The sequence below is a fragment of the Triturus cristatus genome, chromosome 6 (genome assembly GCF_964204655.1).
Source record: "Triturus cristatus chromosome 6, aTriCri1.1, whole genome shotgun sequence".
NCBI classification, from domain to species: Eukaryota; Metazoa; Chordata; class Amphibia; order Caudata; family Salamandridae; genus Triturus; species Triturus cristatus.
The window spans coordinates 560,129,864-560,706,579 of NC_140589.1; the positions used below are offsets into that span (position 1 = coordinate 560,129,864).

Sequence of the window (576,716 nt, forward strand, 5' to 3'; positions counted from 1 at the left end):
ATTGATGTAGGGTTTTAAGTAAGACAGGAAGATTGGCGCTCTAGCAGATATGCGTAATGTGTGAGTGGAGGAGAGTAAGTAGGGTGCTGCCAGGTCGGAGGAACTACCCTGTAACCCCCATGGATGTGTGGGTTGAGGAACCCACCCTGGTAATTGAGTGAAAAAGTCCCGGGCACACGTAATGAGGATAACCAAATTCTTTCTGGTAGCAATGTCTGGTATTTGCAAATTAGCGGTCGACACCAGTGAAATGCTAAGAATGTTCTTTTTAATGAAGCAACAAACAAAGAAATGACCAGCTGACACGTGTTTCGTCACATGCGGGAAGTATCCCGTGACTCTTCAGGGCCACATATTAGAAGGAGTGTCTGTAGGTGCAGACATTATGCACTAGAGCCGGTCTGCCGAAAGTAGCTGGAATATGGTGCTACAGAAGACCACGGGTGGGAGGTCCTGTGGTAGGAGGTCCTGTGGTAGGAGGTTGCCTGGGGGAAGATATGCCGGACACCCACTGTGTAGTCAGTGAATGTCAGCAGAGAAAATGATCTGGAAGCACAAAGGAGTGTCCACCAAGGGTGGATGACATTGGGTACCACTTAGGACCAGGGTTGGAGGTCCTGTGGCTGGAGGGTGCCTGGAGAAGGATAGGCCGGCACCTCAAGGCACAGCGGGGTGGAGAAGAATGAAAAGTCCGTTCAAATTCTGGATCATTTTTTCTGCTGACTTTCACCGACTACACAGTGGGTGTCCGGCATATCTTCCCCCAGCCAACCTCCTACCACAGGACCTCCCAACCGTGGTCTTCTGTAGCACCATATTCCAGCTACTTTTGGCAGACCGGCTTTAGTGCATACTGTCTTTACCTCCCGACACTCCTTCTAATGATACGTGGCCCTGAAGAGTCACGGGATACTTCCTGCATGTGACGAAACACATGTCGGCTGGTCGTTTCTTTGTTTGTCGCTTCATTAAAAATAACATTCTTAGTATTTCACTGGTGTCGACCGCTGATTTGCAAATACCAGACATTGCTACCAGAAAGAATTTGGTTATCCTTATTACATGTGCCCTGGAGTTTTTCACTCAAACGTGCTCTGGTACCAGGCAGCCCCTAACCGATCGATGAGCTCATCAGCTCTGGGGATGGGGTGCGCATCAGGCCTCGTGACTGAATTGAGCCCTCGGTAGTTCACACAGAACCGGAGTTCTGGCGTGGCACCCGGTGCGGCAGCCTTTGAGACCAAGACCACTGGGCTGGCCCAAGAACTGTTAGAGGACTCTATCACCCCTAACGCAAGCATCTTGGAGACCTCCTCCTTGATGCAAGCTCTCACCCTGTCAGTTACCCTGTAAGGTTTGTGCTTAACAGGAGGACTGCCTCCAGTGTCCACATCATGGACGCACCAATCAGTGACACTGGGAATCAGGGAGAACAGGTCAGAAAACTGTCCCAGCAACTGGTGACAGTCAGTCTGTTGCTCAGGGGTCAGGGTGGAAGAGAGGTTCAAACCATCCACTGACCCATCTCGCTCTATCGCTGAGAGGAGGTCAGGAAGAGGCTCAGTCTCCTCCTCCATTCCAGCATCTGTCGCTAAGAGCATGCCCACTTCGGACCTCTCTAAGTGGGGCTTCAGGCAGTTGACATGCAGGACCCGCAAGGGGTTCCTGGGAGACCGCAAGTCCATCAAGTAGGTAAAAGGACTTTTGCGCTCCACCACCTCAAATGGCCCAGTCCACTTATCCTGGAGCGCGCAGGACTTCACTTGGGCCATGACCTACACTTTCTGACAAGGCTGAAGCTCCACCAAAGTGGCCTTCTGGTCGTACCACCGCTTCATCTACTCCTGGCTGACTTCCAGATTCGCCTCAGTGAGTTGTCTGAATCGCCTAGTCTGGTTCCTGAAGGCCAGCATGTAGCTATATACATCCTGGGGAGGTTTCCTGGGAGATTGCTCCCAGCCTTCCTTGACCAAACCCAGAGGTCCTCTCACTGGGTGACCATAGAGAAGTTCAAAGGGGCTGAACCCTAGGGACTTCTGTGGCACCTCACGGTGAGCAAAGAGAAGGCATGGTAAGAGAATGTTCCACTTACGCCTCATGGGTTCTTCCAGGCCCATAATCATGCCCTTGAGGGTCCGGTTGAACCTTTCAACCAGCCCATTACCTTGGGGGGGTAAGCAGTGGTGAACTTGTAGGTTACACCGCACTCCTGCAACAGGGACTTTATATACTTGGAAATGAAGTTTGTATCTCAGTCAGACACCACCTTTCTAGGGGACACCACACGGGAGAAAATTTCCATCAGTGCCCGTCCCACCACGGGGGCCGACACTGTCCTGAGAGGGATGGCTTCCGGGTACCGGGTGGCATGGTCCACCAAGACCAGGATGTACCTGTTGCCGATGGCTGTCTTGTGGTCCAATGGCCCCACAATGTCAATACCCACCCGTTCAAAGGGGGTGCTGACCACAGGGAATGGCTGGAGAGGAGCCTTTTGCTTCCTCCCACTCTTTCCACTTGCCTGGCAAGTCTGACAGGTCCTGCAATGAGTGTCTGAACTCTTGCGCATTTGGTTCAAATAAAAGTGGGTGACAAGCCTCTCAAAGGTTTTGTCCTGCTCCAAATGCTATGCTAAAGGCACATCATGAGCCAGCCCCAGTAGGAAGACTCTGAAGCGCTGGGGTACAACCAACACACGGGCAGACCCAGGCTCAGCAACCTTAGGCTCACAGTAAATCCAATGTGATCCAGACTGATTGCCCGGTTTGCAGCCTGCTGCCGAAAACCCACAAAAGAAAGGCACTTCTTCTGCTCCTCGCAGAACTCTTCCCTGGAGGGTGCTCCTTCCTGCTGCCAATGGGTCGGCTCAAGCAGGTCGCCCAGTTCAGCTACCTGTTCCCCTGTAGGCTCCAGGGTATCCCTCTCAATGTCTGCCTCCTCCTGGACTGTGGGAACTTCGGGGGCCGGTTTCCCGCGCCCCCTGCCTCTTCTCTTTAACCCGTTCCCCGCTCATGACGGAACCACTCCGTCATGAGGCACGGGTGCGCTGTGCTCATGATGGAGTGGTTCCGTCATGCTGCGGCCGTTGGCGGCCGCTCCTCCCACGCGGCGCTAATTCCCCGCCTGTGCGGGCGATTAGCGCAGTGGGTGGAGTCATGACGGAACCACGCCGTCATGAGCACAGCTCACCCGTGACTCATGACGGCGTGGTTCTGTCATGAGCACAGCGGCGCCGTCAACCCCCCCCAAACCCGCCCAGCGCTGCGGCGGAATTCGCGCCGCAGCGAAGGGGTTAAGGCAGGCACCTGGGCCTACCTCTCAGGCTCCAGGTCCTCTTAAACACCCTTACTGGCTGCCATGGACCGTGTGGTCACACACGCCCACTCAGGCAAGCCCAATAACTGCAAATGAGCACTTCGCTCCACCTTAGCCCAAGGGGAGCTCTCCAAATCATTACCCAACAGACAGTCAACAGGCATGGCTGGCCTCACAGCTACTTGAAGAGTACCAGAGACCCCCCCCACTCAAAGGGAACCTGAGCCACCTTGCAGTGGGTAAAATGCATTGGAGACCACCTGCTCTTCAAACACCAGGTGACCCTTGACATCTGTCACACTGGTTCCGGTGTCTCTCCGAGCCTCCACTCTATGGCCATTGATGGTCACTCACTGCCTGTACTTCTTAGTGTTATCAGGCAGCTGGGTCCTGGGGACCACCTCACAGTCTCCTAAAGAGACAAGGGACATCTCTGCGGGACCCCACCCACCTTGGGCACCCATCTCCTCCCCCAGGACTACACTAGCCAACTGCCGGGGCGGTGCACCAGTGGGTGCTGTCTTTTCATACTGTGGGCACTGGGGATCATTAGACTTATGACCCACTTCACCACACTTGAAGCACCTCAGGGGTCCCCTATGAACAGGTTTACCTGTCGGGGCCCCGGGCTTCCTCTCAGGGGGAGGCTGGGAACCTTTCCCTTGGGGATTACTATGGGACACTTTCTGGAACTCCCTCTGTTTACCCTTGTCCCCCCCAGTTTTCTGCTGGGGACCCTGCCCACTCTTGGCAGAGTCTCCCACGTGACCCTTGCGGAGCCGAGTGCTCACCCCGCGGTTCGCCTCCTCAGCAAGCTTCCCAGGGTTAGTCAGCCGGCTATCAATCAGGTGCTGGTATAGCTCTGGAAAACAATTACTTGACAAGTGCTCCCATGCAATTAAATCATAGAGCACCTCAAAATCATTCACTTTGCTACCCTTCACCCAACCATCCAATGCTCAGCAAAAATAATTACATATTCTACCTAAGTACTGCCCTCTAACTTTTTGCAACCTCTAAACCTCTGCCTATACAGTTAATTGGTCAACCCATACCTGGACATCAATGCTTCCTTCATGTGGCTATAAGAATTATGGACTTCAGAGGGTAAGTCTAACAGGGTATCCCGCCCTTCACTAAGGAACCGCCCCCACAATCCCGCTCCCCAATCCTTCTCAGGGACCCGGTGGAAGGACATAGCTACCTCATAGGCCTTGAACTACTGTCCAATATCATCATTTTTATAAAATTCTCTAACCACATCCTTGGGAATATACACTCTAGCTTCTACAAGTACGGGCGGTGTGCTGCCACCAGAAGGAGCAATCTCTAAGCGCCTAGCTTTTAACTCTAACTCCTTCAAACTTCTCTCATGCTCCAACTGCATTCTCTTTTCCTCTAGGGCCATTTTCCTATTCTCTAACTCCAATTGCCCACCCATCTTGAGCTTGGTCAGCTCTAATTCATGCATCCTACTTTTCTGCATGTCCTCCAACTCTTCTGGGGACAGGCCCTTGGCAGAAACACTGCTACCCACTGGGGAGGTTGCTCTCCTCCCCCCTAGACCCAATGGCCCTTCCAGCGGCCCTTCTGCATCTTCAACTCCCTCCTCATTCTCAGGGGTATTCCTTGCTTCCACCCAGGCCTTCAGCGCCTTTTGAAACTCATCCTTCTTGGAGAGACCGGTTAAAGCAACTTTAAATCTTCCGCAGAAGTGCTTTAGCTGCCTCACATTGTAGCTTTCTAGCTTCTCCTCCTCAAAATCCCAATCAACGGATGCGATGGATGCTGCTTTACTCATAGTGGCTAAACTTGGCAGTTCTGGACAAAAATAGAAAATCCCAGGAAAAACAATCTATCAAAAGTATGTGGTCGCGTTTTGGTCTGCACTCACTAGTAGTGTTCACCAGTCACTGTATATGAGTCACAAATGCAAGTCCAGAATCCTCACCGCTGACCACCAATGTTAGAACAGAGGGTCTCTAGTTGGCAGAGGTAGGTACCTTTGACCAAATAGGGACCCTTGCTTCTAGTCAGGGTAAGGGGGTACACTCCTAAAATAACCCCTGCTCACCCCCTTGGTAGCTTGGCACGAGCAGGCAGGCTTATCTCAGAGGCAGTGTGTAAAGCATTTGTGAACACATACAGTAATACAGTGACAACTCTACATATGCACACCACACAGGTTGTATATTAAAAAATAAGTATTTTTATCTAGACTTAACACAAGACCACAAATGACAAAAATCCACAATACTGTACTTTAAAATGGTAGAAATAGCTTTGTTCTGTTAAGATGGTAAATGCAACACTTTATGCTCATTGTACCTTTGGATGCGTAACGCTATACAATGAAAGAGTTGCAGGGAAGGTGATGCATCGGTTCCTTACACGCAAGAACAGTGGTGAGTCAGTTCCCTACTGCTGTGTAGGGGACGATGATGCGTCGGTTCTTCTTGGCGTGGGGAGGTGATGCACGGGTTTCTTACTGCGCTTCCGTGGCGATGCAACCAGCAGCGCCGTGATGCGATGAAGATCTGGTACAATGAAACAAAATGGCGTCTTCTTCTTGATGTGACAACGATGCATGCATGCCCGACAGCCGTGCGGCAACTCAACAAATCTTCTGAGCTGCAGCAGGCCCTGCGACACGCTTCTCCGGTGATGCGACGGCGTCTGCGGTGACGGCGACACTCTTCTCCGGTGATGCGGGGTTCTTCGGTGATGTGATGCGACAGCGGCGACACCCTTCTTCAGTGATGCGACGACAGCGGAGACACCCTTCTTCAGTGATGCGACGACAGCGGATGCAGCGGCGACACGCTTCTCCAGTGATGCGACGGCGTCTGCTGCGACGGCGACCCTCTTCTACGGCGATGCGAGACGATTCTGCTATGCGATGCTACAGCGGCGGCACCCTTCTTCAGTGATGCGACGACAGTGGCTGTGGCGGGGACACGCTTCTTCTTCGTGAGTTGCTCTTCCAGCTCCCAGCAACAAGCAGTCTCTCAGAAGGCCCAGCACAACAGCAGGCACTTCAAATTCCCAGCAAGGGAATGCAGGGGAGCTGGTTGGTGAAGTCTGTTGTCCCTGAGACTTCAAAGGGAAACAGTTATTTTCAATAGAATAGATCAAACAGCACAAATCAAAAAGAATCAAGAAACACAGCATTAATAAATCAACCAAACAATCAATATTTCACAATGACTTACAATTCGAAAAACAACAATTTATTCTTTATATTTTCAATTAGATATCAACTCATTTGAATATGAACAGGAAATGAAAGGCTGTATATACAGTATTTTTAGAAAAACGACGCAGTGACAAAGTGAATAAAGTGACTAAGTGTGATAGTGAAAGTGTAAATATTTACAGTATATGTACGTGATTACCAATAAAATCAGAATATACACAAAATACAAAATTTACAAAAAACTTTTTGTTGTAAATAGTCCCAAATTTCGTTATGGATAAAGAATAAACCTTGTAAGACACATGTCCTATCTTTTCATGTTATACACAAGGAATTCCAATTGGTAGGGGACTGTAGAACCGTCAACGTTTCGACCCTATATCAACCAATCGTTGTAAATAGTCATATCGGGTCTTCTTCAGGACCCAAAGGGTGTATAACAGCCTAAAAATAAATATATATAAATGAATATCTAAGCTGTGTTAAAGATTTTGAGAAGTGGAGAACAAGAGTTTCCCCATACACTCACCTAGATTGTAGGTGATGAGACTGATGTTCACTCTATTGTTGCAATTGCCACTCGATATCAATCAGAAGGGACTACCTGGTGACATACATGCACATGAATACGCATATAGTAAATGCAAGAAATAATTTAATCATTTATGGCATTGCACCCATAGAAGATTAGTTACCAGGGTCATGGAAGAACTTGACTAGAAGGCAGATACGTCTTGGTCTACTTAGTAAGTCCTTTATTCTGTTTTTTAGCGCTTTGATTGGCGAGATCTGTTGTCGAATGCTATGAATGTAAACCCAATTAGGAATAATTAGAATACTATTCTATTGATATGACAAACAATTGGCAGCATTAAAGGTTAGTACTAACCCACTTGATGGCTCACCTGACTTCAAGGTAGAAACTTTATATGTACCGCTGCAGAAGTAGACACAGCCATCAGGACACGAATTCAACTAGAAATGCATAAGGCAAGTCAAATTTAATTCCGCAACTGAGGTCAAGTCTGTTAAAAGTACACTGACCTCGACATTAGGTCATAAAATCCAAATGGCAAAAAATTGTAGCCTTTGAGCAAATTGTGGCACAAGAGGTGTTGTCCATATTGGACAAACCTAGATTTGTTCCCCACAACATCTCATTAGGAGAAAAACTGGCCCTTCAGTCCCTTAAGAACAACGAGCAGATAATTATTAAAGCTGCTGATAAAGGGGGTTCAATCGTAATACAAAATCGTAATGATTATACCAATGAGATTCGAAGACAACTTGATGACCATGACAGTTACCAACCGATCACAAAGGACCCCAAATCTGAAATAAAGATTCTGATAGACTCCCTATTGACACATGGCCTAGAATCCGGTTTTTTGAGTCCTCCAGAGTCCAAATTCCTCTTGATAACTAACCCTAGAATCCCCACAATTTATACCTTGCCAAAGGTCCATAAGAGCCTTGATAAGCCACCTGGACGCCCAATAATATCGGGCTGTGGTTCTTTATTAGAACCTCTTAATCAATATATTGATTATTTTTTACAGCCATTTGTGACTGCTACTAAATCTTATGTTCGGGATTCAACACAAATGATCCAGTTTATAGAGGATTATCCTTTTGACAAGGAGAGACAACTGCTAGTAACTTTAGACGTGTCCTCCTTGTACACGAGCATTCCCCAGCAAGAGGCACTCGCTGTGGTACAAGAGGTACTCAATACAAGACCTGCTCCTCATAGAGTCCCCACTGAATTCTTGATAGCTATGTTGGACATCGCTATGACAAAGAACTATTTTGTGTTCCAGAATCAACACTTTTTCCAGTGTAAGGGCGTTGCTATGGGTGCGAGCTATGCGCCGTCCCTGGCAAATAACTACATGGACAATTTTGAGTGGAATTTTTTGTATAATGAGAATAACCCGTACAAAGACAGCATCGATATGTGGAAAAGATATATCGATGATGTCTTTATGATCTGGACTGGTACAACTACGACCTTGAGGTCGTTCTTTGAATGGCTAAACGAAAGATCCAACGATATAAAATTCACAATGAGCGAGAACAATGAAGCCATAAGTTTTCTAGACCTTATGGTAAAAACGATGGATGGGGTGCTCTATACTGGGCTTTATAGAAAACCTATTGAGAGAAATGCTCTTCTCAGTTACAATTCCAGTCACCCCCGCAGTCTTCGTGATAATCTGCCCTATGGGCAGTTTCTCAGACTGCGTCGTAACTGTACTCAGAGAACAGACTATTTTGCAGAAGCGACAGTTTTAACACAAAGATTAAGGAACAGAGGCTATCCCAGTACTCTTCTGAAATGGGCCAAAAAGAGAGCGTGGTACTGTCCACGAGAGACTTTATTAGAGACCAGAAAAAGTGAAAAAGTGAATGACAGAATGGTATGTGTTACCACCTTTAACCCAGACAGCCAAGCAATCAAAAAAACAATAGTCAAATATTGGAATTTGGTAGCTACAGAAATCGGGACTACTGAATTACCACTGTTTGCTTTTAAACGTGGCAAGAGCATAAAAGATGGGGTGGTAAATGCCTACCTTCAGAGTCCCCCGAAACCAGACTTACGCTCACAATTATCACTACCACCGATCTTGGGCCACAAAAAATGTGGCAGTTGTAAAGCCTGTGTGTCCACGTTAGAAGGCCCCGTATTTGTTTTTGGTACTAAGAGCTATATACGAACAGCATTTACTAATTGCAACAGTAACAACGTTATTTATGCAATTTTTTGCCCATGCAATAAAGTCTATGTAGGGCAAACTACACAAAAAATAAAGTGTAGAATTTTACAACATATGAGCAGGATCAAATGCAAAACACAAGGGGCTCCTTTGGTGGATGATTTTCTTAGTTTCAACCATGTACCTGACAGTATGAGATGGACAGTAATTGAGAGGGTGCGGCTGCATCCGAGAGGGGGGAACATCCATTCCATTCTCAACTATAAGGAGTGTAGATGGATCCATTCATTGGACTCTGTAAAGACAGGGCTTAATGAAAATGAGGAGACCAATAAACAACTAGGTTTGTTATGCTTTAGATAAGTAGAGCTTTCTTGGAGCTTTGCCTGTCTGAGAGAATTTTGCTCACACATTGTATGCCCAATGAAAGTCTCTTGCAGTTACCCCGTCAGAATCTGCTTTCCATATATCCTTACTTTATACGAACGGTGTAAAACAATGCTCAAACTGCCTTTTGTGAACCATATGAGTTATTACACTGTGGTTTAATGTGTATGCACTATTATGTAGTACTGTCAAATTCCTTTGAGATATGACTCTAGCATTTGCTTTAGACGATTCGTTTAAAGCTTTGTTCCTACTGCCTTTGTGAACTGTATGAGTTGTAACACCGTGGTTTAATGTTTATATTCTGAAGAACTGCCAAATTCCCTTGAGATATGACTCTAGCAAGATACCCCATTTTATTGTTGGTTATTTGTGCAATTCGATTGTATGCTGTTTAAAATAACGAAAGGTGTATTAGAGACCCGGTTTTGAAACGCCATCGAATGCACCGTCTGTCAAAATATTTTATATTTGCATGGCTCGGATACCTTGCGCTAAAACAAAGAGCACAAGTCATTTGGCACTGTGTTTTGATATTTTATGCGCACGAACAATTAGCAGGTACGGGGGGACGGGGGGATCAGGTGACGCGGCCCACGTCAGTCCTGTTTCTATGTCCTTTGACAGCAACAATATAGCTGCTGCACGCACGCTTCCCGGGCTGGTTGTTTTTAGTGGACTAAGCAGGATTAAGAGAAATAACCCAAAAGCATCAGGTAGGAGACGCATTAATTGTTTATTTTACATTTGTGCAGTTGGTTGAATGTCTCGAGTAGGCCTTGAGCCTTTCTATCGATAAATTGACGGTTAATTGAGGAATTTGTTCGTAGTATTTTTTCATGGGTGTATTGAATTGTATGGTGATCCTTGGCAGTGAATACATCGATTTGAAACCATGACACATCATTTGGGCAGTACATTTTTCTCCTGGATAGTATGGGTGTTGATTTGCTAGCTAAATGAATTAAACCACGGTTTGCCATTTGGATTTTATGACCTAATGTCGAGGTCAGTGTACTTTTAACAGACTTGACCTCAGTTGCGGAATTAAATTTGACTTGCCTTATGCATTTCTAGTTGAATTCGTGTCCTGATGGCTGTGTCTACTTCTGCAGCGGTACATGTAAAGTTTCTACCTTGAAGTCAGGTGAGCCATCAAGTGGGTTAGTACTAACCTTTAATGCTGCCAATTGTTTGTCATATCAATAGAATAGTATTCTAATTATTCCTAATTGGGTTTACATTCATAGCATTCGACAACAGATCTCGCCAATCAAAGCGCTAAAAAACAGAATAAAGGACTTACTAAGTAGACCAAGACGTATCTGCCTTCTAGTCAAGTTCTACCATGACCCTGGTAACTAATCTTCTATGGGTGCAATGCCATAAATGATTAAATTATTTCTTGCATTTACTATATGCGTATTCATGTGCATGTATGTCACCAGGTAGTCCCTTCTGATTGATATCGAGTGGCAATTGCGACAATAGAGTGAACATCAGTCTCATCACCTACAATCTAGGTGAGTGTATGGGGAAACTCTTGTTCTCCACTTCTCAAAATCTTTAACACAGCTTAGATATTCATTTATATATATATATTTTTAGGCTGTTATACACCCTTTGTGTCTTGAAGAAGACCCGATATGACTATTTACAACGATTGGTTGATATAGGGTCGAAACGTTGACGGTTCTACAGTCCCCTACCAATTGGAATTCCTTGTGTATAACATGAAAAGATAGGACATGTGTCTTACAAGGTTTATTCTTTATCCATAACGAAATTTGGGACTATTTACGACAAAAAGTTTTTTGTAAATTTTGTATTTTGTGTATATTGTGATTTTATTGGTAATCACGTACATATACTGTAAATATTTACACTTTCACTATCACACTTAGTCACTTTATTCACTTTGTCACTGCGTCGTTTTTCTAAAAATACTGTATATACAGCCTTTCATTTCCTGTTCATATTCAAATGAGTTGATATCTAATTGAAAATATAAAGAATAAATTGTTGTTTTTCGAATTGTAAGTCATTGTGAAATATGATTGTTTGGTTGATTTATTAATGCTGTGTTTCTTGATTCTTTTTGATTTGTGCTGTTTGATCTATTCTATTGAAAATAACTGTTTCCCTTTGGAACCATTGTTTATATTATGTTGATAAGGCCCAGGTTCCCTGGGTTATAGGGTTACCCCTGTTTATTTAACTTTTGTCCCTGAGACTTCAGCAGGAGGCAAGCTCTATCTTCAAGCCCTTGGAGATCCTTTACAAGTTGATGAAAGTAGCACAAAGTTCCTTTCTCCTTTCTTTGGCAGTCAGGCAACCACTGCGTGCCAATCCCCCAAACAGCACTCAGCTTACGAATAGTCTCCTCCTTCAGTTTCTCTCTGGTTCCTCTCCTCAGTAAAGGTTCTTCTTGTTTCCCAAAAGTGATCTAAAGTTCTGGTGTCTGAGTCCTCCCTTTTATACCCATTTTCTCTTTGTTCTCTGAAGGCAGAGAGGCCTTTGCCTAGTCCAAACCAGTTCTGGTCAGTCCTGGAGCACTTTGTTTACATGACTCCTTCTTTCCTTTGACATTGTGGGCCAGGGACATCAGACGCACCACAGGAGGTGGAGCCAGCATTGTGGAAGGCAGGCACAGCCCTATTCAGGTCCCAGGTGCAACTCCTCCCACCACTCTCCATGTAGATCTCTCTATTCAGCTTTGTGCTGACTCACCCTGTCTCCTGGAATCCCCCAGCCCCTGTTACTCAAACTCCAGACAGGGAATACACAACCTAGCAGAGGCAGGCTTGGATAGTTAGGCAAGAAAATACCTACTTTCTAAAAGTGGTATTTTCAAACACAGAATGTTAAAACCAACTTCACTAAAAGATGTATTTTATCATTCTGAGTTCAGGCATACTAAACTCGAATTTCTACCTAGTTCCCTGAGCCAGTTAGGATTATAGTATGTTATAATCAAACTGCCCATTCTGGCCTATGGAGAACAGGTAGCCTTGCAATAGTGAAAAACGAAAATGTCTGTAATTCACTATCAGGACATACCACACACCCCAGGGCATGTCCTACCTTATACTTACAATGCACCCTGTCCTTGGGCCTACCTTAGGGGTGTCTGATATGAAGAAAAGGGAAGGTTTAGGGACTGGCAAGTGGGTGCACTTGGCCAGTCAACATGACAGTACCAGACTGCACATAGGCTCTGCAATGGCAGGCCTGAGACACACTTTACAGGCAGCTTCTGTGGGTGGCACAACCAGTGCTGCAAGCCCACCAGCAGCATTTGATTTACAAGCCCTGAGCACCCATGGTGCACTGTACTAGGGTCTGACAAGTAAATCAAATAACCCAATCATGGAGTCACTAATCCATACATCAATTTACCATAGGGAGCACTTGCACTGTGGCACTGAACAGCAGTTGCACAGTGCCCAAAGCATCTATAACCAGCAAAAAAACATGTGAGGCAACAGCAAAAAAATGGAAGGGAGACCCACACCAATGGTGCCAGGTCTAACAGTACACCTCTCTGCTTCTGTGTTCCCCTGGCTGTAAGCTGGAACTTCTTGGTGTGAATGTTGGCTGGCCGGCACTACTACAATCGGTCTCTCACCTTGCCATCCATCGGCTGCTGCAGCCACCGGACTTCGTTCCTTGATGTGCTCCAAAGATATACTCCTCTTCGTTGCTTGTTCTTAGTCGCCAGGGATAAGTTGCTCGCCGACAGGAGCCTTAGGCCCGTAGACCCGGACCCCAGGGAGCGACATTTTGGAAGTGACTGCGTGGTGAGGGTTCTCCGCTCTTCTGGCTGTGATGCCCCTGTGTCCACATTCTCACGGGGCCCAGCAGGGCAGGGATTCACGGGTACCTTCTCTCTCTCGCCGGGTCCTCCCCTGCTAGTGGACCTTCTCTGCACTTGTAGATCAGGTTTTGGATAGCGGGGCATCCTCTGGTGATCTGGCTATGGCAGGTGAGGGTTTGGGCTGGTTCTTTCTCTCTCCGCCGGTCTCCCCATTTAGTTGCGCCCCGCGGCTGCAGAGTGTCGCCGGCCACAGGCTGAGGCTGTTGGTGTCCATGTCGATTGGCCTGCACTGCTCCACTCAACTGCTCACCGGGCTGCCCTTCGGTGACTGCGGGCTCTGGGCCTGTTCCTGATTTCGCTTGGTGGTTGTTCACTCCAGTTGTGTTCCACTTTGTTGCTTGTTATCGGCGGCTAGGGCCGCATCTTGGGATCCAATAGGTCAATTTGACGGAGGCAAGCCGAGTCAAGGTTATGTAGGCTCCTCCACCCCGGCAGACCATGAGGCAAATTTTGATTAACTACTAAATACTACGCGTTTAATCTAACCGTATGTAATTGATTTACGCTGACACTAATGTGCGCGTTTATTTTTCCTTTTTACTTTATCACCTTATTATAGGTCTTTGCATGGAGTGGTACACATGGGGCTGGTCCCCATGCGGTCCTGAAGAAGAGGTTTAGGGGATAACCTCGAAACATGTTGGCTTTCAATATTAGGGACTATTAGCACATTATTCCCTAATTCCTCCCTTTTATTAACGCCCCTTTTTTATCCTTTACCAACCAGGAGCACGAATAAACTCATTTACGCTCACTAGCTAGGTAATTTTTAATTTAAACCCACACCACTCCCCTCTCACTGCACTACACATAGTCTTCACTAAATAGTGCTCCTACTGTCGCAAGTCGCAGCATGCCCCAAGCAGTAGATGCTTGGGATGGCCCCAATGATGAAGCTTATTAAGCTCCCTCGGCACCCAAACTGACTGACCCATACAGTGCCCCTCATTAAACTGCCACCGAGGAGGCAAAGCACTGATCATGAGCAAAATAATCTGTAATGGTAGCAGCCAAAGTTTCCTTAAAGCATGCATCCTCGAAAGACTGGGGGTTAATTCTCCATGTGGGAATCTCCAGGCGTTCCCTGACTGGTCCGAACTTCGGATTGTGGTCGAACACCGCACGTCCCAAATATTCAGTGTGCATTACTCAGGGGCTAAGTGTGGTGGAACAAAGAAACATGTCCAATGTAGTATGTAAGTGATATATATGAGAGTGATAAGAGTGGTCCCGTTCCAATCTGTGTTGTACCCTCAAAATGTATGCCACCACCCAGTGTTCCATTAATTCCCTGAAGCCCTCTGAGACTCTATACGAAGGCGCCCCTGACAGGGGGTTGTTGATCGGTTCAGCACAACGCCATCTACGCAATTAAAATCTCCTCCCATTAGCAGATTGTTATCAACTATTGGGGCCACTTGGGTTGACGATGCTTGTAAAAATACTATCTGATCTTTTTTTTTTTTTTATAAACATTTTTATTCGAAGGAAAAGCAAAAATGAAACATAAAGCAGCAATGACATAATAATGAAGTCTGTGGCACAGAAGTACATTGATCATCACAGTTGTAATCTGATAAGCATCATTCAAACCCCCCCTCTAGCCATATTGATTATTTGTAGGTAACCCCATCGGATAACGTACACATAGTGGGGTCAGCACCTTGCCACCTGCTCTCGCCATCTGTTGTGTGACCTTGCGCCAATAGGACTGCACTGATCGGCAATCCCAAAGGATATGGAAAAAGGTTCCCGACCACTGACATTGCTGGAGGCAAAGGGGGTTGTCCCGTTTACCTATTTTGACCAAGGTCCCTGCACCTAAGTATATCCGATGAAGGATCTTCAGTTGGGCCAGGCGCAATCTCATTGGGATAGTCACTTCTCTAGAGGAAGCCAGGGCATCACGCCAGTCCTCATCCTCTAAGTCCCCAAAGTCTGCCTCGCAACTCTGTCTTAGGCACAGCAAAGGGTCCGGGCAATTATTTAATCGTTTTTTATATGTGAGGGATATGACCTTTTTGGGCATGGGGTCAAGAATCAATCGATCCTCCAATGGTGAGGCCTCAGGTAGTGGAGCATCTTTAGGCAAGGATGCTCTAATCGTGTGACTGATTTGTAGATATCGGAACATCTCAGTCTGGGCTTATTGGTATTTAGACTGTAGGTCTGCAAATGTTGCTAGGTGTCCTCCCACCCACATGTTGCCCACCGTAGAGATACCGATCATCTCCCACTTGTCAAATCCTGGACATTTGCTGAGCTGTCCCAGCAGGTCTGGTTCCCAGAGTGGTGTGGCTTTTGTTAGTGTGGTATGCCAGCCCCCTTTCCTATTCACCCCGTGCCAGACCTCCACTGTGTAGGCCATAGGTCCCATGTGATTGAGTTTGCGAGGGTGTGTACAGAGTGCCCTACTGTAGCCCCCCCTGCGCAGAAGCCACCGATCCGTCCGGAAGTTTGGATCATCATACTCCCCATGCACCCAACTGCTGACAGCCACCAATTGGGATGCCTGATAATAAAGCCTAATGTTGGGTATTGCGATACCCCCATTGTCAGTTTTTTCATAGCAATGCGCGGGGCCCAACCATCCCACAGCAGATCCCACACTACACTATCTATACTGGCAAAATAGGTGTCAGGGATAACATTAGGGGTGCTCTGCAACACGTAGAGGAAGCATGGTAGTGCCAACATCTTAAAGAGTGTAAGGGGGAGGGACCGCCAATATTTGACATCAGATCGAAGATGTGTGAGGGGGGCAAGTAGGTTCAGTTCATAGAACAAGGTCGGGTCTGGCGTTATGTAGACGTGGAGATACTTGAAGCTCTCAGTCGCTACCGGTATGTCATACCCTCTAGGATTGTATGGTGGTGCACCCCACAGTACGTAAAGTTGGGACTTAGTCCAGTTGATAGTATACCCCGAGTGGGCACCGAAGATGTGGAAGATATGGAGAACATGTCGGAGAGAGTGAGAAGGCGAGGCCATGTACAGGAGGATATCATCTGCATATAGGGAGATCCGATCCTCGTGGTCCTCGGTCCACCTCAAACCCCTAATCCACAGGTCCCCCCTGATCCAGACTGCCAGCGGTTCTAATACTATCTGATCTTGGCTTGGGGCATATATGCTTCCTTATGTGATATTTTGACCGAACAATCCACCTTTTAACAGGACATAGCGACCCTCTTTGTCGATCTCCGAATGTGTTTGTTCAAAAGGCGTTCCTGCCGTAATCCCTATAAGCGCACCCCTGCAAATGCCGAGTATGTGGTTGCAAAGATCTGCCCCCGCCATCTACGCCTCAAGCGTTCCACTTCACAGCCAGTAAGATAGATTTCTTGTAGCATAGCTATTTGCACTCCCCGCCTATTCAAATATCTATGAATGTTATGATGTTTAGAGGCCAATCCCAGACCCCGAATATTCCAGGACATTAACGTAACTGTAAATTTGGGGTCTGCCATTGATGAAAACTTCAAGCAATGAGTCCACCTCCCCCTCTCAGCACTCCCCAGTTCCCCACCCAGAAAAAAGAGCAAAGAACAAGCGTTACATTCCCCCAAGACATGATCAAACAAACCCCAACTACAAAGTCCTAAACCCAAGAGAAGTCCAGCGACAGGTGACCACCCAAACTTGTGAATAACAAATATTGACAGTATGCCACCCCCAGAATTCTGGCAAGGGCTAAACTGGGTTAGATGGGCTGTGTAAAGTGAGCACCAGAGATACCACATCCGCCTAACTGTCAATATGATCCTGGACTCTGAGGCCAGCCAGTAGATCTAAAGACAGGGTATATCCTAACATTAAATTAATCAGTTGGCCCGCATGCTTGGTGTGAGAAGTTGGCCTGATATGTAGTGCTCACTATTCTAGTGATCACTGTGTATCATTCCAAACGACCCTTATTGATGATTGGTTGTAAGTCAACCTTTTAGACCAGCTATCCTAGTAGCGTGGATACGAGCAGTCTTTAGGCTAAACTCTAGAGGGCGTGTTAAGCCAGCTGTTTACCATCACATATACCCCTTGAACACCAAGTGAAAGGACACCACACAAGTTGTTATGAAAATAAAAGGATATTTATTTATAACAAGACTACCCTGGCTCTTTATGAGTCAGGGAGCTAAGCACACTACAAAACTCTTAGGAAAATACTTCAGTTGCACAATTTACACAAATGCCCGAGGGGCACGAGAAACCATCTACACTAACAGTGAAATGCGAATGGTTAGAGTCTGGAGGTACTGATTCCGGAGTGATCCGATCAGTGGGACTAAACGAAAAAGGAACTGGACACTTGTAGAGCGAACCTGCGATGGAGCACCGAGATGCTCGAGTTACCTAGCCCGGAGGCTGCGGCTGCGTGAAGTTCGGCAAGATGTCGGGAGTCCTCGTGTAGTCTCAGGAGCCTGAAAGAAGAAGTTGCTGGCAGGCGACCAGTGACGATGTTCGGAGCGATCCAAGCCTGGATCGGTGATGAAGGAAACCTGAAAGCAGAGGGGACTCAGTTCTCAACCGCTAGCCAGCGATCGTGTGGGTACCAGGAGGGTACCGGCTGAAGTCACCTCGACCAGGTGAGTGGGTGACGTCGGACTCGGCTGTTCCTCGGACCAGGAGGCGCGGCGGCGACCAGGATGGAGGGCGAGCTGTCCCACGAAGGTGTCTGCTGTCGATGATGCTGGGCCCAGGCAGGGGCAGCGGATCTTGGCAGTGGCAACCCAAGCGGGGGAGTCAAGATGGCGTCGGGAGTGGACCAGGAGGGTCCGTGGTACTCCTCTGTTGAAGGGGAGCAAGAGCCAGTCTGGAGCAACCAGACTAGTGATGAAGCAATCGTGGAGCGTCGTGAAGAGGGCCACAAGCCGGTCGGCAAGTGGTCGAACAACGCGGTGAACAACAAGGAGCGGAAGGGCCCCCACGCAGATCTCGGGGATGCTGGGGAGGCAGACTTCGATGCTGGAGCTGCTCAGGGTTAGGGCTTCTCAAACCCTAGGTGCACTCACTCGAGGGTCCCTCGGTGGGCGTGCTAGATAAGCGTCGTGCAGGTTCTGAAGATAGCCGGTCCCGCAGGTCTCGTCACACCTACGACTCTCAGCTGGGCTGATGAGGTAGGTAAAAGGTCAGAGATGGCAGGGTACTCGGGTCTCGTCGAGCTGGGCAGTCTTGATCCGTAGGAGAGACTTACAGCAAACCGCAAGCGCTTAGATGGTGCCTGCTGGTGCAGGGTGGCTACTCCTTAGCCACAAGGGAGAGTCTTCAGAAATAGTCAAGAGTTCCTTTCGTGGAAAGTAGTTCGTGATTCGGAGTTATCCGATTATCTGATTATCCAATTTGGGAAGGGGACTCGCTCCTACCTTTATTCTAAGAAAAGGGGCTGGCCCGTGACTAGGTTCTACCTATGGGTGGAGCCAGGAGGGGGGTGGTTACACCCCTATCCTTTGTCCGGCTTCGCGCCAGCTCAGGGGCTGGTGTGCCCCCGAAACTGGTTTGAGCCGGGCTATGCACAGTGAGCACCGGGGTGCCACTGGCAATCACCTTCCTTTCAGCCCTGCCTACCTGGGATACACAAACCCTGTCTGGGACGGTGCTAACACCGCCCTCGACAGGAAACCCTTTGTCCAAGCTCCCCTTGCTGGAAGGTCCCCCAGCAGCAGGAGGTCAGACTTGTGTCTGGTGGCAGCATCCATTTTGTGATGCTGAGGCTTGAGTCAACTTTAACCGGGGTTCAAGGTTACTTCCATGTCGTGTCCCTCTAAAAGGGGGGAATGCTAACCCCGTCACCAGGACTGGCGAGGGGTCCGTATTCCCATTCGTATGACACCTTACTCGACATGTATAGGTGATGCGATGCCAAAGTTAGCAAATAACCGCAAGGATTATAATGCATTAAAAGTAGTTGGCCCGCGTCACCATGGAACGGCTATTAGGACTTGGTTCCGCAAGCCGTCGACGGGCTCAGCTCGCGCCAGAGCACCGTCCCACATGATTCCCTGCACTCTGCCTTCAGGATTGATAAGACCTGCTATAGGAGTGACTGATAGGAATCCATGTGTCCATTTTAGGGTTTAGGTGTAGGAATACTATACCTACAGCAACGGGTGATTACACCACGTGGCCCCAGCTGTCGTGCAGCCAGTTGTGTCAGATTTGGGCGGCCATTCCAGGGGTGGCATAATACATGCTTCAGCCCCTGGTAGGCCCTGGGTACACCGATGCCCTGGATACCTGTGGTATGCTGAGACAGGGACTGACAAGGCGGCCCAGTTCCAATTAGTGGATGCACCTAACGTACATGTGTGTTAATTTCGAGAGAGAACAGCTAGGCTGTGGGTCTGATTGGCAGGCCCACAGCCGGAGAAAGTCGTAAACCAATGAAGCAAAAGCAAAAAATCTGGGTGATCATAGGATTGCAGACCCTACTCTCCTACATGACCCCCCCCCAAACTTTGGTACAATAAGCTAACCTTGACCAGGTGAGTCTTCTTGCTCTAAGTGGAAATACCTGGAGAGCCCATCTGCATTGCCATGATCAGTGCCAGGTCTATGCTCCACTGTGAAGTCCATCCCCTGTAGGGAAATGGACCACCTAAGTAGTTTGGGGTTTTCACCCTTCATTTGATTTAGCCACAAGAGGGGCTTATGGTCGGTCTGAATCTTGAAGTGAGTGCCAAACAAGTATGGCCTCAACTTCTTCAGGGCCCAAACCACAGCAAAGGCCTCCCTCTCGATAGCTGACCAATTCTTCTCTCTGGGGGTCAGCCTCCTGCTAATAAAAGCTATGGGCTGGTCATGACCATCAAAATTCAGTTGCGATAGAACAGCTCCCACACCCAGCTCCGAAGCGTCTGTTTGGACAATGAATGGTTTGGAGTAGTCTGGACTCTTTAGGATAGGTGCTGTGCACATGGCCTGCTTTAGGTCATCGAATGCCTTCTGACAGCTTGCTGTCCACTGAACTTTTTTTGGCATCTTTTTACTTGTCAGGTCGTTTAGCGGGGTCACAATGGATCCATAATTTCTGACAAATTTCCGGTAATAACCAGTCAGGCCCAAGAAAGCTCGAACCTGAGTCTGGGTGGTTGGAGGAGCCCAGTCCTGGATGGCCTGTATTTTGCTCTCCAATGGTTGAACCTGGCCTCCACCTACAAGGTGGCCCAGGTATACAACCTGTGTCTGCCCTATCTGGCACTTGGTGGCCTTGATAGTGAGGCCTGCCTTCTGCAGGGCCTCTAACACTTTCCTCAGGTGGACCAGGTGATCCTCCCAGGTGGAGCTAAAGACAGCGATATCGTCCAGATACGCCGCACAGAAGTCGTCCAATCCAGTGAGAACTCGATTCACCAGCCTTTGGAAGGTGGCAGGTGCATTTTTCAAACCAAAGGGCATTACCACGAACTGATAATGCCCACCCGGGGTAGAAAATGCTGTTTTGGGCTTGGCCTCCTCAGCTAACCTGATTTGCCAATACCCAGCTGTCAGGTCAAACGTACTTAAGTAGTTGGCCGAGGCCAACCGGTCGATAAGTTCGTCTGCTCTTGGTATCGGGTGGGCGTCGGTCTTAGTGACCGCATTGAGACCTCTGTAGTCCACGCAAAACCTCATCTCTTTCTTACCGCCCTGGGTGTGAGGTTTCGGCACGAGCACTACGGGACTAGCCCAGGGGCTGTCCGAGGGTTCAATGACTCCCAGCTCCAACATTTTCTGCACCTCTGTCTTGATGCAGTCTCTGACATGATCAGGTTGCCGATAGATTTTACTCTTTACGGGCAGACTGTCCCCAGTGTCGACCTCATGGGTACACCACTTGGTCTGACTGGGTGTCAGAGAGAACATATGTCGAAAGGATTGAAGAACCTGTTTACAATCCTCTTGTTGATGTCCAGAGAGGCTGCCGCAAAAGACAACACCATCTACTGATCCATCGTCAGGGTTCTGAGAGAGCAGGTCCGGGAGAGGGTCACTCTCCTCCTCCTGTCCCTCATCTGTGGCCATGAGCAAGCCCATGCCCTCCCTGTTGACATATGCCTTGAGCCTGTTTACATGGAGCACCCTGTGGGGGCTCCGGGGAGTTCCCAGGTCTACCAGGTAGGTGACCTCTCCCTTTTGCTCAATGATCGTGTGGGGCCCAGACCATTTGTCTTTGAGTGCTGCTGGGGCCACTGGCTCCAGCACCCACACCTTCTGTCCAGGCTGGTACACAGTCAGGACAGCCTTTTGGTCGTGCCAAGCTTTCTGTAATTCTTGGCTCGCCTCAAGGTTTTTAGACGCCTTTTCCATGTACTCCGCCATCCGCGAGCGGAGACCGAGCACATAGTCCACAATGTTTGATGCCGGCTTTCTGAGAGGTCTCTCCCATCCTTCCTTTACCAAACAAAGGGGTCCCCTTACAGGATGTCCGAACAGAAGCTCGAAAGGGCTGTAGCCAACCCCCTTCTGCGGGACCTCTCTGTAGGCGAACAAGAGGCAGGGTATCAGGACATCCCATCTCCGCCGAAGCTTTTCAGGTAGTCCGTGAATCATCCCTTTTAGGGTCCTATTGAATCTCTCAACAAGCCCATTGCATTGTGGGTGATAGGGTGTGGTGAACTTGTAGTTGACACCACATTCCTTTCACATAGCAGTCAGATATCCCGACATGAAGTTTGCACCTCTGTCTGAGACGACCTCCTTAGGGAAGCCCACTCTGGAGAACACTCCAAGTAGGGCCCGTGCCACCACAGGTGCTGTAGTGGTCCTAAGGGGAATAGCTTCAGGATACCTGGTGGCGTGGTCCACCACCACCAGTATAAACTTGTGTCCTGATGCTGTCTGGGGTTCCATTGGTCCGACAATGTCGATCCCCACTCGTTCAAAGGGTACCCCCACCACTGGTAGTGGTATGAGGGGGGCCTTTGTCGTGCCACCTGACTTACCACTGGCTTGGCAAGTGACACAGGAGCGGCAAAACTCCTTCGTATCTTCGGACATGTGGGGCCAGTGAAAGTGTGGAACAATTCTGTCCCAAGTCTTATTCTGGCCTAAGTGACCTGCAAGGGGAATCTCGTGGGCCAAGGTGAGAAGGAAACCTCTCAGAGACAAGGGGATGACCAGCCTCCTGGTCGCACCAGGTTTGGGGTCTCTTGCCTCAGAGTACAGGAGTCCATCGTCCCAGTACACTTTGTGGGTACCTGTGGCGTTCCCTGCAGCCTCAGCAGCGGCCTGCTGTCTGAGGGGTTCAAGTGAGGGGCAGTCTAACTGTGCCTTCCCCAGGTCTTCCCTGGAGGGTCCCCCTGAGCCCAGAAACTCAACCTGACCAGGTTCAAGCTCTTGCGGCTCAGTTTCCCTCAGTTCTTTAAGGTCAGCCTCCTCGGAGACTTGATCCACGACCTGGGGCAAGGGGGAAGGCGAAGCCTTACCCTTACTGCTCCTTTTCTTGGAAGGTGTCTGGTCCGTTCTTCCAGGATCCAGCACCTGTTCAGTGGGGCATCTTTTGGCCTGTGACCTGGTCACAGCAAGGACATGTGCTGGCAAACCTAACATTTCCATGTGAGTCCTCTGCTCCACTTCTGACCATTGTGACGTCTCCAAATCATTGCCCAACAGACATTCTACGGGGAGGTCTGAACTAACCACAACCTTTTTCGGGCCACTTACCCCTCCCCAGGAGAAATCAACAACTGCCATACTGTGATTGGTAGTGACGTTGCTGGCATTGGTCACTAGGTAACTGGTACCTAGCATGATCTGTCCAGGGTCCACGAAGTTAGGCGTCACCATGGTGACACTGGCACACGTGTCCCTGTAGGCCTGAGCCACTCTTCCATTTATCAAAGGTGTCTGTCTGTATTTGCCCAAAGTATTGGGACTGGCATCAGGGGACATATCCATATCCCCTGTACAGACAAGGACGGCCTGAGTGAGTGTGCCGACTAAGTCGTCACTCCCCTCGGTTCCCAAGGTTAACCCAACTAATGCCTTGGGAGGCGCACTACTACTGCTGACTGTACTAGGGGGCGCAGGTGCCTTAGGGGCTGCAGTGGTAGGAGTTTGCCCTCCTTTCTTGGTGCACTCACTAAACCAGTGAGTCTTACTTTTACAGTATTGGCACCACCTTTTTGACTGGCCTTCTTGAGTCTTCTTCTTCTGTGAAGCCTGACCCCCACCCTCTTTGGTTTGTTGGGGACCTGTCGAAGACTTCTGGTCATTTTGTTCGTTCTTGTTACCCTTTTGGTCTGCTTTCTTCTGACCACCCTGGTTCTGATTCTGGTTCTGCTTGACCCTTGTTCTGACCCATCTGTCTGCCTTCTTTCCCAATTCTTGGGGAGAGGTCAGATCCGAGTCGACAAGGTGCTGATGCAACAATTGGTTCTGACAGTTGTTTAAAATCTGTTCTCGCATGATAAGATTGTACAATCCTGTGTAATCAGTAACCTTGCTACCCAGCAACCAGCCTTCCAAAGCCTTAGTGGCACAATCGACAAAGTCAGCCCAATCCTGAGACTGAATTTTCTGGGTGTCCCGGAACAGCACCCGGTACTGTTCCGTGGTTAAGCCGAACCCATCAATCAGTGTGTTCTTCAGGACTTGGTAGTTGTTAGCATCCTCAGCTCTTGTAGTGAGGAGCTTGTCCCTTCCTTTACCTTCAAAGGAAAGCCACAGTATAGCTGCCCACTGACTTGGGGGGACGCACTGGACAGTGCAGGCCCTCTCCAAGGCAGTTATCCACTTGTGGATGTCGTCCCCTTGTTTAAAGGGGGGCACTATTTTACTCAGGTGTCTAGTGTCTATACCCCTGTCTTTCTCTCTATTGAGAATGCTGCCACCAGCGGGATCTAACCCACTTAATTTCTGCTCTCGGGCCAAGGCAAGTCTTTCTTTGGCGAGGGCAAGTTCTTCCCGCTCGATCCTCAGATTGACCTCCCGCATCTTCGCTTCATGCTCCCTCCTCTGAGGGGAAGTCATTCCTCTCTGAGAAGGTGCCTGAGAGACATGTGTATGAACCGATCTGCCAGAGCCTCTGGAGAGAGACCTAGCTCGTCCGTTCCCAAGGTTAAGCCTGCTTGAGCGTGGGCCCGGGGCTCCCCCAGTTCCATTCTCATGCCTGCTTAAGTTGGTCCTTGTAAGCCTGCCGACTACCACTGGACCTTTGTCTGCCTCGTCTCCCGATAACTCGTCCTCGTCCTCCTCCTCTGTGTGGAGGTCGAGGTCTGGGTCACCGAGGGTTCCCTCTAAGGGAGGCATGTTCCCATCTGCACTGGGGGGACCTGGGTTAGAGGACCTCCTAGCATCGTACGCCTCTAAGAGACCTATCAGTATTGCGATGGTAGGGTTAGAACCCTGGTTTAGCTTCCTGGAGGCACACAGTTGTCTCATCTCCTTGAAGCTAAGAGTTGCATATCGTGACACGACCTGTGGAGGGTCACTGACCACTAAGGGAGTCCCTGCAGACTCTCCGTGGACCGACATGCTTTTCTAGTGAGGTGTAAGTGTTGCACCTACCTACACTATGGGTTTACCTACTGATCCCTTGCTAAGAGTTGTAGTCAGGGTGTGCTAAGCCCTGTTACACTACAACAGCCGGTTCAGTAGAACTCGGAGTATTCTAAGTTAAGTTATATGTACCTGGGTACTTATGTGATCTTTCACTGCGATATTCTTAGGATACGTGTGTGGTAAAACAACAGCAAGCTCAAATCCCAACCGCTGCTCACCAATGTGAGAAGTTGGCCTGATATGTAGTGCTCACTATTCTAGTGATCACTGTGTATCATTCCAAACGACCCTTATTGATGATTGGTTGTAAGTCAACCTTTTAGACCAGCTATCCTAGTAGCGTGGATACGAGCAGTCTTTAGGCTAAACTCTAGAGGGCGTGTTAAGCCAGCTGTTTACCATCACATATACCCCTTGAACACCAAGTGAAAGGACACCACACAAGTTGTTATGAAAATAAAAGGATATTTATTTATAACAAGACTACCCTGGCTCTTTATGAGTCAGGGAGCTAAGCACACTACAAAACTCTTAGGAAAATACTTCAGTTGCACAATTTACACAAATGCCCGAGGGGCACGAGAAACCATCTACACTAACAGTGAAATGCGAATGGTTAGAGTCTGGAGGTACTGATTCCGGAGTGATCCGATCAGTGGGACTAAACGAAAAAGGAACTGGACACTTGTAGAGCGAACCTGCGATGGAGCACCGAGATGCTCGAGTTACCTAGCCCGGAGGCTGCGGCTGCGTGAAGTTCGGCAAGATGTCGGGAGTCCTCGTGTAGTCTCAGGAGCCTGAAAGAAGAAGTTGCTGGCAGGCGACCAGTGACGATGTTCGGAGCGATCCAAGCCTGGATCGGTGATGAAGGAAACCTGAAAGCAGAGGGGACTCAGTTCTCAACCGCTAGCCAGCGATCGTGTGGGTACCAGGAGGGTACCGGCTGAAGTCACCTCGACCAGGTGAGTGGGTGACGTCGGACTCGGCTGTTCCTCGGACCAGGAGGCGCGGCGGCGACCAGGATGGAGGGCGAGCTGTCCCACGAAGGTGTCTGCTGTCGATGATGCTGGGCCCAGGCAGGGGCAGCGGATCTTGGCAGTGGCAACCCAAGCGGGGGAGTCAAGATGGCGTCGGGAGTGGACCAGGAGGGTCCGTGGTACTCCTCTGTTGAAGGGGAGCAAGAGCCAGTCTGGAGCAACCAGACTAGTGATGAAGCAATCGTGGTGCGTCGTGAAGAGGGCCACAAGCCGGTCGGCAAGTGGTCGAACAACGCGGTGAACAACAAGGAGCGGAAGGGCCCCCACGCAGATCTCGGGGATGCTGGGGAGGCAGACTTCGATGCTGGAGCTGCTCAGGGTTAGGGCTTCTCAAACCCTAGGTGCACTCACTCGAGGGTCCCTCGGTGGGCGTGCTAGATAAGCGTCGTGCAGGTTCTGAAGATAGCCGGTCCCGCAGGTCTCGTCACACCTACGACTCTCAGCTGGGCTGATGAGGTAGGTAAAAGGTCAGAGATGGCAGGGTACTCGGGTCTCGTCGAGCTGGGCAGTCTTGATCCGTAGGAGAGACTTACAGCAAACCGCAAGCGCTTAGATGGTGCCTGCTGGTGCAGGGTGGCTACTCCTTAGCCACAAGGGAGAGTCTTCAGAAATAGTCAAGAGTTCCTTTCGTGGAAAGTAGTTCGTGATTCGGAGTTATCCGATTATCTGATTATCCAATTTGGGAAGGGGACTCGCTCCTACCTTTATTCTAAGAAAAGGGGCTGGCCCGTGACTAGGTTCTACCTATGGGTGGAGCCAGGAGGGGGGTGGTTACACCCCTATCCTTTGTCCGGCTTCGCGCCAGCTCAGGGGCTGGTGTGCCCCCGAAACTGGTTTGAGCCGGGCTATGCACAGTGAGCACCGGGGTGCCACTGGCAATCACCTTCCTTTCAGCCCTGCCTACCTGGGATACACAAACCCTGTCTGGGACGGTGCTAACACCGCCCTCGACAGGAAACCCTTTGTCCAAGCTCCCCTTGCTGGAAGGTCCCCCAGCAGCAGGAGGTCAGACTTGTGTCTGGTGGCAGCATCCATTTTGTGATGCTGAGGCTTGAGTCAACTTTAACCGGGGTTCAAGGTTACTTCCATGTCGTGTCCCTCTAAAAGGGGGGAATGCTAACCCCGTCACCAGGACTGGCGAGGGGTCCGTATTCCCATTCGTATGACACCTTACTCGACATGTATAGGTGATGCGATGCCAAAGTTAGCAAATAACCGCAAGGATTATAATGCATTAAAAGTAGTTGGCCCGCGTCACCATGGAACGGCTATTAGGACTTGGTTCCGCAAGCCGTCGACGGGCTCAGCTCGCGCCAGAGCACCGTCCCACATGATTCCCTGCACTCTGCCTTCAGGATTGATAAGGCCTGCTATAGGAGTGACTGATAGGAATCCATGTGTCCATTTTAGGGTTTAGGTGTAGGAATACTACACCTACAGCAACGGGTGATTACACCACGTGGCCCCAGCTGTCGTGCAGCCAGTTGTGTCAGATTTGGGCGGCCATTCCAGGGGTGGCATAATACATGCTTCAGCCCCTGGTAGGCCCTGGGTACACCGATGCCCTGGATACCTGTGGTATGCTGAGACAGGGACTGACAAGGCGGCCCAGTTCCAATTAGTGGATGCACCTAACGTACATGTGTGTTAATTTCGAGAGAGAACAGCTAGGCTGTGGGTCTGATTGGCAGGCCCACAGCCGGAGAAAGTCGTAAACCAATGAAGCAAAAGCAAAAAATCTGGGTGATCATAGGATTGCAGACCCTACTCTCCTACACTTGGGTAATATCACATTTCTCTATGTACCCCATCTAGAGCACTAGGGTTCCCTAAACGCAAATAGTTGCTCTGTTTGAGGACAAAATGACAGTGGCCATACCCTCTATTCAAATTCCATTAGATCAAATACTCCGCAGTCTGAAGAATAACCTGGGGTAAAGCCTCACTAATAATTATGGAGGCCTCAGAGTCCGATGCCATAGAGTCATGCTCAGATGGAGTCCAAAGTTCCTCATGTTTTGTGTGAGTTGTTCCTTATCAGTCTTTGTGAAGATCAACATATTATTCTGCAAGCAATCTACACTGGCTTCCATATTTTTGAAAGATGAAACATCATCCTTTGGAACACAGAAGCAGCTGATGATCAGCAAAGAAGGAAATTCCGGAAAAAATTGGGGACATTTATTTTACCCATTGACTTGTGTGGTGGCAGAGACAATTTTAGGTGGGCAACAGCTAAAATAAAGTTGTTTGGGGCTTTAAAATTCGAGAGTCTCCTGCCTAAATAGGGTCTGTTGGCATTCATGGAACCTATCTAACTGGCACAGCAAAGGGATCTTACTTTCCAGTGTGTTTCTGCAGGATCGGATGTCAAAATGGCAAAATATACTTTGTTCTTCTTTCACCTGCAGGAGCACGGAGTCAGTGCTATTACAGGCATAGACCGTGACAAAATGGTTTTGCACAAGGCTGCAGAAGTAGGTCACTGTCATTGCATTTCTAAGTTCAAGCTACCATGTCACCAGCAGACTATCATTAGGCAATCCGCTTTCTGCATGCATGAATCGGAAGGTCAGAGATTAGCAGTGAAATTGATAGTCACCCGCCTGAATCGGTAGGGTTGGCATGTATGACAGTGTTTTCCGAATGCATTCTTGTTTGTGCCAGCGGTGACTCACAGCCCATGGCATTTCATCACTTTTTTGTTGAATGGTGGGTTGGTGATTTGTGTTTTGTGTGCTGAATGGTGTTATGTCGGGAGCAATGTTCGCGCTATGTGGAACTAGCCATAAATAGGAGGTGGATTATGTGTGGCACCCATGCTCTAGTATAATCCTTTGGAGAGTAACTATAGGATGTTGACTGTTGAGGTCGAAGGGAGGTCTGGTAACTGGGGTGTACAGCATGAAGCTGAGGGATCTGGGATTGTGCCTGGCTTCCCTGTTTGACCGTGTTGTGTGATCCTAGGCAAATACTTTTATGCTCTACGCCTCTTAACTTCACCGAGCCTCCTTGTTGTTTAGTGTAACATAACGGAGCACATTCAGGTGTGTGATTTTGGAATGTGCTGGAGTAGACAAGACTCTGTGGGTTTGATTTGCACTGTGAAATTCAGCCACTAGATGTGTGTCTTTTTCTCACATAAAGGTTAATACTAGATATTGGTGGCCAGACCAAGTACCACGCAGCCACATTTATAGCACAAACTTTGCCCAAGGACAGAAAAGCACTTAGCAGCCAAAAAGTACATCACAAGTTTATTTTTTAGCAAAGCGAGATTTACCTAGATTTGCAGGCTGTTGAGCCAAGGTCGTATTCAATCCATGTTTCCCTGTTGCAGGGGCGTAGCCATAAAGCCACATGGACCCTCATGAAAACTTGTCTCGTTTAGGCTTGAGGTTCCAAAAGCATACATGCCAACATTTTAGAAGCGGAAAGTGGGAGATTTAAAAAAAAGAATTGGGAGAATGTATTTCCCCCACTGACTTCTATTGAAGATGAGGCAATGTCAGGCGAGAGACAGCCAAAATAAAGCAATTCTTGCATCAAAAATTAGGAGTCTCCCGTCTGAATTTGGTCTATTGGCATGCATGCAAAAGGACCTTGAGATGAATTATCAATGAGACATTTTTCTGAAGTTTATAGCAGCCTACCAAGCTTGCAGCCTGCTGGTGGACTCAATACTTGCTGCCAGGCCTGGAAAAAAACATCCTACAGCCAGCCAGCAGAATGCTACTCCACAGTGAGAACCAGTTTGAGGAGGTGTGGGGACATAATGCGCCATTTCTTTGCTGGGGCTGCGGTATCACAATTTGCCTGCCAAAACTGCCATGCAGCTCCTCTGTGTCTGCATGCTAGGGCACCCATCTCCTGCTTGGGGTTTTAGAACTGTTTTTCGTTGGTCAGAGACAGGAGTCAGAGCAAGTCAATGACGTCGCTGCCTGGAAGGCTGCTTGATAATTATGCATTTCAGTCTGATTGGACTGGCGTTAAGAGCAACTCATTACTAATGGAGATCAAGTATGTTATAAATGTGTAACTAATGCATTTCAATGTGGTGATGGGTACACCCGCACTAAAACGTGTTAGTCTAACCTCTGATGTGATGTAGGGGAAATCGCATTTTATTTGTAAGGGTGCATTATAATCACATGTGTAGAGCCCACCCACAAATAATCCTTTGTTTTATTAACATGAAATGCTAGAATTTCTGAATGTATTAACATGAAGCGTGATGTATTTAGGCCAAAAAGTGACAACATTGGGAATTAAGTGGTAAAACGTAAATGTAACTAGCAGAAATTATTAACTTGAAGAGCTCATGGTGTGGTATTAGCATCCATTCATGTTTTAAAATCATTATTCATTGTGTCATTTTATACATAGGTAATGTAATAATTGAATGTGCCTTATTTCCTATGCAATTTCGTAAAGCTCATATGCCATTTTTCTTATGTCAGCTGAATCTTGTGGGCCTGAATTTTTTTTTCCTCTAAGCTCTCGCTTTAGAATCAATAGCTGAATTCATGTATGCTGTGGAATCCGTTCTTTCTCACATTTTGTGTTGCAGGTGGAAGAAGCGCCCTTGTTAGCTAAAATAATGTCTTTGTGTTATTAGTCAGGCAAGGAGAGAAAGAGTTACATTGTAAACTCAATCCGATAAGGGAAAATTATTGTTTCACATCGAGAAGGTCTGGGAATCAAGGTCAACATGTCACAAATCAGGAACACCGTTATCCAGTGGAAAACGAACTTCATGATCATGTTTAGAGCGGATGGCATGACCTGCAAAGACTCTTGGGAAAGATACCTGTAATAATGCGGTTAGAGTAGGCAAAGTAACCCACTTCTTCTCTGCCTTTGGAGAGAGAGCATCTTAGAGCAAGCTCTGTCTCGTAGCTTTATGCTACATGACCCATTATTGTGGGGAGACTTCTTAGGGAGACTCCACAGACTGACACCTTTTAACTTTCTAGTCTGAAGATGCCTAAATAGGGATGTCCTTTTAGCTTTAGTGTAGGGATAGATTACTGCTTTATATTCATCTACCCTCGATGCAGGGAAACTTGGACTCATGATTTCTGATCCTCAGCATCCTGTTTCTTGAATTAATTGTTTATTTTATGTTGCACCACTTAAACTTGATACATAGTGTTAGACGGACCGGGAGGGTCGGCCGAGGACAAGGGGAGAGGTCTCCGGGGAGAGCCGTCTCCAGCGATCGTACAGATGAGTAACTTCCCCCCCACAGATACACACCACACAAGGATAGGTTTTAACGTTCTTTATAGGCGATTTCTGGAGGTACGATGAAATGGTACAAGGAGGTCTGGACTCAGGGGTCCCCTCGATTCTAGTCTCTTGGTTTGGGCAAAGGGGTTAGCGGGACAGTCTGGTTACCAATCTGGTAGCTGAGATGGTATGGTGGGTGGCTCACAATCCTCGAGCTCGGTGTTCTAGCTTGGACGGGCCGCGGCAGCGCCAGCAGGTCCCGGTGAAGGTGGTCGTTACACGGTCCGCGGCAGCGCCAGCAGGACCCGGTGAAGGTGGTCGTTACACGGTCCGCGGCAGCGCCAGCAGGTCCCGATGAAGGTGGTCGTTACAACGGTCCGCGGCAGCGCCAGCAGGTCCCGACGAGGATGGATGATACAGAAGGCCGCGGCAGCGCCAGCAGGCAGGACGATAATTCACAAGGCAGGGCTACGGCAGCGCCAGTAGTCCGTCAAGGCTGAGTTCTTCTCGGTGTCTCTCGACTCCAGGATACAACTGCCTTCCTGCTCTGGAGCTGCCCTAGTTATAGGTCTGGCGCCCTTTGATGTCCGGACCCTCGCACTGGGAGGTCGGGGGGTCCGGGATGAGGGAGTCCAGACACCCAGCAGGCGGTGGAGCCAGCGCCCGGGGGAGCTGGAGGGCGATCGGCACCTGGCGGGGGAGAGCCATCGACACTTCTTTCTCCCATTGACCTGCCAAGTGGTCCGTTCACCTCCTGGGTGGATGGTGGTGCCGGGATGTCGGGGCCTGGCCAAGCCCAGGGTTAGGGTCGAGCTGAGGCTACGCGGCCTCGTGGTGCAGTGTCCAAGATGGCGGCCGGGCGAGGGAGCCGGTAGTGGTTCGGCCCCATGATACAGAGATGTCCGGGGGCAGGAGTCCCGTCTGGAGACGGGGTGCGGGTTGTTTCTGTGGGTAACACCTGGGAGTCCGGGGCTTGGGCCCTGTCATGCGGGGAGGGAGCAAGCCCTTCATGTGGCCTGTCCAACATGCGTCCCCCCCAGCTGAAGGCGGGGAGAGTCACCCATCCTCTTGGGGACTCTCCTCGTCGAGGCGGAAAAAGCGTGACAGGCCATCTGCGTTGGCGTGGTCTTGGCCCGGTCGATGTTCCACAGTGAAGTCCATCCCCTGCAGGGAGATGGACCAGCGCAATAGTTTTGGGTTTTCCCCCCGCATCTGCATTAGCCACTGCAGGGGTCGATGATCGGTTTGCACCCGGAAGTGGGTACCGAAGAGATAGGGCCGGAGCTTTTTGAGGGCCCACACTACTGCGAAGGCCTCCCTCTCAATTGTGCTCCAGCGCTGTTCTCGGGCCAGGAGGCGTCTGCTGATGAAGGCCTTGAGTCGTGCCATTTCCAACTCATGTAATCTGTTTTTTTCTCTTTCTTGGATCTCTTCCTGCGAGAGGCCCGTTCCTCGCTCCTCGGGAGCCGTGGCGTTCCTCTCCGATGCTGCACCGTTTTGGTCTGGGGATCCGGCGACCCCGGTTTCTGCCCACGACTCAATGGCGTGCTTAAAATCGTCTTTGGTACTCAGGCCGGTGGTAGCAATGCCTAGTTCCATGCAGAATTGTTTCAGTTCACGATGGCTATACTCTTCCAATTTATCCATCTGGAATTTCTCCGTGGATCCGCTCTCTTTGGTTGACATCGTGGTTTTGTCGTGGGGTGAGCTACTCTTTGTACGATTACGCGTTGATTCGGATCGCGCCGCTGGCCACCAATGTTAGACGGACCGGGAGGGTCGGCCGAGGACAAGGGGAGAGGTCTCCGGGGAGAGCCGTCTCCAGCGATCGTACAGATGAGTAACTTCCCCCCCACAGATACACACCACACAAGGATAGGTTTTAACGTTCTTTATAGGCGATTTCTGGAGGTACGATGAAATGGTACAAGGAGGTCTGGACTCAGGGGTCCCCTCGATTCTAGTCTCTTGGTTTGGGAAAAGGGGGTAGCGGGACAGTCTGGTTACCAATCTGGTAGCTGAGATGGTATGGTGGGTGGCTCACAATCCTCGAGCTCGGTGTTCTAGCTTGGACGGGCCGCGGCAGCGCCAGCAGGTCCCGGTGAAGGTGGTCGTTACACGGTCCGCGGCAGCGCCAGCAGGACCCGGTGAAGGTGGTCGTTACACGGTCCGCGGCAGCGCCAGCAGGTCCCGATGAAGGTGGTCGTTACAACGGTCCGCGGCAGCGCCAGCAGGTCCCGACGAGGATGGATGATGCAGAAGGCCGCGGCAGCGCCAGCAGGCAGGACGATAATTCACAAGGCAGGGCTACGGCAGCGCCAGTAGTCCGTCAAGGCTGAGTTCTTCTCGGTGTCTCTCGACTCCAGGATACAACTGCCTTCCTGCTCTGGAGCTGCCCTAGTTATAGGTCTGGCGCCCTTTGATGTCCGGACCCTCGCACTGGGAGGTCGGGGGGTCCGGGATGAGGGAGTCCAGACACCCAGCAGGGGGTGGAGCCAGCGCCCGGGGGAGCTGGAGGGCGATCGGCACCTGGCGGGGGAGAGCCATCGACACTTCTTTCTCCCATTGACCTGCCAAGTGGTCCGTTCACCTCCTGGGTGGATGGTGGTGCCGGGATGTCGGGGCCTGGCCAAGCCCAGGGTTAGGGTCGAGCTGAGGCTACGCGGCCTCGTGGTGCAGTGTCCAAGATGGCGGCCGGGCCGGGCGAGGGAGCCGGTAGTGGTTCGGCCCCATGATACAGAGATGTCCGGGGGCAGGAGTCCCGTCTGGAGACGGGGTGCGGGTTGTTTCTGTGGGTAACACCTGGGAGTCCGGGGCTTGGGCCCTGTCATGCGGGGAGGGAGCAAGCCCTTCATGTGGCCTGTCCAACACATAGGTTTGGCTTTATGCTGATTCCAATGTATTTCTACACTCTCATTTTGAGGTGTCTTTATGTCCAGCTACTTTTGGCTTTGTAATAAATTAACTTACCTTGCGTAGTTGTCTGTGGTTATTATGTGTTAGGAGAATTTTCCTTTGAATTGATTAGCAATAATAACGACTTTTCTCCCCTTTACGCTTACAAGCTTCTAAAAAGAACCATCCGGTTGTGATTCTAGAATAGGTCCAAAACCTATGGGCTTTCAGATGCATGGTACTTGGCAGGGCTGATATGAATCCGTACCACATTTCTGGATTAATTGCCTTTTTATATTCCAAATATTCATTCGCTGTAGCACAGTTTTTGAAATTAATATTTGCAATTGTTTCTAAAAAACCTTTTATAGTGTTAGAATTATTTAGCATGCTGGGCCTGGCAAAACTGGATATTTTGCAAATTGGCTTTAATTAAACACAGTGTCCGAAATTATCTCCTAGAATTAGACTGAGCATACTGTATTCCAGTGTTAAACTGCAGAGTGAAGTAGATATCCACCCACACTTGAAAGAACGACAGCGACTTAGGCAATTACATTTTTAGGTCGAGCATCAGCACGCATGCGCTGTCTACATGACCTGCTGTAAACACTCTACCGGAGAGTAATCTGGCAATCTGGTCGGCTTCTTGCAATTGGCTAATTTGTGTGTTGAATTTTGTTTCCTTGCTCCTTATTTGTTCCTTCTCCAATACATCATTTCTGGTTTGACCCGAGGAGCACCGGCCAATTACAGTTCCCTTACACTCGTAAGTGTTATGAGTTATATGGGGACTACTTGTTTATTTAATTTAATGCTAGTGTGTGTCAACAGTGTGTTTTGATTTATAGTATGTGCCTTTATCTTATTTTTGTTTGCATCAGTTCACTCTCAGCAGATGGTCTCCTTTGTTTACACTATTTACTTTAATTGGCTTGGCTGGGAATCAAACCTGCTCCGCCAATTTTTTTTTCACACTCGCCATTCACATTTAATTTCTTGGGGAGAGACACAGTGGCTATTGCTTTGTCTAGGCTCTAAAACAAACGTGCTCCGCTGATGGCATTTTTTTTAACACATACAGCATTCACTTTTCAGTTTAATTTTCAATGAGGAGAGCTGATGCCGAGACCCCGCCCACACTCCGTTAACACTGAACCGGAAGGTAGTAGAGACTAGATGCAGCTTTCCACTCTCACCGCTAGCTTCAGCCTCCCCTTTTGTGCTCCTCCTCCCCCCCAGCCTCATTTGCTCCAGAGCCAAAACATTGGCCAGGAAAGCAGACCACCACTTCCTGGTGAAGTCCAGGCTCCAGAGTATAAGGATTCAGAGTCTTATCCCACCGGAGCTAGTTCTCCCTCCGAAAGTTCGAATGGCTTTGGGCTTCTCCAGAGCGCCCTTCCTGCAGCTCCAACGAAGGTAGGCATGCCATAAGCAGCTGCCTTAAAGTTACAACAACGCACTGCAAAAAAAGGGCGCACATAGAGCCAGGACCACATTTACTTCAGTCTGACCGGAGGAACCATCTGCTGCACATAAACACGCTGTGCAGGGCGCCTCGCTGGCCGCTTAATGATCATTACTAGCAGGAGTGCAGCGCGTGAGTCAGAGTTGAGGGGTTGGTGTGTTTATTTTATTGTTATCGTCGAGTTGGAGTGACTTGTTCGGCGCTCTTCTGAAGGCAGCTTCTAAGTCACAGGTATGTGTAGCTGACTAGAGGGCCGGCTTTCATGGCAAGTGATATCTGTATGTTAAACTGTTCTATGTTTTTAGTCTGTTTTCACATGATGTTTACTTCTTTTTCTAAGTTTTCTATGTAGACTGAGCTCGAGCGGAAGCTACTGAAGTGCTTTACAAAAGCAACACTTATATAATAGAAGGACACGTTCATTTTGCTTTAGGCACCGGGAAATTAAGTGACTTGCCCAGAATCACAGGGTGTTGAACAGACGCCAGGACTAGAACTGCAGCTGTAGCCCTTAGATCAGATTTCCTCCCCATTCTTTTCCTATTGGGCTCTTCATTTGTACACTACTCTCCCCCTGCTTTCACTTGCACGCTTCAGCCATCCCACAGCTCTAATTGCCCCCTTTCCTACTACTGCTCAATACGTCAGTTACAGCATCTCACCTTCACATTATCCAGTGCAGCATCTCACCCTCACATTATCAAGTGCAGGATCTCACCCTCACGTTTCTATTTCTACATGTTTTCCACCCATCCCCTATGTTACTTACCCCACCGGTGCCCCCATATTTTTTTACCCAATCGCTGTCTGTGATTCCTTACAACCCCCACTACCTATTGCTCTCTCCTCCCGTGCCATAGTATTCTTTTTCTGCACCAGTCCAACTCAAACCAGCAAGCAAAATCTTTTTTATTTAAAACTGCCTGTGTCGTGTTGTAGGTGCATGCATGCTTAGTGCTTGAGCCTGCAAATTACAAAGCCGACTGCGTGCACCCTTTTTCCTGTTTTAAAAAAAAGCAACGCTGTACAGCATCGGGGATGCTGTATGGCTGGGCTTACAATCTTAGCAACGTCAATAAGAGCAAGGGCGAGATATATTGACTTTGCCAAGAGCGGTTTTTGTACAGATGATAAACTAAACACCCCTTCTCTAACATCTCAGACAGGCCCAATAATCTCTATAAAATCTTTCACTCATCAGCAAATCTCACGTTGAGGCGTAAGTTCTTTGGTGCGGCGATCACTTTTAGGTCTTCTTTCTGGGATTTTGATTATCACACATGTTGGTGATACAGAAAGAGCCTTCAGTGTCTATGTATCACTTTGGGGATCCAAATGTTTGGGCTATGCTTTATGGTTTAATTTTTTTTAATTAAGCATTGCAAGAGAAAAGTGCTCAATATTAGGGTCACGCAGGGCCCAACTGAGATGAAAGGCAACATAACAGTTTCCGAAGTGAACAATCAACTCCCACCCCCCACCCATTGCCTGAAAAAGTGAAAGGAGGAAAGGAAAAGAGAGGATCGAGACCACCCCCACCCGTCCACGGTCCAAGTTAGTGAGAGCGCGTTGGGTCAGGTGATGTGACAGGCCTGGATTTCATGACCCCTAGGGGCTCTTTCTGGTATTGTGAGGCGCAGGAGACGTAAGTATCTAGGACATGACAACTCCCGAAATTCTTGTGCAAGCAATGTGAGGAAGGCCCTTCCCAGTCAGAACAAGAGAGATCTTTTCCATTCCCAGGATCTGCCAAAGTCCCTGATACCAGCCCATATGTGTAGGAATGCAGGGAGTATTACAGCGAATCAGGATGTTTTGGACGGCCGTACCCAGAGCTGTGGCTATCTGTTTCCCTTGTCTAGATTTGAGGGGGTAAGTGATGGGGTTAGGCACTCCTAGGAGGATGTATGCATTTAGTTTAGGGAGTTCCGTGTCAATATGTTTGTCTATTTTATCCAATATGTGTGTCCAGTAGGTCCGGAGATGTACGCAATCCCATAGCACTTGTACTAGTGTGCCCCTTTCCCCACATCCCCTCCAACAGTCAGGGCTCTGTGTCGTGTCAGCTTGGTGGAGTCTCTCTGGGGTGTAGTACAAGGGATATACTAATTTGGTGAAAGTTTCAGTGAGGCCCATGTGTATTGCTGTGTGGGGTGCCCTATAACATGCCCCCTCCCACTCCTCAGGGGTGAGACTGTGCCCCAAGTCCCGCTTCCATCGTGCCCTCCCCGCATGGTGAATGTGTGAGTATCTGGCTTGTAGCATCTTATAAAGATCGGAAATCAGTTTTTTGTCCGAGGACCTCGTTATGAGCCACCGTTCATACAACGAAAGAAGTCTCGTCGCTTGTGCACGGTTGTCAGGGATCATGGCCCATTGTTGGACCTGTAAATAGCACATATGTTCTGTCTCTGGGAGACCGTAGTCGGTCCGGAGTTGCTGAAAGGAGATGATATCCCCTTTTGCGAATAGGAGACCTAGCGCACGGCAACCGGCCTCCTGCCACAGGCGAAAGGATTGAGAGATCGTCCCAGGGCCAAAATCGACATGAGCGGTGAAGGGAAGGTTGTGAGATAGTGGTGTGTGCACGTCTGGTCCGAGACTGTTAGGATTGTGCGTGTCACCTGCGAGGCATAGAGGTTGGGGGGCCGGTGGGTTTTCCGGAGAGATGGGATCTTCATGAGCGAGGTGCCTGCCACTGCACGATCTTGGAAGAGCCAATGCTTCTCAGATTCGGCTCGGCTCCATTCGACTAGATATTTAAGCTGCGTAGCCTTGTAATAGAGTGTGAGATCCGGGATCCTGAGTCCCCCTTCATGAGGTGGGAGAAAGCTGACCGCGCGTTTAAGTTGTGGTTTGCGCCCTTGCCAAATGTAAAGTGAGAGGTCCGATTGAACCTTCTGGAGCCAGCCAGTGGGAGGTGGCAAGGGGAGTGTTTGAAATAAATAGAGAATTTTAGGGAGCACTGTCATCTTTATCGCCGCGATGGGCCCCAACCAGGAGATCCGGTGGTGTCTCCACCATTGGAGTTCGGATCGGATGTGGGTACGGAGCTGTGAGTAGTTGACTAGACGCATTGCTTGCAGGGTTGGGGTCAGATGTATGCCCAGGTATGGGACAGTGTTGTCCGACCAACGAAGAGGGAAGTGAGCCTGTAGGTCGGCCCGCTCCTGCGGAGATAGGGAGAGATTCATTGCAATGGATTTGGTCAGATTGACCCTGAACCCAGAGGCCCTAGCGAAGGTGTCTAGTTCCTCCAGGAATGCGCCCAGGGCTCTCTCTGGTTTCGTTAGGGTGACAAACACATCGTCCGCGTACAGGCTGATGGTGTGAGTATCCCCCCGAATCGGATGCCCGTGATCTGCATGTGGTCCCGAACTCTCTGCGCCATGGGCTCCATATAAAGAGCGAAAAGGAGAGGCGACAGGGGGCAGCCCTGTCTCGTCCCCCTATGAATTGAGAAGGGTGTGGAGGTATGCCCGTTGAGTCTCACCGTTGCCTTCGGAGACCGGTAGCAGTTTAAGATGTGGGTCCTCATTTTGTCCCCAAGGCCTATGCGGATCAGTACCTGTTCAAGATATGGCCAATGGACTCGATCGAAAGCCTTCTCCGCGTTGATCATGAGGAGTATGTGCTTCACCGGTATGCGGGAGGCCTTTGGCCTTTTCAATGAGGTGCGTGACCCGTTTCGTGTTATCGCTTGTCTGCCGCTGCGGTATAAACCTGGCTTGGTCTGGGTCCAGCTATGCTTTACAAGGGTTTCGCTATGCTCTGTGATATTTTTTATGATTAACAGACGTTTTTACTAGCTCATGTGTTTTATTTTACATGTTCACATTGGGGATATTGGGAATTCCAATGTTTTTTTATTCCACTTTAAAAAGGTCTTACTACACCTTAAGGTCTTAATACTCCTTATTATTTGTTTAACCTACTTGCTTTTGGTCAACCGTGGATTCCAGTCCTTATATTTTACACTTTAGAGGTTTTGTTTTACTAAGCTGTGTACATTTTTTTACACACTTGTGGTGGCGATACTTGGTGATCTGCTTTCTTTTACTCTTTTGCAATGCAATAGGTCTCGCACTTTTGAAACTTTGACCTATTGGTATTGTAACTGCCAATACCTTTTATTATAGCAGGTTTTTAAACATATAAATAAAAGGCATTGTCATTTACAATGCCAATAGCTGAAAATCACGCAATTGCGAGACCTATTGCATTGCAAATGCTTGTTTTCTATGTGCCGAGTTTTCCTGTCGTATATTGAGAGTTCCCACATAAAAAGTGGTGTGTTTTCAATTGGGTTATTATTTGTAAAGGATGTGAGTCCTACACAAGTAATAGGTACACAATTGTCTCCTTACTGGGAACCAGGTACCTTATTGTAGCACTTGACTCTCTCAGGGTAACGAACAAGAGCAGTCCAATGCCATGTCAAGGGAAGTGGTGTGAGCTAGCAATCCCAATTCGCTGGTGTGCAATAACACTCAATAAATGATTGTCCAACCAGTGTTTTTTCTTTCAAAAAAAGAAAAGTACATTTATTACACACACTACTAAATACTATTCATTAAATGAGAAATATATTCTGCCGGTAGATGGAAGTACCTTAGGTGATACCCTTATTTCACATTTCAACCATAGTGGATGCTAGTCCCATAATCACAGTGCTCCACCCATCCTAGATGTAAAATGATACTATGAGCGGATGTCATTATATAAAGCAGGCCTAGTGACTTTTTATGGCGTCACCACAATTCATGTATTTATTTATAAATATTTTTATTATGGAAATAGCAAATCCAAAAACATGAATGAAAACACTGTTTTAAAGCTTCTCACATCAAGTACCTTCTGCTATTGGTATATAGCCATAACTAAAAGGAACAAGGCAAGCCCAGCACCCACACTCCAGAGCCTAACCACCAGAGCCAGCTGGTGAACCCTTCTGTAAAACCATCAGCTTTTTTTCAGTTAGATGACTGGGGGATCACAGCAGGCATGGGGCAAACAGTTTCCTTCTTTTCTTTTATATAATTTCTTAAAGGTCCCCATACATCTTTCGGTTGCACCCTGCAATGATGCTTATGACTCAGCGTGTTCATTACAGAAGACTGTGGCTCGTAACCAGTCACACAGCCTGGGTATGGGGCATCTAATCTATGCCCTGGCAACACAACGCCAGTCAAGCACCAAGAACAATTCAACCAGGTTCCCCCCACTGCAGGGAACATATGCAAAAAACCCACAAGAAGTGAAGCGGCACGCAGGTCAGGAAAGTACCAGCAATCTCATTGACAACAGGAACTAGTTCATTGCAGAATGTCTGGATCGGGGGTCAGCTCCATGCTAAATGTATGAAATCTGCGGGTCGGTGGTGCATCAGGGACATTCAGAGGTGCAGGTGCTATCTATAATATGTAATTACATCATCAGGATGAGTGAGGGAACTGGAGGGAGGGCGTGTAAGTCGCCAGGGGGAAAGGAAGGGCCAAAATAACAAGCATTTGCAATCCAATAGGTCTCGCATTTGCAAGACTTTAAGCTAATGGCATTGTACATGACAATGCCTTTTATTTCTGTTTTGATAATTAACATAAATAAAGGCCATTGACATTTACAATGCCAATATATCATACTCTTGTAAATGCGAGACCAATTTCACTTCAAAGAAGCATCCACCATTGTCCCAGGCTGCTTGGAAAGTGAAAGCACTCAGGGTGCGCTGAATGTTACAGGAAAGCATGTAGTGCCTGCAGTAGGAGAAACTCATTAAAGAAAATAGTGCTAACAGACTAAATAAGACATACCCTGTAAACAACAGAAGTAAAAGGGCCAGTCCTCATGGGAGGTTACAAATGAAGACAAGGCGGTACTAAGGCGGTTTTAACAAGCCTATTAACGAATCAGAATCCAGCATTTACGAAGGAAAATGACACAAGCCAATGACAAATATGAGCAGAGCTTCAACTCCATACTCGAATACATCATGCCTCAAGCAGAGAAGCCCATGCTGCCCTGGATCGACTTAAAAAGCAGTGTCAGGTATAGGGTAGTAATTTGGTCTACCACTAGATGGCAACTTAAGAATTGTCTTTGCTTCATCCCATTGACAGTAGATCCAGGTAGTCCTTATCTTCTTTCTCCATTTTTCGAAATCCTGTCATTGCTTTTAATATGCTGAGGTAGTTGTGCAGCTTTTGACAAACGATATGTTGTGTTGGTCCATAAAATGTTTTGACTTTTCTTTGGGTGGGGTTCAACAAATATTGATATATTTTTGTCTTTCTCAAGAAGTGTGTGCGGTATGCTAACACGAATAATGTCAAGTCCTTCTTTTCATCAGATGTTGTTTTGTCTCACCACTCCCCTCCCTCAGTGCCTCACTATTGAGCTCTGCAGTTGGACTGTACCTCAGTTTCCGGTTCTGTACCTCTCATCCCAGTGGCAATAGACCCGCCCCCTTTCTACCATTCTCCTTCCTGTGCCCTTGTGTTTGTATGTCAACCTGCGGTTCTGCTAACACATGCAATGACGTCTCAAAATTAAAAATGGAGGACATTTTACTTATGTTGGGAGCAATGGGCCACCTTATGGTTGCCCCTACATGGTGGATCTGCCAGCAGAGTTAGTGTTAAATGTTTGGAGTGACTGGAGCTGCAAAATATGCCCTCCAGCAATTACGCTTTTGGGGAGCACATTTCTACTGGTTTACTTTTATAGATCTACCTGGGGTAAATGCGCGTGATTGATGAACAAGGTGTGCCTCAACCAGGGCTTTAAGTGGGTCGGGTCTCACCGGTGTTGAGCACCGGCAGTTTTTAAAAGAGGGCCTCGAAAGGGGTCTCTATCGGGCTCCGTTTTGTGCCCTGGCACAGGCGGTCCGTTTTTCCCCCGGACTGCAGTGATAGCAGGCACATCAATGTGCGCTGCTCACACTGCTCACTTCTCACTACTGGAGAAGTTACGGCATAAGGTCATGGGAGGTAAGCATGTGTAGGGGAATGGAAATCTTTTAAAGAGTGTCATTTTCTCTCTGGATTTCCCTTCTATTTTTTAAACCCAGGAGCAGCAACATTGTCGTGGTGTGACCAGGGCTTTAAGTGGAAGCTTTTTCAATGTAATATGCAAGCCATAGTTGCTGTTTATTTATCTTATGCAACTAACAACCATTGACAAAGCCAATAGTCCTGAATTGTAGGTATGATGTTACTTGTATCATATAGCTGGATGCAATGACAGACACAGCAAAATACAAGTTGGAAGCACACTATGCTAGGCACAGATTTTTAGCTTGTGTGTTTTAAGCCACGCCCTTAATTAGATTGACCTCGCCCCTTTGAGAGACCCCCCAGTTTTTTCATCCCACTTAAAGCCCTGGCCTCAACTCTGCTTTTGCGCTCACTTTTTAGGCCCTTACAACAGTCTCAGGCAGTGGGAGTCCTCACCCATCCAGACACACTAGAGGATAATTCAGGTAACACAAGTTCCGCCGTTTCTCAGAACGGTTTGTAACTACCCGTGGTCCATTCATGTTATTTGTGTCACTGCACCAAACAAGGCACAACTTACCTTCAAAAGTTACATCTGGTCCTCTCTGCGCGCCGAAGGCGGCAACCTAGCAGAACATTCACACATCTTGTTTGCTTATGTGTCAGATCTGATTCTATGCCTGTGCTTGTTTTCGCTTGTCTGCTTTTTTTTTGCTTGTTCCTTGTTTCTCTCGCTCCATGTGCTATTATCGCCACCCCACTCACTTTCAAATGTGTTCCATAAATTGCAGTTAAAGAGAGAAGTGACATCATTCACCCCCCAGAGCTGATAGAAGATCTCTATTGGCCGCTGAAGTCCCAAGCAGTCCTTGTCTAGATTATCGCGTCTAACTAGAGAAAACCGGTGCTTTTAAGGTAGCGCCGGTCACTACTACAACTAGCCACAAGAGGGCACACATTTACAACAAGTGGCCTATAAAAAGGCCTCGCTGAAAGGGACTCTTGAAGATTAAAATGACATTTTGCTAGGTCTCCAAAGCTGGCTGGCTTACATGATATAAAATTAGAATCCTGCTTACATCTTATGGATAAAACATGCCTCACTTGTGTGTGAGAATAGGGGGCTGCGTCAGACAGGCTGGTTAATTAATTAATAGTGTATTAGTAATTTAAAACCATAAACACGACTCAAATCGTACAGTACAAAACAATTAAAAAGACATAGAATACGGGCTGCGTCCGACAGCCTGGTGAATCCTAGTAATCCTCACACCTCAACCAATCAGGGGAATTGTAAGCACGCTACTCACCCATGAGGGTCTCAAGGCTCTGAGGGGGGGAGTTGGGGGGGGGGGACCGCGGTCTGCTTAGCCGAAAAGCCAGGTCTTGAGGGTCTTCCTGAAGGTGTTCAGGGAGGGGGCGCGTCTGATGTCTGCCGGTAGCTCGTTCCAGGTCTTGGCTGCAATGTGAGAGAAGGATCCTCCACCTGCTCTGGCTCTGTGGATGCGCGGGGTTTCGGCCAGTGTGAGGTTGGAAGATCGAAGGTTTCTTTTGGGTACGTGGAAGTTTGATTCGGTCGTTGAGGTATTTGGGTCCATTGTTGTGTAGGCCTTTGTTGGTGTGAGTGAGGATTTTGAAGGTGACTCTGTTCTCCACGGGGAACCAGTGGAGTCTTCGTAGGTGTTGGCTGATGTGTTTGTGCTGGGGGATGCCGAGGATGAGTCGGGCGGCGGTGTTCTGTATCGTCTGGAGTTTACGGAGAAGGGACTTGTTGATGCCGGCGTAGAACGCGTTTCCGTAGTCCAGTCTGCTGGTGATGAGTGTGTGGGTGACTGTCTTCCTTGACTCAGGGGGGATCCATTTGAAGGTCTAGCGGAGTATGCAGAGGGTGTTGAAGCAGCTGGATGTGATGGCGTTGACCTGTCAGTTCATGGTGAGTGATGAGTTGAGTATGATGCCCAGGTTCCTGGCATGGTCTGAGGGGGTAGGTGAGCTTCCGGAGCAGTCGGCCGACCAGGTGTTGCCCCATGCTGAAGGGGTGGTTCCGAGGACAAGGACTTCTGTCTTCTCGACGTTGTTTCAGGCAGCTGTTTGTCTTTTATGAACTCAGTTAAATCAAACCTGATCGATAAGCAAGCAACGCCGTACTAATTTAAAACACGTGCAAGTCAGCGTGAATCACGAGGTTCTGACGCCGAGCGAGCTGAACTAGCAGAAAACTTTGCTTCCAAACTTTTCGCAAAATTGAAATAAAAATTTGGCAATTTTTATGAAATTTGCAGAATGTATACCTTTTCAGCGATGGGGCATGTAAGTTTGTCTCCAGGTGAGAAAAAAAGTCTGCAAATACTGTAGGTTATAAATAGTGTTTGTTGTTCAACATTTGCAATTACTAGCCACAAAACAATTCATGTCGTATCCATTTTACGACGGTTTTTGCCAACTAATCTAACTGTGGTTTGATTTTGCAAGCACAGACTGTTGTGCGGGTAAATTAAGTCTGCATGACTTTTAGATAATCTAACATAGAGTAAGCTTACACTTTGAGTGTGAGATCCAGCACTTAGCACGATTATGTAAACAGAATAAACTATTTGCACGTCTATGTATTCTTTTATATTGGTTGATTCCTTTCTCTCGTCAGCCATGTTTCTTTTGAATCGGCGATGTCCCCTGCCAAATCTGCTCTGAATCAGTTGTGCACTTATAGACTAAGGCTGCCTGCTGTTACAAAGAACTAATACAAAGGCCAGCTCTCTGCGTGTGGCCTTTTGAGTGCAGTCCAATGTGCCGTTGTCTGACAGTGCAGGGAAGTTCACCACATCACCATTTCTCGAGAAAGTAATAAAATGCAAGAGTCTTTCTTCAGAATCTCCGGCTAAGAGTTTGTTCTGTCGGCGGATAATATGTCCTTTTAATAGGGTTTCTTTGCTTATCATGCCACCTTGTTAGAATCTCGGAGATGGCCAAAGGCGGATCCTGACCTTTTGGTTCACCCCCAGTAGTGGAGAAGTCAGGCTTCCACCTCCCTTTGACGGTGGGGCTCCCAGGCACTGTCCTGCCCCCACGAGCCGCAGCTGGGGCTACCAGGCAGTGTCCCACCCCAAGGTGCCGCAGCTGGGGCTCCCAGGCACTTTCTCACCCCAACGAGCCGTCACTCGTGCTACCAGGCACTGTCTCACCCCAACGAGCCGCAACTCGTGCAACCAGGCACTGTCCCGCCCTGACGAGCCGCCGCTAGGGCTCCCAGGCACTGTCCTGACCTTACGAGCTGCCGCTGGGGCTCCCAGGCACTGTCCTGCCCCTACGAGCTGCCACTGGGGCTACCAGGCACTGTCCCACCCCGAGCTACCGCTGGGGCTCCCAGGCACTGTCCCTCCCCAATGAGCCACCACTCAGTAACCATGGGAGGTGACAAATGACGACATGGCTGTCATAAGGAGGGACTAACAAGTCTCATTATGAATCAGAAGACAGCATTTATGAAGTACAAAGACACAAGCTAATGAAAAAGATGAGCTGAGAGTGGGCGCAGCTTCCACAGAGCTTCCACTCCATACTGAATACTGCATGCCTCGCAAAGCGAGCAGCGCATGCGCTGCCGCTATAGGCTTGACCTAAAAAGGACATGTTAATGCCCCAACACTGTACACAGTGAAACACAAATTAATAAAGACAAAGTCTGCATATTTACAACATTACGGTTCAAGAAATACAGAGGGACAGATATATCCAAAAAAGTCAGAGACAATGTACAGTAAACATATTTACAACATTATGGTTTTAGAAATACAGAGGGACAGATATATCATAAATGTCCAAGGCAAGCCAATTACTGCTTCCTTGGCTTCTAACATGTTTCTAACAAATTATGATCTCAGTGTTCATGTTATGTGCCAATTTTGAACTGCGGTGCTTTGCTGTTTTCTTCACCGCATCACATGTCTCATTTAGCGCCGTTCACATTTCCATGAGCACTTTGTGTGCTTAAACCTGCATGTGATGAAATGTAATATTGCTGTCTGAAACGAATTAATGCCTTTTGTGAAAAATTCAAATACAGACCGCAATATCCAACCCTAGTGTTGGATATCGAGGAAGGTGGGGTGCCCTGCATTCCCCATAATCCAGTGTATCACATAGTTGGCCTGAACCGGCAGAAATGAGTACTCCTTGTCTGACAGTGAGAACCCACCTTGTTTATATGGACGCACAAGTAAATTCCAGTCAACCCGAGGCAGCCCACCCCACCCAAAACAAGTCCAATGACTAAAAAACAAATTTTCACAAAGAAGTGTTTTTAAAAACCATAATCTTATATTGAGATCATTCATTAAAATCAATAAGCATTTTTTAATGCATTCTCTGTTAGTATAAACATTGCTTTGTCGTCAATAATTGTTGTTAATAAGATATGGTAATTCAAACAAACGTGTTGGAGTTTTTCTTAACAATCTACAGGCCATATAATACAATCATTGGGCAAGCGAGCCACTAGAGGCCCCAGCACTTCAGAGCCCTAGAGCAAAAGCTCCAGCTCTAGGAGGGCCTGAAAATGAAATGAGCCTCACCTGGGGCCATCCTGTCAAGGCCCCTGGAGATTCATGGGTAGTTGTATAAAATATTCCTCGGGGCTGCTACAGTCCCTACAGTCCTCCCCCAATGCTGAGTAAATACATTGGTGGTGTCCTCCCCAATTTTGGGGCACCACATACATAGAAAATAGGCAAATAAAGGCACTTGTGGGGCATTATGGGGCGCTCCTTGCTGCGCTCATGCATACCTAATGAGTGAGTCTTCTTCCGCTGTGTTCATTTTGATTTTGTGGCCTTGCACTGCACCATCTTCTTTGTTTCTGGGTGCCACTGGGACTCCCAAACAGCATGTACTGTATTTGGGGCATTAATTATAGGGGCAGTGCGGGGAGCCACTCCTGCGCTGCGGAGCACATTTTTCTTGCAGCTGCCTTCCAGCTAGTTGCCAGCACAGGAGTCAACATCCTCATTCTACTGCTCGCTCGATCCAGGCTCTGCAGTATGCGCCCCAGTCCCTTTAGACATGCGCACAGAGAATGGAGGTGCCACACCGCCATGTGGGTGGAGGTGTCCCAGCAGCTCTCCCTGCTCCTTTTCACATCGGGATCCAAGGGGATTTGGCCCACAGGACCTCACTTCCTGCGCTGGGCCTTGGTAGAGCATCTTCTTGTTGTGTTGGCCCCCAGGGAGATAGGGGCCCTCAAGGATAAATAGCATTTGGGAAATGGGGCCCCAAACACACCCACTACCCACAGGAAAACAATAAATGAATTCTGCGCTGACCCCTGGGTTCTGGCCCACCCTGGGGTATTTTGAGGGAATAGTGGACGAGTGCCAAACACAACCTTTCTTTTAAGGTCAAAGACCAAAAATCTTTACAGATGATTATCTATGTCCAATTTCGACGATCCTGGCCTTGTTTTACTCTTACCCATCGTGAGCATTTTCAACATGCCTCCTGGCCTGTAACGGGGCACACTTCCCTTATAGTTGGACTTATTGGCTCCCTGCGCCAGTCTTCTCCTCTCCTGGCGCTGCTCTCCTGCTGATGGGGGGGATATTCCGCAGCCCCTTCGCCACCAACCATCAGACCACCCTCCTGCCTGCACTCCCAGGTCCCAGAGCCTCCTGGCTGTTTTACAGGGTACACAGGGTTGCAGTGAAATTGAGGTATTCCCCAAACTGGTCCTCAGGGGGCTTTAGGGGCCCAGTGCCACTCGAGACCAATCTAGTCCTAGGGGTCAGCTGGACCAATGCTATAAATCGAAAGTTCCAGATCTCCTATTGGGCATGGCCTATCGTTGCTACGGCAGATGCCTCTACCTTACACGACCCCTGATCTCCTATGCACCTGCAGTGGCGATCCTTGTCACTCTTAGGAGAGACACCTATACATCCTCAATAGAGCTGGCCGAATGGCATGCTGCTGGAGTACACACACCGGGTGACCTCTATCAGAAGACGTCCTCCTCACATACGACTTGTTAATGGCTGAAAAGGGATTACCCCCGGATAATTATTGATTCACAACTCCTTGCTGGCCTCGTTGGGGAGGTATGCTCACAAACCCCCCATGCATCTCACGATCCAATACCGCCAAGTGATGCGGTGCGGCCATCATTTGGCGCGGTAGTTCGCTGCTCACTACAAATACACACGGTCCCTCTGCTCACAGCCCTCCGTAACAATGGGAAGTCGATCTGGCTGGAGGGCCCAGCACATGTCCCGCGTAATGCCAGATTTAAAGTGATTTAATTCTACAGCATACACTGAGCTTACCTTACACCCCAAACAATTAGCAGATATTTTCACCGTACAGATGCCGCCTGCCATTGTTGCAACACCATCAACGCAGATCTACTACACATGTTGTGGAGTTGCTAACGTGTATATGCCTGCTGGCAACGTATAACGTCTCACTTGTCTGAATGTACTGGTCAACAGGGCTTACATACGTGGAAGGTGTGTATTTTAGGTTTATACTATAGAGAAAAGAAAACTAAAGCCACCACCCGCTTCCTAGACCTAGGCCTCATAACTGCCAGCCGCCTCATTACCAGATGGTGGAAATCACCAGAACCATCGACAACAGAGGCTTGGAACATCTCTACTTGTGTGGGCTCAGGCAGAAAGCGTAGCATTACATAGGGAAGATACCCTAGGACTCCTCAAATACCCAATAGCTTCCCACTGGGACACAATTTAGTCCGTACTTAACTCACCACTGGACACACCTGACTGATGATGAACAACTAAACATAAGTGCACACCACAGCAGCTTTTATAGGCGTCGCTTGGGACGAGTATCCACCTGCCACAATTCCGACTTTGACAAATGACATGATAACTTGTAATTGTATTCTACCTACGCTACATACATTTGATGCGCTGTCATTAAAGTACATGCTTTAAAACTTCAATAAATAGATTCAAACAAAAACACTAGTGATATTCAGTTAGTGAGACTCACCTAGAGTAAAGGTCCAAAAACGGAATGATCAAAAAAGACAAATCCTGGTGGACTAAATGGGCGGAACCCCCTTTGCAGCATGGTGCTTTAATCATAGGCATTATATCTTTTCCTGTGTCAGAATAAGGCACAAGCGGCTGCAAATTAGCCCGCCTTGTGTTCTCCGCTGGGCATGTAAAACACCATATATACTAAAATGATTAGGTAACTTGTTTTATTATTATTATTTATTTGCTTTCTTATGATTTACAGCCATTACTTTCACTATTACTGTACCTATCATTACTTATTTGTTCATTTCTTGAAATTGAATAAAAACGATTTGAATAAAAAAAAATGATTAGGGCTGGTTTGACAGCGCAACCCTCTGCCAGAGCTTTTATCACATACAGTAGGCTTCAGAGCAGTAAAGTTCTCTTATTACATGCTTTTTGCTGTTTGGTGTATCATTCCACCTCCTCTGGAGTTCTTCAGTTTGCAATGTATTTTTTCAGGATGTGACAGGGACTATTTGGTGAACTCAGAAGCCATCTCAGAAAGAAGGCTTCTGCTGTAAAAGCAACATGTTCTGCATTGTAAGCAAATGCTTACTCAAAGTATGATCTAATGAAAAATCAGGGTTCCACTTCATTGCCTGAAAGCTCACATTTGTTTTTGCAGGCTGCATGGTATGGCTGGCAGAGGATGGGGCTAATGGTTATACAGTGATATGGAGAGGCAAGTAGGCACCTAGGCAAACAGACGTAGATGGAAAAAGCTAGAAGGAGGATTGTATGATAGTAGGGATCATGGCCAGGCGCCCCCAGCAAATAGCGGAGGGACGCCATGAGTTGCTCCACGGGCAGGAACCACGGTGGGGAGTCTCTTGTGTTTTTTTTTCACCACGAAGGAGGGTCGTGAGATCATCTGGAGGCATTGAGAGGCGAGGGATCTGTCTCTTTTCCTCTCAGCCGCGCCCCAGCACACCGGATCACAAGGCGCAGACAGGTATTGGAGTTCTCTGCAGGTGTTTAAACTGGAGTTGCAGTCTATTGGCTGCACCAGCAGAGCGTGTATGATCGCTACGGGATGCTCCTTTTATAGGTGAGCCCAATAGCTGGAGTTGGGGGAGGGCGAAATCGCCTGTGACCTCTTCGTCCCGTGGCAACATTTCTACCAGTAGAAAAAGGGGCTACATAAATAATTTGGACTGATTTACTGTACAGCCCCCATGGAGGGGTGTTGACTAGTGTGTGCACTGGGCAGGAAGGAGGAGGGACTGACCTGCGGGTGGTCCTGGACCTTTTCTGCCCTATCCCGGGATGCCTGGAGTTGAACATTTTGGGCGAGATGCACGGAGTTTTGGGTGAGATGCCTGGAGTTTTGGGTGAGATGCCTGGAGTTGAACACTTTGGGCGATTTGCCTGTGTTGATTTGAGTGGGCCGTGGCAGGCGGGAAGGGGGACTGACATGCCTGTGGTCCTGGACCTTTCTACCCTACCCAAGATGCCTGAAGCTGAACATTTTGGGGGGATTTGTCTGGTGACAGATACCCCGGCAGGGACGGAGTGCTATGCGGTGTCCTGGTGTATGCGTTGGTATGAAACTGCGGGTAGTGCCCATCCGTCTGTGAGACGGAGGACAAGTGTAAGTTGCCACTAAGGAATGCTTGCCAATAATCCCCGGGATGCCCTTGTTTCAGGGCTTGGGATATGGATAAGGAATAGAACCTTCTGGCACTATGCACAACTGTTGCATTGCTTGTACAATCTTTGAAATGTTATTGTGATGATCTCATGTCCTGTATTCTCATAACTATAATGTCTGCTTAACCAAGATTCTCTTTTCTCACTGAAGCTGTGTGAAAAAAGATAAAGGGCTACGCCTTAGCTAAACCACAATCGAAGTTGCCTCTTTCCTGCGATTCTTTCCAGTGGGGGGCAGCGACTTGCACGTTGTGAGCGCACTACATGAGAGGCTGAGAAGGTTGAGCATGTGAGGAAAAGGGGGGGCTCCTCTTTGCAACTAGTAGATAGGAGCAGGTAGGTAAGGGTTCTTCCAAAACTAGACAGCGACAAAGTTACAAACAATATTATATTAGTGATTTTTTGATTATAAACATTTTTGTTTGTAAAGATCGAATTTCTTTACCTCTACACCTTCAAAAGGTAAACTGATTGTTTTACAAATACCTTACACAACTCTTCATAAACAAATGCTTCAAAAATTTGACTGAAGTTAGCACACGCACAGGTACATACAACACAGAACCGCAGACACCAATATCACAAATATTAGATTTCACACACAGTAACTAAACACATACATCCTACTTAGGAAAGTGAATACACACAGTTTGAATTTCTCCCAGGCACACTCTTCAAACAATCTTCCACAGATAGGCATAACTACAAAACAGATACACATACCACTTTCTTTGTAGACACAAACGTCTCTCACACATGCAGTCTCCCAAGCACACCCCTACAATTGTCCTGCTACACACCACTGCAAACACTCACACATCACGCCTACTGAGGACAAGGCACACATTCAATATCCATACTCAAACACTGTAAATGAATACATTCATTTTAACAAAAAATAGACCGCTTTCTCTGACACACACTTTATTGGGCATACCTGCACATTCCTGCACTCTACGAAGACTACTACACACTCAGTCATCCATCACCCTTGCCCAGACAAACATTCAGAGACAGAAACAACACATCCAAACACAGTAAAATCATTGATACTATTTTGAAAAATAATACACAAATTGCTTTTCACACAAGCTTGCCAGCACATATGTAAACTTGTGTTCCATGCTTAATACAACTGCACACTCTCATCCTTTAGTCCTACCCAGGAAGGTGTATACTGATCCAGCCACACTCAACCAAATGCAGTAAACAGATTCACATGTTTTTGGGGAAAAAACACAGCTCACTTACATCACAAACACACACGCCTCTCACAGCCAAATCTCCATCATCCTGTGCTTTGTTCATCCCTCACACGCTCCTTCATCACTCCTACCCAGAAATACAAACTAATATACGGAACGTTAAATTGAGTATTTTTTCATGTATTTCGATACTAAATATTCCTCATTACAGAAATATGAAAATATCACAGTTTATTTTTCCCCAAAAATCTTTATTCATTTGTAAAAGGTACTGTGTCCACATAAAGTATAAAGCAAACCATTTATTTTATCAGGTTATATATATTACACATCAAATATAAAAAGCCAAGGTACATGTGGATGTTTAAACACCCACAGTATTCCACATTTGTTGATTTGTTAAAGCGAAACCTGGTAGACTTTCTGCCATACATACTTATTCCACTGGATTCAAGCAAGCCTGGCTGAAGACGGCTTGCTTGAATCCATGCCAGAAACCGGTCCTAGGAAGCTTGTTTCCGGTCCAGGGAAGGCATGGCTTGGCAGTTCGGGCTGGACTGTTCCCATGAGGCACAAGGTCAGACTGATTTGCATATGGCCATGTCTGAACTGGGGTGGCAGAGTGGGCTAAAGAACGGTGATGGATCAAACCCAGATCTGTTGACTGGGTGTGAGTGTTTGATTGGTTCTGATGCTCCGTCCATCACCACCCCCTTTTGTACCGCTTTGTTCGCCATAAGTTGGCAGGGTATGCTCAGACGTGAGTCCCTTGCTCACTTTGCCACTGGATTCAAGCAAGCCTGGCTGAAGACGGCTGAAATGCCAGAAACCGGTCCTAGGATGCTTGTTTCCGGTCCAGGGAAGGCATGGCTTGGCAGTTCGGGCTGGACTGTTCCCATGATGCACAGGGTCAGACTGATTTGCATATGGCCATGTCTGTACTGGGGTGGCGGAGTGAGCTAAATAATGATGATGGATTAAACCCAGATCAGTTGACTGGGGGGTGAGTGCCTGATGGCTTTAGGGCGGTGCGACCGGTGCCACCGCACCGGGTGCTGGCATCCTGGGGGCGCCGTGTTTGAAAGTTTATTAAGCTTTTGAAGCACCTGCTGCAGCGTTTCTTTCCGCCGGCAATTACCAGGCCTCACATAAATGTCAAGAAAACTCGTGTGATTAACTATCTTCCTGGAGAGAGATCAGCATTTTGTATAGTTGAGGTTTTGACTTAGGTGAAGTTAGTGCAGAGGGTTAATATGCCTGCTGCAAAGAACGTGTACCAAGTAGATTACAGAGTGCATATGATGTAAACAGATCAGCAGATTACTGCTTTCAAAAGAGACATCCTTTTGTTACTTGCAATTTATAACGTAAAGTCTAATATAGAATAGTGAGCTATTAACTTTCATCCCAGAACTGCATACACACTGCAAAGTATACATTATTAGAACATTGATTAATGTTGCAAAAAGGGTTCATTTGGCTAGAAATCGATTCTTTTTTTTTTTTTTTTTATTTTTTTTTGAAACCGTTTATTACATGTTAAAAAAGGTTACAGGTATGGGCCTACAACCATCCGGCCGGCCGCTAGAGTGGCAGAAGCATATGACATACCTACAGTAAAAGTCTCTTGGCGGTGCAGATCGGTAAATCAGGAGATATCAATGGCGCAGGCCACATAACTCCAAGCCCACAATACGGTTTCCTTTTTTTTCAAAACAGAACAACACAAAAAACCACACCCGCAAGGCAACCCGCAATCCAAAGTGACGGCACGTGCTCCTTAAGTGGGGGATCCCCACCAGCAGCCAAACTCTGAAGAGGGGAATGGGAATAGATCAAGGACAGGGGAACCACATGCCCGCGGCTAGGGGAGGGGGTCGGCTAGGGGGACGGAGCTGGTGAGGCGGCCGGTAGCAGTGGCGGCTCACAAATACCCCCGCGATAGGCGTTCCAGGGGCCCCAGAGTTTCACCCACGCCCCAGGCTTACCCCTCGCCACATACACTACCTTTTCACGAAACATACACCAATCCATATGTTCTTTCCAGGCCAACACCGCCGGGGGCCTCTGGGATCCCCACAATTGAGCAATATCACGCTTAGCTATCATGTATCCCAGAGTCACCCACCGCTTCTGCGGGACCGAATAGTCATTTGGTTCCCACACATTCAGCAAGCATCTCCTCGCTTCAGGCAACAGCGCGACACGCGTAACCACACGCAGGACCTCATGCACGCCACGCCAGAATCGCTCCACCTTTGGGCACTCCCACAGAATATGCATGAAAGTTGCCAAAGCACCACAGCCACGCTTACACAATCCGTCACCAGCAAAGCCCATACGTAGAAGCCTTGGCCCCGTCACGTAAACCCGGTGGAGGATCTTAAGCTGGACGAAGCGAAGGCGAGCCGGGATGGCCACCTCCTTCGGAGAGGCCACCGCGGAGATCCAGTCCTCGTCGTCCAGTTCCAACCCGTCGGCAACCCAGGCCTCGCGGAGACTAGTCAGCAGGCACGATCTGTCGTTGATCAGCTTTTTATATATAAGGGAGATCGTGCTGTCTGGGACATGGCCATCCAGCACTCGGTCCTCCAGGGGGGAAGACTCCGGAATGGACGCGACATCCGGGAAGACGGAGCCCAGCGCATGGCGGACTTGTAAGTACCGAAAGTACTCACTGCCTTGCAGCTGAAACTCCGTCTGCAGCGTCTCAAAAGTTTTGAATCCCCCCCTCGTCCAGAGATCTCCCACTGTGCCGATTCCGATCGTGTCCCACTTCTCGAAGCCCTTCGATGTCCACAGGGAGCCCAACCTCTCAGACGCATATAGCGGTGTCGCCCGGGTCAAACGGTCCTTCCACCCCATCGCTGCATTAGCCGCGTGCCAGACACGCACCATGACACGCGTCGGTCCCGTCAGACGGGAGTCGGGCGCGCCAGAGTAGAGCGCTCGATTGTAGTCGCCACCGGGCAGGAGCATCTTGTCCATTTCAAATGCCGGGTTCAGGGCGGGCCCGTAAAGGCCATGATTAATTGCAGCTAGCTGGGAGGCCCAGTAATACCGTTTAATGTCCGGGAGGGCGACCCCCCCATCGTACCACGGGAGCGTCAATTTAGCCAGAGCAATACGCGGCCTCCCGTCCCAGAACAGGCGCCGCTGCAGGCTCTCCACCTCACGGAAGTAGCGCGCCGGAACCAAGTCCATAGTATTCTGAAGCGCATACAGAAAGCGCGGCAAGGACATCATCTTAAACAAGGCCGCTCGGCCAAGCGGCGAAAGCGGAAGACGCCGCCAGCGCGCAACGTCCTCCCGCAAGCGCTGGAGGGGGGGCAGCAAGTTCCGCTCGTAGCGGACCTCCGGGTCTAGAGTAATATATATACCCAGGTACCGGAACCCCTGGGAGGCAATCTGGATCGGGCAGTCCCGTGGTAGGGCCGGAGCCTCCCCGGAGAGCACATACACGCAGGATTTCGCCCAGTTGATGACAAGGCCTGAGTTACGACCGAAGGAGCGCAAAACATCAACCAGGACAATCAGCGAGTTGCGCGGGGAGGCGAGATACAAAAGGATATCATCGGCGTAGAGGGACACGCGGTCCTCATGCTCGGGGGTCCAGCGGAGACCACGGATGGAGGGGTGCCACCGCAGCCACTCCGCCAAGGGCTCCAAGGCCAATGCAAACAGGAGCGGTGACAAGGGGCAACCCTGACGCGTGCCGCGCCCCAGCGCGAAGGGGGCCGAGACTCGCCCATTCACCACCACCTGCGCCAATGGGCCCGAATACAACAATTTGACCCAGCTAATGAATCCCGGTCCAAATCCAAATTTCGCCAGCATCGCCCAGATGTATGGCCATTCAAGCGTGTCAAACGCCATGGTGGCGTCTAAGGACGCCAAGATGGCCGGCTCCCGCACAAACGGGACACGCGCGAGCACCCCATGCAAGCGTCGCAGATTAAGAGCCGTGTTGCGATGGGGTATAAAGCCAGATTGGTCTTGGTGGACCAAATCGCCCACCACGCCAACCAGCCGGTTGGCCAGCACTTTGGCGAGGATTTTGGGCTCCGCGTTCAAGAGCGAGATAGGCCTATAGGATGTAACCCGCTCACGGGGTCTCCCCTCCTTGTGGATCACCACGATTGTGGCCAGACGCTGGTCCGGCGGGAGGGAACCCCGCGAGTGGGCCGCCAGGAACATGGCGCGCAGGTGGGGCACCAGTACATCCGGTCGTAGCTTGTAGAGCTCGATGGGGATACCATTGGGGCCCATGGCCTTGCCGGATGCGACCGAGCGAATAGCCAGGGCAATTTCGTCCGAGGTGGGAGGAGCGTCCAGCAAATCCCTGTCCTCCACCGTAAGGGAGGGCAGCGCGATGTCCCGAAGCAGGGCATGGGAATCTTCCTCCGAGCAGGGAGAAACCGGGGAGTACACCTCGCGGAAGTAATCCGCGAAGCAGGAGACAATGGCTTCCGGCTCGGTGACAGGCACACCATCCATCCCCTCAATCAAAGGAACCACACGACTCGCTCTCTCCCTCTTGTCCAACCACGCAATCAATTTACCAGCCTTATCACCCACATCATACAGTCGCCCCTGTTGCTCTCTACTGAGGCCCCTGGCCGCCTCCGTGACGAGGGCCCTATAGGCCGCCTGCTTGAGGTGCAGAACATGCAACTTGGCGTTGGTTACCCCGCTCCCCAGGTCACCCTCTAGTTCCGCAATTTCGGCCTCCACCCGGGTTACCTCCTCCCGCTCGCGCCTCCGGGCCTGGGAGATAAAGGAGAGGGCCTCCCCTCTGAGAACTACCTTAAAAGCCTCCCACAGGGAGATGGCCGAAGGGACAGACCCCACATTCTCATCAAAGTATCGCTGTAAGGATTTGATCAAGTCGGCACGAATAGTGGGGTCACGCAAGTACCAAGCATTGATTGGAGCCACCCTGCCCCCCCCCCTAGGGAAGACATCGAAATGTAACAGTACTGGGGAGTGATCTGAAATGCCCCGCGCCAGATGGCACACCTCTCCCACCCTCCCAGCATAGGCCGCCGGGACAAGGATGTAATCAAGCCGCGAGAGGCTACCATGGGCACCCGAGTGGAAGGTGTATTGCCGCTGCGCGGGATGCTTTAGTCGCCAGCAATCCACCAGGCCCAGAGTATCTAAAAGGCCGGACAGCCAGGCCTGTGCCCGGGGGAGGTCCCTAGGGGGATGGCGATCCAGAGACCCAGAAACTACCGCATTAAAGTCCCCCCCAACCACCAGCAGGCCACCCGGGAGGTCCAGGAGGAGGCGCCCCAAATCCGCAAATGTAGTAGATTGTAACCCAGGCGGGACGTACACTGATATAAAAACAAACACTCTACCCTCCATTCTACCCACCAGAACAGCGTAGCGTCCCCTCTCATCATGGCGCACCTCATCAATCTCCAACGGGAGCGAGTTCTTAATCATGATACCCACCCCCCGCGAGCCCGAGGTGAAGCCCGAGTGGGCCACCAAACGATAGCCTCGCCGATTCATGGCATGAAAGGAGTTACCTATGAGGTGTGTCTCCTGCAGGAAGATAACATCTGGTGAGATACGTTTCAGGTACTGCAGGACCACACCACGCTTAATCCTGTCCCCCAGGCCGTTAACATTCCATGACAACACAGTCAAATCCCTACCCCCCATCATACGTAGAAGCAATCAGTCGTCCCCCACAGAGCATCTCGAGAGCAACAATACAGTAAAGGGCTTGCCTTGCGGTGCAAACAAACGACACACCCCCCCCACCCCCCCATCCCAACAGAACTCCCCCCTCCCTGCACCCCTGCATGAGCCCAAACAGCCCCCCCAAAGTGCAGTGTGCCTGTCGCCCCATAGATGAAAAACTAACTAGTCCCCCAGAGGAGGAGGGAAGCCCCCAACAGACCCCACACGACCTCCATCAGAGGGGAACATAAACGATCAGTAAATGGTAAAGGAATGTTGTCCAGAGCAAGGCCTATTCTTCACCCCTCAGTTCTGATCCGGCGGGCCCTCCCCGCCAACCGCACCCCCCCCACCCCCTCGGCCCCGATCTCCAGGCAGAGTGTCCAACCAGTCCCCAGCCGCCTCGGGTCGGTCAAAAAAGTGCGTGCGCCCATCCACCTCCACCCTTAGCTTAGCTGGAAAAAGCATTGAGTACTTAAGGTTCAGGTCCCGTAGGCGACGTTTAACTCCGAGAAAACTCAATCTCAGTTTTTGGACCGCCGGAGTAAAGTCTGGGTAGAAATGCACATCCATGTTATCAAGCTTGACCGGTCCCTGTTGCCTGGAGGTCTGCAGGATAGCGTCTCTGTCCCGAAAATTAAAAATCCGGGCAATGAGAGGCCGCGGCGGGGCACCGGCCTTAGGTCTGCCCCCAGGGACCCGGTGAGCACGTTCCACCGCAAAAAGCTTACTCAGCCCCCGGGGCTGAATATGGGTAAGGATCAATTCTTCCACAAAAAGATCTGCCGCCTCCGCCTCTCGTCCCTCCGGCACTCCCACAATGCGAACGTTATTCCTCCGGGCCCGACCCTCGGAATCCTCCAGTCGCCGGTCCATCAGGGCGCTCACCTGGCCAAGCCGGCGCACCTCCTTTTGGAGGGCCACCACGTCCGTCGTGAGGCTCGTTGTGGTGTGGGCCAGGGAATCGACCCGGTCGTTGGTTTTGGACAAGTCAGCCCTCACAAGGCTAACATCCACCAGGACCGAGTCTATCTTTTGCGCTAAGGTGTCAAAGCGCTGGTCCACCGATGCCTTCATCTCTGCGATGGCGCCCATGACGTCCCGGAGGGTCAGATCCACCGGTTGAGCAGATGCCTCCGTCGGGCCCGCCGGGGATGTGCGCGATGTCTCCGGAGATCCCTTCTGGAGGGTGTAGCGGTCCATACTGTTGGATTGAGGCGCCGGGCCGCGGCGGGTCGTCTTCACCTTCGCCCGGTCGCCATCTTGTTTGGTGGACATGCCTGCTCTCCCACCGTCGTGCCAATCTCCTAGAAAGGGCCGGTAAACCAGTTCACGGGTTCCGGGGGGGGGGAGGGCGACCACTGGGCCGCAGGACGACTCACGGCCGGCGGGTCAGCCGGACACCTGGACAAGGCCACACCAGCGCACCCTGCTCCGCAACCCTACCTCGCTTGAGGGCAAGGAGAGCGCAAAAGCGAAAGTGAAAGCACGGGATACGCGAGTCGCCCAGCCCTGCCCGCCGCTGTTGTTCGCTTTGTCCCCGGATCGCCCCACTACTCCAATCCGGGGGGCCAGCGCGGAGAAGGCCGCAACCTTCAATCGGTGCTCCCACCGGTGTCCGGGGTCCGATTCGAAAAGGAAAAACGGATGGCGCCTCAGCTCGGGTTCACCGATGCAGTCCCCTCAACAAGGACAGGATATAGCCAGGATTAATTCAGGAGGTCGTGGTGGTCCTCGGGAGCCTCGCACCTACGCGGCCATCTTGGTTGCGCGCTAGGCTCCTCCTCCTAGAAATCGATTCTTATTATTAAAGAAAACTCCCAACTATGCTGTTTCTTTTTCGACTCTGCGTTTGTGCTTCTCCACACCAAGCACTCTTAAACTATACTGCCTACCAGTATAGATGACATGTGACTCCTACACTTTCAGTCCTTTGGCTTATGTAACATTTCCTATACACTGATTTACACACGTATGATTGATTGTCTCTGTGTAATGTGTGTGTGATGCAAAGTGCTCGGACACCCTACACTGGTATGAGTGGCGCTATATAACTAATTCAATGCATCCGATAGAGTGTGGTTATGGTGACTTGGTCACTGTTAAAGGGTGCTAGTGAGAGAATCCGTGGTGGAGGTGGTCATTGGGGAGGCGCCAACAAACAGTGTCGCACAGGGCGCCACCAGCACTAAAGCCGGCCCTGCTTGCAATGTTCAACACTCCGTCCGTCATCCCCTTTGGTTTTGCTTTGTTCGCCCTAAGTCGGCAGGGTATGCCCAGACGTGGGTCCCTTGCTCACTTTGCCACTGGATTCAAGCTAGCCTTGCTGATGATGGCTGATTAGCCAGAAACCGGTCCCAGGATGCTTGTTTCTGGGCCAGGGAAGACATGACTTGGCAGTTCGGGCTGGACTGTTCCCATGAGGCACAGCGTCAGACTGATTTGCATATGGCCATGTCTGAACAGGGGGTTGCAGAGTGAGCTAAAGAATGATGATGGATTAAACCCAGATCAGTTGACTGGGGGTGAGTGCTTGCAATGTTCAACACTCCGTCCATCATCCCCTTTGGTTTTGCATTGTATCACTGGCAGCATGACAGGGACAATGTGTGATGAAAGCTGCAGTGGCCTCCTGAAGAGAGCCCTGGCACTTATTTGTTTACATAATAAGCACTGTCCATTGCCAAATTCCTCTTGGTGAGAATTAGTATTTGGTCTACAAACTTACATTTTTGTCTTGTGGCTTTTGTTCTCTTTTTCTGCCCCAATAAACAGTGCAACTGATCCAGGTGGACCTCCAACCCAGCAACCTCTTTAATCAACAACAAAACCTCATTCAAATAACCTTGCACATGTTGGCCATCTCAGACCATATGGTGACAATTGGCCCCTGCCTGAATATATCTGGACACACATCAGCAGTACCAAGGGTACACTTTGTATGTTGACAAATTTGTTTGATGAACATAATTGACCTGAGTAAACCCAAAATGGGTGTTCCGTTAAACCTTCTGAACATATTAACATATTCTAGGCCATTATTCCACACAGCATCAGCCCTCCCAAGCCTCCTTGGCCCTCGTAGTTTCTGCATAAAAATGTAGCGGTACGGATGTCTTCAAAATTGTAACAGCATGTTTACAGTTCCACAACTTGAGGATTGAGGACAGAACCATAGACTTATCTGGTTCCTGCTCTTCATTGGACCAGGTTGCCTTCACTGCTGCCACCAGGGCAGTATGTTCAAGAAACTGCCTAGCAGGAAGACCCCATCCAGCTCTCAAGGCATCAAACGCCCGCAGATTCTCTCACTAGTGAATAAATCGCCTTTAGTGGTTAAACCTTCCTCGAACGTGGTCTCTTATCATGGTGCCAACTAATATTCCTGAATTTTTGAAGTATCTAAAAGAGTACCAAAGGGGCATAATCCTGCCAGTCCTCTGGTGTACCTTAACCAACCATGGCTAACAACTCTAATCAACCTGGGATTGTATTATTATTCCAGAATATTGCTTCCACTAGGGGCATCCCCATAGTGTCTGCGTCCAGTTTTGTGACCACACATCCATTCACATAACCCAGCCATCGCGAGGTAATATGACTCCAAGTTTGGCACTCCCATCCCACCCAACTCCATATCAAATCAGGGAACCGACCAATTTCCTGAAAGAAAAACTGTTTCATAATCATTGGAATTGCCTGGAAAAAATACAGAAAACGCAGCAAAACCACCATTTGTAATATAGCAACTCTACCCAGCGGAGACAATGGCACTCTTCCCCAAAAAGTAACTGATGATCTCACTGAGGCCACTGCTGTACCCAGATCCTCCCTGATCAATCGTGGTAAATCCAAACTCCCAGTTATAAAAAAGTGAAATGTAGTGCAATTCCCAGGTCCTCCAGCCAAGCAGCCCTTCCAGAGTCATACACTGGATGTAAAAATGATTTGTCCCAGCACATCAGACCAAAACTAGTCAAAATTACCAATATCTGCAGAAGGCTAGTTTGTTGATCCCTCAAATACAGTAGTGCATCATTTGCATACAGTGAACCCACATCCAGTTCCTGTGCTATGCGAATATCCCACCCTGGACCCCACTTGCGTAATAAACACGCCAGTGGCTGAATTGCTAGAGCAAAGAGTAGTGGCAAAAGTGGACAATACTGGCTCATACTCCTATAAATCCTCCAGCTGTTGGACATATTTATTACAATTTTCACCCTTGCAGTCAGATCAGAAAGCAATAGGCCAACTCATTTCAGGAAATTAGGTCCAACACCCATGCTGTCCAGTACCCCTAGCAAAAAAGACCACTGCAGAGTGTCAAAGATATTCTCAATTTCGAGGGAATCCACCATGGTACACAAGGGTAATCTAGGCTGCCTATCTTCCACAGAGACAGCAGACATACCCTCTCAAGACCTCTTCGACAACCTCGCCACCTTCTTCCAAGGAGATCTACGACAGCTTCGCAACCCAAGACCCACCAAGCCCATTCGCAACCTCCGCACCCAATGGCTCCAGAGCCCAGAAGACCTTGATCAATGGGACCACCCTCATCCCTGACGACACCCTCAGGATCATGAAGAGCATCCACTCTGGAGCCCCCTCGGATCCCTGCTATTACCACATCTTCAACAGAACCGGCACCTCCAACGCACCATCAACTGCACCATTGAGTCTGCCATCTTCCCGGAAGACTGAAAACATGCAGAGATCAACCCCCTGCTGAAGAAACCCTCTGCCGAGTCAGACTTCCATTGTTCAGTTCAGAACCCACTGAGATCAGCTGCAGAGTGCAGCAGGGATCTTCCCTGAGCCGCACCCTCTTCAACATCTACGTGACCCCACTTGCAGTCATCGTCAGAAGCCATGGACTCAACATCATCTCCTATGCAGACGACATCCAGCTGATTCTCTCTTTCACGGACAAATCCACAGATGCCAAGAGCAACTTCCACAATGGGATGAAGGCAGTCGCCACCTGGATGAAGGCCAGCTGCCTCAAGCTTATCTCAGACAAGACAGAAGCCCTTATGCTGGGCTCCTCCCCCTGCACCTGGGATAACCCCTGGTGGCCCACAGGGTTCGGTCACCCATGCACTCTTCAGCAGCAGACTCTACTATGGCAAAGCACCCTACGCCCGCACCACCCAGAAACTCCAAAGAAACTGCAGAACATCCAGAACGCCTCTGCCAGACTCATCCTGAATATCCCACACCGCAGCCACATCACCGGCCACCGGAGAGACCTTCACTGGCTACCTATCAACAAAAGAATTACCTTCAAGCTCCTCACTCACGCCTGCACACCTGCAAAGCCCTCCACGACGCTGGGCTTGCATACCTCAGCAATTCAGGAAGGACCTCAAGACCAGGCTCTTCGACTGAACCGCAGATCCATCCCTCCCCCTAAGCGCCTTGAGACCCTCGCGGGTGAGTAGTTGCACTTTATAAGAAACCTGATTGATCTAGTACTCAGAAAAGGAGCCGCAAATCGATGAGTTTTCGGCCCAGTGATAAACCATTTTGATTCAGATGTATCAAGCGTTCAGCATCAGGGCCAATCTGTTTGCTAGCAAAAACCAGGTAAAACCTGGTGGTAAGGAACAGTAAAATCATGCAGACGCATTACATATTTTGAATAGAAACATGAAATACTCACTGCTACAGGGATGTGTCCTGCCGATGCAGCCCTTTAGCAAAGAGTAAAATGAATTGACAAGAACTGCTGTCACAGCGGTTCCTGGCAGTGCTATTATAAATGACCATCATTTATAAATCTGGTGGGATATCCTTCCACCAGGGCAACTGAGTAATTTACTTCGTTGCCCTGGTGAACCCACGGGCTGTCTGCCAGGAATTAAACTAAGTCCTTAGTTTTAACTTTTATTTATAAGCTACATGCCAATACATTTGAAGAATTCTGCCATCTTGAAAGACCTTTGGTTTACGAAGAAGCGTTTCTCTGTTGCTCGCACTGCGGTAGCCCTTTCAATGGGAGGTGAGTATAGAGTAACTATAAATCCATGGCCTCTGATGTCGTTTCTAAAAATGTATATGAGTGGCTAAAGCTCCCGAGGCCTACTCTACAAGGTACTCTTTTGTCTCTTAGCCACAAGTTACTTTACCACCTACCACCTCTAATTGCAGAGACCTGTGCGCAGTAGCCTGTGGGTCATATATTCTGGTTCCAGCCATAAAACTTACAGGATGAATGCAGATTCTGCAGCCAATTACGATTATACTGTAAGCCACAGATTATGATCCCAATAAAAAGGTTCACTGGGATATGCATGTGTGCGACATTGGTCAAAGGTTCTGATCATAGTGAAGAGCAGTGGGTTAATTCACTTACTGCAGAGCTCTGTCTGTCATCTGTATGGCTCAGGTTCCTACTCTTGTAAGATTGCTCCCTACCACCAATGTTCTGATAGTGTGGGATATTCTCGGACTGGTAATTAAAATTGCAAGCTGCTCACATATTGCGCTATGTACAAATGTCGACAATCTATGCTTTCGAAACCAAAAAAGTATGTACAAAACACTTACAAGATGTATATATTTTGGACACTCCTCTGACTCCGAACCTACATTCACTGACCTCTCCCTAATTGCATTTTGATCAGTTCCCATGACCAGTACTAACTTTATTTTATCATTTATTTATCAGTGTCCCGTTCACTGCTTGGGTGTTTTCTTTGCTTTCCACTAGATGGCAGCATCATCTCTCACTATGTATTTCGACTTTCCCAGAAACACCACAGGCACTATGCAAGCCTTATTATACGTTGCATTACCTCTGCTGAAGTGGCTCTCCATCCGTTGGTGGTATGTATATAAACAGCAATGGCAGGTGCATGTTTCTGAAAACCAACTGTCTTTAAGCTCGTGCACCTGCTTCCATCTGAATCTTGCATTTTCACCACAAAACAAACAGACCCCGCAGTGTTGACACTGCCCTCTGTTGCGGGGGCCGCCTGCGCTGGTGTGGGCCCCCTGGTGTTCGCGCCGCCGCTGCAATAATGGACGCAAACACCCGGTTCCAGTGTCGGCGCGTGACTGACTCTCAGGCCGCGCCCCTTTATTATTTATAGACAGGCGTACGCCACGTTCGTGGCGTACGCATTGCGTAATCACACGGCGCGCTCTAGCGTTAAACGCTAGAGCGCTAATTGTAACATCCCTCCCCAACTTGGACAACAAAACAAACTAAAGTCCATAATAGTCACTCATTTGCGTGGCAGGCAAAGTCTTTAAGGCGGCTGCTGGGTGTAGGGTTCGCTCTCAGACCATACCTGGCAGTGGCACGAGTGCTGGAACAGGGTGGGTGGTTGCTCAGGGCCTCACCTTCCGTGAGGGTATGATGGTTCTGCTCTGGGGCGCTGCAGGCCCCACTGGACGTCAGTCCTGGTCCCAACTCTGGGGTTGAGATCTCTTCCTCCGCTCCGTCCAGTCCCCTCGGGTCGCGGTCGGTGGCCTCCGGAATGCGTTTGAACCACGAGATGTTCCTTGTGGTCGACTCCGCCCCTCTTTCTGCTGTGACCATTGTACCCCGCCTCTGTGCCACAGTCCAGCTGCCTGGTTCATACCGGGGTCTGAATTTTCCTCCTGGCCTTCTGTCCCTCACGAGGACATTGTCCCCTGGTCTGATGTCGCGGTCTTGACTGCCTCTGGCTCGGCTTACTTGTCGGTTGCGGTGTGCTCGTCTTTGGAAGACTTCCTCCGTTTCGAACGGTGGGGGCGCCCACCCTGGGGCTGTGGGTAGCCCATCGCGGCGGGGCCCATTGAGCATAAGAGACCACGGGGCTTGTTTGGTGGAGCAGTGGGGCGTGCTCCGATACTCTCCCAGGAATCGCTGGATTTCCCTCTCGGGGTCTAGTTGCTCTACTCCGGCTATTCGGATGACTTTATTCAGGGTCCTCATGAAACGCTCTACTTCTCCGTTGGCCTGTGGCCACTGGGGAGTGATTCGCCGATGTTGTACTCCTTGACTCTGAAGGAACTCCCGGAACTCATGACCCTGGAAGGGTGGCCCATTGTCACTCTTCACCTCCGAGGGCCGCCCGAACATGGCAAACATTTTCTCCAGTGCTGGTCCCACGAACATGAAAGCTGTAGACAGCAGAACCTCCACCAGGGGATACTTCAAGAAGTTGTCCATGACCACTAGCGACACTTTCCCGTTTGGGAGGCTCCCGAAGTCTATACTGATCTTGTCCCACGGGTACTTTCCTGGTTCCTCTGTCACGATGGGGGCCGGAGGTTCCGGGCCGCTCGTCACCTGACACGCGGCACAGTTTCTTACCACTTCGTCCACCATGCCGTCTAGCCCCGGGAACCATATCTTCGCCCTCATCCGCGTCTTCATCTTCTCCGTCCCTTGGTGGCCTTCGTGAGCAATTGCCGTGGCCTGACGGCGTAGTGCAGCGGGCATGACGATCCTAGACCCTCGCAGGACGACACCATCACGGGTCATGCTTAGTTCATTCCGCACTCGCCACATCTGCTGCAGGTCCTTCTTGTCCTCCTCTGCCCACGAGTTGGCGGTGTGCAGGAAATCAACCCAGGACCCTTTTTGAAGAGCTCCCCGTGTCCTTGCCAGCACGGCGTCGTGCTCCCCAGCACGTATGATTTCTTGGATTGTCAGGATCCGCGGGCACGTTAGAGCAGCTAGGAGGTCGATGTGTGCCTCGGTCTCTTCTTCTTCATCCTTCCCGCCCGAAGATGTCACCTCCTTCTCCGGGTGTCGTGACAGAAAGTCTGCCGGGTTCTTCGCACCTGGCCGGTATGTCACCTCCATCTGGTATTGCTGTAGGCCAATGGCCCACCTCTCGATCCTCGGGGGGGGGTGTGGTGCTGTCCCTTTGAATAGGGGCACCAAAGGCTGGTGGTCTGTCACCACAGTAAATGGGTGTCCGCAGACATATAGGTGGAAATGCCGGCAACCCCATCGGATGGCTAGTGCCTCGCGTTCAATCTGAGAATACCGCTGTTCAGTCGGGGTGAGCGCCTTGCTGGCGTATGCCAGGGTGGCCCACGTTCCTGGCTCTTGCTCTTGCGTAAGGACCGCGCCCAGTCCCACCGGGCTGGCGTCGACAAGCAGTTCTGTTTTCCTGGTCGGATCAAAGTATACCAGGGTGGCCTGGTCCAGGAGCGTGGTCTTGATCGCATTGAAGGCGTCTTCTTCCTCTTGCCCCCAGCGCCATAGGGCCTCTGCTTTCGTGAGGCGTCGGAGAGGTTCCGCCGTGGTGGCCAGGTTTGGGATGAAACGCCCACAGTATGTGGCCATCCCGAGAAAACTGCGGACTTCCGACGCTGAAGTTGGTGGTGGGGCGTTCTTGATGGCCTGGGATTTTCTTGGATCTACTTGAATGCCATGGTTGGTAAACGTGTATCCGAAGAACTCAATGCTTTGTTGGAAGAACTGGCACTTCTCCTTGTGCAACGTGACTCCAAACTCCCTCAGCCTCTTCAAAGTGGACCGGACTCGTCGGTAGTGTTCATCCACGGTTGTGGCGTGTATTAGTATGTCATCACTGACGTTTAGCACTCCCGGTAGCCCCTGCAAGATGTCTCTAATGGTGTTCTGAAATATTTCGGCTGCTGAAGAAATGCCAAAGTTGAGGCGTCGGTATCTGCGTAGCCCCAGGTGCGTGCTGAATGTGGTAATATACCTGCTCTCTTCGTCCAGCGTTAGTTGGTGGTACCCCGCGTTGAGGTCTAGTTTGGAGAACCACCGTGCTCCGTTAAGGTCTGCGATTATGTCATCCATCGTGGGTGTGATGTGCCTCTCCCTTTTGATGGCCTTGTTGGGCAGCCTCATGTCGATGCACACTCGAATCTTGCCTGGTTGCCGGGGTTTTTCCGCTATCACCATGGGTGATACCCAGGGGGTGGGTCCGGTTACTGTTTCTATGACCCCTTGCTCTTCCAGCCTCTTCAGCTCTTCCTCTACCAACGGGCGTAGGTGGAAGGGAATCCTCCTGTGCTTCAGCGCTGTGGGGGTGACCGACCGGTCAATGTGGAGCTTGACTGGTGGTCGTCGGATGTTCCCCAGCCCAGTGAACAGCTCTGGAAACTGGTCCAGCAGGGTAGTTGTTTGGGATTCTTGTACCTTCCGGAGGAATGCGATCAGCCCCAGGTCTTCTGCTGCGTGCCCGCTGAGGAGGGTGTCGGCCTCTTGGTTGATTACATGTATGTCAATCGTTATCTCTGCGTCATCTGACTTCACCGGCACCGTCATCTTTCCTGCCAACGGCAGGGGTGTGTCGCTCCCGTAGGCATAAATTTGAGCTTTTGATCGTCGGAGTTCCGGCTTGGGTCGGAGGCGATTGTATTGTTGCACTCCCATTACGGTGACTGACGCCCCTGTGTCGATTACTGCATTTATCCGGGACCCGGCGACTAGGATGTCGCACCTCGGTTGGGGCCTCCTCGAACTCTTGAGGGCCCTGGTGAATGAGATCAGGTACGTCTCCCCTTCGTCATCATCGGACTCCGTTGCGTTTTCCTGCAGGGCCTGTGCTTGCTTGCCCCTTGGGTTGGTGGGAGAGGACAGCGACAGCTGGGATAGTTGTCTCACCATGGCCTTCTCCGGCCTCCTTCCTCTCCGGTCGCGTTGCGTGGCGCGTTTGCGACAAACAGACGCAAAGTGGTTCATCACGCCGCAGTTGTCACACACCTTTCCTTTCGCGGGGCACGGTCTGCCTCCGTGCTCATCATACCCGCAGTACCCGCACGGGGCTGCCGGCTTCTTTGCCGCCGGCCGGCGGGAAGCTCCACGCGACTGTATTGCGTCGGCCCGCTCTGTCTTGACTGTCACTCCTGATCCGGCGCTTCTTGTGAGCGCCATCTCCATCTCCTCCGCGCGGGCGTCGGATAGGTCATGGGACCGTGCCAGCACCAGAATGTCGGCCATCGGGATGTTCGGTTGGCGGAGGATGAGTGTCCGCAGCTTTTTGCTGCGTATTCCGCATATTATCTGGGCCCTGATCTCCTCCTTGGCTCTATCGCCCACGAGGTGTGTGTCTGCCAGCACCCTCAGTCGAGCGTGGAATGCGTCCACCGACTCCCCTTCCTTTTGTCTCGCTTGGCGCAATTTGAAATGTTCAAAGTCTGGGTTCAGCTGGGGGTCGAAATGCGCATTGAGGGCTCTCACTGCCGCATCATAGTCGTCCGCGTTCCCTGTGTTGGGGAGGTGCTTGAAAAGGAGATAGACTTCTTCCCCTGCGTAGTGAAGTAGTAGGGATCTTTTCACGGTGCCATCCGTTTCTCTGGTGCCCGCAAAGTAGTTGTCGAGCCGGCCAATCCACGTTTGCCAGCGTGGGGCGGCTGTGGCAGGGTCAGCAGCTTCACTAAACGGCGGCAGAACGCCGGACGCGGGGTGCAGTGGCACTGCCTGGGCGGGGCGCTCATCATCCCCCATGGCTCTCTGGGGCACAGCACAGCAGGCGGGACGGCAGCAGGCAGAGGAGTCTGCAGTGGCAGGAGATGCCCACTCTTGGTGGTGATGGAGGGCGGCAGGGTTTAGCCCGGGTGCAGCAGGCAGCTGGGGCAGAGGGCTTCAAGGCCCAGCCAGGACGCAGCAGGGACACAGAGGGCTACAGTTCAATGGCAGGGATGTTCGTCTGCCAGGATGGGCTGTGTTTGGTGCATACGTGCACTCACCAGTGATTAAGTAGGCCCAGCTGCACTCTGTCTGCATGAGATCGAGCTTGATCCGTCTGGTCGGCCTTTCAGGAGCACGTGCGCGCGCGCGGGACTGCCGCGGAGCGCGTCGCTCAGCTGGGGCACACGTGGTGTATCATCCCATCCTCGTCGCCAGTGTTGCGGGGGCCGCCTGCGCTGGTGTGGGCCCCCTGGTGTTCGCGCCGCCGCTGCAATAATGGACGCAAACACCCGGTTCCAGTGTCGGCGCGTGACTGACTCTCAGGCCGCGCCCCTTTATTATTTATAGACAGGCGTACGCCACGTTCGTGGCGTACGCATTGCGTAATCACACGGCGCGCTCTAGCGTTAAACGCTAGAGCGCTAATTGTAACACCCTCTATCTTTAAAGTAATTTCTCGCTCCTCCCATTACCCCACAGCGAGCAGAGGCGGCAAACACATTTTGGACAGTCCCAACACAAATTCCTTCCTGTTTAGGAAACCCTACCTTGAGCTGGCTTTTTTATTTAATTTAATTAAATGTATTTAATTATCTGAGCAGCAGAGGCCTGTCGAAAAATAAATCAACATCCACTCCGAACTAAAATTCAGGAGTCTGTGGTATTCAAATGAAACATTTAATGAAAGCTACAATGATCATTGGGAGCCCTAAGCAATTTGCCTGGCCCAGAAGCTCCCTGAATGCATACATGTTTACACCATTACACTCTTCCAAGGGACTCTACCTGATTTAAGACAGCCAATAATGGAGAAATCGACATTAGTGCAACAGGTGCTGCTCACGCCCTGATCACGAGCTACATCAAAAATCATTGGTTAATGAATAGCAACAACCACATGGCAACAGTAACATTTTCCATGTGTCAGAATGCATGTTGTGGGCGTGTCATTTACTTCAGTAAAGTCTGTCTGTCTCCTTGTTCTGGCTCACAGGCCTAGTCCCTGAAAATGAACGTTCTGTTACACCGCAAAACTACTTCTCCAGTTCTCAAAGGACATTTGTTCTTATTTCTAAGCTCATCTCTATAATGGCAACTCATAATCGAGCAACTCTGTATGGCCTAATCATCCCTTCGGGCCACACTCTGCCCCATTCTGGTCTTTCCATTGCTCTTAGAACTTTTGCTCAACTAATGTCATGGTGCTGCAATTGTAATTGTAATGTACTCCTTCACAGGCATCTTTTGGGAGTGCTCAGAGCACCTCATCGACCGAGACAGCCCAGGCCCATCTGAACGATGTATGCTCCACAACGTCCAAAATCAGCTTGAAAGGTGGAACCTGTTAAAGTTCTGAAAAATAGTTATCGCATTGGGCAAAAGGGCTCTCGTCCTGGTGTCTAGGGTGATATGCAGACCTTAGAGTGTGGGTGGCAAAATAAATTGAAATTATAATGAAAGGGCAAACCTATTTCTTTTTTGCGCTTTTTCTATCTGTGTGTGCTCTCCCCAGTCCCCAGACGAGTTGAAACCTCTGTTTAAAGCGAAGTTGTCAATTATAATACTATTATAATACTACATATGGGATATCCGTCACGTTTATGACAGAGTAACCGGTCCACTGAACTCTAAATCAGGCCCTAAGCTTTCAAGTCCCAATCTACATCTGACGTACACTTCTAACGCCCACCAGAACCGCAGGGGAGGCACTTAGAAATGCACATGGTGTCAGGCAGAGGCCAACAGCAGGATCAAGTTCAGGTCCAATTGCCACTGGTCAGCTGGATATTTATAGGAAAATGCCTCCTGCAGCTTGTTGTCTTCCTGTAGCCACACATGAGGCCAGCCAACTGACCCTTGGAGTCCACTTCTTTGTCCTGAGTACAAGAGAGAACAGGTCCAGTCCTTCAGGACTCCTTTCCGGTCACAGCCAGTAGGTACAGTTCTCTTCTGATCTCCCACAGGTCCAGAAAGTGTTCAGAAGTGGGTGCCTTAAGGTGTCACATTTTTGTTTGGAACGAGCTAGGGGCTGGCGTAACTCCAAGACATGCCCTAACCAATGTGATAAAAGTTCCCAGGCAAATCCTACCCTCTTTTTCAGTAGATCTTGTTTGCCTTAGTGCAAACAGGCCAAAAATGCTATGTATCAGAGGATTTTCAAGATGCTGAAAAACTTCTAAGGTCTAGGGGTGCATGTGGGGAAGGTACTATAGTAATCCTAGTGTCCTCTCACATCTAACACTAAAGTCCAGTTTGAGACAGGCAATGCACACACAACAAAACCAGAGACAGAAGCCTAGTATGACAAAAGCAGGGTCCTCCAACAACGAGACAGTGGATACACAAGAACTGTCTTAGCATCCTGTTTGTGTCAGGGAAGAGCGTTCCTGCCATTGGGTAGCTCTAGTTGAGGATCTTTTGTGAGCCTTCTTCTGTCATGAATACTAGTTTGGAACCTTTGCTAAATGTCAGTGTTAAAACCCTCTTGGAAATCAGAACCACTCCCGATTCCATTACAGTGTTTACCTATCAACCATTAATGCATTATGGTACTTGTATGCCTAATCTTACCATGAGAGATGGAGAGGAGACTTTTGGTGAATCATATTATACTTGGAACTCTGTCTTACCTCTTCCAGTATGTGCATGTGCTCTCTTACACCAATTCTGGTCATATTATGAAACTAGATCTGATCCATGTTCTGTTCCTGTTTTTCGTTGTGCCTGCTGGTTGCTTCCTGGAACCAATGTGCACTCCTTCAGGCAGAAAGCTGGAGGAGGGACTTTGACTGCTCTCACCTGCACTGTGATGCAGCCAGCTCATAACCGTTCTAAATTCCAATCACCCTGTGTGGCTGTGAGCTGAGAGGAGGGTTGTAAGCCTGGCTTCTGCATTTAGAACTTGTGCTTCAAATGCCATTGCTGGGAGCTCCTGCTTTCTTCTCCAGTTGCCTGCACTACTGAATCCTTGAGACCTTGAGAGTAGTTCCTGATTCCTGCTACTGCTTTTTGCACTATCCTGCTTTCCTGTGGCTTCCCTGAGCAGCATGGTGCTTTGTGTTTCCCTTATTTCTCAGTGTCACCTTCTTTTCTAGCCTTATATCCTGATTTCTGTGTTTTCCCTGTCGGGCTTCTGAAATTTTCCCTTTCCCTTTAATGGGCATTACTTGTTCCAGTGCCTGTTGGGTACAGTCTGTATTGCTGTCCTTGATTTCTGAAGCCCTGTTCATAATCCCTTGACTTGTTTTTAGGTCTCGCTGAGCCAGCGCATGCGCTGCTCTGCGAGAAATTTAGTGAGTGGTTTTTGAAAGTGCTACCACAGGCTTTTCTTGGCCTCAAGCTTGCGTTCACGCGAGCGTGCACGCGTGCAGCCGCCATGTGGGTTTCTCTCTCCGCCTTGCTTGCTTGCGCTTCAATTCCCTCCCCCTCCCCCACCACAGATCGCATCATTCTGCTGGCCTCCACTCCCCCTCCCGCCTCTCTATACTGCAGCATGCCACTCTCTCCTTTTCCCTGTTAAACTTTTTGCTTCTTTATTCGTCTTTCTATCTTTATTTCTGTTTTTACTTTCATACACTTTCTCTCATACAGCTTTTCCTTCCCTCTAATGACTCACGTTCTTTCTCTTCCACAAATCGACAAACCAGTCAAATAGATAGTGTTTTTCAAATTCATAAACATGATATTCATATCCGGTTCCATTAAACAACGCGGGGGGAAATTCTAATTTCATATTTTTATAGATGTAAGCTTAAGAGCAAACATGTTTAACTCACGTGCAGGAAAATTATACAGTTTCATCGATTTTCACTCCATATACATTTCCCGTTTTTTGCCACTGACTCGAGTCCGTACTCCTTCCCATTTGTAGCAGCGTCGAAAGACACTTTAGGAGCTGGAAGCTGCGCCAGGGGCTTGCAGCCAGAACATGATTCCCAGCGCCTTGAAATACCACGCTGCATTCCCAGCAGTGACACTGACCTTGTCCCAAAACGCTCTAGACATTTCAATCTCTCTGTTCACTGAGTCGACACGCTGAGCATTGTGTTTAATGATGCACAGCATTTAATGCACTGGAGGGAAGGCTGCTCGGCGACGGCTTGAGAGCCACCGAGCTCAACAAACTCACTTTTTTTATTAATCAATATTTACATTTCATATCATTTGAAGTGTGTGTGTGTGCATCTTTATTAAACACTGTAGGTAAAAAAATTGGACATTTTCATAAAAGAGCGACGAGTGATTCGATAGAAACTTTCCTCCACGCCCCTCACGTTATGATTTCCTAAAGTGACAGCTGAGACATTAGTCATCTTTCAAATCCTTGAATCTGTCAGAATAGTCACATCTGAGAAGGGGACAGGCTTCTGTCCCGGGCCTTTGATGGCTTCAGATTACTGTTCAGAGGCTCGGAATATGCTTCATGCTAAGACTCTTATTTCCATAGAGAATGCCACGGTATCAACATTAAGCGATGCTGTTTAAATATAGGCTTGTCACTTTAATTGTTCTTGAGTCACTGCTTCCACTGTCAGAGCTGTCTGTCTACTTATCCATAATCCTCATCACTTTGATTGACTCTCTGAATCAGGGGGCTGGCCTGGCTTCACCTTCCCGAAGTCGTACTGGGAAATTGGAAGGGACACGTTCAGTGGCGCTAATCTTCATGGGAGATCGAAGCCTCGGGCCAAGGGGCTTGGTTTCTTGAGAGCTAAACTGTGAACGTCCACCAGGATGCTGGTCCTGCACAATACTTTCTGTAGTGAAGAATATGTTGTATTGATTTATCCAATTATTCGCCTCACACCTGACTGTTGGTGGTGCACGGTGCCCTTAGACGATTTCAAACTACCTGTCTCTTAAGGTTACCTTTTATCATCTGAGTACGCTTTTGACTAATGGTGCCTTATGCAAGTGTTGCTTTACTCTGTCATCATACACATCTTGTGTGCTTGTACGCTGGTTATTTGTAAACGCCCATTGGGATCAAAGGGCTTCAGCCACCCCCCCTTCGTGTGTGTCAGCCCGGGCTGAGTCAGCTTCCCGGGCACACACACAGCCGCACCGGAGTACTTCACAGGTCTTTAAGACCAATGGCCTGTTAATGAGGCTTTGTTGTGTTTTTCACGCCTTCCTAGAGCCCCTCCATCCCCATTCGGCCTATTGCTGGGAGAATTAGCCCCCCCTGACATTTTTTCGTAGCTGCATACTTCCCCTGGATCATGTTACTAATGACAGCGCAGTCGCTTGGCTTTCACTTATGCGGTCACGTTTTTTTGTTTGTTTTTGTTTCTAAGTTGTATTCCTAGTGGGCTATTTCAAGTTGCATATAACAGCGCCACCTACCGGCCGCATGTCTCTGGTCGCTCCCAGCTGATTCACTCACTCAAGGGCAACTTTCAGGAAACAACAGTGAATATAGTTGGAAAAAAGTGTCAGTTTTCAAGACTGTAATACACCTTTTGAGTCAACATTCCTTTAGAATATACCTGCCAAGGAATCCTTTCACAAGCTGGAAAGAGAAACTGACGGACAAAATCTACAACAAGGTGGAATCTCAAATTCCTTCTCCAGCTGGTAACAAGCACTTTAAGTTCTCTAATTTTATTTATTTGCGATGCAGCCTCTTGGTTTTTGTCGGCACTTTCAGATGGATTTACACAGCGTAATTAAAATACTAGGAAATCTAGTTGTTTCGTATCTGTAACCACCTCTTTGTGCGCTCGCTTTGTATGCGCTCGTATATGGTAATTGTTAACACGTAGTTGAAAATACCACCATTAGGACACACTCATTGTTTGCTGGCTAAGCCTTCTTTCCTCATCTAACTCCTTACATAACAAGCATTTGCAATGCAATAGGTCTCACATTTACGCAAGTTTGACCTATTGACATTGCAAATAACAATGCCTTTTATTTTTGTTTTTAAAACATAAATAAACAAACATTGGCATAGCCACTAGGTCTTGCCTTTGGGACCTTATAAGTGTTTAGTTAACCAGCACAATATCCTTGGTGCAACAACATCAACTGTTGCATAGCTAAACACTTATAAGGTCCCAAAGGCGAGACCTATTGGCTATGCCAATGCTTGTTCTCCTTGCTGTCTTGTCTGTCCTGTATTCTGGTCATTCTTTCAACTCTGGTTTTCCGTTCCATTCCAAATTTGGTCCACTGTCTGTTACAGTCCTTATCTGTTTACAGTGTGACCTTTGGCTTGGTCTCCATTCCAATCATCTAAGGGAACAATGTCTGTTGTTGCACCCAGGTCCTTTGGAGTCTTACTTGTCCCAGTGTTGTTATCAGTCCCGATCCAACTTGCTCTTAGTACAACAGTCTCTATACAGCAGGCCCCACTGTGACTTCGCTCTATGACTGTTGTTAAGAGTAATCTGCTGGTGTCAGTCCAAAGGGCTTTTTTCTAAGCTACCAAGAGACCCCTCATTTATATACCATTACACCACTTAATTTGATCATACTTTGATCCTGTCTTTCTCCTATCCTGAGTTGTTTAGTGACCTCAGTTATACTTTTAGTAGCCTGGTATTACCTTGCCTTGTCTCCTTGTTAAGTGTTGCATCTGGAATCACTCGGCCCAGCTTTTGCTTCCTGACAGTTTGATTCCTTTCAAGTGTGTGCCAAGTGTTACATGTGGCTCAACACACTTGTCAATCAGAATTTGACACTGTGCTATCAAAAGGAAGCCCACAGCCCCATACTGCTTAGTCTGTGGAGTTAAGAGGTGTCATCTCTGCCCCTTCAGGCCAGCCTATGATTTGCTCCTGGGAGGCATTTCACAACCTTTTTGCACCAATGCAAGGCTGAGCATGGGCTTTGAGCTGACAGAGGACTATGCAAATTATCCCTCTGACAGTTCATGCAGGTAAAGGCTAACTTTCTAAAAGTTACTTTTCTTCAATATTTGTTAAAATCCAACTTCACTATTAAATTGGAATTTTAGGTTTCAATGATTTTTATTTGAATTTTGTTTAACTCACAATGCTTTGTTCGGGCATACCCACCAGACAAACAAGACTTAAACACCACTAGTGGCATTTAACTTCCACGCCTTAGGTACATTTTGTATCAAATACTGTATCAAATACTAGGGGCTTTTAGGCAAGATAAAAAGCCTATAGGCATAGGAGTATGCCAACATATTAAACGGAGGAGCACAGACACTTACTACTGGTTAGAACTTAGCAGGGGTAAAGTGCCCAGAGTTATAAAGCCTGCATAAATATAGAGTACTGCAAAAGGTGAAAATTCTGGGATGATCACACAGAAGTATTTACTACAGACCTCCAGAATTATTGAATAATTATAAGACAACTTGGAGAGTTAATGTGCCTTTTACTCAGTATTTAACCTGCATACAGTATGTTCCATGCCTGACATGATAGATTAGTGGATTCATAGCCTGCTGTATATAGCCATATCATTTGTAGGGCATACAAATGAATTCCTGTGCAGTGCTTAATTTGTAAAATATTAAGTGCCAGGGCTCTCACAAGGAGGCCACTGCAGCTTGCACCACCCATCGTCCTTGTCATCGCTGCCAAAATAACTACTAACCATCTCTCTCGCATGTAAATGCGACAGTTCAGATTATTCCAGGTCCCCAAAGCTAAAGGAAGGGCTGGGGAGGTAGGTGTTAGCATTTTCAATGTATATTGTATTCCTAAACAACCCATGTTCTGCTCATCTCTAAATTAGATGAGCAGCGCCACCATGTGGTAGACTGTTCTAAGTATGGTGTTGACAATTAGTTGCTGGTGCCGAGCACCGGAAACCAATTACGTACGTGCTGGTGCTGAGCACCGGAAAGCACTGGCTCAAATTAAGCACTGCCTGTGATGCTATATCAAACTTTCATTCTTCTGACATTTAGAGAATGAGTACCACTATGTATACTGATATGCTATTTAGCACCAAAAACAATTCCATTTGTATTGTGTGTTTTGCTGTTTTGCTGTGGAAGCACAAGCAATATCAGCTAACAGAAAATGTAATGGAGATGCTGACAATTGGCCGAAGACCTCTGAACCCTGAAATAACTCTGCATTGCCTGATGAGAACTAATTGCCATTCCAAGGTCAAATGAAACAACATCACCATTAGTAAGGCCTTAAGCAAGAACAGAAAAGTCTCCAAAGCCATCAAGAACTACCTAAATCCCTCGGTTGTAACCACTGTCAGCCACTCTAAGGAAACGAGCGCTGCCATCAACAACTGTTTCAAAGACAAGGTTGAGAAAATCTGGCTCCACATGGATAACAGTAGTTCCCTTGACATCCAAATCTCAATACCTCCCTGCAGCATACTTAAGTGGCCCACATTCAACATCATATCCACGGATGAACAATCTTAACATACTTCAATCACTAAAGCCTATCTTCTAGTTTTTTAAAAACGCTTTGAGCAACCATATATTTGTAAAAGCATCTGCACTTACACCTCAATTGAACAGCATAAATGAAACTATTCTGTAAGATGTTTTTCTGAATGCCCCCCAGACTGAGACGGAGCATTTCCTGTGACTCCTTAAAAAGCCCACCCTAAATACCCATAACACCCATAATGTCACACACCGCTGCCCAGTGACCTAGACCCCTTATGACTTCTCAAACTATTGCCCAATCACACACTTCTGTGGGGCACCAAGGTAATTTAGAAGAAATTCCAGTTTCTAGGCTGCGCTTTTTCTGCTATGTCTGAATTCAGTTAGATGAACTAAGATCAGTGCAATAAACACAAAATATTCCCATTCTTATTAGATATGAGCTATTGCTTGTCCGCCTGTAAACATGAGCCCTATTAAACCTATATTAGAAGGTACAGAGCCAGGGAAGTAAACCGCAAACTGGAGACCTAGCGGTGTTCCAGAGAGGAAGGCTGCAGAACAAATTATGTTTATGAGAAGACGGCAGGAGAGTTAGAGACTTCTAACAAAGAAGAGGTTTCAACAAGAAACAGGCAACTAGTATAATAACAAGAAACCCCTAGATCCCTATGCAGTTAAGAAGGTAATAAAAAATACATTGAAGGATGCAGGCTGGGTGGGCCAAATGACAGTAGCAGAAACTGACGCAATAAGGATGTGTTAAAAGGCACCACTATACAAGAGCTGTATATCTTTAAGCATTTAGAGTACTCCTAACCTAGAAGAGTCTGTGGTGCCTAAACTGATCTAGCAGCAATGTATGCTGGTGCTTCACAACTCGGCACCCCAGCTATCCGGACACCCAACGCCACCATGAATCCAATGCGTCATGACCGAATCGTGGAACAGGAAGTGTCCTTTAGAAAAGGCTCACAGGCAAGGGGCGTCCTTTGTTCCCCTTGTCCTATCATTCCCCACGGAGTCCTGATAGTTTTTTTAACTTCAGGAAAATCAGTAAGAGAGTCACCGCCACCCAGCTCACAACACAATAGCAATGTACTGTTTGCTGCTCATATTAGACATGGTGAAAGGGGGAGAGGATTGGCGGCGGGGAGGGGGGGTTCGCTCTTAAATAAGAGTCGAATGAGACATTACATTACTGCCCACCAGGAAACATTCTATGTTATCATATGACATTGCTATGTTCAATTGAGGTTTAATTACCTGTTGTGTATTTTATGGTAAAGCTTATAAAAAATAAGTTTTAGAAAAAATAACACAAAGAGTACATACTAATATTCAAATAGTTCAACATTCATTTTAACAATTTCGCGAAGCAAGTTCCTGGCTGCATCAACATTGTGTTGCGATTGCCTAGCTAAGCTATCGTGGGCCATGAGGTAAGTGATACCCAGAACTCCAAGATGTACATCGCTGTGCTTGCGAAGCATCAATGCACATCGAGCCGACACACTACAGGGAACACCAGCTTTTCTTTTGTTTGGAAAACTTAGCATGAGTGGGTTTGGAGTACGGTTCCTCCACTCTTGCCAGGTTCCAAGTGGTAAGCAATACCCCCAACATCCCTTCCTGACAAAGCCCGATGCACTAATGCCGCGGTCTCAGCAGTGGTGGTCCTAGTTTGTCAGGATATCTTGCATAAATCGCTTGCAGCAAGCATGGACAATGAAGATTACAAGCTGGTTTCCATGGTCAGTCCAAGGGGACAACCGCTTCAAATCCACCAAATGCTGCAACTTTTTTCTTATGATTCTTCCATCTGAAAACTTCTGTAACTCATATTCACATTCCTCAATCACCTGCACTGGCAGAGGATATGAACCAAGACATGTTTTTGTAGGACATAGTTTTATCAAAGATACATGAAAAAGAGGTGAGTTTACGTATCCTGAGGCAATTTCAATTGTACCGTAACTGGATTCCCTATCTGTTCAATCAGAAATGGACCCACAAACGTAGGTTGCAAAGATTTTTCTCAAATGTAAATTGTTTGTGTAACCATCCCTTTCACTCCTACAACATATTGGGGTGCTGGACTTCTCTTGCAATCAGCATAGAATTTGTAGGTATGTTTGGCTTTTTCTAAAGTTTTCTTTGCTAATTTCTCATTATCGATTAGCTCAATTAAGTGTCAAAACCAGCAGCTGCTGCCCAGCAAATGTTTTGTACATTAAGAGGAACTGCTGTGATGGTGGTTCCTTTCAAGGTACAGAGATGACTACTAAGCTGGCGATCATCTCTAAATTCGACAGACGGTAGTCCATCAGGATGGCAGAGGTGATGTCACCCGCCACCCTGACAGATGAAGTACCATATGTCATATAGTAAATCAGGCCCACAGTGTTTGACGGATGGTACTCTGCCCATCAGGGTGGCAGAGGATAGGGCGGGCAGTGTAATATCCTTCTTTTGACGCCCCTACTCTTTGGGCTGTCTAAGCTTTTTTTCGACATAGCCAACGGGAAACTTTAAGAACTGCTAATCTCAACATGAGGCTAGTGGACTAGAAAGATTGGCTTGGACAGCACTCCCATACGTAACAGGCTATGTAATTTGCACTACATGTGAGTTACAGACCAGTAGCAGCATTATAGCTATTATATCAAAAATTTGTATGTCGCTTGCAGGATATCTGCAAAGTTTTCAAAGATGATGAAATGATGATCCAACTAGAGTTCCAGTGTAGTTGATGATTTTAATGTTCTTCAATACATGTTGTATAAAAGAAAACAGCCAACACGTGTTTCGTCTGTACACAGTAAGTACAACGACTTTTTCAAGGCAAAGTGCGGAGTATGTGCAAAATAAGCTGGTAGCCACTAAGTATTGCTATTGAGTATAGATCCATAAGATAATGTCCTTTGTATGAGTCCTCCGTCTGGTCAAATCCCCTGGAGTAAGGATAGAACTCAATAGATGTACACGAAATGTGGGGTAGTCGCAGCACAGGTGACATGGTCAGGTCTACAAGGATGTGTCACGAAAAAGAGTGCCTGCGCCTGATAACGCTGATGAGGCTAGTGGACTAGGGTTTTGACGGACAGACTACTCCATTGCAACTATCAATCAGAACATAATGCATGCCAATTTTAAAAGGATGCTTTTTTCGCACCAGGAGCCAATGAAGCTGCTTTAGGTATTCTGCAACAGGTTCAAATCTCTTCTGATTGGATATGGTTCTGTTTTGAATCTTTTGTAGACCATATAACGAATGTTGGGACAGGCTAAATTATGCTGAGTTATCATAATCCAAACATGCTTGGATAAAGGTATTAGTTCCCATGATGTTTTATGAAAGATGTAAGATGGGGATAAAGAGCAAGATCTGTTTACATAGTCAATTAGTTTCTCCAAATTTAACTTGGGGTCGATAAAGATCCTCGAATTGCAAGCTGTGGAAGCCTCTGGACAAGCACCTATAGGCAAAGGCCAGAGGGATGGCTCCCATCAACTGGTGGTGTCAAAGATTGGAAGGATTTCAGTCTTGGATGTGATACACTTAAGATGTTCCATCCAGGATACTACAAAGGAGAGAAAGACCTGAAGTCCAGTATTAGGATCATAGGGTTACTCTTAAATTATTAGCTATCAGTGTGCCATCTGTATGTAAATATGAGGAAACCTTCATTTTGTTAAAAAGTTTAGTCAACAGCTGATTGTAAGGAATAAAAGCAAGGGGTAGAGGGCTGAGCCTTAAGTAACTCCCCATAACTCCCCATAAACAGTAGTGTTTATTTTTCAACTTTCTTGACTAGCATCAAGTAGATCCAAAAGCATACATGTACACATTTCCATCACTTAATGAATAGGTAGCAGTATGTAAGTGTCAATGCATTACAGGTGTAAAAAGAGGAGTCGGAATCTGAATCGGTTTTGACATTTTCCTTTTTTCCGGTCCTCTATTGCTTGTTACTCAATGCCAACATTTATCATCAGCGACATCTTATACAGGTGGACATGTGCAGTGCATTTATAATCTTCATCATGTAAGAAACTACGTAAACCTAACATCGTAATTCTTCACAAACAGATGAAAACTGCCCAGTTGCAGCAATTGTAGCGAATATCGATAGCTAGGGAGATGCTCCCCGTCATGGCCAGAGAAAGGCGAGGGAGGGCACACACGATGAGGGGCAGGAGTTCTAGACAAGCGTTTAACACAAAACATTGCAAAGTTCCGTGTATAATCAGCAGTTTTCGGGAAATAATACAAGTGACACAATAACTCGGGTGATTAATGTACCTCCTGAAGAGGGATGGGAGTTTTGTCCAGTGGCAGCTTTGACTCATTTAAGGTAGCGCAGTGGGTTAATATGCCCGCTGCAAAGAAAGTGTAACATGCATTTCAAAAAACAGTATTTTATGTGCATAGATTAGTGGGTTACTGCTTTTGTCACAGGGATTCTGATACAGCGCAGTTCATAAGTTACAATCGTAATATAGCACAGTAAGCTGTGAACTGCCCAGTGGCAGCTCCTCAGCTAAGGTGGAGGAGAGCCTCCCCACTATTGCAAAGCAGTGAAAGAAAGAACATGAAAGATCATTAAATGTTAATAACTCGAGGTTATCATCATTGCATTTGTTCCTGCTGCGCAGATTTGTGGAGCAGGCGGGGCTGCTCTGCTCTCAGAGCAGGGGAGGAGTGGTTTGCCCACTCCAAGTGATCAATGACTGTTTGGCCGGCGCTCCCCCGACTCCTGTACTATTTTGCCAATCTACCCCTATTTATTCCAGAGGCCTTCTTTGCCGCACTCACTAAACTGCTAAGGGGCTTCATCTGGGGCGACACTCGGCATATACTGGAATTAGCGAAATTATATTTGCCAACAGATCAGGGAGGCCTGGCTGCGCCCTGTTTTGAACACTATTACCTTGCCGCCCAACTGCAATGGATAGCCCGCTGGCTCGCAGACAGAGGTCGAGAGGACACGGCAACAATATTGTCGCCATGCTCGCTGGAGCAAATAACTAGACTCTTTCACCCTGCTGCCAATGTCATGCCGCCAGCGCCGCTTCTATTAGCGGTGGCATACAAATGCTGTCGTAGGGCTCTATATCTCACCAAAACTATTGTCCCCTATGCGCTTGCAATACCACTGGAGGGATCCCCTGGCAGAGAAGGAGTGCTCACAGCTCCTACACTCGCAGAATGGCTGGAGGCTGATATACAACCCTCAGGGATTTATACCGAGATGGCACGCTCATACCATATGAGTCCCTGGTGGCGGAGGAGGGGCTTCCACCTGGGCAGTTTTTAGCACACCGCTCCCTAGTGGCGAAGTTGACCACCAAGAACCCATAGCAGCTTACTGGGAAGGCATACTCTGTGCGCTACAACAGATGGAGAGGGAGGGACCAGGGAGACACCCTGAGAGAACGGATAATGAACACACAAGAGGGGATGCGCCTCCCACCAACGCACTGCCGTGATATTCCAGTAATGCTACACACTTTGGTTGAGCTCCTACACATGAGTAGTCGCCGCTAATGCACCGTCGCAATCACTAAGTAAATGATGAATGACACTGGGGGTGGTGAGGGGGGTGAGGGAGTTAAATGCATATATACCGGTCAATGCTGCTTTTGTTATGGTTTTGTTTGTTCTTACGTATGCCATCTGTTTGAACGCCCAAGGTGAATGAACTGGAAAGGACCTTACACACTGTCATGATGTTAACACACTGCTACTGAGCTGTAACCTCTGCGTTCTGTAATATGACTCCCATATCAAAGTTAACATCGCTCCTGCGTGAGTGCTCCCCTTATCAATTGAAGTACAATCAGTATGCATGAGAACCCAAAGATAATATAAATCCAGATGTTGGTGAATGATCTCATGCACAACTGTACGTTTTCATATAAGTTGCCTGTCATGACTATGGAAAAACTAAAATCAATAAAAACAGATTTGAACAAAAAAAATGACTGTTTGGCCGGCCCTCTTGGGCCGGTCAAACAGTCATGCGCACTTCGCATGTTCTCCCTGCAGGCGGCATTACAGCCTTAATGGAGAACATGCCCAAACCCCCATTCCCTGGCTGAGCGCTAATTCACAGAGCTCAAACCAATCACAGCGTTGCATTGCAGAGCAGAGTTGTGATTGGCTTTGGAGAGGGAGCCTGTCTGGTTCCTGTTCCGGCCCTGGAGAGACTGAGATGACATGGGAGAGAGCAGTGGCGCGGCGAGAAGATAACGTTTTTCATTTTGTTTTACATCCCTCCCGGCCCGCTCCGCCACCCCGATTCATGCCAGTCGCTACTGGAACTGCCATCAAAGAGCTGCATGCAAACTGCATGGTACAAGTTAGTAAGTTTTGCTTTTTCCCCATTTTTTCATTATTATCCTGATACTGCTAAAAATGGTTTATTTGGGTGAAAATAAATTCTTATTGTTAAAGTCAAAGCTAACCACTGTGTTATGTTCTAAATCCTGAGTTTGTGCTGCTCCAGTCCAGGCACTCTTAAAAAATGCCTATCAGTATGGATGACATGTGAATCTTACACCTTGTAGTCCCCTTTGCCTTATGTAACATTTTCTGTACACTGATTCAGACACGTATGATTCATTGTCTCTGTATGTGTGTGATGTAAAGTGCTCTGACATCCTACAATGGTATGAGAGATGCTATAAAAACAAATGAAATACATGTGAAAAGGAGTTATGGAGAGATAAGAGGCACTGCTAGTGGGTGATAGTGAGGGAATCATTGAAGAGCCCCAACAAAGATAGTTGTATCCTGGTGCACAGTAGGGTCATCATTCACTATGCTTTAAAAGGTAATACAATTCAATATATAATGACAAATGTGTTGTAGAATGCTCCATTTCCCCCCAAATTTTATTGGGGGGAGAGCCCCCCAAACCCACTTTGCAGGGGTCAGGCTCACTTACTGCACTTAGTGTGCACCATACGAGGACTGGTCTGACAACATTTGCCAGGGCTGCTTTGGGTTTCCAGTCCGCCCTGGCAACGCAAAATAAAACCAAACATTGAAAGGTTAGTCACCGAGATGTAGCACCAACTTCTCCATTAAAATTTTTCGATTTTTGCAACTATTTTCAATATAAAATAATAAAATCTTTAGCAATTCGAGTATTTGTTTGATGTGCACTTGTTTATGTATTTTTTGCAAATTACTGTTTTAAAGTTTCAAATTTAAATAGTACAAATTGCTTTGGGGTCACCGGCTTCCATTAGTGACTCAATGGGGATCCTCAGGGGTCTAAAGTTTGAGAACCACTGAGCTAGTCCATTTCTGATCCCTTTGAGTTATGCTGGGGCACGAGGCAGCGATGCCCCTGTTCTCCATGGTCTTTGCTCTTGCAGTTGAACTGAACCATCAAGCCCAGGAATGCGTACACTGTGAGATGATATGGAGTGAGATGGCCACCCACTTTAATCTGAAATCCTATTGCAAATTGCAAAGAACTATTTTGATTTTCACCTACAAAATATAAACCTCCAGAGACAAAATCACACCTAATTTCTCTCAAAGTGACAACGAGCATCAAAACAAATTAAGCCACTTGGAGCATCTTTGCTCATACATCACTTGAAGAGTTATTGAAAATAACGATAAAGTAACTTAAAACCATAAACTATTTTATAGCAGTTTGAAAAATTTGCCATCTGCTAGTCAAACCATCTCTCTCAGAGTACTTTTCCCAACTTCCTTAAAACAGATCGCACCAAAGTTAAAATAGACAAACATTGAATCAAACATCCTAGCAAATTTCAGACCTGTTACTGACTTGCTATAAGGCATAGCCACTGAATGCTGTATATCTAAACAGTAAATTGCACAAAGGGGGGCGGTTCCTCAGTCAAAAGGGAGGGGGTGGACCCTGACAGGTGGGTCAATTGGTCCGGTCAGGGGGATCCCAAGGGGGGAGAGGGAGCTGAGTGATCAGATCACAGTGCCCTTACACACCCGGTAGGGTGTCCTACTTCATCATAGGTCGACAGAGGAGGTTAGGTCCCGGCTAATATAACGCAAGATCCACTTTTTCTTTCTGCAGCAAGGCACAACTCTCTGCTTTCTCTAAGGGGTATTACTCGCTCATCTTTTAGGTTGGATCCGCCTTCCTGCACCGTAGCAGGTGCAGTATTAACCTATTTGAGTGGAGGCCCTACACTATTTCTCTGGGCCCCATTCCACTGTAGGGTAGGTACTTACCTGAACCTGATAAAATGCCACTGACCCTCCATGCATCAAGTCATTAAACAGTTTGGCCTCACTTATCACACACATTTGTACCTATGATAGCTCTCTTGTTTTTAATGTGTCAAGGGAACCACCACTCTAATGAAACTCCTTTGGGGGTCTCTTAGACTCTTTCAACCACTTTCGCACCACCCTACAACCACACCCCCTCACTTGCACTCATCATACGGTTTTAAGATCAAAACATCTCCACCAAAGAGTCCCCATTGAGGGCCCCATCTGGCATTGCGGCGCCAGCCCGACGAGGTATGCCCTATCACGAAGCATGAGGGCACTTTGTGTAATTTACTGAGTTTGGAGGAGCATAGGTGCTGGACCTCCATAATTATTTATCTAAACAAGTAACCAAACATATCTATGACAATCATCTCCTTGCTGACCACCAGTTAAGTTTCAGAGTTGAGTTCAGCACTGACATAATCTCGCCAAAGTTTCTTGATGGCTTGTACTGCATAATGGAAGAAGGTGACATATGTCTACTAATATTACTTGACCTTTCAACAGCACTTGCTGCTCTAGATCATCAAAGACTGTTAACAATTATGGACAGGGGCGTAGTTGGCATTGGTGCAGCAGGTGCAGTGCAGCCAAGGCCGAGAGGGGCCCATTGAATGCTAATAATTCCTACATTTTACTACCCCAACTGCAATCAAATTGGCAATTGTCCTTGCTTGCACCAGGGCCCATGGCATCCTTGCTATGACACTGCTTGTAGAGTTCACAATGTAGTTCCACATCCATGTCTTCAATTGGTTTCCGGCATACCTGTCTAATTGCAACCAATAGTGAAGATAAGAAACCACAACTCATTTGCTTCTCCAATACATTGCAAAGTTCTTTAAGGGCCTTTTCCAGCTCTCACATTATCCAGTCTTGACCCAGAACCCCTCAGCGAAACACTCATGGGCTCTTTAATATTGCAGGGGCACTCCTAAAATGAAGGGTGCCCACCAAAATACCAGGGAGAGTCAAGGAAAGCTGAGGGTATGTTCTACCTGCTGTTAGCAGGGAAATTGTTAAAACTGATGTGACGTCAGCAGTTGAATAAAGAAGCCATGCGGGGGTTTCCAACGTCAGTTACTAACCGCACCTGGTGTCAGTGTGAGTTACTGCACTATATGGGAGCAGGCCGTGAGGCCTAGCTCCCAAGCCAATATGCAGCAACGAGGATGGGTGCCTTGCCCGCCCGCGGTTCACTGTCAGCCTCAACCCATCAGTGCTGCTACCACGCTGTGAGCCTATCTACAAGCGTGTCGGGCCGCGGCCATGGCTGCACAGCTGACAGCATCGCCACTCTGCTCTCTGACTCGGGCCTGGGATGAGAGGCATGGTGTACTGCTATTCCCACTGCCCAACCTGGTATAACGGGGCATCTGGCATTGCTTCCTGGTCTTTGGCCCTTGCCTTTGGGCACTACTCATGCGTTCCTGATCCAGTAGGGTGAGCACCTAGTCAACGTGTGTAGGATCTGAATGAGTGAGAGGCAAGTGGCAAGCTCCTTGGCGCATGGACACACCCCAGTGCAGCCTCCTATGACCTCGCTGCATGGCTGCTGTTTGTCTGCCCTGTGACCATACCCCAGGGTGACCTCCTGTGTGAAGGAGGTGCCAAAGTGCATCAGCCCAGGAGGTGTGGCCACTTTAATGCTGCAGCTGGCAAAGAGGCACAATGCCACAGTGAGTTTGTAGACTGGCGCCTGGCTAGACATGGGGTACACCCTTATGGTTTGGGAGGCCATTAGCCCAAACACCAGGACCCCATACATCACAGAGGTGCCAGGGGGTGACTCAAGGTGTGCAGGTTGGGCCCTGTGGCCCCAGACCAGACACTTGTGAGAGGGGGAGCTGAGCCAGAGGCCATGGCACACATCCCCACCATCAAACTTTTCGTAGTGGAGGGTTCCCCATCATCCCAAGCCCCAAATGGAAACAGTGGGTGGAATACCTGAACATATGCTTCACGGCTATGGGGGTCTGAGACGACCACAGAAGAGAACTGCTGCTTCACTTGGCATCAGATGATATTTACAAACTGTCTCGCACCCTTTAAGAGGCTGGGCCCCCCTGTAACTATGATACCATTGTGGCAGCATTGCACACCCTCTTCAAACCCGTGGCCAACATTGATTTCCAATGGTTTATGTTCAACTGGCTCAACAGGAGCTGGAAGAATCCCTCAGCGCGTTCCATACCCGGCTCAAAGAGCTAGCGAGCACCTGCACATTTACCAGTGAGATAGAGGAGATATGGGAGCAGATTATCTAAGGGTGCACCTCCAACAAACTGAGGGAGCAGATACTGCAGGAGCCCGGAAAACCTCCCTTCCTAACATACTAACACTTGGAAGGTAGAAAGAGTTATCTCGTGCATCTCTTATAGAGGCATGTCTTCACAAACCCATTAAGACAGAGCCAGTCAATCTGGTCATCCAGAAACATACTGAGAAGAGGGCAAAGAACCTTCCCCCACCAAAAGCGCTCAGCTGGATATTTTGGAGTGCTCCAACACAGACCCTCAGAGTGCCCAGCCACAGGAAAGAAGTGCACAGCGTGTGATAACCATGAACATTTTGGGAAAGTTTGCCAATCCAGCCACACAGGGATACTGAAGCAGTCAACCTCTGTACTCCCCATCGACCCTGACACCACAGTGGGAGGCAAGGGCAACGACATGGATGACAACACCATTGATGCCTCCATGCACACAGTGCTCGCAGTCAGAGAGCCCCATCCCAAGCCAGAAGCCAGCCTCCAAGATGCACAGTCCGATTTGGCACAGATGAAGAGTCAGCAATCAATGACACATGGCATCAGTCAATATCATGGCCAAGGCGGTGCACATAAAACTGATGCACCAGCGTTCACTTGCTCCAGTCAGTGGCAAAGTGTATGCCAAAGTGTAGAGGCACCTCTTTATCTTGGCAGGGTAATTCACGACAGTCATCTCTCATGGGTACCACCAGACATCAGCCCCAGTGTTCGTGACCAAGGAGGGAACAGGTATGCTACTAAGTTGCCACACGGTGAAACAACTAGGCCTATTACAATTGTCCTTCCACCTGTACCTAACGGCCATTGACGACATCCTAAGGCCTGTTCAAAGGCATATGGTGTTTAAAATACAAAACTGTGTCGCTCAATATCGACCACTGAATCCAGCCTGTAGCCCTGAGGCACTGATGCATGACCCAAGGAGGGGCCGAAACTGCTCAAACTAGAACAGGCAGATCATCATAGAAAGGGTGGATGGACACACACCCTCGGTTTTCTTGATTGTAGACACCAGAAAGCCAAAGCTGACCGGGGAAGTGAGACTGTGCTTTGAATTGTGCCTCGCCAATTCCATCAAATGTGAGAGGCACCTCACAGTCAATGACATCATCAGGGACCTGAGCGGGGCAGGGTGGTTTTCCAAAATGGAATTCCATTCGGGATGCCATCTGATTCTGCTCAAACTTGACTTCAGATACATCATTACACTTTTTCCACTTATTTGGGATCCTTCGCTATAATAGATTTAATTTTGACATCTTGAGTGCTGCGGAGATGAGCCAAAACACAGAGAGGTGCTGTCCGGGCTGGCTAGCATTAACAACATCAGTGATGACATCCTTGTATATGCAAAAACCATGGAAGAACACAACAAACACAAGAGGTGTGTGCTAGAGCACCTCAAAGAGAATGGTCTGACACTTCACTAGGATAAATGTGAGTTCATGCAGAACAGCATCAGCTTCATCGGCTACAATTCTCATTGCCTGGAGTAGGCCGAGACCTTGTAAAGGTATATGATATCATAATGGCTCCGGCACCAATGAATGCTTCAGAAGCGCGAAGCTTCTTCTGCATGGTAAATTACTGTGGCCGATGGGAGCCAGCGCATGAGTTTGCATCCCAATGCATAAAGGAGGCTTTGTTGATAGACCCAACACTCATGTCTTTTGACACTGGGCGACCAACAGCCCTCACAGTACACACCAGCCCGGTAGCCCCTAGGGGCAGTTCTATCCTGACAACAACAGTGCCATAAGTGAATAGACCAGTACCAGTAAAACAACAGCCAGAAAGGACCTGGGCTAGCAGGACCCGGAGAACCTAGATTTAAAGGACCGGTGGGGATATAAATGACCAAGAAGTCTAGGCCCAGTGGAACCAGGATCTGAAGGTCCATGAAGGTGAGACGACTGAGGGGGGTCCTATACCAGGGTGACAAGGACTACATGAGCCAGGGTGACATGCAATATGGGAACTATGAGGGGCCAGTGCCAGATGGATAAGGAAGACCAGACCCAGCAGGACCATTACAAGGCTAGAGAGGATCAGGGTAAGATTGAAAAGAGACCAGGAGGAAAAGTAGGACCAGGAGGGCTAGTAGGACTGGGATGGGGCAGGAGGACTGGGTGAGCTAGAGAAACCAAGGCCAGTGGGACCGGCACCGTAAAACATGATACATGAGGAATAGATAATGGACTACGAGAACTAATACCAGGGCTACATGGACCAACAGAACCAGGAGTTGAAGGATACGGAACAGGCAAATCAGGGTAATCGATAAATCAGGGGTGCAGGACCAGAAAGACTGATGGGCTAGAATAAGGGTGAGGGGGTGAAAAGGTCCAGAACCGGGAGCCTGTGAAACAGAAGACTCTGGATACAAACGAATAGTTGCAGGAGTACATGGGAATGATGACCAGACAGAGCAGAAAGTACAGGGTCAATAAGTTCTAAGGCTAGCATGCAGAACCATGATGCTAAGGTACATGAGGACTAGGGCCACAACGATCAGGAACAGATGGAAGAAGACTACGAAGATCAGGACCTGGAGGGCAATGGCTAGTAGTACCAGGAAACCAGGATAAGCAGAACAGGGACTAGGAAGACCAAGGGGACCAATACTAAGAGCGCCCAGAAAACCAGAGTAAGGATTAACTGAACTAAAAGGATCATTATCAGGAGGACCGGAAACAGGGCCATGAAAATTAGGAATTAGGGAAACAGAGCTTAGATTACCAAGTGGTGCATAGCAAGGAGACTAGATAATGGTGGCTAGGAGGCCCAGTACCAAAACAACCACGCTCAGGAGAACCTGGATCAAGCGATCCAGGATCAATGACTGCAGTACTAGTAGGACTAAAATAACAAAGAAAAGATCCAGGTGGACTAGGGCAACCCAAACCATAAAGACAAAGATCTAGGGCCAGATGTACGACCATTCAGTTTTGCGAGTCGCAAATTGTGTCGAATTGCGACTCGGAATTTGCGACTCGCAAAAGTGATTGTACAACAGTGTTTCAGACACTGTTTGCGATTCCCAATGGGGTTGCAAATTGCATGCCTTGTTAATATTCATGAGCAAGCTCAATTTGCGACACCATTGGGAATGGCTAGCACTCCCAGGGATGGTGGCCTGCAGGGGTCAGCAGACCACAGTGTCTGTGACTGCTTTTTAAATAAAGCACTTTTTAGGTCTCGGGACCATCCGGTCTGCCGAAGGCAGAACCGGAAGTCGAGAGATTTAATGTTTTGGAGAAGAGGGGCTTGAACCCGCCCCTCTTCTCCCCTGTTCTCCATTGGCTGGCCTCTTCAATGCTGGCCAGCCATTGGAGAAGAGGTCCCGTCACTCCGATCAGGCCCCGTCCTTTTCGGATCGGGGGGCGTGTTTTTTGCAGAAAGTCTAATTATCTCCTCCAGCCAATGGCTGGAGGAGATAACAGCAAAACACGCCCCCGAATCCGAAAAGGACGCTGCGTTTCTCCGAGGCATTTCTGCTCTGCCTCGGAGAAAGGCAGCGGTGTGCCTGTTTTATCTCTTGCTATGCTTATTGCACCTTTCTCTGAGTCCCATTAGGTTTCATAAACCTAATGGGTCGGCTGCACCGACCGTACATCGTTCCACCACATGTATTTCCGGGTTGATCTGAAAATAATAGCGTTACCGTACAGTGGCTCGCTCACCTGCCTGAAGAAGATATCTGTTCTAGTGCTTTAAAAAGGCGTTCATGAGACATTATTATTGAGATTGGGTAATTTATAAAAAGCGTAACGACACTATACTTTTTTTTTTATAAAAGAATGTGACTAAAAGCTAACAATAATTAGGTCATTATTTTTAAAGTACGAAAGAAATGCTGAAAAACAAGATTATCATGTGCGACAAGATTACCATGTACATCATTGAATTAATATTTGAAAAAGCTTCCATCAATAAAAAAGCCTGCCTACTCCTGAAATCGAATGTAGGAGGCTTCTCATTCCAACATGGCGACTGCATTAACTACAAACATACTGTAATAGCAGAGAGGCGGACTAACTGAAAATTGTACCAATCAGCAATGTCTTGCAAGAGTAGCCTGTGTGCGGCCTCACGTGATTGGTCCGTAAAAGTGAAGACGCCTACAAATCTAAGTGTAGAATAGGAAAGCTTTCTTTGATTGGACTCTTAGTATAGGATCGTATTCGAGACTTTTCGCAATAAAATAATGTACTCTTTCATGACTAATCGCGTAGAGTAGCGCCTGAATGTTTTTAGTTCAGTAAAACGTGAGTCACGGTGTTTCGTACTAGGTTGGATATGGCTAGGCTGCTCAGGCGAGTTATTGGACAACAGGATCGCGCGTCTCCGGAGGACCGACCCTGCCTCTTGTTGGGGGAAGTTAGTTCCGGAAAGACATCGCTACTGCTGGCGGCCGCTCTCAGCTCGTCGGCGGAAGAGGGTCGACGGACAGTGTTTATTTCGCGAAGACCACTGCAGAGGCTTCCAGAGAGCGCGCGAGACCCTCTTATTTTGAAGGTGCGAAGGAGTACTTTAAATTACAGTCCCTTAGTTTAATGAGCTATTGAAATTGGCGGGAAGGAAAGAGGTCACTTCGTATTTTGAATAAAGTGTGTATCTGGGTGGCACTGCCGTTGATACATCCCACCCTTTGGAGGAGCAGGTGCAGTAGTATTGGTGGTCACCGAACGATGGTTATCGCTGTATTCAGAGTTTACAAAGCGTGCAGTGGGGCACGGTGCTTTCCTTCTAGGGAATATGACACACTGGCATGCCACTGCGTGAAAAGACTACTATATCTATATATATCAGGCGCGCAACACCCAATGGACACAAAGGGCTTCAGCTCCCCCCCCCTGTCGTGTGTGGCAGTCCGGGAAGAGACAGCTTCCCGGGTACACACACAGCCGCACCGAGCACTTCACAGGTCTTTAAAAGACCATTTGCATGTTAATGAGGCCTTGCTGTTGTTTCACTCCTTCTAAGAACCCCTGCAGCTCCACTCTGCCTCTCGCTTAAAGATTCAGCGACCCTCCCCCCCGAACTTTGCCTCTAGTTGCGCCTCTGAGAGATATATATATACAGCTGTGTGGTAACAAGGATGGTTATTTCTGTTTTTTTGTTAATTGCTTTTTCATTGTATCAAACGACTAAACCAAGTCAAATAACGAACTTCTGGGTCATCACAAGCAGTAGGTTTATGATGAAATATTTTACTTCTGAGACTACTGTACCACTTTATCGGGGAGAGCAAATATGTAGGTCACATTAATAATGAAGCAATGCAGATTAGGGAAAAAAAAGTGAAAAAACACTTTTACCAATTTATATGAAATATACGCAGTAAAATAACATAGCAAATCATCTGTATTTTTACTTTATGCATTCTAACATTTTGAAATAATACTTTCTAATAACATATTTGTTAACGTTTGTGATAAAAAAAAGTGTGCATATTTGCACAGTAATAAAACGCCATATGTTAGTCCTATCCAAGAAAATATTATATATTTGTCCATTTTACAGCACTGGCGGCCAATCGCAATTCTCTGAACGGATGTATAAAGGTCGCTTTAACAAACCGGTCTTTCCCATGGATTAGTGTGTAAATTGTGCACAATGGTTTACTTTAAATCACATTGGAAATATATAGTAAATGTTCAGTAGGCGCGCTCTCAGGATACAGCACAAATAGACCCAGTTATTGCAGGAAATTGTTTGATCACACAACACGTTTCGGTTGCGCTGTATTCTGAGAGCGTGCTCACTGAACTTTTACAATAATGATGGCAAGCCGGTATGCTCTGCCGGCACGCGCGCCTCTTTCCACGGGTCCTACAGTCCCAAAAGGAGAAACACGTTTGGGATATATATTTATAATTAATGACAAATGGTGTATATGCTGAAGGGTGTGAAAGGCTCAATTAGCCCGGCAGGAATGAGAGCCCGTGTGACTTGCAGGATAAATACATATCTCAGAATCAACTGCTTAACCGATTGAACTACTGGATCAGGCGAGGTTTGTATGGGTGCCAATATTGGAATAGGAGACATTTGCTTTGTTAAACCTTTAAACCTCTTGCCTCAGAAATGAGGGTGAAGTCAAGTGTTTGAGGGTGGTCCGATAAAGGTCAAGAGTGAATTAACACTTTTTTTGTGGGTGATATGTTTGGAAAGCTGATGACTCAGTTAAAGTCAGTGGAGGCATTTTGTTTGATGTCGGAACAGAAGTAACAAGCATTTACAATGCAACGGTCTCGGCATTGTTAAAGTTAGAGCTATTGGCATTGCTCATGACATTATTTTTGTTTATGTTTTTGTTTTTAAAACATGTAGAGAAACGGCATTGTTATTTACAATGTCAATAGCTTAATCAGTGTGTGTGTAGGTGGCTCTGTGTGTGGGTGCAAATGCAATAGGTCTCGCATTTGAGAGTGATTAAGCTATTGACATTGCAAATAACAATACCGTTTCTTTAAATGTTTTAAAAACAAAAACATAAACAAAAATAATGTCATGAGCAATGCCAATAGCTCTAACTTTACCAATGCCGAGACCATTGCCTTGTAAATGCTTGTTTTTTAAATGCAGCCCGTTTTACTTTAAAGAAAAATGGGATGCATTTAAAAAAGAAAAATTTAACTTTTCAGTTTCATTTTTTAAGAGCAGGCAGTGGTCCCTGAGACCACTGCCTGCTCTTAAAAAATATTTTCGCACATACTCTCAAAGGGGAGGGGGTCCCCTGGGGACCCCTTCTTGTTTGCAAGTGGTTTACCACCTACTTGAAGTAGGTGGAAAACTGTGAGTGATTTGCGACCGCACATGCGATCGTAAAACATAGTACATGGCATTGAGACTCGCTATTAGGAAGGGACACCCCTTCCTAATAGAGAGAGTCGCAAACACTATTTTGGGAGTCAGTGACTTGCAAAATAGCTTTTGTACGTGCCTGGACCCTTTTTTGCGGTTGCAAATGGGCTGATCTTCCTTTTGTGACCGCAAAAAAGGGTCGTACATCTGGCCCTATGAGGGCCAGGACGTGAGATGCCAGATGGACATGGATCTGCAGTACCAGGGCTCGGAGGATAAGGGTAAAAAGAGCCAGGGAAAGGTAACCAGAGTCAAGACGACCAGAAGTGAACAGAACCAGTTGGTCCAAGACTGGGAGAACCCCGAAAGGCCAGGATGGCCAAAAGACAAGGTTTATGATAACACGCACAATAGGACAAGAAGGACCAAGGAGATCAAGGCATGTGTGGTTGGTGAACCAGGTCCATGAAAACTAAGCCCAGGAGAACCCAAACTATAAGGATCAGGACCAAGAGGATTAGGATCAACAGGCACAAAATCTCAAGAAGGACAATGACTATTAAAAATAATGGCCAGGACACAGGCAACCAGTGCCAGAAGGAAACGTTGTAAGAGGACCAGGAACCATAGGACTAGGGGACCAGGTAGATCAGGTCAAAGAAGTTGTGGAGAAGTGTGGCTCAATGATTAGAGCGGCAGACCCTGATGCAGAGGTCTAGCCCGGGACCAGGGTTCAATTCCCCGCCTTGGTGGGTCTTGGGCTCAAAAATTCCACGGACCTGATAATTCTCGCCTCGGTGCCATTCCAATCATGGAGTCCCACTCTGCAACTCTGGGCAATAGCTTGCTTAATCTCCACAACGGCCCCCACAACGCTAAGGATGCCTGGCCTCCACCTTGGGGGTGCCCAGGAGTGGACACCTCACAGGGAAAGCCAGGAGGGGTTTCCACAGCGGTATTCGTACAAGCGCCTTGAGACCCTTGCGGGTGAGTAGTGCGCTATACAAGTATCAATTTATTTAAAGAGGATCAGGACCTTGAGTACCAGGACCAAGGTAAAGAAGATCAGGATCAGAACGATCACAGGCTGGAGGTCCTGGTCACAGGGCTAGGAAAAGGATGGCCAGTAAGATGAGCAACAGGATGGCCAGGCCCAGGAGAACCAGTTAGCTAAGGGCTATGATGAGTTTGTGTAAACGCATGAGGACAAGGAGCAGGAAGACCAGGGCCAGAAGAATCGGGATCAGATCCAGGAAATCCAGATTGAAGCCTACAGGACCCAAGGGCCAGAATACGTAAGGAAGATAAGGAGGGCAGTACCAAGAATACCAGGAGGACCAGAGCCAGGAGGACCAGGACCAGAGCAAGGATAGTTAGAAGGATCAGTACCAAGAGGACCAGGAACAGACCTTGGAGTGCCAGGGGGACCAAAACCATAGGGCCAGGGCCCACCATACCAAGTGGAGTAGAAAGACCAGGACCAGGGGGTTGCAGGACCAGGGTGAGGAAGATCAGAAGGGCCAGAGCCAAGGATGCTAAGGGGACTGGACCTGGATGTCCAGGAGGACCAGGAACAAAATGACAAGAGACTAATGGACCAAAACAAAGAGAACCAGGACCAAGAGGGCCCAGACCAATGGGTGCAGTGAGGACCATGAGGACAAGACTCAGGGCAAAGAGGACAAGGATGATCCAAACCAGAAAGGCAAGGGCTAAGAGGGTAAGGCCTAAGAGGAGCAAGACACATGAGGCCAGATAGTCCAAGGGGACCAGCAGGACCAGGAACTGATGTACTAGGAATCAGATAAGCAGGATCAGAAGGATCAGAAGAACCAGGTCAAATGGATGAAGGTCAAGCGGATCAGGAAAGAAAAGCAGGAGCTAGGAGAACAGGACCTGAAAGGACCAGGATGGCCAGAAGGATCAGAACCAAGATGATTAGGAATCCAAAGACCCAGACAAGGAGGACCAGATACAAAAGGATTAGGTCTAGTTGGCACAAAACGAGGAAGAGAACATAGACTATGGGGACCAGGAACAGTAAGGCCAATGCTAGGCAAACCAGGCTGAATGTGAGGAAGACTAGGAAAGCAGAACCTGAAAAATCAAAAGGAGATGGCAAGGAAACCGGAGCCAGCCGAATAAGAGCTGAGAGGACCAGGGCAAGGAGGTCCAGTGATACCACAAACAAAGGGAAAAGGAAGCTCAAGTCACAGAGGCCCAAGGATATCACGACCTGCCACACGACTTGCCATTTCTGGACAATAAGGACAAGGACCAGGAGGAAAAGGAGGACCACAATAAGAAAAGCCAGGATGACAGGAGCTATGATAACCAAAACGGGTGGCTAAGAACAGGAACCCTAAACAAGGAGGGTCAGGACAGAGTGGACAAGTTGGTCCAGGATGACAACAAGTAGGACCACCAGTGCCAAGCATATCATGTAGTGTTGGAGGAGGAACTGGAGAACTAGTCAGGTCAGGAGCAGGTGGACTAGGGCTATTAAGACCAGTGACCAGATGGCAGAGGATTAACTGGAAAGGAGGGATCAGAATAGGCAGGACCAGAAATAGGGCTAGGAGGACCAGAGAGGTCAGAATGAATGGGCCCAGGACCTGAGGTTCCAATTGGAGCATGAGGACTAGGAACTAAGGCATTAGGATGAGGCTGGTGAGGATCAGGAGAACCAGGACAACCAGAGCCACAAGGACCAATGGGACCAAACTAGGACTACAATGATCGGGCCAGTGGATGCAGTACCACATGAACAACAAGGTCCGGGGTAAGGAGACTCAAGATGACCCAACCAGGAAGACTAGGAGTGCAAGTCCTAGGAGAACCAGGACAATCAGGCTAGGTGGATCAGGACCCAGCAAGCCATCAGGGTGAGTAGCAGTAGGACCAGGATCAGAAGGTACAGGGAGGCCTAATACAAGGATAAGCAAGGAGCAGGGTCAGGAAGACCAGGATCAGGAAGGACTACAAACAGGAGCACCAGATTCAAGAAACCAGTCTAGTTAGACTAGGGACAGGATGAGGATCAGCAGGACCAACAGAAAAAGAGGATTTGGAATGGGACTAGGAGGAGGACCAAGGTCTAAAGGCACAGAAGGACCTGGAAGAGGAGGTAAGATGACTAGGAGCAGGAGGTTACCTTTGTGAGCCTAGGCCACATGCATTAGGATATCCCTTTTGTGAATGGATCGTATTCATGCTTCGTATGCTGTCAACCCTGAGACCAACCCACCTCTTCAACTCACCCATAGAGCTGGTAAAGATTTGCTGAAAAATCAGAGTGTGCAAAGTGAATAAAAGTCAGGACTGTTACACTCTGACCTCTGAGTGATAGAAGACACTGTCTGATACTATCACAGTATGCTGAGGGTAGATCCGAAGGCATAGGGACTAAAACTTGGCAGAGTATTTTAAAGGTGGATGGGTGAAAATGAGTGTAGTCTGTGTAGGATGTTAGAAAGTGTTTGAAGTCAGGAAAATTGGTTAATGGCTAACAAAGGGGTCAAAGGACAATGTCAAACAGCAAAGATTCTAATCTGCTTTATCACTCAATTCAAAATCTTTATTCAACCTATATAGGCCATAAAAGAAAACCACAGAAATAAATACAGACAAATGCAAAGTACAAATAGATACAAAATGACAGCAAGATGCAAGTGTGACTCTAGAGTTTTTCTTTGGTTAATCTCATTAATTTCCTGAAAACTAGGAAGTTGCAAGATTGCTTATTTTGCGGCCGGCCTCTGGGTTGTGGCATAAACGCTGTGTATTGCTACATATGACTCGCTCTGCCGGCCAATGGATGTAGGCAGGAAGCTGTGTCCCTTTGCCTTGACATCCACCTAATAAAAAAGATTTAATCATAAAAACTTTAAGAGAGAGGCACTTTAATCCAATACAATAAAATCATGCATATGTTTAAAACTTCCTAGAACCTAAAACATGCTTCAGCTTAACATTGCAATAAAAATGATTAGACAATAAAAAGAACGAAGTGCAGTTACCCTATCATTGTTTTTCTTGCTCGGATAGCTTTTTTCAGAAAGGCACATATACAATGAAAAATTTCAGGCAAGCTTAAAGACTGTAAATAAAGCAAAGCTACGGTACACCGTCGGAATCCTAATTTACATAACAAGGGTTTCAAAAAGTGCTACATGGCAAACTGTGCAAATTACAGATAAACATAGAGACAATAGTGTTTGCGCAGATTGATTGTCACATGGGCAAGATGATACTATATTCCCCTCTAAGTCTGGGACACTTTTAAAATACAGGGACCAATAAATTGAGCCCACCATGAAGCGGAAAAGAAGTGATCAATCCCATGTGTAAGGTCAATAGATAGATAACATAGTGGGTTCTCCTGTAGCTAAAGAGCTATAATAATTTAAGACTGTGCATTTAGCTAGCTCATTTTTCATTCTTCAGTGTTCACAGTGTTCCAGGAATGTTGCTTCCACCTTTATCTTATCTGCTTTAAAAATGCTGCTAGGCTCAGTAAACAGAGAAGACAATCCCAGGCTAACTAGATTGTCTCGAATATAACTCAGCCATGGAATAGAAAAAGCCTTTTTGAGGTTGTGACGCTCGAAAATGATATCCCTGCATAACGTAGGGGCTGGATTTGTCCAGATACTGACTCACAACAAGACAGGGGCCAGGTGGACCTTGTCAGGAATAAATTCCTGGTTCAGCTCTGAATGGAAAATAAAGCAAGAGGTAGTGGGCAGTAAAAACAACAACCAACGAAGAAAGTGATTTCCTCTGCCTGTAGGGGCAACTATTATTAAAACCCCACAAACCTGCTCCGTTAGTAGCAGCACTAATACACTGGGAGTTGTACACCTTCAGTGCTGGCCAGAGAGTCCCTCCAGTGCCTGGTCTAATAAGATTGCAGACTATCCCTGCAGTACTACTGAGTCTGGGACTAAAGTTGTTGAGCTGGGAGTGCCAAGACCCTGAGGAACTAAAAGTCAAACCCAGATAGCAGAAATTGTCAACACTAGTAAGTGCATGCTACTTGATGATTATTCTATTTAGCTTTAGTTTACCAGGTCCACGGGACATAATATGTGATTTAGTATACTTGATTTTTAAATACAGATCTTGCATAAAAAGAGCAAAATGGTCCACAAGCTGCCTCAATGCATTAGGAGTAAGAGCTGAAAGGACTGCATCGTCGGCATAGAGTAAGGCAGGCACAGGAGTGTCTGCCATTCTGGGGGTGTCTACATGAGTGGAAATTAGATGAGCTGTTAACTCATTAATGTAGAGGATGAAAAGCAGGGGTGCCAATTTGCACTCCTGCCGCACTCCCCTATTCAATGGAAAATCAGATGAAAGCTCTCCATGAACATTTAGACGCACTCTAGCTAAAAGATCTATGTGTAAAGAGTACAGAAAGTTCACCGGGGGGCCCACTCTTTGATCCAGCAACATTAGCCATAATGTGGTCTTGTTCACGGAATCAAAAGCAGTGGACAGGTCCATAAGGACAAGGTAGATAGGGCAATGTCTGTCGTGGGTATACTTTGTGGTGTTCACCACATATAAATAATACACTGTTCATGTCATATGTCCTTCAGGTATAGTTTATTCACCTCATCCATTCAACCGTCCAGTGGCAACTGACCAACATGGAATATCAACAACATTCTTTTAGTTCTAATAAAACCTTCTATTCAACTATGTCATATCACACTTCTTACCCCTATAGAAAACATAAATAAACTTATTTAGTGAACTTGACTGTTAAAAGAATAAGGACAGTCCCAGAACACTATTATACACAAATATCATATTTTAAAAGATAAAGGCATAGGACATGAGTCTCTGTGTTATATTCTAATCATGAAAACACTGTACATTTTATATGAAATAAAAAACCAAGTACCACCATTAAACTTCACAAATATAATATTTCATATTCAGTGGTTTTCTCTGTGCTCTCACACTCCTTTCTCTAACGAGTCTTGAATGTGACTCTTTATGGCTTACTTCACCATCCTGTCCAGAGTACAGATTGTACATCTGACTGTGTTGAAAATGAGCAGAATCAGAATAAGGTTTAACCACTACAACCTGACTTTTTATTCAAAATTCTCCCATCCTTTGTCTTTATAGCATTATAGCATTTTAAAATAATGTCACCACTTTTTGCTCTTTGGTATATTTAGAACATGGTTGACGTGGTCAGCCAAAACCACTTGGTTGTCTATTACACTTTTCATTTTATCAAAATACTGCTTCCTGTACTCCTGATGCCTGAGTTCCTTATTTCTCCATTCACCAACATCATTATCTTTCAACTCTTTATTCCATACCATTCACCCTCAACACATCTTGGAGTTAGCTGCTCTGCCTTTGAACAGCTCAAAGGGTTACCTTCCAGTCGTGGAATGAGGGGACATGAGATATGCCGCTATCCTGTCTTGCAGGACCAACTTCCAATTTATATTGTTTGCTCTTGCCAACAATACTTTCTTTTAGTGTTTTGTTCACTAGATTACAAATCTAACACCACTATTAAATATGGAGTATTACTTTAACCGTCTAGGGGTCCTACTATATCAATAGCAATTTCATCCCAGGGATATTTCGTAACCGTCCTATAAACCATGGGCATTTGTTTATTCTTCAAAATCTGGCCACTCACACAACACTGCATACACTCTCTCACCACCCCTTCTACTGCCTTATCCATTCCTGGCCACCAAAACTGCAACCTTAATCTTTCTTTCATCTTCACAATGGCCATATGGCCATCATGCGCAAAATTAAGTAATTTGTTAAGCACACCAATTGGTGGTACAGGTTTTGTTCCACGAGTATGAATCCCATTCATCAATGATAGCTCTTCACAAATCAAAGACCAGGGTTTCACCAAATGGTTACCTTTAACCAATAATATCATCTCAATTACCTTTGTAATTTCCTGATCCTTATGTATCTCACTCATCCATTCCTCCTCTTCTACGGCTCGACTTCACACACATTCATCTCTTCCTCCACACTTCTTTCAGCTTCTTGATCAATTTCTTCCACATCCACCAAGCGTGACAAACAGTCAGCCGAACAATGAATTACTCCTGGTATCTAGTCAACTGTGAAATCATATTCTTGCAGTGAAATAATCTATCTCCTAATTCTTGAAGCTATAGCAACCAATCCCTTCTTTCAATGGTTTATGGTCTGAAAGCAGTGGTGGTGCATCCATTTGGGCTCTGGGGCATTGCCCCACCTGCCACTATGACCCCATGGCCCCAGGGCCCATTCATCATTCGTTCAATGACGAACAAGATTGAAGTTCAATCTCGTTCGTTCTAATCTGATGTGTTGTGTTGAAAGTGAAACTCGAGTGAGTCGGCTGCGTGGCTGTTCCGGGCCGGCACCTGACCCCATGGTACGCCCACTTGTGGTGACTGACAGTCAGACAACAAGAAGTAGTTGTTGTCTGTCTGTGTGCACAGTAATAGTGCGCATGTTCGGTTTTGGGCATGGTAATTTTTACGACCAGCCCGAACATGTGCACTATTACCACCAGCCGCTGCCTTCCCGAGGGACCGAGGGTTGCTTGCTTCATTGCAGCAGCCCGGCCCCCCCCTGATCTCCTAATGGGCGGGGGGCATCTCTGCCCTCAAGCCAATCCATTTCCCAATTCGTCACAGGGGGCGGTTCCTATCCTATGATGAGTTATGAAGGGGTAGGGTAGAGGCTGCAGGCAGGCGGCGGGAAGCTCAAGTCGATTGTGCGCAGTCGTGTCTCTCATCCCGCTGGCTGGACTTGCCGCAGGACTGTGTGGAGTTGGACCTGGAGGGACGGTGCCGGGTGCCCCCTTCCCCAACCATACGGTCAGAGCGAAGACCGAAGCCCTGCTGACGGGACAACACCCCTGGAACCTGGCAGGCTAGAACAGGCCCTCAGGAAGGTAAGCGACATGGGGAAGCTTGGTAGAGTGCGTATAGTATAGTGGGCTCTGAATGCATGTGGACTTGTTTCGCCATAGTGCTCTGTGTTGTCTTGTTACAAGCACCCTACAAGTGTAGTGGCGGCATGCTGCGATGTACATAACTCTGATAAAAATGTAAATACCACTATGAGGGCATGTCACTGCGTGTGGCGCGGGAGCACCCCCGCTGGAGTGTGCAGGGCATTCCATGTGGTGCGGGAGGACTCCACAGAAAAGTGCAGGGCACAGTATCTGGTGCGGGAGGATCCCGCTGTATGATGTACGGTGGAGAGTGCAGTGTGCTGAATGTGGTGCAGCAGGACCCCGCTGTAGAGTGCAGGGCACTGTATCAGGTGGGGTAGGACTCCGGCTCGGGAGTGCAGGGCTCTGCATGTGGCGTGTAACTATTACTGCTGGAGCGTGCAGCATGCTGCATGTGGTGTGGAAGGGACTCCCCATGGAGAGAGCAGCGCATCGCATGTGGTGTGGAATGGACCCCCCATGGAGGGAGCAGCGCGCTGCATGTGGTGTGGAAGGGACCCTCCATGGAGAGAGCAGCGAGCTGCATGTGGTGTAGGAAGATCACGGCTGGAGAGTGCAGGCACTGCATGTGGTGCAGGAGGACGCCGCTGGATAGTGCAGGCACTGCATGTGGTGCAGGAGGACGCCGCTGGAGAGTTTAGGCACTGCATGTGGTGCGGGAGGACCACGGCTGGAGAGTGTGGGTCACTGAATAAAGCGGGGACAGACCCCGGCTGTAGAATGCAGCGCACTGCATGTAGGGGGAGCTCCCCTGCAGGGGAGCGCATGGCGAGTGGCGGGCAGTACATACACACCCACAGAGTGTGAGAGAAATCAGAGTGCAGCGCACTGTATGGAATGTTAAAGAAAGCTTTAGGCAGGGAGGAGTCGGAGTAGGGAGGGTGGCAATGGGCCCAGGCATTGCTTGTGGCAGGCTGGCTCAAGAGTGCAGGGCACTGCATCACCGTTTGAGGGGTCTTCATCAGGCAGGGTGCGTGTGAGAGTCCGGGCTACGACACGGCATGGCAGGATGGAGCCCATGTGGTGAGAGGTGCAGGTGCGGAGCACAGCACGTGGTGGTGCGTGAGTGAGGGATCTGAAGTGCAGGGCAGTGCATGGACCTGTGCGAGAGGAGCTTACGGAAGGGAGTCCAGGAGATGGTTGCGCGGGGGTGGGTTTCCAAGGGACATGTATAGGGAGTGAGGGGCTGCGGGTGCACGCCAGGAGCCCGCCTGCAGTGGGAAGAGACTATGTGAGGGGGCTCTGGGTATGAGGGGGAGCACTGCATGTGGCGGAGAGCCTGTGTAGGGTAGAGGGTACCCCGGGTGTACGTGAGTAGCACTGCATGTGGTGGAGAGCCTGCGTAGGGTTGAGGGTACTCCAGGTGTATGTGAGGAGCACTGCATGTGGTGCAAATAGCCTATGTAAGGAAGGGCCTTCGGGGTGAATGGGTAGAACTGCATGTGGTGGAAAGAGCCTGCGTATGGTGTGAGGGGGCTTCGGGGTGAATGGGTAGCGCTGCCTGACATGGAGAGACACTTAATGGAGAGTGGCGGCCTGGGGACGCTCCAGTCGGGGGGGAGAGGTTTTCTCGTGAAGAGCTGTGCACCAAAAGTCCCTATATGCATGAAAAACATTAGTACGTTGGAGGTGAACATGTGGTGAACAAGTCTGCCAGCCTTCGGTTACACAGATGTTGAAGGCATGTGCTATGTTCCTGGTTCGTTCCTGCCCTTCTGCTGTGCTTTTTTCACTCTTCTAGCAGTGAAATGTGTCCCCAACTGATCCCCAGGCCCTCGCTGCACATTGCTCGCTCCTTTAGAAGTGGAGCTGCGGCATTTGCTCCCTTGTGAAATGGATCCAAATATCCGAGTCAGGCCCAAAGTGAGAGATCTGTGCTTACTGTGCAACATGTGCTTTCAGTGGCAAGTCATCTGATGTATGGCATTAAAACTGGCCCTGTGTACATGCCCCTAAGTTAACACTGATGCCAAAAACATGGATTGACTTGCAAACAATGAATGTTAAAAAGGTCGAGGGAATGCATTTCAGCGATTTAGTTCCTCTCTTATTTTACATGTTTACTTGATCTTGCATTCCCCACGAGATAGCTATTGTATAATGTTGTTTTTCTGTATTTTTTTCTGTGCATACTTTGAGGCTTGAGCCATGCCAGGTGTTTATGAGGGGCTTCGATTGAGCACGCAGGCGATAAGGCTAAAGCCAAATAAAGTGTCTGTCAGCGGGTTGGCCTCTCTGCAGAGCACACAGAAAAATATTTGTGTATACCATTTGCAACTGAAATTCTGTGGAAATGTGTGTGAAGGGGTACTCTGATGTCAAAAGAGGGAGTGCAGTGCATGTTGGAGGCGGTGAAGTGACAGAGATGTGAGGAAGGGCATTCGGGGAAGAGTGAAAAGAGGATGCTGAAGAGGAAAGAGAGGGAGTTGAAGATGTGCAGATGGACAAGATATGCAGAGAAAAAGAGGATACATATCTAACATAAAGCACACATGAGTAAAGGCCAAAGCTCCTTCCACAGGCCTCAATGCTATTTAATTCACAGACTCACTATTTCAGAATGTAAACATTTTCAATGTTAATTATTTAGAAGAAATCATTGTTGTTACTCTTTTATCTTAAACAGCTAACACCCAGTGACAAAGCCAATCATACTGACAGGCTTTAGGCGTATGTCAATTGCTGTGCAATTTATCTGGATCAAATGACATCTCAGAGAGAAACCAAAATACCGGTCTGATGGCACACTATGGGAATCTCAGAAATGTATTTGGCATGTTCCTTTAAAGGGAGTACCCACTTTTTTCATCTCACTTAAAGACCTGTCTGCACATATTTCTATATGACTGGTTACAGCCAGCAGCTGTGGGTGCTTCCTGAAGTCTGGTTAGAGCATATTTTTCCAAAGTTAATGCTGCATGCAGTGCAAGACACTGGGCAAGCATACATTTTAAAGGGCTAAAGTTGTCATGCAGAACAATTTACATATTAGAGTAACTGTAACAGTAACAAATGAATGCAAGAAGATACGGGGCAGTTTTTAATGTGTTTAATATTTCAAGACTATACGTTCCCATTGCTTAATAAGCCTTGCTTTGTCGCTGCATTCATTTGCTTTAAAATGCACCATTTGCCAATCTTTTTAAAATTTCTTTCTCAGGAGAGGGACTCTCCCTAGACCCCAGATTTGTCCATTGAACTTGTTCACAGCGCTAACTAGAGTTTTCTATTGGAAAGGGTAGAGCCAAGGCAGTTTTGCTTAGTACCCTAGCCCTCTTCAGAAGTCAGACTTGCTTGGTAACCCAGAAATTCTCTGAAATAATGTATGAGTTTTCTTTTATGAATGCTTAGAAGAACTGAATTTTTAGTCCATTTATCACAGAAATAGTGCTGAAAATCACACCAAAAAGATGCCAATTTTTTAAAGATTTTTTCACGGGGGGAGAACCCCCCCGAACCCTCCTTATTGCCATCGGGCTCGCTTGCTGCGCTCACTTGCATATGTTGATTCGCTCTGCTTACGCCTCACCAGTTTCAAATTCCACCAGCCGCCACTGTCTGAAAGTACTTTAACCTTCATACCCCAAATCAAATTTCTGTATTTTCCCAACGCCCATTAAATTGCGAATGCCTCTTTTTTTTTTTTTATAACTGAGTAATTCTGTTCTGAATCTGTCAAGCATCTACAGGCACAAGCTTTAAAATGTTCTATTCCATTCTTTTTCTGAAGTAACACCGCCCCAATGCCTTTTGCACTGGCATCAGATATGAGTTTCCTCACTTGGGATAAATGCCTGTAAACTGGGTGCATTTTTTAAATTATCCTTGACTGATATAATCTCCTTACCGCACTCGGAACTCCACTCAAAACTCAAATTTTTGCCAAGTAATTTCCTTAGGTTTTGCGTCTTATCCGTGTAACCTGGTATACATTTACAGAAATATTCCACCATCCCCAAAAAGGATACTAGCTCTTCCTTGTTACTGGGTTCCTGTAACTTTACTATGGTGTCCACTAACTCTTTTTTTGGAAAGACACCTTGCCATGTAATACAGTGACCCAAATAATTAACTTCTTATAAACAAAACTTACACTTGTTGTTTCTCAAGGTTAATCCTACCCTTCTTAACCTTTCCAAAACTGTACAAATCCTAGAATTATGTTCCCTTTTCGTACTACTATAAATTAATAAATCATCCTGATAGCATTTCTCCCTCAGGACCTCTTTTAGCGCACTAGACATTATCCTTTGGAACATCGAGGCTGCGGAGACTAAGTTAAATGGCATTCTCAAAATTTTAAATGTTCCAGCTGGTTTGATAAATGTAGTAAACTCCTGTGAGGATTCCTCTAACTCCACCTGATGGTAACCGGATGCTATATCCAAAGCTGTGGAATATTTGACACACGCTAGCATAGAGATAATCTCGTCAATATTGCACAAGGGAAACATATTCCACAATTACCTCTCTATTGAGCAGTGGTGGCTGGTAAGACTTGAAAGTGGTAAGGCGTAAATGATTGTGATGAGTGGTTGGTGACGAGTGAGTGCAGCGAGCAAGCCTGACAGCCATAAAGGGGGCTCAGGGGGGTTCTCCCTCCGAGAACATTTTGAAAGAAGAGCGGGCAAATGGTGCATTTTCAAGCATATTTGAAAAAGCAAGACTGTTAATAAGTCAATTGTTAATTTCTAGTTTTGACATCAATAATGCTCACTAATATTACTGCAAATAATCTTTGTGACGACCTCACATTTCTCATATGTGAGGTCCTGTTTGGATCTAAAAGAAACTCTTTATATGGATGTTGCATGAAACACACACAGCATTTCTCTCAAAAATGTCTATAATAGCCTCTCACACCACCTACATTCAAAATAAATTAAAGAAAAATCCTATTTAAAACAGATTGTTTAAGAATTATTCAATGTCATCAGGGCAAGAATCTCTGCGGAACAGAGCTGGCTCTATAGGGGGACCCATGAAATTCTGGGGCCCTGGGCCAGAGCTGAGCCCACTTTGTCAATGCTTTAAAACTTCTCTGACCAGGCCTGGTGTTTTTGTTTATGTCCTGACACATGGCTTGCATTTTATTTCTTGCATTTGGAAGCCCCTGTTTTCATCAAACCACTTTACGTAGGCTGCAAGCCGTTTTCAGGCCATAAACAAACACTTGTGAGGGTCACCTCTTCTATTTCCTTCCAAATGACTCTCACCATCCTTTCCATCCTCTGCATGCATCATTTACTCTGAGCACAACCTTCCCTAACACACGCTTATGATTGCCTTAATCACCATTGACTTTCTGCAAATTGCCCACAACCCACTTTAAAGATAAAAACCTCACCTTTATTGCAAAGTGATACCCCTGCTTCTTGACACTACCTACTCTAGATTATATATAAACGCCACCAAACATTTGCATGAACTCACATGCCCCCCTTAACCCACTAATGATCACCTCTAACTTCAGTTACATTAATCTACCACAATGAAACTGAATTGCATGCATTAAATGGTTTGTCTTCTCGAGAACACCAGACTAATCCCAATAACATTGGACTAACTCAGGAACGTTTTCTTCTTCCCAAGCACAACAAAATGCTGTCAGAAACGGTAGGACTTTGGCTTACAAAATCATGCCGCCTTCTTAAAATATTGCCATTGGAATAAATATGCAAGGGCGAACACGCTAAGAATTAAAACTACATTTTTGATGACCTTGGACGACCATCCTAACGAAAGCTAAATCAGACCCCACTGCCAAGCGCGCACGCTTGAGGAGGAACTGAGCCCTGCTTGCCAAATTGCCCACAGAAACTGGACTTTTACAATCTCAGCCCTGAGCTTTAAAAACGTTTTGGCAGTATTTAAAGGAAACTATTCTCCAAAATGATAATAAAACGCAAGTGCAGTCGCGACATTTCGAACAAATTCTAGACTGTTGCTCCATGTCCACATTTATCCTAAAGCAGAATTTAATGCTACTTTTACACAAAACACAAATTCACTTAACACGGACCTTAGCAATGCACTGTGTCTCTGCCCCCCCGTCCCAGCCTGACATCCATCCATGGGACAAGGCCCTACACGGGCCTATATAAGTTTAAAAATGACCACCTGGGCCTTACCTGGTGAACTGCCCAACTCCCGAAGTCCTGAGTTTACAAGTAGGTCTACTGTCCTTGTACTACGGTCAGCAACCTGCAGTGCTGTGCGCAGCGACAAGCAACCAGGACAAGCTCAGGTTCAGCTGCTGCCGGCACTTCAGTAATGGTGAATCTGATTCGGATTCAGACTGTCCAACTCCGATTGATGAAGACTCATACGCAGGATGCAGTCTGAGGTCGAGTCAGCGCAGACTTGATTCCTGCTTCCCGCCTGCCACACCCTTTTCCAACTCGTCACAGGGTGTGGGTCCCACCACGCCCTGTAACGAGTTGGGAAAGGGTGGGGCGACAAGCTCTCCACTCTGATTGACGTGGGGGGTTAGCAATACCTGGCTTGGACTTAAAACGCCCAGGGTTAACTTTACCTCCACACCATCAGGGGGTGGAGATTGGGCCGTGAAGCTAGCTCTTTGCCAAGATGATGACATCACTGCTTTCAGGGCTGTGAGGTTGTCAGCCCGGCAAACACTGAGGCTTCTTTGGCCCCGTCCAGGGAGCAAGCATTATTGGACTGTGTCCACAATGATCACTGGACAACGGCGCCAGCATCGGTAAGTGGGGCAGACAGTGCCCGTGTTCTAGTAATAACTACACTCCAATAAAGGGAATATTTTTTCATTTGAAATAAATATGAGCATTGCCATTTCTTATTGTTGAATGTAACAGGGCGGAGCCCCGACGCCCTCAGAGAGAAACCGCCCCTGCTATTGAGTGCACGTAAGTCAATGCACAAGCAAATCTCACCACTAGGTTTTTTAGCCACCACAATTGGAGCCAAACACTCTGTTGCTTTAAATGTTCAATAATCCTCATCTCAATCAGTCCTTCTGCACACAAACTTGTTCATTCAAATGTGTCCTTCTTGCTTTATCAACAACTAGAATTGCCCCCTCCTTCAACTTTATATGATGTTTATACCCTTTGGGACACCCCAAACCATCCTGAAATACATCTTTGAACTGCTCATCAAAAGCAACCAATAAGACATCTACCTCCTGTACATGAATCTGAGGAACAGCATTCAGATTCAACATGACACCAAACAAACCCTGATGTGACCACCTCAGTAATGCATCACCTCTTTTGGCAACATACAACTTCCATGCTACCATTCTCCCACCTAGTTCAATACATGCTGTGAAATACCCTACCATTTTTATCTGTACCCCACCATAGCCCACCGGTAAAACATCAATTTTGCACTTCACTTTTCCCTTAATGAAGTGTTGTATGTATTCATGGAAACCATGGTCAGATGAGAACAGGAATCAAACTTCATCTCAATATAAATTCCGACAATATTTATCGTATGTGATGGAATCTGAGTTTATCCACCATCCACTTGAAACACAATCTCTTTAAACTCTCGTTGATCTTCCTTCTTTATTTTACTTTTGCAATACTTAGCAAACTGTCCTTTCTTCCCACATGCTTTCCAAATAACATGCAAACCTGGACAGAACATTGCATTCGCCTATGGCCTACTCTACCACACAGAAAACCGGTGTTTTAAATCTTGTACACCTTTGCCTTCTGGAACACGTATTCATTTTTTATTTTCCGAAACCGAGGAATTCTTACTTTTAACCTGACAAACTATTTCCTCTACCTTAAAATTGCTTTCTTTTAACTTATTTTTGGCACTACTTAATTCATCTACACATTTAACCTTATGCTCCACACGTTTAGAAATAACAATAACTTCCTCCAATGGTGGTTCGTCCTTCAACCCCAACTCTTTGCATATTTTCTCATGTGTACATTGTAAAACAAATTGATCCCTTATTTTTTCCTCTTTTGTTCCTCCAAATTTACAACTGGCCGCAAACTTCCTAAGACCAGTCACATTATCTTCAACTGACTCATCCTTCATTTGCTCCCTTAACCCAAAATAATACCTTTTCATGATGGTACTTACACGTGGCAGATAATGATGATCTAATTGAAAAATACATATTTCATGTTCATTTAATGCCCTCTGATCTGTGTCACTTAGTTCTGGTAAATTCTCCAGTACTTCCTGTCCTTCACCACCTAAACAGTGAAGTAATAAAGAGTGTTTCTGTTCTTCGCTTACGTTTGTTCAGCATACCCTTGCGTAATTCCTAAAAATCTTCTTCAACTTCTGCCACTTAATTGTTGGTTCACCTGGATTACTTTTTTTTTTAAATGGTTCTGGCGTCACATTCTGCATATTTTCCTCTGTATATTCTAAATATACTTTCACTTCTAAGTTATTTGCTTGTTGCCTTGCAGCTTTGTCTGTAAAAATGTAAATTACCAAAACATTGAAGTCAGCATATAAACTTATAACCTTAAGAGATTTTGTTTTTCTTTTGCTGTTATACCATAGTACATCCCCACCACACTGCAGCTGCTCACCAAACTGTCACACTGCTGCTGTTGATGGGCCAGTCACTGATAGACAAGCACTACTGGCCTCAGTAATACCAACTCCAACTGATGATATGGTGTGCCAATCACTGTGACCGAAATACAGTTAGCACACAACACAAAGAATTTAAGATGGTGAGCCCATCACCGATGCTCTTAAAAAATAGCTGGCACAAAACATAAAAATAAAAAAAATTAATTGGTGTGCCAAGCACTGAGATTTCAGACACAAAGTAGACACCTAAAATTCAAAACAAAAATCTCTGGTTGATGAGACGGTGTGCCAATCACCACGATTCCTGGTCAATTCGGCAGTCACAGAGAGTAACATTGCAGCAAATAACCTGAAATCTATTGCTGACAACGTAAAACGTCCCAAACTCCTAAAATGGCTGTTGTGCGTCATCACACATACCATGGGTGTCTTTTTTTTTTACATTCTTCATGTGGACAAACAGACCATTTTCGTCAGGAGATGGGTCTTCTTGTATCGCGACGGCTCTTTTTTCTACAGCCGGTGGATCTCAAAGTTTCTCAACGGCCATAATGAACCGCAAATGAATTTCAGCCTGCTTTGGGCCCAGTGAAAACGTGCTGGACACCTCACCTCCTTTTCTGCCTGACCAGATTGCCGGCTGCCCGGGGTCCATGAAGGAGACCCGCTAAGAGGGCGGCCGTCTTAGTGCCACAAGAAGCACAGCAGGCAGCCTCCCAGTGGTTAGGACCCTCAAGGGTCTGGCGTGCTGCGGCACTTCCGGGTAGAGGGGGTGGGGGGTGAGGTACATATACCTCTCCCCGCCCACTGGACGCCCTCTTTGCCCTCTACCCTGACGCTGTTTAGATGTGCCTTAGAGTCCCCAGGAGTGCAATGCGGTGAGTCCATAGACCCCCCCCCCAGGTCCTTGGTGGCGGAGGCAAGTCTCCTTAGCCCGGCCAGCGCCGATGCTGCGTTCCGCCAGGGTGGGAGGGGTAGCACAGCTCCTGGGGTGCACATAGCAGCTCTCCCACCCTGCGACGCCTCTCCCTCCCCCTGTTGTTGTCTGCTATGGAGGGCTTTGGCAGCGGGCTATCCCGTGGCCTCGGCCCACGCGGGACCTCGTTGCATGGGGGAGCCATCCAGGGTCCCCCCCCCTTTTTTGACCTGTCGGGGGTCTGTTTATGCGGATGTGGGGGTTTCAGTAGACACATTGCACCCTCCGCTGCGCAGCAGAGTGGGTGTCGAGCATCGGTTGCATGCCGGATGGTGCAAGGGGGTAGTGCAGCGAACACCGCGGTATTCCCTCTACTGCTCCCGGGAGTTGAGGGTGGGGCTTAACGGCTAGGGGCCGTCCCGCAAACTGGGGTACGGTGTTCGAGCCTCTGCAAGGAATCTTCTTGCGATGCGGGATAAATCACTGGGCGAGGCTGCACTATCACCTGCGGAGGCGCATTGCGCCGAGGATCACGGTGTCGCATGTTTCAGTGACAGCCGGTACCAGGCTCGGCCTTCATCATGGGGCCGGGGAGCTGCGTGGCTATTTCCTTCACTCCTGTCCTCTCTCATTACAAACCCTGCTCAGTGCAACCCACTGGGACGCGGGCTTTGTTACTTTTGGGGCCCGAGACAATGCAGCAATACTTGTTGGATCGGGCGATTACGATCGCTAAGTCCCCGGGGATCGGCAGCAAAGGCTTAGGATGAGGGGATTTGTATTCGGGGTGGCTGGGGCCTTGCAACTGGCATTCCTGGGGCCCACGTGCATCGGGAGTCTAGGGGCACCCACCTCAGCTTTGGAATGCTGGAGCTGTTTTGTATGGGGCAGGAGGGAGGGCAGTGCAGCTTGTTTACCCTTCTGGCTGGTGTCGGTCCCTGCCACCCATTGGGACATCAGTGGCGATGGGTCACCGCAACTGTTCTGGGGCCCTGTGCTGGCCTTCTACACCCTCATGGGGGAGAGGCGTGGGGGGGCGAGCATCTTGACGTCACCATTATCTCGGGAGCGGGGTCAGCCTTGTTTCCCCCTGGGGCACCCGATAGATGCAGCCTGTATTCTTACCACTGTTGCCACGCATTCCCACCCCCCGCACTAGCAGTTTCCGCGGGGGAGCCTAGCGGTGTCTAGCTATAACTGGCATTATATCCTTGCCACGTTTTGTCAATTTCAATGTGTGAAATCTTCCATGGAATTGCACATGTGCTGCGGAGGCTCTGCTACAGTAGTGGAAGGGGCATTACGGGTGGAGCAGGGTGGGAGTTGGGGACCCAGGACTTACCAGTTACACTGAGTTAAGTTTCACTGGCACAGGTTGTGGGCGGCCTGCTCCTGACTCATCCCCTTTTTGGCCAGTTGTTCTGGCCGGTCTGTGGTGTGAATCCGGGCCTGGTCTGGGCAGCCTGCGCGCCCTTTCCTCCAGGGCGATGATTGTGCTCCCATTGCGAGAGTGGCGCCTCTCATCCTCAACATTTTAGGTGCGCTGTGTGTGTGAGGGAGGCGTTCGGGCGCTGCCAGGGAAACGCTGGGCTGTCACGTAGCAACACCGTTTGGGGCAACTCAGTGTTGATTGAAGTTATCAACAGGTCAGCCTTGCTCCGCGTTGCATCGTGTTCACTGTTCGGGAGGCAGTGGCTGCTGCGGTGAGTTGGGACCCCTCGGGTCATCTCCTCTCACCCTTTGAGACTGGGCGTGGGGCTGGTGCCCCAGCCAGACGTTTGTAACGGGCGTTCGCTGCTGCCCCCCCTTTCTGCCTTTCCTAACCGAGCACCCCAGGGGTTTAGGGGGGAGCAGATGGATCGCGACTCGATCCTTGGGGCCCGGACCGCTCTGGGTCCCGACGTAGGTTGCACGAAGGTACAGGTTACAAAGTTAGTGAAATGCATTTGCTGGCGATAATGGCGGCCACCTCGCAGACGGTGCAAATCTGGTTTGTTGAGGGCGGCAACCTGAGTAGAATAGGCAACCGTAATGCAAGGGCATGATTTTGTTAATGTCATTCGACAGTAACTCTTCGCAAGAATATTGGTGGGGCAGTGTGATCTTTAAGGCAACGTAGCTATTCGTTGGAGGCGTGGTGCAAAAGAAAATTATTGAGTTTACTTCAGCGGTGCATGGGAGCGGTTGTCTCTAGCGCCTCGCACGGACACCAGGCTTATGTCGGTGGCAACAGGGAGGTGCTGTTTGTGTAATTGGACGAAGTAGCACAGCAGTTGTTTGTTTATTACATGTACATTGAAAACAACTAGCACATGCTCCAAAGCCTTTCCCATAGCGGTGGGGGCCGTTAGCGGTCGCAATTGTCGCACTCATAGGAGTGTCCCGGTTGGTAGCTGGGCGGGCACTGTTGCATCACACCACTGAAGCAGGCTGTTAAGTCCAGTTGTGTGCTTGACTCCGGGGGTCCCATTGGAAGCACAGGGTACTGATCAGCTGGGATGGTCTAGCACGGCAATTGGTTAGACAGATTTGCATTTTCTGTGCCCGGGTGGCCCGGCCCGGTCAGCTGTGCAGCTGGTGCGCGCACCTTCACGTTGGGGGGCATAATTGAGGGTGCCTCGCCAGGGAGAATTACAAGTGGTTGTTGTCCTCCCCAGATGCCTTCTACAGGTTCAAAGTTTTCTAAGCATGGCCTCCCTGCACCTAGGACTCAAGTGGTGAGTGGTCTTGGGTTTAGGGATGTCCGTGGGCCCCAGTGAGGAGAGTTATCTGCCTGGTGTGTGGGGCAGAGATTTTAATCGTAGGGGGTGGTGAGATCTTTCACCTCTGCCGATCCACCTCACATGCGGTTTAGTGGTTCACTGTCTGGGTCGGTATAGGTGGCCAGGATGTGGAAAGGAGGGAAGTCATGTTCCACGGTGGTGTCCAGGCACCGTTTTCCCCACCTGCAGAAGCAGGGGGCAGCAGACTCCCCAGAGTGGCGGTGGCAGTTCAAATTTCTTGAGTAAGGGGGAAAGTCATACTAGGTCCCAAGCATCACACGTGCATGGCCGTGCTGTGCACTTTGCCATTTAAGTTGATTACAGGAGCCATCCCTTTTGCGGGACGATGCACATGCGGCAGGGTTAGCGTAAGCATGAGCTGTGCTCAGAAGCACAGACGTTTGCATTGGGTGTCCATATTCCTCCACGGCAGGGCTAGTGCTGGCTGAGGTAGGCAGTTCATCCTTCGGTAAGGTTGCATGTGGGCAGATTATGCGATGTCATGTAAGGAAGAGCCTTGGTTATGATCTTTCACAAAGAAGAGCCTTTTGGGGTGCCATATGCACTGGGCTTCCTGGTTACACTGTGTCAAACGTTACTTTAGAATGGAGGAGAAATATGGGAAGGGGGTGTGTTAATCTTCTTTGTATATGCAGCCTCAGCGAGAGGGGACAATGTTCTATCATTGGATACAGCTTAGTTAAGTGTCTTGGCTGGGTATTTTGTTACTGACTCATATTTTAGATAGAAGGGATGGGGCCATTATGGGAGACACCCTTAGTTTCCCCCTTTGAGTTGATACTCTGTCATGCCCAGCTTGTTGCAGTTCGGTGGGACGAGTTTCTGAATTGCCGGTAAGTGAGTGGGCTCGTTAGGGCAGAGTGGTTAGTCTCTTCCACTGTAGAATTTTACTCGCTGAGAGGGGTAGTCGCCTCTCACTTCATGCTGTCAGCCTTGCTGGCGTGTGATTGCGAAGTTCTGGGAGTCTGAGTGGCAAGAGTGAGGGGCATTGTTTAACTAAAGCCCCCCTTCGTTTATGCCTGAGGTCGAATGACCGGATCCCTGCGCAAGATCACAGGTGTTGGTGTGCTCTGTTGTAGTGAACTCTGCACCGTGCTGAGCTGCACTTTGCAGGCTGTGTCAGTAATTTCATCCTGTGAAAGCAGGGCCAGTTGGGTGGTGAGTCCCTGCACTCTTTCACACCTTTCCAGCTCATAGCATTTCACTATGCTACTCCAACAAAGTCGTGTTGGACCTTAATTAGCTTAAACATCCAACTAGCATTGGGAAAGCGTAGTACCATAGGCGACCAACAACCATTGTCAAAATCAATAGTCCTTGCTTGCTGCAATCCCAGAGGTTTAGGGTAAAGTAGACTGAGGTGTGCCACGTGTGGTTGGTTGTTTGTTGCGCATGGGCACGGCCTGTCCTGTCTCCTGGGGTCGGCAAAGCTCATGGCGTGCGCCCCCAGCAGTCTTGTTTTGTGAATGCGGGGGGGCCATATGGGCAACTTCAGAGTTGTTGTAATGTGGGCACCTGTTTGGGGTCCGTTGGTCCAAGGACTGGCCAGTGCGACCTTCTGCTCTCAGGTCTATGAGAGCAATAACTTTTAATTGTCTTGGGGGGAGGGGGATGGTTCTGGGCACGGAGACCCGGGCCAGTCCCACCCCCTTTGCTTTATCAGTGACATCCCGCACCCTCCTTCAGCTGCGATTATTTCAGGGATGCTTCATAGGGTTCAAACTTGTGGTTTGCCTTGCCTTCATCCTATTGCTGCCATATTGTTCCAGTTCCAGTGGTTATGTGCTGGCAATTGGGTTTGAGCCAGAGTAATACCGGTTGGGGCAGCGATTTTGCGCATGAATGGAAAGAAACGCCATGGCTTGCCGGGGGCTCTACACCATCTCATGGTGGTAGACGGGGCGGACCATAGAGTGGTGCCGCCACACGGGCACAGACGTCAGGCAACACGGGCATGTCACTGGTCGCCTCAGCTAGGCATATTCACCCGCGCTTTAGCCAGGGCAGCAGGCGGGTTTTGGTAGAGGTCATCTTCACGTTGACTGTAAGGCAAAAGTTGGTAAATATGTCATTAGAGGACATAAGACGACAAGGTATTAGAGACCATTTGGCATTATTAATATCCAGACAAGGGCAGTTTCTTGCACATATTGTTCCCTTCCAGTTTCCACAGACTTTTCTGCCCCAGGGATATCCTTCCTTGGGCTAGTACTGAAAGGGGCATCTTCTGCGACCTGTATCCCAAATATGTCAGTAGTCTCTGCTGGGGTAGATGTTCCATAAGGGCATGGTTACTGAGGTTTTCCCAAAGCTTTATGGTCAAATTGGGTTGGAGCAGAGAGTCTACAGTCCTTAGGAAGCAATTCGATATGTGGTCGATCCAGTAGGGCAGTTAGCTTACATAGTATCAGCAAGTGGATAACATGCACTGGTTATTCAGCGACTTCATGCCCTGGGGGCAGGCGTGCCTCTCAGCATCTGTTTTCATCCAGAAGGGTGCCAAGTGACAGAAACCAGGAAATAGGTTTAATATGTGCCTCTGGCCTTACAGCTGTGTGGAGCCAGTCTCATTTAGAGGTACGCCTAGTTGGAAATTGGGTGCTTTTTAAGGTTCTCATGACCTTTGCGGTTTGTGGTATCTCCCAGTGGATCCATTGTAGGTGCACTGCGGCCTACATGAGACTGGGAATCTGGGATCCCGACACTCTTGCGGGTTTTAGCATCCAGGGTCAGAGATGGTTAGCAGGTACTGGCATCTGTTTCCGAGGGCACTTAAGCAAGAGGGGTGCACTGCATAAGTTGACACTACACGAAAGGGACAGTTGTCGCCAACAGTGGGGGTCAGGTGCGATGCCATGGCATTACTGGGCCATGCAAGGGCAGATGGGTACAGTGCCAGGAACCGCGTGATCTCTGAAGCTAGCTATGGGCAATCAGCAGCGGAGCGCATCAGGCAGGGGGGACTATGGGAATCCAAAGGTTTTATAAGGTACAGCCGTACGCAGCCACCCCGGGTAGTGGCCGGAAGATAGGTTAAGGTATCATGTGCGGGCAAACTTGGAGCATTCCAAAGGCACACTGTGAAGCACCAGAGGTTTGATGGGGTCCAGTGGTATTGTACAACTATGTGCCAGCTGGAGTAGTTGTTTATGCTGGTGTGCGGTTGTCAATAAGGGTGTTAGCAACCTAGTTTCACCTGCTAAAGGTGGCCTTGGACTTGTTTGCTGGACCGGGAGAGGCCCAGGTATCAGCTGGATGTAGGTCAAGATGCCTACCCTTGTTAGAGGGGGCATGGACAGGTTTGCTGGACCTGGAGAGGGGCTCGAGCAAGCAGGATGTAGGTAAAAAAGCTTAGGTGCAAACTGGAGTGTATAGAAAGGTGTGCAGTGCTCAATTAAGGGTGTTAAGCAAGCCAGCATTTCTTTATTTTGCCAGGACCAATGGTTGGGTATACAGCCCTTTGTTCGTCTTCAAGGTGGCACGAGGGGCGGAATGCAGGAATCAGAGACAGGTGTTGTTTTCACCACTGAGTTAATTCGGTTTGGGGGCCTAGGCTAGCGCTGGGACAGCTTACTGAAGATAGCTGCGGCACAGACCGGGGGTTGTCACCCCTCCTAACAGCGGGACATACACGTAAGGGGCTATGAGTTGTCTTTCCTGGGTAGGCAGGCACTGCTGTAAGAAATGACGCCCTCCATGCATCAGAAAGCAACTATTGAGGGACATGTGAGTTATAGGGGTCAAGGATAACCCCTTACTTAGTGAAGCAAGGAGCCCGGTTTAGGGAGGCCAGGAAGCCTCGCGCAAATGAGCTACCCGCGTCATGCGGAAATTCACTGTTCAAAGTAGACTTTATTTGGCTAGGATACCCAGGCATACGCTGGTCTGGCTTGATGAAGAAGCCACAACAGAGTCTTGGGTGGGGGGGGAGATTCCTCCTCCTAATGTGCTGGTCAGACACCTGGGAGGGAATAATCTGGCATCTCTGGGGAGAAGGGCACTGCTTCAAGTATTGACAGTCACCATGTGTAAGTTGAGCAACCGGCTGGGGACCTGTGAGATATGGAGGACTGAGATAACTCCCCGGCAGGTGTGGCGGGGCGCACAATCATGGGAAGCCAGGGAGGTCTCTTGCAGGAAGGTAACAGCGCCATTAGGAAATTCTCTTACCTAAGGGGGTTTGCCTTCATCCGTCATGGGTTACTGCACACTAAGGCCACAAGGTGTCTTGATGAAGATGGGGTACACCTGTCCAAAATGGGCTTGGACCTGTTCTTACTTGTTCTGGGTGAGGCCTCAGAGACAGCAGGGTGTAAGTAAGGAAGCCTATCTTGGTGGGGGGCTCTGGCGTGATGATGGCCACACCCAGAGCTGTGGCAGAGTTACAGGGCAATCCAGAGGCTGTAAGGTACAGAAGGGTACCCTCTGTACGAGCACAGTAAGGGTGCTAAAGCCAAATATCCACAGGGAGGTCCTCGCGTTGGACCCTGGAGGAGCGACGGCGCCCCGTTAGTCCTACGGGAGGTTGTGGACCTGAGCAACCGGGGGTTGCCTGGAAGGGTCTGCCCCCCTCTGGGGCGTGAGCAAGGGAGTGGACTGGCGGTCCACCGGTGGGAGGGGTCGCCCCTCCCCCAAATCTGACTGACACCGATTGGATTGGCCGCGGTCTAATTTGGCTCATCAAGTGGCAGGCGGCGAGGGGCTGCCTGCCTTGGGATCGCCCGTAAGCTAACCCACCAATCTTGGCATTGTGTAATGCTAATAAACCTGCAGCAATTTTCTCCACAAAGAAGGTGTCTTGTCTGGTTATTTCGCTGAGAGATTGCTGTATGGGGGGGATGGTGAGTGTTGCCGATATTGGCACTAAGCTGTTTCCATCAACAGGAACCTGTGGCCCAGCCAAGACAGACTCCAGAAATCTCAACACTTGCGAAAACAAAGCAGTGAGTGCAGCACACAAAAGCAGTCACGTCGCTCACTTCAACAGTCTTCCCTTCACACCGAATGTTGAGGCAACACCCTGGACTTATCCCAGCCTCGTCACCAAATTACATGGTGTTCACCACACATAAATAATATACTGCTCATGTAGAATGCCCTTCAGGTGTAGTTTGTTCACCTCATCCATTCAACCGTCCAGTGGCAACTGACCAACATGGAATATCAACAATATTCTTTTAGTTCTAATAGAACCTTCTGTTCAACTATGTCATATCACATACTTGTTAACCATCAGAGCTAGGTTCAAACACTGCTCATTTGTACCTAAATTTGGATGAAATCCAAATGGAAAAGGAGAAAGAATGCCCTTTGACGCTAGTCCATTTGACTAGGAGGTCGTAAATCACTCTACCAATAATTTTGATTGTGATATCGGTGAGCAAAATAGGGCGATAGCACTTGGGAGACATACGATTGTCCTTTTAAAATAAAGGGACAATCGTTGATGTAGTCCAGGAGTGGGGAATATTGGTTATTAAGCAACAATTAAAAGCACTGGAAATCAAGGGGCCCCATAGCTCGGGCATACATTTCATCAAGTCAATCGGTACCTCGTCTGGGCCTGACGCTTCCCCCCCCCCGTACTGTGTTGAATGGCCAGTTCCACTTCCTGCAAAGATATAACAAGCATTAAAAATGCAATAGGTCTCGCCTTTCATTAAGTTAAAGCCATTTGCTTTGCTATACAATACCATTAGCAAAGCAAATGGCTTTAACGTAATCATGGCCGAGACCTATTGCATTTTCAATGCTTGTTTTACTTGGGACGCTCCACAATTTTGTTGCGCGCACGGTAAGGGTTTTACAGAGAGAACCGTTTAAAGAGAAATAAAACCAGTATTCTAAGACAATGTCTGGCCACCACTTACCAAGTGACGTTGGGGTTTGCACAATTATCAGTGATGTTCCTAATTAAGAACGTGTGCCAAACATATCAACTCGCGGTGTGGTGGCAGGTGCGTGAGACACGGCAAAATCAGTGTGGCGCCACGGACCCTCGCGCAAGCAAAAAAAAAATGTCCCCCTGCTGACTGCTGGTCACTACACTGCCATTGTCAGCGTTCAACCGGCCCCGCTAATACCAATGGTAGCTACGGCCCCCTCCCCCTCCCCCTTAGTGTAGCCATGTGCTTGGCCCATCCGAGAGCCAGGGAGGACCGCTATTTAGACTCTGATGGCATCTACACCACGCTTGCATTCTGTGCCCACGACGGCTCAGCTTCCTGTGATTCTGAGCAAATCACTTATTCTCTCCTGCGCCTAACAAATAATGAATGTGTCCTAGTGTAAAGTAACTGGTGCTCGTGTGAAGCGCCCCAATACCTACGGGTCGAGTTCGCGCTATATAAACCTGCAAAAAAAGAAACCTGCTCATTAAATGTCAGACCGGACCCCCCACTACTCCTTACACCCGTTTCCTGTGGCTTTAATAGGCAGCAGCAAGCCCCCCTTGACCAATGCCGAAGCCATGACGGGCTTGGCATGAGTATCTTGCCAGCACCCGAGAGGGCACGGTAGGTGCCTCTGAGGAGAACTTCGCAGGGCTGGTGGGCATGTCGCGATGGCTTGCCCTGCTGCCCTCTGCCGCCCGTTTCCCCGAGCCGCGGTCTGAACGGGGTGAGCAGCTCTGCCCTGCCTACGCTGTGAGGCCAGCAGGCGCCTGAAATATTCATGTCCAATCCACTTTTGTCTGTTTCTGTGTGTGTGGGTGTGAGGGGGGTTGTTACAGAGGCAGCGGCCCAATTCTCCGCCACGATCAGGCATTAACAGGCGGCAGATCCTCCCTCAGGAATGTGCCCCATGTAGAAGGCGGGCAAATGCAGCGAAGAGGCAATCATGCAAGAGGCATGTTACCCATCCATAAACCCCAAACAAGCATTGGCCGCGCAACGCGATCTGTGGGTGGGTGGGGGTCGGGGGGAGAAGAGGGAGTTCTGTGCGCGCACTTGGCCCCTTCTCTAATTGTTCTATCTGCTGCTTTATGCCAGTGGCAGCCCTTTGAAAACTCCCTTACTAAATGTCTCGCTAGCAGCGTATGCGCGTTGGCTCAGCGAGACCTAAAAAGGGGCGGTAAATTCTGTAATCTATTACATCTATTACGTCCTCGATGTGACAAATCGAAATCAAATGTAAAACCCAATCTGATCCTGAAATATTACTTTGCAGGAGTGAATTTGCGGGGGAATTCCTTGTACTAATTTGTTTTACAAGTCCCCAAAAGGACTTTCTGTCCTTCCCAAGCGCTGCACTTTCCAATTGCTCCCAGTCCCTTTTATATAATTCCATCCTTGCTGAGTAGCAGGGTAGTTTTATACTTTCGGCGTGTCTGAAGAATCTTGGACCTTACCGTAGGATGTGCGTTTAAGGCCTTACTCAGTCTGCGATTTGCCGTGAAACAAGACCCATCAAACCAGCGAGGATCTTCATTAAAAGGATGAGTTGGCTTAAGCATAGACTCCCTAATACAGCATATTAAACTATTGTAAGGCGACACCATAATCTTGTATCCATTGTCAGCTAAGCAGTTAAGAAACAAGCCCAGGTGAGACTTGAGTAGGGTAGACTGAGATTTTATAGGATTGTTAAGCTACCATACTAATCTTAAACCATCCGTTGAATGTTGTGTGATAGAGATTAAATTAATATTGCACAAATGTCTTTTAATTGGTAACAATACGGAGACACAAAAGGCATTATGGTTTCTCCACTCTGTAGGTAAAATCGCACCCTTAAAATACCATGATAAGAAATTAGAGCTTACAAACATGTAATCGGTTATTGAGGCTTTGCCACCCCCTCTAAAAGAGGGTACCACGATACTGGCCCCTCCTAATTACTCAAGTAAATCAACCAAGCTATGGGCAGCAAGGTGGTTATGGAGCTCAGCCCCCTTGTGTCATGTGCAATAGCATTCTCCTCCATTGGCTGTCCGAGGGCCTAGGTGGCCCCATTCAACTCAGCGTTAAAATTGCCGCAAAGAAAGAAATAAGAGTGCATATGTTTGTTTGCAAGTTTGGTTGTAATGTAGATAACAAGTTGAATAAATGAGTAAAGTGAAGATAAATGATGTTAACAAAATAATTGTTATGAAAATGTATCAAATAAAAGGCAACATTTGTCATAGGTTCACAAGTTTTTAATGCTAAGAAAGATAGCGAGTCAGATTTAACTAGTGTCACCGCAAGCTGGAGGCGTAAACTAACCCAGGTAGCTAGACCAAGCATGGCCTGTCCCCGGGTCGATGGACTAGCAGGGTAGGAGTAACAAGCTTAGCCTCCAACGTGCACTGCATCAGTAAGCCAAGTTTTCACCAAAGCTATTATATCATGCATTGAAACAAATGCCTGCCAGTCCAAATTCTCAAATTTCCCTTTTAGGCCAGCTACATTTCACCTAAGTATAGAGATAGATCTGCTCTGACTGGTATTTGTCAGGTTGTCACTCTGCAGGATCCATTCGCAGTGATAAGCTCCACCTCCGGACCGGCCAAACACCCTGATGGTTAAATACGTACAGGGTATTTGACTGATACGGCGAGGGAAAAACCCCAAAAAGGGGAAAAAACCCAGGGAGGGAAAGGAAGGGGCAGCAGGGAAGGGAAGCTGAAAAACAAAACACACAGGTTAATAATACGCCAACTTCCTACTCTCAGTATTTCTCGCTAATGAAATGAGCGTCACCTGATCTATCTCGGCATGGCGGCTTCACCGCAGCTTTTCCTTCCTTGTGCCTTCCTTCCCCTACAGAACACAAGAACATCAGTTAGTGGATACTGCACTCCTTGCCCACCTACGGTATATCTATATAAGCTATGAGAGTCACGTACCCCCCTTACTGCGGGAATACCAAGGCATGTAAATTCTTCTGCAGGGTCACCTCCTGGTCTATTCCCTCCAGACACCACACTATATGTTGTATTGAAAGTGTCAATGATAATGTCATGCAACCTTCGGTTTATATGGCTCCATATACACCGATGAACTCAACAAACACTTTACCGCAATTCCAAAGTCCATCAACATGGGAGTGCGTAGGATTTAACTACCGCCGTCCGCGTTGTACACGATATTCCGCCCAACCGGCTCAAGACCTTCGAGACGGTAATGAGGAGGATTCCCCCCAACACTCCGCCCCTTGCAGATCTCGGTTATCGTCCGGGCGTCTACCCGCTCCCCTCGACTTAGGAAAGCAAATGATCCTTTACAAACACTCCACTCCCCGGCACACCAGCCTGATTCCCTGGTACCTGCCCGAGCGCCCTGCTCGTCCTAAAACCTCCGACTCTGGATCGGTCAAGCAAACGAATCCTCGCTCCTGACTCGGGAGTCCGTAACCGCTCCCCTGGTCGTGCTGCTTCTTGCGCAGCCTCCGGACACACAGGAACGGAGCTCAGCGTCTCCCGCCAAGTACAGCTTAATCGCGAACACTCCCCTACCGGCCTTGCCTCGCTATATCCTTCCGGCGGCCGGGGCTTCTGGGAAATGTAGTTAAAACCCACGGAAGCGTGGGAGTTGTAGTCCAGGCAGGCGCCTAGGCTAGATCCTGACAGTATTGGGGGAGGGGTCTTAACCTAGTGCTGTGTAACAATTGGGACAATAGGTAGTACATGGTCCAGATTCCCCTCGGGTCAGTCCAAATTGGAAAGCACATCATATCTATTAGCTATGGGTATAGTGGATTTTTTTAGAACTAGTCAGCTTGTCCAGGAAGCCAGTCTAAAGTTGTGTTAAATAATTCAACATATGATTCACGCTGGTCGTTTCTTACAGAGGGTACTCCCATCAACACAACCACATAAGGACAAGCAGCAGGGGGAAGGCAACGACAGGTAATGGGATAGGAAACTGCATTGTTTGAATATGTCCCCCAGCGTCCTTTAATGATTGTGTGGCTATTGGCACTGAAATATGTGATGGGTCTACTTCCTGCCTGCTCAATATGTGAGCTTTGTGCAACTGAATTGTGGGGGCAGAACTACTGAGAGGAACATGTGGCACATGTAGTAATGAACTGCCGTCCGCAGAAGGAGCACCACTTTCTGGCACCATACTGCTAGCCTGAGTAGAACCATTTTTAAGGGTGCCTGTGTGGGAGGACGAATGTCCGACATTGGGTGGGGGAGAATTCAGTTTGGCTTCAATAGAATCCAGACATGAAATCAAGGGGGTAAGTTCTGATCTGAGCATTACACACAGCTTTCCAAAGAAGGACTCTAAATGGTTTTTCAATAGTTCACGCACTATATTAGCGATCCAGTTCTTCTCCTGTAGTGGTAGGAGAGGCACTGATGTGCTATGTGCTATTACAGTCTCATTCTCTTGCAGGGCATTGGAGGGAGGAGGAGCAGAGGTAACTGTTTGCTTACGCCCTTTGCCACGTTTAGATTTCTTTATCGGCTCGGATGAGCATCCTTGTCACTTGACCAATTAGGAGGGGCGGAGGCTAAGGCATTGTTACAATCAGTTTTAGATCCATGGTCGGTGGTAGGGTCGATGCCATTTGAGAAAGGAGCTGCGGTCGTGATCAGGGGGGATTGGGGGTGAAAGGCCAACTAACTCCACCAATATTTAAAGAAAGCCTATGCTCCGTCAGAGCAATTTCGTTGCTGATTACACTGACAGCGTGTTCCAGCACACAATCTATAGAAGTTGTTTTTACTGGAGGGGAGGAAGCAGGCCCGCTGCACCCCACTTTCTTTCTGCCCACAGCCAGAATCTGGCCAGCCACGTTTTAGTTCCAATTCAGTCTCCTTGTATGGAAATGTAGCCACCCCCGTCCTCCCAGATAATCTTCACATCCAAAGGTGAAAGACAGAAAAAGTACCTCTAGCTTATTGGTCTGTCCCAAGTGAAGCCTGCTGTCTTTATTTCAACGTCCCACAGTGCGCACAGATGATGCGATGATAAAGGGCCTAAGTCAACCGCAGACGGGCACACTGGGTGACCGCAAACTGATTTCAGCGTCTCCTGGCACGGGAAGTGCTGTGGCTGTTCTTGCCGCTAACAGTGCTGGAGCTTGTGGTCCTCGCCCCTCAGCCTCCTGTTAGCGTGTCCTGCGCAGCGGGTGACTGCAAACATATTTCAGCACCTCCTGGCGTGGGAAGTGCGGCTGCAGCCATCCTTGCGGCTAACACTGCTGGGGCTCATGGTCCTCGTCGCTCAGCCTCCAGTCAGGCATCCTGCGCAGCGGGTGACCGCAAACAGATTTGAGCGCCTACTGGTGCGGGATATGCGGGGGTAGCCCTCCTTGCTGCTAACACTGTTGGGGCTTCTAGCCCTCGCTCCTCAGCCTCCGGTCATCTTTATCAATTGTCACCTCTGAATTATCATTTGTCACCTCTGCACATAAACGTAAATAAGTAGGAGAATTTGTGGAGCACAAGACCGCTCCATAAAAGGCCTCCCAAGTTGCTATATCTTGGCCTATGGCGCAATGGAGTGGCATTCTGTGCCATGTCAGTCAGAATAACTTGGAAACATTCAAACATTTAGAACTATGGAACTATAGGTTAGTACCTGCACCTAAGCCACTTTTAGCACTAAGGGCCTCATGTCGCAAAATACCAGGGTTCTTGACCACAAAAGTGCTTATCATTATGTACAAAATCCTTTTTATGAGTTTCAAATTCAGTTAACTAGTAAAGGGACTTTGGCAATTTTTATGGCTCAGAACCGGAATGGATCAAACCAAGGTCAATGGGAATCCCCTTGCAAGGGTTCCCATTGACCTTAGTTTGATCTGTTCCTGTTGCAAGCACTAGTCCAAGCCACACATGTGGTCCATCGTTTTATTAGCACAAGTGGATAACGCTGGGTGGTAGGAATTTTGTGGATTCCTGCGCATTCCAGAAGTTTATATCACAGAAATGTAATGAAAATGTCTTCCTTCAGGCAAAGTTTGAGGTTTACAGGGCATTGTGGGTAAGATAGCCCCAAAAACCACAGCTACCCAGATTGCTTTTCTCACAACATAGCACTTTAGGGACTTTCATATGGTGGTCTGGTGGTCCAGCCACACAAGTAGAGTACTGTTCTTATCATGGGACAAGTAGGAACCCAGTATGGTACGAAATATGTGGCTCCCCGCTGCACCCAGAATCTTCGGTCACAGAAATGTGAGGAGAATTTGTGTTTTTTTAGCAAAGTTTGAAGTTTGCCAAAGCTACTGGGTAAAATGACCTAGTGAGAGCCATATGAGTCATATTACGTTTTATGAGCTATGCACCAAAATCCACGGTTACCTACTTTGCAAAAAAAGGGTCCCTTTTGAGTTGAAAAATGTGATGTAACCAGGTTGCGGTTTGGTCTGTTTCCTATTGCGGGCACTAGCCTACCCACAAAAGTGAGGTACCATTTTAATTGGGAGACTTAAGGGAATGCTGGGTGGAAGGAAGAAAGTTTGTGGCCCTTCACATATTCCAGAACTTTGCCACACAGAAATGTGGGAATGTGATTTTAAGTCAAAATTTGAGATGTGCAAGGGATTCAGGGTAAAAAACCTGTTGAGAGCCACGCAAGCGACAGCACAGGGATTCAATTCTTGTAACTCTGTCTTCAGGTACAATCATTAAATAACCACCACCATTGGTTTTATGAACTTCGTCCACAAGGGAATTAAGAAGGAGCAAACATTTACATCACATTGCATAAACATTCATTTAGGTAGGGCTCCACCATAGTCAATAAAAAGAATTTGAGTGAGTTAAAGAGTTTGATTAACAAACTAATGAGTTTTATTAACAAATTATTCAAATTGGTTAATTTATTCAGTAATCATTAATTTTTCTTTGATAATCATCATTACAAGTTCAAATAATCCATTAGTCTATATTTCAATACAAGGAAAAAAACAATATTACTTAGTATTACAAACAAAATAGAGAAGATACAACATACGTTTTACATAAAGGAATTTCCTAATCCAGACTAAACAAAAGAATGGCAATGCCATCAATAAGTGAAGAAAAGGTGTCATTTCAGAAATCCAAATGAAGAGTTCCGCTGAGAGAATATAATGCATAAGCATGAAGCCTTTGCACTTAAGCGATAAGGAATTTTGCAAAGCTAAAACAATAAATAAAATAATTTAAAAAAAAAAGGAATTTTGCAAAGCTGGAAAGTGATCTCAGCTATAAATCAGCAGACATCTGAAAAAGAGAAGGGCTCAAAGGGGATCTCTGCTGTAGGTAATCCTAAGAATCCCAACTGCTATTGGAACACTAGCTTATGTAATTCTTCTGAAACATAGATAGTAACAATTAGTGCATTACCTGTACAAGGCATCCAATCAGTTTTCAGCAAACCCAGCGAACAGGTAAACTTCATAGGTTCTCATGTCTTTACAATAGGCCACAGAACCACATCCTTGAAAAGATACTTCAATTACATCTTGCTATTTAGTCAGTTCTTCCCATTGGTCACATTTCCGACCATCTCCTCTCCTCCTGATGAGAACCGCAGTTGTCTTATACATAACAAATTCCAATTCACTAGCTAAAAGAAAGCTTCTGTAAAGATACAGCATCTGCAGCAGAAGAGAAAAACATATTGTTCAAAACAACAGTTCAATGCGAAAAACAGGCTTTTCAATCCCGATATATACATCAATGTTAATATGGCATCAGTAGATTGGATATCTTAAGTCGGTATGTTATTTCTTTTGTATGCTTGCAATGCCTAATTATGATTATCTACTACAAAATGTACATTTATTTTATGTATGTTAATTAGCTAAAACTATTGCATTTTCTATTTCAATATGTTTTTGTTTGTAAATGTAGGAAATGTTCATTGTCAGTGCTCTCCTCTCATGACTAGAATAGTAATCACTCGTTATCAGGAATGAATCTCCCTTCCCTTTTTTCTGAGTTATCTATTTTATTCTATAAAGTTTCCACCTCCTTCAACTTCTTGTTAGCTTTATTCTTTCTTTCTTCCATTTCTATTTTTCCTCTTCTTTTTCCCTCCTTTTCTTTATTTCTTCTTCCTGTTAGGTAACATCTAAATCCTTTATACATAGAAAATATGCATATTAAACAAATGCCAACAATCAATATATGTTTTATTATGACCGCTAAAAATCTACTCCCAATATTTCCAAGCCAGTTACTTATAGTAGAAGCTCCTTTGCCTAAAGTTCCTAACACACTAGTTGTCTCTTAAGGTTCTAATTCAGGTTTCAGATCAGAAATGTTCTTTGCAAATTCTTCCGTCATCTTACTCGCATCAGGTATATATGAACAACAGTGTTGAGCCTTCAACATCTTACAGACTCTGTCTTTCTCTGCCAACCATAAATCTAAAGCTAGTCAATCTTTTAAAACCATTGACTTAATAGCTAATAATTCTGTATCGGCTGCTAATAATGAACCAGATGTACTAGTGACTAACTTAACTGCTTCCTTTTCTCGTCATTAAGAACTACTCCTACTGGAGGAATGATTGCCCCCAAAACATCTCCCACTAATTGTGTCCCATCCATAGTACTACATTTATGTCTATGAGATGGATTAATTGTTAGAGCATCTATGCTATTTACATGATACATTTTAGGAAACAATAAAGCTAAATAGCAAACACCCTCCCAATCAGCAGGTAATTGAAAAATGCATCTTGACCACAAACGAAATATACTCCAGAGATAACTTGTTCTTCCACAGTATATATATTAATAGGCACTCCAAGAACTTCAAATTTATGTCCACAGCTATGCATCCTCATGTGTCTGGTTCTAATTTGATTTCTTCTATTATAAAGACATAATTTCCCTCTTTTGTCATCTGTCTAACTTCAATTTGGGACGTCATTTTCTTTTTATGCTCATCTTTTTCTTTCACACATTTTTTAGAACATCATCTTGTTTTGTTGCCTTATGAAACATGTGCCTAATGACTGAATGCTGAATCCTCAGCAGCTGAAGAAGTTAAGTGTGCACAAATATAACAGTCTTTAGCATCTATAAGTGTGTGTATTGCTGAACTAGCCTAGAATAGACATTTTATGTGGAATCTCCATTTGAAGCATCCATGAATAAAGTTTCTGCCATCTCTTGTATGTTCAGTTGATGTAGGTGCAGGTGTAAATCTAAATGCTTCTGTCCCTGGGGGTAAAAATCTATATCAACTAAAAGAGCTATAAACATAACAACTATTACTGTGACAGCAAATACTATTCTACACTTAGCCTTGGTAAGGAAACACATGTTTTTCTACAATCAGACCTTTAGTAGAATATAGCAGCAGGCAGATTTATTGTTCTGTGCTGACTTCAATTTGTGCAAATTGAGCAAAACGTTTGATGGTTAACTTGCAGTTATTTCATTCAGCCTATACACAATAGTCTTTGTGAGGCATCCCTATCCCTACTCCATCTTCTTCTAAGTGTATTAACCATACTCTTCCACTGCAAACTTGGCCCTGTGGAATTCTTCTTAATCCTTTTTAGGTCTCGCTGAGCCCCAGCGCTTGCGCTGGCTCGGAGAGACATTTTATAGTTGGGATTTTCAAAGTGCTGCTGTGGCCTAAAGCTTCAGTGCACGTGAACGTGCACGCGCGCAGCGCCATGTGTCTTTCCTCCGCAGCACTTTCACTTTCGCGGCGATCGCAATCGCGATCACTTTCACTTTGGGCTGCCTCCTGCTCCAGACTTATTTCACTGCACGGCTATCACGCTCCACAGACCACCCTGCCCTGTGTGGGCATGGCTCCTACGTACAGACTCACTCTCATCATATGCTGCCCGGCAGTCAGGCATTTACCAGCTCCTTAAGGGTCACGCTCTACAGGCCGCCTATGTTCTGCTCTGTGCTCCTCTAGGCACTGGCAGTCCTTCACAGACCGCCCTGCTCTGCCCTCTGCACCGATGTGCACTACAGCAGCCTCAGCACGCCCCTCCCGGTTCACGACGCCGCCCGTGTCAGGCCTCCTCCCTCCCTGCAGACATATGGGGCCTCCTCCGCCGGCCCGTCCAGCCCCTTTGTCTCCGGGCCGCGCTGCGATTCCCTGCCATTGTCTCCGACCATTTCAGATGTTAACAAGGGCTGCGTTTGTTCCAAACACACTGGAGTGGAACGCTTACAAATTAGCTCAAGTGCCCAGGAATTGCGACATGAGGAGAGTTGGCAAATTTTCACTAAAATGTTTTAACTTCATCTAAGGTTGGCCCTTGTAACAGGAACGCCCTTGCCTCAGCACCACAGTTTGTGCAGGCTCCCGGGCTCAGATTTTGATCATAAAGAATGAAAAACATAGAGGCCAATCTTCTTGTTAAATATGCTACCAGTCTAATTACTGGAATGTTTACTCGCATACCGAAGTAATTATACCAAATGCTGGGTGTTGTGGAAGCGCTTGTGCTTATTAGTGGCCAAAAGCCACTGCGACAACTGAAAACATTTTATGAACATACATGGAAGACTCCTTTAAACTGTTCTTTCATCTTGTGAACACAAGCTTTCACGTGAGAGGGTTCATTTAAAATGTGCATACGCCTCGTGTATACAGATGCTCACAATTGATTCGGGCGGTCTGCTGTGCTGTGGATGCGACTCAAATTACGAAGTTTAATCTGAAAAGAAAAGAGCCCGTGCTTTCTCGAGGGCATGTACCGGTCTGATTAATCAACGGAGAAATCAGGCAAATTAGCACTGCATTTTAGCAGGCTGTGGTGAGGAACTTAACATGCAATAAGTCATGAATGACATCCCGACTAAGTGACACCAACCGAGGCTACCGCACTCCCCATAGGAATGACCTTGTGGTATATTCATCACAACTAAGCAAAGTTTGCTGCAAATACCAAGTCACGTGACACATCCTAAATCTAAATGACTGTGGTAGAAACTGGCCTCTGAGTTTTAGCAAAGAACTAATTTTTTCCACGTGCCAGTGGTTGTGAAGTAAATGTCTGGGAGGCAGAGGCCGTTCACACCTTATCCTGCCTGCCCCTTTGTTTCCCGGCCTTTAGAGATGCTGCCGAGAGCGTGCCGGCAAACACCCCCTGTAAACCCGGACACCAAAGGGCAGCTGCCCCTCCCTCCCCCCCTCTTTTATCCCATGCAAATCCGACCGCAGGTAGAGATTCACTTTTATGTTATTCAGTAACGCTTTGGGGCTTAAGGGGGGACGATGGAAACACTAGCCCCAATGAAAACAACATTATTTTTAAGGAGCAATAACCAGATCTCCCTGGAGATGCGAAGAAAGAGACCGGATGTATTGAAGAAACTTTGATCTGGTGCAAATAGCAAAACAGGACAAGTCAGTTTTTCGCTAGGTTTAATGATAGCACACTTGAAAATTATTACTAGAAAGGCAACGCCCGACCATTTGAAAGGCACATTCTTACACGCATGAACGAAATGGAGCGGGAGCCATTGCTTACACTTATGTTATATTAATGGATGAATGTGTCCTTGTGTAATGTAACTGGTGCTCATAGAAAGCGCTTCAATACCTTCGGGTCGAGTTCGCCCTATATAAATCTGCAGCAAAAAAAAAGGATTATAAATCAATGTGCAATTACAATTCAAAAGTTACAAAACCATTTGTAGTTCATAAAGGGTCATTTTAATTCTCATCATCGATGATACTTAGAAAGGGACAAAATATGTTGCCTCGAGCTTAGTCTCGGCTTTCACGTTTGAAAAGCTGTATACACCTGGTCAGTTTATTATTATTTAAACCAAGCGAAATAGCTTCAGAGTGATTTTTTTTTCCTTATTTTTCTTATTTATTTATTTTGGCATGGTTGAGCAAATACAATTTCTGCGTTTCCTATCTTACAAGGGAAAAGAATGGAGCAAATAAATTTGCACGCTTCTGCCCCAGTGCAAAGTTATCGACAAACAACACTGAAAAAAAACAGCGCAGTTTGCACTATTTTTGCTACTTATGTAATTGAAAGAAAGTGCATAAATATTTTGGTTGAAATGAAGACTCGCATTTCTCATTCGAAAAGTGGAATACGTTTTCTACGTCGTTATTTACATCTTCCCTCCAAAATTATCCATTACCTCTGCTTTGGACCAGGCTGGGTAAATACCATGTTCTATATTATCTATTCCACACGCAGTCTGAATGAATGGCGTCAATTAAATGCTCCTATTTTTTGGTGCCAGTTGAAAGTTTTGGATGAAAGCCTCTTGGTTTTATCGGACTCCAAGACACCATTTCTCTGTGAGCGGGGGTAAATGTGAATTTAGGGTAGCTGCATTGTTTATCTATTTCTTATTTACACACGACAAAATGTTGACATTAGTTTGATATCTGTGTTGGCCTTGTTTGTACAAAATTCTGTCTTCTCTGTTCCATGATACTCACGCACCAAACGGGCAATGAAATGAATTTGCTCCGTTTTAAGTACAAATGAATTCGGGGCTTATTCACAAGCCGCTTGTGCCGTCGGTGCGCCACTTTTAATATGGGGAAAAAGTACGTAGCGGCAGCGCAATGGGCTTGTAAATAAGCCCCGAATTGTTTCGGTTTGTTCGCTCCGGTGCGAGTGAGGTACATACATACACCCTGTTCCCATCCAATCAGATTGCACGTATGCGGTAATTTATGGATTTTGGGATGTGCTACTCAACATACAAGATGCGTGAAAGTGGAATTTGTGCATTTAACCAAAAGCAAAATGGTGCACAAGCCCGCACATTTTCAAAAGCTCAGTGAAGCATCCTAAAAAGTACTGAGAGTTATTTATTTGGGAAAGAGTCCTAGGACAAAATTCACCACTCGATTGTCACCTTGAAGTGGACTGGTGGTTTAAGTTCCAATAGTATATTTTTTTTAAGGTTTGTTAAATAGCCAAATGCCCCACTAACTGACTTTGCTAAAAAAAAAAAAACATACAGTGACACCGTGTCCATGTCGGTGTCTACAAATTAAGTGCTGTAGCTGAGCACCGGCACAAATGAAACACTTCACAACGCATTTTTAAATAACAGCAAACAGTGCTAAACTATGTAGTGTGGGGTTCAAAATATTAGAGTACGTTGTAGTAGCACACGCCGCCCCCCTTCAAGGCATTTTGGTTTGTATGGCAGTGTAGCACAATTAACTCACACAGGGCCAGGTCTCAGTTGCCATGGCACAAACTTTAAAACTCCTGATTTAGCATGATGGTACATTGCATTCTGGGAGCATGTGGAGGACCTGCGTGGAATATGGTCTGAGTCTTGAACCCAATGGCGGGGATAATATCCCTGAGGTTAAGATTCAGACATAGCTACACATGAGATGCATGCCTGCCTGTCTTAAGATGGCTCCGCTTCATCAGCTTAAGCTATTGGCATTGTAAATGACAATGCCTTTTATTGATGCTTTAAAACAAACATTTAGATAAAAGGCATCGTCATTTACAATGCCAATAGCTGAAACTCTCGCAAATGCGAGACCTATTGCATTGCAAATGCTTGTTATTTGTCTTTGTTAGAAAATAATTGTCATGTTCATTTATCACAGGTTTTAAAGTTCGATTTAGACACTTCAGTATTTGCAGAATCAGATATCACTGAATTGAATCAACTAGGTATCAATTGTCAAGCCTTATTTTAGATGTTTTTTTCAAGAGTTTGAATCAAATGCTGTCTTAGTGTGGTATGTCACCGAGGTTCAAGTAATTCTGTTCTTAGTTCATTGGGATCCTGATCTGTTGCAGTAGGCACCTTCTCTGTGTTGTAAGTCCACTTGGGTGCTGAATAACTACGACGAGGTACTCTCACTCTATGGAATCTTCTCAGTGTCTGTTAATCTTCTTCTGTGTCACTTATACCACTAGATTCTGCTTCCTCGATGATGGTTTGTGGTATGCACTCAACTGATACAGTAGATTTTGACAGTCTTCTGTTCCTCGTTTCTTTGTGATTTTCCACACCTCATATTTGTTCCTTCATCAGGCTCATTCTTTTGTTCTGGTGGGAATCTAACAGCTCCTCTTCTTTCAGTTCTCAGACCTTCATCTTTAGGGGATACTTCCACATCACTTTGTGAAATTTCAGAAACTTGGACAGGTGAGGATTTCTGATGGAGGTTACACCTCCTCTGATCCATCAGGCCGTATGGAAAAAAGGAGGTCTCGGACTTGGCTCAAATGTCACCACTTCATCGAGCTGACACCTCAATATCTGGGTGTGAGATGCATGAATCTAGTTCAGTATCTCAGCAAATTTCACAGCGGTGTTAGTATTTGGGATCAGTCGATAGGGCCTTTTCCATCTTGGCTCCAAGCCGGATTTTTGAACACGCTTTTAAATGATGACCCAGTCTCCGGAGTTAGGATTGTGACACTGCTCTTGGCTCAAAGTGGCAGTGACAGTCGTAACCTGGTGAGAGACAGAACACACCACATCAGCTATAGTTGAGAATCATATCATCTGTGATAGTTACAAGTACATTTGCTGGCACAGCAGGTAGTCACATAGTACATCCTGGCAGTATCTCATGTGGCGACGAGCTTGTCCTTCTGACAGGGGTGCTTCGGAGACCCATCAATACTAATGGCAAAGCATCTGGCCATTTCAGAGAAGTAGATGTACAACCTTTGGCCACATGTGATTTCAGTGTTCCATTAAACTGTCCATCTATATTGGAAGTTTCTCGATGGTAGCTACAGTGCAGTCTCTGTTCCACTTGAAGTACCACACACACCATTCTAAGGACCTCATTATTAAAATGGATCCCTCGGTCTGACTCAGGCAAACTGGAAATTCTCATACCAACAGTTTAGCTACAGTGAGGCTGTCATTTCTCCATGTTGGGTAGGCTTCCACTCATCGGGAGAAAATGCACACTACAAGCAGGATATATCTTAGCCCATTACTAACAGGCAGTTTGACAAAATCCAACTGCATCCCATTAAAGGGTCCTCCTGTTCTTCCTATGTTGTTCAATGTTACCCCATTCTCGATTGGCAATCCGGATGAGGTCATGAATCCCCCTTTTGTGACCACAACTGTCCGAACTCATGGACCACACAAAAGCCATACTGACTATCCATGAATATAGTCACCCACAGTTGTGCTGAAATACAGTAGGCTCGGGGGAGGGCAATCAATTCCGCCACTTGCGCAGAGGTAACACCTCGAAATTAGAAGGCTTCTACCGCTTCTTGAATTGTACAAACAGCATAAGCTGCTCTCAAAGCCCCCTCATTATCTCTTAGACATGAGTCGTCAACAACGATTATATAACCAGGCTCATCATGGAGCTAATCCTTGATGTCAGGTCTTGGCATAGTGCATAGATCTGTAACTTCAAGATTGTCATGAACGACCTCTTCCCTGTCAATTTCCTTTTTCTGGCAATGGTAACTGTGTAGTTGGATTCAGAGTTTGACATCTAAGTACGATGTTTTCTGCTGCAAGAATCAACTGTTCATATTTTATAAGTCTGCTGTTTGTCAAATGTTGGATTTTAGTATGAGGGAATAAAATCATGATAGAGTGATGCACCATCACAAAGAGGATGTCCCATGATTATGCTATCACTCCACTCAATATTGACACCAACTGCTGCAACCACTTAAAGGTAGCCGGGCAGGCCTGCAGCAACAGCGTGAAGATTAGTAGAACAATATGTCCCAGGTCTTCGAGAGTCTCCATGCAATTGAGTAAGCACTGAGGGAACGCAGCCCTCCCCCTCACTGCAAAACAAGGTGAACATTTTACTGTAATCAGACATTCCCAGTGTTGGGGCATGACAGAAACTTTCTTTCAGCTCTAGGAATGCTTTTAAGCAGTTGTTGTCCCATGGAAGTGGATGGGGCATATCCCTGTGTATCAGCCTCAGTAAAGGCTTGGCCATTAACGAAACATTGGGTAGCCACTGTCTACAGCGGCCCACCATTCCCCAAAAACATTCTCTGTGTTTTAGGTTGATTCATTTTCAATATTACTGTGATTCGCTCCTATGACAAATTCCTTATTCCCATTTCAATGAGAAGTCCTAAATACAGGTCCTCTTTTGGGTAATATTGCAACTTGTTCGGGGACACCTTATGTTCATTTTTGGCTAAATGATTCTGCAAGACAATTGTATACTGTTTACAAGCTTCTTGTGTACTTTATGCCACAAGTAGGTTGTGAATGTACTCTACAACAGTGGATCCCAAACTTTTGACTCCTGAGGACCCCTATTGAGTCACTACTGGAAGGAACCCCAAGCAAGTAATTAAAAAAAATAAACATGTGAGTACACCAAACAAATACTCGAATTACTAAAGATTTTAGTATTTTATATTGAAAAGAAACTGCAAAAATTGAAAACTTTCAATGGGAAGGTTAGTGCTGCATCTCAGCGACTAACTTTTCAATGTTTGGTTTTATTTCACAATACAAGGCTCCTGTTCTGGCCTGGGTCCAGACTGGAAGCCCACGGCAGCCCTGGCAAATGTTGTCAGACCAGTCCCTGTATAGTGAACACCCATTGCACTGAGTGAGCCTGACCACTACAAAGTGGGCTTTAGGGGCTCTCCACCCAAGAAAAGTTGGAAAAATGGTGCATTCTGCAACACATTTGTCATGATATATTGAATTGTACTAGCTTTTAAGGCATACTAAATGATGACCTTACTTTGCACCAGGATAGGACAATCATTGTTGGGGCTCTTCAATGATTCCCTCACTATCACCCTCCCAACAGTACCTCTCATCTATCCATAGCCCCTCTGTCACATGTATTTAATTTGTTTTATAGCACCTCTCATACCAGTGTAGGGCGTCAGATCACTTTATGTCACAAACATACAGAGAAAATGAATCATACATGTGTAAAACAGTTTATAGAAAATGTTACATAAGGCAAAGGCGCTACAAGGTGTAGGATTCACCTGTCATCCATACTGGTAGGCATTTTTTAAGAGTGTTTGGTCTGGTGAAGTACAAACTCAGGATTCAGAACATAACACAGTGGTTAGTTTAGATTTTAATAATAAGAATCTATTTCTACCCAAACAAATCTTTTTTAGCAGCATCAGGATAATGAATGACTGGGGGAAAAAACATAACTTTCTAACTTGTACCATGCATTTTGCATGCAACTCTTCGATGAAAGTTTATAGCTCAATATGCTAAATTACAATTCTAACTTATGAACTGCACAGTAACAAAAGAATCTCTGTGACAAAAGCAGTCAACCACTGAACTATGCACGTAAAATAGTGTTTTTTTAAATGCATGGTACACGTTCTTTTCAGCAGGCATATTAACCATGACCATGAGTCAAAGCTGCCACTGGACAAAACTTCCATCTTTCTCCAGCAGGTACATTAATCACCGGAGTTATCTTGACACTTTCATTGTTGCCTGAAAACTGCTGATTATACAAGGAACTTTGCATTGCTTTTAAAACTGCTGCCTGCGGACCCCCTTGGAATGTGTCACGGACCCCTGGGGGTTCGAGGACCACTGTTTGGGAACCCCTGCTCTACAAGAACTGAGTTACAAGGCATTTGTACAGTCTCAAGATTATTTTTCCAGATCTGATTAAAGATTAAAGGGCTCTCTGTATACCATTGTGGAACTCTGCACCATGTCAAAACTCTATTTTTGAACACAAATGAGAACAGGAATTGACTGTCCTCATGTAATGGCATAGACAAGAAGACCTGACAGAGATCCACAACAGAAAACCATTCAGTATCATAGGGAAGTGAAATAATATTGTAGCTGGATTCAATACCACAGGACAACATAGAAAAAGTATGCTGATAATTTTTCACAAGTACTGCACAATCCTATACTTGCCGTTAGGCTTCTGTAAGCCCATAATCAGCGAGTTGCAAGAACTTCCAATTATTTCTTTCAAAATTCCTTGTTTTAGCCTTGATTCAATCACTTGAGTGTTTCCAGCCACTGACTCAGAGGTAAGATTGTATGGTGGTGTTCTTGAAAAAACTGCATTCAGTTTTACTGTAATTTAGACAGATCTACACCTTTGATAAATCCAATGTCTTTCTGTGAAAAATCCCATACTTCAGATTGAACAGAATCTCATATATCAGGAGTTAAATCCTCTGCCATTATAACAAGGTACATTTCAACAGCTGTTTCTTTCCTTGCCATTTTGAATACAACCTCTTCATCATGTGTTTGAAATTTAACACCATCTGGTGTACAGTATATAGTGCAATTTAATTTGCACAAAAGATCCCTTCCTAACAGATTTACAGGACTTGAGTCACACACAAGAAATTGATGATGATTTTCCACACATTAGCCTATATTCACAGGAACTTGTATCGAAACAGAGTTAGTTATTTGTTTTTTTGTAACACCTACTAGTTGGATTTTCTTTACCAAGAGGGGTAGGCCTACGACTTGCGCTGTTCTAACAGTAGAACTGTTAACACCTGTGTCTATTAAAAATAATGCTTGGTGGCCTTTTACCTCTCCTTCTCTAAATTGCCCAGTCTGCTCTACCGCTAAGACTGCAACAAGTATGGAATCGACCTCCCCCACAGGGACCGTCATTGTGAATTGTCAGAGTCAAAGTTCTTATTTTTAAAAATAGGAAAATGTTCAAATGAGTTCTTAATTTGAAAAGGATTTGAGTTTGCTCTTGATGTTTGATTCATATTAAACCTGGGGTTTCCCAAATTTTGTGGGTACATAGGGACTTGTGACTAATTTGGTGGCATCTGCATTCGCTGAACTGGAATCTTTTGTATCTGCGTGAGATTCACACTTTGCATATGCCCATCAGCACTTACTTGATTAGGATTCTGCCTACAGTCCTTCTTCCAATGCCTGGGCTTGTTACAATAGTGATAAGGAGGCGACTTCTTCAACGTCGAATATCTATCCCTGAATTTAGATCAATCGGAACACATCAACCTCTTCCTTGTGAAATACTAACTTCACCTTGACCTCCATTCTGGAAACCAACACATTGCATTCTCTCAACATTCCCTACATATGGTTTTGAAACCCTTTCTGAGCCAGCTTTATCTGCCCCAACATAAATTTTACTTGAAGCCTTTTCTGCTTCATCTTGTCTTCACCGTTACAGTATTTCCCATACCGCAGGATCTCATCTAAAGGTTTTGTCTGCCAACAAATCACATACTGTTGTATGTGCATACTTCTCTGGCCAAGACTCAAGAATGCAATGTGACAGAAAACACCCCATATCTCTCTTTTCGAGATTTTCTTGTCTACTGTGCTCTTTGAATCTCTGTAACAATTGTTCCTAATAAGGATGTACTGATTCTTTAGTCTCCTGAGTAGTTCTGTTAATTTTCAACCAATCAATGTCCCTTGCTGGTACCTTTCCCTTCAAAAAGGTAACCACCTCATCGTACTTTGTCATCACCATTGGTAAGGGTATACGGGTATGCACATCTCTTGGAGGCTCTGTGCGTGGCCATTGCACAGTTATCGTACACTCACTCTGTACCACAAAATGGAAGAAAGATTCAAATCTGTCCACAGAAACTTTGAAATTTTCACAAATCTGTTAACGTGTGTATACCACTGTGCATGATTTTCTCTTAGTTGAGTAAAATTGTTTATTAATGTTACAAGATCACCTTGAATCAATGTTACATGAACATACCCTCCCACATGGTATCTCCCTCATAGGAAATGTTAAAGCCTCATCTTTATCCAGGGGTACTGAAGGTGGTTTACCATATACCATGTACCTCTGTATTATCTGATTGTTTATTTTTCTTTCCGTGTGTCTTTCCACATGTGCTCTCTAATCTGTCTAAATCGCCCCATTTCTGAATACAATTCACCAATTCAGCAATGTGCAATCTCATTCCTGAAGATCGCATAGTCACAATCGCTTCATCATCTAACTGCGCTCTAAAGGTAGGTCGCAACTTGGTATTTACCTACCAATTCTGTCAATTTATCGTGAATGGCAGCTTCATGCCTTGTAATTTCCTTACTCAGATCTCTCAGTTCATTACCCTGGTTGTCAGAACTGCACAAACATTAGGCAAAAGAAGAAGAATTTCAGTATTTTCCTCTAAGGTTAGGCACATAAGCATCAGTTTAAAACCTAAGATGGCTGCCAGAAAACTATGTGTACCTGGACATTCTAGTGTTGCCGCCTTGAAGACAGGTCTGGAATGTCAAGCGCGTACTGCCTCAAATCGGCGCACTTCACTCAGGATTTGATTTAGGTTAGAAGTGAATTTTCATAGCTTGCGAAAGTTAGTCAGGATAGTTATGTCGTTGATATTCTCAACGCTTTAGTTTCCTATTTGGCTTTCTGTATTCCCTGTGTAAAAACTCTGAAGTAACTACTTTTAGTCAGCTGTTCAGAGAAGAGTGTTTCCAGTCAAAATTAATTGCAGGACATGTTCCAGAGAAGGTGACCTGAAGCTGAACTCTCTCAGCAGAGTCATTAATCTTTCCTCAGCCTGCTCCATATAGAGTGGCTTTTCTGTAGCTTCTCTGCAGTTTTGTTAATTAAATCTGAAACCAGCAGCTGAACTCCTTCAAGTAAAATATTAAAAAGGCTCATCTGTTCCTTAAAATGTTGAGTTTGAAAATAAAGCTCCAGTGGAGAGGTTAACTCTATTTTCCCCTCCGTTTAAAATCAATTTAGTACTTTAATTAAAAAAAAAGTGAAAGGCATTTCCTGAGTAGAATTTATATTTGGTTTTCTTAAAATAAGAGCATCCAGACGCACATTGAGTTTATTCATTAGATTTCACTGGTGTTTGTCGAAGAAGTAATAAAAGATCAAGAAAGAATATTCAGCACTTACCTGAGGAGGAGAAGCCATCTTCCGGAATCTGAAGAGAAGATACGCAAGTACCCTATAAGGGGAAAAACAAACAACAAGATTAAATGTTTATTTAAGACTTGATGCAAAGAACAAATAATATAATAGTATAATAGAAAGTAATTCTAGAAAGAAAAGACTGCAAATAAAAAAAGAAAGAAGAATAGAAAAATATAAGAAAAAGAAGAGAGGCAAAGGTCATTTCAAAAAATATAAATGCATATTGATTTTTTTTAAATGTATTTAGGAATAGTAGAAAAGGGGTAAGGTAATAAGTAGATTTATTTTTCCTTGAAATTCCCTCTTATGCAGGTTCAGCCTTGAAGAGAAAAACCGTGAAGGTGACAACTGAGGTGAAGTCAATCCTATCCGAAGTGGCAGTCTCTTCTCTCTTGCTCTCACTCCCCTTTCCCGCCTTGGAACCTGTCGGACAGTTGAAGTATTGTGAGAGCGCTCCTGACAAAGTGAAGTGCCCACGTATTTCTTACACCCGAGCAGTATGGCTGAGGGTTTTGATCTTAAGAGATTGGGAGAAGTTTTAGAGGTCATTCAAAAGGAAATCATGGCAGTTATGGAGGAAAATAAAAATGTAAAACAAGAGGTAGTCACTCCAGACGGGAGACTACTGATTTGGCCATTAAAATGAGCACTATAGAAGCCAGAGCCGGCCTAAGCTTCCCATTAACAGGCGAAGCTAGTTCCCAATCCACTTCTAGTCCTATACCCAATGTCACTAAACAGGTTATCCACTCCTTATTCCCTGTGATCCCATTGGCCCCTCCTGAGTGGTTTAATGGTGATCCACAAAGAGCCCACATTTTTCTAACCCAGTGTACCCTACATTTTATGTGTCGCCCAGCAATTTTCCCTGATGCACAGTCTCGAGTGGCCTTCATATTGTCCTATCTTAGCAGTGATGCTGCCTTTTGGTCTATACGCTAGAAGCAAGGAATGACCCTATTTTATACGATCGTGACGAATTCAAGAAAGAATTTCTTAGAATATTTGACTGTTGAAAAGCATCTCAGGCTACTGACAATGAGTTATTGGAGTTAAACAGGGAAATCAAGATTTGTTGGCATATCTTGCTCAGTTCAACGAGCTAGTAGTGGAAACCGAGAGGCCCGAGAGTAAGAGAGCGTCAGTTTTCTACAGAGGTCTGAAGGATGAATTGAAGGATGCCCTTGCTTAAGTGCCCAGTAGACCTACAGAAGTCTCAGCATTAATTCATTTGGTATTGGAAATTGACTTTCGTCAAAACGAAAGATAAGGAGAAAGACGATGAGAATTTCGTCCTAATGCACCAAGGTATGATCGTGTCAAGGTTTGAAAATACAAAAACTATGGGAGGAAGTCATCAGTGTGTCGAGCCGATGCAGGTTCTGTGAGGGGGACGCTGTCCAAAGAAGAGAAAGAGAGGAGAAGACGAAATAAGCAATGCCTCTATTGTGGTGCGAGTGGACATTTTGTGAGGAACTGTCCCAAGAAACCAAAACTACTGGTGAAGTAAAACTCACAGCACCATCAATAGGTGGAATTGGACTGATGGATGCGAATTCAAATACAACTCCAAGAAATCACCAATTGGCAAATACATTGTAATGCTCCTCCCCACATTTAATTTTATCCATGACATTAGGTTTCAGAGAAAAGGAATTGAAGGATGTCGCTGTGATGATAGACTCGGGGGTGACAGGACATTTTTATGACATAAAATTTGCTGAGAAGATTGGCTTGAGAGCAATTCAGAAGGACAAGAGTGAACCAGTTCGAGCTGTGGACGGAACAAATCTGTCGTCAGGTCCCATAACGAGTCACACAGAATCAATAGACCTAACGTCTCCAGAAGGACATCATGAAATAATAAAATGTTACCTAATTGACGCTCCCCAATTCCAATTGATATTGAGCCTGCCATGACTCACTGAGAATAACCCAATGATATACTGGAATACGAGATCCATAGCTATCAATTTGGAGTATTGCAAGGAGCATTGTTTAGGAAACGAAGAAGCAAATCACGAAAAGACTCCAGCAACCTTACTTTGTAATGGCGACAAAACAGTATGTGTGATACAAACCACAGAAATTCCTCCAGAATATACGTATTACCAAGATGTGTTCAACTAAATAGAAGCTGAGAAATTATCACCTCACAGAAGCGTTGATTGCAAGATTGAATTAGAGCCTGGCACAAATTTACCCTGTAGCAGAATGTATGCTTTGACAGACAAAGAGGAACAACATTTGAAGGAATATTTCCAGAAGTACTTAAAAATCAGATTTATTCGCCCTTCCTAATCCCCTGTCTCTTTGCCTCTGTTTTTTTGTCCCAAAGAAGGAAGGTGAGCTTAGGATTTGTATAGATTACAGAGCAATCAACCAGATCACGATAAAAAAACGATATACACTCCCATTAATCTCAGTCCTCTTGGACCAATTAAAAGGAGCACAATTGTACACTAAACTCGATCTGAGAGGGGCCTATCACCTAATTAGCGTAAAAGAAGGTGATGAGTGGAAAGTGGCTTTCCGGACAAAGTATGGACTTTACAGATATCAGGTGATGCCCTATGGCCTCTGTAATACGCCAGCAGCTTTCCAACATTTCATAAATTATGTTATGAAAGAGTTAATTGATCAATGTGCCACAGTGTACATTGACGACATTCTGTTATACTCTAACTCAGAGGAAGTACATGAAGAGCATGTCCAGGGAGTGCTACAAAAACTACATGAAAACTGCCTGTTCGTTAAATTGGAAAAATCTGCTTTCAGCATGAAATCAGTATACTTTTTGGGGATTTGTTCTGTCTCCAGAAGGTGTAACTATGGATCAAAAGAAAATTGCTGCAGTCACTGAATGGATGTCTCCTGAAACCGTGAAAGAGGTCCAGAGTTTAATTGGTTTTGCCAACTTTTGTCTGAGGTTTATTCAGGATTTTTCTAAAGATTTAATTCCTCTCACCCGACGTTTGAAGAAAGGAATCCAATTTGAGTGGTCGGAGGATGCAGAAAAGGCCTTCTCATCCTTAAACAAGGATTTTACCTCCGCTCCAATTTTACTCCATGCGGATCCCACTCAACCCTTTTTTGTGGAAACGGATGCTTCTGACTTGACATTGGGAGAAGTTCTATCTCAGCGACACAAAGGTCAAGGGACAGTTGCATCCTGTGGCTTATCAATCCCAAAAGTTAACGCCACCAGAAGTGAACTATACTATCATGGAGAAAGAATTGTTGACCTTAAAAGACGCCTTCAATGAATGGAGACATTACCTTATGGGAGCAAGACATACGGTGTTGGTGTACACTGACCATCGAAATCAAAATTCTTGAAACCAGCAAGAACGTTAACCCCACGACAGCATCAATGATCTTTATACTTCGCCGATTTTTAATTTATTATAACTTATCGGCCAGGCACAATAAATGAAAAAGCAGATGCATTGTCAAGAATGGGCACAGGAAACTTGCCAAAGATAATTGAAAATCAGAATGTCCTTCCAGAGAAACGTTTCATAGGAGAAGTCTTGCAAGGAGCAATGGAAAAAGGTGTTCATGATATAATGATAGAAGAGCAGATGAAGGAATAGTCTAGTCAAGATGAGAGAGGTCCGAGGAAATTTACCATTACACAATGGGGTTCTATACTTACCCACACAAGAGCTACAAGAAAAAGCCCTATATGAGTATCATGACCATCCGCTGGTAGGACATAAAGAGGTGCTAAAAACTACTGAATTAGTGAATAGAAGCTACTGGTGGTCAAACATGGCAAGAGATATTCATAAGTATGTTGACACTTGTGAGGTCTGTGAATCAGAAAGGCGATCACCCAAAGGGCTTTTGCAACCTTTGCCCAACCCTCCCTATCCTTGGCACACCATGACCCTAGATTTGATAGTAGACTTACCTTCAAGTCAAGGTTTTGACACAATTTTAGTGTGCGTAGACGCCTTTACCAAAATGGCCCATTTTATTTCTCTAAAAGGGATCCCTCTGCTAAAAAGTTAGCTCTAGTCAAAACATAGTGAAGTCACATAGTATTCCTAAGGTGTTAGTCTCAGACCGAATAACACAATTAATTTCTGTCACATTTTTGGAAGGCTTTTACTGCAGAATTGAATATAAACACTAAATATTCTACACGTTATCATCCCGAGACCGATGGGTAGACTGAAAGAATAAATCAAGAACTAGAACAATATCTGAGACTATTTCTGTTGGATGTAGAAGGAGATTGGCCAGAGTTCCTATGGGCAGCTGAGTTTGCTCTCAATAATGCAAAAAATGTTTCCACAGGTTACACTCCCTTCTACATGAACTTTGGTCGACATCCAAATTTCTCAGTGACCTTTCCAGAAGTAACAGTCCAAGCCATTCAGAACTTAGTACAACATATGACTTCCATACATCATTCTGCAACTGAGAACTTAACGAAAGCCAAAGAAACGTACAAGTTCTACGCAGATAGAAAAAGACAGAAGGAACCAGATTTACATGTAGGGGATGGAGTTTGGCTTAACTCTAGGAATCTGAGATTGAAAGGAAATAGAAAATTCCAGCCAAGATTTGTGGGTCCTTATCTAATAGCAAAAAAGATAAACTTAGTGACCTTTAAGTTAAAGCTACCAGAACACATGAAAATACATCCAGTGTTCCATGTCTACTTGCTAAAAAATGTTTCAAATGGGTTAAGGATGTCATTACCACCGAAGCCCGTACAAACCGAAGCGGGAACTGAATTTGAGGTAAAACAAATACTAGATTCAAAGCTCAATAAAGAAAAAGTCTATTACTCAGTGGACTGGAAAGGATATGGTCCAGAAGAAAGGTCTTGGGAATTATATTCAAATGTCCATGCCCCTCGTTTGGCCAAGGCTTTTCACATGAACTATCCAAGCAAACCCCAGCCGGAAGGCCCATCCTTGAGAGGGGGTACTGTCAGAACCTCACAAACATTAGGCAAAAGTAGAATAATTTCAGTATTTTCTTTTAAGGTTATGCATATAAGCATCAGTAGAAAACCTAAGATGGCTGCCAGAATACTATGTGTACCTGGACATTCTAGTGTTGCTGCCTTGAGGGTAAGTCTGGAATGTCAAGCGCGCGCTGCCTCAAATCATTGCACTTCACTCAGGAATTGATTCAGGTTAGAAGAGAATTTTCATAGCTCACGAAATTTAGTCAGGGTAGTGGCATTGTTGATATTCTCAACATTTTAGTTTTGTTGTAGTATTAATAGGCTTTCAGTATTCTCTGTGTAAAAACTCTGAAGTAAATACTTTTAGTCAGCTGTTCCCAGAATAGTGTTTCCAGTCAAAGTTAATTGCAGGACATTTTCCGGAGAAGGTGACCTGAAGCTGCACTCTCTCAGCTAAGTCATTAATCTTTTCTCAGCCTGCTAGTGTAAAGTGGCTTTTCTATAGCTCCTCCTCAGTTTTGGTAAATAAATCTGAGACCGGCAGCTGAACTCCTTTAAGTAAAATATTTAAAAGGGTCATCAGTTCCTTAAAGTTTTGAGTTTCAAAATAAAGCTCCAGTGGAGCGGTTAACTCTGTTTTCTCCTCCGTCTAAAATCAATTTAGTGCTTTTAAAAATAAAAGAGAGATACGCATATCCTGAGTAGAAATTATATTCGCTTTTCTTAAAACAAAAGCATCCAGACGTACATTGAGTTTATTCATTAGATATCACTGTTGTTTGTCGAAGAAGTAATAAAAGATTAAGAAAGAATATTTAGCACTTACATGAAGAGGAGAAGCCATCTTCCAAATTCTGAAGAGAAGAAACGCAAGTACCCTATAAGGGAAAAAACGAACAACAAGATTAAATGTTTATTTAAGACTCGATGCAAAGAACAAATAATATAATAGTATAATAGAAAGTAATTCAAGAAAGAAAAGAACGCAAATAAAAAAGAAAGAAAAATAGAAAAATATAAAAAAAGAAGAGAGGCAAAGGTCATTTCAAAAAAGGGTAAATGCATATTGATTTAAAAAATATATATTTTAGGAATAGTAGAAAAAGGGTCAGGTAATAAGTAGATGTATTTTTCCTTGAAATTCCCTCTTATGCAGGTTCACCCTTAAAGAGAAAAACCGTGAAGGTAACAACTGAGGTGAAGTCAGGAGTGAATCCAATCTGAAGTGGCAGTCTCTTCTCTCTCTCTCCCATTCCCCTTTCCCCCTTGGGGTCTGTCGGACAGTTGATAGTAAACGGCTGTTGGGGGAGTTCCAAGGAGGGCGTTAGGACCAACGTCAACTGCTCCTCTGAGAAGTATTGTGAGAGTGCTCCTGACACTAGTATTGATTCAAATGTGAAATGTCTAAACGTCTTCAAATAAATTCTTCCAATTCCACCTTCAATTTTGGTACTTCTAAGGGTCTCGCCCTTTCTTGGCTCATAGATTGTCTCACTTTGTCTCCTGTTCTGTTATTCTCTGAAGTTTTCTCACACGATGGGGGCAGATTGGGCAGTATTTCATTATCAAATGGTCCTACTTATCCCTGTGCAATTGGAGTTATAAAAATAATTCTTCCCCTTCCCTTAATAACTGAACATTCTGTGGTGGGGTCCAAGCAACAATTTGTGATGTTTGTGACATTGGGATAAACCCTGTCACTGCTACTGCTTCCACAGCTCCTGGAACAACAGGATTCACAGCAATATTGATTGGTGAACTTGCACAGGGCCGGCTTTAGTGCTGGTGGTGCCCTGTGCAACAATGTTTGTCGGCGCCCCCCCAATGACCACCTCCACCACGGATTCTCTCACTAGCACCCTTTAACAGTGACTCGGGGCATATTATCAAGGATGGAGTTAAAATTATCGCCAATGGGCTTGATAATATGCCCTTGAGAATTCCAATAGAAGCCCATGTTCAAACCAGAACATGGACTTCTATTGGAATTCTCAAGGGAATATTATCAAGCCCCTTATCGCCGCTTTAGCTGCAGTTTTCTGCCGCTAAACCGGCGATAATTTTTAACGCCGTCCTTGATAATATGCCCCCAAGTCTCCATAACCACACTCTCTCAGATGCATTGAATTAGTTATATAGCGCCACTCATACCAGTGTAGGGTGTCCGAGCACTTTGCATCACACACACATTACACAGAGACAATCAATCATACTTGTGTAAATCAGTGTATAGGAAATGTTACATAAGCCAAAGGACTAAGGGGCATACTAACTGGCCCCACATAGCGGTAGAAATATTATCGCCGGTTATCGCTGAAAATTATCGTCATGATAACACTATATTAACACTACATAGTGCAATGGCGATAATATTTCAGCGATAGCGGTGTTTACCATGGAACATCGCTGGTTTTCCAACGATGTTCCATGTAAAACAGCGATAACATTGCTGCTACGACCCTGTGGTTGTATCAGCATAATCCACCTACCATTATTAGTATGCCTCAGTCTGGAATTTAACAGACGTTAAATTCCAGCGTTAAGGCCGAGGTAGCGCGATTTTTTTTATCGCTGCACCTCCTTGTTAATATCGCGAAGATGCCTTCGCGATATTTTCATGTGTTGTTTTCAAGGCCACGCCTTCTTTGCATCTCATTAGCGATGCGAGGCTGTGAAAAAACAGGTTCTACATCAAAGAAACACGCGCTAGCGTGTCCTTGATGATATTGCGATATAATTTTCGCCGCTTATCGCCCGGAAACGGACGCTAAAGCGGCCATAATTATATCACCAGCCTTTGCTAATATGCCCCTAAAAGTGTAGGAGTCACATGTCATCCATACTGGTAGGCAGTATAGTTTAAGAGTGCTTGGTGTGGAGAAGCACAAACTCAGAGTCAAAAAAGAAACAGCATAGGGGCATATTATCAAGGTCCTGCGTTAAAATTATCACTGCTTTATCGGCAGAAATCTGCTGCTAAAGCGGCGATAAGGGGCTTGATAATATGCCCTTGAGAATTCCAATAGAAGCACATGTTCTGGTGTGAACATGGGCTTCTATTGGAATTCTCTGCAGCATATTATCAAGCCCATTATCGCCGCTTTAAAGCGGCGATAATTTTAACGCCGGTCCTTGATAATATGCCCCATAGTTGGTAGTTTTCTTTAATAATAAGAATCGATTTCTAGCCAAATTAACCTGTTTTGCAACATTAATCAATGTTCTAATAATGTATACTTTGCAGTGTGTATGCAGTTCTAGGATGACAGTTAATAGCTCACTATTCTATATTAGGACTTTAAGTTATAAATTGCAAGTAACAAAAAAGATGTCTCTTTTGAAAGCAGTAACCTGCTGATCTGTTTACATCATACACACTCTGTAATCTGCATATTAACCCTCTGCACTAACTTCACCGAAGTCAAAACCTCAACTATACAAAATGCTCATCTCTCTCCAGGAAGATAATTAATCACAGGAGTTATCTTGACATTTATGTGAGGCCTGGTAATTGCCGGGGGAAAGAAACGCTGCAGCAGGTGCTTCAAAAGCATAATAAACTTTCAAACACGGCGCCCCCAGGAAGCCAGCACCCAGTGCGGTGGCACCGGTCGCACCGCCCTAAAGCCGGCCCTGCACTTGCAACAGTAATTGCTAATGTGTGAGGTGATAAAACTTGTGACTTGTGCAGGGACAGTCACAATAGATGCTGTAACACCTGGAACAACTACAATAGTAGATGCTCCAGCAGTTGCAACTGCAGTTGAGAGTGTTGGAAATGGTTCTCCAATCTGAATTATGTTCTGGTCAACAGGGGCTGCAGCCTCTGTGCTACTAGACGTAGCATTCTCTGGACCTGATGATGGAGCAACATATGGCGGTGGATATGAGGAAAACAGAGCATCTAAAATGTCATCCCCAGAATCACTAGCAGTGTCAGTTTTCCTTGCAATCTTCATTTTCCTGCTTTTGATTCTTTTTAGGCTTTTCTTTTGTTATTGCTGGGTATATCCTAGCTCCTCCAACTTCACATTTCCTCTATCTCTGCTGTTCATCATCCCATTTAGCATCAAAATAATTACGCACCGCTCTCCGTGGTCTATTCTGATATCTTTCTTTCTCTTTGGTATGAACTATTCGTTACCAAGCATCTAATGCTTCATACTGTGTGGGTTTAGGAGGCGGCTTCATCTCATATCACTTATCCCTTCAATTTTCAAAATTCTTTAAATCAAATTAACCTTATTTTTAGAAACCTTAATGCTCCCTCTTTTTCTTTGATCTTGTGCCATTGACGAAGCCACAAACATGTATGAAGTCCTACATTTGTCGTCATATGATGACCTGGTGTACCTTCTGCTGAAGTCTTCTTGCTCTCATGGACGGTAACTCGCACATCACCTCTCATTAAATTTCTATGGGCTTCAAAGCATTTCATGATTACAATGATTCAACAAATAATGAGCAAAATTGATTCAATTAAATCCATTGTTTTTGTTTAGTTCACAGTTCTGTACAAATCAAAATTTGCTTCCAATTTCAACACAATTCCTTCTTTGTGAGCCTATCACAATACAGCACCTGATGACTCACCAAACAATCCCAGATCGTCAATGTGCACCAGTTGCCCTAGCCCAGCATAGCGCACTCTGACATAAATCTCACTCCTCGCAATGGTTCACCCTCCTTTACAATTTCTCGTACACTAAGTTCCACAACTTTTAAGCAAGCACAATAAACAAAGAACTCTTGTCCGTGCCACTAAAGAATACAAAGTAGTTCATTTACACAAGAAACAATAAGAAATAACATATTATGACTTCTACACACTCATGGAGATGAAGTCTTGACCCGTGGGAAATCACCCTGACTGATATAGTTTCCTCTCTGTGCAATAGGTTCCACTAACACCAATCAATTATTAGTACAATTACAACAATTTATTATAGTCCCTATCTCAATTGTGCGGTTGATGGTACCTCACAAACTGACACCGTAAAACCTTAGCAGACAAGTGATACCACTGTCTTTCTTATTTATCTATCTTATCTTGTTCTACTCCGATTCTGATAACAACTTCAACTGCTCAACATCAAACGCATAAGCACGACTAAACCATAGACTTTACCAGAACACAAACATATAACTACAACACACTATTATAAGCTCAACATAGTCAATGGCAATGCTCAACCCTATTTATACTCACACTTCCACCATTGCAAAACACTTTCAGAACTACACTCTCCTTCGATCTTCAAGTTTAGGCTTTTGACTTAAGGGACACGGGCAATTGTAAACTGGCGCAATTGTTTAATTTCTAGTTCCTTATCTCCTGTGACATCAAACCATCACTCTGATACCTCTTGATGGTGCAGAGAATCTTGGCTCTCAGTCTTTGGGTGTAATCATTAAATAACACCTCCATTGGTCATATGGACCTTTGTACGTTGACAAGAAGAATGAAAAATGTCTTAACTATCGTAACGGAAAGTTTCAATTCTATTAATGACACAGAAACGAGGATTACGTTGTTCTTTTTCCACTTTTAATAGCAGCAGCCATTAGAGAAAACAATAACAGACTTAATTTCCCACAATCCTTGGGGGAAAAGTCACTGTTCAAACTTCAACATTGTCCAATCATTTGCCTCCATAGTCCCTTGATACTGGAGGTTCCTCCTCTTTCTTCTTGCGATTGCAGACAGATATTGACATCTTTAATCCTGTTTCGACCCATCAGATCCTAGGAAAAAAGGAACGAAGATTATGAAACCATATCCGGAATATGCTTACAACCAAAGGGTACAGCCAACTATAAGTGCTTACAAAGTAAGGGTACAGGCATCCGGAGACCACAACATCACAGACAAGGCATTACTTTATACAAAACTAATCTCAATCGAGTAAAGCATACCTACTCATACATAATTTTCCTGTATCAGGGTGGTAAACTAGAATACCGGATGGGTTAATCCTTGCCTCCTTGTCCTTAATAGAATTTAAACTTTCCGTTACGATGGCTAGGACATTTTTCTTTCTCAGAGGCTAGGTTTACGCTGGTTTAAAGCTTCTCCACAACCAGCAAAGCCATAGTCGGGACTGGTTTGAAGTAGAACTGGTTGAAGTAGAACCTCTTAAAGCTAGAGTCTGAAGACCAATCTGTAGCATTGAGGATATGCTCTAAATGGGCTCCGAGGGAGAACGCCTTTGACACCATAACGCCTTTGACAGAGTGAGCCCCGAACAGTTTAGTATCTATGCCAGCTTTATGCATGGCCCATTTAACACATCTTGCAATGGAGGGTTAAGAGACTACCTGGGAAGGTTTCCTCAAGGCTATCAGGAGTTGTCTCTCTCCATGTAGGTGGATGTCTGCCGTCGTCATCTCATAGCTCTTTAGGCACCTTACAACAAATAGCTTTGGGGAATCTGGAAAGGAAGGGCAAGTAACCATACGAGAATTACATTTAATACGTCTTGAGATATGAAACGTAACCCTGTTTGGGGTAAATACTCTACCTGTTAGGTCCAGAGCCCTTACAACGGAGACTCACTGATATGAGACCAAACTGAGAATGATGGCCAGTTTGGCTGAGAGTTCCTTCTGCGAGAGGTATTTGTTAGATCTCCAGGGCGAGAACATGTTAAGGACTTTGTTCACATCCCATAGGATGGAATATCTGGGTTCTGCAGGAAGGGACAGGCGGATGCCCCGCAACAGTTTCCGCACCAGGGCATGCTCCCCAACTCGATAGTCACTGACTGGTGAGTAGCCGGCCAAAATTGCTGACCAAAAATCATTGATGGGCCTATTTGCCAGTCCCTCTGATGCCAGGGAGGCGAGGAAATTCAGAATGGGGACAATATTTGCCCTCATGGGATCCAGATGTCTCTGGTCACACCAGCCAAGCCATCTAGACCACGCCACCTTGTAGCCCTTGATGGTGCTGTCGGCCCATGCTCTAGAGAGGAGGGATGCAGCCTGTCGCGAAAGGGCCTATACTTTCCAACGTTCCTCCAAGTCTTAAGTGACAGAGATCCTTGAATGACCAGATGACGGGGATTACCTCTCGATCCTTGAGTAGATCCGGGAACAGTTGTAGAAGGATTAGAGAATCCCAAGAAAGTTCCAGTAGAACCGGATACCAAACTTGCGATCTTCACGTCAGAGTCACTAGGACGCCCTCCGTCTCTTGACCTGAGGTGATAGCCGCATGATCATCACGAATGGAGGGAAGATATACTCTTGTTTGGGTTGCCAGTCTTGAAGCAAGGCATCTGTGGCTACCACCTCCGAGTACGGGCACCAACTGTAGTACTTTGGGAGTTGGTAATCCAAGTGGGAGGCAAAGAGATCCACCGAGAACGGGCCCTATCTGTTGTGAAGGGCTTGAAAGACTGATGGGCCAGAGGCTTGTGTCCTGAAGGTGATGGGAGTGCCAATCTGCTACCTGATTGGACACCCCTGGGAGGTGCTCCGCCATCACGGAGACTTGGTTCTCCAAGCAGTAGTCCTAGAAACTGTGGGCCAGGTCAGAGAGATTCTTGGAGTGGGTCCCCCTGAGATGATTTTGTAACGCACCACTGCCACATTATCCATCTTGAGAAGGATGCAACATTGTGCCCGGTCCTTGGTCCAACAGATGACTTCGAGTTTGAGGTAGTTGATGTGCATTTGTGAGGATCATCTTCTTCCTGTGGAGAAGTCCCCACATCTCGCTCCCCAACCTAAGCCGCTTGCGTCAGACTCTATCACCAGGTCTGGCAGTGAACCGAAGATTGACTGGCCGTTCCAGGGAGGTGGATGGTCACATCATGACGCAGCTTGTGGTTGATCTAGGGCAACTTCCGGGAAGGGAAGCTGAGGGTGGCCCCGGACCGAGTTCACCACAAACCCCAGGAACACCAGGGATTGAGAAGGAGTAAGGACCGACTTGTCCCGATTGATGATGAAGAATAGCAATTCCAGGAGAGAGACCACCGCCTGAAGATGTTTAGAGAGACCCAGGTACACTGGTCCATTAAGAGGATGTCGTTGAGATAGATTATTAGATGTATGCTCTGGGTCCTTAGAAATTCTACCACCAGGCACATTACTTTGGTGAAGCACCATGGGTGGACGACAAGCAAAGGGGAGAGTGGTGAATTTCAACGTGTCCCCCCGCCACTGAAACTGGAGGAAGCGGCAGTGAAGGGGGAAAGATTGGAATGGTCAAATGGGCATCCTTTAGATCGAGGCACACCATCTAATCAATGGATTGGAGAAGGTCTCAGAGTAGGTGGATAACTTACATTTTGAATTGGAAGTAAACCAACCACTCGTTGAACACTTTCAGGTTGCTGACCCTTAACCTGTTTGTCTACCACAAAGAGATTGCTTAAAACACCCTTGGATGTGTGATTGTACGCACTATCGCCCCCTTGCGTAGAAGCTACGACACCTCTATGTCCACCAACTTGGTATGGGGGTGGGAAAGATCAAAGGGATAGTATGTCTCTCCTGGATGAGGCAGCCGTAAAACTCTATGTGGAAACCACGTACTGTTTGGAGGACCCAAGCATCAGAGGTAAGGGACTCCCAGTCGTGGAAAAACCCCTGAAGCCTGGCCCCAGACAATCTAGGGGAACCGGATGAACACTCACCTTGATTGGTTCCATGGTTGCCGCCACCCTGGTGGCCTCCTGTGGAGCCCCGGATTTGGGGGTGATCTCTGGATGGATAAAAGTTCCCAAATTTGGAGGCGTCCTGGTACTTTCCCCTTCTACTGGTGTATCCTCTGCCGGAGGCTAGGTGTTGCGCGTGGCCAGCCCAAGAGAAAATCCAGGGTGTAAGGATGCGTTTGATGGATGCCTTGTCTATTGAATTGAATGTCTGCACAAACTTGCCCAGCTCCCGAATAAACAGGTCGCTGAACTGTCTCCCTTGGTCGACGTGGCCTGCCTCAGAGGGCTAACCCTAACTTGGGGTCAATCTAAATGAGGAGCGACATATGCCTCTCTGTGGAGAGGGCGCAGTTCACGTTCCCCAGGAAGATTATGGCCCGCTGAGCCCAATCTGATAGAACCTTTGGGGGATATCAATGTCCCGACGCTTTGAAGTACTCCACCATGTCGAGGATGCAAGTCAAGGGACCTGCAATATCCTGAAGCTTGTCCTTGCAAGCCCACCAGGACCGGTTAATCCCCTTTTTGGGATCACACACGTACTTCCCTAAAAGGTAGCCATGGGTTTGTCTATCTCAGGGTGGAGTGCTACCAGAGGGGGAGTCCAAACTCTGGGGGGAGCTGGATGGGGAAAAAGGAGTGGGGACCGGGGTTGTCGCCCCAAAGGGCCCGGTGGTTGGAGCCTCGAAGGCCCAGGCTGTGGGGAGTCCAATGAGGTGGATTGAGAGTAGTCCTGGAATGCCTGTTTCAGTCTGTCAACGGTGCTCGGGTTGATGCCTGGCCCCATGTCCCTTCTGTGCTTGGGGGGGGCGGTGCGGGTGGTTCAGGCCTGCCTGTAGGTAAAAGGGGTCCAAGCCCAGGATAGTCTTCCTGCCGGGGAGGGGTTTGAAGCAGTGCTCTGCATACTGCAGTCATTTTCTCTTCAGGGGGGCTACCACCTGCAAAACTGCCTTGGAAATGAAGGAGTCCACGACCTTGCAGTAATGGTCATGTATCCTCCTCGGCATAAGTTTCTTCCACATCACTCATCCTGCTCTAGGGGCAAGGAAAAGGCACAGGTAGGTAAGAGCACAAGTGCTGGGAACCAACCTAAGGTATGAGGGTATATTTATATAAAGGGTGGGGGTGTCCCATCCCAATATTGAAGCCCAGGGGGCCAAATACAGGGTACCAGGCCCTGTGGACACCTCACATCCCTTGCAAACTATGGGGTAAATGGACTTGCCTGGACTGGTGTCCTCCCATGCAGAAAGCGTGGTAAAAGCTGAAACAAAGTACAGACCCAATCAGGGTGTCAGGCTCCAGGCAAAACAGGGCTTTCAGAAGTGACAGAACTAAGCACCCGGCCGGCTGTGCTACGATCGTGAAACTAACAGCGTAGGCCACCTCGGGGCAATGAGATGCATCAGACGTGTATAACAGGTGGCTCCCTCTAGTAGTTGGAAGACCACGCTACACTGGTCCTGGGTTCTGCACGTTGAGTGACTAGCGTTGCCGTGGGTGTGTAACAAAATTAGCATTAAACTAAATGGAAATATTACTTAGGGAAATATTACCAAGCAACGCTATCAATTTACAAGCATAAACACTGCAATAAATATGGAAAGAAACAGGCCAAAAGCCAGAGTACTTAACTCAGCTGCTGGAGCAGTGAAGAAAGAGGATGAGGCGAAAGTAACAAGGTACTATGGAGAGGCTATAGAGCCAAATGATAGGACAATGTTGAAGTTTGAACAGTGACTTTTTCCCCAAGGGTTGTAGGAAATGAAGTCTCCTGGTGTTTTCTCCAATGGTTGCTATTAATAAAAGTAGAGAAAGCACTGCGTAATCCTCGCCTTCGGTCCTGACATAGAATTGAGAATGAGCAATCATTTACATCAAATCGCATAAACAAGGACGTCCATTTAGGGCTCCATCATAATTAGGGCTCCCGGTTTTATGGTATTTATGTTTTTTGACATTTCCATCTGTATTAATCCATATTTATTTTTTGCTAATTTTATCTGTATTTATCTATATTTATTTTGGGTTTGTGGAAAAATGAAGCTGAAATTAGTATATTTCCACGTTTATTTAACCAATAAATATGCACTCAAGCTTGAATGTCTGCCAGATTTCAGTGATATGAACACCCGAAGAAGATAAATCAATGCACTTATATAAAAATATACACATTTCAGTATCAACCTTGTGCATATCTATTGGTGTTAAAGCCTCTATACTAAAATTCCTTTCCTTTTTAACCCCCTCACCTATCAATTCACACAGCTATGGGCCTGGTAGTCATGGCAGACAGTATTTAGATTTACTCAAAAAGCAACCCAATTTCTGTTTTTATCCACATTTAAAAATAAATACAGACAAGAAAATAAATGTTTTCTGTCTGTATTTGTCTGTAAAAATCATTACAAATGGAAAAAGGGAGCCTTAATCATTGTCAATAAAGAGAATTTTAATGAGATAATGGGTATTATTAACAAATTCATTCAAACTGGTTCATTTATTCAATAATCATTAGTTTTCTTTGGTTATCATTACAAGTTCAAATAATCCATTGGTTGAAATTTCAATACAATGAAATATACAATATTAGTGAGTATTACAAATAAAATAGAGAAGATACAGCAAGCGTTTTCCACAAAGGAGTTTCCTAATCTAGACTAAACATAAGAATGTCAGTTTCATCAATAAGCTAAGAAAAGGTGTCAGTTCACAAACTAAAATGAAGACTTCTGCTCTGAGAATAAAATGCATAAGCATGAAGCCTTTGTACTTAAGCAAATAGGAATTTTCTAAAGCTGGAAAGTATTCTCTTTTTTTTTTTTTTAAATCTCTTTATTGACAGTTTCATTTATCGCAAGCAGGAAACAGAGATTGTATAACAGAAGCAAAAAACAAAACACATAATATATTAACACAATATACATAAAATTGTTAACAAAGATAGAAAACTTCCAGACACATGATATATAAACATCTTAGTTCAAAATCTCATTAATCCAGTTCTCTAGAGGCGCCCAGAGTTGTACACCCATCATTCTCATTTTCCTGCCTTTAGCCCTATATATAGCCTTTTCCAAATTATACTTGGCTAATAGGCATGCTCTCCAAGAAGAAAAGGAGGGAGGATCTGGATTCACCCAGCCTTGAGTAATACATGCCCCCCAAGTTGCCATAGAAATAAAAAGAAAGTTTTTCTGGCCTTCGGATAGATCGAGAGACGATACGCCTATTAGCACTAATTCTCCTGACAAAACAATTGTCTGACCTATCAATACTTTAAGAAAAGTTTGAATTTCAGACAGTACAGAGGACAGTCGAGGACACACAAAAAACATATGAAGTGCATCTGCTGCAAAAAGTCCACATCTGTTGCATGAAGTACCTACAGTAGTACCCCATTTACTAATTTTGGAGGGTGAATAATATAAATCAAATAAGGCCATATAATGCTGTGTACGGGCTCTCCCAGTTATTAATATAGTGTTAGCTAAAACTATTGATTCTTGTATTTTGATATTAGCAATACCCAATTTTTCACTCCATCTGTTTTGATGTAACAAAATATCGTCTGGGAGTGAAGCCAAGAGTAAGTTATAGTATGAGCCAATCGATCTTTTGGTAAACAAACTATCAATGAGTCGGATCCTCCTTAACCGGGATCGATCTTGCGGACGAAGGGTATTAAAAAAGCTATGGATCTGCACATATTTAAAATAATCATTGTGGGTTAAATTATATTTGTTCAGTAATGATGGATAAGTAATTAGCTGACCATCCTGCCAAAGATCGCCTATGCAGCTAATTCCTAAGTTACGCCACCGAGTCATTACTGCATCCTGAAAAATTAGTGGGAAAATACTAGATGAAGTAAACGGAGTATACAACAAGATTTTATCAAAGCCCATTTGCCTTTTAATTAGCCGCCAGGCACCAAACGCAGCACTCAAAATCTTAAACTTGGTTTTTTTGAAGTAGCTAGGCTCTGTAATTCTCAAAAAGCTTCCTTGGCATTCTGTACCCATTGCAAATTTGTAGATTGATGGTGAATGACTAGCTGGAATTCGTATTCTAGGCCCAATTATCAGTGGTGAGATAAACTGTAACACCGCAGCCAGATAATAGTAAAGAAAATGAGGGATCCCCCAGCCTCCTCTTGATTTAGGAAGAATCATTTTTTTATATGACCTACGGTGCCCCCTGTACCCCCAAAGAAATCTGGCAGACATCCTTTCCAGTTGTTGAAAAAAGGTCGAGGGGAACGCTAATGGAATTGCCCTGAACATATATAAAAATTTAGGTAGGATCATCATTTTTAGAACACTGCATCTGCCAAATAAAGATAAATGGAGATGGTCAATGCGTTCTAAAGATGAATTAACTTTTTTCAGTACAGGAGTCAAATTAAGTTCTGGAATAGCAGCAACTGGTGATGTAATTTTTATGCCCAAATAATTAGCCACTGGAACTATATTTAGTTGTGATGGGGGGTTCAGACCGACAAACAAAACTTGTGTTTTTTGTATATTTAATCTATAACCAGAAAAATTGACAAATTGGGACGCAAGATCTTGGATTATTGGTATTGCCCCCTTAATATCCGTTGTCAGTACTACTATGTCATCTGCATAAGCTAGAGCTCTATATATCGTGGCAGCCACCTGAACTGGTTTTATATCCTCTGCGTTATTAAATCTATTAAAAAAAATTTCAATGTATAGAGCAAAAAGAAGAGGTGAAGCAGGGCATCCCTGTCGAGTCCCACGATGAATACTAAGGGGAAGAGATTTCTTCCCACCAATACTAATACAGGAAGAAGGGGCATCATAAAGTACTTTTAAAGCCGTAACCATTTTGGGACCAAAGCCCTTTAGGGTAAGAAGATCCCAGAGATATGGCCACGCCACCCTATTGAATGCCTTTTCGGCATCCAACAGGGTGATTCCCATATCTATGTTTGAGCCATGGGCCCAGTCCATTAAAGCAATCACACGTCTGATATGGTCAGTAGTATTTCGGTTAGGAATGAACCCATGCTGCAGATGCGAAACAATTGTAGCGATAACCCCAGAAAGACGGGAGGCTAATATTTTTGAGTAAATTTTGCTGTCTGCATTTAAAAGAGAGATTGGTCTATATGAGGCTGGTTGTAAAGGTGGTTTCTCTTTTTTAAGAAAGGCCATGATAATTGATTCTCTCCAAGAAGGGGGAGCTGTCCCTTTCTGTGCTTCCAAGCATATGGAAAGTAACGCCTGTTTTAATACATGTCGAAAAGTTCTGTAGAACTCAAGGGGAATTCTATCTGGTCCCATGGCCTTACCCGCTGGTAAGGAAAGAATGGCTGCTTCTATCTCATCCCAAGTAATATCTTTGTCTAGTGAGACTGCCTGTATAGATGATAACCTAAGGATGTTATTATTAGCAGTAAAGTTTAAGATCGAGTCCGATGTGTATGATATCACCTCCTCCGTATATAGATTCCTATAGAACAGACGAAAAACCTCCAAAATGTTATCATCAGGCTGTTCATGAACTTGACCAGATTCATCCTGTATTTTATTTATAGTGTTACGGATTTCTTTTTGCCGAATTATTTTTGCCAGAATATGTCCTGACCTCTCCCCCAGCTCATATACCTGTGCCCTGAAAGCAGCAAGCTGTTCTGCAAGTTTGGAAGCAAAATTCTCATATAGCCTAGACTTGAATATGGCTAAAGTAGCTTTGATATTCTCAGTATCTAGAGAATTCTTAATGGCTACAGCTAGTTTTGTCTCAAATTCCAGTACTGCGTTATAATAATTTGTTAATTTGTGCTGATACTTTCTTTGCTTATTCATTGAGAAGGAGAGAGTCTCCCCCCTCACCCCTGACTAAACATAAGAATGTCAGTTTCATCAATAAGCTAAGAAAAGGTGTCAGTTCAGAAACTAAAATGAAGACTTCTGCTCTGAGAATAAAATGCATAAGCATGAAGCCTTTGCACTTAAGCAAATAGGAATTTTCTGAAGCTGGAAAGTATTCTCAGCTACAAATCAGCAGACGTCTGAAAAAGATAAGGGCTCAAAGGGGATCTCTCCTGAAAAGAGGTAATCTTAAGAGTCTCAACTGCTCTAGGAACACATGCTAATATAAATCTGCTATAGCATAGGCTGTAACAATTGATGCATTCCCCATACTCTCCATCAAATCAGATTTAGGCAAACCCTGGGAGCAGGGAAACTCCCTAGTTTCTCACATCTTCACAATAGACCACAGAACCAAGGGCCAGATGTATGAACACTGGGACCTTTAACAGTGTCTCAGACACTCTTAGCAATTCCTAATGGGGTCGCAAATTGCATGCCTCATGAATATTAATGAGGCTGTCGCAATTTGCGACCCCATTAGGAATGGCTAGCACTCCCAGGGATGGTGGCCTGCTGGGGTCAGCAGACCACCATGTCTGGGACTGCTTTTGAATACAGCAGTCTTTTTTTTTTTTTTTTTTTTATGCAGCCCGTTTTCCTTAAAGGAAAACGGGATACATTAAAAAAAAAATGTAACTTTACAGTTTCATTTTTTTAAGAGCAGGCTGTGGTCCCTGGGACCACTTACTGCTCTTAAAAATATTTTCTCACATACTCACAAAGGGGAAGGGGTCCCCCAGGGACCCCTTTCCGTTTGCGAGTGGTTTACCACCTACTTGAAGTAGTTGGCAAACTGCGAGTGTTTTGCAGCCGCAAATGCGGTCGCAAAACACTTGTGCATGGCATGGTGACTCGCTATTAGGAAGGGACGCCCCTTCCTAATAGCGGGAGTCGCAAATGCTATTTTGCGAGTCAGTGACTTGCAAAATAGCATTTGTACATGCCATTGCCTTTTTTTGCAGTCGCAAACGGGAGGATCTCCCGTTTGCGGCTGCAAAAAGAGTCGTACATCTGGTCCCACGTCCTTGAAAAGATACTTGAATCACACCTTGGAGGTTTAGTCAGTTCTTCCCAAAAGTCACAATTCCAGCCATCTCCTCTCCTACCGATGAGAACCTCACTATCAGTTGTCTGATACATAACAAATGTCTATTCACTAACTAACAGAAGGCTTCTGGAAAGTAACGGCATCTTTAGTGGAAGAGAAAAACAACTTGCGCAAAACAACAGTTCAAGGCAAAAAACAGGACTTTAAACCTAATGTATAAATTAGGGGTCTCCGACTTTTTCTGCAATAAGAAAATGAAAATCATTCCAAGCCACTAATATTAATGGTGTTGTAATAGTGTGCATATCAGACAAGATTACATTATTGCCACCCCATGCACGACTACCAGATATTATCACCTAAGTGCATCAGACAGGGTTGCCAGCAGTAAAGTAGAGAAAAAGGCTTTATCAAAATTGAATATATTAGGTTAATAAACAATCGCCATAGCTGGAAGGCCTCTGACACCAATGTAATATTAGTAATGTCTCTCCAATGTTGCATAATTTATCACTCAAAACATTGAGCTTTAAATATATTTTGGAAATGCAATCATTTTTCTCCAAACATCAGCTTCTGAGTTCTGGAAAATGCATATTTATGACTTGGATACAGGCTTTCCAATTTCGGGATACATATAATCAATTCAGCAAAGGAAAAACTTTAACAAAGTAGCTTATTCATTGCAGAAACCTGGTATAAGTCAATGTTAATATGGAATCAGTAGTTAGGAGAACTTATGTCAGTACGTTAATATTTCTTATTTATGCTTTCAATGCCTAAGTATCATTACCTACTATGAATTTTTCATTCATTAAAGGATGTTAATTAGCAAAAACGAGCATTTTTCACTTAAATGAATTTTTGTTTGTAAATTGAGGAAATGTGAATTGTCTCAAGTCACCCCACCATGGATTCCCTCAGGTGTCTTGTTTTTTAAAAATGTTCAACTACGCTAGGTTTCCCTAGGTGCCAGCTGAGCTAGGGCCCAAAATCCACAGCTAACCACTTTGTAAATAAAGGGTTTGGAGAACCTACAAACCCTATATATCCCCGCAACCAGAAGGGTTTTGCAGACCTTTTTTTTTTTTTTTAATCTCTTTATTGACAGTTTCATTTTAATGCAAGCAGGGAACAGCAGTTGTATAACTGATACAGAAAGGAAACAAAACATATAATATCTTAACATAATATGCCAGATTATTAGCGAGGTAAGGACTTCCAGACACATATTAAGTAAAAAAAAACATCTTAATGCGTAATCTCATTAATCCAATTCTCTAGAGGGGCCCACAATTGTTCACCCATCATTCTCCTTTTCCTGCCTTTAGCCCTATATATGGCCCTTTCCAAATTATATTTAGCTAATAGGCGTGCTCTCCAAAAAGAAAAAGAGGGGGGGGTCTTGGTTCACCCAATCTTGAGTAATGCATGCCCTCCAAGTTGCCATAGAAATAAAAAGAAAATTTGTCTGACCTTCAGATAGGTCAATGGACGATACGCCTATTACTATTAATTCTCCTGTCAAAACAATTGTCTGACCTGTTAATATTTTAAGAAAAGTTTGAATTTCAGACAATACTAAAGACAAACGAGGGCATGCAAAAAACATGTGAATTGCATCTGCTGCAAAAAGTCCACATCTGTTACATGAGGTACCTGCAGTAGTACCCCATTTACTAATTTTGAAGGGTGAATAATATAAATCAAATAGGGCCATATAATGTTGTGTACGGGCTCTCCCAGTAATTAATATACTATTAGCCATAGCTATGGATTCATCGATTTTGATATTGGTAATACCCAATTTTTCGTTCCATCGGTTTTGATATGAAAGAATATCATCTGGAAGTGAGGCCAAAAGTAAATTATAATACACACCAATCTTTTTTTTGTAAAAAGACTATCAATGAGTGGGATCCTCTTTAAACCAGATCGATCTTGCCGTCGGAAAGTATTGAAAAAACTATGTATCTGTACATATTTGAAATAATCATTGCGGGTTAAGTTATATTTTCTCGCTAATAATGAAAAAGAAATTAGATGACCATCCTGCCAGAGATCGCCTATGCAACTAATGCCTAGATTACGCCACCGAGTCATAACTGAATCCTGAAAGGTTGACGGAAAAATACTAGATGATTTAAATGGGGTATACAGCGAAATTTTATCTATACCCATTTGTCTTTTAATTATCCGCCAGGCGCCGAACGCAGCACTCAAGATCTTAAACTTGGTTTTTTTAAAGTAGCTAGGCTCAATAATTCTCAAGAAGCTGCCTTGGCATTCTGTACCCATTGCGAATTCATAAATTGATGGTGAATGACTAGGTGAAATACATGTTCTGGGCCCAACTATCAGAGGTGAAATGAACTGCAACACTGCAGCCAGATAATAGTAAAGAAAATAAGGGACTCCCCAACCACCTCTTAATTTAGGAAGGATCATTTTTTTGTATGACCTACGGTGCCCCCTGTAGCCCCAAAGAAATCTGGCAGACATTCTTTCCAGCTGTTGAAAAAGAGTAGAGGGAAACGCTAATGGAAATGCCCTAAATATATATAAACATTTAGGTAAGATCATCATTTTTAAAACGTTACATCTGCCATATAAAGATAAATGAAGATGATCAATGCGTTCTAGAGAAGAATTCACTTTTTTCAGTACGGGGGTCAGGTTAAGTTCTGGAATAGCTGTAACAGGTGATGTAATTTTTATGCCCAGGTAGGTGGCCACTGAAACTATATTTAAATGTGCTGGGGGATTCGAGCCAACAAATAAAATTTGTGTTTTTTGCATATTTAGGCGATAGCCAGAAAAATTACCAAATTAACATGCTAGATATTGAATTATTGGTATTGCCCCCTTAATATCCGTAGTCAGAACTACTATGTCATCCGCGTAAGCTAAAGCTCTATATGTAGTAGCAGCCACTTGAACTGGTTTTATATCAACAGCATTGTTCAGTCTATTTAAAAAAATATCAATGTATAAAGCGAAAAGAAGAGGTGAAGCGGGACAGCCCTGTCGAGTACCTCGGTGAATACTAAAGGGAAGAGATTTCTTCCCACCAATACTAATACTGGAAAAGGGGGCGACGTATAGTGCTTTTAAAGCCGTAACCATTTTAGAACTGAAGCCTTTACAGGTGAGGAGATCCCAAAGATATGGCCACGCCACCCTGTCGAATGCCTTTTCGGCATCCAACAGGGTGATTCCCAGGTCTGTATTTGAGCCATGGGCCCAGTCCATCAAAGCAATCACTCGTCTGATATGGTCAGAAGTATCACGATTTGGGATGAACCCATGCTGCAGATGTGAGACAATTGTAGAAATAACCCCGGAAATGCGAGAGGCCAGTATCTTTGAATAGATTTTACTGTCTGCATTTAAAAGAGATATGGGTCTGTATGAAGCCGGTTGTAAAGGTGGTTTTTCCTTTTTAAGGAATGCCATAATAGTTGACTCGCTCCAGGAAGGGGGAGTCACACCCTTCTGTGCTTCCAAACATATGAGAACCAACGGCTGTTTTAAAACATGCCGAAAAAATCTGTAAAACACAAGAGGAATTCTGTCTGGTCCCATGGCCTTTCCCAATGGTAAAGAATGAATAGCTGCTTCTATCTCCTCCCAAGTGATATCTTTGTCTAACAGGACTGTCTGTGTGGATGATAACCTGGAGATATTATTATTGGCGGTAAAATTCAGGATAGAGTCTGATGTATACGCTATTACTTCCTCTGTATATAAATTCTTATAGAAGAGGCGAAAAACCTCCAAGATTTTATCAGGCTGATCATGGACTTGGCCTAATTCGTCCTGTATTTTGTTTATAGAATTGAAGATTTCTTTATGCCGAATTGTTTTTGCCAAAATATGACCTGACCTCTCACCCATCTCGTATACCTGTGTCCTGAAAGCAGTGAGCTGTTCTGCAAGTTTGGAAGCAAAATTCTCATATAACCTAGATTTAAATATGGCTAAAGTTGCTTTGATCTGCTCCGTATCTAAGGAGTTCTTAATGGCTACCGTTAGTTTTGTTTCATATTCCAGAACCTCCTTATAATAAGATGTTAATTTACGTTGATAGTTACTTTGTTTATTAATGGAAAAAGAGAGAGTCCCCCCTCTCACCCCTGAATTAAAAGCATCCCATACCATCTGAATGGAGGTTGATCCCATATTAAACTCAAAAAAGTCTTTAATCCATTTTTCCATATGCTCAATGTAAGCTGGATCTCTTAAGAGCCTCCGTTCAAATGTCCATGTTGTTGGTTTGCCTAGTGACCCAGAGTCTATTTTGATTTCTATTGCAATAGGATTATCATCCGAGATTATCTTTGGGAAAATCTCGTACTTACAGTCAGACATCAAAATAGAAGACATAAAGAAATAATCCAAACGGACACATTTTTGATGGGGTGCTGAGAAGAAAGTATAACCGGAAAGAGAGTCTCTTTTTACAAATCCTACGTCCTGAAGCCCCAATTCAGAAACCAAACTACTTAATGCCTTAAACATCTTTTTTTTTAATCCTGTATATAGTGACTCCTGAAGAATATCAAAATCTGCTTCCAGATGAATATTTAAATCACCACAGAGGATAAGGGTGGAAGGCCAGCTTGCAAGCTCTGTACTTAAAAAATTAAGGAGGTCTGGATCATCTGTATTTGAGCCATATATAGAGCAGAGAGTCCATGAGATACAATCTACTAACATTTCTGCTATCACCCACCGACCATACTGGTCGGTCTTTATCCGTTTCAGGGTAGCCTGATTTCTACTACTGAGGATAGCAACCCCCCTAGTAGTAGTACCCTGTTTAGTACAGCCAATTACATGCATGCCCAAATCAGCCAGCCAAGCTCTGTTATTCCATATAAGATGAGTTTCCTGTATACATAGAAAATCTAACCGCATACTCTGTATTATTTGTGCACATATTCCCCTTTTCTTTTTATTATTGAGGCCACAGACGTTCCAAGAACATATCCTGATGCTAGCCATTACCGCAAGTTAGTCCATGTCTAAACAATAGGTCACATAATGTCGTATAATATAGATTGAGTATAAGAAATACTAAACAGTAAAAAGAAAAATATAAATGACAAGGTCCTTCACAATCACAATGTTTCCTAAGGATACTAAGGTTACTAAGGCTGTCCCAGCTTGCCCCACCCCCAAGCGCGAGAACCCCCATCCACCCATAGCAAACCCCCCCCACCCTTCCCTACACCACCCCACAAAGGGCAAAGGGACTGGAAAGTCCCTCTAATGATGGATTGAGAAGCTTAGAGCTGCTCACCATTCGGTCCCAACCACATAGGGTATCTTTAATAAACAAACAAAGTGAAGAGTAAGATATATGGACTGTAAAGTCTGAAATTCCTAAGGCTCTACAAAAAAAAAAGAAAAAAAGGGAGAAAAATAAAAAGCCAAAGAGCAGAAAAAGACAAATAAATAAGTAGGTTACATCCTAACATACACCAGCTACAATTTTTTTTTTTTTAGCTTGGACGTATACCTTTCCCTTTCCCATCCTGAAAAGGCCATGATACCCCTAATGAGCCAACTGACTTTTTTTTTTTTTCCTTTATCCCCAATGACATCAGAGCAATTGTAGACAGTCCCTAGCTGCTTTCTCTGTAGCCAAAAAATATGTTCTTTCCTTATGAATAACTTTAAGTTTTGAAGGATTAAGTAGAAAAGCCTGAGCGCCCTTAGCTTGAAAAGAGGGAATCAGTTGACGTAATTGCCAGCGTTGTTGAACCGTGGCATGGCAGTAGTCCGGGCGAACAAAAAAATCAAAAATTTTCCCCTTGCACTTTCGGTCTGGACGAGCAAGATCGTATAAAGCTTCTCGGGCCAAAAAGTTGTTAAGAGTAATCAGAATGGCTCTAGGCATCGCTTTTACAGTACCTCTGGACTGCTTCTGTAAAAATGGGAACCTATGAGCTCTTTGAATCTCAATTTCCCACTGCCACTGGGGGAGATCAGGGAATGCTTCTATAAAGAGCTCAATGACAAACTGTCGGACATTTGACCCCTCGCTGGATTCGGGAATGCCAAGAATTCGTAAATTGTTTCGACTAGACCTATTTTCTAAATCGATCAGCTTCCAGTTAATATCGTCCTTTAATACGTAGAGTGAAGAAAGCTGGGATTTCTGTCCAACTAAGACGTCCTCGATCGCCGAAATTCTGCCCTCAGCTTCCAAAACTCTAGCAGTTGTTTCATTGCAGGTTTTCGCCACCCTCCTAAAGTTGTTTTGAAGTCGTCGGACTTCCCCTTGTATACGCAAGTTCTCTACCTTGGTTTCCTCTCGGTGTTGAAGCATAAGTTGATATAGCATGTTAAGTGTGACTTCTGGTGGATGGGTTTGATCTTCTGAAATTTCCGTTGTAGTGGGCGTTGACAGGAGTCGAGAAGTACGAGGGGAGCTCTTCCCTGGAGCTTTACGCACCTATATTGTCTCCTACACCCCATTCCGTTCTAGCTGATAAGGGTGTTTCAATATCAGCCTCCTCTTCATTTGATGAGTCCTGATCATCTTGGAGCGAGGTGGTTAAGCTTGTGTCGTCGCCCCACTCCTGCACCTCTGCGTCCATACTCCCCATCTCCAATGCATTGGATAGATCGGGCATTGAATAGAAGTTACCAGCTGAGTCAGCAGAATCTGCGTCCGCATTAACATCCGTGGTTGTAATATCAGTAGATGTGGAGGCAACCGGCAGGGTGGGAGACACCAGGTCACTTGGTTCTGAATAATTTCCCTTTAAACTACTTTCTAGCACATCAAGCAATGAGGGCTCAGTCAAAATCTGTCCTGCTGACTGAGATGTGTTGTTATTAGTATGAACATGGGTTGTTAATTTGGCAGCCGGTTCAGATACTTTGTTGAATACAGTTTTTAAAGAAGTAACATCGGTAGGGGAAGGATCTGGTTGAGGATTCAGCGAGGTCACAGTTTTCATTTTAAACATTCCCGGAATTTTCAGGATAGCCCCAGAACTACCGATCCCAGAAGGCACCACTGTAGCGCTTTGTTTCAACATACCTATGCCGCTCTCACCATTCTCAGCGTTGTCAGGATTCTCGTCGTTCTGCAAAGAATCCGAAAGAAGAGGATGGGTTGCCAACCGTCCTGATGTTGTCGGCAAAGTTATTGGCAAGGATGTTAACGATGAAATTTCCGTTATGGGTGGCGAGATATTGGCCTCGGAAACCTGGATGTCCGTTACCACCGCCGTTGGCGATAGCGTAGTTGCCCGTGTCTTCACCTTCGGTTTTCCCTTAATCAGCTTCCTTGCAGCACTAGAAGTTTTCGGCGGTATTGCATGCAGAGACGCCGACTTCGTAACTGAGCACCAGTTGCCGCGCTCACAGTCCACACTAGATACAGAGGAGTGTAGACCCGTGTCCGTCAGATACGACAGACCGGCAGAAACTGACCGCCAGAGCAAGGAAATGGCTCGACGATAGATGGTAGCAGCCTTCAACATGTCAGTAGCATCTTAATTCAGGAAAAGCTGGCTCAGCGATGCGGTGTAATGCCTGGGGAAGCGAAATGAGGTGAGCACAACTCAGCTGCTCTCACGGACGAGAAGCATGTCTGCCATCTTGCCCTCGGGTTTTGCGGACCTAATGGTATATTGCTTTTGTAAATTGCCCATTGTGACAAAAAGTTACAGATGGAAACCTTGTCACAAATGACTATTTCATTTTTTCCTACATATTTTCAATATTTCTTTATTTCAAGAGTTAGTTTCTTTGGGAAACCCTTGAGGAATCTACACTTATGACCTCTTGCTGAATTTGGAATTTTGTCTATGTTTCAGAAATGTATAGCTTTCCTGGATCACCCATGGGTTTCACACTAGCTTCCACCTCAAACTGGAAGTAGGGTGAGAGCACAAAAAATAGGAAAAATGGGCTACCTCTTTGAAAAATGAAAAAACTGTGGTAAAAAAAAATAGCTTTTTTTTTATTCAGCTCTGCATGTTCCTGAAAGTTGGGAGCATGGTGACTATAGCACAGCAGTTAATTGATTGTTTTTTTTAGGAAAACAATAGACACTTTTATCCAGTGCACTTTTTTCCTATTTTTCCCAAACAACTCAAAATGTAGCTATATTTTATCTATTTCCTTAGTCCCTTCGAGGAGAATCCACAAACCCTGGATACCTTTAGACTCCCCAGGCTGTTGGAAAAAAAGGATGCATATTTGGCATGGATGCCTTATGTGAAAAGAAAGTTATGCAGCCCTCAGCACGAACTACCCCAAATAACCAATAAAGGGCTCAACACTTCCGGGAAAGGCCCAAAAATGTATGATTTAAGGGACACGGGCTGTTTAATAAAAAATTTAAAACATTTTCCATTTTGAAATGGAGTCATAGAGGTGATGGTGGGCTGTCCATTGCAGGACACCATTTTTAGGTCTCGCCTGACCCAGCGCATGCGCTGGTCTGGCGAGACATTTTGTGAGGGCTCCAAAAAGTGCTACCAGGCCAGCCTAGAGCTACAGTGCATGTGCGCGGGCTCGCGCGTCGCGCTTTACCGTGATTACTTTCACTATCGCGGCCGTGCGCTTTGATGTTTGATCGCGATCACTTTCGCGGCCGCACGGCCGCTTTGATGTTCTCCGTGAGGCTTCAATAGATTGCAGCAGTTAAAACAAGCATTGGCATAGCCAATAGGTTTCGCTTTCGGGACCTTTATAAGTGTTTAGTTATGCAACTGTTGCATGGCTAAACACTTATAAGGTCCCAAAGGCGAGACCTATTGGCTTTGCCAATGCTTGTTGTGGTTACAGCCGATCACAGAGGGTCACAAGTTGGCACCTGCCTAATGAACCCCCTGCAATTCCGTATTTTGTACACGGACTGAACAGTACATATTTCAGTTTGCAAAATACTATTTCATTCTCACAACGTATGTGCAGGATTTATAACAACTTTTTGCAAATTAAATAATAATAAATCAGGACCCTAATTTTCATAAGGAGATTGATCCTAATTGTGTTCATTCCTTGTATGCAGTTCGACCTAGTGTAAGTACCTGTTGTAATCTGCATAAGGGATAATAAAACAAAATGTAAGCTGTTAGACAGCAGTCGGATAAATAGTGAAGTTCCTTTACGATTTGCATGGCTATTGGCCAAGTTGTGCACAATGTCTACTTTTTAACCAACTACCAGGTAAATAATAAAGTTTCTTTACAAGTTATTTGCAAGGTCACTGGCAGTACAGTACATCATTTCAGCTATCTAACCAACTGCTGGGTAATATTGCATTTATTTTGCTACTTTCCAGGCTACTGGTCAGATAATATAAATATGTAAGTTTATTTGCATGGATGCTGGTCTAATTGTTCATGTGTGAAATGTTGTCAGCATCTGGGTAATGACATAAGTTTTTTTGTTTGCTTGGCTGCTGGCCAAATAGTACAAAGCCTCTGCTATTTACCAGTGGGCAGGTAAATAATGTAGATTCCTTGTTATCTGCTCAGCTATTTAGCCAGCAGTCGGTTAAATAGTGAAGTTTTTCTGCTATTTGAATGGCCGCCGGCCAATCACTGCAGAATCTCTACTATTCAACCAGGTAAATAGTGAAGTTTTTCTGCTATTTTCACAGCCACCTGCCAAAGAATGCAGAATCTCTATTATTTAGCTAGCGGCCAGGTAAATAGTAACGTTTCATTGCTATTTTCATGGTCACCGGGCGAATAGTAAATAAAATCTACTATTTAGCCTGAGGCCGGGTAAATCACAGAGAAAATTCACTATCTACCCAGCGGCCGGGTAAATAGCCCAACATTATTTTTCAGTGTCAGTGGTTACTGTCGAAGTGCACTAATGTCTCGTAGGCACAGCAGTGCCTGGTTGAAATATATTTCATTTTTAGGTTTCGCCTGCACAGTGAAATCTATTGTGTTAAATATATCTTAAAAGGGACTTACCTCCCACCTTCACTTCTTATTGGTCCTTGTGCTTGTCACTTTATTTGTACTTGTTTCTATTGGCTGTAGGCAATCTATTTCCTGTTCTTCCTGTGTGTGTTTCTCTTATCAGTTTCCCATAAGCAAAGTACTGTGTTCATTCACTTTGGTGGAACTTCTTTTAAGTGTCTCAAGCTACGATCGGGAAAACAAAATAAAACAAGAGCTACACCCTTGTTTAAAAGTTACAGCACTGCCCAAGTGCTGTGGGCTCAGCACGCTGTAATCTCCGATGTACCGTTTATTCCTTCTCCGCACACCCGACAAAGCATGCACTAACTAGTGCCCCCGAGGCACATCAAGTGCACTCCACCATTCCCCTGGGGCACAAACAGGCATCCACATAAGTACTTGTTCTTTCCCACTGTTGCTTGTTTCATATCGCTGTTGCGCGCAGAGAGACATATTTGCATTAAACTTGCGTCATGAGGAACCCATGCCCTTGAGCTTGACGAGTTTGATTTGGTTTGACATCCTTGCAGCCCTGTTGTCACATGACGTGCTCCTAACACAGAGGAATTAAACTTCCTAACAGCAAATGTGAGGCAAGCCAAGAGCACAAAGTTCTGTTTACATTTCAGTGTTTTATTGGAAGATGTCTGCGTCTGTCCCTTATGCTTAAAACCCCACATGAATTGCACACAGCAATAATGTGCCACAGGTAACAAGAGTGATGTGGGAACTAAGCAACCCACACCCCCTGTAACTCACACCCCCTGTTGTACAGCACAGATGTTAACCCAAGCCCTGGTTATTTGGACCATTTTACAAGGAACTCTTCAGTGCTATTTCAATAGGGGTGTAGTTCCACACATTTTGCATCCTGCAGCTCACAATCTTTTTACGGTGTTTGTGAATTTAGATGCACACTAATTACAGTACGACTCTGTAAACTAAGAATGTTGCAAGTAATTGTAAGCACGTTTTGAATAAGTTTAGGGTTAGAGATGGTTATAACTTTTATCTTGTATGTGTTCCAATTGAGTGTGTTCTTAAAATTCACGTTCACATGTAAGTTTGCAGCGTAGAAACGCCTGAACAATATAAATGAGTGACCACGGTCTGTTTTAATTTTCTTTTCAATAGAAACCTACCCTAATACAAGTGAAGAACAAGCATTTACAATGCAATGGTCTCGGCATTGGTAAAGTTAGAGCTATTGGCATTGCTCATGACATTATTTTTGTTTATGTTTTTGTTTTTAAAACATTTAAAGAAACGGCATTGTCATGAGCAATGCCAATTGCTCTTACTTTAACAATGCCGAGACCGTTGCATTGTAAATGCTTATTACGGTCTCAAAAGCGAGACATATTGTCTGTGCCAATGCTTGTTTTACTTTTTGCATATTTATATAGCGCGAACTCGACCCGAAGGTATTGGAGCGCTTTACACGAGCGCCGTATTTACATTACACATTCAGGCACGGGGAGATTAAGTGATTTGCCCAGAATCACAGGATGTGGACACGACCCCGAGGCTCGAACCCTAGTTTCCAGCACCAAAGTCGTCAGTCTAGCCGACGGACCACTGCTTTGAATTGTATGGCTTTTTAGCTAAATAGTAAAGATACACTTGAGAAACAAAAGACAAACAACACTGACCTGTGAAAATTTGACCAGAGCTAAAATAAATGGATTAGCTTTCACCGCAGAAGTCACGGATGGACAAGTTCACGATGTTTCAAAAATGTCAAGTATTCAAAATAATATTAAAAAGTTCAACGCTTAATTACTACAGTTTTTACACCATAACAAGAGCCGAAATTACATCCTATTTACAATGTAATCTGCAATACACGTTATTCACTCCTTAACGGCACTTTAAAATAAGGATTAATAAAATACTGTACCAATTCAAGATGGCGACCTTGCTGGTATGTTGTTAGGGTGTCGGCCATACTAGGTTGGGCAGGGTGTATAACCCAACACCTTCCCGGACACCATCTATTAAAAGGATCTTAAAGGAAATCGCCGCGGAAGAGGCTGTCTGTTTTCAATCTTTTTGCCTCGGTATCCGGAACCAAGATCCGCCTCTCCAGTTTCAGCACGGACAGTGTTCAGCATAGCACTGCGTCCGCAGTCAGCGGCCTCAGCAGCCTCGGTATGGGCTGCCGGGAGGCTCCCCGCGTGAACTTAGCTGCCCCCTCTGTCCTACGAGACCTTATCACCTCTGATGTAAGGGAGCTAAACTACAAGGATGACGAGGTCTGCGTGGTGGGCCTCTTCGGCTCGCAGCACGGACAGTGTTCAGCATAGCACTGCGTCCGCAGTCAGCGGCCTCAGCAGCCTCTGTATGGGCTGCCGGGAGGCTCCCCCGCGTGAACTTAGCTGCCCCCTTTGTCCTACGAGACCTGCTCACCTCTGATGTAAGGGAGCTAAACTGCAAGGATGACGAGGTCTGCGTGGTGGGCCTCTTCGGCTCGCAAAGGGAACAAAAGTGCAGTGCAAACTGGGGGGTTTCAGGAGGAAACCAAGACAAGAGGGAACAAGCACACCACTGCCTTTCTCCGAGGCGAAGCAGAAATGCCTCGGATAAAGGCAGCGGCGTTTCCGGATTCGGGGCGTGTTTTGCTTTTCTCTCCTCTTGCCATTAGCTGGAGGAGATAATTAGAAAAGTTGAAAAAAACACGCCCCCGAATCCGAAAAGGACGGACCTGTTCGGAGTGACGGAGCTCTTCTCCAATGGCTGGCCAGCATTTAAGAGGCCAGCCAATGGAGAAGAGGGGAGAAGAGGGGTGGGTTCAAGCCCCCTCTTCTCCAAGTCATTATGTCTCGCGAGCGAGACTGCGCAAGCGCAGCCTTCGCTAGCCGAGACCTAAAAACCACTCAAACACAAAGGGTCATTTGAGGGTACTGTGTACTGATTAGGATAAGAAAACAAGCATTATATTGTCGTTTACCAGCGCATCAAAATAGATAGGTTTCGGCTGGGAATGACTAATGTGTAAGAGCAAATGCCAAGGATCCATGCCCAAAAGCATAAGGCAAAAACAACAATTGATGGACAGAATGCAGAACAATGTCATACATTCACCCCAGTACAGAGATCTGGGCCTAAATCCATCGTTTTTTTGCTCACCATGCCATTCCAGTTTGAACCCAGCCATATGCAAATCAGTCTTGACCCTGTGCCCCATGGGAACAGTCCAGCCCGAACTGCCAAGCCAGGTCCTCCCTGGACTGGAAACAAGCATCCTAGGACCGGTTTCGGGCTTTCAGCCCTCGTCAGCCAGGATAGCTTGATTCCAGTGGCATGGAGAGCAAGGGACTCACGTCTGAGCATACCCTTCCCACTCGGGGTGACAAATGCAAAAACAACAATTGATGGACAGAATGCAGAACAATGTCATACATTCACCCCAGTACAGAGATCTGGGCCTAAATCCATCGTTTTTTTGCTCACCATGCCATTCCAGTTTGAACCCAGCCATATGCAAATCAGTCTTGACCCTGTGCCCCATGGGAACAGTCCAGCCCGAACTGCCAAGCCAGGTCCTCCCTGGACTGGAAACAAGCATCCTAGGACCGGTTTCGGGCTTTCAGCCCTCGTCAGCCAGGATAGCTTGATTCCAGTGGCATGGAGAGCAAGGGACTCACGTCTGAGCATACCCTTCCCACTCGGGGTGACAAATGCAAAAACAACAATTGATGGACAGAATGCAGAACAATGTCATACATTCACCCCAGTACAGAGATCTGGGCCTAAATCCATCGTTTTTTTGCTCACCATGCCATTCCAGTTTGAACCCAGCCATATGCAAATCAGTCTTGACCCTGTGCCCCATGGGAACAGTCCAGCCCGAACTGCCAAGCCAGGTCCTCCCTGGACTGGAAACAAGCATCCTAGGACCGGTTTCGGGCTTTCAGCCCTCGTCAGCCAGGATAGCTTGATTCCAGTGGCATGGAGAGCAAGGGACTCACGTCTGAGCATACCCTTCCCACTCGGGGTGACAAATGCAAAAACAACAATTGATGGACAGAATGCAGAACAATGTCATACATTCACCCCACAGGGTCAAGACTGATTTGCATATGGCCATGTCTAAACTGGGGTGGTGTAGTGGGCAAAAGAACGATGGATTTAACCCAGATCTCTTGACTGGGGGAGAATGTCTGCATTGTCAGCATTCCGTCCATCAATTGTTTGTTGTAACGCTTTTCGCCCTAAGTGGGATGGGTATTCCCAGACGTGGGACCCTTGCTCACTACGCCACTGGAGTCAAGCTATCCTGGCTGATGACGGCTGATAGCCAGAAACCGGTCCTAGGATGCTTTATTCCGGTCCAGGGAGGACATGGCTTGGCAGTTTGGGCTGGACTGTTCCCATGAGGCACAGGGTCAAGACTGATTTGCATATGGCCATGTCTAAACTGGGGTGGTGTAGTGGGCAAAAGAACGATGGATTTAACCCAGATCTCTTGACTGGGGGAGAATGTCTGCATTGTCAGCATTCCGTCCATCAATTGTTTGTTGTAACGCTTTTCGCCCTAAGTGGGATGGGTATTCCCAGACGTGGGACCCTTGCTCACTACGCCACTGGAGTCAAGCTATCCTGGCTGATGACGGCTGATAGCCAGAAACCGGTCCTAGGATGCTTTATTCCGGTCCAGGGAGGACATGGCTTGGCAGTTTGGGCTGGACTGTTCCCATGAGGCACAGGGTCAAGACTGATTTGCATATGGCCATGTCTAAACTGGGGTGGTGTAGTGGGCAAAAGAACGATGGATTTAACCCAGATCTCTTGACTGGGGGAGAATGTCTGCATTGTCAGCATTCCGTCCATCAATTGTTTGTTGTAACGCTTTTCGCCCTAAGTGGGATGGGTATTCCCAGACGTGGGACCCTTGCTCACTACGCCACTGGAGTCAAGCTATCCTGGCTGATGACGGCTGATAGCCAGAAACCGGTCCTAGGATGCTTTATTCCGGTCCAGGGAGGACATGGCTTGGCAGTTTGGGCTGGACTGTTCCCATGAGGCACAGGGTCAAGACTGATTTGCATATGGCCATGTCTAAACTGGGGTGGTGTAGTGGGCAAAAGAACGATGGATTTAACCCAGATCTCTTGACTGGGGGAGAATGTCTGCATTGTCAGCATTCCGTCCATCAATTGTTTGTTGTAACGCTTTTCGCCCTAAGTGGGATGGGTATTCCCAGACGTGGGACCCTTGCTCACTACGCCACTGGAGTCAAGCTATCCTGGCTGATGACGGCTGATAGCCAGAAACCGGTCCTAGGATGCTTTATTCCGGTCCAGGGAGGACATGGCTTGGCAGTTTGGGCTGGACTGTTCCCATGAGGCACAGGGTCAAGACTGATTTGCATATGGCCATGTCTAAACTGGGGTGGTGTAGTGGGCAAAAGAACGATGGATTTAACCCAGATCTCTTGACTGGGGGAGAATGTCTGCATTGTCAGCATTCCGTCCATCAATTGTTTGTTGTAACGCTTTTCGCCCTAAGTGGGATGGGTATTCCCAGACGTGGGACCCTTGCTCACTACGCCACTGGAGTCAAGCTATCCTGGCTGATGACGGCTGATAGCCAGAAACCGGTCCTAGGATGCTTTATTCCGGTCCAGGGAGGACATGGCTTGGCAGTTTGGGCTGGACTGTTCCCATGAGGCACAGGGTCAAGACTGATTTGCATATGGCCATGTCTAAACTGGGGTGGTGTAGTGGGCAAAAGAACGATGGATTTAACCCAGATCTCTTGACTGGGGGAGAATGTCTGCATTGTCAGCATTCCGTCCATCAATTGTTTGTTGTAACGCAAAAGCATAAGGCATCAGAGTGTTTTGACAATACTGCTGCAATATTGCAGACCCCATAATGGTGACCCCCACACCGAAGGGTGAGTAGCTAACTCCCCTTGAATGCTTAACCCATCACAGAGCCCCTGTCCTTTCGGGTAGGGGTGAGTTGTAGGAATACCACATACATACATACCCAACTCTTAAAGAAATCCACTGGCTAACCGAGGATATTGTCTAAATATCAACCAATCACATACTTTTAAATCCTAGGCAGAGAAGTTCCACAGCACCCAGTCGGATGTCATTGAAATATGAGACTTACAACAAAAAAACTGCTTATTAATAATCTCATAGACGAAACCGAACGAAACCGAATGTTTGTAAAGACGTTACAGGTGGTGATGACCCACAAGAATAAACGCTTGGGAAATAATGTGTTGGCCTCTCTTTCACTTTCACGTCATGAAGCAGCAGGAACTACACCTCCCACAAGTCCGCCGGTCCGTCCTGGCGCTGGGCGGCTCCATCACAATAGGGCGGGGGGGAATTGCTGGACAGTTTCGTTGAGCCGCCTCCGATGCTGTTTCCTCCAGTAGCGCAGGCTCTGCAGCGCGGAGAGTCGCAGTGGACCGAGTCTCGGCGGAGTTCAGGATGGGAATCAGAGTGTTTGTTGCCTCCTCGTCATCTTCGGTGCTGGTGAGTCCTTAAGCGAATGGGGGCATGAGTTCTCTCTTCCCGCCACCTGCGGCGGGGATGAGCCTCTCCGGATCAAGGCAGTCGGCTGTGACAGTCACCTCTGTAACGTGCGCCTCTCAACTCGAGCGGGTGGAATGCGCGGGTTCATAATTGTGTCTGTATTATCTGCACCAGTTATTTCCACCAGTCCCAGTGTTTATACATACCTTTATTTTGGGGGGTGCGTAGATCCTCATGTTAGAAATGCGTGCCTTCTTTGAAGTACGCGCCCTAAAATACCGAACATGTCGCATATACCGCCTAGTTAAACTGTTCCAATTGAATGACCTATGGCGTGTGAGACTGCATATGTCCCGTCCGGAAACCTGCATGTTGCGCACACGCAGTTCAGGTGCTTTAGAGTGTCGATCGATAGATTTGTTTACTTTGGTTTTTCGGTCGCGAGGTTCCGTATATACACGTTTGAGTACATGTAGTTTCAGGTCTGCCTTTGGCATATTACTGAAGGTATTTTTTTATCGCGTTTTCATTGTGCACAGATGTACCACAAAATCCAGTCGCGCAGGTTTACTTTGGCAGGTGCTACGAGGGAGCGGAGACTCCTTCCTCTTCGGCCAGCAACGAGTGTGCCATTTGCCACCCGCCTTAGAATGCGGTCACCCGCCTCACCTGCAAAATAGTCGGTGTCTGCATCCAAGTGGCTGATTACGAATTCTTGTAGATTGTTGAACCAAGGAGCTTGTTCTATCTCCTGGTTGCAGTCTCGCATTTTACAGGGGTTGTTAGTTATGTAAAAGCGAAAGTAATTCGTGACTCAAAAGGGCGTAGTTGTGAGAAATGTCAACATTGCACAGCTGCTTACTCGTCAAATGCACCCTTATTGTGAAACTTGGTATGTTAATAATACACGAATAAAGACCTGGCATGTTTCTCACTCTGTAGAGAATACGATCGTCAGGACACATGGATTACATAAAATCTTGGTCTTATAGTTGTGCTTAATATTAGTTTTCTGTAAAGACTGGACCATTTTTTGACAGCTAAGGTTTACAAACGAGGCATAGAGAGACAAACTACTTGCAGGGTATGTAACTAGCGCCAGGACACCCCCGGGTAACCGCTGCGCTTTAAAAATATCATTAACATTTACACATCACACAAGTGATATGGCCTGGTTTTCTGACTGCACAGGTGGGCAGTTTAATCGTAATAGGACAATCCATTAATGTCCCCGTTCTGATCTCTAACCTCATGTCGGCTTCTGGTCTTCACTGTTATGCCACGCGATGAGCGCGTTCTCTTAATATGCCTTTTTTTGCAGACGAGAAACTAAAATCGAAACTTTGACCTGTCTGCAACAGGGTTTTTGTAAAGAGGTGTTGTAGCCACACAGATATTTCTAAATGTTAATTTGCCTATTGTGACCGTGATTGGACAGCCTCTGGCAATAGAGGGCAGTTTCAGTAGCACTTCAAGCGTTTGTGCTAGCTGGTGGTCGACGAACATGGGCGGCCTGTGTTTATGTAGGGGTTTGCAGTACTTACTGTTGGTGATAACGCAGGGTAATTCTACCACGTGTGCAAAATATGAAACCATTTCTAGGCCTGTTCATGCGGTGTCATTCTTCATGCCTTTTCCAGGAAGCGGCACCGCGTGTTTGAAGAGAGATTTCCCGCAGAAGAGAGCAGGGATGCACACGGACATGGCGAAGTGCGTCTTGTCATTAGTAGGCGGCGTCAGGCGACTGCTACAGCACCTGCACCGTTAGATATCGGCAGTAGTAGCTCTATAGTAGTCTACCTACCACATTACATAACGCCGCCTCCCCACCATATATTGGCTCGGTGATCTGTGTACCAGACAACCTCAACCCAGTGCACTCTCCACCTGGCCCAGTATCATTCCATAGCTGCCAGCGCTCCTTGAAGCGATTCGTACTACCTACTCCTGTGTCAAGCGCTATTAAAAAATCAGTCGGGACATACAACTGGGCTGATATCTTTAGTCAAATAATTAGAAAAAGAATAACCTATAACGCTGCATCCCTTTCTTCGTCTTAACAAAACATAATGAAAACAAAAAGTGAGAAGTTAACTGACTTGATGATTACAAAGGAAGGAAACACATTCTTAAGAGTAGTGTAAGAGACTGTATTAAGATCCGAGAAGGATAGTACATTCAAAAGAAAAGTACTGTGAAAGTGCTTTAAAAAAAAATACAAGAGAAGGTGGGGTAAAGCATCACAGTGGGCTGGGGAGCAGCAACACGAGGGAGAGAACATGGGGCGAAAGAGTGCAGCATGGAGGGTGGGCGAGAAGCACATGGGTGAGAGACTGCCCAAATGGAGGTGGGTGGAGAGAAGCACAAGTACAACAGAGCAACGTGGGAGGGAGAAAAGCATACGAGGGAGAAAGCTAGAAAACACTTGCACTTAAAAGTGAGCAGGGGAAGCATAGAAACCAGCCGATCTAATAGATGGTAAAGAGAACATGTTCCCTGGGCAGTACTAACACAACATGGACAGGCTGAAACAAGGAAATCATCAATTAGAAAGCTGTCAGATAAGAGTGACAGTAAAGCCATCCACTGGTAAGCAATCGGTGGGCTACAAGCTCTTGTATGTTCCTCATAAGCCCACAATGTCTTGCTCAACCAGACTGATCGCGTTGTCTAGTCTGGTAGACTCAATCTAAAAATGCACATATAGACTTGATGAAAGAAAGTGAATACTGTACTATGATAGAGCATGCGGTCTTGCAGTTTCTGTTTTGGTTTTGTCCTGTGTTGTTTGCATCTTGTATGCAGCTGAAGAGATTGAACATTCTTCCCCTTTTCCTAATTAGTTGGTTTTAAGTTTTGAGTTCTCGTAACCTACACCAAGTATAATGTATATGAGACTAAAGCCCCAGGGCTGTAAGCCTGTTTCGGTCTAGGCTACCAGAGTATGAGAGCAACTCAGTTTGTCAGGCAGCCTTCAAGAAAACCCTGAATAACATCTCTCCTAATCATGTGCCAGTAACATAACGTGTATTTGTAAAGGGCACGTTCACCCAGAAGGGTGTCTTGGCGCTGAATAACAGATGTTTATTGTTAACCAACTCAACGGTGCTCATTTTTTTCGACCTCGGAAGGATGAAAGGCTGAGTGGGCCTGTGACCATGAAGTCAAACACTGGCCCCCACAGTGGGTGCACAGTGGGTCCACTAAGCCATCAGACCCGGTTTATCTGTGTATTAAAACCCTGTAGGGGAATATATGCTGTACAGATGTGTTCAGCAGCGTTAGGGTTGTGAAATAGAAGGGTAGTTGGGTCCAAACTGAACAATATAAAATCATATTTGGTATTTTCTCCGGTTGGCTTGCTTCTGTGATGAAGGAAGCAAGCTGCTCCCCATTTTTAAGGGCAGTTTACTTCTGTAGTGTGGTGGGTGTATTTCGAAGACAAGCAAATAAGTAGCAGAGGCATAAGGAGGGGCAGAGGCATCTGTAGTGTGCCACACCCTACATAGCAGCCCAGGCATCTAGACTCCCCTCACATTCCCTGGTGTGATGCACGTAGTGTTCCCCGGTTCTGTCGTGCTATCTGCAAAGCATGCACAGACTCCGTCATATCGGCTCCAGAGAGCACACAATGTTTACATCTTGGGCAGCCCTATCACAGTTTTCTTCATTTCCCTGCTCTGGAATGTTCTTCGGTAAACTTCCTCGCTAAGTTTTAGGGCAAGGTTTATGAGACGTCAGGAGGACAGTTTTTCTGTTTAACTGCCCTGCTTATTAGCTGCATAGAAATTAACACACAAGGGCAACTGATGGCGCCTCATGTTGATGTTTGTGATGTAAATACAAACACAACGCAAAGTGGTAACTAACTGCCAATACATTATATTTGTTTTCCGTGCTAAACTGTTATACAGCCATTTCATTCTTTGATATAACTCAAACCTATCGGTATTGATTTTAATAAAGTAGCTAACACTTTTTTTTCTTTTTTTTAATGTTTTTATTGAGCATGGCATACAATAAAATATATATTTCTTTTTACAATAAGATGTTAAAATACAATTAGATGTTTGAAGTACAATTAACAATACAGAAAAAACAACGAAGAGGGACTCTCAGTAGTATTCAATAACCTCTATACTGCCATATTCAATTTTCCTTTTTGACAAGTGTACAGAAATTTCAACTAAAGTGCAATAGCCATTGAAAGTGCAAGATGCTTATTAACTCTTCATATCTAATGAATACTATTTCCACAAGTAAAGTGCAAATGCTTATAAATATGCTGACTGAGTCCATTTAAATAATCAAATAAAACATTTTCGTTTTAATCCCCTTTATCCTTTTCTAAATTTTCAAAATATCTCCAATTCACTTCAAATTTTTTGAGAGCTCCTACTCTGCTAGCATATGCTTTTTCGAATTTGTAAATCCTTTTCATTTTATTATACCATTTCAATGGGGAGGGTACATCTCTAGACTTCCAGTTCTGCAATATTAATGATCGAGCTACAGTACAAGAGATATATAAAAATACTTCTTCAGCCTTGGTCATTAACATATTTTCCTTGGATATACCAAACAAGGCTGATTCTCTTTCAGGCTGTAGTCTCTTTCCAATTGCCAAATTTATATCTAAAAAGACTGCCTCCCAGAAGGGTTGGATTTGGGAACATGTATAAAATATATGATGCCAACCTCCCTGACCATTAATATGACACCTAAAGCAGCGATTTTCGACTTCCACATACCGTTTCCCCAAAGCTTCTGGAGTCAGATAGGCCAGCCATCGAGATAAAAAGGCCATCTTTTTAAAATTAGCTGCACGCAGGGTTTTATTTCCAAGATGGCAGATTTTTTCCCACTCTCTGGTTGACAAAACACATTGTGTTTCATTAGCTATTTTGGCTAAATGTTTATCGATTAATTGTATATGACCTTGATTGTGCATTAGTTTATACCATTTTCCCATACCCTTCGTTCCTGCCCCATACAGGGCTGCCACTCGATTGCTTACTGGGTTAATAAAGCCTTCCATACTACTCAAAAAATGAACAATCTGCAAATATTCGAAGAAAATAGGTAGGTTGGGACTTTTAGCTCTTGCTGTAACTTCCTGCCATGAAACTAATCTATTTTGGGTAATAAAGTAGCTAACACTTGTGGAAATTTAATTCAGGCTGTGGACTGAGTTGTCTCTGGCGTATGTTGCAGCACGCGGCGGTCTGCTTTTGGGTCATATGGTCTGTACGCCCAAACATTTAGCTTGGTCTTTGAGTACATTAAAACCAATTGTACTCCGTGATGCAGGAATGTGTGGGCTCGAAGATCTTATCTGTTTGTTGAATTTTAAAGTCATTTTGACAATCCCACGTATATGCTGTTACATAAATACAACTAATGCTTAACCGCTTCTCGATCTCCGCAGGAACCTTCTGTTCATCAGCACATGCACCGCTTATAGATATCCATATGTGTATTCAGGGTTTTTGTTCCTGATATGTACCTGTTTAATTAAAACGTGCTGGTTGTGATGCATTTGAGATAGTTTATCTAATAGGCATAACTATGATTACTTCTTGAACCTGCAATTAAAATAGACCACCTTTTCTTTGTGGGAATACAAATAGTTACTTGGAGAGCTGCTACTATGACTTCTTAAATGGCACTAAAGACCGTGCCATTCCCCATTGTCATAAGCAGTATATCCCAGTATAAGATCAAAAATAGTCACGTCCACATCACCATTTATGATGAAGTAACATTCATGACCCAGTCAACCGAGGTCAGTCTCCACATTTTACTCACTCATATATGACCAGGTCAGTCTTTGTCTAGCAATGTAGTCCTTACGTGTGGCTCAGTTGAATCCACAACATCTATGACTGAACCTACAGACATCCATATGTATGACTCAGCTACATCCTTAACTAGTTTAACCAAGTCCAACCGTGGCATCCACATTCTTGAAAAAGTAGTAAATCCAGTATTATTATATAAAATGCTGACATTGATTGTCAGCACTAACACTGGACGCCATTCCTTCAACCATGACTATCACTGAACATAGGAAAAAAAGGTTTGAACATTCCAAGATAGCCCTGCAAGTGCCCAGCTGCTATTTTGGATTCCGTTAGCAGGAAGGCACCTCCACAAAACGTATCTTCTATTTAGTGCACAGATAACCTTTCTTGGACACATAAAACTGTCCAGAATCTATGCAATCAAGACGTAGAACACACTAATGCTATTGAAGCTCTAGCAGAAATACTTTATAGAATCCTCAACTTTATTACTAGTACCCTTGTGCTTAAATGCAGAACCCACATCTTGGAGCCGCATGTCATTGACCGCCATTCACACAATAACCAACCTCTTCACATCCATCATCAGACAGTCATAACTGCATGTGCCTTACCACCAGACTGTGAGGAACATGGACTGTCCAGTAAGATTATTCTTAAAAATGACAATACTGCTGAAATAAGGATCATTCCCATGGAAAAGCCAAATCCTTAAACATCTAAATTTAGAAACATGAGGGGAGCATGTCTAAATAACATTTCTCCTTTGAGGCAGAAGGAGGATCAACTTAATATAAAAACAAGCATTTGCAATGCAATAGGTCTCGCATTTATAAGAATTTGAGCTATTGGCATTGTAAAATTACAATGCCTTTTATTTATGTTTTGGTTTTAAAACAAATTAAAAGGCATTGTCATTTACAATGTCAGTAGCATAAACTCGCATAAAAGCAGTGTGCGCCATGCAGCAGTGTGCGGCGTGCAGCAGTGTTTCGTGTAGCAGTGTGAGGCATGCAGCGGCATGCAGCAGTGTGCGGCGTGCAGCATTGTGCGGCGTGCAGCAGGGTTTCGTGTAGCAGTGTGAGACATGCAGCAGTGTGCGGCGTGCAGCAGTGTGCGGCGTGCAGCAGTGCGCTGCGTGCAGCAGTGTCGTGCAGCATGCAGCAGTGAGTAATGCAGCAGTGTGCAGCAGTGTGTGGTGTGAAGCAGTGTGGCGGTTGCATCAGTGTGTGGCGGTTGCATCAGTGTGTGGCGGTTGCATCAGTGTGTGGCGGTTGCATCAGTGTGTGGCGGTTGCATCAGTGTGTGGCGGTTGCATCAGTGTGTGGCGGTTGCATCAGTGTGTGGCGGTTGCATCAGTGTGTGGCGGTTGCATCAGTGTGTGGCGGTTGCATCAGTGTGTGGCGGTTGCATCAGTGTGTGGCGTGCAGCAGTGTGTGGCGTGCAGCAGTGTGCTGCGTGCAGCAGTGTTTCGTGTAGCAGTGTGAGGCATGCAGCACTGGCGTGCGGCGTGCAGCAGTGTGCGGCGTGCAGCAGTGTGCGGCGTGCAGCAGTGCGCGGCGTGCAGCAGTGTCGTGCAGCATGCAGCAGTGGGTAATGCAGCAGTGTGTGCCGGTTGCAGCAGTGTGTGCCGGTTGCAGCAGTGTGTGCCGGTTGCAGCAGTGTGTGGCGTGCAGCCGTGTGTGGCGTGCAGCAGTGTTTCGTGTAGCAGTGTGAGGCATGCAGCACTGTGGCGTGCAGCAGTGTGCGGCGTGCAGCAGTGTCGTGCAGCATGCAGCAGTGAGTAATGCAGCAGTGTGCAGCAGTGAGTAATGCAGCAGTGTGCATCAGTGTGTGCCGGTTGCATCAGTGTGTGCCGGTTGCATCAGTGTGTGCCGGTTGCATCAGTGTGTGCCGGTTGCATCAGTGTGTGCCGGTTGCATCAGTGTGTGCCGTGCAGCAGTGTGTGGCAGTGTGTGGCGTGCAGCAGTGTGTGGCAGTGTGTGGCGTGCAGCAGTGTGTGGCAGTGTGTGGCGTGCAGCAGTGTGTGGCAGTGTGTGGCGTGCAGCAGTGTGTGGCAGTGTGTGGCGTGCGGCAGGGTGTGGCGTGCGGCAGGGTGTGGCGTGCGGCAGGGTGTGGCGTGCGGCAGGGTGTGGCGTGCGGCAGGGTGTGGCGTGCGGCAGGGTGTGGCGTGCGGCAGGGTGTGGCGTGCGGCAGGGTGTGGCGTGCAGCAGGGTGTGGCGTGCAGCAGGGTGTGACGTGGAGGGTGGGGAGAGACGTGTGGAGGGTGAGGAGGAGACTCGTGTGGAGGGTGGGGAGAGACGTGTGGAGGGTGGGGAGAGACGTGTGGAGGGTGGGAGGAGACGCGTGTGGAGGGTGAGGAGGAGACGCGTGTGGAGGGTGAGGAGGAGACGCGTGTGGAGGGTGAGGAGGAGACGCGTGTGGAGGGTGAGGAGGAGACGCGTGTGGAGGGTGAGGAGGAGACGCGTGTGGAGGGTGAGGAGGAGACGCGTGAGGAGGAGACGCGTGTGGAGGGTGAGGAGGAGACGCGTGTGGCGGGTGAGGAGGAGACGCGGGTGAGGAGGAGACGCGGGTGAGGAGGAGACGCGGGTGAGGAGGAGACGCGGGTGAGGAGGAGACGCGGGTGAGGAGAGACGCGTGTGGCGGGTGAGGAGAGACGCGTGTGGCGGGTGAGGAGAGACGCGTGTGGCGGGTGAGGAGAGACGCGTGTGGCGGGTGAGGAGAGACGCGTGTGGCGGGTGAGGAGAGACGCGTGTGGCGGGTGAGGAGAGACGCGTGTGGCGGGTGAGGAGAGACGCGTGTGGCGGGTGAGGAGAGACGCGTGTGGCGGGTGAGGAGAGACGCGTGTGGCGGGTGAGGAGAGACACGTGTGGCGGGTGAGGAGAGACACGTGTGGCGGGTGAGGAGAGACACGTGTGGCGGGTGAGGGGAGAGACGTGTGGAGGGTGAGGGGAGAGACGTGTGGAGGGTGAGGGGAGAGACGGAGGTGGAGGGTGAGGAGAGACGGAGGTGGAGGGTGAGGAGAGACGGAGGGTGAGGGTGAGGAGAGACGGAGGGTGAGGGTGAGGAGAGACGGAGGTGGAGGTGAAGGGTGAGGAGAGACGGAGGTGGAGGTGAAGGGTGAGGAGAGACGGAGGTGGCGGTGAAGGGTGAGGAGAGACGGAGGTGGAGGTGAAGGGTGAGGAGAGACGGAGGTGAAGGGTGAGGAGAGACGGAGGTGGAGGTGAAGGGTGAGGAGAGACGGAGGTGGAGGTGGAGGGTGAGGAGAGACGGAGGTGGAGGTGGAGGGTGAGGAGAGACGGAGGTGAAGGGTGAGGAGAGACGGAGGTGGAGGGTGAGGGTGAGGAGAGACGGAGACGGAGGTGGAGGGTGAGGAGAGACGGAGGTGGAGGTGGAGGGTGAGGAGAGACGGAGGTGGAGGTGGAGGGTGAGGAGAGACGGAGGTGGAGGTGGAGGGTGAGGAGAGGTGGAGGGTGAGGAGAGACGGCGGTGGAGGTGGAGGGTGAGGAGAGACGGAGACGGAGGTGGAGGTGGAGGGTGAGGAGAGACTGAGGGTGAGGAGAGACGGAGACGGAGGTGAAGGGTGAGGAGAGACGGAGGTGAAGGGTGAGGAGAGACGGAGGTGAAGGGTGAGGAGAGACGGAGGTGAAGGGTGAGGAGAGACGGAGGTGGAGGTGAAGGGTGAGGAGAGACGGAGGTGGAGGTGAAGGGTGAGGAGAGACGGAGGTGGAGGTGAAGGGTGAGGAGAGACGGAGGTGGAGGTGGAGGTGGAGGTGAAGGGTGAGGAGAGACGGAGGTGGAGGTGGAGGTGAAGGGTGAGGAGAGACGGAGGTGGAGGTGGAGGTGAAGGGTGAGGAGAGACGGAGGTGGAGGTGAAGGGTGAGGAGAGACGGAGGTGGAGGTGAAGGGTGAGGAGAGACGGAGGTGGAGGTGAAGGGTGAGGAGAGACGGAGGTGGAGGTGAAGGGTGAGGAGAGACGGAGGTGGAGGTGAAGGGTGAGGAGAGACGGAGGGTGAGGGTGAGGAGAGACGGAGACGGAGGTGGAGGGTGAGGAGAGACGGAGGGTGAGGGTGAGGAGAGACGGAGGTGGAGGGTGAGGAGAGACGGAGGTGGAGGGTGAGGAGAGACGGAGGGTGAGGGTGAGGAGAGACGGAGGTGAAGGGTGAGGAGAGACGGAGGTGAAGGGTGAGGAGAGACGGAGGTGGAGGGTGAGGAGAGACGGAGGTGGAGGTGGAGGGTGAGGAGAGACGGAGGTGGAGGTGGAGGGTGAGGAGAGACGGAGGTGGAGGTGAAGGGTGAGGAGAGACGGAGACGGTGGTGGAGGTGGAGGGTGAGGAGAGGTGGAGGGTGAGGAGAGACGGCGGTGGAGGTGGAGGGTGAGGAGAGACGGAGGTGGAGGTGCAGGGTGAGGAGAGACGGAGGGTGAGGGTGAGGAGAGACGGAGACGGAGGTGGAGGGTGAGGAGAGACGGAGGTGGAGGGTGAGGAGAGACGGAGGTGAAGGGTGAGGAGAGACGGAGGTGAAGGGTGAGGAGAGACGGAGGTGGAGGTGAAGGGTGAGGAGAGACGGAGGTGGAGGTGAAGGGTGAGGAGAGACGGAGGTGGAGGTGAAGGGTGAGGAGAGACGGAGGTGGAGGTGAAGGGTGAGGAGAGACGGAGGTGGAGGTGAAGGGTGAGGAGAGACGGAGGTGGAGGTGAAGGGTGAGGAGAGACGGAGGTGGAGGGTGAGGGTGAGGAGAGACGGAGGTGGAGGGTGAGGGTGAGGAGAGACGGAGGTGGAGGGTGAGGGTGAGGAGAGACGGAGGTGGAGGGTGAGGGTGAGGAGAGACGGAGGTTGAGGGTGAGGAGAGGTTGAGGGTGAGGAGAGACGGAGGTGGAGGGTGAGGGTGAGGAGAGACGGAGGTGGAGGGTGAGGAGAGACGGAGGTGGAGGGTGAGGAGAGACGGAGGTGGAGGGTGAGGAGAGACGGAGGTGGAGGGTGAGGAGAGACGGAGGTGGAGGGTGAGGAGAGACGGAGGTGGAGGGTGAGGAGAGACGGAGACGGAGGTGGAGGGTGAGGAGAGACGGAGGTGGAGGGTGAGGAGAGACGGAGGGTGAGGAGAGACGGAGGTGGAGGTGAAGGGTGAGGAGAGACGGAGGTGGAGGTGAAGGGTGAGGAGAGACGGTGGTGGAGGTGAAGGGTGAGGAGAGACGGAGGTGGAGGTGAAGGGTGAGGAGAGACGGAGGTGGCGGTGAAGGGTGAGGAGAGACGGAGGTGGAGAGACGGAGGTGGAGGTGAAGGGTGAGGAGAGACGGAGGTGGAGGTGGAGGTGAAGGGTGAGGAGAGACGGAGGTGGAGGTGAAGGGTGAGGAGAGACGGAGACGGAGGTGGAGGTGAAGGGTGAGGAGAGACGGAGGTGGAGGTGAAGGGTGAGGAGAGACGGAGGGTGAGGGTGAGGGTGAGGAGAGACGGAGGTGGAGGGTGAGGGTGAGGAGAGACGGAGGTGGAGGGTGAGGAGAGGTGAAGGGTGAGGAGAGGTGGAGGTGAAGGGTGAGGAGAGACGGAGGTGGAGGTGAAGGGTGAGGAGAGACGGAGACGGAGGTGGAGGGTGAGGGTGAGGAGAGACGGAGGTGGAGGGTGAGGGTGAGGAGAGACGGAGGTGGAGGGTGAGGAGAGACGGAGGTGGAGGGTGAGGAGAGACGGAGGTGGAGGGTGAGGAGAGACGGAGGTGGAGGGTGAGGAGAGACGGAGGTGGAGGGTGAGGAGAGACGGAGGTGGAGGGTGAGGAGAGACGGAGGTGGAGGGTGAGGAGAGACGGAGGTGGAGGGTGAGGAGAGACGGAGGTGGAGGGTGAGGAGAGGTGGAGGGTGAGGAGAGGTGGAGGTGGAGGGTGAGGAGAGACGGAGGTGGAGGTGGAGGGTGAGGAGAGACGGAGGTGGAGGTGAAGGGTGAGGAGAGACGGAGGTGGAGGTGAAGGGTGAGGAGAGACGGAGGTGGAGGTGAAGGGTGAGGAGAGACGGAGGTGGAGGTGAAGGGTGAGGAGAGACGGAGGTGGCGGTGAAGGGTGAGGAGAGACGGAGGTGGAGGGTGAGGAGAGACGGAGGTGGAGGGTGAGGAGAGACGGAGGTGGAGGTGAAGGGTGAGGAGAGACGGAGGTGGAGGTGAAGGGTGAGGAGAGACGGAGGTGGAGGTGAAGGGTGAGGAGAGACGGAGGTGGCGGTGAAGGGTGAGGAGAGACGGAGGTGGAGAGACGGAGGTGGAGGTGAAGGGTGAGGAGAGACGGAGGTGGAGGTGAAGGGTGAGGAGAGACGGAGGTGGAGGTGAAGGGTGAGGAGAGACGGAGGTGGAGGTGAAGGGTGAGGAGAGACGGAGGTGGAGGTGAAGGGTGAGGAGAGACGGAGGTGGAGGGTGAGGGTGAGGAGAGACGGAGGTGGAGGGTGAGGGTGAGGAGAGACGGAGGTGGAGGGTGAGGGTGAGGAGAGACGGAGGTGGAGGTGGAGGGTGAGGAGAGACGGAGGTGGAGGGTGAGGAGAGACGGAGGTGGAGGGTGAGGAGAGACGGAGGTGGAGGGTGAGGAGAGACGGAGGTGGAGGTGGAGGGTGAGGAGAGACGGAGGTGGAGGTGGAGGGTGAGGAGAGACGGAGGTGGAGGGTGAGGAGAGACGGAGGTGGAGGTGGAGGGTGAGGAGAGACGGAGGTGGAGGGTGAGGAGAGACGGAGACGGAGACGGAGGTGGAGGTGGAGGGTGAGGAGAGACGGAGGGTGAGGGTGAGGAGAGACGGAGGTGGAGACGGAGGGTGAGGAGAGACGGAGGGTGAGGGTGAGGAGAGACTGAGGGTGAGGAGAGACGGAGGGTGAGGGTGAGGAGAGACGGAGGGTGAGGGTGAGGAGAGACGGAGGGTGAGGGTGAGGAGAGACGGAGGTGAAGGGTGAGGAGAGACGGAGGTGAAGGGTGAGGAGAGACGGAGGTGGAGGTGAAGGGTGAGGAGAGACGGAGGTGAAGGGTGAGGAGAGACGGAGGTGGAGGTGAAGGGTGAGGAGAGACGGAGGTGGAGGTGAAGGGTGAGGAGAGACGGAGGTGGAGGTGAAGGGTGAGGAGAGACGGAGGTGAAGGGTGAGGAGAGACGGAGGTGAAGGGTGAGGGTGAGGAGAGACGGAGGTGGAGGGTGAGGGTGAGGAGAGACGGAGGTGGAGGTGGAGGGTGAGGGTGAGGAGAGACGGAGGTGGAGGGTGAGGAGAGACGGAGGTGGAGGGTGAGGAGAGACGGAGGTGGAGGTGGAGGGTGAGTAGAGGTGGAGGGTGAGGAGAGACGGAGGTGGAGGTGGAGGGTGAGGAGAGACGGAGGTGGAGGGTGAGGAGAGACGGAGGGTGAGGAGAGACGGAGGTGGAGGGTGAGGAGAGACGGAGGTGGAGGGTGAGGAGAGACGGAGGTGGAGGGTGAGGAGAGACGGAGGTGGAGGGTGAGGAGAGACGGAGGTGGAGGGTGAGGAGAGACGGAGGTGGAGGGTGAGGAGAGACGGAGGTGGAGGGTGAGGAGAGACGGAGGTGGAGGGTGAGGAGAGACGGAGGTGGAGGGTGAGGGTGAGGAGAGGTGGAGGTGGAGGTGGAGGGTGAGGGGAGGTGGAGGTGGAGGGTGAGGAGAGACGGAGGGTGAGGAGAGACGGAGGTGGAGGGTGAGGGGAGACGGAGGTGGAGGTGGAGGGTGAGGAGAGACGGAGACGGAGGTGGAGGGTGAGGAGAGACGGAGACGGAGGTGGAGGTGGAGGGTGAGGAGAGACGGAGGTGGAGGGTGAGGAGAGACGGAGACGGAGACGGAGGTGGAGGGTGAGGAGAGACGGAGACGGAGACTGAGGTGGAGGTGGAGGGTGAGGAGAGACGGAGGTGGAGGGTGAGGAGAGACGGAGGTGGAGGGTGAGGAGAGACGGAGGTGGAGGGTGAGGAGAGACGGAGGTGGAGGGTGAGGAGAGACGGAGGTGGAGGGTGAGGAGAGACGGAGGTGGAGGGTGAGGAGAGACGGAGGTGGAGGGTGAGGAGAGACGGAGGTGGAGGGTGAGGAGAGACGGAGGTGGAGGGTGAGGAGAGACGGAGACGGAGGTGGAGGTGGAGGGTGAGGAGAGACGGAGGCGGAGGGTGAGGGTGAGGAGAGGTGGAGGGTGAGGAGAGACGGAGGTGGAGGTGGAGGGTGAGGAGAGACGGAGGTGGAGGGTGAGGAGAGACGGAGGGTGAGGGTGAGGGTGAGGAGAGACGGAGGTGGAGGTGAAGGGTGAGGAGAGACGGAGGTGGAGGTGAAGGGTGAGGAGAGACGGAGGTGGAGGTGAAGGGTGAGGAGAGACGGAGGTGGCGGTGAAGGGTGAGGAGAGACGGAGGTGGAGAGACGGAGGTGAAGGGTGAGGAGAGACGGAGGTGGAGGTGAAGGGTGAGGAGAGGTGGAGGTGAAGGGTGAGGTGAAGGGTGAGGAGAGACGGAGGTGGAGGTGAAGGGTGAGGAGAGACGGAGGTGAGGAGAGACGGAGGTGGAGGTGAAGGGTGAGGAGAGACGGAGGTGGAGAGACGGAGGTGGAGGTGAAGGGTGAGGAGAGACTGAGGTGGAGGTGAAGGGTGAGGAGAGACTGAGGTGGAGGTGAAGGGTGAGGAGAGACTGAGGTGGAGGTGAAGGGTGAGGAGAGACGGAGGTGGAGGTGAAGGGTGAGGAGAGACGGAGGTGGAGGTGAAGGGTGAGGAGAGACGGAGGTGGAGGTGAAGGGTGAGGAGAGACTGAGGTGGAGGTGAAGGGTGAGGAGAGACGGAGGTGGAGGTGGAGGGTGAGGGTGAGGAGAGACGGAGGTGGAGGGTGAGGGTGAGGAGAGACGGAGGTGGAGGTGGAGGGTGAGGAGAGACGGAGGTGGAGGGTGAGGAGAGACGGAGGTGGAGGTGAAGGGTGAGGAGAGGTGGAGGTGAAGGGTGAGGAGAGACGGAGGTGGAGGTGAAGGGTGAGGAGAGACGGAGACGGAGGTGGAGGGTGAGGGTGAGGAGAGGTGGAGGGTGAGGGTGAGGAGAGGTGGAGGGTGAGGGTGAGGAGAGGTGGAGGGTGAGGGTGAGGAGAGACGGAGGGTGAGGGTGAGGAGAGACGGAGGGTGAGGGTGAGGAGAGACGGAGGGTGAGGGTGAGGAGAGACGGAGGTGGAGGGTGAGGAGAGACGGAGGTGGAGGTGGAGGGTGAGGAGAGACGGAGGTGGAGGGTGAGGAGAGGTGGAGGTGGAGGGTGAGGAGAGGTGGAGGTGGAGGGTGAGGAGAGGTGGAGGTGAAGGGTGAGGAGAGACGGAGGTGGAGGTGAAGGGTGAGGAGAGACGGAGGTGGAGGTGAAGGGTGAGGAGAGACGGAGGTGGAGGTGAAGGGTGAGGAGAGACGGAGGTGGAGGTGAAGGGTGAGGAGAGACGGAGGTGGAGGGTGAGGGTGAGGAGAGACGGAGGTGGAGGGTGAGGGTGAGGGTGAGGGTGAGGAGAGACGGAGGTGGAGGTGGAGGGTGAGGAGAGGTGGAGGGTGAGGAGAGACGGCGGTGGAGGTGGAGGGTGAGGAGAGACGGAGGTGGAGGGTGAGGAGAGACGGAGGTGGAGGGTGAGGAGAGACGGAGGTGGAGGGTGAGGAGAGACGGAGGTGGAGGGTGAGGAGAGACGGAGGGTGAGGAGAGACGGAGACGGAGGTGGAGGGTGAGGAGAGACGGAGACGGAGGTGGAGGGTGAGGAGAGACGGAGACGGAGGTGGAGGGTGAGGAGAGACGGAGACGGAGGTGGAGGGTGAGGAGAGACGGAGGTGGAGGGTGAGGAGAGACGGAGGTGGAGGTGGAGGGTGAGGGGAGGTGGAGGTGGAGGGTGAGGAGAGACGGAGGGTGAGGAGAGACGGAGGTGGAGGTGGAGGGTGAGGGGAGACGGAGACGGAGGTGGAGGTGGAGGGTGAGGAGAGACGGAGACGGAGGTGGAGGTGGAGGATGAGGAGAGACGGAGACGGAGGTGGAGGGTGAGGAGAGACGGAGACGGAGGTGGAGGGTGAGGAGAGACGGAGACGGAGGTGGAGGGTGAGGAGAGACGGAGACGGAGACTGAGGTGGAGGTGGAGGGTGAGGAGAGACGGAGGTGGAGGGTGAGGAGAGACGGAGGTGGAGGGTGAGGAGAGACGGAGGTGGAGGGTGAGGAGAGACGGAGGTGGAGGGTGAGGAGAGACGGAGGTGGAGGGTGAGGAGAGACGGAGGTGGAGGGTGAGGAGAGACGGAGGTGGAGGGTGAGGAGAGACGGAGGTGGAGACGGAGGTGGAGGTGGAGGGTGAGGAGAGACGGAGGCGGAGGGTGAGGGTGAGGAGAGGTGGAGGGTGAGGAGAGACGGAGGTGGAGGGTGAGGAGAGACGGAGGTGGAGGGTGAGGAGAGACAGAGGTGGAGGGTGAGGAGAGACGGAGGTGGAGGGTGAGGAGAGACGGAGGGTGAGGGTGAAGGGTGAGGAGAGACGGAGGTGGAGGTGGAGGTGAAGGGTGAGGAGAGACGGAGGTGGAGGTGAAGGGTGAGGAGAGACGGAGGTGGAGGTGAAGGGTGAGGAGAGACGGAGGTGGGGGTGAAGGGTGAGGAGAGACGGAGGTGGAGGGTGAGGGTGAGGGGAGACGGAGGTGGAGGGTGAGGGTGAGGAGAGACGGAGGTGGAGGTGGAGGGTGAGGAGAGGTGGCGGGTGAGGAGAGACGGAGGTGGAGGTGAAGGGTGAGGAGAGGTGGAGGTGAAGGGTGAGGAGAGACGGAGGTGGAGGTGAAGGGTGAGGAGAGACGGAGACGGAGGTGGAGGGTGAGGGTGAGGAGAGACGGAGGTGGAGGGTGAGGGTGAGGAGAGACGGAGGTGGAGGGTGAGGAGAGACGGAGGTGGAGGGTGAGGAGAGACGGAGGTGGAGGGTGAGGAGAGACGGAGGTGGAGGGTGAGGAGAGACGGAGGTGGAGGGTGAGGAGAGGTGGAGGGTGAGGAGAGGTGGAGGTGGAGGGTGAGGAGAGGTGGAGGTGGAGGTGAAGGGTGAGGAGAGGTGGAGGTGAAGGGTGAGGAGAGACGGAGGTGGAGGTGAAGGGTGAGGAGAGACGGAGGTGGAGGTGAAGGGTGAGGAGAGACGGAGGTGGAGGGTGAGGGTGAGGAGAGACGGAGGTGGAGGGTGAGGGTGAGGGTGAGGAGAGACGGAGGTGGAGGGTGAGGAGAGACGGAGGGTGAGGGTGAGGAGAGACGGAGGGTGAGGGTGAGGAGAGACGGAGGGTGAGGGTGAGGAGAGACGGAGGTGAAGGGTGAGGAGAGACGGAGGTGAAGGGTGAGGAGAGACGGAGGTGAAGGGTGAGGAGAGACGGAGGTGAAGGGTGAGGAGAGACGGAGGTGAAGGGTGAGGAGAGACGGAGGTGAAGGGTGAGGAGAGACGGAGGTGAAGGGTGAGGAGAGACGGAGGTGAAGGGTGAGGAGAGACGGAGGTGGAGGTGAAGGGTGAGGAGAGACGGAGGTGGAGGTGAAGGGTGAGGAGAGACGGAGGTGGAGGTGAAGGGTGAGGAGAGACGGAGGTGGAGGTGAAGGGTGAGGAGAGGTGGAGGTGAAGGGTGAGGAGAGACGGAGGTGAAGGGTGAGGAGAGACGGAGGTGGAGGGTGAGGGTGAGGAGAGACGGAGGTGGAGGGTGAGGAGAGACGGAGGGTGAGGGTGAGGAGAGACGGAGACGGAGGGTGAGGGTGAGGAGAGACGGAGGTGGAGGGTGAGGAGAGACGGAGGTGGAGGGTGAGGAGAGACGGAGGGTGAGGGTGAAGGGTGAGGAGAGACGGAGGTGGGGGTGAAGGGTGAGGAGAGACGGAGGGTGAGGGTGAGGAGAGACGGAGGTGGAGGGTGAGGGTGAGGAGAGACGGAGGTGGAGGTGGAGGGTGAGGAGAGGTGGAGGGTGAGGAGAGACGGAGGTGGAGGGTGAGGAGAGACGGAGACGGAGGTGGAGGGTGAGGAGAGACTGAGACGGAGGTGGAGGGTGAGGAGAGACGGAGGTGGAGGGTGAGGGTGAGGAGAGACGAAGGTGGAGGGTGAGGGTGAGGAGAGACGGAGGTGGAGGTGGAGGGTGAGGAGAGACGGAGGTGGAGGGTGAGGAGAGACTGAGGTGGAGGGTGAGGAGAGACGGAGGTGGAGGGTGAGGAGAGACGGAGGTGGAGGGTGAGGAGAGATGGAGGTGGAGGGTGAGGAGAGGTGGAGGGTGAGGAGAGGTGGAGGTGGAGGGTGAGGAGAGGTGGAGGTGGAGGTGAAGGGTGAGGAGAGGTGGAGGTGAAGGGTGAGGAGAGACGGAGGTGGAGGTGAAGGGTGAGGAGAGACGGAGGTGGAGGTGAAGGGTGAGGGGAGACGGAGGTGGAGGGTGAGGGTGAGGAGAGACGGAGGTGGAGGGTGAGGGTGAGGAGAGACGGAGGTGGAGGGTGAGGAGAGACGGAGGGTGAGGGTGAGGAGAGACGGAGGGTGAGGGTGAGGAGAGACGGAGGGTGAGGGTGAGGAGAGACGGAGGTGAAGGGTGAGGAGAGACGGAGGTGAAGGGTGAGGAGAGACGGAGGTGAAGGGTGAGGAGAGACGGAGGTGAAGGGTGAGGAGAGACGGAGGTGGAGGTGAAGGGTGAGGAGAGACGGAGGTGGAGGTGAAGGGTGAGGAGAGACGGAGGTGGAGGTGAAGGGTGAGGAGAGACGGAGGTGGAGGTGAAGGGTGAGGAGAGACGGAGGTGGAGGTGAAGGGTGAGGAGAGACGGAGGTGGAGGTGAAGGGTGAGGAGAGACGGAGGTGGAGGGTGAGGGTGAGGAGAGACGGAGGTGGAGGGTGAGGGTGAGGAGAGACGGAGGTGGAGGGTGAGGAGAGACGGAGGTGGAGGGTGAGGGTGAGGAGAGACGGAGACGGAGGGTGAGGGTGAGGAGAGACGGAGGGTGAGGGTGAGGAGAGACGGAGACGGAGGGTGAGGGTGAGGAGAGACGGAGGTGGAGGGTGAGGAGAGACGGAGGTGGAGGGTGAGGAGAGACGGAGGGTGAGGGTGAAGGGTGAGGAGAGACGGAGGTGGGGGTGAAGGGTGAGGAGAGACGGAGGGTGAGGGTGAGGAGAGACGGAGGTGGAGGGTGAGGGTGAGGAGAGACGGAGGTGGAGGTGGAGGGTGAGGAGAGGTGGAGGGTGAGGAGAGACGGAGGTGGAGGGTGAGGAGAGACGGAGACGGAGGTGGAGGGTGAGGAGAGACTGAGACGGAGGTGGAGGGTGAGGAGAGACGGAGGTGGAGGGTGAGGGTGAGGAGAGACGAAGGTGGAGGGTGAGGGTGAGGAGAGACGGAGGTGGAGGTGGAGGGTGAGGAGAGACGGAGGTGGAGGGTGAGGAGAGACTGAGGTGGAGGGTGAGGAGAGACGGAGGTGGAGGGTGAGGAGAGACGGAGGTGGAGGGTGAGGAGAGACGGAGGTGGAGGGTGAGGAGAGACGGAGGTGGAGGGTGAGGAGAGGTGGAGGGTGAGGAGAGGTGGAGGTGGAGGGTGAGGAGAGGTGGAGGTGGAGGGTGAGGAGAGGTGGAGGTGGAGGGTGAGGAGAGGTGGAGGTGAAGGGTGAGGAGAGGTGGAGGTGAAGGGTGAGGAGAGACGGAGGTGGAGGTGAAGGGTGAGGAGAGACGGAGGTGGAGGTGAAGGGTGAGGAGAGACGGAGGTGGAGGGTGAGGGTGAGGAGAGACGGAGGTGGAGGGTGAGGGTGAGGGTGAGGAGAGACGGAGGTGGAGGGTGAGGAGAGACGGAGGGTGAGGGTGAGGAGAGACGGAGGGTGAGGGTGAGGAGAGACGGAGGGTGAGGGTGAGGAGAGACGGAGGGGAAGGGTGAGGAGAGACGGAGGTGAAGGGTGAGGAGAGACGGAGGTGAAGGGTGAGGAGAGACGGAGGTGAAGGGTGAGGAGAGACGGAGGTGAAGGGTGAGGAGAGACGGAGGTGAAGGGTGAGGAGAGACGGAGGTGGAGGTGAAGGGTGAGGAGAGACGGAGGTGGAGGTGAAGGGTGAGGAGAGACGGAGGTGGAGGTGAAGGGTGAGGAGAGACGGAGGTGGAGGTGAAGGGTGAGGAGAGACGGAGGTGGAGGTGAAGGGTGAGGAGAGACGGAGGTGAAGGGTGAGGAGAGACGGAGGTGGAGGGTGAGGGTGAGGAGAGACGGAGGTGGAGGGTGAGGGTGAGGAGAGACGGAGGTGGAGGGTGAGGAGAGACGGAGGTGGAGGGTGAGGGTGAGGAGAGACGGAGGGTGAGGGTGAGGAGAGACGGAGGGTGAGGGTGAGGAGAGACGGAGGGTGAGGGTGAGGAGAGACGGAGGTGGAGGGTGAGGAGAGACGGAGGTGGAGGGTGAGGAGAGACGGAGGGTGAGGGTGAAGGGTGAGGAGAGACGGAGGTGGGGGTGAAGGGTGAGGAGAGACTGAGGGTGAGGAGAGACGGAGGTGGAGGGTGAGGGTGAGGAGAGACGGAGGTGGAGGTGGAGGGTGAGGAGAGGTGGAGGGTGAGGAGAGACGGAGGTGGAGGGTGAGGAGAGACGGAGACGGAGGTGGAGGGTGAGGAGAGACGGAGGTGGAGGGTGAGGGTGAGGAGAGACGAAGGTGGAGGGTGAGGGTGAGGAGAGACGGAGGTGGAGGTGGAGGGTGAGGAGAGACGGAGGTGGAGGTGGAGGGTGAGGGGAGGTGGAGGTGGAGGTGGAGGGTGAGGGGAGGTGGAGGTGGAGGGGGAGGTGGAGGTGGAGGGTGAGGAGAGACGGAGGGTGAGGAGAGACGGAGGGTGAGGAGAGACGGAGGGTGAGGAGAGACGGAGGGTGAGGAGAGACGGAGGGTGAGGAGAGACGGAGGTGGAGGTGGAGGGTGAGGGGAGGTGGAGGTGGAGGTGGAGGGTGAGGGGAGGTGGAGGTGGAGGGTGAGGGGAGGTGGAGGTGGAGGGTGAGGAGAGACGGAGGGTGAGGAGAGACGGAGGGTGAGGAGAGACGGAGGGTGAGGAGAGACGGAGGTGGAGGAGAGACGGAGGTGGAGGAGAGACGGAGGTGGAGGTGGAGGGTGAGGGGAGACGGAGACGGAGGTGGAGGTGGAGGGTGAGGAGAGACGGAGGTGGAGGTGGAGGGTGAGGAGAGACGGAGGTGGAGGGTGAGGAGAGGTGGAGGGTGAGGAGAGACGGAGGTGGAGGGTGAGGAGAGACGGAGGTGGAGGGTGAGGAGAGACGGAGGTGGAGGGTGAGGAGAGACGGAGGTGGAGGGTGAGGAGAGACGGAGGTGGAGGGTGAGGAGAGACGGAGACTGAGGTGGAGGTGGAGGTGGAGGGTGAGGAGAGACGGAGGTGGAGGGTGAGGAGAGACGGAGGTGGAGGGTGAGGAGAGACGGAGACGGAGGTGGAGGTGGAGGGTGAGGAGAGACGGAGGTGGAGGGTGAGGAGAGACGGAGGTGGAGGGTGAGGAGAGACGGAGGTGGAGGGTGAGGAGAGACGGAGGTGGAGGGTGAGGAGAGACGGAGGTGGAGGGTGAGGAGAGACGGAGACGGAGACGGAGGTGGAGGTGGAGGTGGAGGGTGAGGAGAGACGGAGGCGGAGGGTGAGGGTGAGGAGAGGTGGAGGGTGAGGAGAGACGGAGGTGGAGGGTGAGGAGAGACGGAGGTGGAGGGTGAGGAGAGACGGAGGTGGAGGGTGAGGAGAGACGGAGGTGGAGGGTGAGGAGAGACGGAGGGTGAGGGTGAAGGGTGAGGAGAGACGGAGGTGGAGGTGAAGGGTGAGGAGAGACGGAGGTGGAGGTGAAGGGTGAGGAGAGACGGAGGTGGGGGTGAAGGGTGAGGAGAGACGGAGGTGGAGGGTGAGGGTGAGGAGAGACGGAGGTGGAGGGTGAGGGTGAGGAGAGACGGAGGTGGAGGGTGAGGAGAGGTGGCGGGTGAGGAGAGACGGAGGTGGAGGTGGAGGTGAAGGGTGAGGAGAGGTGGAGGTGAAGGGTGAGGAGAGACGGAGGTGGAGGTGAAGGGTGAGGAGAGACGGAGGTGGAGGGTGAGGGTGAGGAGAGACGGAGGTGGAGGGTGAGGGTGAGGAGAGACGGAGGTGGAGGGTGAGGAGAGACTGAGGTGGAGGGTGAGGAGAGACGGAGGTGGAGGGTGAGGAGAGACGGAGGTGGAGGGTGAGGAGAGACGGAGGTGGAGGGTGAGGAGAGACGGAGGTGGAGGGTGAGGAGAGACGGAGGTGGAGGGTGAGGAGAGACGGAGGTGGAGGGTGAGGAGAGGTGGAGGTGGAGGGTGAGGAGAGGTGGAGGTGAAGGGTGAGGAGAGGTGGAGGTGAAGGGTGAGGAGAGACGGAGGTGGAGGTGAAGGGTGAGGAGAGACGGAGGTGGAGGTGAAGGGTGAGGAGAGACGGAGGTGGAGGTGAAGGGTGAGGAGAGACGGAGGTGGAGGGTGAGGGTGAGGAGAGACGGAGGTGGAGGGTGAGGGTGAGGGTGAGGAGAGACGGAGGTGGAGGGTGAGGAGAGACGGAGGTGGAGGGTGAGGAGAGACGGAGGGTGAGGGTGAGGAGAGACGGAGGTGAAGGGTGAGGAGAGACGGAGGTGAAGGGTGAGGAGAGACGGAGGTGAAGGGTGAGGAGAGACGGAGGTGAAGGGTGAGGAGAGACGGAGGTGGAGGTGAAGGGTGAGGAGAGACGGAGGTGGAGGTGAAGGGTGAGGAGAGACGGAGGTGGAGGTGAAGGGTGAGGAGAGACGGAGGTGGAGGTGAAGGGTGAGGAGAGACGGAGGTGGAGGTGAAGGGTGAGGAGAGACGGAGGTGAAGGGTGAGGAGAGACGGAGGTGAAGGGTGAGGAGAGACGGAGGTGGAGGGTGAGGGTGAGGAGAGACGGAGGTGGAGGGTGAGGGTGAGGAGAGACGGAGGTGGAGACTGAGGGTGAGGAGAGACTGAGGGTGAGGAGAGACGGAGGGTGAGGGTGAGGAGAGACGGAGGGTGAGGGTGAGGAGAGACGGAGGTGGAGGGTGAGGAGAGACGGAGGTGGAGGGTGAGGAGAGACGGAGGGTGAGGGTGAAGGGTGAGGAGAGACGGAGGTGGAGGGTGAGGGTGAGGAGAGACGGAGGTGGAGGGTGAGGGTGAGGAGAGACGGAGGTGGAGGTGGAGGGTGAGGAGAGGTGGAGGGTGAGGAGAGACGGAGGTGGAGGGTGAGGAGAGACGGAGACGGAGGTGGAGGGTGAGGAGAGACTGAGACGGAGGTGGAGGGTGAGGAGAGACGGAGGTGGAGGGTGAGGGTGAGGAGAGACGAAGGTGGAGGGTGAGGGTGAGGAGAGACGGAGGTGGAGGTGGAGGGTGAGGGGAGGTGGAGGTGGAGGTGGAGGGTGAGGGGAGGTGGAGGTGGAGACGGAGGGTGAGGAGAGACGGAGGGTGAGGAGAGACGGAGGGTGAGGAGAGACGGAGGGTGAGGAGAGACGGAGGGTGAGGAGAGATGGAGGTGGAGGTGGAGGTGGAGGGTGAGGGGAGGTGGAGGTGGAGGTGGAGGGTGAGGGGAGGTGGAGGTGGAGGGTGAGGGGAGGTGGAGGTGGAGGGTGAGGAGAGACGGAGGGTGAGGAGAGACGGAGGGTGAGGAGAGACAGAGGGTGAGGAGAGACGGAGGTGGAGGAGAGACGGAGGTGGAGGTGGAGGGTGAGGGGAGACGGAGACGGAGGTGGAGGTGGAGGGTGAGGAGAGACGGAGGTGGAGGTGGAGGGTGAGGAGAGACGGAGGTGGAGGGTGAGGAGAGACGGAGGTGGAGGGTGAGGAGAGGTGGAGGGTGAGGAGAGACGGAGGTGGAGGGTGAGGAGAGACGGAGGTGGAGGGTGAGGAGAGACGGAGGTGGAGGGTGAGGAGAGACGGAGGTGGAGGGTGAGGAGAGACGGAGACTGAGGTGGAGGTGGAGGTGGAGGGTGAGGAGAGACGGAGGTGGAGGGTGAGGAGAGACGGAGGTGGAGGGTGAGGAGAGACGGAGACGGAGGTGGAGGTGGAGGGTGAGGAGAGACGGAGGTGGAGGGTGAGGAGAGACGGAGGTGGAGTGGGGGGGAGGGGAGGATATCACTTTTACTTCCTCTCCTAGTCTAAGGTAACTCCCCCACCCCACAGGCCCTGCCGGGGCCGAGAGCAGATCACTGTTCGCATCAGCCATCACCCGAGACCGCTCCGTACTTGTTGGTAAATAGAGGTTCACTATCTGTTGATAATGGGATTCACTTGGGGGGCTGACTTACCTCCTCCACCCCCAGGGCCAACACGGAGAAGGCATCAGAGACCTGGTGCTGCCTATGCTGCAGTACTGCGAGAGAGAGGGATGGGGGGGGCGGGCAGAGGAAGAGGAGTGGGGTTAGAGAAGGGACAGGTGGGGAGAGAAAGAGGAGAGAAGGGATAGAGACAGAAAAGGAGTAAAAAAAGAATTAGAGAGAGTAAAGAGGAGAGTAGGGTAAAATGAAAACATTACGAGAGTACATGTAGCAAAGAGGTGGAGAGAGAAGATGGGAGAGAGTAAGGATGCAGCCAATAGATAGGGAAGAGACAAAAAGAATCGAAACAATACAAAAGTATTTTCCAAACTCGTAAATAACCACGGGCCAAACAACTGATCTGCAATGAAGCATCCGAATCCGGTATATCATGACGTTAACCATGCAATAAAAAATAAATTAAAAAAAAAAAAAAAAAAACACGTATACACCATGTTGACCCTTTTCCATGCAACGTATTCTAAAACGCCATTCTCATTCATAGATTCACAGCAACCCTGTTCATGAGAGTGACAGAAAATGTGGTATTAGTGTTACATTTTTGTTTACATCCATACCCGCTCACTTATGCAATTAAAGGATTCATGACCACACGGTTAAACAAAACGTACTGATTGGCCTTGCCGTGAAGGAGAAACACATGTTGACACACACTCCCGATCTGTGAAACGTTCACCCCACTTTCCCGAAATTGAAACCAGTGCATGTGTCCGACGAACTTCCTGCCGCTTATCTGAATGCACCAGTGGCAGAAGATAGTCCCCCATCTTGCAACAACACAATTAAAAGGAGGCATGTCTGTCTCTCCCCACTGCCACATGTCTCTGAGTCTTACTGTCTCATGCGAGATCTCCCTCTAGGAGACAGCTGACACCGACTCTTCCCCTGAGACAGTACGGGAGATGCGTGTGTGTGTCTATATCTGTGTGTGTATACATGTGTGTTTGTATGTGTATATGTTTGTGTATGCATGTGTGTGTATGTATATGTGTTGGAGTATGTTGGTGTGCGTGCTTGTTTATATGTGTATGTGGGGTTGGTGTGTTGGTGTGCATGTATATGCATATGTTTATGCATGTCTGTGTGTGTTTGTATATGTTCATATGTGTGTGTAAATGCATGTGTTTGTTTGTATGTGTGCATAGTTGTGTATGCATGTGATCAGAGGGAAGAGTGCACTTGAGGGCAAAGAGGAAAACATACAGGGAAGAGTATGTGAGGGCAGAGAGAAAAATACAGAGGGAAGAGTCCATGTGAGGGAGGAGAGAAAAATGGGAGAGGGAAGAGCTCATGTGAGAGCAAAGCGAAAAAAATACAGAGGGTAGGGCGCATGTTAGACCGGAGATAAAAACATAGAGGGAAGAGAGCATGTGAGAGCAGAGAGAAAAATATAGAGAGAAGAACACATGCGAGGGCAGAGAAAAAAATACAGAGCGAAGAGCACATGTGAGAGCATAGAGAAAAAATGCAGAGGAAAGAGTACATGTGAGGGAAGAGAGACAAATACAGAGGGAATAGCATGTGTGAGGAAAGAGAGAAAAATAGAGAGGGAAAAGCACATGTGAGGGCAGAGTGAAAATACAGAGGGAATAGCACATGTGAGACCAGAGCGAAAAACATAGAGGGAAGAGCATATGTGAGGTCTAGACGCCTTACACAATTGGCGCCCTGAGCAGCATTTCCTTTTCATGCCCTGGCACAATCAATCTTACATTCTATGTCACGTCACTCAGGAGTACAACCTCGAATGCTAAACACTGACCAATGAAATTACGTGGCGAAACACCAGCCTATTCAGTGTCATGGACCCCAGGGCAAGTAAGTAAATGATCCCCCCCCCCAACCTCCTCAATATGCTACAGTTATATTAAATACACGAATTATCAGCGTTCGTGGGCCCTGGTGCCACTGCACCTGCTGCACCAATTGAAGAAACGCCCCTGGGCAAAGGTATACAAACAAGGAACCATTGACTGCCGACCTACCGGAACCACTGCAAAATGATAAAATAAAAATACTTTCCACAGAACATTTACGATGGAATGCATAGAAGCGCTGCCATTATAGCATTATTAATAGAAGATCGTTGCTACACGTTTGTTTTTGAAGTGTCGAATTCTAACCTGGAGAGTGAGGATGGTATATTTTAGTAGGGCTGAAGAGGCGCCTGGCGTGGGATCGCGCTAGCATGCATCACAGCTCACAAACCTCGGACACATTAGGGGCAGCGCAATGTACAACATACAGAAAGTATGTGCATCACCACGTCGTTACAAAATTGCAGAAACCTGATGCTTTGGTTAAAACATGGCCACAATGTTATCAACTACTGCAGAAGAAAAGATGGCCCAATGGGAAACGTGGGGAAGGAGAGGAGTTTTCTTGTTTGAGAACAAGGCTGTAAGATTACGACGACATTTAAAAGTCAATTGCTACACTTTGGAGACATCCCTGGATCGTTTTTCGCATAGAGAAAGCTACATTGCTATATTGATATTTTATGAAGGCATGAAATACTGATTGGTCTGACAAACGCTGGGATTAATATAAAACATCTACTATACTGACTTACAGTGGTCCTTCTGGGGAGAATCTCATCAATATACGACTCATATAAACATTGCTGTGAAGATTGCCTTGGAGCTGTACTTACCATTCACAATATTGACTACAACTTCATTAACCCCTTCAGCGCGGCGCGGATTTCCGCGCCACGCTGAAGGTTCCGTGCGCGGGCGGGGCCATGACGGAACGGTTCCGTCATGCGCACAGCGCAACCAACGTGCATGACGGAACCGTTCCGTCATGCGCGTCGAAGGGGTTAAGCCCTGAAGAAGTCACATGAGGGACGAAACGCGTTGGCAAGGCAAAGCAATGGTGTGGTGATTTTAACAAATAACGGAATATGAACTCTACAATAAAAGATTTCTAGAACTACTATCAAGATATATGTGACTTATTGCTTGGGGAAGCTATTCTTGTGTACACATATTGTGTTTTTCATTGTTTTAATAAGCTGTAATTGGACAGTTATACATCAAACACTCAGCTTGGGTGCAGGGTTATTTTTTAATTGCTTCACTTGAGGCGAGAGTTTATTATTAAAGTAAATTAAAGGGAGTGGACAAAAATTACCGGTTCCTAGTCGGGAAAGATGGGTCTAATGAAGCAAAGGTGACCCAAACAAGATGGACTTACAAAGGGATTGAAGGACAGTGAAAAAGAATCGAGCAGAGCATCAAAGGGCTGGGTGAGAAGGGAGGGGGGAATGCAAGGGTCAAAGCGGCGAAATTGAAAGTAATTGAGCAGAGCATCAAAGGGCTGGGTGAGAAGGGAGGGGGAAATGCAAGGAGCAGCTGTGCACGTGCACGCCATCGTGCACTCAAGCCCTAGGCCAGCAAAACCATGTGGGTAGCACTTTTGAAAGCCCACTTACAAAATGTCTCAAAGAGACAGCTTTCGCTGTCCCAGCGAGACCTAATAATCATGAGAATAGCAGATTGAAATGCATATTATTTAACAGAAAATCAGTAAACTCAAATGCTCCAGCAATAGTAAGTCTCGTCTCTTAATACCATCTGCACATCCTCTTTCCAATGGAAACCTGTCTCTCCCACTAAGCAAACCCAACCATGAACCTGTGGTCTCTCGCTGAGAACTTGGATAGGAAGAGGAAGTTGCATTAAAGCACTCATCGTTATATACCATCAGCTCCCTCAATCACAAATCCATTTGAATGCCTGCAATCCACTATTCTCAGCCCCAATATATACCAAATAAACATCACCCTATTATACCACCATCCAGGTAATAATTACATCTTCAATGAATATTTCATTAACCTCAGAACAAAATAATTACTGTACCCAAATCATTACTATTTCTTGGGGATTTCTGTATTTACTGGAATGACACTGTACCCACCCTCATAATGACCCTGTCATCGTTCCATAGGAACATCGAACCAATACAGTTATTTTAGAAACCGCCTACTTGTAAATGAGCAGCTCTGGACCTTCCCATATTTGTTTGTGATCGCATAGTCAACTGTTCTCAACACTTAATTGTTCCTTTCTATCTCAAATACTTTTAAAATCGATCTTCACACTCAATAAAAACCCAAATACGAATGCCTCAAGCACACTAAAGATATATAATTTGAAGCCTTAAATACTCTAGTCACTTCCACAGTTTCTCTAAATCAAATACATGGCCTCATCCTCCTTTAGGTTAACACTAGAACTCTTCCAGCTTGATACTCTGGTTCCCTTGTCCAAAGTAAATAGGGGCAAAAAAGAACGGTTCACACATTTCCCCAACTCAGAAAAACAAACCATGGCAGACATGACCAGTACTCAATCTGGTGGAAAAAAAAATCTAAAACAAAAAACGAGGAAGTAAAAATCTATCCCATTTATATATAGCCAGATTGGTTATCCCTTTTTTCGTTCCTATGTGGAAAGATATCATACATTCTTGTCTAGAACTAGGTTTCACACATGCTTCCATAAAGAATGGCATTATAAAACGCCTCTTAAAGAGGTGAAGGCTGACTTCTACCCCATCACCAGCAGGGTCATCAAGAATCCCCCACTTTAGCAGCTTGAGCGGGTGTGGGCACCACTGGCTAGTGTGAGTGTAGCACAAAACCTTTTTAGAAGTTGATTATTGCTCCTTTGACCACTTAGGTCTTCAAACAAAAGCTCATAGAAACCACTGCAAGGCAATAGACATGGAGTTGAGGATTAAATGAATAGGAGAGCATGAAATGAAAGACAGAATGGAAGTAAGGAGAGAGGGCTAGAGAAAAGTATGGGTGGACGAGAGATGGGTAGATGGAGAGATGTGGGAGGGTTTGAAGGAGATATGTTAATGACTGATGCGCAAAGTGGACATGTGGATGGATAGAAAAATGGGTGGAGTCAAGTAAGAGATACGGGTGGAGAGTATGATGAATTATTGGAGAGAAATCAGGAAGGATTGCTCAAAGTAAGGTTGGATAAAGAGAAGCATCGAAGGAGTGGAGGGGTGAAGAGAAGGATGAATGGGGGTGAATGACCAGGCGGAGGGAAAGAATGCTGGCCACAATTATTAAGAACTTCGGTGAGGAGAAAAAGATGCTATGTGACCACATTTTTTTCAGAATTTCCTCAGGAAAGCAACTGAACAAGTGCTCGGCTCCCCTGCCTCACTCGTCACTCAGTACCACTCTGGATATGGTTTAAAGTGGGGTGTGATGTGTTGTTTTTTTTTTTGTTTTTTTTTTTCTTTTCTGCCTACTTCCTTGATTACCAGTCTTCCTTTCCTTGCCAAAATCATGGAGAAATATTTTTCCCTACAGCTAAATTAATATGTCAAATAGAAAGAACTATAGAACAACTGCGTGTCTGGGGTTTTCATGTTTCGGGCTTGACTAATTTACTGCTTGCTGTTATGTGACATGACTGGTCCCTTACTTCTTTAATGTGTCATGGGCAAACGGAAAGCTATAGACCACTCCTAGGCTGTGGAGAAGGAACCCTAAACAGCAAGGCAACATCCAGCAGAAAACTGTGTCCTAAAAGTAATAGATTAATCGTTGAGGATTTGCTTGGTTGCGGGAGATCTATCCCTGTTACGCCTGTGACACCTGCACTCAGAAGAGCAAAAATAAGATGAATCAGTTCTGTAACGGGAAGGGAAAACAATTGAGTGTCCGCCCAAACTATAAAGATGTACCTAGTGCTGACCCAATTTTGGAGAGAGAGCCAAATGCTTTGGACATTGTTGTTGCGCCCATTACCCATGCTCTCTGATGAAAATGGCTCTTTAGCAGTAGCGGTATCACCCATTTATGATTCTTATGCTACCTCGTCACCCCTAGTTATTTGTGACATTGTTCCTACTGATCCGAATAGATCCACGGTGCAAACGAAAGTTGATTCGGTCATTGATCCCGCCGATATTGGCTGTCTGGATGATATTAAGAGCATGATTGTAATCCTTAGAACTGAACTCAAGACTGTTAAAGTTGTTGTCCTCTCTTTAACTTTAAGGGTGATGGACCTTATTTCCTCAAATAATAGCTAAATGGAAAACCCCTTGGTTAGACAATCCTGTAATAACTATCTGTGTAAACGCTTGGTCTATTTGTACAGCCAGTTCACCTAGCTCTGGGGGTTTATCACAGATGTTCACGCCAATAGGAGTTGTCGCTGCCCCCCCCCCTCACCCCCCCCCCCCCGCACGGCCTCCATGCCCACCGAGACAATCCCTATATGCTCTGTACCCACTTTTACATCTATAAGACAAGGGGGCACTCAGTTGGCTAATATCTGTCATGATGCATCAAGACATGACATCATCCTGTGCACTCAAATCCAGCTTATACTGAGCACATGTCTGGGATGAACTCTAGGGCTTCTTCCCCTAGGGGCGATGATTCAGATCTTCAGCCCGCTTGCACACCATATGTGGTGCTCTTTGTGGATGTCCCCAAACTTAAACCAAATTCCCATGATGGGTTCCCACAGATTAAGAATCAAGTGATTTACTGGTTCCCTACAAGGACAGGGACTGATTTCAGCATTTATAGACAAACTTGGTGCGACACGTGGGGTGGGTTGGGTGTGGCCCCAAGATGTTCAATGGTGATTGTATAGCAGTGAATTTTAGTAACGGGTGGGCTGCGGGCAGACTTCTAGCTTTATCCCAGGGAACAGAAGACCCAGGTATTGGGTTGCGCCTGCTGTTTTTTTTTTTTTTAACAAGCTAGGGCCTGGTTTTGGGGCTAGTACCCATGGTTCTCATTTTCCAAAGGCGTTTCGGGATCCTCAAGTGACATGCATTAAGCCTACTAGGGTGCAGAACGTCCCTTTTACCTCTTCTAATAGGTTTGAGGTCCTTGATTCTCTTGAATGGGTAGATTGACTATCTCCCTCTAAGTCTGGGGATCATGTTGTTGTTGGGATGGGAGAGGAGGCTGTGGGTCACCCCACAGGGCCTGATGCCAGTGATTAGTTTGGGTTTTTCTCATTGAATATAGCAAGGCTTGAAGCCCAGTCTAAGGACCTTTAAATAACTAGATTTGCTTAAATCTTTCCACATTTTGGCCTTTCAGTAAACCTGGTCTCTTAAGACCGCCCCTTCTTAGATGGTTTTGCTCACTTTTTCCAACCAGTGATATTATCCCCTTCGGGGGAAGCCAAAGGCTGTGCATCTTTATTAAATTGTGTCATGGACTAAGTGTAGACCGACTGTCCAAATATAGGGGTGGTCCTACTTACTTTCTCAGATAAATTTACAGTATTCATATCTGTAATCCCAATGGCCATACCTCCCACTCAGATGTAATTTCTAACTTGGGTTTCGCTTTGGAGAAATTCAAGAACTCTATAGCCTTTCTGGGTGTAGACTTAACCAAGAACACTTCGATTGTGGGGATGGGTGATTTTAATTGCCAACAATCACTAGCATTACTTGCCAGAATCATTCCTCTTATGGTCCCTCATGTCACTCCAACCTGGGGGTGCTGTGGCCCTGTCCAGTCTCTCAGGCTAACTAGCCAGTCTCCCATCTGACCTCATCTCCTCAGAAGGGATCTATATCCACTCACCTCTGTGTTGGGATTTTAGAGGCTCTACCTCCTCTCCTAAATCTTCCGTAAATGGGACTGTATCTTCAAAACCCTCCTCACCCTCCAGACGTTCTTGCCATTTAATCAGTGTATAGTCTTCTACTGACTGATTCTTACATTTTTGCCCACCGTTGTCCCTTGAGATGAGTCCTCCTTAACTATTTGCTGATTTATTGTGACTACCTTGTATTTTTTTGCAAATTGGGGTAGAACATGTTTTCTTCGCCCCCCAGTGCTTTGAAACTCATTGACACATCCTTTAGTATTGCTAAAACATTCTGTAGTGCCGCCTGTAGCACTGTGAGCTCGCCTCGCAGGACTGATATGGTCCGCCCTTTCTCCTCCTGTGCCCCACCCCTGTCTATTGTAACAGCATCCTTGTTGGCTGCTCATCAGGTAACAGGCCCTTAAGACGCTGTCACTGTGGGGGCACAAACTCCACTTACCAACCTCCACCACTGCCCGTTCATCCTGCCGCTACTCTTGATAACTTGTTAACTTGAGGTACATCGTTTTGTTTCACTTCACACCAGAAAGGTGCACCAGTGAATATGCTGGGTTTTTTCCACCAACTTGCCGAAGTCTAGCTCTTCCACGAAGCAGCAAGTACACCAAAACATTTCCTGCAATGCCACCAGCCACCTTCCTCCTGGGTCTGCCTGTCCCACCCAGGCATGACGAGCACCCAAGGTTTTATTAAATCTTACCTCATCTATAGCCTTAAGAAAACATAGTGCCTCCCTTATTGCTGTATTGTCTTCCAACTTTAATACAAACTCAAACTGTGAAGCAGTCATGGGCAGATAAAACATCCCCCTGCAGGACTACAGCCTACCATTAAGTGCTACCAATACCTTGTACCTAGATTGTCACCCTAGCCGAACCCTGTCTCAGATTAAACCAGCCTTTCCTTTCATCATGCCCACTGGACTGCAGTACCTGCCCGAAGCACCCTGGGGGAGACATCCTAAAGACCTAATCCTCTGGGTCTTCTGTTTAGACTGGTTGCTTGTTAGGATTTTTGTTGTACACAATAGTATTGTGACTTGTGTTCATTAAACTTTCTGCTCATTTTTTATAGTGCTAAAAGTTGGCTGTATTTATACACAATAAGTTTTATTTTAAACATCAGCAACATAACATTATTATTAGACCTTTTCATGTGATGTTAACAGTTACCCATATCATTCATTAAGAATCGGGTGCCACATTAGAAAATTGTCCATTATATTTGTTGTAGCCAACAACAAATGTCCAATGCAACCTTTGTATATAATCCTTAGCTGTATGCTGACCTTAGGGATTCACGTCTTCACGTGACATTCTCTGGCTCTGGTCTAACACCAATTTGACCACATCCCACCGAATATATATCTTTTTTTTGCATGCGTTTACAACGTATGCCGTAACAACGTGGTTGTTACAACGACTGCGTTGTTATTTCGCATACCGTTACAACGCAAGTCTGAACAACGACTTGCTGTAGGAGGCGCTGGATGTTGAAATAGTATAATTTACTATTCCAACTCCAGTCTGTGCGGACACTAGGGAAGGTGTTGGATTTTAAATCCAACACCTTCTTCCCCCTTAACGCAAGTCGTTTTTCCAACTTGCGTTGTAACGGTATGCGAAATAACAACGCGGCTGTTGTAACGACCGCGTTGTTATGGCATCCGTTGTTCCACTAAACGCTGTTTACCCATCCCACTGCCTAAATTTTCGGCTGAATACTGTACTGTATTCTAGTGACATACATCTCTTTGTCACCTCGTAATATGTATAGGGTAGTATGCTATTCGTTGTGAACCAGTAGTTCTTTTGAAACGACCGTACATTGCTATTCGCTTTGTTCTTGCATTTTTATCCATGCTGCAACTGCTAAAATATAGAACTTTAGTTGAATAAATGTTTTGGGTTCAGGTGTTTTCTTCTGCGATCTTTGTGGATTTCAGTATTTTAGAGGCTTGTGGAAGTTTATCGATGATAAAGCTTCATATACCCATATACCCTGCTAGTCCTAGCCATTCGTTTTGGGTGAGATTTCCGGTGATGGGAGTCCTGTGTTTTTAAAAAAAAAAAAAAAAAAAAACATTTTTCTTGGTTTAAAAAACAAAAAGTACCCAGCAGTAGTACATAACGTGCGGTAACAAGACATCAGATACATCATCACTTGATAGTGTTTCTGAGTTCATCCCCTCGCCAAATAAATCTGGTGTTTGCATTCCCATACAGAAGTATATACCTTTAACCCTGGTCTCTATGGGGGGGGAGCCACCATGTCTTTCCAGGCTCGCACAATATCCTGTTTAGCAAAGATCAAGCCCAGTCAGAGCAATGCCTTTTGATATCTGTTGCCCTCTAAGTCATCTGTGATGTGCAAAAGAATACGTTTGGGATCTCGGGGGATGTTCCAGCCCAACACACCCTCCAACTGACCCAGGATCCCGTTCCAGAAGTTTGAAAGTGAGGGGCAGTGGCAGAATGTATGGGGTATGTCTACTTGTGGATCGTCGCACTTCAGACACTTCCCTGTGGCTCTCAGGGCCATTAGGTGCAACTTTGTTTTCGTGTGGTAAACGCGATGAGTAACTTAAGCTGGTCAATCTAAATTGGGATGCTATTACCACCTCTCTAGGGGCTTCCACTGCTCCTCTCCAATCCACATCATCCATCGGTCCCAGCACCCCCTCCCTCCTCACCCCCAGCTTCGGATCTGGCAAGTTGCGTAAAATAACTTTTTAATAAATCTTAGCCAATTTATGATCTTTAATGTTCGTAAGAAGAATTTTTGCTTCTAGAGGGGAGTATTCGGGGATGGCCTCCCCTGACTATGATCGGTATGAGTGCAAGGCGGAGCTGGAGGTAACAGAAAAACTGTATTCGTGCATGTCCTATTCTGCCTGTAGGTTTTTTAAGGACTTAAACGGCCCGTTGTGCATCATGTCCCCCAATGTTGAAACCACAAAGGGCTGTGACTTGGGGGAGCCTGTTGCCCCGCCACAGTGGAGTCTCCAGCGCCAGCCTTCCTGTAAATGGATTTCATAGCTGCATTCCAGACCCCAAGGACCACTCTTGTGGTAGATGGGTGGACTGTTGGCGTGATGTTGCCTTAAAGTAAATGTTGCAAGACCCATTGTCCATCCATCTAATGCATATGCCGGATCTTCGAAACCCCCAAATCACCGCTCCTTTACTATAAGCAAATGTGGCGCCCAGTAGTTCAAGAGCATGTCTGGAGTAGCTATTTCTCCTTTGAAAATCGTCTGACATTTCCCCAGGGCTGTTCGAGGTGGACCTCCTCCCCATAACAGCATTCTGATTTGTGCATTCACCACGTTGAAGAAGGAATGATCCACTGGGAAGGGATAGTTTTTAAGTTGGTAAAGAAGACAAGGAAGAGCGAATTTTAAAACTGGTGGTGCGCCCCAAGACTGACATGGGTAGAGTGGGCAAAATTTAACAACTCTCAAAAGTCCTTTCAGTTGGGATGCAAAGTTATGCTTGAAGGACCGCATAATGTTGTCTGTAAGGTAGACGTTTAAGTATATAAACCCTGAAGGAAGTAATGGTATCCCCGGCGCCCACGGCATGTCCAGTGGACAGACATATGGGGTAAATCGAGGACTTCTTAGTGTTCACTTGTAGACCAGAATATGATCCGAGGATCTGCAGGGTTTGGAGAATCTCTGGGTCCTGATGACTCTGGATCATCCAATAACAGCAGTACATCGTCAGCATATAGCTAGATTCAATCACTCCTCTCGGGACCATTGGAAACTACGGAACAATGCATCCACTCATACCCATGCCGCCAGGGGCTCAATCACTAGTGAACAACAAAGGGGATAAAGAGCAATCCTGACGGATGCCTTTCAGTGGGCATCTTGGCCTCAAGATTGGTATAAAGCAGGCGCATGTAACCAACGAACTTCAGCCCGAACTCCAAACGAGGCAGAAAGGCAAATAAATATTCCCAGTCTACAGAGTCAAAGGCCTTCCTAAAGTCAATTGAAAGCAGGGCCCAATGGCCAGGGCAGCTCTTGGTCAATTTAACAGCATTGTGCACTCATCTTAAATTATTTTGAGGAGTGTGATACGGCCTAAACCCGTACTGGTCTGGGTGGACCAAGCAGGTGATAACCCAACATCTTGGCCAAAATTTTCACTTCTGAATTCAGTAAGATAATCAGCATATAATTGCAGTGCGTACCTTCTGTACCTGTCTTTGGTATCACAACTATTTTGGCTGTTCTAAGATCTGTTGGCAACTTGCCTCTCAATAAAACCACCTTTAAGGCTTCCAGCATCAAAGAACCGGTTTGAGGCTAAACCAGGTGCAAAAACTCTGCTGGGAAATCGATAGATCCCGGCACCTTAACTGCCTACAGCTGCGCTAGGGCTGCACGCAGCTTGTACCAGGTAACATCATCATCCAGAGATTTGCATTCTGTGGGGGACAGACGAGACATCAGCAGGTCTAGCATGTGTCCTGTTTTAGCTTGCCCCTAAAATATTTCTCAAGTTAGGACGTTAGATATAGTGCAGTTGGGACTTCTAAATGAAGATGGGAACCGACAAGCTTGTCACTGAATAGCTACTCCCAAAGTCGTGCCAGCTGTCCACGCAGTGTCCCTGCAAGCGTGCATGTGTGCTTTTTGCATAATTAATCAAAAAACAACTTGATTAACCCCCTAAGTTAAATCGCTTGACTTGCCATTCCTACCATTAACTACTCTGACCGGACTGGTTGCCTTGCCCCTAATGTACTGTGGCCATCCAAATAGCATTGCTTCCAAGTTAAATAATTTTTAATCTTGTAATCAGGTTCGTACCTAGGTTGACCATCTAAAATTTAAGATATGGAAAATATTATCGCTCCCAACCTTTTCTGTGCAACGGAGTTAGACAAAAAAGGAACAAAAATGTCTCCAGTTTTAGCTAAGTTGCATAGCTTCTAATGTCAGGGTGGGGTTTAACACTAAACGTGTGCTCGGGGACTGTGAGTTCATTAACTCTGCAAAGACCCTATCAAATTCTAAATTATTTGTATACCCTACCATTGCTTCACAAAAGTCTGCAATTTAATATCTATTTAAAATCTATATCTAATGACGGGTACCGTTCAGGTCCCTCATAAACCCACTGACTCTTCTAATGCGTTGACAGAACTTAGGATAGCCTTCCCTAATCTCACAGGGATTTTGAACTCTTATGTCCAGCATTGCATGATCCCTCAGTCACATTTTCATCTGAGGATATCTGCTGGGGTGAACACCTCTCCTAAAGAGAGTGAGTGCCTGATTGATTGATTGACTGAATTAATAACCCAGGCTCTGAATGGGTATTGAATCCATTCCACTTTTTTGCTCACCCAGAGGCTATCCGCACAAGCCCATCTTTTGAGTGAAAGAGTGGTGCAGGGAGCTTAGAAGTAGGCTGTTCTCTATTCGCGCAGCTATAAACCATTCCATGGCCTCCCAACTGTCATTAAGACCCTCAAGTTGGCATGCACCAGGCAGTTGCAAATACAATGGTGCGACTCCACCTTCTTGGAGTAACATGGACTGGGTGGGTCATTTTTTGCTAGATTCTCGTAATACGTTTTTATTGTGTGTACTAGTATCTTCTGATTAATACTTTTGTAGCCAGTTATCATAGTTGTCGAATCTCTCTGTGGTAGTTTGTCTCATTATTGATCCAAATGTCATTACTGAGCCAAAGAGGACAAAGGGTGAAGATGGAATTCCATTTGTCCTAATTGTCAGTTGTCTCCCATGGTACTTACTCCCCAGAGCTTTTCTATCGCCATGTATTTAATAATGTTTATATGACTCCCTTCAGTCCGCACCTAGTGTTTCAGTCCTATGTGGGTATTAATCTGATCTTGCTGAAAAATGAAGATTCTTAGGTTGCTTGCAGCACCCTCCTTGTATGTCTGACATACAAAAACAAGCATTGGCATCGCTAAAAAGTCTCGCCTTTGGGGTGGGCGAGCAACATAAGCATGTGTGAGCTTGGGCAAGTGCAAAATACAGGGCGTGAGGTTGAGAGGGCTCCGCAGGCAGCAAGCAGTTCTGGGAGTGAGGGTCCCGCAGGCAGCAGGCTCTGAGGGTGAAGGCGTCTTAGGCGCGGGCTTGAGGGTTACGCAGGCAGCAGGCTCTAGAAGAGGGGCAGATGCAGGAGGGTTGTTCAGGCGAGAAAAGTCACAATCCGAGCTAAGCAGGCGACAGTGGGGTAGTCGGAGGCAGGACACACTTACACAGGGAGCACGCTATGAGAGGGAAGAGAACACACAAGCAGGGAACAGGCACAGGCGTGCAGGGATCCATCAAAAGAAACAGCCACTTACTGATGGGAGCAGTCACTAACAGGGAGTACTTAGGGGCACAGGGAGGGGTCGCAGTCAGAGCAGTATCAGGGTAGGAGCGTTACAGACATACAGCTGCCACGGCTAGGGGGCAGGGTCTCGCAAGTAGGGAGCAGTCACAACTCGGGAGCAGTTACTAACAGGATGACACCGCGGGAGGGTATCCGGCACATGCAAGAATCACAGACAAGATGCAGTCCCATGTAGGGCCCAGGCACACACATGAAAGAATCCTACACAGGGATGGGGACCAGGCCCAGACAAATAGTCGGACAGGAAGCATTGGGAGATAAAGGGGGAAGCTAGCTGACACGAGACCAGTTTATTGTGTTTGAAAAAGGCCGCTTTATTGAAACGGGTGCATATCACAGTTTCATCCCTTGGCCACTGCCTTTCAAAACGAAACACCTCACTATACAAAATTTTCCTGACCCCTTGTTCCTCCCCCCCACCCCTACGATCCCCACATCAGTTCCCCCACCCCCCAAAATACAACATAACATTCCATAACCATCATATAACCCAATCCTACACAATCTAGCCTTTCCAAATCCCAAACTCCCCTGACCGTAATCCCTACCTGCCTTTGTGCTACTGTAACTAACCAACCTCTAATCTAAACTTATCCTACCTGGTTACCCTTTCCCTGTTCCTGCTCCCAAACTACCAAACCTATAACCACAAACTCCAGCCAATCCCGGCCAACTGTCAACCACCCCGCCAAGAAACCGGCCCTGCACAAGCGCTCCCAGCAACCAGGTCACCAAACCTAAAATGGTGGCTGGGATAGCGCGCAAGTACGTTATAACCCCTTTGGGCTACAAAACTCAAAAATTGGGCTACATTTGGGCTATACCCAAATGTAGCCCAAATCCTTCAAAATGGCCGCGCCGGCCACTCACCCCCCCCCCCCATTCCCCCCTCCCAATCTGCCCGGGGGGCAGACCTCGCTGTGCTCGGCTGCCCCCCAAGCTCCCATTCGAAGGATCATGTGTGCAGCAGTTACAGAGAAGACAGGCCTTTAATCTGATTCAGTCTCTACCAAGAAACGCCACCGTGAGTGGGAGCAGACCTCGAATGCAGTGTTCAGTCTTAATGCACAAGTTCAGGGTACTTTGTCTGACAGGTGAAATTCAGCATGAGTATTTTTTGTAATAGTGGACAGCAGCGGCGGGGTCAGTATATGCAGCTCAGCTAGGAAATATCCTCGTTCGTTTTAACCTCTTGTGAGTAGGATATGAACACAGTGCACCATGCGGCTGCCTCCCAGATGTCTGCGTACTAGCACCACGCACCTTTCCTCACAAGAGAACACCCATGGCTGTGCACTGCCCCTCGGCGCTTATGTTGCTTATGCCGAATAGTTTAAAACAATAAAATAGAAGGAATGCCAGGTTGTTATACCGCTGTCAAAAGAAAGTAATTCATTAATGTAAGCCATCTGAGGCCTTAGTACAATCCCACATGTGTTTTGTAAGTACAGGAGCCTTAAACCATGCCCAGATAGCCCGAGTATGAAAAACCGAGTAGGTCACCTGCAACAACATGCAGTAAATCATTTTACAGAGCTGGAAGCATGAACGGTAGCGCCAGTCCACCGTGGAAAGATTCGAACCCTTGACTTGCTAGATTTTGATAGGGAGCACGTTCTGTCCTCTGAACCAGTGTGATAACGCTACAGCAAGAGCTATGTACGCAGGAAGTGACTGCCACAATATGGCGCCCACTAAACTGCACGTTTATTAAGGCGCGCAATCGCTTGTCTGACGGCACTACACTACAGATTTTACTACAGCTATACTTTATCGTATTTGGAACGCCTTTGCATTTTATTCTGAGATGTTTTCAAGAATCTATTGGATTTCAAGCATCGCTGTCTGAAGGAGTAACGTTTCTATGAAATGGGGCCTGGCGAGGCTCCTCTCTCTGATGCTGACACAGAGCCGGATGCACTGCAACTATGACGCTGCAGAGGCTGTCCAGTGACTCTGCAGGCACTGCAGACGCTGTCACTGCAAGCACCGCAAGGGTACCTAACGTGGCACTGCAGATGCTTTCCAGTGACTCTGCAGGCACCGCAAGGGTACGTATAGTGGCAATGCAGGCACTGTCTAGTGACACTGCAGGCACCGTTTGGGTTTCCCTCTAAGACTTTGCACGGGCGACACTGCAGAGGCTGTTCAGGTGACACTACAGGCATCGCAAGAGCGGCACTGCATAACATAACTGCACAGGGGACACTTCAGACTCTATGGGGTGTAACTGCACGGATGACGACGCTGGCCATTTACACCGCAGACACTGACCTGGTGTCACTGCATACCCTGCTACGGTGAAACTGTGGACCTGTCCAGCTGGTGGCAACACCCCACACGCTGCAGTTGTTGCCCGAGAGAGACAGGTTGCACCACCATGGCGTTTTAATCTGCTGCAGCTATGCTTTTTAACCCTTTCTTCTTAGATGTGTCTATTTAATGACCATGCAACTGACATTTATGCAGCATCGGTGGGAAATGAGATGTATTTCTTACCCGCACTGCCCGGGGACTGACCATCACCGAACAGCACCTATTAAGACCTTTCTCCGCAGTGCAATACACTATTTGCATTGAAGTTGTTTGTTAGTTTTTGTAAATTTGTTCATTTTTGTTACTAACTTTACTGTTCGAGGCATATGAGCTGCAGATTATACACTGTGCATAGATCACCATCTGGTGTTGGGCCCGGATGTTTGCAGTTTGTTTTTCTTCTTGGACAGTGTTTGGAAGTCACGAGTTCGGTGACTCCTCCTTCGGTCCGTACTGCGCATGGGCTTCGGCTCCATCCTCAGATTGTTTTTTTTCCGCCATCGGGCTCGGATGTAATACTTCGTGCTCCGGCTTCGAACCCTTCCAGTTCGACCTTCGACGAAAAATCCTCGTCCATCGAGATTCTTCAGACAAAATCATCTTCTTTATCTCTCTCTTCGGCACTTGTTCGATTCCAGGCATCGGCGGCAGCCTTCGGGCCTATCTCGACTCCAGTCTCGGCTGATGGAAAGGACTCCCTTTAAGAAGTGCCCTAAATGTGGGTCTAAATTTCCCCACACCGATTTACATCAGGTGTGCAACCTCTGCCTCTCTCCCGAACACGAGGCCCGAGACTGCCCCGCCTGCAAGTCTTTTTGATCGAAAAAGACTATTCGGGATCGAAGAGCTAGACGCACCATGGCGCACTCGTCTACCTCGGCTCCACCTGACATCTTCGGAGAAGACATCGGAGCTTCGGGACAGCAGCACACCGAACAGGAAGACGACCTCATCAGCGCTTCCGAGGCCGACGACTCCGACGTGGAGGAGATCACACCGGCGCAGAGGGTCGTGAGTACTCTACCCCCTACCACTCCCGCGCCCACACTGAAAGAGTCTCCGGTTACACCTTCGCCTCCGGGCCTAGGCAAAACCAAACATACCGCTTCCATCACCCCACCTTCAGGCCCAGTGAAGAGGCATCATAAGTCTCCCGGCGGCTCGGGCTCGAGCCAGCCTACTAGCGGTGCCGAAAAACACCCTTCGGCACCGAAGAAAACCACACCAAGCTCCGTTCCGAAGCCATCGGTGTCGAAACCTGGCCTCTCGGTGCCGACCAAACATAAATCCCTCGGCGCCGAAACTCCCGTGCCGAAACCTGCATCGGCACCGAACAAAAAATCGGAGGCCCCGAAAAAGCATGGCACAGATAAACCAAAGAAGCCGTTGGCCCCGAAAACATCGGTGCCAACAGATCAATCGGTGCCGGAGGAACTAATCACGCCAGATCCTCGACAAAAGACTTTAACAAAGGATCCAAAGACTGGACATTTGACTTTGTCTTCAAAGAAAAGACATTTAGACAAGCCAGCTCCTCTTCCACCGCCAAAACGGAAGGACTCTGCCACATCCCCTTTCAGAGTACCCTCCCCACCGCCGCCACCTCCTCCACCTCCCCCACCCCCTCCACCTTCTCCACCCTTGCCTCATCGCTCTCCAACCCCGTCTCCAGACCCTGATGACCAAGGGGATCCATGCTATGATCCAACAGATGCCCCACAAGACCCCACCCCTCCGGGAACACCAGACCCATGGGAGGGTTATCATAATCCAGACGTCCCAGATGTGCCTCAGGATGATCTTTATCCATCCAGGCCATCTCCACCAGAGGACTCCTTGGGGTTCCACCACTTGTTACAACGGGCGGCACATTATCATGGGGTGGAGTTACACAGTGATCCAGTTGAGGAAGACTTCCTACTTGATACCTTTGACATCGCAGATAAATCTACTGCCATACTACCCATGCTTAAAGGGGTAACCAAACATGCAGCAGAGGTTTTCAAAGACCCAGTCAGGGCTAGGGTCTTAAACCCCAGAATAGAGAAAAAATAGAAGGCCGCCCCCACAGATCCTGCCTATATTAAAGGACCTGCACCCTTAGACTCATTAGTGGTATCCACAGCTAGGAAGCGGTCCAATTCTCAGTCATCGGGTGAGGCTCCACCACCCGATAAGGAGTCCAAGCTCCTAGACGCGTCAGGCAAACGCACTGCCTCGCAAGCTGCCAATATGTGGCGTATCGCCAACACGCAAGCGCTGTTGGCAAGGTACGACAGAGCGCACTATGATGAGCTGGAGACTATTATGCAACATCTCCCAGAAAAATATAAAAATAGGGCTCATGAACTAATACAAGAGGCAGGGGCGTAACACAGGCCCCCGCAGCCCCCGCGTTGCGGGGGGGCTCCCACGTTCCAGAGGCCCCCTCCGCGGCCGCGCCGCCTCGCCTCGCAGCCAATGGCTTGGGTGAGCGCGGTCGCGCTCAAAAAGAACGGGGGGGACGACGTAACACAGGCCCTTGCGTTCCAGGGGCCGCCTCCACGGCGGCGCGGCCACACAGCCAGCACTTACGTTGCACAGTGGCATGGGTGAGCACGCTGGTCGAGTCGTGGTCAAAAGACCGGCGGGAGAAGCAATACTGAGCTGGATGCAAGAGCGTGCAGCAGCGGGCGCTGAGGCCTGCCGGTGATGAGAGTCAGAAATAGGAGGAGCATGGAGGCCAGCTCTATGCCCGCTGTAGGAAAGATGCTGGCGGGCAGCCTGGAGGATGTCCCTTTCAGGTGGGAGCCGATTGGGCGAGGCCATGACCCCCCTCGGCAAGGGTGAACCAAAGGATCATTAGGATCGCACGTGTTGCAACTTACCAGCACCATAGCCAGTACAGTAATGCTCAGTAGAAAATGGCGGCATTACCTTAAGATACCAGCGACCAGCCGCCGCATTTTAGGCCGTCGCGGGCTCTCTTGCCCCCGAAACGTTTAAGAACGACAATGTCTCAGGACAATACATAGTAAAGGTAAGCAAAACAGCAGCAAGGTTACGGTAAACAATGAAGGACACGGGGGGACGCAGTGTATCCTTGGGTTAATGCTGCAGCGTACGGGGTATATTTGGTCGGGCGTGAAAAGAGTTGGTAGAGCACAAGACTTAGCACCAGATAACCATAGCACTAAGAACTAAATGAGATATCTATGAAGGGGATGATCGGGGGTTCTAATCCCCACCACGCAATACATGTGAAAATTGTTTGGAGGCTCTAAGATTACAAACGGAGAGAATCTAGCTTGGTATTGTTTAGGCCTAACCGTGGCTGAGTGTGATTACCTCAGTGCCCATATCCTCTTTGCTCTTGGGCAGAACCGGTGTCTCTTACGTTATTGATTTTCCGGAGTAGATATTTTCGGTCCGTCGATTTAACTTTGCCAATCACCCAATGTGTTTTTCTTACGTTAGGTTAAATGTGCACACATGGGGGATAAAAATGCAGTATCAGTTTAACACACCTGTTCCCAAACCCAAATGACTCGCTAGACTCTACTAGTGTCGTACATTATTTTAAATAACAGAGGAGATTCTGTTGCTGGTCTGCCTTTTAAACGATTTTCAGTCATGTGTCGCAGACGTTTGCTATTATGTAATCAAAGGTAATTGAACGATTAAGGAAAGATTTTTATGTTGGCCATTTAGTGCGACTTGGCGCTTTCAAAAGACAGACGGTGATGAGTTGTTGTTGTTTGTACTTGCTATTTATTTGTGATGTCAGGGCGCACTGATCACATATTTGCTTGTGCTTCTCCTTTCCCACAAATCTGTGTTTGGGGACAGCGTGGGAAGTGAAACAGAGTGGGGGGTTGCAGGACGGTCTGTGTGCAGATAACAGACCATTCCTTGCGGTGACGTACGGTTTACTGAAGTCGGTGACGTCTGTAGCCAACTGACCACATTTTTGTCTGATACCTCTAGTAGCCCTGTGTTTATAGCCATCAGCACTCTGCATTTTCTGAATAGCAGTTTAACATTTTTAACGTTTGTCTTTGTAGCAGGTGACTGCAAGCCTTAGACCTTTTGGATAAAAGAAAAAAACCTGAGACCTGGCTGCAGGTGTCATACTGGACACGAGGCCATGTGGCAGCTCTGATTTTCACAATTATGCATCACCTCTGGCTGGTAGCTAACTGTGCTCACAACATAGCTACGTCGACCATCAACAAACTGTCAGGGTGGAGATGGAGTGAATAATGCTGTCAAGGATGGGAAACTGAAAGGAACATGCGGTAGGGAAGTGTGACGTCTCAGAGTGGGAGGGGACTATATCTATGCTATGTGTGATTGGGTTTTCTTGTGGCCCCAGGGTCCCAGAGCTACTTGAGCAAGAGGTGGTATTGTGTTTGCAATGGGAGGGTATGCACTGGTAAACAGGTGGTGAATAGTTTAAAAAAAATCAAAGGTGGGGTCAGACTGCAAGGTAAGGAAATGGTGAGGAGGATTTCGTATGCCCATGTATACCTTTTAGGAAGTATGTGTGGCTGGGGGCGGGCATTTTTATGTTAGGAGTTATAACTTTGCCTCGAAAATTGTATTTTCTATTGTGCAGTCAAAAGGCCTTGGGAAATGTGGCAAGAATGCAGGCCAAGAGGCAGCACTTTGTGAAGTCAGATGGGTTTAATATTCAGAGAATGCAAGCGCTTCAGTGAACAACTGGGATTCAGTTTTGTCATTTGCCTACTATTGCTGAGCGGCCTAAGTATTTCACCTTAGAAATACACAATTTGGCTCCGTGACTCGGAATGGTGTTGCTTTAACAAATGAAAAAGGATTTGAGAGAAATGAAGGTGATGGGTCCCGTGGATCAGTGGACACATGCATCTACTCTATGAGTCTGTGTTTGTCCTCATGGTCACATGTTTAAACTTCAGTAAGCCCACTCAGCCTTCATCCTTCTGAGGTTGATAAAATAAGTACTGCTGAGCTGCATAACAATAAATGTCTGGGAACAGATTTGCTATTCTTCGAGACAAGGCAACGGTGCATCAAAGTTGTTTCACTGTCTTGTTTCAAAGGGAGAGAGAATGAATGTGCTGTATCTACTAAATATGGAGCATTTTTTCTATCTACCAGGGCTGGTGCACCTTAGGAAAGCAGCCCAGCTTACATTGGTGCTGCAGGTTCAGTGGCACAGGCCCACTGAGGTCTGAGGGGACACTGAACCCTGATTATTGTTGTATTTTATAATTCAAACAGTAGCCAGAGGGCCATTTCCTTCCTTGCACCAGGGCCCATGACACACTGGCTATGCTACTGCTTATAGCAGCCATTTGCCAAAGCACACACCCTTATGCCATAGTGCAAGGGTGTGTGCGTTCTCTGAAACATACGTTTTGTACCGGAAGGAGAGCCTTCCAATACAAAAACTATGCTTTTAGGCTTGTTCCACTATTTATGTGTGCTGTACAATGCAGCTCACATGTAAAATGGGACAAACGAGGAGAATTTACAAACCTTTCTCCTCGTTAAACCTGCCTTGAGGAGGTGTAAGATTTTGGCACAGACCCCTCTCTACCAATGATTTAGATAGGGATTTGCATCAAAGCCCATCAGTGGTCACATGGGAACGCCCATGCACCAAACACAGAATGCCCCGTAGATGTAAAGTAACGCAAAGCAGCGCATAGCGCAACTTTGAGTTACTTTGGGATCGTATCCAATGCAAATCATGGATAGTAAATCACACCCTAACACTTTGTGAGAGGTTTGTGTCACAAAAATGTCACAAACCTTATACATAGCATTAGTAAACGTGGGCCCCTGTGGGTGGTGAACGATTAACTTAAAAAACATGTTATATTTAATACAAGGACCATTGTGCAAGGACATATTTGTTATTGACTGAACTGGCTCCTAAGAGAGTTTGGATGGGAGCTCTCAGGCCTGTGGCTTGCAGCAAGGCCAAGAAGGCTGCCAATTGCAAAATGAGGGTAATTTATGAGTTGGAAAGGACTCTCAGAATTCATAGGGAGTTGGAATTTGAGGACTATGTGTTATTTATTGACAATTACGCCTGCATGTATTTTTGGGGGAAATGCGTACTACTTGCTGGAGTTTTTAGTATGAATTATACTTTTTTATTTCTGGACTGACAGGCCAGTTTGGCGAGGAGTGGGCATAAAAATTGATAAGCCCACGTCAAACTGTAATTAAGGAGTTAACTGGAGATCAGATGGGAATGGGGACAGATAGGAACTGAGGGGTAGGCTGAGGACAAAAGAGGTGTAGGTGGAGAGGACATTTTATGGAGGCGGACGGATAGGCTTGAAAGGACAAGGGTGGCTGTAGGTCCAAGTGGGTGGGTCTGCTCTGTTAGTGAGGCAATGAGATTAGGCTGAAGGCAATTGCGTGGTGTGCAATTTCAAGAGCGTACACCTGCCAAAGCGTTATTTCACACATCAGACCCATCATTTCGAGTTACTCAGAACTCGTAGTTTCGGGAGAAACAAAACATGATTGTCTAGGGAATTTGTTCTAATGGGGTATCCCCGCCTTTGGTATTAGAACCTTTGGTAGTTCTGGCGACGTATCCATTAGATCACACATGCTGGAATATGTCTCCATAAAAAGGCCATAAATTGGGGGGATTTTTGATGGAAACAGGTGTGGCAACCCCAGTTTTGATGTTAACTCTTCATTCCTTAGGGGCTATCTTGAAATCCATAGGTGATTTGGCAGCACAAAATTACCAATACCCATGCTTCCTGTACTTTCACGGTTAAAATGATCACATCAGGATTTCCAGTGTACTTTGAATTAGGCCCTAAGGAGAAAGGCTGTTGTGACTGCGGCATCTCCCCAAAAGGCACAATAGACCTCATTTACAATATTTTGACACACGGTAGCGCAGCAAGCCTTCCTGCTGCTCTGTTGTGCATCAAAATAAAAAGGCAGGAATGCTCCGTATCTACAAGACATGCCCCATTCCTGTCCTTCTCTCCTGCGCCAGTGCACAAACAGCAGCCATGCATCAGAGCAGACACCCTTCCCTCATTTTGCAAGGGTGCCAGTGCTGTTTTTGTGCAGGAAGGGACACCTTCCTTCACAAAAACAATAATTAAAGGCATTTTCCTCTTTCTGTGCGTGCTGCAGAATGCAGCACGCATAGAAAGAGGAAAAATAAATATTTTTCTCCTCGTTGTGCCTCCTTACGCCTCTCCTGGGGAGGTGTAGGATTCTGACGCATTCCCAGCTTTACAACATGTAATTCTATGAATGCATCAAGTTCCATGGATGTTGAGTGGGAACACCCACAGCAACACCCATGGAATGCCCCTTTCACGCAGACTTCTGCGTGAAAGCGTAAACATATTTACAAAGCCATGAAAGTCATGCAGGATGACTTTACATGGCCTTGTAAATATGGGGAAGCCCAGTGTGCTGCCAGTGCATCAATAAACGTGATGCACCGGCGGCGCAATGGGCTTCTAAATAAGCCCCAGTATTTGCACGCATAATGTAGGGAAATTTGCCTCAAGGAAAATGAGAGGGGACTGGTTTCATAAGTGCCCCTCTTCTCCAAGAGGACTCTCTACCAAGGCTGGACTTACCATTTATTCCATTGGGCATTTCCATAGGAGTCCAGTTTTTGAGGGAATAGGGCCGCTTCTGGCACCCCTGCCATTTCCTCCAGCTCCCCCAGGTAATTACAGCAGGCGCATCAGGCACTTTAGAAGAGACAGTAAAGAGGAGACAAGGACAGAGAGATGAGAGAGTAGGGGGCTTAGCTATTGTTGGTGCAGCAGGTGCAGTGGCACCAGGGCACAAAGCTTGAGGGGACTCATTGAACTCTGATAATTGCTGTATGTTACTACTCCAACAGCAGTCAAAAAGGACATTTTCCTTGCTCTTACTGAACCCATTGTATCCTTGCTACACCACAGTTGAACTACCCTTTTCCCTCTATTTTGTTTGGATTAACATATAACCATTGGGTTTTGTACAGCGTCTTGCAGTGCTTAATTTGTAAAAGAATAAGTCCTAGGGCCCTTCTCGGAATGCCATTGCAGCCTGCACCGTGCATTGCCCCTGCTAGCGCTGCCAAGGACAGTACCAACATAACACCTAGCCATCATACTCGTACAAGTATGACAATTCAGACTATTTCAGGCCACACAAAGCTATAATAATGGCGTGAGAGGCTGGTATCATTCATTCTCAATGCGATTTGACTTAATAAACATGGCTGTTGTATACTCCTCTCAAAATTAAACAGACTACACGCCACCATGCAGTGGACTGTCAGTAGAGCCAGTGCTTCCAATTAAGTACTGGTACAGAGCACCGGAAAGCACTGGCTCACATTAAGCATTTGTGTCTTGCATATTACATGTTGTAAATATGATCACTATGTGAGCAAAGCGTCATCTGTACATAATTCTGTTGTATGACTGTCTATTATATTGTACTGCACATGGATTGATTTAATACCAATGTCAAACTCCGATTTAATTCCTAATGCAATTTACCTGGAACAGAACTACATTTCTAATTTGTTTTGGGTTCCACTGATGTCCAGATGCGATTTCCCTATGCAAACGAGAATATGCTTGAGCCCGTGTCTCATGGGCATATAGGGGCGTCCTTGTTGAGTATGTATAGGAGCTGAGAGAGTGAGCAGAGTTCATATGGTAAATTACAAAATAAGAAGACCTAAAATAAAAGGAAATATTACCAGGTTGTCTCAGTGGTGTAACAATAGCCCCTGCAGCTCCCGCGGTTGGTACCCACAAGTTTCAGGGGGCGCCCTCTGGCACTGCACACCGGTGGGTTTGAGAGCTCCTGACTGGGTACAGAGTGTGAGGGGCCCCCTTCATGCACTTTGCAGGGGGGCCCCCGCAAGTTTCGTTACGCCACTGACAAGAGGGAAAGACCATTACCAACACCTCTATTAAATGTGCACTTGACGCAGCAGACACACCTTCCAGGGCTATAAACACCAGTGTTTTGCTTCGCCGTCACGCCTGGCTCAGAATCTCAGGCTTTAAGCCAGAGGTACAAGCATCTATACTAAACCACCCTTTTGACCAACAACACTTATTTGGCCCGAAAGTAGACGAAGCCCTGGAAAAAATGAAAAAAGATACCGATACGGCGAAGTCTATGGGAGCATTACAGTCCCACCCTCCTAGACGCTCTTTTCGCCGCTCCTCCTTTCGAGGCACTGGCAGGGGTTACTCTGCCGATAACGCCTCCACATCCTACAAGTCCCATCCTCAGACTACCTTCACAAAGGGCTATCAAAGAGGTGGATATAGAGGAAACAATAATAAAGGCAGGGGCAAAACCAACACCGCCCGTTCTGCCACGCCGCCCACACAATGACTTTCCCCCGCTCCCCCCAGACCATTCCACTCCAGTCGGGGGCAGACTACAAAACTTCTTTCAAACCTGGGAGACCATAAAATCAGACAAATGGGTGACCCAAATTATTTGGTCAGGGTACTGTCTCAAATTAACATCCACCCCCCCCCAAATATTCCATCCAGGCACCGTACAATGTCGCAAGAACATACCACATTGCTGAAACAAGAGGTAATCTCCCTCCTGCAAAAACAGGCTATAGAGCAGGTCCCCATCAATCAACAAAATTTAGGGGTCTTCTCTCTGTACTTTCTGATACCAAAAAGAGACGAGACTCTACGACCCATTCTAGACCTCCGGCCTCTAAATGCATACATACATTCAGACCATTTTCACATGGTAACTCTCCAACAAGTTCTCCCACTCCTCTGCCAGAACGATTTTCCCACCACACTGGACTTGAAAGACGCATACTTTCATATTCCAATACACCCTTCTCACAGAAAGTACCTCAGATTTGTAGTGGACGGCCAACATTATCAGTTCAAGGTTCTCCCCTTCGGGGTCACAACCGCACCAAGAGTGTTCACCAAATGCCTAGCAGTAGTAGCGGCACACCTCAGAAGACAACACATTCACGTCTTCCCTTACTTGGACGACTGGCTAATAAAAGCCACGTCCTACAACCAATGTGTGCAACATACAAACACTACCATCCAACTACTTCACCAGCTAGGTTTCACGGTGAACCACCAAAAGTCCCAGCTGATACCGTCTCACACAAAGCAATACCTCTGTGCCACTATAGACACCTCAAAAGCTATAGCCTATCCCAATTCAGCCAGAATAACAAGCATACAAGCCTTGCGTCAAAGATTCATTCCTCGGCACTCTCTCCCAGCAAGAGTGTTTATGAAGCTAATAGGGATGATGGCATCTTGCATTTTCATAGTGCCTCATGCAAGACTCCACATGCGTCCACTCCAAGAGTGCCTAGCACGCCAGTGGAACCAGGCCTAGGGGCAACTGACGGATCTGGTGTTGGTGGACGGTCGCACCCATCGCTCTCTGCAGTGGTGGAACACCACAAACCTTTCCAAAGGGCGACCGTTCCTGGACCTGGTTCCTCAGGTAATTCTAACAACGGACGCATCGCTCTCCAGTTGGGGAGCGCATCTATTACACCTCACAGTGCAAGGTATATGGACGCCACAACAAAAGTTACTCCACATAAACCATCTGGAGATTGGCGATCTTTCTAGCCCTGAAATCCTTTCAGAAACAAGTCTCAGCCAAAGCAGTCCTCATTCGCACAGACAATATGACTGCAATGTACTACATTCAAAAACAGAGGGGGACACACTCTCCACAGCTCTCTCGGTTAGCACAGAGCATATGGAGATGGGCAATTCCGCAAAAAGTCTTTCTCCTGGCACAACACGTCCCAGGGATACAAAACACCATGGCAGATCTGCTCAGCAGACAAACGCAGCAAATGCACGAATGGGAACTGCACCCACAAGTTCTTCACTCATTCTTTCACAAGGGGGGGCATCCTCAGATAGACCTCTTCGCCACCCACGAAAACAAAAAATGCCCAAGCTTCGCCGCCAGATACCCACACCCATTGTCCAAAGGCAATGCGATATGGATGAACTGGTCAGGCAAATTTGCATACGCCTTTCCACCTCTCCCGCTAATTCCATTAGTGGTAAGGAAGCTACAACAGCACTCCCTCACACTCATTCTGGTAGCTCCAACATGGGCCAGGCAGCCGTGGTACACCACACTACTACAGCTCTCGGTGGTACCACACCAAAAACTACACCTGTCTCCATGCCTCCTAACCCAGAACCATGGAGAAATCAGGCACCCGGACCCAGCTCAGCTCAACCTTGCGATCTGGCTCCTGAAATCTTAGAATTTGGATACCTTAACCTTCCCCCTGATTGCATGAACATTATCAGGGAAGCCAGACGTCCTACCACTCGAGCATGCTATGCCGCAAAGTGGAAAAGATTTGTTGTTTACTGCCGTAACAATACAATCAACCCTTTAGATGTATCCATACAGCACATCATATGTTACCTGCTCCATCTACAAAGGTGTAACCTGGCATACACATCCATCCGTTTACACCTAGCAGCAATTGCTGCTTACCTGCAAAACAGACAGCATTTATCACTTTTCAGAGTGCCTGCTATTAAAGCTTTCATGGAAGGCCTTAAAAGAGTAATTCCACCCAGAGCACCACCCTCACCCGTGTGGAATCTAAACGTAGTTCTTACAAGGCTAATGGGACCGCCTTTCGAACCAATGCATAAATGTGAGCTACAGTTCCTTACTTGGAAAACAGCTTTTCTCGTAGCTATCACTTCCCTTAGAAGGGTTAGTGAAATACAAGCGTTCACTACACAAGAACCTTTTCTACAGATACATCACAATAAGGTGATACTTCGCACAAATCCAAAATTTCTGCCCAAGGTCATTTCCCCCTTCCATCTCAATCAATCGGTGGAATTACCGTTTTTTTTCTCGCAACCTCAATCTGTTGCAGAAAGGGCTCTACATACACTTGATGTTAAAAGGGCTTTACTTTACTATATACAAAGAACGCAATCTTTTAGAAAGACTAAACAGCTGTTTGTCTCGTTCTCTCCACCACATAAAGGCAACCCCATCTCAAAATCAGGGATAGCTAGGTGGATTGTAAAGTGCATACAGATTTGCTATCACAAAGCAAAAAGAACATTATCTGTTCCACCTAAAGCCCACTCTACAAGAAAGATCGGGGCTTTTATGGCGTTTCTAGGGAACATACCCTTAGATGACATCTGCAAAGCAGCCACATGGTCAACACCGCACACCTTCACAAAACATTACTGTGTAGATGTGCACGCCAAACAACAAGCTAGTGTGGGCCAGGCTGTATTAAATACACTGTTTCAAACCACTGCAACGGATACCGGTGGTCGCCGCTAGGGTTGGGTACTGCTATATAATCTATGCACAGTGTATAATCTGCAGCTCATATGCCTCGAACGGAATATGCTACTTACCAGTATGCATCTGTTCTTGGCATGTAGAGCTGCAGATCTATACACGCCCACCCGCCTCCCCGGCTACCTGTATCCGTTCCAGTCTATCTTATTTAGATACAACACACATGGGTTTCTTTACTATTATCACTACGCTCCATCTTTTCCCTGCTGGCGAAAAACAATCTGAGGATGGAGCCGAAGCCCATGCGCAGTACGGACCGAAGGAGGAGTCACCGAACTCGTGACTTCCAAACACTGTCCAAGAAGAAAAACAAACTGCAAACATCCGTCCCCAACACCAGATGGCGATCTATGCACAGTGTATAGATCTGCAGCTCTACATGCCAAGAACAGATGCATACTGGTAAGTAGCATATTCCTTTTCAAACATTCTTGTAATGACTTTCTAATGTATAATACCATATTCCATTCCCAGTGTCAAAGTTTGCATGTGTTCGCCGACTAGGACATAACCAGCAAATATTCAATTTCAAACAATGTCACGCTAGAAAGCGCAGAGAGAGACCCATACGGGTGGGTGAAAGGACAGCTTGCCCCGCGGTAGGAATCTGTTAGAATCTGCGAGCAAAGCTTGGGAAATCTAGGGGTATCCATGTGATAAATGTTTAGACTTCCTAATTTATTGTTATTTTGATCCGCACTGCATTTTATCTTTCTGGCGGGATGTATCCGCGGAATGATAAACACTGCCTCTGATTGCTTTAAATTGTCTTGTATTTTAACTTTTACCGTAATATTTGTTTTTTCAACTGTAATATGTTTTTACTTACTGTATCAATATTGATTTGAGATTAAGTGAGTCGAATAATTGTGGGCGTGGCAGAGCGCTCCTGTGTGACAGACCGCACAGCAGTACCGCCTGCTGCCCATCGGGCTCTATACCGCAGATACCTCCCTCGCCCCAACAGGGCGTCATGAAGTAAAAATATAGCCAACTAATCTTGTTGCAGTTTTTATATAGCGCAAACTCGACCCGAAGGTAAAGGAGCGCTTTAAAAAAAAAAAAAAAAAAAATACCATGGCAGCACAGCATCGTGAGAAAAACAATAAGATCGCGAGTGGTGCGCGATCGCACTGCAAGGAATGACCGCGAGTGGTGCGCGTGCACTGCAAGGAATGAAGCTGCCACCCTGTGCACCACTGCTCGCTCCTGCAAGCAAAATGCTGTGGGAGTGAACATTTGATAAAGAGGTGGGACATGCGCCCGCCTTTAGCCATATGCAGGCTACGAAAAATAAATGACACAAGCAACAACCAACCTAATGCGTGGGGGGGAAGTCCTAGACACATGGAAAAGTTTGGAGTGCTCACAAGAAGCCTACCATAGAGCAGCGCATCCGTGCTGCGCTAGGCTCGACCTAAAAATATTATGAAGCAAAGGATCTGGAGCTTAGCTGCACAGTTGCACCAGTGCTTTACACTGTCTTCCATTTTTAATTAACCAATGACCCTAAAACGGAGGTTGAAACCCGGACATCTGCCTGGATGAAAACATATCCAGTAGTTGCTTTGTTTATAAGAGATTATTAACTGAATTTCTTCTGCATTGTCAACCAGCCTGATTGAAACCATTGTGATTTCAGGTTAGAATTCCACCACCTCCAAAAAATCTGCAAATGATGGGGATTGCCAACGCCTTGGCCCTCTGAAAAAACAGAAACTTAAATTCATGAATGTCAAAAAATATTTGGAGGTGCAACAAATCCGTTTAAATATCTCACTCTACTTATGAATTTTTTGAAGGGGGTCACATGCATTACTTTTTATGAGTGAGACAAAATCCTGCGTTCAGCTACCCACAGACAGCTCCTGAAGCCATCCAGACGCAGATCCTTTATTTGTACATGTTTGTTTGTGTGTAAGCGTGAGGAACATGCGCTCATCTCTACGTTGTAGGCGAATTTAAAGAATGTTTTTTTGTAGGGGATTTATTTTTCTATTGTTTGTGAGGTGGCTTATTAGATGGTCCACAGTGCAAAGTCCCAGAATCATCCAGTCATTAGGTCTCGCTGAGCCCAGCGCATGCGCTGGCTCGGAGAGACATATTGGATATGCGTTTCTTAAGTGCTGCTGGCTGGCCTAGCGCTTGCGTGCATGTGAGTGCACGCGCGCAGCCGCCATGCGCTAGGCCAGCCAGCAGCACTCATGAACGCCTTTCTGCGTCATCGCGATCACTTTCGCTTTCACAGCAATCGTGATCGCGATGACTTTTGTGGCCAATGCTTGTTTTTTTTTTAAATTTTCTTTTAGCTGCTAATGCTTGTTTTTATTTTTTTACAAATTAAGCACTGTTTGCTGCTAAGATATTGATAGCGAGCCTGCTTTTCTGAACTAATATTGGGGAGTCCAGCCATGGTTAAAAGTCATGCTCATTGTATATCAGGCTGTGCATACAAATTAGAACAGTAATGAAACAGGGCCACGTCAATGTCTCTGAGTGTTAATGATATTGTTGCCTGCTCGAAGCGCAGCAGTTGGCGTCTGATCAGCCAGGCACGCATTCTGCCAGCCTTGTCACTTTCACCACGTCTCCTTGCTCGATGCGCCTTTTAATGGTGCAGTCACCCTCTAACCAGGGATTCCAGACACGTTTTCCTAGTGTGCGTCAGCAGAGGGCGCTTCGTCATTACTAGTTTCAATTACTAAGGTTGTTAGCATGTTCTCCGGGGATTCTATTTCCTTTTCCAAGAACTTCCTTACACCATACATCTCCAAACACAGGGCTCTCACTGAAACCTTGAAGGCCTCCCGTACAATGTTAGAACACTAGCTATACGTTCATTATCAGCAAAGAAGAGGAGAGTATGTGCTCTGACAGCTAGATTGCTGACTTTGGTGTTGGAAACCAGGGTTCGAGCCTCGGGTCCGCATTCTGTGATTCTGGGCAAATCATTTAATCTCCCTTGAACGTGTCCTTGTGTAACGTAACCGGTGCTCATTTAAAACGCCCAAGTACCTTCGGGTCGAGTTCGCTCTATATAAATCTGCGTTAAAAAAAAAAAAACAAGGATTGTCTGATTACAGTTCTAAATGATTCCTTGTACAAAGCATGATCTAGAGGCAACACACTAGGATTTAGGGAATACATATTCCTCATTACATTAGCAGGGCCAATATCCAAAGTAACTTTGCGTAAGTATTCGGAAAGCAGAATTATATCTTGCTATCGCGGGTCGCATGAAAACAAAATTAATTTGCGTATGTGGACAAGCGAATAATGGCACTACGCTCTCCCCTCTAGGTTCATTGTGCGCCAGTTGTCTGACAGCCCCCGATTAGTCAGCCATCTTGAGTTTGGCAGATAAGTGGGCCGCCTGAGATCCCGGAAGTGTGGCAGCAAACTTTCCTCTGGGTGCCTGGGACACAATGTACCCTCCTCCACTTTTAACATATGCAAGTATTCTGTGGCGTGTTGGTCAGTTTCCCCTCCTACTCACATTCCAAGACATCAGGTTGGGCTTCCAAGTCCCAACCATTGACAGCTGAAATGAGATCAAACCCAAAATAGGTTTGAGGGAGAGTGCAGGAGGGTGAAATACCAATCCTCGCCCTTCCCCAGAGCCTCACCAAAGCAACCGAGTTAGCCGCTCCCCACCCCCTCACTGCCTCCCATGCACAAGTGCATATGAAAACAAGCATTGGCATAGCCAATAGGTCTCGCCTTTGGGACCTGCTGCATAACTAAATACTTATAAGGTTCCAAAGGCGAGACCTATTGGCTATGCCAATGCTTGTTTTATTTTCCCCATTGTACCGTCTGGCATTTTCCAAATTTAACAGATGAAAGTTAACTTGGTTTCCATCTTTTTTCTACTTGCTGTTCTCATTTCAAATTGAAAAGAGACTCCATGCTTTACTTTATGTAGAGCAATTTATGATAGTTCGTTGAGTAACATTTAAAATTAAACTCATGATCCTAATGAATCTTTATTGACATCTGTTCATGGTGTTCATTCCTGCACTGGGTGTATGGTTCTGATCTGCAACAAGGACCCTTCAGCAGCTAAGAGCAACACAAGGCTACTGCTACCCCATATCACCTGAGAGTTTATTCGCTCACCTATTTTCCCTGCTGTGAAAAACCTAACCTTTGCTCAGTCCTCCTTTTGCTGAGTGATTCAGAATATTTAGTCCAATGCCCGCTCCCTTTGTTGTGTTTTTCCGTGTAGACCCTACAAAGCTGTCTCATCAATCTACCCCGGAGAGTTCCAGCATCTACAGGGTGAAGTTAAAGTTGTTTATGGTGTGTCTGCCTGTGTCTTGGCTCTACCCTAAACCCAGCAGAGGCAGATGGTTAACAAAACGACCGCTGTTCAGCCCTTGGCTCTGCTGCTGAGTCCTCCGTAACCCCTGCCTGGGTGAATCCTGCCCCGGGTTTCTGCTACTCCTGTTACACTCAGTTTACTCTACCTTCTTGCAGTCGTGGTGTAGTAAATCTGCCCCTCGGCAGTATACACAGAGCCCGCCGCTCCAAGGTAACCCGATTACCGACGTGCTGCTCGGAACAAGAGTCTTGGGCGGGGTTGTGTTTAGGAGACCAGGATATGTCAACCTCCATCAGGAAAGCGTCTGCCATGTCTAAGATGTTTGCTCAACAGCAAAGCCACAGCATTTCTTTCTGAAAAATCAATTATTTCGATTGGCTGTCGATGTCCAAATGTTCAGCTCTTGCTGCCAACACGTTTTGATACGTAGTTTCAAGCAATTACTTAAGGAATATGTAATCCATAAATGCTAGGCACTGCGTCGACAGGGCAGTTTTTCCATTTGCAACACATTTGTTAAAATCATAAACCTCTAGAAAAACAAAGGCATTTTAATATTTTCCTGGATCTGCTTCTAACTTTAAGCAACTTATTTAATTACAGTTCAAATTATTTTGACGTGTACAGAATTATTCTTTCCTACACTTTTTTCTGCAACGCCCGGTGTTGATTCACATTCAACTCGCAAAGGATATTTTTCCAGAATAATCCCTGCCAAGAACATGCTTCAGTTTATCCTATTTCATAGTATTGAAATTCCACATTGTTTACTATTTTGCATAGATTTAAGATTTAATGAGAGTGCTGCAAAAATGGACTGTTTCACAGATTGCCAAGTGGCCAGTGCTTCCCTCAAGCTTAGTGCTAATGTAATTCTTATATCAAGACGTATATCACTTACATCCAGCAATACTCCAACCACGCTTTCAAAAAGGATCCGCTATAGCTGCGAACAGTTTTCCATCCCTAAAAATGTTTGTATAATTGTGGTAGAGTCCTATAAATTATGGTTCTATGAAACATAAGGTAGGCAATAACGACTGAGGACCTATAAAACTTGCATCCCCAACATCACATTCCACACTATAGTCCAGGTTAGTATGTATGAGTAAGTATAAAATTACCTGGAAGAAACCGTGGTAGTCAATATTACGGATGCATAATTTTTGTCATGCTACATATTGCACAAGATATTGTAACTCTCCACCTAAAGTGTAATAGTTGTGGGAAACGGGCAGAAAATTAGATTAGAGTATGCTTCTGCTGCAGCGAAGATATTTTGTACTGTTGTCATCGTTTTTAGTGTCGCCTCTGAGGATGTCATTGTTTCTCTCTAGCTCTTTGCCAGATCTTCTTCATCAAAGGCACCCGCCTCCTCAGTAGTTATGGTTTGTTTTATCAGTTGCCTTTCCCGGCGAGTACCAGTCTGTGGTCTTCTATGTCCCTCAAGAAGTCCTGGGCAACCGTGTCTCAGGGTCTTCAGTTAGAGTTTAGCAGAAAGGCAGTCATCGGCCTTATCGCCAGGCAATACTTTTCTATAGTGATATAATGATCATATTTTATAACATATCTTAGAATTACGAAATGTATTTTAGTTCTGTGCACTATAACAAGAATGAAGCCAGTGTGCTGTTAAATGTTTAATTTAATCACATAAATAATTTTATCATTGTTTGTATTCATGGGTTTATTGTTACTTGTATACTGTGCACATGACTGTGAAGTAATGACATGCTAAAGAAGGGCAGAAGAAACCAAGAACTCATATTGGACATGCTGTGCTAAGATCTCCCCATTTTACTTGGTAGGCCATACAGCAGGAGTCATTACATGGCGGGTACGTTTTACTGCATTTACTTTTCAGGTAATTAACGTTAATTAAGATTTAAATCACCCAACTTGACATTATATGTGTGTATATATATCTACTACATCTATAACTATATTCCCCATGCGATCTAATTGTCCACCCTCCATTTCGAACAAAATGTTGTTGTGGCCATGATAGCTGATAGCAGTCAGGGGTTCGGTCCCTGTGTATTGGAAAAGTATAGGGGGTGGGGGGAGGGCTGCAAGCAACAACAATAATGCAGGAAGGAGGAGGCAAGCTACATCTACAACGTTCTTACAGAGTTTTTGGAACAGGCTTTAACTTTAAGACACAACCTACTATCCTTCTTAGGTCTCGCCTGCGTTGCAGCGCACGTGCAGCTCGCCTTGGCGGGATCTATTGTCTTTGGTTTTGTGTCGGGCTTCTTTGGAGCGGGGTTGGTGTACGCCCTGTCTCCCTGAGGCCCCGCCCACCTTGATTGGATATTTTGCTCACATGCTCGCGCTTATGAGGAAAAACTCGGCGTTCGTTGTGTGCATTTATGGGACAAATAAACAGTGGTGCGATGTTTTATTAGCGATGTTTTATAATACTGCCCCTGATCACACCGTGATACAAGTGATGAACTCCTTCACACAACTACTGCCAAAAGACTGATTAGTGCACGATCACACCGTAAAACAATAGTGACCCTGTAATTAGCCCAGGATCACCACAGGGATACGGAGTAGGCGCAGGGTCAAGGAAGATTGGATTCTGGGATGCCACAAGTGTCTGACCAATGGTCATAGTGAGACTGGGGATTAGGAAGGCTTTGATTATTCACGGACTCCACCGAGACCAGGAAGTCGGAGTAAATGTGTAAGTGTCAGACCGAAGCCCGCAGCACAGCGCTATGTAGGGGGCGTGCAGTCTCGCTGGGAAAGGAGGGGGGTGATCAGACCAAGTTGGTGGTTTGTTCAGCCCAGGATCACACTAGGAGACCAGGGAGGAGCTGTAATGGGAACAGTGCCACCACAAAGGCCCAATGATGTGGTCGCATTCTCCAGAACGACACTGGCTATATGTCATCGGAGTGCTAATGGTGATCCGGCCAAGGTCACAGGGAAATACAGGGAGATGCTGTGGTCACCCGTGACTCCCCCCCCCCCCCGAGGCCGAGGGAGGAATTGTGACCGTCAAAGGGGGATACGTTAAGTGGATAAAATACACCCCAAAATTCTGTTTCCGACCTCATTTACAATGCATCCACTAAAGCGCAAACCTGCTTCAACAGAGGGACTCGATCTACAACAGGCACACCTAATAGGCATGACGATCTACGAGTGAACTCGCTTCGCCACTGATTAGCAAGTGTGCGAGTGGATGAATGGGAGAATGTGTACAAACTTGGATGGGTGGCTGGATGTATTTAATGCATGAGCGAGCGCATGGATGGATCGTTAAATGGGTGCCTAAGTCCGCAGATGGTTGAATAAGTGAGTCCATAGATGAACGGATGAGTGAGTGCCTCGAAGAATGCTCACTTGGGCGAGTGAGTGACTACATGGATGGATCGTTGATTGGGTGGGTGAGCATGCAGATGGTTGAATAAGTGAGTCCATAGATGAATGGTTGAGTAAGTGAGTGCCTCGAAGGATGCTCACTTTGAGCATGCCTACATGCATGGATGCAGATAGGTTACACCAACGATATCGGCGGAGGCTTTAGAAGAAATGACAATGCCAATAAAACAGAACAAATCACTAATGCAAGGCCAGTGGGACTCTTTCAACGTGGCAGGGTACAGTCGTGTCAAACTGCACACAATCTGTACTGAATTACCTCCGCTGTTATGCCAGTGGGCGCATTGTGCAGAAGTGGCCATTCACACGCCACCAGAGTCTACAGTATGCCAAGAATGGCTGCCAGGGTGCTCAAGCCAGCACCGTGCTCAGGGTGAGCACAGACATGTAATGGATACCAAATGATGCCAGGAATTACCACCACTGTGCCAAGAACTGCCATAATGATGCCAGGGCCTGCAGTCTTTTATGGGTGAGTCACCCTAATGCACCAAACACCCATATTATATATACCTCCACATGCATGCAAAGAATGATCCATAGAACACTATAAGCACACACCAAGCGCAAACCACCACAACATTGTGTCTGCAGCAAACACATGCATACTCATTCCCACTGCCTTGCTAAACACAAAAGGCATGTTACAGACTCCCAACACACCGACTGATTTATCAGCCTTTAAAAAAATGCAGAAGCATTTCAGCTGAAGCCTCAACACAATACAATACGTCAAAACGATACAACAAAACACCCATAACTTACCCACAACACAACAATACAGAAAAACACACCACAGACTAACACATCCTAACACAGCATAATTATGTAATACAACTGCATTTTTGTGTTGTTTTATATTGCATGTTTTGCTGTGTTATTGTGCACTTGTGTGGCTCTTGTGTTGTATTAGTGGTTCACTTTTGTGTTTTGTAGCAGTGTGTTGTGGTAATGGATTTTGTTGGTATACTGCGTTGCTGCTGTTCTATTCTGTTTTGGACTGTGTGTTGTGTATTGAAAATGGCCCTTTTTGCAGGGTCATCCCTAAACTTTTTGCCTTCCTCCTGTATTTTTTCTGACCTGTTTGTGTTGATTTTATGACTCTGGGCACTTTACCACTGCTGATCAGTGCTAAAGTGCATATGCTCTCCCTTTGTAAATATGACATGTGAATTGGTATATCAATGATTGGCTTATTTGGTTTACCTGTCAGTCCCTAGTAATGTGGCCTGTGTGTGCCCAGGGCTGGTAAACCAAATGCTGCTGGTGGGCCTGCAGCGCTGAGTTGCGCAACCCACAGAAGCAGCTTGTATAGTGTGTCTCAGACATGCCACTGCAGTGTCTGTGTGCAGTCTAGAACTGACATCTTGGCTGTGAAGTGCACCCACTTCCCAGCCCCTGAACCTTCCCTTGGCATCCTGTAAGCCACCCCTATGGTAGGGTGCGTTGTATGTGTAAGGTAGGACATGCTCTGATGTGTGTAGCATGTCCTGGTAGTGAATTACACCCAATTTCGTTTTTCACTACTGTAAGGCAATGTGTTCTCCATAGGCCGGAATGGGAGGTTTGGCTATTACATTCTGTAGTCCTAACTGACCCATAGAACATGGTAGAAAAACGAATTTAGTATGCCTGAGCTCAGAATATTAAAATACATCTTTTAGTGAAGGTCATTTTTAGGTCTCGCCTGAGACAGCGCTATAGTGCTGCTCTGGCGAGACTTATAGTAAGCGAGTTTTGGAAGTGCAAACAGTGGCTTTTCAGGCCTCCAAATACAGTGCATGTGCGTCGGCCGGGCGCGCGCACCATTTGGAGGCCTGAAAGCACTAGTTTGCTTTCACTTTCGCGGGCCGCACGGCCGCTTTGATGTGATCGCGATCGCGATTACTTTCACACACGCACATACCCTACCACGGGCAGTCATTCCCTCGTGAGTTTAGCAGAGTGCACTTATGGATGTTTAGTGTATTAATATACTAAGCATCCTGCCTTTAGCTTTGCCTTTTGCGACGCTGCTGGTTTACAGTTTTTGCAGGCATACACAGCACACTGTCTCCACTTGCAATAACCTTCGGTTCTCCATAAGCCAAAGTTTTACACAAATGTAATGAAGCCCTCCGGCGCTCTCATTAACATCAATTAACAAGTCGTTGTGACAAAGCTTTACAGGAACCAGACCAGCGACGCCACGTCAGCAGCAGGCAGACACAGCACACCACCTACTACACTTTCTCTACCATCCTCCTCTCCCGTCCGTGGTTTGCTTCCTTCCAATATGGCCATATCTCCACACACAACGTAAAGTACTTTCTCTAACATCCTCCACTTTCCTATTCCCTTTCTCTCTCTTAAAACCCCTATTTACCCTCAAACTGCTTTTTTTTTTTAATGAACAAAAAAAATGAAGTTCTCCTTTGTTCCAAGTCTCACCTCAACTAAAGCGGGCATACACAAAAACGCGACTTGCACGTTGAAAATTACCATGGCCATACGAGCCAGAGGCCTTGTTTTGTGACTGTATTTGACTTTATATAAACTTAATTCCTGGTACGTCATTGCAAATGTATACTGCCCCAAGGTTTTACTCTCCTAGAGTAATGCTGGCTACTTTCTTCTGGAAAGGATTGTAAGGAGGGAACTTGAAGCAGAGATGTGGAGTGGAAAGACAGTCAACATGCAAAGATTTGTGCGTGCCTTTTCAACCGGTCGAGATGAGTGAATTTCGGGAAATAATAATGCTTAAATATATTTACTTTCCAGTCTCTTTATTTGGTTTTATAGATGGGATAGTATATATTCGTCCGGAGGCCTTTATCTGAACATCCGTCATGTATCGCATAAGCAATTAACAGTTTTGAAGCTGGGGGGTCGCGTGGGGGGGGGGGGGGCAAACCAAGGCTAACCTCTCCCTACCCCAATCATGAATAACAGAAAGCAGAATGTACCGGCCCAGGCGAGAGGCCAAGAGCCTGATTACAGTAAGTGGCCCATGTCAGATGTGATAATTATGTCATCCGATGAAATCCGACAAAGATGTTCGGAATTTTCACCTGTTTCAACTTTTTGGGGAATGCACTCTCTCCACCCTCGCTCATTTCTTTACTGCCCTTCTCTACCCGGACACTCTCGCTCCCCTCCACCACCCACTCCTCTGTGATCTCCCCCTCCCCTCTCTGTTCTAGATATCTCCTCCACTCTCTTCCTTTCAGAGCTGTCTTTATCCACATCTCATCCACCCAGAGATCTCGCACCCCTCCTGCACTCCTCCCTCTGTGCTCGGTGTCCCCTCCACCTCTCAGAGCTCTCACTGACCCTCCGCTTGTTGTACTGGTTACCATGGTACATAGAGGCGGCTCTGTTTATTAATAAACGGTGCACTGGGTTCCACACTAGGTACTATTTTCATGATTACAAGAATTTTCACACACATTGCACCCCGTGCAGCGCGGGGGCGCCAGCTCTGTTTTCTACACAACCAGAGGCACATGTGTGATTGGCATACTGCCAGCTCACGGGCACACGTAACGCGTCTCAGAATGGAATTCTCTTGTTACCTGATGTAACGCAATACGCAGTACAGGTGTGAACAAGTGTGTGTTTTATTTATGGCGCTGCGCTATCAGCGGAAACAGCGCTAACTAGAAATACAACAACTGTCATGTAGATTGTGCGACCTGGGTGTCACGGGGGTTAAATATAGAGCACTATTTATGGCCGTCTACAACAGAGTGGAAAAATCCCTTCTCCGTGTTCTGTTTTCGATGGAATGACAAGCATTTGCAATGCAATAGGTCTCGCAGTTATACGAGTTTGAGCTATTGGCATTATAAATGACAGTGCCTTTTATTTATGTTTTAAAAAAAACAAACTTAAATAAAAGGCATTGTCATTTACAATGCCAATAGCTCAAACTCCTATAAATGCGAGACCTATTGCATTGCAAATGCTTGTTATATTCTGTGTTTGAAAATACCACTTTTAGAAAGTAAGTATTTTCTTGCCTAAGCCTTCCAGTGTGCTCTGCTGTTATGTGTATTAGCTGTCTGGGTTTGGAGTGACGGGGCTGGGGAATTCAAGGAGACAGGGTGAGGTGTCCCAGTCGTGAATGGAGAGATCTGCATCTAGATGGGTGGGAGGAGTGCACCTGGGACCTGAATAGGGCTGTGCCTTCCCTCCACAATGCTGGCTCCACCTCCTGTGGTGCGTCTGATGTCTCTGCCCTGCACACTGAAAGAGAAGCAGCCTGGTAAACAAAGTGCTCCAGGACTGAGCAGAACTGGTTCTGGCTTGGTTCAGTGACTTGTGACTCTTTAAGAACAAAGACTTTTGGGGTATAAATATCTGTGCTGAAACCCCTACAATTTGTATTGCCCCTGGATCTCAAGACCAACCTCTGTCCGTGGAACTTAAAGCTGCAGGAGAGGACTGTCCTGGTGTTGTGTGCTGTTCCCTGGATTGGCATGCAGTAGTTTTCATTGGACTGGAAAAGGGAGGGAAAAGGAGCTGTAAGAGAACCTTTTAATCTTAAACCTGCAATCGCCCAAGGGCTAGAGAGAGAGCTAGCCCCCTGACTGAAGTCTCAGGACCAGTACACTTAATTTCGTCGCTAAAGCCTCAAAATCATCGCCCGCACGTTTGCGGCCAGAAAATCATCGATACAGCTGCTGAGCGTAAAGAAAATCGTCGCTAACCCCCGTTAGCGAGCGGCCGTGACCAGAGCGTGAGGAAAAATATCGCTAACCCGCTGGAGCGACATTTCTTGTGGATTATTTGCCAACATCTCAGAACTGTGAGTAAGAGGGGTCGCAGAGACCACTGTCCTGAACTGAACTTTACCTTACCCATGAACTATTTTTGCAGCATCCAGCGAACTATTTTTGTACAGTATTTTCCTCTTTATCTGGTCTTGGTATAAGTCTCTATAAATATAACTATTTTCTTGGATAACTACTTGTGTTGTGTCCATTTGTAGTGTTCCTCACTGTATTTACTGTGTATGACCATCAAAACTTTACACACTGCCTCTGAGATTAGCCTAACTGCTCGTGCTACGTTACCACAGGGTGGAGCAGGGGTTGTCAAGGGGGTGCAGCCCTTCACTCTGACTTAGAAAGAAGGGTCTCTGCTTGGACAGTGGCCATCCACTGCCAACCAGAGACTCCCATTTCTAACATTGTGGTATTGTAATATAGAGATACTGTGATTTGTTTTTCTGCCATACCTCAAGCACAATCTGCCTGTGGTGTGGGGTTGCAGTACAGTGTGGGGGCCACAGAATACTGATAGGGGTAGTGGAGCAGCAGTGGGGGTCATTTGCTGCTATGACTTGGTCATTCAGGGGTAAAGGGGGTGGTGGGGGCTGAACATGTTCTGCTGTTAATATGATAGTGCCTTTGTGGTAGTAGTGTAATGTAGTGGTGGGAGGTGGTAGCACAGTGGTGTGAGTAGGACCTTTCTTCTCTTAGTAGTGAGACCACACTGCTTGGTGTGGTGGATGAACTCATGATTCTGTGAGGTGTGGTGGCGTTGGTGGGTTGATCGTGTGGTGTTGTGTGCGGGGGTGGTTCCTGGCGGTATTTTAGCTGGTATGTTATTGATTGATGTGGGTGGTACAGACATCATGTTGCAGCGGGGGTTCAGTGGTATGGGGTGGTAGTGCACAGGTGTGGAATAGTGGATGCAGGTGGCAATGTATGTGCTAAGTGTGATGATGGTGAGATCATTTCAGGTGAGAATGGGAAGGGCAGTATAGCAGTGGTATGTGGCAGTGTGAGGGTGCTGGGTGGTAGAGTCCTACTATGAGGTGTTTCTCTAGTAGTGGCAGCTAGCAGTGTAGTGATGGGATGGTGGTGTGCTGTTGAGAAGGGTGGAGAGAGGAGGCCATGGGCAGTAGTGTTAGGATGATCGTATGATGATGGTGGGCTGGCAGTATGGGGTGAAAGTGTGGGGCATTGGGTTGTAGTGCTGTCTCATGCTGGAATGCCTCACTGAGGTTGACAGTCCTGTGGAGTGCAGTATGAAATGAATTAAGCCTGAAAGATATTGTGATGATTGATATTCGCCTTGAGATGTAAAATAGGTCTGATGATGCGACCGCCGCTACTGTCAATTTGAAGATCAGTGCATGCGTGAGGGGAGTACACAACCATGCCTATCTCTCCATACACAATTCGTACGGCACCCAAAGCACTGTCGAAAGTAAATAGTAACATTCTAATCGCATCCAGTCGCCCCTCAATTCGAAAGTACTGATATAGCTTCCAAGCTTGAGGCAAGTCCAGTTCTGCCCTACAAAGACCCCAACCCATAATACTCTATCCAGCCCCCCACATACCTTATGGAAATTATGGGGGCAACCCCTGCTGCATTAGGTGAACTTCTTTGCCGCCATGTATACATCCATTCCCCCGCCTCCATTAATGAATGATTGGTACTTCTGGTGTTTCCCCCCCCAAATAGACTGGCCACGTCTCTCTTGGCCACCACCATGGCACTAAAGGGAAGCTTAAAGTGTGGGCCATCTACATCATTTGGAATCCCAACAGAACGTATTTCGGGTCATTCAGGAGGGTATCTTCACATATAGCCTTGAGTTCTTGAGTAATCGCTGATCAATAGATCTATATGAGTGGGTACTCCCAGAGCATGTGTACGAATGTCCCTATGGCCTAGGTACAGCTCAAACGAGTATGGCAGCTCTCTCCATACCATGCAACCTGCGCCGGTGATAATATACCCTGTGTAGTATTTTAAACTGTATCAATCTCAGTCGAGACTTTATGGCCACCTCTCTGGGATGCATCAATGCAGCTTTCCAATCTGTCCTTTAGTTTCCCCAGGTCTCGCATCCATCTTTCTTTAAGCTGACCCAAAGTATATGGCATATTATTATTTAATGTTTTATATGTAAGGGAGATTGCTCCTTTTCCCATCTCTGCCATAAGATTTTGCCCTTCTAGAGGCGTATACTAAAGTATCCTGCCCCCAAGCACCTTGGCCAGCCAGAAGTGTTGCAGCAGCACATATTTCAGAAACGTAGTCTTGTGCAGTAGGTACTCCCGCTGAATAGAGGAGAAGGGCAATTTGTCTCCGCTATCTAATATGCCCCCTAACGAGGAGATGCCAATTGTTTTCCATGTCCCAAATCCCTAGAGTTTCACCAGTTCACAAAGCCATTTTCCTTTCCAAAGGGCTGTTTGCCTAGTAATTTTGTTTGCCCAACCAATCATCTTTGTAGCCTTATTCCAGGTCACCTGGGTCATCGGTGGCAGCCATAAATGTAGTAGAGGTACAAGCATGGTTCCAGCCTTGCCAGCTCCAACCTAAAGGTTGAATGATCTTGGGGTTAAAAAATCCAATTGTTGATGTTGAGTGGGATGCCCAATAGTACACTTCAGCATTGGGTAGAGCGATCAGCCCTGTTGTAGGGTTTTAAGCAACACATGTGGGATATCCTCCATTCCAAATCGCTGACCTCACTTCCCCCTCTATTCTGGTGAATACATCTTGTGGGACCTGGTAATACTTGTTCTGAAGCACTCAAAGCAGCTTGGGTAGCGTGATCATTTTGAAGATGGATGCCCGTCCCATCAGACAGAGGGGCAGTCCTTTCCACCTTCCAGCGTCAACTTCAAAATTCAATATCACCTTCTCAAGATTGCCGCAGAAACACAACTGTCTCTGCAGGGTCACAAAGATCCCTAGATATTTAAAACCATCCATAACCTTGGTAGCCGGTTCAGTGATATACAAGAGGATATCATCGACATATAGCGAAATTTTCTCTTCTACCTCGTCCACGGCCAATATGTTGAAGCCCTTGAGTCTGGAATGTGCTCTCACAATGGATGCCAGGGACTCGACTGTAAGTGCAAATAAAAGTGGAGTAGGGGCATCCCTGTCTGCCACTCCTCTCAATCGGAAACTCTCATGACAACACCCCATTCACTCTTACCGCTTCTATTGGATCCCGGTATAGCACCACCACCCACTTCCAGTAGTTTGGGTCCAACTTCTGCAACGTCTGCTCGTGGTAGGGCCAGTGTACCGCATCTAACACCTTTTCGGCGTCTAGTGAGAGTAATACATGTGGAGCCTGTCTGTCCTTTGCCTCTGCCAATCAATTGTGGGTGCGCTGCAAGTTGAGCTGCCCTGACCTACTGTACATAAATCCCGTTTGGTCTCTGTGTATTAAAGGTGTGATAACCTGTAATAGTCGTGTAGCTGAAATCATGGCCAGGATTTTGTCTTCAATGTTTGGCAGCGTGATCAGGTGGTATGATTCGCACTGCTTCCTGTATTTACCGTCCTTGGGTATCACTGTGATGGTGGCTGTCTTGAGATCCGAGGCAGCGTCCCTTGTTTCCCCACCTCCATGAACAGATTTAGCAGGTGAGACCCCAGTAGTCCAGCGTACTATTTATAAATATCGGCCTTGATGCCATTGGGCCCCAGTGACTTGCCTGGCCTTAGTTTTGCAATTGCCATCTGTACCTCACTCAGCATTAAATCCCCCTCCAAGGCCTCTCAGGACGCAGCAACCAGCAGTGCGATGGGGACATTAGCTAGGTACTGCTCAATGTTGACGAAATCATCGAGGAGTCTGGCTCTATAGAATGATTTATAATCATGGGTGAACTCCTCTACTTGCGCGTCCATGTCGCAGGAGTCCCCTGCCCGATTAATAATGGTTTGTACCCAGTAGGCCTCCATTTCTCTCCTGGTTAGCAATGCTAGGAGCTTGCCCGCCTTATACCCCGTCTCACACAAGTGGTGTAGTGTGGCCATCATTTGTTTTTTTTGCCCCTTCCTGTGCCAGATCTTGGTATTCCGTTTGTTTGGCTGCAGTCTGTCCAAGAATGAGGGGGGTCTGCTGTGGACCCTGGCATCCCTTTCGGCTATAGAATCTGGTTCTTCAGGTCCTCAAGTTCTGCTACTTCCCTCCTTTTCTTCTGTGCGATCAGGTTTTCTGCCCCATCATGGAGCACGGTCCTGTAAACCTCCCACAATACTGTCTCAGATGAAACCGAGCCCGCACTTTCAGTGAAATATAACTCTGCTTCAACCCTGAGACCCCGGGCAACCTCCCGATGTCTCAATTCCTGGGCATTCAATTTCCACCAAGCCGCCTCATCTTGACTAACGAGGGCGAATGATCCGACAAGACCCTTTTCAGATTCTCTGCCTGCACGATTGCCTCAAGCTCCCCTGCAGGGGCAAACCCGTAATCCAGCCTAGAATAACAACTTGTGAGTCCCCGATAAGTATGAGTTCCTTCTATCTGATGGGTGTCTGCGCCAGCATAGACCAGCTAAGTCCACCATGTCAACAAATTGTGTCAATGCTATAGCTGAGGGGCAACAGGTATCCCAGATCGATTGAGGTCTCTGGGCATGACGTCGTTAAAGACCCCAGCCAATACGTGCAGTGTAGAAGTTGACTCGAAGTATGTTTTTAATGTAAGCCAGGGTTGGTGTTGTCTAGGTGGTACATACACGCTCATTAAGGTTATCTCAGTCCGTCCCCAGTGACCCTGTACCCCCACTAACCTACCTTTGGGGTATAGCCATGTGTTGGTCACCCGAAATGGGGGATTCTTCTTGATCAATGTGGCTACTCCCCTGGACCCTCGAAGTGTATTCCTTGTGAGCTTGTGTAGTATATGCCCTCCTCCCCAGGAACTGTGAGTGTGTCCCCTGTAGATATGTCTCCTGGAAGGGGACCACGTCAGGCTGCAGCTGTTTCATGTTTTGAGCCACTAGGTCTTGCTTAACTTTGTTATCCAGTTTATTGACTTTCCATGTCAGGATTGTGAGACCTGTGGCCACAACCTACTTTCAATCATAACTCTACTACCCACATCTTGTGTGGTCCGCTTTACTACGTTAAACATGGAGCACTACTTGCACCCCAAACGTGAGTGATTTTTAAACCGTACACAATATAACTTTCAACATGCACAATTACATTTGCCCCCTAGGCCTCTGCCGTTTGCATGCTATGGACCTCCACATGTACGCTCTGTAACTCTGTGGTGTATGTCTATTGTGTCATCAGTGTTGTCATTTAACATGTTATGAGTGTAATATGAGATTCTAGTTAGCCCCAGTAAAGTTTAGCTGGTCAATGTATTTTATTTTTTGGCTTTTAAACACTTGTTTTTATTGCATTCCAACAACTATCTATACGGTTGCTTTAAACTTGTGGGGGGTTTTTTCCTGTAAATTTGTCATTTTTTTTTTTTTAAAACATAAGTTAAGATCTTATTAACATGTCGAACTGTAACGTTAAAAAAAAATATATGTGTATGTATGTATGTATGTGTATGTATATGTGTATATATCACTGCCACTCGCCTTCACTTTTCCTTCAGTCGAAAACAAACGAGCGCAGACCCAATCTTTTCGTGCAATATTATTTATTTAGCCATTCTCCGCCATTACGCGTTTCGGGCGATCCCGCCCTTGATCACATTTATTTATATATATATATATATATATATATATATATATATATATATATATATATATATATATATATATATATATATATATATATATATATACACTTAAAAAACCATAGGTTTCACACGTTATAGTTAGGTGGATGTTTCACTCGTAAAAAACCAATGAAATTCCCCCGTTATAGTTAGTTCAGATAACTATAACTTGCGCGCCCGCAATCCTGCTCATGACGTCACATATTACATCACTCATGACATGGTCAGTGGCATCACTCATGACATCACTGATGACATCATCCTTGTGATAGAGTGGCGGTCGCCATAACGTGCGCGAGCGTAATTCTGATTGGTGGTTACATGTCAGTCAACATTCGAATCGGTCGAAATCAGGAAGTGTCGGCCGCCATTTTGTGTGTTTTGTGTGTGACAGTGAAAAAGAAAGGTGGAGAACTAACTATAACGGGGGAGTTTCAATGGTTTTTTACGAGTGAAATGTCCAGCTAACTATAACGTGTGAAACCTATGGTTTTTTTAAGTGAATTTGCAAGGTTTTTTAAATGCTAATTCCCAACTATAACATGTGTGAAACCTATGTTTTTTTTATATATATTTCATTCTGTCTTGCATGTGTGTAGGTCATAGGGTTACTATTATAGATTTAAACCACCCAAACTTAACATGTGCATATGTTTTGTGTATAGATCTATATATGTATATAAAGTTTGCGTGTTATTATGCTACAGTAAATTTAGTTCATAAGTTTAGGTATAGTTCAACATTTTAAATTAGGGAAATCAAAATACAAGTATTTTTTTAAATCTCAGTTTTTAGGTAGTACAAAATTGATTAGTGAATAAATTAAAATTTACATATTTATGATTTTGGGTTTCATTTTTTTAAAGGAAAAGTGGTATATTTTTTATGGCTAATAAATGGAATGCTTTTGGGGAAGTTAAAGGGTGGTTGGGGAAAGGTACTTTTCTGAGATGATAAGGAGTTTTTAGGGTTCAGTGATGGGAAGTTTTAAGGAGACATCTTGCTACATTAAACTAAATTTATTAATAAAATTGCTAAATGTATTAAATTCATGTTAGGATTAAAATGATAAAATACAATTGATAACAATGTTGAATTTAGAGTTAAAATTAGTAATATATACTTGCATATGTGTGTGTGTGTGTGTGTGTGTGTGTGTGTGTGTGTGTGTGTGTGTATATATATATCTCAAACAAAGGTTTGCCTGCTGTAAGAGGGCCCACACCAGTGAGTAGATCTTGCCAATATTTTATTGCAGGAAAGCAAAGAACAAACCGCATCAGTGCCTCGCTAAAAATGCCAAGTCCAGCCCGACGCGTTTCGTGTCTTGGAACACTTCATCAAGGGCTCTGGGCTTTCCGCCGAGTTCCAGCATCGGCAGTTTCCCGGCACACACTTAAATGTCTTTGTACTGCCCCAATGGGCGTGGCCACCCGCGTGGCCTCCTGGTCTTCGTAGTGCCGTATTATTGCTACCGTGAGTTGCCGTGCTGTTCTCTTCAAACACAATGATTCCCAAGTGGGTTGCGATCAGCGCTGATCTACTCTTACTGCAGGCAAACCTTTGTTTGATGTTTTGGCAGCGCAGCCTGAGTCACGAGAGAAGCCCCGCTGCACCCATGTGCAGTCCTGCTGTTGCGCCAACCGCCGCAATGGCATTGAGGATTAGTGAGTGCCTTTGGAGGATATGATCAGCAAAGCAAGTAGATCAGCGCTGATCGCAACCCACTTGGGAATCATTGTGTTTCTGTTTCATTCAATAGTTAGACAAATAGATCTGCCAGGGTTCTGTTTCTCTAACTTTTGAATAAAACTGAAACAACTTCACTTGTGAGTGTGACTCGTATGTTACACAAAATAAAATTGTTTACATAAATATGAGGCGACAATAACAATTACTTACCTTCAATGTTGCAATATAAAGGTATCCCTGATGTACTTACTATGTCTTTCTACTGATGTAGAAGACTTTGAAGTTAACTGCTGATATTCTCGACTTAGTTAAGCCTAACAAAGTTTCGAAGTATCTCTCTTTTCACACATTGGAATTAGTCAACTTAATGTAACTTTGCCGGCACAAACATTGGGAAAAGAAAATGTTTTTGAAGAAGATTTATCCTACAAAACCATTTCTGTAAGATTTCTGCATGTTAATACTAGGTTTTTGCTTGGATATTTTTTTTTAACATTCACCTAGCAGGATTATCTGCAATATCACAAATGTGAAAATTTTAAGGATTGTTGAAAAGTAACCTTTTTTCCATTATTTACTCCTGTGACCGGTGCAGAAGTCTAGATTAACTTAGTCTTAGTTTGTTACTTTCTGCCTCGGACAGTAAACCTCAGTTAGATAGCATTATAATAAGTACCAGAGAAACACCATGATCACTAAAAGTCAAGCGATCATTCCTCCAGCCATTTGAAAAGAGAGAAATTCTGTTAGTGAGAACGGGTCTATATATGCCTCTGTTTTGTGCTCACCCTGGGTCCCCATCGCGCAGTAACACAATCCACTCACCGTTATTGTCTTAGCAGAAAAGGCCACTTTTATTAACACAGGTAAAAACTTTGATCTTCACTTATGCAAACTATAAACAATCATTGACATTAGCAAACACCTGTTTGCATTATATTTCAACAAAACCCAACAACAATTTAGCACAAGAATACCCCACATAGTTCCAACAAAACTTGCAGAAATACACCCCATGTAATGCAAAATCCCATCATTACCCTCCCCCTCCTTTGCTTACTGACCCTGACCTCCCCCCCCCCCCCCCCCGGCCGAGGGATGGATAATCCCGCTCCAGACTATCTAAACCCCCCAAAAAACACCACCCAGGAAAACCACAGAGTTTTCCTGGCCCTACCCAAATGGCTGCTGAAAGAGAAAAAAAAAAAACACTTTTATTGCACCATACATTTTCGTTCCAAAAATTAGCCTGCAAATCCCTAATTTCTAATAGATAATACGCTTGACCCAGTTGTGATAAATGAACACCATCCTCTCTCAATAGATGACTTTCAGAACCTGTAATATTATCGTGTGATAAAACTTTAATACCCATAGTTTGGCAAAAAACTTTCATCGCCCGATTGAGCTTCCTTCTGGCCTTTTCAATAGCTGCGTGGTTCCGTGCCCCCCTCCAATGCTTTCTATATATGAACTCTGTCCAGATCAAACATGTGCCCACCCAATTGTTCTTTAAAACTGCAAAATCCAACTTCATCTGCTTACTAAGTGATAGACCCGACAAGGGCACTAAATCGTTTTCACCTAAGTGTATAATTAACATGTCAGGAAAGCCTAGTGCAGAAGACAGCTCCGTTAAAGTGGGAAGCAAACCTGCCCACCGCATACCACCTTTACCCTTCCAGAATACTTAGTGCCCTTTGCTTGGTAGTCCAAGTGATCTGCCATATATGTGCTGCTCAGCAAATCGCTGCCCATTTAATTAAAGTGTCCCACTGTCCAGGTGCGCATTTTTGTTGACAATGGACCCTTCACGCAACCTAAACAGAAAAACAAATATTAGGAAGGAACAAAGTGGACAAAATAAGAATTCATTTCCTGACATAGCGAGTACAACAGGCCGATTTTGCACCTCCCAAGCCTTCTGATATCCTCCCAATCCCAACCCATCCTGGCCGCCTCAGAAGTCGCCCCAATACGAAAAGAGTGTGCCAAACAGTAGAGGGTCTTTTCCAAGACCTTCCTTAACACAGCCAATAAGTGGGAGCTAGAAATCTTATTCCTTTTAAAGTGAGAAAAAATGATACCAGGCCTGAAACTAGGGGATTTAGTGAATGACTCCCATTCCATCAAAGGACAACAATCCATGACCCCACTGCTGTTTAAGTGGACCCACATGCCTTTGCCTAGTTGGTCTGTTTTCGACATCCTCAACCAGATCCTTCGTTTACTTTCGTGTAACTGAACCTCATGGCTCTGAATACTAGCCTGATCATGCAGGCCCAATAATTCAGAAACCCTGAAAGCACCAAAAAATAACCAAATCATGCATACCCTAAAACGAGAAACCTCCCAATCCTCATAACAGCAAAAAGGTAACTGTAATAAAAACTGTTGCAATAAATCAAAAGTAATTGGTTCACGTAAGGGCAATGTATGGGTTCGCTCTCTGCTTAAATCTTTCAACATTTCCCTTAACAAAACATCCTCAACCGGATCCTGACCCCACCATAATTGGCCATAAAAGGAAATCCCAGCTAATTTCCCCGAAATGGTCGTGTGAGATAAGCCCTTGTTAATTAAATGTAACATAAACTGTAGAATGAAATGTTTGTTACCATCTAAGTTACCACCATAACATTGAGTTTTTTCATCACTTAAAAATTTGTTCCAAGCCTGCTGATAGCTTCGTCTGGTGGAGGGAGCTATAGATTTTTCAACTAATTTGACGATCCTCAATCCCCCAGCACCCAAATGCTCTGCGGAATCGGAGTTTTGAAGCTGTCCGCCCTGGCGCCAAACTGCGAAATTTCTGCTAATTGAAGCGAGACAAAGCGTCTGCTATAGAATTGTTGATGCCAGGAATGTGCCTAAATCTGAAAACAATATTCAACTTAAGACTCAGTAACATGAAAACCCGCAAAAGGCGTTACACTCTTAGATCTTTAGCTCTTTGATTATTAATAAGATCTACCACAGACATATTGTCAACGTGAAAAAGCACACATCTATCCCGAAATTCTTCCCCCCCCAAACCAGCAAAGCAACAAACGGAGGGAATAATTCCAGGAAGGCAATACAAAAATAGGGAAACTCCGTTAAAATCTTCAAGAAACTGTAGCCAAATAAAAAGATCTTCTTTGATGGCCTTAGAAATTCTGATCCTGTGGTGAGGAAGGTAAGCTCCTGGCATTGCCATCCCGAAATGCCTGCAAAAAGTCCTACCAGCCCTGACCACCCAACAGGCAAAATTTAAATAGCCCAACAAACGCTGAACCTGCCGGAGCTCAATCTTTTCTTTATCAATGACAGTCCAAAAAAAAAGGACCTGATTTCCTGGAACTTCTCAGCCGGCAAGTGGGCTATCATATCCTGTGTGTCAATTTCGATTCCCAGAAAGGTTAGCTTGGTGCTGGGACCTTTTGTCTTTTCTGGGGCCAATGGGACACCCAAATCCTTAGCCCTGTCCTGAAATTTGCCCAGTGCTCTGCTACACTGATCTGAATGGGCGGCTCCAATGAACATAAAGTCATCCAAATAATGGCAAACATATGTATGGCCACTCCTCTTGGTAAAGCACCTTTGCAAAAAACGTACTAAACCTATCAAAAAGAGCACAGGACATCGAGCACCCCATTGGGAGAATTTTGTCTACATAGAATGCCCCATTAAAAAACATGCCCAGAAGCTCAAAATCAGATTGATGTATCGGTAATGAGCGAAAAGCAAACTGAAATCGGTCTTCGCCAATTCAGTCCCAACCATCCTTACCAATTTCAAAGCGTCATCTACTGAAGCATAAGACACATTAGTATCAGAAGGGGAAATTAAATCATTAATGGATTGACCCTCTGGCCAGGATAGATGATGGCTCAAACTAAATTCCCCAGCCACTTTCTTGGGTACCAAACCCAAAGGCAAGACAATTAAGTTTGCCAGAGGGCTCTGCCAGAATGGACCCGCTATTTTGCCTGCTTTCAGTTCCGCATCTAATTTCTTTTGTACAATCTGTGGTGACTTCTTAGCAGATTTAAGATTATCAGCCCATTGATTATACCTTGGCCCTTGATAACCAATCTTGAAGCCGTCCCTGAATCCCCAAAAAGTTTGAAGCGGCTTCAGCATCTGGATACTTCCAGCCAGGATTCAAGAATCGACCGCCTAATTGGGGTATGAGCCCTTTGGCATAGACTGAAATGCCGCACCCCTTCCCCTTTGAAATCTCTCCTTTCTCCCCAAACCTTTGATTAGTGAAACATTGTGTGATGGCATGTTTTCCCCCACATTGTTAACATTCATGTTTGAATCTACAGAACTGTGGCACAAAAGCCCCGGTTAAATTTCAAACAGGCTCCTGATACTGGAAACTGTCCTCTACCAAACCAACCCGCCCGATTTGGGCGAGGCTGAAAGGGGCAGTATGTAATTGGCAAACCACTTGCTGTGTCGTTGCAGGCAGTTGGGTAGAGGACATCCACTGAAGCCAAAGCTCAGCATCAACGTCACTCCAAGGTTTGTCGTGGGATAAGCTGACCCTGGCCCTAAATTCCTCATCGTAGCTGAGCCACAGTTCGTTTGGGGGTGGGGGGAGGGGGGTGGTTGTTGGGGTAGGGCTGCATTGCATATTATACTGATCTGCTCTCTGTAGGTGTGGTACATGCCAATTGGGTTACTAGTTGAGTGTCTCCTTTGCTGATAACCATTGACAATGTGGGATGGGGTGTGCCTCATCGATGGAGGGGCGGATCTTTGTCAGTGGGATACCAGATCGTGGCTTATTCTCAGAAAAATGCACAGATGACGCATGCATACAAGATGTAACTGTTCACTATTGTTGTCTGATGCTCAATAAAGATATTTTCAAAAAAAAAAGTGTCCCCACCACAAGCTGCACTGGACATAGATGATCTGTTCCCCCCTCTGCATAAGGTCTTCTTTTTGTTTTGTTTTTTCCCTTTGCCCCAGTTGGGTATCCTTAAATGACTGAAGTTGATTTTTGCATTGTTTGGGAATTCTGGACTATTGGTGGTTGACCCCACACTGAACATTGTTAGGCACTAAGAATTATGGATCATGCACTGAGAATATGGACGGTATTATAATATGTGGATCTCCTGATATTTGCTCTTAGGAAGGTTTTGCCTCTACATAATTTATGACAACGTGTAATACTAAAATTTGAAAATGCCACTAAAGATACTTCAAAAAAAAAAAAAAATCGAAGCTGAGCCACGCAAAACCACCAAAGTGCATTTGGGCCTTACGAATTATATCATTGTATTTGAACATGGCAACCGCCCTGTCCTGATGTCTTTCGCAATATACACTCTCATATATCAAGAAAGAATTCTCAATGTTCTTGGGGACCCTAGGACGTTTGGCAAGCTCCCATTCCTCTACTTTGGACCCCTCTTCAGCCTGTATGTCCCTATGAAGAAGGTTAAACACATCTACAAACTCATGCTGCCAAATACTTTTTGTCTTATCTGAAAGATGAGTCCCAATGGCATTGCTATACCCATATAAGGGAGCTTCTTACGAGTATTATCGTCACACACCTTCACGTTACCAGAAATACTAGCCTCATCAACCTTTTTTGCCTGACTCTTATCCGTGCTTTCCACAGAAACGCTACCCACAGCTGGAACCTGCGCAACCACATTCCCCACACCTTCCCCAGAAAGCACACCCCAAGTCAGAAGACAACGATGCATCGCCAACACCCACAGAACATGTATTGCGCTTGCTGATAGTAGGTTGCGACCAAGAAGCCCACCAATGTGGCTTACCTGTCGGTAACTGAGCGGAGAGTTTCTGAAATTCCTTGGGATCACCACGCTGACTATGACCGTGCCTCTGTTTTTGGTCCGGTTCGCTGCCTACTCCTGACTTCTGCAACACACTAAGAACATTGGTTGCCCCCGACCCACCCTTTGAAACCACATTCTTATGAATTGTAAACTGCACATTATCATCACCATGCTCTTCCCCCAACTCCACTTCTTCCAAATCATCATAATCATCCCCATAATCCAATTGCTTATCATAGAAGTCCAAACCAGTGTTGCTACTTGCAGGCATTTCCCCATCCCCCCCACACCCCCATCATACAACCTCCAATTGGTCACAGGCATCAGCTCCGTATGCCTGGACACAGACTGAAAATCCGCTCTTGATCCGCTGTGTTTGCCAGATTTTGACACCTTGTGCCAGTTGAGCAATACCCTGGGGTCATGCGAACTCTGGTGGTCGGAAATCACACCACGGGCTGTTTGGAGAGGAGCACGCTCTGGAGACGCCATTGAGGTATCGCGGAGGAAAGTCACCCGCGCCATGCGTAGTTTCACGGAGCAAAGAGGTTTTGGCTTCATTAGACATGGTTTACTTCACGCCAAGTCCACGGGGTGCCTGGAGGGGGATGGGGTGCACCTCTCAAGACTGGGCATGGACTTATTTCTTCTGGACCTAGGGGAGGCCTTGGCAGCAGCAGGATGTAAGTAGGAAGGGATGCCTTGGTGGGGGGGCCCTGGTAGTGACGGTGGCCACTCCCAAGGCTGTGGAGGAGTTACAGGGCGATCCAGAGTCTGCAGATACCAAGGAGTACTTCATGCAGCAGCACAGCTTGGTGCTAAGCCAGGATACCCAGGGATGTCTTAGCGTTGTCCCCTGGAAGAACTACGGTGCCCCGTTAGTCCTGCGGGCGGTTGTGGGTCTGAGCAACCGGGGCCTGCCAGGAACGCTCCGCCCACCTCTTTCAGGGGGGCGTGAGTAAGCGAGTGGACTGGTGGTCCACGGATGGGAGGAGTGGCCCCTCCCAAGATTTGGTATACACCAATTGGCGACGGCCACGGTGGTATTTAGGCTTATCAGACGGGCAGGCGGCATATGGGTTGGCCTGCCCTGGGATCGCCCGTAAGATAACCCACCATGTTGGCATATTGGTTATGCTAATAAACCTGCAGCAAATTTCTCCACTAACAAGGTGTCGTGTGGTTTATTGATGTATGATGTGTGGATATGTGACTACAGTTGCTGATATTGGCACAAGTATGTGAGTTTGTTAAAGAGTCGTGTACCCTGAGATGCGTTGCCTGAGACTTTTGGTCACATCAGGCGTACATTTGGTCCAATCAGGCGTACAGTATGTGCGTTTTAGGGTTGTGTACCATGATGTGCGTTGCCTGAGACTCCACGTCCCTAGTTAAAGAAGGAATGAGACAAAAAAACAAAACTATGTTGTATTCACTTTTTCTATGTAAAATAGTCCCTCATACCCTGCAGTTCAAGCACTTGATGTCGGAAAAGGCTGATCCAAATAAACTAATGGCTGAAGGGCGGACCTAGTGCCTGCTTTAGTATTATAACCACTAGGAGTGGCTGAGCGCTGTGTTCCACCCCCCCCCTAAAGATTTAAATACATATTGGTGTAGCGGTCTAGTTGTCTTAGCGTCACGCTGACGTGACGCAGGCGGCCGTGCTGGCGCCGGGGTGCGCGCGCAGATTAGCGCGCCGGGCAGCCAGAGCGGTAGTCGTGGCCGACGCTCCTCGGTACATGTTAAATTGAATGCTAAATAAATATAGCGATAGCCCAACACGTGCCTCGTGTGATTATTGAGCAACTTTACAGTGGCGACGAGCGCGGGATACAGACCTGACCGACGCGGGAGCACAGGAGAGGGCAACACTCCACGTGGCCCCCACGAGGCGAAGGAAGACACGCAAACAGGGCACCAGGCCCAAAACGGAACACCAGACAGGCCTGCCTGGAGCGGTGGAGTCACGGGAAACGCCCTAGTCAACCACGTCGGACGATCCGAGGTACGGAGCAACCGAGGAGCGTGGCAGTGCCACAGTACAGCACACGAACTGCATATAGGCCACAGAGACGACGCTATCCACAAACGGCCAAGAGCACACGCGCCACCTTCACACATAGCCACGTACAGGGAGCGCTGCGCTGGCTACCAAGGAGGAGGAAGTGGGGTCTAGTAACAAGAGCCCCCAGAGAATCAAGCACACAGGGAACAACAACAACACCCCAGGCAGCCCCCCGAGCAAAGCCACCGACGGAACGAGCGCCAAGGAAGTGAAGATGAGTACCCCGGCAGGGTATGCGATTGCACCCGTGCAATTCCTAACGAAACCCGGAGACCCACTGATGAAATGGGAGGACTGGAAGGAATACATAGACAATTTCATAGGGGTTCTGGAGGACGAAAATGAAGAGCAGTTCACTCCTCAGAGGAAAAAACGCATCCTGCTACTAAATCTGGGCCCAGAAGGACTGAGAATATACAAGAGTCTGGTACCAACGAAGAGAGAAGACACAGACGACGATGTGTATGCGCATGCAGTGGAGGCCCTAGATGAGCGATACCGCCCCACCATCTGCGTTTCAGTGGATAGATATAACTTCCAGCAAAGGAAACAAAGGGTGGGGGAATCCATCGAAGAGTATGTAGCAGCGTTGAGAAAGCTAGCAGCCCCGTGTAAGTACGCACTGTGGGAAGATGAATTCATAAAAGACCAGGTGATCATGCACACCACCAGTGCAAACGTGCAAGACAAGCTGTGGGCGAGTGGGGACACCACACTCAAGGAAGTAATGGTCATAGTGAAGAGGGCAGAACTCTCGAAGAGGTGCGCCGACGCTACCAAAAAAGAGGCGGTCACCCCAACCATGGTGAACAGGATACAGGAGGGAGATCACCGCAAGGACCAGAAAAACAAACAACCCGTGGCCAAAGGGACTAGCAGATGGCAAGGGAAACAAGCGGACAGTGAGAACAAGAAAACGTGCTACAGATGTGGGAGTTGGTCCCACGAAGCCCACGACAGACGTTGCCCGGCGTTCCGAGCCAAATGCCTACACTGCGGTATCATGGGTCACTACGAGAAGGTGTGTCGGAAGAAACAACAGAAAGGAGTGGTGAAATATGTTGACCAAAGCGCAGAAGACCTGGAGGAAGCCGCAGAGGAAGAAGTGGTCACCGTCTTATGTATATACGATCAGGTATTGAGCGTGGACGCCAAGAGATCAACCAAACCCGTCCTAGAGATGTCCATGGGCGGCATCACCATTTCAGTAGTGGCAGACACCGGATCCCCATTTACCATTATACAGAGAGCAGTGTGGGAAGAACCGTTCCAATCCAAGTTGGGCCCTGAACTGGAGAAACTAGACATACGACCAGTTACCTATAATGGGGATCGCATTCCCATGCTGGGTTTCCGACGTCTACTGTTCGAGTTCAGAGGCCGATCCGCGTGGTGTAAACTGTATGTGGCCGAAAAAGGACCCTCTGTCCTAGGATGGTTAGACCAGGGCGACCTAGGCATAAAACTCGACCCAGGAGGAAAGGAACAAATTCTGCTCACAGAACAGGAGGAATGGCCGGACATGGACAGATGGAAGAAGAACTACCCAAAAGTGTTTGGGGGCACTGTAGGAAAAATGGAGAAATTTCAACATAAAATAGTGCTCAAGGACGGAGCCACGCCAGTGGCACATAAAGTGAGGAATGTGCCCATTGCAGTAAGGGAAGCCGTCCAGACAGAACTCCAAGATCTGGAGAAGAAGGGCATCATAGAACCCATTACATGTGCCGAATGGCTGGCGCCCTTGGTGGTCGTGAGGAAACCCAACGGGAAGGTCAGGCTCTGTGTGGACCTGAGAGAACTCAATAAAAACATTGTGGTGGAGAAATTTCCCCTTCCCAAGATAGAGGAGATGTTGGCAAAAACCAGAGGAGTTCAGTGGTACTCCACCATTGACCTTACATCAGCTTACCACCAGGTAGCTCTACACCCGGACAGCAAAAGCCTGACATCGTTCATCACCCCGTTCGGGTGCTACAGATTTTGTCGCATGCCGTTCGGGCTAGCCTCGGCGGCAGCTGTCTTTCAGAAGATGATGCACAAATTGTTCAGAGACTGCGAAGATGTACAGTACTTCCAGGACGACATCCTAGTGATGGGGAGAGATAGGAGAGATCATGACCGGAAACTAGAAAAGGTACTACGAACACTAGAAGCCAAAGGTCTCACGGCAGAATGGTCGAAATGTCGGTTGGGACTGCAATCGGTAACATATTTAGGCCATGAAATTGGGCGACAGGGGATCACACCCAAGGCGGGGAACGTGAAAGCCATCGCGGAAGCACCGCCCCCCAAGAACAAGGAGGAGGTCAGATCGTTCCTGGGGATGGCGGAGTACTATAGCAAATTCGTGGTACATTTCGCATCCAAGACCTACAACATGAGGAGGTTGACGAGAGAGAGCACAGTGTTCCAGTGGACACCGGAAGCCCAAGTGGAATTCGAAGTCATCAAAAAGGGAATCCTAGAAGCCATACCACTCAAGGGGTACGACCCACAAGGCGCCACCATACTCATCACCGACGCCAGTGACAAGGGGTTAGGCGCTGTACTCATGCAAGACCGAGGAAGAGGGGACACGGAGACAATCAGCTTCGCCTCCAGAGCACTGACGGAGACAGAAGGCAAGTACAGCGTCATCGAGAAGGAGATGTTAGCGGTAGTGTGGGCCATGACGAGATTCCGGCAGTTCCTATGGGGTACCCGATTCCTACTCAAGACGAACCACAAGCCGTTAGTGAAGGTATTAACATCGAGCGGGCACGCCAGTGCCACACCCCGGATATCGAAGATGTCCTTAAAACTGTTGGAATTCAGATATGATGTGGAGTACATTCCTGGAAACAAGAACCGAGTGGCGGACTACTTGAGTCGAGCGGCGGCCATGGAGCCGGGAGAAGAAGACCCAGCGGACAAAGGAGAGATGGTAGCTCTCATAGAGGACCAAGAGAAGATAATCAGCATACAAGAGTGGACGGAAGCCTATGAAGAAGACTCTGACCTTATGGAAGTAAAAGCGCACATCACACAAGGGTGGCCTGATAAGAAAAAGGTGAAAACCAGCCTCAAACCATTTTATGAAGTGAAAGAAGAACTGACAGTAGGAGACAAGGGCATATTCATCTACCGGGGAGACAGAGTAATTCCCCCCACGAATCTCATCAACAAGCTGCTGGACTTATTGCACGAAGGCCACCTTGGCATTGGGAAACTCAAGGCCAGATCGAAACAGAACTACTGGTGGCCAGGTATGGATGTAAGAGCAGAGAGGCATGTCAGGGAGTGCCCCCAATGTCAAGGGGCCGACAAAACACTGAGACCACTACGTCCAGCTCTTGGGAAATTCGACACTCCCTCAAACCCGTGGGAAGAGTTGTCAATAGATATTCTAGGACCGGTGCTGGATGACCAGAGCATACAGAAATACGTGTGTGTCCTCATCGACCGTTATTCTAAATGGCCAGAAATAAAGGTGAGCGAATCCATGGACACGGAGAACATCCTGGAGTTTCTATCGGAAACATTCACCCGAGAAGGAATTCCCAAGTCCATCTTAAGTGACAATGGACCACAGTTCACGTCGGAAAGATGGAAACAATTCATGGGAAGAAATGGCATCTCTGTAAAGCACACGGCCATATACCATCCGGCAGGCAACGGTCTGGTGGAACGATTTAACAGAGTGGTGATGGGGGCCATACAAGCGGCCATCACCTGTAATAAAGACTGGAAGAAAGCGTTGGAGAACATGGTATGGGCCTACAGAATAACGCCCACAAGCACGGGGTATAGCCCGTTTCAAATTTTGAGAGGACGTGAACCCTTCACGCACGACAACAGAATCTGGAAGGAGAAGGTGGTGACCAGCGAATGGTCCCCGGCGGTAGTGAGAGCGAATCTGGAGAGAGCACAAGCCACCTACACCAACAACTACAACAAGAGGAGGAACGTGAAGGACACTCATTTGGAGAGAGGAGAATGGGTGAGAGTAAAGCTGGCGACCCTACAAAGAAAGGGAGACAGCAAGTACAGCAAGCCGATGCAGGTTAAGGAAGTTTATGATCGAGCTGCCCTGCTCAGTGATGGGAACGTGTGGTCGCAGGACCGCATGGCCCGGTGCAACAAGATATTGAGATGGGAACAGTGGGATCCGGAAGGTGAGGACACGGAAGACGGGGATGAAGAGAACAAGGAAGGCGGAAGTGAACAAAGGGAAGAAGCAGGTACAGGCGAAGAGCAAGAAGGTGTGTTAAGGGGTGAGGCCCCAGTGGTAGAGATGGACAGGCCGAGAGGCTATATGAACAGCGAAGGAGCGATGAGTGGAGGAACAGAAATCGAGGAAACGCAGAGCCAAGGGGCTCGAGGGAACATTGGTAAGGTGACCAGGAGTGGAAGACAAGTTGTAAGGCCTTCCAGGTTCCAAGACTTTGAACTAACCTGCGAACTGTAAGTGCCTGATTTTTGGTTTGGTAAAAGGGGGAGATATGTAGCGGTCTAGTTGTCTTAGCGTCACGCTGACGTGACGCAGGCGGCCGTGCTGGCGCCGGGGTGCGCGCGCAGATTAGCGCGCCGGGCAGCCAGAGCGGTAGTCGTGGCCGACGCTCCTCGGTACATGTTAAATTGAATGCTAAATAAATATAGCGATAGCCCAACACGTGCCTCGTGTGATTATTGAGCAACTTTACAATTGGGTCTTTATCAAAGACTTTTTCTAGTGCTTGTCAACACTGCTGTTTTGTTACTAAAACGGATGAGCTCTTGAATATCTGGCCTGTTTGAACGACCTCTTTTATTCATAGAGTATAGCGCGGTGTATGCTTGTATCTGGAAACTAGAAAGTGCCGTTGTGGACAAGCATTCCGCTATTTGGAAAAATTAGCACTGTCTGAGCTCAGGCAATTGCACGTTAAAATAACCTCCCTAACGATTGGGGGGGGGGCGGGGGGTGCGGGGGAGGGGAGAGGTACGTTTAGAATGATGTTATGGAAAATCTGTCTCTTGTTAGCAGTTTTTATAAAAGGCAAAGTGTTCATTACATGGTACTGGCAAAATTGAAAAATGACTTTAGGCGTTCATTTGTTCATTTCGTTTAGTAAATGTAACCTCCTGGTCTGAGATGTTTTATGTCAGACTCGCTGTGGTTGGCAGCCTGATTACATAGTAAATATTGTGACATGTTGTCTTAGTTTTATTACTTTATAACGCCCCCTTTTGTAGCGTTCGCATGCTAATCTATATATCTACTTATAGTCATATTTTACGCTACCGCAGGACGCTGTATAAAAATATCGGCGTTGTGACCCTATGCATGCTCTCCTTTCCCACAAGAATAGCCCATTGTGTGCTGTGAGTGCCTTTTGTACTCGTGTTCGCAGGGGGTAGACTGTGCGTGGTGGGAAAGATTAGATCTGCCGGGGTGTGTTTTGTGTCCGTTATTCACTGCGGGCCTGCTCTTTTCCAGTTCATGAACAGTCTGGCCAGCGTTCTCGCTTATATGGCTTGGCGTAAACCCCTGTTAAACCTGCCTGTTAGCATGCAAGCCTCCACCAAGCCCTAATTATCCAATGCCGTGAGCGACAGTGTGTACGCACACAACCACCCAGACGCCGAAGAGTCTTTACACAGCATCATAAACATTCCCACACCCATTAGGGACACGTCATGTTTATTTACAAGGGGAGCAGATGTGCGTTTATATGCTCGATCTTTTTTCTTTTCTTTTACATGTATGCTATTTTTTTTTGTTTCGTCGTTAGTTAAACATTAATCGCTGTTAGCAAAGCGGAGACTTGCACGTTTCTAAACTTTAATGTGGAATTGAAGTAAAATGAAGTAAAATGATTATTTATTTTGCCTTTATTTATACTTTTTGTTCGTTCTCGTCTACTGAATGCATTACTTGATGGAAAGGATTTGCTTAGTAAACATTTTAAGTCTCTCGGCAGAAGACTTTGACCTCTAATAAAGCACTGAGGAGATGGTCATAATGCTTATGTAATCAAGCTTTCAGGTCTCAAAATATTTACTGTGAGGAACTACTTAGTAGTTGAAGGGCACTAGAACTGACCGTGTTTGGGAATAGCCTGGGGGTGGTGGGGTGTGAGGGACAGCACAAAACATTTGGCACTTGACGAGGTTACCACTAAAATGCTGTTAACTTTTTAAAACCCAGTTTTCTTCTTGCCCTCTCCACAGCAAATACACTGGCAAATGATGTCTTTTATTCTGCAGACCCTCTTGGCACAACCACAAGTAGTGAGGGAAACAATATGCAAGAATATGACACTGGTTCTTTAGGACCTGGCTGTCTTTGCAGGGTCACCCCCAGCATTTTGCCTTCTGCTGCTGAACCCATTTTTAGGTCGAGCTTTCGAAACCTCTTGTATATACTTTAGTGTATATATTTTTAGTATATACTTTAGTGTATATACTTATATGTGTATGTACTTTGTAGGCTCTGGAGATCAGCCCTAGGACTGGTCTGCTTCCACTTAAGGACTTGTTTTTTCTCTTCAACTGCCTCTATTTAACTGTCTTGATAGAAAATGACCAGCAGAGGTCAGTAAAATATCAGAATTGCTTTCTGCTGAGGGAATTTCTTTTTTTAATTTTTCTGGCAACTGCCTCTATTTAACTCTCTGATAGAAAACGACCAGGCAGAGGTCACTCAAATACCAGAATCACTCTAGCATTCTCCTAATTCCAGTCCATAGAGATTGTCTTCCACGAGCACCCGTAGACAATAATATTTTTTTTTAATCTTGTATTTTCAGTGATATGACCACCGAAGGCCCTGCTTTTATATTAAAAACAGATCTTTGGACTGTACCATTTCCAGCTGAAAGGCAATATTTCTCTCCATGTGATCCCATACCTGGAATGTCACGCAGTTTGGTGCTTACTCCCCCCCCCCCCCCCCCCCATGGTAAAGAACAGTAGATGTTTCAGCACTCACGCTGATGTGCTGCATAGCTAAATACATACAAGGTCTCAAAGGCGAGACCGGTTGCATTGCAAATGCTTGTTTGTTGGTATTAGGACTCTGTGCACTTTTCCCTGCTAACCAATGGTAAAAGTGCTTGTGCTCTCCCCCTAAAAACATGATATAATTGTCATATACCTACCTGATGGGTACATTTAATTTACTTGTGAATCCCCAGTAAATGATACTACATGTACTGAGGGGCCTGTAAATTAACTGCTACTGGTGGATAGCAGCACTCATTATGTGCACCACTGTAAAACATGTCTACAGGCCTGCCACTGCTATGTGTGTGCAGTTTTACTCTGCTATTTCGACCTGGTAAAATAAACCTTTTACCTGACCCTTTCATTTTGATGCTTGTGAAACGTAAACGCACATGTCCTACTTTTTAAATAAAATGCACCCCGCCCTCTGAGCCTTTTGGGTCTACCTTAAATGGTGATTTATATGTCCTGGCAGTGAAAAACTCCTAACACCATTTTTCACAGTGAGGCCTATCCCTCCTGTTGATTAGCCCTTGGTTACCTTACTACATTTATTACGTGTTTAGTTTGGATTGGGAGCTGATGAAGCTTTGCTGTTCAGCCTCAAATGAATTGTAATTGAAAATCCTCTTTAATGCTAAAGGTGGATTTTAAGTTACAATCGAAGGGGAGAATTTTCTTTTCCCAACCATGTGCCTTCTGCCATATCCTGGGTCACATGGCTGTGAATGGCTTTGCTGTTGGGGTTTGTGTATTCCATCCAGACAGTGACCCAGAGGAGGCTTAGGTGTGGACAGGATGGGCTAATCGGGCAGAATGACTGAGAAGCCGCTGTACTGAGCCCTACTTAAACTTCAAAAGGCTTTGCCTCATGTGCACACAAAGGAATTTGACACTATGCCTGCCTTGCCTTTTGTCACCCTAAACAGTTTGGAGCCTTGACAGGGGGGAGTGGAAGAGCTTTAGACAGATGTGGGAGTAGGTAAGGGAGTCCTCCCACACAAAGTCTGGCATTGGGTATAGATAGTGGACCTCCAAAGCCACTTTTCAGAACACTTCTGGACCTGTGGAAGTTGCTGAAGGAAGACTGCTCTGCTGCTTGAAGACTGCCCTGCTGCTTGAAGGACTGTGTTATTGTCTGAGAAAGAAGACTAGACCTGCTTGCCTTCATCCAAGGCTACCCAGAGTGGTTTCAAGGGTCGACTGACTTAACTTCCTGTGTGAGCTACAGGGACATAACAAGCTTCAGAGGCCCACTGAAAATGTCCTGCTGACCTGCTGCAACCAGGCCTGTAACTGGACTAGACGGAGCCCCGCTGGTGTCTGCTGGAATGAGTCCCTGATTTCCCACCACCCTCGAGGTGCCTCCCCAGGCCCTGGACCCTTGGCTTGCAGCAGAATGCACTCCTTAAGAAAAGGTGAAAATCCTGAAGTTTGTACTTGCGACCGTGAATCGATCCATTCCCGCTAAGATTTTGCAATCCGCGATGACTACCAACGCGAAGCTCTGGTGAGACCTGCTCTTTGTGTCGACAGCGACCACCATCAGTGCGAGAGCTGCACTTTTCGCTACAGCAACAAGAGCCCGCGGTGACCACCAATGTGAAGCTCCAGCAACAACTGACCATGATGCCCGACCGACTCTTCGCGCTACAGCGACCACCATCAGTGAAGCCTTTCCTGCTCCTTGCGGCCTATTCCACCCATAACGGTACTCTTTGCATCAGACTTAAACGGTAACTTTTCTGCTGGATTAATTTGGCCCCTGCATCTAACCCGTGCTATATCGCAGTTGGCCTGAACTTGTGATATTTTCCGGTCTAGAGTGACGAGGTGACAACAAGTGAAGATTTGTGTTTCTAGGCACTATTTTCACACATAAATGTGAAATTGCATATTTCAGGTTTTACTGATTTGATTTTGCTTGTTTATTTGATTTATTAAATTTCACTCAATTTTTCTAAATTGATTTGAGATTTTTCTTGTGTTGTGTTTTCACTTTATTATTTTAGCGTGCTGCATAAAATACTTCACACATTGTCTCTAAGATAAGCCTAATGCCTGTGTTTACATACAGGTTAATGTAGTGACTTGTGGTTTACCTGGACCAGGATTGTGGTTGTTGCCAGAGTGGGGCTTCCACCCCCTTGACCAATAACCCAATTTCTTACAGGTCCTCAACAAATTGAGCAACCCATTTGGGTTAAAATATATAGTAAGCTGTGACCACAGTGAACTAGTGCCAATGTACTTTTTACCGGCTTCCCGCCACCTGGTGTCACCTAACAGAGGCAGATAATATGCCCATTGTTCCCTTCCATTTTATGTGCCAATTTTCTACTTGTGGAGCTTGCAATGCTTGAAAACAAAAGTACTTAATAGAGGTATTCTAAGAATTCTGAGTCAATCCATGCATTCCATATTGGGTGTCAATAATAAGAATTAGTTAAATCTGTCCGTGCATTGAGATTAATGGGCTCTAAATCAATTTAGTAAACACCTCTCGAGTTTCAAATTTATTTCACTATGCTTACACATTTTAGACCTTGTTCAGTGTCCACAGAGCTATCAACCTGCCTAATGCAGCCTTATACAAGCGAACGTTTAGTTGTATTTTACATGTATTGAGAGCAAATTTGATTATTGGGACTAATACTTGGACAGGATGTTCCCGGGGCATAATTTAGGCGCAGGATTGTATTGCTGGAACTTGGTCATGGGATTCCCTGTGCCTAGCCTGCCATGCTTTCGTTCACTACAAAGCTGGTCTAGGAAATGTTTGATGCTCTAGACATTCTGATTTCCTGGCACAATCTAAACCAGATTGGATTGAGTAGAGTGATGAGTTCTGATTGGTCGACGACTAGCCGATTTTACTGGCTAACACTTCCATGTTTCAGCTACTTTGATTTGTTGCCTTTTTTCTTTTTTTTTTTTTTACCAGATTTTATTGATTTTCCATAGTACCAGATGGGCGAAGCCCAGCAAGCAAAGTGCATTTGAAATGCATACTGCAAGGTCTCTAGGTACAGTACATTACCCACCCCTAAGGTCTGCGGAACATCAGACCAAAGAAAACGCCCCACCCACCGCCCCCCAAGCGCACACCACACATACTTTAGAAACATTATATGCACATATCGTAGAGATTCCGGTCTACGTCTTTGTAGCACCAGCACTTTAAACTGTTACATCGCTCACCACCAGCCGTTCTATAGGGTCCCGGGTGGGTGGTTGGCTGCGCCATCAATGACAAATCAATTCCCCTGTACTTGGCCCACCTAGCCCAGATCTTCCCATGGTTCTGCGGGCAACACCTCGCCTGGAACACAGCAACCTTCGCCGACATGCACCTATCCATGGCCGTTTTCCAGGTAGTTATACTGGGCGGGGACATATCTTTCTGGTGTTGTGCTATGTCCCTCTTAGCTAATGTGAGACCGAGAAACAGTAAGTGTCTTTTATACCTGTTCCCCCCCCGATGTCTTCCGTGCTGTGTAAAAGCGTCAGTCTGGGGTCTGACGTGATGTCCCATGCCAGAACGCGCCCCATGCAAGACAGACCGCCAGACCAGAAGAGCTGCAACCCCTCGTCCATGCCACAATGGAGACAGATGGTGATTTGTTCCCCTTTGACCAATCGGAATTAACCCCTTTAATCTGATTTCATTCAGAATAGTTGAAATGGTCTGTGCTTCAGTGGACTGACTTTTAGGTCCAGAAAGAGGAGATGCCACACATAAAGGCAGAATTGGCAGACGTGATCGGACAGAATTGAAGTGAAAATTCCGTCACACCAGCGCGTTTTAAAGTAGGTGCTTTTGCTAGTTTTCATATTTCAACTGAAACTCTCACCTACCATTATGTATTTATTCTTTCACACTGATCAGGTTTGTTTATTAGTGCAGGCTTTTTAGGCTTTACGGTTACACTTTGGTGAAGTTAAAACATTTTAGAAAATTCTAAGGGTATTATCTTAAAGTTCTGCTTTTTACCCTGTAATATCCATGTGAAATACGTGCTGTGCTGTGCTTCACTAAGGAACTCCATGGTTATCCCTTGTGAGTGACTTATACTGGTTCTTTCCAATCTTCAGGGAAAGCAAAGCTGATCCGCACCGCCTCCCCTCCCCATGAGCGAGCACAAACAGTCTAGTGACCTCAAAAGACAGATTGGTTTGTGCCTTGAAGCTCATTCATTTATAGAATAAATATGATTGATGTGGAAAGTTTCTGCCTGCCATACCAAGATCTGTGAGTGGTTTCCCAGCCTCACTAATGTTTATACCCAGATCCCTGTAGGGGTATCTAGTTGCCCAGATTGTTTTCCTTCCTGTCATTTGACTACTTCACAGGCCCCAGAAACTTTGGCCCCAAGACCATCCTTTGGTGTAACATTCACATGGGTGTTTACAAAAATTCTGCCCATTTAAACTGACGTGGTTGTATGTGTGCAGGCCATTCAGTAACTAATATCGATAAAGCTTTTGCAGTTGACCTTTATACGTTTATAATCTTTGGCGGGATTGTGGAAATGTGCCTAAAGGTGAGCACACTGGTGCAGGGTCACCCTCTTGTCCACGGGTCCAGAGGCTAACAAAATAGAGATCGGAACTGAAGTTGGAAATAAATAAATAAGTCTATTAATCACTCATGAGTGGGACCACGTACACACAACACTCTCCAGTGCTGCCTGGAGGGAGTACATTGAATTCACAGAACACAGGTCTTATATACAGGTTTTGTGCAGTGTAAGCATGTGAACAGAAATAGGAAGAACAAGTTTTAGAAATAGTTATCAGCAAACCAGGACAGATGAAAAACCACATGGTCAGTAAAGTGGGATGGGGAGCAGGAATTCTTATGGCAGCAGTAAATGATTGACAGTTAACATCTGAGACCAGGTGTTCTGGCAGCTACAAACTCTCAGCACGTACATTGCTTTTAGCTGAGTCAGGAAGTCAACTAAAATAGATAGCACAGGCAGAAAAAGACGAGCAGCAGAGGACTGGAGAATTACGAAAGAAAGGAAATGGACACCACAGCCAAGTAAAATATTACACGTTTTCCACAGACTGCCCTTTTAGCATAAGCTAAGACATTTTCTTATGCTTCTAAAGGGGTACGATAAATGTCATGTATATCAATTAGCATTATGTCGTTGACTTTTAAGTCTATTGCTGAACGGGCATTTACATTTTGGACATTCGTTTTAGATGGTAGACAAGTAGTACAAGTGGAAATACAGAGGGAACAAAGCATTGGCCCGCATTGGATACATAAACAACAAGAGAAGAGAATTGTAATAATCGTGAACAAGGCCGATAGTATTTTTAAACTCCATACAGAAAATACGCTCCAGAACCATCCAGCCCAAGTCCATCTTCCTGAATCTTGATGTATCTCAGTGGCTATTTTGTGTAGTTTGGAGATGACCGCATATACAGAAGGTGAATTGTCCGGTGTGAAGACACAACAGCTGGATCCGATGATACAGCATGCTCCACCTCGATCAGCCAGAATAACATTTGGAACAAGTCTTTTCTGCAAAGCAACCATGCAGATCGATGCGTGTTCTTCTGTCAAGTTCCCTAAGGCTGCAGTTGTCTGTTTGATCACTGCTTCTATTGTACGGGTGAGGCGACGGACCAGCTTACTGTTCTGTACTGGGCCACCAAAGAAGAAGAATCCTCTGTTAAAGTCTATATTGTTCCATTTTGGTCTCTGTCTGGTCGACTCCAGAGACATCGATTGCACATTTTCCCCTACTACCAGCATGGTGATCGAACAATTGCAAATCTTGATGGTAGGTTGGGGGAGCTAAAAACACAGGTAGTAGAAGGAAGGCTATGTAACCGGTACCAGACCAGCCTGTATGTAGGAAGTAGTATGCCTTAGTTGCACAAACAAAATAAGTGTGACGTGATGCAAGGAAGCTGCTTCGGCCTCTCATTGACATCTGCAACACTGTAGTACAGTTACTGTGGCCCACTGGCATATCACCTGTACTTTGTACACAAAGGGGGTCAGTGGTCACGGCTACCGAGATAACCAGGGGTCCATTTCCTTTAGCCAACCTAGAATTTGGATACACATAGTTTGTTGCTGCAACATTTGAAGAAATTGTTTGTCGATTTTGGCGTTATCCCTGTTCATTGTTGCAGCAGATCAATACGATGGTGCTCTTTCACAGCAAGTGATGTAACAGTAATGTTGGTTAAGGAGGCTCCAGGCCTTACTTCCTCCACTACCCACATTACAGTAGCGATGATGGCAGCAGTCAAAGTCAGACCAAGGATGTAGATTGTACAGCCGTTGCACGTTGTCGCAGTGATCTCCTTCTGCAAACAACAAAATAGATGTTGCCCTAAGGTCCTGGGCAGGCGTTGGTTTCTTCACTAACGTTGAGACGAGTAGTCACTAAAAGGCTACCCCCCTTTGTAGTCAGTCTTTAACCACCCAGGACAGTGGCTCAAACAGTCTCTTTCTGCGCTGAAATGTATTTCTTCCCGGATCTCTATATATCTAGATGTACCAGGGTTCATGTGGTCCGGGAAGACTTCCTCAGATCTTTCAGGTGTCACAGCTCGTCCTTTCTCGGTGACAAAGATGTCACGGTGGTCTGTCAACACAGCAGGGCTCACAAAGGAAGAGTTTCTCAGCCCTGCTGATAAATAGAAGACAAGCTGTCAATTAACTGGGACAAATAGTCACTCAACATGTCTGGGGTACCTAATACTCGTGCAGAGCAAAGAGCTTGGCGTAGCTGTAGGTAAGTGGCATCCTCATTGATAAGACAGGCTCTCTCAACCATTGGATAATTGTTATTTAAAATAACACGCACACCTTCTGAAGAACAACATATTGTGGCACGCAAATATTTAAGCATGTAAATACCCACAATGTTGTCCGGTGTGGTAGAGGAATGCAAAAATGGACATGCTGCAGTGAATTTATCAAGCCTGAATTCAAGTGGCTGTGAAAGTGGGCTAGGTGTCCCATCGAATCCTATCGATGTTATCATTGTGCCGGACAGGAGACCCCTAGGAACCAATCTTTTAGACAGAGCACTACGGGTAGCCCCTATATCAACCAAAAACCAATCAGTAGATTCCAAGACGGTTGCATCAACATAAGGACCCATTTGATCTACTGGCACCTCCACCGCTTCCTTACCCCATCCTAGGCATCCCTATGCATAATCTGAATCTGCAAGAGCATCAGCAGAATAATTTGTTTTTGATTTCGTCTATCAAAAGTATTAGAGTAATTTGGTCCTTGTTCAACTGCTTCAAATATGGGGCGAGCTTCTGTACCTCCCGTTTCCTGAATTCCCTGGGCGTCTTCTCGTACTTCCCCCTTCCCCGCTGATACTGGTGACCTCGCAAAAGGGGGCACTCAGAACGCCAGTGCCCAGTCTCTTTACAATAAGCACACTGATCGGGGTACAAATTTGCTTGAGGTAGAGGGGGCAATCCAGTTGTATACATTGCGCGTCCGCCACTTCCACCTCCCTTATATGGTGGACCATATACTTGAACCAACATTACTTTAATCTTTAATTCTTTAACCTTCTTACCCTCCCTGCCTTTTGCTTCCTGTTCGGTCGCTCATATTATTGGGCCATGGTCAAAAGGGAAACTGGGGAAGACGTGGTCCAAGAACTCTTGCTGACCTTTAAGCGACTAGCTATTTCCGGTAACATATTAACGACAAATTTATCGACAAACAAATGTTTACCCGTATTATCGGCCAATGACTGACTATTAAAATCATGGAATGTCTCCTCAAATCTTGAAGAAATCAGAAATTGACTCATCCTTTTTCTGTTTACAGGACGCTAACGTAGTCCAATCTATTTTCTTAGGGGGTATGAGAGTTTTCAACTTAGTCACTATAGCTTTAGGAAGATCTAATATCTCCTTCTGAGGTTTCTGCACAGGCTCCCTTTCCGCATCTATTCTTTCTAATTCCACCCAGGTGTCAACAAATGCCGCATTGTCACCTATTTTCGTATTGTTCTCCACATATCAAGGGGCAAAATAAGCCCAAAGGACATACCAATATCTGGCAAGGTCATAGTGCAGGAGCTAATGGCTCCTTCCACCTCCTCATAGAAGACAGCAGGATTTTTCCGGGGGTTGGGCAAACCAGCTTTAAGAGCCATAACATCTGCTCTACTCCAAGGAGTGTAAACCCAATTGTATATAAAACATCCCCTTGCATCATCTGAAGTTTTATCATTATTGGTTCCCACACCCTACGGAGGAACATACAGTGATGCAGCTTCACCCATAGGTTTCATAGCAGACTCGCTACTACTAAGTTTATTCGCATTCACCAAAGCATCTACTTTCTTTGCCTGAGATTGAACTGCCTCTGCAACTTTCTTTTTCCTAGCTTATTCTTGCTCCTTTCGCAAACGCAATGTGTCCTCTCGTAATTTGACCACCCGTCTAATCATATCGGGTAGGTTCGAAAAAAGGAAAGTCCCATCTCCTAACTGTTTATAATCAGTACTTATATCATCTGGTTCTGTTGCATTAGAAATATGCCGCCAACCATATATTACCTCCCAAGTGATTTTTTTTTTTTCTACAAAATTAACTGTTTGGCACCTTCCCAAGTCTGAACTGTAACTGTGAGGGCCGTTGCTGTAGTAGTCTGACGTGCTTCCTCTTTAGCAATATCCCACAAGTTATTTTTCTCTTCCCTAGATAAAGTAGAGCGGGTCTGCCGCCCAATTTGCTTATCTTTATCTTTTTATTCTGAAGACAAATGCTCCTTATCAAAAACCTCATCCTCCGGGGCACTTGGTGTGGGGAATGTATATGGGTTGGGGTCGATCTAATAGGATGCAGTCATCCTAAGGTTTATTAATTATGGGATTAATAGGGTACTGGCCATTTACCTCTAATTGACGTGCCCCATCTTCTTTTTCTATTTTTTTCCTTTTCTTTTTTTTTTTTTTTTTTTTTTTTAATTCTAGCGCTTTTTTGATATATCGTTTTTGTTCTTTTTCTGCTTTAACTTCTGCTCTCTTCACTCTCTTGTACTTCTTTCTCCCACATACGCACACAATCAAACATATCCTGTCTATTTTTTCTTTCAAATAAACACTACTCTATATATTGAACATTTTTAAAATCAAATGACCCATTCACAGGCCATTGTAGATCAGAATCTTTCTATGTGTATTTGTTCCACAGTGTACTGTACATTATGGAAGAAATACCATATTTGACATGTATGTGTCCCCGCTGGGGAAGCCGGCTGACTTTTCTTTTTTTTCAAGCTCAATTTGGTACCACCAGAGCAGCAACACCATGTTTCACCAAAAATGTGTAAAATATTATCACTTCAAATACTTCAAAAGGAGAAAAATCTCCACATTACCTGCCTTCAATTTTTGCAAAAAGTGAATGACAAATCCAAACCAAAAGACCTAGGCCAAACAAATCAAGAGTGCCGCTTCAGCGACCTTACCAAACAGAAGTCTCCAATTTCCACCTGCCTATCCCTGGTTGACCTAATGGTCACTGCAAAATTACGCCAAAGAAAACCCCAGTCGAGCCGGAAAAGTCAAGTCGGCCTGCAAAGACAAAGGTGGTCTTTTGCAGTGCGCTTCCTCAGTGAAATTTCGATCTTCCGTCAAGACCACTCCTTCGGGCGGCCGCGTCTCCGATGGGGTCCCACGACAGGGGCTAACTGTGGAAATGTGCCTAAAAGTGGGGTCACTGGTGCAGGGTCAACCTCTTGTCCACGGGTCCAGAGACCAACAAAATGGAGATCAGCACTCCAGTTGGAAATAAATAACAAGTTTATTAATCACTCATGAGTGGGACCACGTCCATACTACACTCGCCAGTGCTGCCTGGAGGTAGTACATTGAATTCACAGAACACAGGTTGGTAGAGTGAGGGCAGAGATAAGGTAAAATAGTGCCCGAATGACAATTTAATCTCATGAGCAGGCACAGTGCACTCTGGTGGAAGGTGGTGTGAGAACCTACGTCGTAGGGGGTGGTGTAGTGTTGGTACTACTTTACACTGCTCTGCTCCTGCCATGCTTTCAGTGGGACAGAACAATGATCCCTGAGCATTTCTTTTCAAATATAAATCGTGTGGTACTTTTTAACAGTGCTGTTGTACTGGTATTGGGACTGTATGGCCATTTCTTGGAGGGTTGCCTTACTGTGAATTGGACGGATACGGCACGTTTAGGCAGGATTAATGGGCATTAGTTGTCCTTCACTAGTGCTGTCTTATTGTAATTTGGACGGTGTTGGCATGTCTTAGCAGGGCTGATTTGTTTTAAGTTCAGCTGCATTGATACTTCTCAGCTTTACAGCCATACATGTAATGGTATAATAACTGAAATAAAAAGGTACTCCTATGAAGTACGGAGGGGCAGGTCTAACTTTTTCCAGTAGGAATCCCATGTTTTAATGGGACAGTTTCCGACTATCTAAACCGTCCTGCTATTTGAGTGTGGCGTTGCTACCCACTCTTAGGAGTGCTACTATCATTTGAACACTGTCACTCTTCGAAAGGGATGTTAAAAAAATATAAGTGTGCAGTGTAACAATTCCTCATTGTGTGTGGTTGTTGTGCATTAAGTGACAGTGTCGTAACTTAGCACAGGTTGTATATTCTAAATGGGGCAGTACCAAAACCTCTCTGCAGATTTTATTTTATTTCGGTGGTACCAGACTGGCCAAGAAGGATTACGGTACCTTTTTTCTTTTTTTAATTTTTTTATTTTGCATTTTGAGGTAGCAAAAATATGCGTAATATCCACCATTATACTCAGTCATTAATTCAAAATTCTTTACTCGATTTAGGTACAGTAAATCATAGAAGTACATAACATGAAATTCATTGATTAAAAACGCGCATAAAAATGTAAATTCAGACATCTCCTTTCAGAGTGAAAAACTCCAGTTAAAAACCATGATACATGGGACGTGGCTTGGACGGCAAGGAGGATGCTTGCCTGAGTACGTTGCTCCGTCGGAACGGGAGAGATACCAATGAACCCGAGAGACTCACCGACCTGACACGGTGAATAAAGGCATCGAGATGCAGCGGAATGCTAGCTGCATGCGAGGGTATCAACGTCAATCCTTTGGACCCTGAAAAGGAGTTGGAAATCGAGAAGGCACCCGGACTCGGTGTGAGGAGAGAGGAGTAATGGTGGCGAAACCGGAAACCCACAATGTGAGCCCACTCGTTCTGTGTCCCAGCTGCCTACCCGACCCGCCTGCTTCGCCGACACAGCTACCGGAAGAAATACCACCCTTCGACATCAGTTGGCATTAGAAAAACAGTAAGAGCACACAAGGGAAGGGTGCAAGCTGGGGTCACATTCTCTGCACTGAACACTGGACGTGGAGTGGGAGCAGTTTTGGGGATAAGCAACAAGCCAGGGTGGCACCGGAGCGCTGACCTGGACGTTAGAAACAACTGCCAGCCAACAGTTGATAAAAAGGATGTGCAAGTGATCACCAGCAAGACACCAGCAAGACAAGACCTACATAGAGGGCATCGAAGAAGGGGGCCAACCACCTGCGAAAAAGCTCACAAACAGACACAGGAGATCAGAGCGGGGAAGGCACTCCCCGCACGGAACAGGCAGGTACAGGATATGAGCGGAGGATCAAGCAGCAACTGTGCTTTTTGGAGACAAAAATGAAGTGCGGAGCACCCAATTGGGACGCAACACACATCGCTAAACTGACAAAGGAGAGGATGGCGCGCGCTAAATGAAACCGAAACTGTGAACGAGTAGAACTGCAGCTGGTGCCATTTTGACAGTCCTGGTCAGGATCCAGTCGGGCGGTCGGAGAGGAACAGCGACCCTGTGCTAGCTGACAAGAGCCTGAAGACAAACGAGGAGACACGTTGCCTCACCGCACGGGGAGAGTGACGGCGCCTACATAAGGGCAACACCTTGGGGGGAAAAAAGAAAAAAGAGAAACGAACAATCGGGAAAGCAGCCATCCCTAAGCCACACCAAAAGTAAGACCTAAAGTAGAGGGCGGACAGAGTGAGGCCATATTCTCATACCCCCAGGGGGCTTGAAAGGAGCTGTAAGGAGCAGGAGAGCCCTGACAGAGGAGCCGGGGAGAAAGAGGGGGTGACCGAGTGGGGGAAAACGGCAGCCCAGTGCAGAGACAGAAGTCAGAAGCCTGCTGAGCACCAAAATCGTACGAGTGTGGCAGTAGGAGGCAAGAGGGAAGTGAGAAGCACCTTACCACAAGGCATAACATGAGAGAGGGGGGGGGGCACTAGGAAACTGAGCGGTCCGTGAGTGCACTCAAAAGAGTGATCAGACCTAATACGCAAGACCAGGTGCAGACCAGCGCGAAAACGGGGGTCTGCAGCTGAACAACCCCCTCCCACGCAGAAGGTGCTCAGCACAGCATAACACCCTGCAAAGGACATAACTGCTTCTCCCCTGCCTCTCCCCTGTCATAGTGTCACCTCAGAGGATCTCAAAGGATCGCTGGTGCACTACCTGACCCAGAGGCCAGACAGAACTGCACTCAAAAGCACCAAAGCACAGAAGAAGTGCAAAAGAACCTGAGATCAGGCTAAGGGGAAAAACGCCCACCGCGAGGTCACAACCAGCACAGACTACAGATACGATACAACTGGAGTTGGCAGCGGTCAGAGCGGACATGCACACAGCTAACAATAGCCTAACGGTAGCGGAACAACGGATAAGCAATATCGAAGATGCGGACCTTAAGGTTAACAAAACTGAAAACCTTAACTAAAATCACGGAGACCCTCCAGAAGCAAATTGCGGAATTGGAAGACCGCAACAGGAGGGGAAACATAAGAATCCTAGGAGGCCCGGAGGGAGCGGAGGAGAAAGCGGGATCTTGCCTGGCCTTCCTAGAGGATATCGTACCAAAAATTACAAACCTAAAATGTGATCATCAGTTCGAGCTTGACAGAGCTTACAGAGTTCCCGCTTTCAGGGCCGCAACAAGGAGTGTGCCTCGCCCAATAATCTGCAAACCCCTGAACGCAACATACGAAGGCCATCTTCAATTTTGCACGGAAAAACCAGCAGATCGTATGGAATGGCCAGAAGATTATCTTCACGCAGGATTACTCCAAGCCAACAGTGGACACTAGAAAGGGCTTCCTATCCTTACGGGACAAATTGAAGAAGAGCAAAATTCAGTTCTCGTTTGCTGCACCCGCAAAATTCAGGATAAACGACAGAGGACACTCCCAACTATTCAACGACCCAAAGGAGCTGGTCAGATACCTGGACGGCCCGTCAGCCCAAGAAATGGAAACTTCTCAAGCAGGCACTAGCAAAAGGAGAGCCTCACCAGAACTGGGGAGGGATTGAAGCGCACCCTGCACATAGCCTCATAAGATTCACTACAACAACTTGTTCTACCTCACTAGCCTCCACGGCTCCAGCAAGTGCTCTACTGAAGCAAAAGCCTCCATAGACACGCAGAGACTCGTAAAGGTACATGGTAATAATGTGAATCACCTTTCCTCACTAGTTACCTCAACTCCAACAAACATGCTCTAACTACCTCAAAGATGCCTAAAGTCATCACAAATAACCACAAAATAACCATTTAGCCTCATCGAAGGCCCTGTAGCCTACGCACAACCGGGCAGAACCGGATCACCGCCTTGACTACCAACAACCAAAAACAGACAGCTGGAGGGGGGTCCCAGCCTTCGAGCCAACGAAGAAGTGCACTACCTGAGCAAGGAGAACAAATCCCCTGCCATGACCCTGTCAAGACCCTTCGCAAGGACCTTTGCTGACTCCCTACTATATCCGAACTAGCTACCTCAGGGGGGGAATCTCTGCAGTCTCCCATACCATGGGCTTTACACCAGACATTGCATTGCAGGAGAGCAGTCGGCACAGCCCGCATACCTAAAATCCGAGATCCGAAACCAAGACCATCACCATATCCTTCTTACTATAATGACACAAGGGCGACGAAATGGCGGGGGGGGCACTAATAGAGACTTTTCATGCATAAGAAACAGTAATGCTGACCACCTTGGGGGTCAAAGAAACCTAGAGCTATTAACCGACATCTCCCAGTGAGACGTATCGGCGACCCTGTCGTCGCACGCTCAGCATACAATGTTTCTGTGAAGGGGGGCGAGGGAGGGGTCGGTGGGGGGGATCTTTTAAGCCTTTGTTTTTCTTTTTCTCTGTCTTACTTTCTATTCGCACCTATTTACTCATGTCTCTTAACGAGAAGGCATGGCCAGACACCCACAAACAATAGAAGAATGAGTCCTAACCCGGTGGATCACACAGAGCAGACACCCGCCCTCCAACACGAGATCGTGGCACGTTGAGCGGGAGGAGGCACAGCTACAATCGAGAGCTGGGGGCGCAGACTAGGCTTACCAAGCACGGCACACCCTAGATAATGGCCCCCACCAACAGTCTTAATCTAGCTGCTGACCTAAAGATAGTGTCCCTCAATGTCAAAGGGCTCAACCACCCTATTAAACGCAAGAAGATATTAGATGACCTCGCCAAAACTAAATGAGACGTGGTTCTGCTACAGGAAACCAAACTATCCCTGGGAGATGTCAGGCTAGTGAAAAGTAACTGGATCTCACAGGTAGCGTGCTCACTGGCAGAGGGGAAAAAGAGGGGGGCAATCACGCTTGTACCTAAAAGGTCCAATCTAACTCTAGAATCACAATACCCCTGAGTACCGGAACTTGTGTTTGGGCAAGGAGCGTACCGGTAATCCCAGAAGCAGCAGGGCTCAGGCCCTGAAGTACGGGTACGTGCAGCGCAAAAACTACTGATAATGACCCCTTCCGAGTAGCCGTGCGCGTTATAAATGCTGGTTAACATAACGGATGGAGCGTGTTTATGTGCGCTCTGGCAGGCAATGGGTAGTGTATTCCTGCGCTGGGGTGCTCCTGCAGTGATAGGTTCTAATTGGCATTGCAACAAGAATGAGGATGTGGCCAGAATGGACTGGTTCTATATATGATACATGATTTTTAATTTATTTGCATTCCTATAAATATTATATGTGTAAAGTTTAGTGAAAACGAAATATTAATGAAATTGGATTGAAAATGTACTGTTTTATTACTATACATGTTTGTCGTTGCCAAATGTGCTTCTATGGTCTAATCTATTTTTGATCGAATAAAGATGAAGAATTGAATTGGGGATGTGGCCAGAGACGCCGACAGTGTAACTGGGGAACCAGGTTTGAATCCTGACGTCGACTCAACACCCTGTGATTCTGGTGCTTAAAAAAATAAAAAAAATAAAAAATAGGCTTTAATGCAAATGTTACGACTGTCATGTAGAGTGCTTAAATGACCATGGCCCAAATTCACGCAATCTGAAACTCCCAAAAATTAGGCCCTGCACCTATGACATAGATGCTGATGCTTGCCGTGTCTCCTATGTAAAGAGGCAGTTTGATATTGTGCGAATTTGGCCCATGGGCGTCCAAGTGCTTTACATGACTATCAGAACATTTGCATTAAAGCTTACTTATGTGGCTATTGTTACATTCCTGGCTCATAGCCATGGCCCCAGACACGCCCCTAACGGCCCACCCAGTCTAATTAGTGAGTACCGGCACTTCTCATTTTCCATTTAAAGCACTGGGTATAAAGCATTATTCCTGAACTTTTCTCGAGTGCATAATTGTTGCAGCACAGCCTCCAGCAGTGTAAGCTTCTCTGGTACACAAGCGCACACTAAGGGCTGGGACACTACAGAAAGCCGCTATGTTTCGTTTAGACTAGCCTTTTCAGTAAAGAGCAGCAGGGGTAAGTGATTTTTAATGGCTGCTTATATTTTTTGCAGGCGTCTTGCACCACCACTTCCAGGGTTAGTTAATCCGTTATAATAATAGAACTACAGGTACCCAAATGCACAAACAAGCCCGCTATTGGATTAGTTCCATGCCTGAAATGAGACCTCTCGTTATATCTGTAACTTTTGTAGTTCATAGTGCACACAAATTAACCATGTTGTTTCAGGCGTGATATACCCAAAGACCTCATTTTTTTTGTAAACAGACTTTATTAAGTTTTGTGGAAAACATAGCAAACATCCCACAGAGCTTGTTGGGGAGTACATGAGTGCCATCATACAATTCAATGCCGTTAAACATACGTTTTCAGGGTAGGCATTCACTATCAGTTGTCCGTCCCACTTATGGGCAAGCAAGGGACTATTCATCCTAGCCTCATGGTAGCCCTCAGTTCTTTGTCCTGTAGTGCGTCGCAATGTACTCTATTAGTCGTAACTCACCTCAGGGTTCCCAAGGGCAACTGATACTCAACAAAAGTCCCCTCCCCATCCTTTCCCAAACAACCACCCTTCCCTCCCACCAGGCATGCCGCTGATTTGTCTAGACCTCCGTATTGTTGTGTGGGCCAGTACAACAGTACACCCAGGACGCTACGCCCTTGAACTCGCTTTATTGATGAGATTGTGTTGGATGCGTACCATACCGGTCAGTCCCAGTATGTGGTCAGAACTCATGGTCAGCAGAGTAATCCTGCGAACAGTCTCCTGCAGTGGGGCCTGCCCCATCAGGGTTGTCGTCATCGTCTACGTGTGGGTGCTTCAATTGGTCTACTAACGCCACCCATGCCCTTGCCGCCTCCAGCGTCTTTTTGTTCCCAGTCCGTTGGGCCATCTGCAGACGGAAAGCACCTTCACAGTCTGCCCACTTCACTAGTTCCCTCGTCCATCTTAATACACTAGGGCCATTCTTCGCCTTCCAATGGCTAGTGAGTTCACTCTTGGCTAATACCAACCCCAGATCTATAAACTTGTTAGTAACCTTATTTCTGGCAGTGTGAGGGAACCAATGTAGTAAACAATATCCTGGTGTCAGTGCTATTTCCCTCTCCGTCGTGGTCACCAATCCAGTGGTCACCCCTCTCCTGGATTCTCCCAGATGCGGACAATCCCAGAAAATGTGGAGAAATTCTGCCCCCTCTAAGTTACACCTCGGATATGCGGTCAGTACTCCAAAGTATTGATTAATCTTGTACGCCCTGTGTAGGACATAAAAGTGAATCAACTGGAAGCGCGCATTCCTAGTGACCTTCCAGGCCCTTTCCACAAGTTCTCCCCACGGTTTATACCCAAAGACCTCATTAGCCAGCATCCAGTTTGTTTTCAGGTCTTGTTAGTTGGTGGCTTGGTTTCATTTTGTCCCTCTGGACTCTGGCACTAGTCGACCAACTAACCGAGGGATGCGGTGCTTATCTTTAATATGCAGACTAACGTTTCATTTTTTTCGTTGGTAACTACTGTTGTCCCACCTGTTCCAAACAAACTGCTGTTTAATCCATTCTGCATGGAATTCACAGACCCACTACTGTGCTGTGAGTTCTTTTTCTTAAGGAAGCACCGTCTCCACTTCTGGGTGGACCCAACAGATTAACTACTTTGGTGTCTTTGATTATCAGTGGGATACACCACTGCAGTTCTGGAGGGCCACAGCCCACGCTCAAATTAACAGACCCAGTATCAAAAGATGTAAATTCTGATATGGTTGGCATATGCACGGGACTCTTTCCATCCCACTTCACTTTGCTGCGCATCGTGCTTAAGCATAGCTTCAGGTTTGTGTCAACAAGCGTTTGGTGAAGGCCTATGAGTCTCCTGCCCGACACTAGAACTCTTCCTACACCGACGATTATGAAAAAGCATGCTACTGACCATGCATAACAAACTACACCCTACTAGAACATACGGAAAGTAAGGGGTAGGAAATCTCTGTGCAAATGTGTTAGACCTGTCAGCCTTTGGGTTGTCTTCCCCAAACCTTTTGCCTTCTTCCCTTTTGTTGGCCTTCGGACTCTGTGCACTTTACCACTGCTTACCAACGCTAAAGTGTTTGTGCTCACTCCCTAAAACCTGGTTAAATTGTCTTACACCTCACTGGCATTTTGAATGTACTTGTAGGTCACTAGTTAATTTGTATATTGTATACCCAAAGGCTACTAGTGGGCCTGCAGCACTTTTTGTGCCACCCATTTAGATAGCCCCTTAAAGCAGTTGTATGTGATTTCAAACCATTTATCTAAACTTTTCAATGAAAGTTTTCAGAATGCATGGCATTTGCCTTTTCGTAGAAACCAATTCATTTAATGTCTCTCTTGGTCAAAATTAGCTTTTGAATGCTTATTTTTTTAAGTGTAAATGCAATGGTTGCAGGTCTTACTATCGGAAACAGTTTTGTTAGAGATATTTCAGTGCTTTACTTTAGGGGACATGATTTCATATTTATATTTTTTACATTGTCAAACCATTACTTCAGATGCTTTTAATTTGCTGATACAGCATCACCCAAAAACACCACCCATTGCTGACCCCTCACTACCCAAATACAACATCCATCCCTGCCCCCTAAAACATCTCAACACACCTAAACTACACTCATCCTTGACGCCTTAAAACCCTTTCTACCCCATAAATCCACCATCCCTGAACCATGAAATTACTCACTACCCCTAACTCCACCCATTCCTGATCCCTAAAAACTTTCCCTGTCTGTGCCTAAACCTCACCATCATACCCTTAAAATACCTCAGCACAGCCAATCTCCACCCATCCATGAAACCTAAATGACTCCCTCACCTCACTTAAGCACCAGCCATCCACGACCCATAAGAACTAATTATCATGCTGAAGTCTAAAAACCCCTTTATACATCTAAACTCCACCCATCCCTGAATCCTTTTTTATAGACCTATTTTATTGTTTTCAATATAAAGCAAAAATACACAGAAAAAGAAAGCAACAAGAAACATCCCCAAACAATTGACTTGGAGCAGTTTGGTATCACAGTTCACGCCCTACAATAATACACAAGCATTGTACTCTGACAGTCTCCTCTCAAGGTACTGCAAGGGCTGAAGCATTTGATGTAGGAGGGAAGTGCACCTCATCATCTGACTTAGTGACCTGCGAAACTCCTGTCTTTACAAACCTATTAAGCATCTGCCTCCAAACCTGCAAGTCCTCTTCCACCTTATCATCGCAACACTTTTTCAAGTCACCTTCCTCTGCAATTGCCCACTCATTTACATCCCTCAGCCAACCATCCATACTGGGCCCAACTTGCCCCATCCAGGTAATTGTCACTCCTTACACCACCAAATATCCCCCAGCAAACCATCGTATCCATCATTATTGGCGCTCTAACTACCGTAGCCACTCTGGCCACAACAGCTGTTAAGAATGAGTGCACAAGTGAGCAGGACCATGCAAGGTGTAGAAAAGTTACCACCGGAGCCTGACCCTGGCAACCACTGGGTCTACTGGGATCTATTCCCTTGAGCAGCACTTGTGTTACATATGTTCAGTGCAAGAAATCGAAGTGAACTAATTTAAATCTTGCATTACAGGAAATAGACTGGACCTGAGCACAGTACCTACACCTCTGCGAATCCTCCAAGGGTGCCCCCAACTCCTCCTCCCAAGCAGCCCTGGATGAAAACGGTGTTCGGGCTCCATCATGGCTTTATATAAATGCAAAGTGACGCCTCTCCCTCCCACCCCCCCAGCTCTAACCACCTTTGGAACAGAAGCAATGTGGGCGTATTAACCAAGAACGTGGGCCATATTTCTTGAACTATGACAGCTATGCTGGACTGCGTTAATAATTACTTATTCCCTAATCCAAAGGCCTCCTGCGCCACCTCAAAAATAATAAATGTATCATTGTGGTACAGGTCTCCAAGGGTCTCGCACCCGCCCCCGACCAACCCGTTGCATTCACTAATTCAGCTAATGTACAGAAAGCTGGTAGGTCCCAAAACTTAAACTCTCACACAAAGGGCCTCTACCCAACTCTACCGTAACTATCCGCTCCCAAGGGAACGCATGTGCCTAATAAGGTACGATGCATCGGATGCTTCTCACCCCCGATAACAACAATTGCAGAAGAGTAATAGCTCACGCCTTGTACGCCAACAATTTCTCCCAGTTCTCGTCGTCTGACAACCAGCGGGTGGTGTGCTGTAGCTTAGAGGCCAAATAATACAGCTCCTTATTAGTGGCCGCCAACAACCCTCTCCAGTCTGGGGAAAAAAACAAAAAAATCTTGCACTACCCTACTATCCCTACTACTTGCCCTACCAGATCAGCGTAGTAAGAAGAGAGTGTAATCTCTGACAAGCTGCCATGGGAAGAGTGTCCAACAAATGCTGCATAGTGTAGAGAAACCGCAGCAGAAACGCCATCTGGCGACAGCTAATCAAATCATCAAATCATCAGAGACAGAGGGAAGGTATTACAAAATCGCAGTGATGCACACAGTCCCTCGGTGACTCTATCAATATAGCGCTTACGTTTTTGGGAGGTGTTGCACCACCATAATCCCCAGGTAGCAAAACTGATCAGTTTCCCAGCGCAGAGGTAGAGCTGGCAGAGAGGCTGGTTCTCTGACTGCCAATGCACCTAGCAGGAACAGTAATTTGCCATGATTAATTTTAAGACCCGTTAGATCCCCAAACGTATCCAGGTATTATAGGAGAAGAGGTACGGACTCCAAAGGGGCCGTTAGATAAGTGGGTGTGATCTGCATAAAGAGACACCAAATGATTAACATCTCCCACTCTGATCCCCCCAATTCAGGTATAATCTGACGAATTTGGATCATCAGGGGCTCTAGTGCTATGGCGAAGAGCAGAGGCATTAGAGGAGAACCCTAACACGTACTCCTGCCCACTACCCATGGATCAGAGCACAAGCGACCAACTTTCACCCTGGCTGTTGGTGCAATATACAACACACACACACCCATGAGCGAAAGTGTACCCTAAAGCCCATTTCCTCCAATACTCATGTGGTAGGGCCACTCCATAGTATCAAACGACTTAGCAATATTGATGGATACCACTGCCAATTCCACTTCACCACCCTCCACCTCATGCAAAACATGCATGAGCCGTCTCGGTAGTATTATGTCCCGGAATAAAACCGCACTGATCCTCATGCACCAGTTGAGAAATCACTGGGCATCTAAGTGCCAATGCCTTACAAAGAACCTTCATATCCATGTTAATCATTGTGAGTGGACGATAGGCTGACGGATATGAGGTGGCAGCACAGGGCTTCAACACCATAGAGATGCAGCCCTCCCACACAGACCGGGGGAGCATGCTGATGCCACAGGCCTCCTGATACACCTCAAGAAGTCGCAGGGTGAGGACCTGAGGAAAAGCTTGAGAAAACTCAGTAGGTAATCCATCGCTTCCCTGTGTCTTCGGTTCCCGGTGTCTCCCCCTCCCCCCCCGAAGCAGACCAGCAAGGATGCCTGAATCCTTAAAACCCCTCACTATCGTAAACGTCAAAACATTCTAAACCCTAAAAACCTCTTAACCACCCCAGCTCACTAACCATAATTGAACCTTAAAAACCCTCACCAGTCCTAAACTCCACCCATCTAAGAACCCTAAGACCCCTCGACACCTACTTCACCCATCTTCGAACCTTAAAAACCCTTTTCTATGCCTGAACTCCAATTATTCCTGACCGTAAATCTCCTCATCTCCCTAAACATTACCCCTCCCTGATTCCCCCCCCCCCCCCCCCAAAAAAAAAACCACAGTAGTCCTAAACTCCACCAAAGTTCAAAGAAATGTTGGATTGCTCCATCAAATTTTTTTCTTTTAAAATGTTTACTTTAATTTTCGTTTTTTTTTTTTTTTTTTTGTATTTCCTTAAAATTCTTTCCTTTAAATTGGTTTTCCATGATTTGGTTTCCTCCAATGTGGTTTCAGTTTTCGTTTTCCATTAATTCACACACATCACCTTAAAACATGTCTCAGGCCTGCCATTGCAGCCTGTATGCAGTTTTAATCTGCCAATTTGACTTGTCAAAATAAACCCCTTGTCGGGCCTAAAACTCCCTTTTTATTACATTTGTCATCCCTAAGGTAGGACCTAAACAGCCCATAGGGCAGGGTGCATTGTTTGTAAGTGCTACTTTAGTCAGTGGAACAGTGAATGCTGCAGGTTCACTAGTAGTATTTAATTTACAGGCCCTGGGTACATTTAGTGAGATATTCTAGGGACTTAGAAGTAAATTAAATGTGGCAATCAGTAATTTTACTGTGATTTTAAGGAGTGAACACAAACACTTCAGCACTGGTTAGCAGTGGAGACATGCACAGAATCGTAATGCCAACAAAAAAGAAATCCGAAAACCGGAGCGGTGAAGTCTAATCGTTTGTTGGAAGGTCTTGCCAAGAGAGCCTGGTCCAACAAGTATTTCTTGCTCAAAACGAAAACAGTAAAGCAGTGCTTCTATATAAAATGGATAACTGCATAAGCTACAGAGTGGCCAGTATAGTTGATTTTAGTTAAATAATACAGTGTCTGAATCAAAACCTGCACAGAGCTATGATAAGCAGTGTATTAGCAGACTTAGTTTAATCTTGTGTCCATGCTGTTTGCAGCATCTAGTATGTTGATTTACAACATACTGTAAACTTTATCATATATGTTTCTGCCTTAGAGGGTTTTAGGAATGTTTTTTTTCCAGATGTAGGTAGCATAAGACCTTGTAGTAATTGTGATATCCTTTGTCTTGGATTCATAGTCCCACTCTACTTGTAGGTGTTTATGGATAACCTTCCAGTCAAGTTCCTGTGTATCTCAGTGTATTAGAATGGGTTTGAACCCTGTAACCTCTTGCCCCGTAGTTGTGGGTTAGTGAAAAACATGAAGGGGTGGGGGAGGAGAGGAGAGGAGAGAAAGCCTTACAAGTTAACTCTGCTCCTTACTCGCCTCTTAAACATTGGTACAGAGATCAAACGTTTGGCCCATTGTAACTCTCCTCTTTCAATTCCAAAAAGAGGTAGGCCTGGAAGGAAGTATATCTTTTGTGCCTTAGTATCACAACGATATCAAAAACAGAGTGTTGAATTTTGAAATTGAAGGGACTTCAGGTTAGATCTATGCTGTCAGTTTATGCACCTAAAGGGCGCTTCAGACTGTTGTATTAGGATATCTTGCCCGATGTGGCACGCTTATCCGAGTGAGTTGCTTATCTGTAAGACCCATTATTAACCAATGTGTGACCTGGAAGTAAACGACCACCTTTACTGGCTAAATATCACAAATGTAGCTCTCAGTAATGCCATGAAGTCCTAACTTCTCTTTATCTCTTATTTTATTCCCATATCTGCAGTGGGTATTCGAGATTGAGTTATGTTCTAGTTGCTTTGGCATGTGTGAAGATGGCATGAAAAGCGTAAATAGGAAAGAGCATAATAATGAATCGGGGATTGGTGACCCTGGCTTTGGCACAGGCTTGTCAACCTTATAGGCATTAGAGTTGGGAATTACATAGATTTTTCGTATGTATCCGATATAAGAGGAAATGTAGATCAAAATAGAATAATTCAAATAAAATATTCCTTATAGAGAGAGTAATGAGCCCTACCATGATTATGGAGGAAGACCTAGAAAAGCAATTCGATTTTGAAAGCAAACTCCAGGAAGAACAGCCATAATCAAGCACATACAGTATGTAGGGAACTAAAATAAAGTAGACAAGAACTGGTAAACATGAAGATGTACTTTAAATATGTAGGCATTTTATTTTGGCGCACCCAAATGGTATTTGGCCCAAATACCTAGCAAACAGGGTTAGGATTTCAGAACTAAGTTCTCAAAAAGCAAGGCCTAGCTTTTGCTGGAAACCCCTGAGTTTCTTTGACATTTTTCAGGTCAATTTTGCATGAAAAAATTGTACTAGAAATTTGAAATGACAATACTTTAATAATTTGAAGTCTATCATCTACCAAAGCTGAGAACAACATAAACAATCAAATACGCAACCAGAGTAAGGGCGCGATTCACTTGCCTTGGTAAAAAGGTTGGTGAGCAGTAGTGATGCATTGCTACAGTTGGATGAACATTTCCTGAGTCTTTCTTTTTGCACAGTAATGGCCCTAGACTTTTCCGAAAGGAAAAAACGCTGTACTTTGGACTGTACCATCTTCGTATATTAGGGTGTGAAATAAACATTGCTACAACACCTTCAGTCCATCCAAAATCAGGCAACAGGGTTGGCAATTAATGCTTCTTGCTTTAGCAATGCTAAGCCCGTCTTGAACTCCCTACATTGGTGTCCGATGTGCCAATGCATCATCTTCTAGGTGTCTTGTATTGTTCTCTCCTTCCTCTACAATAAGGCCCCACTAATTATTGCAAGCAGACTAGAGACCTAGTTTACCAGAAGGCTTTATTCGGCCTACTCTGCCCATTTCTGCATCCTCTGCTTCCATAGAACCTGTCCAGAGGTCGACCCTTCTCAATCTAAGCCTCATTCACCCTGAAGATGTTACCTCCTAGATGACAACTGACATTTGTTCATCTCTCTTTTAGGAAATCCCATGCAACCTAGCTATTCCCATCATTCTTTCCCCAGTGTTTCTTCTTTAGTCTATAAAGGTAATGCCAAGATACATTCAGGTGGTAGGGCGCTCTGGAAATATATACTCCTAATACAAAATTATTTACATTGAATTTAAGAAACTAGAATTAAAGTAGTGCTCTGGGGGCATTTTGGTATTTGGAGGGGGCCAAAGGGGCTTGGCCTGTGTGCCTTTGGGAATTTGTTGGGTCAAGGAGTACTCTGCATTGATCTTATAGCTGCAGCTTATTTGTTCTTAGGGTAAGTTTTACGTTGGTAAAGCCTTATTGTGTCACACTAGTAAAGGTCTGAGATTAATCAAGTGCCTGGGACCAATTTAGGAGGGGGTGATGCAGTGGATAATACTATTGAGCAGATTGTGTCCGAATCTTTGTTTCCAAGTAGGAAAGCTAAATGTGTTCCATTTTTAACTAGGTATGATTTTGTTTAGTTGTTTGTATCGTGCTGTAGCAGCATTTCAAGAGCTGAGGAGGGCTACTGGTGATGAACACTGTTACCCCCAAGGTAGTTTGTGGAACTATCCATCGTCTGGCCACTTCAGTCAGCCTTGGAAGCTGCCATTGTTCTATCCATGGCTTTGTTCATCTGGTTTAATGACACAGGATGACTCGAACTAAAATAGTAAAGGGCTTTTGGAAGTAAATTGTTTATGTTCTGGGGTAGATGGATGACCAATCAAAAGAAAGAAATTGTGAACTTACTGTTGGATCTTTTCACCTTAGTCTCTGAAATCCTATGATTGAATACCAGCACTCATCAATGCAATGGGTAGTCCCCTTCTAAGTGATCCCATACCTACTTCCCCCCCCCCCCATTGTAACACTGCGTTCCGCAATGTATTCAGTCCTATGCACCCTCCTCAATATTCTGTCCCATATTGTCCCACCTACTAATACCATGTGTTCAAGATATGCTTTCTCGGTGCAGTTCATTATTATGATGTTAGTTCGATTGAAAAACGAACTGACCACTTACACATTTTCTTCACTCTTCAGAAAGCAGTCCCTTGCCATATTTGTTGCGTTTTATAATACATGGAATCCTACAATCCTTGTATAACCTGCATCTAATTTCTTTACAGTAGGCACATTGACACACCCAGTTGCCTATTCTAAAGAAATTACATCATTACTCCACTATAATAACTTATTACAGTTGAGTTTTGACATCACAATGCCCGCTGCCAAAATACACAGCCAACGGGAAAGACTGGTCAGGTCATGGCTCCTAATTAAAGCAGCTATTTAAAAAACAAAAGGAAACATTTGCTTTTCGGTCTAATTTTCTTTTTTTCCAGGTGCATAGTGACAAGTATAAATTTAATGTTTATGGCAACATTTTATTTTTTGTACGCCTTATGTAATTATGTAAAAGTTAGTCTTTCTTCATGTTTCTACACATTACGAGCTACTGCATGCTTTAAAAAAAAGACTTGTACTAATCTGATTTTAATATCTTTTTGCAAAAAATATCTAAACGCTTTTTTGATACGCTTAATTTTGCACTAGAGATTCTATCTTTATTTGTCATGTTTGCAGACATACTCTCTTTCCTATGAATGAACTACGCACCAAGGATTTAAGTGGTTTGAGGGAAAGGTGATGGTGTGACCATGTATTATAAGACACAAAATACCCAGAGGAGTTCCACAACTATATAAAGGAACTCTGCCTCTGGCCTTGCTCCTTTATATGGTTCTGATCGTTGGCTTGCCATATCTTTCCAATGTAGGGCAAAGGGTACTTTATCCTGTATATATTGTGGGGGTTATGTGCAAGTTGGAGCATGAATTTCCTGATGTGAGGTATTTAGAATGTTGGGCACCAAGCTAATGTATCAATATAGTAGCAGGTGGCGGGGCTTGCAGTGAAAACCTGAGAATCTTTGGGATACTAGGATTTGGTGTGTTTTCCTCTGTGTCGAGCTTAGGAGGGACGTTGATGAGATGGAGCAAGCTGAGGGGGCAAACTGCACCTCAGTTGACCACTAGTGTTGAGCTCCCTTTCACCCACATTTGTGCACCCATGCCATTAATGCAACTCAGTGAGCCGACAGCGATTTTCGTTATATAGGATAGTTTTATGTAGGTGTGGTTTTCCAGGTAGGTTGTTGCTCTTTGTTTATCCACTGTACGAGGAGTTAAAGCCAAGTCCACGATTGCAGGCTTTTTAATTCGCCACTTGAAAAGCGCACTATGTTGGTCAGTATGCAACTTGATACCAGCTTTTTTGGTAGTGTTGAAATAAATTTACTGTAAGTTAATTGTGTACATGAACGTTTCCATCTCGGATTACTTCTGCATGTCAGACGAAACTGGAACATATATTAATGTGTAAGTATGTGTGGGTTATGTAGTTCAGCTGTTTAGTTTCAAAGGGTTCAATCTGCTTTCTCTTCAAGCGAGACGTTTTATGGGCAATTTAGCCGAGTTCAAGATGAGCCTTTTAAAATCACATCTGTTAATGGTTCCGCAAGAGGAAAATTATAAACACACAATAGGATCAAAATACCATTAGCACGCATTACTTCCATTATAAGGGTTTTTATTCTGGGTTTGTGTATGTTATCTGAACCGCTATGCTCATTATTTCAGGATCTGAAACGTAATGATAATCTTAAAGTAAAAAAAGTAGGTGGTTGGGTTTCCTACATTTGTGACACACTAACGTTTAAAATATGTGAGCATCATACCCAAACGTTTTATTTTCCTTCTGCTATCAGTGAATGTATGCCATGAGTTCTGCCTTGAATGTGGAACGGGATTCCTTTAATTATTTTGTGGCATGTATATCTTGTGTATATATGTCTTTATTTTTTTTGTATTAAATTAATATGATTATTCCTATTTTAGATCTGCCTTGACCGTGCAGCTGACCTATTGTTTCCAATAAACATGTGGTAGAGGTTTTCTGGGTTATATTTTCGGGATTAATAATAATAATGACTAGTGATTTTCCTGTTGGATTCAGTACGCAAATGATGAACTAACATAATTATAGTTGAAACAAGTTTAATATGATATGTAGAAGTGTTTATTAATGTAACTTAGTTGTGCCACATTTATATGAAAACGCCATCTTTTATAAAAGGGAAGCTGTTCTTTTTATTTGTGTACTTTATCAATTTTTATGGCAAGAGAAATACAAAACAAAGACACATGTATATGGGTAGATATGCCATTATCCGCTAGAACAGTTGGAAGGGTCAAAAGTTAAGACCATGCCTGCAGATACAACAAGTGAAGCATCATTTTCAGGGGCAGAGCGAGCATATATAATAATACGAAACAGTCCGCTGGAACAGTCAAGCAGAAAAGCATAATATTCTGAGGTTCACATTCTAAACATTGGAGATGAGGAGGGTGTGTCGTGGTTAGTTGTTAAAAGGTAGTCCCTAAGAGATCTTTTGGCCTATAGGTGGGTTATTGTAGCGTGGCATTCACTTCACTAGTAGAGTCCTAGGTAATCAGGCTGGTGAGCCAGGCTTTAATAGTCGGTTGGTGCTACTGCCCCGATGCAACACGATCTCCCTTTTAGCCAGCAATAATGCCATGGCAGTGTAATGCACCATAAGTGGTTCTGGAAGAAACTCGATGTCAATCATTATTGAAAGATGTTCAAATATTTCACCCCAGTATAAACCAATATGTGGACAAGTCCAAGTTGAGTGTGCAAAGTCTGCGTCTGGTGCGTTACATTTCGGGCAGGCGGAGGACCGGGCAGGATCAATTTTGGCAAGTGAACTTAGGATGACATAAGCCTTATACAGAAATTTGTAGTGAAGCAGCTTGAGTCGATGATTTGAGGATACTAGTTTAAGTTGCTCAAAGCAGTAAAGTCATTCTTTGTTGGATAGTGCTCGACCCAGATCCATCCCCCGTTTTTCCCTTGTCCTCCTGTCCAGGGCAGGCTTCAGGTACAGGCAGGCTTTGTAAACTTGATAGCTCAAATAAATAGCACCTTCTCTTTTTAAAGTAGTCCCCAAAAGGTTTTCTTTATCCCTAATGCCCAGTCCAAGAGAAAAGTGGATTTTCTGGAACTCTGCCAGTGGTTTCAGTGCCAGAGTCCTGACTTGCAGTGCGATCCTGAACGATCTGGAGTGTAAGTAGGAATTGATTTGTGAGTCGTGCAATGTATTTTTGAGGTGTGGTGAAATAGGAATTTGAGGAATGGATTACTATATTCTTTTTTAGTTGTTTTGATATGTAATGCTGACCATGGGTTCAATTTGTGGATGGAGTACTGTATTTTTGATGTGCTATTCATATTTGTAATTGCATTTTTTGGGTGGGTTTGGTTATCAGATTCATCGAAATCCAAGATCTTGAGATATGTGGTTTTATTTGTCTGTGTAAGGTAATGTGACACACAGCATTTACTCTGGGAGCGGTTTCTGAACTAGCAAGTGTTCCTTTCCAGGATTGTCTAATCTAGGTTGGTGTAATTTATTCCTAAATGCACGAGAGTAAGTGCATTAGCTAGGTAGTGCTGGGCGAGAGTCCACTTAGAGTGAATTGAGACCTTAAACTGCACATTGAAGGATGTTTATTATCCTGTTTTTCTATAAATTGAGAGTTATGTTACTGAGGTTGAGCAGACAAGGGTTTATTTAGTTTAAATTGAGTTAAAACATTTCTGAAATTGTTTTTTCTGTTTACGAAGAAGTCTTGCTGATATTGCTTAGTCAGCCAGAGAGCCGCCTGGGATTGGTGAGACGTCACCTCAAAGGCTGTGATTTCGTTGGTTGGTTGCTGACAGAGCAGTGTTATGATAGGTTGACCACAAAGCCATGTTGGGATTGTGTATTGTGTATTGTTCACCAGTTTGTTACAATTTTGAGATTGTTTTAAGCGAAAATAATGGGCAGTGAATTGAAAAAGCCTATAGTTACTGTTGTGCCGGCAGAGAGTCAGAAATTACATGCTGAGAGACCGCCTGCATTGGTAATAATCGATCTTGTGTTCTCTACATGTACTTGAATTTCTGAATAGTATGAATACACCACATCTGACAAAAATTTGCCGCTTCCATTTGCGGGCACTTTTAACTTTAGAAAATTAGATTTATTAAGACAAATTATGAATGACATGAAGCCGATGACAAACCCACACAGTTTGAGGCACTAAATAAATGGGATTGAATGAGGGTGTCTAAGTGAAGGGCTCAGTTAGACTGTGCTAGAAAGCAAGTTGGATCAACGAGAAATGTTGGAAGGAGGATGTAGTGGAAAGAGCCTATCCTGCAGTGGTTAAAGAAACAAATGATAAAGACAAGGTAAACAATGAAGCGAAGCAACCAAATAATTCTGATAACGAGGATCATTTCAGTAATGATTTCATTCTACACCTCGACCTCCATCTACCGCTAAAGCAACGGGGACAAATTGTTCTGGTTCAAGGTCTAATTTGGGTGCTGGAGGAGATAGTACTACAGTGCAAGCTCTTACAGCAATGGTACTGAGTGCACTGATTGATACAGCAATGACTGCTTTGCCCAGTACAATTAGGGATACACAATCTGTTACACAGATTCAACTTGATTCACCTATCAAGACAGTGGTGGTTGGAGTGGCTCCTAGAGCAATTACCATTGTCATTTTAAACTAATTTGGTGAAATGTTACAGGGAAACATTGATTTAAGCAGGCAATTGATATACAATGTAGATAAAATGAGATGTTTGATCAAAGTAGCAGCCAGATGTGCAAATGAGGCACATGATAAATTCGGGTTGGTGGATGAATGTGACGTGGATATCAGTACAGTGAAAAATGTTAAAAGACCCCTTACAGAGGGAGAACGGTGTCGAGCATTTGCGCAGGTTCGAGAGGTTGCCAGCAACGCCTGCCTTAGGCTCACGCAGTTCCACTATTTACATTGCACCTATTTGACAGCCCAGCGACTATCTCCTTTCAGTATGGCGCAATCTACAGCTTACCCTCGTTGTGGTCAGGAACTGGCAATGTTTCTTCATATGACATGGTCTTGCTTGAGGTTGCAGAATTATTGGACTGAGATACTGCGGAATTTGCAGAACGTTGCAAGGGTCCAAATTGAGCCCTTGGTTAAACACTGCCTGTTTGGCATATTCCGAACCCCAAAACTGGGTCATGAATGCAACATAAATTTGCCCTATTAGGGCTTTTGTTGGCCAATCGCTGCATTGCTATACACTGAACATACCTAAAATCCTCGCGACTGGATAAATGGAGGGCTGACTTGAGTGAATGGGAAGTAGCTGAGGCGCGACAACTCCACCTGGTCCATACTGAAGAGAATGTGGAACGTGACTTGGAGAGCTGTTGAAAAGATTGATTACAGATGAAGAGCCAGGGGTTGCGCCATCTGTTCACTCTCAGATTGTGGGATCTTCCACGCCCCTGACACCACTGAAAGGCGATTCCTCAAATGTCTGAATGTTAAATAGCAGTCTACAAGTCTAGGATGTGTATGGGTGGGGTTACCCACAAAGGCAATACCGATGGGACCAGCTGGATGTCCCAAGGGTCTCTAAGGGGGCTCACCTGGGTTAGGATGGATCCCTGGGGCGGCTGGGACTACTTGGTTCTAGATGAGGGGGTGGCCTTCGGCAGGCGAGTTGGGTTCTACGGCTCCTGGTCACCAGTGTTTCCCCATTTCCTTTCCCCCAAATGCTCCCAGTCCGGGGGAGGCAGTTGATGTCTTTTGTGGATTTGAGGACCCAAATCCTATTCTTTTTTTCATTAATTTTGCCTAACTGCCATGGGTTTTTTACACCCCTTTAGTGCTTGCTGCCACCACAGTTGGTTATTATGTTTTCTTTGGGGTGTTCACTCCCAGATATAATACACTATATGATTGCTATCCAATATGACACTGTATATTTGATCATGCTATTGTGGTGTTGGGATTAGCATAGGTTCACTTTATGGCTTTTCTAAATTGTATACACAAAGAGATGATAGACCGAGCGCTGAAACTTTTCAGATACCCTCCCCAAGTCACACATCTGGGTTGAATCCATCATCGTTCTTTAGCTCACTTCGCCATTGCAGTTCAGAACCAGCCATATGCAAGTCAGTCTTGACCCTGTGTCTCATGGGAACAGTCCAGCCTGAACTTCCAATCTGAGTCTTTCATGCAACGCAGACAAGCTTCCTGGGACCGGTTTCTGGGTAATATCCCTCATCAGCCAGGCTAGCTTGAATCCGGTGGCAAAGCGAGCAAGCGTCCCACATCTGGGCATACCCTGCCAACTTAGGGCGAACAAAGCAAACAGAGATGATGGGGGGAGAGCTGAAACTTTTCGGACACTCCCTTCCCACTCCCCCCTTCCCCCCCCCCCCCCCCCCCCACCCTCCAGTCACAGATCTGGGTTGAATCCATCATCGTTCTTTAGCTCACTTCGCCACCCCAGTTCAGACCCAGCCACATGCAGATGAGTCTTGCCCCTCTGCCTCATGGCAACAGTCCAGCCCGAACTGCCAAGCCAGGTCTTCCCAGGACTGCAAAAAAGCATCCTGTGACCGTCTTCAGGGTAGCAGTCCTCATCAGCCAGGCCTACTTGAATCCAATGGCAAAGTGAGCAAGGGACCCATGTCTGGGCATACCCTGCCAACTTGGGGCAAATAAAGCAAACACAAAGAGATGATGTTTGCCCTAAGTTGGCAGGGTATGCCTAAATGTGGGTCCCTTGCTCACTTTGCCACTGGATTCAAGCTAGCCTGGCTGAACTTAGTGTACCACACTGTGCACATTTTCAATAAAAACAACTTTAAAAAAATGTGAAGCAAAATTATAAAATGAATTTGACTTATGAAAATAAAGACATGGTTTGAATCCCTCTGAGAGCTCATATTAAAAATGTAATTGAAAAAACAGAGAATGGAGATTTTTAAAGAAGTAGATAGAAAAGTGGAAGAAAAGGACAGCAAGTAAGAAGAAAATAAACGGGGTTGAAAGCAGAACGCAAACAATTTTAGAAATTTCTTTAAGGGAAGTGTATGGAGGAAATCTTGTACATATGTGATGGACACAAGCTTATATTTATGCTTTTACCACTAATTTTCCAAAGTTTCATGAGGAACCAGAGAAGTAGTACAAAAAAGTGTATAAGCTAACATATCTCACGGGAGTTGTGGACTGATTTAAATTCATTATTTAGGATTGTGGTGTACAGTGATTTGTGGGCTGAGTGTAAAGCGGTAGTTGCATAGCCAACTGAAGAACCAGCTAGAGTTGTTCCTAACAGTGCTCTTTCTGAGGAGGTAGCCAATAAGTACAGGCAGGTAATTGGCCAATGAGGCTTGATTGGACAGGTACCTCGCAGGCAAAGCAGTCTCCAGTCCAGTCCCGTCCCGTCCCGTCCCATCCCAGGCTCAGTGGGGGAACCACCATAGCCTTTAATGCAGCCGTCCTGCTGCAATGGATACAGGATGCTGAAGGATGTTGAGAATGCTGATCTGGTGACTGGAGTCTTCCTGGAGCGAGTTCTTGGTCCATGGTAACTATGGGGGTGACTTTGGCCAAAGGGATTGATTTTTTTTTTTTTTAAACGCACTTTATTGAGTTTTTATGCAAACATCCACGAAGTCACTCACAATATTCAACAGCATAATCCCTGAGAAGTAATCAACAACCCCCCCACCAATGACACAGTGATGGCCAAAGGGATTGATGTCCCTTAAAGTCCAGTTGAAGTCAAATCTAAAACTAGTTGCCACTGGTCTCTGGTTACAGCAGAACCAACGGTTCCCTTTAACTACCAATAAACTCCTTCTTGGATGACCAAATTGCACTGACAACTCTACCAAGTCCAGTAGCCTTTGATGCCACTTCTGAGTGTCAGGTCCTGGTCTGCACATTGGCAGTCATCGGTGGTCAGGCGTTCTTGGCTACCAACTCACCAGGGTAGGCTTCTTCAGCTTTTGTGGCCATGTAGGAGAAAGTCGGCCAACTGACTGTCTCACCGCTTGTAGAAGGCTCAGGAATGACTTTTCCTCGAGCAGGACGCCACAGGCACAATTGGGCCTTGAAAAATCATGAAACTGCTACTAGACATGCAGGTCTCGTGACTTGAATAATCTACTCAATCTAACTGTAATGCATTTAGCCCATAAATTGGTCTCAAATTATATGATCGTGGCCGAATATTTTATTTCATGGAGATGCCCATTCCTTTATCATCCCATATGAGAGCACCTTTAAATATGTGAGTTCAACATGTTTTCTGTACAAAAAACTATTTTGTTTGATTTATGGACTAAACTTTTGCTCCATGTATAATACACATTTAGCCCACATATAAGGTGCACATGACCCCTGACTTGCCTTTTAGTTCACTGACCACATTGTCATTGGGGTGGAAGCTCAATTCATGTTTAAAAAATCACTTTTAATAAATATATATTACTAAGGCATGATGTTGTAGCTCACTGTCATTTACAGTCAGCATATTTTTCATTGAAATAGCCACAATATTTCCCACTGACATGCAGTTTTACTTATAAAACTATATAACATACATATTTATAGAAACCCATTTTCCGGAAACCCACTTTCCAAACATCGTTTGTATCATTTGCACATCACCAGGTAAAGTGTTCTGACTTGTTTTGATCTTATTAAAATATTTGTTTCCCTCACACTTCTGAGTTACAAAGAAATGCACTTTCCTAATTGCTGATATATTTTGAAATGTGTTCTGCTCTTTTGCATGCTATTTACAAAGTTGTGTGTTAGAAAAAAACTGACATTCTACAGCCTTTGGTTTCACAACGAGTGTCTGGCAGTTCACTACACAAAATCCTCTAACTTTGCAACTTGTAAAAAGAGAAGCACTAGCATTTGATCCCAGTCTTTGAATGCACAGCAAATGTAACCAGGTGAGAACAAGAATTAAAGGCATCTTTATTGCTCATTCGCTTTCTAAATTAACAGAACACCTGTACTTTTTCAGTTCGAGCTCACTCACAGAAGGGGCCTGCAGTTCGCCCTGATAAAATATGACTCTCCATAGTGAGTAGATTAGTAGATGTTTCGTGGGCTGACAGTCCTCTTTGCTAACCCAAAGATCTGCAAGTGTAGCAAAGTCTCGGTGCATCCTCTTTGCTCTGTCCAGGGTACAGCAGTGCTGTCCTTCAGACCACTCTTCAGTACAGACATGATCTTAGGTCTGGGTATCCGGGGTGACCCTTTTAAGCCCAGTTAGGGCCCTCTGGGGATATGCGTCTTCTAGCCAATGGGCTACAAGGTCCCTTCCTGCTTAATGATGACTTCCTGTGAAGGGTGGCATCAAGCTCTTCCAGAATGCACTATTTTGCCTACTCCCAAGATGGCACAACCCCTTTCTTGGTGAGTGAAGCTCTGGAGCCCACCCCAGAGGTGTGGCTACCAGGGAACTACACACCCACGACGGAAAAACCTGCTTGGCATTGGCTTCCTCCTGTCTGTCCTCGACCTTCCCCCCCCCCCCCCCCATCCTTTCTAAAAGAACACATTTGTGTGGACCAGTTGCTATTCAAAGGAAGCTTTCCCTCTGAAGCTTGCCTTTTTGGCTCACATCCTGTTTGGCCTTCCTACCAGTCATAAGTCACACTTTTTTCAACAGAAGCCTCTTTGTGTTCCCTCTTGAATGGTGCACCCTCCCACACCCCCATCCCCAGACAGCAGAAGGCTGTCTTGTACCCAGCAACTGTAAAGAGTCACTGGAAAGTTTTGGGCAGCAAAGGGGCCACTTACTAAAGTTGCCACTTGTGCAAAAGTAATATTGAATTGGACTTGAGCATCTAATCTGGTTTAATTCACCGATTTCTTTTTATACCTTGAATGGTCATATTTAGTAGTCCCATTCAGAAGTTAGCAGTACTGCGTAATCCGCATGTAACGCGGTACTTGCCAGTGGCTCTATTAGCCTTTCCATAGTAAAAAGTACAGTGCAGGTATTTTTTTTTGTCAAGACATATAAGGTTCAAATCTATGTGTCCAACATTTTAATACAATGCTCCCTGTGTTTACGGCAATGGCGGGCTGAGAGTCATACTTTGCTTTGTCATGCTCATGGTGGTTCAAAAAGTGCTGTAGTCCATGAGAGATCCTTTGAGGCCCTGGGTATCCCTGGTATGATATACTAGGGACGAATAAGTAAGTTAACCTATACCAAATGTGGTTGAACCAATCAGACATTTTAAGGGTTCCAGCACAGTCATTGGGTCTGTTTGGCAGGCCTCAGTGCACCTTTAGAGTAAAAAAAAACACAGCAGCATCAGTCAAACTTGGGGGTGATCATGCAAAAAAGAGGCACTTCCTTACAAAGATGCTTGCCTCGGCCCAAATTATTTCTGCCTGGATAATGGTGACATTGGATTTGCAGGATGCTTATTTCCACACCCCTGTCCTGCAATCCCACAGAAGCTATTTACTGTTTCAGGTAGGCCACAGCCGCTTTCAGTTCTCTATGCTACTCTTTGACTTCACCAGTGCCCCTTGGGTATTCACAAAAGTGATGGTGGTGGTCGCCGTCCATCTGAGGAGTTTGGGAGTATCAGTCTGCTCACATCTTGACAACTGGTTGCTACATGCAGGCTCAACCCCATCATCTCCAGTTGGAAGCAAATCTGTTTACATCGCTGGGATTTACCATCAATGTGCTGATATCACAACTGACTCCTTCACAGAGATTCCCTTTCCCTTTCATTGTAGCCACCTTGGACATGGTGCTGTTTCATGTTTTACCTTTGCCTCAACAATTCAAGTATATTTGGGCTTTTATCCTGATGATTCAACCTTTGTCCTGGTTCTCAGTGAGAGCGGCTCTGAGGCTCCTTGCATCCTGCTAGTGGACCATGCCAGATGGCACATGTGGGCTCTGGAGTGGAACCTGAAGTCTCAGTGGGGTCAGCACCAAGCTATCCTCTCAGTTCCATCCAGGTGTTGGAGGCGACTGCAAAATATCTGCGCTAGTGGATGCTGGACGTCAGTTGGACCGGCAGCAGACTCCTCTCTTCTCCTCACCCGGAACTAACGGATATGATGGATTCATTATTGCCAGTTTGGGGAGGCCATCTGAGAGAGGTGGAGATCAGAGGACTCTGGTCTCTGGCGGAAACCAACCTCCACATCAATCTGTTGGAGTTGCAGTCAATTTGCTTGACACTAATGGCTTTCCTCTCCTTCATATAGGGGAAACGGGTACAGGTCCGCCATGTGGTCCATTAACTAGCAGGGTAGGGTGGAGTTGTGGGTCCTGTGCCAAGACATTTTATGTCTCTGAAATTGGCTGAGTCTCCAAGACATCTTCCCAGCAGGACCTTTAAACATCAGGGCCGACTAACTCCAGTAGCGCTCCCTTGTGGTTTCGGCATGGGGGCTACACTACAAGGTGGCACAGAGTGTCTTCCAATGATGGGGAGAACCCTGTCTCAATTCTTTTGCCACCACCAAGAATGCACAATGTCCAAACTTTTGCATGTTGGAGTTCCAGGGCAATTATCCATCAGAGATGCCTTTCAGTTGGACTGTAACTTGGGACTCCTGCATGACTTATGACCTCTCCCTCTTCTGCCCTTAGTTCTGAAGATGATCAGGAATAATTTTGGTACAAGTCATCCAACTGGTTCTGGATTGGGCCAGGAGAGAATGCTATCCAGATCTCCTGGCCATGAGCATCTGTCCTCAGATCTTGACGACTCTTCAGGAAGATCTCCTGTCACACCAGCAGGCAAGGTCCTGCACCTGAAACTGTAAAACTTAAATCTCCATTCTGGGGGGATTGAGCTGTGACAGTTGACTCTTTTGGTCTTCCTACATACCAAATATAATTGTGGCGGCTAGGCTTCCCTCCACCAAAACTATTTATGCTGGACGCTGGGAGAAGTTTGTTCTTTGGTGTTCTTCTAGGTGTGTCCAACCCTTACTAGCCTAGTTGTCTGATCTTCAGTTTTTTTCTTGTCTTTGGCCTTGCAGTGGCAACAGTTAATTGCTGTTTATATGCCTTATCTGCTTTTCTGCAGTTGCCTGATCAGCTATCTTTGTTTATCACCTGTTGTGATGCGATTTTGTTTTTTGTGTGTTTTTTCTTTTAACGGCTGCCTCATATGTTTTCAACAAAACCTTCTGTTATGCCCCAGTGAGACCTGTCTAGTTTTTACATTCCTAATGTGCACTACATTCACGCCTAAGCACCACTGCTCCCTGAAATTGCTCACTTAGTGTTCCTCATTGCGATGATGTTGTCTTGTTGTATGAGTTTGCTGCAAGCTCCTTCTGTCCACCAACCATACACTACCTTGTAACTGGACAAATTGGTGCGAAGGATCAAGGCAGTGGTCCAGTAACTCCTTTCCACGTTGGGCAATACAATACCCTGCTGACGTTCTATGATACTCCCCATTTGTCCAAGGAGGAAGACCGAATTCATCGCCTAGAACAGGCTTCCCCAATGAGTAGCTTGTGAGCAATTGGTAGCTCTCCAGCTCCCTGTAAGTAGCTTTTCTGTGTGCAGCTTAGCCTAATAAATTAGAAGCTGTTGCTTGGCTGAATTAATATATGTATTATTAATGCACACCCCCTTCAAAAGCACATGGTTTGTGTATATGACCTTCTTTGTGATGAGAGGTCTGATTTGCTATTTATCACAGAAACTTGGCTGTTGGCCTCTTCCAAACCTATTTTGGAAATTGCCATTCTCCCTGGATACAAGATTCAGAATCTAGCCTGCGCCGATGGTAGAAGGGGTGGTATTGCTATCATTTTTAAGCACACCTGCTAATGTTCTCCTTTCTGGTAGAAGACTTACTTGAGGATGCAGCCTTAGGCTACTGATAAAACAGTCACCTGAGTTAAGCCAAGAAGGGACTGGGTAGGTAGACAAACTCAAAAACAAATGGATCCCTTTTGTGCTATAGATTAGTATTCCTTGTTTCCTTTATGTATATTCAGAATTTTGTTTAAATTATATTTTACTGCATTCATTAAATACATATCTCGTATTGATCCATGATAAAAAAAGGAATTAAAGGAATTACATAAATTGCAAAACTTATTTATACAGTGCCCTAAGTTAGGAAAATATACATATACACAGATACATTTATAAAATCAATTCACATAACCTGCATTAACCTGCATTACAATTCTTTCCTTTACATATGGATTTCTGCCACATAAAAAATCTAAAACTTTTATTCAAAATTCTCATATATTTATTGTAATTGATCTGATAATCTGCCGAAACGCTGCATTGAAACTAGTTCAGATTTAACCCACATCTCTTAACTGGGGGTGAGTGTTTGAAAGGTTTCAGCACTCCGTCCATCATCTTGTTGGGGTTGCTATATTTGCCCTAAGTGGCTGAGGGTATGCCCAGACGTGGGTCCCTAGCTGTCTGTGCCACTGGATTCAAGCTAGCCTGGCTGATGAAGGGTGATAACCCAAAAATGGTCCCAAGATACTTGTTTCCGGTCCAGGGAGGACCTGGCTTGGCAGTTCGGGCTGGACCTTTCCCATAAGGAGCAGTGTCAAGACTGATTTGCATATGGCAGGTTCCAAACTGGGCTGGCATGAGGACTGAAAAGTTTCAGCACTCCATCCATCATCTTATTGTGTTTTCTATGGGTCCTTGTGTGGCAGATGTAAAGTAGGTAACAAAACCATCAATGGACACAGTGTCTGTCAGCCAGGTTTCCTGCAAGCAAAGTACTGCATAATGTTTGAAGTTTAGCCAGTCTAGATTTATCAGCTTGTTTGCTAGACCGTCCACATTCCTTGAAGCTAGCCTTATGGTTTTGCCTACACCATTCTCGAGGCTATTCCAGGGATGCCTCTCTCAGTGGAAGTAGTTATGTTTGGTGTAATAGATTGGAAGCTATCCGTCCTACAGTTGATGTTTGAGCGACTTGGCTGGCTGGGGGCAGTGGCCTGATTTGAAAGTAAATCCAGCTGGTCTAGTTGTGGAATAGGCATAAATCTATTTGTGACAGTCATGGGATGAGGGAAATTAGTGGGCATTGGGAGAATTCTTCCAGTTGGTCTGTAGAAAATCCCCAAGGGAGTGCTTAAATTGCAGATGGAACAGACACAGAAAAGTTGAGCCTTGTCTGAATGTCCTTGGTAACTGCTCTATTCTTAAAATTAATGATGATGCAGTCATTGCTGTTGGGTTTGGGATGATTTCCTACCCACAAGACTTTCTGAACAAAATTGATCTGACTATGGTATTGCCCAGAGCCTCCCAGCCTGCCGTTTAGCCAATGCACTACCTTGTTGAGTAGTTGCTCATAATTCCCAAGTGTTATGTTAAAAATAATTCTAGAGCTCGTGTTCACCGATCGGTTTCATGGTGCTAAGGTAACTGAAACCTAGCATGCGACAGATTGTTAATTATAAGCCAGCCTAAAGAGCGACTTCTTTAGAAGTTTCCTAAATGTAGTATAACTGGAGGTGAACCTGATTTCTGAAGGATGAGCATTCCAGATGCGGGGAGCCAGTACTGCAAACCTGGAGCCACAGCGTGCCTTTTTTTTAATTTTTTTTTTTATAAAAGGTAGGAATGGTAAAATTAGCATGCAAATACCTCAGTTTAGGCATGGGGATATGTTTTTGTATGTGGGCAGAAACAAAAGCGGAACTACCAGACTGGAGTGATTTAAAAATAAGGCATCCTGCCTTAAAAATGTAGTGCTGTTCTACAGGCAGCCAGTGCAGATTCCTCAGCAAGGGGTTGATGTGACAAATACGCAGTTGATGGAACAGCAGCCTCTCTACTTGACTTTGAAACTAATTGAAGTATGCGGTTCAAGGAGACCCAGATACAGGGAATTAGCATCATCTAGCCTAGAAGGGACCAGTGCAATGACAACCTGCGTAAAGCCTCAAAGGATAGCAGTTTGCTGATCTTTCTGATTTCCCTGAGTTGTAAAAAGCATGAGGAGATGACAGTCCCAAGTTGAGGTTTCATGGTCAGATTAGCATAGATCGATCAACTGTGCCTGGTCTCAGAGCAGGGACACCTGTAAGCTCCAGAACAAAGGGTGTGGCCTGTGGGGACAATTGTAGTATAGGAACTCCTGGGAGTTATCCTACCTTTGACCCAGGGAATCAGAAGGCCCATTAGCTTGCTCCGAAACCTTTTCTCTCCCTTCCGGTCTACCATGGGATTGGATCCCCCTCTCAATGACCTTACTATTCCCCCCCCCCTCCCACCCCCCTCGATTCGATGACCCTTTGGATGAAGTGGTGAGCTCTGCTGGAGCAGGCAAGGAATTAGGTGACAATAGGGTCATTTGGGGTTCAGCAGGAGGCACTGCGGTAGGGGGGATACACTGCAAGGATAAAGTTCAGATTAGCCAGTGCTTCCTCGGTTTTCTCTAGGAGGGCCAAAATCAGGCTCAGAGCGCCCGTCAGAGATGCCAAGAATCTATTAAAATGATCCTCTATTAACCTTGAGGCTTCTTCTTTGTCCTTACTCATAACATTGGGGCCCGGGCTTTGTGGTAGAGTTGAAGGGCCAGGGCACTGTCTCTTTGATTTGTCCCCCTCTCAGCTCTCTCCCCCTTTCCCACTTGATCCTTGTTTCAGTGCCAGTGGAATGAATTCGGGGTTGGAATGGTCTCAAATGCCAAACCGGCTCGACAACATGGGTATTATCAAGACCAAATAAGATGTCGTGGCACCTGGCCTCCCCTCGGATGTACTTGAATCAACCAGGATTACTTCAGGCAAGTCTGCTAATCAAGTGTCAAGGAGAGGGAGAAACGTGTTTCGGCCAGTTCAGTCTCCTTACTAATCATTCCCACTGCCTGCTGCAAAAAGCCATTCAAGGTGGTACCTGGCGCGGGTAACGAGAGAGTAGCAGAGGCTTTACGTTTTCCCATAATAAAAGAAAAACACAGCCTTGGACAAATCCCAGAACAAAGTATCAACAGTATTTTATGTTAGGCTAAAATGAGGTGACCCAGCAATGATGGGCAAAGGCAGGCCCGCTCTTGGCCCGAGCACGTGCCTGGGCGTGACCTGCGAGCATCCCGTGCTGCTGGAGGGCGATGAAGCTTATGAGCGCTACAGCGGTAACAGATGGCACCTCCTGGTGCGATGTTTTTTGGGCTTGTGTTTCACGTGGTGGCCCGCAGGACAGTAAACACCGGGTGGAGTCTGAGAACTGGGAATGGAATGCATTTGTGTTGAATATTGTCATTTAGTATAGTTGGGACCTTACAATAGGATACACTTTATTTTCACTACTTAGTTTTCTTACAAAGTGAAGATAAAAATATCGGAGGGAAAAAGCCATACTAAATTTGGCACACAGAGCCTGTCTAGTCACTTCATTGTCTACTCCCCCCCCCCCCCCCCCCCCCCAAACATCTAGAAACTTAAAGCTGCCTTTTTCACAATCTTCTGAAACATTACTGCTTGTTTGCTTTTCAGAAATCTTTATTGAATTCTCCGCTTCTGGGTTGTGAACTCTACCTCAAGGGAGTGCTTCAAGTACATTGTATGCTAAGTCATGCAAATTATAGGAAGCTTGCTCTTTATGATATATCAAAATGAGATATATCGTGCAAAGAGTCCAGGGGTTCCATAAAAAGTGGAAAGGGGATTGCTGGACCAATCCTCAGGTGCTCTTTGAGGGGGTAGTGTGGTCGAGCAGCCTTAGGCTTATCATATGGGAGATGAGACATTCACAAAAACCCAGAATAGTTAAGTGAGACACACGACTCAATAAGAATATCCATACCAAATTATAAAAGTAACGCATACCTTTATATATATTTAGGCACCAGAAGCAGTTGGTTCTGGTAAGTACGTTTTTCAATGAATTTAAAAAGTCGACACTTAGGGGTCTATTAGGATGGCGGACGGATGGCCGCCGCCGGGCCGGCGGAGGCTACCTCTGGACCTGCGGCGGACATCCGCCCGCGATCGCAACCCAGAAAACCGCCCCATTAGCATGGCGGTGACGACCGCGGCGGTGAGCATCTCCGCCCGCCACTTTTTTCCGCTGGTACCAGTCCGCACGCATGCCTAGTTGGCGGAACTGGACCGCTACAATGATGCCGGTGCAGGGCCAGGCTCCGCCGGCATGATTATGATGCCAGCGGTAGCCAGCCTTTCCGCTGCGGTGGAACCGCCATGGAAAGGCATGCGGAGAATGTCTCGGGGGTCCATTGCGGGCCCCCAATGTGTTGGGGGGGCGGGGGGGGGTTGCAGTGGGGGGGTACCCATGGGGTAACCCCCTTCATGTCCCTGTACCAGGTGGCAGGCACAGTGCAGTGCCTGCCACGCAGTGCCGTGGCATGCATGACATGCTCCTTTTCACACTGCGGCGGGGCTGCTGGCAGCAGCAACCGCCGCAATGTTAATCGCCAGAATACGACCGCTGCGGTCGAATTTCGACTGCGGAGCATCCTAATTGGACGGGCGGTTATGCCGCGGTCCTTGCAGGCGTTTTTTTTCCCGCTACCTTGGCGGTCGGGGAGAATTTCCGACTGCCATCCTAATAGGCCCCTTGGAGTGCAATTTTCAGAAGCTGCAATGTTATCCTATGGGAGGAAAATCATGTGCGGCATTCAGGTACAGTATAGCGACTTATGGGACCAGTTTCCAGGAGTTAAGGTGAGTAGTCGGCAAGATCCAAGACAGCAGCAGCAGAACACCAGAAGCGGCACTAGGGCTGCCAGGCGCAGGGGTGCAAAACACCATTGGGTTCCAAACATTACTCTAGGGGGATTGTTCTTTGCGTAAAGAGGCTGTAGGCCTTGACTGGGAGGCCAGTCGGACTGAACCAATAGGGGGCTCAGTCCTCTGGATGCTTGGTGATGTAGGGACACCTTTGGTCCTCTACTCCACGGCCCAGGGGCGACGGTTTCACGAGGTGTCTTTAGTCGTCAGGTTTGTCTTACTGGAAGCAATTGCAGTAGAGGGGACCTGCGTGGAGAGGCTGCTGGCAGCATAGAATTCACTGGCGGTGAAACCACTTTGGACTCTCCCTCTGAAGGGCTGGGGGACCACAATGACACGGTTAACCTACTTCAAGTTGGGCTTGGAGCGACAGGTGCTGTTATATTTTCAGGCGTCCGGTTTCTGCAGTCACAAAGCCTTCTCTGGCGTCTTTGGGTGCCTGAAGGATCCTGGGAAGCAGTTCCGCTACTTCTCTGGAGGTCTTGGTTACTGGGTGAAGTGCTAGCAGGTCTCCCGAACTTTGGTGACTTAGCAGCTGCAGGACAAATAGTCTTTTGGCGTAATCATCAAAGGTAGCAGGCAGGCCGCATGGTAGGCGCCAAGTCAGTTGCTGGGGCTTCAGTACTTGCTCTTTGCAACTTTTCATGTCTGTCTTCTTTCAGATCAGCAGGATCGGGCTTTCTGGTGCCAGGGGCTCCCCTAAATACTGAATTTAGGGGCGTAGGGGGATTGTAGGGTAGTAGCCAATGGGCTACTGATCCTTGGGTCACTACACCCCCTATATGACCACTTCCTGTGGGAAGTGGGTATAACCCTGTCCCAGAATTCCCAAGTTTGCCATCACAAAGTTAGCCAACTCTGAAAAGTAGTGCCCACTTCAGTTAGCCCCCGTTAGGGGTGGCTCTAGCATGTGAGGTGGGCACACCTATCTGACTATTTTCCCTGCCTGTCCAGGTGCTAAAGGGCTCTGGAAAAAGGAGGTGTGCTTCCTCTCCTTCCAGGGGACCCAGATTCACATGTCAAAGGCGATTGCTTTTTTTAAGCTCCACTGCATTAGAATGCTAATTAGCAGGTCATCCTGAGGGAGGGGGTGTGAACACCCTCTTTCTGTGCAGGCTATTTTTCTAACCTCCGGAGAGCAGACGCCCTCACCTTCGGAGGTCAGAAATCTGTCTTGGGTGGCAGGCTGGCAGAGACCAGTCAGCCAGCACAACAGAGTCTGATAGGTTTTCAGGGGCACCTCTAAGGTGCAATCCGTGTGCATGTACTCCTATATCCACCACTGGAAATCAAGGTGGGTTTGTGAATAAGATGTTTGACAACAAACATCCCTATTTTCAGTGAAGCCATCCTGTAGCTGGGGAACTTGTTTTCACCAGTGTCCAGCACGTGGGTTAAAATGGCTTCCCTGATCACTTGTACTGGCAGCAATGGAACTGACTAGCACAGAGGCATATCTGCTCATGCAGATATGTCCTCACATGTAATATAACGCACCATGCCTTAGGGCTGTATGGCCTACTGCAGAGTTGACTTACAAATATTACATGCAGTGTTAGAAGACATGGCACACAGGGATGTGTCATGTTGTGTTTTCACTTTAGTCTGCACCAAAACATATATCCTGCGATGGCAGCCATGCATGTGTTTGGTAAGGGAGCCCCTAGGGTGGCACAATTTGTGCTGCAGCCCTTGGAGTCCTTCTTTAGTACTTCAGGGACTAGGTACCAGGGGTACCACTTACAGAGATTGCTAAAGGTATTGACAATTGGGTACACAATTGTACAGTTTTGGGGAAAGATCTCGCACTGGGGACCTGGTAAGCAGCAGCCCAGTGCACTTCCAGTCAAAAAGGTAGACTTTCCTACACAAATCCCCCCCAGTAAGCAGGGCCACGGGTTAATAAAGATTCTTCATGAGTACCTATTTGGCACTTTCAGTGCCCTGGCAGTCTGTCTGTCTGAATCAAGAGTCAAGGTATTTAAGCTGTTGAGTCCAAGCAAACCCTGATGGTATGATTTAGTTCATTTATCTGGCTCGCAAGCATCTCCAAAGTGTCCACAGTGATGCCTGTGATTTTAAAAAAACAGTTAATTTGCCAAATTTCCCTGGGTGTCTCTGATAATCTGCCCAAAAGTGGAGATTGTGGTCATTGGTTAATCTGTGGCGATAGGTAGAGTAAGCATGGCTTGTGGAAGAGGTTTCATCAGGACTCCATTCCCAAGCTATGCTTTCCCTAGGGTCTCCTTTTGTAGGGGTAGATACTTGTTGCTTCATCCTGGACTCATCCTCTTCCCAGATTTATGAGGCTCTGAGGGATGAAGTTGGAGGTGGGACTGTGACTGACTTTTAATTGGAAAGCTTTGAAAATTAGCTACTTAATAGTACAGGCCGTACCCTAAAGAAGGATACTGCCTAGCTAGCTTTCCAAGTATTTGTTCTCTCTACTTCCTGGAAGGACTGTTCCTCTCCCTCTTGGTGTAAGGTGATCTTCTCTAGCTGCATGGAGTCTTGTAATATGTTGCCCAGTTTGCTGCGTTTTCTACTGAAATAATTTTCTTTTCTAGAGACGGCTGGAATTCTGCTTCTCATGTTTCTGTGTTGCAAAGTAATGAATGATGTTGCAGATATTTTGGGTGGCGTTACTAGGAGCACTCCTTTGGATATTTAGTATTTGTTCATGAAATAAGACAGGCCTGTCTGCTGCTGAGCAAGTAAGCAAGGCTGTAGACTTTACCATAGATGAGAAGTGGTTGGAATTATTTGTGAAAAAGCGAAGGTGCCCAGAGTTTTGTCAGGGTCTCTAGTTTACTTTATATAGCATAGAGCCAAGCAGCTTTTTCTTAGAGGTGTTTCGTGTCATGCTGAATTTTACAGATGGACAGAATATTGTAGCCAATTAGGTGTAGTCAGTGGTGTGATTAATGGTTTCTGCTGATGATGCTGATTATGGATCTTGTTTTATTTGGTTTCGGGCTGAAAAGGTTGGTATTTGTGTAATGAATTAAGGCAGCGTTTTAGTCCTTGTTCTTTTTTGCAGGATAGGAGGGCCGGATCACCTTTGTGGAGCAGGCAGCTAGTCTTGGAATTTCAGTCCTATTCTAGCTTTTGGTGCTCCTTAGGTGTTCATCAAGTCACATATGTGCATTTTGAATAGACTTAGGCTGAAGCATCCATGTCTCGCACCTTGTTCTGTATAGAATGAGTTTGTGTGTTTATGCATTCTGTTTCGTTTATGCCATATTTCTTTCCAATCCATGCCGCCTTTGAGAATCTGTTGCACACACAGAGTTAAAGCCACGTTGGTAGTAACAACACATGCAAACATTTGCAGTTAATTTAGTCTGTGGACATATTTATTTAATGAGTACAGGATGTTTATGTAGTTCGTGGTCCTCTGAGTGGGGAAACCTCCTTTCTGTTTCTGTGCATCTCTTGGTCATTGATGAATATCTGGATTCATTATTTAGCAGTGCTTCATATTCCCTACTGTACTTCATATTCTACAAATGGTGGCTAATGCCTTACTTGGCTCTGAGTCAGCAGACAGGAAGCGCTAGAAAGAAAAGGATCTAGTAGTGACCTGGTCTGAAATTCTAGTGCTGTGTGGTAGCGAGCGACTCACCTGTGGTGAGGGCCTTCCTTACAGTCATGAGCTCCTCAGGGCACTGTACACCCCTTTAACCCATCTCCGCATTTGTAGAGGAATCGCCACGATTGCAGACCATCTGAGTATTCACTTCTTAAGTGGATGTTCAAGATCCTTGTGTGAGGCTAGCTCCATGCTGCGCTCCTCACCCTTGTTCAGCCACCCAGCCTAAATGTGTTTTATAGAATACAACAATACAATACAATAAAATGAAATACAATCGGATTTACAAAGCGCACGGCTGCCTCCGAAGAGGCGTCCCGGTGCTAACGGTTCAAAGTTGCACTAGCAGAAAAGACCCATACTGAAGCTTGGTGCCTACTTGTCAAACGGGTATGTTTTCAACAGTTCATGGAAAACGGGTTCAGAGTGTGGGTGACGAAGGGTTGAAGGCGAAGAATTCCAGAGTTTAGCGGTTAAGTAGGAAAAGGAGTGCCCCCTCATATTGCCTTTCTTAACCTTCGGATATTTAGAAGTTTTTTTTGTTCATTGGAGCGAAGTGCTCTCGCCTGGAGATAAAGAGCAGTCTTTTCTCACACAACCGGAGCCTTTTATGCTCGTATGCTCTGTAGGCGAGTATTAGGGCTTTAAATTTGATCCGGCTAGCAATATGAAGCCAATGAAGTCTGCGCAGGGAAACCCTGACAGAAACACGTGTCAGTAACTTCAAGATCGGCCGGGCTGCCGCATTCTGAATAATCTGCAGGTGGTGAAACAGATAGGATGGTAACTCTAAGTAAAGGCTGTTCAAATAGCCTAGTTTTGATGTTACCGATTTACGACTTAACATCAGGATCAGGTGAATCATTTCCTAAACGCTTTCAAGTATGAAAACAGCTGGCAGACACTGATTTGATCCGAGGCACAAAGGATACATTGGTGTCCGATTTGACCCCCAAGTTTTCTTACTACCCCTGCAGGTAGAGTGGAGCCAAGAACCGAGGGCCACCAGCTGAGGGCGTCAGGATGATGGTTAGTGCCAAAAAAAACTGTTTTATCAGAGTTTAACTTAAGACAGAAGTCACCTCTTTCTCTTTGTTTTACGAAAATAGGCTAATTTTATTCTGCTTGTAGTGTCCCATTTTATACAATCATATTGAAGCACTTAATCTGACTGGCTTTTTTTTATCCATTTCTTATTTAAAATGTTACCGCTCCTAAGGCATTTGTGCTATAAGAAGGCTTAATCTAAATAATGTCATTGAGAAACGCGGAACGTAATTTAGCCCGTACTTATGCAATTACAGCCACACGCCATCCTAAATGCCTGAGAGGTTTCATTCTGCTTGGTCGCTTCACATCTACTACAAAATGTGTGGTTTTGGGGGGCGTGGTCTCGCCGGGCATGGAGTAGGACGCGCGTTGCTCCTGCTCCGGGCTGCCGCAGCAATCATCAGCCTCGGAGATCGTGCCCGGAACGGCGCCCAAGTGGTGTGGACAGCAGAGGGCTCCCCCCGGAGGGCTTGGTGGTGACCGGGGACGACTGCAGGCGGTGCACCGCGCCTAGGGAGAGAGCCCTGGGGACTGCCGTGCGACCCGCCATTTTGAGTGCCTCCAGTCTGCGACCCCGGCGCCTGGCGATTTTACACGCGGGGGAGAACCTGCGACTGCGAGCGACGGGCAGAGGCTGCTGGGTGAGCCCTTTGTCGCTGCAGACTCCGAGTTGCTGGATTATTGACCCTGGAGCCCTGGGGGCGGAGCGGCGGCCGCCATCTTCCCCCCCTACCCGGTCTTGGTGAAACGGGAGCTGCCGGGAGCGCTGAGACGCGACTGCTGGCTGAGGAGGTGGCACTGACCAGTAAGTGGAGGCAGCAGCGGATGCGGCTGGGCGAAAGAGACTGGTAGACCCCGGCTGGGGACCCTGAACACTGCCTGGCACTGTGGAGAGGGTGCGGGCCGCCATCTTGGGTCCTGGTCGCGGCGGAGGCCGGACAGCGAGGTCGTACACAGCGGCGGCTCCGGGGATGAGGTAGCCGGCGAGACCTGTCTGCCAGCGATCTGCTTGCTGTAAGCTCTGCGCCTGGTGAGGAGGTGAGCTTTGCCCTGGGAAGCCCTGCTCTTGCTCTTCGTCGCGGGGTGATGGACTGTTCCTAGACAGCGGAGGGCCTACTTACCTGTGCATCGCCGGTGGAAGTGACTGGGGGGGGTGTTGACACAGGCGACTTGTGGGGGCCTGGGGGCCCTGGAATGTGGCTAACGGCTGCTGCTCCCCCCGCTTCAAAGTCTGGTCCGAGATTGGCAGGGAGGAGGTGGAGGGCCAGAGACAGCGTCTACGGCGAAGATGCTTTCGGGACAGTGGGTCGCCCACTGGGGGTGATTTGCGGGCCCTTCAGTTGCCAGCTGCGGCGCCTGGTTGGAGGTCTGACTTGCGGTGTGGTGGGCCCCGGCGAGGGGGCGCGTGACTTTGTGGTGCTCTTAGCCTGCATGGCCAGGGAACTGGGGTGCCTGTGTGGGCCTTGGAGCGCTGAGAGGGACTCGCTGCTGTGAGGTGTGGGGACTACCTTGAGGCGGGTAACGGGCCCCCCCGGCGAGAGAGTGGTCCTACTGGCCCTGAGCTCCTGGTTTTTCGCCTGGGTCCTCTACGTTCTGCTGCCGCCACCCGAAGGAGGATTTGCCCTAGGGGCAGGGGGCACCCTTGAAGCATGACTCACACGAAGCCAGGGAAGGAGCCGCCGGCGGCCTCCAAGGATGCCTCGGTCGTCGACCTCTGGAGCAAGTCGGGCGCTGCGCCATCGGGCGTCACGCCGTCAGGGGCGGGAGGCTCTGCTGAACCGGTCACTCAGTCCTTCATGGCGCTGTTCATGCAGGAGCTCAAGTCGGAAATTGGGTCACTTCGTACTGAAGTCCAGGCGTGTGTCAGGGACCTGCGGAAGGATGTGAGGGAGCTGGGGGCCCGCGTGGACGACATGGAGAAGACTGGACACTCGCACGGAGGATCAGGAACACTTATGGCAGCGACTGGCGACTCTGGAGGAACAGCATGTCGAGCTCCAGATTAAACAGGAGGACTTAGAAAACAGGGGGCGCCGAAACAACATACGCATCAGGGGTGTTCCACTTGGGGCGGAAGGCACTGACATCATGACGTTCGTGGCGGACCTGCTGCATGATGTTCGTGGAGATGACGACGCCTCACCGCCCGCCTTGGATAGAGCGCATAGGGTCTCAGGACCGCCTGGGCGGCCTGGACTTATCCCCGACATTCTGACGCGGGTCCACTTCTTCGTCGAAAAGGAAGTAATCCTCAAAGTGGCTAGAGACAAGTCCGAACTACTCTACCAAAGCAAACCTATCCAGCTGTTCCAGGACTTGGCCCCCACGACTCTCCGACGCAGACGGGACTTCCGACCTGTCACTGACAAGCTGCGGGATCTTAACATACGCTACCAATGGGGCCACCCCTTCGCCCTCATCTTTCAGTGGGAATCCAAGCGCCGGGTGCTGCGTTCCTACCGAGAGGCGGCCCAACTGCTTCACATTCAAGATTCCCCGCCGGCCAGCCCTTCGCGGCGGCCTGCGACTCTCAGGGACCCGCTGAAGCCGCAGTGGTCGACGGTGCGCCGCGCCCGCCATCCTTCCTCCCTTGATGGCAGCAGAACATCACGAGACAAACAGGATATTATACAACATATCAAGTCCCTGGAGGGTGGTTCGTCGCAGTCGGGCTCCCAGGCGTCTCCTCTCAAATGAGCTCCCACGAGCTGGGATTTGCCTCTGCTCGCCTCGGAGGCCTTCCCCCTGAATGTCTTTGGCGCCCAACCTGGAGATGTGTTACTGCCTGCTTTTCGGCGCACCACCCACTCTGCTGCAGCGGCGGCCCGGAGTGGGCCTTTGGCGATTTGGTTTCATAGTCTGGCGATGACGGACCCCCATGCCTATCTCTGGGAGAGTGACATCTCCGGGACAGCTTGTGCCCTCGTGCCTGGCTACTCCCTAGACTGGAATAGGCTCTGTTGGCCATGTTGGCCGCCTACGTGTATTTGTTGTTCCGTCTGTTTTTTCCCACTCCCCCTCCTCCCCCCTCCTTTGGTACCCTCTTGGCGGGGGGGACACGCTAGCGCGTGGAAGATTTGTGTGGGCATAGCAGTTCGAGTGGACTTGGGATAATGGCCACTGATCCTAGCTGGAAGATCCTCTCCCTTAATGTAAAGGGGTTCAACTCACCCAACAAGCGCCGCCAAATTTGGCGGTATTTGTTACTGCAGAACCCCGATATAATTTTCCTTCAGGAGACCCACCTTCTTAGGGCTGACGTGGCCCGTATGGCCCATCCACGCTTCCCTTGGCAGTTTTGGGCCTCAGCGGCCACTAAGACAGCTGGGGTGGCGATTCTTTGCAGGGCGGGGTTAGCTCAAGGGGCTAGGAAAGTGTTCAGCGATAGTGAGGGTCGGTTCTTGAAAGTCGAGGTCAGGAGAGGACACCGCACGCTCACCCTCTGTACCGTCTATGCCCCCAACCAGGGTCAGGATGCCTTCTTACGCAAGCTGATTAGGGACCACCTTGAGCCGGTGAACACGGACCTTATAGTTGGGGGTGACTTCAACTTGGTGTGGGATGCGGAGCTGGATCGCTGTGGGGGCGCTTTCCATGGGGTAGGGGCTATGTCTGCGACTGTGAGGAATTCCCTGGGTGCTTTAAATCTGGTTGATATCTGGCGCTACCATTCACCGGGCTTGCGAGACTATACCTACTACTCGCACGCGCACCGCTCTTACTCTCGTATAGACATGCTGCTCGTCTCACACTCTTTGCTCAAAGACACCGTATCGGCGACGCATTCTACTATCTCAATCTCTGACCATGCGCACGTGGAGTTGAATTTGCGAGAGCGCCTCGCCCATCCTAAGTGGCCGTGTCGCTGGCTGTTCCCGGACCACGTCCTTCGAGACCCCGTGGATAGGGAGGAAGTCCGGGCCGCCATACTGGCTTACTTCGAAGCTAATGACCTCCCTGGGACCCCCCTTCCTCTTCTGTGGGATGCGTTCAAGGCTACCATACGAGGCACCCTCACGGCTATCGCTGCTGCGAGAGCGCGTGAGGCACAGCTCTATGAGACCAAGCTTACACGGGAAGTCAAGACGCTCGAGAAGATGGACCAAGGCCGTCCGCTGGCAGCGCACAAGCGACGCCTGGCCGTCCTCAGAGGCCAGCTTCGGGCGCATAGAACGAACAAAGCGGAGCGTGCTCTGCTGGCGCTTAAGCAGCGTTACTATACAGGAGGTGACAAGGTGGGCTCCGTACTGGCTCGGCGCCTGCGTACACGGGCGGCCAAGGCCCACATCGCAAAGCTGCAAAAGGCGGATGGGTCCTGGGCCACCACGGAAACGGCAAAGCTCCAAATGTTTCGTGATTTCTACGCGACCTTATATACAGAAGACCCGCCGGCGGCGGATCTGATCTTGTCTACTCTGGGCGCCTGCGATTGGGAACCACTGAGCGAGCGCCAGTCCGGGCTCCTGGAGTCCTCCATCACTTCAGCAGAAATAGCTGACGCCCTTCGCGATCTTCCGTTGGGGTAAGACGCCGGGCCCGGATGGGTTGCCGGTATCCTTCTATCGCGCCTTTTTGCCGCAATTACAACCCTACCTTCTCCGTCTTTTCAACTCGTTTGATGAGTTGGTTGGTCCCTCGACGGACATGGCAATGGCCGAGATAGCCCTCATCCCAAAACCTGGGAAAGATCACACTCTTTGCTCCTCCTATAGGCCTATCGCCCTGTTAAATACGGATCTCAAGCTGTACACAACTCCTGGCTAGACGGCTCAGTGTCCATCTGCCCAATCTTATAGAGCCAGATCAGGTGGGGTTTATCCAGCATCGTCAAGGTGCGGACAATGTACGTCGCATAGCGCACATAGTGGGGAAGGCCAAACATTGGGACATCCCTGCCTGTTTATCGCTTGATGCTGAAAAAGCGTTCGACCGGGTGGACTGGTCGTTCCTTCGTGCGGTCTTACGGAAGGTGGGTCTGGGCCCCGAGGATGGTGTCACGCATTATGGCTCCCTATATTTCACCGGTCGCTAGAGTGCGCGTAAATGGCCAGCTCGCACAGCCCTTTTCCATCTGTAGGGGCACCAGACAGGGCTGTCCTCTGTCACCCCTGCTGTTCGCCCTAGTGGTGGAACCTCTCGCTATCATGATACGTCGGTCCCCCGATGTCCGCGGTATCTCTCTTCGAGGGGTAGAACACAAGATCGCTCTTTTCGCAGATGACCTCCTTCTCACTCTCTCTGATACGCTGCGTTCCTTGCCGGCAGTGCACTTGCTGCTTCAGGACTACGAAGGCGCCTCTGGGCTCAAAATCAACCATACGAAATCCTGGGCCCTTAACATTACGATCCCGGACGAGGATCTTGCGTCGTTACAGGCCTGTGTGCCTTATCAATGGGCATCCCGGGCGGTGCGATACCTGGGCCTCAACTTGACCCCGGATCTGGCCACCTGGACGCAGGCTAACTGGCAGGAGTATAAGCTCTCTGTTTTGACCGACTTGCGCGCGTGGAAAGCTCTACCACTCTCTTGGCTTGGTCGCCTCAACACGGTAAAAATGTCTATCCTGCCGAAGATCCTGTATCTCTTTCAAACGCTACCGACCCCTATACCGGAGCACCTGATTCAGGGGCTCCAACGGGAGATTGTTGCTTTTATTTGGGGTGGAAAGAAACCGCGTTTCTCTACCAAGATTTTGATGCTTCCCCGGGATAGGGGCGGACTGGCCTGCCCGAACCTACTTCACTATTATTGAGCGTCGCATCTCCGCTATGTACTGGAGTGGGGCGCATGGGAGAGTGAGAATGTGTGGTTCCACATGGATCGGGCTGTCACCTGCCACCCATTGTGGGATCACGCCTGGCTGCCTCGAGAGGCGCGCCACCGCAGCGCCTACTTGGCTGTCCCTACAAAAATGGTCCTTGAGATCTGGGACAAGGTGGCGGTTCGCAAGGGCCTTACCACCTTCCCGTCCCTCACACCCCCATTGCACGCAATCCGCAGTTCCCCCCGGTGTGTCGTACGCCCTATTTCGCGAACTGGACAGAAACCGGTTGCAGGACGATAGGGAACCTATTTACAGGAGGGCCCTTTAAATCCTTTCCTCAATGCCAGCAAGAATTTGGGCTTACGGAAAAGGACAAATTCCAGTACATCCAGCTTCGTCATTGGATTCAGGGCTTCTCCCTGTCGCAGGCGCCCACGCGGCCCTACACCCCATTCGAACAGCTAGCGCGTACCTTCGGCACCTATAAGGGGCTGATCTCCCGCATCTATAAGGTGCTGCAGCACGCACTGCGTCTAGATCCCCACCCATACCAACTGCGATGGCAAAACGTTCCCGGCTCAGGTGTTACTTCCTCTCAGTGGGCAAGGCTTTGGAGAGACATCCCTAAAGCACTACATAGCATCCCCCAACAGGAGTCAGCTTACAAGGTAATGACCCAATGGTATTACACCCCTGCTCGCCTCCATAAGATGTTTCCCAGGACATCTCCCCTATGCTGGCGATGGACTCAGGCGTTGGGAGACTTCATACATATTTGGTGGGCGTGCCCCCTCTTGGCCCTCTACTGGAAGGAGGTTCTCAGCCATATCAAAAGGGTTCTGGGGTACCCCCTGCCTGAGGACCCGCTAGTGGTCATCCTAGGCCTTAGACCAGAGACTGTACGAGCTATGACGGGTCGTGACTGGCACCTTAGCCTCCACATGCTGTGCGCTGCCAAACAGACGGTGGCGCTATACTGGAAGAAACCCGAAACGCCCTCCATCAATGTATGGTTTACCCGCCTGTGGCATGTGGTGGCGATGGAGTCGCTCACGGCACGCCTCCAATTTCGAGATACCCAGTTTAGGAAACTTTGGAAGCCCTTGGTGGATCATCTGGGGCGCCTGGAGCACGTTCGATTGCAGCCACCACGGCTCCGGGCCCTTAAGCTCTTCGACGATGAGTTACGCCCAGTGGACCCAGGGGGTTTCTGGGGTACTGCGGACAATCTGTAGGGTGCACCGGATACTGCCGCATCCCTCGGGGGGTGGGGGTACCCTGTCTCTGAAAAGATGGGCCCATGGTCATCCCCAGATAGCGATGGTGTGACCCGCCTTCTTCCTCCCCGCCTGGCCCCCCCTTCCTACCCCAGTCTCTCACCCCTCTCTCTCTCCCTTGTTCCCGGCCTGCCTCAGATGGTTGACTGCCGTATGATTATCCTTTGACTCAGGGAGTGTAGCGAAGGGCTCGCCCGCCGCCATGCCAAGGTAAAACTGGATTGCCCTACTGCATGTCTTTTTATTGCCATGTCTAGCCTAATAGCTGGTGGGTCACTCTATGCCCTGTAAGTAATTGACGAACGTTTTGGTGCTTCCATATGACTCTGCACCTACCATTGTGGCCTGCTCGGGGGTACCTCTGTTGTCACACCTGTCTGATATTGTTTAGCTGCAGTATTGATCAGGTTAGATATAGAGTGTTTGGGGCGGAGGACCCTGTCTAGATGGGCGATTGTACCTCAACCTGTTCTGGGGGTATTATATGGCTTCATGGTCTCCTAGACCTCTGCATTTTGTTATCTGTGTTCTTTGGCTGCCGGCCCATGTGGTTGTAGGCGAACAAGCTGTGTATTGGCTACGGTGGGAACCTTAAAAATTCAATAAAAAGTTGTTTTACAAAATGTGTGGTTTTTTTAAAGCAAATTTTCTGTTGGAAAACTGGGATTTAGTATGCTTTCAGAATCCTGGATTTCTGTCTACAAAATGGACGCCACCCGCATTGTTACATCAGAAAGGGATGCTGGGGGGGGGGGGGGGGGAGGGGGATGTACGTAGTTTATTTCATGTCTTTGAAAACTTCGTTCATGATGTCCAAAGTGCCCACGAGTTTTCTTTGAACAATATTTCCGCATGTTAGTTTTATGACGGATTACAGTATCGTTTTCCATGCTTTGATTAGCGACCTGGAATAGCATATGATGTACCGATGGTTCTGTCTTCTGCTCGAGACGAATTTACTGTTTCTCACTGCTGTGAGAGGTGTACTGCTCCATGTAACTTTTTAATATTTGAAGTAAGGTGCGCCAGCTTCCCTCCCGCCATGAATATCATGCTTTTCAACTGTTTATTATTCTCATTTGGCTACATTACTCAAATTCTCAATGGGCGGGGCTTTGAATGCGTTGCCATATTTAACTGAGTATCACTAGGTGCTAAGAAGGATTGGTCCCCTAACCAAAATAATTTAATGTGTTTTATTTGTTACCACGTTTCAACGTATAGGCTAATATTTTTAGTAAATCTAGCAATCTAGAAACGTAGGCAGTGCCATGAATACTCAACACAACATTCAGGGCCTACATTTGAGTAAGTGCCAATATAGTTGACACAGGTGCCAATATAAATGCACCAAAAAGTGAAACTGTAGTTAATAGTCAAGATGTATAATTATCCCCATATTGTAAGTTGTTCGAAAGTGATATGTACCACAATTGGCAAATAGCGACTCTGAAGAAGCAAGGCAAAACCCTCCAAGCTTTTTATTCTGCTTTGTTTTTAGTGTCCGCGTCAGCTTATAGACTGTTAGCATCAAAATACTGCAAAATATGAGTGCCAAAATACAGAGAGAAACGAAGTTGGGATCCGCTACACTAGATTTATGTTGCAAACGGTTCTAACTGGTGTCTGCAGTCACCACAAACAACAATGCTGTTACCCGCTGAATTCAGTGTTGTAATCCCTGATTGACTGTTGGTTACATCACCCATCCATTACGTTTGGTCCACTTTGGTGCTATTTGCCACTTGATCCACGTCTTGTTATATTTTCAGCACAATTTGCACCATTTTATAGCTCTATTGCATTTTTGTTTCTTTATATTGGCTCTAACTTGCTTAGCCTTGTGGTTTTACAGTGAGCCTACTACACAGCGCATTTCCTGTTTATTGCTAGGCATATTGTGGCTTACCAAGAACATAGAGGGGTTTGGAGCCTGCTCATTACTTACCATTGGTTGGCTTTCCCTGTCACTTTTATATACCTCCTTTTTTAGGTCTCGCCTAGGCAGCATGCATGCGTTGCTCTAGGAGATGACCTTTAGAAGTCGGTCTTCTCCTTTTCAAACACACACGTGCTTGTGCTGGCATCCACCTTGCGGGAACAAGCAGCGGCCCGCGTGCTAATTGAAAACATATGGCTCTCTCGCGCCGCCGCTGCTCGCTCCCGCAAGGCGGAGGCCAACACAAGCATGAGTGCTTCAAAACAGCTGCTGGCCCCTTCCTCCTCGTATTCAGAGCCCTCCCCCACCCTCCAAACCCAAATCCAGTTAGTCGTTTTTTCACACGTTATTTTCGCACCCATCTTGCCGTGACCAAAAATCTTTTAAATTTTTTAAACGAAATTCAGCAGCGAAAAAAGTATGCATTTTGAAACTGTATAGATTATTACAAATAATTGAAATCACATCCCAATTAAAATTATTAATGGAAAGGTAATTGTAGAATATATATTTCTTACAGTATATTTCAAAGTAAGGTCATTATTACTGTTGCATGTAATGCTTTTACTGCGCAAATTATTTAAAACTAGTAACCTTGCTCGTTCTAAAACTTTCATACAGTTAACACACAGAATATTTTCTTCATTTGAAGATGGCTGCCCTTTTAGTATTTCTTTACCCAGGCTAGTCCTTCCTCGAGCTCTACTGCTCATGACGGTCATGTGACAGCGCTCAGCTGAGCCTGGCTTCAGTGGCAGAAGCTGACCGTTCCCCGCAGTGTGTGCTCGGTTTGGGATCCTCATTCTTTCAGACACAGACACACCTCACGGTTTGCCCCACTCCAAGGCTAGAAGATGTCGGGCAAAGACAGCATCGAAGTCTTTCCTTCCCAGATGTGAGTGCAGCCATTGGCACTCGTTCCACTTTCACCGGCGAGCGTTTTATCCCGATAATCTATTTTTTATTCTTGATGTGGTCTGCGGCTCCCATTTTCGTACCTTTTTGCCTTAACGGTACCATTGCGTTTCTAGGTTTTTATTATTATTTCTTTATTTCCTGATGTGTTCGATGCAAGTATAGTCTCAACTGTACCTCAACTTTAAGGGTCTCAATAGAGGGTGAGACTGAGTGATGTGGTTTAGGGTGATGGTCTCAACCAATGGCGATGTCGTGATTTTGGAGGCTAAGGGCGGTTTTCAGGCATAGGATCCCACCGACATCAGTGAGAGTAATTTTGTTTATTCAGAGACTAAAATGAGTCAGAGAGGGGCAGCGTTAATAAAGAGGTATGTATGCTGCATGGCTCCTGTGCAAAATAAATAAATAACAGATTACAGTTAGCCTTCCATGAGGGATAGTTAACACAGAGTGGATTGACCACAGCCATGTCTTTTTGAATGGGAGGAAGTCTGAAATACCTCGCAGATATTGGGGTAGGCATTTTGGTAGTGTTGCCCCCCCCTGTGAGGGCCTTCTGGGTCCCCCGAGGAAGGGGGAGAGGGAGGTAGGGGGAGAGAGAGCGCGAAAGAGAGAGGGAGAGATTCAGCAAAACAGATATCTTTGAATTAGAAGGTGATATCATCATTCTACATGGCTCAATTGCATATTTGTTAAAGTTACTTTTAAAAACCCATCATTTACTGTACCTTTACCCTCGAAACAATTCTAGTGGCAAGCGGTACGCTGTCGAGTTTCCACATACTTACATAAACAAGCATGGGCATAGCCAATAGATCTCACCTTTGGAACCGTATAAGTATTTAGTTATGCAGTACAATATCCTTGGTGCAAGAACATTAACTGTTGCATGTCTAAACACTTATGTCCAAAGGCGAGACCTATTGGCTATGCCAATGCTTGTTATTCTTGCCTCAGCTTGTCAATCTTCTGTTCGCCCCTCCCATGGAACATTGGTCTTTACCATCACTTTGACTGGCACCTCTGCTTCCATTGCTTGCTTTTGAAGCACTACTCATTTGTGTTCAGCACTCCTTAACAGTGCATGTGTTATTGAGCTGTCTCCCTTATGTACTGCTCTCCCTCTGTTGTTCTTTCGTCCCGCTCCCCTCCCTGTTGTGCATGCCTGTGAGCTTCTCCCTATTGCCTCCCCCCACACCCGTGCCCTTTGTGTTGATTCCACTTCGTTCCCGCCCTCCCCTGTTTTGCTTTCCCATCCCTCCTGCCCTCTCCGTGTTGCTTTATTGACCGCCTCCCATCCCCCATTTTGATTTCGTGTTCATCCCCTCACTGTACACCGTGGTGCTTCAGTGTTACCATGTGTTGATTTAGCCCCCCCCCCATTGCTTGTGTTCAACCCCCACCCCTCCATGCTTCTGTTCCCCTTCTCCCCAGCTCACTTAATCACTTACACAAAAAAAATCTTTTACATGTTTTTTCTTCTCTAGTTACTGATCTAACTCGAATCGATAGCTAAAAAATAAAGTGCCTGTGTCATTTTGTAGGCTCACGATGATACTCTGCATTGCAGCTAAAAACTATGACAAAGCTAATAGGCCATATGGCGAGACCTATTGGCATTGCCATTGTTTCTTCAAGGTTGGTTTGATGCTGATAGGAAGATGAGGCTGCTTCTGGGATCAGGTGATCAGTTATAAGCAGGTGTCTCCAGCGTTGGTGCCTCCAGGAAAGTAGTGGTTATGGAGGGAATCTTCACCATATCCGTATCTAGGAGAGTAGTGGGAACGTGCGTCTCTTCTGGTAAAATGGAATTTGAAGTTGAGTGTAGGGAAATGCAGTGACAGTAGCGTTTGCAGCTGTCTTTAAAAGGTAGGAAGTTGTGATTCTGCTAACACTCTTTCCTGTGATAGTTACTTGCCCCTCTAAATTACTCGCTAACTTGGAAGCAAACACAAATGTGTATTAAAACCTTCTTAAAAGAACACACAAGTTGTAGAATAACGTATCAAGTTAATACGTATGGGGCAGTACCCGTTATCGGTTTAATCCGCACTGGCCTGTGGCTACTCGGAAACATGCATGTAAGTTCGTTGCGCGTCCCCCTCTTAGCGAAACTGGCGATTTAGGGTCTTTTTTGTTCGGTCATTTGAAAGCTTCCCACATTCAAGTTGCATCTATGGGGAGGGCCATGTTTTTGTCATGGTGAGCATTGGAGGTTTTGATATGTTATTTTAGGTTCATGCACTAGCTGTGATTCAAATCTTGGGTGAGAGCTCAGCACGGAGTTTTCCTTCAGAGTAATTATGTAGTGCCAGCCAAACAACCATTTGCTTAAACTTTCAGTTCCTCTAAACCGTAAGCATATAATCAAGCACAAAATATTGAAAAATTAGCATTTTTCTTCCTGTACGTTTTTCATTAGTCGGCAAGCAAATCTAATTTGCGTAGTGGTTTTCTACTCCTCAAAAGCGACTGTCCCAGGGACTTAATCTATACTTTTAGTTGAGTGCAGTGCACCTTTATGGTATAGCTTGGTCTAGTGCTAGTTGCACTTCATAAATAGTGAACTGAACTCGACTTCAAGCACAGCGGTAAACAAGGATTCTGTCGTCCACTTGCAGCTTTCTGTTTTTTACTTCTCAACATCACTTTACACTATCCACCACTTCACAGCAGACCATGCAACCCCACTCCTCCGAACACATCACACACGAATATGCTTCATCATACAACAACCCACATCAAACACACCAGACCTCACCTGCACATCACATCGTGTCACACCAGATCACATTTCAACCCTCCACATACAACAATACTAAGCACACTGCTTTAAAACTATCTACATAACTATGTACTACATTGCAAAACAGCTTATCTCACTGTGCTTCGCTGAACCAGACTGAAAGAAGTCTATAGATTCCACTTTGGACCCTCAGTCCTGTTCATGTGCACAAAATATAGGTGAGTTTAGTTGACCAGAAAATGTATTGGTCACTTTCAAAGGACTTGAATGAGGGGACCTAGGCACCGAAGTGGTAGAAGAAGAGCTAGAGCATCCGTTAGAAATGTGATCAAGTTCTTTGGCTGCAAATGACTGTGGATTAGTCCTAAATAAGCCCTTCGATTTGGTAATGGAGGGTGGGGCTGTAATCGCTGTGGTCCAGAGTGTGGAAGGTTTTTTAGTTGAGGCCTGCCTTTTGTCTCTCTTCCTGATCACTTTGATTGTGGCTATTGATAGCCAGGTGCAATATGACACCTCTTTGTGCCCCTGTTTTAGATGCTCCAGCCTGGAGACAACCCTGCTGTGACGAGCATCACTCTACACAAAAGCGGAGTCTGAAGTCCGCATGAAAAGGACACACGAAAGGGGCACCAACCCATGAAAGGGGAGTCATCTGAAACCGTTCTGAAAGTGCAGACCTGAGAATACACATCCCATATCTGCTGTATTAGTATAACTGTGGACACTCTAGTCTCATTTGTTCTAGTTCATTTTCTCTCTGACCAAGTAACTCTTGCTCTGCAGAATATCCAGAGGACTGCTGTGCAACCAGAACTGGTGTCTGCCTCACAGCCAGCTTCCCAAAGGTGAGGAGAACTCATCTGGAGTATGATCTAAAGGAAAAGCTCTCTCCTGGTTCTGATGCACCAAGAATTACGCTATCTGAGAGAAGGGGGAAACAATGTCAGGTGTTGCTGTCTGGCAGAGTGAACTAGAAGCAGCTGATTCTGGATTCCAGTGTCCATCCACGAGAGTCTCTAGGGATCATGGTTGGCCTACTTCTTGGTCAGAGCCTGTTAGACTCCCTGACGCAGAGGATACACTACACTACACTACACTACACTACACTACACTACACTTGCCTGAACAGTGAACAAGCAGATTGCGCTGCTAAAACCGGCCTGCTGCCAGTCCACAGCACATGCCTGAAGTGTGCCAGAACGGACTATGCTTTTTTTGACTCTAAATGCAACCCCACACTAACCTCCCTGAGAAGCCTAACTGCTCACTATTGCTACCACTGAGAGTCAAGTGCTGAAGGGGTTGTAATGCGCTCAGTTTACAGAGTTATAGTACGGCGGGCCTTAGGTATTTGAGGCTAATTAACCCAGCCACACTGCTAAAGCTTGGGTTACCCAGTGCAGGATTGTTGTTCTGAAGACAGAATTACTTTACTAGAGGCCATAAAGTTAATTCACAAACATGGTGAAAGTCTCTGCATTGGAGAACAAAGTGGATTAATGATTCTCGTTGATGACTGACTGCAACTGGGAAAAGTAGTTGTGCTGGTTTGGCATCTCCTGGCTAGGAGACTGAAAACCAAGGAGTTAGTTCATGCCATAAAGAATAGTTGTTTCTGCATATATTGATGTTTGAGCTGAGGAAATTGACCCTACATGTGTCAAAACTGTAAACCTCTGGCCAGATTTTTGATTTTCTTTCATTCGTCGGTCATTTGGTTTCTGTGGATGGTCTCCTTGAGGCATTGTTGAAGCAGCATTTTAGCTTGTTCTTTCCACTATTGGTACTATTCTAGAGGTCCAATTGATGCCCATGTTCAGATTTGTCAGCGCCTTGTGGAGTTGGAAGCATGGTGCGGCTCTCAGACAGCGCTTGGAAGTAAGCCCTTAAATCTATCAAGTGGTTGGGTATACTGAATTTCCATTTAATAGTAAGTTGGAGTGGGGTTCTCTCTGCTCTGTTTTCAACGAAGGCATATTCTAGGTATATTTCCAATATGACTCTGGTTGGTTGTAGAAAACACAGGACTTTTTTCCATTCACTTCTTTCCAATTGGCCTATGGTAAGTAAGCTGGCTGAAGTACTCCAAATCACCATGTTGAAACATAGGATGCTGCCTACTTTGGCTTGTAGTACTGTTTATAGACTTTTTGAATCTATGGTGCCATGCCTATTGGTGAACTTTAAAATACTTTTTGCCATGCCATGTGCCCTCAGTTGGGCATCATTTAGATGCCCTCCAGGAAAGCTGGTCGGACAGTGTCAGGCAATTATTTGAGGATACTGGTTTCTTTGTTAGACTGGTTGCCTATTGTTAGAGATTTACCAAGTAATTTCTTTGACTTGGGGCTCTATAGCATGACTTTAGATTTTGAAGGGTTGGTTTTTAAATGTTTTTTGTCACTAAGTTTCCATTGCAGCCATCAGGAGATGGAAGTCATTTTGGATGCATGCTTTATAGGAGCCATCGACATACAGGAACAGTGGAATTAGAGTGTTATTAATTATAGGCACGTCTGACGAGGCTGACAAAATGCATGCTATTTGTCATTCTTGTAAAGATTAAAAGTACTGGGGGGCCAAGGTTAATGGTTGCTTAATCCCTGTTTTAGTGCTGAAAGGTCTGCGTTCGGCTCCGTTTAGGCCTACCCTGATGTGGGTTTTGGAAACTTTGTAGAGGCCACTGTTTATTCTTAGAAAGGCCATGATTTCTAGTTGTAGCCAGAGTAATTTGCTATCTACCTGGTCAGATGCCTGTGTGAAATTTAGGAAAGCTGCAAACGAAGGGATTCTTCTCTTGGTTGAGAATTCCTGTGTGATGTGCTGGCGGTCGGAGATTTAGTCTGTGGGAGGAAGACTGCAGATTAAATAGTCCTGTATGGAGTTGAGGATAGCAGTTTTGTCAGACCTTGTGTTCATGATTTTTTCTCAGACTCTGCGATAGTTTTTCTCTTCTTTCAGAAAGATCTGTCTATCCCTCTTTCTCCGTTTAAATCAGACCCTGTTCCTATGTCCTACGTCCTGCTGAGTCCCAGAGTGGTCGTCCTTCAGTCCCACACTTTTTAAAACATTTATATGGCCCCTTTTCTGACCTTGTTAGAGCCTGTCACTTCGGTATTACATCCTATTGGGGTGATGCACAATATTCTCTATTGCTGAGAGAGCTGAAGCAATGAGAAACAAGCTTCTGGACTGCTTTAGCATTTTGGGCTGTTGGATGAAGGAGAATGACCTTCAACTGAATCTTAATGAGACCAAGATCATTCTTTTTGGCAGAGCAAGCTCCATATATTCTGCTAAATGGTGGCCTTGTGAACTTGCCTCTGCTCCTATTGCCAGCAAGACATTTGGACATTATTGTGCACAGCATAGCCATGAAGCAGCAGGTTACAGCGGTGTGCCAGGCCTGCCTTGGGATCCTGAGCCTGCGATGCAAAATGTTTAACTGGCTCCCATTACAGTGTCTCAAAACCATACTTTAAGCTCTTATTATGAGCCGGCTGGAGAAAGTAAATGCAGACTGTCGCCTTACAGGTCTTCAAGTTATTCAAAATACTGCAGCAGGTATAGTGTGCAATTTCCCTTCCAGATCTCCGTTCACTCAGACTCTGAGAGCTCTCCATTGGCTCCCTCTTCGTAAGCGTGGTCATCTTTAAGCATTTTTGTCACACTTCTAAAGCCTTCTACAGGTCTTCTTTATCTTTTGTAGGAGACTATATTTTTACAGATATTACTCAAAACATGGTTACTTTAATTTTTTCACCTTTATGTGCACTCCCCTCTGTCTCTGTGCCTGCTTGCGCCAGGATACACTTTTTTTCGGGAGGGGGTGAGAGGGTTAGCACATAATAAACTCCATTACCATAATATAATGATTGTTGTCAATGTTTTTCCTAAAGTGTCGATCCAGGTTATTATTTAATGATAAAACTGTGCATTGGGAAGCCTAAAAGAATCCTCATATCAGCATTCTGAACTATTATAAGGTGTTGGACAGCATATTGAGGCACCAAGATAACAGGAATTTGGATAGTACAGGTGAGCCAAAATGAGTGCTTGGACATTTGATTTCTTGAAGTCCATAGGCAACATAGGTAAGAATCTTCAGAACATTCTAAGGTAAAAGCAGATTGCTGCAGTGAAAGTAGCCAGCTTGGCAAAAGAACGTTTATCATCCATTAAGATGCCGAGGTTTTTAGCAGAACTCACTGGTGTAGGGCTTGGCCCTAACAATGACTGCCACCAAGCTGAAGACCAAACGGAGGGGTCCTGCTCAAAAAAAGTTCCTCTGTCTTCTCGCCGTTCAACTTCAAGCAATTTGAGTCCATCCACTTAGCCACTGATATCTTGAAAGATTTGTTGTTTTTTTGGGTTTCTTGAAAATTGTAGGAAATAGTGACCACAAAATGTGTACATCGTTAATGTACGAGATGACTCTACAGGTGAATCTCCTTAGAGAAGCCGGGGGTGGGGGCACATGCAAACATTCAATAAAATAAGACTGAGTAATACATCTTGAAGGTCACTAAAGTTAAGAGGGATTTCATTGAAAGCTAAAGGGGCGAGAAGTACTGTGGAGGTGTGGCCACGGAGTCAAGATTGTATTAGTTGAAGCGCTTGTTTGACACCTAAGTCCATAAGACTGGAGATCAGTTTGGTGTACGATGCTTTATTAAAGAACTCCAACATATTGAGCCGCCCTGGCCCATGATCATTCTCAGATTATCTGTATTAATCAAAATCGCAGATACTGCACTATGAAGTGGACAAAACCCTGATTGATAAATGTCCAGAATGCTGTTTTCATCCAAATATGTTGAGAGCTGGAGGTTCACTGCATTCTCCAGTATTTTGGCCAGGTAAGGAAGAAGTGATACATGCCTAAGGGTAGACAGTACAGTAGGGTCTGCAGTGGGTTATCTCTGTTGTGGTATTACTTGAGCAGATTGCAAGGAGTTTAGGAACATGAGCTTGTTTTAAAGAAAGTTTTAACATATCCATTAGAGAGGAGATCATCTGCTATCCAGCAAATTTAAAAATTGACCGAGGGCAAGAGTCGGTGATGATACCGGAAGTAATGGATGCATAAGTGTTTGAACTTCCTTTAGGTCAAGTGGATTAAATTCTTGTAGATTAGCGCCATTAGATGAGTAGTTGTTGGCTAAGAAATCCGAATCAAGATTTAAATAGATGTTCGAGACTTCTTTTGAGAAATAGTTGGAGAGATTGTTGCATAATTATTGAGCATGTACAATGGTTTTACAACTCGTGTAGGACTGAAGAATTTCTTGACAATATAGAAAGTATTGCAAGATGAAGATTGGCTTTGCTAATGTCTGTATCATAATAGGTTGTATGTGTGGCTACTAAAACATTTTTGTATTTCAGTTCAACCACGTAGAAGACTTAGTCTATGCGGTATTGTTTTCGCCATTAGCGTTCTTGACATTTGCAAACTTATTTCGCTTTCAATAGTTGCTTGTTGAAACATGGTACTCCAGGGTTCTTGCTGGTGGTTTTAATAGGTTTGACTCCGACTAGGGGAATCCAAAGCTGAAGCAATCCATGTGTTAACTTTGCTCACACAAGTAAAGTATTCTGGAAAGGGGGCATAGTCTGTGAGGATAATTGCAGTACTAAGTGTGCTGAGTAACAGGCACAGGGATGAAAAGAATGCTGATCAGAGCAAGATTCAAGAAAGGACTTTTTATGAGAGAGAAAAAATAGATGCAGGATTGCGTAATGATCTGAGCTAATGAGGTGTAAAGGAGTGTAACCTGAAGATAGACGTGGTATGTGAAGGTTTGGTCCAAGGTGTGACCGGCTTTGTGAGTTGGGTACTCGACCAGCTGTGTAAGAAACGGAACTGTTATGGCTTCCAGCAGGTTGGACATCTTAGAAGTAGTTGATTTTTGTAGGTGATGGTTAAAATCTCACAAAAGGGTGAAGTTGGCAGTTTTTAATAACAGTCGGACTGTGTAATCAGAGTTTTTTTTAAGTTTGTGCGAGGCCCGTGGAGGTGATATATTAACTTTCCTGAGAGAGTAAAGGTAGGAATAGATTTGAGGGGTAAAACACAGGTCTCCGTGCCCTCACAAATACTGGTTTCAGACACTGTATATATCATGGAAGATTGAAACATTGTGGCAAGGCCTCCGACTCTTTTGGCTTGGCAGTCCTATCATATGATTTTAAGACTGCCCAGAATGGCGAAGGCCAAATCTGGACCAGACGGATCATTTAATCAGGTTTCTGCGAGGGAAAGAATATTTGGTTCAATAGACTAAAAATGAAAAATTTCTGGACCGGTCATTCTTAAGATCTTCTCATGGGGCCCGTGACTGTTTAGAAAATTGTGTGTGTGTAATCTATGTATAGGCAAAATTGAAAATGTTAATGTTCAGTTATTTGAACTAAGAGGCTACAAATTAAGTTGGTATCCTTATCTTGATTCATGGGAGCATTGTAAGTACAGAATAAGGAATCAAGTGTGGATGGTGGTGGCTTCATTTGAAGCGCTGGTATACGCCAACAAAAAGCTTGTATTTGGAGCAAAACAAATGATATGGTGGCATTCAGCACATCAATTTGTCTTTTATAAACTCATTATTAAATGCTCCAATCTTCCAAGTATAATTTCACTTTTGATTTTCTTCATAGGTTTTAACGTGTGAATTTAATAAAATATTTCATAATGTAGTGCATTTATTTGATATACCCTTGTTTCTGTATTTTTGTATATTGTTTTGAGATTTAAATAAAAAGTTCTTGGGTAGGGGCACCCGGCATCCAGTAGTGATTCAGTGGGGTTCCAAAGAAGAGAGTAGCCCCACTGTTCTGTACAACGTTTGGGAATTGAACTAACATTAAAAGGAAACCTATGGTGGAATTGGGGCATTTAATTGAAGCACTAATGGAAGATTGGTTAAGTGCATTACCGATTTTATTGAGAGGAGACAAAAACGTGGTTTAAAACTGCACTGCGTACAACACTTTGTAGATGATGTGAGAAAGTCCAGGAAAGGACAGAGAAGGCTTATAGTTTTTAATGACAATAAGAAGTCTCTAGAGTATATGATCCATGGGACTTGTGATGGCGGACTGGCAGGGTCCCAGGCACAGATGGACATACTTTGGATGCACCCGCGGTGCAGACACTGTGTATCTGCCTAAGAAGCCCACCATCACCGGGGGTCTGGTTGGAATGAGGCGAAGAGATGCTAGAATGCGTCCCCAGCACAAACCAATCTAGAACTCAGTGGCTATTACGGGACAGGCTCTCCCGTCCGTTTCAGGTACTGAGAAAAGTAAGTAATTAAAATAAACATGAGGACAGAAATCCTGTAAGCAGGGCCGGATTTTGGCATGGGCAAGCTGAGCCCAGGCTGCCAATCTTCAGAGGGGTAAAAAAACTGTCTGCTTTAAGGTCCAGCAGACAGCAAAGCCCCTCTTACTTGGTTCCAGTGATTTAGTTTAAAGTACTTATAATTGTTTTTATCATGCCTCTATTGCAGTTTTTGGCACCCTTTTAGTCCACTACTTATCCCTCCCGTCTGTCTCTTACACCCTGCAGACACACATCAATGCCCCCTCCCAAACCTAAGAAACTACTTGGAACCAGCCTAACAGAGCTATGTTGTTGGTGATTCAGGTGATCTGAGGGAGGTACGGGGATGTGTTCAGAGGCAAGTCACTGATCTGATGTAGTCAACTGGAGACAGGCCTGTAAGAAAAAGCTAGTATCTCATTTTATTCACCAGCAGTGGTGAGGGTGACCAATCTCTTTCCAACCAGGGCACTACTGGAGTAAGGGCCGACCCTGCATATAAGCATTAAAAAGCCAAATCCACAGCATGAAGTGACGCTTACTTAGAGCAGCCTTTGCAGGACTGAACCATCCCCAAGTTTAAGGAAATAATGTGGTTACAAAGGAAATCGGGCAGGGTTACCTGCTAAGTCCACTAAGAATCACTTTTATTTGGCCCTGTTTCGTCCTCTGGTATTCCTTTATCATGTGCAGCAGCTGGCATCTACTGCTTTCTGTGCCTGATCTTTTGGTCTCCTTTGACTTAAGCTTCCACTTATAATCTCTAGGTCTGTGGGCCCTTGCTCATTTAACCGTTTTTGATGAATAATATCTGTGATGACATGTCCTACTCCTGTGAATTAAACTTTTGAGTGTAGTTTAGGTATCTTCTCTTCGAATAACTGTTTTGGTATCTAGGAGTGGACTGCCAAGTGGTTGTGTCCTCTTCATGGAATTAGACGAGTGAAGTCTGTTCTTGTCCCACTGTTATCATCTTTACTTTTATTTACCCCATTTGGCATCGGTAATCTTCTTATGCTCGGTTAATTCCTGAGGACTGCCTTCACCAAATTTCTTGCTTCGTCTGTCGTAGACCTTGTTTCACAGGGAACTTTGCCTTCTACAGCTATGGTTTTGGCATGCTGACGAGGATGAGTTTCCTTGGATTGGTACTGCTTAGAGTGTAGGCCTTGTGTTGGTCAGATTGCGGGAAAATAATCGGACTACTTTATAATTAATTTCAGTTTCTGGTTGCCCTTTTGTGTCCGGTTTACATTGTGGTTGATCTCTTCGACAAACAGATCTAGTTTGCCAGTTTCCGAACTAACAATGTTAGTGTTTGTTGGTTCATGACTGTTTCCTGTTTTTCTGCTCCCTCGCACGGGGTGCACTAGCTTCCGCAAATTGAGTGACTGAGTTGGTGTGATCAACTGTAGTTTTTTGTGCAGTTTTGGTTGTTGCTTTTAGATCCTCAGCATGCATGCTTCTCACGGCTGCCTTTGAGCCACACCATTCATGGGCTCTGTTTTATTTCCTGGCGTTTTCTGTTTCCTTTGAATTCTAATACATCCTTGGATTTTTTGCAAAATTAGTAGGTGGTAGAGAGTTTGGATTCATTTTGGATTCTTAATTTCTTTTGTGTTGAGTTTTGCAACTACTTGCAGTTTGCTTACTCTAAGCGATTGGAAGTAGATATTGAATGCCATGAATCCCCTCATGTTAGATGCTTTTGTTTCTCTCCCAAGGCCAGATTGCTATCATTTTGTGTAGGTGACTCGAATTTGGGATAGTATGTGGCCATTGGGGTCTAAGGCTATTCTTTTGCGATATGTCTTTCTCTGGTGTACTGAGAGGGGTTTTGAAAGATTATTCTGCTGGGAAACCAATCCTCCTGTTGATGCTCACTGTTGGAGTGATTATACTTCTGGGCGTCAAGTCTGGCTGGATTTAGAGGCCTCCTTTTGCTGTGATGAGATGAGGTTGCATGTTTGTAATGTTTGTGATCGGTACTGGAGATAAAGGAGACTTCATTTTAGAATTATGTGCACCAATTTCCTCTGACGCCATTGTCTTTGTTAGGCTCTGTGTGATTCCTGGGATTTCCAACGTTTGTTATCGTTTCTCTTTCTCTTGTTCCTCAAGACCAGTATGCTAGTCCTCCTTAAACGTTTGTTGCCTGGGCTTGCTCATCGCATGTCAGTCTATTTTCTTATTTGATCACCAGGTTGATGTAGGTGTCCTAGTTGATGCTCCTCTGGTAAAGGAAGCTTGTTAGCCTAGATTCTTTTTTCCTCTTCATGGAGCGATTTCATACGAGGCCTTAGCTAATTGTTGCTAGATGGAGGGTTGGTTGTTTGATCACTGCTGTCTGCTAGGTTGGAGTTGGATATTTGCCTTTTGCTCTAAGGACCTACCTGTGCTTTTATCTAGGCATGCGTTGACTGATACAGAGGCAGATTATTTCGCTGTTATATCTTAGTCTGCGATGAAGTGTGCCATTGCCATGACTACAGTATTTTTCATCAGTGGGTTTTTTCTCTGTTGCGCTTGTGCCCAGTACTTAAGTCAGCATCAGTTGTTTTGTGTTTTTCCTGTGCCGTTCTTCATCTTCCTGCCCTGTCAATGTCTCTGAGCTTGCTGGCTGTTGGTAGACTGCTATGTCTGACCAGTGCTAGTTGTCAGGGCCCCTTATTGGCAATGGGCTGGGCGATTGGGTCTGGCTGGCATCACCTGCTGCTGCATTGCCTCTAGATAGAGTGCTCCTCTGTCTCTGTGGTCTCCGTTTCCTGTGGTTGATGGTCCTGATTGTTTGTGGGCGTTTCCTGCAGTTGACTGAATGCCTTTAAGGGCATAATTGAGCATTTGTTTGCTGACTTGCTTTTGTGCTCTCCTTTCTGGAACATACTGGAATATTTAGTGCTTTTGTGCATTTGATCCCTGTCCCTTGACTCTGGTTCAGCTTGTTCCATTTTATTTTGCTGTGATCTAAGAACATCTTGGGGTTGGTAAGACGTCCCTTATTCTGGAGGGAAGAGCTTGTGAATCTTAGTCTTGTGTTGCTGCATGTGCTTCTGACGAGGCAGGCATCCATCCCTAGGAATGGGAAAAAATTGGATCACTTTTTCTCTCGTCTTTGTTTATTCTCTCTATTAGCTGATTGCTGTGCTTGGCCTCATTGCTCCAGCTTATCCTGCCCACTCCAAATCTAGTGTGACTTGTTCAACTTGTTTGATAGCTGTGATTATCAGAGGACCTCTGGTTGCTATGACATCTGATCTCATTAGAAGGAGGGGGGGGGGGGTGCTGGGTCATCTGATTGAGTATTCAGATGTTCAGTTTATCAATTGCTCAGTTGAAACAGTTCTTTAGGATAGTTAGCGGCCTCTGCTAGCCCCAGGCATGTCATCCTTTTTTACGTTGAAATCTTGTGCCACTGTACCTTGCACTATTGGTTCACTTTGGCATATGACACTCCCTTCTTGCTCTTCCTGCTCATTCTATATTTAATAATTTTACTACCAGTGAGGTGGCATAGGTAACAACGGTAGTGACAGCAAGTGTGACCATAGGGGAGCTTTACTGGAGGAAGATGGATATTTTGCTGTTGGGTGATTTCAGCAGTTTAACATATGACATACATCATGTTAGACTATATTCGTAGATGTTTTTTCCCATGCCATATATAAGTTAGCATTCCCTACGCCATTTTCTCTGTTAGACGCCATTTTGTATACTGTTTGAAACTAATCCGGTCTGTTTCCGAGAAAAGCCCTTTCCTAAGTTTCGCTTCAGAAATAAATAACTGGTTGTGCCAGTGCGTAGCTTTCTCCTAGTTAGATAGCCCCTCCCACCTGTCTGGTAGTGTGACTGCAGCCCAGGGTGGAAAGGCCTTGAAGATGTTGTTTGCTGTGCAAGATACGAGAGTGGGAGCCTTTTTCTCTGCCTCTACGTTTTGTTCACTCAAATCTGTTAGGAAAATTCCACTGTGGGAGTGTACTAGTTAACCATGCAATGCATGTAATGTATCTTTATGCTTACTGTTCCTCAGTTCCCTCTGTAGCACTCTCCCGAGACTGGGCAGACGGAGCCCCGCTCGGAGTGCTTATAATAAATGATTATTGGTGTATATTCTCCACTGTCTCTCTGACTCTTCATTTAGTATGGAAGGCTGAGAGGTGGTCCGAGGTGACCCGGTGGCCCTAAGTGGGTCACTTCCTTCAATCATATAGTGCTGTATGGTGGTACTAAAACCATTGGTCATTGATATCTCACATTTAAGTGCAGCGCTTTCTCCTGCTCTCCTTCTGGGCACTCCTCCTTTGTCGTCTTTATTTATTTTTCTTTTAATTTTATTGGGATGACTGCTTTATTTGCCACGCCCCATCATGTAACTTATTGCTCTCCTCCTGTAGCTCTTACCCTTTGCTGCGGTGTAGCCAGTGGGTCAGCAGATTTGTGAGACATGGAGTGCCATGGCTTCTGAGACTATTGCAATTGCTGTGAGTTGTTCTTGCAGTATGTTGATGTTGGTGCTGGGCCATAGATTGGCGCTAAAACGCCTAGGAGTGAGGTACTGCAACGGTGGTAGGCAGCCGCAGACAAGCAGTCTGTGTGCGTGGAGCTCTGGAAAGCACTGAGATGGGGGGTTGAGAGTGGAATGGGACAATGTAGAGATGAGGTGAGAGCAGATTATGTAGCTGGTACAGTCCCCATCTCCGCCTTTGCCGTATCACTGCCATGGATATGTATCGGAACTGAACGGGATCTGTAGTTAATTGATAAATTATATTTTAGCTGTAGTACACAGTACTATGTGCTTTATATCTTTTCAACGACATACCACATCTTTTCAGAATGTAATAAGATGGGGTGGGTATTTAAATGGTACACAGCAATGCACGGGATGGTTGAAGCTAGAGATTTGACTGAAAAACTATCTTGGCATACTCTATTGTACCACCTTGCTCACTTGCATATTATAGATCAGGATTGAGAGAAGACTTTCATGGTGTCTGATCCGTACCATTAAGCTTTTGAGTAAAAGGTTTGAAGCTGGATTGAAGTGATCTCGACACTGCTTCTGCACACATAATTAAGAGCCTAAAGGCTATGACCAGTTATTCAGTGTATCCCAACCCGAAAGTTCTCTCCTGAAGAATGGTGGAAGCGGAAGAAATCAAACCCAACTCATGGTCTTTTGAAGAACTGTACTGAACTAAGAAATTATCTTTTACTTGCAGAATTCTTTGCTTCTTGTGGTAATGAGTGACGACTAGGATCAATGTAGCGTATTATGAGAGCACACATGCTTCCAAGTCTCAAACCCTGCCTTCCTTTTTAATTCGCCCATAGTGCCTCAAGCACCCCTGCTCATCCACAACCACCAGATGCTATATTTACTAGCCACATGGGTTTAAACAGTAAGTTTCAAAATATGTTAGAAGGCTAAAAGGTTACTTAACAGTAAGTCTAGTTGACGTTTTCTTAACCCAATCAACCTCTTGGAGGCACTCAAGCACATTAGGTCCATTCACACACTTGCTGTTTATAGTACAACGTGTTGACTCATTTAGGATTCTTTTGAATAGATGTTGACTTGTGTACAAGTTGGTAATCATGGTTGGTCCAATGTTGATCATATGAATATATCTCATGAGATAAGTGAACACTCACACTTTAATGATCAACTGGTGAAAACCGTATGCACAGAGGACAGAATTTATTTCAGTGAAGTGTTTATGTACTGTATTACCTCCATTTCTATTTGGGTACTGAGGTACATTGTTCAGAGGTCTAAAAGAAATCATTGCACTAAGGGATTGTCTCTTCTAGTACACTGATCTCACATAAATGCTGTTTCTGACTCAGTCAGGCTGTACTGTCTCTAATAGGACTGGTCCAGGCCTTGCGGCGTCGGCTATACAATTGCGTTCCTTCTTTTGCACTCATTCACACATCCGACTCGCATACATTTGTTTTTGTTCTCACCTTTTTGGTTTACTCTCCGCCCTTGCAAGTTTGTTTCGTCCTGCTATCTAGCTCCTTCTTATGTCTCGCTAGTGTAAGGCTGCCCGCATGCGCAGTCTCGCTGGCGAGATTTAATGTTTATGGGATTTTTTAGTAAGGGGCATTAAGCCCCGCCCCTCTTTCCCATTGGCTGGCGTCACCGTTTATGGTAAACGGAGGCCAGCCATTAGGATAGCGGTGCTGGTGACATTTTCGCTTGGCTTTTCGAGCCGTCCCATTTGGACGGACTCGCGTGCTTTGCGTTGGTCGCAAAAGGTTTCTTATCTTTATGGGGCCAAAGACATGGCCCCATAACGACAAACCTTTTGGCTGGCGAGGCCGTCCAACTGGCTCGGCAGAAAAAGCCGAGCAAATACGTCCTGGCGTGCGCTTGTTTCATGCCTTCTTAAGGAAACCCACACAATACGGTTTATTAAAGGCTTCTTTTAGAGGGAATCGTAAAATGTGGCTCGCAGTTCTAATGTTTACAATTGGAGGGGTAAAGTTTCAGAATGGGACTGTGGGCACCGAAGAGCTGAATAGCCCAATTACAGCCACTTGAAAAGGTGATATTATTGTTTTAAAAAACGGACTGCCTTTTCGCTCCCTTACTTTCTTGGTAGCCCAAAATGCGTTTTGTTGGGTTAGTTCCTGGAGAGAGGCTTCTATCTTGTGTACGCTAGGAAAGGGGAACAGCGCCCGGACCGTTCCACGAACCCCCCCTTGAAAAGCCCGTTTCCCTTCGTGGTTCTGGCTGTAAGTTGAACCTGCTTTAAGAACACACCAGAAAGGACCCGCCATTAGAACGGAAATTTGAGGAGAAATAGCTCGTCCGTACCCTCCGGATGCGCCCTCTTCCGAAAGGCACATCTGGAAAAGACATCTGTGTGATTTTACAAGTGAGTGTTTTTAGAAGGAATTTGCATAATTCCTCTTTGGACCAATTCGAGTTAATTCTAGCACGCGCATTGCCGCAAAAGCTACAAAAAAGTGAAAAGCTAAAAAAAAAATATCAAAATACGCTACATAGGTTACTGAGTGCTATAGTGCGAGTTCGGTAGGGACTCTGGAATTAAGGAATAATGCCATTTTCTGCATAATGGGGTGAACACTTTTCACAGACAGTGTAAAAAGTACAAAAGAATGAAGCAGTTTTATCACAAAAGATGCTGCATTACGCTGCATAAACAGGCTTTTATCGTCGCATAATTTAGTCTACCCTGCCTCCTAATTTAGTCCTCCTCAGCCGCACAATTCCTGTGATTCTGTAGATCGGATAAAAATTGACGATTATGATGCAGTTATTATAATGTGGACTAATAACAGGACGTCCTCCCGGGACATTTCTTAATAATCAGTTCGCAATTCTTTTTGCTTTTTTAGCCGATGCTTCCACCACCACATGCATAGATTCCACACCTTTGGCCCTTCCCGCCCCTAAACAGATTTGGTTTTTAACAGAGCATTTATTTGGTCGCATTTGTCAGAGGGAATCACTTAAATCCTCCGAGGCAAGAAGTTCATGAATGGAAGCGGAACGTGAAACTCTGTGTCCAGGGGCGTTTTTGGTTGCAGGCAGCAGCCAAGGTTAGTGCCCTTGCATTCCTGGTGCTTGCTTACAGCAGTTTTAATATCTTAGTTTCTTGTTGCTCAAATAGGTGTAATTTCTGTTATTTATATATGTTTCCCTTGTCTATATTGCTTGATTTTGCTCGTAAGATAGTGTCACTCATAATCTTTTATGCATGCCCATTTAAAGTTGGTGCTATATAAAAATGCACAAATTCTACTTGCCACAGCTTGAGGGGCAGTGGTTGTGCAGGACAGGACATTGTACTTCAGCTGTATCCACGCATATAAATTACAGGACATTTAAAGGAGCACTTGTTGTAGGTTTAGTGACCTACCTAATCCATTGAGATATTTCACTGAGCAGTTCAAAGCCGCAGCAGACATCACAAAATAATTCTACTATGTCTGTTGTTGGTGGTTGTTAGAGGTTGCGAACTGGGGAAACAGGACTGTGTGTTTTTCTCTGCACTGGAAGCCCCTTTATATCTAGTGCTTTACAGACCGTGCATATATGTGTGCATTAATTGTTTATCCTATGAAATACGATTTATGTATGGACGACATATTTTCAAAAGGGAAATTTTTGCATTACAGTTGTTTAAGGTGTTTCTAATACAACATATGTTTTTAAGTTTGAAAAGCAGAAGCATCGATTGCTGACCAGAGATAGAGTATTTTTGGTATTTACACGAGTAATTACACAAGTTTGAGCTATCGGTATTGTAAATGCCAATGCGTTTTATTTATGTTTCTTTTTTAAAAACCTGGTTAAAAGGAATTGTCATTTACAATGCCAGAGTTTAAACTATTGGCATTGTAAATGACTGCCATTTATTTATCTGTTTTCAAAACCAACACATGGATGAAGGGTTTGTCATTTACAATGCCAATGGCTCAAACTTTTGCAAATGCGAGACCTATTGCATTGCAAATGCTTGTTTAGGTTGCTCCTACGCAGTGACTTCTTGGAATTGCTCCAGGCTTTTGTTGAAACTCGTGCATGTTTTGCACTGTTTCCTATTAGTACTCGTGCATGTATGGCGTTAACCTTGCGGGAGCGAGCATCGGCGCCATTTGTTAGCAATTATCGCGCCTGCCGCTGCTCGCTCCCGCATGGTAAACGCTGTACATGCCCACAGAAGCACGTAAACCTACTCGAAGTCCGGAGTGCCTGTCGCTTAAACTTTCGCGGCCGCGTGGGCGTGCTTGTCTTTCAGCACTTGTTTTATTGGTGACCAAGGAAGCAGGTCGGTTTTTGTGTGCCTCCTATACAAGCCTTTAAAGTTGTTATTTTCAACTAGCAGCGTTCAACGGATGATTGTGCTCCGGGGTCACCGCCGGGGTCCTGCAGCGCTGAAACGCGATGCTGATATTCCATTCTCTGCTTCCCGGAGCCGCAGACGACCCGCTCACTTCTATATTCTGCAATTTTCAACCCTGGGAGCTGTTCTTATTCTTTATCGCAGCAATCACGCCCCTGCTGCTCCCCAGCGCAGACAGGCGAAGCTCTGCGCTGCTCCTCCGATGAGCACCGCCGCTGTCATAACCAGATGCCCAGAGAGCGTGGACCAGGGGGAGGTGGGCCCGGAGTGACCAGAGCTGGCAGCGCCGTCGAAGCACCTCTACCCGGACTTCCAGCATCCAACTGGAAACACCGTGCTGCCGAAGAGCACCCGCAGCTGAGTGCATAAAAAAACTCTATATAACCATACACTCTACAACTGCAGCACCAGCGTAGCCCTGTGATATAACTACAAAAACACAGAGATGCCGAAGCCTCTCTACACCAAACACCAGCAGCCTACTGCCAAGAATCTCCACCGAAATATAAAATCTCACTGCGCCCACTGTGTTCTCCAGAATCCTGCTATTAACCTGCACTGTATCACTCACCATCAACATGTCACTGTATCACTCACCCTCAACATCTGTCACTGTATGACTCCCCTTCAGCATCTAACAGTGTCACTTACCTTCAGCATCTATCAGTGTGTCACTCACCCTCAACATCCATCACTCTATCACTCACTTTCAGCATCTAACAGTATCACTCACATTCAGTTTCTATCAGTGCATCACTCTCCTTCAGCATCTGACTTTGCTTTCTGCTATAAACAATGACCTGCCAGGGACTCTGTATACCGTCCTGCAGCATCTAACTCTACCACCACCCTGCACTGCCTGACTAGAATCCTACTGTAACCCTTTATGGTGCCGCCGAAGCACCTCTATCCTAATTTCTTACATCCAACTGCACAATCACCCCGTGCTGCCTGAACACCCACCAGCATCTTACCCTAAAGTGAATGACATCAAAACAGTTCAGAAAGCACTCCGCTGGCTCTCTGCGGCATCGGGAATTCAGTCCATATGTAGAGCTTTCTGTAAATGGTCATGGTTCCCTTCACAAGGTGGTCTCTTATTAGGATCCTACAATCAACCACTTTGTAACCCATTTGTCAACCAAGTTCAGAAACGTGAGGACTGACTGGGTCCTGGGTGTACCACGACCAGAGCTGTGGGGTTGGCTCGAGAGCCCATCCGCACTCACTCATCTTCAGAATGAAGACGAAACCAGATTATTTTACAGGAAGTTTTTTAGCGGCATAGAGTAAATAACCACTATAAACAATGCCAAGACTGATGAACACACTCCTCCTCCCTCCACTCCTTAAACCTACTAGTTAGGCGTGTCATACGTTTTTATGAGGTCTGGGGCCAAAACATGATGCGAGGCCCTCAGGATGCTTCTCTCGTTTTTGTCAGGTACTATAAGCACTGGTTTCTAGGTATTAAACCCTTCGCCAACTAGTGGTCTCCGATGTAAAATGACCCCATGTTATTGTAGACAGAAAGTTTAGTTACAGCAATCTTTGAATGTATGTGCTGAAGTAAGAGGGGCTTTGCAAAGAGAAAATCCTTGGACACAATGCCCCCTTCTGACCTCTGCCCCCTTGTGATGGCCTTGCTGCTACATCCACCTAACATTCTCCCTTAATATAGCTATCTCAGTAGTGCTAGTCTTTGTTGTGTGTGAAGCCACATTCTAAGGTGCCCTGAACTGACTGGAATCTGACATGAGGGTCTAAAGAAAACTTAATCACATGAACAAATGGCACCATACTAAAATTGCATAGCCAATAGGTCTCGCTTTTGGGACCTTATAAGTATTTAGTTATGCAGCACAATATCCTTGGTGCAACATCAACTGTTGCATGGCTAAACACTTATAAGGTCCCAAAGTCGAGACCTATTGGCTATGCCAATGCTTGTTTGCTTTTCTTTTCAGAAAAGGTGCCGTGTGCGCAGGGTGGAATGGGTTCCATCTAACTTGTGAGCTTGTACATGAAATAGACAGTATAGCAGGCTCTATTTTTGGGTTTCCGTGAAAGAGATCAGTGATGCCTAGGGATGGCCTCTACCATGTTGGGTTGTACTCATTGCTTTGTTTTTCTTCTCTAGATAAAGAAGAGGCAGCAGGAATTGGTGCGGTTTCTGGAAGGTAACAAGATCGAGTTCGAGGAGGTAGATATCACAATGTCCGAAGATCAGAGACAGTGGATGTACAGAAACATTCCTCAAGAATTGAGACCTGCACAAGGAAACCCTCTGCCTCCGCAGATATTTAATGACGATCGCTATTGTGGGGTGAGTAGTACGCATTAGACTTAAAGGAACCTTTGCTCCCAGGGAATGTCTAATCGAGGCGTGTCCACAAAAGGAACAGAAGTGCTACTCTTTGACATCATCTTTTGGACAATTGCTTTTGTAGATTTGTTATGTGTCTTTTATATGACCCTATTTTTTTCGTAGCACACAACAAAATGTAAATGTCTGTGCAGATATTTAAGAATGTTTCAGAATATATCATAATTACAAAATCACAAATGAACAATTTTGGGTAATTCTGAGGTGTGATGGAAACAAATATTTCAATACAATCAAAGCAAATCAATACACTAGGTGATGACATTTCCACACATTGTCGGTTATATACTTTTATCAGCAAAACTATATGTCCGTGCAAATGTAATGATAATGTCAATTGGAGATGTGTTGTCTGTAATGGCAGTGCGCTACTCCACTCTGCACCACTCCACTCTGCATCACTGCACTCTACTCTGCACTACTCCACTCCTTTTCACTCTACGCTCAGCTCTACACCACTCTAGGCCAATGCACTCAACCCACACCACTCTACTATGCACCACTTTGCTCTTTGCCACTGTACTGCGCTCTTTGCCACTGCACTGCCCTCTTTGCCACTCCACGCCATTCCTCTCTGCGCCACTCCACGCCACTCCTCTTTGCGCCACTTCACTCTGCAGCATTGCACTCTACTCTGTACCACTCCACTTCAGTGCATTCTGCCAATCCAATCTACACCGCTCTGATCTACTCTGCACTTCATGCCACTGTACTCTACCGTGTAACACTCCATCTACTCTGAAACAATCTGCTCAGCGCCACTGCACTCGGCACCATTGCGCTTAGCACCAGTGCACTCTGCTCCATTGCAGTCTGCGCCAATCTACTCCAAACCAATGCTCTCCACGCCACTGCATACTGCCAATTTACTCGAAACCAATGCACTCTCTACACCACTTCACTATGCCGGTCTACTCCAAACCAGTGCATTCGATGCCACTGCACTCTGTCAATCTGTTCTGCACCAATGCACTCTACACCACTACTCTGCAACACTTCACGCCACAGCTCTCTACACCATGTTACTATACAAAACTGCTCTATGCCACTCTGTTCTACTCTACACCACTTTACTCTTTGCCACTGCTCATCACGCCACTCTACTATACACCTCTGCACCCTACAACAGTCTACTCTGCAACACTGTAGTCTCTGCAGCGCCACTCTCCGCCGCGCCACTCAACTCCACCACTTTATGCCACTTCCCTCTACACTACTCTTTTCTAAACCACTGCCCTCTAGGCCATTGCACTAAGCACCACTGTACTCAAAACGCATATGCTGACTGTAGAGTGCCTACTCAGTATGGGACTGAAAAGAGAAACAAATGTCCTGCATTTACCTTGTATGCAAATGTATTGCATACAAGGAGCTGTACTACACAAAGTGTCTCCGGGGACTCCGCGTCCTTGCATCCATGTTTTCTAATGCCACCGAGGCATTCTGGTATTACAGAAGAGGCTGCAGATGCGTTCCCATCCGTTCTGCCATGAAGATTATGTTGGTGCAAAAGGCACGTTGGTGAAATAGCATGGGGAGGGTTTCATCGTTTACACAGGGGTCTAGCCACTAGGGAATATCTTTGCCACCAGCACCATTTACAGATGTGCGCACAAAGGCAAACCAGCTCAAACGCGTTTACTTTTGAATTGCATCCAGAGTGCACGTCTGGTGTCGGAGTTTGCTGTGCTTGCAGGCCATTGGAAAAAGAATAACACCAGAGCTGCTGATTGAAGTGCTAAAACAGCCCGGACTGCAGGATAGAGGCTAACCTAATAATAATTAAAGACCATGGTAGCAAGCGTCCACTTTTCAAAAGAATAGGAACTTGACTGTGAGCAGCTTTCAAAAGAGTTCCTTTCTTACACATGTAGGCTTGAAGCTTCGTAAATAGACTGCCCTGGTATGTGTTCTGCCGTCTAGGTAAGGGCAATTCCGTGTCATTGGTACGACAGGATAATCTTGATAAATGCTAAATTTGTTTTAATATAGCACCAACTGACACACTCTGCTATGCAGAACTGCAGACATGTCTTATATTCATTCTGTTTAGAGATACTCATTTTCTATGCCCCAGAAGCATGAAAGACTGGAAGGGCCCTACTTGGATCCTAGCTTAAGGACTGTGTTGCGCACCGATTACTTCTTCAGAAATATTTGTTCATTGAACTATTCATGTTTCTTTGAGACTCCAAATATTGTGTGGCTATGATTTGTGTTCCGGAATGTAACTTTTTCGTTAAGGAACAGGCGTTTTGTGGCGTTATATCAGGGAATACTCGACTGTGGGGGAGAGAGCTGTTGCTGAATTGCAAGAAGGCCTTAATAATTGACCCAGAAAGAGAATCTGGTTCTCTAAGGGGTCCTCCGTCACCCCTGGCAGCTTGGCTCAAGCAGCAGGTAAAATATAAAAAACACATACGTCTGAAGCATGTAAAAGGTATGAATGTAGTAAAACAAGACAAGTCACACTCAGTAAAAACTGAAGGTCAGTTTGAAGTAGTCTGAATTGAAATGAGCAGGTTGAAGTACCCTGTCTTACCTGTTCCACCGGCACTTCGCTCACAACGAACTGGCTCAAAGTTTCAGGGGTGGGGTTTCAAGACAGCACATGTCACAAGGGTGATTTGCTGTTGTCGAGTCATTGAAACTCTGGCGAAGCAGTGCCGAACCTCACATCAAACTGTTAGGAGTGGGTGGCTGAGACACTATCAACCGTGGGTGCAGGCGGCCTGAAGTCCTTGGGCTCCAGACAAACATTTATTTTTAATTCTTGGACTGGGTGCGGGTACCTCTATAAGCTGATGCACTCCCCGAGATCAGTGGACGCGGCTTGAACGCTGGGTAGACACGAATGTATCTGTGCCTCCAAAATGAGAATTCTTACGGGTTCGATGCAGAATCCACTGCACGTTTCAGGAGTCTAAATGGATTGTTTCAAAGCAACCAAACTAGTAGTGTCACTGAGCAGTTCTTTTTGGCCAGACTCCCCTGACGCTGCACGACTGTAGCTCCTCTGGGCAGTATACTGTTTAGCAGGCAGGCTGTTTTCTGCAGCACCCGGTCTTCTTGGAAACAACGGGTTTCATGGAGGTACAGACCCCTCATATTCCTGTATACGCAAGGCAGGTAAATGCTACCAGATCTGGGGGAAAAAATGCTGAATGGCGAAGCGCAGGACAGAGCTGGGGCTGAAAGGAGGGGTGCCATGGAGGTTGGCACTGGGCGGGAATAAAGTGTTTTTCAATTTTATCTCCCATAGGAATAATTGCTGACTGGATGTACACTAAACTTGGCATGACTGTAGAATTTTACCCAGAAAGTGAGATTTCTTTGGCTTGGTCCAAATCGGATCAATAATTTTTGAAGTGGGTATTTGAAAAAGTTGCTGGTGGGCTTCAAAGGGATGAGGGAAAGACTGAGACAAAATAACCAAGACCTTGCACAGTGGAGGTTGTGCACAGCGTGAAATGGCAACCCGCAGCGGGGTGGGTGCAGTGCCTGGCCTATGCCCTGTGGCCAACCCTAAGCGCACATGGCCAGAGGTCTGAACCCCACCTCTAAGTTGAGAGGGCTAGAACAGCATACCTCACAGGTTCACACAATGGATGGAAATCTCCAAGTGGAAGGGGAGGAGAAGGCTAAATTGAATTCTAAGGTCTTGCTGCAAAGGATGTCAATGTCATAAAAGGCACAATACTGCCAACCAAAATATTCACAAACGTCCCAGTAATGGAAAAATACCTAGTCACAAGCCAAAAATGCATGAAAATGTGGGTAGATTACAAACTTAATACCTGTCTAAAATTGTAGACTCCAGGTTTTATGCACTAATCCCTTCTAAATTGAGCTAAACAAATCTTCTTGTTATTGCACCATAAAGTGTTATGTATTGTATTGTAATTGCATTTGTATAGCTCTTACTACCCCTGACAATGCGTCAAAGTGCTTTTTTGGCGAGTAGCATGCTACTCCGGGACCCATAGAGGATTAGCGTATAATTAATATAGTGAAACATGCAAGTACATTTTTAAGTGGTGGATAGGTTAGTCAGTTATTTGGATTCGGAAGGGTAGCAGAAGGATAGAGGAAAAAAGGTTTGTATTTATATAGCGCTTGTTACCCCTGATGGGGTGTTGAAGCACGCAACTCCGGAAACCCATAAAGGATTAGTGGGGAATTAGTCTGGTGAAATATGAAAGTAATTTGAGTGGTTGATATTAGTCCGTTATTTGGAGTGTGAAGGACAGCGGAGGGATAGAAGGGGAAGAAAGGTTTGCATTCATATAGCACCTGTTACCCCTGATGGTTGTTGAAGCGCTTTACTGGCGAGTAGCACGCTACTCCACAACCCATAAAGGAATAGTGTTGAAAATTAGTATAGTGAAATATGAAGTAATTTGAGTGGTGGATATGTTATTCAGTTATTTGGATAGAGAAGGGTAGATGGCGGGATAGAAGAGGGAAAGAGGTTTGTATTTATATAGCGCTTGCTACCCCTGATGGGGTTTGGAGTGCTTTTTTGGCGAGTAGCACGCTACTCTGGAACCCACAAGGATTGGTGTTGAATTAGTATGGTGGAATATGGAAATTGAGAAGTAAACATATTAGTCTGTTATTTTGATTGAAAAGTATAGTGGAGGGATAGAACAGTGAAGGATTATTATATTTTTCTCGTTTTTTAGGTCATAGCAGTAGGAGGAGGCTTGTGGGTGAGTAAAATGGGTTTTTGGAGGGGTAGAGTCAGAGGAAAGAGTGTAGAAACGTTTGTTTTGGGGGATCGGTATAGTAAAGAGGTGTCTGATGATGCAAGGAGAGGTAGAGTAGGGGAGAGTCTAGAAAGGGTTATTTTGGGGATCATAGTAGTGGTATGGGGTTTGGGAAAAATAACTGGATGTAGAGGATATATTGATAGATGTATAGTGCAAGAGAGAAAGAGTAATGCATTGGAAAGCGCAGTAGAAGGAAGGTTGAGATGAGTCAGAAAGTTGGGCTAGAAGATATATTGAGAGAAGTATAGGCTGAGAAATAGGGTAGTGCATTGGAAATGCCAAATTAGAAGAAAGTGATAAATATATATATCCATAAGTACATTGAAAGTATATAGATGCATAAAGGAGGTAAGTATATGTAGATTAAAGATATTGCTAGAGGTACAGGATGAGAAATAGGGTAGTGCATTGGATATGCTGTTTCAGGAGAAAAGTAACACACACAGATCCAAGTACATGGAGGTACATAGAATGCACAATGGAAGCAAGTACATGTAGACCAAATATGATTTTTTTTTTTTTTTAAACATAATTATTCTACATGTTTATACAAAGCAATACACAAAGATAGGTACATATCTATAGTGAAAATAAATGGTTACATACAGAGGGATATGCTGTACATTTCTGTTTGTGTATGGTGCTTATGTGTGGTAGAGCCAACTCTTGAGTCGTTTTCTGAAGATAAGGTGGTTGTCGGTGGATCTTATGTTGAGGGGTAAAGAGTTCCATAGTTTGGCTGCTTGAACAGAGAAGGATGTGTCACCCATGGTTTTTTTCTTGTATCATGGGATCTTGAGGCGAGATGCCCCTTTAGAGCAGCGGTTCCTTTGTTGAATGTGTTTCGTGATTTTATTCCTGATGAAGAGCGGTCCCATTCCATGTATAAGCAACATGTATTGCCATTTCAAACTTTGTGTTTCAGACTCCAACTTTGCATTGACTATCTCAGGTCTTCAGCATCGGAGCAGAGTAAAACTAACATTGGCAAAGCCAACAGGTCTCCCCTTTGAGACATTTTGGCTTTGCCGGTGCTGTTTTGTGATGCTTTATAGCTTCAGCAAAAGCATTTCTTGTTGATGCTGTGGAGCATGGCAAGCCATGATGAGGTGGCTACCCGACACATGCATCCGTCATGAAGCAATGGCACACATGAGTCACGACTAAGGGTGGGCGTAGTGCTCCGCTTCGCCCACGGAGTGTGCGTAGTGCTGCCTGCTTCGTGGGCCATGAAGTAGGCGTAGCAGGCAGCGCTACGCACACGCCACGGCGGAGCAGAGTTGCCTGCCACCCGCCTCCCGCCCACCCTAATTTTAAAATAACTTCAAGTATTTAAAAGTAAGAAAATGTCTTACCCGAGGTGCGGCGTCCCGGGGCTCCCTCTTCCTCCTTCAGCGGCAACTTCTTCCTCACAAATGCACATGCGTGGACGCCTGTGCATTTCTCGCGAGATATGCGCGGGCTTCCGTACATTTGTGAGGAAGAAGTTGCCGCTGAAGGAGGAAGTGGGAGCACCGGGACGCCGCACCTCAGGTAAGACATTTTCTTACTTTTAAATACTTTGTTATTTTAAAACGAGGGCGGGCGGGAGGCGGGCGGCGGGCGGCGCGTAGTGGGGCTACGTGGAGTGTGCGAGTGTGCGAGTGTGCGTAGATTTGGCCACACTACGCGATGCTTCACGTAGCCCCCCTACGCCCCAGGGTTAGTCACGACGCATGAGTACGGCTATCTTCCTCGGGGGCGCTGCGTGACAGTGTTCCATGAGGAAGTTCGCACGGAGATAATCGCTTACTTCACGCACAATGAGGGCTCAGTGAGCTCTCTGTTCTCACTGTGGGAGGCATTCAAGGCAGTGATACGTGGCATGTGCATCACTAAACAGTCTAGCATCCTGAGGGCCATACATGGCCACCTGGCCAGATTGGAAACTGACATACAGAGTTTGGAGGCAGAGTATTTCTAGACTAATGACACTGCCTACACTGGCCATGATCTGGGGAAAAATATCTGCATATACCAAGGAGGCAGACCATGAAATCAATTACCTGGGCTGCAACGCGCGGGCCCAATGATGCAGGGAAGGCGACTGCCCGGTAAAACCCTTGCTTGCCTGCTTCACCAGCCACATTACTCTACATATATGGTAGTACTGATGGGTGACAACTGTCATTCAGGACACTCCCAAAGGCTTTCTGCATACTATTTCTTCCTTTTACTCCCAGCTCTATTCAGCTACTCTGGTGTGGAAGCGGATTATTGATAACCCACTGGTGCAGGGTCAATTCTTTGTCCACGGGTTCTTAACAAGTAAGGAAGATTCGACACTGGAGCGAAGTACAAACCATAGGTCATTTATTAGCATTCATGAATGGGGCCTTGTCCGACAAGCACCATAGAGATACTCAAGGAGGAAGCACACTGAACGAGGGTTACATGGGTTTTTATAGCAAAAGATTACAAACAAGGGACGCCCAGAGGTAAATAGAGCTTTGGGAAAAACACACAAATGAGGTACCGGTAAGAATCGAGAGCCTTGGTGCCTTGTGCAATTGTCACTGCACAAGATATGCTATCTGGGTAAACTTTACTTGAGGCTTTACCATTGTCTGAAAAACCCCAAGCAGACGCCAGCTGTTGTTTTGTGCTAACTCTGCATGTATACACAGCCTACAATGCCCCAATCTTGATTCTTTACTCATGTTTATACAGATGCAGTGTCAAGGATAGAGCCGGGCTGGAAGTAGGGCGGGGTGAAAAATGGATGAGGCATAACTTAATCAAAAAATGAGAGAATCAGATTTTACATTTGAACACTGGTACATGGCTTGACCAAACTCACTGACTAATTTGACACCTTGCAGCTGTTGTGGCTGAACAGGGCTCACAGAGAATATCTCGCTTTCCCCCATCACCACGGAAGAAATAATGCAGACAATTAACTGTCTCAGAGGTGACAAAGCACCTGGTCTTGATGACCTGACTACGGCCTTCTACAAAGAATTTGCATCCTTGCTAGCCCCCATCTCCTGGCTATGCTTGAGAATTAAGTATACACACAAAAACGAGGCCAGAGGAGATATAATGGACCAGCGAGGGCATACTCCCCAGTACAAGGCTCAAATACACAAAGAGCCCTCTGGTCCAAAGTAACAGGACGTATATCAAATAAGGGAACATACTGACTTGTGGGAGAGGGGGGATTTCCCTTTTTAAGGACGCTTTCCCCTCACACACCAAGGGTGTCATGCTTCATCATGGTGAATCCTCCTCGCATCATGAAGCCTAGTCATGAGGCGGGCTACAACCCCCACTCTGCGAGGTGGGAGCTCAGGGATGTTTTAAAGTATGAGGAGCATTCCTAAAACCCAGTATGAGCAGATGGGGTAACGGGAAAGGGTGCAGTGCTTGTAAGTTAAAGGACTAAAACTAGCTACCGGGTTATCCTGATGAGATTTATTCTTGCTACCTTGTGCTAGGGTTAAAAATAGACAACAGAGAGTACGACTGCAGACAGATGTAGTCGTACTGAGTAGTGATCAACATGTTTCAGCCCAGAACCTAAGAAGTGTTGTGGCTTTCATCAGGATCTCTATTTCAACTACTTCTATTTAAAAGTGAGGTAAATAACAACACATTGGCGTCTGTGATACGAGATACGAAACCAGTGATCCAGCTAGTTCAACGGATTCACCGGTAAGACCTGTGAGTGAAACATAAAAAACAAGCCGTGCAGTTAAGTCACTAAAAAAGATGTGCAGTACATTTGTCCCACAATTGACATTTCTAAAGTACAAAAACCAACATGTAATTCATCAAAATTAATTGTATGAGAAATAATCACAATGCTATTATTTTGCAAAGGATGTGTGGTGTGTTAGGACACTTTATGGCCTTGTTGCAAAAAAGCTACAAGTGGTGTCACTCACCTGCACAAGTCCGGTAACTGGACCCCTCTGTCCTAGGCAGTTCGCCTGAGGTACACACGCTCCTCCAACCTGTTAAATTTTAAGATTGCGGCGTTAAAAGAAGTATAGCTCAATATTTCATGAATTGACAAGCATAAAAGGAGAAGTGGAGACAGTCCAAATCAAGAGTACAGTATGTTGGTAATATTTACTAATCAGAAATGGCTTCTTGGAAAAATGAAGTCTGTGATGGGATGGGTCCCATTGATCAAGTCCCCAGTTGCGTTGGTAACCCTATGTCCTCGTTGCTACACAATGATGAGGAAGTATGGCTGTGCGGAGTAAATCCTGCAAATGTGTTTGCTCGAAACACATTGTTGCGCAACACACGGACCACGACAAAGACACTACAACAACCAGGCTCGAGCAGGGATCTAACTTGGTGATTAACCTGAGCCAACGCCAGTTGACGGAGGATGAAGACCATGTTCTCAATTGGGGACTTGGGTTTGTCCCCACCTTCACTAGGGACTTGTTCCAGTTACCACAAAGTGGTCCACCAATTCTTCTGCAAAGTGAGGCAAAATGTATTCTTCTCAGAACTCCAAACCTTGCAGACATGAATCCTACTAACACTAATCTCTGCCTCAAATCCACCTTCAACCCCCCCTCCCCCCCATTGGATACCTACCTGCAGAAGTGGTGACCTTTGAGAAAGCTGTTCTCAATGATATGGGTCAGTACATTACCCCCAGCCCACCACAACCTCCCCAAGTGGGAACAGCAGGCATTACATACCCTAAGTAGCGAATAATCTATAACAATCAAGCCAGCTGACAAAGTCGGGGCAATAGTAATAATGGACACTTCAATATATAGGTCGCAATGTCTACGCCCACTGGAAATGACTACATCCTATCTCCCACTACAACTAGATCCAACCACGAGGATTATGGATACCATCATAACTATGGTGACTGCCTCCTTGGGTGCGATCCACTCATTGTCCATTGCTTCAGACTAACTGAGGACTAAAGGACCCATCACTCCCTACTTCTATGTCCTTCCGAAAATCCTCAAAACCCAAAGACCACCACCAGGGAGACCAATCATCTCAGGGATTGGTTATGCTCTTGAACCACTATCCCAATTTGTGGATTTCTTTCTAAGACCCCTGGTCAAATTAATGCCTACCTACAGGATACAAATGATGCTTTGTGCCTACTGAGGCTTTGTGCCTTAACAGCGAGACAGATTTCCTGGTGTCTTTTGATGTCAAACCACTGTATACGTGTATTCCACAGGACCAAACCTTGACCATCGTCGAGAGCCTGCTGTATCTAAACCAACCCGACACGATCACATTGATATCTTTCATCATGAAGTGTGCTACGTTGGCAATGAAAAAACGTATTTCAGTTTGAAGAACAATTGTACCTGCAATTGTCTGGGACTTCAGGGGGCAGCGCCTTCGCCCCCAGCCTGTCGAATCTTTATATGCATGTCTTTGAAGAAGAAAAAGTCCTCTCAGAAAACAACCCCTTCCGTCCTCACCTCTTGCTGTGGAAGACGTATATCGATGACCTACTGGTGGTGTGGCGCAGCGATTTTACCTTCTTTACACTTTATCATCAGTGGCTTAACACCCAAAATATCAATATAATGCGACTACAGCAAAGAGCGCCTACCATACCTCGACCTCCTAATTGTCCCTTGTGATGGCTACCTTGAAACAGAGCTCTATAAAAAGCCAATGGCCCGCAATACCCTGCTGTTATACGACAGTCACCACCCAAAATCCTTGCGTGATGACCTACAGTTTGGTCAGTTCCCTTAGACTAAGAAGGAACTGCTCCAGGGTAGATAAATACAAAGAGCATGCCACTAAACTACAAAGTAATCTCTTGGACAGACGCTACCCAGCATCTCTAATAAGGAAATCAGCCAAACGAGCTCTAAACAACAACGGGGACACCTTGCTTGACACTACTCCTAACACAGAACCCTACAAAATACTTGTCTGTGTCAACACGTTTAGTACTCTATCAAACGAAGTGAAAAGATCGAACAACAAGAACTGGCACATCCTCAATCAAGGCAAACAAAACAATCCCTTAAAAAAACCCTGTTTGCTTTCAAACGGGTCGAAATCTCAAAGATAGTTTGGTACATACCAGACCACTTACAGCACTGCCTATTAGGCAGAATACGTAATGGGGCCTTCCACCTGTTCAGGGCCATTTCCCTTGCTGTACGTGCACTAATGTGCCCAGACAACTGTAACTAAGACCATCGATATCAGCTCAGACAGACCTTGGGAATTAAGACCGCACACTAATTGTAATAGTGAATGAGTGATCTATCTTATCACTTGTCCCTGCAGACTCAGAGCAAAATTAAAATCTGGATTGTGGAGCACAAAAGTACCATCAGATGTTCCAAGCAGACAACAAACCTCACAGGACACTTCCTGGAAAGGAGCCACAAGGCAGACACCATGAGATGGTCTTAGACAAACCCAATGTGTACCCTTCCACACCCAATATTTACAAAAGACTACTGAGAATCGAACAGAAAAAACAAACCTAGACAGAGGAACCCTATGAGAAACAGCACAGAGATGGGTTTTTAGGCTGGACATCTCATAGTGTGTAAAATGATGACATACCATGGTTACCCCTGTCTTAGGCATCCTAAGCCACCTTAGGCATAATTTGACCAGCACCTCTGGTAACTTTAGCCCAGTCCGACATTAACTTGGGTCTCCATACATGGAGAAACGGTAAGAATAGAAGACGAATACCCTCTGATATGTGCTTGTGCATGTGGGTTGTACATTCCACAGTGCTGGCCCACCGGGCAGTGCTCCACATTCTAACTCCACCACGTGGGTGCACTATAGGCTTGGTAGGGCTCCCATTATTATAATTATATACACGTTTTTAATTTCCTGTTGATTTACCAGTAACCTACTGGTCTTGCAAATATCTAATCTTTGCACACTTGGTCAGTACTCCATCACTCAGACAGGAGATCTATATACATTTCATGTAACGACACATCCCATCAACCCATGCTGGTTCTGCGGTCTGATCACCGATCAGCAGGGTTTCCACACACGGAGCCCGGCTTAACCACATTTCCTGGCATTCCCCGGGCCGATTCCAGGAAGCGGTCGTGAGGCAACTGCCTACGCCCCATTATCTACTTCCTGTATCGGGCTCCCTTTTACCCAGGGTCCTCTCCTCTGGCACACTCAACGGCTCCCCTCCCGGCGGTAGGTCAGAGGGCAGCAATCATTTTACTGATACGAGGCAGCACCTCGCAGACCTTATTCCTGGGCTCATTATGGAGACATCAGCGCGGTCGTATGGCGGCTATATTATTGATCGGGCACGTTGTCTAGCGCCAGCGGATATCTCCACCACTCCACTCTCAGCCTTTCAGGAGACGCTCCCCACGCATAGGTGTGTCTGCACCGATCCCCCACAATCCGCCATTAAATGGCAGCGCATTTTCTTGATATATTAGTCCTTTTTTCCTGATTTTGGACTGAGTGTTCTAACCCTACACCGGACTCCCATAGACCACTACCTTGGTCCCACGCGCCTGTTTAACTTACGCCTGTTCCGGATGCCGCATTCCATCATTAGAAACTGGAACTTTGCATAAATACTTAACTCCATTCCTGGCTACCTGGGGTACACGTGGCTCCTTAGTTGCATATAGGCGCCAGCATCTATACACCGCATGGCAGCGCATTTGTTCAAAGTTAATACATCCATATTTTCCCTGTTAAGCCACTTTATCTGGGCTCAACCATACACTTCATTCTACCACTGTGCATTGTGACATCTATAATTCCAGGATATACAGGGACACCCTATCTTGGTATCACACGGTCTCCTGTTCATCCAGCCCCTGTTACGGCGCACATTAGCCGCAACAATGTTTTTCCAGCACACACATTTCCAGGATTTACTCTGCACAGCCGTACTTCCTCATCGTGTAGCAACGAGGATAAGGGGGATCCAACTAACTGCGCGCTTGATGAACGGGGACCCATCACATCATAGACTATACTTCTTTTAACGCCACAACCTTGAAATTTAACAGGTAGGGAAGCGTGTGTACCTCAGGCGAACTGCCTAGGACAGAGGGGTCCCGTTACCTGACTTGTGCAGGTGAGTGACACCACTCGTAGATTTTTTGCAACAAGGGCATAAACTGTCCTAACACACCACACGTCCTTTACGAAATAGCATTGTGATTATTTCTCATACAATTGATGATTTACATGTTGGTTTTTGTAATTTTGAAATGTCAATTGTGGGACATAAATGTACTGTATACATATTTTTTTTTTTAGTGACTTAACTGTGCTGCTTGTTTCTCACCCGCGGGTCTTACCGGTGAATCCTTGAACTGGCTGGCTCACTGGTTTAGTATCTTGTATCATACACGCCGACGCGTTGTTACCTTTCTTGATATTTACATCACTTTTATACAGCAGTAGCTGAAATGCAGATCCTGATGAAACCCACGACACTTCCTAGGCCCTGGGCTGAAACATGTTGATCACTACTCAGTACGACTACATCTAATGTCGGCAGCCGTTCTCAGTTTTCTGTTTTTAACCCTAGCACAAGGTAGCGAGAATAAAGCACATCAGGCTAAGCCTGTAGCTAGTTTTAGCTCTTTAACTTACCAGCACTGCACCCTTTCCCATCGCCCTATCTGCTCATACTGGGTTTCCGGAATACCCCTCATACTTATAAACATCCCTGAGCTCCCCCCTCGCAGAGAGGGGTGATGTAGCCCGCATCATGACTAGGCTTCATGATGCGAGGAGGATTCCCCATGATGAAGCATGACACCCTTGGTGTGTGAGGGAAACCGCCCTTAAAAGGGAACCCCCCCCTCCTCCCCCACAAGTCAGTCTGTTCCCTTATTTGACGTATGTCCTGTTACTTTGGACCCGAGGGCTCTTTGTGTATCTGATGCTTGAGGATTCCCTGGGGACGGGGTGCTTGCCACCCATGCTCAGAGAGGCCGTTATTGTGGCCATACTCAAGCTGGAGAAACCGGCATCACGGTGTGACACGTACAGGCCATTGTCGTTGATAAATGTAGACAACAAAAGTCTGCCCATTATCTTGCAAACCGCTTGCTGCCCCTACTTCCTGATACAGTTCGCCCAGACCAATTAGGATTTATTTCTTGGCGCTTCACTTCTCATAACCTTAGAACCATATTTGCAGTCATGCCACACCTTGATTCCAAGATATCCACTGTAGCTGTTTTACTTGAAGCCACCAAGGCATTTGATTCTTTAGAATGGACCAATGTCTTCCTGTTACTCTAACAACTGGGACTAAGTCCTTCTTTTATGCGATATATTTGCCTTTTATATACCCATACTAAGGCTGGCATTCAACTTAACGGACTGCTCTCTGACCCATTCCCAATCCCTTGCGGCACGTGGCAGGGCTGGTCCTTATAGCTACTGATCTTTTTGGTGGTGATGGAGCCCTTTGCTGCCAGATTGCGACAGCATCATATTTACCTTGAGGGGACTGATAGTCTCAATGTATACAGATGACATCACTCTATATGTACACAACCCACGAGAAAATCTCACGCCCATTACTCATGAGGTCATTCGGTTTGGTGGATTCTCAGGCATACATATAAACTGGCAAAGTCTACAGTTTTCCCACTCACTGACAATACGCACACTTTTCCTACAGACTGTCCCCTGGATTGGGCTTCTGCTCTGGTCTGATTCTTGGGTGACTGGCTGAGTCGTGATCTGGAATGGATCTGGAGGGCATACTATGGTCGGGTAACCAAATGGCTGGAGGAAGGAAACCCTGTCAGGTCCAGACTACCACTCTCACTAGCTTGGTGGATTGCCATTGCAAAAATGGTGGTAATCCCGAAATGTCTCTCTCTTTTGCAATATCACTATTCCACTTACAGCCCAATTCTTATGGCGCTTGTGATCTGATTTGGTTGCACTTTTTTGGTCCAGAAGACAGCCTCGCATTTCCTGGGATATTCTCACCTTGCCCCTCTCTCCGGGTGGTCCGGAAGTGCAGGATATTGCACTTTATGCACTATGCACAATTTTTACATCACTGGATACATCCAGTATCCATCCATACCAGCCACATACCTTATGCCTCTATCCACAGCACTGTATGCTTCCTATAAAGCACCGCGGGCGGAGGTTGACACCGTGCGTGCTTGCTTTGGGCTTGTGACGGTTTAAGAAAATGGGCAGGATCATCTACTATATACGCATCTTCCAGTCCTCTGAGCTACAACATCCTGATGCCACCACTACAAGACGGGGGCGCCGTAGTGCATGCACGCAGACAGCATATAATCACTTTATCAGACCCATAGCATTGAGGCACCTTTTTTACGGCCCCTACAGCCGCTGGCTCGCCTGCACCAGCCACACTGGACCTACTCCTGTATTTTCAGCTCCGAGCCACCTGCCACACTCTTCACAACACTTTCCAAGCACAACCGCTGATTTTCCAGGCACTAGAACATATGCTAACCACACCCTCTTCTCCTACACTGCTCTCCCACCTATACAATACTATGCAATCCTCTTGCCCGGTCACGACTCTGAGGGCTTCCACTGCTTGGGAGACAGATGTGGGCACTACACTGACGAATCCTCAGTGGTCATTCTATTACGGGCAATTAAAACGACTCTCACTGGACTGCAGATTGCATCTAATACATTTTAAATTCTTGCACTGCCTATATCTTACCCCACTGCAGCTGTTCAAAATTGGTCTAGTTTCTAGCTCCCAGTCTCTCTGCTGCTCTGCATACCAGGTCTCCTCCTTTCACTTGCCCTGGCTGTGCCATGATGTGGCTACATTTCGGAGGGAATTCTTTTGAGTCATGCACATGATCACTGGGCATCGCTCTTCTCCCCCCTCCCATTGGGCGGCTGGGCTATGTTAGGGATATATCTGCCACAGACCGCAGGCTCACTGCGATGTTGCTACTCCTTGCTAAGCGTAGTGTTGCCGTGAGCTGGGGCAGACGACCAGTACCTACGACGGCTTCCTGGCTGAGAGACGCAGGGCATTGTTCTGAGCAAATATCTTATTTTTGGGACCGGATACCACCTCGGTCCAGACCCAAACACATCTAGGAACCCCCTATTGGCCTACCTACGCACCAATGACACACCAGCACAATTCCCTCCTGTGGCTGCGTCCCCTGGACCCTTCATTCCCATACCTCTGATGGGCTTATGCTACACGACCGTTCAGGGGCAATCCCAAGGCTTGGTGTCTGCTGTAAACTGTACATTTAACTTGCTTGTTAATGTTGTATTGTGGCTCTAGGTCACACCACCCCCATGCTACTTTTTAATGAATCTATTGCCGACCCCTGTTTTTACTCCCCTCATCCCTTTTCCCAGCTACCCTGTTTTTCTTGATGATTGGTGATTCTGCATTTCCCCATGCACGACTTTGTGTCTGTTTTTCTGGGAATGATACAAGTTGTTCTAACCCTCCTGTCCCAACATGTCTGATGCTATAAATCCGCTTGTGAGAGTGCTGCTAGAGTTTCGAAACAGAAGTATAGTTTGCAGTTTTTAATAGCAGAGGTTTTTAATATTTGCTTTTATTGACTTGTAGTATCAGGATGGATCACACAGGTGAATTCACAACTACATCCATTCATGATTTCTTACATTTGTCGGGTCTTGAGTGCGGCTTTAAACTTTACCTGTATCAAGAAGCTCTCTACACTTCTTTTTTTTTTTTTTTTAAACGATGGTAAGATTTTCGTTATGAATTAAAAAGTGATTGGGTTATTTTGTTAGTGCAAAGCATGGATTTTTTTTTTAGACTTTTAGGGATTGTGGAGATGATGATTTGTTGGAAAATAAAATGCATTAAGTACAGTGGTGGCTCCTCCGCCAAGGCGGAGGCGCATCACCCCACTGCCTTCAAACAGGAAAAGAAAGGAAAAAATGATAACGTAATGTTATTAATTTTAAATTTTGTCCTCCTGCTGCAGCAACTTCCGTGAGGGGGTGGGCGGGTCTGAAGAGCAGGGGAGGAGAGTACAACCCTCCTAAATGCGCAATGACTGTTTGGTTGGCCCTCTCGGGTCGCCCAAAACAGTCATGCGCACTATCCCTATGGAGAACATGCCCACCCCTACAGCCACTGGCTGAGCGGCGTGTCACGGCGCTTAGACCAATCACAACGCTGCTTTGCAGCATTGTAATTGGTCAGGTGAGCCTGTGTGCCGAGTGCTTCCTGTTCCTAGAAGAATAGCGCATGAGCAGAGATGCGGGACCTAGCGGGAAGTTAAGTATTTTTTTTAAAAAAATTATTCTGACGCTCGCGACCCACCCCCAAATCCCTGCCCCCACCCGAATCCTCCTCTTCCGAACCCCCTCCACCGTGCGCCTGCCACACGAGCCGTGCCGGCCACCTCTGTTTAAGTATTAACCAAGCATTACCTAACAGAAATATTACTGTGTGTTGTACTTGTTTTGTACCTTTATCAATTAGAAATATGGATTTTATTCTTGACAGCCTGTTAATACTATTTGAGTGTATTGATTAGTGGCCCATTAGCTGCAGTTTGACTGCATTGTGAAAGAAGTGTTGGCAACAATTTATAATAAAAGGCTGTTTGTTTCGCCTGGGATCAGAGAACTGTCCTCGCTGCTGTCTTGGACCACCAGAACTGGCATTTTACCTGCTTCTAACGCTGCTCCTCGCCGGACCCGCTGCGCGGGTCCCGCTTCGTTCTTCCCTCTTGCGGCGACTCTGCGTGCTGTGAGGACCTCTGGGGCATTATTGCTGTTGTTGGTGTGTGTGTGTGGGATCACCAGGGCTGCGAGCTGACCCGCAGGGACTCCAAGTACCAGGAGTCCCTGCGTGAGGTCGAGACCCGCAACACCTGGGTCGCTCTCCCTGCCTGCCCCACCCCTTCCTCAGCAAATAAGTTCCTGCAGCTGTGTAGCACCATTGGGACCGTTTTTTGCCTGGGATCAGAGAACTGTCCTCGCTGCTGTCTTGGACCACCTGAACTGGGATTTTACCTGCTTCTAACGCTGCTCCTCGCCGGACCCGCTGCGCGGGTCCCGCTTCGTTCTTCCCTCTTGCGGCGACGCTGCGTGCTGTGAGGACCTCTGGGGCATTATTGCTGTTGTTGGTGTGTGTGTGGGGATCACCAGGGCTGCGAGCTGACCCGCAGGGACTCAAAGTACCAGGAGTCCCTGCGTGAGGTCGAGACCCGCAACACCTGGGTCGCTCTCCCTGCCTGCCCCACCCCTTCCTCAGCAAATAAGTTCCTGCAGCCGTGTAGCACCATTGGGACCGTTTGTTTCGCCTGGGACCAGAGAACTGTCCTCGCTGCTGTCTTGGACCACCAGAACTGGGATTTTACCTGCTTCTAACGCTGCTCCTCGCCGGACCCGCTGCGCGGGTCCCGCTTCGTTCTTCCCTCTTGCGGCGACTCTGCGTGCTGTGAGGACCTCTGGGGCATTATTGCTGTTGTTGGTGTGTGTGTGGGTATCACCAGGGCTGCGAGCTGACCCGCAGGGACTCCCAAGTACCAGGAATCCCTGCGTGAGGTCGAGACCCGCAACACCTGGGCCGCTCTCCCTGCCTGCCCCGCCCCTTCCTCACCACTTACTTTATTACTGGTCTCTGTTCCCGCTGCGCGGGAGCGCCCGGGGCGAAGCCCGGGCAAAGGGCGGGCCGTCTGAGGCTGTCAGAGGCTGAGGGAGGCTGGGCTGGGCCGTGTTTCTTTCGCCCGAGCAGGATTGTTTGTTGGTGGTCATTACAGCTGTCAGGGAGTATCATGGCTTCAAGTCTCACTGTGGGTTTATCACTGTTAGCAGGGGGACTGAACCAAGGGACCCTAGATGGTTATTTTACTATGACTTTACTAGAAGCTGATAGGGAGCAAGCACTGGTTGAGCGACGAATCGAGCGTCGTCGCTCGATTGAATCCATGAAGGGTAGACGCCCATCTTTAGACCCCCTACAATTGATTGTTTCACCTCCTCTGAGTATCCTTAGCTTATCCGAAGGCCCTGATGCGTCTCAATTAGACAGCACTCCTGTACTCTTCGCGAAAAATCTCCTGTACCTGACATAACTGCTCCTTTGTCTCTTATTCCTGTACTCCCTGTTAGAGGCCCAACTACAGTGGTGGAGATTCATCATGAGCCATGTCCTATAGTTGTAGGGACCGCACATGTGAATAAAGCTAGGAAAAAAGCGACTTCTAAGGTGCTGGGGCCCCCTCTTAGTAAAAGGAGAAAGAGGGGGGATGAGCAAACTAAAGCCAAAATTAGTCACTCAGACTTTGGTAAACCGTCTAAATCTCTTGTATTGTCCTTAGATAAGCCAGCAACCACATCCCTACAGGCACAACCAACGGGGAATGAGGTAGTATCTCCTGCTCTCCTAGGTGGCATAGAACAGCTAATCAAATCCCTCATGTTCCCTATCAAACAAACACTAGACAGGTTGGAACAAAGGTTAGGGACCTTAGAGCAAACCATTGCTGCTAATACTGGGTTGTTAAAAACTTTTGAGAAATCGGTACTGCCCTCTCCAGCTCCCGCAGCACTTGCTGCTATTAGTACTACTCGCAGCAAAGAGGCAAATAAAACCACTAAATCCACCATTAGTGTTAAGCAGAAGGCTCCGCCTAAAATTATTGAGCAGCCTGCACAGAATGACGATAGAGTAGCTGTGGGGGGGCACAGTATTCTCCACCCAAAACCTGATAGCAATAGAGGGGTATGTAATGCGCAAGCAGTGACCACAGAGTATAATGGGCGTACAATTGAGCTACCCCCTGAATCAGTACCATATGTGGTAGTCCTTACTGGAGTTCCCGCGCTAGCAGAAGGTACAAGAGAGGGTTTCTTCCAGCTAAAGCACAAAGTTATGCATTGGTTGGCCCTGAATAGACCTCGCCCCTGTATTATCGATGGCGAGATCTTGCATGTTCGGCGCCTCCCGTGGCTAGGTCGCAGGGTTAAGGACCTACAGGGGGATATTATTATTGTCAACTTCAGAGAGCAGGGAGTTGTTAGGCATATATTAAACTGGTTCCCGGGAATTGGAAGTAATCTTATCACTCCCTACGACCTAACGTACTTCTATCCAAGACCCCTGGTAGGTCCCCCAGTAAATCCTGGGATCTTAGCTTGTGATAGACCTAGTCATCATCCCGCACCCCGAAGCAACTGGCCTGTGCCCCATGTATTGTACCCCTTGGCTCCTAACAGATCTGTTGGGTGGCATAATCTTCCACAGAGTCATTGTGGTCCTAGATGGAGAGGTATAACCGGCCCACTGACTCCACTGACCCCCCTGGATGTGTCAAATAGATTTAATGCCCTCTCGGGTATGAGCGATTGTGATTGACAGTCAGGGCCCTTAGGGTATTCTATACCTGCCTCCATGGAAGTGGAGGGATTGGCTGACCGTGGTAACACCCCTAAGACGCTGATACCCGACCAGGGATTGTACTCTCCAGTGGCCATCCATTCTCCTAATCGATCTACACTAAGCAATCCAATAGTGGTAGCGGAGGTTGTGAATTCAGACGACACTAGTGCTTCTTGTATAAAGAATACTGCACATGTACAGGGAGGGTCCGGTGGCAATGGACCGATGATGGGGGTTATGTGTTGGAATATAGCGGGCATTTGTAGGAATCTGGACCTTCCCGAATGGCACTCACAGGTAGAACAGCACTGTATCTGCATCTTCCAGGAAACTTGGAGCCTTGAACCTGTATACAAAGTTGGATATTCCACATATTATCTGCCTGCCCTTCAGCCACCATCTGGGAGGGGCCGGCCTTCGGGGGGGGGACTCCTCATCTGGGTGGATATCTCTTTGGGGTGTAGTATTACTCAGAAGTATAGTGGCTCAATGGACATCCTTAGAATCTCACTGAAAGGCCCAGGATTTAGGGGGCACCTAGAGATTCTGAATGTGTATGCCAGAGGTACTAGAGGTAGCTCTCTTTCCCCCACTATAGTATTACTGGAGAAAGTCTTAGATGAGTGTGGTGAGGATGCCCAAGTTATGATTGCAGGAGACTTGAATTGCACGTTCGAACCACTTGCCGCAGAAGATATTCTGGGTGTTTTAGAGGATGATGTGAGGAGGGGTATCCCAGCATTATCTGTTGAGCCGATAAAGAGATGGACAGAGAGGGCGAGCCAGTTAAATTCTATGACCCTGGAGCACGGCCTGCGAGCCGTTAATGCAAGAACCACCTCTGACCCATTGGGCAGTCATACATACAACAGGGTTAATCATTCTTCCCGGATCGACTATATCTTGCTTGATTTTGACCTTTGGCAGTCTGTTGTGGATATGGTTGTAGTACCTACCATAGATAGCGATCATAATTTCCTTTCGTTTTCCCTAAGGCACCTATGGTTAAATCATAGTACCCCAACCTTATCACCAGCCAAAAGGTCAACATCGGATGTCACCCTGTCTAATTGCGGTAGGCGTCTCAAATGGCGGAAAGTAGCCTCTGACGCACCAAAATTACAGGCCATAGATCAATTTTTGGAAGCTACACTAAGTGAGATGGCAACAATCTCCTTAGATCATTCTGCTATACCCAGGATTACGCTGATGTTCCAGGAGACCATCAATTCGATTGGTAATTTATTCAAGGCGCAAGTACGTGTAGGTAGGCCGGATGGCCACCCCAGGTCAAAAGATAAGCAGGGGTGGTATACGTCAAAATGCAGAGAATTGAAGGCGTGCCTTATTCAAGCTGTTCGGACAAAATCGTAGCCCCTTGTGCTGCAGGCTAGAGCAGAATACAAACGAGTGATTGGGATTGCAAAAAAGGAATGGGAAGACTAATACTGGCAAACTCTAAGAGAAGCAAGCACTGGGCGGGATGCAGCCCGTTTTTGGAATGCTATTAGGGAAAGGAACAGACCTGATAGTAACTTTATAACGTGCAACATAACTGGTCAGGCCTGGTTCGAACATTTTACTAACTTGTATTCGAATCTTCAAGAGGCATTTGCCCCCCCTGCATCCTACGGACCCTAGTACCCACGAGAAATGAAATGGTTTCCCCCTTTACAATTAAAGTAGTAAAGAAGTAGAACACGCAATTAGGTGTATTGTGCCACAGAAAGCAGCGGGACCCGACGGAGTTCCGGGGGATCTGCTGCGTTCAAACCTGCAGAGGTGGGGGAAGCTTATTCACCTTCTGATTAGTGCAATCGACAAAGGAGCAGCCATTCCCGACTCTTGGAAGGGGGCAGAGGTTGTCCCTATCTTTAAGAAAGGCCGGAGGGACGACCCTGCCAACTACCGACCAAAAAGTCTATTGGATTCAACCCAGAAGGTTGTGGGAAAGGTGCTCCTAGAAATAATCCTCCAATGGATTAAGGACGAAGAGATTCTGTCGGACTATCAGGCTGGTTTCAGGGCTGGAACGGGCACGATAGAGCAGGCCTTCAGGCTCTTACTACTATATTGGAAGGTGGTAGTGATAGGCGGAGGCAGTCTTTATTTGGCATTCATCGACCTGAAGACTGCCTTCGACCTTGTGCCCAGAGAACAGTTATGGGGCGTGTTAGCTGAAATGGGGATTCCACTAAACATCCTCTCCATCCTAGTGCGTCTGCATGATGGCAATTATGCGCAGGTACGTTGGGGTACCGATGGCCAGAAAACTAGCAGGATCCCAGTGGCAAAAGGGGTGCGTCAGGGCTGTGTCCTGGCTCCAACCCTTTTTTCACTTTATGTGAATGGGGTTGTGGACCATCTACACAAACAACCTTCGGACGCACCATCATTGGCAGGGGAGAGAATTCCCACCCTTCTCTTTGCCGATGATACGCTTCTAATCTCAAAAAGCTCGGCGGGTCTACAGAAACTTTTAAACAACTTTCAGACCTTCTGTGACCAACGGGGCCTAGTAATAAATACAAATAAAACTAAGTACCTGGTATTAAACCCCCCCAAAAAATTAGGCCGACCCCCTGTTCTTAGTGAAACCCTTCTGGAAAGGGTCACTGTTTTTGACTATCTAGGGATCCGTATTACAGATTCCATGCAGTGGACCCCTCATTTATTAAAAATGTCTCTTAATCATAAAAGGGTTATAGGGGCACTTGTTAGAGAGCAGAGATCTTCTTCAACCAAGCCCATTGCCCCTGTTCTGGATATCTACAGGGCAAAGGGAGTTAGTTCCGCTTTGTAGGGCGCTGAACTTTGGGGTACCTCTAACATCAGCGTCCTAACTAGGTCTGAAAATAAGTTTTTAAAATGTATTATGTCTCTCCCGCAGAGTACACCCACGCTACCCCTCTTTTTGGACCTTGGTTGCCAGCAAATTAGTGACGTAGCAAAACTGCGTCCACTGCTTTTATGGGCTAGGCTATGGCGCGTCCCCGAACTCGCCAAGTATGCTAAAGGCCTAGCAGAGGTGATGTCGATGGTAGGCTGGTGTAGGATCAGATGGCTTACTGATGTCAAGTCTATGCTTGGCAAACTAGGCCTTAGTGAAGCTTGGGAAAACAGGTCTTCCCCTCCGAAAGCAGCCTTGAAAACCTTATATTGGAATTGGGTTAGAAGCAGAATTTCCACGGATCCTTCTCATGGTAGGCTCACAGAAGAATTTTTAGTACATAAGGACTCACCCTGTTTGGAGCTCTACCTGGATTTGGTCTGGAAGCCATATGATCGGGCCCTTTATTTTAGATTTAGAGTAGGGTCCCTCCCTGTGCGTGCCCTAACATCTTGCTGGAAACCGCCCTACCAGACAGTTGCATCTTGTCCCTCCTGTAGCACTCCCAAAGAGACAATTGAACATTTTCTTTTTGCGTGCCCGACCTATGTTCGCCCAAGGCAAACGTGGCTTAAGCCCGTGTGTAGGGCCTTGGGCACTAGGCATTCATCTGTGGCACTTCGAATTTTAATATCAGATACCCGGCCCTTGTATGTTTTTAGCCTCTCGAAATTTCTGTCATGGGCTTGGTCAATCGGGGCAAAACGGCTATTAATCACTGTTTAATTGATGACTTTTAATTGTTTATTTGTTTGATAACTCGCTTTTCCTTTTTTGCATAAAAACCTGTATTTGTTTTTCTTGTTTTTAGATACAAAATTTTAAACGATTTTGCTTTTTTTTTTCTGTCGCTTTTATGATGTAACAATCGAAATAAAGCTGTTGACTGACTGACTGACTAATAAAAGGCTGTTCGTATAAAAAAATGTGCTTTGATTATTCCCGTCGATCTGTTAAGCAAATCCCTTGTATTAATATTACGAGTACATCGATGGCCCAAGTGGGTATACAAAGGGTTGCACTATGCTGATCTACTTTAATGTCGTTTGCTTTTCGCTCGCTGTGTAACGTTGGGCTATTTAGCAAAAGAGTTATGCAGTGCTGGATTCATTTGTTGACTTGAGCTGCTTTACTGTGTTCACGGGTCTCGTTGTAGAATGTCGAAAGAGGTTTGTCATCTGCAGCCCACAGCCCATCGGTTTTCACCCTGACCCATATGTTCTCATTTCCTCTGTACCCCTTACTTAGCGCATGCACTTTCCTCCGGCCCACCCCTCACGGCCCTGAAATTCTTCTTCCAGGGTCTTGTTTCCAGGGCTATCCTAATGGCCTTCGTAATTCCTGGTCCTTCGTCCTCCTTTGGCATCGAGGATAGCACTGAAATGGCATTGCGCTGAAATGGCCGCAAGGTCTTGATGGGGTACGCCAAAGGTCGGGTTGGTACAGAAAAGAGGCCCGGGCAGCAAAACAAAAATGCTCCCCCCACCCCTCATTGGTGAATTAGGTAGGCCAAAAAGTGTCCCATGTTTGTATGTAGCTGTGTAAGGGTTTTGCAAGGTATTAGAATCCTGTTCGGATTTGAGCTTGCTGCAGGTAAATGTTGTTTTTAATATCCGAGACATCCATAGTAAAAACCGGCCCAACCAACGAAAAACCGGCCCACACATCGGCCTTCTAGACCAGCCCATCGGGTATTGCTCGATTGCCCTATAGGCTTGTCCGACCCTGGATTTTTCTGCTTCCTAACTAATAGTTCATTACGACTCCCTTTCCCTTAGTCTTGCCTTTGTGTACGTGTCCTATATCCTTCACCTGTCTGCCCACCAAAGCCTAATAAATCATATTAAGGCTGTCCAGAAATTAAGTCCCTCGATATCGGTCGGTTCATTGCATCCAAAAAAGGCCTCGGAACACTTCCTGGTGAAAGCCTCAATATCACAATAATGTCTGCTTATTTCAAAGACACACCGCTTATTTGGGGAATTTCATTTTATTAATACAGCTAAATGCAAAGGGCTTGTCCAGGTAGAAGCTATAGGGAAGTGGAAGTGAAAGGCCGTATAAAGGCTGCGCACCACGCGCATATAAAAGACGCACATGCATTAATTTGAATTTCGAGTTTTTAACTCGACATTTTTGCAGCTCTATAACACAGCTTCCGTGTTAGTAACCAGGGCCGTCATGCTGCAGACCCATCTACTGTGCGACTGTTTATCGTTTCTTTTCCAGAGAGCAGCAGGTCTTACATTAACGCCCACACGATCCAGAGGTGACGAGAATGACACGGTGTGTGGAAACGAGTTCAACACAGTCGAATAGAGACTTCAATTATATCCATTCAAGAAATGCATTGGTGATAAACGTAGCACTCTGAACCACGACCAAAAACAAGGCCAATATCTAGAAGGAGTCCGAGTCCGTCTTGGCTGCAGATATTCCGCTCTATACATTCAGGCCTTCTTGCTTCCAGCAATGTCCCTTCAAACGTTTTCCCAGACAGATTCGCCGGTGATCATGTCCACATTTCTGCTTCAGTGCTCATGGAAGTGATGCTGTCACCCCTCAGAGATGATGTAGACGTGTTTGTCTCGCACAGTGTCCCTGCGGAGACCGAAGCGCTCCGCGGCCCTTCGAAGGACACAGTAACTCGCGAGTTAACCCTTTACTGCCAGGGTGTCTGCCGAACATGCCGGCCACAGGTGATGGATAACACAGTGACACAACTTCACGTGGATAAAACGAGTACCGTTGAGTCGGGTAAATGGAACCACTTGCTGTTTACGGACGCTAAGGCATTCTGCCACAGAGGGTTGCAGATGACACACTTATAACTTTACTTGCACCCCATAAAAAGGCTTGCAAAGATTGCCAGACTCTCTCCTTCCTCCGCTCCAGTGCACATTTTACCAGTGTTGTCAACAAGCATTTGCAATGCAATCGGTCTCGAAATAGTGAAAGTAGAGCTAACGGCTTTGTAAATGCCACTGTTTTTTACTAGAGGAGTTTAGAGGACTAAGAATGAACAATTAACACTGGGATTGTTGCTGGCAGATATGGATCGGGCATTTGATTTTCTTAGCTGGGTGTACTTATTCGTGCTACTCCGCAGATTGAATATTGGACCTTGCTTCCTGTCCTACCTGACCTTGCTCTGTACAGACCTCACCGCATCTGTACGCGTGGCGGGCTCCATCTCCTCCACGTCTTCCATTGGACGAGGCACCAGGCAGGGCTGTCCACTGTCTCTCTATCTGTTCGCGTTAGCAATGGAGCCCTTGGGTGCCTGGGTGCGGATCGACGCTCAAGTGACCGGTCTTGAATGGGCGCACGGACTGTCGGATCGTATTGCTCTATACGCCGATGATGAGCTATTTTTTCTCATCGATTTAGATCTGACGGGACCGAGGCTGCTTCGCATCATGCAGATTTTTGGGGAAGACCTCTGGTCTCTACATAAACCTGCAAAAGTCTACCCTCTGGGTTCTTGGAGATGAGGCGGGCCTCGGCTCCTGGGCATCCTCCGTTCTGGTAGTCTCTGGGGGGATGAAATATCTGGGAGTGTTCTTATCGGACTCACCTACCACATCTTGGGATAGAAATTTGGCTCCTGTATGGGATCGCGTGCAGGAGGATCTTAAAACTTGGTCTTATAGGCCCCTATCTATATGTGGCCGGTCAGCCATCTTTAAGATGGTCTCGCTTCCGCGCTTGCTTTATCACTTGCAAAATCATCCATATCCGATCCCTCCCAGATGGTTCCGACAGGTCAATGTGGCCCTTGGACAGTTTCTATGGGATAGTGGGGTGGCGAGAGTGGCCCTACGGACCTGTTTTCAGTCCACATATTGTGGGGGGCTGGCAACCACTGATATTCTATCGTATTACATGGCCTCACACCTGCTAGTCCTCAATGAATGGTGGTATGGGGATAGGGCTGACCCGGCGTATGCTGTTGAACGGAGGTGCCCTGGGGGGTCACACTTTACACACAATTCTCTACTCTGCATCGCTACGCAACTCCCTGAGACCTCTCTCTGGCACAATGGGCGACTGCCACAACTGGCTGCCCTGCCTGGGTTCCGTGAATGGGACAGTATTGGCATCTCTGCTCTGGGTGATGTGATGCGGGGGCCTGTCTTGAAATGCTTTCAAGATCTACAAAAAGACTTCCATGTGCCAAAAACTCAATTTTTCAGATATCTGCAGTTCAGACACGCCATTTCCCCTAGCTTAGAGGGCTTTGAATCATTGGCTGAGTTCAGCCCGATCGAGGCAAAGGTGTTCATGGGAAATCTCCAAGATCACAAGATCTCCAAAATCTACCAGTCCCTAGTTACCCATAGCTTCCCCACATTGCAGCACCTTAGGGAGGCCTGGGAGGGTGATGTGGGCCCGCTGGAGGAGGAGGACTGGACAGAGGCTCTGGCCTCCCTGCGGGGGCGGCCATAGCCATAAGCTTACGCCTTATCCAGTTCAAGTACCTTCATCAGGTATATTTTACCAGGGTTAGGCTGTGGAGGGCAGGTCTGGTGGCTTCCCCTGTGTGTCTCAGATGTGAGCATGAGGAGGGTACTTTGCTACATACAGTTTGGCACTGCTCTGCTTTAGCGCAATTCTGGAGGGGAGTTGTGGCCTGCCTCTCTGAAGTCCAGGGTTGGGACCTTCCCTGCTCGCCGAAGCTGGTACTCATGCATGTTATGGACGGAACTGGGGGCAATATATACAAACGTCATCTTATGCTACTGGATTCACCTTACCTAAAATATATTGCCAGGGCTAAGAAAGCATCAGTAGAGCCCTCAGTGTCCGCATGGAAGAATGGTCTGGACTTCTGTATGGGCTTGGAGATTCCCATCTTTGCGGCCAGGGAGTGCCCGCATAAACACTTTAAAATCTGGAAGTGCTGGGCGGACTATCGTGGCTTGGGGTTAGAGCCCGTTCCGATGGCCAGGCCCCTTTACCTGGCCTAACTTTCTACATGATTGGGGCAGGACGTTGCTTCTTGGGTGATGACAGATTATGCTTGTATGGACGCTGCTTTTGCTGTGCTGCTCTGGAGTGGACGCTACCTCGTGGGGGGTGGGTTTGTGGGGTTATAGTTCTGTTTTTACTTTGAATGTTTTCATTTTTGGGGGTCCCACCCCGCAGTGCCCTAGATGTGGGGAGGAAGGAGCTGACTTTAAGCATATGTTTTGGTCCTGTGGTGTTCTAAGCGACTACTGGGGGGAGGTCATCGCTTGCTTGACCCAAGTGACGGGGCGGGAATTGAGGGTAGAAATGGGAGTTTGTCTTCTGCTGTGGTTTCCCCACACGCCGCGTACGAAAGTTACGAGCAAGTTTTGTGACTTAGGCCTTGTGGTGGCTAAAAGAGAAATTACCTTGCACTGGAAATCGAGATCTGGCCCCAGCGCTGCGAGGTGGAGAACTACCTTCACCAAATGGGCGGGTAGCGAGAGTGCGCTCCGGCTGCAGCTAGCATTGCGGGGAAATGATGAAAAAGCATTAGCCATGGCACATGCATGGGAAGCGCTAGTGGCTGTCCTCCGGGGGTGGGGTGCAGAAGCGGAGGAGGACACCGACGCGCTGGAGCGGCCTGCAGCCGTATAGCTGTGGAGAGGCGGTTGATGGGTCAAGTATGAGGGCGGGAGGGCTTCCCTTCCCCTTTTTGCTCGGCGCCTGCCCGTGGGGGTGAGGAGTAGCCTGCGGCCGATAACACGGCTACTTACGAGACAGAATTATCCCGGCACCTGAGGGTATGGCACACTGACATGTGGGTGGGGGGAGGGAGATTTGGCAGGGGGGGGTGTTTGGGGTCACGGCTTTGGTAACCGGAACTGGCTTACAAGATATTACGTGCTGGTGTTGATGTTTGAGAGAAGGCCAATGATGCTTTAGTTCTTGCAGATGCCAGTTGTATTTGAGATGTGCAATAAAAATTGTTTTTGCAAAAAAAAAAGAATGTTTTCATGAGCAAAATAGGAAAAATGAAAATCAATACAAACGGAGTCAAAATGATTGTTTCTTCTGCCGAAGTTTCTGGGGCACAGAGCTCTGCTCTATATGTGGTATTTGACTAATAAAATGTGTTTTAAAAAAAAAAGAATGAGCAATTAACACTGGGAAGAGAGACACCGCTGCAGCACTGCCTAGAGGACTTAAAATGAGGAATTAACACAGGGACCAGAGAAGCAACTAGAAGCACTGTCTCTTCTGAAGGCTAAGAATAAGGAAATACCACTAGGAACAGAGACGTAGCTGCAGGACTGTGTAGAGGACTTAAAATGAGGATTTGCCGACTGGACCAGTGAAGCAGCTAGCAGCACTGTCTAGAGGACTAAGAATCCGGAATTACCACTGTGATCAGATGCACAGCACCTCCACTGCCCAGAGGATTTAGATTGGGGAGTTAATGACGGGACCATAAAAACAGCTAGCAGCACTGTCTGGAAGACTTGGAATGAGGTATTACCAACTGGACCAGAGTAGCACTAGCAGTACTTTCTGGAAGATTATGAGAAATTACCTCTGGGACCAGAGAAGCAGCTAGCCACACTGCCTAGTGACCTAAGAATGAGGAATTACCAACGGGACCACAGAAGCATGCGCAGCACTGCCAATAGGTTTTAAAATGTGAGAATTACCACCAGGACCAGAGAAGCGGCTGTAGCACTATCTAGAGGACCAAGAATGAGGAATTACCACTGCGACCAGAGAAGAAGCTGCAGCACTGTCGAGGGGACCAAGAATGAGGAATTACAGACAGGACCAGAGAAGCAGCTAGCAGCACTGCATACAGGACTAAAACTGAGGAATTGCCACTGTGATCCGAGACACAGCTTTACCACTGCCTATAGGATTTAGAAACGAGGAGTTACTGATGGGACCAGAGAATCAGCTAGCAGTGCTGTCTAGAAAAATTCGAGTGCAGAATTACCACTGGGACCAGAGAAGCAACTTGAAGCACCATCTAGAGAACTTAGAATAAGGAATTGCCACTGTGACCAGAGACATAGTTGCAGCACTGACTAGAGGACTTAGAATGTGGAATTACTGATGGGACCAGTGTAGCAGCTAGCATCACGGTCTGGCTGGAAGACTTAGAATGAGGATTTAACACTGGGACCAGAGAAGCAGCTAGCTGCTCTACCAAGAGAACTAAAGATTAGGAATTGCCGATGGTACCGAAGAAGCAGCTGCTGCATGGCCCACAGGTCTTAAACTGTGGGAATCACTGATGGGACCAGAGAAGCAGCTGTAGCATTGTCTAGAGGACTTGGAATCCGGAATTACTGATGAAACCAAAGAAGCAGCTAGCAGCACTGCCTAGCAGCACTGCCTAGAGGACTAAGAATGAGGAATTATCACTGGGAAAAGAGATAGCTGCAGCACTGCCTAGAGTACTTAGAATGAGGAATTACCAACAGGACCAAGGTAGCAGCTAGCGGCACTGTCTGCAACACTTAGAATGAGGAATTACTGATGGGACCAAAGAAGCAGCTGCTTCACTACCTAGAGGACCAAGCATGAGGGATTACCACTGGGACCAGAAAATCAGCTAGCCACTGAATTCCCCGATCCATGTGGAGGACCATTCCCAGCCCCAATATGCGCAAATACCAGTGTTTTTATGACTTTATTATACAGAAGGAATATAGAATGGAGCTCATTTTGAGGAGTCCTGTTCAAAATCCGTCAAGCCTGCACATAAATAAGAGTGCACAACCCGAAAACAAAAAATATAAATTCACCCTGCTCCTAATTAAAGTAAGTAAAATCTTGAGTCTGGAATAAGGGTATTTCATACATGTTAAACCCAAAAATAAAGGAACATTAGGAGAATAAAAATCTAGTCTGCAACGAAAATGAACATGACGCAAGCAGTGCCCACGTTTTCAAAATGTGAATTTGTCATGGCTAATAGGCTTTGAATCAGCTTGTGAAAGTTGTTTTGAATACAACGGGGAAAAAAGGATTTTATCTACAAAAGATGCACGCTATACTATGTTAGTTAAAACAGTGGCATTTGCGTACAATTCATCGCGCACATCACACTTTGAGCTATGTAACTAAAGAGACCAAAAAGGAACGTTCTTTACAATATTCTTCAACCTGCTCAAAAATAAAATGGTGCGCAAACACGGAGGTAAAAATCCTTTAAAAAAATGAAACGCGTAATAGGCCAATGCCCAGGGTAGGAGCGAGACCCGAAAATGTGGGACAAGTAAAGGACATAAAGCAAACAGCAAGCTTTTACAAACAGCGCACATTTGAACGAATCGCCAGCGAGGGGTGGAATTAAAGCCCACATACTGAACACAGCATGCCTCACAAAGCAGTGCATGCGCTGCCTCGGCTCGACCTAAAAAGGAGGTCGAAGGCTAGACTGAGGTGTGACTGGTAGCAGAGCATTTGTCATAGTGCATGAAGTGCGAGGTGAGAGGCGCCTCTAACTCATAGTAGGCTGCAGTGTGGTACTGTTGGATGAAGGCGCTATTTAAAATTTGCTATAAAAAACATTAAAAGCCATGCTTTCTCTTACTGGTCCTTGGACACTCACAGTGAGACATTCCTGTTCCCGGTCATGGTCAAGTACTGGGTATCTGCAGTCCTTCATTTGAAAGGGACGGTGTCGCCGCTTTTCAGCCGGAATGCGGTACCTTTAATGGTCGAGTACCGACACTTCGCAGTGACAGGTACTCTGAGAGGCGGTACCTGCACTTGTGTAGTTCCTGTCCAATCAATGTGTTGGACAACACGCAGTGTGCTCGCTTGTGAGAAGAAGCCTCTCGTTAAACGAGGATTCGTAATGAAGCGCACTGAAGACCGTGTTAACCGCTTCTGCTGCCCTAGACTATAGCTTCTGCAAAGCATCCCGTTCGCTATGTGGCTGCCCAGCAAAGTGACACTGGAGGCATGCTAATGCTAACCATGAATCGGGGAAACGCCACTTTTTTCAGAACACACCGCAGATGTTTTTATGCCACAGCCTGTGCGTAATAGGCGTCCTGAGAGGTTATTATTGAAGTCAAATAAAAGTGGTGAAATCGCTGACAGGATAAAAACACCTCCTGCTGCCCACGCTTGGCACTGTGTACAGTAAGCAATAATCTCGCAAAATATCTTTGCACTTGGAACTGTACCGTGGATGCGTCATGGCCTTGAAAGCAGAGGCTGGGCAAGTGTAGCTTTTTTGCTTTTCTCTGTCTGAGCACGTTTAGACATCTCCGTAACAGCGTGTGTTGTATGCTGATAAGATAATAAAATGGAAAGGCAGGGAATCCACCCAGAAGTTCATCAGTAAGGGTGTGGTGTCACTGCAGCCTGTTAAACAAGCATTGGCATAGCCAATAGGTCTCGCCTTTGGGACCTTGTAAGTGTTTAGCTATGCAACAGTTGTTGTTGCACCAAGGATATTGTGCTGCATAACTAAATACTTATAAGCTCCCAAAAGCGAGACCTATTGGCTATGCCAATGCTTGTTTATTTCTCTACTTTATCCATTTACAAAAAGTACTGCAAGCAGGAAAATAAATAGTGGAAGGAAATGTACGGGGCAGGAAACAGATAGAAAAAAGCATTTGCAATGCAATAGGTCTTGCATTTTCAAAAGTTTGATCTATTGGAATTGTAAAGGACCATGCCTTTTATTATTGCTGTTTTTTTAAACACATAAATTAAAGGCATTATCATTTACAATGCCAATAGCTCAAAATTTCGCAAATGCCAGAACTATTGCATTGCAAATGCTTGTATTTTTAATAGTAACTTACACTTGTAAGTAACTTACACTTGTAAGTTACGCTCCACACCCTTTTTCAGGCAGTGTAGACATGCAAGTCCACACTTTTGAGTACATGTTGTGAAAAACCCAAAGTAGTAAAGTTACTTAAGTGTTAAAATAAATGTACATATGTAAATTACTCACAAGTGAAACTTATCTTTGTAAATAACCCCAATGAAAGATAAAATTGAGAGACCGGAGGGCTAGTTTCAGCAAAGTGTGAATAAAAATCAGTATTGTTTAAATATTGTTAAATACGTTTAAAATTCACTTTAAAAAAGAATATATATTGACCTTAAAATGTCCTAAACAAAATGGGTCGTCAAGGCTTGGGGAGAAGACCTGTCTTAAGGGCTAGAGCTGCCGACTTGGAACTAGGGAACCAAGTTTGAATCCCGGGCACGGCTCATCTTCCTGCGATTCTGGGCAAATCACTTAATCGCAACGTGACCATTTTTTTTACAAATAAAATGTCTGAGGTCTGGCTCTCATGTAATGCGCTCGACTGCAACTGGGCCCAGTTCCAACTATATAAAACTACAAAAATAAATGGCGTGTTTTACTAGGTGTCGTGACCCCAATAACGACCGACACAACGGGTAAATTTCGAGGAGCTTTATTCATATACCTGACTCGTGTCTCGTCCCTACTCTAACTGCCCGTGTCTCCCGTCGCTCCTCCTCTTCCCCCATACCGAAGCTCCGCCCACCCAACTACTAGACTGCTTACAATCTTACATCTCCCCCTTTGTTAACAACTTGTGACAAGTATTCACATTTCTTCTATTAACCGTCGGACGTTGAATGTCTCTTCTGGGCCGGAGGGACATGCCTTCAGGCACAGTTCTATTGCTGCCCTCAGCGTGCCGTTCCTGATTTACCGACATCCGATCATGTCCTTCACGGCGCTCGGTCACTGACGGCGTAGGTCCCAATGTAAGTGTTTCTTTCATGGCGGGACTGCATTTTTGGAAATGAGACACATTTCTGGTGATGCGCCTGTTTTCCGACTCAGCTGTCAGCATGGTTCCCTTTTGTCGAGTGACTGTGAGGGGCTCCGCTCTAAACCGACAGTCCGTTTTCTTGTTTTGTTCTTGCTTGACTACAACGCAGTCCCCTTCACGAAACGAGAGAGATCTAGCTCGTCTTCTGTGGTCCGCATATACCTTCATGCTCTCCTTGCCAGCTCGATCAGCAGCTGCTACTTCTTGATGAACACGGCCTGGTGATACCTGTCTTAAGGCACCCTCCCAGGTGGGTATCCATGTCCGAATGGGGCACCCCAACATGAGCGTAGCCGGGCATTTACCTGTAGTAGCATGGGGGGTTGTCCGATACGCCCGAAGCACTTCATTGAGAGCTGTTTGCAAATCTCGTCTCTCAAGGGTGGCTTGCTGGACAGTCTTTTTGAGGGTAGCCATGAACCTTTCAACAGTGCCATTGGCTTGGGGCCACAAGGGCGTTATTTTCCGATGCCGAACATTCATCAATTTTGCAAAGTCACTGAATTCCCGTCCATTGAAAGGTGGACCATTATCTGTTTTCAGTTCCTTGGCCACACCCCAGGCTGCAAAAACTTCATCCAGAACCGCGATGGTGGCGGCGGCACAGGTGGACGGCACGAACTGGGCAATGGGAAACCGTGAGTATTCATCCACGATCACGAGGACATATTTGCCTGATTGCAGTGGGCCATAAAAGTCCATGGCGAGTTCATGCCACACTCCTGGCGGTAGCAGAGTCATCTGCAGTGGGGCTGGAGGATCACCATGCCCTACCAATTGACACTGCGGGCAATCCTTCAAGGTGAGTTCCACCATCCGATCGAGAAGTGGGAACCAGACACGCTCATTGAGAGCCCTTTTTGTTGCGACCACTCCCCGATGACCTTCATGGGCCAGGTTGATGACACCTTGTCTCAGTTGACTGGGAATGACGATCCGTTGGTCTCTTAGTAGCACGCCCTCTGCGGTGACAGACAGCTCCTCACTCACGTTTTTGAAAGCTTGCAGCTCTTGGCGCGTTATCGGATCACTCTCCTCATTGGGCTCTTCCTGTCTCCATCTGTGGGTCTGCACTCGGCGTATCACCCTCTGTAACATCACATCGTGCAGGGTGGCTTGTTGAATGACCTCCAGAGGAACGGCGGGTGGTCGAGCTTGATCCACTACAAAATGGATGTATTCCTCCGCGACGGACGGTCCAGAGGTATGGGATGCCCTGGGGTGTCGCGACATGTAATCGGCTGGGTTGGCTGATTTCCCTGGCTTGTGCACAATGGTGTAAGTATACTCTTGAAGGCGCAGGCCCCAGCGTTCTATGCGAGGCGGCATTTTGGAGCGTGGATTTCCAAAAATGGTGACAAGCGCCTGATGGTCTGTCACCATGGTGAAATGCTTGCCGTATATGAACACATGAGTGTTCACAGGCCCACACCACTGCAAGGCTCTCCTTTTCAGGTTGTGAATAGGCCTTTTCTGTGTCAGAGAGACTACGGCTGGCATATGCCACTATGTGTCGTTGATCGGTGTCGTTGTCATATTGAGCCAGAATGGCTCCTAAGCCGACGGGGCTCGCATCCACCGTTATCTCTGTCTTACGATCAGGGCTGAAGTATGCCAGACTCTCGGCCGCTCCCACAGCTTGTTTGATCTCCTGAAAAGCCTGCTCACACTCGTGAGTCCAATCAAACGGTTGTCCCTGCTTGGTCAGAGTTCTGAGCGGATGACTGAGGGTCGCATAGTCTTTGATGTACCTCGAGCAGTAGCTCGCCATTCCCAGAAAGGACCGCACGTCACTGACATCTTGTGGACTCTTCGTGTCATTCAACGTGCTCACTTTTTCAGGGTCGGGCTTCATCCCGGCCCCCGAGAAGACGTGCCCAAAGAACTTCAACATCGACTGATGGAACTCACATTTGTCTTTGTTAAGCGTTAAGTTAGCTTCCAGGAGAGCATGACATACTCGGTCGAGGGCGGTGTCATGGTCCTGGACATTGGCCCCATACACTAGGATGTCATCGCTGTAATTCAGCGTGTTGGGGATGTGGTGAATGGTCTGGCGTATGGCCTCCTGAAATATTTCGGCAGTGGAAGAAATACCAAAACTCAGTCTTTTATATCGATACAACCCCAGGTGCGTTGCAAAGGTTGTGATGTACCGAGAGCTCTCGTGAAGTTCCAGCTGAAGGTACCCTTTGTTGAGGTCCGGCTTGGAGAACACTCGGGCACCATTTAGTGCGGCTATCATGTCACTCAGGTGTGGTCCTGGGTGTCGCTCCCTTTCGATGGCGGTGTTAGGTACCCGCATGTCGACACACAACCGGACCTTTCCAGGAGTCCCTTTCTTTGGAACGATGACCACTGCTGACACCCATGGCGTGGGACCTTCCGTTCTTTCAATAATGTCAACCACCAACAGATCCTGGAGTTCATCCTCCACGGCCTGCTGGAGATAGAATGGCACCCGCCGAGGATGTTGAGCTACGGGCTGGACTTGGTCATTGATATGTAACCGAATCTGGCACCTGTTCATTTTGCCAAGTCCCATGAACAGTTTCGGGAACTTGTGGACGATGTCGATCTCATTGCTGACGCGATAGAGAATTTCCACCAGTCGCAGTCGCTCGGCCGTCGGCAGACTAAGAAGACAGTCAGCCTCCGGCCCTTCGATGACGTGGATTACAGCGGACATCGTTTTGTGTCTCAGCGTAGTTGAAAACTTCCCGAGGCAGGGAAGTGGCTTCCTGGACATCCAGGTGTAGACCCGAACATATGCAGGACTCAGAAGAGGGAGAGGGTTCATTTTTTTGTACTCAGTCACCGGAATGTAGTTTAGTGACGCTCCACTGTCCATCACAAATTTTGTGGCATGTTCACCCACACTGATGTCCAGTCGGGGATATCTTTTGAGTTGGTCCGGGTCAGCAACCATGCTCGCATATTCAACTGAATACTCTCGTTCATCCAATGTTGATCTGGAGTCTCTAGATGGTGACCTCCTCGACCATCGGGATGTCTGCGACTCTCCGCTGGAGTGGGAAGACCGTGACGAGGACTTTGGGCGATCATGCACCGCTCGCGCGTGATGCCGGTGCGTGTCCACTCGCGACGACCTGAGTGTGTTCTTTTCTTTCTTCTGGCGATATTCCCCGCACATGACTTCAAAATGGTTGCTCCGACCACACTTGCGGCACTGCTGTCACATTGCCGGACATGCACCTGTATGCGGGAAATCATACCCACACCTGTAGCACTTTCTCACCGGCGCCTTCCTCACATGTTCATGATGTTTGCCTCTCCTCCCCGACTCAGGCCGACGGCGTCCGGAGCACCGGTGACGCGACGATGGTCGGGAGTGTCGCCCACGCTCTCTGGATCCTCGGTGAGGGCGACTGGCTTACACCTGACAGACTTGCTCTCTGCGATCAGTACGTCCTGTTTCCATGTTCTTGGCCTGTTCTTCAGCGTGATCGTGCACCCTCGTCATCTCTTCAATTTCGTCAAGATTGTGACTCTTCTTCAGCAGTTTTCTCCGGAGTGTCTCAGACTGGCAACCATCAATGACGCGCAACCGGATGGCGTCCTCTGTTGAAAACGCATCGAAGCTGCAGTGGCGTGCCAACCGACGTAGCCGTGTTATGTATGCACTCATCATTTCGTCTTTCTCCCGACGCACTCGTTGGAACATGTATCTCTCGTAGTCTACATTTTTTTTGTGCAGAAATTTCTTGTCTAAGGCTTCTCGTACCTTGGCATACGTCCCCGCATCTGCAGCCGGGAGCTCTTTAATCATTTTGCTGATGTCCTTTCCTATAAGATTACGTAGTGCAATTAGTTGATCTTCATCTCCTATTACCTTGGATCCTTTGATATAATCTTCAAAGTCTTCAATCCATTCTTCCCATCTGGGTCCCATGCTCCCGCCAACCACCAATGCCAGGGGTTCTGGAGGGCGCAGATGTGATACTCCCATCACAATGGGTTTAGCTTCGTTCCGCACGGGTGATTTGACATCGTGTTCCTTTCGCTCTCTGATGTGCTCTTATGTATTTCCTTCTTGCACTTGCTTGTGCTTGTTTGTCACAGTGCTGTTTTCTTTGTTGTGTGTTGCTTGTGCTTGGTGACTCTGCTTCACCTCTTTTATATATTTATATTTATATATATATATATATATATATATATATATATATATATATATATATATATATATTCTTTCTTGCTCGTGCTTGTTTGACACAATCCTCATTCACTTGCCAATGCTTTGCTGATTATAGCATGTACTTTTCTGGTGCCTGACTCTAAGATGGCCGCCCATCCACTTTATAGGGATGTCTTCCTGTGGCTGCCTGACTCCAAGATGGCCGCCGGACTGTATCCCACGAGGCTTGGCTGCTCTCACATCTCTCTCCACACATTCAGGGCTGCAGCGAGGCTTCACTCACCAGCTTGACACGGGCTTCAGCACTCCACACGCGCTCCTCTGGGAACCACCATCCAGGTAGGCGCGCAGCCCAGCCCTCACCTCTTCTGGCAGGCACAGGCTCTAATCCTCGCACTCGAGGGGGTGATACACTTGCAGCGAGCCAGCGCTCCTCTTGCTCTTGCTGTCGCTGACACTCGATCAGCACGGTAGGACCGGGGTCTTGCTCTCTCTCGGCCTCTCAACCTCACACGGGGCGCTTTGGCTGTTTTGGCGCAAACGGCGCCCTTTTGAATCCTCTTTCTTTGGCGCTCGACCGCGCTCTTACCACGGGGCTCTACGCGATCAGAGCATCGCGGAGCGCTGCTAATGACCGCTGCTCTTCGGGGCAGAAGGCGATTTCATCAGGGGGCTCACGTGTCGCGGCGGCGACTACCGCTGCGTGATGCCCAGGGACAGACCACGTTTTCTTCGGGGTTCAGGGAGAGCAGACTGCTCATCCCACCTTCGTCGCCAGCTGTCGTGTCGTGACCCCAATAACGACCGACACAACGGGTATATTTCGAGGAGCTTTATTCATATACCTCTGACTCGTGTCTCGTCGCTCCTCCTCTTCCCCCATACCGAAGCTCCGCCCACCCAACTACTAGACTGCTTACAATCTTACACTAGGGTATCATTATTCCCTGTGCATTTCCAAGCTGCCGAAATACACAGCAGGTATAAAAGGATGTGGCACAATTCATAACTGGCCAAGCATTGACAATGATTATTCCTGGGCAAAGCACAAACAGAAAATAAGTGGTGTCACTGCACATCTGTGTATCTGCCCAGACCCGATGGCTGTTTATTCGTACTCCTATCGACAGCATTTTCTCCTCTCACACAAAGAAGCTCCTTCAAGGGAAAAAAATGGAAACGGAAACAGCTGTTACTAAGGAAACTGGCACGGAGAGCTCGCGGTTCGCTTTCAATAGTTTTGGTAAGCACACTTCAGTTAGCTTGTTTTGCCGTATTCCCCGATAATTATGCGTGTTTAATAAGGAACTGGAAGTGCCTCGTTAATTGTGTTTAAGTCGTATAGCTTCTCCAAAGCTATCCAGAATCAAACAATGGTGGATGCTAGTTCTGACGTGAGGGGAGAAAGCCTGGTGCTGCCTTTGTTCAGTGCAGCCTGCATGAAGTTCTTTTATGCGCGCGGACACTGCTGCCATTGTCCTGCGAACCTGAACAAATGTCAAGAGATCGAGATAAGAAAGGCAGATGGCGGCTGCGCGCGTGCACGCAAGCTTGAGGCCAGAAAAAGCTTGTGGGTAGCACTTTGAAAAGCCCCTTACTAAAAGTCGAGCAAGCGCTGCTCTAGGCTCGACCTAAAATGAGGCGAAGAATGTTTATTCTGCAAAATAATCCATCTTTATGTGGTTAGTGGAGGGGGAAGGTGGGTAGAATGATTATTTCAGTAATCAAAAGTCTGGCTTGGCAAAATTCACATGGAAAATCCATCATGAGGTATTATTGAGGTTGGCAGGCACGAAAAGATTCAATTGATATCGTATGCTAACGTAGCACAGTGCTCCTTCGATGCAGAAATGGAGTAGGTGGTTGTGACTTGTATTATAAGGCGTACACAGGGTTTAAGTGGGCCGGGTCCTGCCGGTGCTCAGCACCAGCAATTCTAAACAAACAAAAATAATAATAATAATAAAAAAGGTGCCGAGACGGGACCCTACCGGGCTCTCCATTTTTGTCCTCACACTCAGAGTGAAAAAAATATTAACACTGCAGTAATATACCACCTTTCACTGCCTCAGTGGTACAGTGGTACCTTCAAAGAGACTCGTTATAGTTTTTTCACAATCTCATCATTTCAGAATGGAAGCATTTTCAATGCTAAATACAATGAAGCCACAGTAGTTGCTAATTTTATCTTATGCAACCAACAACCATTGGCAAAGCCAATAGTCCTGGCTTGTTGTATGTGTAATGTTACTTGTTGTTTTAACCCCTTCGCTGCTAGGCCAAAATTCTGAATTCAGCATGTGGTCATTTGTGTAGATCCTTCAAGGTTTCTTTATAGAAACTAACAGTTAAATATAAGAGAAATTGAAAATTAGTTAAAAAAAGCAGCCATTTGTGTCAACTTTTTCACCTGTAACTTCTTCTAATCATGACAGCTGTTTGAAAGCAATATACCGCTACATCCGCTGGACCTTTCTGGTTGTAGGGATATATAGGACTTGTAGCTTCGCCAAGTACCCGACGAACCCAAAGCCAATAACTGTGCAGCGTCTTGCAATGGTTATTTATTATGTACCAGGTGTATATAGCAATTATTTTGGGAAAATGTATACATGGAAAAATCGGTATGAAAGACACTTATGTATTTCTGAAATGGGAACAAAATATAGAGTTTGGAAACAGTAGATATATGCACATTTCCATAATTAGGAGTACCCATACTAGCATGAGAATTATAGGTCATTTTTCAAAATGACTTCTTTTTTACACTGTCTTTCATTTGGAAGGCAGAAATGCATCGAAAGTCAATAGGTAATAGCAGTTGCTCTACAATTCTGTGTTACCCTAAGTCTCCCGATAAAAATGGTACCTCATTTGTGTGGGTAGGCCTAGTGCCCGCGACAGGAAACGGCTCAAAACGCAACGTAGACACACCACATTTTCACAATGAAAAATTACCCTTTTCTTGGAAAGTGCCTAGCTGTAGTTTTTTTAACCCTAGCTCTGCCGGCACCTAGGGAAACCTAGCAAACCTATACATTTTTGAAAACTAGACACCCAGGGGAATCCAGGATGGGGTGACTTGTCTGGCTCTCATCAGGTTCTGTTACCCAGAATCTCTTGCAAACCTCAAAATGTCATACCTTGCTGGACTTCCCCGGGTGTCTAGTTTTCAGAAATGCCTGGGTTTAGTAGGTTTCCCTAGGTGGCTGCTGAGTCAGAGGTCAAAAACTCATGGGACCCCCCTTGCAATACCAGGCTGTTTAGTAATAGATAATTTTGATGTCGCCTCAATAGGTTTTGGGCCCTTGCCTGTCGCGGGTACTTGACCCACCCATGCGAGTGAGGTACCATTTTTATCGGGAGACCTGGGAGAATGCTGTGTAGAACGAAATTTGTGGATCCACGCAGATTCCAGAACTTTCCCACACAGAAATTTGAGAAAAAAGTGGTTTTTTTCCAGCTAAATTTGAGGTTTGCAGAGGATCTGGGTAGGGAAAAGTTGGGGGACCCACGCAAGCCATACCTTGCTGGACTTCCCTGGGTGTCTAGTTATCAGAAATGTGTGGGTTTGGTAGGTTTCCCTAGATGGCCACCGAGCCCAGGGCCAAAAATTCATGGGACCCCCCTTGCAAAACCAGGTTGTTTTGTGATAGGTAATTTTGAAGTCGCCTCAATAGGTTTTGGGCCCTCTCCTCTCGCGGGTACTTGACCCACCCACACAAGTGAGGTACCAATGTTCTTGGAAGACTTTGGGGAATGCGGGCTGAGTGGAATTTTGTGGATCCACACAGATTCCAGAACTTTCCACCACCAATGTGAGGAAAATGTGTGTTTTTGGGACAAGTTTTGAGGTTTGCAAGGGATTCTGGGTAACAGAACCTGGTGAGAGCCAGACAAGTCACCCCATCATGGATTTCCCTTGGAAAGACAATCTGGGCTGACCTCACCCCTGGAAAAAAACAAATCCTAAGGCCTAGTGGTCTTTCTGCCCCCTTGGAGATAAGCGGCTATTGCCCCAATATGCCTCCGGGGAGGGGCAGAAAGACAGTGGTAATTGTTTTTGGGGTGGGGGCATTATCATGCCCATTCTGGGCAGCCCCCACCCCTACATTATTTTAAAAAATCAAAAAAAAAATCCCTGATTTCTAGTGGGGTTTCTGCCCCCCTGGGGGGGCAGATTGGGGACTACTGCCCCCGTCTGCCCCTTGTGGGGCAGAAAGACTGACAGTTCTCTGGAGGAGGGGTGGGGCCATTGTCATGCCCTTTTTGGGCAGCCCCCACCCCAGCATCAATAACAAAAATCTCTGGTTTCTAGTGGGCTTTCTGCCCCCCCAGGGGGCAGAGAGACTGGCATTTCTCTGGTGGAGAGGCATTGGCATGCCCTTTTTATGCAGCCCCCACCACAATGTCAATAAAAAAAAAAACCCTGGTTTTTAGTGGGCTTTCTGCCCCCCCCCCCCGGGGGGGCAGAAAGACTGACATTTTAGGGGGGGGGGGGCTTTGCCATGTCGTTTTTGGGCAGCCCCCACCCAAACATCAAAAAAAAAATCCCTAGTGTCTAGTGGGCTTTCTGCCCCCCCGGGGGGGGGGGCAGTTTGAGGGCTACTGCCCCCGTCAGACCCGTGGGGGGGGCAGAAAGACTGTGGTGCCCCCTCCCTGGTGCTGGTGGGTGGATCCCTGCTTGGTGATCGCCCTCCTGGGGTGATCCCCAAGTAGGGATCCACTAGGGAAGGGTACTATTGGAAAGGGGAGATTCTCCCCTTTCCAACGATACCTCTCCCATCTTTTTCGGTGCTCTGGGGGCTGAGATAGCCCCGCAAGCACCGAAACTGAAACTAAGTTGCAGTTTTGATTTCGTTGTAAGGATGATTGTCATTACAATGAAATACAAAACTAGGCCTTGGGAGGTTGGGGAAGCTCTCCCCCATCGCCCCAGGCAAAACAAAAAAAAGGGCAATCCCTCTGCTGTCTGCAGCAGAGGGATTTCCTGAGCATGTGCTCATGACGGAATGGTTCCGTCATGAGCACACTAGAACTTGTGCTCATGACGGAACCATTTCGTCATGATCATGGAAGGGGTTAAATATCTGGGTGCAGTGATAGAAGCAGCAAAATACCAGTCAGGCGACACACTATGCTAAGCACAGACTTTTACTTTGGTATTTTTAAGCCACAGCCTTAATTACATTGGCCACGCCCCTTTAAGAGACCACCCCCAGTTTTTTCATCCCACTTAAAGCCCTGCACGTACATAACCCGTAGACACCCAGGCACCAGAACGATCTAAACTACATGAGCCTTCAACCAAGAGGTAGGTCGTCAGCCTCTTTTATCCTGCAAAGCTTGAAAAGCCCTTGGTGACTGGTCGTTCCTGTTTGATGGTAACCTAGTTAGGGCGGCATGTCACAAACTAGTTAAGTTGGGTTGTATAAGTAGCCAGGCGCTTCCAGGGGAGTTTGGATGAGTGTGGATCGCCTTGCTTCTTAGTGTAGGTGGGGTCTGGCCTAGGAGCACAAGAGGGAAATATCTTGTGGCCAGGAGTCTGCAATAAGGATTAACACCCTGGCCATAGTCTACAACACATGTATAATACAAGAAAATAGTGCAAGTCATGTTGAGGGGAAAAGATTAAACATATGTACGGTAAGCTGTACACAGTACTCTATTCAAAGCATATACATAAGATAACTCTACTTGCATGTACGTTCGTCAACTTGGGGCTATTGGAAATAAAGTGTCGTTTTTAGGTCTCGCCTTGCTATCGCGTAAGCGATTGCAAAGCGAGACTATAGAATACGGGTTTCAAAAGTGCTCCCAAAAAGCGGATTGCATGGCTAGCACGCGCACAATCACGCGCATCTCGCCGCCATCCAATCCGCTTTTTGAGAGCACTTCAAAAGGGTCCGCTCCCCCGCCCCCAAGCGCGCGCGCGCCACGCTCCGCCTGGCTTGTTGTAACCGGTCGGCTGGGACTGGAAATCTCCACAGAGGGTTTGGTGAACAGCATCCGTTATTGGTGGTAATTGTTCAAGTGTTAGCTAATATGTAATCTTTCTTCATGAAAGACATCGTCTCGATTCCCACTGTCAATTACTTTTGGAGACAAACCTTTACTTTCAGTGTTTCTCAGCTCTAGAGTCGAGATCCTTACTGTGACCTGGAACTACAAGGGCAGTGGGTGACCTGGGCGCGTGTGAATTGGCACCACGTGAGGGCTGCGCTATAAAGCTGGGTGAAAGGCAGGCCCTACTCTGTCCGAAAGCTCGGTCTGTTAGTGCCTCGCGCCGCCAGCATGGGACAGAGTGTGCTCCCAGGGGTTGTGTTCCTGTGCTTGGCGTATGAGGGATTCTGCGCTAGTTCCTGGGGGGGAGTCTTCCGTAGGAGGCTGGTCTCAGCTGGGCCTGGCAAGGAGCGGCCGGGCGGCTCCAGGGGTGTTCATCAATAACCCGTGGAGTCTGGCAGGGAGCCGAGCTCTGCCCCCCGTGCAGCCGGTGTCTGTGCGGTGTAAGGAGGCCAGTATGGTGGTCACTGTGCAGCGGGATCTGTTCGGTACGGGCAAGCTGGTCCAGGCAGCTGACCTTAAGCTGGGGACCACTCTGTGCAGGTACACGTCCCTCGGTGCGGATAACACGGTCTCCTTCCGGATCGCGCTCCAGGCCTGCGGTAACTCTTTACAGGTCAGTCGCCATGGCACCGCGCCTACCCTTGGCCGATTTCGTAGATTTAATTTGCATTCTGGCAATTGTAGTTCTTTCTATAAGCGGACTACAATTCCCAGAATGCTTAAAAAAAGCTTGTTTTGAATGAGCTGCTTGCGTATTGATCCAGAAAACTTAAGACGCATGTACTCTCAAGTGTTTCCACGCCATGTCCTACTGGCGCACTTAAAATTTACGCCAAAAGGGATGTTGAAACGCGACTCTTGTCAGCCCGTGGACCAGATGTATCGGTACCTCCTCAGAATTCCCGTTAGCTCTTAAGTACAGACCTAAATATGCTCTCTCCAAACTGGAAGAAATCAAACTAGTTAACGTTGGTGGTTCTTAGCTGTCGCACTACTGTGCAGCCTGGGGTATTTCCTTCTTTGTAAGAGGGCCCCAGACCTGCTGGCTACGGCCCTGGGCCGCTCTGTCTGCACCCTGGACCTGGCTTGTTTTTCTTGTTGGCTTTGGTTCCAGGGCGGGGTTGTGAACACCTAACAATCTTAATATACCACTGTATTTTCATGATGAGTCTCATAAAGAAAACTGCATTAACAACTATGAAGGGCCTGCTACAGAGTACGGCATGTTTACTATTAGATTTAGCTTTCACAACACGCCTCAGTATTGTAAACTGTAGTGCTTTCTAATTAGCATGAATCTAACTTGTAATTATACATCATGATATTAACTAAGAGCACTTTCAGCCCACCCGGCCACTTATTATTAGTGCTTTTCAATTAACAGGATGAACGGATGAACATGAAGATTGGATGCAAAGAGATGGTGTCTTAAGGGCGAGTTCTGCCTAATCCTAGGAGCTATGAAGGGCCTGCTTCTGGGCGCTACATGTTTAGTTTTAGATTACGGTTTGAAAGCGCACCACTGTACTGTAAACTGCAGTGCTTTATAATCCGCATGGAATTCACAATTACATTTACATCATGGTGTTATCTTGAAGCTCTTCTTGTGTGTGATACTCGGCCGAAATGCCACTACTTTGTAAATTCACACAGCAACAAATGTAACCAAACACAAATGATCCTCCTCCAGGACAGCAAAAAGATATAGGGCTTTGAAGTCTTAGAAGAGACACTATATATAGCATGTGGACGTCCTTCCTGAGAGGAAATAAATCGGAGGCAAATTTGGCGATATGCAAATTATTCAGAAAGCAAGTTAGTCATCTACATGGTTTCTGGTAACCTGTGGACTTGCTCTCCTTTCACCCCTAGCAATGCTATTTTATAGGCCACAGAAGTCGGCGTACAAACAAACTGCTTTTTAGTACGATTTCTGCTCCAGTTAGACTTCTGGACAGGAGTCTCTAGCTACCAGACCTGCTGTGAAGGACCTGCTTATGGCCATCATATGTGCAACAATAGATTGGGTTTTCACAATACGTTTCAGTAACACCCAGAGCAGTGCTCTCTATGTCACACGCATTTCACTATTACTTTGTATTGATTTCTGCACTTTCCGCATTTGCGTCTACGCACGTGCAGTGAACATGGACAATTGATGGACTATGATAGTGCCTTTAAGTAGCAGCCCAGAAGGGCCTGCTTCTTGTTCTAACATGTTTCATATTTGATTGCGTTTTCAGAACTTGCCTTGGTAATGTAAATCACAGTGCTCTCTAATCAGCATAGATTTTGCTTTTAGATATACATTGTGATAAACTAATCCTTTCCTACTGTTTGCCTCCTTTTGTTGTGTTTCTATTAACATGGAGATCACATGAACAGAGATGGTGCTTTTAAGTGTGGTTTCTAGATAATTCTTGCCTGACAGTTGTGGTTATAAGGTCGAAGCCTACCTTACGATTGATTGGCTTTGTGTTTAGTCATTCACATGTGCTCCTTTCTGTTCACTCACCTTATTTGCTTTTTAACCCTTTCATCTTGTCTTTGTTCCTCCCCACCCCCCAATCCCCCACCCCCACCCCGATCAAGCACTGCCTGTGTATTTTTAACTTTTTGATTCACACCTTCTGTTTTCAAATAAGTGATAATTTTTCGCCAATTCTTTTTTTTTTTTTTTTTTTAAAGTGCTTCATGAGTGTGCATGTTTTTTTCCACTTGTCTTCTATGTGTGCTTCTCTGCCTACTCCAGCACTTCACTTTATTTTCCCTCCTAAGCAGGGTTGGATTGGTAAACCATGCATTCAAGGTGGTGGGCCAGTGGCTGAGGCAAAAAAAAAATTTCCAGCTTTTTTGTCTACAGAAGGGCAAGGTGGTTGGTGTTGATTATTTTAAGGTGTATGAGGTGGATCCTTCCAGGCATTTGTTTAAAGCAAATTCCATTGAACTCTGTTCTTTTTTTTATTGTTAAGACATTATCATTTGCAACGCCAATAGCTCAAACTTTTGCAAATGCGAGACCCATTGCATTGCAAATGCTTGTTGTAAATTGACCCAAAGCTCAGAGAACCTGAGCGTTTCTGGAAATCTACCCTGAAACTGGATCCAATGGCATGACCGGGCTGTGCATCCAGCATCTTCTGTGAACATGTCAGGCCTGGTAGGAATCCCACGTAATCCCAAAGATTCTCTGGGCCCTACGGAATGCCCTGGATTTAGGTGGCTATGATGAAGGTGCTAATGTTAGGAGTAGTTTACTTGAAAAAAAAATTAGATGCATCATTGTATGCCCCACAGCATTTTTGGTGTGTCTCTTTATTTACTTATTTATTTTTAGGAAAATAAATCCGGTTTTCAGGCTGGATCGCAGTGTGAGGTCACTAAGCAGAAGTTTGATTAATTCAAGTATAGGGAGAAGAAACACCCAAACAGGTTAAAATGACTGATGGCTATGACAGTTATAAGGTTGTTGAGGCAGTATTGGTAGATGCATGTGGTTGATGAAGTCCGGTAAACAACGACTGATAGAGTAGGCGTTGACCAAGGCGGGGCAGACACAGTTTACTGATGTACAACATGTGGATATTGTTTGCTGAACGTTGGTCGCGTTGCCACAGGATCTTGGTGTACTGATAATAGTTGCCCGTTTGGGTATGCATAGTAGAGTAGTGGAGTAACTCACAAAGAGGATCCGAGTGTTTGTCTAGAGGTCATTCTGGAATTGAATTGCACATATTTGAGTACGGACGTAGTGAGGGGTCTAGTGGTAGTAATGAGCTCCATGTATCCTTCCTTCCTTTGTCATCTGACCATTTACTGGTTGATTCATTTTGGGAAGTTTCAGACAATATAAGTGGAGCGATGAGAAGAGTGGTTTAGTAACGAGTCGCCTGAAATGTTTTGTTTATTAATGTTTTCTTGGTGCTATGTAGCGGGAAATGTGAACTATTTGCAATTTTGTGCGTAATTTCTTTACCATCCGGAGCTTTCCTGCTTTAGCTCCTGACATTCCCCTCTTCACACCAGTTATGCCTTATCTTTTTTCAGAATGCCATGTGGCGGGGTACTTGTGGTACTGCCACTGGCGTAAGTGTTTCGATTTACCACTGTCGTACTACCCATAAGAGCATAAAACCTACACTACTGTGCCAAAGGAAATTGATAAAGGCTGCATATCTCGGTTTCAGATTTGTCTTAAAAAAAAAAATCTCTTCACAACAGTCTTGATGCTTCTCCACTTTCCTCTGGTGCACAAGAATCTTTGTTGCAGTTAATCCAGAGAGGCATTCTTCAGATACATGCCGCAAAAAATCACATTGCTTCAGTTGACAAGATCTGTCTGTAATAGAGAAGCCTCTTGGTAGTAGGAGTAATACTTTATTGTATAGTTTAAATAAAATCCATCACAATACATATCAGCGGCACATTTCGAATATGGGAAAATTATTACAAGATAAAATGAGCTAAGTTAAAATCAAGATTAGCTAATCTTTTGCCCACAATAAATAATCAAGTAAAATGAATACATGTAATTAAACAGGATCCTTTAAAACAATAAGAAGTTCCGTTGATAATTCTTGTATTTGCAGCTCTGAAAATTAGTTGTAGATATTTCTTTCGGAGCTCGAAGAGTTTGTGACATATACAAATATTTTGCTTAAGAGTCTTATTCATTTTGTTGCACAGACATATGGTCATTTGTTGGATTCCTCCATTTGCCCTCAAATTGCAAGACCAGAATGTAAAGTTGTCTTAATCTCATGTATTGTTTCTTGGTGCCTCCTTCTAGGTTGAAATCCAGGTATGGTTGTCTATTAAACCCCTCCCAAGAGGCGAGTCTTCCTCCCCCTCCCTCAACTTCAACTGCGTCCATCTGACCCTTTAAATCACACCACTGAAAATGTGCTTTGGTGCCTTAAAAGGTCTCAGTTTATTTAAACATAACATGGTTATACATTTCACAATTATCATGGTCATTCATAAACATCCATCTTATCACATTTTATTGTCTTTGCAATTATCTGAGTACCTTCTTTGTCATTATGCGCTCTAAGACAATCTAATTTCTGGTGAGGGGGCCCCAATGTCCGGGCCTCTGTTTCAGTGGTACTAGGCTTCAACTTGCTACCAAACTTGGTGGGTGTCCGTTGGGACCTGCCCGTGCTTCAAGTGCCATTCTGCTTGCCCCGGACCCCTTCTTTTACCCTCCCTGCTCCTCCGGGTCCCTGCCGTGTGGCATCCCAAGGACCCTGTGTGAGCATTTAATCTATTCTGCCTTAGGCTGGGTCCTGACATCTCGCTCCCTCCGTACCCCTGCTGTGAGAAATCCCAAGGGCTCTGCAGGAGCATCACATCTACTCTGTCATTGGCTGTGTTCTGTCCTTAGCTCCCTTAGTACCCCTGCCGTGAGACCTCCCAAGGACACTGTGAGCCTTCCATCTATCTCTAGTAATTTATCTCTTATGTCTATCTTTCTTGGGTTTCTTCTGCCACGCTACCTACGGATCCACGATCGGAGGGAGCTCTCCCTGTTATGCCTCCTCCTTTTTCCTTTCTATGCGAAGCCCATTTGCTCTAGTACCCCCTTGAGCTGACCCCTTCTCTGGCCACAACCATGTGTGTCATGGACCCTTCCATGTCCTGCCTGTCCCACTCAATCACTGGCCATGTCTGCATCTTCTCCCTGAAGCCCTCTTCGTATCTTGACCAAGCCTCCCCCTGATACTTTTGCTGTGCATCGTGCACCTTCTGCTCATATAAAATAAGTGACGCAGCACTCTGGGGGAACTTTTCGATGAAAAAACAAGCCAGAGTCCTGAACGCTCTCAGCCAATTCTCCAGTGACCTCTCTACCCTAGGTTTGCGTCTTTCCCTCCTGTCATTGTCTTTTTTTGTTTTGCGCCGTCGGGTCCAAGCCTGCCTTGCACACTTATAGCAGGGACAAAATGTCTAATTTCTTTCCTCCATAATATTTTCTTTACTGATAGTGGAATGAGATTGGCCAACCCCAGGAGTTTCGTGGTGGTGGGAGGGTCTCCCGGGGAGGGGCTCAGGTTCTCGCTGGGTGACTTTTCATTTGGGTCCGGGCCATCTCCTGCTCAGTTTTTCCCTGTATTAATAACCCCGGTGAGTGCCACCCCGCCCTGAGTGGTCTCCTCGGGTCTTGCTTTCTCACTCTGCTTTGTCTGTTGGCGGTTTTCTTTTCCCTTGCCTGTTGACCCTTTTGTGCCCCCCCCCCACCCTCCGCTCTGGTCTTTGTTCTTGCTCCTGGCTTCCCCATTCCTTTCTGTATTCCATGGGGGCCTCCCCCGAAGTGTGATCCTGCCCCAGGCCATTGCCACCAGGGCATCCATGCTGCTGGGTGAGCTGGTTCTTGCTCCCATGACTCCCCTTGGAAACCCCGTTGATCCCTTCCTTGTCCTGCCTGCCAGGGAGGATGTAGGGGCCAGGGCCCCTGCATTGATAGATTGCTTACTCCTAGCTGCGTACCCAAGTGTACAATTTGGCCTAGTCCCCATTCCGTCAGGCCAGCATGCTGCACCCTCCCCTGTCACTCTGTGTGCGTTGCTTACCATCATCGTCTGCCGCGTTGTTCGACCCTTTGCGTGATTCCTGGGGGGCCGCCGTGCTGTTTTGGACTCATTAAGTCTTTGAAAAAATTCTTTGACTTCCTCCCCATTGCAGCCCGAAAATCAGTCGCGGTAGCTCTAATACTCTCCCGACTTGATTATTGTAATGGTTTAATGGCGGGAGTAAAAAAGTCCACCCTTAAAAAGCTGCAGAGCATACAACATGCAGCCGCCAGATTGGTGTTGGGACTTCCTAGAAGGTCATCAGCTTCAACGGCGTTGAACACTCTCCATTGGCTACCGTTACACAAAAGGATTCTTTTTAAACTTCTCCTTACTGTTTTTAAAACTATGAAAAACTCAGGGCCCCATTACTTTGCAAATCGCTTCATACGCTACAACCCCTCGCGAGATCTGAGATCATCTGGTACAAATCTTATTACCATTCCAAGATTCAAATTCAAAACCAGGGGTGGGAGGACCTTTACCGTCCTGGCAGCTAGGGCATGGAACAATCTACCTGTCAATCTTAGATTAACCGACAAGGAGAGCACCTTCAGAAAACTCCTAAAGACCTGTGTTTACCAACAATCAGATACCTCTGTATTGGCAGCTATCTAGCTTTAGTCTCCTCACCACGTACCATCTCTTATGTACCCGCTGTTTGCTAACTTAGCGCCAAGATGCTCCTTCCGGAGCGTATGTCTGCGCTCTACAAATACCCAAAAATATCAAATATCAAATATCAAATTACAGACCCCTCATCAACACTGCTCTCTTCGGTATCCTAGCTGGACACCCTCTCAGGGGTTGCCTCTCTCCTATTCCTGGCTTGCGTGATCTTGCCCCTGCCGTGCTCTGCCTTTCTGGTAACAGGAGTCTTTGCCCTTGCTTTGGTGATCTTCGTGGGGGCCGCCGTTCTGTCTGCATGCCCCCTGATTCCCGGTTTATTTGGGGCTGGTGTCGGAGGGGATGCCCGCCGTTGCTTCTTCCCCTTCCCGTGGACTCCCTCACCGATGTGCTGGTCCATTCAGGTTTTTCCTTTCAGGGCTACCAACGCCCTGGCTTTATCCAACATTGTCTGTAGATCGTCATCCAAATCCGGCCCTGTGGCTCCTCTTTGCCTTTTTAGGCCCTTTTGGGGAGCCTCTGGATGCCCTTGCGCCTCTCTGAAGCGTGCCTGGAGCCGTGTCTCCCTCCGGCTGCCCCACGCCTGTTGGCCATCTTGCTGGACCTTGTATTCTTTGCTTTGCTTGTGAGCTGGGAAAAAGGTTCAGAAATCCTTTAGTTTCCTTGTATCTTTTTCAATGTCAAAATATGCAATCTGGCGAGGTGAGGAGATTCTTCTGCTGCAATGCCAATAATCCAAACCAATACACCTCTCCTTAGTGCTTCTGCGTGGCCGTGACTGCAGCCTATGGCCACCCAAGCAGAAACGTGCACCGGACAGTCCAGGGAACACCTAACCGACCGCTCGCCTTCACCCTTGCAACGCGTTTAAAGGCGCGGTCTTTCTCTCTCCTAGCCGGTTTGAAAAGTCCAGCCTCAGCTCTCACTTGGAATTTGTGCGCCCAAAACAAACATAACTAGCAACAAAACACTGCCCCCACTTGCTGGTCCGCCCCGGGCGCGGTAGCGGCGTGCAGCCCCCTGCCATTTTTCCTGCTCTCCGTACCCGGGGTGCCTTCCTCGGCGGGTTAAGTGATCGCAAGGGCTACACACCGGTCCATGTGCCTTTAAGGGCCTTTAAGGCAGGTCCTGCCCCGCCAGTGTCCTTTGCTGCCTCGTCTTCCTTCCTGGCTCCCAGCGATCATTCCGATAGTGGTACCGCTGCAAAACCGCTCCTGGGGAGATGAGGGACCGTCCGTTGTTGCCCCAGGCTGCTTCCCCTGCTTATTCCTCGGGATGAAGGCCGAGCAGGCTCCTGTCACCGCCTACTTGTCTGTCTGCTCCGCAGGTAGGCTTGGGTGCTGATCAGTCCTTCCCAGGAGCTGGGCTGCTCAGACGCCAAATCTGGTCAACGCTGGTTCCCGCCGACTTCCTCCGGACCTCCGCTCCGCTGTTCTAAGGCGAGGCTCCTTCCGGCATCTTCATCTATCTTCTTTCTTCCATGAGGGGGGAGTATGTGAATATTGGGACTTGTGCCCCTTTTTAATGCCCTTCGCTGCTTAACGGCTCGCCCCCGGATTGGGGGGTGGAGGGCTGTAGCTTGCCCTGGGGCGACTAATGCTGGTTGCCCCATTTCGCGGGCTTTGTGACTGGGAGGCGGAGGGCTTCCCGCCTCCGGGCGGCATTTGCCCCGGGTCCCCATTGGGTCCAGCTTCGCCTTCCCTGGCCCGGGCTCCGTACTGTTGGAATCCTGACTTATTTATGCATATTTGTGTGTAGATAATAAAATTAAGTAATCAAGAGAAGACATTTCTTTTACTTCGTATTAGTTGCTTGGGGTTTGACTTTCTCATTTGAAACCATGTTTCAAGTGGTGCTAGCTTCTATTTGGTGATCATGTAGTCTACTTTCCTTACTGTCGGCCAGTTGGAATTCCTGGAAATTATATCTAGCAGAATTAGATTTTTTTTAAGATCCAGTCTGTCCCAGTTTCACAATCACAAATGTAGTTCACTAGTGCTATGTTTGCTTTGAGAGTGGAGCAATATCAGTGGTGGCTGCCACGGATCTGGGGTGTCGGGGCAGGGGGCGAGAGGGTAAGGGAGCATAAAAAAAAATCACTTATCTCCTCCCCGCTCTGTCCCACGTCGTCTCTCCTCTGTCAGCCGAACAGGAAGCAGCCAGGCTCCCATGAGCCAATGACAATGCTGTAATGCAGAGTTGTGATTGGTCTGTGCGCCGTAATTCGGTGCTCAGACGGGACTGGGGGCCTGGGCAGGTTCTCCACCTAGGCTGTAATGCAGTCTAGGTGGAGAACATGCTAAGTGCGCATGACTGTTTGATAGACCTGAGACCGCTGGCCAAAGCATCATGTGCACTTCAGTGTTCTCACTACTCTTGCCCTGCTCTGTGAGCAGAGCAGCCCTGCTCCGCCCCATGCTGCCGCAGCAGGAACAAATAAAATGCTAATAACATCACGTTGTTGTCATTTTATTTTTCCTTTCCTTCACTGCTGCAACGCAGTGGAGAGACGCTCCTCCACCTCCGGATATTTCCCCAAATTCAAACTTGACTCGAACATGTCGAGTTAATGATCGTACATTAACTAGTTGAAGGATGCTTTTGTATGAAGATTGAATCAAGACTTTGAATCATTCTGTGGCTCAGTGTTGGAGAACCATACAGAAAAATAAGGGTGTTTGGAGCTGGCAGTTGTAATGGTAGGACCAATGACCTGAAGACCTAGTTTTATTTGAGGGAGCAGAATAGTCATCTGCATAGCCTAAGTGGGTTCTCTTGTGGTGAGCTAAAGTTGGAGGAAAGCCTTGAGAGATACTAAGATAATCTGGCAAGTCAACAAAATATGGGAAGAATAATAATGGGACAAGTTGTCGCCCTGTTTTAAACAATTGTAAGTCAGTATTATTGGTGTTAAACCAGAGACCTTTGACATGTTAACTTGTGCCCAGATATTTTTGTGTAGTTCACAAGGAAACAAATGGTGCTACCAGTGCCCCACAATTTAAATTCTGGCCATAGGCAATTCCTATTTACTATGTCAAAAGCGGTGGAGTAGTCAATAACCAGGTGAAAAAGAGATGTTTTTTTCTTTCGATTGCTTTCTTGGTAAGCAAAGTTAGGTCCATTATGTTAAGAGTGAAACATGTTGGTCTGAAGCTAGTTTGACAAATTTGAATCATTTAGTGGTCTTTGGCCCATTGTGGTTATTTTTTCTGCATAAACTTGGCACAAACCTTTCCGTCAGCAGCTAATAAAACTATTAGGTGGTTGTTTATAGGGCCTAACTTCAGGCTATTTTTATGGATTGGCTGTAAGAGCTAACATTTCCAATTGAAAGGAACGTGGTCTGATTGTAAAACTTTATTGAAACGTTATTCCAAGAGTTTACACCAAGAAGAGGAATTTTGCTTGAGACCAGAAGTTGGGCATCGATTGGTCTCAGAATTTGAGGCGATCAACTGTTATTTCTTTGTTGGTAATTGAGTAAACATATAGAGGATCCAACTTATGAAACTAAGTTGTACAAAGATATTCAGAATATAATTCGGCTATAAACCGATTCCTTTTTTTGTAAGAGATGTTATAGTGGTAGTCATATGATGTTTTGTGAAGTAAAGAGCCCTGGCCTTATTATTATTATTATTATTATTATTATAATTATTATTAGTATTATTATTATGATGAAATTTGTTAAGCGCGCGCCTACCCCCAACGGGGGTGTCATGGCGCTGAGTACAGCAGCAGCAGAGAACATGAATGCTAATAGCTGGCAAACAGCCATGTCTTCAGTTTACATCTGAACTGAGATTCTGAATTGATCATTCGGGAGGGCATTCCATAGCCTTGCAGTAATCACTGCAAAAGCTCTGCCACCTTTCCTAGATCTGTAGAACCTGGGGGGGAGCAGAAGATGGAGGTGATTGGATCTGAGAGCTCGAGATGAGTGGACTAGTTTCAGCCTATATCTGAGATACCCTGGCCCCTTACCATTCAAGGCCCTGAATGTCAGGACCAGGGCTTTACACTGAATGCGGGAGGAAATCGGAAGCCAGTGAAGGTTCTTTAGGTGAGGGGAAATTGAATGGCGGTAAGGGATATATATACCTTACCAAAATTACCTGGAATCCTTGGTGTATTAGTTGCTTGATTTTGAGATCATGATTCATGAAGTATATTTCAACAGCTATCCAAACTTATTCTGCAGTGTTTTTTCCAGACTAGAATTTGAGCGTTATGTTTATTCAACCGGTATTATGATTGATTTCCTTGTCTGTTATTGCCATCGGGTGACAAAAGAAATGAGAAAACTTCTACTAGGAAATGTTTCCAGTCAATGATCTCAAATACAGCCAGGTTTTGATATGCGTTAAATACGGTTGTTGGTAGTCAAGGACTGAGTCCAAAGTGGATTCAATTTATTTAATGATGCAAAATTCCATTTTATCTAGCAGTCATCTGCACCTTTAGCTTGCTCAGATCCCAAGGTTTTCAATTTACTATAGATGTTATTTTGCATGAACAGTCTAATGTGTTGAGGATTGTAGTCACTCTTTCTTGTTATGGCATTAAATTTGGTGCACAAGTTGAAATTAGCTGTGTGTACATAAGGAAATTCACTTATAGAAGTGGTGTTATTTGACAAAGTTGGCTCTGTGGACAGTCATGGGTGTTTCTGCCATTTAAAGTTGTAAAACCAAGGGCATTTAAAAATTATTACATTTTTACCCATGAATTTGAGCCTAATATTGGGAGAATGGAAAGCTGGAATGTTGTAATGGAGGTCAATTAGGTCTTTGGAAATAGAATGAGGTACATTGGATGAGGTTCATTGTGCAACAAGCATTCATAAAAGGCTATTGTTTTTATAATTTAAGTATGGATGTAAATATCAATGATAGTTTGATAAAGTCGAAATAATGGTAATAGTATAATATATGAATCTAAGAGGAAAGTAGATGATAATTAATAGTTGTGTTTTATTGCTGGTTTTCAGAATGTTGCTAGAAAATGTGTTGGTTTTCATCTTTTGGTTTGATTCCTTAAAGGTTGGTGGAGTTACTGAACAAAGTTCGGAGTCCCACTTGAGCAATTATTTAGGATTCCTTCCTTGCTAAGATTTTATAGCTAGTAAAATTATTGAGAGAAACTGAACACTTTCGGTGACTCCTTAAGACAAATTATAGTTGTTTAAGAAAATTATTTAGTTAAGAATGTTTGTTTTAAGTTGTCCATTAATGATTTCAGTTATTCCAGGAGCAGACGAAGATGTTTTGTTTTTGTGAGAATTTGAAGATTGTGCTTAGTTAGGAATACTGATGATACTTCCATATATGGGATTAGTTGATCAGTCGCTATCCTGGGTGGCATTTGTAATTGATGGATTCTCTGTCTTCAGTTGCAGGACTTGGTCTCCTAGTAGAACAGTCTCTGCTAAGGGTGATTTTAAAAATGTTCAGGTTCATTGTTAAGTAGGTAGTTCAGTCCCTTGAAAGAATTACGTGTTTCAAGATTTGAGGAATTATAAGTAATAGCATGATATCATGTAGATAGTCTTAACATTTTTAGATAGTTTCATTTAAGTTCTGATTGAATCAGGATTCCTCGATCCACCTAGTTTGTTTCTCTGGCTTGATTTGGTTAATCCCTTCATGTTTGGCCCCTGGAGTATGAGGGCATTCTTTGACAGAAAGTTTGTCTGAAATAAATTCTTTCTTTAGGATCTTGCGTTTTCAGGTTTGCAGATTCTGGAAATGTTAGAGTAATTTAAAAATATTCTAACAATTTATAATATCATGACTGACTTCTGTAAGCAGGAAGAAATTTTAAGAAGTTCTGTGTTCTCTTCCTTTTGAGCTGGGTCATAATGGTGCAAAGTAAGAGTAGGTAATGTAAAATGAGGACCTAGGTGAGTGGCCCTACACCAGCTAGGTGATATCCGTGATTGATTGTGAAAAGATTGTATTAGATGATTAATTGGACGCTTAAAGCAATTCCAGCACATCGGGGGTAATTTCTCTAAGTTTAAATTGTTTGATTTTAATTGTATTTAAATTGGGTCCAGTCCTGTGGAAAGAGCACACAAATCACTGGCGTCTCCCCTCCCTGCCCCTGGAAACCCCTGTAAATCTCATCATTGCCAGGCTATTGAACTATCTTGATAGAGCTACAGTGCCTCGCCTGGCACGAGAGCACAACGAGCCTAAATTTTAAAGGAAACTTCATATCCCTGTACCCAGATTTCACCTTGCCTGTACAGGAAGCTTGATGTCTTTTACTTGATAGTAAAAAAGAAACTCCAGGAGCTACATATACAATAGGCCATGCTGTATCTAGCCAGATTGCAGATAGCCCACAGGGGGCAGTTCAAGGGTCTTCGCAGACCTCTAATATGTGACTACCTTTTTGAAAGAGATAAGTGATCAATCCACATAGAGATGCCCAGGCTCTAAGTCAATGCCCAGCTGACTCTGACGCTGAAATGCCATTCCTGCCTGCATGATCGTCATAGTGATTTTTGACTGCATAGAACACGGATCGGGCCAGTTTGCCTGATATTCCGACGCCCACAAGACACTGACATAAGAGTTCGGCAAAGATTATTGCAGTAGGCACTTGCTGATGAGACAAAGCCATTTACAGTCCTTCACTGTCCCTGCAATTGCTCCCACAGCCGGCATCCTAGGCCCCAGCTACTAACCACTGTTAAACTCCATAGGATTTGTTTCTTTTCGCTCTAAGCCCACATATTAAGTTCTGCATTATGGGTTATTTTTTACTATAGAGATGAAGTTGAGGGGGGAGGGTTGAAGTTCACCAGTGAAGTTCCGGGGGCTGGTGTGGGTGAGGGGAGAGGCAGAAACAGGAGAACACATCTAAAACGTGCCACTAGCTGACTCTGCAAATGCGAGACACAGCCCATTGGATCACAAGGTTTCATGGCAGGTTAGATGAAACCCGAATCGGACACACCCTGCTTACTTAGAACGTACCTGGACTAAATAACCCCAAAAAACTCGGAAGAATTGTAGCATATGAACAGAAGCATAACATAGATACAGCATTTTTTACAGGAAACACATCTAACTCCTGCCAAAGACAAGCATCTTCTGGATAAATGGACGAGCTTTAGCTACACCTCCTCTTATTCATCCAGTGCTAGAGGTATTACTATACGGATCAGACACAGAACTCCGTTCCGCCTTTTGAATTAGAGAAACCGGTCCCCAGAGGAGGTTTGTTGACCTGTGTGGAATACTGGGACCTCAGCCTATCACCTTTTGTAAACTTGTATGGCCCAAATGCTGATGATCTGGAGTTTTGTAATAAAATATGAGGACACATCTGTGTAGACACTACTGGGATGCTGGATTGGGGATGAGACTATAACACCATCATAGACCTGCAACCAGATGGGTCACACAGGCAACACGTTTCATAACCTAATAGCAGATGGGGAGTTGGTAGCCATCTGGAGACCAAGAAACCCGTCCCTACGACAAGGGGCATATTTGGGTACGCATTATATGTGGTCCAGACTAGATTTCTGGCTCACCATCAAAGGTGTCATCAGCACATGGATTTTGGAGGTCACCCACCTTGTGTGCACTTTATCTGATCACTCGCCAGTTCTTCTCTGATTCAGTGCCCCTGGATTGCCTGACACACCATAATCTGGTGACTATCTCCCAGAACACTCCTAGAACCTGTTTTCCATGATAAGATCTGAATGTCTATTGCACACTACTTTAATAAATACAAGGGATCCATGAATACCCAGGTGTCCCTATGGCAGGCCTTCAAGGCAGTGCTACGGGGCAAATCTATTAATAAACAATACAGTGTTCTTAGAACACCGAGACTCCACCTATCTAAGTTAGAATTTGATTTTAAACAATTGGAGATGTCACTGGTTTGTGAGGATACCCAGATCATCAGAGAGGAGAAAAGTCAGATTATAGCAAAACTGGGGAGTGGGAGGCCTATTATCTAGGTAAATTAACTAGAGCACACCAATACTGTGAAGGGGAGACCTGGGAAAGCCTTAGCAAATTCTCTCAAAGCGCTAGGCAGCTAATGCAGTGGCACCAATTATCTAACTCTGGTGCCATGAAATACACAGCACATGACCTTCGCCAAGTGTTCCTAGATATTTATGGGCCACTATACCAATTGCAGAAACCTATAGCTCAGAGAGTACATCAGCCTACTTATACAATGTTGCTCTAACATAACTGAGTAAGACCCAGAGGGACTTCCTGGCATGCCCTATAACACTAATGGAAATCACAACTGCCAATCGCCAGCTTCGATCGACCGGCCACGCCCTTGCCGCCGTCCCCCGCATCCGAAGAGCCACCACAGGGGGACGGTCCTTCTCCTACCTCGCCGCCAAGACATGGAACTCCCTCCCGACCCACCTCCGCCTGACCCAGAACCACCTCGCCTGCAGGAAGCAGCTCAAGACCTGGCTGTTCGAGCAGTAGCGGACCCCCCTCTCCCCCAGCGCCTTGAGACCCTCTGGGTGAGTAGTGCGCTATATAAATGCTTGATTGATTGATTGATTGATTGATTGATTAAGGCACTACCCAGCAATGTCCCAGGATCTAATGGATTCCCAGCTTAAATCTATGAAACCTTCTTAGACCTCTTAGCACCGCGATTAAAAGTATTCTATACAGAGGCACAGGAGACGGGAGAGGGCTCTCTGATTCTATGCAAGGAGCTATTTTAATAACCCTGCTAAAACCCAACACGTCAGCCAAACTTTGTGACTCATAACCATGTCGCTGATAAATTGCGATGTTAAGATACCAGCTAAAGTAATGGCTGACTGACTCTTACCCATGCTCCCAACGCTTGTGTTGGCCGACAAATCGGGTTTTGCACCAGGGAGATCCATTACTCACATTTTACACACGCTGTTCGCAATTCTTAATCGGGTAATGCCAAACACTGAGGTGGCAGCAGTCTTTCTAGATGGTGCAAAAGAATTTGACTCCCTAAAATGGCCCTACCTTTTGGCGGCGCTGTAGAGACTCTGCATGCTCGCCACTTCGTTATTGATTTGTCTACTATACACAAACCTTGGGACAGCTGTTTTTAAAAGGCAGTCTTTCCTCATCCTTCACAATCAATACTCAATGAAATTCTGCCCCAGGCTGCTTTTAACTTAACTGTGTGCAGATAATATTACATAATATATTAGAAACCCGAGAGAAGGCCTTCAACCAATAAGATAGTATATAAAATTTGGGGAACTTTCAGGGCTCACCATTTACTTGGGCAAATCAGTACTATTCACAGTGACACCCAATTGTATCCAATTTGACCCTGAATACTCATTGGCCCGAACCGACTCCCTGATACAATATCTAGTGGTGTGAATCGGCTCTGACATCACTGAGGTACTTAATCTGAATTAAGCTATGTCCAAACTTAAAGACCAAATAACACACTGGTTGAAACTATCTCTTTCAAAGGTGGAATGCATCAGCCTAATAAAGATGGTTGTGTTGCTCAATTTTTTTTATTATTTCATCAATATACCCATTCCACTGAATAAATGCTCCTTCAAAACATTGAAAACTCTACTCCTCCAATTAACGTGGGCAGGAAAACAACAGAGACTAATGGGATATATTATTACTACAGTACCACTTAGGACGATTTGCCGCCCCAGGGTCACTTCCCACATTTATGCCCCCCCCCCCCGCATTACTCTGCTCACTTAGTGCTAGAGAGTAACATCGAACATTCGCTGCAGTTGGGGGTGGCATTGCTGTCTAAACAAGTGGGACACAAATCTAAAATAAGCATCACACACTGCACAGTGCAATCATGGGATCGAATCAGACAAAAAAACTAAACTTACTAAACGCACCAGCTATACTCTTACGATCCCACCCATTATTCAGCATGATGGAAGAGGAAAATGCATACTCTCAACTACCCAAATTAAATATAATTAAATGTGGAGATGTTTATAAGGTAAATTGGTTTATTACATGAGACACTGTTGCTACACGGACCGGGCTAATGCCATTAGATCGCTACCTGATCCATAGAACAAAACTGACCAGCAGGAAGCTCATACCTAACTTTACTCAAGAATCTGATAGATCCAGCCCACTGGAAACGCTGGTCACTGCCCGAAGCACTAGGAAGCTCATATCCTCACTGTACCATGATCTAACCCTGAGCGCACCTGCCCAGCTGGAAGCGCTTGGGATGAAGACCTGGAACTTCCATTATCAGATCAGATGTGAACATATTATTGTGCACAGACAGGTGAGCTTCTGCACAGCAGTAGACTATGCCCAATACACTACAAGTGTATTCACCGATTATAATATATCCCCTTTATGCTGCTTGAGGTGGGGACTGAAAGATGATTCAAAATGCGGAAGTAGATTTCATTCATCTGGCATGACACTGTGATAAAATTCAGAATGTTTGGATACAGATCATGTGCTCCTTGCAAGAAATAATTGGGTTCTCAATCCAAATGGCCCTGCTCATTGCATTGTTGGGTGCAAAAAATCCCTTATGCTGATTGTAAATGTACAGCCCTTACTCTGTTGTTGGTGGCACAACACTGGGAACGTGGCAGAGCTCCTACCAACGGACATTGACTAAGCAAACGTACTTATTGTAGTGAACAAACTGAGCTGCATAATCTTTTTACCAGAATCCTTACGACCAAAAGTCATATGGATCCTATTTCGCCATTATTTGTTATCTAAAGGCACAGATGATATTTGATTCTCTGAGCATACACAAGTAACTATTATGTGGCAGCAGTTTAGCCGCAATTGTGATGTACGTATATGGAAACTGTTAGAACTGGGGGTCTCTGTTGGCAGAGGTAGGTACCTTTGACCAAATAGGGACCCTTGCTTCAGGTCAGAGTAAGGGGGAACACTCATAAAATAACCCCTGCTCATCCCCTTGGTAGCTTGACACGAGCAGGCAGGCGTATCTCAGAGGCAGTGTGTAAAGAATTTGTGAACACCTACAGTAATCCAGTGACAACACTACAGATGGACACCACACAGGTTTTATATAAAAAATAAGTATTCTTTATATAGACTTATCACAAGACCACAAACGACAAAAATCCACAATACTGTACTTTAAAATGGTAGAAATAGCTTAGTTCTCTTAAGATGGTAAATGCGACACTTATGTTCAATGTACCTTTGGATGCGTAACGCTATACAACGAAAGTGTTGCAGGGAAGGTGATGCGTGGGTTCCTTACACGCAAGAATGGTGATGCGTTGGTTCCCTACTGCTGCGTAGGGGACGATGATGCATCGGTTCTTCTCGGCATGGGGAGGTGATGCATCGGTTTCTTACTGCGCTTCCGTGGCGATGCGACCAGGAGCGCCGTGATGCGGTGAAGATCCGGTGCGATGAAACAAAATGGCGTCGTCTTCTTGATGCGACAACGATGCATGCACGCCCGACGGCCATGCGGCGACAACGAATCTTCTGAGCAGCGACAGGCCCTGCGACACGCTTCTCCGGTGATGCGACGGCGTCTGCTGCGACGGCGACACACTTTTCTGGTGATGCGGGGCTGCTTCGGTGATGCGATGCGGCAGCGGCGGCACGCTTCCTCAGAGATGTGATGACAGCTGCTGCGGCAGCATCACGCTTCTCCGGTGATGCGAGACGCTTCGGCGATGTGATGGCGACAGCAGCGGCACACTTTTTCGGCGATGCAACAACAACTGCGGCGACACGCTTTTTCGTCTTGTCGCACTTCCAGCTCCCAGCGACATGCAGTCTCTCAGAAGGCCCAGCTTAACAGCAGACACTTCAATTCCCAGCAGGGGAGTTGGTTGGTGAAGTCTTTTGTCCCTGAGACTTCAGCAGGAGGGAAGCTCAATCTTCATGCCCTTGGAGATCCTTTACAAGTTGATCAAAGTAGCACAAAGTTCCTTTCTCCTTTCTTTGGCAGTCAGGCAACCACTGCAGGCCAATCGCCCAAACAGCACTCCGCTTAGGGATAGTCTCCTTCTTCAGTTTCTCTCTGGTTCCTCTCCTCAGCAAAGGTTCTTCTTGTTTCCCAAAAGTGATCTAAAGTTCTGGGTCCCCCCTTTTATACTCCTATTCTCTTTGCTCTCTGAAGGCAGAGAGGCCTTTGCCTAGTCCAAGCCAGTTCTGGTCAGTCCTGCAACACCTTGTTTACATGACTCCTTTCCTTTGACAGTGTGGGCCAGGGACATCAGATGCACCACAGGAGGTGGAGCCAGCATTGTGGAGGGAAGGCACAGCCCTATTCAGGTCCCAGGTGCAACTCCTCCCACCACTCTCTCTGTAGATCTCTCTATTCAGCCTTCTGCTGACTCACCCTGTCTCCTGGAATCCCCCAGCCCCTATCACTCAAACTCCAGGCATGGAATACACAACCTAGCAGAGGCAGGCTTGGATAGTTAGGCAAGAAAATACCTACTTTCTAAAAGTGGTATTTTCAAACACAGAATGTTAAAACCAACTTCACTAAAAGATGTATTTGATCATTCTGAGTTCAGGCATACTAAACTCGAATTTCTACCTAGTTCCCTGAGTCAGTTAGGATTATAAGATGTTATAATCAAACTGCCCATTCTGGCCTATGGGGAACAGGTAGCCTTGCAATAGGGAAAAATGAGAATTGCTGTAATTCACTATTAGGACATGCCACACACACCAGGGCATGTCCTACCTTATACTTGCAATGCACCCTGCACTTGGGCCTACCTTAGGGGTGTCTGATATGAAGAAAAGGGAAGGTTTAGGGGCTGGCAAGTGGGTGCACTTGGCCAGTCAACATGGCAGCACCAGACCGCACATAGGCTCTGCAATGGCAGGCCTGTGACGCACTTTACAGGCTGCTTCGTGTCTGATATGAAGAAAAGGGAAGGTTTAGGGGCTGGCAAGTGGGTGCACTTGGCCAGTCAACATGGCAGCACCAGACCGCACATAGGCTCTGCAATGGCAGGCCTGTGACGCACTTTACAGGCTGCTTCTGTGGGTGGCACAACCAGTGCTGCAAGCCCACCAGCAGCATTTGATTTACCAGCCCTGGGCACACTCAGTGCACTGTACTAGGGTCTGACAGGTAAACCAAACCAGCCAATCATGGAGTCACTAATTCATACATCAATTTACCATAGGGAGCACTTGCACTGTGGCACTGAATAGCAGTGGCACAGTGCCCAAAGCATCTAAAACCAGCAAAAACACATGAAGCAACAGCAAAAAATGGAAGGGAGACCCACGCCAATGGTGCCAGGTCTAACAAACTTTGATATGAATTGGGTCTAGTGCGGTCTTTATTTAAGATCAAAGCTGTCTGGGAAGCTTGTATTGGATGTTTGAGTGCTTTTGCCATATCCTATGCAAATCCTTCCTTGAACATGTTCTGTAAGATCTGCATTAATGAAATAAGAATTATGTCTTGTGCAGATTTTGCAGATGCTATAGTAGGTAAAGCAGAAAGGCTGTAGGAGAAGTCTTGAGATGTACAGTCCTGCTTTATTGCTTTTATCAGAGTCCACTATTTTGGGCTTATGTGATTTAACTGTACTTGGAAGTTGACGCTTTAGTGACACATTTGTTTTTTGAAATCTTGGATTTAATTATTGAGAATCGGTATCTCCTGTACTGGCAGAGGTGATGTTAGTATGGCAGTTGAGTTTTTTGTTTAATTTCTTTATTATTTTTGGCTCCTTTTGCTAATGATGTTGAAAACTTTCCTCTGTTTTATCAGGTAGTGGAACCAATTTAGTATCACTGTGGTATCAATTAACAGAAACCTTCCCTAGTGTCACTGTAGGAAAATCTTGTATTAGACAAGGACCGGTAAGTGGCTCAGCTGGTTGTGAGTTATTCTCCTGTGCTTAATTGGGATTTAGTGATTGTGAAGTAGAGCTGTTGGGGTTAATCTGTTACTGTCTGCCTGCTAAGGGGGTGGGAATGGTAAAGCTTCGTATGCGGTTGGTGGTCAGGTTGTGGTATCTTACAAGCTTTTTTGCAACTCCATAGTGATGTCCGATGTTAGAAGAAAGTATTTGAAGCAGGTCCGTGATGATGAATGTGAAAGTCATACAAAAACAAGGGAGTTACCCCAGTGTGAAACTCACAAAGGGACGGGGTATCGACTTACAACAGAAACAAGAATGTCCCTATTAGGAAAGGCCTACGGATTTATCCTATCAATCAAGTGTCTGATATTTACCGATTCTGTTGGTTGTCTCACAAACATAGAGTCTACATACAGTAGCTTGTATATGCACTAAAAAATTCTAAAATACTAATCAGTAAAATTACAATTATTTATTTTGTAAATAAGCAACATAAAAATATCAACATAAAAATATCCTTCCCTCCCAGAATGGGTTACAATCTTTTAATCAAATTCAATTAATCATAATAAAAAATCAATTTTCGTGAATACATGTCACAAAAATCATCATCAAAGTCAACGCGGCGTTTCGGTGATTTCACCTTCTTCAGGACTAAAAAAACAGTATGATCAAATCTAAAAAGAAGGGAAAGTATTGTCTTAAAATAAATGTTGACTAAAACAGTGCAATATACAATACTACATTTCATGGCTACAGTATCTTGACTTGAAAATAGCTAATTGCCTGCGTATTGTTACTAATTGGTAAGGCAAACACTTGACAGTATGACGGTATTTCTATAGACACCTATATTATTCAAATTTATTTTATTATTATTTTTTATCAGCAGATGTCCTTGAAGCGTTTTATAAATTTATAGAAAGGACCCACTCATACCTCGATAGTCTTGTAATGGAAGGGATAGACGTTTTAAAATTTTTTTGTCCAAATGGAATAGCCCTTCACGATAGAGGCATCTACTGTTGAATAAGCCTATAATGGAAGTAGGAGTCATCACTTAACATGTACCCTACATATACTCTACATTGGTGGTATGAAAACATAGCTTATACTTTATCGACATACCTTATTTTCAGTTGAGTTAGGAATTATATGTTATGTCCGTAAGAGCCACTGTGGATATACTCGTATTATTCGAGAGAAGCCCACTTTAAAATTTGGGGAAAATATCTCTAGGGTGACAAATAAAAGAAAAAATCTCTAATTTAATCACTGGAGTTTTGTTCACCTGATGTATTTTTTGACAGTTTACAACATTCAATCACTGTTGCTCACCACAAGATTCAAGGGCGTGTAAATCCTTTTCGTTTCTTCAGCTCTAATCGTTGGATAAGGAATTCACATCTGACAGGCCAACGAAAGTAGATTTTTTCAATTAATCACTTTCTTGTGTTCAATCCTATACATAAAGAGAACACCATATATTGTCGTTTTGTGTATATTGACGTAAGATAATTACAGTCACATTGCTGTCCTATGCTTAATTGTGTGACCTAGTTATAAACGTTGCCCCGAGTCCTGATATTTAAGACTCGCGTTCCATTCTGAACCGTGTTTGTTTCAGTATTACCAAAGTTCATCGTTTGGGCTCAGGTCTCGCTTTAAAAAGTACCCGGCCAATCCAGGCAATTAAGAATGCTCAGTGTTGTTTATTTAATTAAGGCTGGAAGAAAAAAATTTTAAACTAACATTCTATCGGTTTATTATGTTTGTATAAACGCTCTATATTTGTACAACTAATTGCCGCTAGCGCTCGGGTCTTTTAATTTAAAGTTACAGTGAACCACGGTCATTTAAAATACTCCGTGACGCTTACCTCAAACGGACAAGACGGCCTCCCTGCTCTTACGGACTCCTCGATAGCAGCGTATCAAGAGGGTTTGTTTTCTTGTCTTATATGCCCGGTAGTTTTAGACCTCCTACTCACGCACTTACGCATTTACGTCACTTCCTCTTTAGTACGGAAGTGATGTATATTGTGCCTGAAGCTAGCAGACATCTTAACAAAGACCAATGTCATATTGTATTGTTCCTTTTTATTTCATACTCATCCTATTTGGTTTAAAAATAAATCAATATGAATGTAATTGTATTAGTTGTTTATCTCGGATGGTCTCATTGCGTGTTTTGAAATTGCATCTCTTATTACGTATACATCATGCGTGACGCGGTGATACACGGGCGGCCATCTTGGGATGGACTAGTAAAGCATTATATCAATACGTTTGTTAATGCAGAGTGAACCTATTTACTTATTTTTATAGTTCTACCATGAAACACATTCATATTAATACATTTGAACTTGTAATGTAATTTTCACAATATATAATGGAACGTATGGATAACAACTATCAGAGGTTTCATATAGATCAATATGTTATTTTCCTCTAAGAAATAATGGATTTTCCTATAACATAATTATTATCATAAAAGCTGTACAATGTGTCCAAAAGTAAACATCAAAACATATATGCAGTGAATATTTGAACATGGTAGATAGATATTATGAACAAGTCAATATAGCATCATTAAAACGAACGATAAGGTGTCATAATGGGAGAATCACAGCTGACATTCAATATATAGGTTGGTACAAGCTTATATTGTTAAACGAATTCATTAAAGTAATTTCTCCCAATCTTCTTTATTATTCAATCCATTTTTGTATGTGTTGAAGCGTGACATAAAAAATTGTTCACGTTTTTTCCTTTTGGTCGTAATATCGCCACCACGTGCGTTACAATAAACAATTTCTATACCGCGCCATCTCAGATCATCTACCGAGTGATTCGCCTCTAACCAGTGATCTACCAGTGGAGATGTTCTTTTCTTAGTTCTGATCGCTGATTTATGTTCTGTGATTCTTGTACGTATCTCACGTGAGGTCTCACCAATATAAGCCTTGTTGCATGGGCACATGATCATATAGATCAGATTGCTTGACCTGCAATTGATCAGAATTCTAATCTGATGTTTGCTACCGTTATGTATCACTGTGCTTCCTTTGATCACGTTACTACAGATTTTGCAGGAATTGCAAGGAAAAGTGCCAACAGGAAAAGGGGCATTATTAATGGTGTTTTGTTTAGGGATTTTATCTTCTCTATAGGTATGTACTAGTTTGTTACTCTTTTCTTTGGGTAATTTCTTCTTGGTTGTTGCCAATTATAACCTACCACTGATTTTTGTAACAAACTTCAGCAATATCAGTAATAAGGTCAAAAATATAGTGAACAGGAATTGGTCATTACTAAAAGACAAGAATGAAACCATACCTCCAAAACCACTGTTTTCATTTAGGAGGAATAGTACAATTCGTAACAAACTAGTACATACCTATAGAGAAGATAAAATCCCTAAACAAAACACCATTAATAATGCCCCTTTTCCTGTTGGCACTTTTCCTTGCAATTCCTGCAAAATCTGTAGTAACGTGATCAAAGGAAGCACAGTGATACATAACGGTAGCAAACATCAGATTAGAAATCTGATCAATTGCAGGTCAAGCAATCTGATCTATATGATCATGTGCCCATGCAACAAGGCTTATATTGGTGAGACCTCACGTGAGATACGTACAAGAATCACAGAACATAAATCAGCGATCAGAACTAAGAAAAGAACATCTCCACTGGTAGATCACTGGTTAGAGGCGAATCACTCGGTAGATGATCTGAGATGGCGCGGTATAGAAATTGTTTATTGTAACGCACGTGGTGGCGATATTACGACCAAAAGGAAAAAACGTGAACAATTTTTTATGTCACGCTTCAACACATACAAAAATGGATTGAATAATAAAGAAGATTGGGAGAAATTACTTTAATGAATTCGTTTAACAATATAAGCTTGTACCAACCTATATATTGAATGTCAGCTGTGATTCTCCCATTATGACACCTTATCGTTCGTTTTAATGATGCTATATTGACTTGTTCATAATATCTATCTACCATGTTCAAATATTCACTGCATATATGTTTTGATGTTTACTTTTGGACACATTGTACAGCTTTTATGATAATAATTATGTTATAGGAAAATCCATTATTTCTTAGAGGAAAATAACATATTGATCTATATGAAACCTCTGATAGTTGTTATCCATACGTTCCATTATATATTGTGAAAATTACATTACAAGTTCAAATGTATTAATATGAATGTGTTTCATGGTAGAACTATAAAAATAAGTAAATAGGTTCACTCTGCATTAACAAACGTATTGATATAATGCTTTACTAGTCCATCCCAAGATGGCCGCCCGTGTATCACCGCGTCACGCATGATGTATACGTAATAAGAGATGCAATTTCAAAACACGCAATGAGACCATCCGAGATAAACAACTAATACAATTACATTCATATTGATTTATTTTTAAACCAAATAGGATAAGTATGAAATAAAAAGGAACAATACAATATGACATTGGTCTTTGTTAAGATGTCTGCTAGCTTCAGGCACAATATACATCACTTCCGTACTAAAGAGGAAGTGACGTAAATGCGTAAGTGCGTGAGTAGGAGGTCTAAAACTACCGGGCATATAAGACAAGAAAACAAACCCTCTTGATACGCTGCTATCGAGGAGTCCGTAAGAGCAGGGAGGCCGTCTTGTCCGTTTGAGGTAAGCGTCACGGAGTATTTTAAATGACCGTGGTTCACTGTAACTTTAAATTAAAAGACCCGAGCGCTAGCGGCAATTAGTTGTACAAATATAGAGCGTTTATACAAACATAATAAACCGATAGAATGTTAGTTTAAAATTTTTTTCTTCCAGCCTTAATTAAATAAACAACACTGAGCATTCTTAATTGCCTGGATTGGCCGGGTACTTTTTAAAGCGAGACCTGAGCCCAAACGATGAACTTTGGTAATACTGAAACAAACACGGTTCAGAATGGAACGTGAGTCTTAAATATCAGGACTCGGGGCAACGTTTATAACTAGGTCACACAATTAAGCATAGGACAGCAATGTGACTGTAATTATCTTACGTCAATATACACAAAACGACAATATATGGTGTTCTCTTTATGTATAGGATTGAACACAAGAAAGTGATTAATTGAAAAAATCTACTTTCGTTGGCCTGTCAGATGTGAATTCCTTATCCAACGATTAGAGCTGAAGAAACGAAAAGGATTTACACGCCCTTGAATCTTGTGGTGAGCAACAGTGATTGAATGTTGTAAACTGTCAAAAAATACATCAGGTGAACAAAACTCCAGTGATTAAATTAGAGATTTTTTCTTTTATTTGTCACCCTAGAGATATTTTCCCCAAATTTTAAAGTGGGCTTCTCTCGAATAATACGAGTATATCCACGGTGGCTCTTACGGACATAACATATAATTCCTAACTCAACTGAAAATAAGGTATGTCGATAAAGTATAAGCTATGTTTTCATACCACCAATGTAGAGTATATGTAGGGTACATGTTAAGTGATGACTCCTACTTCCATTATAGGCTTATTCAACAGTAGATGCCTCTATCGTGAAGGGCTATTCCATTTGGACAAAATTTTTTTAAAACGTCTATCCCTTCCATTACAAGACTATCGAGGTATGAGTGGGTCCTTTCTATAAATTTATAAAACGCTTCAAGGACATCTGCTGATAAAAAATAATAATAAAATAAATTTGAATAATATAGGTGTCTATAGAAATACCGTCATACTGTCAAGTGTTTGCCTTACCAATTAGTAACAATACGCAGGCAATTAGCTATTTTCAAGTCAAGATACTGTAGCCATGAAATGTAGTATTGTATATTGCACTGTTTTAGTCAACATTTATTTTAAGACAATACTTTCCCTTCTTTTTAGATTTGATCATACTGTTTTTTTAGTCCTGAAGAAGGTGAAATCACCGAAACGCCGCGTCGACTTTGATGATGATTTTTGTGACATGTATTCACGAAAATTGATTTTTTATTATGATTAATTGAATTTGATTAAAAGATTGTAACCCATTCTGGGAGGGAAGGATATTTTTATGTTGATATTTTTATGTTGCTTATTTACAAAATAAATAATTGTAATTTTACTGATTAGTATTTTAGAATTTTTTAGTGCATATACAAGCTACTGTATGTAGACTCTATGTTTGTGAGACAACCAACAGAATCGGTAAACATCAGACACTTGATTGATAGGATAAATCCGTAGGCCTTTCCTAATAGGGACATTCTTGTTTCTGTTGAATGTGAAAGTCATAAATAGTTGATGATTGGGTTCGGTTTGGTTACATTTTCTGAAATGACTTTTAGTCCTCCCGAAATGTCCTTGAGTAAAATTGTTTGTTCATTTATCAAAACTGATTAATCAAGGCTTAAGATATTTTAGTTAAAATGGAGTTGGTTGCCTCCATGGCTGTTAAATCTGGCAATTGAGGTGGAGGGGCGTCATTTGCACTGCCATCTATTATTTTACTAGAGGGCTGGGTATGAGAGGTACATCCTAAAAAGGTTTTACATTGGTCTGTGGCTTGTAGTTGGTAATTACTAGGCATAGGATTATCAAACTCTATAAAAAGGTCCACATTTTTGAAAGATACAGTCAGTCAAACCAGGGTGGCGGTTGGTTGCTGTTTGATTGGTAGTCTTTAACAAGTTTTGACAGAGAGGAGTTGGCCTAACAGCTGGGGCGGTCGACCTCGATTCTGGGGAACTGGATTTGAGTCTCGCAACGACGCTAAACATCCTGTGATTCTGGGCAAATCACTTAATCTCCCTGTGCCTAACCAAAAATGAATGTTTGTCCTCATGTAACGTAACTGGTGCTATGTAAAGCGCTCTGATAACCGATTCGGGTCAAGTTCGCGCTATATAAAATTCTGCAAAAAAAAAAAAAAAGGAGTCCGAACCTAAAGGTGGAAGATTGTCAGGAATCAACACTTGGACTATGGTGATTATAGTTTTTCATACCCCTTTTTGACCCTTATCTCTGATTGAATATGTGAGATTGGATGACTTGGATGGTTCTAAGAATTCCAGGACGGTCGTTGTTTAAGGCTTTTTTCATTGGAACTCAGTGTGTTCTCTTTAGGAATCCAATCAAGATTAATAATGAGCTTGCTGACGGTATGAGATAATGATAAGCTTTGCTCAAAGAAAGAAGTACTCCGTGTTGGTGGCTGTGTGTTGTTAAAACTACGTTTTTTAAATAATTTATTTATAGTTTCATACAAGTTTCCATTCAGTTACACACACACAAAAAAAACCTCAAAATGTAGAATCTTCTGCCAGGCTGAAAGTTCCCTTTGCAATTAGTCCTACTTACATCCGTGCATCCTCATTACATCCTCGTCGCCAGTGTTATGAAGAAGTACACGTAGTGGAAGTAAGTAATCCTTTATTGTTGAGGAGCCAGTAAAGCATGACCGACACTCCAGCAAACTCCAAAGCAACTGCCCCCAAGATCAAGAGCAAACATTCCACATTACATACATAACCTTCTAATCATTATGTAATACAATCCTACCTCATAACATTCCAACAAGAACAACAGGATAAGAACATAACAGCATGCAATACACATCTCAGTACGGTATTGTCATATAAACCTTGTCTGACAGACATCCATTTCATAAGTATAATACAAGTCAATTGACAAATGGCACAAGACCCATGTTAATTTAAATTGTGTGCATGGGCAGTGTCAACAAGTGATGATACTTGTATTATACACTTATAATTGTATCACTGAAGTTTGGGCACAGAGCAATTATTGTACCTCACTTTTTTTTTTTTTCACTTAATTTTGTATTGATTTTTGATGCTTTATGGTCTAATTAATACAAATGAATTTAAATGAAGGAAAACATCCTCTCTTCTTTGGTGTTACCATGGGGACCATTCTTTCCCATTGTTTTCTTTCAGTACTGAGGGAATTCTAGACTGGGTTCAACGATGCTCTACGCTGTCGCCAACCATGCACAGAGCCATGTATGCCCTCTTGCTCCGCACACCGGAACCCACGTTTATCCATAAACATAGATGAGTTAACTTGCGCGTGATTCGTAGCAAGAATAATATCAATTTCAATGAGGGTTCACGCTTGGTCCATCCCCTCTTGTAGATCAACCCATGCAGAAGTAAATTCATAAACCCATCCGGTTACAGGAGCACAGGAACCTCTTGCTCCTGCTGTGCAGCCGGAGCCAGGTGCCAGGTTGCGGATTAAGAGATGCGATTCAACTTCAGGTTTAATATATGCCCAGGATAAGTGAACATCCAAATAACTGTTGCTCTCCCTGTTCTAAGCATGGATTGCAGTGCATGTACAGAAACCCTTCTAGCCCCCAACGTAGGTGTTTAGCTTTGACTCAGTGTAGGGGTTTAATGCATTTCTTCTGATTAAACCAGGCTATCCGGTGCTTTCAGTATTATTGCCTTCAGATGGTTTTCATTAGTGTACATGTCCAATTTCCAGCATATGCACACCAGAAATAAGATCTTGTAATGTAATACAGAAGCCATGCATGTTGCCAATAATTGAGCGTTGTTCCTTTTTAGATTCGTTTCAGATCAGATCTGCTCTTGCGGAAATGCCAAAGAAATGATGAGCAGTGTCTGTATTCATTTTCTCCTTGACATGGCCTTGGAAATTAAAAATACTAAGCTGTGTGATGGTGTTGAACTGACTCATGTTTCGTTTTTTTCTTGTTTTTTAGGATTATGAATCTTTCTTCGAGTCCAAGGAGAGCAACACCGTTTTTTCGTTCCTAGGGCAAAAACCCAGGCCTACTACAAAGGTGATTATTTCTTTTTTTTTTTTTTTTGTTTGGCTCTCTTTTTTCATCTTTTGTGTATTGACTTTAACTCGCTAACTGTAATGATGAGCGGTGTACATATTGGTGAAGCGAAGGCAAAGCCTATTTTACGTATTGAGGTTGACGGGGGTTTGTGTGCTCTTGGATCGGAAACAGGACGACTGGAAATGGCCTCGATGGCCCGGTGCGGTTCTCACTCTTATGTCGATTAAAACAGCAACGAATACGTGACTTTCTCAGCCTTTGTTCAGTGTCGAAGCATGTATAGTGGCATGCCTCCTTTGACGGGATTCTGTGCCGTACAGCACTCTTTAGAGGGGTCCTGCCTGGAATGGCAGCATTTTGATTGCTAGTCTTACTCCTACGATTAGTGTAATTTTCGGTCTTCGCAACATTTCATGAAGAATTCCAGGGGAACTTTGGAAACCTTCCTCTCTCATAGATTCGCCGGAGTGCTTGCTCGAGGAAATGTTTCTGCGTATAGGAATGTAGCATATCTATATTTCCCTACGTGCAAATGACGCACAAAAATCCAGTGGCACTTTTTTTTCCGCAACAAATTTTTGTAGATTTTTGCTAAGACAAGGCCCGATAGGACCACAAATAAACGCAATGCAATCTAGTGATCAATAACAAGACACCTGCGGCTGTATTACAATAAGTGCCCTTGGGGTGCAACGGGCTTTTGCGCCCGCTTTGTTCGCCTCAGGCATCTTTGGTATTACAGAAGGGGGTGCAGACGCTTGGGTGGCCCCTTCTGTAATACAGATAGCGCTGGCACACATGTAGCATCAGCGCTATCTCAAGAAGGCGTTTCTTCATTTGCATATGGCGTGCACTATGTAAATGAGGGAATTCCTTTGCCTCTGCACCCACGCCATATTACAGACACGCGCACAAAGGCAAAGAAGCTCTCAGGGGGTGCACTCACTGTGAGTGCGCACCCACTGTGAGTGCGCACCTGAGAGCAGCCATCTGGAGGGGAGAAAGGGGGTCCTATGGACCCCCCCAGATATCCCCTTGCAAGCAGGTGCAGTTATTAACTACACCTATCTGCAAGGGGATCTCTAATCCCCTTTAAAAGTGCAGGCTGTTTGCCGCCTGCACTGTGAAAACATGGAGCGGCTGCCAGCAGCTGCTCAGTGTTTTCACATGAATGTGCTGCCCTGGGTGCAGCACGAGTTTGGAGCTGCCCTGGGAGCAGGGCATACATCATAATAGGGTGCATTGTCCTTGTTTGCGCCCGGCGCAAACAATGATAAAGCGCAATACATCCCTTTGTCTATAGCACCATGTATATAATAGTCCTTTAAAGAGAAGAAAGACAAAACTCTGTAACATATGAACGGTTTGTGCATAAACTTGCCAGTGTCCCCCCACGGTCATCCCACCCACAAAGCCGTCCTGCATTGCACAATTAACTTAGGAAGATTCATGTATGCCAAAACTATATTGTCTAATTTCAGACTCCAGCTATATATCTATGGAGACCACCTGCTCGAGCGCTAGGCTGCGATAAACCGCCCACCTCTGCCAGATCTTAGGGTGTTTCTGGGGACAGCCCCGCGCTTGAAACACTGGTATCTCCAAATCCATCCAGAAATCCATACAGTTTTTCTATACCCATTATAAGGGTGGAGTGTCAGCCTTCCATTGTCGGGCGATATTGCGTTTAGCAAGAGTGAGGCCAAGGAATAGTAGATGGTGTTCATACCTATTGCCTCTTATGTCAGCCATGCTGTTTAGTAGAAGTAATTTCAGACACATAGGGAGGTCCTACACTAGGACCTCAGCCAGGCATGTCGCAACCCCTCTCCAGAATAGAGCAAGGGATCCACAACCACACACTGTATGTAAAGATGTGCCCTTCTCTGTGCTGCACTGGAGGCAGGTGGGAGAATCAATAAGACCCATTTGCCGCAGCGTGTGCCTAGTATAGTTTGCTCGTTGGATATATTTAATTTGACTCAACCTCAAGTGGGAGGGTATCGCTGCCCCTCGTGGGGATTCTAGCGCCTCCATCCAGTCGTCGTTACCAATATCCCCAAGGTCTCCCTGCCATGCCTCTCTAAGGGTGCCCAGTGTATTAGCGCTATTTGTGATTAGGGCTCTGTAGATTTTGGATATTTTGTGGCTACTTGGGTCCCCCATGAGGAGCTTACACTTGAGTGGATTGAAGTCTGGGAGGTCTGACAGAGCCCTAATGTATGGTATAAGGCATGTCGGAGCTGGAGGTACTTAAAGAATTGGTGCCGGGGCATAGAGAAGTCATCTTGAAGTTCCTGGAATGATTTGAGAACCACCCCGTGCATTTCGTCCCCAAGGGTAGAGATGCCAATGCTATCCCAACCCCCGCGGACTTGCCACCTGGGAAAGCAACCTATTGCACCACAATGGAGTCTCTACCATAAGGAGACCCCACCATCCCATCTTACATAGGGACTGCCTCCATGCCGAAACCACTACCCTTGCAGCAGGGAACACTGCCATCTTGCCGTACCTAGATTGAGAACAAGTTCGTAGGGACACCTGGGAGCCCCCCCCCCCCCCCCCCCCCCCTCCCCAATAAGAACTGACCCAGTATTGCATTAATCCAAGCAGGTGGAATCTGGCACGGGTGATTTTGTGGTTGATAGGAGGCGAGTCAGGGACACCATCTTAAAGATAGCGGATTGGCCATAAAGGGACAGGGGCAAAGAAGACCACGCCCTAACCTCTGCTTTGAGGCGGTCTGGCCGATTAAGAAAACGCCCAGGTAATGTTAGCCATCCATCGCCAAGGTCAGTCTGGCAGCCCCCTAGTGATCCCCGTAGCAGCCAGAGCACCGTTTTTCCTACATTCATAAAAAGTCCTGACGTCTCCTCAAACGCATGCATTATCTGCAGGATCCGTGGGCCGGAGGTGTGTTGGTCAGTGAGGAAGAATAGGACGTAGTCAGCGTACATAGCGATACGGTGTGAGACTTCCATAGACCATTCAAAGCTCCAAACTAAGGCATCAATTGATTGCTTAATGGTAAGGGCAAATAGAGGGGACAGGGGGCAACCCTGCCTAGTGCTGCGCTTGATGCGGGAAGGGTGAGGATACCAATCCTGCAACCTGTACGCAGGCTGTTCGGTCAGTGTACAATAGCTGTATATAGAAGAGGAACCAGGGTCCTAAGTTCAGACGCCGCATAAGTGCGAATAGAAAGGTCCAGCTGACTAAATCAAAAGCTAGATATATATATATTATGTGAACAAGGCCGACGGTACGGCCGAAACGCGTCATGACTAACAGCAGAGAGAACTAAAAATAAATTTCACTTTGCCACCAAGAGGAGTTCGTGTCATTTCCTGATGGAGTGATTGCTTGCAATATATATATATATATCCGCTATGAGTAAGACAGCTGGTCGTCCCAGTTTATCTACTGTCGCGTTGTGGGCCTTACAAATAATGTCGTTTAGCCCAATGGGGCATGAATCCGGCCTGGCTTGGGTGGACCAGGTGTGCCATGTGGGGCGTCAGCCTGTTGGCCAGGGCTTTCGCCAACAGCTTAGCCTCTGTACTCAAGAGATATTGGGCAATAGGAAGAATAAACTTCTAGGGGCAGCCCGGCTTAGGGAACACCACTATTTCAGTGCGTCGCCAATCTGGGGGTAAATGTGGTTCATTACGCACGGCTTGAACCATGTCAAGGTAGTATTTGCCCAGCAACAGCATATATGCTCTAAAAAAATCACTTGGGAACCAGTTTGGGCCTGGAGCTCTGCCTTGCCGCCAGTTCCACAACCGTAAGCGGTGCTTCCAGTGATATCCTGGCCTTGGTCAGCAGGGTCCGCGGGGCAAGGTTGTCTAAGAATTTCTAAATTTGTGCTACTCTGTGTCCCTGTTAGCTTAAAGAACCCAGTAGTATTCGGCAGAGCTGTTGGTAATTTCACTTGGATCAGTAAGTAGGGTTCCATGTTCATCGCGGACTGCACAGATGTGAACCGGTGTCAGGGGACTCTGGCGGAGTCTGTGTAACATTTTCCCAGATTCATCCCCCTATTGGTATATCCTACTCTGAGAGGCAAGCCATACACACCTGGCCTCCTCTAGTAGCCCCCCCTGGTACTGCTGATGGGCAAAGCTCAACTGCCAACTTGCCACACAACCCCTGGCCTCCCTACCACGCCTCTCCATAGTTACGAGTTTGGCCTCAATTTGCGATAGTTCAGCTTGGCGTTTTCTATGTTCTGCCACACAGAAACCTATGTCGACGCTTCGTACTGTGGGTTTCATTGCCTCCCACAGAATTCCAGTGGATGGCGCAATCCCCCCTTAAACAACTGAACCGTGCAGTCGCGCTCTGTATGCTGGGTTTTTCAGGTGCCATGGAGAGAGGTGCCATTGGAACGCAGGACAGCGGGGGGCCATCCGAAGTGTCTATGCAACCGGTGAGTGATCTGATAGCCCCCCGGTAGGATATCAACTTTCTAGACCCTGTGATCGTGGTCGGACAGCACAAATATATAACCTAACCGGAAGAATGACCCCTGTACTGCAGTTTAAAATGTATAGCCTGACTCAGTGGGGTGGTGCGCCCTCCATAGTGACCCATCCTACTACTTCTGCCAAAGTTCGAAGGTGGGATCCTCACGAGTCCCCCGCAGTCCCAGATGCGCTCTACCTGTCGCAGTCTAAGCTCATGGCGACGTTCCAGTCGCCCTGATAACTGCCACCCCATCTGGCAGTGATCCCCATGTACTCACCATTCAGTGGGTGAAGGACTGACTCAGAGGGGAGAGGCGTACTCCCAACTTAACACCATGGGTTCCCAATGAATGGTCACTGTCACAAATACATACCTCCCTTGTGTGTCTACCCATGTCTGCAATGGCTGAAAGGGAATTCTCTGGTGAATGAAAACCGCCACTCCTTTAAAGCCCCTAACGAAACCTGAATGGAAGGTTTTCACAAAGCCAAAGGGGACCAGGCAGGAAGCCATAGACCCCAGAAAATGTGTCTTCTGCTGGAGAACAATAACCGCCTGGAGTCGTTCAGCCTGTCGGAGCACTGCGCCCCGTTTCACCTTGACTAGAACCCCAAGAACATTCCAACTTAAAAAGTGTAGGGTCTCTGGTCGATCCTGTGTCTGTGTTCATAATCTGGGCTCAATATTCGCTAATGTCAGACTTCCCAAGTGCGGGACTATTGCACGGGGAGCACCAGAATCTCGCATGGAGTATAGGAAACAAATCACAACTGTAAAATGTCTCCTAACCCCCCTCCCTCTACCCCAATACCTCAAAACAGTAGAAGTATCTATCGCGGAAGGAGCTCAGATGCAACCTCAACGGAGGCTGTGAACTGGGCCCGTCCAATGGATCCCCGTATGTGCCCTCAACATGCAGTCTTTCTTGACAGTTCGAGGAGCAACTATCCAGTGATGCAGCCATGGAACTTTGCCATCATTGACGTACAGGCTATATTTGGTTAAGCAGTCTTAACACCAACCTGTGGGGGTACACATCACGATATGTCCGATGATCTGTTTCTACTGGTTGGAAACGGCTGTCTGTTCCACATCTCGGGCCCGCAAACGCCACAAAGAGCTGGACCGATGGCGACGTTTCGCATTATGCTTTGGCTGTATTTGGTGGCGGTCACTGAAGGAGGAGTCTGAATCTAGGCGCAGCGTCTGTGAGGCTTCACAGATATCCTTTCGTCTGCCCATGTGAAGACCTCCTCCGGGGTATCGAAAAACAGTGTTCAAGAGTTATAGTCTAGACTACACGTAGGCGAACTGGTAACACAACCATATAGGGGATTTTGTAGTTCCCGGAGGCGAGCTTTTTGCCGCAGTGAAGGATTAGCGCTATTTTTGAACCATTCTAGTGTAGTCCGGGAAAATCATGATCTGATGAGATTCCAAAAAGAGTTTTTCTTGTGCTCTTGCCAGCTTGAGGATGGTATCTCTTGTGTGAAAATTTAGTATCCTTGCGCTGACAGGTCGGGCACTGTGGGGGGGGGGGGGGGGGGGGGGATTTTCCATCAAAGCCCTGTGAGCCCGTTCGATGACAAAACAGGCCGAGAGGACATCGGGGAGGGGGTATCCACGTAGTGAGCCAGGTAGCAAGAAACGTGCCCATGTTCTCTCCCTCACAGCCTTCCAGAAACCCCACAATGTGTTGGTTATTTCTTCAAGCATGCCCTTCCGCATCCTTCGCTCGTTACGCCAGCCCCTTGGTGAGGCTCTCAAGGGAGTTGACTTCGTTTTGCAAGTTAGCGACCACATGCTTCACGCCGGAGACCCTGGGTCTCTGCTTCTGTAATGTGCTCTAGTGTGTTACGCAGGTCCTGATGCAGCAGCACAATGTCAGACCCCACTGCCCCAATCTTTGCGTCAAGCATGTCCCTGACCCGATTGATGGCTGCCAAAATGGTCCCATTGTCCGTTGTACTTCCTGGGGAGCCTCCTTTATCTGAAGCCGACACACCAGTACCAGTGAAGTGGTCCATTGTACTCTTACTGTATGACACAGATGATTTATCTTTTGTCATTATACAGGTTGTGAATCATCAGGAATGCACTCAATATATTTCTGCGAACGGTAATTACAGCTGGTCCCCAGCTCAGCAAGGCCACCAGGGCCAGTCATGGCCCCTGCTAGTCTCAGGGATGAAATGAGGGGTGAGAGAATGAAGCTCCTCCCGCTCAGGCCGTCAAGCGAGGTGTGGACCAGGGGGCCACTTCCCCCTGCAAGCCACACCAGGGCCTGGCCGCCTTTGCGTGGGAGGGAGCATGCCACCCTCACACCCCTAGTGGCCTCCTCACCTGGTGGTAGCGATGCCCAGCCAGCACTGGGGACACTGCCGATGCTCGCAGTGTTGGCCGCTGTTTTCCCTGTGGGTGAGGTCTTGGAGGTCCGCCCGTTAGCAGCGCTCTTTGGAAAGTGTGACTTCTCAGAGCTCCACTGCTCACTTCCACCGCTGGGCTCTTGGCATCGGCCACACAGGGTGATGCTGCTCCGCCAAGGGCTGTGGCCAAGGCTACGGCCCCCAGGCCGCGAAACCCTCTCAGGCCATCAGACTCTGGTCCAGACTATAGACCTGCCCGGCCGCTTTGCCTGCACCAGGCCACCGCCCGCAAATGGCTCCGGCCCAGAACTTGAGGGCACCTGCCCAGAAGCCGACTCAGCAATTCTGCCGCGTGGCCCGATCTAGCTGCCGACTCTCACCAGGCCAGCCGACACGTGGCCCCAGGACTTCATGTTGAGTGCGGCCGCAGCTCTGCCCTCCTCTCCCTACTCTCAAGGGGCTGTAGGAAGGTCACTGGAGGAAAGGATTGTGAAGGATAATGTATGTGGCTGACTGAGCTTGCCTACTGCGCGTCTGCCATGTTGGCCGGCTAGTATATAATATTAGGTATGTACACTTTTGTGTTTTGTTTTATTTCTCAGCGCTTGTAGGGCTTTGATTTCTCATAGAGCTGCTGGTGTGTTTGCATGATACAATGAGGTTGCCAAAGGCTCTCTGGAGAACGGGCACCTATGGTAAATACTATTGTCGTCTTAGATATTATTTTAGATAATGTATTTGTGCATTCAGTACTGAACAAACATTGTTGATGTGATGAAACACACTTATTCTTAAGTAACTATTACATAATGGAAAACCTGTGTTTCAGGTTTTTGAAGATCCTGTGGAACCTAATGGTAAGCTTTTGGGTGAATGACTCCCTGTGGGGTAGGTTCCAGGCATTTTTCACTAAAGCCCTGGGTAAGAGTGAGCTGAGCAAACTGTTGGGGTTTAGGAATTGCAACACTCCTGATTTTGGGTCATATTGGAGGGGCTATGTTCCATTTGATATTGACCCATTTAGAGAGAGCAGTTCTTTGACCCATTTGTAGCATGGTGCTTCATTGCTACTTCTGACAGTGCTATTTTTTTTTTTGGAGAGTTGTTTGCTTTCATTGTGAACGGTACTCTCAATTGTTGGCTCTTTTGATGGTGCGAGGTGCTATTTTATAATCTTTTTTGCTTTTCAGGTTGTGCTCTATTAACCACGAAAACATGTTATTTTCTTTGTTATTGGACATTAGGGTTTCCTGTTTTGATTTTGCAGCCCTATAAGTGTTATGTCGACATGCAGCCATGGAGAGTGAGGAGAGCTCTGTGCCCGCATTTTCTTAACTCTGCTCTTTTGCTGTTGTATGTTGTGAGCTTCTTCCCAGCTATTTTATTTGTTTGCCAGTGCTCATCCCTCCTTCCTAGAGTGGGCATTTATGCACCAGATTCTCTCCTTGAAAAGAAAAAACAATTATTCCTAGAGTTAAAGAGGCTTTGTTTCTTGTTTGCTGCTGCTGGGGTTGTGGGAGCACAACAGCTATGACTTTCTGATATAGCTAGGCTTTTGCACTAAAGTCAAGGGTTCTTTCCTGGATGCTGCCTTAAAACAAATTATAATAATAAAGGAAAATATATATATAGAGAGGGGGAGAGAATGAATATTCATTGTGTGCACCCTACACTTTGGAAGATTGTTGAAACATTGTTAAAATAACGCTATTTTGGCAAATATGAACACTGTGCAATGTCTCATGAATATAAAACAATTCTGGTGCCCCAAAGCAACGGGAGGTCACTCGACGGCATTCTCCTCAGTGACCAGCCTTGCTGCAACTCGCCTGTCTTCTCCCAGAAATTACACTATAAAGCCGACGTGTTTCGAGTCTTTGCGCCTCTTCTTCTTGGGCTGGCAATGATACACTGAGCGCTCACCATTCAATTCCTTTATTTAGTAATATCGTCCTTGGTGGGCGTGGCCTCCTTTGCCTGATGGCATGCTGGGACTAGTAGTCCTCAATGTTGAGTAATTATTTTCCTTAGTAGGTACAGCACATCAAATGTCTAATTTGAAACCAATTTACTTCCTTAGTAGGATAGGATTCAGGCAGACGAGCATCTTATCTGCATGAGAACGCCGTGCTTCGTGATTTAGAATCGTTCCACTTCACAGCCTTTTCAACGTTTTTAAAAATGGTGCTCCTCCCCATGGCAAGGGCAGAAGGACTGGCACCAGAAATTAGGACTTTCCAACCCTTGTGACCCATACAGGGGAAGCATCAGATCTTCAGTCTCCTGGCACCTATACAAGGTTTGATGAGCGCAGCATGGACACTACATGCCCCCCACAATGCAGTGGGAGATGGCTGACCTATCAGCAGGCGGCACAAGTGATTTAAATGTCAACGCACGCCGCTGGAGAACTGAAGCGATCGGCCTTTGAGAAAGCTTTACAAGCGAAACGCGTCAGGCTGCACCACAATAGCCGCACGGTCCATGAGGTGGTACTATATATCGGTTGACGAATCTTTGCAAAATTTTCAAAACTCGTGGGGCTCTCCGGTCAGCTCCTATCTTAAAAGTTTCGAGGTGATTCGGCAAGCAGGGGCCGAGAAAAAAGGGGGGTCCCAAAACGTGTTTTTTCCATGTTAATTCCCATAGGAAACTTTAGACACGGCTACAGCCCGAACTGCTGAACGGAATTACACCAAATTTGGCGAAAAGGTAGCACTTGGTTCAGAAAGATCCCTTTTTAGGTCTAGACCTTGCTATCGCGTAAGCGATCGCAAAGGGAGACTATTGTGAAGGGGCTTTTCAAAGTGCTCCCAAAAGCGGATTGCATGGCTAGCACGCGCACAATCACGCGCATCGTGCCGCCATGTACTCCGCTTTTGGGAGCACTTCAAAGGGTCCGCTCCCCCGCCCCCAAGCGCGCGCCACGCTCCGCTTGTCTTGTTTTTCTTTTTTTTAACTTTAAGCGCGAGTCGCGCGTGCGGCCAATGCTTGTTACTTAGATTGAATATAATAACAAATTTGCTTAAAAATACTTGGCTACTTTCATACCATTTTGTATATTAAATATGTTTCAAACTATTTTCCCCCACCCCCCCCACTGCACGGACACCACCCGCCCTCTCCCCCCACTGCACGGATGCCACGCTTCATGGTTCACAGGCGCTCTGTTAATTAAAGAAGAAATAGGCAGACGCTTCCACCGTTGTTTCTCCTCCTCCCCCATTCATGCTCTTTGTGTGGCTTTTACACTGAAGAGTTTTGCATACATATAGGCTTGGATTGGGGTCGCAAATCGGCCTGGCATCCTAAAATGGTGGCGCTCATTTGGGACAAGTCTAACATCAGACTGAACAAGCATTTGCAATGCAATAGGTCTCGCATTTATAGGAGTTTGAGCTATTGGCATTGTAAATGACAATGCTTTTTATTTAAGTTTGGGTTTTTTAAAACCTAAATAAAAGGCACTGTCATTTATTATGCCAATAGCTCAAACTCGTAGAACTGCGAAACCTATTGCATTGCAAATGCTTGTTGTTAAATGGTGTAAATCCGTTCAGTAGTTAATGAGAAATTGGAAAAAGAAAGGTTCAATATCTGGGCGGAGCCTAACAAATCTCATTGTGAGATCTGATTGGCTGTCAGCACTTCATCCTGGAATTGCTGGCAGCCATCTTGGTTCCAATATACATGATAGTCCCCCATTGAAATGCATTGTAGTGAATCGAAGATTTTGAGGGTTACCAAAAGGAGAACTGTAAAGGGTGATAACAGACTTTAGTTGCATTAGAATTCATTTGTTGATGGTACCATACTAATTTCAGGAATTATGGTGTGTTCTAAGGTGATTTTACCCTGTGAAAAACCTTCTGGGATATCGTGAATCATGTTTGAGAGAAAACTGAAGCAAAACTGAGAGCATATTTTCTATCAATTCACATTATCTTTCTCAGTCATGTGAGAATGAAGTCTGTCATTCTCAGTAAAGCATGTACATCCGACAAGGGCAGAGACTGTCAGTTGATTCCTTTGTGTTCTACTGCAGCTTCCCAGAGTGTTCTAAAGAACTAGAGCGCTAGCAGTCTTACTTATGACAAAATTATGGCACACCTGATGCCATCTTGATTGGAATAGACTGGTAACACTAAAAACATTTAATTTAAAAAGGAACAAAATGAGGGGGTTCATTTTGCCATAGAAATTATGGTTGGTGCTGCAGAAAGAAAATGTAGGGCATGTTTTAAGTGAGATCTCAAATCGTCTTCTATTTCTTTAGAAAATTCTGACATGCAGACTGAAACAATCACTTTCAATACCAGCAGTAGACTTCCAGTTAACTCCCTGGTGAGCACTAGCTTTACTATAGTGATCTAATGAACAACTAGAGTGCTAACATTCAGAATTTATGGTAAATGTGTGACACATCTGAATGCCTTCTTGAAGGAATCAAAGTAAAAAACTGAAAGCATTTCCTACTGAGGAGACTGCAGTAAGTGAGGAAATTAGGAAACTTCATAACAAATAAATCTCCCAAGATGGCCACCGGAGACAAAAGAGCCCAAATGTAGCATAAATATCACCCAGATGTAGCCCACATATAGCCCAATGACAGAAGTGTGCAAAACACTTTTTATTTTTAGTTTTTCTGCAGTTTTATACAGTGCAGACTGGTCAGGTATTGGAGCGTTACAGCTTACCTGGACCCCTTATTGCGTATTTTGCACGAAGTACATGAGATTGTTCTTGTGAAACATTGAACTTTACGATTCTGTTAACCTGAAGTTGCTCTGAACCGGGCTTTGTAACACCCGTTTTTACCTACTGGTTTTAATTAATTCTCACTGTATTGTATTAGGAAAGAGGATTTACTGTTTTTATGTACACTTTTATGATCTATGTTTCTAAATCAGATCGAATAAAGTTTAATGAATTCTATGGCAGGACGGAGGCGAGGATTATGCATCTTTCCTCACTTTATTTGCATAGCAGTTCAAAGAAAACGTAACACAACAATCATTAAACAAAAGACTACACAACCCATGAACCATTAGGGGGGTACTCTCAAAGGCAACTATAGTCCAATCATATCGCAGTCCATCGTATATAATATCGTGACGTCCCTTCCGCTTCCTCTTTATTCACTGCTCGTCAGTTAAGTGCATTCCTTACATTCTTGGCATAATCTGACGTTGTTGCTGTTTGTATAGCAGTTTCTTGTGCATGTTATTAGCATTATTGCCTTGGTATTGTTTCATATTCCCTGCGCAGCAGGCTCTTGCCAGAGAGCGTTCTCCCCCTCGCAGTTTCTCCTGCTGTCCGCTCTGCGAGATCCTGTCAGGCGCGTCTGGTCCAAGCGAGGCAGCTCCGTCGAGCACTCCCGCTGGTCTTTACGCGCGTTTGGGAATCCGGTCACTCCTTTTAGTGTCCGCTTGATTCCTGACCAACCCTCGCCTAATTTTGACACCGCTACGCGGTGATTTTCCCACACGGCCACGTTAGTGACCAGCGCCACCTGGTGGTAATTGGAATTGCGCCTCAGTCTATTCTTATAACCTCTTCGGGGAAAGCCCAGCTGTTGGAGCACCGGCAAGGGGGCAGCCTTAAGGATTTTAAGGGCATTTGTTCTGTGCTCACACCCTCTGCTATCATGTCTTCTCCAGAAGACCATTTGTACTCCTCCTACCAGGAAGTGGAGGAGGAATGGCCCCCCAATTTCTCCCTCCAGCAGTGGACCAAGCCCTCTCTCTGGCTATTTCTAGGGCGTGGCTCCTCTTAGGGATCAGGTTGATAAGCTGGCGAAAAGCATCCCTGGGGTGTTCAGTGACCCAGATCTGGTGGTGGCGGGTCCCAGTAGCTCCCAAATGGGGAATAAAAGGGTCGTTAAGCATAACACGGGCCACGTGGAAGGATTTGATAAACTTACGGAAACCTTCCTCAAAAATGCGCGCACGCTAAAACATGCACCCTGCCGGGAGGAGGAGGAGTCAGGAAAAAATTGCGACGCTGTCACCACTATTGTAGACCCCGACGGCGGGTTTCCCTTAGAGGGAGAGGGTGTATCGGAGGACGATTTCTCCTCCAATGTGGATAAGGACTCGGGCGTCCATGGCATCCAGAGTCCCACTCCTCTCAGTCCCGGGATGGGGACAGGGTCCACTCGGACATGTTCGAGCCTACCCAAATTTACCATCCTAGGTCGGCAGAGTAGACCCTGACACCAAAGTGGCAGAGTATGTGGTGGGGAAAATCCATCACCCCCTTGAAAGGGAGGTCAGGAATAGGATGAGGGGAGAATGCCCCAGGCCCTCACTGAAGGGGAAGGTGGCACACACGTCTGAAATTGATGAGAAACTATGTACCTTTTTCTCCAAGTCTATGAGGGATCCCAAGAAAGGCGGACCGAGACATTTTCACATGTATACATAGTATAATAAATATATATATATTCACTGAAAAAAACCATAGGTTTCAGGCACGCTATAGTTAGAAATTAGCATTTAAAAAACCTTAGAAATTCACTGACAAAACCATAGGTTTCATGGGTGTTCTAGTTAGTTGGACATTTCACTCGTACAAAACCATAGAAATTCCCCTGTTATAGTTAGTTCAGCTAACTATAACTCGCTCACCCGCAATGCACTGCTGATGGCATCACATATTACATCACTGATGACATCTCAAATGACATCACTGATGAAATCATCCAGTGAATGTGTGTTTTTCTGAAAATTACATATGTTTTATATATGTATATCTCAAGGTCGATGGAAGAATAAATGGGTATATAAGTGTCTAAATGGATGATTTTTTTGTTGTAAAATTGATTGTATAACCGACTGATTAAGTGTATCTTAGTGAATATATGGGTTAGTGAGTAATGTTTAAATATGTAAATATCTGTATCAGTCTCTCACTTTGTGTATAAGTGGCTGCATGGGTTGGTGAGTAGCTACATGAGTGTCTATATGGGTTATTAGTTGGTTTTTTGAGTATCAGTATGAGTGTCTGTATGGTTCGGTGGGGGGTATTACTTAGTGCATAGCTGTATGAATGGTGACTCACTGTATGTGTTGAAGACAGCATGTGTGCAGGACGGTATAGGTGGATGAGTGGGGGTGTGTTAGTGAGTGAATGACTGTCTCAATAGTGTCTTTATGAGTAACTACATATGTTTTAAACTAGTATATGTGAATATTGGTGTATATAAGTGAGTATATGTGAGAGTAAGAGATTGGAAGAGTTCCTGTACAAATAAGTAGGTGTTTCTGTAAGTGATACTTTAAGAGAGTACGTATGTGTAAGTTTCTGTAGAAGTAAGTGTGGTAGTGTGTGTATAACCCTACATGCAAGTAAATGGATGTTTTATACTTTGTTTGCATGTGTGACTATGTGTGTGAGTAACTCTATGGATGAGTGGCGGTGTGTAACAGGATGTATACGTGTATGAGTACATGTATGAGTGACTGTATAGGGACTGTTGGTGAATGAGTGGATGTGTGTGTAGATCTTGGAATTACTGAATAGGTGTGTTGTAACTGGTATTGGTATGTCCATTGTTTTGAAAATATTAGTTTGTATTTTTGAGTGTGTGTATCAAAGGTTATATTAGGGTGAGAGGAGGTCTGCCACTCTATCTCAAGGATGATGTCATCAGTGATGTCATTTGTGATGTCACTGACCATGTCATGAGTGATGTAATATGTGACGTCATCAGCAGTGCATTGCGAGCTGAACTAACTATAACGGGTGAATTTCTATGGTTTTGTACGAGTGAAATGTCCAACTAACTATTACGCCCCTGAAACGTATGGTTTTTTCAGTATGTGTGTGTGTGTGTGTGTGTGTGTGTGTGTGTGTGTGTGTGTGTGTGTGTATGTGTATATATATATATATATATATATATATATATATATATATATATATATTCACTGAAAAAAACCATAGGTTTCACACACGTTATAGTTAGGAATTAGCATTTAAAAAACCTTGCAAATTCACTTAAAAAACCATAGGTTTCACACATGTTATAGTTGGCTGGACATTTCACTCGTGAAAAACCATTGAAATTCCCCCGTTATAGTTAGTGCAGGCAACTATAACTCACGCGACCGCAATCCTCTGCTGATGACGTCAGATATTACATCACTGATGACATGGGTCTTTCTGAAAAAAAAATATTTGTAATATATGTATAGCTAAAAATTAATGGAAGAAGACATGGGTAAATAGGTGTCTAAATACAGTGATGTAATATATGACTTCATCAGCAGAGGATTGTGGTCGCGTGAGTTATAGTTGCCTGCACTAACTATAACGGGGGAATTCCAATGGTTTTTCACGAGTGAAATGTCCAGCTAACTATAACATGTGTGAAACCTATGGTTTTTTAAGTGAATTTGCAAGGTTTTTTAAATGCTAATTCGTAACTATAACGTGTGTGAAACCTATGGTTTTTTCAGTGAATATATAAACATATAAATATAATCTGCATATCTATATAAATATAAATTCATGCAAACATATACATATATGCATACATATGCATGGTATGTACATGAAAGTTTGAAAAACTCTAATACAAGCAAAGCTAAAAAGCCACCTAATTACAAACAGAATTGCTTTAACTTAAACGAGGGCGAGACCTATTGCATTTTCAATGCTTGTTTACTTTGATTCCATCAAGAAGGCATTCAGATGTGTCCCACGTTTTCCATAAATTCTGAATGGTAGCACTCTAGTTGCTCATTAGATCACTGTAGTAAAGCTACTGCTCACCAGGGAAGTCTGCTGCTGGTATTGAAAGTGCATGTTTCAGTCTGCATGTCAGAATTCTTTAATGAAATAGAAGAGGATTTGAGAAGTCACTCAAAATGTGTCCTAATTTTTCTTTCTGCGGCACTAATCATACTTTTTATGGAAAATGAACCCCCTCATTTTGTTCCTTTTAAATTGAACTACTCACTCTCTACTACTCACTCTCTACTACTCACTCTCTACTACTCACTCTCTACTACTCACTCTCTACTACTCACTCTCTACTACTCACTCTCTACTACTCACTCTCTACTACTCACTCTCTACTACTCACTCTCTACTACTCACTCTCTACTACTCACTCTCTACTACTCACTCTCTACTACTCACTCTCTACTACTCACTCTCTACTACTCACTCTCTACTACTCACTCTCTACTCCTCTCTCTACTACTCCACTCTCTACTCCTCTCTCTACTCCTCTCTCTACTACTCACTCTACTACTCACTCTACTACTCACTCTCTACTACTCTCTCTCTCTCTACTACTCACTCTCTACTAACTACTACTCTCTCTGCTACTCACTTTCTACTACTCTCTACTACTCACTCTCTACTACTCTCTACTACTCACTCTCTACTACTCTCTACTACTCACTCTCTACTACTCTCTACTACTCACTCTCTACTACTCACTCTCTACTACTCACTCTCTACTACTCACTCTCTACTACTCTCTCTCTACTACACGCTCTCTACTACACGCTCTCTACTACACGCTCTCTACTACACGCTCTCTACTACACGCTCTCTACTACACGCTCTCTACTACACGCTCTCTACTACACGCTCTCTACTACATGCTCTCTACTACTTGCTCTCTACTACTCACTCTACTACTCCCTACTACTCCCTACTACTCACTCTACTACTCCCTACTACTCCCTACTACTCACTCTACTACTCACTCTGCTACTCTCTACTACTCACTCTGCTACTCTCTACTACTCACTCTCTACTTCTCCATCACTCTCTACTAATCACTCTGTACTACTCTCTACTACTCTCTCTACTACTCTACTACTCACTCTCTACTACTCACTCTCTACTACTCACTCTCTGCTACTCTCTCTACTACTCACTTTCTACTACTCTCTCTCTACTACTCTCTCTGCTACTCTCTCTCTGCTACTCTCTCTCTGCTACTCTCTCTCTGCTACTCACTCTCTACTACTCTCTACTACTCTCTACTTCTCACTCGCTACTACTCTCTACTTCTCACTCGCTACTACTCTCTACTTCTCACTCGCTACTACTCTCTACTACTCACTCTCTACTACTCACTACTACTCTCTATTACTCATCCTCTACTCTCTACCTTTCTCTACCTCTCTCTACTACTCTCTACCTCTCTACCTCTCTACCTCTCTACCTCTAACTCTCTACCTCTAACTCTCTACCTCTAACTCTCTACCTCTAACTCTCTACCTCTAACTCTCTACCTCTAACTCTCTACCTCTAACTCTCTACCTCTAACTCTCTACCTCTAACTCTCTACCTCTAACTCTCTACCTCTAACTCTCTACCTCTAACTCTCTACCTCTAACTCTCTACCTCTAACTCTCTACCTCTACCTCTCTACCTCTCTACCTCTCTCTACACGCACACATATGCACATATATGCATTTATATATATATGTGTATATATATGTATATACATACATATATAAACATGTATATAATCTGCATATCTATATAAATGCATGCATACATATACAGATATGCATGTTATTTACATGAAATTTTGAAAAACACTAATAAAAGCAAAGCTAAAAAGCCACCTAATTACAAACAGAATTGCTTTAACTTAAACGAGGGCGAGACCTATTACATTTTCAATGCTTGTTTACTTTGGTTCCATCAAGAAGGCATTCAGATGTGACACATTTGCCATAAATTCTGAATGGTAGCACTCTAGTTCCTCATTAGATCACTGTAGTAAAGCTACTGCTCACCAGGGAAGTCTGCTGCTGGTATTCAAAGTGCATGTTTCAGTCTGCATGTCAGAACTTTTTAATGAAATAGAGGAGGATTTGAGAAGTCAAAATGTGCCCTAAGTTTTCTTTCTGCAGCACTAGTCATAATTTCTATGGCAAATGAACGCCCTCATTTTGTTCCTTTGCAAATTAAATGTTTTAAATGTTACCACTTTATTCCAATCAAGATGGCTGCAGGTGTGCCATACCTTTGTCATAAGTAAGACTGTTAGCGCTCTAGTTGTTCTTTAAAACACTCTAGGATTTCTGTCATTGGGCTATACTTGGGCTACATCTCGGTGATATTTGTGCTACATTTGGGCTCTTTTGTCTCTGGTGGCCATCTTGGGAGACTTGTTATGAAGTTTCCTAATTTCCTCATTTACTGCAGTCTCCTCAGTAGGCATACTGTCAGTTTTTTACTTTGATTCAATGAAGAAGGCATTCAGATGTGACACACATTTGCCATAAATTCAGAATGTTAGCACTCTAGTTGCTCATTAGATCACTGTAGTAAAGCTACTGCTCACCAGGGAAGTCTGCTGCTGGTATTGAAAGTGCATGTTTCAGTCTGCATGTCAGAATTCTTTAATGAAATAGAGGATTTGAGAAGTCACTCAAAATGTGCCCTAATTTTTCTTTCTGCAGCACTAATCATACATTCTATGGCAAAATGAACCCTCTCATTGTGTTCCTTTTTAAATTAAATGTTTTAAATGTTACCACTTTATTCCAATCAAGATGGCTTCAGGTGTGCCATACCTTTGTCATAAGTAAGACTGTTAGCACTCTAGATTTTCTTTGGAACACTCTGGGAAGCTGCAGTAGAACACAAAGGAATCAACTGACAGTCTCTGCCCTTGTTGGATGTACATGTTTTACTGAGAATGTCAGACTTCATTCTCACATGACTGAGAAAGATAATGTGAATTTACAGAAAATATGCTCTCAGTTTAGCTTATAGATCACCTTCCAAACCTCTGTGGGAAAAGCATGTGAAAATAATTTTCTCTCAAACATGATTCATGATATCCCAGCAGAAGGTTTTTTCACATGGTAAAATCACCTTAGAACATACTACAATTCCTAAAATGAGTATGGTACCATCAACAAATGATTTATAATGTAACTAAAGTCTTAAAACCTTCTATTAACTGCAATGCTTTTTAATGAGGTGCTATCATGTATATTGGTCCCAAGATGGCTGCCAACACTTCTTGGATGAAGTGCTGACAGCCAATCAGATCTCACAATGAGATCTGTGGTTAGGCTCCGCCCAGATATGTACATGATTTTACTTTTGATTTTCTCAGGAACTACTGAACGGATTTACACCATATATGCAAAAGGCACATGCCTGACCTGAGGACTACCTCTTTGCCAAATTTCAAGTAATTCTGTTCAGCTGTTCTGGCTGTTGCTGTGTCTAAAGGTCCTATGGAAAAATGCATGGGGAAAACGTGTTTTGGGACCCCCCTTTTTTCTCGGCCCCCGCTTGATGAATCACCCCGAGACTTTCAGGGTAGGAGCTGAACGGAGCGCCCCATTAGATTTGAAGATTTCGCGAGGATTCGTCAACTGGCGCCAAAGTTATTCAAAATAGAATTTTGAGATTTCCTATGGAAACTAGGTTGTAACTATAACTATCTACTGGCGACCTCCAGTAGAATATATATATATATATATATATATATATATATATATATATATATATATATATATATATATATATATATATATATATATATATCACCATCTTGAAGTAATCGTAGTCTCGATCACACCAACCAGGTATGGACCACAACGTGGATGTTTAATTCTTCATTTTATTGTTGCAGATTCAAAAAAGTGCAAATGCGAGTGCAAAAATCTCTCAATACGAGCAAGTGCCCAGCATGACGCTTTTCGACTGCACACAGGCAGTCTTGATCACATATATATATATATATATATCTCCAAAGGTTACAGGGATGCATAGTTAGGCTCAGAATTCATTCGTACAAAACCATTGAAATTCAGCACTTATAGTTAACTGAGCTAACCATAACTTATGCCCCGCAATGCATATGACCTCCCATATTACATCACTCGTGTCATAGTAAGTGACATCATTGATGACATCTCAAATGACAACACTGATGCCATCCACAGAACCACTCACACCCACTCATACCCCATACAACCTCATGTACGCCCTCCCACACAACCAATCACATACCCAGTCACAGACCCATACTTGTACTTGCATACATACTCACTCCTCCATAGAGCGACTCACACACCCACTCACTCGTACAGCCACTCATACAACCATTCAGTCAACCATACAGCCACTTATACAACCAGTCACTCACCCATACAGCCATACACATAGCCACATACTCACCCATACAGCTATTCACACACCCACTTACTTACCTACAACCACTCGCACAAGCATTCACTGAAACAGCCACTCACTCACCCATAAAGCCACTGACACACCCATTCCTCATGAGTGATGTCACCGACCATGTCAAGAATTATGTAATATGTGAGGTCATAAGTAGTGCATTGCGGGGGGCGTAAGTTATAGTTGGCTCAGGTAACTATAACTGCTAAATTTCACTGGTTTTGTACGACTGAAATTTGAGCTTAACTATAACGTCCCTGTAACCTTTGCTTTTTTCAGTGAATTTCTAAGGTTTTTAAAAATTGTATTTCTTAACTGTAACATTCGTGTGACCTTTAGTTTTTGTTTCTAGGCCTGGGCGTGCAATTCTGCTCTGCTTGCAGAGTTTGCAGAATTCAGCAACTCTGTGTTCTGCGGAGAATGCAGTTACCAAAAAACTCCACAACGAGCAGAATTTTTTTCCCCCTGTTGGCGCGCTCTTCACGGCATTTCGTGCATTTGTGGAGTGCGACGAGTCTTGACGGGCGCTTGCCTGCTGTCGGCCAACTCTCAGCAGCCAAGGAGAGTCCTTCCTCCAACCAGTAATGCACCAGGAGACCCCTTTGCAGAGTGGTTAAGAAAGGGGGCGGGATCCCTGACAAGGTCTCAACAGTTCCCTTGTAGGGAACTTACTTGATGCAACAATAGAGGTTCTTGGCCCTCAACGAACTTCAGCAGTCAAGGGGAGTAAATCCCCAACCAGTAGTACCCCAGGAGGCCTTTGGCAGAGTGGTTGTGAAAGGGGGCGGGCCTCCGTGGTGGTCTCAGCAAGGTCGTTTCTCACCTTTATTTTGCTCTTTCTCCTCATTCTAACCTTTATTTTGCCTCTTTCTGCTAGTTTCCGACCATCATTCTGCCTCTTTCTGATAGTTTTTGACCTCTATTCTGCATCTTGCTGCTCGTTTCGGACCTTTATTCTGCCTTTTTCTGCTAGTTTCTGTCCTTTTTTTCTGCCTCTTTCTCTTTTCCCCCCCCAGGAACGCGCAGAGGGAACTTCAAGGCCCCCGCTATTCCAGACGGCTCCCCGCCTCCTGCATGATCCGCCATTGCTGTGACAAACAGGGAGCTGCTGAAAGGCAGCACCCTGTCTGTCAGAGCAATGTTTTCATCTATTTCTCTGCATGCATATTTGCGTACAGAGAAACTGATAAACTCCACTTTCTGCATGCCGAAGCGTCAAACTTGCAGAAAGCGGAGTTATGTTTGTCTTTGCTTGGTTTGAGCTGTCAGCTCCTACCAAGCAAAAGCAAACCGCTTCCTCCCGAGGGTGAGCACCTCTGGAGGTAGCAGAAGCTGGCCCTGGGGGGTGGCGGTTACCAGGGCCTTAAATGCCTCCGCGAGGGGGGCCACACAGCCCCCCACCATCTTAAATGTTTGCCTTGGGGAGGTGGCGGTCCAGGCAACATTTCTCCTACATTTATTATGCATAGTGCCCCGGGGAGGTGGCATGCCCCGCATTAAATTAACTATACTACCCCGATAAGGTGGCTGCCGTCGGGCTGCAGGGGAGGTGCGCCACCCCCCCCCCCTGCATTAATGTAGCAACAATTGCTGCGGGGAGATGGCGGTTCCTGGGGCTGCCAGGGGGCGCGTGGGGCTCCTGCATTGAGTTTACTATAATGCCCCGGGGAGGTGGCAGTCCGAGGTGTGGGGGCGCAGCCACCCCACATTCATTTAACTATAGCGGCCCTGAGAGGTGGTGGGCCGCCCAGCCCCCCCCCCCCCCCATTAACTTTACAACACTTGCCCCAGTCCCCAGGACTACAGGGGTGCCACGCAGGCTTGTCCCGTAGTAAATTAATTACACTTGTTCTGGGGAGGTGGCGGCTCGCCCTGGTTATCACACAAAAACAATAGGGATCTTGGTCCTCAATAGTCATGGGAAGTTCAACTCCCAATCAGTCGTATGCTAGGAGGCCTCTGTGCAGAGTGGTTGTTAAAGAGGGTGGGCCCTCAGTGAATGTCTCAGCAAGCTTGTTTCTGACCTTCATTCTCGCTCTTTCTGCTGGTTTCTGACCTCTATCCTGCCTCTTGCTGCTCGTTGCTGACTTTTATTCTCCCTCTTTCTTTTTTTTCCCGGGACCGCGGGGGGAGCCCAAGGCCCCCACAGTCCCAGACGGCTTCCCACCTCTTGCAAGAGTCTGCATTGCTGTGACAGACAGGGGGCACTGAAAGGCTGCACCCGGTCTGTCGGAGCAATGTTTCATCTGTTTCTCTGCACGCATATTTGCATGCTGAGAATGAGATTAAAACTCTGCTTTCTGCACACCGGAGCTCCAATTTGCAGAAAGCTCCCACAAAGCAAACCGCTAACTCCCAAAGTGTGCACCTCTGGAGGTAGCAGGAGATAGCCCTGGAGGGGTTGCGGTCCCCAAAGACATAAATGGCGTTGGACTACCCATGTTTACTTTTCATAGTGCTCCGGGGGATGTGGCATGCCCTCCCCTGCATTAAATTAACTAGAATTCCCCGGGGAGGTGGCATTCCATGGGGCTGTAGAGGAGCTGCACAGAACCCCCCCCCCCCCCCTCATTGACGTAACACCTGCCCAGGGAAGTGGCGGTCCCTGGGGCTGCGGGGGTCCGCACTCCCCGCTTTCAATTAACTATATTGTCCTGTGGAGGTGGTGGTCCCCAGTTCTTTTCTAAAGCCTGGGAGGGGGAGCCGCATGAGCACCTCCTCCTTCATTTTAATACCCCCTCATGACCCTGGGATTTGGCTCACCAGGGGTCTTCCTTAAAGACACTTTTTTTCTCAATTTTTGCCTCTGATCCACCCGTTAATTCACTGTGAAATTGTGCACAAAAAATCTTTTTTACTGCCGACTGGGTCACTGTGCACCCCCCCCCCCCCCATCCCCCTATTTGGGGGGGGGTTCAGGGTATTCCTAAGATGGCTGCCAACACTTTCTAATTGAAGTGTTGCCAGCCGATCAAATTTTCCCCCCTGGGACTGTGGATCCATGAGTGCACTTCCAGGATCCACGTCCTTCGATATCTATATATTTTTAACCTTGAATGTCTCTCAAGCTACTGAACGGATTTACACAACATCACAAAACTCACGCTTTCTAAACCAACATCTAGATTTCTGCCAAATCTGGTGCAATTCCGTTCAGCGGTTTAAGCTGTAGTCATCTACAAAATCCCTATAGGAAAATGGATGGGGAAAATGTGTTTTGGAACCCCTCCTTATCTCTTCTTCTTTTTTTTTTTTTTTTTTTTTTTTTTTTTTTTTTTTTTGGCCCCTTATTGGCTGAACACCCCAAAACTCAACACAGGAGTTGAAACGACTGAAGTATAAGTTTTAAAACTTTCATAAAGATTTGTCAAGTTGTGCCGCAGTTATTGGCAAAACAATAAATGCTCTTCTAATGGAAAGTAGGTCCTAACTAGAACGAGAGAGAGTGAGAGACACGCACATGTTAGGAACTCGTACCTATAACTTTTTTTTGTATGAAAGCAGGTTTTAGACAACTGGGGCTCTTCTTGCAGGTATATAAGGGCCTTTATTTGGAATGGCTTTGCTTACCAACATGGTTCACAGGAAACACGGCTGAGAAACACCATTGTGCTGGTCATGAGAGTGAAAAATAAAGCGTAAGAGGGAAAGGCTGTTCCGCCTCCTGAGTTTAAGGTTTCTGAAGAGCAGATGCCATATTTGATCTCTACCTTATCTGAAGTCTTGCCAAAATCAAGCGATGCTGTTGTTCTCCTTCTTCAGCTATATCTTTAATTTTCTACAGTAAATATTTCTTCTCCTTCATGGCCTTCACCAGAATATGATGAGGAAGAATTGTAAGTTCCTGATTCTTCTCCGAAAGGCAGTTTTCTTGAGAAATCAGAACTTGTTACTCTTTTCAGTTATTTGGGGGTAATTTTGCAGATACGTATGGAAGATGACTTGCCAAGTACAAATTTGGGATTGTTCCAACAATTGCTCTTTCATCCATTGCCTGCTTCCTGATTATTAAAGAGATTTTGGATCTGCTCCAGAGGTAATGGGGAATCTAGAAAAGGCAGATCCTCCATATTTGTTTACTGCGTCTTTATCTCCTTAATGAAGCGGATATGGAACTACCATCTGCCTAAAGATTGATGCAATGTTAGACAGTTTCTCTGGGCATTCCTATGTTCATTTAGAAGATGTGCCAGTAACAAACCAAAGTGGAAGCTTTATTGAAGAAAGGCTTTTTTGGGTTGAATCATGCATTGAAGGCTGCTATTTATGCAGTGTATGTGTCCCAGTCTCATGTTAAGTACTTTCAGGCCAAAACAGCAGTCATGCAAAAAGAGCTGAACTGCCCATATTTTTTTTCAACTATGAATAAGCATGCAACATTCCAGTAAGATATTTCTTATGACATTTCAAAGTTTACAGCTTTTTCTGCGGTATCAAACATTGCTGCTCAATGTCCTATTTATCTCGGAGTTCAGAAAGCAAAGGGTTGCCAGAAAGCTGGTCATCTTGATATACCCTTTTCAGGGAACAAGTTGTTTTGCGATCAAGATCTCATAGAAACTTTAATAATCAAAAGTATGGTCAGCAGATCAAGACACAAAGCATACCAGATCATCCTCATAGACTGATTTTAAAGAGGCACCAATGAGGCTTTTAATTTCAAGCTGGAATGAGTATGTTTAACCAATCTTTCCATTTAAAGGACAGAATGCCAGATGTTTTTCCCCTGCCCTGCCCCGCCCCCACCAAAACCTAAGAAATGGTCCTTATTATGCCAGGGCTCTGATAGGTCACCTTTCGTTATTTCATCAAGCATGCCAAAAAAGAATTCAGATGCTTGGGTTCCGCTGATAATAGAGCAGGTTTATGCTCTGGAGTTCGAAGAGATCCCTTCAGATTCAGGACCAGGACATCTAGTTTATGTGTAGGATTCCTTGTATCATTTAGCCTTCATTCAAGAAATGTTTCATCTTTTGGTAAAATAAAAGGTGGTCTGCTTAGTCCCAAGCTCTTAGGTAGGATGAGGCTTCTCTTCAAGCATCTTTCTGGTACAGAAAGAGCCTACGAATTTCAGTTTGATAATCAGTCCAAGAAAGCTGAACCGATTCCAGAAGATGTTTGGGAAAATAGAAAGCAATTCCACCAAGGTAATAGCTACTAACCCAACGCCACATAATAAGTGCCGTTTGTTGTGGAATATTAGGGAGCAGGAGTATATTTTAGAGATTCAGCAAGTTCCTTTCTGCTCTTTTCTTGTGTTTCCTATGATAAGCATTGGGTGTTTTCGTGAAACTTTGGACTTGTCTTCATCTGGGTCCATTGGCATTGCAGAACCTGGAAGTGTTAGTACTGGTAACAAACGAAATATTGAGAAACCTGGGGTTGTTGATGAAGCTAACAAACTTGATCAAATACACTTTCTTGCCTCCCTTGATCCCAATGTACACATGTCTGACCATCAAATATTCCCTCCCTTTGCCATGCATCAAATGGTCCAATCGTGAGTGGGAAAGTTTGGTTGAGGTGAATAGTTGTGTAAGGGTAGGGATATGAAGTCAGGCTCAGTTTCTGTGACCCACACTGTCAGGGTGGTATTTGTATGGGATGCTGGAGTATACATTGGGGGAGGAAGTCTATCACTCTTGGGTTTCCACACTAGGTCCTATAGCGACGGGCATGCAACAGCCCTATCCATATGTACACAATTTTAAGATTCCCATGAGCTCCAGCCTGTCAGGATACATAGTTGGGAGGCTGTATAATAAGTGAAAATGTCTGGGTGGGCTAGATCTCCCTTCTTTGTTCTACACAAAACCTTGTAGCCCACTTGTAGACTAACCCTACCCCCCTCACTCCCCTAATTTATTTTAGAAACAGACTTTTAAGCGAGTAGAGGTAGAATGTCTATCATAATGGGTAAAGCTTGAAACATCTAGAGAAGTCTTGTCATGATATACATTTTAAGTACATAGATCAGACCCATCCAAGACACCAGGAGGTCTCCCTTTTTGTATAGATCCTGTTGGATTGCAGCTACTAAGTGCAGGATCTTATTCTTGTAAAGATCTGGTATGTGTGCTGAGATTTTAGCCCCAAATACATAGTGTGCTTAGTTGCCTACCTGAAAGAGTTATGCTGCTGGAGGGTATGTACCCCCTACTGGGATGTTGGGGTTAATATTTACAATTTGTTTCATTAATTTTAAAACTGACAGCTGCTGGAAAGCACCTGTAGCTTTGGGAGAGCGGTTTCTGATTTTGTCCGAGTTAGTAGGACATTGTCTGCAAATCGCATTACCTTATCTTCCTCTTTGCCAAAACACTAACCTGTCAATTCCTTGTCCTTCCCTCTGGTGGTCTACAATGGGTTTGGTATTTAACGCAAATACCTAGGTTATTCGTCCCAGCTGGAGTGATGGTGAGATTTTGCCATTCAGTAGGATTCTTAAGAAGGGGGATTGATATCCTGCTTGCACTGAAAAAGTGGGGCCGAATCTGACCCTTTTAAGTGTTACTCCAGAACCTCCAGTCCTCGCGGACCAAAACATTTTCTGTATCTACTGTAACCAAGATAGCTGGTATTAACTTTTTCTTGAGATTCTCCACCAGGGGGACTACTCTTCTGAGGTAATCATGTATTTGACGGTTTGTAATAAATCCTGGCTGGCCACGGTGAATAGGCCCCAGTAAAATGATTTCTTGGTGAGTCGCTAAGATTTTTGTAAAAATCTTTACTTCTATATTTAGCAGTGCGATGGGACAATATGATGTGCATTTTACAGGGTTCTTCACTTGTTTGTGAATCAAAGTAATGGTAGATTCCTCCATTAATTGATGATGTTACCCCTTTAGTTACTGAAAATGAGTTGTATAGCCTTGTCAAGAAGCAGGTAAATGATGACCCAAACATTTTATAGAAGTTACCCGTATAGTCATCGGACCAGGTGATTTATTGACTTTTGGAGATTTAATGGCTAATTTACCCTCATCTTCCAGTATGGGACCTTCTATTGCAGTGTGTAGCTCTGGGTTAATTTTGGGACGTTCAGCATTGGGAGAGTTCAGATAGCTCCTCTGCAGGGCGTCAGTGGGTTATTTTGCTGCACGTAGCTGCGAATAGTAGATGTGCAAAGACATTCTTTTCTTACTCTTCAGTGAGCTTCGTACTATCATCTAGAGTAATCGCTTTGACATATTGGCAGTCTTGTTTTATGTGAAATAACCGAGCTAAGTGGGGATCAAACTTGTTCAATTGGGCATAGTGAGTGTTCTTAAACTTAAGGAGCGTAAGTTGTGCCTTGTTGGTGTCTATTGCCCTAATAGTGCTCTTGGTGAAGTAAGTATTCTAAGACTTTGGTATGTGGACAATGCCCTCCCTATATAAAATGTATTGGAGTTTTAGTTCTGATTCCAGCTTATTCCTGTATTGGCGTCTTATCTTTTTAAGGTATCTATGCAACTTTTCTGATCCACACCCCATTAAGGACTGCCTTGAATGCATCCCATGCATGTGCCTCAGAAAAGTCTTGGGTGTCATTATTTTGAAAGTAGTCTTAGATGTATGTTTTAGGTTCGTCCTAGAGGATGAAGCCTCACATTAAGGAAGAATAGAATGTCCATCTAGATCTTTTCTTGGAGAGACCCCTCCATTCTATTTCTACACTGATAGGGACATGGCCTGAAACAATTCTATTGCTTATGGCCAATTGTAAGACTTTGGAGAGGAGTGGAGAATTCAGAAGTATATAGTCTATTCTCAAGTACAATGTGTAGATATGTGAGAAGAACGTGTAATTCCTCTCTTCGTCATGTTCTCACCAAATATGACAGAAGCTGACTTCCCATAATTAAGTTTAAGTTTCTGTGAGAAACCCCAGGAATTTGGGTTTCCGGAGTCTTTGTCTACCTTGGGGTTCCTTACTGAACTGAAATTACTCAGGAATATAATGTTCCCTTTGGCAAATTCTGCTAGGCAGTCAAGTGATGCACAGAAGTCTTGACCCGTGTTAGAAGCACAAACACTGCGGTAGTAATGGTGGCCCCTCCACTTCTTCCCCTAACGTAGAGATACCTACTCTCTGGTTTTTTGTTTTTTTTACTTTGGGAGCGGTGAAAGGAGAAGATTTGTGAAAGAAGGAGGCCACTCCGTTGTGTTTGCTGTTTCCTCAGAAGTAATGGGCAAACTGATGTAGCTTATGTTGCAGTTTCGTATTTTATGAGGATTTCAGGTGTCTACTGTATGGCAATTAAGTCTTGGTCCCAGAGTTTCATATATTACCAGATTTTAGTTTGTTGATTAGGAGTATTAAGTTCCTTCGCATTTAGGGATTTGAGTTTGACGATGGTGGGTGGATGAGGTATGCGTGCCTGTGAGGGACCCATCCCACCATTCTGCGATAGGTGTGCTAGTGTCAAAAATATGATAAGAAAGAAGTGATCGTCCTGTCTGGATTGGTTATCTGTTAGGAAATCTTGTGATCTTCCATTCCCTCCCAAAAATTCTCAACATTAAAACACAACATGTAATAAACATAAACAGAAAGTAAAGAATTCTAACTGGGCAAAGTGGGTCCTCTTCATTTGGACAGGATCCCCTCCCCTGTCTCAGGGGATTTAATGTGCACTGGTATTATGGAGGGGAACATAACAGTTCTTCGCATCCGTGGTCGGCTTGCTGTGGGGTGGCAAAGCAATTGGCACAGTGTCCATGGTTTCTATGAAGTCAGTGATGCTCCCCCTGCAATGTGTGGCCTCATTGTTGTTTGTTTTGCTTCTCTTAGTGCGAGTCTTTAACAAGGTTCTGTCTCGCTTCAGTCTATGAAATCGTTGAGAGAAACATCCATTTCCATCATGTTTTTGGTCCGTCAGTCAATCTGCCTGCAGGATTTTCTCTTTTATAATGATAGTGTTGTAACTTTGCCAGTATGTCTTATGGCCTGTTTGGGTATGCCGTTGTACGAGGTCCCACCCGATGAACCCTGTCTGAGCTAATTTGTGCAGTGGTATCTCCAGTGTCTGTGGCAAAGGTTTGTAATTAAGGTTTCAAATTATGTAACCTTTACTCATTTTAAGAGACCTCACATTTGTATATTGTCTCTGCAAGACCAGTTTTCAAGGACTTTGAAGTTCATAGTAATATCATTTTGTGCGTGATGGGCTATATGGCCTTTTCCCTACTCTGCTCTGGAGACTTTTGAGGCCACATATGTCCTTAAGGCTGCAGTCTTTTCCCCGAGGTCAGATTTAGGTGTGTGGATTTCCTTTAATACCTCTGCTTTAAGCTGTTCGCAAAGCTCAGATTTAAAGGTTTGGAGGCTTGCACTAAGTTCCACTTTCGTCTAAGCCATGGTTTTGATTTCTTCAGTGAGAGCCCCCTGGTAATGGTGTCGGTGAGCTCTCTCCGTCTGTCTGTCTCTTCTCTCTCTCATGTTTACTTTTGTGTTTTCAAAGAATCCTGTGACATTTTTCTGGACGTGTTATTTTGGGAGGCATAGACAGGGCTATGTACATGATGGTGGATAGCCAGGTACATTGGGGGAATGCAGCCAGTAACAATCAGTTTTTTGAGGAGTTAAATGTCCCTGTTTCGAGATGGTGCTGACGCAGTCAGCCACCGGCATTGAGAAAGCCACTCACAGTTTTGTTAACACCTATTGGGTCTAGCGAGTGGTAGTGGGTGCCTGGGGTGTTCAAGCTGTGGGTAGGGGCTGCTTCAACTTCAAACTTAATGTCTGTGTCTTGTTGCCTAGCCGCCGAGTATTCCTCACTCAAGATGTCAGAGTGAATGGTCTGAGTCACTTACTAATGGCTTTTCCCAGGGAATCCCCCTAATATGACAGCCTCCCCAGGCTCTGCCATCCTTTCATTAGTGTCTTTAAATTTCATGTTCTCTGCTCAGCCACCTATTACCTGTGGCAAGGACTGCCCCTGGCACTGGTTTCTCCTCTCTAGCAGGGCCACTTTCATGTGTGCAGGCTGCAGGGCCCAGCTCAAGCTCCGCTTCCTCATGGGGACAGTATCTCTTGGGGGTTCGGGCATAACCATCTTCTCAGCATTTCTGTGGCCATCAGCACCACCAGAATTAGGTGTTGCAGCGAGGATCTTCTGATCGGCTACTGCAGAGGTCCATGATAGACATAGCTAACGCCGTCTTGATGGTCATTCATCCGGCCCGAGCTTGGAGATGGGGACTGCACCTCTGAATTTAGCTATCCTAGGCAGAGTGACCACCTTAGTCCATGAAAAAACACTGCCCCCCCCCCCCCTTTCCATCCCACTCCAGGGCAATAGTTTGGCTGACAGAATAAGTAGGATGTTCCCTCTTACTCACAATTTGTGTCTGACTGTTCACATTGTCAAAGAAATCTGTGCAAAATGTGGTATTCTACAATTGGACATATTTGCAAATGCAGGGCATATCCCACTGTCCAATTTCCTTTCCAGGTGTCTGGAGAAGGGATTTGGAGAAATAGACAAACTAACGTGTCCTTGGCCTCTTTCTGTTCATCACCAGGCTGATAGCATGGCTTCGGGGGGAGGAGGTCGATTTGATACTGGAATCCCCCTTTTCTTTTGGCCAAGAATTGGTTGCTTTCTGTCAATTAGGATGAAGTGTAGGGTGCCAGAGTTGGTTTTTCAATTAAAACAGGATCCATTTCAGTCTCCCAGTCTTTCTCTAGGGGCATGCTTAAGATAGAGGTTAATCACATAACTGTTGAGAGGAGGGGTTTTACAATGTTAGATCTTTTATCTTCTGTGGCTTTATAAGTGTATATGTTTAGGCGTTTGTCCACAAGAAAGTTTTATGAGAACCATTGATCTACATTTTCAATATGGGGTACTGAAAAGGCATTGAACCCTTAGAGTTATGAATTAACATGGATCCTTACATTTCTTTAAAATGTGTTTGACAAGGGTTTTAGCTGCTGCTTCTCTGAAGGTGGTGTGCAGCGATAAAAGCTGTTTGAGCCCTTTGAGGTGTTCCTGGAATGGATTTGTTGGACAGGCCACACGAAGGGCTTGCTCCCTCCCCGCACGACAGGGCCCGAGCTCCGGCCCGCCAGGCATAACCCACGAAAAGCACCTGTACCCCGTCTCCCGACGGATCTTCTGCCCTCGGACCTCTACTCATCACGGGGCCCAGCCCCACCGGCTCCCCCGGCCGGTTCAAGCCGCCATCTTGGGCCCTGCACCACGAGGCCGCGTGGCCTCGGCCCGACCCTAACCCCGGGCCCGGCCGGCCCCGACATCCCGGCACCACCTTCCACCCAGGAGGTGAGCGGACCACTTGGCAGGTCAATGGGAGAACGAAGTGTCAAGAGCTCTTCCCCCGCCAGGTGCCGATCGCCTCCAGCTCCCCCAGGAGCTGGCTCCAACCCCCTGCTGGGTGTCTGGACACCTTCATCCCGGACCCTCCGACCTCCGAGTGCGAGGGTCCGGACATCAAAGGGCGCCTGCCCTATAACTGGGGCAGCTCCGGAGCAGGAAGGCAGTTGTATCCTGGAGTCGAGAGACACCGAGAGAACTCAGCCTTGACGGACTACTGGCGCTGCCGTAGCCCGCTCTTGTGAACCATCGTCCTGCCTGCTGGCGCTGCCGCGGCCTTCTGCAACATCCATCCTCGTCGGGACCTGCTGGCGCTGCCGCGGCCCGTTGTAACGACCATCCTCACCGGGACCTGCTGGCGCTGCCGCGGACCGTGTACCGACCATCTCAACCGGGACCTGCTGGCGCTGCCGCGGCCCGTACCAACTCAACCACCAAGCTCGAGGATTGTGAGCTAGTTATCATCTCATCCGAACTACCTGACTGGTAGACAGACTGTCCCGCTACCCCTTACCCTGCTTTGAGAGACTTGAATCGAGGGGACCCCTGAGTCCAGACCTCCTTGTACCATTCAACCGTACCCTAAGAAGGGCTTATAAAGAACCCTGAACCTTATCCGTGTGTGGTATCCGTCTGTGGGGGGGAAGTTACTTGTCTGTACGATCGCTGGAGACGGCTCTCCCCAGAGACCTCTCCTCCTGACCCCGGCCGACCCTCCCGGTCCGTCTACCCTTTCTAACATTGGTGGCCAGCGGCGCGATCCGAATCAACGCGTAATCGTACAGAGAGTAGCTCACCCCACGACAAAAACACGATGTCAGCCAAAGATAGCAACTCCACCGAGAAATTCCAAATGGATAAATTAGAAGAATACAACCACCGCGAACTGAGACAATTCTGCATAGAACTTGGCATTGCTACCACCGGCCTGAGTACCAAAGATGATCTAAAGCACGCCCTAGAGTCGTGGACAGAAACTGGGGTCGCCGGACCCTCCGACCAAAGCAGCATCACACCAGAGGGGAACGCCACGGCTCCCGAGGAGCGGGGAACGGGCCTCTCGCAGGAGGAGATCCAAGAAAGAGAAAGAACCAGATTGCACGAGTTGGAAATGGCACGACTCAAGATGGATGGGGAACTCAACTTAGCTGAACAGAAACTCAACCTCGAGCATATGCGGCTCCGAGATGAACGAGAAGAGAAGCAGAGACAGAGAGAGCTGGAGGAGAAAAAAATAACGCTCGAGCACGAGCGCAAACTGGCAGAAATAGAACTTCGGAAACAGAATAAAGAACTGGGGGTGCCTGAGCGACCACACACCCCGGGGCCAATCGAGAAAAAAGTCCACATCCCCAAGGATGTTGTCCGCGAGTATGTCCGAGAAGACGACATACAACAGTGGTTTAAAGCCTACGAGATCGCCATGACCTCCCACCGGATCGACCGGAGTGATTGGGGAGCCGGACTTTGGGGGAGGTTTATCAACGAGGGTCGCGATGCCCTACTGCAGCTCCCAGATCACCAAATGTCGTCCTACGACCACATGAAGGCTGCCCTCCTCACCCGCTACGGCCTCACACCCGAGATGTACCGCCAAAGGTTCAGAGATTGCACCCGGATCCCAGGTACAACTTGGGTAGAATACGTGAACTATTTCAGCCGTGCCTTCGAGGGTTGGATAAAGGGGAGCCATGTCACCACCTACGAACAACTCTTTAACCTGATGGTATGGGAGCACCTGTCGAACAACTGCTTCGTCGAGCTCAGGCAGCACCTCCTCGACAGTAAGCTGACTGACCCCCGGCAGCTCGCCGCCGAAGCTGACCGATGGGAAAGCACCCGAGTGGGCCGGAGGGGGCCACACGAACAGAACAGAAGCAACCAAGGCCAGCACCGTCCTCGGGGAGGAGGAGGGGGCCAGGGGCGAGGGAGAGACGCCTTGCCCGCAACACCCGTGGCCAGCACCCGCCTCCAGCCGGCCGGGGCAACCCCCCGTGGCGTCCTGGGGTCCGAGCCAACGTCACGTGCCACCGATGCCAGCGAGTCGGCCACTACGCCAATGACCCGAGCTGCCCGCAGAACCAAACACCCAAGCCCCGCCAGGTAGCTGCCGCCGCCCTGGGGGAAGAGCGATCATCGGAGGAACCAGAGGAGTATGAGCCGGCCCAGCAAGAGTGGGAACCGGCCGCCATGGTCCTGGCGTGCTTAGGGGGAAGAGACATGGTCCCGCGGGCTCCCCTACCCGCTAACACCAGGAAATACGGTCAGTGGGTGACCATTAATGGACAGCGAGCCGAGGCCTTGCGTGACACAGGCGCCAGTGTGACGGCCGTCTGCTGTCACCTGGTGAAGCCCGAGCAGATCCTGCCGAACATTCTCTGCCCCGTCCGCTCGGCAGACAACTCTGAAAGTATGTGTCAAATGGCCTGCGTCCCATTCGAATGGGGAGGGGTCTCCGGCCTGTTGAAGGTGACGGTCCGGGACGATGCCCCCGTGGACTGCCTCCTGGGGAATGACCTCGAGAGTTCCCCGTGGGCCACCGTTGAGAGAAGAGAGCACCTGGGGATGCTGGGCCTCCCGGACTGGGCCTGCATAACCACCCGGTCCATGGCCGCCCGGGCCGTCCCTCGATCAGAAGAACCAGAATGGCCAGCACCTCCGCCCCCGGTCGCCCCAGTAGAAGACAACGACGAGGCCAGCCTCCCAGACCCGACGACCGAAGGGGACGCGCAACCCCAGGACCTTCCTGACCTGGCTCAGTGGCGTCAAGAAGGGGGGCCCACCCAAGAACAGTTCCGCCAGGAACAAAAGACCTGTCCCTCCCTCGAGGGACTCCGCCAACAAGCCAGCGCCCAGAACGCAGGGGACTCCACCGGAACTCACTGGGTCTACTGGGATAACGACCTGCTATACAGCGAGCAAAGAATCGCCGAGCTGGGGGCCGGTCGAGTACTGGTGGTACCTCTCCGCTTCAGAGACTTTCTGCTCAACCTGGCCCACGATGTCCCCCTGGCTGGACACCTGGGCCAGGATAAAACGTACAGCCGCCTAGTGACCCACTTTTTCTGGCCGAAAATGAGGAACGACGTCCTGAACCACTGCCGATCTTGCCCCACATGCCAAGCCAGCGGGAAGAGTGGTCGGAAGCTGAAAGCCCCTCTGCAACCCTTCCCTGTGGTCACCACCCCGTTCGAGAGGGTGGGGATAGACATTGTGGGGCCTCTGGACCCCCGCACGGCACAAGGACACAGATTCATCTTAGTACTGGTGGACCATGCCACCCGCTACCCCGAGGCGGTGCCCCTACGGACCGTAACAGCTCCGGTGGTTGGCCGGGCCCTAATGGGGATCTTCTCCCGGGTAGGCTTCCCCCGAGAAGTCGTCAGCGACCGAGGCACAAACTTTATATCCAAATACATGAAGTCCCTCTGGCAACAATGCGGGGTCACCTACAGATTCACGACCCCCTATCACCCCCAAGGGAACGGACTAGTGGAGCGTTTTAACCGCACCCTCAAGGGGATGATTGGGGGATTGGAAGAGCCCCTCCGTCGCCAGTGGGATGTACTACTCCCGTGCCCCCTCTTCGCCTACCGAGAAGTTCCCCAGAAGTCCCTCGGTTTTAGCCCTTTCGAACTCCTGTACGGGCACCCTGTGCGAGGGCCCCTCAGCCTAGTAAAAGAAGGTTGGGAGATGGCCCCCCTGAAGACCCCTCCAGACGTCTTCAAATACATCCTGGCCCTACGCAATCAGACCCGGCGCTTCAGAGGGATGGCCAAGGCGAACCTCGAGGCCAGCCAGGAGGACATGAAGAGGTGGTATGATCACAATGCCTCCTCCGTTGAGTTCGAGCCTGGGCAACAAGTATGGGTGATGTCCCCCACCGAACCATGTGCCTTGCAGGATAAGTGGACGGGGCCCTTCAAAGTGGTCGAGCGCAAAAGCCCCGTCACTTACCTCATCGACCTGGGGACCTCCCGGAACCCCCTCCGGGTCCTCCACACCAACCGACTCAAACCACACTTTGTGCGCTCAGAACTCAGCCTCCTGATGGCTACGGACAGTGGGGCAGAGGAAGACTCCGAACCCCTTCCGGATCTTCTGAAGACTCAGGAGAATGACGGCTCCGTGGATGGGGTCCGGCTATCTGACGCCCTCACTTCGGAGCAACGCCAGGGCTGCCGAAACCTCCTGTTGCGGTTCGCTACACTGTTCTCCCTCACCCCCGGGGTCACCCCTTGGTGTTTGCACGACGTGGACACCGGGGACAGCCCCCCTGTCCGACACCGGGCCTACCGCGTACCAGATCGGGTACGGGCCTGCATACAGGAGGAAGTGGCCAAGATGCTCACAATCGGGGTCATCGAGCCCTCGGACAGTCCCTGGGCCAGTCCGGTTGTATTGGTTCCCAAAGCCGCTGCCCCCGGCACCGCACCTGAACTGAGATTCTGCGTCGACTACCGGGGCTTGAACGCTGTCACCCGGACCGACGCTCATCCGATTCCCCGAGCAGACGAGCTGATCGACCGGCTGGGGGCCGCCCGCTACCTCAGTATCTTCGACCTAACAGCGGGCTACTGGCAGATCGGCCTCACACCCAGGGCTCAGGAACGGTCAGCCTTCTCTACCCCCGATGGCCACTACCAATTCAAGGTCATGCCCTTCGGCATGAAAAATGCCCCCGCCACGTTTCAACGCCTCGTGAACCAGGTCTTGGCGGGGCTCGAAGAGTTCAGCGCTGCCTATCTGGACGATATCGCTGTATACAGCCGCCACTGGGCCGACCACCTCCGTCACCTCCACGAGGTCCTACAGGCCCTCCAGCGGGCCGGCCTCACAATTAAGGCCGGCAAGTGCCAAATTGGCCAAGGGTCTGTGACCTACCTTGGGCACCAAGTGGGAAGCGGGCTGGTGGCCCCGCTACAACTTAAGATTGCTGCCATCCAGTCCTGGCAGCCCCCTGTCACCCAGACCGAGGTCCGAGCCTTCTTGGGGCTCACCGGCTACTACCGGCGGTTCGTGAAAGACTACGGCAGCATCGTGGGGCCCCTCACGGGTCTCACGTCCAAGAACCAGCCGAAGCGGATTAACTGGACCCCCGATTGTCAAGCGGCCTTCGAGAAACTGAAGGCCGCCCTGTGCACCGCCCCTGTGCTCCAGGCCCCCGATTACAGTCGGGAATTCGTGGTACAGACCGACGCCTCCGACCACGGCATCGGAGCCGTCCTTTCTCAGTTAAACCCCGAGGGTCATGACCAGCCGGTGGCCTTCATCAGTCGACGTCTCCTGGCCCGAGAACAGCGCTGGAGCACCATTGAGAGGGAGGCCTTCGCAGTGGTGTGGGCCCTCAAAAAGCTCCGGCCTTATCTCTTCGGTACCCACTTCCGGGTACAAACCGACCATCGACCCCTGCAGTGGCTGATGCAGATGCGGGGAGAGAACCCAAAACTCTTGCGCTGGTCCATTTCCCTGCAGGGAATGGACTTCACTGTGGAGCACCGGCCAGGCCAAGACCACGCCAACGCGGATGGCCTGTCCCGCTTTTTCCGCCTCGACGAAGAGAGTCCCCAAGGAGATGGGTGACTCTCCCCGCCTTCAGCTGGGGGGGACGCATGTTGGACAGGCCACACGAAGGGCTTGCTCCCTCCCCGCACGACAGGGCCCGAGCTCCGGCCCGCCAGGCATAACCCACGAAAAGCACCTGTACCCCGTCTCCCGACGGATCTTCTGCCCTCGGACCTCTACTCATCACGGGGCCCAGCCCCACCGGCTCCCCCGGCCGGTTCAAGCCGCCATCTTGGGCCCTGCACCACGAGGCCGCGTGGCCTCGGCCCGACCCTAACCCCGGGCCCGGCCGGCCCCGACATCCCGGCACCACCTTCCACCCAGGAGGTGAGCGGACCACTTGGCAGGTCAATGGGAGAACGAAGTGTCAAGAGCTCTTCCCCCGCCAGGTGCCGATCGCCTCCAGCTCCCCCAGGAGCTGGCTCCAACCCCCTGCTGGGTGTCTGGACACCTTCATCCCGGACCCTCCGACCTCCGAGTGCGAGGGTCCGGACATCAAAGGGCGCCTGCCCTATAACTGGGGCAGCTCCGGAGCAGGAAGGCAGTTGTATCCTGGAGTCGAGAGACACCGAGAGAACTCAGCCTTGACGGACTACTGGCGCTGCCGTAGCCCGCTCTTGTGAACCATCGTCCTGCCTGCTGGCGCTGCCGCGGCCTTCTGCAACATCCATCCTCGTCGGGACCTGCTGGCGCTGCCGCGGCCCGTTGTAACGACCATCCTCACCGGGACCTGCTGGCGATGCCGCGGACCGTGTACCGACCATCTCAACCGGGACCTGCTGGCGCTGCCGCGGCCCGTACCAACTCAACCACCAAGCTCGAGGATTGTGAGCTAGTTATCATCTCATCCGAACTACCTGACTGGTAGACAGACTGTCCCGCTACCCCTTACCCTGCTTTGAGAGACTTGAATCGAGGGGACCCCTGAGTCCAGACCTCCTTGTACCATTCAACCGTACCCTAAGAAGGGCTTATAAAGAACCCTGAACCTTATCCGTGTGTGGTATCCGTCTGTGGGGGGGAAGTTACTTGTCTGTACGATCGCTGGAGACGGCTCTCCCCAGAGACCTCTCCTCCTGACCCCGGCCAACCCTCCCGGTCCGTCTACCCTTTCTAACAGGATTCTTTAGACATTTGACTTCTAAAGTGTTTTTTAATTAGTAGATTCTTAATTAATACAATAACTTCTTCACGGGAATCTCCCCTTAATACTTAACGCTCTTTACTCGCATCCATTTGAACCTCTTGCTACGCGGACCTGAAACATTTATTTCTGAAGGTTTTTTTTTTTTATCTTTCTCTTGGACTTCCTTATTTCAGAATCTTTTCGAACACGTTTGACCTTTAAATTGAGACCTGGATTCTGACCTTCAGTGCTGTCCTCTTTCATCAGAGAAAAGAATGAGAAACAAGAAACCAATTGTTTCCCCCTAATACCCTCAACCCCTATTGAAGAGAGTCCCTGCACTTTGCATGTTTTAAAGGCAGCGAAAAAGTATCAAGTACTAAGGACTTTTCACGGTCTGTTTGTTACTTTTTGTGTTTTTCAACATGGGGAAAAGGGCCTCCAAGGCTTCTTTTATTATATGGATTGAGAACGTGATTTATGTGGCCTACGAATCAAAAAACATGAATTTGCTGGGGATGATGCATTGCAGATCTACTCGCTGCATCCTGGGCAGAAACGTGGACTTCAATTACAGAGATATCAAGCAGCTACATGGACCATTTCGACTTTGGTGGCCCATTAAAAATTGGCTGTTGGAAACTGAATTGTTGGAGTTTGGTTCAAGGATTTAGAGACTGCTATGTCCTAGGCGATACATTAATCTGTACTGTTTGTTTGTGCAAAGGTTTTCATTGAAATCGATTTTATATCATTTTAGGCGTTCTTTGAATTGAGTTTTTATGTATTGCTCGGGTATATCCTCATATAGTAAGTAGTGTTATGAAAAATGGGTTGTGGAGGTAATGAATCAATTAATTTTTATTATTTTTTAAATATCTCTATTCGTTTACCTTTTTGACAACGCCCAATACAGACTGGCACTACATCTGGATAATTTTGTCTGCCTAACATGCATTACTATGGTGGTGCCCCATACCGGGACAATGAATAAATTACTTAAAGATAATCCTTATTACTCCACATACCATTTCTCGTACCACTACTTACGACCATTCCTGCCTAATCCGTTCACAGCCTCGATTCCATTTTTAACTTTAGGATGTATTGATTGGTTAATAAGAGGAGCAATGAAGGGAGGACGGAGGGGTGTAGGGTTTGCTTTTAGTTTTGGTTGCCTTAGGCCATGTGTGACCTGTATGGGAGATGGGACACAGATCATACAGTAAGTGTTAGTGTGAGAAATGGTATTCAGAATAATGAGGTTTGTTTGTAAGTAACCAGTTAATTAATCAAGAAAATCAATCTTTGGGCCCTACGGGGGGGGCAGCACAGACCACAGGCTAGCTTGTTGGTGTGAAAAAGGCCGCTTTATTGGAAACAGGTGCACCTTACATAAAAGCATCCCTTGGCCTGTGCCGTACAAAACTATCCTCACTAAATATAGCCTTCCTATCTGGCCCCCCACCCCCTCCCCTAAAATTGTTTCCCCCCCCTGCAACAATCATAACACAACTTACAATTCCTAACTTTCCTACCCTACCTAACTAGGTAACTTCTTATGTCCTACCCCACCGTAACCATAACTCAGTATATGTCCCCCATGACCTAGGAAAAACTCCCCCAAATCCTAGCGCACCACACCAGCACCTGTTCCAGCGACAAACCCCAAACAAAGCATCCCCCCCGATGCACCTGTCTCCAAGAAAACCACCCCGGCTTCCAAACCAGAAACGACACCCCCCCAACCCCTAAAAGAGGGGTGGGCGCCCACCAGGTCATAGGGAGGGAGGGCGGGACAAAGCTCGCACCAACCAACCCAGCCGGCCGTTGTGTCACGATCCACCGAAATGGTGGGTCGCCACACAAAATGGCCAGCTATAAACCCCACCAGCCCAAAAGGATCCCAAAACGCCCAAGGAGCCCAAGTCCCGGAAGCCCGCCCCCGTGCTCCGGCTGCCCCCCCCGGCCCAAAACCCCCCGGGAGGGCGAGCCTCCCGCTGGTCGGCCGCCCCCCCCAAAGCCCTATTAGGCCCTACGTGGGGCAGCACAGACCACAGGCTAGCTTGTTGGTGTGGAAAAGGCCGCTTTATTGGAAACAGGTGTACCTTACATAAAAGCATCCCTTGGCCTGTGCCGTACAAAACTAATCCTCACTGAATATAGCCTTCCTATCTGGCCCCCCACCCCCTCCCCTAAAATTGTTTCCCCCCCTGCAACAATCCTAACACAACTTACAATTCCTAACTTTCCTACCCTACCTAACTAGGTAACTTCTTATGTCCTACCCCACCGTAACCATAACTCAGTATATGTCCCCTATGACCTAGGAAAAACGCCACTCGAAAGTCGGAACTGCCGGCTTTCGACCCCCCCCCTTTAGGCCTCCTGACGTCTCGGATACCTGCACACACCCATTGCCCTGTCCAATGCCCCCCGACCTCCCTGACTGACTGTCTGCTGTCCCCCCGGAGCGGGCTGCTGCCCTTGGTTGCCTCCCGTCCCCCAGCATTGCACCACCGGGTGACGTTTCCCACATTTCGAGCATTCATGCCTGAACTTGCAATATTGCCATGTACAAAGACCTTTGTTGAAGTCCCAGCATGCCCCCACCGGGGTCCCGCCGGTACTGTCACCTTGCCCCACCCCCCCTCGGGTGGGGCGGCTGGGAAAGAGGCGGGGCGGCAGGGGCAACCCGCTCACCGTATAGATCGTCTTGCCAAACTTGCCCCCCCCCCCCCCCCCCCCCCCCATGGTCTGCTGGTACAGATCCGAATCGATCTCCCCCCATTTCGCCTCCGGATCCCAGGCCAAACGCGCCCGAAACTCATCGTAATGTGACCACGCGTAACCCCCATAGGTAACCTGTGCCCTCTGGACTACATCCATGTACTTAAAAAGGGCAACGGACCGTTCTGGATATTTTTCGCAGTAAATACTGGCAAAAATCAAAAACCCGCGGACCAATTCTCTATATTCATGGGCACTCTTGGCCGCCTGGCTAACTCCTGTTCCTCCTCTTTGGACCCCTCCTTCGCCGTCAGCTCCCTATGCAAGAGCTTCAGGATGTCCACGTAGTCCCATTTCCAAATCTTTTCTTTAGTGGCCAACGACAAATGCGCCCCCAAGGGTTTCGTAATGCCCATATAGGGCAGCTTACGCACCGGCAGCTCATGGCTCTTTCCCCTCCTTACCACTCTTCCCCTTCTCCCCATCCTTGTCCGGAGCCGCGGAGCCCCCCGCTGGAACCGCGCCGTCCGTTCCCACCCCCGCATCGCACACGTACGTGCCCTTGTTCAGACGCACCCCCCTCCCCCCCGCCTCTGTGCCAATCGCGACCGTGCGCATGTCCCCCCTGGAACTCCTCCCTGCCCCGTTCTCCGCCTTACCTGGCGTCAAGGTCGGCGTCAGCACCGGATCCCGCCGCCTCACCAGTGGAACAGGGGGGGCCCGTCACTCTCGCCGCTTTGCTCCGCCGGGGCGCCTCCTGAAATGTACTAGACAAGGCTTTACTCTGCTCCCCTCCCCCGCTCCCGGATTTCCCCCTCCTCCTCATAATCCAGTGACACTCTCCCATCCTCGTCATCCACCCCGCGGTCCTGCCACAGGCCGCCCTCCGTGGGTTCCAGCCTGCTCAGACCAGCCCGCTCCCTACACGTGTGCAGCAGCTCACTAAGATCCACACTCTTTCTCCGCCGCTTGGTATGCCGATCTTCGGGGTCCTGATCTAAGCGGACGGACCGCTGCCCCCGTCCCCCAGTGGCCGCATCTACCCATTGGGGTGGGGCTGGCGGGGACTTACCGCCCCGCCTTTCTCGTGCCACCGCTGCCTGGTCCCTCGCTGGAGCGCGACCGCCCGCATGAGGCAGACCCGGCCCATCCGTGTCCTCGCCATCTGCGCACCCCCCTGCTGCCCGCCGGGCGCCCCCCCGCTGCCCACCTCCCCCTCCTCCAAGCTCTCTATCAATAAGGGAGAGGCCCACCCCCACTCCCCCCGGCTGTCACTCCCCCCCCCCCACCCCCCTCATTCGCACGCCTTCCTCCCGGGCACCCTCCCCCCTGCTTGTCCCACCTCTCCAGCCAGCGCCTGCCCCCCACGCTCACGGAGAACCTCTCCCCCCACCCCCAACAAACTGCAGCACGGGCTGCTGTGCCCCCCACACCGCCCCCCCTGCTTCCGACGCACCAGTACCGCTGCCGCCCCCCCCCGCCGCCACCCGCTGCCGAGCGCGCGGCGGGTCGCACGCGATGATCGCCGCGGCGACTCCACTCGCCGCGCGCCGTTGAGGCCTCACCTTAGCGTCGGGCCGCAACAAATCCGCGCAGCCCGCTTAAGCAAGGAGGCGGAGGGCCTCCACCACCCTCGGATAGTCTTGCCGCGCCATCGCCGGTATTTACTTAACACCGTAAATATGTGTCACAGGCCACGGAGGGAACCGAACAGTGCCTGTGACCGTGAAGCACCGAAAGTGCCGACCGCAACCTTCTAGGTCCACCACGTTCGCGAACAAAGCTCGCACCAACCAACCCAGCCGGCCGTTGTCACGATCCACCGAAATGGTGGGTCGACACTCAAAATGGCCGGCTATAAACCCCAGCAGCCCAAAAGGAGCCTAACCAGCCCAAAACGCCCAAGGAGCCCAAGTCCCGGAAGTCCACCCCCGTGCTCCGGCTGCCCCCTCCTCCACCTTCCCCCCCCCCCCCCCCCCCAGCCCAAAACCCCCCGGGAGGGCGAGCCTCCCGCTGGTCGGCCGCCCCCCCAAAGCCCTATTTTACGAGGTGCTGCACACCGTACTTTGTAATGCTTCACTTAAACTTAATATGTAAAAATTTAGGAGTGGGCTTCTTGACGTTGTACCTACTGCTTATGATGCCATTGACAGTGAGTTAGAAAACGTTGTTTATTTAGCTTTCCCCGAATTGCTTCACAGTCTACAAGGAGATATAAAAAAATAAACCAGTTGCCAGTTATATTTTTAAACTAAACTACAGTATGAAAAAATAGTCTTTCCCCTTCTAAAACTATTACTGCGTTATCAATATTTATACAGTGTACCTGTGTTTTGGGCAGTTAGTGGTTTCCAGATGTTTTCGTGAGTATTCCCGCATTTGTTCTGCGCTGTCTGACGTGTGCATTACCTCCTGTATCAGATTGATGCTTCTAACCACAATTACCTTTTGAATTTCCCCATGTACCAGAGTGGAACTGGAGCTATTTCATAGCAATAGCTCCTGTTATCCAGTAAGTGGAGCCCTCGGAATGTGGTGATCTCGCTTTCCCTCTGAAGCCATGGCACAAAACGTTAAATTTGCCACTCCTGCATGATGTCAGTTCCTTTCTTTCTGCACCCTTTCATGCGTTTTCGGAGCTTCATTTCCCAACTTTTTTCAATGTTCACCAGCAACAAAATTGCGTTTTTGAGCAAAGAAAACAGTGTGCTGGGGAAATACCCTCTTGCCCCTCTGCTCCCCAGATACACTTGGTGTCTGGGGTCTGAGCATGACTCAGTTATGTCATAAATTAACCCTAGGCAATCAGGAACGGGTAGAGGAGCTTCTACATCGTTCAACACCAGTGTATCAAGTCGTGCTCCAAATAGCGAGCCTGCTCTGTCCCAGTTCCACTCCTGGTCACTATTTTCCTTTAAGACAAAATCAGAAGTGAACTTTATGCACATGGATCTTCCTGTTTAAGACATGCTATGCCCTGGTCAAAAAGGAGATTTCTGCTGGGCCTATTCATCCAGAGCTAAGTTTGCTACAATAGGGTATGTAAGAGGTGTTCTGATGTTGGATATCTGCTAGGCTGCTACATAGGCGTTTCTGAGCATATTCACCAGACATTACTGCCTTGACAATCAAGTCCGCAAGGAGAACCATTTCATCTGTTCGATTTAAGTCCACTCTTGTTTGGTGCTTGGGCAAATTTAAAAGGCGCGAAATCTGTATTTAAATGGACTATTTGCCAAAAAAGAATTAAGCAAGTAAGTAATTTGTTAATCTGTGCTGCTCAAGTGCTCCTTGTTGTATGGCTTTGGGAGTCTTGAGAATTGGTGCCAGAGTTTGAGGTGACATTGTTAATTTAGTACATATTTCATACTCTTTGTCGCTGATATGCTGGTGACGGGGACAGTTGAAGGGAACTTGCCTTGTTTGATCGTTCTCTGTAGTGGTTATTTGGAGAGAGGAATAAAGTTTTAGTGAGGTTTGGACTAAATAGGGCAATCTGGCCTGGTGGCAGGGGAATAGGTTCTGAGTGTTCTGCAGAGAGCATCATAGTGCCTGAGGGATTTACTTTGCCGTTAGTGTGGCATACAACAAAACCAGTTTGCATAGAGATGAGGTGTGTCTTTGAGTAGAGGCACATGCAATGCAAGTGGTGTATTTTAGTGTGGTAGGATGCAAGACATCCATGTACAGGAAGTGTGCCCAAAACAAAGAGCTGATTAAAAGGGCCGTCACCCCTCCTTTTGTTCAAGCATCACCCAATATCGCCAACTTTAAGCGTAACGTGCAGCAACTAAAATGCATTTTTACTTTTTTTCAGAGCTGATTACAAGCGTGGACAACTTGTTGAATCCAAATGTGTTCTCGATGATGCACTGCTAGCACACAAGACTAAAACAAAACTGCAAAAAAATTGATGCTACCTAGAAAATTGTCACTAAACAAATCATTTCTGAAAGTGTCATTATAATAAATGTTGCGTCTTACCATCCTCTAATTGTATACAAACATATTTGTTTTATGAACGTGCAGCAGAAAACGGTGTAAAACGATTTGGGGGGGTTGGGGGGGGGAGAGGGGCTGCCGAGGTGGGCTGAGAGGAAGCAATATGCACAGAGAAGGACATAGTTGTATGGTTAACAAGAAGTCAAGGACCGGAAGTGTTCTATTAACATCCTGATAATCTATATGTATAGTCAAAACATATTTTTTTAAAGTTCTTCTTAGATAAACAAACATTCCCTTAGCTTTGTCATATTCTGGTGACGCATCTGAAGAGCTCGTCGCTTAGATGTTTGTTCGGTTGACAACTCGAGGCAGACTGCTCGGTTCTTTATCCGTTCGCGGTCGAGGGAACGAATTGCCATGGGAACAAGTAAAACTAGTTTATTTCAAGCTTATTACTTTAAATGTACTTTTTTTCCAGCCACAATGCTACACGACCCTGCAAAGGAGTGCTTGAGTACTGGAATATAAGTATTGTATTAAATGTACAAAGTACAACACCTGTGCACTAGATTATCCGTTGTTACATTAACTACATTTTTAAATAATTTTACTTGATATCCCTGGTTCTGGGTTGGGGAGTGTAGTAATGAACCCAATCCAAGTAGTGTTGAGTTGGTAGTTTATTAGCTACATACAGAGCAGAGAGACAGGACCCACTCTGCCAACAGCTCCAGTCTGAATGTCATCACACATTCCCTGGTAACCATGTGAACATTCTAGAATACTAATACATCAGAGTGCAGGTAGGCTGCAGCATTAACAAATTACACATGTTACAATACAACATATCTTCTCTTCCTCTTAAAAAAAACAAAAAAAAAATAAAATAAAATAAACACAAATTCATACAAAGTTCATGACCTAAATCTAGCGGGCTTAAGAACTTTCCTTGAGCTCTTCCTCAATTGAATTTGATCACACACAGGAACAGAGCTACTTGACGGACAAGGAACCACATCAGAATCCCGAACTTTAACCACTCTATTGAGATTCCACCAATGTCCCCCGTCAACCATCACGGCATTACCAAGAATTTTGATGACTTTAATAGGACGACTAAATTTGCTGTCACCCTTCTTAGCATGAATACCGCTTTTGATTTTAACAGAATCACCTACTTCTAAAGAAGTCACTTTAACACCCTTGCGGGAATCAAACCAAACTTTTTGTTTGGATTGTGAAGCAGACAGATTCTCACTCACCATAGATAGTAAATGAGCAACATCTGATTCAGACCTAACCCATTTATTCATCCAAGCAGGTCTGAAACTGGAGTTGGGTTTACGTCCTCTTAACACCTCAAAGGGTGATATTTTTGTAGCAGAATGGGGCGTGGTTCTGTAAAACCAAACCATGGCATTAAGTGCTTTGCAAACATCATGTCCACCAGCTCTAGCCCATTTAACACATTCTCCTACTACTCGATTCATCCTCTCCACCAAACCATTGCTCTGTGGGTGATAAAGTGAGCTCTTATGATGTTTTATCCCACAGTCTTTTAGAAAAGACTCAAATTCAGTACTGATAAATTGCTTCCCGTTGTCTGAAATTAATATTTCTGGAAACCCCTCTCTCAACCACACATCCTTGAGAAAATCTATGATCGCCAATGAGTTGGCATCTTTCACCAATTTAATCTCTGGCCATTTAGAAGTGTAATCCATAAGGACAAGTATAAAACGAGAACCTCCCGGGAGGACCTCGTAAGGACCCATCACATCAATACCCAATTTGGACCACGGGCTTTTTGGGCATTCAATGGGCATTAACGGAGGAACAGCCACTTTCAAACTCTTGTCAGCAGAGCCACAAACACAACAGTTGGCCACCATAACATCAATTTCGGAATCCATCCCTGGCCACCAATACACATCCCGGATGCGCCGCTTAGTAAGCGTTGAACCCAGGTGGCCCTCATGAGCTCTTTCAATAACAGTTTTGCGAAAACAAGTAGGAGGAACAAATTTGTCATTCCTAAGTAATAAACCATCTTCAATGGAAAGTTCATCCTCAACCTTCCAGAAAGGTTGCAGGGCAGGAGAAAGTGCTTTTTCTCTTGGCCACCCATTCTTGACAAAATGAGTTACTTCACATAATACATTATCAGACCCCATTGCTTGTTTCCAAGAATCCTCTGAACCAAGATTTAAAACAGGTACATCCAGTACAGCAACCAAACAATCATCACAATCCTCATTAACAAATTCCTCCAGACTCACATCGTCCATCTCACTGTGCTTGATGGGAAAGCGGGATAGAAAATCCGCCCTCCCATTCTTCCCACCAGGAATATGTTGTACCGAAAACTGATACTGAAGAAGTTTAGTGACCATGCGCATAATTCTGGGAGAACAGCACTTGCTCATACTTCCACCCAAGATATTTACCAATGGCTTGTGATCTGTCAAAAGCATAAACCTTTTCCCCCAAATATACGGCCTAAACTTTTCAATGGCCCATGTACAGGCAAGTAACTCCTTTTCAATAACCGAATACTGAAGTTCAGGAGTCCTCAGAACCCTTGACGCAAAACAAATAGTGTGTTCAAGATTATTTACCATTTGAGTCAATGTCGCACCCAAACCCACCTGACTTGCATCAACAGTGACACAGCATGGCAAACTCGGGTCAAACGGTTTGAGTACAGGACCTTCACTCAAAGTAGTTTTCACAAACTTAATAGCCACAGAACAATCATGACACCAATCAAATTTGACCCCTTTTTTTAAGAGATTGCTTATAGGCCGGACAATAGTGGCAAAATTTGGAATGAATTGAGAGTAATACTCACATAGACCCAATAGTGACTTAACCCCTGCTTTATCTATTGGATCCGGCGCCTCCACAATAGCTTGGAGTAGACCCGGCCGTGGACTGACTCCTTCATGGGAAATAACATGTCCCAAATATTCTACTTTAGAACACAAGAATTTACACTTGGATTCTTTAACAATCACACCACGTTTTTTGAAGAGGGTCAACACTTTATCTAAAGCAAGATCGTGAGATGAAATATCTTTACCAAAAATCAGAACATCATCCTGAAATACAAGGACACCATCAAGATCTCTAAGCATGTTCCTCATTATCCTCTGAAAGACGGACGCTGCAGACGCTAGTCCAAAAGGCATGCGACAGTAACGAAACGTACCTAAAGGCGAAACAAACGCAGTTAGATGTCGTGATTCAGGATCCAGTTCTACCTGATGGTATGCACTGGCTAAATCTAATTTAGAAAAATACCGTGCACCTTTTGTTGAAGCAAACAAATCACTGATTTTGGGTAAGGGGTGGGAATCTACCCAAATCTCTTTATTTAGGGACCTCAAGTCGACACAGACACGAAGATCCCCCCCCCTTTTCCTCGCGACAACTAATGGAGAAAGCCATAACGAAGAGTCTGTAGGCTCGATAATTCCTTTGGCACACAAGTCTTTTAATTCCTTTTCCAAGTCGTCCCTAACACTAAAAGGAACACCTCTTAGTTTGTGTTTGATGGGGAGAGCACCTTCTTTTACAATAATCTTGTGTCTAAAACCTTTAATCTTCCCCAGTTTACTACTGAAAACCTCAGGATACTTTTCTTTCCATTGAGAACTAGTGTCTTCACAATCCACAACTAACACTTGTTCTTTTTCACCTGGTCTCAATATTATTCGAAAAAGGCCTTGGTGAAACCACCCTAGAATATTGAGACCTTTTACGGCAACATAAACTTTCCCTTGAATCCTCCTCCCTCTGAACTGCAATTCGTCTTCAAAATATCCCAAAAGATCTATTTTACGTCCTTCGTAGGAGACAGGAGAACGATCAGGATGACATAAGGGTTGAGAACCCTGCCATGTTTCTTCAAACAATTTTTGAGTAATCATAGTGATCTTTGCCCCAGAATCAACCAACAACTTTACAGTGCGTTCTCCAATCAACAATGGGGTCAATGCATGAAGAAGGATCGCCAGTGACAACATTTGGGGAGCATTTGGAATTGACTGAATCTGACTCATTCTCATTCCACACAACAGAGACAACTTCCAAATCTGACTCTCCATCAGACTCCACACTACAAACAGCAGGTTTACTTGTATTTTTCTTTTTTAAACAAACTTTCGCAAAATGCCCCATCTTTTTGCAGTAATTACACATAACATTGTTTGCAGGACACCGCGAGCCTTTACTATGTGGAGGGTTCCCACATCTGATACACATATTTTTAAAGGAAGTTTTGGTAGGATTGTTAAAATCTGTGTTAGACTTTGGAGATTGCTGAACTAGCTGTGCGGGTTTACCACGAAGTTTGGAATTACTATTAGTGCTAACAGCATTAATGGTATCTTGTGGTTTGTCATCAAGCTCTTTAATAGAAACCATAGAGATCTCTATGCTTTTGGCAATTTTTATGATTTCATCTAGAGATGGATCCCCCAATGTTAACAGTTTTTGACGAATATTTTTATCTTTGCATTGGCACACAAACTGATCCCTAATTAATTGATCAGTGAAATTTTCAAATTTGCACTCAGCTGCCAATCTGCGTAAAACTGATATGTAACCATCAACATCCTCCCCTTCCATTTGTTTTCTTTTGAAAAACTTATGCCGCAATACCATAAGGCTAGGCTGCTTATCAAATCTTGTTTTTAATTTGATAACCGCCTCTTGATACTAGCCAATACCATTTAATTCATCTTCAGAGAGAGATGGTAAGTGTTTATGAATTGACCTTCCTTCAAATCCTAAGGAGTGTAGGAGAAGACATTTTCTCCTCTCTGCACTAAAACGTAACGCACCAATGGCTCCTAGATAAGTTTGGAAAGCATCATGCCAGATTTCCCATCTAACAGGAGGATCGCCTGGTGATTCAAGGAATGACGGTGGAGGGTTAACAGATTGCATGGTGCACAATTCGACTAAAGATGGAACAGTTGGGGAAGAAATGGTGTCTGATTATAGCAACTCAATAGTAAAAAAAAAAAAAAAAAACTCAAAAGGGGTATCAGAAGTTGCATTCATACATTAGTAACCCAGAAGAATAGAACAATTTTACTAAATATTGTCACCAATAAAACAACACACATGTAGTGGTAAAAAGTATGATGTGCGTGTCACCGAATGTCAGTAACACGCAAATGTTTCTCCCTTATCGTTCTCCTCTGCAACGTTCTGAAATGGTGTGCGAATCACCGAAATTTAGTGAACGCGACAAAATAATCACTCGGTGTGCGTGTCATCGTACATCGTGTCATCCGATGTTGTGAACCAGGAAGGTGTGCGTGTCACCGCTGAGACACGCGTTGCCAAGAAGACAACACTTGTAAACAAAGAAGGTGTGCGTGTCACCGCAAAGCCAAGACACGCGTTGCCAAGGAGATGACAAACAACGCTTTCCTCCAATCACCGAGTTTGTCAAAGATGACGTTACACGTACAGCACGTTGAGCAGGAAGAAGAATGCTGATGCTGGCATGGGTCTTCGAAACTGGAACACGGTGAGCGCGATGCTGCAAAGCGCGAGGGCACAGAATGGCGTTTTTGAAAGAAGACAAGGGTGAGCGCGAGCAAGTATTAACAACAGCTGATGTTGCATAAACTTCTTTTTTAAGGAAATAAACGCTGAAACTTGCAGGCAGTATAGAAAGTAGGCACAATAAAGCCGCAGACTCCCATCAAAGCGCAGCACCCAGCGTCAATAACTGCAAACTGTCATCCAAGCTCCCCGTAACAGTCAATATTGAAAAAGAGGAAACTCGCTCTGTGTTCCTTTAAAATGTCTTATGTATTCCTTAAGGGAACTGTCTCTCCAAGAAAATAACAAGGCAGCGCAGCTTAACAGAAAAAGTACCTTTACCAGAAGACAGAAAGAGTTCTTCTTCAATTGAAACGGATTCTTGATTGAAGAAAATTTCTGAATAAAAGGTTCTCCAATGGCTGCATGGGTTCTTGTATGTAGCTAAGATCGTCGCCAATATTTTGTAGTAATGAACCCAATCCAAGTAGTGTTGAGTTGGTAGTTTATTAGCTACATACAGAGCAGAGAGACAGGACCCACTCTGCCAACAGCTCCAGTCTGAATGTCATCACACATTCCCTGGTAACCATGTGAACATTCTAGAATACTAATACATCAGAGTGCAGGTAGGCTGCAGCATTAACAAATTACACATGTTACAATACAACAGGGAGCGGGTAGAATTGTAGTTACGATTAATAACTGAACCAGTATTGCTTTTGCGCATGCGCACACCATAAACTAACACTGATCAGTGCTTTATCTGTGGATGTCACTGCAAAAGCCAATGTTACACATTTAACTGACTTCCTAAACATGAAGCTTGTGTAGGTGGATGCGGTTCTTTGACTTGCAGGTGACACACATTTATGGAGCAGGTTCCCAACCCTCTGAATCATCAGGAGACGGAACATTGCCTGTAGTGAGGAGTGAACAATGCTGTGTGATGAGTCTATTGATAACCAAGGAAGAATGCCAAAGCTAAACGATTCAAAATATAGAGATATCTCATTGTAAGTGTGCAGTATACACACACATGGGAAATTTGGCAGACTATAATTTTCAGGACACTTTCCAAGCATAGTTGAATCGGTCACATGTCACAAAGGTACTACACAACAAACTCACTTCAGTGTCAAAACCCCATTGCTTCACTGTCAAACACTAGTTCTATACAGTGAGTAGACACCACTTCCGTGTCACATATGGTTATCACTGTACTATCAAATGGCAGATCATACCATACTACACATTGACTGGCCTTACCTTACTGTAAATGACAGACCATACTATACAATGACAGGCTATAATCATACAGTACTATGCAATGACATACCATATCGTGCCGTACAATGATAGCCTATGCCATACTATACAACATAACTAAAACAGTTGTACACTTTTAAGAAACAATCACAGGTTCAAAATTTAAATGTGTTCTTCTTTTATTCGAGAGAACCGATTTATTAATGGAGACAGCCAGAGGACTGGCAAGGCTGAACAAGTCCCAGACGCTGTGATCGTCTTCGTTGCACCAGCGTACTCGCTTGTTCAGCCTTGCCAGTCCTCTGGCTGTCTCCATTAATAAATCGGATCTCTTGTGGTGGATCATTTTTGTGCCCTCACCACCCTTTTAAAACCATCCGTGTGACCTGAGCCTCAACTACCATTTGGAAGTGGATTATGTTGTCTCACACACTTTCTGAACCTGCATCTGGAGTTCATGATTCTACTCGACCTCCTTTTCCAGCCGGGACGGAAGTACAACCAGCAGAGAGATTTCTGATCTCCTTCACTTGCCTCCAGCCCTGATGAAGTCTAGGGTTATTCACCCAGACAAAACGTGTTCGCTGGGCAATCTTCCAAGAATAAAAACACATTTAAATTTTGAACCTGTGATTGTTTCTTAAAAGTGTATACCTGTACTGTATTGTCGGATTCTGATAGACCGAGTACTTACTCTGCTTTACTTTGAAGACGTGTGCACAGGCTCGTTTTCACATGTTTAAGACCGCTGGTCTTTAAGGCAGGGGGTTCCAGGTTAACCCCTTCCTGGACGGACGGCCCTTCTATTTTAGACAGTGACTCACGCTTCACCCTGGGCAGGCGCCATTATCCTACCTACTTACCTAAACACTGTTCCTTGCTATAACTAAAACTGACAAAGTCACTAGATCTAACATAGGCAAGACCTATTGGCTTTGCAGGTGCTTGTTAAAGTTGAGTGACAAACTGCAAAACAGCTTTTGGTAACTGTAATACGTTTTACGTTGCTTTCTGGGTATTACAGGTTTTGTATTTATTATTAGCCATTTACCTTTGGTATTTGCTTGTTGGAATTGCAGTAGAGTTTTCAGAACCATACATTTTAGTACCTTGGTATATTTCAAACATTAATACCCTTCGTCAAGGCACCTTCCTTCAGCATTACCCTTCTTGAGGATTTCTTTTCCAACATTGAAAATTGTTTTTTATGTTTGAATTCTTGAAGATGAAATAACTATCAATAAATATGCATACATCATGAAACAATAAATAGAGCTGGTTATATAATAAACTTGCAGTTCAGAAATTTAAAAAACTTGAAATATACTTATTTAATTAGAAATTGCCATATATTTCCATTAAAAGTCTATGTTCTGATGCGCTAATACTGTTCTTTTCTTTATTTCGCAGCAGACCGCGGAACTCTAGATGAGATATGCACAATATTGCAAAGAGCACATTTGATGGTGAATTATGCTTTGTACAAACCCTACTTTTGGTTGGATCACTGTGATTAATGCCAAAACTTTTCATCTTTTTGCTGCATACCACAGAAGAGATTTTTTTCCAAAGATGGTGGACTATGTGTGATTGAAGATGCACATGAACAAAATGGCGTTTGCAGTGAATTTCTGGAAACTCCCTGCTGGATATTTTACAAATTGTTGATTTTGTATTGTAAAATGGGTTTATCCATTGGACATCTTGATGGCAGTGACCCAGGAAACGTATGTTACTAAGAAGTTACATTGTTGCCATATCTTCCAGTTGCAGTCTTGGGGCCAAGTTTGTCATGAGAGCGTTTTGCGCCACCCCCTCCCTTTTGTGGTACAGAATCCTGTTAATTGTGTGTTCTTGAGGATGTAATGGATCCTGGCCGTCTGTAGTTGACATTTCTATTATGGCTAAATATGAGGGTGATGGGATCAGAGTGTGACGTTTAAAACCTACTTTTAATGTTGATGATCTTTGTAATATTTTGCAGGTTGTGTAGGAACACCTCACTTGTTCATACCATCCAACAAAGACCTTTCTGCTTTGAATTACACAAAATGTTAACCATTTTTTTTTTTAAACCAATATAAAAGTTTTCATGTGGAGGGGAAACGTATTCATTAGCTGTATATAGCAATTCACTTACTTACATAAAGGTGTTAAAGTTTACATTTGCCCATAACGTTGGTGGTTTGTTGTCCAGGTGAATTTTAAATGTACTATGATGTATTACCTAAAAGGTTTATGAATACTGAAGAAAATGCTTGCACAAGCTGTATCTTTTAATGTTTAATAAGAAATAGATCTATACTTGGATTTGTGACATGTCCCATCTGTTGTCTGAAGGAAACAGTATTCCATTTGAGGGCTGCTATCGTGTGTGTGGTCTAGTTTATGTTGGTTTCATGTCCACTAATGTATTTTTAATCCGGTGAAGTTATTCTGTCCTATTTTCTGAGCACAAACATGGAGTGTGTTGCAGCCATTCAAAGTTGAATATTATAGGACTTAGTCATTCACTCATTTGCATTAATGACAAGGTTGCAAAATCAGAATTGGCTTTTTACATTTTTACCTTGAATAGCATATTTGCCAGGTCATCACTAGTTTTAGTAAAAGTCCTGATATTTCATTGATGGTATCTGGTTTTGTTATCTAGAAGAACAAGATACTTACCTTCGGTAACAATCTCTCTGGAGGAATCTCTTATTTGGTTTCAGTTTCCCCACTTCTTAAATCTCCTTCAATTGCCTGAAAAGTCATCATAGGGCTAAAGCGCCATTAGAAGGTGATAGACTCCACATCAACACCAAGTATCACCTTGGACTACATAATCAGAGCCATATAAGAGCCATCCACGCACACTGACATTAGATCCTCATCTGTTTTCCCCTCAATACCTTTAGAAGCAAAGTCAAGGCTGACAAAATTGACAGTTGTATCCAGTGTAGCAAGACTAAGGGTGAACTATATGAAAGTGATAGTGACCATTTTGAAGAACAGGGAGGTGTAGGAAATTACCATCTTTTGCATGATGTCCCCCTCCTATTTTTTCCACTATCGGTCTTACTTCCTTTAGAACTCTGTGCCCTTTACCCCTGCTAAGCCGTATTAAGGTACCTGTGTTCCCCCTTTAAACAAGGTCGGATTGGCATACTCCTAATTGGTATTTTCAGCTTTCCTATAAGTCCCTAGTATGTTGTACAAAAGCTACCCAGGCCCTGGAAATTAAATGCCACTAGTGGCGTACAACACCTATTGTGCTATTCACTAAAGTGGCAATGCAAACATGCCATCGGGGTTACCACTATAGCCTGACTGTAATAGTGAAAAACAAGCACTGTAACCTGTCAGTATAAACCCTTTTTCATAGCTTAAAACCTTCCTTTTAAATACTTTGTCACCCATGTGTAGTAGGTCTTGTAGCCTACAAGGTATGGTGTATGGTATTTAAAAGTAGAATGTGTACAATTTTAAAGTTAGCATGTCCTTGCAGTGACTAGCACCCAAAAGCTATTTTCACTGAAGAAAGTCTGATTGGTCCATAGAGAAACATTGGAAGCAACGTTAAATATTAGGTCTGCTATCTCAGGGCAGCGACCAGCTAGGGAAATGATTAACCAACTATTTTTAATATTAAATAACTATTGGTGGCAGGGTATCCAGAATGCCGCACCACTACCTGTGTTTTTAAATATACTAGAAACCACAGCTAATTAAAATTGATTTTCCAAATAATGCCCACCTCTGAGAACCAGCCATAATTAATGGTCCTTAATATAACAACGTGATCACAGATAAGAGAGCACATAAATGGAGATATTCAAACAATATCTTTGGGGTAGTCCGCAAGACAGCAAAATTACGATGACGGAGGCATTTGTTCTTTTTGTATTTGTAGTTTCCTTTATTCATTTCTCGGCACTACACATGCACATTTTGCAATACAGCCAATTTTGTATTGCAAAATGTGCATGTGTAGTCGCAAGAAATGAATAAAAGAAACTAAGAATACAAAAAGAACGAATGCCTCTGTCATCGTAATTTCGCTGTCTTGCGAACTACCCCAAAGATACTGTTTGAATATCTCCATTTATGTGCTCTCTTACCTGTGTTCACATATTTGTAATATTCATTAAAAGCCCAAATTAAGGGCAAACTTGTATTTTTAACAAATTTTAAGGAAAAGTAACTTTTAGAAATTACCTTTTTTTGACCTGAATCTCATGCAGGCTAATTTACACAAGCCTTCCAACTGTCACCCATATGGTGATTAGGTGTGAAAACTGCTTCCAGTGCAGAGACAAAGGCCTGGGGTGTCCGGAGGTGTTTTTTTCCGCTGGCTGGAAGAACATTTGGCCTGGGCCCAGGAACTTAATTTACTTCAAAGGTGCCTCTCTTGTCAGAAGCAAATGTAAGATGACACCTGGACAGGCTTCTTCTTTTGTCCTCACAGTTGTGCAGGCTTTCAGCACAGTGCGGGGAGCTGTTACCAGAACTTGTTTGGAGTGACCACAGAGGAGGCGCTGCTCATTAACCCGGCCACAACTCTGGCTTTTCAGACTAGCTGTGCACTAGGGGAGAAGGGTTTCACCCTTATGAATTTTAGAAATGAGGGGCACTGTGGGATTGTTTGCAGTAGGGTGGATAGGAACTACTGCAAAACTGGGCAGGGTTATCCCTGGGATCTTTTCCCACATTGTTTACGGCGGATGAGGAGTCCACCCTCAACCACAAGTTAATGCCAGTCATAAGGATGGAGCCCTCCTGCACCCTCCCCGGAATACTGCTGGACCTGAGGAAGAACACAAGAGGACTGGACCTGCTGTCTAAGAACTGAGAGGAGTCCTGAAGGACTAGAGATGCTCCCTCTTGTACCCAGGGCAAAAGCCTACTCCAAGGGTCAGTTGGCTGGCCTCCTGTTAGGCTACTACAGGATTAATAAAAGAATGGTGAGGCCATCGCCCGCAGCTCCCAGTTGACCCGCAATCCTGGCCCTCCAGTACTATTTCTAAGGTCCTGGAACCTTTGGCTGTGTCTGGCTGTACTTCTACCTCCCCTGTAAATGTGGCACTAATAAGCTTTTTGGAGTTACAGACCTCCAGAGGACTGGGACCAACCTAGCAAGCGGATCCCCTGAAGGTGTTTTGCTGCCGGTTCGAAGAAACCGGTTTCTCCCACTATGAGCTACGCCACAGCAAATTCAATTCAGCTGGAACCTAGCGAGGAGGTATGTGGCCTGAGGAGCCCTCATTGGATAGAGCCCTTATTGGATAGAGCCCTTATTGGATAGAGCCCTAGCATGCCCCACCAAATGATTCTGAGCTGTGAAAAAGAGGGTAAGTCTAAAAGTAGAGATTTTGACTGGACTAAGGTGCCAAGTGTCCAACCAAGAAGACAACATCCCAGGTGCAAAATTGAAATGTATTTGTTCAAAGCTTTTCCTTCTTCAACCAATGGCTTCACGGGGACCTCATCCAATGGCTGCCTGATGTTGTGGAGCCCTTCTCAGTCATAGACTGCTGCCTTGCCCAGCTGATGGGTTTTGACTTCAATTTTTGAGCTGAAGTCTCACAATAAAACCCCAAATCTGGTTAATGTATCTGACCTGCGTTCTATCACTGTCAGCCTGAAACCACACCTAGGTCTTGGCCTACTGTGACCAGATGTCACGTGTTGGGGCTTAGTGCTTTTTTATGCCTTTTTACGCCTTTTTTACGTTCAGAAATCATATCTCTGGTTCCCCTTATCCGATATCTGTCGTTTTGATGTCATTTAATTAATTAAAATGTACTCTATTTTTCAAATTCTGTTTGAGGTTTTTATTGATTGAAGTTTTTACTTTATTACTGTTTTGGTATTGTATACATTCTTTACATATTGCCGTGAGTTAAGCTTGTCTACTCTGTGGCATAGCTACCAAGTGGGTGAACTCAGGTTAATTTAGTGACTTTAAGGGTTCACCCTGATGAATTGTGATTCTTCCTTCAGGTGGGTAGTTACCCACTCCAATTAATAATCCAGTTTCTTATAGGAGGTGAGTGGGATTGATGAGGTAACTGCTGGTAGAGTAGCTACCAAAACATTGGTTACAGAAGATAAGTAACTTGTTCTGATGGATACTTTTACCTGCAGATTCCTCACCTCTTGCATCAGTACCCAAGCAGTATCTCCATGTTGGTGGGTCTGAGGAGATAGTCAAATCCAAAAGTCCTGAAGAACAGATCTGGAAAAATGACAATCCTTGTGTACTTTTAAATCCAGACAATATTTGTGGTGTAGATGTGGACCAAATACCACATCACAGCCTGACTGATGTCCAAGACTGTACAGCACAGAAGATGTGGTTTTTGCCCTGGCTCTGTTACACATAAATGACGAGAGCCCTTTGAGAAAGCTCTTCTCTTTGGTGTGTTGAGGAGGTAGGCAGAAAGTTGGTATGCTGATCAACTGCCCCACATGATACTGGTTAACATCCTTGGGAAGAAACAAATCTTTTTTTCTAAGAGCCAGCTTATACAGGGAGAAAGAAGTAAAGGGAGTATGAATAGACAAAGCCTGCAGTGTTCCAACTCTCCAAGTCTAGTTGATAGCAATAAAAAATATTGTCCTAATATTCAGCTGCCGAAACTGGACTCTATGTGTTGACTGGAATGGTGAGCCCATCAGAAAAGTGCTTACCAAGTTAACGGCCACCCCGATGGCATTATGAAAAGTTAAGTTTCCTTTAAGAATCCCCATGACAATTGAGGACCTAAACAGTGATGGTTGGTAAACAAAGAAAGACTGACTGGGCCAAAAGATGACCTTTACCTGCAAGGCTTTGCTGGGCTAAAGAAAACACACAGTGCTAAGAGGTTCAGTCTCCTACATAGCGTACTAGAACACAAACCAAGTTCAACGTCTAAAAAAAACTGATGTGGTAGAAGGGTGACATGCTGATGTGATGACCTTTCCATCTCTAAAGGTAAACCAAAAGAACTCTAGTTGCCCTGCTAAATTTGCAGACATGACGATGTAGAACCAGGAGGTTGCAATGCAATACCTGCCTTAGGGAAAAACAATCAGATCTGTGGACCATACCCTCTACATTGCCAAAACGTGAGGGAGATACCCTGATTCTTAGAAAAGGGACAGATCTATGGAACAAAAACAAAGTCCCTTTTCGAAAGACTAGGAAGTGAGCAAAGTGAATTTATAAGTAAATTATGTAAAACAACCCACAATTCGGATCATGTGCTATAAGTACTTGGTACAAGAAATATAGCCAAAGTAGGTCACCACAATTTTTTCTTAAGACACTTTTCATATATCAGTTGCTGTAATGTGTCACAAAGAAACTCAAGAATTAAACCATATATTAAACTATGTATTGTTTTATTTTAAAAACTTTGTTGTTTTTGATCTCAAGTTGGTATTAGGTTCTTAAGATGCAAAATACAGTAATTGATCTACTTTTCTCAAACAATAATTTCAATAATACATTGACTAAATTTTCTATATCCACTTAAAGAACAAATAAATACACATTTTAAAATTACACATTTAAAAATACAAAGAAAAACTGACGTGGCGTTTCGGTGAAAGTTTGATCTTCACCTTTTTCAGGTCAACATTTTTTTTCAGTTTATGTAATTACTTTCTATGGAGACCCTGAAAAAGTAATCTCCCGCTTTCACTAGCGTGGCACCCAAAGAAAGAGAACTGTATCCTCCTCTAGTAATGTTAGAATGGTTGGGTTCTATTGTGGTCGCCTATTGATTTAGAACGGCCAGATTTCGTCTCATAGAGTCCACATTTTGAAGTCGTTAAGTTGAGAATAAAGAAAATATAATTAAAGAGAGACACAGGAACTGCTTGTACATTAATCTGCTGCCCGCATTCACTGTAATTTTCTTCAATGTTAGCCTTCCCTGGCAATCCAGTCGGTACCAGTGAGGTTGCTGGCTCTCGCATTCAGGGAGTCTTCCAGGTTGTTGACCACTAACCAGATCCAACAAGCCTGAGCCCAAGCCCACAGCTTCAGCTTTTTTTTTTTTTACATTGAGGGTGCAAGCCCATGTGGTGTTGGCATACAACATTGCAGCCTTGTCCATGAGGTCCTTAATAGACCGACCACGAAGGAAGGCCAAGAACGCCTTCAGCGCCAGGCAGATTGCTTGAAGGACAAGCAGATTGATATGACAGCTCTCCTCTGCTCGAAACAAAAGCCTTCTGCTTGCTTCGGCCTCCTGATGTGGGCTCCACCCCAGAGTGGCAGCATCAGTCACCACCTTTTCTGACACTGATGGAAGGGCAGAAGTTCTCACATCACTATAGTTCCCCTACTCTGACCACCACTAGAGCTTTTCTTGCTGCCTACAGGGAAATTGTTTGTTGTTTGACATCCTGCCTTAGTGCTAGACCCAATGAAAGCAGAGGAACAACTGAAGGGCACCCGTGTGCCAACAAGCGTGAGTGATCAGCAGGATGCAGGAAGTAAGAGGACTGAACAGGGCGAAAGACTGTCATGGGTGGAAGAAGAGCTCCAACCTGACCCCTGAAACATTGGAATTATAATACTGCCTTTCACTTATCCTTTTGGGAGGTGGAGGGGCCCGAGGGATGTTGTCTGGCTCTGCCCCAGTGTAGAGGAGGTGAAGGGAGGGCTCCAGGTATAACTTGGTGGGTAATGGAAAACCCCAAGTCAAATAGCACTGATACCATTAAATTCGGGTGGTCTGATACTAGCAGCGGCAAGTCTGCTTGCTGCAGCAAGTCACTGAAATACAGAAATATGTGTACCCTTCCCAACCTTCGAAGATGTACTGCAATCACTGCTGTCACCCTTGTAAAAAACATGGATGTGTCAATATTAAAACAAATAGGAGGACTGCGAATTGGTGGTGGTTGCAGCCTACCACAAAATATAGGTGCCTTGTGTGCAACTGCAGGACTGGTGGATGAAAATATGCTGTTTTAAATTGTTGGACACCATCCACTCACACCACCCTCTCTCCCAGCTTCAGAAACCATATAATCAGTTCACGGCACTGCAGCTAGAACTTTTCCTTCTGGAGGAAAGCTTTAAAGATCTGAAAACCTGCATTTTGCTTGGGGAGCAGAAAGTAACGGAAGTAGCATTTGTTCCTTATTGTGTGCACTGGAACCAATTCCACAGCTCCTTTGCTCAACATAATTTAGAATGCAGAATATGCTCATGATCCACTAAATTGGCAGAGGGAACAAGAGGGTTTGATGGGGAAAATTCCTGCAAAGGAACGGCATAGCCATGTTCTATTTACAAGACCTAGCAATTCGTTGTGATGGCCCACCAGTGCGACAGATGGTTAAACACCCTCCAATTCACAGGCTGTATATTCTCCCCTGGGAGTGAGCTATAGCATTTTTGTAGGTGAACCGGGAGAGGAATGAGGTTGCTACTGGCTGTGGCGACCACTTGATCCACCACACCCTCTATACTGACCTAGGAATTGGTATGGCTACTGTACTGGCTGCTTGAGCTGGTCCTGCTTGAACCTCTCAAAGGTCGAAACAGCCTTCGTGCCATGCAGGCATGAGATATCTAGGTTAGCCTCAACATCCCATGAAAAGCCAGTGGAATTCAACCAGGTGTCATGCGAAATGGCAACACAAGACTCCATTGAGTGTGCCACAAAGTCTGATCCTGACCTGAGGATTTGCTTAATCCATATCCTGCCCATTGCGTACGATCTCTACAAAGTGTCTCGCTAGTGGTGTGGAAGATATGTCACACGCATCTAGAACAGGGTGTGGCGACAACAGAGGAAGGTCTCGACTGTAGAGCAAAAGACGAGGCTCCCTGAGGAACAATACATTCCTTCCTATAGCCTCAATCTTTTTATTCTCACGATCTGGAGGAGCAGTAGAGGAATGACCCAGGAGTCTGATTTGAGCAGGAAGATGCCTGCCCTATCAGATGCTCTGAGGAAGGCTGGGCAGTCATACATTTTGGGGTTCCAGGTGCTGTACAATTGTGACAGGTGATCTGATGCTTCACCACTGGGCCAGAAGATGGCTTGCGCTGTGCAACTATGATGGGATCCCTCAGGCCCTCAAAAAAACAAAGCAGGGGCACTTAGCCGAAGATGGTGTCTCCAATATCTTCGAATATTTGCCTTGTTTTCCTCAACGGGCAAGGACAGCTCTAAAACCGCAACTTCCTTCTTCAAAATGACTATGAATGACGCCACTTCCTCTAATTGTGGTCCACAAGGTTACAAAAAGTCAACCTCTGCAGAAGTACCCAGCCAGTTGGCATTTTGTATTTTTGTGGAGCAAGACAACCCCAGCGACTGTGTTCACAAGAGGATGAAGTTTATCTGCTTCACAGCTGTCATCACTATCATGTTGAACAATGCCATGCATCTGTATGGCATTTGAGACTGATCACGCTAAAGCATGCATTATGTCAAAATATGTGCCTATTGTCTATATTGAGACTCCTCTGGCAATCTCTGTGCCTAGTGCCTAGACTGCATTTTGATAGTCGTAGTATTGGGAAACAGCATTATGTCATGCAATAGCTATTGAATTCCGAAGCCCTTGGTGGAGGAAAAGCATCAGCCAGTGGCAAAATGGAGCTAGATAGTAGCTGTGAGGGGTTGATGGTGCTGAGGGAACACCCAACAGAGTGTGCCTAGTTGGGAAACCAGACATCTCCATGGATTTTGAGAGCACACCAATGAAGCCCGATAGAAGAGACCAACTTTGCTGCAAATTGCTCGAGGTCAGCCCCAGGGACTGGAAACTTTGGGTAAATGGGAGGATCAACTAAAGCTGGAGTCTACACCGGGTTCTGAAGATGTAGCTGCTGGAGAAACCTGCATGTAACCTAAAGTTCTACTGCTGGAGCAGGATTCGGAGCACTGTCTCAACGCGAACCTGCACCTTGTCTTGTGGTGTTTCTTGGCCTTGATCCTCACGGTGTTGTAGAACTTCCTGTTAGATCCAGAATAGGACCTGGATTTAGAACTACACTAAGCCCCAGCAGTCATCATGGGCCAGCGCCACAGACACGCTCTGGTGGCCAGGGATTAACAGGGAGGAGGGTATGCCGGAGTAACATTCTGCTGACACCGAAATTTTAAGAATTTAGAGAGTGAAACATTTCAAGATGAGCCCTTTGGATCCACGTTGAAGGGCGCAGTAAAAAAGCAACTGACATTGATGAACTGCAGTGGTGCTTACATGGCTTTAATGATGTCATGTGCGGGTTGATACCTGCTGTTTTTAGTTCTCGCAGACCTAGCGTGGAGCGCGTATGCACTCCTCGCTCTGCGAGAGCTTTTTGTCATCAATACGCTTTCTGAAGGGGACTTGAAGCCCCTTCCCTTCTTCCCATTGGCTTGCTTCATAGCTTAGGCTAAACGCTGGCTTTCTATTGTGAAGGAGGCTTTTTAGTCCCTCCTTGTTATCGCCCTGTCCACTATTGGCCCCGCCCACCCGGACTGGATCCTTTACTTGCGGCGTGATACTGTCTCCTTTAATTAGTGGGTGCACACTTTCTTTCTGTCATTCCGGCAGTGAAGTATGATGTTCTAAGTTGTATGTGGACACCGTGCTCCGTTTATTTATTTATTTTTTTACTTTAATAATTTGGAGTGCCGGACAACGCCGTCTGCAGGTAGTCTCCTGGTTTTGCATCGTGTCGTGGTCGGAGACTGGTTTATTTAATTTTTTGCTTTCATTCGGAGCACCGGACAACGCCCTCTGCAGGTCGTCTCCTGGTTTGGCATTGTGTCGCGGTCGGAGACATAGTCGAGGTTTTTCGGTGAGTCTGGCCCATCTGGGGAAGTTCCCCATGCCTCCAGGCCATTTGGGGCAGTTCCTCTCACCTCCCTACACAGTCTTTTGGGGTAGATGCCCCTACCACCCAGGTGATCTAAGTCCGCGCTTACTGTGTGGCGTGGTTCGTCTCGGGGTTTAGGGAGTCGGGTTGCTTGGAGGTGAGATGGAGCCCGCCAGAGGAACATTTGCCAGGCCTGGGGCATGCGGGGGCTGTCCTGGGACCCAAATTGTTTTTATTACTAACAGACCTGTGCTCGCAAAAGACCAATAGGTGCCTTCTATTCACACCCCCACACTGGCACGGGCTGCCTCGGGCAGTCTTGCTCTGTAAGCACCCAGTGTACTGAGTGGTCAGCCACATGCCCCCGCGGCTCCCAGCCTGTCAGGAGAACCGCCTGTGCAAGGCTCTTCGGCAGCCGATGGACGAGCAGTAACCCTGGCTTGGCCCGGTGAGACCCAATCGCCCATCCTGCTGCCCCCGTCCAACACCCTCTTCTGTTACTGCTCCCACCCCAGCCCTGAGTACCCAGTCCAAGCCACTAACCAAGCTGCCCATGCAGCCCCACTCCTTTATCGTGACCCGCCCTCGCTCGATACTTTCGGCCCCTTCAGTATTTACAATTTATTTACAATCCAGTGAAAAATAATCTTGTCATCATTTGCCTAATGTGCCGATAACAACGTGCCTACAATGGATTATACAAAACTATAAATATGTAAGCGCGCTTCTAGCCACCGTTCATCTTACCTCTTGGATCCCTGAGGTGCACCTCCATCCTCTTCTTCGCTGCCATTAGCCCTCCAGTCCAATGTCTCCCCAGTTGTGGAGAAGTACTGCTGCAAACGTACCTGTACCTGCAGTGGTGCAAGAGAAAGCGCCTGGCGGCCTCGGCTTCTGGCGCTTTGAAGCAGTTGTAAGATCGTGTTAGAGTTCTGTTCCCTAAACGTGAGTAATTTCTGAAACCAATGTTTCCCTTGTCTTCAATACTTGATTTTAATTGCGCCAACCCCCTCACTCGGGGCGGCGCTCCCTGCAGTGCCCGGCGGAGCCACCCCGAAACCGGAACCCCATCCCAGTGCCCCAAAGTCGACCGCCTTGCCCACAAGGCCCGCACCTCCCCCAGGGACCCTGACACCGCCCACCAACACCTGCTTCACAACAACACGCTCTCAATCCCCCCCCCTCCCTGCAATCCACAACCTCCACAGCGAGCCTCCTGCAGTCCGGGAAAAAATCTCACGCTGGCCGTGTGTCTTGTTTTCATCTTGTGAGTTTTTGGACACCGAGGCGATAGCCTCATTACTCCACATTCATTTTGAGTTTTTTAGTCGATGTTTAGGTTGTCTTATTGATGTGTGACGCTTTGTCACAGTTGAGGTTGAATCACAAGGTCAGCGCTGTGATGGGCCACGGGTTGCGGTCAATCTCCGGCTGGCCTAGCTCATTGCACTCTTTATAGCCCTCCCAACTCTTCACAGATAACTCCATGCTAGTGGGCGGAGCCCGGCAAGGCAAAACATCCATTCTCTCTGAATGTCGACCAAATTGCCGCCCCGCCACTCACCAGCACTTGCCCCTACCTGACCCGCGTTCACAAATACTCCCACCCTACACATCTTAGTTCCCCCGACCGTGACCACCCCTTGCAACCTCCCTGTCTGTCTGTCCCCAGTGTGCCACCTTGCATTTTATTGACTCCGGTGGTTATTTTGCAGAGCAGCTGTCTCCTGGAATTCCCACTGATCTACACCCCAGTCTCGCAGCGCCACATGGCAAACGAGGAGAGTGACAACAAGCTGTCCTTGCCTGTGGCACAAAACACAAAGTATAGGGGAGCCATTCCAGCCCCACCTACAAAGTGCCCAAGCAGCTCCACCCCGATTTCTGGTCCGCTCGCCCCCAGTGCGATGAAGATCATCAACTCCATCAATGGAGACGTCCCGGATCGGGTAGCCCCAGAGGCGGCGCGCGCCCTCCACCACAAGTGTAGCACTACACCCAGTGGTGAGATCCAAGCCGCTGCAAAATTGGTGCTCTGTGGAAAAACCTTCAGAATACAACCTGTCCATAACACATGGATAAAAGACATAGTCATTTACAGCGCCATTTCCAATGCCAATAGCTCTAACTTAAGCAAATGCAAGACCTATTGCATTTCTAATCCTTGTTTTTTTTAGTTGGAACTATATCTTTTATTGTTTTTTCACACAAAAAACAACAGATAAAACATGAGTCAGTACAGTTTTATGTATGACAATATCAACCAATCATACGTTGAAGCACAAAAAGTCTATTTAGTAAGTTGAACGAGGTAGCAACAAGCACAGAGCCCCATCACAAAGGTGATACCTGGTATTGCTGCAGGTTCGAGTGCCTCCTGTCTGCACAGGAGAGCTATTGTGACCTTTGCAGATCCAGTCCGGTGCCTGAAGGAGGTTCAGGAGTTGGAGAACCTGCAGGTAGGAGTATCTATTAAAATTCACCTGTCTACATGATGTAACCCATCAAAAACACATAACTCCTTATTTTTTGACATGTCTGTATTTTGAACTTGGCTAGCTTTTCTTCTGAGTTCCTTTTACGTTTTTTTAAGTCCAATACCCAGAGCCTCTGTACATCACCCAGTGATGGAAGATGCTGGCACTAATGTTGACTGCCTCCAGCTGTACGCTTTCTGGCGATGTGCTTCTTTAGTTAGTAATCAAAGGTAGTGTCCGTTTGTGAACTCGCAGATGTCCTTTCTTTAGTACTCCTAGTAATCAAAACCGATTCACTGTGTTTTGCACACTCATACGATGCATACGTGTGTGGAAAGAGCATTTTGTAAACATAAATTGAACTTTCTGTTTCAAAGAAGCAGTATTGATGACATTTTAGGCTTGTCAGGTGCCCTTACGAAGGTGGAAAATCTGCCAAGTGTGGCCGAATTTTTGCAAGTCGCAATGAACTAAATTCGCTCCCACAGAAATCTAAATAAGTAAGAAACCTTGGTGTAATTATGAACTCTAACCTTTACCTGACCCCCTCAAATGAACCAAGTCCCAAGGAGCGCATTTATATACGATGTGAAAACAGACGAGTCTGCAGTCACTAAGGCATATCCTCAAACAGACAACTTTGACGCCAGCCATGTCACTTGCAGACTGTGGCGGTGGGCTGTACCTTTAATCAGCAAGCTGCAAAGGATCCAAAATGCTGCAGAAACACAGCTTCCCAATCCCAACTTTCGCACATGGCAACTGATCACGTCAGTGTTCAGGGTGTTTCATTAGTACCTGGCAGCAAGATGCTCTGACTTCAATACACTCTGCATCATCCACAGTGCATACACGGTAAGGGCGCATTGTTAATCCAAGTCAAATTGTAGCCATAAAGATACTCAACAGATCCCTTTGCTGCAGACTAGCACCTAGTCTATTCACCTTGTCCTAAAAGAGCATTGATGGAACCGTATTCACTTTGCAAATAGCAAAACTATGGAGATCCTAGCAAAGAAAAGCGTTAAATATCATCTGAAATTCATAAAGGAATAAAAGACCTGTTTTTTCCTTTCAAAGGGTTTTCCCCGATTAACTCTGCAATACATTTATTTCATGTACCTCTACCCGATGGATGTGGTGGGCTAATCTCTTGCTTCTGTTCCTGGATGGTCTACCATGTACTTGTCACGTTAGATAAGAGCCTTGGACGTGAAGAGTATGGGACATCTGCTGTGTGGGCAGGGGCGTAGCTCTGGGGGGGTGTGTTTGGGGTGTTACACCCCCTTAAACATGCAATATGTAGTAATAGTTGGGTACAAGTGCTTTCAGTTGGATAATGTGAAGTGTCTGTTGGATTTCACCTGGGATTTTTACATACCCACCCAGAGAAAAATACAGACTCATGTTTTGAAGGCCTTAAAAATGTTGATTTGTTTAAAAAATATTGTTTTTAAGTACCCCCAAACAATCTTCCCCTTAACCCTCATGTCCTGCTTTTCATATAATGTGTTTTATCAAGATTTCCCAGCGTGCTTGTTGGGAAATTTGAAGCTCACTTCCCACAAACATACTGAGCAAGCTACGCCCCTGTGTGTAGGTGCTCAGATGCGGTAATGTATGTCGGCTCTCCCTCCAAACAGATGCTAGCTCATCTCCCACATTGCTTGCTTCTGGACTGTCTTTGTAGACCACTTTGCCAGTCTACTTTTAACCAGTGGACACAATGGGTTGTGCCTATAGATTTTACCTGGGCACAAAAGAGGATTTTTCTAGCTGCCTCCCACCAAGGCGTTCCCTTGGGCTGTCCTGCTGCTAATCTTTAGTAGCAGCCGCAATCCATGACAATTCTGCTCCCACTGTAGATTAACTTCACCAAGCAATGTCTTAAATCTCTTTGAAATGTTCAAATTCCACCTGAAATAGCGGTGAATGTTATTGTATGACCATTAAATCTACTGATTTGTGGTGTAGCATATTTGCTAGGCCACAAAACAGTAGATCTAATGGCCATACAATAACATTTGCTAATTCCGTTGTATTGTCTTGAGTTCTTGTTTTCCAGTGGATTGTTCCTCTCTTGGACCTGGGTAGACTCTGAAAGATCGCTATGGTTACGCCCTTGAACTGATTCTAGGTCCTTTCGATGGCGGTTATCCAGGCATGGTGTGGGTGCCCCTCTGTCCTTTCTGAATATGCTCTATAGTGACATACTGTAACAAAGTGGCAACCCCATCACTCCTGTGTGGATTCTTGAATCGTTCACCATGGCTAGTTCTATACAGTATCATCCTGCAAATCGCTGTCCTATTGCACTAGGGGAATTTTCAGAGTCTAGATAATGAATGCTTGTATGCAGTGCATGCCTTGCACTGCTACTCCGTCAACAGTGTAGCTTGCTCAGTATGGTGGGGGGTGTGAGCTTCAGATTTCCCAACAATTACGCTGGGACATGTTTGATAAAACACATTATATGAGAAACGTGACATGAGGGCAGAGTGTTAGGGTTACTTAAAATGCAATCTTTTTCAAACTAATCAACATTTTTCAAGGCCTTCAAAACATAGATGAGAGAGTGTGTATTTTTGTCAGGATGGGTATGTAGAAATCCCATGTGAAATCCAACAGACCCTTCACATTACCAGACTGAAAGCGTTTGTACCCAAATATTTACTACAGAATGCATGTTTTAGTGGGGTGTAACACCCCAAACACCCCGCCCCGGATGGGTGTACCCAATAGCGACCTACACAATCGGACAGAACAACAAAAAATGGACTCTAAACGTTAAGTGATACAACTTGTCATGTAAAAGGCTGAGTGTATTTTACAATGTTTAAGCAAGGGGCCAAGTACAGATGTTGTCGGGTACGTGCAAACTTGCAGGCCCTTTAATTAACGGAGTCTGCTTCATGCTGGGAACAGAACTGGCCTTGAAGGCTAATTAGGGTTGACATAAAACCTGTTTAAATTAATATCTTGCTTCGTTGTCATTAGGCTAACCTTTTATGGTGTGCACTGCCTGTCTGCAGCCGAGAGAGTGATGGTACTTGCTGATGCGTTTGATAGAGTGCTTTCAGCCCTCTATTTTGTATGGGTGCACTATACTCATGGTTGATACGCACCTTCACATATTCCTATTATTGCAGTATCTTATGATCATTAACATGTATTCAGTAGCATTCATTGTAATGTAATGTTATATTATGATTATGTATGTATCGTTATTCCTGCATATACTGAGAGCAGGACAGTCTTATAAACGCACAGTGTAATGAAGTTTAGTTTAACTTGCCCGAGTCACTAGGCCTCAAACCGTAATTGTTTTGCACCCCCTTGGCTTCTCGAGAAATAAAGAATTAAATGCATGTTTTTTTCAAGAAATAGCAGTGTTCTTATCCTACTGCAGGTATCGGAATGCCAACTCATTATTTTCAGATAGGAAAAGATACCAGGAATGTTTTGAAGACAGTTGGAAGCGAGAAGGGGGGATGTATTTCGTGTCTGGGTGGTCTGGGAACCAAGGTCGACTTGGTGAACAAAGAATGCAGATTTTCCACAGTTTTAATCATCCTGTTCGCAACCATGGCTTTATTATTGACGACTCACTATCTATGCGTCATCAAGCCACGAAGGTTGCTTCAACATGTTTCACCATTCTAAAGTGGCTGAGAAAAATCGTATGGATGCTCCCTAGCCCTACTCAGAGAACCGTAGTCCAAGCTCTTGTTACATCTAGACTGGACTACGGTAACATCCTCTATCTTGGAGCTAATAAAGATGTCATACGAAAGCTTCACAGAGTACACAACTCCGCGGCCATATTGCTCTGTCGAACTCCTAGAACTGCCTCTGTCTCTGCTTCCCTGAGAGATCTTCATTGGTTAAGAGTTGAGAATCGGATTAAGTTCAAAGCTCTGAACTATATGTTCAGAATTAAGCACGGCATGGCTCCCATGTATGTGCAAAACCTAGTCCATCTCTATCTACCTTCTCATACTCTTAGATCCTCTACTCAGGGTAAATTTCAGGTACCAAAGATTAGACGATCTCGCACAGGTGACCGTTCTTTTTCATATTTAGGCCCTGTTCTGTGGAATGCTCTTCCGCTGTCACTTCGTACACAGATGAACGCTACACTCTTCCGTAAATCTCTTAAAACCTGGCTTTTTAATCAGTAAGTTCTACTCTCTTATCTTCTGTAGTCTCTGCCGGGCGCCGGGATACCCTTTTGGGTAGCTGTTGTGCCTTGATACAAATTTTAATAACATTAATGTGTAGAAAATCATGGTTTTATTAAAGGCACGGAGGCTAATATTATGCATATCACCTTTATTGCTCATCAAACACAGCAGCAACAAACATAAGAATTTAGAACATACAAAGCTCTAGAATGCAGAACATGCATATATTGCCAGAACAGTCAGCCATTTTCCTCTTTAGGTGCTGCTTAGAGAATAACAATGTCCAGAAACCACATATTTCCTACTCCTTAAACTGAATCCAAAAATCTTTATATGCCTCCAAAATATTCTCCAGACGTTAGTCTTCCAAATCTTCTTCTGTAACCTGTGTAACAAAAAGATAATTAATAAACTGGGAGGGAACAGAGGAGGGATAATATTAGCCTCTGTGCCTTTAATAAAATCATGATTTTCTACCCATTAAAACTGTGGAAACTCTGCATTTTATAGCAAGGCCCGGAGGCCAATATTATGCATGTTCAAAGTTCATCCAAAACCTTACTCAACACATTTTCCACAGGTTTGAAATAGAATTTTTTAAAGTTGAATCATTAGACCAATCGGCTGCTTTCATGATCATACTCAAGCTAAATCCCCTCATAAATGCCTTGCTAGCCATTGCTCCCCTAACCGAATGTGCTCAAAAAACACTCACATCTAGACCTTCCTTAGACATAACTCCTTTAATCCACCTTGCCAAAGTAGGAGAAGAAACTGGTTTGAAGGGTTTCTTATAAGAAATCAAAAGTTGAGAACAATCACCCTGTCTCAAATCTGTCGTACTCCCTCACCACACACAAACGATCACACCCCTTCAAAACTGGGTAAAAAAATTCTCCTAGACATAGTCTTGGTCCTTTTCCTTAATTCAAAACACACGCCTTCTGGTTGATAAAACCTAGAATCAACTTCCAGTGCCCTAATATCCTAAACCCTCTTAAACGAAACTAAACAGAGAAGCATCGCCAGCTTCCAAGACAGTAACTTAAGATCTAATGTGGAGTTAGCACCCCAACTGTCCACCTCCCTCAAAACTGCCGAAACATCCCAAAGAACACCATACTTTGCACAAGGTGGTAATCCCACTCTTACACTTTTAACCAATCTTCTAACCAATGCATTTTGTCCCACTGGCAAACCATCCACCAACACATGCCCGGCTGAAATTGCTGACCTGCTTATATTAATCTTATATGCCAAACCGCCTATGTACTGATCTGATAAAAAATTCACCACCTCCACTACAGGAGCTGATACGGGATCCAAATCCCTCTCAAGACACCAACCAGACCATCTTCTCCATGCCGACTTATATACCCTAGTGGTTCCCATGGACCATGACTCAGAGATAAGTTCCTCAGCCTCCTCTGATAGGCCATGCACTTGCCAAACTCTCCTGAAATCAACTATGCTACCAATCTCAGCTGACCTGATACCACCAACTCGTGAACATTCCCCCTCACGTCTGTAATTATCTCTCTTAACTCTGGTAGCAACACCGGATCCTCTCTCAAAAGACTCATCAAATCTGGGAACCACACCTGAGTCTTCCAAAAAGGCATTACTAAAACTAACTCTGCCTTTTCCCTTCTTACTTTTGACAATACCCTTTGAATCATTGAGAACGGAGGAAAAGCATAATTCCTCCCTATTTTCCAATTCTGAAGAAAGACATATATTCCCTTTGCCTCTGGATCTGGTCTTAAGCTGAAAAAAATCCTTTAGCTGACAATTCAACCTGTTTGCAAACAGATCCACCTGAAGTGGACCCCACCTCTGCTGTATTCTCTCAAACTTCCCTGTTCAACCTCCAATTGCTCACATCTCAGAGATATCTTGAATACCAATCCGCTTCTACGTTGCTCAACCCTGGAATATACTGAGCCTGGACCATAATTTTCTTCTCTAAACAAAACCTCCAAAAATCCTTCGCCAGATCAGCTAAACCCTTCGATCTCGGTCCTCCCAACTTGTTCACGTACCTCACTGCTGACAAGTTGTCCATCTTCAGGAGGACACAACATTTCACCTGATCCATCAGAAAACTCTTTATTGCGAACGATCCCGCAAGGAGTTCCAAACAATTTGTGCATGCCTCTCTCCTCTTCGCACCATTGTCTCCCTGTCGACACCATGCCACACCGAGCTCCCCAACCGATTCTATCTCCGGAACCTCTGCAAAAATTGCCTTCCCATTCCAAGCTTCCAAACTCATCAACCACCAATCCAATTCCTCTACTGTTTCCTGATTCATCCTCACCTGAGAGTATTTTGCCCCTCTCTTCAAATAATAAGCCTTCAACCTCTGTAACGCTCTGTAATGTAGGGGTCCTGGAAAAATCGCTTGAATTGATGCAGATAACAGACCCAGCAACCGCGCTAACTGTCTCAATGTTATCCAAACTGCATTCTTCACTCTTCTCACTTCCTTCCCGATTTTCCTCACCTTTTCCATAGGCAACCTCAATACACAATCCAAGGTCTGAATCTGAAAACCTAAAAATTGCATCACTTGTATCGGTTCCACACACGATTTCTCCTTGTTCACCACAAACCCCAGGTCTTCCAGAACTCTCACAGCCAACTCCGTTTGTTCCATCGCCAAACTCTTCTCCTCTGCCATTATCAACATATCGTCCAGATATATTAATCAGATGAATCCCTCTGGATCTCAACCAAGCTGCTACTGGCCTCATCCCTTTCGTAAAGCACCACGGGGCTGATGTCAACCCAAACGGAAGACTCTTGAACCTCCAAAGTCTTCCTTTCCATCTGAACTGAAGGAAGTCTCTTTGTTCCACACACATTGGAATTGTCATGTAAGCATCCTTCAATTCCAACCTTGTTAGCCAACCCCCTTTCCTTAACAAATCTCTCAACATGTGAATACCTTCCATCTTGAAATGATTGTAACATACCCAATTGTTTAGCTCCCTCAGGTTTATGACTGGCCTCATACCTTTTTCTTTCTTCTCCACTAAAAGCGGATTGCTGTTAAATCCAACCCGCACCAACTGTGCTGACTCTATCGCACCTTTTGCCTCCAAAGCCTCTACCTCCTTGGTCACAAGTTCCTCCATTTCCTTTGAAAATCTCAAAATACTGGGTGGCCTCTCTTGCACTGGAGTCTGTAAAAAATATATTCTGTATCCTGTCACAGTTTCTAAAACCCACGGATCTTGTGTTAATTCTTTCCATCTCGTAACAAACTGGGCTAGTCTGCTGCCCAATTTTAACTGGATAGAAAAGGGGTCTAGAAAACATCTTACCTGAGGCACCTCTTGTTCGCCTCTCAGATCGCATGCCTCTCTTATCTGCCTCTGCGGGGAAAAAACTTCCCTGCTCCGACCTTGTATAGTTGTAACTTGATCCAAAACTGTACCTCTTCCAAAGGTTCCTCTGGACACACCTTGCCCCCGGCCGGGGAACCGACCCCGCATTCGCCCGGCCCCACCAAAAACTCTGCAAATATCTTTTTGAGCTTTCTGAAGAGAATTGAATGTACCAACATACTTCGCCATATCTTTGACAAAATCATCTCCGAACAATAACCCTTCAGTTTCTTCTCCAAGCTCTTTACTTGCTAGATCCGCCAATTTAGGATCAATCTTGAAAAGAATCCTTTCTTCTCTCAGTACAAAGCGCTGCATTCGAATTTCATAAAAGGCAAATTGCCCTTTGTATCCATTGCCGCATTTCTGCCACATCTATGCCAGTATTGTTAGAATGTGCCTCCTCGCACATATCAAAACTTTTTGTAAGTGGCCCCAGTACGTCTAATAGTCTATCTTGACAGCCTTTAAGACCTTTGTCAAGGCCCCTTCTTGGATCCTTTCCCGACTTGTTAATGAATGCCAACATCTTCTGATCCAACTCTGGAGTATAGGCTACCTTACAATCCAGTGTTGGCCTTGAACATTCAGACCTCAGTCTGGTCCTTACATCCTTCAGGATTTCTCTGCGAATCCAGTACCTAACGTACCTCGCAACATGTTACACAGGAGCCCACTGTGGAGAAAGGGGATGCTGTATAAGGAGATGGTTGAACATCTCCTCTCCCTGTGGATCAACAAAATCTCCCATCTCTAATTTAATTTCTTTCTCTTGTCCTTTTTCTTTTTAAGAGGAACCTTCTCTACATCCGAATCATCTATATCCAAACTACAAGTAATCTCCACGTCCCCACTCGTAGAGCTTGAATCACAAGCCACCACCTTGTGTTTCCCTTTACGTGCCTTTATAGCGTTACCTTTCTGAACCTTACGTTCATTTTCCTTTCTCAACATTTCCACATGTTTCCTCTTTTTGGCTCTTTTCTTTCCTTGAGCAGTCTCTTCTGCGACCACTTCAACCTCTTCTGTGGTCCAAAAATTATCTTCCTCTCCTCACCTATGCCTAGACTCCTCTCTAAGCATAGTTTTCTCCATCAAATTCTCTATTTTCTTTTCTAGAGATGCATGCATCTCCCCAAACATTTTCTCCATGCAAGTTTTCATTCTTTCTCCCACCCCTGCCTCTGAACCTTCCATTTTCTCTATAATTTTAATACATTTATTTTCTCAAAAATGTCTTAAATTTCCACTCTTTGACAACTTATTCACTAAATTTTTTCAACCAAACTATTATTAAAAACCTACTACTTATTTAACTAACCAATCAATCTACAACCAACAAATGCCTTAAACTATCACCCAATTCTGTTTAACAATCAAAGTTCCTTTGTAATACACGTTTCCCTCACTCAACAAAAAAATCCGACCTCTGACTGAACCTCCGATCGTAGTCTGACTGAAACAGACTTCTTTTCAATAGGCGCTTCAATACTTCCCAAAATATGTCCTCCTAAGACTCCATTCAACTCCTTTGGGCATATCCCAAACATTCAAAATGGCCGCCTCATGCTACGTGACTACGGTGGCCCATTTCCAGCTTCAATTCTCTGCACTTCCCCTTCTCACGCTTCATTATGCATGAAATATGCGAGGGGGAAGACGCGCTCAAATGCTGCTGCTCGAGCGCCAAAGATCTCGTGCCTACCTATTTAAAACAGATCCTACGTCATGATCTGCCACGCGCACGGACCACGAACCGTCACAACGGTAATCGGCTTTCCTTATCCAAAAAACGACATACTTCTCTCAAAGTACTCCTCAACAGCGCTAGGCTTCCCCTACCACTACCTTCCTTAAAAAACCCTTTTTCCCCTAATTAATTTATCAAAACACGATTTATCCTCTGCTCAATACTAGACTTATCCCTGAACAATTAAATTCCTCATCCATTCTTATAATATACCATCTAAAACCCATTAATATTAATATCAGAAATAATTTCTAATACAAACATACCATTCAATATAAGGATAGATTGAAAATACTTATTTAGTGCTTGAGCAGCAACAAAAGAGGAAAATGGCTGACTGTCCTAGCAATATATGCATGTTTTGCGTTCTAGAGCTTTGTATGTTCTAAATTCTTAAGTTTGTTGCTGCTGTGTTTGAGGAGCAATAAAGGTGATATGCATAATATTGGCCTCCGGGCCTTGCTACAAAACTTTAATTAACAGAGCATGAACCTCCCCGCATAGAAAAAGTGGCAATGGAAATTTTTACCGAGATGAATCAGAAAATCAAATTCTATATTGTATGATGCGCAGGGACAGAGACCCCAGACTTCTGCTAGCTTTCGGAAAGAAAGGAGCATCTTAGAACTAGCTCCTAATTTTTTTTTTTTGATTTCAAAAAGTTTTTATTGGTTGTTTTCAGACAACTAGCTCCTAACTGTAAGCACTTTAACCCATTTGACGTGAGTACTTATCAGGAAGTCAACACGTGCTGACACCTTTGGGATTAGATGGAAGGGTAGTTGGGTAACGTCTCCTTTTAGTATAGTGTAGGGAAAGATTTGTTTTATTTCTAATGAAGAGGTTTAGATTCTGCTTTCGTCCTGAGTTGTACCTTGATCTTCGAATTTACAATTGTATTCTTGTTATGCCGAATTACTTATATTCGTAGAATATGCTCTGTATTGATTTTTCTATATCTATATATGCTAATTTTACGATGTGTATACATCCTATTATTCTTGGCCTTATAATAAATTGACAAACCCAAAGTCGGAGTCTGTGGTACTTTCAGGTATGATATTGACATTTTGTTATGAAATGTTTCTTCCCCTCCACTACTTTTAGTAGGTAAATAAAAGATCATCGGCGGTAAATGCTAGAAAGAAGACGGGGGTGCAATTTAGCGTAATCAAATGGTAGCAGTGGATGGTTTACCTTTAAAAGGTGAAGGGAAAGAGAAATACGGTGTAGAGTAGGAAGAATAGAGGTTGGATGCGGTGGACGGAATATCGCCGACGAGTGGCGGAGACCGTCGGACATTGACGGTGCGGCGGAAACCGGAGCGGCGTGAGTATGAACGGTTGTGTGAGGTGTGTTAGATTGCGGTGTGTTTTATTCGTGTGATGTTTTGCGGAGTTGGAATGCATGGTGAGTGATTGAGGTTATTGGTACTGTTCTAAAAACGTGCGGATCAGGTAATTTGGTGAACGGCCTCAAGAGAAGTCCAAGAATCCGGGATAGTATTGCACTGTAATTGTCTGAGTAAAATGTAGGAGTCGTGAAGTGCTATTGACTGTTCACTTGTGTTAGGGAACTTTGTGTGAGTGTGGGAATAACTCGCTGTATGAAACCCCAGGTGCCGGGGGTAGATCGCAGTGATTAAGTGAGCAACGCAGGTCGGGGGGGTCACAGCAGATGCGTGTTCTTGTGTGAGGGGTCTATCGCTCTTTTAGTGGTCAGACAATTACTTGTTTTGTAACTGTAAGTTATTGTGACTGTGGTGGTACCGGTTACTAACTTTGGGTTATACAGTTCCTTGTAGAAGCGAGCGAGTGTACGAAGCGAAAGTGTAAAGGCGGGTGAACCGCTGCAAGGAGTGAGCAGTAACATTAGCACGCGCCGCGCTGGGATTGGTCGGTTCGTGTAGCGCCGCGCTGGGATTGGTCGGTTCGTGTAGCGCCGCGCTGGGATTAGTTGCTCTGCGTTCATAGTCGGATATTGGTTTGTGGGTTGCAATTTGATTCATTTTCATGATGCGTTGTTTTCGGGTGTTGAGAGATTTGTACAGAGGTGACCGAGGGGTGGTGACTCGGGTAGGGGAAGAAGCCCCACCGGAGGATACCCCTGCATATTATATGGCAACGAATGTGGGCTTGCAAACGATCATTTGGCTTCAGAATTGGCATAAAATTACAGAGAATGAAGGGGGATTGGCTTTCCCTTGTAATGGGTCATTTCGTATGGCGGTTCTGTACCAGCTGAGGGGGGTGATGGCTGCCCTTAAACCTCCACCTCGACCCACACAATTTGAGGCATTAGATGCTTGGATGAGAGCTACATTAGCAAAGAAATGAGAGGCTTCACAGGGACGAATGAGGAAAGCGATGAAGGCATATCAAGATGCCAGATGGGATGCACAGTTGAAACGATGGAGAGTAGACACCATAAAAGGAGAGCGTTTGTACCCCTTTCGATTGTTAGCAGGTGAGTCAGAGGGAAAGAGTAAGACAAAGGAGGACAGTGAAACGGACAATAGTTTCCTTGATAGGCTCTTAGTAGAACGACCTCCACCTTGTGACTCTAAGTCGGAGATAGAGAGATCGCAACCTCCAGAGGAGACAGTGGGAGCAGGGCAGACGGGATTGGATGAACAGTCAACAGGAGTCAGGGGGAAAAATAGCAATGGTACGGATTCCAGGAGGATCAGGGGGAATGAGATACTCTAATTATGAACCAGTACAACCTGCAGGGAATAGGCAGTTGCCAGATGCTTTGTCAGTACCAGTGGTCCTCATATATACCCCTGAAGAGAGACGAAATGATAGTCAACCGTATACAGGGGATAGGGAAGAGACAATATCTGGAGGGAGTCTTACACATATGGGAACTGGTTTAGGACAGGCACCTGTGGCTTATAGTACTCCACTGCCTGCTTCTGCAGATCCATCAAGAACGGAGAGTGGGTCAGAACGCAGACCAACAGGAACATGCCACAGCTGTTCAGAGTGAATACAATCCATGCCACATAGAGAACAATAGGCAGGGACGGCGGGACATACACAGCCCACAATATCAGAGCAGAGAGGCAGCACATTCCCTCAATGTCAACATTATTTACACAATGAAATACGTCAGTTAATAGTATGAGTAAGCATGTACGTTGTGAACGGACCCCACACATCACGTGGTCTGGAGGCACTTGGGATCTCCTCTGCGTAGCAGGTAAGTTGGTCACGACAATAGGCGAGATCATGCAACCACTGCGCCAGCCCAGGGGCCGGCAGCCCATCCCAATTGAACGTAACCCTACGCTTGGCCAACTGCAAAGACATTGCCACAAGCTTCCTAACACCAGGTGGTAGAGTTAGAACATATCCCAACAGGCACAACTTCATATCACAAACGACCTCTACACCCACCATGGCACTCAGAGCTGTTACAACCTCTCCCCAGAACGCAGCCACCTTGGGGCATTCCCATGCTAAGTGAAGAAAATCAGCACTCTCAGCACCACATCGCCTGCAGCAGGGCGAATCACGCAAGCCATATCTATATAACTGCGCTGGTGTATAATACATTTGATGGACGAATTAATAATGTATGAGCCTGAAATTACCATTAATCGCAAAACGACCAGTCAAACCACAACATGTTGTCCACTCCTCATCAGTAAGCGATTGCGGAAGAATGGCACTCCATTTATCCCTAGAGCGCGATGTAGCTGTGCCTTCATCCAACTGCGAAGCGGAGTACAAACGTGAGATAATTTTACGCGTAGACTGCGCAGTGTAAATAAGCTGCAATGCGCCCAGTGCAACAGGTGCAGCACGAAAACTGGGGTATAAGGCACGTATGGCAGATCGCAGCCTTGCATAAACAAACGTCAACATCGTCGCGTTCCCCACCTCTTTCAAGAAGTCCTGCAAGGCAATAAATGTCCCATTGGGAAAGACCTCCCCCATAGTTCGCAAGCCGACGCCCTGCAGCTCACGAAGAGGGCCGGCCTCGCCCGTCACGGAAAGCGCTGAATGGTGCAATAGCGGCATCCTTGGAGAAATCAAGTGTAAATCTCAAAAAGCATTTCTCTCATTCAGCCATAGATGGAATGATTTAATGGTCTCAACAGACCCTCTCAATATGACAAAAATGTCATCGATATAATGTTTCCAGGCACGACTATGTCAATGGAAGGGGTTGCATTCATGTAGCACCACAGTATGCTCACATTGGTGAATGTAAAGATTGGCTAGGCTCGGGGCAAAAACGCTGCCCATAGAAGTCCCCGACGTTTGCAAATACAAATACTCCTCGAATTTGAAGAAGTTTTCTTTCATGACCTTCCGAGCACATGACATGATGAATTGAATAGGTGTGATGGTGTCAACAGGACAATTTTCAAGTAGAGATTCTATGGTGTTAAGAGTCTCATCCTGTGGTATACATGTATATAAAGCCTCCACATCAAACGAGACTAAGTAGTCCTCTTCTGCATCAAAGGGAGTCCGCGACAGGAGGAGTAACAGATCCTTGGTATCTTGCAAGTAGGTCGGCATTTGTAGTACCAGAGGTCATAAAAAGAAGTCAACAAAGGTTGACAGGGGCTCCAGTAAAGAGCCAATGCCCAAAATAATAGGCCTACCTGGTGGTGGTCTTTTCTCTTTATGAATTTTGGGCAATACATAGAAGTACGGTATGATGGAGTGAGATGTCCTCAAATAAGATGCGTCGTGGACTGTAATCCAACTGTTCTCTTTGGCCTCATCTACCATAATCTTTATCTCACCAAGGAGACGTTTGGGTCTGATCCATTTTAAGTAGTCTTCTATCTCCGAGTTGATGCAAACACTCTGCCCTGTACATTGTAGTATCCATAATCACTGTTGCGCCCCCTTTATCGGCGGGTTTCACAACAATAGAGTCATCCTGGGACAGTTGCTGTAATGCCGATTTTTTCAGAGTTTGAGAGATTCTGGTATTGTCGGGTGTTTTGTTCAATCAAAGTATTCACATCATGCAGAGCCGCCTTTTCAAATGTGACAATCTGTGCTGGAACCAGATGTGCAGGAGGATTGAAAGTAGAACGTGGCCTCAATCATCTATTTTTTTGTCTCTTCCTCAGATTCGGTGATAGGTTGATCCTTAAAAAAAGCATTCAGGCGAATCTTTTGGAAAAAAACAAGCCAACTCCTGTCTAATCCGAAAGGGGTCTCCTCTGTAAGTAGGCACGAAACCCAGGCCCGTCTCAAGAACTGATGTTTCGATATCTGTGAGTGTCCGTGTACTCAGGTTAACAATCAATTGAGCATCCTTTTGTTATCTCAACAAAAACATCCCAGAGCTCCTGCCTCACAGTGAGGAAGTTGTAGCCCTCAGTAGGACTAGGGTTTCCTACTAGGGTTTCCTACTGGGAGGAGAAACTAATATGATGAAGCATGCCACCTATGGTGGGTGAGGGTTATCGTCCTGAAAAGGGATTATCCCCCTGTTTAAAGGGGAGATTTTGTGTTCCTTCAGTCCTCTCATTGTTCATGCATGCCTGCCGATGCACATTTGTGTGTTCAACTAGACCCGAGGTTGTTTTGTGACATTTGTATTTGTGATTAGGGGATATGCTCCTCGCTGGTATTAAAACTGATTCCCTTGGACCCTCCTCCACCCTTTTTGTAATTTATATATTTACATCTTGAAATCCATCATAATAGCTGTCATTTGTATAATTGTCTTATGGGGAGCCATCAAAGCATACAAATGGCAAAAGGCCAGACATCAGGAAAATGTCCTGAGAAAACGAGAATAGCAAATGGAACGACTGCAGGACAGTCATTATCAGCACCTTAAGAGGTTAGAAAGATCTAGACATGGACAGCAAGCTACATCTTCTGTTTAGGTCGGTCTTGTCTACAAAGAGGAAATTCTGAAAGAAGAAAATTAGGTGTTATGACACTTGTCATAAGAGGGGGGAACTGAAAGAGCGCTTTCAACACTATTTTGTATGGGTGCACTATACTCATGGTTGATATGCACCTTCACATATTCCTATTGTTTGCAGTGTCTTATGATCATTAACATGTATTCAGTGGCATTCATTTTAATGATATGTTATGATTATGTATGTATCGTTATGCCTGCATATACTGAGAGCAGGACAGTCTTATAAACACACAGGGTAACAAAGTTTAGTTAAACTTGCCCGAGTCACTAGGCCTGAAACCGGAATTGTTTTGCACCTCCTTGGCTTCTCTAAATAAAGAATTAAATGCATGTTGTTTTCAAGAAATATCGGTGTTTTCATCCTACTGCAGGTATCGGAATGCCAACTCATTCTTTTCAGATTGGAAAAGATACCAGGAATGCTTTGAAGACAGTTGGAAGCGAGAAGGGAGGATGTCTCTCGTGTCTGACTGGTCTGGGAACCAAGAACTTTAATTAACAGAGCATGAACTTTCCCGCATAGAAAAAGCGGCAATGGAAATTTTGACCAAGATGAATCAGAAAATTGAATTCTATATTCTATGATGCGCAGGGACAGAGACACCAGACTTCTGCTAGCTTTCGGAGAGAAAGGAGCATCTTAGAACTAGCTCCTAACTTTAAGCACTTTAACCCATTTGACATGAGTACTTCTCAGGAAGTCAACACGTGCTGACACCTTTGGGATTAGACGGAAGGGTAGTTGGGTAACGTCTCCTTTTAGTATAGTGTAGGGACAGATTTGTTTTATTTCTAATAAAAAAAGATTTAGATTCTGCTTCTATCCTGAGTTGTATCTTGATCCTCAAATTTACAATTGTATTCTTGTTATGCCGAATTACTTATATTCATAGAATGGGCTCTGTATTGATTTTTCTATATCTATATATGCTAATTTTACGATGTGTATACATCCTATTATTCTTGGCCTTATAATAAATTGACAAACCCAAAGTCGGAGTCTGTGGTACTTTCAGGTATGATATTGACATCTTGTTATGAAATGTTTATTCCCCTCCACTACTTTTAGTAGGTAAATAAAAGATCATCGGCGCTAAATGCTAGGAAGAAGACAGGGGTGCAATTTAGTGTAATCAGTTCTTTACAAGAGTAAGGGTAAACTCGTCCGTGAGTGGGCCCTTGACTGCAGACTGGCAGTAATGTGGTTACCTCCTTAATGATGCGCAACAGGAAATACTTTCACGTTCCGCCAAAAGGGAATGTGTGGTTTGAGTCGAATCCAACTACCGGATTTTTCTAAAAGTATACTGTTGTCATTTCTATGCCATAAAGTATTATTGTGGTTATGTGTCGTCACCCTTACCTTTATTCCAAGGATAGCACAATGTCAACAGATAAGGCCGCATTTTCCCTATGGTGGAGATTGCACATTTGTATGCTTGTGCCTTTGCTGGTTTCCACCATCTTCACAGCGTTATTCTTTGCAGCTCCTCAGCTTGGCTTACGTATATGACAAATGCATGGTTTCCCCTTTCAAGAGAGACAGTCCAAATGTCTGATCTGGCTGACGAAAGCCCCGAAAGTAACATCAGCTATCTGTAAGTGTCTTTGGTTTTTACAGCATAGTACTTCCAATGCAAATTCGTTTTGGAATAGTAGCTGCTCTACGTTTTGAGTTTCATGTAGCCTCTGTTATGATTTAATGTTTTATTTTTGTGCTTGAAGCTGCCAGACAATGTAGCTGCCTGGTTGGAAAGGACATATTGTGGGATTATCGAGTTCACCAGGGTTTATAGCATGCCCGTTGCTTACTATTGGCTTTATCATCACTCTCATTTGCTTGCTTCTTAGTCGATGGCTTTCTGTGATGCAGTCTGTCAATCTTGTGACCAGCTAGGATGGTTAACACACCAGCCCTGGAGATTTCATTGCACTGGATGTCTGGCATTTATACATTCCCCTGCTGGTGTTTAGTGAACTATTTTTTTCTTTCAGCTGAAGCAATCCATAAGAGTGCATGTGTTTTCCATCTGTGGTCCTCGTATGCTTCTCTCCGTCTGCCCTTCATGCTCGTGTTGTTGTCTCTGCTCATAAAGCAAAGCAGTAATTGTGAGAAACGCTAGATTGCTATTTCCGAGATTGTGGCAAAAGGATATTTTCATGGAAAGTGACCAAGGAAACTTTCATTTTGACCCGTGCTCTACAGAATGATTAAAAGCCACTTCTTCGCCTACTTAAAATGGAGTAGATAAGAACAGTTGTAAGTTAAACGGATTGCTGGAGATGGACAAGAAAGGAGGGCAGAATGGCTCCCCCGGGGGTTTGGGGGTGCTTTTAAAGAATTGAGAAATAGGAAGTACAAGGAAAATGGAACAAGAGAGAAAGAATGCAGTAGAGTATAAGAAACAGTATGCTACAACCAATAGAAATGGAGGAAAAGTAGGTGGCAGGCACAAATCAAAAGCAAGGAATACAGATTTATAGTAAATACAATAGATTTCACAAGCACAGCGCAAACGCTGTGCAGGTGAAACCTAAAAAGAACAGATGATGGATGGATGGATTACTGAACCAATCAAAAATTCACCTCCAGTCACAGATCCGGATTAAATCCATATTTTTGTTTTGCTTTCCAACCCTGTGAGTTCATGGGTTGTGATGCCACTTACTGTGATGTCACATGCATTCTCATGCACTGTGATTTCAAACACCATGATACCACTTGCTTACTGCCTAACTTAATTAGTCCCGACCCCCTCACTTACCTTTTGAGGTCTCGCTGAGTCAGCACGCATGCGCTGCTCGGAGACATTTTGTAGGTGGGTTTTCAAAGTGCTGCTGGCTGACCTAGCGCTTGCGTTCACGCGCACCTCCGCCAGCTTTCAGCCCCATGGCTTTCCTTTGCCACGCGCACTGCATCGCACACCACTCGCCAGCCTACTTTTGCAGTCGCGCACGCGTGCTTGTTAAAATTCCTTTCCTGCCCACTCGCCAGCCTACTTTTGACGTCGTGCGCGCGTACCACTCGGCGTATAATTCTGTACTGTGATTTGTCACTTTAATTTTACATTTGCTCACCAATGCTCACTGTGCAATTTCCACTGACTTCTATTTTAGATTTACCTATAAAAATGATGCATTTTGAAGGTGAGCTGCTTTTCCTACTCCCTGACGCTGGCTTGTCTCATGAATTGAATTTAGATTTTTTTTTTATCTTGACTTCATGTCACTTGCCTTGCTACATTTGACTGAGCCTTAGGCTAATTCCTAATATTGATTCAATATCTATTTTGACTAATTTCAATTTTTGTCTTCTGTATTGCACGTTGAATTATTAATAAACCTTTATGGTTTGTATTTTACTACGGCTTTCGAGGATTGGAAATGATATTTATTTCACCTTTGTGTTTTGGTGGCATTTAGGGACACATCGCCTCACACATGCTTGAGGTTTTACACTGCTCCCAATCCTGCCTAGGCACTTATCTCTATTTTATCAGATTATCCGACATAGCGTCAACAGTCTCAAAACCCAAGTAGACCTCCTCAAGCAAAGGAAAATTCTGGAATGCTTTTTTTGTGACTGTTAGTAATGCAGGACTGGGTACAAAGAACTGTTTTTGTTCAACTCCGGATAACTCTTTTGAGTTCAGTCCCACCCATGATGGTTGAGAGTATCAAACAAGCTCTTGAAGCGTTGTGGTCCAAGAATATGATGATGAATATATCTTGTGTAATATTCCAACAGTTCTGTCAGTGACGGGTGCATTGTGATTTTATTGTTATTCCTGAGTTAGGGCTGTGATTTTAAGAGTCTTATTTCTCAGAGGCAGAATTGGAGATTGATGGCCCTTTTGATTTCAGTGGAACGTGTGCCTTCATCAATGTGTGACGTACAGTATATGTTTGAAAGCCATCATTTGTGATACTTTCTTTGCTGCCCTATATTTCCAGGCGGAGGACCAAAGGGTTATTTTCACTTGGTAATTTCCCCTTCATCATGCAAAGGTGTCACTGTGTTACTTCTGCTCGGCACACTGACTTGTTTTTTGAAGGAACCATATTCACCTCAGGTCGTTGACCTGCTATAATTCAGAGAGTTTATCTAAGTGAATCTTGCATAGATTAAACTTTGTGGCGCCTATAAAAGCCCAGTAAGCTTGTGCCTCTTTTGTGCTGTTAATAGGTGCACACCAGGCAGTATGGTTCTTTAGCCTTTCCTGGTATTTAACTCTTGGTGTGTCATCTCACTAGGCACTATAATGTGAGAAAATGCGAGAGTAGTGTTACAGTTCGTTCAAGTTGATTGCATGCATGAGTATGGTAATTGCATTCATACAGAACTCCACTGGCTCTCCTTGCAAGCCCACACCATCTTCAAAGCCATCTGCGTCAGCTGCCAAGGGGTCACTCCTGGCACCTCTGCCTCTCTGGCTGACAAACTCATCACTTTGATGGCACACACTCAACTGGGATGGCATCCGACTGGAGACAAGATGCAACAAGCATTGGCATAGCCAATAGGTCTCGCCTTTGGGACCTTATAAGTGTTTTGCCATGCAACAGTTGATGTTGTTGCACCAAGGATATTGTGCTGCATAACTATATACTTATAAGATCCCAAAAGCAAGACCTATTGGCAATGCCAATGCTTGTTAGGACTTGTTCCCTGCCCACAACTGAAGAAAGTGCCATTTTTGCAGTTCTGATTCATTGGCAGCATAATTTACCTTTTCATGCTGCACAATTTAGTCAACCCTGCAGTATAATTCCAGTGGTCCTGGGTATAGGGATTTTGTGTTATTAGGTTATGTTGCTGTGGTTTTTTTGTTGCTATTTTTTTATGGTGTATTGCTATTGTGTTATTGATTTGTTGCATTGAGTTGTATGCCTTGTTGATGTACTGTATTGTTGTTTTTTGCTGGGTTGCGTTTTTTTTTATTGGTGATGTCTTCAGGTAGCATCTTCTTTGCGTATTGCCTTTTGCTGTTTACCACCACGAAACAAGTTTTCTCATCCAGCCTAACTGTATCTCTTGGCCCTCCTGTAACCTGCTTGCAGGGTTAAAACTTGAGGAGAACCAGGGACCACCATCTGAGCCAAGGCTCACCTCGGGGACCTCCACCTGAGCCAAGGTTCACCTCAGGGACCACCACCCGAGCCAAGGCTTACCTCAGGGACCTCCACCCGAGCCAAGGCTTACCTCAGGGACCTCCACCCAAGCCAAGGCTTACCTCAGGGACCGCCACCTGAGCCAAGGCTCACCTCAGGGACCGCCACCTGAGCCAAGGCTCACCTCAGGGACCGCCACCTGAGCCAAGGCTCACCTCAGGGACCGCCACCTGAGCCAAGGCTCACCTCAGGGACTGCCACCTGAGCCAAGACTCACCTCAGGGACCTCCACCCGAGCCAAGGCTCACCTCAGGGACCCCCACCCGAGCCAAGGCGCACCTCAGGGACCGCCACCTGAGCCAAGACTCACCTCAGGGAACACCACCCGAGCCAAGGCGCACCTCTTGTGTCTGAGTAGACGAGTATGAGTGCTGTGGCAGTTATTTTGCTATCCCTTCACATACATTTGATGAGAGAATTCCGCAGAGACTGTTGTCTGGGTTGTTTATGTCCACGTTGCCTTTGCATTTGTTTGGGATTTACTTAAACATTGTCTCGCTGTGGTAGGTTTCAGGATATTCTGCCCCATTTCACCGCGGCAGGTGAAAGAGCTCCCCTTTAAGCACGCTGGCTGCCCTTTGCATTGGTTTTGCCTAGCCGACTCCTCGTTACTCACGCCAGCCAATGACATACCTCGATGAGAGCAATACACCCTTCAACCGAGCACTCCCCCGACACATCGAGTGCTACCCGACCCGTCCTAGGACGCAATTCGGCGCTTTGTGAAGGTACGAAGCGCTATACAAATGCAATTGAGGTGCAATACAACGCAAGCCTCCTTCAGTTCACTATTTGAGTTTCGCTCAGCGGTTTTCATACTTTCCCAGGTCTGACGTCTTCATATTGAAACAGATTCACATTAGCTCGCCCAAAATCCTATCCCATTTAATAAAACAAAGGCTGGAAGTTGGAGCGCTCACTTTCATGGGCGCCGGCCGTTCGCTGCGCGTGCAGCCCGAGGCACGCGCCCGCCCTTCCTCGTCAGAGGCCGGGCCTTCATAAGCTAATGAAAGGGTAGCAGATATTGATCAGTCCGGGCAGTTTTTGAGATTTGTTTACCGTTGGCCTTGACAACAGATGCTGTGACAGAACAGGCCGGTTAGCACTCAGGGCTGAACATGTTGCCAACTCTCCACTGTTGCTGACGCAGGGTGGCAGGGGACTAGGGAACGCTCAGGAAATGGACGAGAGGCACTGGTGGATCGCGGGCCGGGTGCAGGAGACCTTCCAGATTGGGGGCAAGGCAGACAGCCCCGCCATCCTGGAGGAATTTTTCTTGCTGCCCGAAAACCTCCAGCTCATCAACGAGTTCCTCCAAGGTTTGTATGAAATAAATCATTTTTGCTAAATGAAGAGGGTGTGTTAATATAGCGCTGTTAGGACATTCTAATAGTAATAGATCTCCTATAACATGACATTATGTTGATTTGCGGCATGCTCTGGTTATACCGCGGCTCATGCAACGAATTATCTGGCAGTTGCCCCAGTGGTACCATAGGTCCCATGGTTCAATAGGTTCCAGCTAACTCCCAACCTGTTATGGCAAACACATGTGAGTTTAATTAGAGTTGCAGCTCTGCCGACTAACACTTCTGAAACGTTTGCAGGAAATAAGATGCCAGGAATTCAAAATAGTGTTTTCTTATTTGCACAGCCTGTTTTTTCCCTCAAGCCGCCAGATATCAGGAAATAAATTCTATAGAAATTTGTCAACCTTCTCTCTGGTACCTTTAGTTTTGTTGTATGCGGGGTGATCTTGTCAGATTTTAAAATCTTACATACATTCGGCTCCCACTTTTTTCATACAAAAGATTAAAAATATTCACTTTCAGAGTCAGACATCATGCCTTCCTAAAGCCGCACGAAAGAGCGCCCCATTAGAGAATGTGCTACAACGCCATATCCTTGGCACTATACAAACACAAAAAACCCGACAAATTTTTCTGTAAAATCGCTGCAGACCGGATCAGTGTTGAACAAAGGCGAAACAGGATGTGATATATAACATAGGAAAGGAAGCGCTGGTAAAATATGAGTGGTAGAATATCAGCTGAAGTGACCATTCCCCTTTACCGGTTTCTAATGTGGTTCTTTTTTAACTATGCCTGGCCTTTGTCTCTTTTTCCATCCTTGTGCTCCTGGTAAAATGGTTTTGTACTGTTTGACTCCTTACTTCCACTGTGACTAGGATGTACATGATATGCTGTACCTAGGCTCCTCCAGCGAAGAGTTGACTTCCCCAGAGGTACCTGGAAGCGAAGGGCATGAGTGAATCCAGTGTTGGACCTAGAAGGTTGACCGGGTTAATGTTCAATGTTGGTCTTCAATGGTTAATTATCCATAGATAACTGACATTGCTGACCTTTGCTACTAGTTTTCATGCATTAGTGCAAGCTCAGTATTGCTTTTTTTTTCTCTCTGCATAGTTTGGGTTCAGGCTGTCCTGGAGTCGTTATTTTATTTACATTTGACCTTCCTTATTTTCAGAGCGTCTTTCTTTTATTGAAAAAAATTGAAATGGGGACATTAACTTGGTGGCAGGAGTATGTCCCTGAATATCAAAGCTTGAATATGGAGGTATACAAATATTGAGGGCAAAATATTAAATCCAAAATATCGAAAAATATGTAAATGTAGATTTTCTATACCTAACTCAACACATAAGTACCTTGACTAAGTATATATTTGCACTGAAAAGAACAGAGGTTATAGTTCTGAATTAGAATTAAAAAAACCCTTATAAATTTACTTAAAAAACCAAAGGTTACAGGGACGTTATAGTTAGATTTTACACACACAAAACCATAGAAATTCAGCAGTCATGGTTATCTCAAGTAGCTAACTCTGGCCGCCCCATTCACAGTTTTCACATCAATAATTTCACTGCAAATGTTCGAGTGATATTATCAATGATGTCATAGAAGATGTCATGAGTGATGTAATATGTGGGGTAATTAACAGTGCATGGGGAGGGTATGAGTTATAGTTACCTTAGGGCACAAGTTATAGTTATAGATAACGTTTTTGGACAATTTCTAGCCCACAAGGGGTCCCTCACAGATTCTTCCATCAGTCCAATGCGGTCAGGGCACCTCTACCCTGACCCCTGCTATTACCTTCACATTTTATTCCCCTCCCCCTCCAGGAACCATGTCCCGATGCACAAAATAGTGGCTGAAACTTTCCTGTCAGGTTCGGCCACCCAATCACAACATTGCTGATGTTGCGTTGCTCCACAAATCCGCTTGGATCTGCAGAGGATCAGCATCTCTTGATATAAGTAAATCTTTTTACTTTAATAACTCTAAAATTACTGATTTGATTTACGCCAAAATACACAAATCACTCTTTCTGGACCAAGATCTAGCTTTATGCCAATTTTTGTGTAATTTCGTTCAGCGGTTCGGGCTGCAGTGGTGTGTAAAATCCCTATGGGAATTGCTCGGGGAAAACTTATTTTGCCCCCCCCCCCCTCTTTTTCTCGCCCCTGCTTGACAGAGCACCCCAGAACTTTCCATGCAGCAAGTAAAGTGACTGGCAAATTAGCTTTGAAAATTTCGTGAAGATTCATCAAACGGCTCCAAAGTTATTAGTAAAACAAACAAATCTTTTCCGTTGGAAACTAGGTCCTAACTATAACTACCTACTGGCGACTTCCAGTAGGTAATAAATATATATATCTCACCAAGGTGAGCAGATGTGGAGTTAGGAATAGTACATCTAAACTTCTATATGCACTTACCATTCAATATTTTATTCTCTGATAATTTCTGCATGATATTCTAGTATTTCAATCTTCTTAGCCTCGATATTCAGTAACACAATCCATGGCACTAATCCACAAGGAGATAAAATGAAAAGCTTTTGTCACTCCCTCATCCCACCTGCTACACAGGTTACAGAAGAACATTTCTACTTATGGTCGATGTGAAAAACACAAAATTGTCACCTTTATTCTAAACTCCATTTTAAGAGTAGTTTCCCACAGCACAAAAGATAATTGGTCTCTCCAACTATTGCAAAACTGCAAACTTTTATATTTTTGTTTCGTTATATCCTTTATTCCTCTATTGGCCTTCAATTCTTTATTTGCTTAGACCACAGTTGTTTTAATGGCTATTGTTGATGCTATGCTCATTTTGGACTGGATAGTTGCTCTTGGATTCCAGATTCTGCAACTTCCTTCGCAATATGTATATATTACCTACTTGTAGTGCCCAGTAGGTAGTTATAATTAGGACCAAAGTTTCAATAGGAAACGCATTTTTTGTTTTGCCAATAACTTTGGCCCCACTTGATGAACCTTCACAAAATTTACAGAAACTTCCCCTATTTGGTTCAGCCGTTATGTTGAAAGTTTTGGGGTGATCCATCAAGTGGTGGCCGAGAAAAAAGGGGGCGTCCCAAAACGTGTTTTCCCCATATTAAGTCTATGGGGATTTTTCTTTTTTTATTTAACACAAGTACAGCCCGAACCACTTAACGGAATTACACCAATAATTTTTTAGATTTTTTATGTTTGCATTGTTTCATGATGAAATTCAGATCGGATGTGCAGCCCTTACTGTGGATGGAGAAGGTGCAATGTTGTACTAGCCTGTTGTCCGATAGAGAGGAGGAGGAGGGGGAAGGGGGAGTGTGTGGGTGTGGGTGTGGGTGGGTGTGGGTGTGGGTGTGGGTGTGGGTGGGTGTGGGGTTGGTTTTGTGGGTGTGGGTGGTTTTTTCACATTTTCCCAGTTGGGGTTGCAACCTCCCTGGAAAATCTGATCACAAGAGGAGGTGAGGCCATCAGTGCTACAAACAAGGAAACCATCAATAAAAAATTTATTGCAGCTAGTTCATGGCATAATGTTCAACTCAGTGGTTTAGAAGCCATGCTTATAGTTTCCACAATAATTCTTTGTAACAATTAGAAGTTTCAATTAGGCAGTTTGCGTTTAAGATACTTTCTTTATTTACTTTATTTTGGCCGATGGCTATAAAAGCAGTACATTTAAAATAATTGTAAAAGGTAGTACAATACAATGCGGCTGGAAAGTATAAAGATACCAGGCATAACATATTCATAGAAGTACCCACTCTTGGCCTAAGAACACAGAACAGATGTACAAACAATTGGCCATAGACAAAAACCCATTATGGTCAGTCATGCGTAAAAGTACAGTTTTATACATGTCATGCTGTAGTAGGGGTGTTTGGAAAGCTATGGACCAGAATATTACACTTTAAAAAGTGGGTCCCCCGATAAAATACATTGCTAGGTGCGTGCGTACTACATTTAACACGTAGAGCATAGGGATTTTTCCAGTGTGGAGCAAGATGCTGTAGATACAGGAATACAACTAGGATTACATGCCCTTCCCTGTCGCACGGACAGCCTAGCTAAATAAAGTGTAAGTAATTCAGTTTACATTATAATTAAAAACAAGTTCTAAAATCAATAAAACCCGGATCCACAAAAGGGAGGGGGCTATGCAATAGGAAGGGGGTGAAGAAAACATAAGAGAGCCAACTTTTTGTTGAATTGGCCATTTGCTCTCCAAAAATTTAACAATGGAGAAAACAGTGACCGGGAGCATGTCTGCTCTACATAGTCTTATCACTACCCTGCATTGGACAACACCTATAAGGTGGCACAGAGGAGCAATCCAACACCTACGCTTCTTATAATACCTTGGGAAAAAAAGAGGAGGCAATCATCAGTTCCTTCAGCACTTCTGCAAACAGGGCAAATTTTGCTTCCACCTTGTTGACTATTCCATTTAGCAGTAAAGGTAGCAAGCGGTAATGAGCCTAACCTGAACCTTATATAAAGAGCTTTTGTGAAAGAAGGCTCTATATTATTCATTTAGTTTTCAAAATAAGAGTTGGACTTGAATCCCATGAAACAATCAGTAATTTTGCCCAAGCCCACCTGTTTAGAGAATTTTACCTCCTCAAGCTCCCAATAGACGACCTTACTCTTGTATTTGAAGAAGATGGGATAGTTTCAGGGGACAGCCAATACTCATGTACATTCATAGAGTATAGGGACTGTTACACATAGTCCAACCAGGGTAACGGAACACCACTCTGTGATTTATCGAGAACATCTCTTAATCCCACCCTATATTCTGTCAGCTTGGGTGTAGACCATATCCGTAGCCAAAACAGAATAGGTTTCAGGTGCGCCAAGGGTAGAATAGACCAGAAGCCTAAGTTATATTTAAACAGTAGTGGCGTGCTTTGGAGCAATTTAAGAGCTGCTCTACAAAATTATTCTCAGCCACCGCCGTGGCTTTTAAATTAACATATCCAGAGAGTTTGGCTCCATATGTTGCGACGACTACAGGTTTGGCCATCCAGACCTCAAAAACGGAGGAAACTGGATGGAATGAGGTCTTATTTGTGAATTTTAAAATAGCTGCTGTCCTGTGCTTTAGTATAAGAGTACTTACTTTTGGTAACCTGGGGACTCCAGGTATTTGAATCTAGAGAGGCGAATACCAAAATAATCAGAATCTAGCACTTTCTCCAGCTTTTCCCCTTCCAACATTATTGATCCTCTAAAGCCTCTATATGAGTGGACGGCCATAAATGTTGTCTTACTCGCTTAAAATTGCCAGTCCATGATCCAGGCAGAATATGTTAAACTTACTCAAAAGAGTCTCTAGGCCCTTGGGGGTTTTTGATACTAATAAAGTATCGTCCGTGTTAGACCTGTCAGCCCTTTGGGTGGTCCCTCCTCATCATTATTTATTTTGTCCCACTTTTGCCTCAAACCCTGTTATGAATTTTTCCTTTTTGGGAACCACCAGAATTTTTTGGTGTTGATGCAGGGTCAGGGAGCCATTTTCCCTACCCCTGGAACTTCTGTCTGAGGGCCTGAGACACAAAATGGTGGCCACCTGTGACATCATCAGAACCCACTGGAGATTTCTAGAACCTTCTGCAACATTCTGGAACCCTGTGACAGTTGGAGGCAGTTTAGAATGTTGGGAGGCCATCTCAGAGTGGCAGTTGGCATCTGACTGGAGAGGAGAGAGGAGCAGTTCAGAAGGAGGTCGGAGTAAGGCAGCAGGGGTGGAAACCAGTGCTTGGAGTGGGGTCCAGAAACCCACCCTTGATGCTAGTCCCTACTGGCCAAGCCCAGCCTAGAGCCCTGTGTGGGACCAAAACCAGAAAAACCATCTTAAGGACCTACATATTGTGAATAGGCCTTAAAGAAGAAGACCAGCAAGCTCCTGACCTGTTTAGCGGTGTCCTCCTTGAGTCCTGACGTCGAGAAGCCTGGAGACCTGAGGCCTGAGGTGGAGAAGCGGCGCTGACAGGAAGCAGACGTCGTACCCGGAGCCATCAGAGCTCGAGAGAGGGTGCCGACGGAGGTCGTGGAGAGGCACCGGAGGTCGAGTAAGGAGTCACCTGAGGTCGAGGTGAAGCGCGCCGGAGGTCGGGAGTGGAGATCGCACTCCGGAGTCGCCGGAGATCGAGGTGAAGCGCGCCGGAGGTCGGGAGTGGAGATCTCACTCCGGAGACGCCGGAATCTGAGGTGAAGCGCGCCGGAGGTCGGGAGTGGAGGTCGCACTCCAGAGACACCCGGAAGCGGGGAGGCCGTGACCCTGCGACGCCGGAAGGCGACATCGATCCGGAACAGCCCAGCGACATCGAGCCGAGGCCGCCCAGCGACATCGAGCCGGAGCAGCCCAGCGACATCGAGCCGAGGCCGCCCAGCGACATCGATCCGAAGCCGCCCAGCGACATCGATCCGAAGCCGCCTAGCGACATCGAACCGGAGCCGTCCAGCGACGTCGACCCGGCGCCGAGCGGAGCCGATCATCGTGAAAAGGGCAGTAAGTGGTAGAAAGGGCATCTGAGGCCCTGTGGAGCCCTAAAAGACCATTCTAGGGGCTAGAGGGGTGTTAGAACCAGCCTGGGAGTGCCAGGGGTGAACTGAGACTGGTGCAGTGACCTCTGTGAGGGGTTGTGTATCTTGGGAGAGCCAGATCCTTGGGTTACCCTTATTCTACCTCAGTGCAGGCTCAGCCTTGACCAATCTAGGTGGGACACCCCCCCCCATGTCATCCAAATGACCACAAGCTGTACTTGGGCAAAGTGAAACCAAACTACCTCATGAAAGGGTTGTGAACTGTAATTGTCATTGATTGTGTTATTTAAGTTATTGAGGGTGCTTTATTTATTGTCTTCCACTGTATTTATTCCTGACTGTATTTATTTGCCATCTGTATTTATTGCACCTATATTTATTCCGTGTTTATTTATGACCTGATCCTATTTATTGAAACCCCACTGTGGTATTATTTATTTGACCTGCTATTTTCAAGAAAAGTCTTATGGTATTGTATGTATGTTTTGAAACCTGCAACTAAGAGAAAATAAGATAAAAGACAAACTACTTTCTTTCATAATTTTTACGGTGTAGTGTCGTTTTTGGAACGGATGAACGCATGGTTATTGTGAGGGTGTGACGTACGCTTAGCACGGTGCCTGACCCCCGACCGCTCGAGCCAAGCTACCATTGTGCTTGGAAACCTGGTGACTGCCCGGTTGCCCGGTTTCCAACAGTCCGCGAATAATAGGATGAGAATTTTAGTTCACCCTAGAACCAGAGTGTAGTTATTACAACCCAAGGGCTAATCAATGCAGCCATTTATAAACAGCAGGAACAATGTGAGGGCAAGGATGCATCCTTGCCTGACTCCTTTTGCAACCTTAAAGGAATTGGTGTTTTCCCCATTTGTACCCCATTTGACTATCATGGTGAAGCCTGGCAAAAATCAAGAGGAAGGCAGGGAAGCCGCAATGTCACTTAGTGTACACCATAACTTATCCCTAAGGACCATGTCAAATGCCACCTTGAGATCAACAAAAGTGATGTAAAGGCTACCACGTTTTACGTCTACTTCTTTCCACCTTATTAATTGAAACCTAAAAACCTGGTTCGACTGTACTAATTTTGGGATGAAATCCAGCCTGAAACTGTGTTAAAATACTATTTTCTTCAACCCAGATAAGCAGCTCATCTAATAAAATCGTACAGAATATTTTTGGGAATGAATCCATGAGGCTAATTGGGTGTTAGTTGGCTGAATCAGACTTTGGGCCTTTCCTATGTATGGGAATAAGTTCCGCCCCTTTCCATGATGATGGAATCCAACCTCCAGCTAAAGTGGCATTAAAAACATTTGTAAGGTAGGGTGCCCAAATTGCCGGTTCAGAGTTAAAAAGGTCCACCGTGATTCGATGCAGCCTGGGTGCCTTTCCTGCCTTCTGAGATCTAATGGCCACAGTCACTTCAGTCACTGAAATTACCCACCCATAATAGTATTTATTTAAAATGGAGTCTTGCAGGATGCGGGGGCACCATAGGATCAGGGGAATCAAGGTTCACAAGGATTAGAGGGGAGCTACTATTTAAAGATTTATAATGATTCACCCAATCTTGTGGGAGAATGTGTGCTTTCAGTTTCATCCTATTTGTCTTGGCACCATGTGCTATCATATGCCAGAAAGCTATCTGGTCCCCTGAGCGTGTTGTAGACAAAAAGTCATTCCAAATTGTTGTATCCCATGCTGATGTAGCATGTTTCAGGACTAGTTTGTAGTTTGCTATAACTAACTTTATATCCTGTGAGAACCCCCTTTTAAGGGCACTAAGGAGATTGCACTTAGCTGACCTGCATGTCCTTTCATGCCATGTGGGATCTGCCTTCTGAGGGGAATTCTTGCGTTGAGGGAGGCTTAGTAAAGAAGCTCATTTTCAATTTCTCAAACCATTTGGAATGAGCCTCCATGATCATGTCAGAAGCTTTCTCTGAATTAATCATGTAAGACAAGATAGGGATTAGGTCATTATAGAGTAAGGCATACTTGGGCTCATTGTCCATAATGCTCTCCCACTTAATTCACCTCCGAATGTTACTGACTGAAGAGCACCTCCAGGCAATCGAGGAGTCCCACTCCCATGTTTGCCACTTCCACAAAGGGAGAGGAAAAGAGGGAAGTGATCACTCACATCTAAGCAGGACTTCCATATCAGTAAGATTCATCCAGGATTGAATATCGAATAAAAAATAATGAATACAGTTCTGGTAGTTATTTCTTTTAAAAGTAGGACGCATCTCCAATTCCGATTTGGTTCTACCATTACACGCCCTCAAACGGAAACTCGCACAAAGATCCAGCATTTGGCGGGCAATCCGTGGAAGCGAGGAGAAGGATGGACTTGAAATTTGGGAAATACCACAATATTGGTCTTCCTCTCCTGTTATTTTCTTTAAGAGTGCATATGGTTCCAAACATACCTTAAAATCCACAGCTACGATCACAACTGCTTCGTCCTGGGGTAAAGTGGAAATATAATCAATCAAAAGTTGAAGGACAGGGGAATCAGCTGATTTGGAAACACTCCAGCTATATACATTAAAAAGATGATTTTTTGTTTTATCGGAGGTAGAGATCTCAATACCAAGCAGGTCCAGACAAAGGATAGATAATTGGCTAACGTGGTACCCCAGAGAAATCTTAAAACCAAATTAGCAACCCACCAGATTGTCTGCATGGTTTAGACTTACACGCTGGGACATGGAACGTTTTAAAACCATGCCTATATGAAGGGGAGATCTCCCAAGTTCCTTGAAACATGATTATGTCAGCTGTTTCTAGGAATTCTCCCCAGTCCTCTTGAGCAAGCAGGTTGTATGATGGTACAACGCATGCCACAACAATGCATTCCTGGACCACGCGGTCTCAACCATGACGCATCTTTAACACGCATTCCTTTACCACGCATGCCTTTACCAAGCAATTTTGCGGTAAAGACAAGATTGGTAAAGGGACATGTGTGGTAAAGATCACACCCTGCCCCCAGCCCTGAAAACAGTCTCTTTTTCCCGCCCCACCTTGAGCCCTAAATAGTGATGCTACGCCCTAAAAACTAACCCAGCCCCACAGCCCTGACCCCCTACTCTTGTAAACTACCCTGACCCAGCACCCCGCCCTGAGGTCTAAAACATGCCCCAGCCCTAAAAACTATCCCTTCCACCCTGCCCGAACCCTAAAAACTGACCCCATGCCCTAAAAACTACCCCGACCCCAGCCCCCCTGCCTGGAGCACTAAAAACTGACCCCTTACACCAGAAAAATTAGGCCTGGGCGAAGCACTACGCTACGCTCGCGTAGTTTGCGAAGTTCGCGCTACTTCGCACTACGCGAACTGCACGTAGCACAGTGCGAACACGCGTAGCGTAGTGTTGCGTAGTGCTGCAGTCATTTTTTGCTTGCTCGCGGTCCTCAACGTCAAGTTGGCGACCGCGAGCAAGCAAAATGACATCCTGGCGAGACTTTTTCCTTGTTCGCGATCGCGAGCATGGAAAATAAACCTCCCGGCGAGATTCACAACGCGAGAAGGTCAGGTTTCTCATTGCGAGGGGTCGCGTATGCTCGCGACCGCTCGCGATGAGAAACTACCAGTTCGCGTTGAGAAAGCTGCAGCTCGAGGAAAAATCTACTCGAGCAGCAGAAAACTACAGCTCGCACTGTGCAAGATGCGATTTTCAATGATTGCACAGTGCCGGTTGCTTGTCTGCACTGTGCAATCATTGAAAACAACATCTTGCACAGTGCGAACATGTTACTTCGCAGTTCGCGAAGTGCTACGCGTAGCTCGCGTAGTGCGAACTTCACTTTGCGTAGCTTCGCGAAGTGCTACTTCGCGAACTACGCCCACCCTTAAGAAAAATACCCCAACCCCCCACCATGAGCCCTGAAACCCAGCACCTGCCGTGTAAACAAACCCGACCCTCTTGAGCCCTAAAAACTGCCCCCACCCTGAAAAATTACCCACCCACCCATCCAAAACCCAGCCCCAGCCCCACTTACTTGACCGTGTCCTCTCCCAATCCATCCTATTCCTAACCTCCCATTCACGCATCTAGACCTCGCACTTCCTTAACCATGCATATGCGCGGTTAAGGCAAGTGTGGTTCAGCTTGTGGGGAGACTGCATGCGTGGCTCAGCCAGCTTTGTTAAGGCCATTTCCAGAGCAAGCGTACTACCCAGCCCGCAGCGTTCCAAGAAATCATTGTTAAGTTGTTCGTTTGAATAGAGGTCATTTCTGTAGAGATCCTGAATGGTAGACTCTGCCAACAGCTACCTCCCCTGTAAGCTATAAGCTATAATAATTTCTTAGAGTGTCCAAGCAAACCTCTCTCCGATCATGCCTTCAATGAATAGTAATGGGCCCTCTGGAATTGGGGCCCACTATGATTTCCTCCAGTTGCACTCCTCAACACACCGGCTGAAATTTTAGCCGGGTGGGATTTTAAAAGAACATACGGACATTGCACTGGGGCAGGAATGTGAAGATCAATGCCCCATTCTTCAGAAATAGCTTTTTCAGCCCATACGGCGTTGCGCTGGGCTGTTCTTTTCCAGATGGTCTTGGTCACGTCCCAAGTTGAGTTTAACCAAGGTGGTTCAAATTTGGCTCAATCCAGGTCGTCTGTAGTTATGTTCTTAAGTGCTGGGATATGAGCAAACAACTGCAACAAATTTCAGGGCATATTATCAAGATCGGCGTTAAAATTATCGCCGCTTTAGCGGCAGGAAACTGCCGTTACAGCTGCGATATTGGGCTTGATAATATGCCCTTGATAATTCCAATAGAAGCCCATGTTCTGGTGTGAACCTGTACTTGTTTTGGAATTCTCAAGGGCATATTATCAAGCCCATTATCGCCGCTAAAGCGGCGATAATTTTAACGTCGTTCTTGATAATAAGCCCCTTCCTCTGTTGAATTTATCAGTAGAGACCTTCAGGATACATTGAGGGATGAAGAGCAGGATTGAGTGAGAACTCTCCTCTTCCTCACCCTTACAGTAGTTGTAATCTTGCTGCTCATCAAACTGGGCTTCCGGGGGACCTGTACAAGTAGACACATACTGGGCCAGAGAGCTGTTGCCTGCAGAGCAATTGGGCTCACCTCTCTGGCGCTGACAAAATAAAGCTTACCGGCAAGTATAAACTAATTGGGACCCATCCTTTTCTGCGTGCTGTAAGGGCCTATCTCTTCCTTGCACTATAGGTGCAGGTGTTCTCCAACAGCAAGTCGATGGTCTCTCCCTCCCAGGGGTTGGTGGTCAATTATAGTTTTGTAGGTTTGTGGACTCCTTTGTGTGCCTCTGGGATTAGGGCCTGGAAATTCCAGAGTCTTCCATTTAGATTGGGTGCCTTGATCCACCCTTTCACTTAGTGTGCCTGGCATCCCATACACCCCTGTCTGTTTCCCTTCCTTATCAAGGTGGCGAGCCCCTTGTCCTGACGTTCCATACTCCAGCCATTCCTTACCTCAAGTTGTCCTTTGCACCGGGTGGCTGTCAATCCCCCTGTCCCCCTGAACTGTTTTATCTGTTCTGTTAAAGATAGTACAGGACAGTACAGCAGGGGGGATTACGATTGACGTGCGGATGGGGAGCAGGGGTTGAGATATTGTCCGTATCGGAGGTGCAAAGATTGGAAAGAGATTTCCAGAATTCGTTGGATTATGTACTTTATTACTTCTAGGTGAGGTGGGAGGCAAGGAGGGACTATTTAGCGGAAGCTGCTTTTTTGTCTGTTTTTTTTTTGCTTTTTGTCTTTGCCCTTCTTGTCTGGCAGAAAGATGAGTGGCTCAGGTGGAGTTTCGGATTGTGGTATCGCTTGTGATCCTCTTGCGGAATCTGCCGCATCACACATTGAAGTGGTCCTGACCAGAGGCTCCCCTTGTTGATCAGTTTGCCTGTTAGAAGAACAACAGGTCACCTGGTCCTGGGTGACGGATGGTTGCTGGGAAACTTCCAGGGAAATGGTTGGTTCAGTTATGTCATGGCTAATTCGATAGACATCCTCCACCGTGGTATCATGTAATAACTTAGCCTTGGATGCTTTTTTTGTTTTAGAGGCTTTGATTGAGCCAACCAAATTCCCTAGTATCTATGGTAGTGTATTCAACTTGTTAATGATTGGGGAGCATGGACATGGTTTATCCTTCACAAGGGAGTTTACCTCTGTTTCCAGGAGATTAAGCTTGGAATCGATTTCTGCACAGTGAGGTACCAGAGATTGGATCAGATCTAATTGCAGTTCCATTTTGCTTGACTGCCAGAGTAGGAACCTGGCTGTAGTGTCCTGCGTGGCTCTTATTGCTACCATCTCTTGGGAAAGCAGTGTGGCCAGCGGTATCAAAGCTGGTTCAGCACTTTTTCTGCTAGTCTCTGCATCACTAATTGGGTTTGCCCCAGTGATTCAACTATCTGAGCCTCAGTATTAGAGAGAAAACTTCCATCAGGATTCCCAGTTCATGGTCAGTAAAACTCTCCCTTCTGGGTTATGAAAAAGTGGCCTTGTGGGATTCACTTGTTTGGGGTAGCAAGGCCACGGGGCTCGTCAGTTCCAGGAACCAATCCAAGGATCGATAAACTTTTGCAGTCATCAGTATCATATTTGAGCTTAGGATTACACTTACAGTAACTTGGAGTTTACCTGTTTTAAGATTAGGGATGGGGCAGTGCTTCTCACGTTTACTCCTTCCCTTCTGTAAAAAGATCCTCGGACTCAGGTAAGGAGAGACTAAGCTGGGGAAGAGGAATCCATTGTCAAATTAAAAATTGACACACACTGTCAAGCTGGGGCATGATTGTGTTCTGTGTATGGTGAGGAGCCAGGTGCAAGCAGATTCTTTGCTTGACTTTATTGTGGCTACCTGAGGTGTGCTGGGCAGACTGCTGACAGAACATGCCAAATTATTCTGGAAAATATATGTAGGTACCATGTCTGGAGTATCTTTTTGTTCCTTTGGAACTGTTTCTATTGCCTTAAAAATATATTGTTTAATTGAGTTCTTTGTAGAAAGGTGCTCCTGAGATGGAGACATGACAAGACCCTTGCACCAGTCCACCGTAGATACTAATCTAGTGCCAGTGGAAGTGAACGGGTCTGGGGCTAAGACTTGTGATGACCGGCCATCCATTAATTCGTTCACCAGAGCCTTTTTATGTGATGGCTGCTTCTATTTAACCATTTCCAAGAATCTAGATTGGGGAGACTGAATAACCCTTACTGCGTCACCTCACCTCCTGAAGTTTTGCGGCAATGGAGAGGCACGAGCGCGTAGCTGGGTGCCTATCTGGAAAGATGAATGGATTAATGCTAGCTGAGGGAGGCCAGGAAGATTGAACAGCAGATCCTATGTCCAATGCTTAAACCCAAGCAGAGCACCCACTAAAGCCTCTAATTTGCCAGATTACCTGGTCCCGCGACACCCATTGCCAAGGGGGTATGCCCGGTAGATGGCCCTTGGGGCTAGTCTCAATATCTCCTCCACAAGAATAGATGCACGATGAGAGCACAAAAGGCTAACCACCTGGAGGTGACAGTTGTAGTCCAGCAAATGGCTGAGTCAAATACACTGATGAGGATGTAGGGAGAGGTATAAGTGTAGGGGCACAATGCCAAGCCTGAAGGTGTGCTGATCCCTCAACAAGTCCACATACACACATACACCAAAGAGGCCACAAGCATAATGCCTGCCCTTCAAGCCCTTCCAGAGCAAGTTATAGGGTAAGTATCTGTAGCGATGTCCTTATGTCTTTATCACTTGTCCTTTGATATTGTTTAATAACCCTTTTGGTTCCCCACTTATAGCCCCTTTAAATATATTCGATTGGCCTCTTACTGGTGATCACATGCAGCCCATTTGACCCCCCGCTTTAACACTGAGGAGGGATGGGGCAAAACGCTGGCAATGCCCTGGGTGTGGTGGCATCTTACTGGTACAAATTTAGAACTGGTTGAAACGCTATTTTGGACAGTTTCTTGCAGAATAAGTCTGCTTCTTAAGAAATAGTGTACTATGTCTCTATTCAGGATCATGTATGTGCTCTTAGCAGTAGGAGAAAAATAATTGGAGGGGTGTTGGCGCCATTTTCTTCAAGCTGACCTCATGAACCCCCATTGCCCCCTGAGGGCCAAAGAGAAGCAAGGGGCAGTGACCTTAGCTTTCATGTGTCTAGGTTTGAAGGGGGCGGGTTGTTAGGAAAGACTTTATTGTTGTGAAGGGTGAGACAGTTTACATCAAGCATGGGAGCAGAGTCGTAAGAAAGGTCAGTCGTAGTAGGGCTGCAGGATTCATCCTGGTCCAGGTTTTTGGTTTTACAAGTCAAGACATTGGGGCATTTTTGCGCCATATTTGGCTGGGCTGAGCTCTGCCATTTCCAAAACACAGGGATGCACCGTATTCACAAGAATAGGGTGCATCCCTGTGTTTTCCCAGGTGCCGGAGCAAAATTTAGCTACCTAGCGCCAACGCATGCACCTTTGCACCATAGTGCAAGGGTGCCTGCGTTGCAGGGAATGATTGTTTATGTGTAGGAAGGTGTCCCTTCCTGCACATAAACAATCACTAATGGTGATTTGTTAATCTATGTGTGCTGCAGAATGCAGCCCACATAGAAGTAGCAAATTGTCATTATTTAATGATTGAATGCAGCCCACATAGAAAAAGCAAAAACAAGGAGAAATAAAAGTATTTCTCCTCGTTTCACCATTCTAACGCCTGCTGTTGCATGGCATTAGTTTTTGGTGCTGCCTCAGATTTACACATGCTTGTAAATCTGGGGCACCATCAAAAACAATGGGTGTTGCGGTGGAACACCCACAGCAACACCCATTGCACGCCCCTTTCACACTAAGTGATGTGTGTAAAGGGGCCTTATTTACAAGGCGATGTTAAGCCACAAAAAGTGGCTTAACGCTGCTTTGTAAATATGGAGATGGGCATATTGGCACCGTAACTTCGCTAAAAGTGAGGTTCTGGTGGCGATATCCCCTTGTAAATATGCCCCAAAGAGTCTTTGGCTCCACAGGGATGTTGAATTAATTGAGAGTGATCTAGAAAGAAAAGCTAACATGATCTAATCACTCCACATGAGGTGTGAGTTACACATATGACTGTCTTTGTTATAGATAAGGAGGGCAAATGCAGAGGCTTTGGTATGCGTGGAGAGAGAGCAGTGTTGACTAAGTTTATTATCTGCCAGAAAGGAAGCCAGTAGACAGATGCTCCAATGATCTTTTAGCTCTCAGTACAGGTTGATGTCACTCAGGAAGGTATTTAGTCTAAATTATATACTCGGGGGTAACGAAATCAATGCATTGTTCAGCCAACCGGATAGATGATGATAAGAGAAGCCATAGGTGAGAGTGAAGCACTGTATTTGACTTCAATAACTAGGCATTCAAATATAAGATGTTGCAAAGATTGAACATGTCTACAATTAATGTTATTTTGTGGCTGAGAGCAGCATCACCACCATATTTATCTTCCCGCTCATCCCAATATGGAACCATTCTTTTTATCAGAGTGATCCAAGGTAATAGTAACACAGCTATATGCCTACAACCAATGGCCGGCAGCGTATGACTAAAAGTGAGTTCCTACACAGCTTTGCGCCTACAACCTGGAGGCTGGCAGCGATGTTTGGATCATTTTATAGGAAAACAAACTAGTTTTATCTCAAAGAAAAAGGATTTAGAACTCAAACCCCACCCGCCCTCCCCACACCCAAACCCTGCACCAGTTGTTACCGTACTTAAGCCATAAATAGCTAGTGAGCCAGTTGGAATATGTGGTATTGCGCAGTGTCATCTATGGGGTTGGTGTAGGTTTTGTCCCACCTTCTGGGAGTAATTGCAGTATTTGCAAGTATTTGGGGCCTGTAGTCTCGCGTAATTCCTTAGAAATGATCTGATGGAAGGGGACCCACTATTCTCTCCCTTGTGAACTGCCATAAGGAACATACGTTCCATAGCGAGTATTAGCCAAAGCTTTTATATCCATGCAATATGATCTGGGATATTCTGAGTACCCCATTGGGCCAGAATTACCTGTGTCGCTGCAGCAATGCCAATGCGATCTGTCCGCCTCTTAGGGTGCACCAAATAATGTCCTCTGGGAATGTTTTTCAACATTGCACCAATTACCATATCGTATCACACTTACCAGACATTCAAGCGTACGGGTTACTATTCAGACCAACTGTCGCGATGTGTTAGCACAAAAACATTCAAATAGTACGTCTGTAAACACAATTTATTAAAAATGTATCACAAAGTTAAAAGTTCACATTATACAAAATACGCTTATATGAAATTACAGTACTTTAAAAACCTTCAATATATTTTTTCATGATTACAAGAACAATAGGAAAATAACACCTTTAAAAAAAACAACAAGCGAGAGTTAGACCAGACACTACTCTTTGTCATTAACAAACCATTTCCATCTATACAGATTCTTCAGATGAACCCTGATATACTGTAGTCCATCAACATCTAGAGTAACATCCAATTGACGGATTAATGGTAAACAGGCGTCGATGCGTTTCGATGGTTTATTCTGGTTGGACCATCTTTATCAAGACTACGAAATTATACTCTCGTTGAATAAAAGCATTTTCTAATAAGCCACTTTTAATGGTGGAGAATCTTCAGTGGCTGTCCTAAGGATTGATAGCGTCACCAACTCTTTTCAACCTGTACCTGGAATCTCTGACCACAGTCCTTAAACAGGCTACTCTCTGCTGTCATTTTTATGCTGACGTTACCCAGCTATATCTAAATATTTTGTCTCATGAAGACTTCCTCATCCTTTGGTTCAGACTCTAAAGGACACACAAGCCTGCCTATTATTCAACCGCCTGAAGCTTAACCCATTGAAAATGAAATTCCTCTTGATCCCCCCTCAAAGTTTGACCCTGATACAGGATTGGTTTGACCACTTAATTGTACTAAACTGCAAACCCAAAATTATTGATTGCAGAAAGTCTCTTGGGATCACACTCAACAAGAATCTATATCTCCATTCACATATAAATGGCCCAATAAAGAATGCTCAGCACCAACTCAGACTTCACAGAAATATTAGTCTCATTCCAGAATCAGATTTTAGAAATGTGGTACACTCTAATTATTTCATGACTTTGCTATGGCAATACCCTAATTACCAGAATCCTTAAAACACACATAACCCTAAAGAAAGCAACTCTGAATGCTGCAGCATAACTGATTTCAAAAGTCAAAGTCTTCGATCACATCATCCCAATACTCAACACTCTCAAATGGCTACCTATTAAAGCTAAAACATATTCAAACAAAGTTGCCTGCATCACACACAAAGCTGTACATTGTGCCACACTCAAATATTTAGTTTAAAAAAAATCACATTTTCAGGGGCTGCCAATCTATTTAAAGTGCTGATTTTTATTTTTACTGCTAGAACTTCCCAGGTTCAAGAACCAGGCAACATACAATATTCCCAAGTGGTCCTAGTATATGAAACTTCATCTCACTAGAAATTCGCACAAACTCTTCTTTTGATGCACTTAGGAAGAATTTAAAACACCTACTGATTCAGAAATACAGACTTAATTACCTCCATTCATACTTCATTACTTTGTAGATAGACTCTGACATTTTACCCTTTCTTTGTTATTTGTTTATGATACAGCAGCATCTATAAACTGTCATGTATCCTTAATGTAGAATCTTTCCTAGAAAATATTGTAAAGCGCTCTAACACTCCCCAGGTCTCTATAAAACTTCAACTAAATATGGTACCCCTAACATAGGTATAAGAAGTGATTTGTCCAGATTTACAAAGTATGTGTTCAAGTATCAAAGGTGGGATTAGAACCCAGGTGTATGACTTGAAAGGTCAATCAAAGATACGTCAAACAGAAGTGACAATAGAGATGTCTAGTGTGTGTCTTTTGTTTTTAGTAGTAGCATTTATGAGTACCTTGTAAAAAGTGAATGCACAGTAACCAACATGTGCCTGCAGTAAAACAGTCATTTGTACACTATATTTCCAGTTAAATAGCACAATTCTGTGTACTGTGTTGACAAACATAACACAATTATTTATACTGTTTAAGAAGTATGAGTGTGTACAGTGATTGATGTTTGTGTGTGAAGCAACACAAGTTGGAGCTGAGTAGAATTGATTTGTCAACCCACAAAGATATGCGTACAGTAATGAAATGGTTGAGAAACAATTGTGTTCCTTACAATCGCCTTCAACACATATGAAAGCGCAGACAAATCCAATGAGGCACACAGACATACAGGACAGTGAGACAAGGGTATTATTTTGAGAGCACAGCGCTTAAGCTTTGTAACTTTCTACCAGCCATAATTGCAGAAAAGATGTTGGGCACACACATTGCTAACCCTGCCTGTAATGCGGAAGCTGACATTTTTAAAATAAAATAGAATGATACAAGAGGTCAACTCGCACAAAACACACGATAATACAGTGCACATTAAAAGCAAAATAGTGCTTGGGGAATGGAGGAGCAGCATAGTCCACTGATACCAAGATTGCGTGAAAGAGGCCGCTTTATTGAAACAGGTGCATATTACATAAACAACCCTGGGCCATTTGCCTTACAAAACTAAAACCTCACTATAGAGAACGGGTAACCTATGTTAAGTACCCCCACCCCTATACGTCCTTCACCCCACAACAATTCAATCCTGTAAGTCTCTGCTTCCTCCTGTTCTGATCTTCTGCTAAGGAGACCTTTTAATCTCCCCTCTAGCTTTACTGAAACTATTAACCTCTAACTAACTTAACTTCCTAATGAACCTTTAATTTTCTGGCTCGTCCGACTACTCATTCCCTTTCAGCCTAGATTGCCGCTGTCAACAACAATAAACTTTGGAAAACCATGCCAACTTCTCAGCCAACCGCTCCTGCTTCAAAGTAGCAACCATACATGATTAACTCCACCCTTGCGTACCTATTGCAGACAAAGCCTCACCCAGACAAATGCTTCTCAAAATCCCGCAGACCCTAAGCTCCTAGCTAAAGGGATGGGTGGGTGGACAAAAACAGTATGGACCTAGTACCAGCCACCGTGTCACTGAGGCAAAATGGTGGCTGGACACCTAAAATGTCTACCTATATATATCCAAACGAAGCTTTCCTGACATAAAAAGGCGCCACAGCCTCTCGAGTCGGGGCCCGTCTTAGGTGTGTCAGACACCTTGTTAATTGCAAAGAACACACGCACCCTTCAGCTGCATGAAACAGGCCACTCCATCGCGCTGTTAAGATTCCTTTATTTCTGGCAGACACAGCATAACGCGTTTCGAGGTAACAAACCTCTTAATCATATGCAACATTGCAGGGGAGGGTTCGTTAGCTTGTTTAAAACGTGACTGAGACATTGAAGAAGGACCAGTGTCCACTTGTTTGTTTAAAGAGGCAGTTCATATTTAAATTTTCGATTTTTGCATGACATATGAAAAAATACTTTCCTTGTTTTTCACTCATGAAACGTCTCTCAGGAGATTGCAAAAAGTTTCATATGTGCATTTTCAATGCTTTCCTCTTTATGCCCCTAAAAGTTAGGACTGCAATCCCCAGAATGCCTCTCTCATATATAGTTCTTAATTTCTTCAATGTAGATCTTGGCAAAACTTCGCCTTCTATTTACTCTGTACCAACTGCTTACAAAGCCTTCACTGGGTTTAGTACCTTATTGTGGCTGCATCCTATGGTCCGAGTAACAAGGGAAGATTCCACGACCACCCCGGTTTCTGTTAATTGTCACTTGCCTTCATAAATGAAAAGTTCATCAGCACGGCGTGCTTTGGGACAAATCCCTCCAGCAGACTTTGGCTAATTCAAAAGTTCATCTCCAAGGTGAGGCGGGCCTCTCAGTGTGGCCCTGCCAGTCAATCCTTTTTATATATATCTTGGGCTATAAAGTAGCCTAATAGAGAGCATTCTTCTGCACCTTTTCTACCCTGTTAGTCCCACGACTGGTAGCATTGTATAAAGCAGCACTAGAGGAGGGTGCACTCCCACAATCCATGCGGGAATCATTAATTGCCTCATTTCTAAAACCAGATCGGAATCCCCACCACCTGGGCTCATACCGGCCCATTGCCCTGCTGTCCATAGACTACAAAATCTATGGCAAAATACTAGCAGAGCAGTACAACTCAATTCTCAAAACTCTAATACACCCAGACCAATGTGGACTGGTTCCAGGAAGAAATACCTCCCACAACATCCGGCGGCTGTTCCATGTGCAGGATCAGGTTCAGGGCTGTTTTTCTCGCGCTGTGTGCCTGGTCTTGGACCTGGAGAAGGCCTTCGATACACTGTCATGGCCATACCTATTTGAAGTGATCCATAGGATACGAGTGGGGCCCAGTTTACAAGCATACACTAAACTCATATACACTAGACCAACATCTAGGATTAGGCTCGGGATGCATGTGTCATCCTCATTTCCGGTGTTAAGAGGCACAAGGCAGGGCTGCCTGCTATCCCCACTGCTTTTCGCCCTGGCAATGGAACCGTTGGCGATATATCTTCGAAGAGAGGGCGAGCAATGGTTATCCCACTGGCAGAAACCATACATAGTATATCACTGTATGCAGATGATCTGCTCCTCTATGTCCAGGATATTACCTCAGACCTCACTCCGATCTTTGCCACCCTGACAGACTTTGAGACTGTAGCTTGTCTAAAAGTCAACTGGGCTAAATCTACAACATACCCATTGTCGGCCGACCTCCTTCCACAAAGGGGGCATGCTGGAGGAATCGACCTTGTGTGGAGTATGCGAGCGACACGATATTTAGGCATGCGCCTGTATGACACCCCACAAGATATCTATGAGGGTAAGCACCGGAAAGTACACAGGCATTCGTTCCTCTGTCAATTTCTGGAAAACCCTCCCCTTAGCCCCCATCGGGAAAATAGCAGTGGCCAAAATGATCCTGTAGTGAGTTCTCTCTGAATACGTACAGGCATTGTTAAGTTAGCATAACCACGTTAGATGTTAGAAAGCCATCTTTTTGCTTTTGCACACGGCACTGCGTTTACATGTTATTTCTTAAAACAGACTGTTGACTCGAGACTTGCTTCACACAAGCGCGATCTGTTGCTACTATCCCAAGCTCTGCGCAGCGACCTTGGTCTGTACATGGTGTGACAAACAGTCTGGGGTATTACACAATGCATGTTTTTCACTCTAGGTTGATCGGCCCACTATTTAGCCATAACACACGCGCAGCTGCAAATGCCTGAAAATTAGTGCTTTTAGTATCACAGACATCATGTTTATTATTCAGACCGAAGACGAGCCTTCCTGCGAGAAGTCTCCTGATGCTCCTGTGATGTGATTTCACTAAGCTGATCTTTGAGGTATGGGGTCCCCTATTCAAGCCTAAGAGACCTTCTATTAGCATAATAATAATATTAGCTTCTTAGTAAAGGGAAGGTGGTAGTATCCACTGTCATTATAAAATGATCACCCCTTTTATATTCTATGGTATTGTAACTATGTTGCTGGTTTTGATATTAATCATTTGTCTGCTTGTATTAGCCAAAGTACTGCATCTTAGGACACGTGGTCTATAAAAATAAACCCCTTTTATTTACAACGTGTCTCTGTTGATTATTGTTGTGGACTGATGTGAGAATAATATACGAACAGGTATTTCCGATTCCCACCATTCCTGAGTATGTACTGAGTCGCTTGTTCTGGGTTGTCTACACATTGGGACCGCCGAGCTAAATCTCGGATAACTAATGGGACACTTATGCTAGCCGGATACTGGGTTCTGGGTTCTGAGGTGAGTTTCTGGTACACCACAATTCACTGAGGTCCTGGGGTTCTTCGCATAGTTCTGTGTATCAGCAGAATCCCTGCAACATGGCGCACCTAACGTTTGGTCTATGAGTTGAAACGCTTTAGTAGTGCTTACATTTAGTCCACAGCACCCTCATTCTTGTTTCCGGATAACAAGTCTGACGGATTTCAAACCTACCTAGTTCTATTGATATAGGTTCCTTCAAGCTTGATTATTAAAAAGGTTATTGAACCCTTGTGCTACTGAATACTTGAAGTGTAGCTTGTCCTTATGGCAATTAATATTGCGGCGCATAGCCGTGCGGCCCTGAAACGTCACTTGACGCAATATGGGGTGCCGGACGCGGGCATGGACGTCATCTTTGTGGTGGGAGCCGATGCGGCTCACCCCTTTGAGTTGTTCTACTCTTGGGTGACGATTCCGGCAGTCAGTGGTAATGATAATACATTTCATTCTTACACTGCCACTGCCGTGCCTGCTGCCTATGCGCCTTATAGGACACAGGAGATACCAATATCTGCTTGGCAACATCAGATTTGGTTTAATGGCGCCCTCCCCCATGTGGTTATACCGCCGAGAATGGGCCCTTTATCAATTGCGGGGGCCACTTGGCCGGTACTAGCCGGATTTACGCCTCATCCCCGTTACCTCACGGTGACGGTGGATGAATTGCGTGTACTACACACTGCCCTTATAACAGTATATAGGGCGTTAGTGCAGTATGTGTCGCGCACTGTACAGGCGGGGGCGCCTGTTAGTGCGGGACAACCTAGTGATCGCCACGCGGTGGTCATTAGTCCTGTTATGGTCAATTCTGTTGTGGGCAAGCGCCCCCTCACAAGGGATGATTATCCTTTTTGGCTTGCTGAAAAATTTGACCAAATAGAGGCGGTGTATCCGCATACAACTCCTGTGGAGAAACACAGGATCCTCACCATTAGTTTGCCTAAAGACTTAGTTCCCCATATAGATGACTGTGTATCCTGGGGTAAGATTTTTGCTGCGACATACGCGCAGTGCTTCGGGCCTCCGTCTATGTTACAGCTGCCCTCCATCATTAAACAGGTTCAAGAGGACCATGGAGCGGAGTCTGCGATAGAATTGGGGATGCGGCTCCTCGGAGATTTTGGCCTGGTGGCTACCATGATAATGGGAAACCTTAAGGGTGATGCGTTGCACTTTCAGGTTCGTAATGAACTGAAGAAGGTTGCTGAAGAGGACAAGCCGCAGGAATTTGCTAAAATAATCGCAGAAGCATATCGTGATTTGGGTCGTAGCTCTTTAGGAGTTAAGCCTGTGATCAAGAATCCCGATTCTAAGCAGCAGGGTAAGGCAGGAACTTCTGGTGAGGATGAACGACCCTTTTTTCCAAAACAAAAGTGGCCGTTTAAACAACAGGGCAAGCAGCAGCAGAAACAGGGCTCTCGGCCTGCCTCTCCCGTACAGTCAAGTAGTGAACGCACTTATGATCTGCGAGATCGTGCTACTATTAAGTCTCCTGATAGATTTCAGGTTTCTGAACCGCGTTCTCCTCGTTCTTCACAGGAAACATCGGCTACACAGTCTGGTGGCGGAGGCGGTGGCAAAGGTCGGGGTGCTCCACAACAGCGTGACCAACCCCGACAGACTGAGGGTAAAGGCAAGCAGGACGAGTTTGCTCGACAAAGACCCCCGTTTCAGAAGAAGAAAGTGGCGGCTCTGACGGCAACATATGCCTCAGATAGTGCGGACACAGCTTCGGAACCGGACATGGGCGCTGACGCTACTAGACAGCGCAGCGGAAATTACCATAGTCCGTCAAGCTCTGCGTCCATTTCTGGCGGCGACAGCAACTGATGTATTGGTTACTGTTGAAACAGCTGACACCAGAGTGGCTCCCCCTGATAGACTTTATGAAATAGTCTTATTAATAGAGGGTGACATACAACGTACTATAAAAGGGATTTTTTGGGATAATCTGACCACCACCTATGATATCCTCCTAGCGGAGGCAGATTGGCCCCCGGCCTTCATTTTGGACGCTCCTAGAGGGGAGGAGAAAATCCTCCCGTCCTTTGCGCACACGGTGCCTAAGGACCAAGCTGAAATGTACGCTGGTGAATGGGCGCTGGCGCTTGCGCCAGCGGTATATCGTACTCAGGTGGGTTGGGACCGGTTGTCCCCCTGCCATGAGATTCCATTGCGGTCTATGCCCCAGCCTCAGCCCCAATATCCCATGCGTCGTGAAGCTAGACCCCACGTCGCGGCGATCCTTGAACAATTGGAATATCAGGGTGTAATTGAAACATGTGTGTCCCCTATGAATAACCCTTTATTCACTGTGACGAAGCCTGACGGCTCGTACCGTTTAGTTTTGGATTACCGGCACCTAAACTCCCATTGCCGGACCTGCGCGGTACAAAATACACATAGCTCGGCTCTAGTCGACAGTCTCGTGCGTAAACGATTTAAAACGACACTTGACATTTCCAATGGCTTTTTTAGCCATAACCTGTCCACACTGAGTAGCCAGTGGACAGCGTTTACTTCGGGCGGTAAACAAAAACAGTTTACGAGATTAGCCATGGGCTACAAAAATAGCCCTGGCGTCTTTTCCGCTCGCGTGGTTTCCCTCTTAGAAAGAATAGACCCCGAGGCATACTCCTATGTTGACGATATCTACCTCACGGATGACGAGCTGTTGCCGCATCTGTCTCGAGTCGACAATATTGTAGTGAGTTTTGCTGACTATGGCTACAAATTCAATTTTGCGAAGTCTCACATCGCGGAATATACAGTGTTGTTTTTGGGCTACGAGCTCAATAATGAAGGAAAGGGGTTAGCTCCCCACTTTCTGGAGAAGTGCGCATGCTTGAGTGCGCCAACGACACTAAAGAAATTACAATCTCTACTGGGCTTTCTGAATTTCGGCCGTACGTACATTCCTGATTATGCCCAGCGTATCAAGCCGCTTTACGCCTTGGTACAACCCACATTTTCGAAGTCTAGCTGGCAGCTGGAACATTCTAAAATTTTACAGTCTTTACAGGCTGACCTTCTTGCTTCACAATATTTGCTGACACGTGATAACCGCACCAACCTGGTAATAAGAATAGTGCCAGGCGCCGTGGGTTTCACGTATTTGACGTTTAATAAGGGCGATACAATCCCCATTGCGTACAAATCCCACTTGTACACCTCTGCTGAATTACGTTTTTCCGCGGTCGAAAAAGTTCTGACTGCTGTACAGATGGCGATCCTTAAAGAACGCGCACTGTCACATGGGAAACAGATTCTGGTTGTAACACCCTATCCCGCCTTAGAAGCGGTGACAAAGGCAAGTGTACCAAATTCTAAAGCTTTGCATCCTCGGTGGATACAATGGGCCACAACACTGACGTCGCCAGACGTCACCTACATCTTTGATGCCTCATTACAGACTCAAGAGTTCTTGCAGTATGAATTCGTTCATCCAGCTCCTCTGTCTTTGCGCCCGCTCGAAGAATACCATTGTGTCATATACACTGACGGGTCTGCGCAGCCCGCAATTGGATCAAAGCACGCCTACTCAGCGGCTTGCGCAATTGTCGTAGGTACTTTCGTAAATGGTGAATTCCAATCTGATGCAGTGCATACGCAGTCATTGGGCGATTGTACCGCGCAATTGGCGGAGCTTCGGGCTCTAGTGCTTGCGCTGGAGTTTGCTGATCCCCGAGTCACTACTCTAATTGTGAGTGATTCTTTCTACTGTGTCCAGTCCTATAATGACAATTTACACTTCTGGTCTCAGAATGATTATCGAGACACGAAAGGTGGCACAATTAAGCATAAAACGCTTTGGGTTCGAGTGGCAGACTTTAAAGAACGTCTCCCACTCGTGAATGTAATTCACACTCTTGGTCACCAACGACTTGGTGTCCATGCTGTCGGCAACGGCTTGGCTGACGAGGCAGCAAAAACAGCAGTGGCTACATACTTAGTGGCAGCAGTAACCAGATCAAAGAGTAAGATTGATGATGACATCTTGGCAGCTATTGCTGCTACAGAAAAGGGAGGCGATTACCCGAAGGGTTTTCCTTCTCGTTACATTTACCATTTAAGTCCTGATAATGTCCCATTAGTGAGGATTAACGACGTTGGTGACAGAATTATTCCCAACGCGGACTGCAGACCCGCACTGATTCTGGCTGCTCATGAGGGGTTGGCGTCAGCCCACGCCGGAGTGTCAGCCACTATATCTCTGCTACAACAACGTTACTGGTGGTTCGGTTTATATAAACAAGCGCGCGCTTATGTTCTCGATTGTGACATTTGCCAACAGATTAAACCTTCTACTGTTGCGCGCCCATCACAAACACAATTGTACATATCCAATAAACCATTTGGTTGTGTTTATTTGGATCACTGCGGTCCTTTTTCTTCTGATACTGCGTACAAGTACATCTTGGTTGCAGTGGATTCGTGCACACGTTTTCTGTGGGTATGGCCACAAAGGAGTGCTGACTCGCGGACTGTCATCAGAGATTTGCGTGTCTTTGTGGGAACTTTTGCGTGTGGTACCTTCCATTCTGATCAGGGCCCTGCGTTTGCCTCTAAGGCTTACAAGGAGGCTATGAGAAATTTGGGGGTCCTAGTCAAATTTTCGTCCCCCTACCGACCTGAGGGTAATAGTGTGGTGGAGCGAATGAACCGTGACTTAAAGCAATCATTGACAGCCCGTGTTTTAGGCACAGGCCGAAACTGGCTAGCCCATTTGTATAACGTCCAACGTGCACTTAATAATCTCCCTAGAAGGTCTCTGGGTGGGCGGACCCCGTACATGATGCTCTTCGGAATAAGAATGTTTGTACCAGACCTTGATGGTCTAGACATGGCGGCGTCGACCGCACCCTTTGACGTAGATGATCACTGTGCTGTTTTACAGACTCTGCAAGAAGCCAGAGACACTCTATCGAAGGAACACATGCCCTCCACATCTGAAGCTGAAGTTCAGATTCCGGTAGTCGGCTGGCTACCCCGAGTTGGTGATCTGGTCCGTGAGAAGGTGGAGAACAAGAAGGAGTTCGGCCCCTCTTATCGTGCACCAGTTCCAGTGCTTGGAGTGCAGGGTACAAGAACAGTCGTTTTACCTCCACTTCCTGGTCGCAAAGAAAACAGGTACATCTCTATTGACAATGTCAAACTTCAGCGAGTGGCCGATACTTCTTAGTGTGACTCCAGCAGTTTCATGCCAGACGCTGCAAAGAAATTCAATGTTGACTCTTGCTTCTAACACCTTGCCTGATGTTGCCATCGAGATGCAATCGGTTACTGATCCCTTGTTGATACCATCGGCTGGTGGTTTGCCCGAAGAGACTGAGTATGCTTATCCTACACGTGGTCCCTCACCTGTTTTCCAATCTACGGCGCTTGGACAGTCCCGTTTCTCCTTTGACACTAACTCATTGCCCTCAAGCACCCCATCGAACATTGCAGTTTTTTTCAGCTGGTTTAAGAGACATTTTTTGATTGCCCCTTGGACATACATTTGGCTGTTGCTTTTCAGTGTTTTTTTGTTTATGTCCCTTGGATTTGTAATAGTTTTTTTCCGTCTTGTGGATGGCCACTATCTGAGTGAGAGATCGACAATTAGACTTATCAATGGAACTTTGGCCCCCCACTCCTCGTCCCACATCATGAAGAGGGACCAGACTTTTGTGAATATTACTGCCTGGCCCGTCTTGGATGGAATCGCATGGGATGCTGTTAAATTCCAAATTCATGGGCCTACAGAGGTCATTAATGTACCTAATGTATTTCGTGTTTCTATGGGCGATGTGGTTAGGCAGAACATACGTTCTGATGATTGGGATGTACACGCCATTGAATCACTGTTTTCTGATTTGAAATATTATGCCGCTTTTGATGCTGAAGATTTATACGAAAATGCGGCTAATTATGCGGAACAGTATTGTTTTCAACATTATGGCAATCATTTCCTGCATAAATCAAATACGTTTAGAAATTTTGTAAATTTTACCCAATGGGAACACTGTCCTACTCCCGAATTCGGAAGTTCACAAACACTGGTTAACAAGTATTCATATTTTACCGATTTCAGTGTTTCCAACCCGGCAGCGTTTTATTTTAAGGTGCTGCCTGAGTCTGCCGCAAAAGTTAGACTGACACACACGAAGCTACTTTATTCTAAGTCCTTCGTGGACGAGTTGTCAATCAAAGGTTATGATGTATGGAAGGCTACTATTGATCTAAAGTCGGTTTGGGGTTCCAAGCCGTGGCAGGTACAGGGTACAGAGGCTTTACATCGTGCCTGTCTTATACCAAATCATATTTTATTTTTAAATTCATCAATCTTCCAAACCACCTGTTTCGGATTGGCTACTTCTAAACAATTAAAGTCACCTTCTGTGCCAGATCTGGGCGCTTATCCCAATTGGGATAACCACACAGATCTGTCCCGCGCTGCTTTGCAATCCTTAGTTTCAAATACATCTTTCAATATTTCGAAAGTTGATAGTGAGGGTTGGTTAATTTGGCAAAGCAGTTCAGATATCTGTCAACGACGTTTTCTGGGACTGAAACCGGGATACACTCAAGAACGTGTAGACCCTCGGTTTGAGTCGTCACATACTGTCACTACATACTCTGTGGGCAAGTTATGTCAATCTTGGCTGCGACATTCCACTTTGGCGTCTGTCAAGGATCACTTATCACAATTACATGACAGAATAGATTTGAATGATTTTGTTAAGGGTCCTGTGAGCGGCAGAACCAAAAGGTGGGCGTATGCTATTTACAACGAAGTCTGGAAGTTGTCACAGATTGAGGCGGCTTCCAGATTGAGAGCTATTGACCAAGCAAACATGGAGAAGGTTTTAGCCGTTATAGATAATAGCATTAGCACTCTCTCTTCTAGGATTTATACATTAGATAATATTGTTTCGTCAGTTGTTGATATTGTGCATGATGATATGTCTGTGTTATATCATGGTCAAAACCAGTTGCGTTCTGTTATGCAGTTTGCGTGGACATTGCAGACGTTAAAGGCAGGGAGGGTCCCTTGGGACTATTTGAACACTACATCGTTATTCCTTCCCTTTAACCTTACTGACAAGCAGCGCTTTATGTCCATGAAGGATGCTACATATTCATTGTTACATATTGAAAAATTAGAGCCATTGCCCTTCTCAGTAGCGGAGATCAATTCGGCTACGTGGCTAGCACACGGATTGATAACTCTCCCTTTTGCGCTTTTTAAGTTTACGTCTTGTATGAAACATTATGCTTTAGGTAGATATGAACCGCTAGGCACCGCTTTCATACACGAGGTTTGGTCCCTCCCCTTTGAGTATAGATGTACTAGGGACGGAACTGAGGTTTATTTGAAAGGCGAGGAATGCACCACGTCACCAGACCATTCCTTGGTTTGTAGGCACATTCAATTACACGGCGCGTGCAATGTACAAGCCCCGAATTTGGCCTGCGTTCTGCGAGGTATCCCAGTGCCTATGATTACCCCTTCTTTTAAGCTGCTTGCTAACGGTAGTTATTTAATTTTGAATACTGAAGCTTGCTGTGGGATGTTAGTGGGAATCCCATACATAGTAACTGTCTCGCAGAAAGTTGTCTGCTGCAATAATGTTCTCTTTCCACCCCCGCATGGGCGGCTGGATGTTTCTATCTGGCCTTCGATTCCAACCTTGAAAGCAGAGTTCAACCAGTTGAGCAGAATAAGAGCCTTATTGTCCCAAAAAGAGGTGTCTTTGACTTCCTCTCGTGAAACATTCGACCTTCACGTTGCTAATACGCGCACAGAGGTACAGGCGCTTCTGAATACTGACCTCCCCCTACATTTCGGCTCTTTGATCCAAACTATTTTCAATGCCTCGTCCACGACCGGCCTGGCTCATTTTTTTAAACTTGTGGGCTCGGGTCTCGTGACCTCTTTCCAAACTATTTTTGGTGTGGTTCCGGGCTTTTTTCATTCTCTGTTCTCGAGCATCTTTGGAGGTGTTCCGCTACTTCTGGCGCTAGCGGCAGGTGTGCTGCTTTTCCTTTTCATACTACGAAATGGCTGCTCCATCTGTGCCACTCGTGCACCTGTCCCGCCTGCAGCTTCTTCGGGATAGGATGCTTGACTTTTATGGAACTCTGCCATTGGCGACATTAAGCCTGGCGTATGGATTGTCCTTCCGGTATTGCTACTTCACCTGCGTGCAGCCTGTGCTACACTGCCTGGATTGCCCCTTTGAATGGCCTTTGGATTTGTGCTTGACCAGCCTGGTGTCTCCGGTGCCGGATTTCGATCGACTAATGAGGCCCTTAGTGTCTCACGAGTTGACCTGTTCTGGTGTCCGGATAATGGCTTGTGGAGCAGCACATGGGATCCTGGGTAATTGGGACATCTCTACAGCTGCCTACAACTTCTTGGCTATGAGCTATTTGGAGGAACATTCCGGGTGCCCTCTGATCGTGCTGGAAGCTCCGCTGATTGAAGAACACGTGTGTTCCTTCTCGTTGATGGATTGGATGGCTGAGACTTTCGCTGGCCCTGCAAATGATTTTTTGTTGGAAGCGGTTGCCACATATGCTGCCTATACATTCATGGATTGACTGAACTATCGTCCTTGGCACCTGTCGCTCCTGGACAGCACCCTGCCGCGGCATTTATTTTTTTGCTTTCTCCATGATGGTTGTTTTGAGTTTTTTTTTTTTTTTTTAATTGATTATATTTTTTTTCCGGACTCCACAGTTTCCCCTGTTGCTTTTCAATTTTTTTCGTTTCAGACTTTAACTCATTCTGAACCTTTGAATTGGTTACGCCTTGTTCTGCTCTGACGAAACTGAACTCTGCGTTCTCTCTTTTCTTGCCTACTAAATAGTGCTTCGATCAAGGGGGCGTGTAGTGAGTTCTCTCTGAATACGTACAGGCATTGTTAAGTTAGCATAACCACGTTAGATGTTAGAAAGCCATCTTTTTGCTTTTGCACACGGCACTGCGTTTACATGTTATTTCTTAAAACAGACTGTTGACTCGAGACTTGCTTCACACAAGCGCGATCTGTTGCTACTATCCCAAGCTCTGCGCAGCGACCTTGGTCTGTACATGGTGTGACAAACAGTCTGGGGTATTACACAATGCATGTTTTTCACTCTAGGTTGATCGGCCCACTATTTAGCCATAACACACGCGCAGCTGCAAATGCCTGAAAATTAGTGCTTTTAGTATCACAGACATCATGTTTATTATTCAGACCGAAGACGAGCCTTCCTGCGAGAAGTCTCCTGATGCTCCTGTGATGTGATTTCACTAAGCTGATCTTTGAGGTATGGGGTCCCCTATTCAAGCCTAAGAGACCTTCTATTAGCATAATAATAATATTAGCTTCTTAGTAAAGGGAAGGTGGTAGTATCCACTGTCATTATAAAATGATCACCCCTTTTATATTCTATGGTATTGTAACTATGTTGCTGGTTTTGATATTAATCATTTGTCTGCTTGTATTAGCCAAAGTACTGCATCTTAGGACACGTGGTCTATAAAAATAAACCCCTTTTATTTACAACGTGTCTCTGTTGATTATTGTTGTGGACTGATGTGAGAATAATATACGAACAGGTATTTCCGATTCCCACCATTCCTGAGTATGTACTGAGTCGCTTGTTCTGGGTTGTCTACACATTGGGACCGCCGAGCTAAATCTCGGATAACTAATGGGACACTTATGCTAGCCGGATACTGGGTTCTGGGTTCTGAGGTGAGTTTCTGGTACACCACAATTCACTGAGGTCCTGGGGTTCTTCGCATAGTTCTGTGTATCAGCAGAATCCCTGCAACAATCCTCGTCCTGCGACTGCCCTGCTACTTTGCTAATCTCCCAGCAGTCCCTCCCGCTCCTTCTTCCAGGAACTAGATACTCTTCTCAGCACTCTAATATGGGGGAGGGTCGCATACTGGTAGCCCTAGCCAAACTGCAGCTGCCAGTGAACCAGGATGGACTGGGAGCGCCCTCATTTAAAGTGTTACAATGTGTTTTCCTATGTATGCCATGTTAATACCAGCTGACCTCAGTTGGCATATTCCGACCACCCCCACAGTAAATGGTTTGTTCCAAGTCCCTGAAGGGGACATTAGAATGTTGATGACAGCGAGTATTGATGGAGAGAGGAGCAAGGAATAAAGGACTCTACACTTACCTTCCTGTTGTTTTACTTCATTATATCACTGGCGACGATCTGTGTAAGGGGGCAGAAGTGCCTTGCTCCTCCCGTTCTGCATTCCTCCATCAGCTGTTCATATTGATGCTTCTGGACGTCGTAATCGCTGGGACATTCTTGGTTCAGAGAGAACTGGTTGGTGATACTGGGTGCCACATGTCACTAGAGTCGGTCAAGAACATCGTGGTGTTTCTCACTTCGCCATGTTGCCACATCGTCGTTGTCCTGAGCCGTGTTCTGGCGGTGTGGCAGTGACCCGGAATACCCTATCTGTCACGATTACTTCAGCATCGCTTCCGTAATGCAGCGACTGCCGTGAGGCACTTTCAAGGTCTGGAAAGGCGCATCTACCGAGGGTCCTCCTGGGGTGCCGGTCACGAACATCGTTTGCTGCTTCTGTTGGGACCTCCCTTCAATGAGGGGCCAAGATTGCCGCATTGTGTAGTTCTGAGGAGCCAATTTCACATCCAGGCAGTAAGTCCGGTGGTGGCGTGTTAATGACTTGCAGTTCCTGTCAGAGGCGCGCATGACTATTCTAGTCAGCAAACTCGGGAAGCGACGCCTCCTGCGCACCATCAGCCAAGAGACACTGATCTCTGCGCTCTGTTTCCTGGTTACCTCACCTTCCCAGCTGAAAAACGCTGCCGAGTCTTTCTACGAGTCCTGGGTGCCGGTAAGGTGAACGTCGATTTCGGAGACACGCACTCCTCAGTGTGTCTAAATAACTTATCGGTGATACGCACACCAGTACACAACGAAAGATTTAGCGCCATTACGTCCACGGCCAGTCATTTCTCTCACATTCCGTGGCATTCTCTACTCCACTCCTTTGCGTGTCAAGGCAATTGTTCGGTGACACGCACACCAGTACAGCTGCAACCTCATTCTAAGCTCTATTTATTGTTTTGCCATCACAGTATAACGGAGATACGCACTCCTGGCGTGTCTTTATAGAACGATTTCAGAGGGTATTACGCCTCAATATTTCCCACTAAGCTACTGTCAGGTTATATGCTGCGGAGATGCGCACTCCATTGCGTGTTTCGGTGACGGGCACACCAGTATAAATCATATATATATATATATTTCTATCAACTGGTCATAACTGTCCACAACTCGCTGCTTAGCTCATCTCTGCGCTCTTTCTACGCAGCGTTAGCGAGTGACTGACGCTGCCCTGACCTGTCATCCGCAGCTAGGCGATGGTTACCATCTATGAGCTTGTTGGGGGCTGCTACTTACGTCTCTGGGGCACCAGTGCTTCATATAAATCATATGGGTTCCTTGTACAAAGATTAGGCTTGCACGTATAATATTCTGGTTACATTGGGGTGCTGGTTACGCATCGTAGTGACTCAACTATAGCGCATGCCAACCTTAGAATTGCGCAACACTAGTGTCTTATCACAGTAATTAGGTTCACGTCTGTATTTCAACATAGTGCTTTTCCCTCCCTTCCACGATGGCGGCTGCCAGCATGTTACAGCCAACGCCATTCTTGAATGAAATGTTGGAACCAACCATTCCATGGGAAGATTGGGAGAAAGTATTTGAATCTTATCTAGTGGCAATAGGAGGGGAAAAGTTCAGTGCGTTCAGGAAACAGCACATACTACTACACAACTTGGGTTCAAGTGGAAGGAAGATTTTTGAGTCACTACCGGAGCCTGAGGTGGAAGAAGAGGATGAAGATGCTTATGAAACAACGTTGTCTAAATTGCGAAGTCACTTTGGGGACAAAATTAATATAGTCTTGGAAAGACACAAATTCTTCAGTCGCGCGCAGGGCAAACAGGAAAATGTATCCACGTACATTGCAGTTCTTAGAGGTTTGAGCAGACTTTGTGCTTTCAATGATCTCAATGACTCACTGATCAGAGATCAATTGGTACGCTGTACAAACAACAAAGAAATACAAAGGAAGTTATTGGAGAAACAGCCGGATCCTATTGCGAAATCAATTGAACACACGGCAGTCTGTATGAAAGAAATAAATTCAACAGAGAATAACAAGAGAATATCAGAAATAGCCAATCTGGAGGAGGAATCCGAGGTATGCAAGATCAAAAATTAACCGCTAAGGAGAAATGACAATTGGCGAAGCCAGGCAATGGACGCGGAGGGTGGCAAATTGAAATGCTATCGTTGTGGTAGCAGCAATCACTTGGCAAATGATCTCAACTGTCAAGCCAGACAGGCTTGGTGTAGGAAATGCAACAAGAAGGGGCATCTTGCAAGAGTTTGTGGGTGCTTTCCAAAGAAAATGGGGACGAGCCAAGTCACCTCAACGCCAACGCAGGTCAAGAAAATTGTGTTACAGGTCAAAGAGGGGAACACTCAAGTGCAGCAGGGGTACCCTGTATGTGAGATGTCTGTCGATGGGAAGAATGTTAAAATGTTTGCTGATTCATGCTCGCTATTCACCCTAGTGAACTTCGCGGATTTCCGAGCCGTGTTAGAAAAAGGACAAGACAAGCTGGATGAAGCGGATATCGCTCCTAGCGGCTATAGTAGGGATCCTATACCTATGAAAGGAACGTTTAAAGCGCTGATTTCTTTTAAAGGCCGTCGTACAGTAGGAAAGGTTTATGTAGTAGTGAATGGGTCAAACCTACTGGGATAGCAACATCAAAGAGAGCTAGGAATCAAATTAGACCCGAACAATCTGGAACAAGTCTTGGTAGTAAATCCTTCAGGTCAGAGCGGAAACGTTCCAAGTGAGTTTCCAGAAGTGTTTTCAGAGACTTTAGGATTGCTCAGGAACTTCCAGCACAAAATTCAGTTGAAACGAAACGCCACACCGGTGGTTCACAAGACAAGACCAATTCCAAATCTAATGTGGGAACCACTGAGGAAGGAGCTAGACAGGTTGGATAAACTTAACATCATCCAGCCGGTGGCTCGTTCTGAAAGGGTTGCCCCGATTGTCATTGCCAAGAAGGGTCACGGTCAGGACATTCGTATGTGCATTGATCTACGGGATCTGAATAACAACATATTAGTGGAGAGACATCCCTTAGCCCGCATCCACGAGATGTTGAGCACCATGGGTGAGGCTACATGCTTTAGTGTTCTGGATCTCTCCATGGCATACCATCAAGTGGAGTTACATCCAGACTCCAAAAAGCTCACTGCCTTCACCACACCCATGGGCACCTTCATGTTCTGTCGCATGCCATTCGGATTGGCCTCTGCGGCAGGGGTCTTTCAAAAGATTATGCAGCATATTCTAAAAGGGGTGCCGAAAACGCTTTGTTTCCAAGACGATGTCCTAGTGTACGGGGCCAGTGTGGAAGAACATGACAATATCTTAAGACAAGTTCTTTCCAGGTTCAGAGATGCAGGACTTACATTGAAGAGGGAGAAATGTAAGTTTGGCGTGGAGTCGGTGGAATACTTGGGACATTGCATTTCTAAGGATGGTTTCAAACCTAAACATTGCCTAGTGGAGGCAGTAAGAGACGCGCCTGCGCCCACAAACAAAGATGAACTTAAATCATTTTTAGGGTTGGCCGAGTACATGGCAAAATATGTGAACCACTTTGCGGATCTAACTGCCAACCTGAGGGATCTCACGGAAAACAACACACAATTCAAATGGGCAGAGGAACACGAAACATCATTTCAAAGAGTGAACGAAGGCATACTATCAGCTCCATTTTTGTGTAACTTTGAACACAACCGCAGAACCTTTCTTACAACGGATGCTAGTGGGAAAGGACTAGGAGCAACGCTCTCACAAATTATAGAGGGCAAGGAGAGAATCGTCACGTTTGCTTCAAGGTCCCTTACTAAAGCTGAAAAGAACTATTCGGTGGTGGAAAGGGAAGCATTGGCTTGTTTTTGGGGAGTGAAACACTTCAAGTTTTTTCTGTGGGGCATTCAATTTGGATTACGCACTGATCATAAGCCCCTGGTTTTCATGTTCAACCCGAAGAATAACTCTTGTGATACTCCCCGAATAGCTAGGTGGCTGCTGGGTTTAGAGGGTTTCTGTTTCACGATTAGATATGTCCCGGGCATCCAAAATTCGGCAGCTGACTTCTTATCTAGAAGCCCCATTGACAAAGAGGAGCAATTTGAGACTCCTGAGTACCCGGTCTTACAGCTCAGTTTAGACACCATCACCACACAGGAATGGATAGAGTGCATGAATGCAGACACCAACATGCAACAGATTATTGACCTCACAATAAAGGGCTGGCCTAATTCTTCCAATCAGGTGGAGGCAGAGTTGAAACCATTCTGGGAGGTACGTCTGGAGCTGAACGTGGATCAAGGTATCCTGTTCAGCAATGATAAAATAATTCCACCAGAGACTATGAGGGGCAGGATAATTGACCTCGTACATGAGGGCCACTTGGGCAGGAGTTTAACGAAGGCAAGGTTAAGGGAAAGATATTGGTTCCCCAAGATGGACTCGCTAGTGGAGGCTAAAGTTAAAGATTGTGTCACATGTTCTAACAGTGACAAGTCTAGAACGACCAGGAAGCCACCCTTGTCCCCTGTAACTTTACCGGACAAACCATGGGAGAAGGTTGCGTTAGACATCATTGGTCCCCTCAACTTCAGGGGGGTGGGGAAACAGTTTGCACTGGTTCTGGTTGATTTCCACTCCCACTGGACGGTGGTCAAAACGGTCCATCAGATAACGACCATATCCGTAATTCAGTTTCTGAAGGACACGTTTGCACAAGAGGGCATACCGTCCTCAATGGTAACGGATAACGGGGTCCAATTCACGTCCCATGCCATGACAGACTTCTTGAGTAAACTTAACATAGCACACTTGAGAACAGCGCTATACTGTCCCAGGGCAAATGGGTTAGTGGAAAGAATGAACCGCATGGTTAAAGGGTGCATACAATTGGCGGTGGCAAACAGGATACCCACTGAACAGGCGTTACAGGAAATGTTGTGGGCTTATCACACCACTCCGAATTCGGTCACAGGAATTTCTCCTTTCTCAGCGCTGAGAGGGAGGAAACCAGGTACCAAATTCTTCCCGTATTGGTTAGGAGGGGGGTCCCGCATCACAATGGACAGGCACGCTTTCAGAGACAAAGTTAATGCACATCAAAGTAGGTACAAGGCTCAATATGACACCAAACATGGGACCAAAGCTCCACAGTGGAAAGTGGGGGACTGGGCATGTGTTAGGGTGCCAAGGAGGTGCGAGGGTGAAACCAAGTTTTCAGGACCAATGCGCATGAAGGGGGTAAGAAACAACACAGCCATATTAGATAATGACCAAATGTGGAGCATGGACAGGTTAGTGAGACTGCAAAGCCCACACAGCCAACCTAATGACCAAACAGATATGCCACATAGCCTTGACATCGAGGGGTTACCTGTCACACGAAGAACATGCAGAGCTCCAATGTGGCACAAAGACTTTAAGTACAAGTAGAGAATTTAGCTAGGTAATTATTGTTTGAATCTGTTCATTTATATTAAGGGGGAAGATGTGTTACGATGTGTTTTCCTATGTATGCCATGTTAATACCAGCTGACCTCAGTTGGCATATTCCGACCACCCCCACAGTAAATGGTTTGTTCCAAGTCCCTGAAGGGGACATTAGAATGTTGATGACAGCGAGTATTGATGGAGAGAGGAGCAGGGAATAAAGGACTCTACACTTACCTTCCTGTTGTTTTACGTCATTATATCATAAAGCATACTTCCTAGCAACTCAATTACAGTTGATGTCACAGTGGACGGTGGGACATGCGTTAGGGGAGACCCACATGAGCACTGGGCCAATATCTGCCTCTGTGATTCGATGCATGCTACTACCAGGGGCCAAGCCCACTTCAACTGGTCTGTTACAAGTGACACTGGTGCTCGGCTGCATGAAACGCATACACCGGATGTCACGGACAACCCTACTTTATTCTCCCCTTCTGCTGCTAGTGAGCCTTCACAGAGGTCGCGATCACTACACAACACGAACCCTGCAAACATGGACAGAACATTCATTCATGGAGGTGAGTTCACTGTTCGCAAATGGACACCTGCTTTCATTTGCAGAGCTGACACCGGCCTACCTAGAGGACAGTTTCTTATGTATGGACGGCTGATAGCAGGCTGCCGCCGAACCTGGAACATGACCGATACTGAGCCGGCTACACACCCCATCCTTCATGCTATAATACAGATTGGCCCCGGGTGTCACATAGTGACTTGGATATATAAGGCAATCCAAGAACTCAATACAATAATACTCGCCCCCCCTGCGGGAAACTTGGGACACTGAGCTTCAGAGGCCACTCCAGGACAAAGAATGGGAACAGGCGTTAGAGTATCCCAAAAGTGTATCCTGAAATGACCGATTCAAAATTATACAATACATTATTTTACATCGGGCGTATCTGACGCCAGAAAATCTCCAGCGATATTACCCGAACACACTATTCTTATGCCCTAGATACCAAGAATCGAGCATGACCTTTCTCCACATGTTTTGGAGCTGTCTGACGCTACAATCTTACTGGAACACAATACACACCACACTGTGCGGGGTGACGGGGCTCGCAGATGCTGCAACATAGGAAGCCAGTGCGTTAGGCATATTTAAGCACCATAAACATTACAAAGTAGAAACACAGTTTGCATCTCTGGTTTTCCTGCTAGCCAAACAGAGCATCACCGTGCACTGGAGAACTCCGGCGGGACCTCCTCTGGCCGCCTGGAGGGGAGCATTTATAAAGTGGGGAGCATCTGAGGAAGATGCGCTACGATATGAAGAACCGGATACGTTTATGAATAAGAAACGAAAAGCTGGTGAAGATGATGTTTGCGATGAACAAAATGTAGCAGCTATTGAGGAAAGTACGCAAGAATCAACTGAGCAGTCTGTCTCAGTACATAAGAACTGTAAAAGAAAAATCTCCAATCCTCGTTTATACAATAAAGCTTAAATGAAACTGGGGTTTACATTTTCCTGAAATGAAAACAATCTTTGTCTCCAGTGTTTAGTTTGTGGGGATATATTTGCAAATGAAAGTATGGTACCAAATAAATTACAACAACATTTTACCTCAAAATACAGACATTTGTCAGAAAAACCAGTAGAATACTTTATTGAGCTTTCAAAATCTATAAAGTAGCAGTCTGCATCATTCACAAAGAGAATGAAGACATCAGAGAAAGCTCAAAAGGCAAGTTACTTGGTTGCTCAAATAATTACCAAAAACAAGGAACCATACACTGTTGCCAAAACCACCATAAAGGAACCTTGCTGTGCTATTGTTCGAACAATGTTTGGGCCAGAATTTGAGATAGAAGTTAATAAAATCCATTTGGCAGATAACCCGATTGGAAGACGTATTCAAGACATGTCTGATAACATTAAGCTGCATATGAAAGGAATTTTCCAAAACTATAATATGATCTTAATATTTTAAGTAGATGAACCCACATATGTCAGTGGGTTAGCTCAATTATTGGTTTCTATACGTTTCAGTCATACTGACAGAATTATTGAGCAAGTTTTGTGTTGCCTAGAACTTCCAATGAGAACTAAAGTGAGGATATATTTAAAACTGTGGATTGCTTCATGAAGGAAAATAATTTGCAATGGTTAAATTGTGTAGGAATATGCATGGATGGTGCACCCTCAATGGTTGGCTCAACAAGAGATTTTGTAGCTTTAGTAAAGAAAGTAAATGAAAATATTATAATTACTTATTGCTTTTTACATCGCTAAGCACTAGTCGCGCAAACCATTGGAAATTAATTAGGAAAAGTTATGGACAAAGTGGTTCAAATGTTCAATCACATTAAAAGTAGACCTCTTAAATGAAGATTATTTGCTCATATTTGTGAACAAATGGGGGCAAGGTTTAAAAAGCTTCTACTGCACACACACATTTGTCGGCTCTCAAGGGGTCGAGTGCTTTGTCGTGTATACGAATTGCAGGAAATGATGCTTAAACATTTTTAGGAAAATCAGCAACACAAATTCTGCAAGCCAATTCAAAACAAACTTTGGTGCACAGAATTGGCATATCTTGCTGACATATTTGAACTTTTGAATACAATTAACACCAGTATGCAAGGAAAAGGAGAAAATATCTTAACAGAGGTAGATAAGATTTGTGCTATGAGAAACAAAATAGCAATTTGGAAATGGAAAGTGAAAGAAGGCAATTTTGAAGTGTTTTCCAAAACTGCGTGTGATATCAGCCCGCTGATTGTTGACCATTTTACATTGCTCAAAGAGAAAGTTCATCATTACTTCCCAAATGTTGAAATCCAAGACTATGACTAGATCAGAAATTAATTTTTTTCAACTGCAACTGGGAACTTTTCACTTATTGAAGAAAAAGAAGAATTAGCTGAAATAAAAAATGATTGAAGTCTGTTAATAATGCATGAAGAAGGTGACTTAGACAGCTTTTGAATTCGTGTTTCAAAAATGCATCCAAACGTAGGTAAAAAGTGTTAAAAATTATTCTGCAGTTTTCTACTACATACATTTATGAAGTATCCTTTTCAACGATGACAAACTTAAAGACTTAAAACGTGGAAGCTTGAAAATGCTTGATGATAAAATGTGAGTGTCTTTATCTAATATTCCACCAAATATTGAGCAGCTGTGTTCATACTATCAACCTCATACATCTCATTTAAATAGTTAGTGTTCCTGGTTATCTTCAAATAGTTTTAATTCTTGCACATATTTACATATTGTTACTCATAAATGACAACGATATTGGAAATGTATGTATGATATTATTTTACAAATCATATATATAAAAATATACATGAAAGGTTTTCAAAAGATATGTTGCGTCCCCATACTTTTCGTTATTACAATTTATATGACATACATTTTCTATATTTGTCCGTATCTCTTATATGCGGTTAGTTTAACCTCCGGTTTGCTAGTGAAACTCAATTACGGTGTCGCAAAATGATGCTTGTCTAAGAAGTGTGTTACCAACATGAAAAGTTTGGAAAGCACTGCCTTAGGCTATGAAGTAGCCCAATAGAGCCCAAACCACCAGCAGTCTTTGTTCTGCTCCATTTCCCCAATTATTCAGGGGGTAGACATCCCTTTGGTCAGCTGCCCACCAAAACCCCATCGGGGAGAACAAAATGAATAAATCCCACATCCCAGTTCCTCTGGACAACCTGGCCACACTGCCCAATGCAGGTAAAAGCGGAAATTAAATCACCCTGATTTTTCTTTAAAATCTCCTTATTTGACCTCCAAAAGCTGTCCTGTTTGTACATGTGTGGTATCAGATGATAAAAACAGATCTGATGCTTATGGTAAGTCATTAGCTAAAGTTCATTTGAAATTGTTATTAACTAATATGTTCACTTTAATTAAATTAAAACCAACATTTATTATTTGTAGCTAAAGTACATTTAAATTGTTATTTACTAATATATCCCATTTAATTACATTAAAACTTGTAATTAGCATTTCTTTTTTTTTTTTTTTTAAAGCTGAGCCCTAAAAGTATGGAGCTTTTGCGAAAGCAAAGACAGTGATTGTGTGTTTTTGTGTTGTGTATGATGTCTGTGTTTTGTATGCTTGTGTGTTTGTATGTATGTAGAGAGAGAACTTGCCTGTGTCACTTTTACCTGAATAAGTAGATAATACTCGCAACTTTATTTGTCCAGCTGCTGGTCCCCAGACTATCTTTTTCTTCTCTGAAACGGAAGAGAAGACCCAGCTGACAAAATGGGACCTGCGCATCAAGTCGGACTTGCTAAACTGTCGTCACCTCCAGGGCTTGGGAGGTGGAAGTGAGAAGGGTTTGCGCCCCACCATACTCTACTTCATGCGTGCAGAGGTAAGAAATCAAGAGGGTACATGGTGAGATAGATCGTGGATCATGGAGAGTAGACTGGTTGATGCCAGCTCATGTACCAGCAGGCAAAATATGTCTGATATAAAACTGCTGAGGCACATCTAACATCACAATGCATGACCGCCTGATGATCAGTTAATAACAATAGAATGAAGATTGTGAAGATGACAAAAAACCCAGAGATCCATTAGACAGTGGCTAAAAGAAGCACAGTTGCTTTTGTGTATCATTGGGATGTGCTTGAATATTTCAATGGAGGCATTTTAAGTATGACATTTTGTGTGCGTGTTGGTCAACTGTATAACAAGGTAAATGTATGAGAAACCTGATAATGTTACTAGAGTATAACAAGAGGCGTTGATAGGATAAGAGGCAGACATAATGACTGGTCATCAATTGCACTCTGCGCTCATTCTGACTCCACCCTAGTACAAAATGACTGATTGATTTCAAGGATTAAGTTTTCTATGTTTCGCAAACTAAATATTATTGGGTCAATCCGAATTAATTAGATTTTATAAGAAAGTGTACAGATTGCTAACACATACTTACATAGTGGGTGGTTCTTTACAAAAGTGTTTGCCCTGGAGCGCTGGTGTAGTCGTCCCCACATATACAAACTGTCATTCGTGTGCCTACCAAGCCCACCGTGGCCTAGGACCTGCCTGCATAAACCACTGACTGAACTTCCACCAACTCACTAGACACCTGTGCTCCTCTTCACTCGCCCTTGCACATCCTCCCACCCCCAGAGCTTAATTTGTAAAAAAGATAAGTGCCAGGGCTCTAGTCAGGAGGTCTTTGCAGCTTGCACCACCCATTGCCACTGCCAGCATTGTCAATCACAGTATGTACACAACAACTAACCAGCACACTGCTACAAGTGGGACAATTCAGATTATTCCAGGCCCCCAAAGCTATAAAAATAACTTGGTTGGCAGGTATTAGTTGTTTTTAATGCATACTAAATTAATAAATAACTGCTGTTCTGCTCATCTCTAAATTGTACAAACAGCGCCACCATGTGGCTGCTGTCCTAAGTGCCTGTGTCAACAATTAAGTGCTGATGCCGACATTTTAGTGCCGTTGCCGAGCACCGGAAGCCACCGGCTCAAATTAACCCCTGCCCCCAGCATCAGTCACAGCCGCAGTGGTGGCAGCTCTTTCTTCTACATTGCTGCCAAGACCTGGAGTGATCCTTCCCCTTCAGCTCCATTCAGTCTCCTGGCTGGCAGACTTCAGAAAGAGACTCAAGACCTGGCTCTTTGACGGAGACACAGCGCCCAGATAACCCCAGGGGGGTGACAGTGTTGCACTTTACAAATGCTGTTTGATTGTCTTTCATGCATAAAAAAAGATTTCAGCCAGTTATGGAAAGAACAAAATTGTTCCTCTTTTAGTGCCTTAGGGAATTCGACTTGCATGACATTGGAGAAGTCACAATCCTGATGTTAATTGTGAATGATCTCCCACATTTGCAGATTAAAGTGATTTAGAAGGTAAAGCAGTCATCCCTAAGGATATCCTTAGTTCATCTTTGGAAACTTGGCCAGAGTAGTCAGCCAGGCCTTCAGGAAAATGTGTGTTAGGTATGATGTTCAACAGCGCAATCCAACAACAGGGCTGTTGAAGAAATAAACTTTAAGATCCACACCAAGTCCTATTACAAATTTAATAAGAAAACCCTCTCACACATGAAAACAATTGTTTTAAGTATGTATCCAGGGGATTTTAAAGTTTGTAAGGAACAACAGAATCCGAACACCCAACGTAAGCCAATTGCGGAGTTGAAAAATTCTTAAAATTCCACTGTCACTTAAATCCCTTTGTGGGTCTTCATTAGGACTTGAGTACAAAGTGAAGCAAACCATCAAGTGCACAAGACTGTATAGAATGTAGGGCTTGGTCTCGTCAAGGATTTTATTTCCTGACCTAGTCTGCTGGCTATGTGTTATGTTATTGTCATTTATAACATGCCTGCTCATCCCCGAAGGAGTATCCTGACACAACAGGTGTTAGACTTGGCATCGTTTGGCGTGTTTCCCCTGAGTTTTTTGCTTTCTGACCTCTCGGTTTTGACTCTGTTTGTGCTGGCTTAGTGTTTCTGCGCACTTTTCTCACTGCTGATCAGTGGTAAAGTGCAAGTGCTCCTGTGGTACAATGTGTTATGGATTGGTGTTTCCATGATTGGCCTATTTGATTTATGTGTCAGTCGCTAGTAAAGTGCACCGTGTGTGCCAGGGCCTGTAGATCAAATACTGTTGGTGGGCTGCAGCACTGGATTGTGCCACCCACCCAAACAGCCCATAAAAGTAACTCTGGCCTGCCATTGCAGAGCCTGTGCGCAGTCTGTCAACTTGGCAAGTGCACCCACTTACCAGGCCCTAACCTTCCCTTTTCTTACATGTCAGCCACCCCTAAGGTAGGCCCAAGGTACCCCTGTGGGTAGGGTGCAGTGTATGAAGTTTGTTTATAACATCTTATAAACACAACTGGCGTTGGCAACTAGGTAGGAAAATAAAGTTTAGTATGCCTGAACTCAGAATCTAAAGATGCATCTTTTAGTGAAGGTGATTTTTACATTCTGTGCTTGAAAATACCACTTTTAGAAAGTAGGTATTTTCTTGCTCAGTCATCCCGTTTGCCTTCTGCCGGAATGTGGATTTCCTGTCTGGGTTATGGATGACAGAAGGCTGGGAAGCAGGAGTGGCTCCAGATAGTCTAGGTGGGTCAGGAAAGGGATGAATAAACCTAGGTTGCAATTGGGGAAGGGGGAGAAGATTTCCTCGCACATCAAAGGGCCTGGTCTGCCTCTGACTATGCCGTCTCCACCTCCTGCCAGGAAGTCACACCAGAGAAGGCAGCACTGATTCTGGCTGGGCACAGACACTCTCTGCCTAGGAGATCAAAGGATTTTGGGATATAAATATTGGGGCCCAGACCCCTGAACTTTGGAACTCTTTTGGATCAAGAAGAATGCCAAGAAGAAGAACTGGAGAAGCTGTGAGGAGGAACTACCACTTTGCTGTGTGCTTTGCTGTGTTGGCCTGTAGTGGCTGCTTCTGTCTTGGGCAGTGAAAGGACTGGACTGAACTTTCTGCAATCTACATTTGTGAGTTACTCCAAGGGCTTGAGGTAGAGCTTGCCCCCTGTTCAAGAAGTCTCAGGAACAGCAAAGACTTCAAGCTCTTCTGCCCTCAGCACTGGGGACTGTGTGTTTTGGGCTACAACAGAGGAAAAAGCAACCCAATGCCGTCTACGACACCGCTGCCAACTCCGTCTCCTGAAGCCACCGCAGAGGGCACCACCGCAACACCGCACCAACCTGGTCTCACCAACGACGTCTGCTGACACCGCCACCAAGCCACTGCTCGCACCGCGACCTTTGGGCATTGCACTCCGCACCGCCTCGCTTCACGACGACGCCTTGGCCTTCCCGATGATGCCACTCCACGCTGAAATGGACACTGCTGCTTGCACCGTGGTTTGAGGGCACCGCTCATAAAGTTACACGGCGCACCGCCCTCATCACGCACCGCAGCCTTGGCCTACCGACGCTGGCCCCATCGACTCCAGAAGACAGCGCTCCAGCAACGACGACGCCTCTGCTTGCACCGCGACCTGCCAGCACCACGACAAGACCGCATTCACTTCGCACCGGGACCCTGGTCTCACCGACGATACCATCTGACGCTGCCACCGAGCCGCTGCTCGCAGTGCGACTTGAGGGCCGCATCGCTGCACTTCACACCACAGCACCCGACGCCTGCGGACGCCAGCGCTCCTGACTTCAACAGAGAGGAGATCGATTTGCAACGCGTGTGACTTTGAGGGCCCCGACGACTCTTGCACCGACCTCGGGAACCGACGCCTGCGGACGCCGTGCTTTCGAAAGCTCAATGAGAGGTCGCCAACACCCTGCATTTCTAAAAGGTACTGCTTGCAGGTCTTACCGACACCGTAGCTGGCCCACGATGCCGCGGTCAGCCAGAACTGTTTGGATTTGTTTGCTCACGATGCCATGATAGCCCCGGACGGAGCTATCGACATCAAGGAACAATTTTTCAAGCTTATTTTGATAGCCGAAGATTTTAAGTACTGTATTATGGAATTTTATTGTTTTTGATCTTATCTTAAGCATATAAAAATATTGGATATTACTGTTGGTTATGTGCAAATGCTTTACACACTGCCTCTACGATAAGCCCGACTGCTCGTGCCAAGCTACCAAGGGGGTGAGCAGGGGTTATTTTAGGAGTGTAACTACCTTACCCTGACTAGAGTGGTGGTTTCTGCCCGACTTTGGCACATGCCCTAGCCAACCAAAAATCCAATTTCTAACAATAGGTCAAGCAGCAATGAAATTGCACAGCGGAGAAATTCTGAGTAACATAACAGCATTAAAACAGCCAGCTTTCAGGTAGTTTCCTAAAAGTAGGCAATTTCGAAGTGAGATGAAGATTCAGCAGAATAGCATTCTCATGATGTGCATCAAGATACACAAAGGAGCTGCCTTCAAGATAGAGGTAAAAGCTGTCCAGAGGTCCAACGAGGAGGCTGTACTTAGTAAGGCCATGTCGGAGTTGAATACCTGCAATTTGAAGGCTCGGCCAACTAGCAGCAGAACAGAAGAAAAGCTCCAGCCAGCAGTAGGCGTGTTTCAGTGTTTGAGACTTCAAGCAAGTTTATTAAATGCAGGAGGAACCCTTCTTCAATCAGTTATTTTTCTGCAAAATTCATAAAGGCTTGTCCAGATCCATTAGGTGGTGCCAATGTGGACAATGTCAGTTTTCAATCCTAGGAGAACGCTTTAAATAGATTTGGCAGAGACAGATTTTGTTCGAGCAGAACAAATCCCTTCCTACATCCTGTGGAGTCACATATTTTACTGATACATGCCAGTGGGTCCCCACAGCCCTCCAGTAGAAATTCACATTCACATTTTTCTCCTCTGGTAAAATTAAGCCCAGAAGTAAAATGAATATAAGGACAGGCCACAAAAATCTAGTTTTGCAGATCTTCAGGAGTTAAAGCAAACCCAATCCACTTCATGACAACTGTTAGGGGTCTACTCAATCATGACAAATTTTCTCAAAGCAATCCCATGACCTCAGACAAATTGGGCTCCTTCCATCGTGCAGTATTCTGTTCCAGGCCACTGCAACTTCAAGAGTCAAAACTCAGACTCCACAGAAAGTTACTGTCTACTATGACAAATCAAATACCTCAACGAGCATTACATTGAAAACAGCAAGCTGACTTCTGTAGTCCCGGAGCAAGTCCTTTGAACAGAAATTATAGTGGACATCACAAAAGTATTTCTTCCACCAGGTGAAGCAGAAGTTCTCTTTATGGGACTCCTCTTCTCCATAGTACGATGAGCATCGAATCTAGTGAGATCTGACTTGCTATGTTATGTTGATTTTTATTTGTAGAGTGCTCATATGTGCACTACATGCTTCATGCTGAAGTTGCCAATGGCCGGTGGAAGCCCCTTCTGGTAATTGTATCCTACGCCAGGGAATAAGGTTATGTAAAATATTCATTCATAGAAACGCCTCATGACATTCAGAGGTGATGAAAAACTTTCTTTTGCAAATATTGTACACTTTGCACTCAAGTCTGCTTAGTTTTTGTATTTGCTTGGCTATCTTTCAAGTGGGTGTAGTAGTATATAAAACCACACAAATGTAAGCAGTGGAGTGACAAGCATTGGAATTGTACAAACTCACAAACTGATTGTTTCTATGCACTGGTCTACATTCAAGGAGGGAGCATGTTTTTTAGACTATTGCATACAATGGCGATATTTAAATGGTTTCTCAACTCTATTGATGAGTAATGCTAGGTCGACATGGAAACCGTATTTATTTATTTTGAAAGGTTTATATAGCGCGAACATGACCACCGAGGGTATTGGAACGCTTTACAGTTTATACAACAAAAACGGTACAATCAAACAAAACAGAACCAACAAAGCAAAAATTCACAGTCTTATAAAGTCCGTCATTCTCGTGACCCTGGCAGCTGGGCCACAAATCAATGACTGTGGCCTCAATATTGAATGGAGTAGCCAGTCTGAGGCAGAAGTTTCTTCATCGGGAGCCCTTTGACTTCTTTTTTGAAGAGAACAGTGGAAGGGTTCACCCTGACTTCGGGGGAAAGGGAGTTCCAAATCCTCAGAGCCATACCTGAGAATGGTTGATTGTAGGTTTTTCTCTTCTTGAATTTTTGTGGTTTGAGCAATAGGGTGCTGGCACTTCTGGAGGCTCTCGAACCACATGAGAGCTCCAGTTTCTGAGCAAGGTACAGCAAGGTATTGAAGTGGATGGCTATGTGTGCCTTGCATGCAATTTTTAACTGTATCCGAGCCTCATATGGGAGCCAGTTCAGGGACAACAGGTCCAGAGAAATATGGTTGTATTTTTTAGTCCCAGTTATGAACATAGCAGTGGAATTGAGGGCAACCCTAAAAGGAGCCATCTTCACTCTGGGCAAGCCGCAAAGTGTTGCGCTGCCATAGTCCAGCGTATAGATCACTAATTCTTGCAGGAGATAAGGTTTGAGTTTCCTTAGGATGCTGAGTTGGAAGTTCACTCCCTTGGTGAGGGAACTGATGTGCTTCTGCATGTTCAAACTTTTCTCTAACATAATACCCAGAGAGGTTGCCGAATCAACGAGGTGAGGTCTACAGTTAAGAGCAGTAACCTGATTCAACCATTGTTCCATGACCGGACATTGCTTGTGGGGTGCGATTAAGAGGAATTCCGTTTTTAGCGCATTGAGCTTCAAGTGGTTACATGTCAGCCAGCTTTGTGTTTCAAGAATTTCCAGTATGTCCAGTAATTGTAAAGTGCAAACAATTACCCGAAGGTGTCAAGGCGCTGGGGGCCCTCGGGAAGATTAATCGAGCTATTGCCCAGAGTCACATGGTGCTGGGCTGATCTGCCACCGGCACCGGGGAGCGAACCGTGAGCCCCCAGGTTCCGGTGTCAGTTGCCCTGGCCGCTGCGCCACACCTCTGCCACAGAAGGACTGAGTTGAGGGACTGAATGTCCTCGGGGGAGGCGATCTTCAGGTATAGTTGGGTATCATCCGCATACATGTGATAGTGAATGCTGGATGATTTCAGAATTTCTGTCAGAGACTCCATGCACAGGTTGAAGAGAGTGGGTGAAAGTGCTGAACCCTGAGGAACCCCCAGAGTGACTGGCGCAGGATGAAAAAGGGGTTGGTTCACCTTGAAGCTTTGGGATTTGTTATGAAAGAATGAAGAGAACCAGTTTAGTACAGGCCCAGACAACCTCATCCTGTGTTCCTGGAGGGCAATTAGGTTATCGTGTTTGGCAGTATTGAATGATGACGAAAGCTCAATAAGGATCAGTAGGAACGACTCATTATGGCCCAACATTCTTAGCGCATCATAGACAATGTGAGTTAACGTAGATTCTGTACTATGGCCTGGGCAGAAACCAGATTGGCATTGGTCCAGGAGTTGGAAATGATCTATGTGGTTACAGAGTTGGGCGAGCACACGTTTCTCCAGGAGCTTTGCCAAGGTGGGGATGTTAGAGATTGGGCGAAAGTAATGAAGGTCCGTCGGTCCTTCATAACTTATGAAGTTATGAACCTTGCTTTCCAATTCTAACCCGTTTAAATTTAGGAATTTCAACTAGGAATTGATCAGCAGAACGAAGTACTGCAGATGATAAGAATGTTTTAATATTTGTGTTGCTGAGGTTGCTTAAAGTGTCCCAGAGGGGCATTTTGTTGATTAACCAGTTGTTTTTTCAAAATTTTTTGTCTTCATTGGAAGCCACTGGAGGTCCCTTCTACTACCAGAAATGTGATAATGTTTACAAGTTTTACAGCTGATGAACAGCAGTTGTTTTCACTACCTGAGGTTTCTATATGGCTGTCTTAGGTAGGTTGGCTAATGAGCAATGGCAAAAGCCCAGCCTACCCTTAATTGTAGTTGCCAGCAGCACAGCTTTATTCTTTGTGAATGGTGTGCATTGTCTTTTGAAGCAAGTGTACAGCATCAGAAACATATCCTTGTCTAGCATACTTCTGAGTTCTTAAATTTAGCTTTAATATTCAATAGCCTTCATGAAGGATTCTCAACAAAGTTATGTTAGCCGGCTCCTGCTTTGCTTACTGAGTTCAGATTTAAATTCAGTTCGAATAACTTGCGTCCAGTATCCATTCCTCTGCAGTAGTGTGGTGGGGATCCTTTCCTCTAAAAAGTACAAACATGAAGTCAGTTCATCACATTGATCATGCTGGTGATCTATCCTGATATAAATCTGGGTTTCGATTAGCACTCAATCCAAAGATAAGCATGATTTTGGAACAATATAAAAAAATGAAGTCCTTTGGATCCATCAGTTCAAGAATATGTGTGTTGTTTTAAACCATCAGCATAACGCCTCCTGTGATCTACCTCAATCGAAGCAAAGGAATCGTCTTTCTTGCTCCTGGACCTTTTTGCACCATATGAACTGCCAATCCCATGTTCAATTTAACGATATACAGGACCACAAAGGTATTAAAGACACATCTCCTACTGGGATACAAAGAGCCCCAATATTGGCAGGAGGAAGAGCCCACAGAGGGATTATTATGAGATCATTTTGTATCTTGACGGGCATTATGAGATCTGCAGGCACACCATGGTCCTGTGGTGTTTTACTGCAACCAAAATCTCCAAGTCAAGCAACAGGCAAAATAAGGAATTAATAGAAGATTGCCCTGTTAATTGCTCATTGTTTAAGGGAATCTCAGGGTTCCACGTAGAATTCCTGGTAACTCCGCCCTCCAAGTTACCAAATTCTCCTTATCAGTAACTTTGGGGGGGAAGTGAACTTAAGGGGTAGATAACAGGCAGTCAAATTGGGCCCCAATATTTGTGCAGGGAAGTATTTGGTGAGTCTATAACAAATGCACCAGTTAAAAGTGGTTGTAGAGTTCTACTTACTATCCTTTCTCGACATTACTCATCTTCAGCATTAAAAGCATTTTAAAATCCCAGCTGGCAATAATTTTGCTGAAAAGAGATTAAGTTGAGTGGGAAACTGTTGGGAATGTGTAGATAGTCCCTTTCCAAATACAAACAAAAGTATGCGGATTTACTTCCATTCATCCTAATGAAATTCACTACTGTGCCCAACTAACATTTAGTGATAGTATTTCAGGGCCCGATTCACAGAACTAACTTAAGACAAAATCCTAAACTTACTACCATTTTGGTATTCACAGAAGGCACTTACTCATTTTGGTATTCACAGAAGGCACTTACTCATTTCGGTATTCACAGAAGTTAGGAGTCCTAACTTTAGGACTCCTAAATGCCTTCTGTGAATACCGAAAGTCTTAAAATTAGGATTTTTCTCAGTTTAGTAGTAGTATAGTTAGGACTCCTAACTTTAGGACTCCTAAATGCCTTCTGTGAATACCGAAAGTCTTAAAATTAGGATTTTTCTCAATTTAGTAGTCCTAAGTCTAAATTTAGGACTACTAAATTGAGAAAAATCCTAATTTTAAGACTTTCGGTATTCACAGAAGGCATTTAGGAGTCCTAAAGTTAGTAGTCCTAACTATACTACTACTAAACTGAGAAAAATCCTAATTTTAAGACTTTCGGTATTCACAGAAGGCATTTAGGAGTCCTAAAGTTAGGAGTCCTAAATTTAGGACTACTAAATTGAGAAAAATCCTAATTTTAAGACTTTCGGTATTCACAGAAGGCATTTAGGAGTCCTAAAGTTAGGAGTCCTAACTATACTACTACTAAACTGAGAAAAATCCTAATTTTAAGACTCTCGGTATTCACAGAAGGCATTTAGGAGTCCTAAAGTTAGGACTCCTAACTTCTGTGAATACCGAAATGAGTAAGTGCCTTCTGTGAATACCAAAATGAGTAAGTGCCTTCTGTGAATACCAAAATGGTAGTAAGTTTAGGATTTTGTCTTAAGTTAGTTCTGTGAATCGGGCCCTCAGTCTTTAGCAGTGACAATACAACAAGGCAGAAACAGTAGTGCCTGACTGTTCAGCAGCAATTGGAAGCAGTGTGCATAGCAGTAATCACATGCATCTCAGATACTCAATTGTAATTGAAGGAGCACCGGTGTGCAGTATTTAACCCTGAGGGAACAGAAATAAGGCTGAAGTAGTAATGAAAGTTGCATACTGTCATTCCACTACTGTGTTCATTGAGTTTGACTGGCCTGTTTTGCTTCTTGGTATGGAGCAGGTGGTGGGAGGGGGCGCCCTTCTGGTAGAGGTGGTAATGTGAGTGATCAGACAACAGGTGGTGATGGTAATTCTGCGGCTGCATGGGAGAACCACCCACTGGCCAGTAACTACGGCAAATCTATTGTGCTGCTGGCTCTCTTAGGCCAACTCAATCAGCGGCATAGGAAGGGGGGCAGTGGGAGCAGTTCGCCCCGGTGTCATCACTGAGGAGGGTGACAAAATGGCAAAAATATGTAGGTATTAAAACTTTTTAGTTCACTCAACAAACGCAACGAAATGTGGCAGACCTGCCACCTGCCACCATCACATGTTAGCCTAACACATTTTAAGGCAAGTGCCCGCATCACCGCATTCAAAATAATTATCATGCATTGTAGCGCTGTCAAGCTGGAGTTCTGCAGTATGGTAATTTAATTAGCACTGTGTCTGAGCAAAGCTGGGAACCCAGTTTGTTCGTGCTGAACGCCGCTAGGGGGCCGGCTCCGGCGCTGCTTGCAATGGAAACATTTACCCAACATTCTGATTTACATGACCTAAAGCTGCTAGAGGTGCACAGTGCTACAACGTAACACTTAGGCACCCAACATCACATGGCATTAACGTCACTAGTAACTATCAAGACATTGTGAGTCGAGTGCGGCACTCTTGAATTTAGTTAAACTCGTGTTTCCTGAGACACGAGCGGGGGCAGGGCAGCATTCCTAATGGTTTTAGAGTCTGCACTAGTGTAAGTGCTGATGGGGGAATGATAGCCAGCTCTTACCATGCCACAGTATCATGCGACATCACAGACTCGACCCCCTGGCTCTTTGCGTGCCTGCAGTGGCACACACTTCTGCCCTGGCGATATGACAGAGAGCTGCTGGCACGCGGTTTACGCAACCGGACCAACCCCACCGGCCGTACCCTGAGACTATGGGGTATATTCACAAGAACGTGTGATAACTACCGCAAGAGTAGCGTAATGCAACTTTCAATATCGCAGCCCATCACTGGAAAATAACCCCGTGTCAACGTGGAATTCCCAACAAGGCGGTAGCATGCGATAGACACCAGATTACGCGTCAAATGTCAGCGTCAAAATCAACGCCACGCCGCAAAAATGCGAAACGTGAACGCTAAAATTCATGCAATGAGGCCAATCGAGGTACAAAAAGTAGCGAAAATCAGCCGCAGGCCTGCAAATCCCACGCGTCTTGCGGGAAAATGCACCATAAAAAGCACAGAAACAACAAACCAGAAACAAGTCTAAGCAAGGAGCCACATGGATGCACCCTAACCCAGCCCAGAGGACAATGGGAACCCCACAACCCCCACAGACCACCAGCAAGGAACAACGGGCTCGGGGAAGGCCAAGGAGAAAAGGGAGAGAAAGACGGGGTGCAGACCGCAGGAAAACACGGAGGTGACAGAACACTACCAGCAACTGACCCACAAGCAGACTACCGTGAATGCAGCCGGAGTGTCGAGGAGGGCAACGGAGAAGGCCATGAGGCACCGGCAGGACGTGACAACCTAAACCAGGTGCAAACCCGCTGCCAACAGGAAGGCAGCAACGGCGACAGGAGGTGGCTGTCCAGTACCACAGGAGGAGCTGGAGGAAACCCAGGCCACAGTCATCAGTGTGGAGACGGTGCAAGGAGTAGGGAGTATGGACACAACTCGAGAGGGATTGGGTGGACGGGGGAGATGGGCACAATGGCACATATGTACAACGAGGCGTAGCACACTGCACACCCACAATTACCTAGGATCATGTCCCACATCCCCTTGACACACTGCAGCACACACACATAGCAAGAACAGCACACCCACATCGATGACAACGTGGTACAATGTGCATAGCCGACACTGCAGAACAGAGGACAAAACTGGCTCCGCACATGCACAGAAACATGCCTACCACATCTGACAGAGCAGGAAACTGTGAAATGGAAATGTACGCGTACGACCTCACATCCGTCATGTAGTCCAAATTTACACTATCTCGCAGAAGAATCCAGCACCTCACAAACAGTCACAATGTACATTGCCAAACAGTCTGCATGTAAACCAGAACAATGCACCAACATACATGTCAACACAATGTCAACATGCATTTCCCCTTCACATTGCAGAGGGGCACACAACACCTCCAGCACAGAACAGAAGACAACACATCTGTGATGCGGTAGAGGACCACCACACCATCGACACCGATGCCCTACAACAGCCCATGGATATCCCACGCAACCCACCACCAGGACCAGGGCAGACAAGCTACTCAGAGGAGAACACAGAGCCCGCAACAGACCACACAGCAGGAAGCACCCGCAAGCACAGCTGGCTCACAACACCTCACCCACCCACACATGGCACCCCAATGCCATGTGTCATCACGCCAAAAGGAGGTGGCCCGACAGGTGGGGGTGGGTGCCGAACCCATGGAAGGTGAGCTAGAACACATACGTTGGTGTCTAGCACCCTCAGAGACCACCCACACCCCACAAAGGAGACCTACACTGCCATAGAGACACATGCAGATGCACGTTCACAGTACAGAACCACGCCCAGGTGCGCTAATAGCAGTCATACACCCACATCGGCATGGCGTACGACGGCCCTGTCCACTCCCCTTACGTATTGAGTGGGTGACGACAAAGCTACATGTCCAAGCTCCAACCCGCTGCCTGCGGTGACATGTCTGCATCCGATGTACACCTGCATCAACTTCCTCATCAACGTCCCAGGTCTCCCACACTGCCTGAGGTGACAGTTGCGTCCGCAGTCCACAGCGCAATACCCAGTAATGGTTCCGGGTGTGTAGCTTGACTACCACCTCCAGTCTGCATTCCTGCCTTGGGGATGTTGCCTCCTGCCCTCCCATTGTCTGTGCCATCTCCTGTACGCACACTTGACACATCTTCCCCATCATAGTCCCAGGTCTTCCCCACTGCATGAGGTGACATAGCTGCGCAGCATCTCCACAGCACAAAACTCAATCACTAACAGACAATGGCTTGCGGTGCACTGAGTCACTGGCACCTGGAGTGCTGAGCAGGATATCAGGCCGATGATGGACCGCTGTATCAACTCTGGCAGATGGCGGTTGGAGGTGGTCCTTGCGGTGGTAGCGTGTGCCTCCTGCGGTGATGCAATGTCCAGGCCGGTCAGAACCCAAATCTGTGTGTGGGCCCTGGTGGCCCGCAATTGAGGCCGGAGGCTGCGGACAGCGCAGGGCCACAGACACATGGCGTTGATGACCCCAAGACCACCGTCACAGAGGTCATCCAGTATATCAGGAGAAGGGGTCCCAGACCTGAGCAGCACAGAGTTAGTGGCCCCGGATGCTCTGTGGCTGGCACAGGCACCCTGCCACTGGATGGTGATTTGTGATGCACTGAGGTAGGTCCACGCACAGTGGGCGGGTCCTCATCGAAGTCCAAGGTGAATGTGGCGTATGCTTGCGGGGGACAGAGGAAGGTGTCCTCCAGGGCATGATGCAGAAGGTCTGATGTCATCAGTCAGCAGCAAATGGAGGAGTGGAAAGCACCAGCCTCATTTTCACCATCAATTCGGTAACAGCTACATGAGGATGAAAACAGCCTCTAGTCCATAGACTCAGACACCATCAATGTACGACCAGAGAGTGTCCATGAATGTCGGGTAACAAACTTAGTGGCACAGGTGCTGAGCGGGGATGCAGTCTGCGATGATGCCGGTACACTGAAATGAACTCCACCCTTGCCAAATCAAGACTGACCTACTGGACCGCAGTGTAGGCCGGAGGCAGAGGTCAGCAGTGGCCCACAGCCATGTGTCGTTGGCTGGCGAGGCACAAAGTTAGTGACACCAGGGCAGTTGTCGGTAGTGTTTGATCACCTCCGTAACAATGATCCTGTTCCCTCAGGACTGCAGCGCATCATCCTCTTACGCCTCTCCGTGCGTTCGTTGACATGTATTCTGCCTTTTGAATAACTGATATTCAGTTCCAAATCTGTGACCCACTCATGCGCAGCGTAGGCCGAGGGCAGTAGTCTGCGTAGGCCCACAAACGCGTGTGGTTGTGATGCCATGCACAGACTTGTTGGCACCACATCGAAGGGGGTATAGTGACTTGTCCTATGCCTTAAATAGTGTTCACTGCCATGGTGTAATCAAGACTCAGTTCCAAATGTGTGACCTACCTGACCGTGGTGTAGGCCTGAGGCAGCGGTCAGCACGGCCCATTCACTGAGTGTCGTGGCATAGGTTGGATGGCCCCACCGGCCTGCGTAGTTCAGGTTCAGTGGCACCACGTGTTCGGACTCCTCCGTGTATGTGACCCGGGTTTCGTCCGGACTGAGCTGCATCTTCCTCTTACTCCTCTCCATGCGACCACTGGTATGGACTCTGCCATTCGTGATTTGCGCCAAGGTGCTGGATGTGGGACCTACTGGTCCACAGGGTAGTCCTGGTCCCTCATCCACATATTGCCGGCTTGCGTTGAACAGGGTTAGTGGCACCACGTGTCGCCGGCTGGCGTTGAACTGGGTTAGTGGCTCCACGTGTCGCAAGAAGCCCATATGGAACTATGCCTCACTGATCGGGTGGGGCCTGGTGCTGTTGCCGCTGGCCCGGATTTGGGGTCACTGCCATATATGACTCAGGACACAGTTTCACATATGGGACCTACTGGGCCGAAGAGTAGGCCTGAGGCGGCAGTAGAGTACGTCAATGAAAAAGAAGTAAAGCGAGCCTGTGTTGTGGAGGCCGTGATGGTCTGAGGAGGCTGCCAAGGTCGCGGGAAGTGGGCCTGGAGCTTGCGCCGGAACGTGGTGGGCCCTCCTTGACACACCACGGTGTCGGCAGGTGATCAGTGAGGCCTGGTTGCGCTGGGGCAGGCCTGACGGGTTCATGGTCCAGCGTGCCGGGGTCTGGCAGGCGCACAGTGTCGCAGGCAACTCCGCTTAAGAGGACGGCATCGGCCTCGTGGCGGGGTGAGAGTCGCTGCCCTGGCAGCGACATTGGGCTTTCCGGAAGAGGACCACGCCCAGGGCTATGTGCTTCTTATTCACACCCCTATGCTAAGTGGCGTACGCCGGGCCATTCCACTACGGTCACGCTTATGGGGGGGCGTAACAGGCAAGATTTCCGTGAGGTCCCCCACTGGCTGTGGTGACATGATTGCGTCCACTGTCCACTACACTCCATACACCAGATGTGTATGTCGCCATGGATATGGGTGTGTGCTGCATACTGTGGTCTGTCCAGCACATCTCCGCCACTCTTGGCATTGTGTACTTTCCCAATCATGGTACTATTGCATCCTTCACACATGCCTATTTGCCACCTCTCCCCACATTCGGCTGTTGTGTGGCTGAGGTGCCATGCTGTTGATGGCTCATGTTCACGGCTTGGCCAGGTAACCATTGTGAGTTGTTCTGTCGTGTCTGGTGGGTGGGCATGTTGTTGTGCATGTTGGTTGTAATTGTGTGACGTGTGCATTGCCGGAGTTGTGTGATTTGCATGGTTGTGAAGTTGAGTTGATTGGGGTGTTCATTTGGAATTTGCCAAGGGGCAGTGCATTTCCCTTGTTGCCATCCTGGGTACACTGGTTGATGATGAACGGTCGGAGGATGAAGGAATCATGCACACTGGCTGTGTATTTGAAGGCGACATTGTTGGAGGTTCCACTGTGTTCTGTTGTTGCCTGCACATTGGGGTGGGACGTGTACTTTCTGTTGCGGTGATTGTGTGGGTTGTGGTCCTGGCTGTTGTGGCCCTCTTGGGGGTCCGGGCCGCATTATGGGTGGCTCCATGGCATCTGTTGCCCTTCCGATGTGGCCCTGGGCTGTGCTCCCTTTTGTGGTGCAGGCTGCCGTCCCACTTTACACCAGGTCAGAGCAGGTGTAGATTCCCTGGTGCTAACGCGCCTTATTGCCTGTTTTTTGTTTTTATCGCAGATCTGGCTAGTCGTTGAGAATGTTGAGGTGTGATGTTGTCACGGCTTTGGCACGGGAACGCCCACTGGTGCTGTGGGCTGTTAGCACCAGCTTGTGAATGGGGAGGTAAATTTATCACGACTTTGGCTGCGATAAAGTGCCGTTAATTTGCCGATAGCTCCTTGTGAATATGCCCCTCTGTGTTTACTCAGGGTTGAACTTGAGCGAGAAAGAATCATGGTATGTTAGAAGTTGTTGCAGCCGCGAGGCCCGACACCAATTCAACTGCCTGGTGCGCCTATTTTCCCACGAGGAATGCAGGTACTTTTGTGCAGTGAGTGAAACTGTCTGTGCTCTGAGTGAACCGCATCCGCGATACCGTGCACCTGCGTCCAATTGTCTGTGTGGGTCTGAGCAGACAGATGACCCTATTTTGAGAGCCTGGCAGGCTTCACAAAAACAACTTCAAGTTCCTAAATGTTCATTGTGCCGGTAAAAACATTTAAATCTTAATTTTGAGTTGGCCTACCATTTCATTGTCAGGGGACTCTCACAACTTTGACAGGTTGAGAGCAATGGCCCCATAAATTCTGGTGGTACTATAGTGTGTTTATGGTTCCAAAGAATGACACCGCTAGTGTGCGAGTAAAGATTGTGCACTGACCAAAAGTCAACATCGCTGACTTAGTGTTTGGAACTGCTTAAAAAAATCCTGACCGCCTAGACCCCTGTTCCACATTTTACTGAACTCTGGTTATCGGAGATTACACCCCACACCAGTGCTTTAAATGGGCCGGTACTGTCCGGTACAGAGTACTGGCACTTTTTTATTTTGAGGAGGAGAGTACCGGCACTTCTCAAGAGAGACGTATTACTTTTAATTGGAGAGTACCGGCACTTCTCAGAAACAAGCAGGTACTCTGCCACAGAGTACTGGCACTTTTATTTTTCCATTTCAAGCACTGCCCCACCCCCTCTTTCTAAGTGTCGGTGCATTCAAGTAATCTTTTATTTGGAATAGGTCCCCTTTAAAGGGTGCTGGGTTATAAATACAAGCCGTGGAGAGTGGGGCCCACCTTAGCTCTGGCAGAATGGCTTCAGCTCAGCTGGCGAGTTCACATCAGTAGACAGGTGCACATTTTATTAGAACTTACGTTATTGGACATTACTAGTGCACTGTACTTATCAGGAGCCCTGAGCAGCGCGACATAGTTGAAGTTGCACTTTACACACCAGTGACGGTGGAGTGAGTCTGGTCAGTGGTGACAGAGGTACTGCCACTCATAGTCGTTGAAATGTCACTCATAATTACACTGACATTCTGAAAATGTTACACTTAGCAATCTGAAAACTTGGCAGCTGGGGGGGAGGGGGTGACAAGAATATTTTCACACAGGATACCACCTGACCTTGCTACTCAATGAACTCAATGGGCTGCTGTGGTTGGCTTGTGTATTTTTATTATTAAGATGAACTCTCTGCTCTTAAAGGGATACCTCCACACTAAGTAGGATGTAGAAAAACACGCAGCTTGGAACAAATGCTGCTGCTGCACCTTTACTGAAAATCTGCAGCGAAAGAAGGGGGGATCCAATGTACAAAATCCTAATCTGATAAATACGGGCGTTGGGAAATTACTGAATTGCACTATAATAATGGATCAAATAAGCTGACGCTATGTACTATCTGTGTCAATGATGATCCAAAAGTATTGATTCATGTTTCCAATGAGCTAGTACACTGGCCTATGCCCCTGATAGTCTGTGGGGACCTCAATTTACATCTACCAGGAAACTGGTTATCGGGGAACGAGTTTAAAGATCAAGGCAGGAAACCTAAAGTTTACCGGGCACTTCAAGATCTTTGCACACTACATGATTTGACGGATAGTTGGCAAGGCAAACATCTTATGGATCCCGGGTTCACGTATTATTCTCATCCACATTCACGTCATGCCCGTTTAGATTATATGCTTATCTCAAACTCCTTGAAAATTAATTGCTCAATAGAAAAATTACCGAGAGTTTTATCCGACCATAACCCATTAGAATTAAATCTAAACTGTATTAAAAGCAATCCAACAATTAGATTATGGACTTTTGAAAGGGCACTCTTGAAAAATGAGAATTATTGTCAAAAGATGAGAGAATGGATCCCGATTTTTTTATTGGATAATTTGGGTAGTGCACCGATCAATGTGGTCTGGGATACCCTGAAAGCAGGTAGTAGAGGGGGCCATATTACTGGAGAAACTTGGAAGCGCAGAAGAAGATCTAATCAAAGCTGTACAAGAAGGAAGGACAACAGAAAATGACTTGGCCAGGGTAGCAATTGTTAGAAACCTCATTTCTGAGATTTTTATAGAAAAGGCAATAGCTAAAGCAACATCATGTAAAGAGAAGGTTTATGAAATGCGTGAACAAGTGGGACACCAGTTAGCTGTTCGTACAAGAGAAGAATTTTCTGCAACAACAATAAAAGAAATCCAAGATCCAGAACTAGGTTTGAGAACAGATTCATCAGAAATGAGAACATCATTCCAGAAATTCTATCAAGAACTTTATACAGAGCCAGACAAAGGACAGGATTACCCAGAAGCATATTTAGAGTCAACTATCCGTAATAAATTTAAAAAAGAGGATCAAGATAAGTTAGATAATCCCCTTGTCTGGGATGAAATTCTTCTCTCTCTAAACTCATTGTCAAACGGAAAAGCAGCAGACGTTGATGGGATCCCGACGGAGTTCTATACTAAGTTTGTAGAACAACTTAGGGTTATCATGATCGATCTATTCGCACGTATCTTTCAGGGCGGGACACCATTGGCCTCTTGGTCGGATGCTAAGTTTGTGGTTTTTCCCAAAAATCAAAATAGCCACAGAAATGGGATCTTACCGCCCTATAATCCTGATAAATGGGGATTCCAAAATCTATTCTAAACTTTTGGCCTCTCGATTGGCACAGATTATACACAAAATCGTGTCCGAACGTCAACATGGGTTCATTCCCGGTAGATCAACAATCGATCACGTGCAGAGAGTCATCTCCCTATTTGATTATACAGAGACAACAGGAGACCCTATGGCGCTTATTCTGCTTGACGTGGAAAAGGCATTCGATAGATAGGGTCTCCTGGAGATTTCTTTGGGCCGCCCTGTCTTACTCTGGGATCACCGAGAAATTTATAAAAGCTATACAAGGACTGTACATCAATACGGGGGCCCGTGTTTTGATTAATGGGCTTTTCTCTGAAAGATTTTCTATTGCCCGGGGAACTAGACAGGGATGCCCATGTTCTCCTCTCCTTTTTTCAATCTATATCGATTCATACATTTGCCGGCTCGAGAACCATACGTCAATATTACCTATTCAAACACATAATCATAAAACTAATATTTTAGCATATGCAGACGATATAGCAATTGTCACCCCCGATCCTCACAGTGCTATAACTGCTATAGAAGATGAGGCACAATAATTTGGAACTGTCTCAGGGTATAAATTAAACCCTGGGAAAACTCAGATTGTTCTGAATGATAAAATCAAGATGAGGGACATAAGAGTTACCGATAATGCTGTATATCTAGGGGTTAACATAAGTGCCAAAATAGAAAATGTAGTCAGTATTAATATAACCCCCTTAATTGCCCGCACCAAAAAAGAACTGGCTCGATTGAATAATTTGCACCTGACAATAGGGGGCAGATGCAACGTAATTAAGATGCTGTTTCTGCCAAGATTTTTATATTTCTTTCGAGCTACCTGTCTGGAGTTCCCCACAGAATTATTAAAAGCAATAGATGCAATTTTTTCGAGATTCATTTGGGGATATAATAATCCTCGTCGGGCCCTCAGATGGATCACCTTACCTAAGGAAAGAGGGGCATTAGCTTTACCCAATTGTAAATTATACTATTGGGCCACTGTCCTAAGGTATAGTGTAAACTTGATTTCCCAGGATTCCTATGATCATATTATACCGACACCTCAAGAAATTATTCTAGGGGTGGGCTGTGAAGGATGCTTCTGGCGACACATCAACGATTGTTATTTCAAGAAAACTAAGTTTAAGACTATATCTAGTGCATATAAAGTCTGGTGTAATGTACGAAAGCTAATTGGGCTGGGACGATATTCATCCTATACCCCCTTAAACAATAATAACGATCTTCCTGAGATCTTTCATGATAGTTGTATCGAACGGTGGGTCATTGCCGGGCTGAAGCAGCTAGGTTGTTTTTATACTCCGAATGGTCTCAAAATATTTTCGGAGTTACATCTCAATTATGGAATCAGCAACAAAGATTTTTTTAAGTTCCTTCAAATCAGAGATTTTTTATCCAAGAAGGGGGGGGCGGCGATTAAAATTTCAAACAAGTCAAATTATAGATAACGTATGTAAAAAACCTACCCCTAAGATCGGGGAACTATATGACGCTTTGAATTCGCTACTCCCGGATGATATGGAGAAACAATACACAAGCTGGCAAACAAAATTAGCAGTTCGACCAGAAATTCCCACTTCTGCGTTTGAATTATCGCAAACAAATTTGATGTCCATTAAATTACAAACCCAATTTTATAAGACATTTTTTTCCCTATACTATACTCCTCATAAAATTGCAAAGTGGGGACCTGGAAAGGGAACTACATGCCCGCGATGTATGTTGTATGAGGCTGATATTATTCACATGTTCGCTTCATGCAATATGCTTACAAACTTGATAACAGAAATTTCTGGTTTTCTCTCCGAGATATTTCAAATCAGGATGAACATAACAACGTAAGAGATTATATTGGGAGTTGCAAACCAGAAGAGACTAAAGCATATGCAAGGCCTAATCTTTGTTGCTATGACAGTTTTACGGATGTGTATCGCTACATCCTGGCTCGATCCGAACCCACCCGCTTTTGCACAATGGAGAACTAGATTACTGGCAACATGTAGTCTTGAGGTGACCATTTCCAAAAATAAAGGGTATAATAAAAGAAAAAGAGGCATGACAATCTGGGAACCTTTGCTTTCATGGATACACATCCACACTTACTTATCATTTCGTTTTGTGACCTCAAACGTTTGTCGTTATCTTATTATTTTTTTTTCTTTATGTGATGTAGTGCCTTTGGTCCGGGTGGGGGGGCGGGAAATATGGAATGTAATATGGGGGGGGGAGGGAAACAAAAAAAAACCTTGAATAAAGATTTAAAGATAATCTGCAGCAAAATCTGCATATTTCTAAAGGGCCATCCACAACCTTCTGGCACATTTTAGCTACATAAGAAGAAATGTGTCCTGATATCAACCTGCCATTTAAAATAGATATCAATCTTTTTCAGATAGCAAACAATTGCCTGAAGTCTCTGTGATGGCAACCTCTCACTTATGATGTCAGTATACACAGAGTCTTTCTGCTGCCTTTGCGATAGTAGGTAACAGTCTGGATATTAATATGTGGTAAAGTCCTCACAAACTGTACCTTACAAGGATAGTGCAAGTCAGTGAGGTGTTCTGTGAGCCTATAGAGGCTAAACACCATAGACTGAGAACATTTATTTGGTTACCAAAGTACCAGGTGACTTTTAGTCTCCCTTTTCCATACACTGAGAGTATCTACTTTGTATAAAGTGTAGGATGCACAAAGGGCGGGGGGACTTTGATACCAGAGAGCTGATGAAGAGCGTGATTGTGGAAGTGGAGGAAGGCTAACACCGAGTGTGTGGCAAGTGCCGCTACAAGTGTCTAGCTCTCTTAGCACTGTTCTTTACAAGCACCTCTCAACACTGCCCTCTCTGTGGAATTCAACACAATCAATCACCTCTCACTGTTGTTAACCCTTGCTGCTCTTGGAATCACTGGATCAGCCTCTTTGCCACATCATCAACAATTTCCCTAACCAGTCCTATTTCCCAAACCTCTGCCCTTGGCCTGCTTCTTTTGTCCATTTACATGAACTACTGTTGGGATTTGGTCTCATCATTCGGCATCTCCTCTAAGCTCTATTCAGAAGATATCCAAAACGTTTTCTCTTTTGCAAATCATTGGATCGGTCATTGCATGTTCTGCCGATTTCCCATGCTGAACTCTTCTAAATCACGTTTTGAGACTTTGGGACTTCGTTTATTGGTAAACACTAGGATTCTGACTGAGTTTTGCAGAGATAAAAGCTTTTATAGTCTCTCTGCATAAATGATGACTGTAACTAGGGTTTCTGAATACACGTTGATTAACAAAGATATATATACATGGAAGATACAATCTAATTAAAAGTCATCGGCAACAAAAGCCTCTATCTACATAGGCAATACTGTTTAATAAAAAGGAAAAAACTCGCTCATACAATTGCTCATTTGAAGAGATAGTCTATGTAATCTGCTTCTAAATTAATCGCACCTATAAATTTAGAATTTACATGTTGTTTGTTCATTTGATATTTATAGACCATACGTGATAAAGAACAAAACATTGGAGTCTTTCGATAATCAACAAAAAGAAAAAGATGTGTCTACATCATTTACATTAATTTCAGTGTTAGGCAGGTAATATCACGCCCTCCCCTTTTTATCTTGAACTTTATGGCTAATATTAATTAATAAAAACTTTTTTGATAGTGATTAACAAAATGATTTACTTGTATATATTTCTTTAGACATCATTGGGTTCCCCTTGCTGTCTCTACATTTGGCTCTATATACATAAACCGTATACAACTAGGAAGATTGGCAACTATTTCTGCCGTCATAAGGTATATACCCAAGAGGCTCTAATTTATCATAAAAGTCGCATATATACATAAAAAATATTTATCATTTCTCCGTTTCTTTTCTTATCTTTCAGTGACTATATATATGATTTTGGCAATAGAATTTGCCTGAAAAGACACGAGAATTTTCTCTTTAGTCATCAGTAAGTCATTGAACATTACAGTTTTTTCCTTTAGGTTCTCTGTTTCTATCACCTTTTCTTAATATGGTTTAGCCGCATTAGTTTGAAGGCATATTTGTTCTTCAACAATCTTATCTTTATGAAATTTCTATATCCAGACATTTTCTTTTCTTTTCTTTTCCTTTCTTTTCTTTTTTTCTTTCTCTTTCTTTCTCTCTTTTCTCCCCTTTTTTTCCTCCTCTATCGTAGAGGTCTTTCACATATATATCTTTTTGACTTTCTTTCTTTTACCTTTATATCTTAGTAGAATATTGGGGTTTCCAGAAGAGCTGATTCTAATTCAAACATGTTATTGTAAACCAAGTAATGTAAATATCAAACACAGTGTACCTTTCAATTTCAGGAAAAAAATTTGGGTGGCTTTCCTGACGAAGGCGCCAGTGCGCCGAAACGCGCGTCGAAGACAATCTACTGCCGCATCACATTTTTTTGTACTGTTTGACTTTTTGCCTTGTTACTGTTTTAACAAATTATTGTTTGTGATCATTATACACAAATTCCATGGTGTATTAATTCAACAATAATAACAAAAATAAGCACAAACAAAATTGATTTATTTTTAAATATTGGAAAAATGTATCCCTCTTTTTAATCTGTGATTGTATATGGCCAAACAAAATATTTTTATATAACAAATCATCCTTTCTTTATAATAAAGAAAAAAGTTTATTTATAATCATCTATTGTGGTACACTGTGCTTCTTTAGACAAATTTTGGTTTTGTCTCCTGAAATAGACATTTATTGTGACAATTACCTCATTACAATTGCCTTGGAAGTTATTACCTACTATGCTTGTTGCCCTGTCCTAGGAATTGATATATATACTCTACAGGGGGTCCTTGATATTTTCAAAGAACTCTTCTAAATCAGACATCATTTGTTTACCCACTTACTCTGTATGAGGTATTTTACCTCACACAGTCTTGTTGCCAGTTTTCAGTTGATAACTATACAAAACCTCATTGATTACTTTGGATTTTATCTAGCAGCGTTCCTAAAAATGCACTAGTTGTGGTTAAAATTGATTATTGTTGCGGTCTCTTAATTGGTTTGACAGTCCACTCCCCTTCTCTCCGTACAGGTGCACACCCCTGAAAATATATATGGAGCTATGGGCAAGCCCCCAGCCATCCGAGGGCCCCAGTGGAAGGGCCGCTACATCTGCCAACCAAAATTCACTCTTCCTAGCCCTGCCTCGAGCTACTGATGACATGAGTAGCCTCGAGGAGAGAGCTGAACCAGAGCACTAAAGAAACAAGGTCATCAGGAGATTAGCTGATTCTGCAATCCTTATAGGGCCATTGTGAGAAGTTGGCCTGGTATATGATGTTCACTAGTTAAAGTGACCACCTTGTACCATGCCAAGCAACCCTTATGGTGTGGTTGTAAGTCAACCTTTTCGGACTAGCTGCCCTAGTGGTAGCGTAGGCTAAGCAGTCTTTGAGGCTAAACTCGTTAAAGCGTGTTAAGCAGGCTGTTTTACCAAATGTAACCCCCCTTTATACCAATGAAAGGACACCACACAGATATATATTGAAAATATATATGTATTTATTTCTCAAAGTATCCCCTAGACTCTTTATGAGCACAGGAGCACAAATCGTTAAACAAGACAACGTTATAATATACAGAAGTTGCACTTTATATGGATGGGCCCTGGTGGCCACTCAAACCATATACTAAAATAGTGGTATAAGTACCACGAACAGGAAAGTGAAAGGGCCTAGGGCCTCTAGAATCGCTGGGCCTACAAGGAGCTAACTTCAGTTAGTGACCAGGAGGTCCACGGGTCGCGTGTGCAGTGAGGAAAGTTACACGCGGGCTCCCATAGGTTTTCAATGGGTGCGTAAAAGTTTAAACGTTACTGCAGAAAGGGTCTTCTGGATGGACTACGTTCTTAAGATTCAAAACACAGACACTAGAGATGTTTCTCTACACTTGGGCACCGGAGTGCCAGCTTTACCTCACCCACAGGAAGCGGGTGCATAGGTCTCGAAGTGCGTCGGGTTTCTTCTATCGATTCAATGGAGCCTGATGACAAAGATGCTGCAGGCGGTCGGTCCAGAAGAGATGCGGTGGATCCAAGGGTGGATCGGAGTTGTAGAAGACCTGAAAGCAGAGGGGACAGTGTTCACAGTCACTAGCCAGTGACCGGCGTGGCGCCAGGTAGGTACCAGGCGATGTCGGGTGCAAACAGGCAAAGAGGTGTAGCTTGTCTCCGCAGCCACGTGGTCCCTGAAGGTCGACGACGTCCAGGAGTCGAGTCACGAGCTGTCCCACGCAGGCTCTCGCTGTCGGCGGTGTCGGCGAATCGAAAGAAGCAAACAAGCCTTGGCAAAGGCAGGAGTCGTGGAAAAAGAGGAAAGCTGATTGTTCTGACCAGCAAGGTCAGAGGGGCTGCTCTTTTGGAGAGCAGCTAGGGCCAGTCTGGAGCGACCAGACCAGCATCATTGATTTCAAGTTTCGTCGCCAAAATGGCCACTAGCCAACGGGCCAGGGACCGGGCAAGCGTCAAGATGCAAAGTGCAGAGGGGCCCCACGCAGATCGTGGAGATGCTGGAGGGCTCACCTTTGGTGCAGATGCTGCTCGGTGGTTGGGCTTCTCAGGACCCAAAGCACAACTCGGAGGGAGCCTCTGTCGTTGCGCTTGCAGCTTGTCGTCGGTCTTCCAAGATGGCTGGCTCCACGTGTCTCGGTGCCTCCACGGGTTCCTTCTTTTCAGGGACTGTGGATCGGGCGGTGAGAGGTCTGGAGGTCCAGGTCTTGTCGGGCTCTGGGCTCGGGCTCCGGCAGGAGGCGGCGGCAAAGCAGACGTTCAATAACTGGTTGGTGCTTGCGTTAGCAAGATGGTCACTCCCTGACCATAGGGGAGATTTCCTTCAGTCCTCTGTGCAGCAGAGCGTCGAAGTTCCCGTCTTCTTCTTGTAGTTAAGTTGATTCCAGGATGTCTGAAGTCTTAGGACACAGCTCCTACCTTTAAGCGGATTCTAGGGACCGGACTACCTGCTAGGTCCCTCCCTAAGGGTGGGACCAGGTCCGGGGCTGGTGTGCCCCAGGACCGGTTTGAACTGGCATATGCACCGAGGCTCCTTGTGAGCCTCAGGCATGTCTGATTCCATTCAAGCCCTACCTGACCAATACACAAAATCCTGTCTGGGGTGGTGCACGCACCTCCCCTGGCAGGAAACCCTTTGTCCACGTCTCCCAAGCTGGAAGGACTCCCAGCAGCAGGAGGGCAGACTTGTGTCTGTGGTGGCAGCATCCATTTTGTGGAGCTGAGGCTAGGTCTGATTTTACCCGGGTTTCAGGTACTGTACATGTCGTGTCCCTCTAGAAGGGTGGAATGCTAACCCCATCGCCAGAATTGGCGAGGGGTTAGCATTCCAATTCGTATGACACCTTACTCGACATGTTTTGATAAAGCCAAACCAAAGATAGCATTTAACCGCGAGGTTCATAATGCACTTAAGAGTATATGGTATGACGATATCTGGAAACGGTAGAAGGAAGTTGTTCCAACCACTGCAGACAGGCTCAGCTCATGCCAGAGCACCATCTCACATGGAACCAAGCACTCTGCCTTCAGGATTGTTAAGGCCTGCCATAGGAGTGACTTATAGGTTAACATGTGTCCCATTTAAGGTTAGGTATAGGTATACTACACCTAAGTAAGAGGTGGTTACACCAACTTACCCCAGCTGAGTGATCAGCCAGTTGTGTCAAATTGCTAGGCCAGGCCAGGGGTGGCACAATACATGCTTCAGCCCCTGGTAGGCCTTA

At 46.3% G+C, this 576,716-nt stretch overlaps 2 protein-coding genes across 3 annotated transcripts in view; both read left to right on the plus strand.

Moving 5' to 3' along the window:
* Positions 1-179,330: 179,330 nt before the first annotated feature.
* Positions 179,331-477,209, plus strand: SH3BGRL2 (SH3 domain binding glutamate rich protein like 2). 2 transcript variants are annotated; one of them, XM_085611004.1, is made up of 4 exons: positions 179,331-179,512; positions 345,700-345,885; positions 419,783-419,863; positions 472,822-477,209. In XM_085611004.1, the coding sequence occupies exons 1-4, from the start codon at positions 179,468-179,470 to the stop codon at positions 472,834-472,836; spliced, it is 327 nt and encodes a 108-aa protein (XP_085467130.1). In that variant the 5' UTR covers positions 179,331-179,467; the 3' UTR covers positions 472,837-477,209. The 2 variants fall into 2 exon arrangements, with proteins under 2 accessions (XP_085467130.1, XP_085467129.1); XM_085611003.1 differs by having other exon boundaries at positions 179,350-179,512; positions 472,819-477,209.
* Positions 477,210-507,282: 30,073 nt separating this feature from the next.
* LOC146817397 (dynein axonemal heavy chain 5-like) overlaps positions 507,283-576,716 on the plus strand; it is a 1,608,734-nt gene continuing 1,539,300 nt past the window's right edge. Inside the window, exons 1-2 of the mRNA XM_085609634.1 lie at positions 507,283-507,421; positions 549,644-549,816. Coding sequence (XP_085465760.1) covers positions 507,283-507,421; positions 549,644-549,816 — 312 coding nt within the window. The remainder of the gene's footprint in view (positions 507,422-549,643; positions 549,817-576,716) is intronic.

Bases quoted from the DNA above. Each gene is read 5' to 3' on its own strand.
- SH3BGRL2 (XM_085611003.1), top strand. From the start codon at position 179,468: ATGGGAATCAGAGTGTTTGTTGCCTCCTCGTCATCTTCGGTGCTG. The intron at 179,513-345,699 runs GTGAGTCCTTAA...TTTCTTCTCTAG, and splicing joins CCTCGTCATCTTCGGTGCTG to ATAAAGAAGAGGCAGCAGGA. The intron at 345,886-419,782 runs GTGAGTAGTACG...CTTGTTTTTTAG, and splicing joins ATGACGATCGCTATTGTGGG to GATTATGAATCTTTCTTCGA.